At 36.1% G+C, this 576,716-nt stretch overlaps 1 protein-coding gene, 1 non-coding gene and 5 pseudogenes across 5 annotated transcripts; 2 read left to right on the top strand and 5 right to left on the bottom strand.

The window, feature by feature from the left end:
- Window positions 1-130,970: 130,970 nt before the first annotated feature.
- Window positions 130,971-132,220, bottom strand: LOC137220780 (nucleophosmin pseudogene; annotated as a pseudogene).
- A 19,155-nt stretch (window positions 132,221-151,375) lies between these two features.
- LOC137221000 (cytoskeleton-associated protein 2 pseudogene) lies at window positions 151,376-162,061 on the top strand (annotated as a pseudogene).
- A 29,260-nt stretch (window positions 162,062-191,321) lies between these two features.
- On the bottom strand, window positions 191,322-191,765 carry LOC137220778 (large ribosomal subunit protein eL32-like; annotated as a pseudogene).
- Window positions 191,766-219,915: 28,150 nt separating this feature from the next.
- Window positions 219,916-489,211, bottom strand: PRR16 (proline rich 16). 4 transcript variants are annotated; one of them, XR_010942072.1, is made up of 3 exons: window positions 488,577-489,211; window positions 320,337-321,240; window positions 219,916-221,164 (listed from the first exon to the last, which is right to left on the bottom strand). XR_010942072.1 is itself a non-coding variant. In XM_067731525.1 (3 exons), the coding sequence occupies exons 1-2, from the start codon at window positions 488,733-488,735 to the stop codon at window positions 320,485-320,487; spliced, it is 915 nt and encodes a 304-aa protein (XP_067587626.1). In that variant the 5' UTR covers window positions 488,736-489,211; the 3' UTR covers window positions 219,916-221,164; window position 320,484. The 4 variants fall into 4 exon arrangements, 3 of the variants coding, with proteins under 3 accessions (XP_067587626.1, XP_067587627.1, XP_067587628.1); XM_067731525.1 differs by having other exon boundaries at window positions 320,484-321,240; XM_067731526.1 differs by lacking the exon at window positions 219,916-221,164 and adding an exon at window positions 372,274-372,371 and having other exon boundaries at window positions 319,890-321,240; window positions 488,577-488,715.
- On the top strand, window positions 283,142-283,248 carry LOC137222818 (U6 spliceosomal RNA). The gene has a single exon (XR_010942609.1). It is a non-coding gene; the product is annotated as a U6 spliceosomal RNA (small nuclear RNA).
- Window positions 489,212-505,981: 16,770 nt separating the features above from the next.
- Window positions 505,982-507,040, bottom strand: LOC137220777 (diphosphoinositol polyphosphate phosphohydrolase 2 pseudogene; annotated as a pseudogene).
- Window positions 507,041-513,151: 6,111 nt separating this feature from the next.
- Window positions 513,152-513,957, bottom strand: LOC137220776 (ADP-ribosylation factor-like protein 1 pseudogene; annotated as a pseudogene).
- Between the last annotated feature and the right edge of the window lie 62,759 nt (window positions 513,958-576,716).

The raw sequence follows: 576,716 nt of genomic DNA, 5'->3' as shown, positions 1-576,716 counted from the left end.
GATAATTACCTTAAATGTAAATGGACTAAATGCTCCCACCAAAAGACACAGATTAGCTGAATGGATACAAAAACAAGACCCTTATATATGCTGTCTACAAGAGACCCACTTCAGACCTAGAGACACATACAGACTGAAAGTAAGGGAATGGAAAAAGATATTCCATGCAAATGGAAACCAAAAGAAAGCTGGAGTAGCAATTCTCATATCAGACAAAATAGACTTTAAAATAAGGACTATTAAAAGAGACAAAGAAGGACACTACATAATGATCAAGGGATCGATCCAAGAAGAAGATATAACAATTGTAAATATTTATGCACCCAACATAGGAGCACCTCAATACATAAGGCAAATACTAACAGCCATAAAAGGGGAAATCAACAGTAACACATTCACAGTAGGGGAGTTAAACACTCCACTTTCACCCATGGACAGATCATCCAAAATGAAAATAAATAAGGAAACACAAGCTTTAAATGATACATTAAACAAGATGGACTTAATTGATATTTATAGGACACTCCATCCAAAAACAACAGAATACACATTTTTCTCAAGTGCTCATGGAACATTCTCCAGGATAGATCATATCTTGGGTCACAAATCAAGCCTTGGTAAATTTAAGAAAATTGAAATTGTATCAAGTATCTTTTCTGACCACAACGCCATGAGACTAGATATCAATTACAGGAAAAGATCTATAAAAAATACAAACACATGGAGGCTAAACAATACACTACTTAATAATGAAATGATCACTGAAGAAATCAAATTGGAAATCAAAAAATACCTAGAAACAAATGACAATGGAGACACAACGACCCAAAACCTATGGGATGCAGCAAAAGCAGTTCTAAGGGGGAAGTTTATAGCAATACAAGCCCACCTTAAGAAGCAGGAAACATCTCGAATAAACAACCTAACCTTGCACCTCAAGCAATTAGAGAAAGAAGAACAAAAAAACCCCAAAGCTAGCAGAAGGAAAGAAATCATAAAAATCAGATCAGAAATAAATAAAAAAGAAATGAAGGAAACAATAGCAAAGATCAATAAAACTAAAAGCTGGTTCTTTGAGAAGATAAACAAAATAGATAAACCACTAGCCAGACTCATCAAGAAAAAAAGGGAGAAGACTCAAATCAATAGAATTAGAAATGAAAAAGGAGAAGTAACAACTGACACTGCAGAAATAAAAGAGATCATGAGAGATTACTACAAGCAACTCTATGCCAATAAAATGGACAATCTGGAAGAAATGGACAAATTCTTAGAAATGCACAACCTGCCAAGACTGAATCGGGAAGAAATAGAAAATATGAACAGACCAATCACAAGCACTGAAATTGAAACTGTGATGAAAAATCTTCCAACAAAGAAAAGCCCAGGACCAGATGGCTTCACAGGTGAATTCTATCAAACATTTAGAGAAGAGCTAACACCTATCCTTCTCAAACTCTTCCAAAATATAGCAGAGGGAGGAACACTCCCAAACTTCTTCTACGAGGCCACAATCACCTTGATACCAAAACCAGACAAGGATGTCACAAAGAAAGAAAACTACAGGCCAATATCACTGATGAACATAGATGCAAAAATCCTCAACAAAATACTAGCAAACAGAATCCAACAGCACATTAAAAGGATCATACACCATGATCAAGTGGGGTTTATTCCAGGAATGCAAGGATTCTTCAATATACGCAAATCTATCAATGTGATAAACCATATTAACAAATTGAAGGAGAAAAACCATATGATCATCTTAATAGATGCAGAGAAAGCTTTTGACAAAATTCAACACCCATTTATGATAAAAACCCTGCAGAAAGTAGGCATAGAGGGAACTTTCCTCAACATAATAAAGGCCATATATGACAAGCCCACAGCAAACATCATCCTCAATGGTGAAAAACTGAAAGCATTTCCACTAAGATCAGGAACAAGACAAGGTTGCCCACTCTCACCACTATTATTCAACATAGTTTTGGACGTTTTAGCCACAGCAATCAGAGAAGAAAAGGAAATAAAAGGAATCCAAATCGGAAAAGAAGAAGTAAAGCTGTCACTGTTTGCAGATGACATGATACTATACATAGAGAATCCTAAAGATGCTACCAGAAAACTACTAGAGCTAATCAATGAATTTGGTAAAGTGGCAGGATACAAAATTAATGCACAGAAATCTCTGGCATTCCTATATACTAATGATGAAAAATCTGAAAGTGAAATCAAGAAAACACTCCCATTTACCATTGCAACAAAAAGAATAAAATACCTAGGAATAAACCTACCTAAGGAGACAAAAGACCTGTATGCAGAAAGTTATAAGACACTGATGAAAGAAATTAAAGATGATACAAATAGATGGAGAGATATACCATGTTCTTGGATTGGAAGAATCAACATTGTGAAAATGGCTCTACTACCCAAAGCAATCTATAGATTCAATGCAATCCCTATCAAACTACCACTGGCATTTTTCACAGAACTAGAACAAAAAATTTTGCAATTTGTATGGAAACACAAAAGACCCCGAATAGCCAAAGCAATCTTGAGAACGAAAGAAGGAACTGGAGGAATCAGGCTCCCTGACTTCAGACTATACTACAAAGCTACAGTTATCAAGATGGTATGGTACTGGCACAAAAACAGAAAGATAGATCAATGGAACAGGATAGAAAGCCCAGAGATAAACCCATGCACATATGGACACCTTATCTTTGATAAAGGTGGCAGGAATGTACAGTGGAGAAAGGACAGCCTATTCAATAAGTGGTGCTGGGAAAACTGGACAGGTACATGTAAAAGTATGAGATTAGATCACTCCCTAACACCATACACAAAAATAAGCTCAAAATGGATTAAAGACCTAAATATAAGGCCAGAAACTATCAAACTCTTAGAGGAAAACATAGGCAGAACACTCTATGACATAAATCACAGCAAGATCCTTTCTGACCCACCTCCTAGAGTAATGGAAATAAAAACAAAAATAAACAAATGGGACCTAATGAAACTTCAAAGCTTTTGCACAGCAAAGGAAACCATAAACAAGACCAAAAGACAACCCTCAGAATGGGAGAAAATATTTGCAAATGAAGCAACCGACAAAGGATTAATCTCCAAAATTTACAAGCAGCTCATGCAGCTCAATAACAAAAAAACAAACAACCCAATCCAAAAATGGGCAGAAGACCTAAATAGACATTTCTCCAAAGAAGATATACAGACTGCCAACAAACACATGAAAGAATGCTCAACATCATTAATCATTAGAGAAATGCAAATCAAAACTACAATGAGATATCATCTCACACCAGTTAGAATGGCCATCATCAAAAAGTCTAGAAACAATAAATGCTGGAGACGGTGTGGAGAAAAGGGAACCCTCTTGCACTGCTGGTGGGAATGTGAATTGGTTCAGCCACTATGGAGAACAGTATGGAGGTTCCTTAAAAAACTACAAATAGAACTACCATATGACCCAGCAATCCCACTACTGGGCATATACCCTGAGAAAACCGAAATTCAAAAAGAGTCATGTACCAAAATGTTCATTGCAGCTCTATTTACAATAGCCTGGAGATGGAAACAACCTAAGTGCCCATCATCGGATGAATGGATAAAGAAGATGTGGCACATATATACAATGGAATATTACTCAGCCATAAAAAGAAACGAAATTGAGCTATTTGTAATGAGGTGGATAGACCTAGAGTCTGTCATACAGAGTGAAGTAAGTCAGAAAGAAAAAGACAAATACTGTATGCTAACACATATATATGGAATTTAAGAAAAAAAAATGTCATGAAGAACCTAGGGGTAAGGCACGAATAAAGACGCAGACCTCCTAGAGAACGGACTTGAGGTTATGGGGACGGGGAAGGGTGAGCTGTGACAGGGCGAGAGAGAGTCATGGACATATACACACTAACAAACGTAGTAAGGTAGATAGCTAGTGGGAAGCAGCCGCATGGCACAGGGATATTGGCTCGGTGCTTTGTGACAGCCTGGAGGGGTGGGATAGGGAGGGTGGGAGGCAAGGAGATGCAAGAGGGAAGAGATATGGGAACATATGTATATGTATAACTGATTCACTTTGTTATAAAGCAGAAACTAACACACCATTGTAAAGCAATTATACCCCAATAAAGATGTTAAAAAAAAAAAAAAGAAATAGGCCTTTACCACTAAAAGTGAAAAATTAAAAATTTAATATTACCCTCCAGGCTTAGATTATCCTTGATTGTAAACTGAACATGAGTCAAAAAATGTAATGATGGTTAATTAGCAAGTCTTATACATGGATAGAGCAAGAGCTTCACAACAAATGTGTCAGAGCGCTCTTAAGATGCTAATGGTTTACAGGCAGACTGAGATATCAATCCCATCAAGCTTTATGTATTCAGGGTGGGGCTGAACTAGTCAGACTCCCCAAGGGGTTTTATCCATCCAACAGTGACCAGTCTCTTCTCTTTACCCTAGTAAGTTGTAAAATATAATCATTTTCAATATGCTTTAATGTAAGGGGGGAAAAAAAGACACTTTACAACAGGGTGCTGCGTGAACACGAGAGAAATCTTACACTATTTACTCACTCACATGTAATTGTTGCCTGGCAATTTGATTTAAGAAAACTCTGGAAAAGTACTAGAGAGAATGAAAATCACACAGGTAAATAGAAACTTCGAGAAGAAAAAATTGTAATTGTGCTAGAATTGGTTTTAATTAGACATAAAGGGAACTTTTTTCTGACTTGCTAGCTTGCCAATAAACTGCTATAATATTTTATGGAGTTATGGAGAGAAATGATATCTGTCTATGATAGTAAAATTCAAAATAGGGGGTGGGCAAATAATCTCACTGTTTCTGAGATTCATTCATCTGGATAAGAACTAAAACTTAAAGTGTCACCTTCATATTGCCCCTTGTGAAAGTCACTATACAATTGGATTATTGAGGGAAAAAAAAAGTAATGACACTAGATACTCAAGAATAAAATTCAGGATGTTTCTTTTTCAAGGTTAGTAGATTTAGCATTCTACCTAGAATATTTTACTTTCAGGACAGTTTGACGTTATAGACATTATTGTCCCAAATGGCGCCAATGCTATCATTACCACAGCCATCCGTGTTCTAACCCGGAGTCATCCTTTAACCCCAACAGGCAGCAGATTAATAGTCTTAGACTGTGGAAGGGAAGAATGTATTCCAAAGTCCAAAGGAGTATTTTGTCAAAGTCTAAGAGCTAAAAATGAGAGGACTAGATAATATAAACTATATTTATGGGAATCTCTAAAATCAAGTTTGCCATTTCTCAACATGTTTTCAAGAAAAGAGTTAAATTTCCAAAATATTTCTATCAGATTTGTATTCATTTTAATTAAAAAAGATTCTACATGCCTCGATTAACTTTTCATAAATATATAATCAATATTAAAATATATTCATGAAGAAAGAGAGAGAGACAGAGAGCACTCCCCTGTTGTATTTTTTGTAGTGCAGGATATTATAGTAATGAAAACAGTACTTAAGGGCTCATTTTTATATCTAGTACATTTCAAGTAAGTGTTAAATCCATTTTCCTTTCTAAAAAGTATGCATTAAAAAACTCTACATTTATTTCACGGTTATGAAATAGGATAGGTAACATGACAGAAACATGTTACCTAAAGTACAGTACACAGTAGGACTTAAACAGGAACGAGGCAATGGATAAAAATGTTAGAATTTTATTCTGTTTCACATGGGAGAATTCCAATATTAATGAAAGAATGAAAGAAAAAACAGGAAGGTAGGAAAGGAGGGAGGGAGGGAGGGAGGGAGGGAGGGAGGGAGGGAGGGAGGGAGGAAGGGAGGAAGGGAGGAAGGGAGGAAGGGAGGAAGGAAGAAAAAGGAAGGGGGGTATGTAACCTGGAAAGGCAGAAGTAAAGTTACATATGACTATAACCAGAGACACAATGTCATAAGGAATCCATTCCATAATCCTTCCCCTCTAACAAGACAGAATAAGACTGTTTTATTATTTTGGAATTCTGGTTAAGTTCCAAATCTAAGGATAATGGGTCACTCTAGAGCAAGGCTTTAGATAACATCCCATCCATTATAAGGATGAGATGGCCAATAGGTCCTTGGATTTTCAATTCTATTATCCATCTTCCTATAAAATAAAACAAGGCTGGAGTTTTGTTAGAGATCAATTGATTGATGAAACTTTGCTCATATTTTCACAGTGGCTTGAGTGTATAGTGAGACATAGGTAAAAGGTCTGCTAACAAACAACCCAATCCAAAAATGGGCAGGTCCATCAACAGATGAATGGATAAAGAAGATGTGGCACATATATACAATGGAATTATTGCTCTGCCATAAAAAGAAATGAAATTGAGTTATTTATAGTGAGGTGGATGGACCTAGAGTCTGTCATACAGAGTGAAGTATGTCAGAAAGAGAAAAACAAATACCGTATGCTAACACATATATATGGAATCTAAGAAAAAATAAAAGGTCATGAGGAACCTAGGGGTAAGACGGGAATAAAGACACAGACCTACTAGAGAATGGACTTTAGGATATGGGGAGGGGGAAGGGTAAGCTGTGACAAAGTGAGAGAGTGGCATGGACATATATACACTACCAAACGTAAAATAGATAGCTAGTGGGAAGCAGCCGCATAGCACAGGGAGATCAGCTCGGTGGTTTGTGACCACCTAGAGGAGTGGGATAGGGAGGGTGGGAGGGAGGGAGACACAAGAGGGAAGAGATATGGGAACATATGTATAGGTATAACTGATTCACTTTGTTATAAAGCAGAAACTAACACACCATTGTAAAGCAATTATATTCCAATAAAGATGTTTAAAAAAAACAAAAACAAAACAAAAATGGACAGAAGACCTAAATAGACATTTCTCCAAAGAAGATATATAGATTGCCAACAAACACATGAAAGAATGCTCAACATCATTAATCATTAGAGAAATGAAAACCACAACTACAATGAGATATCATCTCACACTGGTCAGAATGGCCCTCATCAAAAAATCTACAAACAATAAATGCTGGAGAGGGTGTGGAGAAAAGGAAACACTCTTGCACTATTGGTGGGAATGTAAATTGATACAGCCACTATGGAGAACAGTATGGAGGTTCCTTAAAAAACTACAAATAGAACTACCATATGACCCAGCAATCCCACTACTGGGCATATACCCTGAGAAAACCATAATTCAAAAAGAGTCATGGGACTTCCGGGAAGATGGCGGAAGAGTAAGATGCGGAGATCACCTTCCTCCCCACAGATACACCAGAAATACATCTACGCGTGGAACAACTCCTACGGAGCACCTACTGAACGCTGGCAGAAGACCTCAGACCTCCCAAAAGGCAAGGAACCCCCCACGTACCTGGTTAGGGCAAAAGAAAAAACTAAACAGAAACAAAAGGATAGGGACGGGTCCTGCACCAGCGGGAGAGAGCTGTGAAGGAGGAAAAGTGTCCACACACTAGGAAGACCCTTCGCGGGTGGAGACTTCGGGAGGCGGAGTGGGGGAGCTTGGGAGCCGCGGAGGAGAGCACAGCAACAGGGGTTCGGAGGGCAAAGCGGACAGATTCCAGTGCAGAGGATCGGGCCGACCGGAACTCGCCAGCCGAGAGGCTTGTCTGCTCGCCCGCCGGGGCGGGCGGGACTGGGAGCTGAGGCTCCGGCTTTTGTCGGAGCGCCGGGAGAGGACTGAGGTTGGCGGCGTGAACACAGCCTGCAGGGCGTTAGTGCACCGCAGCTAGCCGGGAGAGAGTCCGGGGAAAAGTCTGGACCTGCCGAAGAGGCAAGAGACTTTTACGTCCCTCTTTGTTTCCTGGTGCACGAGGAGAGGGGATTAAGAACGCTGCTTGAGAGAGCTCCAGGGACGGGCGCTAGCCGCGGCTAGACGTGCGGAGCCCAGAGACATACATGAGACGCTAGGGCCGCTGCTGCCGCCACCAGGAGGCCTGTGTGCGAACACAGGTCACTAGCCACACACCCTTCCGGGGAGCCTGTGCGCGCATCAGGCTGCAACCTCTGCCGCCGCAGGCCCGCCCCACATTCCGTGACCCTCCCTACCCCCCGGCCTGAGTGAGCCAGAGCCTCCAAAACAGCGGCTCCTTTAACCCCGTCCTGTCTGAGCAAAGAACAGACGCCCTCCGGCGACCTACACGCACAGGCGGGGCCAAATCCAAAGCTGAGCCCCTGGGAACTGTGAGAACAGAGAAAGGGAAATCTCTCCCAGCAGCCTCAGAAGCAGCGGATTAAAGCTCCACAATCAACTAGATATACCCTGCATCTGTGGAATACCTGAATAGACAAGGAATCATCCCAAATTAAGGAGCCCTGTGGATGAAAGGCTCTTGGGACTGCAGCCAGGAGTCAGTGCTGTGCCTCTGAGGTGGGAGAACCAACTTCAGGACACTGGTCCACAAGAGGCCTCCCAGCTGCACATAATATCAAACAGCAAAAATCTCCGAGAGATCTCCATCTCAAAGCCAGCACCCAGCTTCACTCAACGACCAGCAAGCTACAGTGCTGGACATCCTATGCCAAACAACTAGCAAGACAGGAACACAACCCCACCCATTAGCAGAGAGGCTGCCCAAAATCATAATAAGTCTACAGACATCCCAAAACACATCACCAGACGTGGACCTGCCCACCAGAAAGACAAGATCCAGCCTCATCCACCAGAACACAGGCACTAGTCCCCTCCACCAGGAAGCCTACACAACCCACTGAACCAACCTTAGTCACTGGGGACAGACACAAAAAACAACAGGAACTACGAACCTTCAGCCTGCAAAAAAGGAGACCCCAAACACAGTAAGATAAGCAAAATGAAAAGACAGAAAAACACACCGCAGATGAAGGAGCAAGATAAAAACCCACCAAACCTAACAAATGAAGAGGAAATAGGCAGTCTACCTGAAAAAGAATTCAGAATAATGATAGTAAGGTTGATCCGAAATCTTGGAGATAGAATGGACAATAGAATGGACAAAATGCAAGAATCAGTTAACAAGGACCTAGAAGAACTAAAGATGAAACAAGCAATGATGAACAACACAATAAATGAAATTAAAAGTACTCTAGATGGGATCAATAGCAGAATAACTGAGGCAGAAGAACGGATAAGTGACCTGGAAGATAAAATAGTGGAAATAACTACTGCAGAGCAGAATAAAGAAAAAAGAATGAAAAGAACTGAGGACAGTCTCAGAGACCTCTGGGACAACATTAAACGCACCAACATTCGAATTATAGGGGTTCCAGAAGAAGAAGAGAAAAAGAAAGGGACTGAGAAAATATTTGAAGAGATTATAGTTGAAAACTTCCCTAATATGGGAAAGGAAATAGTTAATCAAGTCCAGGAAGCACAGAGAGTCCCATACAGGATAAATACAAGGAGAAATACGCCAAGACACATATTAATCAAACTGTCAAAAATTAAATACAAAGAAAACATATTAAAAGCAGCAAGGGAAAAACAACAAATAACACATAAGGGAATCCCCATAAGGTTAACAGCTGATCTCTCAGCAGAAACCCTACAAGCCAGAAGGGAGTGGCAGGACATACTGAAAGTGATGAAGGAGAAAAACCTGCAGCCAAGACTACTCTACCCAGCAAGGATCTCATTCAGATTTGATGGAGAAATTAAAACCTTTACAGACAAGCAAAAGCTGAGAGAGTTCAGCACCACCAAACCAGCTTTACAACAAATGCTAAAGGATCTTCTCTAGGCAAGAAACACAAGAGAAGGAAAAGACCTATAATAACGAACCCAAAACAATTTAGAAAATGGGAATAGGAACACACATATCGATAATTACCTTAAATGTAAATGGACTAAATGCTCCCACCAAAAGACACAGATTAGCTGAATGGATACAAAAACAAGACCCTTATATATGCTGTCTACAAGAGACCCACTTCAGACCTAGAGACACATACAGACTGAAAGTAAGGGGATGGAAAAAGATATTCCATGCAAATGGAAACCAAAAGAAAGCTGGAGTAGCAATTCTCATATCAGACAAAATAGACTTTAAAATAAAGACTATTACAAGGGACAAAGAAGGACACTACATAATGATCAAGGGATCGATCCAAGAAGAAGATATAACAATTGTAAATATTTATGCACCCAACATAGGAGCACCTCAATACATAAGGCAAATACTAACAGCCATAAAAGGGGAAATCAACAGTAACACATTCACAGTAGGGGAGTTAAACACTCCACTTTCACCCATGGACAGATCATCCAAAATGAAAATAAATAAGGAAACACAAGCTTTAAATGATACATTAAACAAGATGGACTTAATTGATATTTATAGGACACTCCATCCAAAAACAACAGAATACACATTTTTCTCAAGTGCTCATGGAACATTCTCCAGGATAGATCATATCTTGGGTCACAAATCAAGCCTTGGTAAATTTAAGAAAATTGAAATTGTATCAAGTATCTTTTCTGACCACAACGCCATGAGACTAGATATCAATTACAGGAAAAGATCTGTAAAAAATACAAACACATGGAGGCTAAACAATACACTACTTAATAATGAAGTGATCACTGAAGAAATCAAAGAGGAAATCAAAAAATACCTAGAAACAAATGACAATGGAGACACAACGACCCAAAATCTATGGGATGCAGCAAAAGCAGTTCTAAGGGGGAAGTTTATAGCAATACAAGCCCACCTTAAGAAGCAGGAAACATCTCGAATAAACAACCTAACCTTGCACCTCAAGCAATTAGAGAAAGAAGAACAAAAAAACCCCAAAGTTAGCAGGAGGAAGGAAATCGTAAAAATCAGATCAGAAATAAATGAAAAAGAAATGAAGGAAACGATAGCAAAGATCAATAAAACTAAAAGCTGGTTCTTTGAAAGGATAAACAAAATTGATAAACCATTAGCTAGACTCATCAAGAAAAAAAGGGAGAAGACTCAAATCAATAGAATTAGAAATAAAAAAGGAGAAGTAACAACTGACACTGCAGAAATACAAAAGATCATGAGAGATTACTACAAGCAACTCTATGCCAATAAAATGGACAACCTGGAAGAAATGGACAAATTCTTAGAAAGGCACAACCTGCCAAGACTGAATCAGGAAGAAATAGAAAATATGAACAGACCAATCACAAGCACTGAAATTGAAACTGTGATTAAAAATCTTCCAACAAAGAAAAGCCCAGGACCAGATGGCTTCACAGGCGAATTCTATCAAACATTTAGAGAAGAGCTATCACCTATCCTTCTCAGACTCTTCCAAAATATAGCAGAGGGAGGAACACTCCCCAACTCATTCTACAAGGCCACCATCACCCTGATACCAAAACCAGACAAGGATGTCACAAAGAAAGAAAACTACAGGCCAATATCACTGATGAACATAGATGCAAAGATCCTCAACAAAATACTAGCAAACAGAATCCAACAGCACATTAAACGGATCATACACCATGATCAAGTGGGGTTTATTCCAGGAATGCAAGGATTCTTCAATATACGCAAATCAATCAACATGATACACCATATTAACAAATTGAAGGAGAAAAACCATATGATCATCTCAATAGATGCAGAGAAAGCTTTTGACAAAATTCAACACCCATTTATGATAAAAACCCTGCAGAAATAGGCATAGAGGGAACTTTCCTCAACATAATAAAGGCCATATATGACAAACCCACAGCCAACATCGTCCTCAATGGTGAAAAACTGAAAGCATTTCCACTAAGATCAGGAACAAGACAAGGTTGCCCACTCTCACCACTCTTATTCAACATAGTTTTGGAAGTTTTAGCCACAGCAATCAGAGAAGAAAAGGAAATAAAAGGAATCCAAATCGGAAAAGAAGAAGTAAAGCTGTCACTGTTTGCAGATGACATGATCCTATACATAGAGAATCCTAAAGATGCTACCAGAAAACTACTAGAGCTAATCAATGAATTTGGTAAAGTAGCAGGATACAAAATTAATGCACAGAAATCTCTGGCATTCCTATACACTAAGGATGAAAAATCTGAAAGTGAAATCAAGAAAACACTCCCGTTTACCATTGCAACAAAAAGAATAAAATACCTAGGAATAAACCTACCTAAGGAGACAAAAGACCTGTATGCAGAAAATTATAAGACACTGATGAAAGAAATTAAAAATGATACAAATAGATGGACAGATATACCATGTTCTTGGATTGGAAGAATCAACATTGTGAAAATGACTCTACTACCCAAAGCAATCTACAGATTCAATGCAATCCCTATCAAACTACCACTGGCATTTTTCACAGAACTAGAACAAAAAATTTCACAATTTGTATGGAAACACAAAAGACCCCGAATAGCCAAAGCAATCTTGAGAACGAAAAATGGAGCTGGAGGAATCAGGCTTCCTGACTTCAGACTATACTACAAAGCTACAGTAATCAAGACAGTATGGTACTGGCACAAAAACAGAAATATAGATCAATGGAACAGGATAGAAAGCCCGGAGATAAACCCACGCACATATGGTCACCTTATCTTTGACAAAGGAGGCAGAAATGTACAGTGGAGAAAGGACAGCCTATTCAATAAGTGGTGCTGGGAAAACTGGACAGCTACATGTAAAAGTATGAGATTAGATCACTCCCTAACACCATACACAAAAATAAGCTCAAAATGGATTAAAGACCTAAATGTAAGGCCAGAAACTATCAAACTCTTAGAGGAAAACATAGGCAGAACACTCTATGACATAAATCACAGCAAGGTCCTTTTGGACCCACCTCCTAGAGAAATGGAAATAAAAACAAAAATAAACAAATGGGACCTAATGAAACTTAAAAGCTTTTGCACAGCAAAGGAAACCATAAAGAAGACAAAAAGACAACCCTCAGAATGGGAGAAAATATTTGCAAATGAAGCAACTGACAAAGGATTAATCTCCAAAATTTATAAGCAGCTCATGCAGCTTAATAACAAAAAAACAAACAACCCAATCCAAAAATGGGCAGAAGACCTAAATAGACATTTCTCCAAAGAAGATACACAGAGTGCCAACAAACACATGAAAGAATGCTCAACATCACTAATCATTAGAGAAATGCAAATCAAAACGACAATGAGATATCATCTCACACCAGTCAGAATGGCCATCATCAAAAAATCTAGAAACAATAAATGCTGGAGAGGGTGTGGAGAAAAGGGAACCCTCTTACACTGTTGGTGGGAATGTAAATTGATACAGCCACTGTGGAGAACAGTATGGAGGTTCCTTAAAAAGCTACAAATAGAACTACCATATGACCCAGCAATCCCACTACTGGGCATATACCCTGAGAAAACCATAATTTAAAAAGAGTCATGTACCAAAATGTTCATTGCAGCTCTATTTACAATAGCCCAGAGATGGAAACAACCTAAGTGTCCATCATCGGATGAATGGATAAAGAAGATGTGGCACATATATACAATGGAATATTACTCAGCCATAAAAAGAGACGAAATTGAGCTATTTGTAATGAGGTGGATAGACCTAGAGTCTGTCATACAGAGTGAAGTAAGTCAGAAAGAGAGAGACAAATACCGTATGCTAACACATATATATGGAATTTAAGAAAAAAAAATGTCATGAAAAACCTAGGGGTGAAACAGGAATAAAGACACAGACTTACTAGAGAATGGACTTGAGGCTATGGGGAGGGGGAAGGGTAAACGGTGACAAAGCGATAAAGAGGCATGGACATATATACACTACCAAACGTAAGGTAGATAGCTAGTGGGAAGCAGCCGCATAGCACAGGGAGATCAGCTCGGTGCTTTGTGACCGCCTGGAGGGGTGGGATAGGGAGGGTGGGAGGGAGGGAGACGCAAGCGGGAAGAGATATGGGAACATATGTATATATGTAACTGATTCATTTTGTTGTGAAGCTGAAACTAACATACCATTGTAAAGCAATTATACTCCAATAAAGATGTTTAAAAAAAAAAAAAAAAAAGAGTCATGTACCAAAATGTTCATTGCAGCTCTGTGTACAATAGCCAGGACATGGAAGGAACCTAAGTGTCCATCATTGGATGAATGGATAAAGAAGATGTGGCACATATATACAATGGAATATTACTCCACCATAAAAAGAAACAAAATTGAGATATTTGTAGTGAGGTGGATGGACCTAGTCTGTTATACAGAGTGAAGTAAGTCAGAAAGAGAAAAACAAATACCGTATGCTAACACATATATATGGAATCTAAGAAAACAAAAAAAAAAGGTCATGAAGAACCTAGGGGTAAGACGGGAATAAAGTCACAGACCTACTAGAGCATGGACTTTAGGATATGGGGAGGGGGAAGGGTAAGCTGGGACAAAGTGAGAGAGTGGCTTGGACATATATACACTACCAAACGTAAAATAGATAGCTAGTGGGAAGCAGTTGCATAGCACAGGGAGATCCGTTCGGTGGTTTGTGACCATCTAGAGAGGTGGGATAGGGAGGGTGGGAGGGAGGGAGACACAAAAGGGAAGAGATATGGGAACATATGTATATGTATAACTGATTCACTTTGTTATAAAGCAGAAACTAACACACCATTGTAAAGCAATTATATTCCAATAAAGATGATAAAAAAAAAAAGAAAGAAACTGGACAGGGTTATGGGCAGGAAGAGTAGAAATTGGCTTCACTGGAAATTGGTACAAAGTCAGAAAAGTGCCCAGTGGCCCCAAGAGAGGCCAATAACCATCCACTCTTTAAACAGCCCTGACTGTGAAGAGGACTGGTTCCAGTATACAGGGAGAAACCAAATCTACATGAAAGGTACCAATAGGTGCAGCTTGAAAAATTAGAGTAATATAGACTAACATGTGAAGCACATCATTAAATTCATTTCCTCAAAGGTACGTAGAATCAAGTTTTTACCTTACCTCTTGGCTGAACTGTATTTCAGTTGTCAGTCCAAGAGCATGTCTTTGAGAAAAGGTAACACGATCCTTTCAAAGTCAAAAATTGCAATGTACATGCAAAACTTTGGATACATTAAATGGCTTGTCCATAAACTGACTCAATTAGTGTCAATGAAACATTATAATTTCTGTGTGTACTTAACTCCATTAGTCTTTGCTTCTTGGAGGGGTAGTAACACAGTTAACAACTTAGTTTTAGCTACATAAATATAATTTTGCTTTGGGAGCATGGATTGCCTTCAAAACCCTAACAGTAAGTGTAATCATGGAAATTATCACCGTCTTAGTTTGAATTCCCCAAAAGCAGGCACCAAGTTATGGTTTGGACATAAGTAATTTATTTAAGTGAAAAGAAAGAAGCACAGATGAGGAAGTAGAAAAAGAGACAGAGGACAGAAAATTCAGTAGAACAGCAGTCCCCAACATTTTTGGCACCAGGGACCAGTTTCGTGGAAGGCAATTTTTCCACGGACCAGGGTGGGGGGATGGTTTTGGGATGATTCAAGTGCATTACATTTATTGTGCACTTTATTTCTATTATTATTACACTGTAATATATAATGAAATAATTGTACAACTCACCATAATGGAGAATCAGTGGGAGCCCTGAGCTCCTTTTCATTTGCCACTCACTGATAGGGTTTTGATGAGCCTGCAAGCAATTGATTTATTATGGTCTCTGTACAGTCAAACCTCTCTGCTAATGATAATCTGTATTTGCAGCCACTCCCCAGCACTAGCATCATCACCTCAGCTCCACCTCAGATCATCAGGCATTAGATTCTCACAAGGAGCGTGCAACCTAGATCCCTTGCATGTGCAGTTTTCAGTAGGGTTTGTGCTCCTGTGAGAATCTAATGCCGCCGATGATCTGACAGGAGGAGGAGCTCAGGCAGTGATGAGAGTGATGGGGAGCGGCTGTAAATACAGGTGAAACTTCGCTCGCTCACCCACCACTCGCTTCCCGCTGTGTGGCCCAGTGCCTAACAGGCCACGGACCACTAGCATTCTGTGGCCCAGGGGTTGGGGACCCCTGAAATAGAAGTTTTGATAAACACTAATACGGACAACTGGGGATAGAATCCCTTGAACTACCCAAATCTATTCATGCCCTGTATTGTATATAGTTGGATACTGACATTTCAAGCAATTGGCTAGCCAAAATCTTTGAAAAATTAGAGAGTTAGTAACAAGCTAGTGCTTGTTATTTAACAAGATGGAGTTCTACAGCTCCAGGAGGTTACTAGGCAGTAGTGGTGTTCAGCAACTCTCTTCTATTACCAATTCTTGATTTCTTTTTCCATTTGTTCATTCTTCTACTCATCTAGGTTGTTTACATGAAATGGCCTAGATTTAATCTCTAATAAGTATGAGCCCCTAGTTATCTTGGAATTGTACATTAACCATTTTCACTGACTGTTGAAATATCACCACAGTGATTTCCAGCCTCCAGACATACTCTACCCTTTCTGCAATAACTATTAGCAACCCTAGGTTCCTAGGTTTTCATGATTATCAGTGTTGATTATACACAAGAATACAATAACGACTTTCTTTCTCTATTGTTCTATAAGAAAGAGCAGACATGTTTTTTTAATTACTGGGGACACAGCTCTATTCAATAGTCATTGGTTCAGTATACACTGTATCCTGTATCATATATACATCCAAGCATCCACTCAAGCCTATCATCCCTATTTTAGATTACTGGTTGAGTTTAAGAGGTCATTCTACAATGTCTCTAATGCTGTAGCTACCAGATGATATGATAGGGCCACATGCCTACCCTACTTCTTTATTATAAAATTGATCCCTGGATCTAAGTCAATGTCATGATGGATCACATTTAAGGTAGACAAGAAGATGCTTCACTTAGATCTCCTTTCAAGAAAGAATTTTGCACACTTTGGGAAGTACAATCCACAGACATGCCTAGCTGCCAGTTTTCAGTATTTTCCTGGGGTAGTCAGTATATGGTGACTAAAATAGATAGAGGTATAAAGCCCCAGCCATTTCTATCTTATGCAGGTCCACTCTGACAAGCAATGCTTGCGCCAAAGCTCCCCAATAGTTGGCCATGACTTGGTAAAATATACATCACAGTTCAAATTTGTAAAATATACATCATAGTTCAACTTCTCCCTATACATAACCCTGCTTTTCTCCTCTTTTCATATGTTTCAGTCTCTAACGAACATTTTATACTCCAAAATCCACTTTGGTCATCTCTAGAAAATCCAACTCAAGACAATTTGTACCAGAGAGGTCCAAAAAGGCAAGATGGCAATTCCTTGTCTTGTCTACTTGCTCTTGCACATAAAAAGTCCAAAGTAGCCAGGTGGCAGCCATAGCTGAGAGTTCAATGGGACTTTTGAAGTGTATACTGGAAAAAGACTGGTTTGGGGCCAAGACCTCTAACCATGCAAAGTATAGAGTTTCAGAGACAAGAAGTAAAACGTCCCTCAGTAGGTCAAGTGGGAATGATGCTAAGTGGGACAACTTCTGCTCTTCTCCCTGTATTTTTCCTGTTAGGCGCAAAGTATAGTATTAAAGTATTTGCTACAATTCATATACTTCATACCTAAGGATGGACTCCCTGAACCTGCAGATTTTTCCCTGTAAATTGGTGTTTTAACTCTATCTTTTGTTGTTCATTCCAAGACTCTAGAAACTTCTGAGTAGTTGAGTACATGGCAGATAAAGTGGATTCCATGGTCTTAGAGACACTTCCATAATTCCATTGAGGGAAAGAAGGTCCCCTGATCAGTTCTAATGTGTGATAACCCATGCTGATAGACTAAACACCCTGTTTGGATAATGGTGCTGATTGGCACCTTGTAAAGATGAAAAGCAAACTCATACTCAGAATGTATTTTCCCTGTTAGAATAAATATATAACCTGTCTAGAATGGAAGGATTCAATGAATAAACTTGCCACCAAGTAGACAATAGGAATTCCAGAGGAATATAGTTACAGCAGTAACTAAATGAGCCTTTGTAAAAGAGAGCCCATGCTTTTGGGTCTATACATAGTCTCTTCTCTGCCACCATGGCCACTTCAGTGAGTTTTTGGTTAAAAAACTTGCTCAGGTCTGGAAACTGGACAAGGAAAAATCACTTTTTATTGTAAAGCCAACACTCAGCCCCCAAGACGTCCATTCTTACCTTCTTCTGCTAGTACAAACTGAATAGTACCCTTGTTGGCTGCTCATTTATTTTTCCCCTAGGAATGACATATTCTGTTAACCAGCTCCATAACATTCTGCAGTCAAACTCTTCTAGCTGCCATTCCTACCCTACCAGTCCATGACAAATGCATCCGCCCAGCTCATGGAGGTTAAGTGCTCCTATGTGGTCTCTGTTTTTTCAGGATTCCATTATCCCAATGTTATTTATGATCCTGTGTCTATCCTCTTGTCCTATCCATAAACATCACCATCTGATACGTTTTCCAGCCTTGCATAGTATATCCACTCCAGCTTGCTCACCTCTCTGTACCTTTTAATACTTTCTTCCACCAACTGTCACTGCAATTCTGCCATTTCTACTTCATTTAGCATGAGCCATCAGTTTTCCCATAGATCCTTACCAGGGTATTTAGTCTTATATCCCAGGAGATTGGTCCCAAATAAATGAACTCAGGATGCAATTCCACTTATACACTACTGGCTCCTGATGGTTGTTTTGCAATTCTTATAGAGTGTAAGATAGCTTAGGTTATAACTTAATCCTAGTTTAAGGCCTAGAGGCCAAAAATGGAGGTGGAAACTAATCTTGAGTGCCATATATGACTTGCAGGAGAGAAGCATTTGCACTACCTTAAGGGAGAATTCTACCTCTTAATAGGAAAGGGTACACCATTTCTGTTGGCTACGAGAGCTCACAGAAATCTGACAATTCTTGATTTGAGGGGACATTAATCCATTCCCTTTCTATGTATCTGGGATCCAATTTTTTCCCAACTAGACCCTAGCAAGGAAATCTTGACTATGTTGAGAGTTTAACTTCTTTTGGAAATTGTCTTTTCTGATAATTAGAACCTGAGTCTGATTCTCAGCTTGCTATTCTCTCCGACTGCAGGAGATATTAGCCTCTTCATATGCTACCAAGGAAGACTTCAAGCTTTAACATTTAACTTGTAAATGGAAATTAATCACTCAGTTTTTCCAGAAATAAAAGATTTTCCAAAGCAACAATGAAAGTGGATATAGGTGTTCAACCCAGTCTTCTCCTGCCACCTTAGAATGTTCAGCTGTACTAAATATCTCCCCTTTGGTCAAATATTATAGGATTTCATTTATTTCCATATCAGGGCCTCTGCTTTAGTATAGAAGCATTCAGGGCTATGCATTCCATCTACTTTATAGCTCCACCATTCTTACAATCAAATTCTGGCCCTAATTTTTAGCATAATCTCTCCTGCTTTAGCAGATGAGAATATCTTTAAATGTTGCTATAGATGTCTTCTGGATTTTAGAGCATGCTCTGAGTAAAGAGTTGGCTGCACTGATCCTGTATTATCTGTCTTCAAAACTTTTGGGGCAGTTAAAAAAAGCCACCCAAGGCTTTACAGTCAACATTACCCTTACATCTTTCAACTACCAGAACTATTACATAAAATGCTAATTACTCTTCCAGCTAAACACCATCCCAATTTACCACTCGTGGCGTGGATGGCAAGAAAGATGGTATAACACTCAGTGGTTATTATCACTCTTTCCACTTACTACCTAAAATGTTCCGTGTTGCCATCTGACAAATGAGTAATTCAATTCCAGAATATTATTCCACAGTTCTGCTTTCTTGGGCCATTTCCTTTACAACCATCATGATGTGGGAGAAAGCCCTCAGGCAAAAGATCAGAAAGATTTAGAAGGTTGGTGTGGAAAGATATTGTCCTATATATTAACTCTCCACAGTAGTTACTGAGAGTTGAGCTGAAGTTACATAGGTGGGCATCAAAAGTGCCTCTCACAATCATTTAATCATTGTTCTTTAAAAGATAATTCTGATGAAGTGCTTGAACATATTTCCCCTCTGCCTACTACATAATTTTCCAAAGAATACATCTAAACATAAAATATATAAATTTGAATATTTAGTTAATCCACTGTTTATACCTGTCTTCATGATCAGTTCAATAGCAGAAGAAAACCTGGGTTACTTGAGCCAGCCTATACCAAAAAAAAATTCTCTGTAAAACCATATTTGTTGCAGCCTCTTAAATGATTTAACCTAATATAGATTTTGGTTATCCTTTAGCCTAAAATGAATTTTGAAATAAACTTTTGTTATGAAAAGACAACTTGTTTAAAAAAGTAGTATCAAAACTATAAGACACTGATGAAAGAAATTAAAGATAATACAAACAGATGGAGAGATATACCATGTTCTTGGATTGGAAGAATCAACATTGTGAAAATGACTATACTACCCAAAGCAATCTACAGATTCAATGCAATCCCTATCAAACTACCACTGGCATTTTTCACAGAACTAGAACAAAAAATTTCACAATTTGTATGGAAACACAAAAGACCCTGAAAGGCCAATCAATCTTGAGAAAGAAAAATGGAGCTGGAGGAATCTGGATCCCTGACTTCAGACTATACTACAAAGCTACAGTAATCAAGACAGTATGGTACTGGCACAAAAACAGAAATATAGATAAATGGAATAGGATAGAAAGCCCAGAAATAAACCCATGCACATATGGTCACCTTATTTTTGATAAAGGGGGCAAGAATATATAATAGAGAAAAGACAGTCTCTTCAATAAGTGGTGCTGGGAAAACTGTACAGCTACATGTACAAAAATGAAATCAGAACACTCCCTAACACCATACACAAAATAAACTCAAAATGGATTAAAGACCTAAATATAAGGCCAGACACTATCCAACTCTTAGAGGAAAACATAGGCAGAACACTCTATGACATAAATCACAGCAAGATCCTTTTGGACCCACCTCCTAGAGAAATGGAAATAAAAACAAAAATGAACAAATGGGACCTAATGAAACTCAAAAGCTTTTGCACAGCAAAGGAAACCATAAACAAGACCAAAAGACAACCCTCAGAATGGGGGAAAATATTTGCAAATGAAGCAACTGACAAAGGATTAATCTCCAAAATTTACAAGCAGCTCATGCAGCTCAATATCAAATAAACAAACAACCCAATCCAAAAATGGGCAGAAGACCTAAATAGACATTTCTCCAAAGAAGACATACAGATTGCCAGCAAACACATGAAAGAATGCTCAACATCATTAATCATTAGAGAAATGCAAATCAAAACTACAATGAGATATCATCTCACACCAGTCAGAATGGCCTTCATCAAAAAATCTACAAACAATAAATGTTGGAGAGGGTGTGGAGAAAAGGGAACATTCTTGTACTGTTGGTGGGAATGTAAATTGATACAGCCACTATGGAGAACAGTATGGAGGTCCCTTAAAAATACTATAAATAGAACGACCATATGACCCAGCAATCCCACTACTGGGCAAACCCTGAGAAAACCATAGTTCGGAAAGAGTCATGTACCACAATGTTCATTGCAGCTCTATTTACAATAGCCAGGACATGGAAGCAACCTAAGTGTCCATCGACAGATGAATGGATAAAGAAGATGTGGCACATATATACAATGGAATATTACTCAGCCATAAAAAGAAACGAAATTGAGCTATTTGTAGTGAGGTGGATGGACATAGAGACTGTCATACAGAGTGAAGTAAGTCAGAAAGAGAAAAACAAATACCGTATTCTAACACATATATATGGAATCTAAAACAAACAAACAAACAAAAAAGTGTTCATGAAGAACCTAGGGGCAGGATGGGAATAAAGATGCAGACTTACTAGAGAATGGACTTGAGGACATGGGGAAGGGGAAGGGTAAGCTGTGACAAAGTGAGAGAGTGGCATGGACGTATATACACTACCAAACGTAAAATAGATAGCTAGTGGGAAGCAGCCGCACAGCACAGGGAGATCAGCTCCATGCTTTGTGACCACCTAGAGGGGTGGGATAGGGAGGGTGGGAGGGAGCGAGATGCAAGAGGGAATAGATATGGGGATATATGTATATGTATAGTTGATTCACTTTGTTATAAAGCAGAAACTAACACACCATTGTAAAGCAATTATACTCCAATAAAGATGTTTAAAAAAAAAGGTAGTATCAATGATGATACACAGTAAGTAACACCTGACTAAATTTTGAAATTATAAGGGAAAATTAGTAAAATTGAATAAAGAGGTAAAATGTAAGTGACTATATGTGGAGTGAGAGATAGTGAAACCTCAGTGGACCGTTGAGGAAGAGGAAAAGTTAGCTGACTTTATCATTCTTAGCTATTGTTTTGAGCTTTTTTTCCCCCAAAATATTCAGCTTTTTCAAGATTGATAGAAAAAGTGATTGAAGGGTTCTATGATTAGTAAGTAAATTTTAGAGAACAATCCTATAATTAAAATATAAATATCTTCTTCTTACTGGTAGACAATCAAATCTATATGTAAATTATAACAACATTTTTATAATGATTGGATCAGAGAACAGTGTTTAAAAGTGTACATCAATACTATGGAGTCAGATAATCTTTTTCTGCAGTAAATATGGAAAAGAGCTACCAATATTCTCTACTACTGCCCTCTTAGCCATATAGTCTATCCTTGTATGATAAAAAATGGCTTATATCTACTTTCCTAATTGATAATCCATTTAAAAGAAAAGTCCTTCATTATCAGTAAGAAAAAAAATATAGTATGCTTACATAACCTGTGTTTCATAAATTAATAAGATGGAAAAAATTAGAATTTATAACTTTTGTACTATTTTCTTTAACAAATAGCTTAAGTATACAAATGAAATGGAAAAACATATAGTTAAAATTTAAACCAAAAAGGAAATTCACAAGGGCTCAATAAAAATTTTGCTTCCTAGGAATATGATTTTATTAACATAATCTACACAAATGTATTCCTTCACTTCCTGCTATTTCTTTGCATATTATGTTCTTCTTATTTCCATAGAAACAGTACAAGTTATCTCATACCAAGATACTTGTTGTCTCACACTTGCTTTGTTCACTTGCTGATTTTCCCATTCATTTTCCATCTGGCCCAAAACAGTGTTTTTGTAAAACTTTAAAGAAAAGATAAAGGAAGCTTTCTCTGAAATTCTCATAATAACCTCACATGCCTATGATGTAGTGAATCTTCAATCAAAGGAAAAGAGGAAAGGATATTTGGGTTCAAGTAAACAGAAACAATGGATTAGAGATGACTCATGACATCTTTAGAAAAAACATGTAAATTTAATGACAGTGAAGAGCTTTGAAATATAAATGTTTACAACACAGGCAACTGCTCCAAAACTTCAATTCCCCTACAGTGCCCATCCATCTGTAATAGATGATTTTGGACCACTCTTCTCAACTGTGCTTTCCATAAACCCATAATGAAGATGATGCTAAATTATTATTTTTATAAATCATCACAACAAACATATTACTTCTATTTTATAGAGAAGAAAACATACTCACAAATAGGTGCTAAATAACTTTCCCTAAAACTGGGGTTTCTAACTCTAATTCTTTATACAGTATTACCTTCAATCTCATAATATTTCTTCCTGCTTCTCACGCATATATCAATCTCAACTTTTATCTCACGTGCCCATATACCTCTTGTCTTTTTCCTTCCTTCCTTTGAATTCACTCCACACACTCAGTTATCTTTACAGGTGATGCCTCCACTATAAGGCTTTTGTAGTACAGATTTCCCTTTGCCCTAAGGGACAGAGTATATGGAACTCAGCTCTATATACTAACATCAATCATTTCTCTTATACCATTTTGAAGATAAAAATCAATTCACCTTTGAAGTAGCCCTAATACCTTGATAAATTGTTAACTATACAGCAAAGACAGAGGATTATAAGATACTTTCTCTGAAGCATTTGGTGTATTATTGAACTCTATCCAGAGCATCCTTTCTATTAAAGACAATATCTGTGCCATAATCTGTGGATTCAAAATTACAAGCATAGTGCTAGCCCCAGAGCTTGTTAAATATTTCCTCAAAAAAAAAAAAAAGCCTTATTTGCTTGCTACTAACCAAATGCCTATCAAAATTCAACTGGAAAAAATGGAATCTTTTTTAAAAAATTGATCCAATATTTGACTAGAAAGATAAAAAGCTAAATAAAATTTATAAAAGAAAAGATAGAAGCGTCCTTGGAAAATTTGTTTTCCAATTTTAAGTTTATACCTACGAGTAACATAGAAATTATTTTCAAATTGTTATTTGAAGTTTCTATAAATAAAAGAGAATTGCCATTTTATTTTCTTTGCCTGTATCCTTATGAAATGTGAAAATATTAGTGTACCAAACACAGGAAAACTCAAGGCAGATATCCCAAATAAATAAATATTTAAAGCAAGGTTGTCAAAAAAAAAAGCCCTGATGAAGACCCATGCATTAGATCTATATATTTTCATATTACACAGGAATTAGTGGATATAAAAGGAGAGATATATTAAGGTTAATTTACATGGTGATATGGAGAAATCAATTTATCTTGTTTCCAACCTAAGTCCTTTCCTTTGATACAGTTTGAAAAGGAAAGATTGCTGTGGCATCTGTCTTTATGACATAGCAGAGAACAACTAAATAGAGGGCCTGCCCTCATGGAGCTTTGTAATGCTGAAATATTTTATTCCTTCAAATTTTACATCTACATGCCTTTATTGAAAAAACTGAGGCCAAATAGATAATTGTCATTAATGAAAATGTTCCCACAATCTACAAAATAGATTCATATGTAGATATATATGGTAAGATTTTAGGTCATAAGGTAAACTGGTGACACATGAGATATATATATCCAGCCATACAATTCAAACAAACATTAACCTAATGACATCTTTTCTTCTCTGGTTCTGGTCTTTCTATCACTTACAGGTGTGACAAACATTTTAGAATAGCAAAGTTCTCAGGATCACTATACCACAGAAGGAGGAATTAACGAAGAGGTAAGAGAAAGTGAGTGCTGACAGAACAAATTTTCTTAAAGCACAAAATAGCAGGCAAGCAAGAGCACAATTTGAAGAGTTAGCCAAGGAAAGAGTGGGATAAATCAAAATAATCTTAGGTGGAGAGCAGAAATTTAGGGAAGCTTAAGACAACTGAATAGAGCCACACACTGAGATCTTCTCTTGTGGGAATAAATCTAAGTCCCCAAAAAGTTTTGGAAACTTTTGAGACATTAGTAGAGGGAAAATAATAGAAAATCAACAAGAAAAGAATAGAACATGAGAAATATGGGTTAAATTTGCTGTGATTACCAAGACTTTGCGATTTTGTAGGTGAAATTCCTTCACGTAATAAAATTCAGTCGTTGGCTGTGTATACAAATGGTTGAAATAGATCAGATGAAGTATCATTAGGCTTGAGGAAGGATTGTGAAACTTGCATGTTCTGTGGGTCATCAGTGGGGATGCTGCGGTCATCAAGATAATAGAATGTGGCCAAGAAGAAATGAAAATATGAGACAAATACAGAAAGCCTTGGCAAAAGATTACAAAAGAGTGGGATGACTTGTTTCAAGAGGAAATTTGATTTTGTGAAAATTTTAGTAATGTAAACTCTAAAAATTAATAGGCATTGAGACTAGGTAAACCTCCTTACTTCTCACTTAAGCTAAGGTGGTATTAGAAGATTCCTTGCTTAGGCTTTTACTGTATGGAAAATGGAATTAGCAGGGGAAAGATTAATTTTAGTTCTGGAACTTAATATTGTGTGAGTAATATTCCTATCATGAAATTCTGGTAGAAGAACTTGAAGCTGTGTTCTCATGACACATTATGTCTATTCATATAAAATATTGAGAAAGGATCCTGAATAGGATGAAGAGTGATTAAATACTGTTTAAGATCATTAATTATTGGGTTAGGACTATCCTGCTATCTAAGACATGTCTTGGTGACTTCAGTAAGAATAGAGGAATAAAGGGAGAGGAAACAGTAGAAGTGATGGAAGGAAGAGCATTTATAACACGTAAACAAAAAGAACAAAGTGTCACTCATCATCCCATTACACAAAGGGTTAAGTCACAACCCACTGCATTCACCCACCCCCAAGTCAGTGCAATCTGAGGAGAATTTAAAATGAAAAACAGGATTAAACATTTTGTGCTTTGAATATACTGGCCCCTAGATAGTTAAGATGCATATCTAAGGAAGAATTTCAATGACCCCAGGTTCTTGTATCTTCCCATACCTAGAAAAGCACTAAACTCATTAACTTGAGGTATCTTTTCTTTGTGATTAGTAGTACTCTTTTAACAAGATGTACATCTGACAGCATGTATTTCCCACCCCCCCACACACCAAAAAGAAAAAAAAAAGAAAAGAAAAGAAAATGTATATAGGCCACTCTCCTAGCTCTTTGAAGCAGTCCCCTCAGATCTATTGAGAGGCTGTTTCCTGGGCTCTAGTCCTCAATAAGGTCCCTGAATAAAACTTAACTCACAACTTTTATGATGTGCATTTTTCTTTAAGTCAACAGTTTTGTGACTTAGGTGGGACCCAGAGCAGATTTCTCTACTTAGCCTACTATGAGGATCCGGAGGCTTGGTACCAGCAAGGGCTCTTTATGTCCCTCTGCCTCCTTGGTGAGTCCAAATGATTGGGTAAGTTTCTCCTGGTGTCGGATTTCTGATCCTGGTTAACGATCCTGAGCTTTTATTCGGTGGTGGATAAGCTCCTAGCTGTGAGGAGTAGGGTTTCCCTGAACTTCAGGCAGTTCAAGAAAGAGGTACCTTGAATTGAGTTGAAAGACATTGCAAGCAAAATTGAAACCTTTATCTTTTTTCTCTACTTAATCCCTCCAGAATTTCAAAAATCTGAGTATTCTTATTTTTTTATGGCAATATAGTTATTTGTATAAGTTCAGTAAGATCTGTTCACCTTATAACAGGACAATTGGAAACATTGGTTATATTACTATAGTTTTGACTGGAAGGTTACATTTGAGAATATACAAAAAATCAAATATAATCAGACAGCTTTAAAGAGCTAAAATAGACTTTATGGAGCCATAAAGCCCCTTGGAAAAACATTCTGGTACTTTGCTAACAGAGTTCCCAGCAGCCTTATCAGGTGAATTATGGAAGGCCATTTCTTGGCAGGTACAGGAATCTCAAGATATTTTGGGGTTCTGGAGAAGAGAGGAATTCACTCAAATCTGTAAGTATTACAGGTGGAATCTGATGATAAATCCTTAGTATGACTTACCTGGTCTTGAGACGCCTTTTAAAGTTTAATCTGAGCTTCCTTATAAAAAGTTCTAGCAAAGCCAACTTAAAAGCATCTATATGATCAATTATATTTATGATTATATTTATGTAAATAATTAAGCCAAGTTTATTGTAACCAGACTGATTTTGCTAACAAATTAGCCTTTATTTTGCAGAAATAAGGGTAATTTTAGTGACAAAAATTATGTTTCAGTAATATACCTTTGTGGATATTAAGTTTTAATGTTGTTAAATGTATTTGAGGTTTGGTATTTACTGCCTAAGACTCACTTCCTAGATCGTTCCTTGTTACTATGTTGCATTGTTGTAGGGTTTAATTGAACTATTAAAAGGACATTCTAAGCTTGTTTCTAAGGTTTATCACAGTAATCTACCTTTGGATAAAGATCAGATGCCTCATGACTTACAACCAGGATTATGTATACTAGAAAAGACAATTATTTCCAGCATAAATGGAAAGTCCCTTATTAGGTATTTTAACTAGCTTGTGCATAACAAAACTGAAGAGGATTAACTCTTGGATTCAAAGTTTCAACTTAAAAGGGCCCCTGTAATGGACTTGTCTATAGAGAGGACTGCTGACTTCAAACCCACTTTAAAACTATGTTCAAAAGAGAAGAAACAACATCAACAGCAGGATGAGAAGAAGATGACATCAGAAGTAGACAGCTATCTCAAGATCCCGGACCTAACCTGAATGATTATTTATAGTGTTTCTGATTCTTGGACTTTTGCACAGTATAGCAAATGTTTTTCTATCATAGACACAATCTATGCAAATTTTAGATATCAATCCAATTGTTGGGTTTGTGGTCAATTACCTATATCCTTTACCTTCTTGTTTATTTTCATGGATTTTTCCTCTCCAAGGCTCTGATTGGATGGCCCTTAGAAAATTTATTTTAGAAGGAAGCTGTAGTTCTTTTCAGACCACTATTGCTATTACTAAATATGATCCCCTTGCTTGGCAAATCATACTTGCTCTGATGCTGGCCATAAATATGAATTTTCTTTTAAAGTTACTTAAGCTCAGTCAGCACAACAAGCAAAATTCCAATCAAAGAATAAAACTTCCCAATTATTAGGAGGGCCCCTCCTTCAGTTATGGAATAGATTTATATGGTTAACACCAGGCTATGGTAATTTAAGTTTAAAGCCTCTGCCTATATTGGGAACAATTAAATCATAATAAAGATAATGAGTCTAATTATGCTAGGAAATCAGGTTGGTGCTATATGAAAAACACCAACACATCATTTCCCTTAAAGATAGCAGTTGGTATGGAACAGACTGGGTCTGGCGACCAGGGATATACTAGGTCAATCCTAAAGGAACTCAATGGCTTTATGGCCCTGGTTTCCACCAGTATGGATAGGAAGATATACCTTAGGATTCCCTTGAACTCAAGACCACAAGTGTGCCACTTTAGATATGACTCCAACAAATTTATCTTTAGTACAAGCCTGATGGATCAAGAATTCTGTATTTCATTGGTATGAACATTTAGCAGCTATTTTTCTGCCTTCAGTAGAATTGGAAGATATAATAGCCCACACCAAAGTCTTAATAAAATTCACCCAACAGGCCTTAAATTATAGTAATCAGGCTATTAGCCTACTGAATTCTGAGGTCTTTATGATGAGAAAAGCAGTATTACAAAATTGCATGGCTCTTAATATCCTTACAACATCTCAAGGAGACAACACCACCACAATTTAAACTAAATGCTGTGCTTTATACCAGATGAATCTTCTGATATAACACATTTAATGACCCACATGAAAACAGATTTCTGCCTTAAGTGATTCCCTTCTTAGTCTTGGTGATTTTTTGATCTTTTAAAGAGCTAGTTTGGTTCTGGATTCTCATGGCTTAAGTCTCTACTTATGACCTTATTAATGCTACTAGTTATGTTCCTTATATCCTGTCCATTTTCTAAGACCGTTGTTTCTTGCATTATACAATGTGTAACCAGGTCTCTGACAAAATCAATGATGGTTAAACACCTTGAAGCAATTGATCACATATATAGCTCTATGTAAAATTAATTGTAATAGTGCAACTCTAGATATGGGAAGAAGCAACAAGAGACAACATTTTCTGGATCACAAAAGACTAGTAAGACAGAGGATTTAGAGAATGTTTAGCTTACTAACAGGGCTTAATCCAAATACAGCACATGAATGGCCTATCAACTAAATTCTCCCCTGACCTAGGAATAAGCCTTCCCCATGCTATAGGACAAATTGGTGATGAAATGTCTCCTAAACCTTGATCAAAGTTATGACCAAAAGAGGGGAAGCTGTAAACAAACTTAACAAAGAGTGTCACTCATCATCCTATTATACAAGAGGTTAAGTCACAACCTACTGCAGTCAGTCACCTCCACCACCAGTGCAATCTGAGGGAAATTTAAGATGAAAAACAGGATTAAACATTCTGTGCTTTGGATATACAGGCCCGTACATAGTTAAGATGCATATCTGAGGAAGAATTTCAATGACCCCAGATTCCTGTATCTTCCCATACATAGAAAAGCACTAAAATCATTAACTCGAGGTATCTGTTCTTTGTGATTAGTAGTAATATTTTGCCAAGATGTCTGCTTGACTACATGTATTTCTCAGCCAAAAAATTCATGTATATACTGGCCCCTCTCCTACCTCTTTGAAGCAGACCCCTCAGACCTCCTGAGAGGCTGCTTCTCAGGCTACAGTCCTTAGTAATGTCCCCGAGTAAAACTTAACCCACAACTTTTATGTTGTGCATTTGTTTTTAACTTGACAAACAAAAGGGTTTCTTACAACAAAGTTGAGGGAATCTCAAATGGGTAGATGGTGGGAAGTGTAGGCATGGACAAAAATAGGGAAGGTCTGGATAGAGTTGAGTCTAGAGATGGAAAACGCCACAGTGAAAAAGAGGGTTGGATAAGAAGTTTGGAGCTAAGGATCATTGATCATTTCCTCTTTGAGGTTATTTTTTTTAATATAAAAGTTGACAGTGTTTGCTTGAATTTGTTTAAATTTATTGGAAATCAAGCATTACTTAAATTTTGCAATATTTTAAATTAGAAAACATAGTAAAATACTTTCCAAAAGAGAATTTTATTGCAAAAACTTAGTCTTGATTTTGTTATTGAAAATATTTGTATAAAAATCAAACCATTAAGATTATTTATAGATAATACAAATACTATCTTTTTCTCGCATACACACAAGCACATAATTAAGTAAATAATTAAATATTTCATTATGTGTTTCTCAGGGGAATCTTGTAAGAATCTATAGAAATATATGCATTTTTAAAAGTTGACTGCAAGTATTTCTCTAATCAACTGCTAAGAAACATCACACTACTTTTATAGACATCACATTAAATTGAGACAGATTTCACTGTGTTCTGGCTTTGGTGATGCCCCTATCAAAACATTTTAGAATCAGAAAGTGTGAATTTTATTTAAATAGATTAGTGCAGTTTCAATCATGTCATGATTTTCTTTTGTGACATTTCTTGCAATTTATCAGCTTTTTCTGAGTTTCCAGTGGTGGTTGGATGGTGATGATGGTAAACAGAAAAATGGTCCTGGAAATATCAGCTAAATTCAGGGAAAGGAACAGCATATGCTGCAAATAAAAAAATCTTCAGAAATCATTTCAGTAGTTCTTAGTGTTGTATTTCCACAGAGGGGAAAAAAGACAAAACAAAAAAAAACCTTGGTTTTCGATGATGTATTACCAGTGTGTAAACACTTAATTCCAAGCTCTTTGGTCTGTTCAATTTTCTTAAATCTAAAACTGCTCTAAAAAGTAAAGTCTCTTAATTTTAAAAAATAAATAAAAATAAATGGTCTCTCTAGACTCTATATATCTCTTTCTGTGATTCAACAAATAGCTCTGGAAATAGTGATTTAATTATAGTTTACAGAAATCATTGTATAAATATCCTGCCTCTATGGTTTTCCTTAGGACTGGGTATTTGGAAAGAGATGGAAAGGATTTTTATTTTGTAATATTTTCCAAAAGAGCTTTCTGGTTACATTTAATTTTTATAACTATTATTTTTCTTACTGAAAATTTATGTCATTTATTGCAATTGCTCTGGGCTAACAGATTATTGGTTCACACTGTTTTCAGTATTTTCTGGATAATTTATTTGAGAGTGGATGGTACTGACTGCTCATTCCATGGGACAAACATGATTCCAGGCAAGTTTTCAGTCAAAAAAAGTCAGGTGAATTATGAAAAGATAAAGCTTGCTAATCCAGTTTTAATGAAATTTTAAAATCATACACATGGACACATCAGTGAGCTGAGGACAGTTTTACGTCTTTGAGCTTCAATAGGTTCTATGATTTTGAGGCAATTTTAATTCTTGTGCCTCAAAAACACAAAAAATTGAGTCCTCTAAAACATGTTTTAAAAGGGAATTCTGCTGGATAGCATGGAAATGCCCTAAATGATATGGTTGCCTACAACTAGGATTTCACACCAGCAAGTCAGTGGAGAAAAAGAAAATTTGTGCTAAGAAATAATCTAGGTTACTTGTGCTTGTGATGACTCATCTGCTATTCCTGGCACAACTTGCTTCCAAAAATCATTGAGAAAATCATGATTATCAAAAAGACAAGAGCGTAAGGCTATTGTGGAAATATTGTTTAATTTTATCATCAAGAATGTCAGTAACTGGCTCTGGAATATATTGTCATACTAACTTTATATCACATTCTTTCCTTAGTTGTTTAGTTTAAATTTTTAAGCAATTAAATTGAGTAAAGAATAAAAATAATGTAAAGCATTCAATGAATTTAAAATGTTATTTTAATAGGTAACTAACAGATCCCACAGAATATTATAATTAATTTCTTTGAATAAAGTAAAATAAAAAATATAATTCACATTTGGTATGGTCCTTAAACACCCTAAAAAATAGATTTTTCATTAAAATATTTTGTATTTTTATTAATGTTTTGGTCTTTTCTTTAACCATGATGGTGGAGGGAATATCTATTGGTTTATTTGTTTTTACCTAAAATGTAAGACCTTTTAGAGGAATATTCTATTATCTGCATAAATTATTCTTAGAGGATTTTATAAGTAGCTGTGTAAAACTTCTCAAACTGGGTTACAGGAAACCTTGGAGGACATGCCAAGTGTATGTGCATAAGTTCTTATAGGACAAAGTATATTTAATTAGAACACCAGTCTTATTCAAAGATTTACAGAGGAAAAGTGAGGTAATGTACTCTTAATGGATCTATTAGGGTAATAAAAATGTGTTGCTCTTTGGAGAAAAATGCAAAGATTTTACGTGTAAATACAAAAGTGCAAAGAAAAGTTGTTCTCAAAGCTGGACACTTCCAACCCCAGACCAAGCCCTTGGCTCTGTCCTTACAGGTAGGTAGGGAGCCCAGTTCTAATGTAAGTGGATAATAGTAAGCCAGCATGATAATGTTACTGCTACCCCTGTCCTCTTAAATAAACCTTAGGAAACGAGACATCATGGGTTGTAGCATTAAGAAAGGATGATAACATTGAATTTACTCATTTAATTATGTATTCATGCACCCAACGCATAGGTGTTGAGAACCTACTATCTATCTTGCGAATTCATCAAGGAAAAAAATAATCTCAGTCTCTCTTTTCATAGAACTTACATTCTAAGTGGCCTACACTGTGGCACAAATGGCTTTAACCACAGAAGACTTTTAGGCAATTAAGTATCACTTCAGAACATAATTATGTACTAGGGAAGAAAGAAGAGCATGAGCACCACAAAGAGGGCCGTCTCTTGTGTTACTTGTCATCAACACTTTCTTTGCAAGACCTTTTCTTCTCACACACATGTAATACCAGACACAGCTACACCCAGAGCTCAATCAGTTTTGAACAAAGCAGCCAGTACAAACTCAAACTCACTAGCTACTAGAGTCTTGCGTTTTCTTGCTGCTGCTATACATATCTGAATTTATGAGCAGTAGTGTACTAGGAAATAGTTAACAACTGGCTCTCTGGCAAAAAAATTTTAAAAACATATACAGCTACAGACCTACAGATATGGATATACAGACATGTATCATAAAATTGTACTAATGTAAAGGATGTGTAGCACACAATCTACAAGTAATAGTAAAATGTATTCATTATTGTCATTTCCATATAGCCAATTAATTCTCACAGGTTGTTTCAGTTGATATTTGCCAACCTTTTGGATTTGTTGCCAACTTATAATTTCAGTTGATGAGCCAGTGTAGTTGCAACATGAATGCTGGTTGATATTTTTCTTTAATGAGTAAAATGATAGTGAAATCATAGGCATGTTGAACTTTACTCATTTGTCAATGATGTAGGCTACTTTTTACTGAAAAGAGTTCTCAAATACTGAAGAATATTTCCTCTTTTGTGTGTGTGCTATACACAATATAACAGCTACAGACACCACGCACTTGGAAGTTTAATCTGCATTATGAACACTGCCCCTACCATTTTCTAGAGAAACAAAGCACCTTTCTTCCTATTTCAAGCTTCCAGCATGATGTCACCAAATGCACAGTGGGAAAAGATACACAGTAGTCCCCAATTTTGTAGTATCAATATTTCTACCATATGGATTGATACAATAAATAACCCCACAATTATAGATGAGAAAAACAACCCTAAAGTTAGAAAGCAGTAACTTTTGCATATTGATATGTTATGTAATTAATTTTAATTTATATAATTTAATTTTTAATAACAGTTCTTTAAAAACTGGCTTGCAAAATTTCTGAAAATTTCACAATGGGCTCTCACAAGCACTTATGAACCAACTTCAGCACAGCACTGCTCATGAGCCTCTAGTAAGCCCCAAACACCTGTACACCCATAACACCCTTCCTGGTTTGCTAGGAACTTTTCTAGGTTTTAGCACTGAAAGTCTCACATTCCAAGACACTGGGACATTTGGTTACCCTAATCCATGGACCATCCAAAATAGTTATGTAACTGCCTAGTTACTAATAGAGCTGGATTTTTCGCCTGAATTTATAGCCCATGCAAATTCCTTTCCCCTCAGCATCCCTGTCCTCTGCTTCAGCTGTTTGCTAGGATGATAGACGCTGTAAGATGAATTATTGTCATGGTCCCAGTCACTGTCAGATTTTGAATAGCACAGTTGTACTATTCACCACCTTGAATTTGTTGTAACTCAAGTACATACAGCTTAAGTTCATCATCTTTTGGTTTATTGAAATCAAGGCTTTGGTACCATTAAGTCCTCTTTCCTTCACATAATGGGATCTCTAAATATTCAGTTGGAAGAGCAATTCTGAAATTAAATGCGGTTATGTTCACACAGTGCCTAATACAGTTGTTCATTAACTAGTAAATATCACAATAGTATTCTTATGATTATTCCCAGTCCCTTCTTAAACCAACCATTTATTTTCCCTGGCAGCCCTTGCTGAGAGCCAGTCTGCCTCTCAGCCGAGTACGTGCAACTATTGCAGAGCCCCTCTCCATTACATATGATTGAAGAAAGGAGTCCTATGTCTGGCACTTCACACTGGAGTAATGAGGATCAGCCATTACTCGCACCAATGATTCAGTCCCTGATTCTGTCCTTTTTGCCCAAGCAAGCTCTAAACATAGCTAATTCATGCAGTCAGCCTCTATGAGCCACATTCTACTTCAAGTCCTTTATTTCACAGTTGTCTTTCAAATTTAACCCATATTCACATCCAGAAAGAACAGGGGACTACTTCTTGCCAGGGTGAGAAATACTTCCCACCTTGATGTTATAGTTTTGGCTGGAAATCAAATCTAGGAAAAGGAGTGCAAAATGTGGGTAGTGAAGACTTCTTCAATTTTTTTTTCTTGTTTTTAGGAAATTGTTTATATAGCTAACTTGAGATAGGACCTAAAAGATAAGCCAGTGCTCTAGAGTAGAGGTCAGTAAACCCTGGACGGCCCACATTCTGCTGTTGTAAATAAAGTTTTATTGGAACACAGCCCTGCCCATTCATTTACATATTGTAAATAGCAGCTTTTGCAGAACAACAGCACACATCACTGCATAGTTGTGACCCAGACCAAGTAGCCTATAAAGTCTATATATTTACTATCCAACCCTTTATAAAGAGAAAATGTTTGCCAATCCCTGCTCCAGTGTCTAAAAGAAATACTTTAATAGCTTTGCCTGGCCAGGGGTAGATGACTTGGGAAAGGGGAATGCCGATCTCTAGCTGCTCCTAGTTTTTCAAATCAGGAAGAGGACATGCTCTTGCTCCTTCCTCAAATAAAGTCACATAGGCTCTTGCTGTGAATGCATTTACCTAGAATGTATTGGAGACCAGGACTAAGGCTATTGCTTGATTTGACAGAATTTTCTAAAACCAAAGTCAGAGAGAGTCCTAACAGCCTGCATTGTCAGATATTGATATGTTTATTCCGAAAATGCTGGGATGGTTTCTGTTTGCCAGGCAGCTTTCAGAACACCATCATCATTTTCCAAAAATTGTATCTGAATTCACCTGACAGTAAAAGATTAACAAGTTGTATCTCCCTGGGCCAAAATTAAATTTGCTCTTTCATGAAAAAACAAATTCATTTTTTGTGTAGAGGAATAATCATGAGTAGAGATTAAGAAATTCTTATCATAGGCTGAGATTTATACAACAAAATCAAGTATAATAATCTTAGTCAAAAAATGCATTAATTACACTGTTATTCTTCTATGGTGCTTCATTGGAGAGTTGCCTGAATTAAAACTATTTCCTTCTCAGTTCTTACATTGTTTTTCTCTACATGTTTTCATAAAATAAAACCAAATCACCATGATTATTGAATTTTGTGAAGTCTGCTTCAATTGATACAGTAGAAAATTAGGTGAGACTGGATTCTTACTCGTCGATAGTTTTTGTTTTTTGGTTTTCTTTTTAGTATCTTTAAACAAGAAACCACATTTTTGCCTGAAGCACTGGCAATATTAGGTGTTTGAACTGGGGAAGCTCTCCCAAGATTGCATATCATGAGTAATGTTTTTTTAAAGAATGCCATAAGTCTCCCTTGTTGAGTAGATGTCCTTTAAGTGTTTTCCAGTAGAAATGATAGAATTATTGAGTCAGGCCCTAGAAAGTGGCATAAGTCTACCCTTCATACAGATATGTGAAGAAATAAAGTCTGGGATAGAATGACAATCTACCTTATGAGCAGATCTATTTTTCTACTTCATGGCACAAGTGTGGGGATGAGGGTGGAGGGAGAAAATTGCTTGGGGTGTAGGGACAGGCCTGAACATGTCCAAGTAAGCTGTCATCACCACCGACTCCCTTCTCAGGGCTTACCACTCATGGCTATGTCTACCCACCAAAAACGCATACAAACACACACACACATGCACACATACTGAGTCATTCATGGTTTCAAGAAATTAAAAGTTTGCTAAACATAGTCACCCCAGAAGCCAATTTGAGTTCAATGCAATAAGTACTGACTCTGCCTAATTCTCCTTCACTCTTGCTTGCACAGCCCAAAACATGATCAGGGTGGAGGAGACGCCCACCTTTATGTTCTCACTCTTGACTGGGCTTTAAACAAAGTCAATTTTAACTTATAGCAGAATCTTGGGTGTGGGAGGTGGGAAGAATGATAGGGCCTGATGAAAATCATAAGGAAAATGGATTATCTATTCGCCGTTCTGCTTTGGTACTCAGTCTCACAGCCATGTCGTCTTTGGTGGCAATGGAGGGAAAAGAAAGGCACACTCTCTGTTATCTTTGTTGTTAAAACCATCCCCAATCTTTAAGGCAAATAGTGTCCTATTAGAAAAATATTCCTTCACCTACAGAAGAAAAATTTAATTTTCTTTACTGAAGTACTCAGGAACTTTGGTTACAGCTTCACTTCAGCAATTATTACCCTGTGGAACTGATAAAATAATGAGGCATACACATGATTTGACTACAAGTGAGAGTGGGGCAGGGTTTGGGAATGGGGGAAGACACTTTTGATAATTTATTTGTGAGAAACAACTCCCTCTCTTTTGTTTTGCTCCCTGTAAATATTTTTTTTATCCCCCTCAAAAGCTCCACTCTATGCAAACTCAGTCTTTCCAATAGCCATAGATTTCTAAATAAAGCACTAGTGATTTAAGGTCTTTAAAAACTGAGCAGAAAAATTAACACAAAATGAGATTCACTAAAATTTATATTACTTATTTTTCAAGGTAAAATGTTATTAAATTAGTGAGTGTTTATTTATACACATAAGTACAACTACATTGATAAATGCACTATCAATGTGGCATCTTTATACCACCATTTGATGAATGTTTATTCAATGAATAAACAAATAAAGTATTATATGCATGACACCTGTTTAGTGATATAAAGAAGGTCAATCATATGAGACAGACCTTGCTCGAGAGATTACATTTTAATTCCCAAGTCAAATATATACCCTGTGTTGAAGGGTAATATTTTGAACATTAAATTGAGGGTAATTTTTCTTTTAAAAAATATTATGAAACTTTTCAAACCTTGAGAATATTGATAATAATGTAAAAAAAAGAAAAAAGTCCATGAATCCATCATGCAGCTAAAACTATATTTGTCTCCTCAGAAACATAATTTCACTAAACATTAGACACTGACATGTCTATGTTGAGATAAAGATAGATAGATAGATCTACTTCAATCACTTTAACTGCTGAATACGTATAACAATTTATTTTTCATTCCTCTAGTGGATGGTTGGATGATTTCCATTGAATAAAGTTTGTATTTCCAGAAAAATTTCTTGCTACAATGTGATCTCTGAGCTCATAGAGCCAGTAGTATCTATTGATCAGGAAGAAAGAAGGTGATGCTTAAAAGAAAAAAAAAATTGTTTGGACTTGATATTTAAGACACATTTTAAAAGCTCTTGTCAGAAATAAAAGTTTGGAGAGAAATGCATGCATTTGCAAGACTCAGATTTTATTAAAAGAAGAAAATCTTAATAGGTTCAAAATGCAAAAATAAAAATTAGAGAACTAAGAGGGCAACAGGAAAAAAATAAAAAGCTATAGGACTGCAGGAGGGCCTTGGAGAGGTTAAGGACCCATACACTGAGAACTATAAAACATTAATGAAGGAAACTGAAGACGATGCAAAGAAATGGAAAGATACTCCCATGTTCTTGGAAGAATTAATAATGTTAAAACGTCCATTTTATTAAAAGCAACACACAGATTTAATGTAATCCCTATCCAAATAACTACAATATTTTTTTTACAGAACTAGAATGAATAATTCTAAAATTTATATGGAACTACAAAAGACCCCAAATTGCCAAAGCAATTGTGAGAAAAAAGAACAAAGCTAGAGGTATCAAGCTCCCTGAATTCAGTCTATGCTACAAAACTACAATAATCCAAATAGAATGGTACTGGAACAAAAACAGACACACAGATCAATGGAACAGAATAGAGAGGCCAGAAATAAACCCACACACATATGGTCAATTAATTTATAACAAAGGATGCAAAAATATACAATGGGACAAATACAGTCTCTTCCATAAGTGGTGTTGGGAAAAGTCAACAGTTCCATGTAAAAGAATGAAATTAGAACATTTTGTCACACGATATACAAAAATAAACTCAAAATGGATGGAAACCCTAAATATAAGACTGGAAACCTTAAAACTCATAGGAAAATGTAGGCAGAACACACTTTGACATAAGATGTAGCAATATTTTTTTTTGAACCTATCTCCTCCAGCAAAGAAAACAAAAGCAAAAATAAACAAATAGACCCTATTTAAAGTTTTACACAACAAAGGAAACTATCAACAAAATGAAAAACAACCTACTGAGGATGAGAAAGTGTTTGCAAATGATTTATCTGATAAGGGGTTAATATATAAAATATATAAACAGCTCATATAACTCAGTATCAAAAAACAACCCAATGGGGAGTTCCCTGGTGGCCTTGTGATTAGGATTCTGGGCTTTCACTGCTGTGGCCTGGGTTCAATCCCTGGTCAGGGAACTGAGATCCTGCAAGCTGCGTGTGGCCAAAAAAAAAACCCCGAAACAAAAAGCAGCCCAATATAAAAATGGGCAGAAGAGTTTCCCTGGTGGTGCAGTGGTTGAGAGTCTGCCTGCTGACGCAGAGGACACGGGTTCGTGCCCCGGTCTGGAAGGATCCCACATGCCGCGGAGCGGCTGGGCCCGTGAGCCATGGCCGCTGAGCCTGCGTGTCTGGAGCCTGTGCTCTGCAACGGGAGAGGCCACAACAGTGAGAGGCTCGTGTACCGTGCAAAAAAAAAAAAAAAAAAAAAAGGGCAGAAGACCTGAATAGACATTTTTCCAAAGAAGACATACAGATGACCAACGGACACATGAAAAGATGCTCAACTATCATTAGTCCTTAGAGAAATGCAAATCAACAACCACAATGAGATCTCACCTCACACCTGTCAGAAAGGCTATCTTCAAAAAGATCACAAATAACAAATGTTGGTGAGGACACGGAGAAAAGGCTACACTCGTGCACAGTTAGTAGGAATGTAAATTGGTTCAGCCACTATGGAAAACAGTATGGAAGGTCCTCAGAAAACTAAAAATAGAATTACCATATGTTCCAGCAATTCTACTCCTTGGTATATGCACACCTTGGCATATATCCAAAGAAAATGAAAACCTTCATTTGAAAAGATACATGCAACCCCAATGTTCATAGCATCATTATTTACCACAGCCAAGATACGGAAGCAAGCCAAGTGTTCATCAACAGATGGATGGATAAAGAAGATGTGGTGAATGTATATACACAATGAAATATTACTCAGCCGTAAAATAATGAAATTTTGCTACTTGCAACAACATGGATGGACTTGGAATGAATTGTGCTTAGTGAAATAAGTCAGAGAGAGAGAGACAAATACTGTATGTTATCACTTATATGTGGAATAAAAAAAATAAAACGAACAATAAACTGTGACAAAACAGAAACAGATGCACTAGTATTGATAACAAACTACCAGTGGGATATCAGTGGGAAGAGATATGGGGAAGGGGAAAGACTGAATAAAGGATAAAGAGCTACAAAATACTATGTATAAGATAAATAATCTACAAGGATACCGTACAGTACAGGAATACAGCTAATATTTTATAACAACTTTACATGGAGTGTAATCTGTAAAAATATTGAATCCCTCTGTTGTACACCTGAAACCGATATTATATATCAACTATAATTTTAAAAAGGGACAAAAAAGAATAGGAAGGGACAGGAGAGCTCTCTCTCTGGGAGCATACACTGAGAAAAGGTCATGTGAGCACACAGAGAGAGGCAGCTGTCTACAAGCCAGGAAGTAGTTCTCACCAAACACTGTATGCCAGCACCTTGACCTTGGACTTCCCACCTCCAAAACCTTGAGAAATAAATGCCTGCTGTTAAGACCACCCAATTTAAGGTAAAAGCCTGCACTGACTGAACAAGCTTTTTTTTTCAAGGCAAACTGAATACTTCTGCCTCTCTTTTCCATATTTTTGATGAATCCTTTTCCTTGAATGTTAACATTTTTTCTAGAAAGGATATTCCCTTGTTAGGTCCTAAGACTGTCCATTTTGATTGCTTACCAAAACGAAAATAAAATAAAAATACAAGCAGTGTTTGTTGACTAACTTTTCCAGAAAATATTCTGAAAACTTGATATTTTTTTGGTTCTTCTTATTGTGCATAATAACATTTTTTTTTCTTTTACTTCTTACTTCTCTTCAGAGCAGCCACATTTTTGGTCTTGGATATCTGGACTTCCCTAGAACCTGAAAGGAGTATTTGGTGTTCTGCCATGTCCTAGAATGGCTTCAGTACTTCAAGGGAGAAGGAAATTAATTCAACTACAAAAAGAAAGGGAAGTAAATGTTAAGGTTAAGGGAGAAGTAAGAAGGTTCTTAGAAAAGCAGATCTTTAAAAAAAATTCCTTCACTGCAACCAGAGAATGCAGAGTACCTGTGAGGGAGTAACGTATAGACACCTGCGGTCTGAACACTATGCCTCTTACCCTTATGAGCCACAACTGAGGGTCAGCAACCTGCCTTGTCAGTGAGGAAGTAGGCATTTAATGTTTATGAGGCTCCCTGCTTTGGAAGAGATTAACTCGGCTTGAGCAGTGAGCAGTTCATCAATGACCATGATGGACTGAACAATGGAAGTTCAGCTCCCACATTTCCTGCAATACTTAATCCCAAGGTTTGTGTTGGAAAGGGGGCCCTGAGAAATTACTAATATTGGGCTTTCTGCCAAATGTGATGAGAGGCTAGTTGGGTTAAATCCGAGTTAGAAAAGTAAACAAAAATTACCAAATACCATCATTTCAATTACAGTAGCACACCTAGCTCACAATGTCTTTGTTTATTTTATATATAGTCGTGTTTTTCTGTTCATCCCAAACTCCTAATTTAACCCTCCTCCCCCTTTCCCCTTTGGTACCATAAATTTATTTTCTATCTCTGTGAATCTGTTCCTGTTTCGTAAATAAGTTCATTTGTATTATTTTTTTAGATTCCATATATAAGTGACAGCATGTGATATTTGTCTTTGTCTGACTTACATCACTTAGTATGAAAATCTCTAGGTCCATCTATATTGCTGCAAATGGCATTATTTCAAGATGAGAAATTATGAGAGAAACAGGACTGTGTCTAGGATCTTGCTTTTCACAGAGATTTCCAGACTTGATATTTAAGTTCAAATATTATTTTATAGCAGGTTATTTACCTTAGGAGGTAAACACCTTTTTCATACATGAAAGCTTTTATGATCACCGTGTGAGGTATGTAACAATTATAAGGTTCTGAAACTCATTATTTTACTCTAAATGTCACCTTACAGCTGCTAGTCACATTATTACATACTTACCAAAGCTATGTCATTATCACATTTTTAAGAAACTAATCCTAATCATAGCTTGCAATCCTGAAATATAAAAGACCCAGACATGCACAGAAATATAAAAGAAACCAAATCTTTAGAGTGTTCCATATAAACAAACCTATAGAGGTACTGTAGAACACGTCCTGTGGAACTAACTAAAGGACTGCAGTACCCCTATATTTCCTTTTGACATGGGTCTTTTGACTGACATCCCTTACTAAACAACATTTAAGAGTGCAAAGCATTTTAGGCACCCTCTGCATTATAAAAGGATATTTCCATAGTTGGCTCCATTTTTATTCTCTTTATTACTTCATGTGAAAATATGCAACTTACTATTTAACTTACTTAACATATTAAATTTGTGTCTACTTTGTTTCCACGTCTTAAAAATCACCAAATTATAGTTCAAAAAATTACACATTTATCATATAGAAATGGCCAAACAAACCAGTTTACTAATAAACTTGTGTTTTAATTATAGGTGAAGCATATTAGAAACCACAGATGTATTTGTGGTAAGTATTGATTTTAATGTTGAGTACTGAAATCCAAGACAGGATATGTTACATGTCTTTGTTTACCTATTTTTAACTTCTCTCTCATTTATTTTTCTTTGCAATAGAGCAGGCAAAGTTTATCAAACCATTCTTCTATATAACACCTAACACCCTACATTTCTTGTTTTCATTTTTATTAATAAAACTTTGACTGCTCATATAAACAAGAATTCTTCCTCTTTGCTCTCTCATGGTATCTTTGCTATATATACTGTCCTTATATATGTAATAATTATGTAATAGCTTATTTCTGCAAAGGGACTCCCAAAGGTCAGACAATTCTTTTTATTAAAAACTGTATATTTTTACGGGCCTTCCCTGGTGGCACAGTTGTTAAGAATCTGCCTGCCAATGCAGGAAACACAGGTTCGAGCCCTGCTCTGGGAAGATCCCACATGTCACAGAGCGACTAAGTCCATGGGCCACAACTACTGAGCCTGTGAGCCACAACTACTGAAGCCCACGCGTCCAGAGCCCATGCTCCACAACAAGAGAAGCCAATGCAATGAGAAGCCCACGCACCGCAACAGAGTAGCCCCCAGTTGCCACAACTAGAGAAAGCCCATGCACAGCAACGAAGACCCAATGCAGCCAAAAATAAAATAAATATATATTTTTTAAACTGTATATTTTTAAATAGTTTTTATTGCAGCCCCCATTTATACATACAAGTGATCCCACTCAGTAGTGGATATATAGTAAAGTTTAATAGCTGAGTAACAGCTATTACCATTACTTCATTGTGAAAGACATCCATCACATATTAAAGACTTCAGAAATGTGACACTAGGTTTGAGATAAAAGAACCACAAGGGAAAAGAAGCCTATTCTCTGACCTTCAAATATTCCTTGTAACTTTGTAATTCTTGTTGTATTTTTTAAAAGTTCTTAACAAAACTATAGATTGTGAATGTCTAATCTGATTGTGAACTATGGAACAGAGTCTGAATCTCCTATTGCTTTTTGAGCATCTACTGCATACCAGATTGACATCAATAAATGCTTCTGTCTAATGGCCAAATATAGATGTTTTGCCAAGATGACATTAATTACTGGTGGAAAATAAAAAAATATTTCCTACATATTATTCTTCAAGGAAAGTTATATAATAAGAATATGATAGATAAGAGTTAATTTGATTAAATCAAGATTTTAGTAATTTTATGGAGGTTTTTAAAAAATTAAACAACTTTATTATTTGTTATAATTATTCTCTGTATTTTTAGATTTAAAACATATTAGCTTCAAGTCAAAGGGACACAGCTTGTTTCTTTCCTCAGTCCTCCCTTGTCTTTCTTCTCTTCCTTTTTTTTTTTTGGAAATAATGTATATTATAGATTTCAAAGCAATGACTTTGAATCTTAATTTATTCTGTGGATAATTAAGGAAGATAAATGTTCATTGGGTCACTATTTTTCAGCAAGTTAGCAGAAGCAGATTGTTACAAAGTCACTGGGAGCTGACCAAGTACAAATTCAAAGGGCTAATAAAGGATTTTTGCCAAAGAGTGCTAAAAAGGCAACTACAATTTTAAAATAATATATTTAACTGAAAATAATAATTTATTTATGAGAGAGTTCTACTCAATGGTGGAGGAATGACTTTAAAATGTTTTCATACAGTGTATCCCCCAGCATGATTTCTTGACAGGTTTTCTCTTTCTCTTTACTGAAGGTATACCTTCAGTAGGTAATAAACCCAGAATTCACTTAAAAATGATTTCTGGATGATTCTGTTGAATAAATGTTGTTTTGTTTCTCTCTTGATCTTTCCTTCCTTTATTTCTACTATGTTTCTATTATTTTTTGTCATTATTTCATACCTTCCTAAATCAGCTCCTCTCTCCCTCTCTCCCCTTCTCCCCCTCTCTGTCTCTGAAACACACACACGCTCCTCAAATTGTTTGTGTATCAGGTACAGATCTGTCTTCCCTATGTTGGAGTCCCTAAAAGAAAGACCAGAGATGCCTGATTTTACTCTTTGATAGTAACGCAAGAAATTTTCTGAAAACTGTATTATCTTGTGCCGAAATCAGATATAAACTGCAATAGAAACATTGCTGGACAATTTTACTTTTGAATTTTAATGAAAAAATCAAATGAATTATTAGCAAAATTAATTCAAGAATGTATAAAAATAATTAGGGAAAATCATTACCAAGTATAATTTAATCACAGCAATAGAACATGTCTTAGGCTTGGCCAATTACTTTATGTAATTCACCAAACTGAGCCACAAAATTTCAAGGTCAAATAAGTGATCATATTCACATGTGTATAAAAAAACTTTGCTTAAAGTTTAGTAATTCATAATTTAAAAAAATCATAGTGAATAAGGAAGAAATTTAACTTAACTGGTAAAAGATATCTGTCAAAAAAAAAAAAGAATCACATATAACGGTGATGTCAGAAGATATCTCAAAATTAGGAGGAAGACAAGGATGCCTGCTATTATCATCCTCTTCAACACTGTATGAGAAAACTTAGGTAATACAATAGGACAGAATTTGAGAGAGAGACTGAGTTAAGGATTAGAATAAAAGAAATAAAATGGTTATTGTTCACTTAATGTGTTATAGATTCATAAACCAATCCATGAGAACCTACCAATTATTACAACTAGTGACTTCAAATTTATACATTTGTGAAAGTTTACTACACAAAAATAATTTTTCTATAAACCACTAGAAACATTTAAGAAACAGACATTTTTAAGGTTATTATAATAGAAATAAAAACTGTAAAGCAACTGAGAATACAATTAACAAAAGTCAGGAGAGAATAATGGAAAAACTTTTTAAATGTTATGGAAGGCCATCGAGGCAGACTTGAAATGTAGAATATGCTATATTTAATGGATGGCAAACAATACAATACAGATGACAATATTTATAAAATGAATCCTATCAATACCTAAATTGGGGTTGTCATAAAAATTAAAGTGTTCTTCAAATTCATAAAGCTAAAATACTGAGAAGAAAGAAAAATATATCCTATCAGATATCAGACTTTTTATCAAGTTTTATTTAAACTATATGGTACTGGCATAAGGATAAACAAATATACCAATGGGCAAAAGAAAGATTCATTCATACTTAGAAGCTTTGTAGAGGAAAGCTGGCATTACAAATCAGTAATGCAAGAAACCTGGAAATAGTACCCTTGAATCACTATTTTACTTTATACAACAATTTACCACAGTACAATCACATAACACAAGAAAGTTTGGGCAAAAAGGAGCTGATTTAATAACTTTGGCAAACAGTATTTTGACTAGATGCCGTAAGACCAGAGGCAAAAATAACTATACATAAGTACCAGACTCTAGATGATAAATTTGCTTCTCAGAGGGGCAAGAGGTAACATTTCTGGAATTACTTTATGTGTATACTAAGTTTGGAAAAACAAATTATAGGTATGTGGAGTCAGTTTCTCATTGCCATTATCAGATAAAGAAGTTACAACTAGGCAAAGTGGGGGTAGAGGAGTCTAGGATGACTTTTGAGGTAAATCAGAGTCAGGGTTATCAGTATGAACTAAAGTTTATGATACATGTATGAGAAAACATCAGAAGAACCTAAATTGAAGGACTTGAAAAATATTTACCTATTCTAAAAAGTGTCAGTGCCATGAAAAACAAGGAAACACTGAGAAACTCTCACAGATCTCTTTGGAGACTAAGCACACACACCATCTAAATGCAGTGCATTATCCAGAAATCCATCTCGGAACAGAAAAAGGACATTATCAGAAAAACTGATGAAATCCAAGTAAAGTCTGTGGTTTAGTTAGTAGCATTGCACCAATGTTAATTTCTTAGTTTTAATAAATATAGCATAATTACATAAGGTGTTAACATCAAGGGATGCTGGATGAAGGGTATAATGGAAATCTCTGTGCAATCTTTGCAACTTATTACTAAATTTAAAATTATTTCAAATTAAACAGTTTAACAGAATGATTTCAACTTTACTCAACTTTCTGTTCCTCACTTCTTCTAAATGTAAAACACACTAATAATAAATTACATAAAACATGAATTTTATTTTTAAAGACATTTATGTAGAAAAAAAGTATCAGCCAACATGTTTACTTAGTAAAATTACATTATGCAAAATATGACCTCCCTGTACAACCTAACTTCCCATCAAATGAGAATTGTTTAACTGGGCTATAAAACTAATTGAATGTTTCATTTTCCAGGCAGTTTTATAAAAAGACTTTTTAATATTTTATGTTTTTCTAAATAACTGACAAATATTTCTGGGGTTAACCAAAATATCTCTTTGCATAAAATAAACAGAAAACCTGTAGTATTAAAGGATAATGGTCATTTCTTTAGCAATTTTCTCTTTATCCTATTCATTAACACAATAGTTCATTTTGAGAGAAAATGTTTATGAAACAAGATTTGAAACCTAATTATATTTTAGTAGTCAAGACAAGAATTACACAGCTAATCCAGAACAACAGAGTCAAAAAGTAACCTCTATTTGAATTTATTTTATATTGTCTCATTTGAGTCGTGTATGTATGCATATGTGTGTGTGCATGATGGGATTGTATAATAATTACATGCATTCCATGAGAAGCCAGTGAATGGATATAGGAAAGAAACAATATTGGGATTTTAATTGGTTCTCAGCCTCTGTAAGGCACATAAGGAAGAGCTGAACTTTATATTAATTATTAATTTTCTCTGATTCAGTCACTACCCTATTATTTCTTTTAAATACTTCAAGTATTTATCACGTAATCATATTTTCCCAATTTTTATTATAATGGAATCCCTGGCCTTTAGTACAATCATTCACAAGCTTTAAATTCACCTGGAGTGCTTGTTAAAACACAATTTGTTAGGTCTCACTTTCAGAATTCCTGAATCAATAAGTCTGGATGGAGTGTGAGAACTTGCATTTCTAGTCCCTACCTTATAATGCTGACGGCAAGCTAACCACACATTCTTATTGTATCTGTCAGGTGTTTCTGCTTCTAGTATTAAAAGTAGGTATTTCAAGCTTCTTCTTCTTTCTCCTAACACCCGATGTGGCAAGAAGGAATTACAAACTGGTAATTCCAAATAATGTGTTTAATGTGAATAAACATTTAGAATGAAAATAGATTTGCAAAGAAAGAACTGATATGTTTATAAAGATCATTCATTTCTCAAGAATTCTAAACCAGATTAACTACCATTTGATTGCACAGCTGATTATCCCTAGAACAATGCTACATTTTGCAAATCAATATACGGTTGTCTGAGTGAAGTATAAATCAGAGAGCTCCTGAGACAAAATGGGGTTCTTCTTCTTATATACAGTCCTCCTTCTTCACCTGCTGAACAATGAGAAACATCTGCTAAACAACAATTTTAAAATATCTCCATGGACATTTCTTTGTGAGTAGTATATAAGGAAGCTTTGATCAAAAGCAGCTTAACTGGGGCTTCCCTGGTGGCGCAGTGGTTGAGAGTCTGCTTGCCGACACAGGGGACATGGGTTCGTGCCCCGGTCCGGGAAGATCCCACATGCCGCGAAGTGGCTGGGCCCGTGAGCCATGGCCGCTGAGCCTGAGCGTCCGGAGCCTGTGCTCCGCAACGGGAGAGGCCACAGCAGTGAGAGGCCCGCGTACCAAAAAAAAAAAAAGGCAGCTTAACTGAAAAACAAAAAATATTCCTTATGCCAAAGAGGCATGTTTTGGGGTGGAAAATTCTGCGTCCCTTCATATATTTAGAATCTTCAATTAGAATAGGAAGACATTTAATGATTATATTTAATAGGAGTCCATGTTATACACAGATTTGGGTAGAACATTAAAATGATTATTTACAGCTTTATTTTGAGGTTAAGGTAGTTCAGGGTTTATATATAGTCTACATTTTTTTTAAACAAAGGAGAGACATGATGGACTCTATTCTTAAAAAAAAAAAACAGAAGCAGCTTAACCAAAAAATGTGCCTTGTTAAGTTTTTTATTTATATTTCTAAGCTGAAGTATATCTGTAAACGAATTGGTATCACACCTCTGCTAAATATTTTCTTATTATTTTTGTTATTGCTAGTGGTCTAGTAGCATGGATGAGGCTAGTACTTCATCAAAGCAATCAGAATTACATTAAAAATCATTTTTTTGTTGTTGTTTAATAGGAGTTTTTTTAATGACTTTTTTTAGACCAGTTTTAGGTTTACAACAATTTTGAGAGAAAGATAGAGTTTTCCCATATACCCCCACAATCCCCATACATGCATAGCCTACCCCATTATCAACTTCATTCACCAGAATGGTCCATTTGTTTGTTTGTTTTTTCATTCTTACCATGGATGAACCTATATTTACATATCATAATCACCCAAAGTTCATATTTCACCTTAGTATTCACTCTCAGTGTTGTACATTCTATGGGTTTAGACAAATGTATAATGACATACACTCTTCATTATATTATAACACCATACAGAGTATTTTCAGTCCTAAAAAAATATTTTTATAACTCTAACATTTCATCACCTGAAAGTTCATGATCCAAAAAGTTACAAGTATTTATCTACTTATGGCGTTTCTAATGATTTATTCTAAGACCTGATGGAAATTATCAAACCCTACGTAGAAAGGTCTTCATCTGATAAAATGATTGTATTTCTGCTTGTCAATTCCCTTTGAAAGCATATATATTTAAAATTATTTGCAACTGATCATGAACTCATTGGGAGATATAAAACTAAACTACTAGTTCAGATATGCATTGAGGCTCTCAAATGGCTGTGTCTAAAATTTATTATTAATAGCAGTTATTTTATTATTAGATTTTATTAGACCATTGTGCTAGTGAATTTTTTTCTGAGAATTCTTTTTCCTTGTACTTTCTTTGTATTTTAAAGTTTATAACCTTAAAATCAAATAAAGCTTCTCAGGGATGGCATTTACTTAGAGTCTATGTCCAAATTCTTACCATATGCTATCTTAAAATACCCCTATAACCTTTTCAACAAACTTAAGAGGAAGGTATTGTAATTCTCATTTTGTAAGGCAAGGAAAAGGTCTCAAAGAGATGTTATCATCACCTAAAGTCACACTAGTAATAAAATTTATTTATCATTGAACACAGGCATACCTTGATTGTACTCATTGTACAAATAAATAAAGACAAATAAGTTTGGGATAAATGTTTTACTTTCTACCAAGTAACAAAAATACAGAGATTAACTTGAAACTACAATGTTGAGTTTTCTTTCCCCCAAAGAAGCAACACTTAGTTTCTAAAACTCCTTGAGTCTATGATATCAAGAGAAATTGATTCTAGAAAGGGATGGGGGCAGAGCTCTGTCCTACCTTTGACTTTCTCTTCAGTTTACCTTAAAATCTAAACTACATTTCAATTTCCCTCTCCTTTTGTTTCATGGTGACTTAATGGCTTCCTATCCTTCACCTTCTGCCTGACATATAATTTATGATTATTCTGAGCTTTGCCTAAAGGGAATGAGTCTCTGGAAATATACTCTCTCATTTGACTGGTAGGTTAGTGTCACTTTCAGTTCAACTAGTTTCCATGTAAGAATACACATTTAACTTCATCAAATCTTAGATTATCATTTGCTAAAGTAAGTGGAAAATGGCATTTTGCAAGTCTTTAATTGACTTAAGACATTGATACTGAAAACTTTGATTAAAGAGAATTGGTATAGCTCCATCCAAAAATCTTCTTTCTACCTTCATATTGTTTCTCTTTTCAAATCTATTAGAATTTTCCATCATTATCATTCTGGCAAAAACCCAGCTCACAGATATAACCTGGGCTTGATCCTGTTACTATATACGTTCATGAAAAACAAAGAGAATGGATGAGACAAAAATAATTTCACTATTTCTATGGCTGCCTGATTTTCCTAAGATCCAATATGTGTTTTATTTAATGTCCTGAGCCCAGGAGCCACTGCTGATTAAATCATTACAGTATCATTTTTTCATTTGCTACTTTTCCCTGGTTGACTTAAAATGCTGTTTCTAGAACTTTTATTTGGTTTTTCCTTAACAATTTTGTTTCTAGTGGCTGATCTACTAAAACAAGGCCACTAGAATAGTTTGCCTCTGTTCCCAAGACTTTGAGCTATGTGGGACAAACCAATTATAATTGGATCATTTGGCTTTTAGCAGCCTACCTAACTCTTCCAACTTGTTCAACTGCCATCCCAGAGTCTGTGTAAAACAGGCTGTAATGAGCCAAGTACTGCCTTGGAAGAACTCAGAAGATTAAGTTCCACTGGAATCAAGATGTTAGCTACTTTTGCTTTCTAAGCAGTATTTCCGAAGAGGAAATGATTGAGAATAAATCTAGTACTCAGGTAAAAATAAATGCCGACCAACAGAAGGCAGGAAGACTCAAATTACTTCTGATGATGAATGGCATCAGCATCAAACTATTGACCAAGAACAGAATGTTCTTTGGTGAACAGAAGCTCAGGAAAGAGAAAAGAAAGAAGAAAAGTAATTTAGGAAAAGTAGCATTTCGCTATTTCTTTCCTTAGACATTCACCCCCTTTTCTAATAAAGCCACTTCCGTCCTCTTATTCTCATTTTCTATGTTTCATGCTTAAAATTCGAAGGTAATGTGTCTCAAAGGCAGAAAAGCAGCCTGAGCTGTCGGGAGGGGAAGGGGAAAAGTTGCTAACATGACCTGATGCAGCTAATGAATGAAAGGATGAGAAATGTGTAAAGAACTAACTTTCCTTCCAGGCTTCCTGTATTCCAGATCAGTTCTTTCCTACTCACAGGCTTTCTCCACTGTGCTCCAACTAGGGAACGCTGAACACTGAGAAAGCAAGACTCCAAGCATATTGGCCAAAAGGCTAATTTTTTTTTTTTTTTTTTTTTTTTTTTTTGCGGTACGCGGGCCTCTCACTGTTGTGGCCTCTCCCGTTGCGGAGCAGAGGCTCCGGACGCGCAGGCTCAGCGGCCATGGCTCATGGGCCCAGCCGCTCCGCGGCATGTGGGATCTTCCCAGACTGGAGCATGAACCCACGTCCCCTGAATCGGCAGGCGGACTCTCAACCACTGCGCCACCAGGGAAGCCCCAAAAGGCTAATTTGCTTTTCTCATATCTACAGAAAATATTTTTTTCTTTATACTTAAAAAATGTTTTCCAGAATCAATAAATATGATATATATGTGTTAAATAAATACTTAAAAAATGTTTTCCATAATCAATAAATATGATATATATGTGTTAAATAAATGCAAACCAAATACAACAGGTTTTCGTAGTTTAAAAAGTTCGTACTGGGCTTCCCTGGTGGCGCAGTGGTTGAGAGTCCGCCTGCCGATGCAGGGGACACAGGTTCGTGCCCCAGTCTGGGAGGATCCCACATGCCGCGGAGGGGCTAAGCCCGTGAGCCACGGCCGCTGAGGCTGCGCGTCCGGAGCCTGTGCTCCGCAACAGGAGAGGCCACAGCAGTGAGAGGCCTGCGTACCGCAAAAAAAAAAAAAAAAAACAGAAAAAAAAAAATTCGTATTGATAAATTAATGAAGCCGTAATACAGAATTTAGCCTGCCATTGTGAAAGGGCCATAGGGACCGGAGCCTATAGAGGCTGAAGAGAATAAAAGATGTTTTCCAGAAGATCAGAAATGATGTTTGAGGTTCAGAAATTATCATTAAAATGTGGGCATTAAATCTTTAGAGCCATAAGGATGACTATCAGAGACCTAAGATGTTCCAGCCTTCAGGCAAATCAAGAGTCCTGGTTTTATAGATTGCTGGAATTCTACAAATAAATAAAGTATTTATAAATAATATTTCAGAGATAGGTTACCAAATATATGCCTAAACTGGCCTGGCTAATGCCTGAAATTTCTCCAAAATAAGTCGACTCTGTTCACTTGATGCTCTATTATAATTTGTGCAGTTAAATTTTGTTTATGCTTTAGCTGAATTACAAGTTACAGATTCATGTCTAATAGTAGGTCCAGTGGAGAAAAGAAAGGGATGACAGGGAATGTCTGAGGGACTGGGGGAAGGGGACTCCACTAATGTGAGAAAAAAAAGGCAATGAATATTGGGGTTGGGTGGTTTGACTACTTCCCAAGTTGATTAAGAGGAGGACTTAAAGGGGAATCACCATTATACTCTAATATTTTTTATATGCTAGAATTGAATGATTAAACTTTAAAAATGCCTGATTAAAAAAAGTTAATACCTGATATTATATTTGGAATGCTAAGAGAAAAAGTGCTGTATTACTATGAGTTATTTTTTCTTCCCCCTGTATTCATAGTGAAAAATTCCAAAAACAACCCGGCCAATAAAACAGCTTGGATGTAGATCATATTTTTATAGTGAATCATCTAGCAATGCAAGAAAAGACAATGGACACTGTTAATGGATTTGCACAAGTCCACAGAAGTGAGCTGTTTATGTTACAATAAAATGTTTTCTTATATATTTGTCATGTAAGTATAGCTGGTAAAGATCTTATAATTATTATTATTTTTCATTCTAAAAAGATTACAAGGTAGCTTTACAGCCTACATGAAATCTGTAATTTTGAATGACATTCATAGAGAATACAACACAAAGATGCTCTTTGGCCAGAGATGCATGAGACTTACTTGAAATTCTAAGAACTTCATTAATTTGAAGTTTTAAAGGTACAATTAGTAAACTTTCAAATAAAAATTGTTTGCAGCTCTAAGAAGAAATTATATACTATATTTTTATGATACAAAAGCAGACTTCAGGAACAAAGTCACTGCCCTTTTTGAAGGTATTCCTAGTTTTACAATAAAATCACAGAACTTATGCTTTTCCCTGTGTTATTTTGAGTTTACTGTCAAAAGAGCCTTAGAGAATATATCTATTTATATCCCTCTGTGACCTTTTCTTTCATTGAAACCTTCTGCGCATAATATGCTTTACTACTGGAGTTGCATAGAGATTTAGCAACTAAATGTATAAACATTAAATATACATGCCTGAGGACAAACCAAAATTATGCATTGTGACAACCGTTAAAACTGTGTTGCATTGCCTTCCTTTTTAATCACAGTAAGTTGGGAGAATAGGAAAGGGAATATTCACATGGCTGAGGACCATATTTTCCTCTATTTCTACAGAGGTGTATGACAGCCCAAATTCCATGAAGTCATCAGTCACTTTAGGTCTAATTCCACATGTTTTTCCTTGGCTTTTAGACCATATTCCATCCATATTTCATAATTATTGAGTGCTCTCCATTTTTATAAAAACCTGAATTCATTCTTTCTGAGTTTTCATAATGTTGTACATCTTTTCTTCTCAATATGACACCTGTCCCTCAATCCTCTAGATATATTTTTCCAGATCAGCATTATCCAAAATGATGTTATATAGCTGTCCTTGCAGACTAGTTCTGAGATCCAAGTGAGGAAAGGCTGCATTCTAGACTCTCCTCTCTTAGAGAATCACCATATACATCCCCTATTAAAGATTGAGAAAATTAAAATTAAGAAGAAAAAAACCTGTTATATAAACACATTTTTATTTATAATTTTTTCCATAACACACATGAAAATCTTAGGGAAAAATATAGTGATAGGAAATGCTACCCCAGATTCTAATCTCTTGAACAGCTGCAACTCTTGACTATTGGCCTCTTACGTGTAAACTATTCAAAAGGCATATTATTGGGCTTCCCTGGTGGCGCAGTGGTTGAGAGTCCCCCTGCTGATGCAGGAGACACGGGTTCGTGCCCTGGTCTGGGAAGATCCCACATGCCGCGGAGCGGCTGGGCCCGTGAGCCATGGCAGCTGAGCCTGCGCATCCGGAGCCTGTGCTCCGCAATGGGAGAGGCCACAACAGTGAGAGGCCCGCGTACCGCGAAAAAAAAAAAAAAAAAAAAAGGTATATTATTAACAAGAAGATAGTACTCAGAACAGAGCCAGTATTCTTAATTATAGACTTAGAGAAAGCTGTGCTTTTATTCCTTCATATCCAATAAGCACAGACTGCGGTGACTTGAGATGACAATACTCAGAGAGATTTTTCCACCAATACATAAAGGTTAATGAAGGCCTTTAAATTCTTATTTCATATGATTAAAATAGCCAACTCTTTTTTGTTACCCACCTTCAGATTTTTCTATACAAAATAGAAGAAACCATATAAATAATGGAGTATAATGAAAACTAAACCAATGGAATTGGACTTTTTCAACTTAATGTCAGAGTTTGAGCAAATAAGCTATGTAATACCGAACAATATTTTAAAGATAAAAAGCACATTTAAGGTAGAGGAATCCAGTTCCAAATAAACAACTCCCTGAAATCTGCCCCGTATAAATATATAGCTAGTTAAAAGACTGATTTGGAATGGCAGCTCTTCACAAATTATATAGTCTCAGAGAGCTAATTAGAGATTCCTGAAGAGGATATAGCATATTAAGGTCAAGAGACTTTCATACCAGAATCCTATTTGACTATAGACAGAATATGTAGAATATAGACATAACACAACACACACACACACACCTATTGTGTATTGCAGATTAGCAGTTTTGTATGCTCAAAAAAATGTTTCCCTTTTACTTTAGGGATAATCTATTCCTATTTTGAGCTATATTGGGGTCTAGCTATGAGTTCTCTTTAGATAAAAATAAAGACTACATTGAGCATCTTTTCATTCTTTAATGTGGTAAACTCCTTCCCATTTCAGGATCTTCAGGACTCTTCTCCCATTTTTACCTGGCTTCTACTCTTTTTCTCAAGTTTTAGCATAAACATTATTTTTTTTCAGGACAGTTTTCTCCAAAGTTAATCTTGGCACCTATTTTACTCTTTCATTGCACACTCGACTTTTTCTTTTGTAATACTTATTGCAACTATAATTAAATAATTATTCCTATAATTAAATATTTTGTGATTGTATCATTATCTAAGATATCTACATTAAGTTCATCATTATGATCCCCAGTTCCTAGGACACCTAGCACATAATAGGTCACTGAAATTTTTTTTTAAATAAGTAACAGAAGGGAGTAATTATATTATCTTTTAGTTTTAGCCTACATGAACATATTTGGAAACGTATTTCACTGTAATTTTTATACTTTATCATCTTCTGCTATTTCAGTTTTATCAGAGTGTTCAGTAGTCCTCCTATCCTCTTCTCAGACAGATCTTGGTAGGTGAGATAACTTATGCACCCAGACTAGTTCCACCTTTTTGCTACTACTTATCAAATGAAATTATGATACCCATGTCCTTTATCAGAAAGGGCCAGTTCAACTGCATGACTCTTCTCTGTTTTGTACAACCTCCCAGTTAACTCTGACAGGAGCTTCTCTCTCCTTTCCATGAGAACAGATGTCTCATTGCAGCTGAGTTCTTTCTTTTTCCAGTTGTTCTCTAAAAATTAAACTTGGAGGACTGCTGAGTCCAATGCAGAAATCTGAGACCATGAATGGCTTCTAACTTAAGGATAAGCAACCTATAAAGGTGGTGGTCAATGGTTTGTATAAATATATTAATGTTTATGCAAAATAAGATAAGAAATAGATGGAATTACTCATGTCTTTAAAGGAGACAGAAACTGAAACACAAGAAAGAAAGAAAAAACAACCCAATCAAAGAATGAGCAGAAGATATAAGTAGACATTTTCCCAAAGACATACAGATGGCCAAAAAGCACATGGAAAGATGCTCAACATTACTAATTGTCAGAGAAGTACAATGAGGTATCACCTCACACCAGTCAGAATAGCCATCACCAAAAAAATCTACAAACAATAAATGCTGGAAAGGGTGTGGAAAAAAGGGAACCATCCTACACTGTTGGTGGGAATGTAAATTGGTACAACCACTATGGAGAACAGTATGGAGATTACTTACAGAGCTAAAAATAGAACTACCATATGATCCAACAATCCCACTCTTGGGCATATATCCACAGAAAACCATAATTCAAAAAGATACATGTACCCCAATGTTCACTGCAGCACTATTAACAATAGACAAGACCTGGAAGCAACCTAAATGTCCATTGACAGAGGAATGGATAAAGAAGATGTGGTACATATATACAGTGAAATATTACTCAGCCATAAAACAGAATGAAATAATGCCATTTGCAGCAACATAGATGGACCTAGAGATTATTATACTAAGTGAAGTATGTCAGACAAAGACAGTATCATATGTATCACTCATATGTGGACTCTAATTTAAAAATGATATAAATGAACTTATTTACAAAAGAGAAACAAACTCAGACATTTCAAAAACAAACTTATGGTTATCAAAGGGGAAACATGCAGGAGAGGGATAAATTAGGAGCTTGGGATTAACATACACACACTACTATATATAAAATAGGTAACCAACAAGGACCTACAGTATAGCACAGGGAACTCTACTCAATAGTCTGTAATAACCTATATGGGAAAAGAATCTGAAAAAGAATGAATATATTCTTTTGTATATTCATTGAATATATATATTCAATGTATATGTATAACTGAATCACTATGCTTTACACCTGAAACTAACACAATATTGTAGATCAACTGTACTCCAATAAAATTAAAAATAATTTAAAAAAATAAGAAAATAATACTTCTCAAAGCACCTCAGATAACACGACTGAAAGATCCAGGCTATGAGAGGTATACACTTGTATAATTAGCAAAGAGGCCACTTTAACAAAAAATAACGTGAAATTAAGTAAAAGACTGGCATAAGACATACATATAGAATGACAATATAGACATCTCTAGACAATAGAATACAATTCACAGTTCATAAATAAAGCCATACATTTATGATCAATTGGTTTTTGATAAAAGTACCAAGTCCATTCAATGAGAAAAGAAGAGTCTCTTCAACTAATGGTGCCGGTACAACTGGATTTCCTTACGCAAAAGAATGAAATTGGATCCCTACCTTATGCCATATGGAAAACTCAACTCATAATGGATCAATGAGCTAAATGGAGGAGCTAAATTCATAGAACTATTAGAAGAAAACATAAGGGTTAATTTTCATTAGTTTGGTTTCAAAATGAAGTCTTAGATGTGACACTAAAAGCATGAGCAACAAAATTAAAAATAGATAAATTGGACTCCATCAAAGTTTAGAAAAATTTTGTGCATCAAAGGATATTAGCAAGAAAGTGATAAGGCAACCTAGAATATGGTAGAAAATATTTGCAAATCGTGTATCTGATAAGGTATCTAGAATTGTAAAGAACTTCTAAAACTCAACTACAAAAAAACGACTCAATGTAAAAATGGGTAAAAGACTTGAATAGACCAATGAAGATATACAAATGGCCAAATGCACAAGAAAAGATGTTCAGCATCATTAGTCATGAGGAAAGTGCAAATCAAAATCACAAGGAGATACCATTTCATACCTACAAGGATGGTTATAATCAAAAAATGGAAAAATACAAGTGGTGGCTGTGATGTGGAGAATCTAGAACCCTCCTACATTGCTGGTGGAAAGTAAAACGGTGCAGTCACTGCAGAAAAGTTTAGTGGTTCTTTGAAAAGTTAAACACGCAATTAGCATATGATCCTGTAACTCTACTCCTAGATATATACCCAAAATAATTGAAAACAGGGACTGAAGGAGATATTTCTATATCAGTGTTTATTTCAGCATTATTCACAATAGCTAAAAAGGTAGAAACAACCTAAGTATCCATCAACAGATGAATGCGTAAACAAAACGTGGTATATCCACACAAGAGATATTATTCAGCCCTAAAAAGAAATGACATCTGTTATGCGACAACATGGATAAACCTTGAAAACATGAGTGAAATAAACTGGAACAGAATAATAAATATTGTATGATTCCACTGATATGAAATATAAAGAATAGGAAAATTCACAGAGACAGAATGTAGATTAGAGGTTACCAAAGGCTAGGTTGAGGAGGCACGGGGGAGCTATTGATTAATGGTCTTTCATCACCCAAAACAAAATCTGAGTGGTTACGCAATTGTTGTTTGGGGTGATGAAAAAGATTTGGGAATAGATAGTGATGACAGTTATCCAACACTGTGAATATAATTAATGTCATTGATTTGTACACTAAAAAATAATTGAAAATTTTATGTTATGCATATTTTACTGTAACATATTTAAACTAATATAATTAATGTAGATTAATTTTTTTAAGTAAGATCATGCATAAATTGTAAAAATTCTATTGAAAAACAAAGAGGGAGGAAGGCCCATTCTTTGATCTTTTCTTCTAGGGAAATTGTTAAATAGTATCTCATAGATGTGTACAGTATGAAAAGTATGTTCAACTTAGGAAAACTTTCAAAAGCTAAGCACAAGAGTGAATGTTAATTTAGAATAGGAAATGCATCACAACAAATTACAACTTGTAAAAAACTGACAAATATCACAAAAACCTACACACATAAGATTTGCATTAATTGACTGCTTGATACATACACCTCTATGCTTTTCCTATTTCTTTTTGTTCTATATTCTTTGAAAGTCCCTTACTAGGATAATGATTTGTAAACCATTTTCTATGGAGGAACAGTAAGATGATTTAGTGTTTCCTCTAGCATGATCTGTATTGTAAAGTTCAGCTGTGTAATAACAGCTTTCATTTCCCAGGAACTTCAATATCACTTCAGAGAATCTTTTTTCTAGCCATTGTAGTTTACTTTTGCTCACCATCAACTGAACCCTCCTGTCCTGCAGGAGTAAATGCATGTCTTAAGGGCCATGTTCATTATCCCAAGGGACAATTTATATCTCAGGTTCATTTCTGAGCTTCCTTAGTAGAACCTTATGTGGGTTTCTTTGCCACATCCGCCCTGTATGCTTTAGTTTCTGAGAGCTTCAGGGTCTCACAGAAGGAAAGAGATTTCAAAAAAGCATTGAATGAAGTTCAAAGTGAAACCAAGCAGGACTCTTTGGGGCTCCTCGGCATGGAAGCCTCTCAAACAGTTGCTAAACAGGGAAGGGACGGGATGCAGAGACAAGGGAGGAGCAGCTAAGAAGCAATAGTGTAGCCTTGGGGCAGGGTCCTGGTACTGCCTCAAGGTCCACACATAACAGTATCTTTAACCTCTTCTGCAGAACTAAACCCCTGACCAAATGGAAGATGTTCTAGAGAGAAGGTCACAGTTTGATAACTTTGAAGCTCATCAGGGGACCACCTGAAGCCAGATTAAAGGAGTGCAGGCCCTGCACACACCCTGACCCTTATCAGCAACCCCACCCTTGAACCACTGCTACAAAACTCCTCACCAAATCCTCCCAGATTGGGACACACAGCTTTTCAGGGCATGAGCCCACTGTGTCCCCCTGTGCCTGGCAAAGCAACAAAGCTATTCTTTTCTACTTCACCCAAAACTCTGTCTCCGAGATTTGATTCAGCACCAGTGCACAGAGGCTCAGCTTTCAGCACCAAAAGTGACCATAAAAAGCACTTAGTCTAGGATATTTTAAACTTAAGTCATGTAAGATTCACCCTCACATTTCCACATCCATATACCATTTTTGCTGTTACTTGCCATTTATTTTCCAATTTTTTACTTATTCATGTTAGCCTGGCCTGACACAATTCTATTCATAAAGTCACAGGTTTGAATTGCAACTTAGTTTTTTTTTCCAATGGACATTAAAATACATTTACAGTTCAAAACAGAAAAAAAATAAAGAGTCCTTCTGGGTCCAGCTAAAACTGTCTTATGCCCTGTGTGCCATTAGAGTAGATGATGAAACAAAGTATGTTATTGTGACTGGAGAGGAAGAATTTTATTGGGGAAGATATTGATACAGGAATAAGAAATCCCACTGATGAAAACTACATGGAAATCTCGTTATTTTCCAAGGCTAAAGTAATTACCCTTTTTATTAAAGTGAAGTGGTGAAAATAGCTGTGCCTGCATTTGTTTTCTTTTTTCTCTACAAGTGCTTTTTTCTTTTTGACAAGAATAATGCTATTCATTAGATTATAGCAATGTTTAGTGTACTCAGAAGTCATTTTAATCAAGTAAAAAAAAAAAAGAGTGAAATAATAAGTAATAAAGAAAGCAAGTGAGGGAGCCAGGCCCAGGGTTAATGAGGGGCAGAAAAAAGATCTTGCTTCGGTCACTTCCTCCATGAATCCATAAAAACTTTCTCTGTCATCTCCCTAGTCAATCTCTACAGGTAGAAGCAACCATCTCATACTTCCTACACTTTATGGCTTACTTTTTCTCCTATAGTCCATAAGCTCCTGGGGGCACAGAAGACACCTTATTCCCATAGACACCCCTGTCTCCTGGTATCATGTTAAGTATGTGGGACTTGCTTAATATTGTTGAATAAATGACCAGTAAGGGATATATATATATATATATACACACATACACATATATATACATATGTATACATATATATATGTATGTGTGTATATATGTGTATATACATATATGTATATAAACACACACTTAGAGAAAAAGTATTTTAACACTTATTATTAATAATACTTAATAAAATGGAGACTATTCCTAAAATCTGAGACCCCATGATAAAAAATAAATGAATACAGATTTAAGAGGAGAAAACTGGAAACATTTTTGTAAATTTATGTAACACATAGCATTAGTCTACATTTAAATAAGTGTTAAAATACTCTACACTACAATAATAGGTTTTAGTGTTTTCTATCCACCATACTGACAGATCTTATTGTTTGCATTTATATGAGACTAGAACAAAGAAGAACTTTCAAAATATCTAAAGTGAAGATACCATCTGAAAAAGGGAATTAAAGAGATTTAAGAGGATAAAAAAAAAATCAGGATAGAAGCTAACTTGTGGACAATTAGATTTAAAAATCATCTGGATATATGCAGAACCACAGTAAAAAAAAACCCACATAATTGTATTTAATAAACTTTATCTATTCTAATTTAACTTGGTCTTGAATAGTAACAGGTAGTTTTTAGTGTATAAAAATTACCCTATCCCTTTCCAAATTGTTCCTTGTGTTCCAATTTGCCCTCTACATACTCATTGCCCATGTCCTCTGCTACAACCCAAAGGTCTGTAGAAGGACAAAAGCAAGTGATGCAGCAGGTAAGTGTGAGATGGTCATGGACATGAATCCTCTTTGCTGAGCCTTGGGGCCTGTACCACCACATGCACTCTTTAAGGCCTTACCAAATCAAGTATCAGTAGGACCTGGATAGTGATATAAATGCATATAGTGCATTAGGCAATGATGTGCTGACCTGGAGAATACATAATCCAAATTTAAACAACAGCTCCTCTTCAGTAACTACCAATGCATTGTCATAGAAAAATAGAGCACCAGTATCATTGAAATTGTGATTTGTTATAGGTAAACTAAAAATCTTGACTTTTATGTGAAATTTAACAATTATTAAGTCTTTGCAGTTACGTATTTAGGAACTTCGTAAAGGTCAGACAAAACACACCTGCAGCTCCAATTTGTCCATTCATCCTCCAGTTTATAAACTGTGGTTTAACTACATCTCAACAAAATTTTAAATTTTATAAGGATTATCTTAACATAGCAATGGTTCTAGAAAGTTGTGATTAGAGTACAAAATAGTAATACCTTAAAAAATGTATTAAAACAGTCAGGAAGAGGATACTTCCAATAATTATATTATACTGGATGATGTTAGACTGCAAAACTCTTGCATACAGGGACTAGTGACATTTATTTTTTACATGATACATTCTGACTCTTCGTTTCTCCTTCACTCTTCCAAAAAGTTAATTATACACCTTAATTCATGACATTAATCTCTTTATTCAATTATTTAGTATACTTTACCTTTTCCCCACTTCAATTTCATACCTCCCTAAAATAGTAAACCGGTCTAATGTATTTGATGCATATACTTCTATTGCTTTGTATTCTAACAAATTGAATTGTTTTTGTTCTTTTTAGCTTTCAAGAACAGAATGATATGGTGCTATAGAGCTAGTTATTTTTATTTTCCTACTATGCATGTTGCTTTCAGCATGTGTGATCATCTAGTCTATTGTCTAGTATATCTGTGTAGCACTCCACAGAGTGCACCCACCATGTACACTTATTCATCCTGAAGTTATGGATGCCCAGAGAATCTCTGACTTGCTGACACCATAAGCAACACTGCAGTAAACAACCTGTGCATGTTCCCTTGTGCATTTGTGCAAGAATGTCTTTGGTCTATATGTTCAGAATTGGGATTGCTGGTTCATAGGGTATATGAATATATCATTTTACTAAGCATTGCTTGACTGCTTTCCAGGAGTCCTGCAGCAATCTACATTACCACCAGCAGAACATGAGCGTTCCTGGAGTCCACATCCTGCCGAATGTGTAGCATTATCCAGGACAATAATGTATCTAAAATTATATCATTATATAATTTTCAATTCTCTATCAATGAACACAAGCATCTCTTTATAAACTTACTGACCTTTTAGTCTTTGTAAGTTACTGGTCCAGCTGTTCACAAGCTTATATTAAGGTATTTATCTTTTTCTTATTGATTTGTAGTAATCTCTTATACAGTAAAAACATATGAATTATATTAATAAAGTTATGATGTTGAAACATTTTGTAATTTTTGTAATAAATATCACTTACCATTTATGTGTAATACATTTTCATTTAGCTCTTGCATTATTTTGATTTTTAATGTACAATCATAAGTAAGAAGAGCCAATACTTTTCCTCTTTATCTATGCAGACTAAAATGAGTTTAGAAGGTTTGTTTTTTACCTTTTCTTAACCAGTTTGTGTTGACAGTTTAATTGTTCTTGAAAATTTGACAGAGTTTCTATGAAACCATTTGAACCTTGAATATTTATGACCAGGAGATCTTGAATACTATTTTTTATTGTTTATTAATATATTCTCCTCCCATTTTAAAGTCAGCAATGTTTAGTTTTCTAGGAATTTATTATTTTATCTAATTTTCAAAATTATATCATTTTTTATTATTTTTTTCTATGAAATGGCTTTGGCTTAGTAATATTTTCTACTGTTCTTTATACTTTTAATACAAATTGTTTAACAATATGTCATTTGATTTCTAAACATACTGGATTTTTAATATAGCTTTGGGTCATTCATTCCTAATTACATTGAATTGTAATTGGAGAATTTATTCTGCATGATACCAATACTATGGATTACTGAGGCTTTTTAGTGGCCTAATCCATAGTCTGTTTTATAAATGTTCCAGTTTGTTGAGTATAGACAGTATATAATTAGCAGCTCAAGATTTATTCATTATGTTATTCATATCTCAGATACCTCTCATTATGATTTTCTACTTATCAGACTAAGAGATGTATTTTAAAATGGCTTATTTTTATCAACTGTTTTCCGCATTCTGTTTTTTTATAGTTTTTGAGGCTCTGTACTAACATGTATACATATTCATGACTATAATATTACCTTTCTATGTTGTTTTATAGTAGATAATTATTAACATCATTCCTCAGAAATTAAATCATTGCTTTGCACACAACCTTCAATAATATTTTTAATTGAATTGGGCTAGCACTGAATTAATGTAACTGGTTGTTAAGAGTGGACAAACAGGGAATTGGGAAGTTGGAGGCCTATAAATGAATTAGAATTATCAATAATATGTCATTCTGCTCTTGAAATTTCTCTGAAATTGAATGTCCCCAAGAGTTCCAAAAGCCAATTTATTTTGAGGTTTAACCTAAGATATTATTGAGTCTATGAAACCAGGACTAGAACCCAGATCTTCTAGTTCAGTTTGAAAAAAGAAAGAAAAAGAGAAAGAGAAAGAGAGCAAGAGAGCAAGTCAGAGTCATATGCATGACTAAGAGAGACCAAGGATTGAGGAAATCAGAGATGGAGGGATCAAGAGAAGGAGAGATTGAAAGGGATAAAAAGAGAAAGAGACAGAGAGAATGACCCCATTCTTTGACTAATTATTATGTGCTAGGCACTGTTATATATTCTTCACATATATTATTTTGTTAAAGTACACAAACATACTCCATAGAACCATTTCTAACAGACAAGAAAAACAACTTCTGACAAACAACATAGATCAGACTCTTTCCAACACAGCTTAGATATTTATGGCTTAACTCTTTACAGCCAGTTTGATTCAGAATGAGGACGTGAGTTTTCATAATCCACAGGCAGGTCTTTTTTTTTTTTTTGAAAATTGTATCTAAAACTTTTTCTCTTTTAATCAGAATTTCACTGTTGGAAATCAATACAATGAAAGTAAGCCTAAAAATGGAAACACTTTGTATTCAAAATTGCTCAGTGAACAAGAATTTATAATTCAAAGGGGAAATTTACAATATCTACAGGTAGTATAATGGGAAAAGATTTAAATGTGATTAATTCAATATGACATGATAAAGTCATGAAAAAATTTGATCAATGAATGAAATTGTAAAAATATTTAGGAAGACTCTTATTCATTTAGTTAAAGAATAATGACAAAAACTGTAGTGATAAATTAATTCTCTCAAAAATTATTGCAGCATCATGGGTAGGTGATTACTTTTATTACACATTTTCAATGTTCATACAAACATACACACGTAAGCACACACACACACACTTATTGTTTATTATTTCTAGTTGAATTTCAGCTGGTCAGAGAAAAGCTTTGTAGGCTTTGAATTTTTTTTTAATTTATTGAGATTTGTTTAATGGACCAGAATATGGTCTATCTTGGTAAGAGTTTGTGTGCATTTGAAAATAATACACATTCTTTTGTTGTCGGGTAAAGTGTTCTATAAATATCAATTAGGGCAAATTGGTCGATGGGGTTCTACAAATTGTCAATATTCCTGCTGACTTTTTCACTGCTCATATTTTCAATTACTAAGCGAGGAGTTTTGAAGTCCTCAATTATAATTGTACATATATCTTTTTCCTTTTTTAGTTTTGTGATTTCGTTCCATGGAGTTTTAAGTTCTGCTACTTCACTAATAACATTTGGGATTGTTAGAGTTCCTTGATGAATTCTTTTTATTACATAATGTTTTTATTTCTCTCTTTTATGATTCGTGTTTATATGGTATAAATTTTTCATCCTTTTACTTTTACTTTGTATGTATTTATAGTATAAGTATTTAAAATGGGTTACTGAAGACAGCATATTACTGTTTCTTCCCTTTTATTAGCTTAAATATCTTGGTCTTTTCATTGGAGTGTCTACACCATTGATGTTTAATATAATTATTAATATAGGTGGGTTTATATCTACTATTTTATATCTACCTATATCTACTATATCTATAGTAGATATAGATCTCATCTGGCCTTTGTTCTAATTTGACAAACACTCTCTCCTTGACCAAACTTGAGTCAGGATCCTCTGAAGACTCTTTTTGACCATTTCACCTTTGAACTCTGTCCTTGGTCCATTTAGTCCAGTTTTAGTAAGACCTGGAGAAGACTGCTGTCCCAGCTTGACATTAAGCAGCAAGCAAATTCCCACTCCCTCCACCTCTTTGCTCTATTCAGGTCCTCAGTAAGTTGGATGAGGTTCATCCAAATTGGGGAGGGCAATCTGCTTTATTAAGTCTACTGATTTTACGTGCTAACCTCATCAGAGGCAAACACCCTCACAAACACACCCAGAAATAATGTTTAACCAAAATTCTGGGCACCCTGTGATCCAGTCAAGTTGACAAATAAAATTAACATTGCAACCTCCATTTCAACTCTACTATCCTTTAGTTATACATTTTTTACAAATGTCATTAAACCCCCAATAGAATATTATTTTTATTAAAATTAACTTTGCTTTAGAAAACTAAAAACTTGAAATAATAATTTATATTTGCTGATATGTGTCCCACTTTTGTATCTTTTGTGCAAGTCTATCTGGTATTACTTTCCCAAAATATAAAACACTTCCTTTAACAGATTTTATAAAAGAGATCCTTTGGCAATGAATTCTCTCAGCTTTCGTTTTTGCCTTCATTTAAAAAAAAATTTTTTTTAACATCTTTATTGGAGTATAACTGCTTTACAAGAAACAAAATTGATTTATTTATAGTGAGGTGGATGGACCTAGAGTCTGTCATACAGAGAGTGAAGTAAGTCAGAAAGAGAAAAACAAATACCATATGCTAACACATATATATATGGAATCTCAAAAAAAAAAAAAAGGTTCTGAAGAACCTAGGGGCAGGACAGGAATAAAGACATAGAAGTAGAGAATGGACTTGAGGACACCTGGAGTGGGAAGGGTAAGCTGGGATGAAGTGAGAGAGTGGCATGGACATATACACACTACCAAATGTAAAACAGATAGCTAGTGGGAAGCAGCCTCATAGCACAGGGAGATCAGCTCAGTGCTTTGTGACCACCTAGAGGGGTGGGTTAGGGAGGGTGGGAGGGAGACGCAAGAGGGAGGAGAATTGGGGATATATATATATATATATATATGATTCACTTTGTTATAAAGCAGAAACTAAGGCAGGTCTATTTTTAACGGATTTTATCAAAATATTTTACTGTATTCTAGCAGAAATAATGCAGCCAAAACTTATATCATTGGTGAGTACATTTCTGATATATCTATGCTAGTACTCTCCAAACCTTATTATAACATCATACCCAAATGCATAACTAATAGCTGCATGTGGAAGAAATGCACTTATCAAGCAAAATTCATACCTATTGGTAACAAAAATAATCAATATTTTCTAACATTATGCAGTTATAAAAATCATACTATTGTGGCTGTCTAAAATATAAACAATGAAAAAGATTTTTAGTATATTTATATTGTCTACCATGTTACATTTTTTTACCCTTTGGTCTTCAGGGTCTTTTTTTTTTTTTTTTGGCGATACATGGGCCTCTCACCGTTATGGCCTCTCCCGTTGCGGAGCACAGGCTCCGGACGCACAGGCTCAGTGGCCATGGCCCACAAGCCCAGCTCCTCTGTGGCATGTGGGATCTTCTCAGACCGGGGCACGAACCCGTGTCCCCTGCATCGGCAGGCGGACTCTCAACCACTGCGCCGCCAGAGAAGCCCGGTCTTCAGGTTTTAATCAGGAGTCTGTAAAAATTTAGGGTTTCCCAATAACATCTGTTTTTACCTGAACTTCTCATTAAAATCAGCTTGAACTGGTTTTATATTACTTCAACTGGGAAAGTTGTAAATGATAAGTGGCTTATAATGAATAATCTTTAGGGGTTTATAAAAACTCAAATTATTTGCAAATGCTGTGTGAGTGTACATGTGTAACAGTGAGGGGATTATTTAGGAGTAAGATCTGCTTTGATGAATGACATATTGGACCACTGATTTTTGTTAATATGATATATTGAAAGCTTCAAAGAAGCTAAGTTAAAAATAATTAAAAATCATTTAACCATTAACACTTTCCAACTCATTATTTGTTGTAAATTAATCCATGAGTGTTTTGTGAAAAGGCAAAGTTCAGTAAAGTTTTTTCTTTAGCAGTCAATATCTACGGTTGAATGAAAATGTTTATTACTAAAACTTTATTCTCATAATAGGAATTCTATCACAATTATACAAATAAATACTTTTTACATGTAATTGATTTGAGATATACAAATATGTCCTAAATTCAATTTATTTAATGTTTAAAAATAAATTCACATTAAAGGATAAACAAAAAACATATGGCTTAGTTCATAAAAGACTATCCAATAGTTTATGAATGTGGCATAATTTTTAAGATTGTCATCTGGAGATAAGAAATTAATAAACCTCTTAAGAATGGTAAATTGGGCTTCCCTGGTGGCACAGTGGTTGAGAGTCCGCCCACCGATGCAGGGGACACGGGTTCATGCCCTGGTCTGGGAAGATCCCACATGCCGTGGAGCGGCTGGGCCCGTGAGCCATGGCCGCTGAGCCTGCGCATCCGGAGCCTGTGCTCCGCAACGGGAGAGGCCACAACAGTGAGAGCCCCGCATACCGCAAAAAAAAAAAAAAAAGAATGGTAAATTTTTCTAGTCACTTAAAAAAAAGGTGGCCTGCAAGAGACATTCAATACAAGTCTTAAGGCTGTATTTCTTGAAATTCTGACTAACTTTATACACAGAAAAATTAGGCATTTGTGGAAGCAATAACATATATATAACATTTATAACAGTTATGGAAAAATAAAAGCACACAAGACATGACTCATCCTTTGAAAGGCTTATGAAGTTATTTCCTCATACATATAAATATGTCTCTACAGCTGGACTTAATAATCACTATGTGTATCATGAAAATCAGTTGTGTTGTTGTCTGTTTCCACTTCTGAAGGATAGTTAGTAGAAATATCAAGCTCAAAATAGTTAAAATAAACTATGTTATGGCTCTTTATAATAAGTTATAATTAAAGTGGCCATATAATTTGTTATCCAAAGTGGGACAACTTTGAGAGTGACAGTGGGGTAAAAATTGAACCTGTCCCAGACAAACTGGCATATATGACTACCTTAACTACAATAAACTTTGATTCCTTCAAATTTATTTCTTTTTTTCCAGGAAAAAAAAAAAACTATCAGTATATGAAGCTTTGGAACTTTCTCTACAGAAAAGATTCAGATGGCAAATTGGTTTCATTTCAAATGTCCCTTCTCATTAACGCAATGCTTGGCCCACTGGACTGATTGAAAGGCCATGTTGAAACTTAGCAGGAAGGCATGCCATGATCAGTTTTCAGTGGAAGAGGTAATGCTACAGGGGTGGAGTATTTTCTGATTTTGATGAAGAGTGTGCTTTACTAGTTTAACACTTTATTTTTCCTCCTGCTTTATTGGTTTCTTGACTAAAGAAGCAATAACAAAAATGAGCCAGTGTCTTTTCTACATGATCCACATTATTAGTCTTCAAAACAACTCTATATGAGATATTAACACTATTGTTCCCAATTTACCAATAAGAAAGATGAGATACTGAGAGTTTTAAAAACTTTCTAAGGTTGTACAGCTGATAACGAGTAGGTCTGGGATCCAGACGCAGACAGTCTGGCTCCAGATGCCGTACATTTAAGCAGCATGCTAGAATTCCTTTGGAGAGTGCTTGAGAAGCAAAAACAAAACAAAAGGATAGGAAATACTGAAGTATGGATAAGACTAGAAAAGTCAGAATCCACATAGAGCAGGCCTTAAAAATCATCTAAATTTTTTAATCCATTTTGCTTAAAACAATCACTTTGTTCACGTCTGTAACCACAGTAATAGAAGGACATGTTTGGCATTTTATGGTGCTTAATAAATAATTGTAAAATGAGTGACTCAATATGCTATAGTAAACATGTGAGCTTCTTCCTTGTCTTTTATTTCAATTCCTGTCCATAAAAGGCAGGAGAGGGCTTCCCTGGTGGCGCAGTGGTTGAGAGTCCGCCTGCCGATGCAGGGGACACGGGTTCGTGCCCCAGTCCAGGAAGATCCCACATGCCGCGGAGCGGCTGGGCCCGTGGGCCATGACCGCTGAGCCTGCGCGTCCGGAGCCTGTGCTCCGCAATGGGAGAGGCCACAATAGGGAGAGGCCCGCGTAGCACACACAAAAAAAAAGGCAGGAGAGGCAAGTATAAGGTAAAGTGACTCTGTTCAACAGCCATAGGTATATTTAGCTGGGAATAGCAAAGTGAAATACCATGGGTGGTGCCTTGTAAAACAGTCCTGCCTTGAGATAGGCCGTCAGTTCTTAGACTGCCTCCAACTAGTGGTCTGATCTTAAAATCTGACTTGAAAATATGTAATGTCCCATAAAGTTTTATAATTTTAAGTCCACGTTTTCATTCCTAGACTAGTGATTTATCGTTTCTACATATTAATAAGGACCCTGTCAAAGCGGGGATGGTTAAGGTCTTAAACCTTCTCAAGCTGTTTTGTCTTTTTTCAATTATTTCTGCAATCTACTTTTAGAATATTTTGTCAAATTTTTCCCCCAATGGTTGTGATGCTCCTTAATTACTATGCATTCAGAGTATCTAATAATATTTTTAAATCTCTGTTAAAATATTTTTAAGAAAGATGTACACTTGGCAGAAAGGTCCAAAGGATGTTACTACTTAAGAGGATTTGTGTATGGGTAAGTGACATTAGTGCTATATATCAATGTTAGTAATTTAGAGGGGTTGATCTGGCTGTTGATTATTATCTCCATGTTGGTTTAAGGGTATCTCAATTAGCAAACAATGATCCAACTCTAATATTCTAATAGAATGAATAGATTTCCTCCACCTATTAGCTCTTGAGAATAAACTCAAAACCCCAGGAAATCATTTCTAATTCACACAAGAGCTCCAATCAAAGATCTCCCATGTGGTCAATTATCAAAATCAAAGTATTTCTTACAGGGTCAGAGGAGGAAATTTTTCCATCTCGTACTGTTTCACATATCCTAACAAGTATATATTATTTTTGCAATTTAAAAATGAAGTAAAGTTGATTAAAGACAAAATATTTTCTTTTAAGATTACAAACTTACCACTGGTAGATGCAAATTAATTACTCAATTGATTACCTCATACAACACTCCATAATGTAGATTCTCTTAAAAACTCCAATTTACAGGGGAGTTAAGCAAATCACAAAGTTTGTATGTAGTTTTAGTGAGTATCCTTTCTGATATCTATTTGCATAATTGAGAGGTAGGAAATCTTAGAGGTGGAATGGCTGAGTCCAACGTTTACATGTTTTAATTTTCCAAGTTATTGGCAATTGGCCCTCCAAAAATTTTAATTCCATTTACACACCCACGATCAAAGACTGCTTGCCCGTTTTCTTACCAACATGCATCATTAGTCTTTTTAATTTACCAAACTTTCAGATGTTTGTTGTCCGTTCTTAATTTATTATTGAAGACCAATTTCAAGGGAAGAAACACAAATTATCAAAAGGTACAGGCAAAATTCTTTTATTTTTCCCAATCCTGGAAGGAAATTTCACCAGTGGGATTGTATCTTTGCTAAATGAATAGGGTAAAACATCATAACTGACCCCATGAATTGTATTGCTAAAATTGGCATCTAAATATTTCAGTGATTATTACTGGCTGAGTGCAGTTCATATGATTTGAAGAGAAAATAACCTCCATAAAATTTGAACATCCTAATCCAAAGATATAGATATTATTTCTGAAAAGAAACCAACAACTAGGTATTTTCTCTTTATTTTTCTCTAAATATTCTAAAACTCGGGTTTGGGTTCCATCTCTGCCTCTGAGGAGCAATATCAGTGTGGGCTCTTTACTTAACCTCTGTAAAACTTGGTCTTCTAAATTGCAAAATACAGGTAATGATAGTTCTTAACTCAGAGTATTAAAATAGTAGAGGAAGATAATGCTTTTAATGTGTTTGTCACATTAAATATTCTCAGTAAATTGCTATGATTAAAGTCAGAAAAGCCAAGATCTATAGAAGGATTATAATGAATTACCTATACCCAAGATAAAATTTGTAACGAAAGTTAGAACATGATGAAATTGAAATAAACTAATTAGAATTTAAATGAAAATGGAGACAATGTGTCTCCTTTAAATCATTGTTACTCATTCCAGGTCTTTGAGAGAATGTGATTAAAAGATTATATAGAGAACAAGAAATTATTTGGAGGAAGTATTTCATCACAAAATAAAACATTACATGGTAAGAGCAGATTAATAAAATTCAAAATAAAAAGAAATAATTATAATTTTGTTCATAAAATACATTTTGTTAACTTCATTTCTTGTCCAAAATTTTTTATTGTGCTATGAATACTTCACATGAAATCTAACCTCTGAGATTTTTAAATGTACGATACAGTAATGTTAAGTACAGGCACAACGCTATACAGCAGATCTCTAAACTTACTCATCTTACATAACAAACTTTACCCATTAAAAAGAAACTTCCCTTTCCCTCCTTCCCTCAGCCATTCTGCTCTCTGCTTCTGTGGGCTTGACTATTTTAGATACCTCATATAATTGGAATCAAGCAGTATTTGTCCTTCTTTAATTACCTAATTTCACTTAGTATAATGTCCTCCAGGTCTATCTATGTTGTCAAAGCAAAAGAAGGATTTCCTTCTTTTTAAGGCTGAATACTATTCCATTGTACGTTCATGCTATAATTTCTTTATCCACTCATCTGCCAATGGACATGTAGATTAATTATTTCCATGTCTTGGCTACTGTGAATAATTCTGCAATGAACGCAGGAGTGCAGATATCTTTTTGAGGTCCTGATTTCAATTATTTCAGATGTACAATATATCCAGAAGTGGGATTGCTGGTGCATATGGTAGTTCAATTTTTAATTTTTCGAGGAACCTCCATACTGTTTTCCATAACAACCTCATCATTTTACATTCCTAACAACAGTATATATGAGAGTTCCAATTTCTCTACTCTCTACCAACACATGCTATCTTTTGTTGTTGTTGTTTGATAATGCCATCCTAACAGGTATACGATGATAGCTCACTGTGGTTTTATTTGCATTTCCCTGATGATTAGTGATATTGAGTCTCTTCTCATTTATTTGTTGACCCCTTTTATGTCTTCTTTGGAGAAACATCTGTTCAAGTCTTCTGCATATTTTTTCTTTCTTTTTTTTTTTTCTTTTGCTATTGAATTATAGGAGTTCCTTATATATTTTGGATATTAACTGTTTATCAAATATGATTTCAAATATTTTCTCTCATTCCATAGGTTGCCTTTTCATTCTGTTGATTGATTGCTTCACAGTACACAAACTTTAGTTTGATGTACCCCCATTTTCTACTTTGGTTTTGCTGCTTATGATTTTGGTGCCGAGAAATCATTGCCAAGATCAATGTCATGAAGCTTTTCTCCTATGTTTTCTTCTAGGAGTTTTACAGTTCTGAGTCTTATATTTAAGTATAATCCATTTTGAGTTGATGAGTATAAGACAAGGGTTCAATTTAAGAAATAAATGCAATAGAGAATAGAAACACAATTTTAAAAATCTATGAAACTAAGATTTTTTAAAAGAAAAAGCATATTGATAAATCTTTAGACTAAGAACAAAAGAGAACACTCAAATAAGATAATAAATGAAAGAGGAAACATTACAACTGATGCCAGAGAAATAAAAAGAATCATAAGAGGCTACTATGAACAACTATAACCCAAATTGAAAAATCTAGAAGAAATGGATAAATTCTCAAGAACATACAACCTACCCAGGCTGAATCAGGGAGAAATTAAAAAAAAAAATCTGAACAAACCAATAGAGTAAGGAGATTGAATCAGTAATCAAAAACCTCCCACTAAAGAAAAGCCCAGGACCAGATGACTTCATTTATAAATTTTATCAAACACTTAAAGAATAATTAATGTTGATTCTTCTCCTCAAACTGTTCCAAAAAGTTAAACAGCATTGAATACTCCAAAACATGTATTATAAGTCCTCATTACCCTGTTACCAAAGCCAGACAAAGACACCACAAGAAAATTACAAGCTGATATTCCTGATGAATACTGCTTCAAAATCCTTAAATATTAACAAAGTGAATTCAACAGCACATTAAAAGTATCATATAAAATGGCCAAGTATGGTTTACACCTAGAACACAGGGATGGTTCAACATACACAAATCCACTAATGTGACATACCAACAGAATAAAGAATATAAACCACATGATCTTCTCAACAGATGCAGAAAAAGTTTTTCACAAAATTCAAAACACTTTCATGATAAAAACTCTCAACACATGAGTTACAGAAGGGATTTACTTCAACATAATAAAGGCCACATATGACAAGCCCACAGCTAACATCACACTCAACAGTAAAAAACTTAAAGCTTTTCGTCTAAGATCAGGAACAAGGTAAGGATACCTACACTTGCTACTTCTATTCAATATAGTATCAGTATAGTACTAGAAGTCTTAGGGCAATTAGTTATGAAAAAGAAATAAAAGACATCAAAATCACAAAGGAAGAAGTAAAACTATCTCTATTTGCAGATGACATGACATGATCTTATATGTAGGAAACCCTAAACATGTCACAAAAAAGCTGATAGAACTAATAAACAAGTTTTTAAAAGTTGCAGGACATAAAATCAACATACAAAAATTAGTTGTGTTTCTATATACTAACAACAAACTATCTGAAAAGGAAATAAGGAAAATAATTCCATTTACAATAGCATCCAAAACAAAAAATAATAAACTTAATCAAGGATGTGAAAGACTTGTACACAGAAAACTACAAAATATTGATGAAAAATTTTAAAATACACCAAAACTTTTTAAAAAATTAACATTATTAACTAGTAATAATTGAAACTCTTGTTGAAAACTAATTTCTATTATTGTATGTGAATATGTTTATTATTTTCCTCAATGGCCACTTTAATACTAACAATGAATAACTCAGGGAAAATATAAAATAATGATGAGTTTAAAGATATGGAAACAGAAAAGGAAGTCATAAAGAAAACCTTTAATAGACTCTAATTATAAAGTTAATTTAAAATTATCCTTTCTAAAAATCAAAACAAAGTTGAAATATAGAGTATAGCTTATTTGTGGAAACAAAATAAATACACTCTAAAAAACAGACCTCAAAACAGTTCTTTTTGTCACAAGATAAAATAAAATTATACATCTTGAGAGGATTAGTGACAAATTTGAGGAAGTAGGTCATATTGCTAGGAGTATCTTGGCAATGTATATCATACTTGATTTCACAGCAATGTTGGGTATCCAGGGTAAGGAGAAGGTATTTAAAAAGTACTGTGCACCAACTGTGTTTTAGAAACTCACAAATATTATGATTAAACATGAGAGATCAGTATCACAATAATCAAAAAATGCACATTAAAAACTAATCCAAGAAGAAGTTACTCAAGCTAATACAGCAAATTAATAGAAGAGAAAGCATTCAAACCCATCTCTGAGATTAGGAGGTGCTAGAATGTATGTTTCTTTATGTGTGGGCTTTAAAATCAGACATATAAGACATGAAATTTACACCAAAATTTCATTTAATTCTACACAGTTGACTATTGTTCTACTACCCTAATCCTCAATCCCAGTTCTGTTTCCAGACTTTTTCTTGTCAATCTCTAACCCACAGAGATTGTGTGAAGCTTCGAGTTCCCTCCTGAGAAAGGTGATAGTTAAAATATTTAACAACTTGCATAGCTTCATTACTACTCAATCAGAAGTGATATCAGATGCAAACCAGACCTTGTGAACAGACACTTGATGGATGAATTGAATATTGCTCCAAGATATTTTGGTCCTGGCTTTTCCTACTTACTCCATACATACATCTTATTCCAGCTCCTCTGTTTACATACCAGGCTACATCTCATCCAGCATAGATAAACTGGGGAGAGGGAATGTGTGGGCCAAACAAACAGGATTGGCAGGTTTAAAATAACACCTTAAAGTACTAAGACGACAGACAATTTTCTTGATCTGTATCCCTAATTTAGAAAATTGTTAACAAAAGTAGTCACTTAATTGAGAAAGTAAAATAGAAACAGATTATGATTTAAATACCTTAAACTGGACTCAACTAAAAATATCTAAATATAACTCTGCCTAGCAAAGAAATACGTTTATTTTCAATATAGGTTTAAATGACAAATTGTGGCAATTCAAAGAAAGACCAAAGATCAATGTACTTCAAAGTAAATACTGAACTTAGAGATAAAGCTTCAGAAAGAAAAGAAAAAGAAGTCTTACCAAAGGTAATGAAGTCATGATTTTTTTTTCTTTTTCTTTTTTTTTTTTTTTTTTGTGGTACATGGCCCTCTCACTGTTGTGGCCTCTCTTGTTGCGGAGCACGGGCTCCGGATGTGCAGGCTTACGGGCCCAGCTGCTCCACAGCATGTGGGATCTTCCCGGACCGGGGCATGAACCCGTGTCGCCTGCATCGGCAGGTGGACTCTCAACCACTGCTCCACCAGGGAAGCCCTGAAATCATGATTTTTACACCAAGAATATAGGAATCGAAATGTGTTTAGGCTAAACTGTGTTCTGTCTATTATACTAGGTGTTTTTCATGTGCTATTTATGTGATTCTCCTAATAACTCTATATTAAAGGAACTACTAGTCTCCATTTGACAGTTGAAGGAACTGAAGCCCAGGGAATCTAAATAACTTTGCTAGGAATTAGCTGGCAGAGATAGTTAAACCAAGCAGGACCCTGTGGGGCTCCCGGGCATGGAAGCCTTTCTGTTCAGCCTCCATGACCTTCCCTGAGCTCCAAAGGGCAGGTTCAAACAGTTGCTAATCAGGGAAGGGAGGGGATGCAGAGACAAGGGAGGAGCAGCCAAGAAACAATAGTGCAGCCTTGGAGCAGGGTCCTGGTTCTGTGGCAAGGGAAACACAATATCTTCTGAGCTCTTTATACAACTAAAACCCCCAATAAATGAAGATGAAGCAACCCTCATTTCAGAGAGAAGGTCACAGTTTGATAGTTTTGAGAACCAGAGAAGCTTATCTGGAGACTACCTGAGGTCGGATTAAAGGAGTGCAGGCCCTGCATATACTCTAATCTTATCAGAAATCCCACCCTTGAACCACTGCTATAAAACTCCTCATCAAATCCTCCCAGGTTGGGACATACAGTGTTTCGGGGCAGGAGCCTGCTGTGTCTCCCTTTGCCTGGCAAAGCAATAAAGCTATCCTTTTCTACTTCACCAAAAACTCTGTCTCTGAGATTCGATTTGGCACTGGTGCACAGAGGACGAGTTTTCCGCATCAGTAGGGCATGCTTTTTCTTTACCTTCTGGGGTAGAATTCCTAGGAGAAATGTGCTCTGACAGGAACTACTGTTCATAACCCCAATGGAATGGGAAGAAAAGAACAATTACTACTGGAGGGTATACATGTGGATATATCTAATATCTGAGGGTTTCACCTGGCTAAAAATTGAGTCCCAAAATAAACACAGAAATATACTCACCTGTAGAAAAACTTCCTGCTAAATTATATACTTAATAATTGAACTTTCCTCTTTAGGATCCAAACAACCCTTCCCTGCTTCCCCATCCCCTCATGTTATTGAAATTGCTGGCACTAATATCACTGGATTCCAAGGGTTGTAAAATATAAAGACTTGTCATTATGAAATGACACATTTATATGTTGAAACACTGTATTTAACACCATCTCTATGTGTGTTTCAAAAACTCATGGTATCTCTGGGAAACCCAGTGTTTTGCAGTAAGTAGGTGGTTCAACCAAATATTCAGTGTTGCCAGAGCAAAATAGTGAAGTCCTACAGATAAGATTCATCTCTGTCCTATTTCTCTTTTCAAATTTTTCTTTAAGTCACAGAGTTATTAAAAATATTATCAACATCTTGGGGAAAGGCCTTGAACCAGAACTTTCTTTGGACTCATTCTCTCTGAGCCTAAAAACTCATGAGTCCAGTCAAAGGCCTTTACAGAATACCCTGCAATATTTCTGGACTATTTTGGAAAGTAATGGTGTTCCCAGGTTGTACTGATAACAAGTTGTGCATCAGGAAGGAAGGCAGCCTACTCTAACTGTTCTATAACTGGCATGGCTGGAGCACATCTTTTCTAAGGAAAGCTTTAACTCCAAGTGAAACAATAGCCTACTTCTCACTTGCATCTATCTGTTGCAAATCCAAACAGTTTTTCTCTTGGCCTTCTTAAAGCAAATCACCTTTTGTAAACTGAAATACTAGGAGAGGGCTTTTCAGTCTCAATTTAACTGTAATTCTTAGAAGTATTTGATGTTATTTGTCCAATTTCCTTCTATTCTGCTGAAACTGGGTGACAGAGCCTGATGCCAACTGAGTGAATGAGCAACCTTGGGTTCTGCCAGTCAAGGTCTGGAGTAAGTAAGCAGTTATCACCTGAGAAGAGCTGGAATGTCAGGATCAGTGTGATAAGCAGAGAGTGGAGATTTGAGAGCAAAGAATTGAGCTTCAACTCCTGGGCAAGGTCTAATTCCAAAGAATTAGACCAAAAAATGAAAGTGAAAAATCACAGAGCCAAGAGTTTAGCAACGTAGAAAACAAGTGAAAGTAAAATAGGTTCAGAATTAGCTAATATTGGTTCTGTGTAATTTCACCCAAAACTGACTGAACTCAGCAACTCCTCTTTTAGAATTCCTAGGTGATTTCAGCTGATCTAAACACACTATTCCTTGGCACCTTTTTCAGAGCCTTCCTGCCTTACCCTGGAGGAAAAGTGAGATATGTGTAGAACTTTTTAAAGCTCTTTGAAGTTATCATGACTGCCTTCCCGACATTCCTCTTTCCAGAGATTTAGATTGTTTTTTGTGCTCATGGGGCCCAATATTATCTCCCCTGTGTATTCTGATTCCCATCATGGGCTATTGGGGGTGAATTCACTAGTATGGAAACATGAGACCACTAGCATTCCAACAGAGATGCTAAGGAACAGGAAAGATGATACAAGGAGTAGTAGAGGGTACTAGTGATTGGTCTGGTTTCTATGAAACATTCACTGTTTCTCCTGATGGAGTAGGTGATATCCTGGATGGACATATAGGATGTACAGAATCTGGACCCTGTGAATTCAGGGGTTTATCTTTCTCCAAAGCATCCTGATGCTTTCAAATCCACCACAGTGTAAAAGCCCACGATCAAATACCAACCACACAGACTTTCCAAATCACACATCCACTCTTTCTTCCCTTTTACATACACTTGATTTAGAGATGAGGGTTCAATAACTAATGGACCGGACCAAGCCAAGCCTTGGGCCCATTTACCCATAAGTTGACAATGCACCCCACTATTTGCTATTTGTGATCATAATAATCCCTTACAGGTAGTGGCTTCATAATCAGTAATATTTTCACCAATTTCATACATTGTAGAGTAGACTGATTTCTATTAATAGAAATAGAAATCTTGGTTGGGGACAAAAAAGGATCAGGGTAGCCATTTGCCAATTCAAGTTACAATCTGAAAGCCAGAGGGCCTCTCTTCCATCTTTTTGAGGAGATTCTCAGCTCTTGAGGGGCATACTGTGCAGAAAATCAGTCCAAGATATCACTATAATCAGGATAGAATTGCAAAGGAGACTGAATGCACAGTTTCAACAGGTCGTTTGTCAAATTCCGATCCTTAATAGGAAATAGGAGTAGAACTAAGAAATCTAAGATAGGGATATTAGTTGGATGAACCTGAGAATCTTGAACCTCCCAATTCTCTGAATCTTATGCATTAGTAGGAATAGCCTCACTTCATCCAGTGATCAACAACTTCTTGACTGGAAATTGTACAATGGATTCAGATGAGGCAGATGTCTCTTACAAAAATACTTGCTCTCTTCTAGATCTTCCCCAGTTCTTCTCATTACATTCAGGCAAATAATGTCACATCTTAACACAGCTGAAGTGGTAATATAAAGTCCCTTCTCCAGTAAGAAATAGCTGGCATACCAAAAATATGTCGGTACTTGGCTAAGTTGTACTGGCAGGAAGCAGGATTACATATACATGAATGGATCTAGAGAGTTGGACTGGAAGGTGAAGTAGAATATGAGACTCAACGACAAAGAATTTATCGTCATGACTCCACTCACCCATAAGTTGATATTCAATGTTCTGACAACACCTGGAGCAAGTTCTAATCATCTGCTGGCATCACTCTTTGGAGGTGTACATAAAAATGATCTTCAAGAAATAAGTGGAGATACTGGACTTCCTTGGTATAGATGTGAGAAACAAGGTCAGAAGACTGGGAGGTGGCAATGTAAAGCTAAACCACCATTTGAATTTGGAGGAGGTAATGTCTCTGATTTTATCTTTCCACATTTGTAAAAGAGATCTAACAATACCCTAGATTAGACTATAAACTCCTAGACAGCAGAGACTATGTTTTAATTCACGATCATACCTTCTATTCCTTACAACATAGCACAAACATTTGTTGATAGAGCAAATGAAGGAATAGGGTTACTGTGAGGATTCAAGTGACACAATGTACAGATGGAAAAAAATATATATCTGGTATATAAAAAAGCTCACTACCTCAAAGTAGTGAGCTTTCACTTCCTTCTTCACCTTCTTTCTTTTAAATCTGTCTCATAATCTCTCTCCATTCCACTCTCTGCAAAGAGAATCACATGCTCTGCCCTGTTTGGAACAATTATTATCTTCCACCTTGTCTGTTAGAATGACTTTTTATCTATTAATCCCTGCTCCTCTGCCAACGTCTACAGACCTGTCTGCTGAGATAAGTTTTCTCAGTCTCAGATCTAATCATGCTAATACTTGCTTTCCACTTTAGTACAAAGCCAAACTCCTTTACCCTGGAAATCAATGCTCTTTACTGATATGGTGGAAACAGTATGGGCTATGAGTTAGCAAATGCCGGGGGCTTGGCCGCTAATTAGCAAACTTTGGCTAGATTTAATCTGTCTTAAATTCATTCCCTTATCTGTACAAGTTGTATACTAGTACATAACACAGAGGTATCACAATAAAAAATAAAGGGTTAAAATATGGGAAGCACCTAGTAATGATAGGCACCAGATTAGCTTTAAATATACATATAATCATCTCTCTAGTTATACCTCCTGTCATTTCCCTTCAACTCAAGATGAGAATGACTCCAAGTATCCCATTTCGGAGACTGAGTTGTTGATGAGGCTATCTAAAACAATCTAGTTTATATCTACAAAATAATTGTTTCTTTGCATTGCTCACGCCGCCCTTTTCCCTCTAGAATATACCACATTCCTTCTTTACCCAAAAACCTCTTCTATTGTATCTTAGATTAAATTAACCAGCTGCCCTATGAAATAGTAGTACTTCCTTTTCCTAATTCTATAAAACTTACTGGTTAATTTTGTTACAATACTGATACTACTATAAAGTAATTGCATTTGCCATTGCCACTCATCAGACTGTGTACTCTCTGAAACACCCATTTAGTTATTTCTGCATTCCTCCCATATCTTAGCAGATTCTGGCGCACACACTCATGCCTGGTAAATATATGAATGTGATTGAGTGAACGAATAAAAAACTTCAAATTTCATCAATTTAGAAAAAAAGTTTTTAAATATTTAATGACAGAGATCTATTTGGTCAAAACCTATGGGTAAAACACCAAGTATCCTCTATAAAATACTAAAATGAAATCAGTACCATGAAATGGGCGAGATATGGTAAATAAATTGTTACCTAGACATTAGTGAAGGTTTTACCAAAACCCTCATGAAAATTTTAGCATTACATGAAAGTGAAGAAAAGTACAAATGTTAAAAGTGAAGAAAATTATAGTAAATATGAAGTTTTAAAATGATTTATTTTAAAATATTTATGTTTGCCACTTCCTAAAAAGAGTTATTCTCTCTTGCTGTCTCATTGACACATCCACATGCTTATATTTTGGTTAACAGGTCCACTGTGAAAGAAGAGAAGAAATTTAAGACTGGGAGTTACTGTCTATACTGAGTCCCATTGAGAAGGAATAAAGAGGAAAAATCAGAATATTAGATATAGAAAATATCAACTGAAGTGATATACATCATCCCTTAAAGTTTTGCTGCCACTTGCTCAGCAAGGTTTCTCAAAATTTGACAGTGGTGAAAAGAATTCTTTAAAAAAATATTTCATTTGGCCATGGAATAAATTCTGTTCTTGAAATATTACATGGGGTCATCAATGCAGAGAAAGTACATGGTAAAAAAGGTACTTAGAAGATTCAGTCAAAGGTGTGCTTATTAAAAGTTATATAAAGGATTTTGACACAGAAACTCAGTGGGCCTCTTCAGATCAATGCATGATAAAGAATTTTCCACATGTAAAGAAAAATTCAGTTCAAAGCAAAGGAAGAAGATTGCAAGTGCTTGGAGCATTATATATTTAACAAAATATACAAATAGAGCCTTTCAGACCTTTTAGATGGTTAACTCCTACAAATGTGGATAATTTGTAAAATAGACTTTAATTGGGCTTTGCATAGCACTTCAAGAAATAGACTTAATGCAATATTTTAAGTGCTAATAATTAAGAGCAGTAGTACAAAAAGATTAAATATTCTAAACTTGCTTTCCAGCAAGTTTAGAATAAAAGCCTTTATTTTTGTTTTATTTCCACTGAACTCTATATTACAACTGTACATAGAAATTTCCAAGACAAAATTCTTTCCTGATTGACACTTAGTGATCAATTTTTCCTATAAATCCACTGCTCAGTAAATCCATCGGCCACAGACATTTGCATTCCTTCTCTTTTATTTCCTGTGTGAACTAATCTCAATCATTTTCTTTAGATCATAAGCCTTTTGAGGAAAGAACATAATTTCTTTGCTTCAAAGCTGTTAAGGCCCAGATACATCTGCAGCTTCACACACAACAAATGACTTAGATCATCATTTGAAGTATGTTTGTAAAGCTAGTAAGACTTGAGGCCTGCATGCTGAAACATAATTTAATCTAAAGCGGGTGAACTGAGCTCTGGAATATTGTGTACCTGACCATCCTGAATATGCAAACTGAACTACCCTGGGCTATTTAAATATTTGTAGAAAAGCATTATCTGTAAAAGTAAAAATGATAAGCAGCTCCATTTTAAAGAGAGAAGACTACCAATCACGCTTAGCGATTCTTACCTATTTTGAATCATGTGAGGAGCCTGGTGTTTTGTGTATCAGTTATATGATGAGGGATAATATACCTATTCACTATATAATTCACAACAGTGGGTGCCCATTCTCATTAAACTCTCTCATACTCATTAAACTCTGTGCTGGAATCCCTAAGACATTCTAGGCTCCCTTGAATAACTGTGCAGATACAAAAATCAAACCTAGTTTGCCACAGATCTCTACCCAAACCTATATTTAAACTGTAACTCTGGGTAGTTGAGAGAATTGGACTTCCACAGGCTGTGCCCAGGACAGTTAACCCTCATAGACTTCCTTCCTCCCGCTCCACCCCTATCCAGGATGCCTACAAGCATTCTGGGTCTTCCACACTCTAACAGTGATGTTTAAGTGGAATAATTGGTCCACTCCAGTTCTTTAAGGAGATATATAGGCTTCTGTCCCAGCTATAAAGAATTTTGGGGAGATATACCCAAGTTCACAGACATAGAACTGTAGGGTACCAATGATTCAATGGTGTCTTGCAACATACCTTTACTTCCCTAAGCTTACAAAACTAAAGAACTCACAGATTGGGGTAGTTCAAGATGGTGGCATAGGAAGAGCCTGAACCTACCTCCTCCTATGGACACATCAAATATACAGCTACATATGGATCAATTCCCTCTCAAAAGAACTTGAGAACTAGATGAACAACATGTTCCACAACAAAGGATTAAAAAACACATCGAGAGCAGTAGAAGGGACAAAAAACACTCTCACCCAAAACCCTCAGCCCCAGCATGGTGTCACACACTATCGAGGTATCTCACCAAATGAGTGCTTTTCCCAGAGGAAAGATGGGTTGGAGACCCACATTAGGAACACTGGCCCCTGGGATCTACACTGGAGAGACAAGCTCTCAAAATGTTGAGTTTAGAAAACCAAAGTACTAACGTCCAAAAGTTCCAAAGTGCTATAGGAAACTGAGACTCCTTCAAGGGCTTACATGTGGTCTCATTCACACCAAGACCCAAAGAATCATAGCAATATGAAAAGCACCAAGACTATGTAGGAAGGAGAGGCATTTGCAAATCTAAAATCATTGGCTGGAGGGGAGAGAGCCACTGGAAATTCTCCCTTCTGTTCCGCATAGACTAAGGGATTGGCAGACACCACTGTCACATTCCCCCCTAACCTGCTAGCACAGGAGGGTGAGCTCAAACATGGGGATGAGTAATTTCAACACTATCTTGCCACCTTGCTGAAGACAGAAAGCACTGGTAGTTGCAGCACTCCTCCATTCCTTGGCTGGGGCAGGTGGACACAAATGGTCATGGCATTCTCCTGTTCCCTAGCTAATGTCTGCAAGTATGAGCAGTTACAACAGCACCCTGCCCACTGACTGGAGCTGGAAAACATTAGTGCTCATGGCATTATTCCTCTCCCAGACTAAAGCAGAGTTGACATTCCCCTGTCCCCTGACTAAGGCCGGTGATTGCAAGCAATCTCAGCATTCTCCTGCTCCCGGCCTCAAGCTGATGCACATGCACAGACAAGGCACTCTCCTGCGGCACTTCTGAAGCCCACAGGCACAAGTCATATTCCTTTTGTTTTTCTGAAGCAAGAGAGCAAGCCCTTCCCCCTAAAGTCTCCAGGTGCTTAGCTAAAGTCAGCAGCCATGCTTAATCCACACAAAGGATATCCCTTGATCATCTGGCACTGGTGTCCAAGGGTGTTGGTGTTCCTGAGCTCCACGGGATTTTAGAAGTCAGAAAGAGTTCTTCACAGGCCACCTCCGCCAGCACACTGCACAGACAGCAGACTGAAACACAACCCCAATCATCCTGGGATAAAGGCTTATTTACTTGATCTGGAATTTCATCGGGAGAGGCAGACTTCAGATTTCTCACACATCTAGAGGATAAAGAGGCACTCCGGGGAACATAAGCAGGGAGACAACATCCTTGAACACTGCCTTGGCCTCATTACATCTTGACAAAACTCCTCAAAAAGGAGATTATCTACTTACCAAAAGCCCCAGTTTTGGTAAACGTCACCCAGGACACCTCCAGATTTCCTGGTCTGGAGGCCAGAGGAGAATAACACTTTAGACCCACAGGGCTTTGTATAGCTGCATACATCAAAAGCTGCTGTCTGAAGATCTGGCTTCCAGTGAGCCTGAAACTATGGGCTAAATGAGATTCCTTCCTTGGAACACTGACAGGTCTTGGCACACTCTCAACCACAGAGGCATATCAAGAACATATCAAGTGATACAGATAGGCACACAGATTTGAGAGACAACTAAGAGGTAGGTCAGGTTAAACAAGAAGGATTATCACCTATACAAGGCCACTCCTTAAAGACTGAGAGAGGTAGCAGTTTTGCCTAATACATAGAAACAAACACAGAGAGACAAGCAAAATTAGGAAATAGAAAAAATATGTTCTAAACACAAGAATAAAACAAAACATCAGAAAAAGTCCTTAATGATATTGAAATAAGTCATCTACCTAGTAAAAAGTTCAGAGTAATGGTCATAAACATGCTCAATGAACTCGGGAGAAGAATGGAGAATTTCAACAGAGAGTTAGAACACACAAGAAAGAAAAAATCAGAGCTGAAGAATACAAAACTAAAATGAAAAATTCACTAGAGGGAATTAATAATAGATTAGATGGTACAAGGTAGTGGGAATCACCCAATTAGAACAGGAAAAAAGAGAATTTAAAAAATGAGGATAGTTTAAAGGACCTTTGGGACATCAAGCATACTAACATTTACATTATAGAAGTCCAGAAAGAAAAGAAAGAGAGAAAGTGGCAGAAACTTATTTGAAGAAATAATGACTGAACACTTTCCAGACCTGGGGAAGGAAACAGACATTCAGGTCCAGGAAGCACAGGGAACCCCAAACAAGATGAATTCAAGGAGATCCATACCAAGTCACACTATAATTAAAATGCCAAGAGAAAAATAAAGAGAATTTTAAAGGCAGCAAGAGAAAAACAATTACTTACATATAAGGGACCCCACCCATAAGATTATTAGTGGATTTTTCAGGAGAAATTTTCAGGCCAGAAGGGAGTGGCATGATACATTCAAAGTGCTGAAAAGGAAAAAAATCTTACAACCAAGAATATCATTCAGAAATAAAGGAGAAAGAAATTTTCTGAGTCAAGCAAAAATTAAAGGAGTTCTTCACCACTAAACCAGCCTTACAAGAAATGTGAAAGGAACTTCTTTAAGTGGAAAAGAAAAAGTCATAACTAGAATTAAGAAAATACATGAGAGAAAAATGTCTCACTGGTATCAGCAAATATATAATAAATGTAGTAAATCAAACACTTATAAAGTTAATATAAAGATTAAACAACAAAAGCAGTAAAACTCACTTCAACTACAATAAGTAGTTAAGGGACACATGAAATATAAACATGTAAAATATGACATAAACAAACTGTGGGGGGATGGGTTAAAATGCAGTATTTTTAGAATGTGTTCAAACTTAAGTAACTATCAACTTAAAATTGACTGATTTATACAAATATTTTTATAAATAAATATTGTGGTAACCTCAAACTAAAACCTTATAATAGATACATAAAATAAAGAAATCCAAACATAACACACAAAAAAATCATAAAAACACCAGGGAAGAGAACAAGACAAGAAGAACAGAGAAAAACTACAATAACAACCTGAAACAATGAACAAAATGTCATTGAGTACATACCTATTAATAATTACTCTAAATGTAAATTGACTACATGCTTCAATCAAAGGACACATAGTAGCTGAATAAATAAAAAAAAACAAGACCTATTTATATGCTGGCTACTAGAGACTCATTTCAGATCTAAAGACACAAACAGATTGAAAGTGAAAGAATGGAGAAAAATTTCCATTCAAATGGAAATAAAAAGCTATATTAGCAATACTTAGATAAAACAGACTTTAAAACAAAGACTGCAATAAAAGACAAAGAAGGTCTTTACATAATCATAAAGGTGTCAATTCCCAAAGAGAATATAACATTTGTAATTATGTATGCACCAAACATAGGAGCAAATACATATATAAAGCAAATATTAACAGATATCAAGGGAGAAACTGACAGTAAAACAATATTAGAAGACTTTAATACCCCACTTATATCAATGGACAGATCATCCAGACAGAAAATCAGTAAGAAAACAGTGGCCTTAAATGTCACATTACATCAGATGTACTTAATAGATATATACAAAACACTTCATCCCCAAACTGCAGAATATACATTCTTGAATCAAGAGCACGTGGAATATTCTTCAGTATAGGTCACATGTTATGCCATAAAACATGTTTCAATACAGTTAATAAGATTGAAATCACTTCCAAGCCTGACAGTATGAAACTATAAACTAAGAGAAAAATTGTGAAAAAAAAAAAAAAAACAGATGGAGTCTGAAAAACATGCTACTAAAGAATCAATGGGTCAATGAGGAAATCAAAAAGGAAATCAAAGAAATATATCTTGACATAATGAAAGTGGAAACACAACTTTCTAAAATCTATTAAACACAGCAAAAGCAATTCAAAGATGGACGTTCATAGTGACACAGGCCTATCTCAAAAAGCAATAAAAATATCAGATATACCTTTCAAATTTACACCTCAATGAACTAAAAAAAAAGAAGAACAAACAGTATTCAAAGTAGTAGAAGGAAAAATAAAAATCAGAGAAGAAATGGGTATAATAGAGGCAAAAAAATAGAAAAATCAATGAAACTAAGAGATAAAACTTTAGCCAGACTCATCAAGAAAAAAAGACAGCACCCAGATATAATGCATCAGAATAAAGAAAGGAAAGAAAGAAATCATAAAGATCACATAAGAAATAAATGAAAAAGAAATGAAGGAAACATTAGCAAAGATCATTAAAACTAGAAGCTGATTCTCTGCAAATTTAAACCAAATTGATAAACCATTAGTCAGACTCAACAGGAAAAAAAGGGAGAAGATTCAAATCAATAGAATTACAAATGAAAAAGAAGTAAAAACTAACACCTCAGAAATACAGAGGATCATGAGAGACTACACAAGCAACTATATGTCAATAAAATGGACAACCTGGAAGAAATGGACAAATTGTTAGAAAAGTACAACCTTCAAAGACCAAACCAGGAAGAAACAGAAAATATGAACAGACCAATCACAAACACTGAAGTTGAAACTGTGATTTAAATTCTTCCAACAAACAAAAGTCCAGGGCCAGATGGCTTCACAGGTGAATTCTACCAAACATTTAGAGAAGAGCTAACACCCATCCTTCTCAAGCTCTTCCAAAATATAGCAGGGGGAGGAACACTCCCAAACTCATTCTATGAGGCCACCATCACCCGGATATCAAAATCAGATAAAGATGTCACAAAGAAAGAAAACTACAGGCCAATATCTCTGATGAACACAGATGCAAAAATTCTCAACAAAATAGTAGCAAACAGAATACAACAGCACACTAAAAGGATCATACACAGTGATCAAGTGGGATTTATCCCAGGAATGCAAGGATTCTTCAATATAAGCAAATCAATCGATGTGATACACCATATTGACAAATTAAAGGATAAAAACCATATGATAATCTCTATAGATGCAGAAGAAGCTTTCAACAAAATTCAACACCCATTTATGATAAAAACTCTCCAGAAAGTAGGCATAGAGGGAACCTACCTCAACATAATTAAGGTCATATATGACAAACCCACAGCCAACATCATTCTCAATGGTGAAAAACTGAAAGCATTTTCTCTAAAATCAGGATGAAAACAAGGGTGCCCATTCTAACCACTACTATTCAACATAGTTTTGGAAGTTTTAGCCACCAATCAGAGAAGAAAAAGAAATAAAAGGAATCCAAATTGGAAAAGAAGAAATAAAACTGTCACTGTTTGCAGATGACATGATACTATACATAGAAAAGCCTAAAGATGCCACCAGAAAACTATTAGAGCTCATCAATGAATCTGGTAAAGTAGCAGAATACAAAATTAATGCACAGATATCTCTTGCATTCCTATATACTAACAACAAAAAATTAGAAACAGAAATATCAGAAACACTCCCATTTACCATTGCAACAAAAAAATAAAATTCCTAGGAATAAACCTACCTAAGGAGGCAAAAGATCTGTATGCAGAAAACTGTAAGACACTGATCAAAGAAATCAAGGACAATACAAACAGATGGAGAGATATACCACAGTCTTGGATTGGAAGAAACAATACTGTGAAAATGACTATACTACCCAAAGCAATCTACAGATTTAATGCAATCCCTATCAAATTACCAATGGCATTTTTCACAGAACTAGAACATAAAATGTTACAATTTGTATGGAAACACAAAAGACACTGATAAGCCAAAGCCATCTTGCAAAAGAAAAATAGAGCTGGAGGAATCAGGCTCCCTGATTTCAGACTATATTACAAAGTTACAGTAATCAAGACAGTATGGTACTTGTGCAAAAAGAGAAACATAGATCAAAGGAACAGGATAGAAAGCCCAGAGATAAACTCATGCACATATGGTCACCTTATCTTTGACAAAGGAGGCAAGAATATACAATGGAGAAAAGACTGTCCCTTCAGTTAATGGTGCTGGGAAAATTGGACAGCTACATGTAAAAGAATGAAATTAGAACACTCCCTAACACCATGCACAAAAATAAACTCGAAATGGATTAAAGACCTAAATATAAGGCCAGACACTATCAAACTCTTAGAGGAAAACATAAGCAGAACACTCTATGACATAAATCACAGCAAGATCCTTTTGACACACCTCCTAGAGTAATGGAAATATAAACAAAAATAAACAAATGGGACCTAATGAAACTTAAAAGCTTTTGCACAGCAATGGAAACTGTAAACACAACAAAAAAGGTAATCTTCAGAATAGGAAAAAAAAATATTTGCAAACAAATCAACTGACAGAGGATTAATCTCCAAAACATACAAGCAGCTCATGCAGCTCAGTATCAAAAAACAAACAAACAAGCAAACAAACAACACAATCAAAAAATGGGCAGAAGATCTAAATAGACATTTCTTCAAAGAAGACATATGGATGGCCAACAAACACATGAAAAGATGCTCAACATCACTAATTATCAGAGAACTACAAATCAAAACCACAATGAGGTATCACCTCAAACTGGTCAGAATGACCATCATCAAAAAATCTACAAACAATAAATGCTGGAGAGGGTGTGGAGAAAAGGGAACCCTCCTGCACTGTTTGTGGGAATGTAAATTGATACAGCCACTATGGAGAACAGTATGGAGGTTCCTTAAAAAACTACAAATAGAACTACCATATGACCCAGCAATCCCACTACTGGGCATATACCCTGAGAAAACCATAATTCAAAAAGAGACATATACCCCAATGTTCACTGCAGCACTACTTACTACAGCCAGGACACGGAAGCAACTTAAATGTCCATCAATAGATGACTGGATAAAGAAGATGTGGTACCCATATACAATGGGATATTACTCAGCCATAAAAAGAAACAAAATTGAGTTATTTGTAGTGAGGTGGATGGACCTAGAGTCTGTCATACAGAGTGAAGTAAGTCAGAAAGAGAAAAAAAATACCATATGCTAATGCATATATTTGGAATCTAAAAAAAACCTAGTGGCAGGGCAGGAATAAAGATGCAGAGGTAGAGAATGGACCTGAGGACACAGGGGGACAGGGGAAGCTGGGACCAAATTAGAGAGTAGCATTGCCATATATACACTACTAAACATAAAATAGATAGCTAGTGGGAAGCTGCTGCATAGCACAGGGAGATCAGTTCAGTACACTGTGATGACCTAGATGGGTGGTATAGGGAGGGTAGGAGGGAGGCTCCAGAGGGAGGGGACATGGGGGTATATGTATACATTCAGCTGATTCACTTCATTGTACAGCAGAGACTAGCACAACACTGTAAAGCAATTACACTCCAATAAAGATGTAAAAAATAAATAAAATAAAATCTATTAAACACAGCAAAAGCAATTCAAAAATGGAATTTCATAGTGACACAGGCCTACCTCAAAAAGCAAGAAAAATCTCAGATATACATTTCAAATTTACCTCAATGAACTAAAAAAGGAAAACAAACATTACCCAAAGTTAGCGGAAGGAAGGAAAAATAAATATCAGAGAAGAAATAAGTGAAATAGAGACAAAAATGTAGAAATATCAATGAAACTGAGAGATAAATCTTTATCCAGACTCATCAAGGAAAAAATAAAGCACCCAGATAAAATGCATCAGAATAAAAGAGAAGTTACAACTGATATCACAGAAATACAAAGGATTATAACAGACTACTATGTACAATTATACAGCAACAGATTGGAAATCCTAGAAGAAATGGATAAATTCCTAAAACCTATAACCTACACAGACTGAATCATGAAGCAATAGAAAACCTGAACAGACTGATTACTAGTGAGGTGACTGAATCAGTAATCAAATACCTCCCAACAAATAAAAGGCTAAGACCGGACAAATTTATTGCTATATTCTACCAAACATTTAAAGAAGTAATACCAATCTTTCTCAAACTCTTTCATGAAATAGAAGAGGAGGAAACACTTCCAAACTCACCTTATGAGGTCGGCTTTACCCTGATATCAAAACAGTCAAAGACACCACGAGAAAAGAAAATTACAAGCCAATATCCCTCATGAACATAGATGTAAAAATCCTTAGCAAACTGAATACAACCATACATTAAAAGAATCATAAATCTTGATTAACTGGAAATTTTTTCTGTGATGCAAGGATAGTTCAATATCCACAAATCAATGTGATACATCACACTAACAAAACAAAGGCTAAAAATAATATGATAATCTCAATACATGCAGAAAAAGCATTTGGCAAAATTCAACTTCCATTTACAATAAGATGTCTCAACAAAGTGGGTATAAAAGGAACATACCTCAACATAATAAAGGCCATATATGATAAGCCCACAGCTAATATCATACTCTATGGTGAGAAGTTAGAAGCTTTTCGTCTCCCCACTCTTACTCAACATAATACTGGAAGTCCTAGCTAGACCAATTAGGCAAGAAAAAGGAAAAAAAACATCAAAATTGGAATGTAAGACATAAAACTATCATTGTTTGCATATGAAATGATATTATACATAGAAAACCCTAAAGACTTCATCAAAAAACTGTTAGGGGCTTCCCTGGTGGCGCAGTGGTTGAGAGTCCGCCTGCCGGTGCAGGGGATGTGGGTTCGTGCCCCGGTCCGGGAAGATCCCACATGCCGCGGAGCGGCTGGGCCCGTGAGCCATGGCCGCTGAGTCTGTGCGTCCGGAGCCTGTGCTCCGCAACGGGAGAGGCCACAACAGTGAGAGGCCCGCATACCGCAAAAAAAAACAAAAAAGTAAGTAGGAAGGGAAGAAAATCTTTTGGCAGTTTCTCTATTAAGGTAATGAGCCATGCTCCAGAGAGTATAAGGGCATTGCGATTTCGACCCTCTTTAAACTGATCCTCTGAAGGGACAATTTCTACTGTTGTCATTAAAAGTTTCCACATCTGCTGTCTTCAAAACACTGCTGGACTGGGTTTACTAAAGAGTAAACAAAGGGGTAAGGTTTCCATTCTCTTCTTTCAATCTTGCTTTGGATCCTACTGAAATACACTCCCTATCTGTCTATGGAATCCTAAATGAGCCCACATCTTTCTGGTTAGGTTAAAAAAAGTAGTGTAACTCTATTTAAAACTTCTAATCTCATATCTGAGGAAAAGCTCAATAACATTTATGCTCCCATTTACAAATGTTTACTTTTCTACTTAGTTAAAAACGGAGGATTATAAAGGGTAAAATTCTCCTTACTTGGTTGCAAACCACTGCTTTCAGAAGGTTATTGCCTCTTAGGCCATGCCCTCCGTTCAGCCAGTGTTCAAACACTCTTTTGAACGATATGTGGTTGGCTTCTCTGGAATGTACTTTGAGAGTTGAGACCCACAAAATTTCCTGTCGTAGGTTATCTGGATCTAGTTCAAACTCTCCCATTCATAGCTGTTCACATATAGCCCTCACTGATGGAGCTGTTTGTCCAGTAAGCGGGCTGCTTCAGTTAGATACTTGCAATATGACTCATCTGAGCTATTTTTAATGATTTCTGCTGCCGAGGGAAACCTCTCACATCCCGGACTCAAATACCAGCAGTGGAACCTGCATCACAGCTACCTCCTGTGCCATATCTCTCCATTCTCCTTCCTTGGTTCTACTCGAGCTGGACCAGTTCTAAGTAGATTTTCAAAGAAGTTGCATCCTAATTTCCCCTTCTTTTAGATGCTCCCCAAATGTTTTTAACTAGTTTTCCTAATGTTCTATTTTTCCCACTTGGCTTCAAGGAGAAGAAAGAACCACTTTCCCTCCTCCTGAGTGGAGGAAAATCTCTCAGCAATAATCCTATCCAGTCCACAAGACTCAAGAATGTTCCCTCAGCTTCTTTTCCCTGCAAGTCAAGCCCCTGTCTCCTCTACACTGATAGAAGTGCTAGGGTAGTGCTTCCCTCCAGGAGTGCCTTTCTGCTGCTCCTTAAGAACTTACACAGAAGTCTTTAAACCCAGTTTCTGACTGCTTTGACTCCATTAGAGTGAAGGAAGACTTATTTTCAGATGTGGGTCTGGCAGCCAATTCTAGCCATGTAGAAGAGCTCCTAAAAGCCTGTTATTTACATCTAAGAAGAACATTTCTTCCGTCATCCCTTGATTAACCTCTCCAGTGATAAGAGTAGCTGTGTCTCCCCTCATCATGCTGGCAAAGCAGGACAGAACAATTCCTAGCTACTCTGATTTTAAATTAGCATATGCATCAATGAACACAATGCACACACTATTTTATTCCACTTAATTAAAACTCCATTAACTGTATTTCAAGATTATTAAAAATCTCTGTGCTTTAATGCCCCTGGAAGAAATAGCTACAAGGATCATTATGACGCAGAACACCAAGCTTGGGTCTAGAGATCACACAGAGAATCCTGGCAATAAGCCTCTGCCTGTGAAGTTGGTCATTCTGTTGTTTTTATTTTTTAAAACTGCAGGTGACAAAGATCTGTTTGAAACTGATTAGACTAACTCCTCATCCCTATTAAAACCTAAGAAAGAATCTAGTCTTAGGTGCCACTAATTGTCTAAGATGGCTCAAACAGAGCCATTCAATGCTTATTTTGTGGCACTTTGTAATAAAACAATCTTAGCCTTAGGAACGAATTGAAATGATTCTTAGCAAAATATCAACGGTTTATTTTTCCTTCAATCAGTAGAATAAAAGCCAAAAAATAGAAAGCATTTTCATTTTTAAGTAATACTAAATTGTGTTGTATAAAAAAAATAACAAAAATATAGGAATTACAAAGATGAGTTATCTTGAGAGGAGACTGATTGCAATCACACTAGTGGAAAGAGGGGACTACACCCCTCTCACTCCTGGGAACCCAAGCCACCCCTCTCCACGTCTTCCCTGCAAACTGACACACATTGTTTTAGTTGTGTATTTCATAAGGATGCTACAATTAAGGGCATCAATTCTAGCACAGTCATGTAACTGTATTGACTCACATAATGGTGTATAGATAGGTTCTGGGCATCTCTGATAAAGCCTAGAGCTGGAAGAAGAGGGAGCTTCCTACAAATCCTGCACCTGCACATTCAGCCATGCACACACTCCAACAGAGAATGTGCGCACACGTTCACCAGCACACCTGTGCGTGGGAGTGAGTCCTGTCCCTCCCATAGTCTTTGTAAATGCCGAGGTGGCTTTTTTCTCCCAAACCTGTCCACGCTTGTCTTATGGGTATAACAGGGCACATGCACAGCCAGTTAAGGAGAAGAATTACATTTTAGAAGCTTTGCCTGATCCTTACAGATCCAATGCATATGCTGTAACGGTGGATTTAAAAAGGGTTTCCTTTGGAAAAATATCTATTTAGATTTTCTGCCCATTTTTAGATTGGGGAGGTTATAAATTAGGAGCTCAGGATTAACATACACACACTACTACTTATAAAATAGATCACCAACAAGGACCTACTGTATAGTACAGGGAACTCTGCTCAATATTCTGTAATAACCTATATGGGAAAAGAATCTGAAAAAGGATGACTTTATGCATACATATATGTATAACTGAATCACTATGCTGTACACCTGAAACTAACACAGCATTGTAAATCAACTATACTCAAATACAATTTTTTAAAAAATAATGAAAAGGGTTTTCATATATGGGACCTTTCACATAATTATACACTGAATTTTACCAAGTACCTGAGCTCATGATTCCTCAGCCTCGTAAGTGAGCTGTAGTGTGTGGTTGTTCAGACTTTGCAATAGCATGCAAACTTTTTTTTTTTTTCTGTGATGGGAAGTTCCTTTCTGTAATTGTCACAGATATAACTTACACAGAGCCTTAACAAAATCTATGCTTAAGGAAACTTGAGTCTGCAGAATAGGAGAAAGGAAATTGTCCTCAGTTTCCTTCAAGAAATAGGAATAGCTTGAGTTTTCTGAGGAAGGAGATTTTTCATACCAAAGATGAGGATGAGAAATATATAAGGGGGAACCAGGGAAAATAGGTCACAGGAGACTGAAATAAAACTGTGAGGTTGTGAGAGCAGGAATATTTCACGCCTTCCAAGGGCCTAAACTCTCCACGCTCCTTCACCACTCCTGACCTCTTTTTGAAGCACATGGGAGTGAGTGAGTTAGGCTGCAACTGGTAATTGTACTCCTTGGTTTAGCTTTGAGATGCTGATATGACTGTTCATTTAAAAATAACAACGAAACACACTTCAAATATCTTTCTGGGTTAGCAGTGTGTGTTCTCTTAAGGGAGGCTGAGCAAGAGATAACATCTGTCTCTAGTCACCTAGCTAGGGCCCATTCCCACAGTGTCTGTCCCCCTCATGTGTACTCCCAGCTGAACAAACCAGAGCAGCAGATGGTTCCCCAAGCAGGAGAGACCACAGGCCAGTGGTCTCTGTCTTCCTCTCAGAGCTCACCCAGACACCCCACTCTGGGAAAGACAGGACTGGTCCCAACACATCGATCCTTCACAAAATTAACAAATAGATCACTGAGGAAAGATTTGGAAAAAGTTATGTATTCTTTATAAAGCCACTAAACATAGTAAATAAACCAATCAGGATATGCCATTCAGCATGTAACAAGTCTGATAAAGAAGAGCAACCCTTCTCTCTGCTTCTTCCATCTTTCTATCTGCTGGTTCTTTTTCCAGCATGTGCAAGGTGCATGGCTCCCCAATTCTGGGATTCCTGGGTATGTTTCTCTACTTGGCTCTCATTTTCTTGTCCTCCTGGCTCTTCCATGTTTCTTGAAATAATCATCCATACTCCCCACCTCTGCTTCCTTCAGTCTCCCTCTCTTCAATCCCTTCCCTTTTCTCTACTCACTCTTCTGGCTTAGGCCATCACAGACCTCCATATTATCAAATACAATAAACTAGGGGGGGAGGGGGACTTTATTTTTGTAATTGGTCCACTATCAAAATTCACCAAGGCCTGAGTTTCCCAGACTTTTTTTCACCTTTATGAATATATGATGCCAGTAACCTTTGTGTTTGCTGTGTTCACAGTGGGACCCCAGAATTAAGCCCTTGGCCTGTGCTCTTTGCTCTGTGGTTTCATCCAGGCTAAGGGTTTCCACTATACCACCCACGTGATGAATCTAAGCTCTAATGTGCACATTCAGTCATTGTCAGATTCACCCATCTGGGATGTCCTAAAGGATCATATATCAACCTGTCCATGTTCTTATTTATCATCTTTCATCCAAAATCTTCCTTTCTTTTATATTATCGTACAGTCTCTGGTTTAGTCCTTAATCCCCAATATTGTCCATAAATATTTTAATGAATGAATTCATAATGTTTAAGAAGAATCAAAGTAGCAGGATACAAAATTAATGCACAGAAATCTCTGGCATTCCTATACACTAATGATGAAAAATCTGAAAGTGAAATCAAGAAAACACTCCCATTTACCATTGCAACAAAAAGAATAAAATATCTAGGAATAAACCTACCTAAGGAGACAAAAGACCTGTATGCAGAAAATTATAAGACACTGATGAAAGAAATTAAAGATGATACAAATAGATGGAGAGATATACCATGTTCTTGGATTGGAAGAACCAACATTGTGAAAATGACTGGACTACCCAAAGCAATCTACAGATACAATGCAATCCCTATCAAACTACCACTGGCATTTTTCCAGAACTAGAACAAAAAATTTCACAATTTGTATGGAAACACAAAAGACCCCGAAGAGCCAAAGCAATCTGGAGAACGAAAGAAGGAACTGGAGGAATCAGGCTCCCTGACTTCAGACTATACTACAGAGCTACAGTAATCAAGACAGAAAGATAGATCAATGGAACAGGATAGAAAGCCCAGAGATAAACCCATGCACATATGGACACTTTATCTTTGATAAAGGTGGCAGGAATGTACAGTGGAGAAAGGACAGCCTCTTCAATAAGTGGTGCTGGGAAAACTGGACAGGTACATGTAAAAGTATGAGATTAGATCACTCCCTAACACCATACATAAAAATAAGCTCAAAATGGATTAAAGACCTAAATGTAAGGCCAGAAACTATCAAACTCTTAGAGGAAAACATAGGCAGAACACTCTATGACATAAATCACAGCAAGATCCTTTCTGACCCACCTCCTAGAGTAATGGAAAGAAAAACAAAAATAAACAAATGGGACCTAACGAAATTTCAAAGCTTTTGCACAGCAAAGGAAACCATAAACAAGACCAAAAGACAACCCTCAGAATGGGAGAAAATATTTGCAAATGAAGCAACTGACAAAGGATTAATCTCCAAAATTTACAAGCAGCTCATGCAGCTCAATAACAAAAAAACAAACAACCCAATCCAAAAATGGGCAGAAGACCTAAATAGACATTTCTCCAAAGAAGATATACAGACTGCCAACAAACACATGAAAGAATGCTCAACATCATTAATCATTAGAGAAATGCAAATCAAAACTACAATGAGATATCATCTCATACCAGTCAGAATGGCCATCATCAAAAAATCTAGAAACAATAAATGCTGGAGAGGGTGTGGAGAAAAGGGAACACTCTTGCACTGCTGGTGGGAATGTGAATTGGTTCAGCCACTATGGAGAACAGTATGGAGGTTCCTTAAAAAACTACAAATAGAACTACCATATGACCCAGCAATCCCACTACTGGGCATATACCCTGAGAAAACCAAAATTCAAAAAGAGTCATGTACCAAAATATTCATTGCAGCTCTATTTACAATAGCCAGATGATGGAAACAACCTAAGTGCCCATCATCGGATGAATGGATAAAGAAGATGTGGCACATATATACAATGGAATATTACTCAGCCTTAAAAAGAAATGAAATTGAGCTATTTGTAATGAGGTGGATAGACCTAGAGTCTGTCATACAGAGTGAAGTAAGTCAGAAAGAAAAAGACAAATACTGTATGCTAACACATATATATGGAATTTAAGGGAAAAAAAATGTCATGAAGAACCTAGGGGTAAGACAGGAATAAAGACGCAGATCTACTGGAGAACGGACTTGAGGATATGGGGAGGGGGAAGGGTAAGCTGTGACAGGGCGAGAGAGAGTCATGGACATATACACACTAACAAACGTAGTAAGGTAGATAGCTAGTGGGAAGCAGCCGCATGGCACAGGGATATTGGCTCAGTGCTTTGTGACAGCCTGGAGGGGTGGGATAGGGAGGGTGGGAGGGAGGGTGATGCAAGAGAGAAGACACATGGGAACATATGTATATGTATAACTGATTCACTTTGTTATAAAGCAGAAACTAACACACCATTGTAAAGCAATTATACCCCAATAAAGATGTTAAGAAAAAAAAAAAAGAAGAATCAGTAATGGCTCATAAAAATTAATCGTATGAACTAAAGTAATTTACATGCTCACCCAAAACTATCAAGTTAACTGAGTGTATAGACATAACTCTTAAAGATTCAAAACATAAAATCACTAACAAGTCTTCTTCTATGAAGCATTTTGTGGCTCCTCTACCACCCTGCCTCCAACAATCTGTAGAAAGCCAGAGAAAAAATGATGATCTGTGTGTCCTACCATAATACTTCACAAATAAAAATTGTAGAACTGATCACATTATAACCAGGTTATTTAGGTGCATGTCTTACTATAATTTGAGTTTCCTAAAGGCTAACATATCTAATTTTGTCTTATCTGTGACTGACATAGCAGGCACTTGATATTTTTGGACAAATAATGAAGTCCAGTAGACTTATCTTCAGTGTAGGATGTTCTTCTCACTTTAATTTGTATGTAAGATTCTATTTGATGATGAACTATTTGGTTTGAAATATCTTTTAATTAATATTTACTAAGCCACCCACTGTGCTTAAAATACAAAGATAGGTAAATAGTAACAGTACCAGTTTAAAGACAACTCCTTTGTTGATGGACTGTAGGCTACTAAATATTGAAATAAGTGTAGTACAACTCAATTTGAGACACAAGGATACAAATCTCAACTACTTCAGGAGCTTTTTCAATTGCTCACCTCAGACTCTGATGGACAATTCCAGGCAGTTTCTCTTTTACAACCCTCCAAGAGTCATTGCTAAAGGGTGACACTGTTACCAATTGGAGGGTGCTCTCTCAGGTGAATTAGAGTCAAAACACATCAAAATAACAAAAAAGAGAATCTCCATAATGTATTATTTTCATCTGATATATATATATATATATATATATATATATATGTTATTTTATAGGAATATTCCAAGAATGCATGGTCACCCAAAATAAGTTTTAAACTTACTATAATTATCAGAGCATTTTTACTTAATAAGACTATTTCTATAGATCATATCTTAATCCCTAAATCAGTTTTGTGAATTTTGACCATGATAATGGCAACTGTTTATGAAATGGATATTACCCTTAGTCTACCGTAATCATTTCATGATCAAATGGCACACCTTAAGAACCCTGCCTACATGATTTCTATTTTTACGTTATCTAAAGAAAACCAAGTTAATTATATGGCAACTTAAAAACTTAGTTAGCAATCTGTGATTCCTACAGCTAAAATACCAGACTGACAATTTATTTAGTGAGGGAGTTCAAATGATTTCATACTCTGAAAAGTTTTATTTATTTAAAATTTCTGTTTCATTTGTTGTGGTCAATAACCTGAAAATTGTTTCTGAATGATCGAATAATTTCATAATCTTAAATATAATATTTTATAAAGTGATACAAATACACTCTAGGAGCTTAAAGAAAAGCCAATATTTTGATTAGTAAATAAAACTAAAATTTTATTACTACAAAAATATAGCTGTCAGATTATTAAAAATATAACTTCAGAATCTATCAGCCAAAAGTGTGATTATTTACTGATAGAAATTTAGTTTTCAATATTTGCTGCCTGGAATAGACATAGGTCAAACTCCTCTGGATTTAAAAAGCAAAAGCAAGCCTTCCACAGAAACAGCAACTCAAGAGAAATGTGCAAGGTACAAACATGGTTTTTTAAGAACTCTCTTGGCATCCAGTAAGAACTTATCTTGGATATTCACATAGCTCTACAACATTGTGTAGCTGAGTTACTCGCTGACTTTTAGTGTGAGTTGCTCTACAAAATAAAAACATAAAAAGTCATTATTTGCAATACCTCACATCCAAAATATGTCACATATATTCAGATTATTAATCTCAATTCCATTTGTGAAAAGAAGAGGAAAAATTATTTTCATGGCTGAAAAATGTTTAAGCATACTTGATTACTTAAATAAACCTCATGGCAGTCAAACTTACTGAACAAATTTACTCAATGCTGTATGGAAATATGGACACATAACAATCTTCTGAGCATTAAAGTCAGAAGCTATGGGTCCTGATTTCAGTAGTATGAAATGTAAATGTACATGGTAAATGTGGTACAAGCTAACTTTATTTTAGCTTTCCATGTAAACATTAAGCAGCTCATGACTACACCATAACACAGTATGCATAAACAGTATATTTCATGGCATGGGCTGCCAGATTTTCATTTCCTACTGTCTAGACAGCCAGTCTAAACACTGTATTCTGATTCCTACATGGAGTATAATTCTCCAAAGACTTCTTAAAGCTCCTGGTAGAAACTATACTAGACACTCCCATTTTATTGCTTTTGTATGGTACACTTTGTATTCAGAAAAACAAATTACAGGATTCCTTAGGAGTAGGGGGGGAAAAGATTCAATCATTCTTTAACTTATAAAATCAATAAGGCCTTAAAAACCAATCACCCAGTCTCAGTCCACAATCCTCCTGATGGCTTTTAAACTGTGTTCAGAAGTCATGCTGAGCAGTTTTTAGAAGAGAAAATATTGCATTGTCATGAAATACACAGTGTATAAAATGTTTCCTGAGAGAAAACCCCCTGGAATTAAAATGAATGTTCTCTATAGATTATTATAATCTTCAACGTACTGACAAGCCTAAAATAATGTTTTGTAAAAACAGAATAAAATAACCTTGTCTTCAGTTTTAACTCCACATGGAACAGTCAATTATAATCAATTTTAAACCAAAACTAGAAGAAATGGTTTACATCTGAGGTTGACCAAAGTACAACCAGAGACAGTCAGCCAAATTCATGCAGGGCTCCCAAGGAAGTGCTTAATATCAGAATATAACTTAATAATCAGGCACAGAAACCAACCTGGGATCAAAAGTCACAGAAAGACAATGGGTCAGAAAGAATTAGAAAGAATCAGGCCATAGACACTGTCCAAAAACATTCAGAAGAGAATAACAAGACACTGAAACAATGTGAGCAATAGTTTGACATCAGGAGAACTTCTAAAGTTGTATGAGAATAGATTACATGGAAATTATTAGTTTGTGTTGGCTTTCCTACAAAATTATGATCTTTTTACATGCAGCAATTTTTTTCCCCCTAAACCCTTATTATAAACCAGAGTTCTTGAAACTTAACAACATCCTCAGAAAAAAGATATTGAATGAAAGGAGGCACGAATGACAGGGAGAAGCACCAAAACGGTGCCTGATGATACCTGGTTCAGCTCACTTGTAAACATCTAGAGTTTACAACTAAACCTTAGCCTGCACCCTAGAAAGAGAGGTAGGTTTGTAGTAGTGTAGAGCAGAAATGAAACAGAAAATCATCAACTTAGAGCAGACAGATCCTGATGTAGGTTTTGACAAGTAGAATTAGAAGGACAAAGCACATGTTGCTGGGATTATGGTACATAGTGTAATCCAGCTCTTTACAATGTTGCACAGGCTAATCCCCTACGCAGACTCCCCAGCGGAAGCTGCAGCAGTCTGTCATTGTTTGTGTGATTTCATCCTGCATTCTCTCTGTCAAATACAAGCATGATATTATGCATTTTAAATGTTTAAAATATTTTAATAGTATAGTAATTAAAAATTCACTTCAGCATCATGTATTGCCCCAGGCCCAGAGAACCAAACTTTTTAAAATCTTAGAATTTTTTATATCAGAGGATTAGTGATGAAAATTTGTGTATTATTTATAAAAAGCAATAAGCTGTTAAAAAGTGTCCCTGTGTAACTTTATTTAAACAGACTTCACTGCAATATAATTTACATAAGTAAAATGCATCAGTTTTAAGTATACAACTAAATGGATTTGGTCAAAGGTATAAATCTATGTAATCAAGAAATATTGTCTAGTGTTCAGTGTATATATTTTGTTAAACTCATCCCAAAGTATTTTATATTTGGGGATGCTATTATAAATGCAATTGTCTTAATTTCATTTTTAGATTTTCCATTGCCAGTGTATAGAAATAAAATTATTTCAATCATTTATGTATTAAGACCTGTTTTGTTGCCCAGAATATAGCCTATCGTGTTAAATATGTTCCATGAGTGCTTGAGAAGAATATATGTCCTGCTGTTGATGAATGAAATGCTAAACATTTATCAATCAAGTCATGTTAACTGACAGTGTTGCTCAGGTATTCTTTTATCCCTAATTGTTGCATTACTTTTCTATCAATTTCTAAAACAGGAATGGTGAATCTCCAATAGTAATTGTTCATTTGTCCTTTTCTCCTTTCACTTCATGTATTCTCAAACAACTATTACTAGGTATCTATTTATCTATGATTTTTATGAATAATTAAACTCACTCTTTTATCATTATGAAATATCTCTATCTCTGGTAATATCCCTTCCCATGAAATCTACTTTGTCTTATATTAATACAGTAATTCCAGTTTTCTTAAGATTAGTGTTCACATGGTTTATCTTTCTCCATCCTCTTAATTCATCTGTGTTTTTATATTGAAATGAATTTTTGTTGAAAGTACATAGTTATGTCTAGACTTTTACCAACTTTTATGCTTTGCTGCCTTTTAATTACAGTTTGTATCATTTACATTTACAATATTACTTAATACGGCTGGTTTAAATCTACCATCTTGCTATTGCTTTACTGTATTTCATATTTGTTCTTTGCTCATTTATTTCCCCTCTTTTCTGCTCTTTTTGGATTACTTGAGTGTTATTTAGCATTTTATTTAATGTCCACTTTTGGCTTATTAGCTAAACTTCTTCCTTTAATGATTTTAGTAGTTTCTCTAGGGTTTAATAATAGGCATTTTTCCACTTCTCTTGGTTGGAGGGAAAGAATATGTTTATTATCTGGACTATGGTGATGGTTTCATGGTGTATACGTTTATGTCTAAAAAATTATCAAACTGTATACCTTAAAATGTTTCATCTATTTCTTGTCAATTACACCTCACTAAATCTGTCTGAAGAACAGAAGAGAAAGAACATTAGGGTAATTAGCACTTGTAGTTTAATAGGGTTATAAGCCCATTGCATGGTAAGAAGTGTTGTACTAGACAAAATCCTGCCTTGTGTAATAATACCTATGTTACTAAGTAATATTCCTGAGTTTCTCTTCTGTCTGGGAAATTGGAACATATATTTAAGATCCAAGCTAAATATCGGAAACGTCACAAGTAACTTCTGAGCCATTGGTGCCTCTAGCTATCATAACCATAGAGGAAACTGGGGGAAAAAATGACCATAATTTCACAATCTAAAGGAACCAAAAAATTAAACTTTCATCTGTGAGTAGTCCATTCCCAAATGTGCTTTCTTATCTACATTAGATTCATCTGTTCCATTTTTCTGTTATTTTGCCTCAATTATGCTTCAGAACATAAGTTGGCAATTTTTTTCCTGTGAAGGGCACAGAGTAAATATTTTAGAATTTGCAGATCACATACATTCTATTTCATATTTTTATTTATTTTCTTAATAAGGCTTTAAAAATGTGAAAACAATTCTTACCTCGAGGGCTGAATAGAAACAAGCCACAGGCCATAGTCTGCAAATCCCTGCTTTAGAATAAACTGTTTATTTACGTTCTTTGGGAACTCATCAATTGCTATGGACATTAAGTACTGCAAAGGCAGACATACAATATTGGGTATGGTAATATACACTCAGCATGTTTCCTTCTTACATTTCACCCAAATACATATGAGGTAAAGATTCGAAATCCTTTGCATCTCTTCAGTTGGCAGAGAGTGAGAACTGACACGTTAACATTTTAGAGGCTTACCTGAATTCTAGGCTCTGCTTTTAAGTATTTGTAAGTTAATGGAAACCTTGAGAAACCTTGAACTAAGCTAAAAAGTCAGCCGTTGTATATGTACATATACATGTACATTGTACATATTTGTAAGCTAAATGGAAACATTAGATTTGCATAGTTTTCTTGTAAATTAAAATCCATTACTTCGTCAATATAAATGAGGTACAGTAAGTCCTCTTTTTTTTCAGAAGTTACATGATTTTTTAAAATTTACATTAAGAGTGTATTTGTAAAGGCTAACAAATATATGTAAAACATTTACTCCTATAGTGCACAAGTATTTTTAAAACTGTCTCACCCAACCTCATCTTATTTGGGTAAATGTGTCAGCGTTATTATTCATACATTCAGCAGATGTTTATTGACCATCTAACTTGTCTAATTAGAAGAGACTGGAAAACAAAATAGGCATGGGTCTTACCATGATCGAGTCTTTTTTTTGTAAGACTGAGGTGATTAAAAAGATATAAATAACCAAAATAATTACAGATTATGAAAAGTGAAGGAAATAAACACGACAACCTTGCATAGATAGAGTAACCTCCAATATGAAAACAGGGAGGTAAAGTTGGAAGAAAAGGCAAACTTTGAAGACATAACCCTAACCCCAAGATTGAGGAGAGCCAGTAAAACAACATCAAATGGAAATTTTTTAGTGTGTTTAAGGAATCATTAAGAGGTCAACTGTCTGATGTAGGTGACCAGGAACAAAGGCATGAAATAAGGCTGTGGTAATTGGGAATAAGTCTCACATTGCTACTTGGAGACAAGACTGGAGGAGGAAATAGCGGAAAGACTAGTAAATTGGAAGGACTAGCGAAAGGACTAGTAAAGACTCAATATGCCCCCTTCCCCTTAGGGGAATTATTCCTCAGATGAGAGACAACAGTGTTTTAGAATATGTTAGTGGCAGAGGGATGAAAAGGAGTGAATGGACATATAGACATGGAGCAAAGGAAAGATTGATACTTTAGTCCATTTGCATATCTGTAGCAAAGATCCAACAGAGAGAGAAACTAATGAGGCAAAAAAAAGAAGAAATAAAGATTCAAAATGCTTTAGAATTTAAATTACACTATCTTATTCAGCATATGATATTAGAATAATGAAAATGAGGGGGAAAGTTGCTAGTTGTTTAAACTCATGAAAAATTTAGAAGTGGTGTTTAAAACTTAAACCATAAACTCATCCTATTCATCAAATATAAGTATTTGCCATGTGCCAGGCCATATGCCAGATACTGAGAATACAAATATAGAGATACATGATCTTGACATCTCTGAGCTTATATTTCTGACATTACTTAGTTATCTTCAGTGAAACTATTTAATATTTTTCCTGTATGTTTTCTATTGTATATTAACCAAGTAAAGAAATTAGATGCTTTAAAACCGTGCAAAGACGCTTCCTCTTCTTCCTCTTCCTCTTTCTTTCCTTTCCTGAATTATTCACTTGTCCAACTGTTAAGTGAAGGAGGACAAGGCATATCTGTAGTTGGGGTGGGGTTGCTGTGTTGGTCCAGCACAAGATGTTGGAATTAGAGCAGGATGACAAAGACATCTACCTAAGAGTGAGGGTGGAGCTGGGCAGCTTGACATGGGAAGTCGGAGCTGGAGGAGGCAGAGGAGGGTACCCATGCACTGGGGCAGTCCAGTGCAGAGAGTCAGATCTCAAGTAGGATGAAGACAGAGTACACACTTGAGAGTAGCCCCATACAGGGTTTTGAAGCCCAAGTGTAGAAGGTGAAGTGACAGAGGTATCCACACAGGGAATAGCCCTGTGTGTGGAATCAGAGCCCAAGCAGAAAATGGACGGCATCCATTCCAGGGTCAGCCTAGTTGGGGGGTGTCTAAAAAGGGTAAGGAAGGATTCCATGTTTGGGGGCAGCCAGATGTAGAGATTCAGAGCCCAAATGGGGCAAGGCAGTCTGGTATGAGGTTTCAGAGCCTGAGAGGAGTAGGGAAAGCATCTTCATAAGGCAATACAGCCTAATGCGGTGAGGGCCAAAGCCATGGGAAACTAGCCAAAGCCTAGTTCAAATAAGGTTCAGAGGGGATGAAATGACCATGGAGATGGGAGACTCATTATATACATGGGAACTGACTGACTAAAGGGTAATGGGAGCCAAGAGTCTCACTCTTAGAGAAGAAATGGAAAGAGAAAAAAACTAGAACGAACATTGAGGTGTTGAATTAGAAGTAGAAACACCACTGTGAACTCATGCCATACAATCTTTATAGATAGACATGGAATACATATAAAAGTACATATAATTTGCCCCAAGCAAACTGTAGCACAAGAAAGGGAGTGCTTACAAAGTGCATGCATCCATACCCACACATCCACACACCCACACATATACACACACTAGCTTTGTCTACTGAAAGAACCTGAAAGTAGGAACACCGTACACATCTAGTATACCAATTGTGGCTTTTGAATGTATTCTCCTCTAAAAGGAACTAGGGTTCCTTGGAGACATGTCTAATTCCACTGCTGGACCAGGGAAAGTATGAAATAAACTTGGAATCCACTGCTGTGCCAGAAAGCAAACAAGTGCTTCAAGAAAGATACAGTCATGCCAGAAGGACACAGAGCCAATTTCAAGGGGTTTCCACTGGCCAGTTCAACAACCACATGACTATCACTTAAAAAATTAAGCATGGAATTATAAACCACTTAAAATGTCATAAATCTATACAGATATAAACAAAAATGTATAAATTTAAAGTGTGAAAAGGAAAGAGATATTTACATAGTTTCAAAGTACCTCCCCACAAAACTCATACTGTTTTAAAAGGAGGAAAGAGACCCTTTATAATAGAGAAACCAGGCAAATATTCCCTTAATCGATAATCAAGTGTTATTATTTTAAGTAATAGGGCAAATCAAAATTATGCACCATCTGGTAGGTTGAAATAATAAGAGCAAAGCATCACCCCTTGTGATATTCCTCCCAGAGGTACATAATCTGAATCCAGTCATAAGGAAACATCACAAAAACAAAAATTGAAGGACATTCTTAAAAAGAACAAATAAACTGGCCTGTAATCTTCAAAAGGGTCGAAGTCACCAAAGCCAGAGAAATGGTAAGAAACTATTCCAGACTGAAGGAAACTAAAGAAACATCACAACTAAATGCACTACTTGATTCTAAACTGGATCTTTTTTTTTTGCCATGTATTTTTATTGAAATAACTGATGAAATTTGAATGGGATTTGTGGGTTGGGTGGAAGTAATGAATCAATGTAGATTTCCCCGATTTTGGTGGTAATAGTGTGGTTTTATAGGAGTATGCTGGGATGGCAGAGCATCAGAACAGTAGTTACTTTCAAATGGTTCAGGAAGCAAATATCCTTGTACAATACTTACAACTTTTCTGTAAGTTTGAGTATATTTCAAAATTAAAAAAAAAAAAAAAAGTACCAAACGCAGTGCTGGGGTTTTGATTTCAAATCATGATCCCAACACTGTACATATAGTATTTAAATTTTTTTTAATTAAAAACTGAAACAGCCTATTTTGATTAATTCATTTATTCATTTATCTTTATTTTACCTATTAATGCAGTAATTTAACACCTACTCTGTGTGGCACAGTGTGGGATGGACGTTCAGACATTTTATATACATTTTTCATTTAGTAATTATAATATCCCTGCAAGTTATGAACTATTATTATAATTTGTACATGGAAATAATACTCAGAGAGTTAATTTGACTAATGCCACATACAATATAGGACAGCCTGAGTTTAAGTCCAAGCCTTATATATGCCACTCAACAGTTAACATTTGACTCAGTTAAAGACATTTAAAGACAAATCATTTATCCTTTTGATTAAATAGCCAATTAACTAATAATTGTGGTGTTATATAAACAGACCTTAAAACCATAGAAACATTAATCTTCTTTACTCAGTATTACTGCTTCACAGTAACTCCCAGCAAAGAAATGTGACCAGGAAAAAACATGGAAGAAGCTGAAATGCTTATTATTATGTGAAAGTATACAATCTGAAAAGTCTACATAGTTTATGATACCAACTTGACGACACTGTGGAAAATGCAACAATATGGAGACAGTAAAAATGATCAGTTGTTGCCAAGGGTTAGTGGGGAGGGAAGAATGAATAGATGGGGCAAAGAGGATTTTTAGAGTGGTGAAACTACTCTGTATGATACTGTCATCAGAGATACATGTTATTATTCATTTGTCCAAACTCATAAGATGTCAAACAACAAGAGTGAACCGTAATGTAAATGACGGCCTTTGGGTGATAACAATTTGTCAAATGTGGGTTCATCGATTATACTAAAATGTACCACTCTGGTGAGAGATGTTGATATTGGGGGAGGCTACACATGGGGGTGGGCAGAGGGTATATGAGAAATCTCTGTACCTTCCATTCACTTTTACTGTGATCCTAAAACTTCTCTAAAATTAAGTCTCTTAAAAAAACTGTGGGGCTTCCCTGGTGGTGCAGTGGTTGGGAGTCTGCCTGCCGATGCAGGAGACACGGGTTCGTGCCCCGGTCCGGGAAGATCCCACATGCCGCAGAGCGGCTGGGCCCGTGAGCCATGGCCGCTGAGCTTGCGCGTCCGGAGCCTGTGCTCCGCAACGGGAGAGGCCACAGCAGTGAGAGGCCCTCATACCGCAAAAAAAAAAAAAAAAAAACTGTGATCAGAAACCCAACACAGAACTTCTGTAAGGTCACCCAAACACTGTTAAATCCTGATACTTTGGCCTCATATCTGCTGCTAGCTGCTAAGTCCCCAAAATTCTGAAAATACTACCAATATGAACCAGGCAAAGACACCGACAGAGATAAAGAGAAGATTCCCAACCAACTTCCCAGGAAAATTAGGAAAGGATCAGGGTGATACTGTGAGCTGAAGGAGACTCAGCTACAACAAATAAATGTCCTTAACGACTTTTTGCCTCTCCTCTGAGAAAGAAGTCATTGTGATACCAACTTCTTACAGGAGATAAAATGGATTGATTGCCACTGAAAACACCAAGAATATAAGAATGACTACAATTCCCAGGCAGTATATGCAGCAATATGACTGAACTAGGGCTCAGAGACAGAAGGAAAAGATGGAGGGTCTGGGGATGAGGGTGAAGTGCTATGTGGGGCTGTGAACAGATCTCTCCCTTGTTACCCACTGACATTCAGTAAGCTGGCAAGAGAGTTCACGGTGCTATTGTTGTTTAAGTTCTTGGGGAAGCTGAAAAGAGACAAAGAATGGTACCAGAGACAAGGGCTATGGCCAGTGACTGTAAGTTTCTGGCTCCAGTTCAGTAATTCAACAAAAGGCAAATCCATCTTGTTTCTTGCAGACAATATCAGAGGGTAAGAGAAAACTCTGCCACTGCAGGTATGCCTACACACACATATAGCCTAAATGTTAGCTGGGGCATTTCAGGCCCTCAAAATCAAGGTAAGATTATTGTGAAACCCTGTGCAGAAAAATCTAAGCCTCATCAAATTTCTGCTAAGCTGTAAGAATAACCCCTATCCCCAATTTCTATGGTTATACATGTGTTTCTCTTTCACATTATGGTTTTTCTTTCATCTTAAATATGAGTGTCCTCAAAAAGGATAAATTTTAGTAAACTTTACTAGCAAAGATAAAGCATGGAGAAAGTGGCCTTACAGCCACCTGCCCTCTAAACATATAGACCCCTCTCTCATCTCTCTTCCCTACACCCTTCTCCCACTCAGGATTCAAAACAAAAATTCTTATCACCTGGAGCATAGATTCATGCCCTTCCCCATAAATGCAGGTATTATCTGACACTCAGGCTCACAATGACTCAAATTCTATCTCAGTGAGCTTACCAAGAAATCACTCTCAAATAAATAGTGTGTACCGTAGGGGGAATTATTGTAAGTAGAATGTTCTCCATCTTATTACCTGTAATACATATAGATGTAAAGTCACATGTACTTCGTGCAAGTCTGAAAATCTGTACATGTATGACAACTAACAGGAACATTTTTGGAAAACCAATTGATCTCACAAAGGGCTGAGCAGAGTCAAGAAAGAAGTTTAGCTCATGATTTCTGTCTCCAGTGAGCTTACTGACATGTTAGAGTGACAAAAGTGGCCTCAAGTTTGGTGGGCTGCTCTTCACACTGTATCTGTTCATTTTGGAAGCTAAATTTACTCAGCCTTTTATTTCCAGAAATACTGTAGACTAAATAATCCAAGAACATTCTCTTTGGACAACACCAATCAATATTGGTGTTGACAACCAATATTGGTGTTACCAATATTGGTTGTCAACACCAATATTGACAACACATTATCAATATTGTTAATGCCTGGCTGAGTACATGGGATATTAAAGGAAAACCTATAATAGCTATGATGTTCAAACACTCTATTTGACATTCAAGTGTTTATAAAATATGGTTCCAATTTGTCTTAGTGATGACCACTAAATAGAATTAGTGTCATGTTAGAGGGTGATCACCATTACTTTGGAATCCTGCTTTCATTAGATTTTTCTAGAATAACACTACTGGCCTCTCTCTGCCGTTTCTAGACTCTGCTCCTGATTGGTAAGTTTGGAGAAGGAACTGAGTAAACCCTGAATGCAACTAAGAGCCCCTCTGTTTCTCCACTCTCCTCAGTCTGCTTGGTGCAAATAGCCTGCCCCAGAAAAGACCTGAAATTATCCAGTCATGCAATAGTTTGAACATGTCTATGAGAGAAGTAAAGCATTAGGTGCCCATCTAATGCTTTTAGTGCCCATCTAAAATTATATTCTCCAGTTGGCTTCATATGTATAAAGTGGATAACGTTACACCTCTCTCCCTGTCTTTTTTATTGATGTGTTCGAAACTCTGAGAATCAGAGTAGAATATGAAGACAAGCTTATTGCTCTCTCCAAAATACCAGCATGATATAATGTAGATTCACGAAAAAAAAAAAAAAAAAACAATTTACTGTGATTGTCATCACTGAGCTGATGTCTGGTTTTAAGTATCCCAGAATTTTCGAAGTCTACAGGCTCAGTAAAATATATTTCATTTACAAGCCAGGCCTAGCTTCCTACGCTCTCTAATCACAAACTACTCCTCTAGTGGATATTTGCCATGTTTAGTCATCCAGGGTACTTAGAAGATCCATTTTGTGTTTAGAGAATTTCCTAAATTCTAAGTTTTCGGGTTAGTAGGCTCCTCTTTGGTGAACCAATACCATCAGCCTCTAAGCCTGGTTCTTTAACTCTCCTGAAATGCTGTAACCTTTGCACTATCCTTTAATCGAATCCTTTACTACTTGAACTACAGTAGATTCTGTTAAACACAGCAAGAACCAGAATAAATTCTAACTTTTTCTAGGTAGAGTTGGCCAGAACTACCCTATCCCTGCCAGCTATAGCAGTCTTCATTAACCCGTGGCTTTGCCCCTTATAATATCATTAAATTCAAGAGAGAAGCTTTTAACTAAAGTTCAATATATATTAGATGTTATTTTTACTTTTCAAGTCTTAGAAGAATTTCTCATCTTCAAAAAGTTCTGCTAAATACATCGAACTCTCAAGTTTGTTTCTTATTTGAACTCTGAAAACACAAACTGCCTATACGATGCAATTGCCCTCGCTGAATATAAATTGCTTTTCCAAGGGAACAGAGGGAGCTGATCTTTACTGGGTATGCACTATGGGTTATAAATTGAGATAAATGCTTTATATACATTATGCCATTTGATTTTCCCATTTTAACTCCAAAAATGAGTTTTCTATTTTTATTTTATAGATGAAGCAAGGCTCACAGAAATTATTTAATTTTTCACACAGCCAGGACTCACACACAAGTCTGTGGAATTTCAGCTATTTTCATTCCTATACCGCACAATACAGATCTCATTTTTTAGATCCATCTTATAAAATATTGAGTACTATGTCAGAGGTAATATGTTATATTTCAGGCAAAGCCTCAGGGCAAGATAGTTCCCATGGAAACATGGGACAGCAGAAAAAGAAAAACTCTGAAGCTTGAATGAGCTCACACATTGGAATAGGATAGGCCTGGTTGGTAGGTCCTTAGCAGCTGGCTCCTAGGTGTACTGCCTGACACATAACAGCCTCATTCACAGAGCAGAAAATGGTTTGCATTATTCTAATGATGGCCACTAGAGCAATTTTTTCATTGGCTAGCAGCAAGAAACCAGAATTATAGCCAGCCATAAATAAGCCATAAATGGACCATGAGGTCACTTCTTCTTATTCATTAAACTATTATTAGGTACTGAGGATAGAGAATAATTGATGTTTGGGATTCTGACCATCAGCAGCAGAGATCAGCCAATGAGTCTTAAAATCACAGCAGAATAAAATTTCTAAAATAAGGGGAGATATGGAGAATCAGAGTGGAAAACAAGTTGTAACCTAGAGGTAGGAATTTAGGTACAATATAGGCAAGAATTGGGGATGATGGAACAAGTACTTGTAGCACAATGATAGATTCAGTAGTCACCATCAACATCAGGCTCTACAGCTAGATATACACCTTATGGGAATTTCAGTAATGACCCCTTTACTTAGTTCCATGGTCTTAGATTTTAACAGAATTCCAGAGTCTCAGATTCAAGAAGAGGACATATGGTTCTCTGTAGTGTGTTTCATAACTTTCCACTAAACTCACTATAAAAACATAGTACTGAATAATTTACTGTTCAATTCTGCTTCCAACTCTTAATGTACCTCCTAAGGCCAAGATTGTTCTTAAACAATATATCATAATATTATCTTATCAAACTACTGAATTTGGTCTTTTTTCTTGGTTGGGGAGAGTGAATATTTTATTTTAAATCTTTTGAATATAGGTTTCATATTTGGAAGTGGTCAGTTATCAGCATAGCGATTGGTAATCATTGGATAGAAGAGTAATCTTTTTGAAGACAAACTTTGTGCTTTTTAAAATAAACTTGGACCTACTATATTGATGTTGTGTGTGAAATTTGAAAAGACTGTAGAGCTCCTTATGGGTAATATGTATGCTTCTAATGGATTTTCACATACTTTTAGATTTTCTAAGTAGCAATTAAATTTCCACACAGATAGAGGTGTCAAAATCTGGGAATCAAATTGAATGCTCAATCATCATCACATCAAATGGTTAAGATTTCTCTTAATTTATTCTTATCATCCCACCCTCAATATGCAGACACCCCTTATGTAGACAATGCCCAATCACTGATTTTATATTGGTCCCTTTTTTTTCTCTACTCCTTTCTGTAGTGTATAGTGATTTCTGCAAAAATTACCAACACAGATCCCACATATAAGACACATGCACCTTTCCTCGGTACATACAATACTCTAATTTTATGTTGTACTGAATTATAAAAGTGATAATAATAGTGAGAAATTCAATAACATGCAAAGAGAAATTATTTAGACCAGGGATCAGCAAACTTTGTTTATAGAGGTTCAGAAAAATAAACATATTAGGCTTTGCAAGCCATACAGTCACTGTCACAACTACTCAACTTTGTTGTTGTAGCTCAAAAGCGGCCACATACAATAAACAAACAAGTGTGGCCATGTTCTAATAAAAAGTTGTCAAGCAGATTTAGTCTGTGGGCCATAGTTTGCTGATCTCTGATTTAGACACCATCTACAAGAACATTGCAGTTTATTTAACTGTAAAAACTAAAATTACAGGTTGTTTTGACTAGGGATGAAAGAATGAAATCAAAAGTGCCAATTATTCCACATTTAAAGACTACTAGACATAATCGAGCCAGACACAATCCCTGAGGGTCTAACAAGGGTCAATAAAATCTGCACTACTACAATTACCCACATCTTCCTCTCTCATGGCTCCCTGCCACCACTTTACACTCCACTCCCTGACAAACTTAAGAGGAGGGGAAATAAAAAAAAAAAGGAGAGATATAACATAAATTTAAAAGCTTTCTCCTTTATGGGAACTATGTCAGTGGTGAGAAAATGTGTCCCTCTGGATAAAGTAAGGAAGCATTTCCCATCTCCTCAAGTCAAGTTTCATGGTAGGAAGGTCTAGCTTAACCCCTCACAAAGATTTGAGGTACTAAGAAGAAAGGAAAATGATCACTTCATCCCTGGCTGGGTAACTCATGTGCTGTAGAATCCTGAGTTCTAACCTGTACCACAGTTAGAGGGAGGTTGATCGTAAGGAGGTAGTTCTTAAGAGCACTTGACATATAACCATTGCAATTTGAGGCAGGATATAAACATTGAGTTCAGTATCCATTTCTAGTCTATAAATTTCTAGCACTTGAAACTTCTTGGAAATGCCTGGGTTAAAAAAAATGAATAAAGGAACCGATTATAGTATTCTTGTGAAAAAGTACAATCTTCCTCCCCATCTCAATCTTAGTTATTGGAAGCCTTCCCTCAAAACCTGCAGAAAAGGAACTTGGAACTTTTGTAAAAAGATCACAAACATCAGAAGAGGTGGCAAGCACTAGAAAACATCCAGGGCCATCAAGTCTATTGAGTAGACAATTTACCCAAGAATAAGCTGGAGACATGTACCTCCAGTGAGACTGAAGGAGAATCAACCAATTCTCTCTGAAAAGTTCCTCAGTAATCAAAGGGAATTGGATGAAATGGAACTCTATTCCCAAAGAAACTTGCAAACTTCCCACACAAAAACAATCACAGGGGGGCTTCCCTGGTGGTCCAGTGGTTAAGAATCCACCTTCCAATGCAGCAGACAAGGGTTCAATCCCTGGTCAGGGAACTAAGATCTCACATGTCATGGGGAAACTAAGCCCACGCACTGCAACTACTGGGTCCACACACCACAACTACTGAGCCCACGTGCCACAACTACTTGAGCCCACGTGCTCTGGAGCCTACGTGCCACAACTAGAGGAGCCCGTATGCCACAATGAAGTGAAGCCCAGCACAGCCAAAATAAAAAACAAACAAACAAAAAACAAACAATCACATTGGTGGAGGTAGAATCCACCACAGAAGACGAACTCTGACAAATTGATACCTCCCCATGATCAATACAAATTTTCTTATATTAAGAACAACATTCTCTCATGTCTGTGTGACTCCAAATCTGGTAATAGCTGAAAGATATGAGAGATGTGTTTATCATAGGTGTCCATGCTTTCCCCCTTTACTCCAAGCAGAGATACAACTCAAGCCTATGATCAGGAAGAAAAGGAAGATAAATTTAAATTCAGTTCAAGACTAAACTCTCATAATGACTTAGACTTTTATTACTTAAAGAAGAAATGAAAATTCTTCTGTTAAGGGATATGAAAGGACATACTTTTTATGTCATGCTTGGAAACAAAAAAGTTAATATTTCATATTTATTCCTAATAGACCAACTCAGTATAAAACCCACAGAATCATGGTCAGTTCATTCAGAATATTCAAAACAATTATAAGATGATCTACAGAATACTTGTTTCATAACAAGAAAAATTTCAGCTATAGTTAAGCTTAATATATATAATAGACATATATATTTTACCTAGACCACCAACACATAACATGGATCTCAGTTATGTACATTGCTTTAGTGTGTTCCTTCAAGAAAGGAAGAAAATTGTGAATGTATTTCTGTTCCACCCATTTATCATGATTTCTAGAATATCCAGGATAAATTCTCCTGAAAATATTTCATTTACATAAGTCACCTAAAACTCAAGTAAGAGTCAAGGAGCAGTCTTTGAGATCTGGACATGCTTGAAGTAGCATTGCATTCTCAAACTATAAAAGTACCTTAGGGCTTCCCTGGTGGCGCAGTGGTTGAGAGTCCGCCTGCCGGTGCAGGGGACACAGGTTCGTGCCCCGGTCTGGGAAGATTCCACATGCCATGGAGCGGCTGGGCCCGTGAGCTGTGGCCGCTGGGCCTGTGTGTCCGGAGCCTGTGCTCCGCAACGGGAGAAGCCGCAACAGTGAGAGGCCCGCGTACCGCGAAAAAAAAAAAAAAAAAAAAGTAGCTTATTCTGTGACTATATAACTAAGTCAATAATACCATCATCATGTACCAAGGTGATGAGTATACCATAGCCGTTGGTTATTCACTATTTGGTAGTTCACAATGAAGTTTCAATTACTATGGGATCAGTTACTCAATATGAGGGCAGTATAGGAACCAGACCTTTTAAGTACCATGTGAGTATTAAGTACCTTGTCTCATAAAATCCTTTAACCAAACAGTTCTGCTTTTAAGAGCAATGTTAATTTCCAAACACTGCAATTTATTGCCCTTAGAACATGACATAAAAGTTATATATGGTACCCAGCAAGGAAATGAAAGATTTTTATAACACAATTTAATTCTATCAGTCAAGGGAACCATTTTAACAGAAAGTATTATCCTGAAGGCATCTAGGAAAAAACAATCTTATGTTAAAAACTGAGAGGTACATAAACGCAAAAATACAACCTTATTTTTCAACACACCTCAATATTGTATGACTGTATGACAAGTATGGGTATTCTAGAGATTTGAGCAAAGATACAAGACTGAGTTCTAAGGTAAGAGTAAAGGACAATAATACATTGAGTAATCTGATAGATGAATGTCTTCTGAATACTTAGCATAGATATATAGAACACAAAGCAAGAAACAAAAAAGCAAACAACTTTAGCTACAAATGTAGATGCCATGTGATACAAAAACATTGTGATGATAATATATGGCCATTAGCATGAAGCTTTCAATAAATGTGATGGGTTAAACTTCTGTTTATTTCTGTTTCTTTCTATATTTAAAGGATATAAAGTTACATAGACAAAACAAGAAAGAAGTTGACAAAATGACAGCAGGTTAAAGATATCAAAAAATGATAGCAGATTAAAGTTTTAGAAAACAGGAAGCAGAATAGCTAGAGACAGTTGGCAAACTCATATACATATAAACATCTTAAGATTTTTTCCCCAATTCCACCCAACACAGGACTACTTATCATCCATCCTGGCAGACACTTAGAAAGTCAACCTATGAAAGTTAGAGCTAGGAATTTTCTGGACTTGGGGATACTGGGCACAACTGAGTATGAGGCAGCTACACTAAAATATGATAATTCATTGTAAATCTAGATTGTAAAAAGGGAAATGTTCCAATTCCCTGTGCAACTCCTAAAACAGATTTATCTCCCAGGCTGGAAAATGAAAGATTTCCAAAATATCAGAGTGACCCATAATAGAATTAAAAAAATTAAAAGTAGTGTGATTATGTTAGGACCTGGCATGAGAAATTGTACCTTGTCCACTGTGACCCTCCCTATACTGTTGATGGCAATACTGACTATGTGATCTGATTTGTTCAGTAAGAAGTAACCAGAGGTAGCACTTCCCAAAGAAGTAGTTAAAGCCATTTCTTGATTGAGCATATTTCTTTTTCCTTTGTTGTGAGATCTGGCAGACTAGGTACCACAGTAAAGACAACATTGAGTAGAGCCACCCAAGAGCAGCTTTGGACAAGTGACAGGAGTGAAAAAATAAGGATATGACTTGCAAAAACAAAAATTAAAATAAAAACAAACAAAAAAAATCCAAAAACACAGAGCCACACCAACTCACAGTACAATGATACTTCAGAATCTAATGAAAAAATGAAAGGTATAAAAATTTCCAGAGAGTAAAAAAGGGAAAGAGGTGACTGCTAAGTATCATACTAATAATCAGTTTTGTGAAAGGCATCTGATTATTCAACTAACTGGAACATTGAAAGCTAGAAGACAGTGAATCCATGCTTTGAAAATCTTGGTGGGAAATTATTTCCAAACTTGATGTCTATACCCAGTCAAATTATCCATAAAATGTGATAGAGAGATACATTTTCAGACAGTATCTCAGAAAAACTCCATTCTTCGGCTATTGAATAAAGCTTGTGCTGTTCCAGTCCCAGAATCAGTTTTTGTCACTGGCTCCTATGAACCATAGAAAGCTTCTAGAAGATGCATTCCACCAAAATAATATAATAAACCAAGAAAGAGAAAGACATGGTGTTGTATAATAAAGAATTTGACCTTTATCTCTGGTTCCTGAAAGGGAGACTAAATCCTTGGAATTTCTCAAGTAATAGGAATGTCTTTGTTAATCATGAACCCTTAGATCACACCTCAGTTTATGTTAAAGAGATGAGTGCTGGGGGCTGGTCAATAAAAAGGCCAACCATGTAATCAGAGGGTTTGGGTTTTGAGACAGCCCAAACTCCCAGGAGGGAAAGAGTACTGGAAAGTGAATTCAATCATGTGGCCAGTGATTCAATCAATTATGCCTACATGATGAAACCAAAAAAAACACTGTACACCAATGCTCACTGGAATTTCCTGGTTGGCGAACACCTTGATGTGCTTGGAGGGTGATGCACACTGATTCCATGGGGAGAAGGCATGAAAGCTCTGGGTTTGGGACTCTCCCAGACCTTGCCCATTTTATCCTCTATAATTGAAATTTAATAGTAAACAAAACAAACAACAAAAAAAAGCACTTTCCTGAGTTTTCTGAGTCATTCTAGCAAATCACTGAAGCTATCGAATTTGTAGACAGTTGGTCAAAGTTGCGAGTGGCCTGGGGACCCCCAAAGTGCAACTGTTGTCTGAAGTGAGGACAATTGGGAACCACGTCCTTTAACTTTGGGGGTCTGTGTTAACTTTGAGTGATTATCAGAATTGTATTATAGTACAACATTTGGTGTCATAATGGCACCATGGCTCTTGCCCCAGAGTCACACCCCTGCCCCTCCCTTGAGTGGAAACCAATTACTCTTATCTAAGATTCAGGAGGAAGCTGCAAAGAGAATAAAACAAGAATTGGTTAGAACCAACAAGGCCCAAGATGGCAGAAGGTTTGACTTCCAGTAATCTTTGAGCCTCATTAGATGCTCACTATAATACACTGCCCTGCCAGATGACACAACAGCTGACAATTGCCACAACAATTGGAAAATCCCATACAAGGACTAAAAAGGAGAGTTGCATCAGTTCTAGGTTCAAACCACGTCTCTGTTCTCAGATAACTCATGAATATTCCTCCCACTCTTTCCAATTCCCTCCCTTCTACTTTGACCCTCCTATATATTTGGTGTCTCCACCCGAATTGTGTTGAGAAGTTGATTTGTGAACTCACTTCCCACTTCTCCATTCTTCAGCCATTGAATAAAGCTTGTGCTGTTCCAGTCTCAGCATCAGTTTTTGTCACTGGTTGCATGCATCTGATTGGAAAGAGAGGCTCCCTGGCCGAGACAAAGGGTCTTGGCCCAGGCTAGAACCTCAGTGCAGGTCTAGTCAACCAATTTGGTAACAAGAATACAAAGAATTCAGAAAATACAAGAGACAACATAAGAATTCCAAGGTTGCTTATATGAGGAAGCTCCAGGGTTGGCAGCTTGAAAAAGGTTTAAAGAGAAACCATCCCAGAGCATAGGATGAAGGAGGGCTCCAAGAAAAACCAAACTGATAGATGACCTGATGGTTTGGATTATATATAGAGGATATTCTTGATTCCTTGATAAATTTTGATTGAATTGGTGAAAGTTACATTAAAAAAATTAGCAAATAATAAAGGGCAATTATTTACTCCAGGTAAATCCTAAAATTATAGAAAATAAAAATCATATTATGTGTCTCAGCTCTAAATGATAAAGGCATTAAATTTAATCATCTCCCAATCTGTTTTAGAAATATGGGGAGTAAAGCTTTGAAATGAGAGAAATAAGTGCCCATCTTCCACCTCTTTATTAGCAAATCAATATGTATTGTCCAAAATTAAAAATTCTATAGCATAAAGCACATTAGTTTGAAATATGAAGGTAAAAACCATAAATACTAAGTAAAAGTGCTGAAAACACCACCTCTGGGAAATGAGTCCCAGAACTGTGCTAGAGTGATTTAGAGCCTAGATCTCTGTAAAGATCCAAAATTCATTGGTGATTCAGAATTCAAAACTTAGAAATTTTCCATTTAGAGAAGCAACAAGGTACAAAAATAATAAATATTACGTTACACATCCAAAGGAGTTTTGGGCAGCATCCTATAATCATATATATTCAAACTTCTGAAATAAAACATTTGAATGTTCACAGTTCATGGATTACAAAAAAAAAAAAAGGTTATAAATAGCTTCCTGATTCTTTAAGCAAGGTTTAGGTATGGAATTAATTTTTAAACATCTTGCATTTTTCTAAGTTTTTTGAAAATTAGAATTGTAGAGAGGAATTTCTTACCTGTTTGGCTGAAACTTTTATTTTTAAAACCATGTATCAATACATCCTATCATTTGCTAACAATTCAGATCTTGAAAGACAAATAGGTAAAGAGTAAATAATGATACAATTAGAAAAAATGAAAATGGTGTGGCTACTCATTTTCAGATAAACATGCAGGCTTATAAAATAGGGTTGGTGAAGAAATGAAAGGAAAGGCAAAGAAAAGTCTTGAGTTTTGTGTCCTTGATGCTAAAGGAGCCAGATAAAGTGTCAGCCCATTTAGTGAGTATAAAGGATAGATAAAAAAATTTGAGTGTGTAAAGGTACATTTTTAGAATAATATAATAAGTTCTATTTATCTTCAAAGAAAATATTACAATAAGTTAATTGCATTATATATTAAACTTATAAAAGATTCCAATGATCAATATGTACAGACCACTTGAACAACTTTACAGTGGTTGAGAGGAACCTGGTTTCAAAGAATATTTCTTTAATGATTTTAGCGTTCCTACATTAGGATAGCATAGTGTGCAGGAAAGGGTTAACCTAGCAGGCCAGAGTTGCTCAAACCCTGCACATTCTCAAGAAAGGCTTTCTTTTCCCCCCAGGACTGGCCCTTAACTGGCTCATAACTGCTGAGCTTTGGAAGATTTTGCCTGAGAACAGTGTTTTTGTATGCTTGTAGCTTCGGGCTACTCTGTACAAATTTGACCAAAGTGTTTACGCTAACAATGTGATTTATGGTAAACACCTATTTTTCTTTGAGGTTCTGGAGTCTGAGTAGCAGACCAGCTGCATATATAAGTCACAGGCAATGAATGGCTGCCTACCTGCCTGACCACTAATAAAAAATGGCTGGGCACCAAGGCTCAGGTGAGCTTCCCTGGTTGGCAACACTTCCCACATGTTGTCATACATCATTGATGGGATATACAACATCTATGGGATGATTAAGTGATCCTGTGAGACTTCACTTGGAGGATACCTAGAAGTTTATACCTGGTTTCTCCCAGACCTTCCCCCATGTGCTTTTTCCCTTTGCTGATTTTCATCTGTATCCTTTCACTGTCATAAACTGTAACTATGAATACAAGAGCTTCCGAATCCTTTGCGTCCATCAAGTGAATCATTTAGTCTGAGGGTGGTCTTGGGGGTCCCCGACACTTGGGGTGTTAGAGATTATCCTAAATAACAAAAATTTGGCCATGCTTAAGTGTGTGTTTGATTCCAGAAAACTAGGTTAATATGACCTCTTTTTTTTTGTTAAAGTTGCCAGCTACTGTTTCTCTTACTATAAATTTCTTTTAACGTTAGATATATTTTGCTGTTGCCTTACATACTAATAGCCTACTTGGAGTCTAAAGCGCTGTCAGTAGAGTAGGAGTCACCCATGAGCTATACCTCTAAGCAGATCCATTACCTCACCAATCTTCCAGATAAAATTTATTCCCGAGTTTTGCTACGATTCCTGATAAGTAATATGTACCATACAGGAAAAACTATTAAGCCTTCCAGCTGGGTTCGAGCAGAATCTCATTTTTGCTACAAGTAAGGTGAAATTGGTAGCAACCAGTACCAAGAACAAATACACATTTCTTTTATCTAACTCATAGTGCTGTTTAGAAGAGTGACCAAAATGAAGTATATGAGAAGGGCTTTGTAAACTCAATAATGTTGTTAGTTATCATCATTACTATGTGTCTATGGATTAAAGCAGTTGCCAACTTGTTCAACTGATCTCTTTCACTCATATTTGACTCCCTCTTTAGCTCCATAATGAAGAAAGGATCATCTGAGATTTGTGTTTGGATGATGTCCCAGTGACAAGGAAAAGGATTTTCAGAGTAATATCCTGCTTAAGAAGGTAGCATGGGTTTCCACCTTGTGCTAACAAGGTCTGCAACGAGGTTTCCCAGAGTCAGGGTCAATAAATTCCTAAGCTGTGTGTTATCCGATGGTTGGAATGGCCCATGTTCTCAAAGGAATTTCTAATTTGAAGAGTAGTTAGAAAAAGATTCTGACTAATGAGCCTATGTTTTCAAGGTTGAGCCCAGAGTGTGGGGAGACTAAATTCTTATGTGTAAACAAAGCTGCATCTGTGTGATCATTAATTGAAACCCTTCTCTAATACATAATTGATGATTTATAATTTTTGTCTTTGAGCAGTTGTTTCTCCCAAGCATGCGCTGCCCCTTGCTCTGTTGTCTGGTCCTTCAACATCTTGTTACAGTAACAAGAAGCAAGCCTGCAGGGAGAGCATCCAGTCTTTCCCTCCTGCTGAGCTTTCAAAGCCAGCTTCTATGAAAATGTATTTTACATGTAGAAAAAGATTATCGTAAACTGTGAAAATCATGCCTTGAAAATAATATTCTAAGTGAAATCACTGTTTTATTTTCCTAGATAAAAATAATAAATTGTAATTTGGAAAGGAAAATGATTCTAAGTTCTCTACAAAGCACCTACTCCTTTCTTTCTTTCTTTTTTTTTTTTTTTTGCTTTACGCGGGCCTCTCACTGTTGTGGCCTCTCCCATTGTGGAGCACAGGCTCCGGACGCGCAGGCTCAGCAGCCATGGCTCATGGGCCTAGACGCTCCGCAGCATGTGGGATCTTCCCGGACCGGGGCATGAACCTGTGTCCCCTGCATCGGCAGGCGGACTCTCAACCACTGCGCCACCAGGGAAGCCCCTCCTTTCTTTCTTTACCTTGTATCTCACATATAGAAGCCTCTTAGCATTAAGGGGAGTAGAGTTCAGCCCACCTTCCTCAGCAGGACATAGAAAGGTATCCCTTATAAAGACAGATAAGAAAGTGCTGGCATGAGTAAAATGGAGCAACAGAGCATTTGTCTGATCTTCCTCCTCTTCCCCGTATATTTTCTCCTTTCCTCTTCCTCTCCTCTTCTATTTGCATCCCGCAGGACTTAATTTAAAAAATGAAAGGTATTATTGTGGGAGACACAGAGACTATTACCAATGCAAATTCAGTGAAGAAATCTGATCATGGATTGTTTACATCACTTAGGACTATCCTATTACCATGAAGAGTAGCCTAAGAAAAGCAAAACGAAATCAACTTTTTTCAACATGATTATACAAAGGTGAAAATCGAATGCTAAAAGCAATGTTACTGATTTTATTTTCCTCTGCCAATACTCTGTCATAAATTTAAAATCTTATTTTACTTCCAGAACAAATTCCATGTGTCAATTTGCATCCTATTTCTTCATTCAACAGTAGTGTTTTGTGTTGTGTCTACTACATGCCAGACACTCTTCTATGCACTAGGGATACAGCATTTAACAAAACAGACAACACTCTGTCATGGTAGAATCTGTGTTCTAAGGGGAAGATTAGACAACACACAAAAGGAATAAACAGGTTAGATAGTTTACTTGAAAGTAACAAGTACTTTGCAAAGAAAGAAAGCAGGTTGATGTACTGGAGACAGGAAGCGAAAGAGCAACAGGACCTGAGTCGAAGAAGTAAGGAAGCTCAGCTCACAGTGGGCTTTGCCAAGGAATCCTTATGACTCTGGCTTTTACTGTGAATCAAAGGAGACATCCATTGGGCTATTAAACAGGTGAGTAACGTTATCTCAACTAAGAATTTTTAAAAGATCACTGTGACATGAAATTACAAGAATGAAAATTATTTATAACCACAAGTCGTTTTTCCTTTTAGAAGCCTCAGGATCTAAATTCTTTATGGTGTTAAGTTGAATGTCACGGAATGGATCAGCAGACTGGATTCACAAAATCTGGAGGCAAAAGTTTTGGTCCAAAACTAAAGAAGGCTGAGGCAAACAAGTTATTTAGAAAAGTGTCCCTGCAGTATCAAGAAATTGCTTGAGGAAATAAAACACCAGTGGAATCATTCCATCTCTGCTTTCTTCCTAAAAGAGTCTCCTGTATACTTTATTCCTCTCACCTCACACATCCCCCTGGTGGCTGTTGTTCATCCAGGCTTCATAGTCTGAACACACCTGTTATCAAGAACATTCTGTGGGGGGCTTCCCTGGTGGTGCAGTGGTTGAGAGTCCGCCTGCTGATGCAGCAGACGCGGGTTCGTGCCCCAATCCAGGAGGATCCCACGTGCCGCGGAGCGGCTGGGCCTGTGAGCCACGGCCGCTGAGCCTGCGCATCCGGAGCCTGTGCTCCACAACGGGAGAGGCCACAACAGCGAAAGGCCCGCATACCACAAAAAGAAAAAAAAAAAAAAGAACATTCTGTGGTCACGCCACCTTAGAAACACATTATCCCCTCGTCTCTGCTTCAGAACAACTTAATTCATATATTGCAGTTCTCTTTGATGCAGCCATTTTTCTAAAATGCTGTTTTAGAGACTTCTCTCGTTTCTATTCCACAAGTGTTTTGAAGTACTTATTGTGCCTTAACCTCTTCATAGATACTCTTTAAAATAGAGGATCTTAAGAAGGCACAATCTCAATTGCTAATATCTAAAGACATGCAGCATGCTTTTCTACCCTTCCTAAAAATGTTATACAAAATAAAACTATTTTATTAATCAACTAATTAAAAAAGCTTTTATGTACTGCTTAATAAATCTACATGCAATCACTGTCCCAGAGTTTTAGACTTAAAAATGATGCACTCCTAGCTTTTTAAAAGCTCACAGTCCAGTGCAGTAGAAAGACAATAAGCAGACAAATGTGGATCAGAGAGATACAGTCAGCGATGGGAACACATAGGATTAGTACAAGTTCCACGAGACATCAGACAGCTTAAAGAGTCTTTGGATTAAATTGTGCCCCTCTCCAAAATTTATAGATTCAGTTCTAACCTCAAATGTGACTGTAGCTGGAGATAAGGGCTTTTAAGGATGTAATTAAGGTTAAATGAGGTCATAAAGGTGGAACACAAATATAATAGGAGTGGTGTCCTTATAAAAATATGAAGACACCAGGCACATGTGCACAGAGAAAAGACCATGTGAGGACACAGAGAGAATGCATGTCTGCAAGCTGAGGAAAGAAGCCTTAGCAGAGATCTAATGTGCCAGCACCTTGACCTCAGACCTCCAGCCTCCCAAACTGTGAGAAAATAAATTTTTCTTCTTTAAGATACAGTTTGTGGTATTTTGTTATGACAGCCGGAGCTGACTAAGACAAGGAGATCAAAGACAGCCAGGACTTCAGTAAATAAGACTAGAGCATAGGATGTGGGGAGATATTTGCAGAATGAGGACTGGCTAGCCTTAACTCTGGTAAGATTGGCAGTTGTCAAATCATGAAGATAGTCTCTAAGTTTGGGCTGAAGCCTTAGAGAGAAGTCAAACCAAAACAAGTTTAGGAAAAGAGTACTAGTTAGTCGCAACTGGTTATGGATTGCATGCTTGTGTCTCTCCAAAATTCATATGTTGAAACTCTAACCCCCAGTGGCCTATTAGGAGGTGGGGGACTTTAGGAGGTAATTAGGTTTAGATGAGGTCATGAGGGTGAAACCCCATAATGGGATTAGTATCCTCTAAGAAGAGGAAAAAGAGACTAGAACTTGCTCTCCCAGCCCTGGGAGGAGACAACTAGAACGCAGCTGTATGCTAGGCAGGAAGGGGGCCCTCACCCAGCACCAGATCTGCTGGCATTTCCATCTTGAATTTCCAGCTTCCAGAACTGTGAGAAATAAAAGTATTTTTTAAGGCCTCCCAATGTGTGGTATTTTTGTTATAGCAGCCCCAAAATGCTATTGTTATGTGACTGAGACACAACTATTTATAAACATAATGTAAAAAAAAAAAAAGTAGGCTTATTTTAGATAATTCAGTTCTATAACCTGTGCCCAAATAGACAAGATAATCAATTCCAGTGGCGTTTAACACTATATAATAAATGTAGACTTTCATTTATGAAGCAGGAAAGATACTTCATCTCTTTGAACTTCAATTTCTTCATCTACACTAGTTATCACAAAAGTGTCATTCTTTATTATCTCCATAACAACTAAGCAAATAAATGTATCTGTATACAATGAACAGTATGATTAATATTTTGAAGAACGTGCATAAAGATACAGAAATAAACAACACTCAGACAAGACAGAAACATTAGAGTCATCTGGCTCAACTCTCTCATTTTACAGACAAAAATGAAGTTGATGTAAAATAAAAGGTTAAAGGACCTGCTTAAATGCTGTGAGGCAGCACAGTGATTAGAACTTAAGGGGGCTTATGCTTCCCATATCTGTGATCTGCTTATGGACTCCATAAATGAAAACACATTGCAACAATTCTTATAATTCTTACTGCTAAATACTAAATTATTGCATTTTAGAGACAATATTTTAGGAACTGTGTAATCTGACTCTATGTCACAGATGCGAGAATTGAGACCTATAATATTTAACTGATGGGAGTAATCTCCTTATAAGTATAGAGCTAGAACTGAGGTATATTGCCTAACAGCCCTGTTGGCTAATACAATGCCTGGTACCCAAACTAGTGGTATAGTAAGGACAGGGTGGTTAGAATAGACAATTGTAGGATGAGTTGTCTGTAGAAAAATTAAGAAAAATTAACTACAATTTGGTCTGTTTTTAATTATCACCATGTACCATTAATCCTAAACAATTTCAGTGATTAAAATATATTACCCTGAAAGAAATCTTATTTGTCAACATCCTAAGTAATGTTGAAAATAACATTTAGTTTTTTATAATGTCTATATAAGCTTCAAAATTCCACATATTTATTATTTATCCTTTAATAGGCATCATGTTCTACATAGAAGGAATTTTGCAGAATTCCCAGTTATACACCTACAGAAGGAGTTTCTGATGCACATGGAATCATTTTATGTATCAAAAGCACTTGAGTTCTTGGATTGGAAGAATCAACATTGTGAAAATGACTCTACTACCCAAAGCAATCTATAGATTCAATGCAATCCCTATCAAACTACCACTGGCATTTTTCACAGAACTAGAACAAAAAATTTTGCAATTTGTATGGAAACACAAAAGACCCCGAATAGCCAAAGCCATCTTGAGAACGAAAAAAGGAACTGGAGGAATCAGGCTCCCTGACTTCAGACTATACTACAGAGCTACAGTTATCAAGATGGTATGGTACTGGCACAAAAACAGAAAGATAGATCAATGGAACAGGATAGAAAGCCCAGAGATAAACCCATGCACATATGGACACCTTATCTTTGATAAAGGTGGCAGGAATGTACAGTGGAGAAAGGACAGCCTCTTCAATAAGTGGTACTGGGAAAACTGGACAGGTACATGTAAAAGTATGAGATTAGATCACTCCCTAACACCATACACAAAAATAAGCTCAAAATGGATTAAAGACCTAAATATAAGGCCAGAAACTATCAAACTCTTAGAGGAAAACATAGGCAGAACACTCTATGACATAAATCACAGCAAGATCCTTTCTGACCCACCTCCTAGAGTAATGGAAAGAAAAACAAAAATAAACAAATGGGACCTAATGAAACTTCAAAGCTTTTGCACAGCAAAGGAAACCATAAACAAGACCAAAAGACAACCCTCAGAATGGGAGAAAATATTTGCAAATGAAGTAACCGACAAAGGATTAATCTCCAAAATTTACAAGCAGCTCATGCAGCTCAATAACAAAAAAACAAACAACCCAATCCAAAAATGGGTAGAAGACCTAAATAGACATTTCTCCAAAGAAGATATACAGACTGCCAACAAACACATGAAAGAATGCTCAACATCATTAATCATTAGAGAAATGCAAATCAAAACTACAATGAGATATCATCTCACACCAGTCAGAATGGCCATCATCAAAAAATCTAGAAACAATAAATGCTGGAGAGGGTGTGGAGAAAAGGGAACACTCTTGCACTGCTGGTGGGAATGTGAATTGGTTCAGCCACTATGGAGAACAGTATGGAGGTTCCTTAAAAAGCTACAAATAGAACTACCATATGACCCAGAAATCCCACTACTGGGCATATACCCTGAGAAAACCGAAATTCAAAAAGAGTCATGTACCAAAATGTTCATTGCAGCTCTATTTACAATAGCCCAGAGATGGAAACAACCTAAGTGCCCATCATCGGATGAATGGATAAAGAAGGTGTGGCACATATATACAATGGAATATTACTCAGCCATAAAAAGAAACGAAATTGAGCTATTTGTAATGAGGTGGATAGACCTAGAGTCTGTCATACAGAGTGAAGTAAGTCAGAAAGAAAAAGACAAATACCTTATGCTAACACATATATATGGAATTTAAGAAAAAATATGTCATGAAGAACCTAGGGGTAAGGCAGGAATAAAGACGCAGACCTCCTAGAGAACGGACTTGAGGTTATGGGGACGGGGAAGGGTGAGCTGTGACAGGGCGAGAGAGAGTCATGGACATATACACACTAACAAACGTAGTAAGGTAGATAGCTAGTGGGAAGCAGCCGCATGGCACAGGGATATTGGCTCAGTGCTTTGTGACAGCCTGGAGGGGTGGGATAGGGAGGGTGGGAGGGAGGGAGATGCAAGAGGGAAGAGATATGGGAACATATGTATATGTATACCTGATTCACTTTGTTATAAAGCAGAAACTAACACACCATTGTAAAGCAATTATACCCCAATAAAGATGTTAAAAAAAAAAAAAAAAAAGCACTTGAGACTATGTTCAACTATTAAGATGGTAAAAATGCATCTTGGTTAACAATTCACCTATAAAGATAATTTGAGTATATTCCTTCCTGCTTTTATTTGGCTTTCATTATGTAGCATATATATTATACATAATATATATACATAATAAGTGAGGTTGGGAAAGGAAATTCAACAAAAAATTCATCAAGCATTTTGGGGTATAGAACATTTTACTATAAAATATTGAAAAAAATACTTGAAAGCTTTCATAAAAAATGGTACCTAGTTTTTTCTTCTCTGTGTTTACCACAATGGCTTAGTATAGAAACCACAAGGGCTTATCTAAGCTGAGCATGGTGAAAGAAATGCCATGACTAGCAACTTGTCTTCTCCCTTGCATTCTCCATATTCCATCAAAGGATAACCTGACATAACACACACACAACAGCCCCACCACATGCCTGCTGTGTATGAATGTTTGTGTATATATATATATATATATATATATATATGTATATACATATATATATATGACAGTTTTTCATACCACTTGAAAAATATTTCCAGTTTTACTTCAGGATCAATAACTTTCTTTAAAACTTGTTTAAAAATTACCCCACTTATTAAAAATCCCGAAGTTTGAATCTAAACAGCCCAGCGGTCTTATGTTAATACGGATTCACCCAAATTTTAACTATCTGTGTCAAATGGACATCCCAAAGTCTATTCACAATGGATTATCCAGACTGGCTCTTTATAGTAGGAGTTTTTAACTTAGACTTTTGTAAAAGTCCATAAATTGCTCTAACACTGTATATAAAATGTTATATATGTGCAAATCTTTCTGAGAGGCAATCCATAGCTTTCACCAAATTCTCAGATGCTGGCAATCTAGATGAGTTGAGAAGTCAAAACTACATAAGAACCATTTACTCCTAGATTCAAAGAGTAAGGAAAGTTTCATTTATTAAATCTAGGTGTTAGACACATAGGACTTGTATTTTCTCTAGTTGTCTGTTCAAAATAGTTCATAAGCAAGTTTCTACAGAATGAATTTCTTAAAGACAAAGGCAATACATCAAATTTTCTTTAAATCAAAGCCTATCAGTGTTTCAGGGTAAGAGCTTTGTTTGTTTGTTTTACTGTATTAAAATACTGAGTTTATTTCACATGTATATTTTTGCCTCCACACCATTTCCATTTGTCTGACCACCACTAATACTATGTCCTATCATAACATTCCATACATACTTAAAACCAAGCAAAGGGTGGAGTTCCATCTTTAAAAACTAAACAGGTATTTTGGACAATGCATTCTTGGCAATGGAACCTGGATAACATTTATCAGACATCGTAGGGAAAGTTCTCACTCCGTATTATAAAAAGGACAGCCAGATATCAACTGTTACAGAAATGAAATAAGACAGAAAATTTTAACAAACTGTTTAAACTATTTTCTTAAAGAGACTTCCTCCACTGCCAGAGATCTTGAATAGCCTCCTGGTCAGTCATCCAGAAACAATTCTTCACATAATTGATGAATTTGGCTTCCACTTTGGGAAGGGAACCACCTTTTTCTATACTTGCTTGCATTTTTGATTTAATGTCTTCTACAGAGCTCGGTCCTTTTGGTGCTTTAGGAGTTTTTTCCTGTTTTTTTGAAGGATTCTTGACCTTTTGATCTTGGTGTTGATGGTTTGGAGTCTTTTCCATTCTGGTTTGGTTGGCTGGAGTATCTCGTACAGATTTCTTTACTGTAGCTTTTTCTTCAGCTTCCTTATCATCAAAGTCATCATCATCATCATCTTCGTCATCATCTTCATCATCATCTTCATCTTAATCAGCAGCAAGTTTTACTTTTTTCTGTGGAAACTTTCTACCACTTCAAGGGGCAGAACGCTTTCCAGATATACTTAGGAGTTTCACATCCTCCTCCTCTTCATCTTCTGATTCTACATCTTCCTCCATAGCTACTAAGTGCTGTCCACTAATATTCACAGGCCCTGAACCATACTTCAACTCTAAGACCAAAGGTGATGTTATTTCAAAGCCCCCAAGGGAAAAAAATTGGCTGCACATTTTCAAAGTTGCTAGTGTTACTTTAATTGGACTGCTTTCATAATTCACCACCTCTGCTTCGACAACGTGCAATTCATCCTTTGCGCCAGCCCCTAAACCGACCGTTCTTAAAGATAACTGGTGCTCACTTTCATCATTATCCACCTTAAAGTGATAATCTTTGTTGGCCTTTAGTTCACAACTGAAAAGATAGTTCTGGGGCCTCAGGGACCTCATGTCCATGTCCATCGAATCCTCCATGGGTTGGTGGCACGCACTTAGGTGGAAGAGAAGGTGGACGGAGATAAAAGACTACTGTTTCAGGGAACATTTGCGGCAGGACGGAATCACACCAGGGTGAGGAGCTGTTTATTATGTAGAGTTAATTAGACAGGCAGACAGACGCAAGTGCAAAAGATTTGTACTAAATTAAGTCCTGATCTGTATGTTAACCCCTTAAGAAAACAAAAGACAAGTGAAAAAGCTTTGACTATTTTATCACAGCAAGAGCTGTCATTAACCCGAGACACTGAGTGTGGCTTTTGAGATCATTGTGAAGACTCCATTTCAACCCAGGGTAGAATTTGTGTTCTAGAGGCAGTGCTGACTGAGAGTCAGTTCAAACTCTTCAAATTAAAGGTATGTTTTTTTCATAATTAATAAAAATTAGAACCATTCTTCCTCTTGTTTGAGTAAATATGCTACTGTTATTTACTTAGTACCTGGACAATTTAATTTGGTTTCTCTGAATGACTGGAAGTCAAAATAAAAGAAAGAAGGAAAGAAGGAAGACTATCACATGATGTTTTGATTAAGGGAAGCAAAATTAAATACCCTACACAATACAATCACCCTTACTGTTCTATATTTAATCTAATCAGCATAAGTCAATTTACCAATGACTAGGTTCATACCAATTAGAGAAATATAAAAAGGTTTCCCAAATGCCAAAATCACTTAAGTTATTATAAATCTCAAATCCACAACTTAAGGACCTTCCAATTCAATAGAGAGAGGAGTTAACAGCATCCTACACATGAAAATCTCTGGTTTAAACAAGGGGAATAATGCAAAAGTGAATAAGGCATCATCTCTTCCCCTTGAAAGATTATGTTCTAGTGAGAAAAAGCAACAGGCAAGATAAAAGTTTGGGTTTTTTTTTGAACATGGACAAAACGCAAATAATACAATATTCAATCTATCACTCAGATTTAACAGAGGTTAACTTCTTTCTGTATGTAATTTAACGAAATAAGATGTTAGATATTTTTAAGTCTCCCCCTCCACCCTCTGCTTCCTCCAACTCAATGCCTTCCCACCAAATCATCATCCTGAAGTTGTGCATATCCTTCTATAAATACCTATAGCAATACATAGTATTGCTTTCTGCAGATTTAAATATACAATGAAAAGCATAGCTCTATTTATTTTCTAGAGAAAGCATTCTAGCCTTCTGTTTCAGCCATTATCATTTACCTATTATCAAAATTTCAGTATTTGTTAAAATTTTCTATTTTAGAAAATGAGTTCTTTATTGTCTGAATAATTGATACGGATAAAAGTTAATCCACATAGAGAAAAATGATTAAATAGTGAACAAAAAGATCGATTAGGATATTACCTTTACAAATCAAACTAAAATTATAAAAATTATGAATTTTAGGTTGTGATTATGATTCTTTAGAGTAATTATTTTGTGATTATGTTTTAGAGTAATTATGGTTCAAATGTTTCCAGGATGTATTTTTCTGACAAATTTTATGATAAGGTAAATCTACACTCATCATTTTGCATTTGAATTTATCCTCTTTATGATTTTGTTATTGACTTTTTATCAAATTTTCAATAAGTCTTCCTTAATCTATTGATACGCAAATCATTCTCTGTTGAAACTGTTATATCAATACCCATGCAGATTTTCTTTTTCAATTGTTAATTGCCCCATCTCTGCTATAATTTTATCAGTTTTGTTTGCAATTTACACTTAATACCACTTTCATTAATTTTCTAAAATTTTTCAATTTACAATTAGTTCCCATTGTTTTTTCTGTTCTACACAAAGTATTACCACACTGAATTATGAGGAAATGAATCAACGCAGATTATGACAGAATATATGATTGAAATTACTTACTTTATAATCATCAAATTCATCATTAAATAATGTTACAAAATTTTAAGTTATCAAATACCAAGACAGCCGAATGCTCCCCTCAGCTTGACTAAATTTTAGATAAATTTCTTCCTGACCATAGGTCCCCTGACCTTCCTTTTATTAGAGCATTTACTTTAAAAAACTTACCATAGCAAATATTTACTCTGCTACCTCTGTAATGTATATACCTCCTTCAAAAGTCTCTAGCCAGCTTTAAGACTGGGAAAAGTCTTTTGCAAGTACCTGGAAACCATCTCTTTAAAATGTAATCATCCAGGAAGATAACACCTCTATCTAACAGTCTTTGGGGGGGAGGGTAGGAGCCTAACCTCAAGGGACACTTTGCTCCAGTTTGTAAAACTCCTGCTACCATGAAGATACCAGAAAGTACAGCTTACCTATGGTCAAGGCCAATTAGCAAACTCAGGTGGCCTGTATTCTCCACACCCCACTCCAGCTCTTAAAAAGTCTCCAGCCCTCAATGGAGTTAAGTTCAAACTCTCCCCTACTGTAACAGTTTTGAACAAAGCCTTCCTTGCCTGTTTAACTTGTGTGGTCCAATTTTTCTCTGACAATGTTTTTTCTATTTCATTCTCTTAATTGCTAGAACTCATATACATAATGAATACTCAACTAACCACAAATTTCTCTATTTCAGTATTAGGCAATTTGGGAGGGTCCCACTGTTTTATTTTTTTGTTTTTCTTTTTTACAAGGCAGTCAAGAAACTTTGAAATGAGCAAGGCCTCTTTATTAACATATTTACTGCTTAACTTTAGTAGATATGGTGCATTTTGATCAAATTGCAATGTTGGATTTTTAAGAGCAAGGGCCCTGCTTTACATTTTTGTTCTCCATAATGCCTAACACAATACTGACTGTGTAAAATGTATCTCAGAAATGTGTGATGTTATATGATTATGGCCATTCGATTCCTAAATTTCTATCTCTGAAAAATAGCTAAAATGTAATCACAAGTTATATTAAATTCAGTGTTTTTACTTGTGTTTCAGACAACACAGCTGCACAAGAAGTGAAAAAACCTAAATGGCCAATTGCAGAGAACCTAAATGCCCAATTGTAGAGAACTGTTCAGTAAATCATAATAACAAATATATATTCAGTGGGATAACCTGCAATATGTATGTCAATGTATTTGATTGGAGAAATGGTAATTACAGACCTGGGGTAGGAAATATACAAGATGAGAATGTGTTATCTTATTACAACTGAAAACAGAAGCCACCAATGAATTTGGGTCTTATCCAAATGGCACAGAGCCAAGATAAAGGGGCCAAAGATGGAACAACTTGAGTACACAAATAATATGTTAATTAATGCAAATGATCCAACACACTAGTATTAAAACAAACTTATTAGCTCATAGTGATTTTTCTAAAAAGGATAAGGAAAGACAGAAATCCAAAACTCCAACTAATTTTACAAAGAGTAAACAGCACCAACTCCTTATTCTGAAAATTGACATGTAAAAGGAAATAAACATTTATCCTGACTTTCTTGCACAAATTATTTCAGTGTAACCAAATCAACTTAGTTTATAAAAGAAAATGATTCTTGGGCTTCCCTGGTGGCGCAGTGATTGAGAGTCCGCCTGCCAATGCAGGGGACACGGGTTCCTGCCCCGGTCTGGGAAAACCCCACATGCTGCGGAGCGGCTGGGCCCGTGAGCCATGGCCGCTGAGCCTGTGCGTCTGGAGCCTGTGCTCCGCAATGGGAGAGGCCACAGCAGTGAGAGGCCCGCGTACCGCAAAAAAAAAAAAGAAAAAGAAAAAAGAAAATGATTCTGTACAGATGAATTCCAACCAATAAATGTGCAAAGATCAAAGTTTTAAAATCATAATTTTATAACCACTAATGGAATAATTGATCCAGGCAATGCTTATCAATAGATTATACTAGTACATTATACCAATAGATGTTAGCTGGGATCAAGACACCACCACCTGAACCCAATGATGAATCTTCGTTATAACAAGCAGGCATTGCACGTTGGATGACTACACACAATATGAAGTTTAAAACACCACCACTGAAGTATTTTGCCACAGAGAAAAAAGTCTAACCTAAATGTAGTTAAGACTCTAGCTGAATAATATTACAATAAATACAAAGGATAGGAAAAGTTAACTTATACCACAAAGAATCAAACAAACCCAGAATGTAAATTCTCTGCAAGACAACTATATTAATTTTCTATGGCTAGTGTAACAAGCTATGAAAAAAAAATTAGTGGCTTAAAACAACACAAAATTCTTACCTTACAGTTCTGTAGAAGTCCCACACAGGTCTCACCAGGATAAAACCTAAGTATGGTCAGAGCTGAATTTCTCTTTGGAGGCTCGGGGGAGAATCCATTTCTTTGTCTCATAGAAGTCATCCACATTCCTTGGTTGGTGGTCCCCTGCCTCTCTCTTGCAACCACATTTCCCTCTGAACCTCCTCTACCGTCTTTCTTGCATCTTAAGTACCCTTGTGGTTACATTGGTCACACCTGGATAACCTAGGTAACTCCTCCCACCTCAATGTACTTAACTTAATCACATCAGCAAATACCCTTTTTCCCTGTGAGGTAACATTCACAGGTTCTGGGGATTAGGGTGTGATCATCTCTGGGGGCCATTATTCTGTCTACCTCAACAACTGACTCATTTGCTTTATCGGATCAATGGCATTAAAAAAACATGACAGTAGAAATTGTTCTAAGTATATTTAAGAGACATAATAAAATATTATGTATGGTCCTTTTTAATACTAATTCAAATTTTAAAAGATAATTTTGGTAGGTGTGTTGTTTGCATTGTGCTAATATGAGAAAATGTCCCTATATTTTAGAAATATATACTTTATATATAATACAGATACTGAAGTATATAGGAGATTATACAATGTCTAGATTGGCTTCAAAAATACCTCAACAACAAGCCCCTCCACCCCAAAAAAGTGAGAGGTTGATACCCTGATCTCCATAAGGTAAAGGAGAGGTTGATACCCTGATCTCCATAAGGTAAAGGTAAGGTAAATTCCTCAGCATCATACTGTGAGCAAATAATAAATTGAGATTTAAATCCATATCTGTCAGGTTTTGAATCCAATTGTTTTTTGAAATGCCGTGCTAACACTACTCCTTTTTCCCCAGGCTTAGCACAAACAGGCTTATGTATAGATCGAACAGAAAGAGTTCAAGTCACTTGTTCCAGCTGTTTGTTGATCTGGAAAACTGGGTCGCTTCACTTTGAACCCCACTTGTGCTACGGCTCTCATAAGCTTTAACAAAACTGCCATCCATGTGAGAAATAACTATTATTTAAATGAGATTGCCAAACTTGCTCCTTTTTTTTTATCAAGCCCTATCCATTAAAAGCTAAAATTTAATAGGTGGATGAAAAAAATTAATAGCAGTGGTGTACTCTGATTTAAAGATCTATTACAGAATTTATTTGAAGTGTTCTTGATCTCTTAAAATATAATAAATTCATGCCATTTGAAATCCAAATTTTCAATGAGCCTGATGTCTTTCACACTGATTGTACAACAGGAGACCATTTCCATAGCAATGAACACAGTTAGCACACTCACAAATTTCTAACCTATTAGTCTCTAAGCTCTCTTTTTTCTTTTTTCGGCGTCACAACATTTCCTGAATCCACCCACCTCCTTTGCAACCCTCCTACCAGAATTCCAGTCTCATCATTTCTCACTAGGGCTATCAAATTAGATCCCTGACCTGTCCACCTGCTTCCAGTCTTACCCTCTTTCAAATCACCTTCCACAGTAAAACCAGAGTGGTATTCCAAAAAGCAAAACTGCCCATAAACTTTTCATTAACCAACAGATATGATCTCAGTGATTTAGCATGACATCTACGGTCCTTTATGATTTTAGCTTTGCCAACTTTTCAATTTCACCTACTACTCCTCAGCTTGTACTCTGCATTGCAATTATCCAAAACCCCTTCTATTTTCCTGAGAAAATTACATTGTCTAAAGTCTCATAAACTACTCCTTTCTGCCCACTTTTGCAGCTTTCTCCCTACCCATAGACACAAAAACTGATCTGTTTCCACTTAGCAATGCCCCTTGGGACTCTCTCTAGACACCACTACATTCTGTTTGTTCTCCCAAATCCACCACTGTTAATGAGACTGAAATAGGTATTTGATTCTCATCCTATTTTGCTTCTCTATTCTACCTTCTTTCTTCAAATGAGACCCTGCCTTATTCACAGATTCTGTCAAAGTTAAAGTGTGATCTAGTTAAAAGAGAGAGACATTCCCCAAAGAAAACTGTTATTGCCTGTCCCAAGAATTCTCACCCCTTTCCACCATCATTGTAAGCTACAGGAACTCCTACAACACATTAAGTCTCGACCCAGATATCATCTTCTCTGGAGCAAAACCCTTGATTCTCTCTGCCTCCAAAGCACTGTTTTTATACTTTTATAATTTAGGTATGTGTTTTCCTGTCTGTCCTTGCTAGACTGTGAACACCTAGAGGTCGAAGGCCCTCTTTTATACTTGCAGAGAGTGGAACATAAGTGGTGTTTTCCAAGTATTTCTGGAATTAACTTGAAAAAAATTATGACCATCTTTTGCTCACCATTCTCGTTCTCCTCTTCACCGCAAGTCCTGTGTTAGTAGTACCTTTGGTTCCAACATGAAGAACTATATTTAAATGAAAAGATATATTGAAGAAATCTCTCTGGACTGAGAGGAAGTCAGAGATTGGACAGTATTTGTTTTATAAATGACAATAAAGAGATGATTTCAGTAACTTCTATCATCATAAAAAAAATATTACATTAGCATAAACGAAGTTTCCCCCTCTATGTCTCATGTATGACAGAAGCCGTCCAAAATGTGGGTATTACCAATATGGAAATGTAAGAAGCATTACATTGAACTACACATAGTTAACTCAATCCTATAAATGCATAGCCCTGAACTGACGCATTATAATATTTGCATAAGAGGTTTTTGTTGTTGTGTTGTTGCATGTTCAAACCTTGCCTCCTTAAAATGTATATGCTGGTAATGTGAGAAACAAATATTTACACAATCAGTTAGCAATTTTTAAATTGCTAGACTCCAGCTGAAGAATGTTTTTCATCTGTGGCATCTGTAAATTAGAGCCTGATTCTTTACCAAAGGAAAACACTTGGGAAAGAAACATGTAAGAGCACACACCACGAAAGCTGAAAGTTTCTCCCATTGCAGAGCACAGGCTCCGGACACGCAGGCTCAGCGGCCATGGCTCACGGGCCCAGCCGCTCCGCGGCATGTGGGATCTTCCCGGACCGGGGCACAAACCTGTGTCCCCTGCATCGGCAGGCGGACTCTCGACCACTGCGCCACCACGGAAGCCCAGCTGAAAGTTTTAAAGGGCTACTAATAACATCTTCACCACTTTGTTTCTAGTCATTCTATATCCCAAACAAAGCAACATAAAAGTTATCAACATTCTGTCAAATAAAGCAGCGGTCCAACCTTTTTGGCACCCGGGACCAGTTTCACGGAAGACAATTTTTCCACGGACAGGTGGTGGGGGGATGGTTCAGGCGGTAATGTGAGCGATGGGGAGCGGCAGATGAAGCTTCACTCGCCTGCCACTCACCCCTCCTGCTGTGCGGCCAGGATCCTAACAGGCCGGTCCACAGCCCTGGGGTTGGGGACCCCTGAAATAAAGGGCTTAACTTTGAATTCAAACATTGGTTTGAAATGTAGTATAATTAACAAGACTTTTAAATTCCCAAAAGCCAAGCCAATAGTCTAACTTGTTAAAGTTTCCTTAGATTAAATGATCTCTCCTTTTTTTTTCGGACCTCTCACTGTTGTGGCCTCTCCCGTTGCGGAGCACAGGCTACGGACGCGCAGGCTCAGCGGCCATGGCTCACGGGCCCAGCCACTCCTGCAGCATGTGGGATCTTCCCGGACCTGGGCACTACCCCGTGTCCCCCGCATCGGCAGGTGGACTCTCAACCACTGCGCCACCAGGGAAGCCCTGATCTCTCCCTTTTATTCACTGATATGCTTTTTCCACTCTAAGTAAAATTGTTATCTACCTCTGGAACTCTTGGGAAACACGTGCTGTATACTCTCAAATTGACAATAATGGGTTTTGATCTTCTGATGAAACAGGCCAAGTGAAAGTGCGCTCTGGAAGCAAAATGCTCCCATATATGAGGATCACCTATACTGGGGTTATAGACGTAGATTAGACCCAGACAGATGGAAGCATCTCTTTTCACACTCCTGACATTTTTCTGCTCTGGTAGTTTTACTCGTGCTGTTATTTCTACCAATTCCATTTCTGTGATTTCTGGGTTCTTAAGTCTCATCCATTCTACAAAATGCATCATAAATGTCACTTTCATGGGTATGCCACTCCCAGAAATGTTTCACACCTTTCACAGGACTGGAATCTAAATTTAGTAGATATGATCAAAGTATTCATGGTCAAAATTATACTTAAGATACCTCAGGAGGGCACCACTTTAGAGAATGAGATCATCTTTCACAAGTCTTCTCCCACGGGAACTCGAGCTGAGCATGAGTGTAGGGGTTTCTAGTACCCCTGCCCAATACAGGAGTCACTAGTCACATGTGATTACTGAGCACTTAAAATGAGGTGAGTGGTACAGGTTGAAATGATAATGTCTTGGATACATTTGATTCAATGAAATAAATTATTAAACTTAATTGTACCACTTCCAGTTTCCAGCCTGGCATGGAAGGAGCTCAGAAGTCACAAATCTGTCCCAACAAGTAAAAATCTGTTCAACTAAAATATCAACAACTCTTCTTAGATTTGTCAGAGAAGTGAGTTCACAGAACAAACCACTGCCTTCCAAATTGGAGAGACAAACAGGCAAATATAGAGAATCACACCTATTTGAACGGAAACCCCTGAGCAGTAACCTTTGCAGGAATCAGCACCGGATAGGAAAACCTAAACTGTAATTGATGAAACGTTGAAGCTCACTGTGGATAAACCTGAGTTAAAAGCTTCAGGGGCAACAGTCATGGGGAGGCCCTCACACTTTGAGTTTGACCTTCCGGAGTTGACCAGGTTCTCACAGTGAATATCTGAGAAAAATCTCCTCATGCTTCCAGCAAGGAGAGGGGGAAAAGGGACCATTTTAAAATACTCCAGAGCATTCTGTTCTTATAAGCCCTGTCCTTAGGAGAGATTATTCTACCAGAACCTAACCTACTAGGGTTTTATTAGAACCTAACCTACCTGGAAGGAAGGAAATAGCCAATTCCAGACAGCTCTAGCTTTCCACATATGGGTAAAAGGAAATATCCAACTCCTTGCTCCTTTTAGCCATCCTGTCCCACCTAAAGTAGTGTGTGTGTGTGTTGGGGGTGGGGGAGGGTGGTATAGAGAAGTACTGATGAAGTTCACAGTCCAGAAGCACAGGCTTATCAAAAACTTAAGACCTAATCATAGGACTACAGAATGTTTTCCCTACACCCACATCTTACCACTAAATACCAAAGGCCAATTACCCTTTCACTCAGTACATTATGTCCACCTTTCCACAAAAGCTACAAGGCACATTAAAAGGCAAAAACAGTTTAAAGAGACTGAACAAGCATGAGAACCAGAGTCAAATATGGCAAGAATGTTTTAATTATCAAACCAGAAATTTTAAAAAATATATTATTAATATGCTAAGGGTTTTAATGGAAAAAGTAGTTAATGTGCAAGATAAATGATGTAATAAGAGAGATGGGAATTCTAAGAAAGAATAAAAATGAAATGCTGGAGAGCAAAAAGCAGAGTGGAGCCATGAAGGATACTTTTGATGGGCTCAATAGTAGACTGGATATGGCTAAAGAGAGAATCTCTGAGTTTCTGGATGTAACATTAGAAACTTCCAAAACTGAAAAACATATTAATTATCATTTTTTAAAAAGTATAAATTCCTTGTTTAGAATGGCTATTATCAAAATAACAAACGCTGGGAAGGATGTGGAGAAAAGAGAACCCTTGTGTACTGTTGGTAGGAATGTAAAACCTGCATCGGTAAAACCAGTGTGGAAAACAGTATGGAGGTTTCAAAAAAATTAAAAGTAGAATTACTATATGATCCAGCAATCCCATTTCTGGGTATATATCCAAAGGAAATGAAATCACTATCTCAAAGAGATAGTACACCCCCAAAACACTCTCATAGCGTTACTCACAAAAGCCAAAACATGGCTATCAAGCAAGAAATGGTTAAAAAGTGTGATATAATATAATATTTTATATATATATATATATATATATAACTCAAATATTATTCAGGCATAAAAAAGAAGGAAATTCTGCCATTTGCAGCAACATGGATGAAGCTTTAGGACACTACTCTAGGTGAAAGAAGTCAGACAAAAATAAATACTGTATGATCTCACTTATAAGTAGAATCTAAAAATGTCAAACTCATAGAAACAGAGAGTAGATTGATGGTTACCAGAGGCTGGGAGCTAGGGGAAATGTGGAGATTTGGGTCAAAAGGTGCAAACTTCCAGATATATGATGAATAAGTTCTGAGGATTTAATGTATAGCATGGTGACTACAGTTTAAAATATTTTATAATATACTTGAAATTTGCCAAGAGAGATCTTAAAATTTCTCCCCCATCACACAAAACAGGATAATTATGAGAAGTGACGAAGGTGTTAACTAGCCCTAGTTTGGTTACTATTTCACAATATATACTTGTATCAAATCATCATGTTGTAAATCTTAAACTTACAAGATAATGTATGTCAATACAAGATAATGTATGTCAATTATATCTCAGTAAAGTTGGGTAAAATGTTACATTTAATATTTAAAAAATAAAAAGGTATGTCCAAGATTCAGAACATGGACAACACTAAAACCGGGCAAGAATGTGGAGAAACAAACCTCTCAATACTGTTGGTGGGAATGCAAAATTGTACAATCTCTTTGGAAGACAGTGTGTTAGTTTCTTACAAAACTAAACATACTTTTATCATAAGATTTTTGTGTGTCACTGGATTTTTTTAAATACATATATTATTTATATTTTAACAGCCCATATTAAGATTGTATTATTCCACAACAAAACAATAATTTTTGTGTAATAATTGGAGGAAAAAAATTTTGCCACTGTGTTCTGGAAGTCCTTTGTAAAAACTAGTAACCTGTTTGAAAGCAGAACAGTTATAAGTGTAAACATATATACATTTGATATGTTAGTGGGTTGATTAATATTCTTATTAAAATAATATTTGTTCATTTAATATTTCAGTGTATAAATTAATTGAATTGAACTGCATCTGATAACAGTGAAGTAACTTGTTACAAACATACTTATAATCAAAAACAAGTAGAAAACAGCTACCAAGGGAACTAGGACTTGAGGGGGTTAGAATTCTGGAAAGAACAAAATCTCACTGAAGTGAGCTTGGCATAGAAGTAAACTATACTTTTGCCACAGGCATGTGCCAATTCTTAAGTTACATACAGCAGAGAGGCTAAGAAACCAAGAGGAAAGCATCTACTAGAAGGATTAGAACATGAGATAAGCTTCTGGCAGCCTTATGGGGTTGGAGAACCAAAAGTTGAGTTCAGGGCTACTAATCAACCAGGAATTCTGGGGCAATAATTTCTGAGAGAAAGAAAGTACACTAAGATAAACAAACAGAGCCTATGGTGTTGTTAAGGCATTCACTGATTTATAAGCAGCTTTGTGGTCAAGAGGCTAAGAAGGTAAGGAGAATGCTGGCTAAGAACGGAACTTTGGGAAGTTTCATGCAGCAGGGTTAACACAAATTAGAAATTAGAGCCTGTCAAGGGAGAGTGACCTCGGCATACACCCAAAACTTCCACATAGGACTCTGGAAATGTTACAGCTTAGGCATAAGGAGAGACCTGAACACAGATCTACCCTAACAAAAGGCTTGACCCTAACTGCACAAGTTCAATCTCAAGCTGAACTAAAGTAACTTACCTCTACTCTAGCTACATGTCAGAAAGCAACTGGAACTCCATTCTGGTAAGAAATAACATTGTCAAGTGTTTCTAACAATCTCTGCAAAGTTTCATAAACAATGTCAGGCATTCAGTCATAGATTACCAGCTATATAAAGTAAAAAACCAAATGAATGAAACCAAGGGGAAAAAATAAGATCCAAAGGTGATCCAGGCATTAGAACTTCTTACACAAGTATTTTAAAATAATAGTGATTTGGCTTCCCTGGTGGTGCAGTGGTTGAGAGTCTGCCTCCCAATGCAGGAGACACGGGTTGGTGCCCCGGTCCGGGAAGATCCCACATGCCGTGGAGTGGCTGGGCCCGTGAGCCATGGCCACTGAGCCTGCGTGTCCAGAGCCTGTGCTCCGCAACAGGAGAGGCCACAACAGTGAGAGGCCCGCGTACCGCAAAAAACAGAATAAATAAAATAAAATAATAGTGATTAATATATTTTTAAAAGATGAAAAGACTGAAATTTAACCCAGAAACTGTCTATTTTTAAACAGAACTACATGAAAATTAAAAAACTAAAAATATTATACCTAAAGATAACATACTGAAAAATTTGTTAATAGAAGATTAAATACTGTAGAAGAGAGGTGACAAAGAAGACGAGTAAATAAAAAATATTCAGATTGATGCATGGAGAGTAGTAAAGGATAGAAAATATATGATATAGCTGAGAGACATGGGGTAATAAAAATGTCTAACTTGAGACCCAGTAGGAGAGGAGTGGTGGGGTGGAGAAAGAAGAAATATTTGGAGATACAGGTTAAAAATTTTTTTAAGTGATAAAATATGTAAATCACAGATATAAAACTCTCTAGAAACAAAGCAGGATAAATATAAAGAAAACAACACCTAGGCACAGCACAGCAAAACTTTTCAAATCCAAATACCACGAGAGAATCTTAAAAACAGCCAGAAAAAAACTTACATCCTACTGTCAAAGGAATAACAAATAAGACTGACAGTTCTTTTTTTCAACAGAAACAATGGAAGCCAGAGACAATTAAATGACATTTTTAAAGTGCTAAAAGAAAATAATTGTCAGCTTAGAATTCTGTATCTAGCAAAATTAGATGAAGTAAAGATGTTTTCAGGTAAAAAAAATATATATATTAGAATTTGTCACTAACAGATTAACACTAAAAGAAATACTTAAAGGAGACTTTTATGCAGAAGGAAAATATTCCAGCTAAAAACAAACAAAAAAATTGCAGGAAGTAATGAACAGTATATAAAGCACATCCTTGTCTAAAATGATGGTCATAATGATAATGGTAATGCTGATGATATTGATTTGGGGAATTTAAGGTGTAGAATTATAATAATTCATGTCAACAGTAACACAAAAGAATAGTGTGCTAAAAGGAGACAAAATGGCATGTTGTACAGGAAGTGGTAAAAGTACTAATTCGTCTTAGATTCTATTAAGCCAAAATTCAAACTGTAATCTCCTGGGTAATCATTAAAGATGTGTTTATTTTACAAAAAAAAAGCTAATAAAGGGCAAAAATGGAATGATTAAAAACAACAACTCAAAGGTAAGAAAGAAAAAAAAAAACAAGAGCACAGAACATTAAGGAATGCAGGGGGAAATTTTTGGATGGTAGATGTATACCCAAATATAAGAGTACTTTTTTCATTTAAGGGCTAAGGTTTCCAATTATTTGGCAGTCCCTACTAAAGCTGAACATAAGGATATTCTACAAACTAGTAATTATTCTCATAGTCATAGTCACACATAGCCCACAGAAATCTATATATGTACCCTTGTCAAAAGACACAAAAATGAAGCTTTATAACAGCATTATTTGCAATAGCTGAAAACTGGAAACAATCCAAATAGTCATCAACAATGAAATAGATAAACTGTGTATAAAAATCTTATTTGAATTACTATGCTATGCAGATAAAATGAACAAGCCACTGCTAGAGGAATCACACAGCTGAATCTCATAAATAAAATGCTAACTAAAAAAAAAGACATAAAAGAGTATATAATGTATAATTATACTTACTTCAAAAAAAGAGTTGAAACTAATATAAGGTGTTTAAAATCAGGATAATGGTTAATTTGTGGAGGAAGGAATGGTATTAATGGGGAAAGTTACCAGGAATTTTTTGGTGTGCTGGTAATGCTCGTTCTTGATCTGGGTGGTGGTCATGTGGGGATCCCTTTATGAAAATCTGTTGATCCCTTTATGAAAATACATATGATTTATGTTCTTTTCTGAATGATGTTATACTTGAATATATGAATTCATCTTTCAATGTAAATAGGTAATGAGAGGCTCTCAATGTAAAGCCAATTTCAATATGTAGAATTTTAGAAGTTAAATAAAATGAATTTAAAACTTTTAGCCAATATGTGAACCTCCTTATTCCTAAAATATTATTTTCTTACTTGTCATCAAAACAATAAAAAAATTAGTCAGGTCTAGTTTTCTAACATGGATGTTTTCCACCAAAATAAATGTGTAAATAACTTTCTTTTCATCTATTCCTTTAGCAAATATTCATTATGTTTTCTGTGGGAAACTTTAGGGGCTTCACAGAATACAAAAATATAGATAGCATAATGACACTCCAGTTTATATGAAATGGACATGAGAGAAAAATGTGCTCCCAGGTTTTCTGTTCCAGTCTAGTTTAATATCTTGTCAAACATCTGCTCCAAGGATGATACATCATGTCAGTCTAGGAACTTATATTCAAAGGGGTCAGCAAATTTTATGTTAGCTGTTCTTGAGTTATAAAATCACTTTTGGAGGTGTAAAAAAAGTATAAAATTCAAAATTTATTTTCTATGTTTTAAATGAATTTACTGAACCAAATCTATTATGTCTTCCTGCTAATAACATTTAAGAAGAAGAAATAAAACAAATTCATATGGTGAAGAGCTCACATGTCAGGAGAACAATCCAGAACATTCTTCATGAACTGCTTGGCCAGATTTCATCTCAGACTTCAGGGGCTGGTTCACATTTGAGTTCAAGACTAACACCTGGATGACTATTTAATGGCAGCCTGCAGGGTCTCCTGAGAGGTTGGAAGAAGTGAGGCTGCACTTCGATTGCACCGTCTTTCACAGCAGATGTTAAATCCAAAATATCCTAGGGAAACATTAAGGTCACTTGTTCCACAGTTGGTAAAGAGAAAAGGTGTACGTTCCATCTCTTTCCAAAGCTCAAGTTCAACTTTTAACCCTTGCTAAGTATTAAAGTACAGCTATATCTGCTTTCAAATCTCTCCAGTCATACAATGTGCCTCTTTATAGAGTGAGGAAAGCACTATGGGTTTGTAGAAGAGAAAATGTGCTGGCTTGAAACCTAAAATCTCTTTGAAATTGATTTGAAATGCTTACCAAATGATTCCTGTAGTGAACTCAAATCTGGAAATGGGTATTTATGAAAATTTGAGGATTCATTTAGAAAAGAGGTTCTGTTACATTTAGAAAAGCATATGCTCTCACATCCTACACTATACTCTGCAAAAGATGTTACATTTCATACCTAAAGTTACTATCTTATTTTCAATAAGTCAATTGAACAACATTGGTTGAAGGTCCATTCTGTGCTGCCTCCTGGCTGTTGTATCATTTAAGAAGCTCACAAAATTTGTGGAAGTTATAAAACAATAAAGGCATTAAAGCATCTTAATACCAGTACAATCAATATAGAACTAAATGCTAGACAATAATCACCAAAGGAAACTTGGTTAAGGTAAATTCTTGGCAAGATAAAGAGAACACCAAAAGATCAAAAAATAAAAACATATCTGTAGTATTTGGGAGATAGTGATATAAAAGGCTGTTGGGAGTGAAAGTTGTATGTTTGGGAACTAAGTTGTAAAGTATAATGAAAGCATTAAGGTACAAGGGATGGAAAACCTTGAATGCCGGAATAAGCATCATGGACTCACTCTGCACTCATTCTTTGGACAAGGCTGGCAGCAAAGTATTACACAGACTAACAAGAGATGAAAGAAGCTGAAAATGGATGAGCCAGCTGGAGTTGTTGAGTTGATTCAGGCATGCAGTCTAGAATACTACTAATAAGAATGAAGAATAGAGACCTGTGGAAACTTTAAGACAAACTGCCCAGCAACTGAAAGGAAAGACAGGGATCACAGCCAAATTTACTAAAAATGCATAATTGCCCTTCATTTCTGTTCAATAATATGAATATAATTCATAATATCACAAAGGGTAATTTTTAATTCTAATGATTAATTCAAAGCATTTAACTGAGAAGACTTAGCTGTTCATGTAATTCTGTCTCTATGACCGGACATTCTAAATTACACAGATCAATAGGAAATCTCAACAGTGATAAGAAAGCAGAGAGAAACTAAATGTCTTAACTTCAGTTATTTCACAGAGATAAATGATTTTTAAAGGCACCCACTGAAATTTTAGAATGTTCTGATGATAAACAATAATAAAAAATAACAAATAATATTTATGCTGTACTTACCATGTGTCTATCACATGTTAAGCATTTGCGTAAGTCATTTCATCTATTCTTCAAAAAATCCATTTGGGATAAAATCTGTAATTATCTCCATATTATAGGATACACAATTGACACTAAGAGAGGAAACTACCATAGTCATAGAGTTACTAAGTGGCAAAACCTGAAGAGACAGAAACGGGTCTGCCTATTGACAAACTCTGCCCTTAACTATAGACATGGTCCTGAAACAATCTTTTGTTGCACTCCTTGCTTGTTAGACTTCAAAGACCGCATGACAGGATTTAAGATACCTGAGTATTAAACTCTTGTCTTTACTACTGTTTCTGTGACTTTGGGCAAGTCAATTCATCTTGATGGCTCACATATATAAAGCCATTCATCTTGATGGCTCACGTATATAAAATGAAGAGACTGGGGGAACTCAGATTCCTTTAAGCAATAAAATTATATGATTAAATGAGATTTACCATATAATTAAGTTTTCAGAACTGCAAAGATTTATAAATTGTTCTTATTCTAATTTTGGTATTCAGATCAATAATGATTCCTTGTTTCCATTTAGTCAGAGAGTTAAGGATACTTGCTGCTTGATGGCAACCTCAATTTTAATTACTCAGCTTTGTAGTTGTAGGAAAGTACTTATTTGTTTTTGAAGCATATTATTTTGCCCTGCTCATTCTGTCTGTTGTATTTTTATTCTGGATGGCATTATGTAGAAGAGCTTAGCGTCTTTACTTCAGCATTAATACTCAATCATGAGTTATCAGTGAAGCTTCTGATATTACAAGAGTAAACCCATTTAGTGCATATATACATTTAGAAAGAACACATTTAGCCTGGATTACACTTGCACTCTACAATTAAGATTCAATCCCTTCCAGAAAATTATAACTATGAGAAAAGTGCATGGTGAGGTTGGAAAAAGAGTTTAAATTATGGTTTTTAGTTTTAAAATCACAGATATGCATACATACACACATATATAAAAGATATTTTTGCTACTCCACTTCTGGTAGTAATCTGAGTCACAACTTGCACTTGTTTGAATTTGGCAGTAACTGTTTTCTTAAAATGTTAAGCATAAGCTCTCTGGATATATTCCAAAAGCTAATAGCAAATATACTTAGATAAATTAATGTATAAATAAATTACTAAGATTAAAGCAAATCTCATGGGATTCTGTTAGTTATAATAAAAGTAAGAACTAATATATTTTACATGTACTGATTTTTCTTTTAAGAAGAAAACAAATGCAACAACATAAAAACATACATCTGGTTCAGGTTTTTCCAAAATATCAGGAATAACAATATTTGATTCTTTCCAGAATATGAGTATCCAACCGGTCTCATTATGATACCCCACAACACTGATATATCTTCTTCTATTACATATAAGTTGATAGAATTTTTTTTAACCTCCTTTGAAACATGGGAAGCAAAGTGACATCAAGTTGAACATACATTTCACTGGCACTAATTCAACTCCGTGTGTTTCAAAAAGTTACTAGCAAGCTAAAAATATCTATTTCAATAGTTGGAACAACTAATCTCTCTTTACCTAAGCTTAGGCATGAGAGGGGGGACCCAAATTTTCTGTTTTTCCTGAGTCTTCATCCCACTGTGTGTCTCAGTAGGAGCACCTCACTGGGTTTAATGTATTGTGCATGTATAAAGGTATATATTGTACAACATGTGTTCAAATAGTAGCCTAATGACTTCAACATAGTGTCAACCAAAAGAAACAAAGAAACAAACACAGTAATCTGATCCCCAGGTGAAGAAATAACTAGCTTTGTTGGAGTCACTAAAACTCTTTGTATCTCCAATGTAGTGCTCTCCCAAGGAGGTTTCAGTGGTAAGCTTGCTAATATGCCATTTTTTGGTTTTGTCTACTGGACTTTAGTATAAAATTTGTACTAATGTGTAACTCACCTAGATTGTGTTCTTCAATTAGGCATGCATTTCAATTGCCACTTTATATAGCAATCTGAGCACACATTGCTGTTGATTTTTCCCCCATTCTTTGCTACAATTCCATACAACTAAAATAATCTTTCTGATAAATTCTGAAGATAATATGTATAGATCTGAAGACATGAATTCTCCAGGATACAGGTGCCAGACTATCTGGTCCATTTGGATGGAGGAATATGAAATGTGGATTCGATCCTGAGGTGAAGACCACAGACTCTGTGGTTGCCTGTGAATTCCCAGCCTGTGCATGCCAGAAGACATCTTATGTGTACAGAAAATTAAAGAACTAGTCTCTCTCCTGCATTCAGTCCTTTGGAAGGCTTTGGGGAGACCTACTGGGTGTCAGGAGCTCTGATGGGCAAAATTTCCACCAGATCAAGTGGTTGAGAAAGAGTAGACTCTCCTCTTGCTTTCACCCAGAGACCTGGACAACAAAGATCTCCATGTCTCTCCACCACTTTCACAACCAACCCACCTCTAGCCTTTGCTTCTATGTAACTGAAAATTAACCAAATGGACATCAAAACTCTTCCAAGTAACTCATGACTGAAGATGAAATCAAAACAAACTGCAGATTACTTAAAATTAACACAAATAAACCTATTTCATATCAAAACATAAGAACACTTTGCCCTATGTATTTATTAAGAACTTTGTTCTATGTATTTATTAAGAACTTTGGAACTCAGCAACTGGAGCCAATGGGTACCTCTAAAGACAAGCATCCAGAAGAGAGGTCAAAGGTGAAGATTTTCATAGTCCTGAATCTGGAACATTTTAACCCCTCTTGGACTCCAAAGGAATTCTAGAACAAAGTTTGCTCTCTCTAGAGATGCTGACCAAAAGAGCTTTGAACATGGGGATACCAGACAAAGCTGATGGAGATGGTGGAGTGCACTATGGAAGAAGATTAGGTCTCTGCATATCGAATGGTAGTCACCAAACAAGACAAGAAAAATAAATTACATACAATATGTTATATATTATAATACATATGTGAATTTTACATTTTATATTTTTTACTAATATGGTTAGAGCATCAACATGCTAAATAATATTTCAATACAGTCATCTTTGGCATTGTGCTGACTCTTAGTCATATAAAATTAGACTTTACATATAGTGTTCATTTTGTCAGTATAAAGGTATTTTTGTTGAGAGAAAATATAACTTTTTAATTTAGCAATTTATTAGCTAGATCTGTAATTTTTAAATATTTAGATTTTGAAATGTGGGCCTCTGTTTGTGTTTTTGTAGCAGGCCTTGCAAATATGAGTGGCAGGCTTGTTTTTCTTATGTTATTTTTCAATCAAAATGTATTCAGAGAAAAGAAAAATACATGTGCTTTACACATGTATTTAAACTGAAGTAAGAACTTTTTTGATCCAGCACCATTACCAGAACACAACTCAGGATGTAAAGCCAGTAACAGATATAATAATGAAAAGAGTAGAAATCAGTACTTCATCTTTACTTTTATTTAAATATCTATTTTTGGAGTTTGTTCATATTGATGAGCTTTATCCTCTAGTTATGAATGCAGGAGGAATATTTTTAACTTAAACATGTATTTCTTCAAAAGAGAATTTATATGAATGAAACTTAATATTGGCAAATGGGCTTTATTCAATATAGATTTCTAAAATGAGATAGTAATGTTATGTATTACTCATAAAAACAATTTTACATCTACAAATAGTGTTTAAAGAAGCTGTTGTTATAATTGCACAGTAATTTTACTGTAATTGTGATATTGGTAACTTTTTAGGAAGCTGAAGGCACGCTATAAAACTGTGTAATGCCCTCTGTGAAAATGTGTGTGGTAGATCCCCTTGATATATAATTAAATGTGTCCATAAAAATAAAATCATAAAAACCTTCCTCTCCTTTAAAATCAGAACAGGCCCATATGTCAGAAGTACAATGCTTTTCTAAGCCACGTGTGGAAATACCATCTGCCCCACAAATTGTTTAACATTTCTTAAGACATCAGAAATTGCTTATGGTAAGGAGTTCAGTACACCAGCACCCATATGCACAGAGAACATTTCAAAAGGTGTAGTGACCAAGCAAATATTATATATGTTCAACAATTCTACTCCTAGAAACTTCAACTAAACTCATAATTTAGGGATGAGACAAATTCAAATCAATTTGTGTATAATTCAACTATTAATGGATACATTAAAAAAAAGACTGGTTTCTTTTCATCATCACTCACTTGAGAAGAAAGAATGTGGCTCAGAATTAAATGACATGATGAATATCAAATGTTAGTTCAGGAATTTGCCTAATCACAGATTCCTTTGTGGAACACAAATATTACAATAGGATTTTGCCCATAATTGGATGGCAATTTTTTAATAGCTACTTCATTAAAAAAACTCTTTTCTTTAAAATGTTTTAGTCAAACTGGAAGCTGCATTGTTCCACTATCTAACTGTAGTATCTCTGTAATAGCATAAAGTCGAGAGAATACAGCACGCCTGGTGCACCTAAACAATAACTTTCTGTTTCTGTATTTATAGAGAGAAAGTCTCTTCAGTAACTCCTTGCTGAAAAACAATTTGAAAGATAAATAATGGTTACCTGTTTTGGGAGAGATGGCTTTCCAGCAATACATTTATATGAAATTCTAGAAAATGAATGTGACCAATTTATAATTATATACATATAGCAATTGGAAAGAACTATGAGTAAAGACACATACAGGGACATATCTCATATTGAAATAGTGAAAAGCAACATGAAGTCCAATGTGAACACATCATACTTCTGGAGAAGCTGATTTAATTTGAATTAACTCTTAATATCTAAAAAGTGTTTGTTCTCTTCCCAACCAGTTTCCTAGAGGCCGCAAAATGATGAGTGCTATGCTCATGTAAATGTGCACACAGTTCATTCTGTCTTCACTAAGTTCATTCTTATATTCCTGTAAATTGCTGGTAGTGTCTTTATTCTTGGTATATTTTAGTTAAGGGAATAACATATAGTTAGAGTTTTATGTGTGCCATTGTTGCAGGTTATAGCACTGTATGTTTAAAAAAAAAAGAAAAAGACAGTGAATATACTTGGATACTTGGATATGTGAACAAATATTTAAACACAGAATGAAAACATCCTTGATTTGAATCTATTTTTTAATGTAACAGAAATAAAATGGACAAATATCACATACAAATGATAGCTCAGGCCACACTCATGATTCTGCCTGAGAAGAGCCTGTGCCTCTGGCACGAAAGATGCAACTACACAGTGAAAGGGCTCGTGGCTGTTAAATTAATACTCTTGCCACAGATAACCTGCGAGACCCAGGAAGAGAGTGAAGCCAGGACAGGACACCACAGTCAATCCTGTGAGCCTTTCTGTGAGAGGAAAATATTGGCAAGAATTTTAGAAATTGTTCAAAATAACTGGGGTTGATAGAAAAAGAAAACCGAGTGAGCTGAGACAATGTAGTATGGTTGAAAGGAAGTATTTGTATGGGGTGTGGAGCATGTATGTGTGTGTTTGGGTCTGTGTCTCTGTTTATGGGCATGGTATGTGAATCCGTCAGATGTGTATTTTCTGTGAATTTTCTACCTTACTGTTAAACACACATTGGGAATTTGTGGCCATGATGCTTTTGGTAATACCAAATTAGTCTTAATGTTTAAGCACATATTTTTGAAGTCATTCATTATGACTACATGCTACCTGGAAATGAATTTCTTTCGAAAGTATTTATAAAGAAAACAGTCAACAAAATCACACATGCTTTCTTCAAACATCTGGAACAAATTTTTTCCTTTCAATTTGTTCCATTTCAGTTAAAAAAAAAATAAACTAAAAGTACTGTGTTCAGGATTTTCTTTTTTAGGGTTGGCATTTTCTTAGAATGGACATGAATATTCTTCAATTAAAGTATGTGCAAAAAAAAAGACCTGAATCAATGCATTTCCAAAGTGAAACTAAAAGAAGAAAAAGAAATAGAATTTTGTGTGGTTATGCAATTTGGAATGCAGGAACTGGATCAGAGTATCCTAACAGAGAAAGAGGTCAGAAAGGCATTCTGGGAAGAAATGGAGACAGACCATGTGGCTGGGCACTGTGTAGAAACTGAGCTAACATAAGGAAGTGCCTGGGGACAGCAGAGGCAAAAAGGAATACAGGGAAAGTAAAATGTCTCATACAATTTTTAAGTCAATATATAAATTTCTCCCCCATTTCCTCTGTGAAACAAGTAACACTTACACACCACTCCGATGCTTTTAGAGTGAACTCACTGGGGGAAACTTAAACTGGTCCTAAATTTGAAATATGAGTTTGTAGAGGATGAAAGGCAGAAAAAGGACAAGCAAATAGCAAATATCTAGAATACATATGTTCTACAATGTTCTTTCCAGGTTTATTGTGGTATAATTGACTTAAAATATTATGTAAGTTTAAGGTATACAATGAGATGATTTATACATGCATATATATATATACACATAGCAAAATGTTACCACAATAAGGTTAGTTAGCACACCCTTCAACTCACAAGACTTCCATTTTGTGATTTCAATTGTTATGGTGGGAACATTTAAGTTTGACTCTCATAGCAACTTTCAAAGATGTTACCAGAAAACTACTAGAGCTCATCAATAAATTTGGTAAAGTTGCAGGATACAAAATTAATAAAGAAATCTCTTGAATTCCCATACACTAACAACAAAAGATCAGAAAGAGTAATTAAGGAAACAATCCCAGTGACCACTGTATCAAAAAGAATAAAATACCTAGGAATAAACCTACCTGAGGAGACAAAAGACCTGTACTCAAAAAACTATAAGATACTGATGAAAGAAATCAAAGATGACACAAACAGATGGAGAGAAATACCATGTTATTGGATTAGAAGAATCAATATTGTCAAAATGACTATACTACCGAAAGCAATCTACAGATTCAATGTAATCCCTATCAAATTACCAATGATATTTTTCATAGGACAAGAACAAATAACTTAAAAATTTGTATGGAAACACAAAAGAACCTGAATAGCCAAAGCAATCTTGAGAAAGAAAAATGGAGCTGGAGGAGTCAGGCACCCTGGCTTCAGACTATACTATAAAGCTACAATCATCAAAACAGTATGGTACTGGCACAAAAAGAGATATATAAATCAATGGACCAGGATAGAAAGCCCAGAAATAAAACCATGCACTTATGGTCAATTAATCTATGAAAAAAGAGGCAAGAATGTACAATGGAGAAAAGACAGTCTCTTCAATAAGTGGTGCTGGGAAAACTGTACAGCTATATGTAAAAGAATGAAATTAGAACACTCCCTGACACCATACACAAAAATAAACTCAAAATGCATTAAAGACCTAAATGAAACACCAGATACTATAAAACTCCTAGAGGAAAACACAGGCAGAACACTCTTTGACATAAATCACAGCAATACTTTTTTGGATCCCTCTCCTAGAGTAATGGAAACAAAACCAAAAATAAACAAATGGGACCAAATTAAACTTAAAAGCTTTTCCACAACAAAGAAAACTATAAACAAAATAAAAGACAACCCACAGAAAGGGAGAAAATATTTGCAAATGATGCTACTGACAAGGGATTAAATTTCAAAATATACAAACAGTTCATACAGCTTAATAAAATTTTTTAAAAATCAAAAAATTGGCAGAAGACCTAAGTAGACAAAGAAGACATACAGATGGCCAACAGGCACATGAAAAGATGCTTAATGTCACTAATTATTAGAGAAATGCAAACTTCTTTATTCATTTTATCTATAGATGTACACCTTAGGTTGTTTCCATCTCTTGGCTATTGTAAATAATGCTGCTATGAATATGGGAGTAAAGATATCTTTTGAGTTAGAGTTTTTATTTTCTTCACATATATTCTCAGAAGTGGAATTGCTGGATAATATGACAATTATATTTTTAATTTTTTGAGGATCATCCATATTGTTTTGCAGTGGCTATATCAATCTATAATCCCACCAAACCCTTTTCTCCTCATCCATACCAGCACTTGTTATCTCTTTTATTTTTTATGATGCCTGTTCTAACAAGTGTGAGGTGATGTCCTATTGTGCTTTTAATATGCATTTCCTTACTTCTAGTAATGGTGAGCATTTTTCTATGTGCCTGCTGGCCTTTCTTATATCTTCTTTGGAGAAATGTCTATTCAGGTTCTTTGCCCATTTTTTAATTGTTTGGTTTATTTGCTACTGATTTGTATGAGTTCTCTATATATTTGGGGTATTATTCTCTAATCAGATATATGGTTTACATATAATTTTTTCCCATTCCATAGGTTGTTTTTTCACTTTGTTGATGATTTGCTGTGCAGAAGCTTTCTAGTTTGAAAACTTCTAGGGAAGTTTTCAACTATAATCTCTTCAAATATTTTCTCAGTCCCTTTCTTTTTCTCTTCTTCTTCTGGGACCCCTATAATTCGAATGTTAGTGCATTTAATGTTGTCCCAGACGTCTCTAAGACTGTCCTCAGTTCTTTTCATTCTTTTTTCTTTATTCTTCTCTACAGTAGGTATTTCCACTATTTTATCTTCTAGGTCACTTATCCGTTCTTCTGCCTCAGTTATTCTGCTATTGATCCCTTCTAGAGTATTTTAAATTTCATTTATTGTGTTGTTCATCATTGCTTGTTTCATCTTTAGTTCTTCTAGGTCCTTGTTAAATGTTTCTTGCATTTTGTCTATTCTATTTCCAAGATTTTGGATCATCTTTACTATCATTATTCTGAATTCTTTTTCAGGTAGACTGCCTATTTCCTCTTCATTTGTTAGGTCTGGTGGGTTTTTATCTTGCTCCTTCACCTGCTGTGTGTTTTTCTTTATTCTTATTTTGCTTATCTTACTGTGTTTGGGGTCTCCTTTTTGCAGGTTGAAGGTTCGTAGTTCCCGTTTTTTTTTGGTGTCTGTCCCCAGTGGCTAAAGTTGGTTCAGTGGGTTGTGTAGGCTTCCTGGTGGAGGGGACTAGTGCCTGTGTTCTGGTGGATGAGGCTGGATCTTGTCTTTCTGGTGGGCAGGTCCACGTCTGGTGGTGTGTTTTGGGGTGTCTGTGGCCTTATTATGATTTTAGGCAGCCTCTCTGCTAATGGGTGGGGTTGTGGTCCTGTCTTGCTAGTTGTTTGGCATAGGGTGTCCAGCACTGTAGCTTGCTGGTCATTGAGTGAAGTTGGGTGTTGGTGTTGAAATGGAGATCTCTGGGAGATTTTTGCCATTTGATATTACATGGAGCTGGGAGGTCTCTTGTGGACCAGTGTCCTGAAGTTGGCTCTCCCATGTCAGAGGCACAGCACTGACTCCTGGCTGCAGCACCAAGAGCCTTTCATCCACACGGCTCAGAATAAAAGGAGAAAAAAAGAAAGAAAGACAGAAAGAAAGACAGAAAGAAAGAAAGAAAGAAAGAAAGAAAGAAAGAAAGAAAGAAAGGAAGGAAGGAAGGAAGGAAGGAAGGAAGGAAGGAAGGAAGGAAAAATAAAATAAAGTAAGGTAAAATAAAATAAAGTTATTAAAATAAAAAATAATTATTAAGAAAAAAATGTTTTTTAAGTTAAAAAATAAAATAAATAAAATGGACAGACAGGACCCTAGGACAAATGGTGAAAGCAAAGCTATATATACAAAATCTCACACATCAAGTTGATTGTGGAGATTTAATCCACTGCTCCTGAGGCTGCTGGGAGAGATTTCCCTTCTCTTCTTTGTTTGCACAGCTCCAGGGCCTCAGCTTTGGATTTGGCCCCGCTTCTGCGTGTAGGTCACCTGAGGGCGCCTGTTCTTTGCTCAGACAGGACGGGGTTAAAGGAGCAGCTGATTCGGGGACTCCGGCTCACTCAGGCCGGGGGCAGGGAGGGGTGCGGATGTGGGGCGAGTCTGCGGCGGCAGAGGCCAGTGGGACGTTGCACCAGCCTGAGGCGCACCGTGCATTCTTCTGGGGAAGTTGTCCCTGGATCACGGGACCCTGGCAGTGGCGGGCTGCACACGCTCCCGGGAGGGGAGGCATGGATAGTGACCTGTGCTCGCACACAGGCTTCTTGGTGGCAGCAGCAGCAGCCTTAGCGTCTCATGCCCGTCTTTGGGGTCTGCGCTGTTAGCCACTGCTCGCGCCCGTCTCTCAAGCTCCTTTAAGCAGCGCTCTTAATCCCCTCTTCTCGCGCACCAGGAAACAAAGAGGGAAGAAAAGGTTTCTTGCCTCTTGGCAGATCCAGACTTTTCCCCGGACTCCCTGCTTGCTAGCCGTGGTGCACTAACCCCCTAAAGGCTGTGTTCATGCTGCCAGTCCTCTCCCTGTGATCCAACCGAAGCCCGAGCCTCAGCTCCCAGCCCCTGCCCACCCCGGCAGGTGAGCAGACAAGCCTCTCGGGCTGGTGAGTGCCGGTCGGCACCGATCCTCTGTGCGGGAATCTCTCCCCTTTGCCCTCAGCACCTCTGTTGCTGTGTTCTCCTCCGCGGCTTCGAAGCTTCCCCCTCCACCACCCGCAGTCTCCGCCCGCAAAGGGGCTTCCTAGTGTGTGGAAACCTTTCCTCCTTCACAGCTCCCTCCCACTGGTGCAGGTCCTGTCCCTATCCTTTTGTCTCTGTTTATTCTTTTTTCTTTTGCCCTACCCAGGTACGTGGGGAGTTTCTTGCCTTTTGGGAGGTCTGAGGTCTTCTGCCAGCGTTCAGTAGGTGTTCTGTAGGAGTTGTTCCACGTGTAGATGTATTTCTGATGTATTTGTGGGGAGGAAGGTGATCTCCGCGTCTTACTCTTCCGCCATCTTCCCCCTCTCGGCTACTGATTTTTGTATCCTGAAAATCTACTGAATTCATTGATTAGATCTAACAGTTTTTTGGTTGAGTCTTTAGGATATTTTTATCTATAAAATCATGCCATCTGCAAATAGAGACTATTCTATTTCTTCCTTTCCAATTCTGATACTTCTTTTATTTTTTTCTTGCCTAATTGCTTTAGCTAGGACTTCCAATATTATGTTGAATAAGAGTGGTGAGAGTGGTTTCCCTACCTTAGTGGAAACATTTTCAACCTTTCACCACTGAGTATGCCGTTAACTGTGGGCCTGTTATAGACAGCTTTTATTATGTTAAGATATGTCCTTTCTATGCCTAACTTGTTAAGAGTTTTTATTGCGACGGGATGTTGAATTTTGTCAAATGCTTTCCCTGTATCTATTAAGATGATCATATAATTTTTGTATCACGTTCAATATCAGGTCAGAGGAGATTGGACATAGACATAGAATGAGAACATTTGTAGTATCTACTCCACATAAAAATATCAGCTGGAGAATGGATAAATAACTTGTGGTATAGTCATATGCTACAATAATATACAGTACTGATATAAATAAATCATGCCTTAACATCAAAGTGGATGAATCTCAGGAACAGAATGGTGAGAGAAAAAAAGCAAGTTAGAAGATACAATATGGGCAGTGTGCAGCTGCGCTAGCTTGAGGGAGTCTGTGGTGGTTGAGGTGGAGACGCATCCCCCTGCCTGGAGCTGCGATAAGCACCCCAGCCGTGCCCCAGGACCTGCAGCTGCCCCCGAGTCAGAGGGCCCAGTCTGCTGTTCAGAGAGCAAAGAAGACAAAAACTCAAGGAGCATCTGTTAAAAAGAAAAACTTTTTGCATACAAACAGGAAAATCAGATATTGTCCAGTGGTAGAGACCAGAGAGTGAAGACATCTGAAGGCCAGATCGAAGAAGAGACAAAAGTTCTGAAACTTAAGGCAAAAGTGGTTGATAAAGAGAATGTCGGTAGACTTACAGGGATCAAGAATAATATAACAATGGAAAAAAACTGTATTCCTTTAAAAGCTTCTAATGAATTAACCAATTCAACTATAGCAATTGATACACCTAATTTTGAGGATAATAATCAAACTCTGCCATTGTTACCAATTAAAGATGACCCCCAAAGTCAACATATGATGTTAAGTCAAGCATTTCACCTTAAAAACAACAGTAAAAAGAAACAAATGACTACAGAAAAACCAAAGCAAGGTGCTAACATGCCCAAATGCCCAAGAAACCTGTGCTTGGATCTTATCATAGCCAAATTGTTCAGTCTAAGATCAATTCCTTTAGAAAACCTCTACAAGTCAAAGATGAGAATTCTGCAACAATGAAGAAACTTTCAGCTACTGTCTCTAAAGCCACAAAGTCTCAGCCTGTACATGCCAGCAGTGTACCAGTGAAAAGTGATAGAGCCTCACATATGACGACTGCCACTAAATTTGTGAGCACTACATCTCAGAGCAGTCAACTTGTACAACCTTCTATTAGCAGTCACCAAAGTAATAACCAGGATGCCATGAAACAAGGCATCAGTCTGCCAGTGTTACAGTTTGGAAAGGGCCTCGAGAGAAAGAATTATTACAGTTAAATACACTTTCGTCTATTATCAAAACTAGTTCTTCTCAGGACATAAAAAGAAATAAGACACTATCAAGAAGCATGACATCTGAAATGGTAGCCAGACCTGCTTTGTCTTCTAATACTAAACTGACAGAAAAGTCAAAAAGCATTGACCACCACAGACATACCATGGTGAAAGCAGCTATTGATAGTAGATGGACTCAGCCCAGAGAAACTGCAGAGGAGAGAAAGGCTCGTCTGAGTGAGTGGAAAGCTGGCAAAGGAAGAGTGATGAAAAGGCCTCCGAGCTCAGTGGTTACTCAGCCTGAGCCCGAAGCACACAATGAAAAACTAGTTGGGTCCTTCTGGACTACCATGGCAGAAGAAGATGAACAACGATTGTTTACTGGAAAAGTAAACAAGACATTTTCTGAATGCCTACACCTGATTAATGAGGGATGTCCAAAAGAAGAAGTATTGGTTACACTGAATGACCTGATTAAAAATATTCCAGATGCCAAAAAACATGTTAAATATTGGATATGCCTTGCGCATATTGAACCACTTACAAGTCTACTGAAAATATTTTTGCAATCTATGAGAAGGCCATTCTGGCAGGAGCTCAGCCTACTGAAGATATGCGACATGCCATTGTTGACATTCTGACAATGAAGAGTCAAGAAAAAGTTAAATTTGGAGAAAATATTTAGGAGGCTTGTGCAACCAAGGAACAAATCCAAGAAGACACCATTGATGATATAAGTGTTAATCTGGGGTCAGAAAAACCAGAAATAGAAAATAAGCATCTTAGGAATGTGGTATTTCAAGGTTGTGAAAAAGAGCAAGATGACAAAACAAAAGATCCAACCAGTGATATTAAAACCCCCAATACAGAAACTAGGGCAGGTTGCTTAATTAAATATAATGTGTCTACTTCTCCATACTTGCAAAGTGTGAAAAAAAGATGCAGTTTAACAAAACCAATTCTGCATTTAAAGAGCTAAAGATTCTCACACCAGTTAGACATTCACAATGTCTTCAAGAGAAGACTTCTAAATTGCCAGATATGTTAAAAGACCATTATCCTTGTGTGTCTTCACTGGAACAGTTAACAGAGTTGGGAAGTGAAACTGACGCTTTTGTGTGCCGCATGTACTCAGAGAAGTGAAGCTCTGATAGGAGTGGGGCTGTATTATTCCGAGGGCGTTTGGTTGGTTGGTTTGTTGTGTCTTTGCATGTCCCTTAGGTCAGGAGTTGCCGAGTACCTAAGTATTCACAGCAGTCAGCACTCTTACTAATGTCCACTCTAAAGCAGGTGTTGCCTTCTGTGAGTCGGAAAGCTAATCCTACCTTGTCAATCTCAATAGACTGACTTTTTCTCTAACACAGGTAAATTTTGTGAAGACAGAGTTAGCTTGTTTTGTCACCCAATTCTAGTAGCCCAGACTGCTGTGGGCTCCTGTGTCCCTGGGACTCTGCCCCTGGTTCTTCACTGTCAGTCTCCAGCAAAGCCAGTGAGTCTGCATCTGTGGTCTCTTGGCCTCTTTTTTATTGTAGCCAAGGTCCCCGAGAGGGATAGTTAACTAAATACTCCATTTCTAAGAGAAGATACTTTGTTGGAAGAAAGAAAAGGTGCCAAACCTAGGGGGCATTCAGAACTTTAAATCTGAGTTCCTTTCTTTAGGTCCTTTTCTAACTTGACTATCTAAAATGTTAAAAATTTTAACTTCCATTGCTTCGCTTGATATAGTTTATAGACTAATAGAAGGGAGTTAGAGAAGGAATATATAATATTTCATAAATGTCATCCTAGTTTAGGTAGTATTTCTAAAATAACTAATACTTAAACTTGATCTCTTCCTTGTAATATAAAAACTTCATCATGTTTCCTAAAACATGATAGTCATACACAGTAAGTAGGTCTCTGCTCGCCACAATAAATACCACCAGTAAAATTGTTTTGTTAAGTCTCTGAACTAATACTTAAATGGCATACATCCTTTACCAACTCTACAGTTTCAAGTAAGGATTTAGTCATTGTAAAAGATTAGATAGTTTTAAAACTGAATAATATGAATGTGGTTGAAAATCACATACTTATTTATGTTCACTAATTCCATTTGTATAATAGTGCCAATCTTTGTTCTATTTATTGTCTTATGTTCTAGAGAGTAGGGTTTTTATTCCTTTTAAACTGTGTACCTAATACGTATACAATAAACGAAAAGATCTATATAACAATAAAAAAAAGAAGATACAACATGATTCCATTTTTGTGAACTTCAAAACCGTGCAAAACCAAAGAATATTCTGTTTAGATGTACAACCCTATGTGGTAAATGTTTCAAAAAGTATTAGTTAATACACTTAGTGATTTTTTTTCACTGTGAGTAGAGGAGAAGGATGGGATCTGGAATGAACCCTCAGAAACCTCAACGTTTTGGATTATTTTCTGTGTTTTTTTTTTCCTTAAGGTAGATAGTGAATAAAAGGGTGTTTGTATTTTTATTCTTTATACTGAATCATATGTTATAAATACTATTTTGTATTTCAACTTTCATACTAGCAATTTTGAAAAAAGAAAAAATTAAGGATAATCATAACTAGAAAATAATTAATATGTAGATTTTAAAAAAATCATTGGAGAAGGGAGGAAGGTCAAAAGAAGAACTCAATCCAAATTCAAGAAAAGGAAAGCTAAAGGATGAATAGATAAATAAGATCTCAGCAAGTAGAAAAGGAAAACATACAAAGTTCCCTTTGGAGAAGGGAACAGCTGCCAGGGAATGGCAAGGAAACTGGTGGCTTTACTGTGAAACTGAGAAAGCCAAAGATGTGAGACAAGCCTGAAAATAGAGATAGTAACCCGAAAGGACTTCAGTGCTCAGTGGATAAGTTTGTGAGGTTTGTTTTTGTTTTCTTTTGTTTTATGTATAAGAAACATTGGAAGTCTGTTAAGATTTTTAAAATAGTATATCCTCAATATATTATGTTTGAAAGCCAATTGGTTGTCCTGTGGAAGAAGAATTGGAAAGAGAAGTTCAGAAACAGGAAGAACTGTGAGGGACTCAAAAGCATTGTGACTTGACTTACTTTTCACATTTAATGCAAGCACTGTTTTCTAGCATTTATGCTTAGACCTTCTGCAGAAAATGCACTTCTGCAATGTGACTTGCTCAATACCCTGGGCTCTATGGCTCGAGGCATTTCCTCTGCATTTGAAATTCTTGCAGTCTAAATGTTTACTGTAGTAAACATTGTTGGTTTCTTTCCTCAGAAAATACAGAGGAAAAAGCTAAGATGGAGAAACAAACAAACAAAAAAATCAGGTAAGAAAGAAGAAGAGTGAGTGATAGATAGCCCAGTATGGAGGGCAAGAACAGGAGGGGACTGGGAACTACAAAACATAGCTCAGAGAGGCTGGCTGGCCTTAAGTAAAGCACTTAACCTCTGCTCCCTTCAGTTTCTTCACCTGTAAAAAGAGAAGTTCAGCTAGATGACCCAAAATCCCTCCAGAAAAATAAATGGATGATTTATTCTGTAATAGCATGATTCTATTACATCATATGATTCTACTGAAAAGGTCCAAATTCATTCTTGAAGAGCTTTCCTTGTGTTTAAGATATTAAAGCAAGTATTAAAATAATGCTAAAAATATATTATATGATTATATGTCTGAATTTCAACTTTAGCTTCATAGTTTTATATTTTTCAGGGGTTTAATTTGGATCTAGGAACAAAATGAAACATTAATAACTGCCACAGCCTCCTGGCAAGTTATTATTTTGTGATAGAGAGCAAGAGGAGGAATGCAATGATCTGCTCAGCACTGCTCATCATCACATGTTTTCGAGACCAGAATTCAATGATATTTTTTTCCCTTTGCTGCATTAAAATGATGGCATTTTTCTTAAAACATACAGGGCTTTTAATTCTGTAAAGATTGGCCTATTTAAGGTGCCAACTATTTCAAAAAGAACAGTCATTTTAAAAAGCAGCAGAGCAACTGGAAGATTTTATGAATAAAAAAATACAAATGAATCAAAATGAATACCATTAATAAAATGGTAATGGAAAGAATTAGTATTATAGTCATCACAATTATAAAGGCTTGTGGAGTAAGAAAGCTATACTTGGGAAGTATCTATTAAATTAATTTATTTTTATCTTTTCTTTTCAACTCAAAAGCAGAAAAATATTTGTCAATTGGCCTAGTGTGTTTTTGTTTTTATATTTTGTGTGTCCTTACTGTAGTAAAGTCTTCTTTTGTACTGTGTATTGTTAATAAAATTAAAACTTAAAATTGCTTTTAATTGAAATTGTAATTGCTTATAATTGCAAAAAAACCTTAAAATTACAAAATAAAATTTAATTGCTAATAAAGTAAAAATGGCAAGTGTGATTTAAAATAGCTAATATTTGAGGTAGCTTATGTGTGTCAGACATTTAGGTACATTATTCTCTCCTTGAACAAACTCTAGCTAGGCTCCTCTAACCCCTTTCTCAACTAGACCTCAACCTTGATCTATAAAGACTTGAATACCAGCATAGTTTCTAACAGCTGAAGGCCACATCCTTAGGATGATCCTGGTTCCACTAATAGTTCATGCCTGCCAAAACTCAAAGCTGCCAACAGAATTTAGTTTGTTCCAGCCAATACCTGAAGATAGGGCCCCTGTCTCCCAGTCTCCATGGGAGGATAGGAGCCTAACTTCTATAAACTCTAGTTAGCAAAACCGTATAGGTTTCATATAGACCAACCCCCGCTTCCTGCTTCTTGTAATTTTACACTTCCCTGGCTCTACTGAACCCTGCCCACCTCCTTCCTTATTCCCTCATTCTCCCTTTAGAATGCTGGGTCACCTCTGTACAAATCAAAGTTGAGTTCAATTCACACTAGTCTTTTTTCCGTATTTCCCTATTGCTGATTAAAATCTGTCCTTACCACTTTAGTATCTAACATTTTATATTTTTGACCCTAATAAATTCTTAGGGCCAAAAATAAACAAATTAGAAGAAATTAGGCCAGAAAAGTAACTTACCTGGCAAGACAACGTAATTAGTAAGCGATAACACCGTAATTTCAATCCAGCCCTGTTTGATAATCACTGTTAATTACCTTGCTTCTCATTTGGACAAATATAGTCAACTTTTCTTAAAAATTGAGAATAAATCTTATATTGAAGGTTAATCAACTATATAATACTTAAAGTATGAGATATAGGCTTTTGAAAGTCCATTGCCATTAGAATTCACAATTGAGGAAGCTACCTTCTGTTAAAAATTGCATTAAAATAATTAATTCATAAAGGAAACTATAAAAGCCTAAAAATAGATCTATGTAAGATAAAAAAGACAATATGTTAAATAAAAAGAATATTGACATGTTTTATTTCTGGATTTATTAATGGAATTGATAATTATAGGAAATGTTTCTTTATAAAAGTTCAGCTAGATGTTTACAAATTCCTTCAGCAGAAGCTACAAACAGAAAGAATATAGGCTTGAGAATCAGAGAGACTGAAGTTCTAATCATAGTCCTGCATTTACTGATTATGTAACTTGAGCAAATTACTTAATTCTCTGAGCCTCAGTTTCTTCAGCTACATAATAAAGACAACATTGTGGTAGACAGAATTCTAAGATGGTCTCCAAGATTTCTGGTTCATTCTGTACATGCCCTATATGGTTTTGTGGTTGAATGTGCATGAGACCTATAAACACGATGCATTCCCATAGTTAGGTTCCATTATATGGTAAAATGATCATATTTTGGGCTTCCCTGGTGGCGCAGTGGTTGAGAGTCCACCTGCCGATGCAGGGGACACGGGTTTGTGCCCCGGTGCAGGAAGATCCCACATGCCGCAGAGCGGCTGGGCCCGTGAGCCATGGCCGCTGAGCCTGCGTGTCCGGAGCCTGTGCTCTGCAACGGGAAAGGCCACAACAGTGAGAGGCCCGCACACTGAAAAAAAAAAAAAAAAAAAAACAGATCATATTTTACAGATGTAATTAAGTGCCCTAATCAGCTGATTTTTATTTAAGCAAAGGGGATATTATCCTAAGTAAGCAGGCAAGCTCTTAAAAGAGGGTATAGATGTCAGAGAGATGTACTTCTGTTGGCTTTGAAAAAGTAAATTGCTATGTTGTGCAAGGATAATAAGTAGGTGACCTCTTGGAGTTGACTGCAACTTCCAGCTGTCAGCCAGGAAGAAAATGAGAACCTCACCCGTACAACCACAAGGAAATGAATTCTGCCAATATCTGACTCATCTTGTAAGAGGAACTCTAGCTTCTAAAGAGATCACATCAGCGGCTGACAACTTGATTTTAGCCCCGTGATACTATAAACACAAGACCCATCTAACTCATACCCATTGCCCTTTGCATTGCTGAATCACTCCTCTGGTATAAACGCAATTCCAGGTTATAAAGCATGAATTTTTTTAAAATGTCTCAGCTAGTAAGGGTGGAAGCAGTGTGGCAGAGGTCCGAGCTGGGCTGCACTCCCCCCACCCCAGGCTACCACGATGGAACTCAGCGTTGAGTACCTCCCGGAGAAGCTGCAGTGGGACCTGGAGGTGGAGCACATGGAAGTGGAGGACACAACTCCCACGTTGCATGTCCAGCTTCCGAGTCCTCGTGGTGTCAGCCAAGTTCGAGAGGAAGCCACTGCTTCAGAGATACTAGCTTGTGAACACTTGCCTAGCAGAAGAGCTCCTGCACATCCATGCCTTTGAGCAGAAAACCCTGACCCCAGAGCAGTGGGCCCATGAGCAGCAGAAATAAGGGACCCAGACCAGCACACCTATTAAATTATGAATCAGGCCCCCCAAAATATAAATAAAGTAAAATAAAATAAAATGCTTCAGCTATTTCTCTTATAACAGAGGCAAGAAGGAAATAATAAGGTACCACTTGACTCACTATCACTTCCTTTATTATTTTCAAGACTATTTGGGGAAAAATAAACCTTCACAATTGCTCTAAATTCCTCATTTTCTCTTTTTTCTCTACTCCAAATTTTCAAATCCAGTTCCTAAATATGGGATAAAGGCTCCTATACAGTAATCTTTTTTCTAAAACTGTAGTCACTGGGTGCGTCATCTTTGTTGTAAGGCAGCTATTTCAGTTCGAGTCTCTCAGTTACAAGTTAAAGGATATTTGACTAAGGTGGTTTAAGCAAGAATCATATTTCTTTATTCCGTATAAAAAAAAGAAGTCCACAATAAACTTTGGTTTAGTGGTTGAACAACTGGAACCTAGATTCTTTCCAGTTTCTATTTTACCATTATCAGGTGTTAGTGATGGGTTTTCTGAGCAAAGCATAGCTGGTGTAGTACCAACTATCATATTCTTAACAGCACACCAAGCAGGAAGGAAGTAGATGATGCCATATAGGGCCTTTACCTTATACCATCCTTTCTTTTATTCATAAGATAAACCTTAACAAAAAGCACTCCAGTGAGACTCCTTTTTAGCTACCATGGGCTTCCATGACTGTTAGCAAAGGATCGTGGAATTGCTATGGTTGGCACAGACCAATACAGCTCATTCCCTGGTGATGGACACATCACCATCCAAACACACTAAGAAGTCTCTTAACACAAAAAGCCAGAGAAATGGCTAACAGATAGCCTAGCAATGATGACTACCTTACTAGGGATCTTTTCTCAATATTGTGCAAGATGCTGCTGCTTTTGGTGACCATTTGTCTTACACTAGGGCTTGGGGCAAATTCCATAAATCCTACAGTATGGATTAAGAAATGACTTAACTGGGAAAAGGGGAAATGTACAAAGCTATAGAGCTTATAAGAGAAGGTAATCATCCTCCATCTTCCAATTATTCCACAAAGAACAGTGCTGGGGCCTGGGAGATTTGCTGGAACAAAGTGTGTGTTTCTATTTCAGTGAAGGGACCCCAATCCTCCAATACTTTTCATTCTTGCTTATCAGTTAAAGGATACACAAACTGCACGGACACCAAGATTTTAGTGCTTGGTTTTTATAGGAGCTTTATGGGAATGATAGCTGACTAACACCTGAAAACAATGGGTTCTATAAGAAGTTGCAATCTTCTTGCAAAGAAATGAAGGTTACTATTACCATGGAAACTTTTGGATACAGCCCTTCCACTAGAAAGCGTTGAGTGGACTTGTTCCAGCTGGCTTATTTCCCCAGCAATCCAGAAAAACATAATCATTTTCAGAGAAGTCTTCCCCATGGTCTCATCAAGTAAAAATGTTCCATCTTGCGAATTAGCCTGTCCACATGCTGAATAGGAAAAGAGTGATATTATTTGTCATTCCTTCATTCTAATCTATTCCCTGTTTGACTTTGGCATCCAAATTGAAGTTTATCATTCTCCTTGGAGGCATGTCAAATTGCTCTATTTTAAAATTTTGTTCTGGCATTGCATAATAAGCTCTGTGAAGATAGAAAAGTTGAATTTTTTTTTTATCACCATTGACGTCTCTAAGAACAGGGGAAGTGAGAACCACCCAATGCAATCCTAATTTCTACTTGGGTCCATTCAGATACAACCTACCATTTTCCCACTAAGGTTAAATCAATAAAAAGAGATTTATCATGTCTTCTTATCCCTTATTCACAGATTTCCAAGTATATGGGAGCCTTACAAAGACAGTTTTAGCTCCTCCCTCAATGGGCCCTCCCTTCAATTTATCAACTGGCAGAAATCATTAATTTGATCCACCTCAAAGTTTCACTTGTTGGTGACTACTGATACAGGGGGTGATTTTCTCAAGTCACAATTAGTGCTGGTAGTTTCAAACATTGGCGACAGTGCTGTGTCTGGATCACCCCTAAGCTCCTCAAGCATTGTAAGTACTGTGAGTATGGATGGTGATCCCAGCTCCTGAGATGCCAATGGCCACATTGTAGCTATACATGCAAGGTTCAGGTACTGATTTCTACACAAAAGCCAGTGACTCCACTTGCTACTGAACTTCCCCACACAAATTCTACAAATTCACTGATGCCTTAAACTCTAAGTCTCTTTAGTTCTTGCTCTTCTTTTTTCCTACAATTCTACTGCCTTATGATTTTGTCATGTTGGGCAGGAAGCTAATGTGAGAGAAATTACTTTACTATAATTGTAATACTTTCTCTATATCACTGACCTGTCTGCTTCAGTTAGCTGGCCTTATAATTAATTCTTTATTAGAAGTCTCCTCATTCTCCCACATAAATTGATAAATACCTGCCCTAAACCATTAGTTTTCCAGACATGCCTGAATGCTGGGATGAATACAGCATAGGCTCAAGCTAGTGACCTCCCCCCACTTCCTCCAACTTCCAACATTGGAATCTTAAATATTTATGCCTTTCCAATATTTGCTATTTTTCATCTGTTTCCCTACGTAGGTTGTCAGTAAATTTCCTTAAAAGTAAATAAGCCCAAGTGACTATTTCTAACAACATCAATCAAAGAATAAATTTACTACTCTCCCATATGTATTTCTGCATTGCTCAAAGGTTTTTGAAGAGTACACTGTATTTCTATACTTTTAAAAAATATAAAAAATAAACAAAAGCTCAAAGATAGAATAGTTAGAAATAGGGAGGAAATGTATCTTCAGAAGATAGGCAGATTGATGACAGATACTGAGTGAAAAGAAAGGAGGCTGAACTTTGGAACTGAATATGGCAATCCCTATGGATCTGAGCAGAAGTCTGCAGTGATTGACGGAAATGAGCCTGCACCTTCCCCCACATCTCCTTCCCCCCACCCATAACCTCTTCACACTCTTTTCAGATCAAAATCCCTATATTCTGCATCTAGAAAGGATTAATTATTTCGTTCTTTTCTGTTTAAACAAAAGGCCTGCATCTGTGTGAACCCTGAAACCATATTTACAATGAAGAGAATGTAGTGCTCCAACCTCCTATGAGATTGTCCTTTAATATCTCCTTCTGGAACAATATGTTCAGGGAGCAGCAAGATTAACATATAAAAAAACACAGAATGGCAAGATGACCTGAGTTTTCTGCCCTTCCCTGAAATCCTATTTGCCTTAGGCAACTTTTAAAACATTAAGAAAGTAAATGAGGAAAGAGTAAACGTAAATTGGAGGAAAAATCACAACATGCTAGAGCTAAAAGCAATCTTAGCAGTTGAAGTAGATGGCATTAATGTCCTCAGTTCTTTACCCTGCCCTCATCCACATCCCTCACATATGACCTGGCAGTACCTTCTCCCAGGAAAGAGACAGAAGATACTTCCCTACCCCTTGCTTTTGGGTTTGCCACATGATCTGCTTGGGTTAATGGAATGTTAATAGAAAATAGTTTGTGCTATTGTGCCTGCTCTCCTTCACATCTGTCAGAGCAGGAGAGTAAGCCTGGGCTAGCTGAGGAGAAGGATTAGAGACCTACAGGGCTGAGCCAGCCAGGGATGTACCCAGCCAAGAACAGGAGACCCTCAGGTGACCTACAGATCTGTGAACCAGGTAAATGCCTATTGCTGTGGGATACTGAGACTATGTGGTTGATTGTGCCATATATTAGTTGATACCATACCCAACAACTTCAACTCCTTCAATTTATAGAGGAGAAAACCAGACCCCAAAAGTGGAAGCAGATGGATAGTAGTGGAAACAGGGCTGGAAATTAGGCCCTGAAACAACCTTGAAGATCTGAATATTTACTCAAGGTTCAGATATGAACTTGCCACATGGACACTGGAAAGCCAATTAGTTTCTCTGAATCTCAGTGCTTTGTTTGAAAATGAAGGCAACATGTATCCTAAATAAAAACTGGAAATTGTCTGGTCTAAATAAGGTATTTGATGTGAAGACACTTTGTGAAAAAGAGAGAAAGAAGCTCAAGTGGTTAGTGCTTAATGAATGCCAAGTGCATGATGTAACCTTTGCTTATATGATGTCATTTTATCTCACTTTATCTTTTAAATACCTACCTATTGGGACTTCCCTGGTGGTGCAGTGGTTAAGAATCCACCTGCCAATGCAGGGGACACAGGTTTGATCCCTGGTCCAGGAAGATCCCACATGCCATGGAGCAACTAAGCCTGTGTGCCTAGACTACTGAGCCTGCGCTCTAGAGCTGGCGAGCCACAACTACTGAACCTGCATGTCACAACTACTGAAGCCTGCGCACCTAGAGCCCATGCTCCGCAATGAGAAGCCACCGTAATGAGAAGCTCACGCACCACAATGAAGAGTAGCCCCTGCTCGCCGCAACTAGCAAAAGCCCGTGCACAGCAATGAAGACCCAACACAGCCAAAAATAAATAAATTAATTAATTAAAAAAAAATAAAAACCCTACCTATTAATAAGGTAGGTGTGCACTTACTTGTTGAAAAACAGGTGATTACTGTGTGCTTATAGAGCCAGGTCTTATATATATTTCATGAATAAACAAATTCAGGCTGAGGGAACTTAAGTAACTTACCAAAATAACCTCAAAGAACTTGGCATGTTTTTATTAGTCAGTAGGGACTCTGCTGATTGTAGCTCAGGAAAACTTTTAACTACTGAAAAATAACTTTCTGCTACTGGTCACCCAGAAACATGTTACAAAGTTATTCAAATTACAGTATTTGCTTTTAGAGCTTTGATATGAAAATTTTATTAGAAACACCTTTGTTTTTACTAACCAAATGTCATGATATATTTGACATGCCACCTGCCATTAACAGTCACCCTAGTCTCTAATTACAACAACATTCCATCTGCTCTGGAAGATGACTACCAAGGCCTTGTCACTGGCCACTGGTCCCTGGTGGTCTAGTGGCTAGGATTCAGTGCTCTCACTGTTGCGGCCTGACTTCAATCTCTGGCCAGGAACCGAAATCCTGCTTCAAGCGGCTGCAGGCCAAGACGACCTGAGACCATACCCATTTGCATTTTGTAAACTCTATGAAGTACGTGCTTATCCCCTGCCTGTATTTCAAACAACACGTAACAGTCACTGTGCCAGATTTAAACCATAATTTACAGTCACCAATACAAAAGTGCTCCTGAAAAACAAATCATATTTTTCAGCATAACTGAGGTATAATTGAGAGATGAAACTGTAAGATATTTCAAGTGTATAATGGGATGATTTGAAAAAAAATATTTCCTTTAAATGGAACCCATTTATGGGTAGGAAAGTATTTATTATGTTTAATCTCCACCCAAATCAACTTCCATTTTATTTGAGGTTAAGGAACATAAAAAGTAAAGCATGGGCTTTTATATCTTCTAAGTGGGTTTCTACTTAAAGATAATAAAAGATAGCATCTACACCAAAACACCTTGTTCAGTCAGTATTTATGTCAATATGTATATGGTGGCACAATATTTTGAAATATCAGCAGAAGTTTCCATCTTTTAAGCTTTTTCTTTCTTTTTCTTTTGTAAGACTGTGGCCTTTTCACCATTCATGCACACATTGTGAGACATTCATTGCTCAATGAAAATAATTTTACAGCAAAAAAAGCCACTTGGGATTCTAAAGGCAAAAACCTGAGTCTGAATGGATTTGAAAACAGAGAGTTAGAGATAGATTTCCTACCATGACACCATGACAGCCAAAGATTCTCCTGAGTTGATGGTGGCAGGCAGGGGACAGGAAGGGCAGTAAAGAGCCCAAATGGAGAGGAAATAGGGAATAAGTAGAACTTACAGTTCCCTAAGAAAAGTGAGTCCTGGTCTCTGGCCACAGTAAGCTAAATAATTGAAATCCAGATTGTCTGCGGATGGTTATAGATGCACCTAGAGATCATTAAATCTATTTCTAGTTACCATTAAAGGCAGGTGGGAAGGCAGCAAAGTATTCTAAGGAGCCTCTATTCCCGAGGCCAGCATGATATTGAGATCTACTTAGGTGAAACCTGAAGAAAGAAGCACACTAAGGCTTGGCTGTTAGCCTGCACTGCTCCAGAAATAGTTCTTAGCCACAGAGACCACAGCAAATAAAAAAGGAGAGGACACGGGGTAGAAAGTGAAAGGTTTTCAGTTCTAAGGTTCTTGGAAACTTGTCTGCAATCCACAGAGACCCACCTTGGTGTTGGGGTGGGTGGAGGGATAATTTAATGAGAAAGGAAGAAGCAGGCATTAATCATCAAATATTAAAAGAGAGATTTGCATTTTAAAGTGATACGTAGGGCAGCAAGCACAGAACTGAAATAGGTGAAAGCACTATAGGCTGGTCTGTGTTATGCCTCCTTTGAGGGTGACTTGGAGACTCAAAAGTGCCTGACAATCGGGAATGTGATGGTTATTTATGCTAATTCTTGGCAAGAGCTCAGAGTTCACTGCCCCAGAGAAGCTGCTGAATAAATACAGTTCCTTGCCTCTCATAAAGCACAGCTGTGTGAGATAACCTGCAGAACCTGATAAAAGTTTAGGGAACTAAAAGGGAACAACTTTCTATTTTTCAATCTGCCCTTTGATAATACTGTTTTTATATTTAAAAAAGAATCTACTGACTAAGCACATTTTAAATGATGCCAATAAGCAGAGAGCAGACAGCAGAAGCAAGAAGAACTACAATCCCGCAGGATGTGGAATGAAAACCACATTCACAGAAAGACAGACATAATGAAAAGGCAGAGGATTATGTACCAGATGAAGGAACAAGATAAAACCCCAGAAAAACAACTAAATTAAGTGGAGATAGGCAACCTTCCAGAAAAAGAATTCAGAATAATGATAGTGAAGATGATCCAGGACCTTGGAAAAAGAATGGAGGTAAAGATCAAGAAGATGCAAGAAATGATTAATAAAGACCTAGAAGAATTAAAGAACAAACAAACAGACATGAACAATACAAAAAATGAGATGAAAAATACACTTGAAGGAATCAAAAGTAGAAAAAAATGAGGCAGAAGAACGGATGAGTGACCTGGAAGACAGAATGGTGGAATTCACTGCCGTGCAACACAATAAAGATAAAAGAATGAAAAGAAATGAAGAAAGCCTAAGAGACCTCTGGGACAACATTAAATACACCAACATTTGCATTATAGGGGTCCCAGAAGGAGAAGAGAGAAAGGGCCAAGAAAATATTTGAAGAGATTATAGTCAAAAACTTCCCTAACGTGGGAAAGGAAATAGCCACCCAAGGCCAGGAAGCAAAGAGAGTCCGAGGCAGGATAAACCCAAGGAGAAATGCGCTGAGACACAGAGTAATCAAACTGACAAAAATTAAAGATAAAGAAAAATTATGAAAAGCAGCAAGGGAAAACTGACAAATAACATACAAGGGAACTCCCATAAGGTTAACAGCTGATTTCTCAGCAGAAACTCCACATCCAGAAATGAATGCCATGTTATATTTAAAGTGATGAAAGGGAAGAAACTACAACCAAGATTACTCTACCCAGAAAGGATCTCATTCTGATTTGACAGAGAAATCAAAAGCTTTACAGACAAACAAAAGCTAGGAGAACTCAGCACCACCAAACCAGCTCTAAAATGAGTGCTAAAGGAACTTCTCTAAGTGGGAAACACAAAAAAAGGACCTACAGGAACAACCCCAAAACAATTAAGAAAATGGTAATAGGAATATACATATCAATAATTACCTTAAATGTGAATGGATTAAATGTTCCAACCAAAATACACAGGCTTGCAGAATGAATACAAAAACAAGACCCATATATATGCTGTCTACAAGAGACCCACTTCAGACCAAGGGACACATACAGACTGAAAGTGAGGGGATAGAAAAAGATATTCCATGCAAATGGAAATCTAAAGAAAGAGCTGGAGTAGCAATTCTCATATCAGATAAAATAGACTTTAATATAAAGAACATTACAAGAGATGAGGAAGGACGCTACATAATGATCCAGGGATCAATCCAAGAAGATATAACAATTATAAATGTTTATGAACCCAACATAGGCACACCCGAATACATAAGGCAAATGCTAACAACCATGAAAAGGGAAATCAACAGTAACACAATAATAGTAGGTGACTTTAACACCCCATTTACACAAATGGACAGATCATCCAGACAAAAGAATTAAAAAGGAAACACAACCTTTAAATGATACAATAGACCAGATAGATTTAATTGATATTTATAGGATATTCTATCTGAAAACAGCAGATTACACTTTCTTCTCAAGTGCGCACGGAACATTCTCCAGGATAGATCACATCTTGGGTCATAAAGCAAGCCTTGGTAAATTTAAGAAAATTGAAATCATATCAAGCATCTTTCCTGACAACAACACTATGAGATTAGATATAAATTAAAGGGAAAAAAATGTAAAAAACACAAATACATGGAGGCTAAACAATATGTTACTAAATAACCAAGAGATCACTGAAGAAATCAAAGAGGAAATCAAAAAATAGAGATAAATGACAATGAAAACATGATGATCCAAAACCTACGGGATACAGCAAAAGCAGTTCTAAGAGAGAAGTTTATAGCAATACAATCCTATCTCAAGAAACAAGAAAAATCTCAAATAAACAATCTAACCTTATACCTAAAGGAACTAGAGAAAGAAAAACAAACAAAACACAAAGTTAGTAGAAGGAAGGAAATCATAAAGATTAGAGCAGAAATAAATGAAATAGAAACAAAGAAAACAACAACACAGATCAATAAAACTAAAAGCTGGTTCTTTGAGAAGATAAACAAAATTGATAAACCTTTAGCCAGACTCATCAAGAAAAAAAGGGATATTACTCAAATCAATAAAATTAGAAATGAAAAAGGAGAAGTTACAACAGAGACCACAAAAATACAAAGCATCATAAAAGATTACTACAAGCAACTCTGGATAACCTGGAAGAAATTGACAAATACTTAGAAAGGTATAACCATCCAAAACTGAACCAGAAAGAAATAGAAAATATGAACAGAACAATCACAAGTAATGAAATTCAAACTGTGATTAAAAATCTTCCAACAAACAAAAGTCCAGAACAAGATGGATTCTATCAAATTGAATTCTATCAAACATTTGGAGAAGAGCTAACACCCATCCTTCTCAAACTCTTCCAAAAATTTCAGAGGAAGGAACAATCCCAAACTCACTCTATGAGGCCACCATCACCCTGATGCCAAAACCAGACAAAGATATTCCAAAAATGAAAATTATAGACCAACATCACAGATGAATATAGATGTAAAAATCCTCAACAATATACTAGCAAACAGAATCCAACAACACATTAAAAGGATCATACAGCAGGCTCAAGCGGGATTTATCCCAGGGATGCAAGGATTCTTCAATATGCACAATATGCACAAATCAATCAAGATACACCACATTAACAAATTGGTGTTAAAATTTGTTAAAATACACCACATTAACAAAAAATAAAAACCATATGATCATCTCAATAGATACAGAGCAAGTTTTGACAAAATTCAACACCCATTTATGAGGAAGACTCTCCAGAAAGTATGCACAGAGGGAACCTACCTCAACATAATAAAGACCGTATATGACAAACCCATAGCAAACATCATTCTCAGTGGTGAAAAACTGAAAGCATTTCCTCTAAGATCAGGAAAAAAACAAGGTTGTCCACTCTCACCATTATTATTCAACATAGTTTTGGAAGTCCTAGCCACAGCAACCAGAGAAGAAAAAGAAATAAAAGGAATCCAAATTGGAAAAGAGAAGTAAAACTGTCACTGTTTGCAGATGACATGATACTATACATAGAGAATCCTAGAGCTAATCAATGAATTTGGTAAAGTTGCAGGATACAAAATTAATGACCAGAAATCTCTAGCATTCCTATACACTAACAATGAAAGATCAGAAAGAGAAATTAAGAAAAAAATTCCATTCACCACTGCAACAAAAAGAATAAAATACCTAGGAATAAACCTACCTAAGGAGGTAAAAGACCTGTACTCAGAAAACTATAAGACACTGATGAAAGAAATCAAAGATGACACAAACAAATGGAGAGATAGATCATGTTCTTGGATTAGAAGAATCAATATTGTGAAAATGACTATACTAATTAAAGCAATCTACAGATTCAATGCAATCCCTATCAAATTACCAATGGTGTTTTTTACAGAATTAGAACCAAAAAAATCTTAAAATTTGTATGGAGACACAAATGACTCCGAATAGCCAAAGCAATCTTGAGGGGGAAATAAATGGAGCTGGAGGAATCAGGCTCCCTGATTTCAGACTATACTACAAAGCTACAGTAATCAAGACAGTATGGTACTGGCACAAAAACAGAAATCCAGATCAATGGAACAGGATAGAAAGCCCAGAGGTAAATCCACACACCTATGGTCAACTAATCTATGACAAAGGAGGCAAGGATATACAATGGAGAAAAGACTGTCCCTTCAATAAGTGTTGCTGGGAAAACTGGACAGCTATATGTAAAACAATGAAAGTAGAATACTCCTTAACACCATACAAAAAAATAAACTCAAAATGGATTAAAGACCTAAGTGTAAGGCCAGACACTATAATACTCTTAGAGGAAAACATAGGAAGAACACTCTTTGACATAAATCACAGCAGGGTCTTTTTGACCCACCTCCTAGAGTAATGGAAATAAAAACAAAAATAAACAAATGGGACCTAATGAATGTTAAAAGCTTTTGCACAGCAAAGAAAACTATAAACAAGACGAAAAGACAACCTTCAGAATGGGAGAAAATATTTGCAAATGAATCAACAGACAAAGGATTAATCTCCAAAATAAACAGCTCATGCAGCTCAATATTAAAAAAACAAACAATTCAATCAAAAAATGGGCAGAAGAACTAAATAGACATTTCTCCAAAGAAGACATAGAGATGCCAAGAGGCACATGAAAAGCTGCTCAACATCACTAATTATTAGAGAAATGCAAATCAAAACTACAATGGGGTATCACCTCACACCGGTTAGAATGGGCATCATCATAAAATCTACAAACAACAAATACTGGAGAGGGTGTGGAGGAAAGGGAACCCTCTTGCACTGTTGGTGGGAATGTAAATTGATACAGCCACTATGGAGAACAGTATGGAGGTTCCTTAAAAAACTAAAAATAGAATTACCATATGACCCAGCAATCCCACTATTAGACATATACCCAAAGAAAACCATAATTCAAAAAGACACATGCACCCCAATGTTCGTTGCAGCCCTATTTACAATAGACAACTCACAGAGCCAACCTAAATGCCCATTAACAGATGAATGGATAAAGAAGATGTGGTAAATATATACAATGGAATATTACTCAGCCATAAAAAGAACAAAATTGGGTCATTTGAAGTGACGTGGATGGACCTAGAGACTGTCATACAGAGTGAAGTAAGTCAGAAAGAGTAAAACAAGTATTTTATATTAATGCATATATGTGGAATGTAGAAAAATGGTACAGATGAACCAGTTTGCAAGGCAGAAATAGAGACACAGATGTAGAGAACAAATATATGGACACCAAGGGAGAAAGTGGAGGGGCGGGGGGCAGTGATGGTGGTGGGATGAATTGGGAGATTGGGATTGACATATATACACTAACATGTATAAAATAGATAACTAATGAGAACCTGCTGTATAAATATAAAATAATATAAAATTCAGAACAAAGAAATAAATAGAGAATATTTTAAAAAATAAAATAAAATAAATGATGCCAATATAATTTACCTGGGATTCTCTGTAAATATCAGACAAGTTGCCTTTTTTTCTATCATAGAGACAAGATAAGGCAGACTATCTAATAAATGGTCAAAGAATTTGACAGCTCAGAGCCACCTAATGTTTGGAGCATGAAATACATACTTTAAGAGGGGTGTGAATACAGATTGATATTGCCAAAAAATTGGAATTGGGGCAGTGTCAAAGAAAAACTGCACTGATGGAGTTAAACAAGCAAGGAAGACTTCATTCAAGACTACTGCTTAGGGGTCAAGACTACTGCAGTCATGGAGAGAAATCGAATTCAACTGTGGAAACAAAAGGCAGGAGAGAACATTAAGGCCACCTTGGTCAGAAGGTAGAGCTGGGTTTGGAGAGAATTCGGAAATATGTTCCCCTCCTAGCGGAAGCACAGTCATAGGGAAATGAGAACTCAGAACATGTAGTATCCTATTTTGTTATTGGGAAAAGAAAAAAGGCTTTTCTCTCAATCTCTGCCTGGACTCTTGGCACTAATGTGCTAGTAAAGGGTTAACAATTTTTTTTTTTCCCCTTCAGAAGAAAACAGAGCCTTTTTTTGTAGGGTTTGTTCATTTCCATGCTGTAAATTTTCCCAGTATGACCTACTTCAAGCTATCAATTTAATAACACTGCAACGTGAATTTGGGAAAAAAAGGCTCACAATCAGGTTTTCAGAGGTAGAATCAGCCAACTTAAGCACATCACACTGCTTTTAAGCCATACACACAGACAAAAAATGAGAAGCATCTAGAAATAATAATAATAATATATGCTAAGGATCCAACTCCTCATTAATGAGACTTTAGACAAGTATATAAAGAGAAGAAGTTTAGGGTAGGAATAGCTTAAGAATTATAACACAGACATCAACTCATAACACCTTACAAATTGCATCTGACTTAATTCCCATTACTGAATTATGATGAGAAAAACCAAGGGTCTCAGCTTCACATAAATAGTAAATGGCCAAGCTGGGAATGGACCAGAGGACTAACTGCTTCCCAAACCCTCTCTCTCCATGAGCTCAACTCTGAACAACATTCACAAATCCTTTTCTCAAGACCTACATCTTCAAAAATATGTCTCACCTAGAGCCCACAATTCTTACAGGTTGATACACCTTTTAAGCACAAACACACCCCAGGATGTTGAAAATATGAAAATTTGTCTGTGAGGGAAATCCTTAGTCCATTAGCATCCCTTGCATATAAATGGGAGATATTCTGACATGATCCAATGGAAGAAGAAAGGAGTAACTTTTTGATTTGGAAGGAGACAGTTACAGAAACTTCAATAGTTTGAAGCCCTATTGTGATATATGGGAAAGTAAATGTTAAGTCTAAAATGAGAAGAGAGGCAAAAATCAAGGCCCCTGGAAACAATAATCAGCTGACTTATTCATCTTTGTATCACTCCGGGTCAGAATGTGACTGAACTCAGAGCAGGTGCTGGATACTAGTTTGAAGAAACGAGAGAGAATTGGAGGGAAAGCCAGATGGAAGGAAAGGTAGAAAGACAGACAAAAGGGAAAGAGAAAATTCAGGAGGGAGTGAGGGGCACCTGGTGGGTGTACTTTTAAAAATGTGAAGAGTGTCCAAAATGGAGTAAAAAGGCTGTCACAGCTAGGAAATATGGCCTGACTTTGACATTCACCTAAGCACTGGCTTCTGCAGGCTCACAATTGACTAAATGTTATTTGTAATCTTCACCTTTTCCACCTTGTCACAACATGGAACTCTCTTGGTCACACCCATTTATAGGACATAGTTATTAAATATTGTGCAGGACAACAATGCTACCCTCACTTTGCCCCAGCTTCGCCCTCCCACCCCATGTCCTCAAGTCCATTCTCTATGTCTACCTCTTTATTCCTGCCCTCCAACTAGGTTCATCAGTACCTTTTTTTTTTTCTTTTAGATTCCATATATATGTGTTAGTATATGGTATTTGTTTTTCTCTTTCTGACTTACTTCACTCTGTATGACAGACTCTAGGTCCATCCACCTCACTACAAATAATTCAGTTTCATTTCTTTTTATGGCTGAGTAATATTCCATTGTATATATGTGCCATATCTTCTTTATCCATTCTTCTGTCAATGGACACTTAGGTTGCTTCCATGTGCTGGGTACTGTAAATAGTGCTGCAGTGAACATTGTGGTACATGTCTCCTTTTGAATTATGGTTTTCTCAGGGTTTATGCCCAGTAGTGGGTTTGCTGGGTCATATGGTAGTTCTATTTTTAGTTTTTAAAAGAATCTCCATACTGTTTTCCATAGTGGTTGTATCAATTTACATTCCCACCAACAGTGCATGAGGATTCCCATTTCACCACACCCTTTCCAGCATTTATTGTTTCTAGATTTTTTGATAATGGCCATTCTGACCAGTGTGAGGTGATTCCTATACACCAACAACAAAAAATCAGAAAGAGAAATTAAGGAAACACTCCCATTTACCATTGCAATAAAAAGAATAAAATACCTAGGAATAAACCTGCCTAAGAAGGCAAAAGACTTGTACTCAGAAAACTATAAAACACTGATGAAAGAAATCAAAGATGACATAAACAGATGGAGAAATATACCATGTTCTTGGATTGGAAGAATCAATATTGTGAAAATGACTATACTATGCAAAGCAATCTACAGATTCAATGCAATCCCTATGAAACTACCAATGGCATTCTTCACAGAATTAGAATAAAAAAATCTTACAATTTGTATGGAAACACAAAAGACTCCGAATAACCAAAGTAATCTTGAGAAAGAAAAACTGAGTTGGAGGAATCAGGCTCCCTGACTTCAAACTATACCACAAAGCTACAGTAATCAAGACAGTATAGCACTGGCACAAAACAGAAATATAGATAAGTGGTACAGGATAGAATGCCCAGAGATAAACCCACACATATATGGGCACCTAATTTATGACAAAGGAGGCAAGAACATACAATGGAGAAAAGACAGCCTCTTCAATAAGTGGTGATGGGAAAACTGGACAGCTACATGTAAAACAATGAAATTAGAACACTACCTAACACCATACACAAAAATAAACTCCAAATGGATTAAAGACTTAAATGTAAGATGAGACACTTTCAAGCTTTTAGAGGAAGACATAGGAAAAACACCCTTTGACATAAACCACAGCAAGATCTTTTTTGACCCACCTCCTAGAGTAACAGAAATAAAAACAAAAATAAACAAATGGGACTTAATTAGTCTTAAAAGCTTTTGCACAGCAAAGGAAACCATAAACAAGACAAAAAGACAACCCTCAGAATGGGAGAAAATATTTGCAAATGAAACAACTGACAAAGGATTAATCTCCAAAATATACAAACAGCTCATGGAGCTCAATATCAAAAAACAAACAATCCAGTTAAACGTGGGTGGAAGATCTAAAGAGACATTTCACCAAGGAAGACGTACAGATGGCCAAGAGGCACATGAATAGATGCTCAACATCACTAATTATTAGATAAACACAAATCATGTCATGTCTTTATATATGTATATTTAACAATTAAAAAAATGAAATCAATAAAATATGTATTTATTTGTATTGCATAGGTAATGTACATGTTTTTATTTTCTATGAAAAATAAGGGAGATTGTTTTATTCAAAGCACACAGCAATAAGAAGTGAAATAAAAATGCTAGAAAATTCTCCCTTTTTGTTCAGTTAAGTAAATGAACTTTCTACCTGGAAGATGATGCTCTCATTGGCATCAGTGTCATAGATTAATGGCAGCTTTTTGGATGCAACCATTGATAAAAGATTTTTTCTGGTCTTTAATAAAGTACTATTCCATGAAGGATATTATAATCTCCCAACATGGTTCTTTTGTAGAGTGGTTCAATTTTTTTCCAGTTGCATAATTTTCTATTGTTATCCAAACAATAATACTCTCTGAAGTACACCTAGATAGCAGTGTAGACTTAGGATTGTTAATGGATTTTTAATTGTCAAAGTTTTTTTTTTAACTTAGTAATTATCAAGGGTTAAGTATTTCTCCATTAGTAAGTATGCCTTGACCAGAGAAAAACATTTATGTTATGAACACTTTTATTATAAAAGAATGTAATACCTCCCAATTCCCTGTATGACTTAATGTTATTAGTTGATCATTTTTCCAAACCCTCAGTAAACCATGCTCTACTACAATTGAAATCATCAGAATCAGCTGCTCATCAAGTTTGAGAAACTTATTTTTAAAAGCAGAGCTATTTTGATTGTATAAGGTGGACACTGTCATTTGTTCTTTAGTTTAAAATCAGTAAAAAGTACTTTTCATGCTCTTTTGCCTTCTTTCTCTCTTTATCTGTTCAGAAGAAAAATGATTATTGTCAGTAGGCGCTAAGTACCTCAGGAAAAGTAGAATCCCTTGACAGAATGTGCTTCAGCCAGATAAGGGGAGATGATGGACTAAACTCATTTTACAGGGTGAAGCTCCCAAAATAAACCAGAGGAAGACATCTGGGATCTGTTGAATGAGCTGCTGTGAAGATAAGGCCACAGCCCTGTGCCTTAAAGGAATGAGATCTGGTAGCAGCAGGCAGTTGCCAAGAGAATTTAATGAATTTAATCACCTCCTACTTTAGTAACCCTGAATTCACTGAAAGGACACTAGAATAGATTTATTCTATTAAAATTTAATAAAATTTCGGAGGCTTTTGCTGCTTACAGAGAGAAGCTATGTTTAAACATTCATGCACATGAGAGGTGATGATCAGTATGACACTCATCAATCAGGAAGAACACTAGTGACGGCATTAATTCAGGGTCCTGGAGGTGCCCTGAATTATAGGCACTAATCCTTCAGATACTGAATCATGGAGACTTGGGAGATCCTGGATAGAAAAGGTTAGTGAATATCTACCAAGTTCAGTGTTTATTATCAGTGTCTTCTAAATGAATATAAGCCCCATACAGCTTTTAATTTTGTGCATATTTATTCCTTCTAATAGATAGTATTCCTATTCTTTTTGACTAATGCCTATTCCTTCCTATCCTCCTAACCTTGATACATTTTTAGTCAGGCAATATTTCATCCTGCTATCCAATCACAGTTTTTAGATACTGTGCCCTTATGTTTTCCTCTCACTTCATATTTTGAGAGTAACTCGCACAATGACACAGTTGTCATGAAATATAAAGTGATCCCCCTGTACATTGCATTTTCATCCCTCATTTCACTTTTTCTCACCATGGAGTTTGCAGATCACCCCCATTCTTCCTCCTGCAAATGCTGATCATTAAACTCGCAGGAAATGTTTAATCAACTTACTTCACAAACCAGAAATTGACTGTCATATGCAGAAATACATACAATGGCCACAAAAAATCAATATGAATATTTACACCCCCATCCTCTTCCCACACTCACCTTCATCTTACCTCATGAAACATTTTGCTCAGAATATTTCTCCCCTCATCTGCTTAATTGCAAATAAAATTAATGGGGATAGTATTTGGGGGCAGGGAAGAGAACCAGAATGTGAATACTCATATCATAATTCCTGTTACACACATACATCTTGAATGTGATTATCTAAACTGACTGAGATAGTAATACCTGAGGGGTCTTGCATGTCATAGATGTTGAACGTGGGCTTGTGGAAAAAAAAAAGAACAGAAAATAGCTCTGTCTAGGAAGAGTTCTCCATTCACTAGATACCTCTGCCCTTCCCAAGTTATCGGTGCTACGTCGCATTGTGTAGTCAGCCACGAGTACAGCCAGCTATCAGAACTGGAAAAGAAACATTAATGAACCAAATTCCTTTAGACTCACAGATGTTTGTTGCATACATTCTAGCACTATTTTTTCCTCTTTTAACTCAATCTCCTAGGATGACAGAGTCAGTGCAAAGCTGGAGGAAAAAAGAGCATTATTAAATTCATTCAGTAAATGCTTTTCAGTACCTACTATGTGCCGACACTGAATCATTCAAAACCCTTTTGAGAAGTAGGTAAAGAAAGACGTACCAGGCACTGGTCAGCCATTAGAGATGCTAGATAGGCAAAGATGATTATAATACAGTATTGATAGGCACCAAGATGGGGATAAATGTTTGGGGTATTAGCTATCAGAGCAACACAGGATGACAGCCATGCAAGGATAGGGGATAACTTTGGAAGTTTTTTGGAGGTACTGATGCTGAGCTGAGTAGCAGTGAGCCCCTCAAAGGGAAGAGGGAAAGGGTGCTCCAGGCAGTGGTGGTTTAAACTAGTTATAAAAATAACAGGCTGTAAAGTTATAAAGGGCAAAGGAGGATCGGAGAACTTCCTGGTTTAATAACTATTGGGTCTGGGCAGATGATTTTTCTTCTAAGCGCCTATCTACTCATGGGCAGCCTTAGAGAGAATGAGAGAGTGGAAAAGAAAAACAAAACAAAAAAGAGCACTTAAGTACTTAATAAATTGCATTTTATCTGCAAAATTTTGGTGATACACTGAGGGAACTCTTTCTATAAATCTGGAGTGAAAAATATTCAAGTTAGGTAACGATCTTTGACGCAGAAAAAAGAGTTGAGGGTTAAAGGACTTTCTGCTAGAAATTACTAGTTGTTGCAGATTGTAATGTCCAGAAGCAGATACCACGTAGAGTATGGGGTACAAGATGTTCATAAAGGACCAAAACGTATGAAAGAAATGGTGAAACAAGATAGAGGAAGAAGTCAACTGTGAAGCAAGCACAAGGAAGGCCTGGCCACTCCAGCAGGGAGTCCTCGAGTGAGCAGTGCCTCTTGGAGTTATGTGCATGGGCCAAAATGGCCATGTCTTTATCCCCCTGCCTCACTCAGTTACAACTGGGCTATCCCAGGAAAGGTGTGACCTCAGACAAGGCAGCTCTCACCTGCTGAGACAGACAAATTCTCTGCAGTTGGGCAGCAAGACCTTCCTTGAAGGAGGATCTGGGAGGCACATCTCTGGGTCTATTACAATAGTGTTCCCTAAAAGTATGTCCTCCTCCCCTTCTGGGTGAATGCAAGACGGTGCTTCTCAGCCCCTTATAGATGGGCTGGGCACCTCACTCTTCATGGACAATGGAGACCCTCCTTGGGAGTCTTCTGTTTCTCTCCTCCTGCACCAAGGGGACTGCATGTTCCATATGGTGGAGCTGAAGGACAGAGGAGCCTCCCTCCACCTGCATTGAAGAACAACTACATGGACATGATTCTGAAGAGTTCAACCTTCAGATGTAATGCAATGAGGAATTGTGATAAGCTCTTAAGGAAGATGGTGACATGATTAGATCTGCCTTTAGAAAGATCAGTCTGGCTACGGTATGCAAAGTTTTTGAAAATCGATGAGGCTGGAGGCAGACAACTCATTAGCTACTACTTTTTGTGACAAACAGGATGACAAGGGAAAAGGATTTATAGTCAAGGAAAGAAAGTAAAGCTACAGCTAAGGGTTAACTGTACTATTTGATGACAGGTTGGATGGCGGTCAGAATACGTAGTCTGGGGTGTGAGGCTGGGCTCTTCTATTGTATTTCCCGTAAGAGCGGCTTGATAGGACAATAATAGCAGCTAATATTTATTAAGTGCATTTGGGCACCAGTCACTCTGCTAATCACTGTGCGTGCATTGCCCCCTCTTCTCAGCGGTCACAGTTATCCTTTCTACTCTGCTGACAGAAACCCAGCTTTATTTAGGAACTAGTTTTTTGTGTATCTTTAAGGGGCTTCCCTACCCCCAGGGGTAGATGCTCATCAGTCTATGCCAGCCATTATAATTTCATTTCCCTTATCAGTGATTTGTTACACATGGTCATGTATTAGAAAAACAAGACAAAGAGGAAAGTCTAGTGAGAGGCCTCTGGGATTGTTTTCCTCATAATTAAAAAAGGAGAAATAAAATAGGGACTCACTTGTTCCTGCCTTTGGCACTGCCATGTGAGGCCTCTATGTTAGGAGCTACTTGTATTCTTTTTGTGCCCCAAAGGGGAAAGTCAAGAGAGTCCCAGAGAGAGTGACAGGAGCCCTCACATCATGGAGCTGAGCAGGTAACCAACTCTGATAGAGCTGACCTTGGGACTTCCTGTTATGCGAGGTAGCAAATTATTCTCGTTGTTTAAGCCACTTTTAGTTTATTCAGTGACTTGCACCTAAAGGATCCTCGCTGATACACCTGTTTTAGTGTTATTATCTATGTTTGAAGGAGGTAGGAGAAGGAGTGAGGGGATAGCCCAAGCTCTGCAGATCTACCAGCAAGAGTACGAGACCCTCTCATGATCTTGATGGTCACCCCCGTGGAAGTAGTGGAAGTACTAGAAGCTTAAATGCCAGTATTGGGGAAAATAATTTGCTTTTCTCACTTTCTTTTTCCCTGAGATCTGACCTTAGGCTTTCACAATCTCAAGTTTTCTTCTCATTTGTAAGACATCCTTTGTTTCCAGGGATTTTGAAGCCATAGCTTTTTTCTTCACTTCTTGCTCTGGCCCTTAAATATTTCAATGGCTCTATTCACCACATTAGATGAAGAATGTCATTAGCTCCGAATGATTGTTAGTGGCTGTTCAAGAACTGACTATAGAAATTCAACCTTTCCCTAGCGACTGGTGTGCAATTTTGTGACACCTAACAGGGTCCTATGCTCTGTAGATCACAGGACTGGGAATGGCTGTTACTGTGGCTACAGATTTTTCAAGAGCTGTATTCTTTTGAACAGAAGACCCTGTAACCAAATTCTCAGATTCTGTCTTTTGTTTCCACAGTCTTATTTGTGGCTCAGGTGAAACTGTGTTTTCCAACAGGATAAAATTGTTTATATGCTTTCTTCCTTCAATAAATACAACCTCAAATAGTATAACCTTTAAAAAATGCATTCTTTTCATTTTAACTTTATAGTAGTTATCTAATGAAGGCAAGATATTCCTGAAGGATAGACAAAACAGGGAAAATTGTGTGTTCCAAACCAAAAAAGAAATCAGAGAATGTTAACCAAATCTTAACTTGATTGAAATCTTATTTTGCTGAGTTTTATTTTATTTTTTTTAGTTCTAAATTGAATATTAAAGCATAGAGCACAATGATATCAATACATTCTCTTAACATAATATTATGTATCCCAAAATGAAGTACAGTATTAAATATGTATTATATTCCTCCACTTGGGGTTTGCATCCCATGTCTTCTCAAAGACTTTCCTCAAACACTCCCTCTCTTGCATCAACCAATTCTCAGTTCTTGATGGAGTATTACCACCAGCATACAAACAAGCACTAATATTGGGTTTTTAAAACAAGTCAAATAAAACCTTCCATGACCTTGACCTGAATCATCTTCCTACCACTGTTCCATTCCTTCCCAGTTCATTGTAAATTTTCTTGACAAATAAAGAGTCATGTCATATGATCTTCTACATCAGTCCAATCAAGTTTCCATCCCTTCTTTCTCAGAGAAAAATCTTGTCAGGGTCACAAAAAAAATTATGCAGTGGTCACCGTTCTTTCCTTAACTAGACCTTTCCATTGCTTTCAACATAGCTGCTCACTTTTCTTCCTAAAACTCTCTTTATCTCTTAATGTCTACGACCCCATGTGCTTGTACCTGAGTGCCTGCATTGTTAGCTGCTTCATCGCAGTCTCCTTTGCTGGTTCCTTTTCTCCTCCTCAACCACTAAATGTCCTGGGCTCTCTAGGCGACATTTTTTTAAGCTTCAGCTTTAAATAGAACTTGTCTGCTATGACTTCCACATCTGTACCTTAAGATCCAAACATGCCCTGGAACTCCAGAATCATATATCTAACACCCTGCTGGATATTTGTCTTCAGGTGTTTTAAAAAGCATCTTAAAATTAACACAGCCAAGATAGAACTCTTGATTCTCATAGAACTCAACTACCAAACTAGCTCCTTTCAGATTAACTTTTTTGAATAAATAACTCCATCCAATTTCTTAAGCCAAACTTTCAGGGATTTTCCTTATTTCTCATTGTCCATCAGAATCCCCACTCCCAAATGTACACATATAAATTATCCACATATCATGTAAAATTTGCCTTCAAAACATATCCTAAATCTGTCTTCTTCTTTTCCATTTCTACTGTTTAAACCATGATTGCTCAGATTATTCATGTCACTTTAGCTAGTCCCCTGTTTCCATTCTTCTCCCAACACAATAGTTTTTTTGTTTTGTTTTGTTTTTACTTATTAAGTTTATTGAAGTGTGATTTACATGCAATAAAATAGCATCTATTTTAAATTTACAATTTGGTGAGTTTGTCAAATGTATACACCCATATGACCATCAACCCTATCAAGATAGAGAATATTTTCATCACACCCCCACCCCAAATTTTCCTTGTATCCATTTGTATTTTACCCACCCTCACCTCTGGCCTAGGCAACAACTGACATCCCATTACTATAGAATAGGTTTACCTATTCTATGATAGTATATACATGGGTTCATATAGCATGTGTTCTTTTGTGTCCTAGGTAGCTCAGCACATTTTTTGAGATTCACAAACATTGTGTCTAGTAGTTTGTTTCATTTTATTTTTGGATATACCACAATTTGTTTAAGAAAATATCAGAGAAAATCTTTGTGATCTTAGAGGATAAAACTACTAAATAGGCTATAATAAAAAATTAACACCATCACAATGAACTGCCCAAAATTAATGTTAACTTACAGCCCAGGGAGATGTTGCTAGGGAGTATACCAAACAAACCATCCATTCTAAAAATCACATAATCAAGAGGATGTATATGTCTAAGCCTGTTCTTCAGTGGGGAAGTAGTAAGGTATAGTAATTAGTTTAAACATAATTAGTAGATAAACAGTGAGTTTTGGGGAAAAGAGATTATGTTTTCTGGGATAATCACACACAGGTGACAAGCTAAAAATGGCATAAAATCCCTTGAAATTCTTACATAAAATTACAAGGTATCTGAGGCATCCACAGTGGAGACAATATTCTCCTCCAGTTAAGGAATGGAAAATTAATTATAGGGCATTTCCAAGTAATGTACTCAATACTGCTGTAGTATTAAGTAGACAGAAAGTCCTGCTTTCAAACTGAAATTGCTTTCTATTATCTTTAATAAGTGATGTGTGTACTTGATAGTCTGGATAACCACTAAGGAGTCATTTATACAATATGCCTCCATTTAATGTGAAATCATATGGAAGGTGTCCCAAACAACTGTTCAGTTTCTTTTTATCACTTAAGCCTTAATTAATTTTATTTTATGTTCCACTTGTTGAATGTGCTCTTGGAACTTTGTTCCGTTGTTGGGTGAATTATTCTATGATTTCAGTTATGTCCTGCTGATTGATATTTTATTCAAGTCTTTGATCTCCTTAGTAATTTTCTGCAGAAATTTCACCTATAATTGTATATTTGTCTAATTTTGTTTACAGTATTTTTCAGTTTTTGCTTCATAGATTTATGAATATTATTAGATACATATTCAGAATTATTATATTTTCATGTTGAACTTACACTTTTATTATGAAATGCTTCTTCTCATCTTTGTTAATATTCCTGGTTGTGAGGACTTCTCTGTATATTTTCCCATCATTTTACTGTTAGACAATCCTTAACTTCATATTTAAAATGTACTTCCTCTAGATGACATACAACTGGATTTAGCTTTTAAATCCAGTATAATATTCTTTGGCTTTTATTTGGAAAGTTTAGAGCATTTATAATTAATCTAATAATTTACATGGTTGTTTTAAAGTATGATTTGGCTATTTGTTTTCAATTTGTCCCATATACATTTTTTTTGAGTTTTATGGTTTTATTAAAACAAATACAACGTGCACACAAGCTGTCTATTCATTTTCTTTGCTGTGCAGCCTGGCGTTGGGATTGGTGACTCTGATAACCAGCTAGGCTGCTCTTTCCATAATGGCTTTGTGGTTCTTAGAGGAGACGTTGTGAGCAATCTCAGCACAGTAAGATTTGTTGCACATCAGCAGCATTTCAATTTTCTTTACATTGTGGACCGGGAACTCCCAGAAGCCACTGGACAGCATGTGTTTTGTTTTCTTATTTCTCTGATAATCAATGCTGGGCATCAAGATCTGGCCCCTGAATCTTCTGCAAGTCCTATTGTCAATGCCCCTGGGTTTCTGCCAGTTCCATATAACTTTGACATATTGGTCTGACTGGTGTTAGATGGACTTCTTGGTCCTCTTTTTGATTATCTTTGGCTTCGTGAGAGGTCTGAGGGCGGCCATGATGCCAAGGAAATGGCTGCCACCTTCGTAGGCAGCACCAAGAAAGAGAGTGTCCCATATTTTTTGTTCTTTGTCCCTGCATTCTTTTTGACTCTTTAAATACTTTCATTATTCAGTTTTTCTCTACCATGGTCTTACTAGCTATAACTTTTAAGTTTATACAGTAAGAGCTCTAGGATTTGCAATATGCATCTTATCACAGTCTTTCTTCAAGTAATATTATGCCTCTTCAGTTTTAATGTAAGAAATGTATAACAGTACATTTCTATTATACCCTCCTCTTCTTTATACTTTTATTGTCAAATAATCTACATCTATGTATGTCATAAACCCCACAAATATATTATTTTTATTTTAAACAATAAAATATATTTTTAAGAAATTTAAAAATGAAAGAATTTATTTTATTTACCCACAGTTACTATTCAGAGTTATTTTTTATTAGTGAAACTCTGGTTTACTCTTTCTTCAGCCTGAAGAATCTTTGGTTTCTTCAGATATTTGGGTGATGAATTCTCCAAGTTTTTATTTTCCTCAACATATTTTAGCTTCATTTCTGAGGGATTTTTCTGGATATAGAATTCTAGGCTGACAGATTTTTCAACTTTGTAAAGGTATTGTTCCAATATATTTTGGTTTGCATTGTTTCTGATACAAAGCCAACAACTTTCTTATATTTATTCCCCTGAATTTAATCTTTTCTCTGACTGCTTTTAAAATTTTCATTATAACAATGATTTTATAAAATTTGAACTACATGTTTTTGCTTTGCTTTTTTTCCTTATTGGAATTTTTTGAGCTTCTATGGCATGTGGCCTTATAGTTTTGAACAAATTTGGAAAATGTTAGTCCATTATATCTTCAATTTCCCTCTACCTCCTTTCTGGAACTCTAATAACATTATTGTTAGAGTTCTTAGGGTCATTCTACTGTTCACCAAAGCTAGATATGTATTTGTTTCAGTACCTTTTTTCCCTCTGTGCTTCTGTATGAATAAGTTCTATTATGTCTGTAAGCTCACTGATATTTTTTCTGTGGTGTTTGATCTGCAGAAAAGTTTGTCAATACACATAATGTATTTTGGGTTCTAGACATTCTATTTGGCTCCTTTTAATATACTGTATTTCACTCTTCTCTATGTTCACATTTACATCAACTCTTGAATGACCTGGATATTTCCTACTTCCCAGTGCTCAGGTACCTGAATTAAAGGTCAGGAGTCGCTTAGGTAAAGTACTGAGGAATTACTGTTGTACATTTGTCACCATAAAAAATGATCCTTCATCATAGGCCTCTCTTTTAGTCAGTGGGTTCATGGTCTGAGAATTGGATCACATCTGGAATCTAGGGAAAAAAATTGTGACTTTCTTTTTTACTGTCATTTTTTTTATTTTATTTTTTTATTAGAATATAGTTGCTTTACAATATTGTGTTAGTTTATACTGTAGATGCCAGAGTGTTAAATTTTGTGTCACAGGATAATGCTCTCATACTGATAAACTCACTCAACTCCAACTTTCTTTTTGGTTCTGTTCCCCTTCATTCAGCATCCTCAACATCCAATCCTGTGCATCTACTCTTGTCGCCTCATGGATATTGGTATGTTTTAGCCAAATCCTGCAGCAACGGCAGCACATAATTTTCCTCATTCCTTAGCAAGGCTAATAGTTCTCCATATGGATGTTCTGGTATTGGTGCTGGTACTATCTTAGATTGGGTTTCCTGAAAATGGAATTTTTAATGGGAAAGTTGATGGACAATGTTCTTAGGAAGTTCACCTGTAAGAATGTGAGAAAGGCAGGATCTGGCAGAATGAGAAGTTGAATCACAATGTACAGTTGACCGGTGAACAATGAGAGAGTTGTTGAACAACCCTCCACACGGTTGAAAGTCTGAGTATAACTTCAGTTGGCCCTCCCTCTATGTGGTTCCTCCTCATATGCGGTTCTGCATCCATGGATTCAACAACCACAGATCATGTAGTACTGTAGTATTTATGACTGAAACATATTTAAATATAAGTGGAACTGTGCAGTTCAAACACACATTGTTCACAGGTCAACGGTAGTTGCAATTGAGCCTTCAGCTGATTTACAGAAATCCTGGAACTTGGTGGGCCCTTTAGAGTTGTCCCAAAAAAAGATAAGGATTCCAGGTGTTTGAATCTCTGCATTTATAATCACTGTCCACAAGCTTCCTTTATCCACTGCTTACCCAACCACAGGAAGGAATGTAATTTGAAGAAATCAGCTCCTTGGTACCAAAGAAAAATCCCACTGAATGACTTAGCTTTAACTTTTCCATCAGCAGTTGGTCGATAGATGTTTTGGTCCTAAAGAGGTGACCTGGGCAGAAAACCCAATATCCACTATAGACACAAAATGTTGAAAGCAGTTCCTTCGTTCTTTCTGATTTACACACTTATATTTTATTTTTTTTATTTATTTATTTATTTATTTTTTTTTTTTTTTTAACATCTTTATTGGGGTATAATTGCTTTACAATGGTGTGTTAGTTTCTGCTTTATAACAAAGTGAATCAGTTATACATATACATATGTTCCCATATCTCTTGCGTCTCCCTCCCTCCCACCCTCCCTATACACACTTATATTTTCAATTGCTTAGTGCTAACTTACACAGCCATCTTGGTCAAACTTAGCATTGTGCTCCTTCATTCTATTTAGTAAAATTCACCTTTTTTTTTTTCTATTTCTTATCTCAGTTTTTAGCATCACTATTTACCTTGTTAAATAAAATGGAACTCTGGAATTCATCCTTAGACCCTCTCCCCCTTTTTTCTGTCTTTAATTTTTTTTCTGATTAAAATGCCCTTTCATCCTCTTCTCTACATAATGAAATTTTATGTATCCTTTAAGATTGAGCTCAAATATCACTTTCTTTGGAGCCACCTTTGTTGCTCTAAGCAAAATTAATTATTCTTTCCTCTAAACCACCAATTTACTTTGTACATTCTATTAGTCCTCTAGGCTGCCACACAAAATACCACAGACTAAGTGACTTAAACAACAGGTATTTCTCCCAGTTCTAGAGTCTAGAAATTCAAGACCAGGATGCTGGCATGGTCAGTTTCTGGTGAAAGCTCTCTTCCTGGCCTGCAGATGGCTACCTACTTGCTGTGTCCTCACATGGCAGAAAGAAAGCATCTAAGCAAGCTCTCTGATGTCTCTTCTTATAAGGGCACTGATCCATCATGAGAGCCCCACCCTCATTACCTCATCTTATCCTAATTACCTCCCAAAGGTCCCATCTCTAAATGCTATCACACTGGGGTTTCAAGTTTAAACATACAAATTGAGGGGGAGGTAACATACATTTAGTCCGTAGCATACATTATTCTATCAGAGGACTTACCACATTGTAATAGTATAATCAGTGTATATGTATAACTTCTCTTTATACCATGAATTTCTAAAAGGCAGGCTCATTTCCTTTTGATTTTCAGTGACTAGCACAGGGACAGCTATCAGGTTATGTTTAAGACTTCTTTGCTGAACTTTGAATAAATCTGTGTTATTCATTTGCCACATTTAATATAAAATGACAAATCTGGGTTTCTAATCCTATGTTTTTTATATGCTGGTAGCTTGCCGATATCAAGATTCTGGTAGTGATGAATTAGTCATTCTTAGATGGCAGACCCTATTTCACACTCACAGAACAATAGAACTTTATAGCACATTCCACAAATGTAATGAATTAGATGTATATTTAGCTCCTTACTATTTTTTACTCTAGTTCCACAAGGATAGAGACTATGTATATTCTATCGATCACTACATATCTTATGCCTCATACAATGCCTTGCATTAAGAAGACAGTCAATAAATTTTTAAGAAATTATAGACATGAATACATTGCACTTGCAGATCTGGAAAACACTGCTATGGAAAAAATACAACATTTCAAATATTCACCAAGGAAGAATTTTAGGCAGATTAGCTTGAGTATTAACTGCTGATAAAAAACCAAAAACACAACAAAAACAAAACCATCAGTGATTCACATAGAAGTAGCACTTTAAAAAGATAGAACCAGCCTTCTCTGAGAAAAAGCATGTAAATTTTGAAGGTAAAATCCTGAGCTAAAAGAACAGCCTTTGTGAGGACTAGCTGTAGTTACTGACCAGTTATTAAAACTTCTAAATATTCCAGATATTGAAAGCCCTGAATGCCTTAAGTCAGAGTTTAGTCACATACAAGCACATGACTAGAAAACATTAGATCCCAAGGAAATAAATGTGACCTTGATAAGCATGGTATTTTATGAAACAAATACCAACTCTGTCCACACTGAAGAAAAGAGGCAAAGCCCTGTGGAGGATTTTTAAGGAAACATATTTGGTGAAAAGGAAACAAGAGTTGCTTACTAACTTACACAGTGAATGATAAAAATGTTAAAATGTCAGTGGATAAGAGAGCGGTAAGGATTATTATATATATTAATATGTTACATTAAATATTTTATATTTACATGTATCTTCAAAAATGCAAAAGAAAAATTTTAAATGAATTAATTTCAAAGATGTAGTAAACTTTTTATTGTTAATCATGAAAATCAGCTGAGCTCAGAATTGTCCATTCACCCATCTCTGTTCATCCCTCGGTTGAGTCTCTCCTTCAGTTGACTACTAATGAAGCTATGTAATATTGGTTCCTATGAAGAGCATATTTGATGGAGGAAACTGGGACTTATAAACTAAAATCAATGTTTGACTTAAATTATGATAGGAACTCAAATCCCCATTAGCCAAAGGACAGTTATACATACAACAAGCCCATCAGTGCCTCTGAAAATTGATGACTCTATAGGCTGATTTAAATAGGGATGACTCACATTCCAGTAAATCATCATTACTGTGAGTAAACCAGGTTGTAACCTTTCAGTGATCTTAGAAGAAACTGCTTATTGATCTAAACAAAAGTCATAGAATTTGATACAAATGTAATGAAATGAGAAAGAGGGAAGTATCCTTTGTGTTAATGGCAGTTGACACTACCATGGATCTTATTTTGAAGTAATTCGTATCTACTTTAATGGGGTTTTCTCCCACAAGAAACATTTTCCAAACCCTGAAATTTACTTTGTTCATTCCCTGTGATGTGTGGCAGGATTTATTTTCTAGAATAATGGCTTTAAGCCCATTGAGCTTTCTTCAGTTTGGGACTTATAACCTGTTTTTATTTCTTTCTTAGTTATGATTAAACGGAATAGCACATATAAATCTTCACAATTAATCATTAATTTCTTGTAGGCATTTTTCCTATGCAGTCTCAAGGTAATTTTCAGACATGTCATTTTAAGTGTAACAGCAACTTGCCTTTAAAAAACACTAAGCAAAATTTGTCCTTTGCTCTATCTCCAAACGTCTGGATTATAGTTTGTTTTTGTTTTTTTCTTGAAATTTCTTTTTACATTAGAAGTTCATATCAAGTAACAATAAATGTTTTAGTATTAAAACAAGGAGTTGGAAAAAGGCTTTTTAAAAAAACTTATTTTTAATAATGACTATACATGGCTCAGTATAGGCTGAGATATGAATGGGAGTCTCCCCTTTACTACCTTCAAACACAGAAATTTTGAATAAAATAAAATCCTGAATAAATATCCTCAGTAGGAAAAAATAATTATTTTATCACTGAATTGTCTTCTACTTGAGTTTTAATTACAGACTGTGTGTCAGCTTAAAAATAGTTTACATTTTTGGCAGAAATGAATCCATATGAATATGCAATTTGAGCTCAAGTTTTTGTGTTTAATAAAAATATAGAAATATTATTATCATGTCATGTATTAATAAATATTAACACTGTAAGGAAGCTATCTGTTTAAGCTCATAAATTCTAAAAATGGGTCATTTTTTTGACCCATTCTAGAATGGGTCATTATTTTGTAAATCTTGAATAATAAACATATTAGAATTAGCGCTTTTTTTTTTTTTTTGCCATGACACATATGGTATCTCTGATTTTACCTTAAGTGTATTTGTAGGATAAATACAGTACTTGATTTAAAAATGTTATTTTAAAATGTAATTGGAAATGGTACATAGAGCGTTTGATCAGAATGAAATAAACACAATTAAAATTTGTATAACCTTAGTAAAACCGATCAAGAAAAAGGAGAGAAAGATAAAATTATCAAAATTCACAATGCCAGAGGAATAGTTTTATATTCTTTGGACTTAATGTAAGAGACTGTTAGGATCAACTTTACACAATAAACTTGACAACAAAGATAAAAGGGAAAAATTCTGTGTAAAAGCTACTTACCAAAATTGACATAAGAAGATATAGAAAGTTTTAACATCATTGTAAATACTACAGAAATTGAATTAATTAAATAAATCTTTCTACAAACCTCATAGCATCCCACTGGTGAATTCTATCAAACTTATAAAAAATAAATAAATACTACAATTTTATACAAAAACATGTTTAAGGATTGTAGAGGAGGAAACATTTCCCTATTTAATTTATGTGGCCATCATAATCCTAATACAAAAATTTGATAAATACATTATAAGATTACATAGATTGAAAAAAATCCTTAGATGTAAATTGAATCCAACATTTAAAAAGAAAATATGTCATGATCAAGCTGGGTTTATTCCTGGAATTCAAACTTAGTTTAACATTTTAAAATCAACCAACGTAAGATAAGATATTAATGGAATAAATATTATATATTTATCTCAATAGTCACAAAAAAACCCATTCAACTCACACTCATAATGAAAAAGATGAATAAAACATAATCTATTCACTCTGCAAAAAGTCATTTAAAAATGTAGCTAAGACCACATATAATGGTGAAGTATTGAACTTTCCCTCCTAAAGATCAGTAACGTGGCATGCATGTCACATATACTGTGGGTTCTAGGCAGTGAGATAAGGTGATAAAAAATAAATAAGAGGAATGAAGATCAGAAAGGAAGGAAAAAAACTGTCTCTATATTTGTAAATGACATGATTGCCTGTGCAGATAATTCTAATTTCCAAAGCAATTACCTCAATTAATAAGTTAGAAAGGTTTCCAGGTACAAAGTCAATATACAAAAAATCAATTATATTTCTATATAATTGCAGAAAACAAATGAAAAAGTAATTTTATGAGTTGTATTAACAATAGTGTCAAATAATATAACATAGGTAATTTTCTTTCAAAAAATGCAGGAACTTTGCAGTGAAAACATTGCTAAGACAAATTAAGACAAAAAGAAATGGAGAGATATATCTTTTTTATGTATTAGAAGGCTCAGTATAGTTAAAAACACAATATATGCCAAAATGCAATACAAATCCAATCAAAATTCTAGCTGATTTGTAAAACTTGACAAGCTAATTCTAAAATTTAAATGAAAATATGAAGGGCTTACAATGGCCTAAATAATCTTGGGGAAAAAAAAAAAAAAAAGCAAAGTTAGAGAACTTAACAACCTGAATTTAAAGCTTAGTATAGCACTATAATAATCAAGACAATGAGGCATTGGCCTAAAGACAGGCAAATAGATCAATGGAACAGAAAAGAGACCAGAAATGGACATATACTTGAAATGCCAATTGAATCAAGGTAATTCAGTGGTGGGTGAAAGTAAAATCTTTAAAACAAATGATGCTGAAACAACTAGATATCAATATTTGGGGAGAGGGGACAAAGATCTTGACTCAACTCCAATTGATCAAATTCAAAAACACAAATTTAAGTGTACTACAGTCCTAAACATAAAAGCTAAAACTGTAATGCTCTAGATGAAATGATGGGGAAATATATTTATGACATGAGAGTAGGTAAGTAAATATATCTTTTTTTTTTTACATCTTTATTGGAGTATAATTGCTTTACGATGGTGTGTTAGTTTCTGCTTTATAACTAAGTGAATCAGTTATACATATACATATGCTCCCATATCTCTTCCCTCTTGCGTCTCCCTCCCTCCCACCCTCCCTATCCCACCCCTCTAGGTGGTCACAAAGCACCGAGCTGATCCCCCTGTGCTATGCAGCTGCTTCCCACTAGCTATCTATTTTACGTTTGGTAGTGTATATATGTCCATCTTTGACAGGACACAGAAAGAGAATAATTCTAAAAGAAAGAAAATAGACTAACAATCAACATTTTAAAAAATCTGTTAATCAAAGGACACTATAGAGACAGAAAAAGTAACCACAGACTAGGAAAAAATATGGCAAGGATATATCTGACAAAATGCTTGTATCCATAATACATAAAATAATGCTACAACTTGGCAATTAAAACAATCCAATAAAAAGGAGGAAAACTACTTGAATAGACACTTCACAAGGGAAGGTATATGAATACCAAATAATCCTATGAAAGCATGTTCAATGTTTTTAGTCATCATGAAAATTCAGATTAAAACTGTAAAAAAAAAAAACAAAACCACTACACACCCACTAAAATGGTAGGGTTAAATTTATTAAAAATTAAAAAGACAACTCAAGTGTTGTCAAAAATAGGGAGTATCTGAACTCTCATACATTTCTAGTAAAAGTAAAATAATACAAAAATTTTGAAAAACTGCAGTTTCTTTAAAAGTTAAATATATACCTACTTTATGACCCAGAAATTCCAGTCCTAGGTATTTATCAAAGAGAAATGAAAACATATGTTTACAAAAAAACTTGTATAAAATATGCATAGAAATGCCCATAGCCAAAATCTAGAAACAACAGAAATGACCATCAACAGAAAAATACATAAACAAACTGATTATGGTAGAGTTGTATTATGGAATACTACCCAGCAACAAAAGGGAACAAATTACTTATACATAAAACAACATGGTTGAATCTCACAGACATTCTGAGGAAAAGACGTACTTGATGCTTCTATTTATATAAACTTCTAGAAGAGTCAAAACTAATCTATAGTGAAAAAAGTCAGAAAAGTAGCCATTCCTAGGTGAGTGGATATTGAATGTTAGGGACACATGAAAATTTCTGAAGTACTGGAAATGTTATATATCTTGACAAGGTTGTACATTTATCAAAGTCATCAAATTAAACACTTATGATTTGTGCATTTGCTACAATTGATGAACGTTCAATGACACAACACAATCACCCAAAGTTCATTAGAGTTAACTCTTGTACATTCTATGGGTTTGGACAAATGTATAATGACACGCATCCATCATTATAGTATCATACAGAGTATTTTTACTGCCCTAAAAATTCCCTGTGCTCCACCTATTCACCTCTACCCCCCAACCTCTAACAACCACAAATCTTTTTACTAGCTCTATAGTTGTGCCTTTTTCTTTTCTTTTTTCTTTTTTTTTTTTTTTTTTTTGCGGTACACGGGCCTCTCACTGTTGTGGCCTCTCTCGTTGCGGAGCACAGGCTCCGGACGCGCAGGCTCAGCGGCCATGGCTCACGGGCCTACCCACTCCGCGGCATGTGGGATCTTCCCGGACCGGGGCACGAACCCGTGTCCCCTGCATCGGCAGGCGGACTCTCAACCACTGCACCACCAGGGAAGCCCCTTTTCTTCTTTTAATACAAGAAATAATAGAAAAGTTTTATGTTTATGGGAATTTTCCAACAAATAAGAAAAACAAAATAATGATATAGGGCAGAGAGGAGACAGCTCCTGGAGTGATATCGTTAAGTAGATAAGGCAAGATGTAGTCTAGCTCATAAGTAAAGGAATTACCTTTGGACATAAATAAGCACTTATGGATCATCCATGATAACAGATGGGAAGGCAGACTATGCAGGTGTAGATACCTGTAGATGGGTAAGGCAAGGGGTGGGAGTCTGTGGAAGTTTTCTCCTGATAGCTTCAGTTTGCACAATGAAGTAGGAATCAAGGTCATCCAATGAGAATGATGATTTAGAGGAGACATTTTAATGATCTGAAGAGAAGGAGACTATATAACATGAGTGGAACAGTGAACTAAAGTAAGATTTCCAGAAAGTACTAAACACTCATTTGCTCTTCTTGTTCATGAATTTATAGAGGGACGAAGGTGTGTAGTTGCATGTTCTTTCCAGTCCTATCCAATTTCATGGAGATATATATATAGATAGATAGATAGATATTTGAAGAGTTAGATTTAACCATAGCTGTAGTTGAGCTCAGCTACCTAATGAAGCAAGAAGAGAGGGACAAGGGACTTGAGGGTTTATCAGAAGAAATGCTTAAAATGATTGAGTAATTTAAGCAATGTAAGTTGGGAAAAGATATTAAGAGTGTGAATTACTATAATCTCAACTGATTAGAGTGTAATGAATGGGTTGTTCGAGTGGGGCATGGGGTACTAAAAGAAGAGCCAGAGAAAGAGAAGTGATATTCAAAGTGAAATGCAGGAAATAAGGATAATGAAAATTTTAGTTTGGGGTAATAATGAGGTCTGGAATAGGACTAGGGAATAGCTTAGGAAAGACAGAGGTCAAGAGATGTGCTCAGGAAATTGAGGGGGCAAGGTACTGGAAGTTTCATCTGTGTGAATATTGACATTGCAAGAAATTGACAGGAGAGGTGTTGAAGATCATGGCAAACAGCTGAGAGCTAAAGTCTCTGAAAAATGAAAGTAGAATGATCAGGCATAGGTAAATGACAGAAACAATGAGAGGTAGTGGGTAACCAATCTGTTATCAATCTGTTATCATGAGATTCAAATCTGGATGGTGGGGATGATTAGAGAGAAACAAAAGAGAACTGTCTGAAATGGTCTTGAAAATAACCCTGAAGAGTATAGATAAAGCCAGCCCTACCTTAAACCCCAGTGATAAAGCTGAGGTGAAAAAGCAGACATTGATGGAAACCTGCAAAGGAAGTATTGTCTTTGAAAGAGAGACTAGGTTTTTTTTAAGAGCTAGAAAGTGAAAGCATGTTCAGAGAAGATAACAGATTGTGGGTTCCAGTGGAAGGATTTTGGAAATTAAGGAAGAGTTCGAGAAAGAGATAGAATAGCAGGTAGAAAGGGTGATTAGAGTGAGCGAGGTGACCCTGACTGGGAAGCCTGAGTTCCTGGTGGCAACTATAAAGGGGAATAGAGGGTTTAATCAAATTACTTGTTTTGGATTTAAGCCAAATGGAGACAGCAAGGCTGTGAGAATGCCGGGAGGGTAAGAAGGTGTGGGCATCTGGTTCATTATCTTGACCTCTGCTGATTGAGGAAAGAGATCTGGGAACTCAGGGCTAACTCAGGGTGAAGACATTTTTATGGTTGGAATGATGGCCATAGCAGGCCTGGAGACATAGGCCTTGACCATTACATGGGTTTACTCTTGACTTCTATTAACAAAGGGGTATTTTGCACCAAGTTTAATCCAACTTAGATTTTTCTATCATTTGTAAAGAAAAGTTACACAGTTTTAGCTAACATATATTAAGCATTTTGTAGATGACAGGCAATGTAAGTGTGTAAGTATATACATGTTTTAACTCAATTAATTCAAACAATATTATGAAGTTAATGTGATTTTCATCCCTCTTTTACAGATGACAAAACTGACAGAGAAGCTTAAACATCTTGCCTAAGATCAAAAAACTGGTAAGTGTTTAAAGCCAGGATTTCATCCCAGAGAATCTGGCTCTATAGACCTTGTATTTACCTAAATGCCAATAAATGAGACAACAGTGTTTGTGTGTGTGTGTATGTGTGGTCTGTCTTAATAAGAGTTTCATTTTCATATGTTAAATGCTCACCTAAAATAAATTAAAAACAAACAAAAAACCCCAAAGTTTTAGAAGTAAAAAAAAAAGAAAAAAAAAAAAAAAGAAAAAGAAAGGAAAGAAATGCTCACCTAGAGAAGTTCCAAAACTGTGCATAGAATGAGAAAATTATGCTGCTCTGTTTTAATTCTTAGCCTTTAACTGGACACCTGGACTTATCACCTTTTATATTTGGGGATGAAAATGATGTGTTTAATGAATTCAATTATTTCCTCTTTGCAGATTTTAACAATTGAACTATTGAAAACATTCATTTCCACCTGTTAATTACAGCTATTAGACAGAATAGAAGCACTTTCCACCTCAGAAATAGAAATTTAAGGAGTATTTTTGACAACAAAGCTCCCAAGAACATTCCTTGTATTTGGTTAGAGCTCAGTCAGCAAAGATACACACATGGGCTGTGAAAGCAGCACAGAAGTGGAAGCATCACTAGAAAAAAACGGAGAATAACTCCTCAAGGAACAAGGTGATAGAAAGGTCAGTTATTTGGAAAGCCATTAGACAAGAGCCTGTTTTTATTTTTTTGCCCAAAACTCTGCATTTGGGATTCAAGGGTGATGTGTTTGATCAATCATTATTTGAAGATGAAGCCAGATGGACGCTCAAATTGTATGCTTTGGTTCTAAGTAGGTGGCCGGTAGATTTTCAGGACAGGTAGATTTCTTACATGCCTTAATGTTCAATTTGACAACTAGCTAGTGGTCATTAAACCAGCCGAATCATTGTTTTGCATTAATATTTTCTATAAATTAAATACTATTTTGCAAATTTAGTTAATTATAAAACAAATCTCCAATTTAGAAAATTTAGAATGTGTTAATTCATGGATTTTTTTTGAGGGGGCACATATGTACATTATTCTATTTTATCAAATTTTATTTTTCCTTTCTATGGCTTATTATTAACTATGAAAAGAAATTGTTCATAAATGTCTGCAATTTGTTCTCCTGCTTCTGGATGGGAGAAACCACACTGAAGAAAAAAAAAAAAGAAAGAAATCAATACAAGACTGAAGTCAATAAATGGAGGCTTAGTGCAGTACCTACCACAGGGAACATTTCTCCTTTTTTCAAAAATCTATTTAATAAAGTTTAATTATACCAATTTCTTTTTACTTTGTCCACATGGAAACTAACTACTTAATAGTCTTTCTTGTAAGGATTATTCACACATTTGAAAATTATTTTTCAATTTGTCCTTAACCTGTTCCTTCTCCAACTTAAAGCATGTGCAATTCTTTTTGTATGGGTTTTATTATCTAACCCTTTAATCATCTCTGTATGTCTTGCTACATAATTAACAAGATCTGCAACGTTCTTCAGAGTGAGATTTCAACATATGAAGAATCCACATTTCAAAAAACTAAATAGAAGGTGGAAAATACATTAACTACTTCCATTATCTATCATCCTGCCAATGGTCCCAGGACTGTCTCCCAATTCTTAAAATACAATCAATACCAGATGAACTTCCCATATGACTATAGTATTCTTGGTACTCAAGACTAAGAATATTTCCTTGCTGTTTACCAGTAGTGATGATAAATTTCTACCAAACAAACTTACTTCCTTGCAGTCTCTTTTGAGATCAATACTAAGCGTTGCTGGGAGAGCTGAAAGGAACTCTGGGACCACGGACACTTGCATTTTAAAGTGTCTTTTTTTTGTCTCAGTAACCTCATGGCTTTCTGCTATTCACATCCTAGATAATGCCCTATGCGGTACCCAGAACAGCAGCCTTACTCAACACTTCCAAGCTCTTCAGGGCTGGGAAAGCTGGAGGAAGATCTGACCATGCCTCAACGAGCTGAGCACTGCCCTAGCCAGCCTGACTCCTAGACATTTTGCAAAGAAATAAAGGGGACCAACTAGGACAGAAAGATAGGCTCAGGAAAGGCAATCCCATTTACGGGGCCTGGAGGAAGAATGAGCACCAAAGCAACATGGTTGAGTGGTTCAAGGTTGTTCCAACAAAGAATCTTGATTGATCATCCATTATCAATCCACCCTGGTGAAAGGATCCTTACAATCCACTCCATTAACATACTGTCCCCAAATTTTTACCCAAATTGATCAGACAACCTTTCACTTGGAACCCTAAACTCTGGACCTGACACACCACCTTTGCTTTTTATTTTACCAATTACCCTCTCTCCGGCCTTCCCACTGTGTAGATAAGCACCACAAACATTAGCCCTGCAAAGAGGATTTTATTCCCTGGGTAACATCACCCCAACTACCAATTACTGGGTGCTCCTTACTGTGCCTTCATACTTTGCCTTTTATAATTAATCATGTTTAGTTGCTTCTTTTAAGTTAAAAAGTATAATCTCTGCTCCATTTTTAACAGCAACATGGGCAACCTGGATGCCTTTTTACTCTTCCAATGTTGGTACAATATGAATCATAATAGAGTAACTCATAAATATCACTTAAAATTGAATTGGTTGGGCTTCCCTGGTGGCTCAGTGGTTGAGAGTCCACCTGTCGATGCAGGAGACACGGGTTTGTGCCCCGGTCCGGGAGGATCCCACATGCCGCGGAGCGGCTGGGCCCGTGAGCCATGGCCGCTGAGCCTGCGCTCCACAACAGGAGAGGCCACAGTGGTGAGAGGCCCGCGTACCGCAAAAAAAAAAAAAAAAAAAAAATGGAATTGGTTGGGGTTTGGGGAGGCTGAGGAATTTGAAAGTGATCATTTACTAGATCATAGTCTCAGACCAGCATTATTATTCCATAGCCAGATTGAATATGGGCCATCGTGATCACCACGTGTAGTCTACCCTTGTGGTCTTGCCAATGAGAAGCTGTCTAGCGTCTCCCTAACACATAAGTGAGCATAAAGGATACAAGTAGATTGCCTTTAGATTGACCACTATGCTTTCTGCTAAAATGAGTAGAGTCATTTTCATGTCATTTGCCATTTGACCTCTTAACATATATATCTGTGTCATTTTAAATTTCTCTTTGTTTTCTTCTATTTTACAAGCCCGATATTTACATATTCCTTTGTTATTTCCTCCTCATCCTCTTGATACTGGAGCATGCACAACTCCATCTTTGAATTTCTCCATTTATACTCCTTCCCTAAATGATCTCATCTAGTCCCATGGACTTACTCATAATCTACATTATGATGTGATGAGTCACAAATGTATATCCCTATCCTATATCTTACTTGGAATTCTAGCTGCCCCTCTTGACATGTCCATATAGACATCTATTATGCATCTTAGACTTACTGTATTCCCAAACCAAATCCTCATTCCCCCTCTCAAACCTGCTTTTCCTTCCACTTCAGTCTTACTCATCTGAATAAATAGCAATTTCATTATTCTACTTGCTCAGAATCCAAAGAACCAAAATACTTGGAGTTAATTTTGACATCTCTATTTCTCTCATAACCCATAATCTAGCAATCTATAAGCAAATGCGGATGGCTAAACTTTCAAAATATATCCCAACACTGAATACCTCTCACCACCTTCACTATGATCCACCTTGGTCCAGGACAATGTATTCTCTCTTCAGGATTATTCCAGTATTCTACTAAACTGTCTCAAACCCTGTCCTAAGTCTCATCTACATATAAGAGTAATACTTTTTAAAGTTAAATCATCTTACTCCTTAGGTCTTGCCACTTCTCAGATATAATCCGTTTAATAACTTCTCATTTTACTCATAGTAAAATCCAAAGTCCTAAAATCATTACAAGATTCCACAAAATCTGACACCACCCTTACAACATTCTACCTCATCTCCACTGCTCTTCCCTCACTCACTCTACTCTAAGCTAAATGTCTTTTCCTCCGACACTCTAAGCATGTTCTTGACCCAGGGCCCTCACTCATATTCTTTTCTTTCCTGAAACCCTCTTCTCACAGATCACACAAGGTTGGCTCCCAAAGTTCCTTTGGGTCTACGTTCAAATGTCACCTTATCAAAAAAGCCTTGCCCAACTGCTCTAAATAAAATAGCACTTTTACAACCCTGACTTTCCTAACCTCCATCATTTCCTATTCCCCTTTACACCGCTGTATTTTTCCCCAAATTTTTTATTAACATCAGATATACTCTATATTTGATGTTAAATTTGTGTTTACTTGTCATCTGCCTACTCCCATTAGAATGCAAGCACTGTTTTTTTCTATGTATTCTTGTATCCCAGTTCTTAGAATAGTAATTTAGCCTAGAAACACTGATTAAATATTTGTTGAATCCATTAATTAATTTTATAAGAATGCTAGCATGGCTTCTTGGAATGCTAACAGATTCGTTTCTTGTAAAATTAATATACTTCTAAAGTAATCAAACATACTGTATTCTCTCAAATGATTTCTGCCCCATCTAATTAATAGAATTGTATGAACATTTGGTTATTGTATTTTTGTCACTCCCAGTAAACATCGTAATTTAAGCCATGAATATAAACAGAACATAGATATTCAAATACTTTGTTTTTTCCTCAAATAAAACATAGGAATTAAAAACAAAAGTAAGGTTAATGTTCTGGTTAATCATCTTACCATAAGAGGTCATAAATTCATTAATAAAAATGTATTTAGCTGAGTGCTAATGTAATTGGAGGAAAACACACAAACGAAACAGAACATCAGCAACAAAATCATCACTCCCAGTTCCACAACTTCTGAGGAGTTATTCTGAGCAAATAGAAGATAATATCTTTTTTTTTTTTTTTTTTTTTTTGCGGTACGCGGGACTCTCACTGTTGTGGCCTCTCCCGTTGCGGAGCACAGGCTCCGGACGCGCAGGCTCAGCGGCCATGGCTCACGGGCCTAGCAGCTCCGCGGCATGTGGGATCTTCCCGGACCAGGGCACGAACCCGTGTACCCTGCATCGACAGGCAGACTCTCAACCACTGCGCCACCAGGGAAGCCCAGAAGATAATATTTTTACTGCAATCCTACCAGTTGCCTAAAAATCTCTTTGGGTTAACAAGCACTCTCTTAACTTCTAAGTTTTAGTAGGAAGCTTAGTATAGATGGGTCTTTATTGAAGAAAATATCTCAAAAAGAGGTCTTAAAGGTCAACCACTCTATGTCATAAAGTGACAGTAATTGGGGGTTGAAGGCAGCTAGAAGGGGAGAATAAAGGTCCTAAAGCAGGGCTGGCTGAGGAGATGGCGGTTATTTGGCTAAGGAAGGCAGAAGAGGTGTGGGATATAATCAAAGAGAGATCTCCCCTTGTGCATTACCATATGTGAAATTTTAGGTTAGTATTATCTAATGTACAAATTAAAATGAGTGCTGACACTTGAACTAGACCATAATCCTCTACTATCCCTCCTTAGTTTTAGTAAAACATTCTAGACTTGGAAAAGTCTTGTGTTGCTTCTGCTTTGGCAAGAAGAGAATAGGTGCAGTGTTCAGCCAGAGGAGAAATGCTGTGAAGAAGAACATCAGGTACAGGGAACAAGATGCAGAATTAACATATCAGTGGAAGTGGGCAAGGGGAGCACCTAGGAATGGGGAGAAACGCACAATCCACAGAGACTCTGAGAAGAAGCTGGTTTATCCCACAGCGTGTAGGAGGCAAGAGTGAGGTTATTTAGGGTGACAAAACAGAAGTTTGGCTTATACAGAAGACAGGCTCACACATCTAGTCCTCCAGTTATTCCAAGGGTCGGTCTTGGAAAAATAAGAAACAACAAACAGACTGCATCAGCTTACTAACCACAAAACTCCTTTTACTGAAATGCACAGTACTTCCTTGTTAAGTGCCTGGCTTTTATTTAATTTCTTGACACTCTGTCTTCCTCTTTCTACAAATTATGCAGCTCTCCTTTTCAGCTTTGCCTGAACTTCCAGGAAGTGCCAAGTTAAATTTTAGGCTGAAGCAATGAAAATGTGAGACATAACAGCCACTCAATATTTGTTGAATGAGTAAAGGAGAATAGTTAATAGCAAGACATTAAACTGGATCTATCCTAAATTCGAGGATTATGGTTTTGCAGGGAAAAGTACTGATGGCCTGCAAGTTTTGGATTATATGAAGACTCAGGGAAGTCATTTCCCTCAAGTTGGGATAATTGCCCCCAGAAGAGACTGAGAGGGAATACCTGAGGGCATCTTCCGGTAATTAAATATCTAGGTTATCTCAGCCAGTATCTCCAGCAGGTAATGTTGACAGATCTTTCCTGCTGTGAAAGATTTAAATATAAAAGAGCTTCCTCACAAAAAAGGAGGCTGCTTTTCAAAGCTTTGTTGAAAGCAACACTTTTTCTGCTTCTTTCTTTTGCTTTTTGCTTAGCTCCAGTTATTCTAATTTTCTCAGTAAAATTGCATTATTTTACTCAAGAAAGCATTTGAGTGTCCAGTTTATATCACACATGCTGGAGAAAATAGATGTGCAAAGGAAAATCTATTGGCAAAGGCCATTTCTACTTCAGCATGCCTCTTGGTCTCCTCTCAAATGGCCTGCTTTGATGGAGGAGTTGAGGAGTTTAGAAAGGAAATTTTCTTTCTCTTTTTGGTGAGAAAGGGTAGTGAGGGTGGATTTTTATCTGAGAAAATTAGATGGTTTTAATTATTCAACCATCTGTTGTCCATGATGATTTTAATACCTACCTAGGTAGTCATTATTTGGGAGATCATTAATATAGAACATTAATAATTTAAATGTAAAAATAAAATCTTCTGGCATTTGAAGTTCAAATACATTATATATTTTCATTTAAAAGAAGTGTTAGGCTACCTAAGTGGATATGTTAGTTTTGTAAAAGACAAATAAAAAACAAACAAAAACCTCAATTAAATAGAGAGACCTCAGATTTGGGAGACCAGAAGGGGAACCTCTCATGCCCGACAAGGATAGCAGAGCCCAACAGGGAGAAGAAAGTCTCCTCTTCTTTCCTGGCAAGAACTTAACCAATAAAAAGTCATGGACTCAGGAATCAGCCTCTCTGACTTCAGACTATACTACAAAGCTACAATAATCAAGATAGTATGGAACTGGCACAAAAACAGAAAGATAGATCAATGGAACAGGATAGAAAGCCCAGAAATAAACCCACGCACATATGGTCACCTTATCTTTGATAAAGGAGGCAAGAATATACAGTGGAGAAAAGACAGCCTCTTCAATAAGTGGTGCTGGGAAAACTGGACAGGTACATTTAAAAGTATGAAATTAGAACACTCTCTAACACCATACAGAAAAATAAACTCAAAATGGATTAAAGGCCTAAATGTAAGGCCAGACACTATCAAACTCTTAGAGGAAAACATAGGCAGAACACTCTATGACATAAATCACAGCAAGATCCTTTTGGACCCACCTCCTAGAAAAATGGAAATAAAAACAAAAATAAGCAAATGGGACCTAATAAAACTTCAAAGCTTTTGCACAGCAAAGGAAACCATAAACAAGACCAAAAGACAACCCTCAAAATGGGAGAAAATATTTGCAAATGAAGCAACTGACAAAAGATTAATCTCCAAAATTTACAAGCAGCTCATGCAGCTCAATAACAAAAAAACAAACAACCCAGTCCAAAAATGGGCAGAAGACCTAAATAGACATTTCTCCAAAGAAGATATACAGTTTGCCAACAAACACATGAAAGAATGATCAACATCATTAATCATTAGAGAAATGCAAATCAAAACTACAATGAGATATCATCTCACACTGGTCAGAATGACCATCATCAAAAAATCTAGAAACAATAAATGCTGGAGAGGGTGTGGAGAAAAGGGAACACTCTTGCACTGTTGGTGGGAGTGTCAATTGATACAGCCACTCTGGAGAACAGTATGGAGCTTCCTTTAAAAACTACAAATAGAACTACCATATGACCCAGTAATCCCACTACTGGGCATATACCCTGAGAAAACCATAATTCAAAAAGAGTCATGTACCAAAATGTTCACTACAGCTCTATTTACAATAGCCTGGAGATGGAAACAACCTAAGTGTTCATCATCGGATGAATGGATAAAGAAGATGTGGCATACATATACAATGGAATATTACTCAGCCATAAAAAGAAACGAAATTGAGCTATTTGTAATGAGGTGGATGGACCTAGAGTCTGTCATACAGAGTGAAGTAAGTCAGAAAGAGAAAGACAAATACCGTATGCTAACACATATATATGGAATTTAAGGAAAAAAAATGTCATGAAGAACCTACGGGTAAGACAGGAATAAAGACAGAGACCTACTAGAGAATGGACTTGATATGGGGAGGGGGAAGGGTAAGCTGTGACAAAGCGAGAGAGTGGCATGGACATATATACACTACCAAATGTAGGGTGGATAGCTAGTGGGAAGCAGCCGCATGGCACAAGGATATCAGCTAGGTGGTTTGTGACCACCTAGAGGGGTGGGATAGGGAGGGTGGGAGGGAGGGAGATGCAAGAGGGAAGAGAGATGGGAACATATGTATATGTATAACTGATTCACTTTGTTATAAAGCAGAAAGTAACGCACCATTGTAAAGCAGTTGTACTCCAATAAAGATGTTAAAAAATAATAATTAAAAAAATAAAATAAAATAATAGTAATTAAAAAATAAAATAATAGTAACTATGGAAAAAAAAGCCATGGACTCTTTGTTTACTACAGCCCTCCCAACTTCCCTTTCCTCTCCAAGAAAGCATTCTTCTTCCCTTGCCATGGAGGGACCTGTACATGGCTCACCAAGGTTGCAGACCCCTAACTGCAATTCTCTGCTGAACCCAAATAAATCCATCTTTGCTGGAGGAATAACTGGCAGTCTATTTGTTTCAGGTCAATTGTTTGTTCTTCATTAATTATTATGTATATTCTCCTGTTGAAAATGATGATTTCTAAGGGAGGCAATTTTGTGACTAAAACGGTGATCATAAGTTGTCATGCAGAAGAACACGCCTCCCATTTTATACTATAACCAAACCACTGTTTTATCTCAAAAGCATGATTTCATTCCAGAAAATTTTAATCGCATCTTGAAAAGGAAGCCTCAACATTAACTGAAACCACACAGCAAGTACCAGTTAACACAGTAGTTTTCAATGTTTTGTAAGCATAATTAAGTATCATGTTTTGCTGATTGAAATATATTTATGTTCTATCCTCATGTTTCCTAAACTAATGCTGACATCTGTACTTTTGGAAAATAATAATTACTACACGAATGGCACATTTCCAGTGAAATATACTATTACCTCCCAAATAATTGAGTAGAATTTCCTGATATGAAAAAGAGCCTTTCCACATACCACTACTACTAATATCAAATAATAATAAAATTTAAAAACCTGTAGCATTTCTAAATGGTGTAACATTGACTGTGTGTCTTCATAAAGAAAAAATGAATCTCAATTTCCACTTTAGAGTGTGCACATGTGCACAGGAAATCACCAACAACAGGTGCTGCATACAGAATTGATTATCAGAGCAAAAAATAAGTAACCTAAACATGCAGACACAAAGAAGTGAATAGTTAAATTGTATAGGGAATTACCAGGAGATACAAGTAGCAATGTGTAAAGATCTTCAAGATTTATTCTTGAATAGAACAAATTCAGGTTGTAGAACATTATATAAATTATTATGTCATTCATAGAAATCACACACATACCAATATGCATATCAACACAATATTTTTCTATTGGTATAGGTATCATGCCAAAGGTTACAGTGGTTTCCTTTGGAGATGGGGTGGGACGGGCAAATGGGGAGTTTTTCTTATACATATTATTTTTATTTTTATGATAGTGAATTAAACATATATTTTAAAATAAAGTGAAAACTGTGTACTTCCTCATTTCATGCCTGAGTTCCTTTCCCTCAGTTTCTAAGTATTCAAAATTAAAGTGTTAAGAGTGTTTCTTTAAGGCAAATCAAAACCACAATAAGCTACCACCTCACACCAGTCAGAAAGGCTATCATCAAAAAGTCTACAAAAAACAAATGCTGGAGAGGGTGTGGAGAAAATGGTACCCTCCTACACTGCTACTGGAAACGTAAGTTGGTACAGCCACTATGGAAAACAGTATGGAGGTTCCTCAGAAAACTAAAAATACAATTACCATATGATCCAGCAATACCAATCCTGCGCATATACCAGGACAAAACTATAATTCAAAAGGATACATGCACCCCAATGTTCATAGCAGCACTATTCACAACAACCAAGACACAGAAACAACCTAAATGTCCATCGACAGAAGAACGGATAAAGGAGATGTGGTACATATATACAATGGAATACTACTCAGCCATAAAAAAGAACAAAATAATGCCATTTGCAGCAACATGGATGCAACTGGAGATTATCATACTGAGTGAAGTCAGTCAGAAAGAGAAAGACAAATACCATATGATACCACTTATATGTGGAATGTAAAATATGGCACAAATGAACCTCTCTACAAAACAGAAACAGACTCACAAACATAGAAAGCAGAATTGTGTTTGCCAAGGGAGAGGGGGGAGGGGAGAAGGAGAGGGATGGACTAGGAATTTGGGGTTGGTAGATGCAAACTACTACATTTAGAATGGATAAACAACGAGGGCCTATTGTATAGCACAGGGAACTATATCCGATCTCTTTGGATAAACCATAACAGAAAAGAATATTGAAAAAGAATATGTATGTATAACTTAGTCACTGTGCTGTACAGCAGAGATTGGCACAGCATGGTAAATCAACTCGACTTCAGTTTAAAAATAGAGTGTTTCTTTAGATTATGGTAAAATATTGCATATTTCCTTCTTGATAATCTTGCAAAGGAATTGTTAACACACTAAATATTATTCACTTTTGTAGTCTCATCTTCATGTTTCATTAAAAAATTACTCTATATTTTATTGTCATTCAATACAGAAACAAAAAATTATTCAGAAAAATATATCAGGTTAGCAAATTGCTGATTCAATCTGTACATTAGGTAATAAAGAATAAACACTTTTGAAATATTTAAATACTTCCCTAGAAAAACTGAAGGGAGCTTACAGAACATATGTCTCCATGCTGTGCTTGGTTAAATTCATGGATTAGTTTTATTTTATGATTAAAAAGACTGAAGTAACTTGAAAAGTGTGGACTACCCTTTCTCTGATAGATGACACTGCATGCCACAATATGCTCTATTTTTCACCTCTAAATTTTAAATAATCTCAAACACATTTAGCTGTTACTGTACGTATTTGAATTGGCACAGGGCCAAAGAACGTCTCTGACTGGTTAGGCAAATGCACACATCTGTGGGGACCTGCATTTTCCATGGGAACCCATAAATCTACTTGCTTACATATTTCCTTTTTAATTTTATGGTGTATTGGTTTCCTCTATCAAAGCCTCTGAAATACCTGGATTTTGTCACCACAACCAGTGAACAAACATCTTTTTAGCTATGATCAAACCAAAAAAAAAAAAAGAAGTAAGAAATGTTTTCTTAGAATGAACATAAAATGAGCTCCCAAACTTAGGTACCTATTAAGTAAAAAGATGTTGGACAATTCCAATACTCCTTTTTCCCCCAAAACAACTGATAAAACACTCCATTAAGGTGTGCACAAATGAGTTACTGAAATATTGTATTTACCAACACATTAGAATATCACAGTGATGAAGTGTGAAAGCCCAAGGGTCAAAATGTCCTGTGAAAATCTCTTATATCATCTGTACATGCACAGTGCCTTCTGGACCAGAATCACAGTCAGTGTGATGAGATGTTCACAACAGGAGACACATAGAGGTTTTCCATGTCATTACTAATGTTGGGTATATGTTCATGGAAAGGGATAGACATGAGTATAGTAGAATCCATAAAAATTAAATGTTGACAGGATATGACTCCACTGTGTTATTTTGCTCCCAAAGATATGAGTTGAAAATCTTATTCCCTAAGGTTTGCACATAATTTAGTGTCTAAAATCTCCAACAAAAAACTCATGGCACGATGAATCGGTGCTACATTTTTCAAGTCTTGTGGCAGAATTAGATAGTTTTGTACAACATCATTCATTCTCCCTAGCCTCTGTAGTGTCAGAATACCAAGTTTATTTAAGGTGGCAATGTACCCAGCCCAGGCACTATATTCCTTAGTCCTCCTTATGCTGGTGTGGTCAGTTTGAACAACAAATATACTAAAATATCGTGTGAACATGTTTTAGCAAGTTTCCTTAAAAAGGAGGAAGTGAGCTGTTTCTTAATCATGTGGCCTGGAATATGAATGTAATGCCTGGAGTTCTGGTAACTGTTTTGCAGCACAAGGACAAAGGTCATATTCTAAGGATGTCAGAGCAGCGAATTTTAAAAAGCCTGGATCCCTTTTGATTTTAGAGAGTTGTCAGGTCTGACACATATAGGCAAACCTAGTTTTATAGAAATTGGTGTCAACATATTTCTAAATGTCTGTTGTTAGTCTACCTGTAGTTGCTCAAGTCTTTATGAATTCACAGGTGTCTAGTTAAGCATTTTTTTATACCTTGAGAAGTATACCTTATATAAACAAAAAATGTTCCCAGTGTCATTCTTAATTTTTTATTTGTAATTCCGCTCTCTTTGATATTCATCTTGAACCCCTTTTTCTTATGGTTTGCATTCAATCAGATATACTTTAACCCATTGTTTTATTATGTAACTGTCTGCATTATTTTGTTTGGAAGTAGAAGTAAAACCTTTGTGTGGCAGGGAAGGAGTGGGATCAGCCTGGGTCTTTTCAGAAATTAAACCCACATTTGTTATATCAGATAGACTTGCTATTACCTCTGTTATTTCTGTATACTTACTACTTTTACCTTTCATGGATGCTTGTTCTCTGTTTTACTAGGTAAGATCTGGCTTCCATCTCACCAGTTTTCTATGTGGTATGCTTTTTACTCTCATTGCTTCAAGCTAATTAGGTTTGTTTTCAGGTGGTCTGACATCCTATTTTCTTTCCTTTTTGCACTGCTTTTCACATGATTTTGCCCCGTTTATCAACTAGTTACCTTTCAGATCTCAGCCAAAGTTTACTTCCCTCACTGAGATCCACTGGATATAGGGTCTGGGCATACCATATAACTTTCTTCATAGAATTTAGTACAGTTGTATTTTTTGTTAACTGGTGAAATTACATGTTTAATGTATTTCTCTCCAACTAGATTATAAAGTCCATCAGAATAGGATCTGTAACCTGTTTCTTCCTACTGCCCAAGACAGTTCATGTTCCAGAGTGGGCACTCAGTAAATAAAGAGAATTATCTTACCCATGTCAATAAACCTGATAATTTCGTGAATTGGGGCCAGCAAGGAGAGAGGTGCATGTAAATAACACACCTGTATTCTAAAATCAAATGTAAGAAAGCAGAGATTAACTTCACTGGCATTCTAAGTTCTAAAAATATGTATAAGTATAATAGTACTTCTCAATGGGAACTGAATATTGTTTAATAGATTTTGCAAAAGTAATACTGAATTATGAAGATAGCAAAGCTATCCTCTTAAAGAGGATGAAAGAAGATCCAGTGATGGACAAGTGAAATTACTCGAAAAGTAAATGTAGTTAAAGTGGAAGAGAATAAATAAACTAAATCCAAGGAAAATTTTAGACTTTTTTTCTGGTCTGTGCCCCACCTTCCCTAGCCTCACTCCAACTCCCTTTATAAATTACTACGAGTTACCCTGCTGAATAGCAGGCCTGATAATGTCACAACTTTGCAAAATCTTTTGGACACTCTCCACAGACTACAGTAGATATAGTACTGCTTATTGCTAAGAATACTCATAAAATGAAGAACTGTAATTTTTTTATCATTTATTCTTGATGGATTTTGTTGTTAGATGTTTGGAGAACAGTTGACTTTCCTGTTTATGAACTTAAATAATTCACAGCTTGAAGCAATCAGCATGGGTTTTAAAAGAATCTAAATGAGTCCAGGTATCCATACTTCAATGCCTCACACCGGAACCTGCAAGTTGATTCCTAGCTGAGTTATTTTCATGTACAATGTCTTAATTTTAATGGGTTCAAATCATGCGTAACAAACTAATTTTCTTCATCACGTTACAGGATACTCTAAGTACTACCAAGAGAGATTGCAGAGAGTAAATCAGTTTAAGTGTGAAGAACAATATAATGGGAATTTGGTTTCAGATCATAGTTTGGGAATAAACCTAAAGACCTATTTTAATTTGTTGAACATAATTTGTTTGTGGGGTTTCCAGTATAAGATGGTGACTTAGGAGGATCTTGGACTCATCTCTTTCCACAAACACACCGAATCTGTAGCTACATATTGAAAAATTTCCTCTGAAGAAAACCTAAAAACCGAGCAACTCATTTGCACCAGGCTAATGAGAGGGAGCCCACAGTGAAGCGGGTGGGAGAGGAGGGAACACAGTGTTCACCATAAACCCCACATGCAGTGCAGAGACCCACAGTCTGGAAGCAACTCAACCATGAGCTCCCTGAGGAGCAAAGGGTTTGAACCCCACATTGAGCACCTCAACTTTTAAGACTTGTGCCTGAGAAACGAGGCCCCAAAACATCTAGCTTTGAAAACGATGACCGCGAGACCCACAAACTGAGGAACGCTCTTAAAGGGCTGACTCACCTGCCCCAGGGCGCCCAACGCAGAGGCAGCCGATCCAGAAGCTCGGAGACTTTTAAGTGAATGAGGCTTAAAGCATCGGCCTAGGGAGCAGGCATCTAAATTCACATCCCGGCCCGCTGGCAGGCGCCATCTGCGTTGGTTTTTTCCCCCAGCAGGAGCCACTTATATGCTCCGCCCCTGGCTCCTTTTAACCGGCAGACTCCATCTTTTTTTTTTTCTCCCCAATTCTAAGCCTTTTTTTCCTTTCTTTTCTGCCTGTGGGCGCCGTCTATACACTGCGCCTCTGCCTCCCTCCAGAGCACCAGTATCTCTCTGAGGAGAGGTTTTACACGTCTAGTGCCCTCGGTTTGGGGGGCTGCTGCTCAGGGAACGCCCCTTAATTGCCTGGCTCTGGAGGCTGGGGGACTTGTGATCCTGGGCCCTATGGGACTGTAACAATCAGAGAGTCATTTCTTGTCAGACCTCACCCCCAGGGCACTGCACAAAGACCAGACTGAAACACACCCCCAGTCTTTCTGAGAAAGGGGCCTACTTACTTGTCCTGGAGCTTCGGCTTGAGGTGCAGGCTTCTGGTCCGGCACACAGTTTAGGGGTCTAGGAAGGGCCTGGGGGTAGGTGGGTGGGTATAGAGGCTGGTACTTGCAGTCTTTTCTCTTTCCTTCCCCCTCACTCCATCTCACTGGTGTGTCCCAGAAAGGAGTTTATTGTCTCCTTGTCTGACAACCCAATGTTTGCGGCCGCTGCCAGGGAACACTTCTACATTGCCTGGCTCTGGTGGCCAGTAGGGCTTGTGCTTATGGGTCCCACAGGACTTGAACCAAGGGAGAACAAGTCCTTAAAGGGCTACTCCCCCCCCTCCAACCCCGGCACAGCAAGAGGAAACAGACCCAGGAGATCAGTCTTTCTATGAAAGAAACCTGTTAACTGATTAGCATAGCTGCAGCCTGAGGGTCTCTAATTAAAACACTCATCAAAAGGCTGAGTGCATCTTTTCCAAAGACCTCAGAGGGCTGGCACTATCTTCCTGCTCTCCCCTGGCCACACTCCAGAGCATCACAAACATAACTATAGTTAATACTACTCTATTGCCATATTGCAATATTTGAAATATTGCCATATTGCATATTTGAAAGTTGCTAGGAGAAGGGGTATTGAAAGTTCTCATCACAAGAAAAAAAATGTGTAACTGTGTTTGCTGACAAATGTGACCTGGACTTATCGTGGTAACTATTTTGCAATATATACAAATATCAAGTCATTACATTTGTACATCTGAAATTAACATAATGGTGTCAATTATACTCCAGTTAAGAAAAGCATAATTTGTTGGAGCTGGGCACTACTTACTGGTGGTAGCAATGACCATAAATACAGGCTCCAGCTGATGAGTCTCAAGTAAGGGTGAGAACTTTGTGGGCACTCAATAAGCCCTTGTTGACTGAGAATTCTGTTTTTGCTCCAGTAGGATTGCCTAGTCTTTTTTTATATACACTGATGGAAGTTCTCAGCAGATCTCTGGGTGAGACTGAAGACTCATTAGGTATGATTAATGGCCTAAAAAAAAAAATCTAATCTTTATCTTTTAGAGCAGATTTCCAAGAAGGAAACTTAGAGGAAATTCTTATTGATATAATACTCAAATTTTCTGTTTTGAATGTCCCCAATATATTAAAACTAACTGCAGATACTTAGCATAACTAGAATATTAAAATAACTCTTGACAAGAAGGTTCTAGTGAAAAATATATCACTTCTTCAGAGTTTAAGGAATAGAAAGCACAATTTTATACCACAAAAATATTTGAAATTCAGTCTTCCATTAGTTCTGAATTAGTATGATAAAAGCTTGCCAATGACCAAAGAAAATGTCTTCCAGATAATGAAAACCAAATCAAATAAGCAACTACAAATAATACAAACAACACATTTATTTAGAAAAATAAACTGAAAATGCTGTTTGTCTAGTACATTTTCCCATGAAGCATAGATAAATGGCTATAAAAATCTCTTATGTCAAATACAAATTACAAATGGTTTTGTTAATTAAGAGAACAAATAGATGTTCAACACAGATGTTTAGTGTACAGTTCACTGTATTTGACTTCTTGGCTGTTAATGATATAAAATGATCCTCACTAAAAAAACCTTTTGATCCCTTTTTCATTCATTTGACCACACTGATTTTTTTTCATTATTATTTTGTAGTTGTTCTTTAATCTGAGACAAGTCCATTTTTTATTAGATAACTGATTTTTTATAGAAGAAAGAGAAATCAATGACTGGAGAATTCTTAAATGTTTCCTTTTTTGGACTCCTGCAAGAAACTTTGTTGTGGTCTCAAAACTCATGGGACCATCTGTGCAAATAACAGCACACAGCATTACCCTGAATGGAAGTGACAGTGCAAATAGTAGAAGTTCATTGAGAAGTAATCAGCAAGAACTGACCCCTCCTCTCTCAACCAATATGGGGTGAAGGATTGAATGCAGAAAATTTTCAAGCAATTGACAATACTCTTATTCCGTTATGGCTTTGAATGTGTACAGAAGATGGCAAACGTCCTCTTTGCAAACAGCAACATTCTGTTCTAATACTGTTCATTGCTGCAGTGTTCCTTCATTTGTTCAGTTTTGTTTATTTGTTTTGTTTTTGTCTACATATTTTGAAATGCTGAGTAGTTCTGGCTACAGATACCTATTTCTATACTTCCACCTTCCCAAATGATAAATTATAATTTACTGGCTGAATTACTGAATATAAATTTTTTGGTGTTCACATCTGGGACTAATTTCAATGGTAAAATAAGATGGATTTTTTTGTTTGCTTTTTGGTTTTTTGTAGGTTTGCTTCTTTAGTCCTTTTCATCTTTTTTTTTTTTTTTTAATCTTCTTGGTAATATCTGAGTAAAGAGATTTAAGGCTGTGGCTTTTTTTGCCCCCAGGGCTCTGCTCATGGCTGTCAGACTAGAGGCAGATGGTTTTATGTAGACCATATCAGTGATCATTTGTGCTCCAAGTTGAGGGGTTTGCTGCTCCAAGATGGACAGATTTCTGGTTACTTCAAAATTAGATCTGGCCTCAAGAAGTCATAATGATGAATCTGAAGTGACAAAAATGAACTGACATGCCTCCAAATAAAGGTATTCCTTCCAACCTGAAGGAGCTGTTAGAAAAAAGAAAACAAAAGACAAAATATCAGTTTAAACAGCAAGTATAGTTTAACAAAAACACATAAAAACTAAGAATGAAGAAATCATTTGTTAATAGTATGCATAATTTAAAATCCTGTGAATTATCAACAATTTTACTTTAAATGTATAAACATATTTTAAACATATATTCCATTTAAATTTTATATATCAAAAAACTTTGATAACTTAGTCATCAAAATTTAGTAGTAGCATGCTTATATTTCAAATGAAAGATCTTCTCTTATCTCTGACAGTTTTTAAAACTTCAGATAAATTTGTCCATTTATAAATATGCCAAGTTTTCAAAATATTTCATAAATTTTGACTATAAACTTTTAAATATTTATCACCCTCAAAAAAGTTATCAAGAAATCATAATTATTAAGGTAGACCCTTCATTTTAAAAACAAAGGAAAAGTATTTTCAAAACATTTTACCTAATGTAATGTTTCATTGCAATTTATATAGTCTACATGTATTATCAAATTGCCAAAAAGACACCATTTTCCATGATGCAGCAAAAGTGCCCGAGAATTAGTCTTCTTTTACTTTATGCTTATCTGCAATACTTTCAAATTAGCACCTTAAAATAACTTATATCCACATTTGTAATTAATGAATACATTTTTCTGAAAACAATAGGAAATGAAACCTAGCCATAATTTTCACTCTGCCCACCTGACATCAAACATGCTTAGCACAAGTCAGCTCTACCCACCACCAGTCCCTCCCATCAGAAACTTACACAAGCCTCTTAGATAGCCTCATCCACCAGAGGGCAGACAGCAGAAGCAGGAAGAACTACAATCCTGCAGCCTGTGGAACAAAAACCACATTCACAGAAAGATAGACAAGATGAAAAGGCAGAGGGCTATGTACCAGATGAAGAAACAAGATAAAACCACAGAAAGACAACTAAATGAAGTGGAGATAGGTGACCTTTCAGAAAAAGAATTCAGAATAATGACAGTAAAGATGATCCAGGACCTCAGAAAAACAATGGAGGCAAAGATTGAGAAGATGCAAGAAATGTTTAACAAAGACCTAGAAGAATTAAAGAACATACAAACAGAGATGAACAATACAATAACTGAAATGAAAACTACACTAGAAGGAATCAATAGCAGAATAACTGAGGCAGAAGGACGGATGGATAAGTGACCTGGAAGACAGAATGGTGGAATTCACTGCTGTGGAACAGACTAAAGAAAAGAGAATGAGAAAAAATGAAGACAGCCTAAGAGACCTCTGGGACAACATTAAATGCAACAACATCCACATTATAGGGGTCCCAGAAGGAGAAGAGAGAGAGAAAGGACGAGAGAAAATATTTCAGGAGATTATACTTGAAAACTTCCCTAACATGGGAAAGGAAATAGCCACCCAAGTCCAGGAAGCACAGAGAGTCCCATACAGGATAAACACAAGGAGAAACACACCCAGACACACAGTAATCAAATTGGCAAAAATTAAAGACAAAGAAAAATTATTGAAAGCAACAAGGGAAAAATGACAAATAACATACAAGGGAACTCCCATAAGGATAACAGCTGATTTCTCAGCAGAAACTCTACAATCCAGAAAGGAGTGGCATGGTATACTTAAAGAGATGAAAGGGAAGAATCTACAACCAAGATTACTCTACCCTGAAAGGATCTCATTCAGATTTGACAGAGAAATCAAAAGCTTTACAGACAAGCAAAAGCTAAGAGAATTCAGCACCACCAAACCAGCTCTACAACAAATGCTAAAAGAACTTCTCTAAGTGGAAGACACAAGAGAAGAAAAGGACCTACAAAAACAAACCCAAAACAATTAAGAAAATGGTCATAGGAACACACATATCGATAATTACCTTAAACGTGAATGGATTAAATGCTCCAACCAAAATATACAGGCTTGCTGAATGGATATAAGAACAAGACCCATATATATGCTGTCTACAAGAGACCCACTTCAGACCTAGGGACACATACAGACTGAAAGTGAGGGGATGGAAAAAGATATTCTATGGCAATGGAAATCAAAAGAAATCTGGAGTAGCAATACTCAGATTAGATAAAATAGACTATTAAAAAAAGAATGACAAGAGACAAGGAAGGACACTACATAATGATCAAGGGATCAGTCCAAGAAGAAGATAAAACAATTATAAATATATATGCACCCAACATAGGAGCACCTCAATACATAAGGCAACTGCTAACAGCTATAAAAGAGGAAATCGACAGTAACACAATAATAGTGGGGGACATTAACACCTCACTTACACCAATGGACAGATCATCCAAAATGAAAATAAATAAGGAAACACAAGCTTTAAATGACACAATAGACCAGATAGATTTAATTGATATTTATAGGACATTCCATCCAAAAACAGCAGATTACACTTTCTTCTCAAGTAAGCATGGAACATTCTCCAGGATAGATCACATCTTGGGTCAGAAATCAAGCCTCAGTAAATTTAAGAAAACTGAAATCATATCAAGCATCTTTTCTGACCATAACGCTATGAGACTAGAAATGAATTACAGGGAAAAAAACGTAAAGAACACAAACACATGGAGGCTAAACAATACATTACTAAATAACCAAGAGATAACTGAGGAAATCAAAGAGGAAATCAAAAAAAACCTAGAGACAGATGACAATGAAAACATGATGATCCAAAACCTATGGGATGCAGCAAAAGCAGTTAAAAGAGGGAGGTTTATAGCAATACAATCCTACCTTAAGAAACAAGAAACATCTCAAATAAACAACCTAACCTTACACCTAAAGCAATTAGAGAAAGAAGAACAAAAAAACCCAAAGTTAGCAGAAAGAAAGAAATCATAAAGATCAGGTCAGAAATAAATGAAAAAGATATGAAATAAACAATAGCAAAGATGAATTAAACTGAAAGCTGGTTCTTTGAGAAGATAAACAAAATTAACAAACCATTAGCCAGACATATCAGGAAAAATAGGGAGAAGTCTCAAATCAATAGAATTAGAAATGAAAAAGGAGAAGTAACAAATGACACTGCAGAAATACAAAGGATCATGAGAGATTACCAGAAGCAACTACATGCCAATAAAATGGACAACCTGGAAAATATGGATAAATTCTTAGAAATGCACAACCTTCCAAGACTGAACCAGGAAGAAATTTAAAAAATGAACAGACCAATCACAAGCACTGAAATTGAAAGTGTGATTAAAAATCTTCCAAGAAACAAAAGCCCAGGAACAGATGGCTTCACAGGCGAATTCTATCAAACATTTAGAGAAGAGTTAACACCCATCCTTCTCAAACTCTTCCATAATATAGCAGAGAGAGGAACACTCCCAAACTCATTCTATGAGGCCACCATCACCCTGATGCCAAAACCAGAAAAAGATGTCACAAAGAAAGAAAACTACAGGCCAATATCACTGATGAACATAGATGCAAAAATCCTCAACAAAATACTACCAAACAGAATCCAACAGCACATTAAAAGGATCATACATTTTGATCAAGTGGGGTTTATCCCAGGAAAGCAAGGATTCTTCAACATATGCAAATTAATCAAGGTGATACACCATATTAACAAATGGAAGGAAAAAAACCATATGATCATCTCAATCAATGCAGAGAAATATTTTGACAAAATTCAACACACATTTATGATAAAAACCCTCCAGAAAGTACGCATAGATGGAACTTTCCTCAACACAATAAAGGCCACATATGACAAGCCCAGAGCCAACATCGTCCTCAATGGTGAAAAACTGAAAACATTTCCACTAAGATCAGGAAAAAGACAAGGTTGCCCACTCTCACCATTATTATTCAACATAGTTTTGGAAGTTTTAGCCACAGCAATCAGAGAAGAAAAAGAAATGAATCCAAATCAGAAAAGAAGTATAACTTACTGTTTGCAGATGACATGATAGTATACATAGAGAATCCTAAAGATGTTACCAGAAAATGACTAGAGCTAATCAATGAATTTGGTAAAGTAGCAGGATACAAAATTAATGCCCAGAAACCTCTTACATTCGTATACACTTATGATGAAAAATCTGAAAGTGAAATTAACAAAACACTCCCATTTACCATTGCAACAAAAAGAATAAAATATCTAGGAATAAACCTACCTAAGGAGACAAAAGAACTGTATGCAGAAAATTATAAGACACTGATGAAAGAAATTAAAGATGATACAAATAGATGGAGAGATATACCATGTTCTTGGATTGGAAGAATCAACATTGTGAAAATGACTCTACTACCCATAGCAATCTACAGATTCAATGAAATCCCTATCAACTTACCACTGGCATTTTTCACAGAACTAAAACAAAAATTTTAATAATTTGTGTGAAAACAGAAAAGACCTTAAATAGCCAAAGCAATTCTGAGAAAGAGAAACGGAGCTGGAGGAATCAGGCTCCCTGACTTCAGACTATATTACAAAGCTACAGTAATCAAGACAGTATGGTTCTGGCATAAAAACAGAAAGATAGATAAATGGAACAGGATAGAAAGCCCAGAAATAAACCCACACACATATGGTCACCTTTTCTTTGATAAAGGAGGCAAGAATATACAGTGGAGAAAAGACAGTCTCTTCAGTAAGTGGTGCTGGGAAAACTGGACAGCTACATGCAAAAGAATAAAATTAGAACACTCCCTAACACCATACACAAAAATAAACTCAAAATGGATTAAAGACCTAAATGTAAGGCCAGACACTATCCAACTCTTAGAGGAAAACATAGGCAGAACACTCTATGACATAAATCACAGCAAGATCCTTTTTGACCCACGTCCTAGAGAAATGGAAATAAAAACAAAAATAAACAAATGGGACCTAATGAAACTTCAAAGCTTTTGTACAGCAAATGAAACCATAAACAAGACAAAATCACAACCCTCAGAATGGGAGAAAACATTTGCAAATGAAGCAACTGACAAAGGATTAATCTCCAAAATTTACAAGCAGCTCATGCAGCTCAGTATCAAAAAAACCAAACAGCACAATCCAAAAATGGGCAGAAGACCTAAATAGACATTTTTCCAAAGAAGATATACCGATTGCCAACAAACACATGAAAGAATGCTCAGCATCATTAATCATTAGAGAAATGCAAATCAAAACTACAATGAGATATCTCACACCAGTCAGAATGGCCATTATAAAAAATCTACAAACAATAAATGCTGGAGATGGTGTGGAGAAAAGGGAACCCTCTTGCCCCGTTGGTGGGAATATAAATTGATACAGCCACTATGGAGAACAGTATGGAGGTTCCTTAAAAAATTACAAATAGAAGTACCATATGACCCAGCAATCCCACTACTGGGCATATACCCTGAGAAAACCGTAATTCAAAAAGAGTCATGTACCACAGTGTTCTTTGCAGCACTATTTACAATAGCCAGGACATGGAAGCAACCTAAGTGTCCATCAACAGATGAATGGATAAAGAAGATGTGGCACATATATACAATGGAATATTACTCAGCCATAAAAAGAAACGAAACTGAGTTATTTGTAGTGAGGTGGATGGACCTAGAGTCTGTCATACAGAGTGAAGTATGTCAGAAAGAGAAAAACAAATACCATATGCTAACACATATATATGGAATCTAAAAAAAAGAAAATGGTCATGAAGAACCTAGGGCCAGACAGGAATAAAGATGCAGACCTACTAGATAATGGACTTGAGGATATGGGGTGGAGTAAGTGTAAGCTGTTACAAAGTAAGAGAGTGGCATGTACATGTATACACTACCAAATGTAAAATAGAAAGCTAGTGTGAAGCAGCTGCATAGCACAGGGAGATCCGCTTGGTGCTTTGTGACCACCTAGAGGGGTGGGATAAGGAGGGTAGGAGGGAGACAGAAGAGGGAAGAGATATGGGGACATATGTATACGTATAACTGATTCACTTTGTTATAAAGCAGAAACTAACACAACTTTGTAAAGCCATTATACCCCAATAAAGACGTTAAAAAATTGAAAAAAAAATTTAGTAGAACCAAAAAAAATATGATACAAATGAACTTATTTACAAAGCAGAAACAGATTTACAGATATCAAAAACAAACTTGTTACAAAAGGGGAAACGTTGAGGTGAGGGATAAATCAGGAACTTGAGATTAACATACACACACTACTGTATATAAGATAGATAACTAACAATGACCTACTGTATAGCACAGGGAACTCTACTCAATATTCTGTGATAACCTATATGAGAAAAGAATCTGAAAAAGAATGAATATATGTATATGTATAAGTGAATCACTTTGCTGTACACCTGAAACTAACACAATATTTCAAATCAACCATACTCCAGTAAAATTTTTTTAAAAATGGAATAGACATTAGTATGTACCTCCTAGAATTGATGAAGAAAATAAATGAGAACATAGTTAAAAATGATTTTACAATGTTTACATATTTCCTTTTTACAAAGAGAGTCATTGAACCAACACATTTTTGGAATAGATAATTCCACAGGAGAACTGCCATCATTATGTGCCCCATCTCCCACTGGCGGAGGACGCCACAGTAGTGGATTCATCAGGAAATAAAACCAGAGTCAAAATAAGTTCCTTGCTCTCTTCCTTTATTAACAATATCAGCATTGGCCATTTTGGTAACCAAAGGGTTATACTTTTTAATATGTAATTACTTTAGGACAAAAAATTGCATGGTAAAAAATACAGAAGTGTAAACAAATGCTAAAAGAACCAATTTAGAAAAAGTCAGCAGGATACAGTCTTTTTCTATGAACATAGAAAAGCACACTAAATGAGGATATTCACTTCATAATCTGAGGAAGTGGGGGGGGGTGGATTCAACTATGAAACGTGGATGTTTAGTTACCCTGGCTCCCCTTAGTCTTCACTAATGGTGTTCAGAGGATAGTTTTGTTTTTGTGTTTTTGTTTTATTTTGTTTCTGAAAAATCTCTGCTTTCATAATGTTTTCATTAGCCTAGGCTAAACAGCAATTTTACTCATGCTAATGATTGTGAATTGTTTTCTCTAAAGCCAAAAGTATTTTAAAACCCCCTTCTTCCTAAATCCCTTTTCTCCTGCCCCTCCTTTGAATTTCCTTTTTTATTCACTGACATGCTGCTTGGGGAAACAGTTGCAGCCAGATTGGAGAGCACTGTGAAATGAATGGCTGTGATATTTATCCCTCCTTTTGGCAAAACTCCTTTTTGTAACTGCATTAAAGCCTGCAGAATCTAATGTTAACACGTGCACATTTTACTGAGTTCCACTGGAAATGAGGCATGCTGGAAAAATAGCATGATTTTTTCATGGTGGAACGAAACTATCTTCAATCAAAACAAAATTAAAATGCTAACATTGCTCCCTCCTCCTTGCTTAAACATTCTGTCAAATCACATTCACTTTAGGTTTTTAATTTATTACATGAAATAAGTGATGCCAATACTTCCCCCTCTAATATCCACTGATGTTTTTCAACAATTAAATTGTCTAGACAAGTAATAAAATGTTGCTCTTATCTTTATGGAATGACATTTCTTTCTTCTGGCTTTTAAATAAATGATAGGATGCCTTCTGTGAAACAGCAAGTGGGAGTTTATGGGTTGCATTTTTATTAACCTAATATAATCAGTTAACTAGTCTTCTTTCCCCAAGCAAAGGTAGGGTTAGAAGTCAAGGACAGGGAGGTTAGACATTACAAATCTGCTGAATAAAGAAATTTTATAGTCCTTTTAAGTCTGAAAAGGAAATCAGAAGTCTCTTGAGTTATTAACATCTCTGAAGTTACTAGACTATGAAAAACCTCTAGTTGCCCATGCCCACGGATTATTTCTAGTTTCCATTTCTTTTTTAAAACATGGTACTCAAAAGGAATTAGAAGTAAAGCAAAATAAAATATATTCTACTTAAATGTTATTTTTCTTCTTCCAAAATGCTTTGCTTTTTAGGCACACATGACTGAATAATATAAGCTCAAGGATGGGAAAAACGTCTTGCATCAATTACAATAAAATGCTATTTCTGGAAAGTCTTTGTAAAATGCAGCGTATGGATGGTCTCCTAAAATTGTTCTGTTTAACTTGAAAGGAGTAACACAATGTTACAAGTTTAATTGGCAGGTGTCTAGGATATTTCTTACTTAACCTGAGAAAGGGTCAATTTCCTATCACCTTTACTTCAATCTTGCCACAATTGTGAACTAGAAAATATGAGTATCCGTATGTATACACCCACATTACCAAGAGAAAACAGATGATTCTTTGTAAATTAGACAAGTAACTGAATAATAAGCAGTCTTCACTGCTGTTAAACTTGGAATTAATCGGAAAGAGGTCCCAGGTACCCTAACAATATTTGCCATGATACTTCGCAAATGCAATTCAATGACATAGTCCTTCAACTCCAAAAGAAGTAAACTATACTATAAAAGTACCACTATTGTATTATATTCAGAATTCAGTAACTCCTTCAATAATGGCTAAACCAAAGATAGTCTCAGTGTTTGGCTCTCAAGGCACTTTTTGTTCAGGTGATATCTAATATATTCTACTTTAATATTCCCTCTTTTACTTCAGGAAAAATGTACGAACAATATGTATGATTTCTACATTTTCAATTCTGTATTATCAGTGGACTTCTAACTTTAATAGAGCCCCAAAAGCCAGTGTGCTTCTGGATAAACTGGATTCAGGGGGGTATAATCTTAAAAAGGCATCATGGTATGTACAATAAAAACCTAGAGGCTTGGGGCCATTTAGTGTGAATAAAAACAGCCATGTATATTTCAAGAGCCTCCAGGTTCATCTCTATTAAAATATATGCAATGTTTCATATGCTTGGCAGAAGTAACATTCTGGTCCAGATAATTATTTCTTAACGGGCCAGGGACTGTGCTGTGCATTGTAAGCTATTCAGCAACATCCCTGGACTCAGGGTCATTCAGTGTCTTAAATGAAAAGTTGAATGGTGTTACTTTGTTCATTCATTCACCTTAAAACTTGTGAACTCCTACCCTTCTGCAATTATCTGCAATTCAGCTACTGTATATTCCTTCAATAACAGCAATAAGAATTGTGGTTAAAGAAATAGAGAGAGTAACACTTGTTCTATGCAAGAACAATGTTCTATACTCCTAATAATAGTATTTTAGAAAGCTAAAGTGCAGGTTACAATTTTTAAGAGCTGATAGCAAAATTTTCATTTCATTCGCTGCATGAATTCATCATCTCTCTATTATTTAGCTTGGCCAACAAATACAATGTTTGCCCGTGATGGTCCAGTACTGAGCAAAGTCTTAAATTTACATAGTGTTGTCAATCTCATTACAGAAACATTTACTGGAAATGTTCATAGGTACATGAACTGCTCAAGGTGCTTGGAAAACAAAGGTGATAAGATATTAAATGAAGTGCCAAATGATTTTTGAACAGAAATTAGAGAAAATAACCTCTGCCTGAGAGAACTGGAAAAGACTTTGAAGCCAGCTTCCTTATGAAAGATGAATAAGATTTCAACAAGAGAGGGAACATTATTCAAGCAAAGCAGAGCAGAGTCAGAAAAGCATATATCCAGGGATGGTGAGAAATCAATGCAGTTAGAGCCTAGCCTCCAGAGAGGGTAGCAGTAGCAGGAGACAAGGCCAGAAAGGGGGGCGTTAGCATGGAGGTAACAGGGAGACCTTCAATGTTTTTAACTGAAATGTGACCTGGTCAGATTCACAGTTTAGAAAGATGGCTTAGAAAGATGGCTCTGCAGCTGTATGAAGAATGAAATGGAGTAGAGAGGACCTGAAATCAGGGATAGCAGTTAGCAGTCTATAAAGGCAATATTTAATTGAAAGAGAGTGAGATATTGAGCTGAAAAAAATAGCATGAGGGATTGAGAAAAGGGAAGGGACTCAAACAAAATTTAGGATGTAGAATGAATAGAACTGCAAAATAATTGGAGTTGAAAGGGAAGAGATGAGGGAGATTTTCCTTCATTGTTTCTGGTGTGGTGACTTGGATGGATAGTAATATCATTTCCTGAGACAGGACAAGAGACAAGGAACAGATCTTAAGGAAATACATTATTAACTGTAGAGGGTATACTATCATCCTAAACACCAAAGCAATGTGTATCACAAAAGATATTTAACATATTCAAGTGTAAATTATAGAAATGTTGGTTAAAGTGGGAAATCTGGTTTCTTAAATCACAAGCTCTCCAAAAGAAACTTTGCTTTGTCGATACTATTTCTATTAATTAAAGAGGATTCAATTGGGAATCTTTAAATTTCATTTCCATGAATGTCATGTCTTAATACAGTAAGGTTAGAGAATGTGCTGAGAAACAGTGCTTGAAAGAGCAGCTTGGCCCACTGGAGGGAAGAACACTGCTGATTAATACACTAGAATTCTTTGGCATTCTAAATAAATTTAGTGGCTGGCTTTGTCAGGTCATAAATCCCTTAGACAATTAGATAAATGGTATGGGCTTACCCCTTCAAAATATGCAGATGTACACCTACATAATATTTTGTTTATGATTTCAAGATTCATAGACACTCTTGCATTGCATGGAATTCAGCTTAAGAGCTCTTGAATTAGAGTTGTACAAATTTAATTATAGTAGGTGTTATTTTTTGAAAAATCAAATATATATTTTGAGGTATATCATTGGCACTAATAGAGAGTATTCTTCATTCTAAATAAACTCATATAGTTCAGGGTTGTACAACTCAGTGCTATTGACAATTGGGATGGATAATTCTTTGTTGGGGACAGGGAAGGGGAAACTGGCAGGTGCATTGTAGAATGGTTAACATCACCTTGGCCTCTACCGACTAAGTGCCATTAGCAACCCCTAGTTCTGACAACCACAAATGACTTCAGACATTGTCAAATGTCTACTGGGAGGCACATTTTCTCCATTTGAGAACCATAGAAATAGATAATGACTTTTATAAAACTCCCACCTAAGAAATAAAGTTCGGTGCAGTCGGCCCTCTGTATCGGCAGGTTCTGCATTCTCTGATTCAACTAACCTCAGATTGGAAAAAAAAAAAAAAATTCAAGAAAACTCCAAACCTTGAATTTGCCACACTTGCAACTACTTACATAGCATTTACATTGTATTAGGTATTCTAAGTAATCTAGAGATGTATTAGGTATTCTAAGTAATCTAGAGTATATGGAAGACATGCCTAGGTTATATGCAAATACTCTGCCATTTTCTATGAGGGTCGTGGACCTCCTTGAATCTTGGTATCCTTGGTGGGGGGGGACAGGTGTCCTGGAACCAATCTCCTGCACAGACACTAAAGGATGACTGGATTATCTCTCTGAAGAAAAATATTTTCATGGGAAAATTTTCTAGAACAGAATCAAAAAGTCAGCAACTAAGGCAGGTGTTTACATCTCCTATTTTGGGGGGGATAATTCAATCTTTTCTCCTACATCCCTACTCTTAGTGTAAGAGTGAAAATTATCTACTCTTCATAGATGGCTGAGAATTAGACAATAAAGTTATTATATCATAGCAGCTCCTTTTTATCTATTTGTTTTCCTTTTCCTTTTTACAAAATTAACTTTCTCTTTAAGAAATCAAATACTCAAACTTGAGTAAGGAAGAAACTGATATTTTCATAGCAAGAGGAAATGCATCAACTAAAAAATAAGTGAAACACTGTAGAACCTAGTTAGTAATTGAATATAGTTCCATGTGCAATATGAACAAGTCTGTGCTCTTATGGAAACTGTTAACTTGATTTAGTACTGTAATGGGAAATCTGTAACTTATGGGCACGGTATGGGATATATTGGCATCAGATACAAAAATCTGCTAATACCCATATAATACAGATACTGAAAATTTAATATAAAGCCTAACTTACCCTTCTCTGCCATTCCTTTTTCCCCAATCTTGCTCTGTAAAACCATGCATTTCGTCTATTTGTTATCATTCATCTTTCTTCTTATTCTTATTTTCAGTATACTAGACATCTGTATTTACTCTGTGTATTTATTTCCTTGTTTCCTGATATAGTCTCCATTTCATTCTCGGGGCCACTCCCTGCCTAACTCTTAGCCAACCTCTTTCAGGTAGTCTGATACAAACAGCATTTTCCCCTTAAAAATAGAACATATAATTTTTTAGCTAAGCAGTTAGTCATGAAGAATAAATACTATCTTGATGGTATGTGTGATCATCTAACAAAATTGGAAAAGGATGGAAGTGAAAATATTGAGTGGCAGCTTCTGGAAAACTTTTTAAAAGAAAAGTTGCCCCATACTCTTGTAAATGTTTATCCCTTTCCTCAAACCTTTTGCCTGGAATGTAGATTTGATGGCTGGAGCTCTAGCTGCCAGTTTATACAATTAGTATGAACATGCTATGTCAGAGATGGTCAAAAGGAATACTGAAAGGAAAGAAAACTCAGTCCTTAAGGGCTTTGTAGACATGAGGTGCCAAGTCAGCCCTGACCTGCCTCAAGACTTGTATGTAAGAAACAAAGTTGTATTTTATGTTTTTAAAGCCATTGTGATTTGGGGACTCTGTTTTTCACATAGGAATCTAATCTTAACTGATATGGGTGAGAATCCACTCTGAATGGAGCATGTGATCTAAGTCTAAGTAAAAAAGCTGATCACATTTCTCTGTTTCAGAGGGATATATTCACTATATCAATATCTTGTGTAAAAAGGCATACTTATAGATATCTCAGACCCTAACTTAGCTGGAAAAATTTTGATGAATAAACTATAAAGATGCTGTCATTCTCATAAAACCTCTAAGTATATTCTTGTTAAAATATCAAAATCCATAAGAGCTTGGGGCATAGTAAAACCTTCATGAGATGGCTGCATATGATTTCCAGGATGGCAATGAATGATCTCACAGTTACACAATTAAAACAAAAATGTAGGGAACCATGGAAATTTTTTATAGACATTAAAGGCTATAATTAGGATAGTCTGGTGTGAGTTTAACATATTCTTGGAATTGTGATCTGTAGAAAACCATGGTGTCTGGTGCGAATGGCAATATGCATTTTGTGATGAAGCATTATGCACCAGCTAAACAATCTTTACCCAATCATTTCAGCCAGTCCTCCTGGGTCCATTGCACAAATGCCAGAATCACAAGGTCTCTGACCAGTTTGTGAGAAAGGGAATAAAAAAGTTTGTAGTTTATTATGACAAAATAAAAATTACAAATAATACCAGGAAATATTGGGTTCATTAATAGCAATCATCAATTCTCAATCATTAAATGCAATTCACATAGAATTAATTCAGCACTTGAAATACTACTTAAAGTGCATAGGCCTTGTCTTAATAGTATGTTTCATATAATTAACTGAACACAAGAAGCAGAAAGCAGACCACAGTGTGAGTTTTCCCATCTTATTTAAATCTGAAAAGATTTATCCACTTGTTAAATCTCAGAGAGAAGATGTGGCACATATAAGATGTTCTTATGCTTGTTTTTCAATGCTAACATTTTCTTTCATTTTGAAATAATGCATGAAAATTGAAAATCCTTGGAAAGTATGAACAGTATAAAGAAGGGGTAAAATATCACTCTTTCTGACACTCAAAGGCATCTGATATTATAGCTCTGGCATATTTTATTCCAGTTTTTAATTTTTTTCTTAGTTGAACCAATATCCAGTGTAAAATATTTTTGTAACATGGTATCAAAAATCTTTGTAACATTATTTAGTGGCTATTTAAGGTAAAGCTATGTTCCCCATTATTTTTAAATTAGGGTATGTAATTCCTTCATATAAAAAGTACTAATACTAAAATAAACTCAAAATAGATTACAGACCTAAATATAAGACTGGATACTATAAAACTCCTAGAGGAAATCATAGGCAGATATCTCTTTGACATAAATTGCAACAATATTTCTTTGCATCTATCTCCTAAAGCAAAGAAAACAAAAGCAAAAATAAACAAATGGGACCTAATTAAACTTAAAAGCTTTGTACAGCAAAGGAAACCATCGACAAAACCAAAACACAGCCTGTTGAATGGGAGAAGATATTTGCAAATGACATGACTGATAAGTGGTTAATATCCAATATATGTAAACAGCTCATACAACTCAACATCAAAAAAATAAACAACCTGATTTTAAAAAGGACAAAAGAACTGAAAAGACAGTTTTCCAAAGAGGACATGCAGATGGCCAATAGGCACATGAAAAGATGCTCAACATCACTAATCATCAGGAAAATGCAAATCAAGACCACAATGAGATATCATCTTGCACCTGTCAGAGTGGCTATCATCAAAAAGAACACAAATAACAATTGTTGAAGAGGATGAAGAGAAAAGGGAACCCTCGTACACTGCTGGTGGAAATGTAAATTGGTATAGCCACGGTGGAAAACGGTATGGAGGTTTCTCAAAAAACTAAAAATTGAACTACCATGTGACCCCACAATTCCACTCCTGGGTATATATTTGAAAAAAAGAAAAACACTAATTCAAAATGATACACACACCCCAATGTTCATAGCAGCATTATTTATGATTGCTAAGATATGGAAGCAACCTAAGTGTCCCTCAACAGACAAATGGATGAAGAAGATATGGTATATATATACAACGGAATACTACTCAGCTATAAAAATGAATGAAATTTTGCCATTTTCAGAAATATGGATGGACTTGGAGGGCATTATGCTAACTGAAATACGTCAGACAGAGAAAGACAAATACTGTATGATATCACTTATATGTGTAATCTAAAAAATACAACATACTAGTGAATAAAAAAAAAAAGCAGCAGACTCACAGATACAAAGAATAAACTAGTGGTACCAGTGGGGAGAGGGAAGGGGGAAGGGACAGTATAGGGATAGGGGGAAGAAAAAAGAAGTTATTAAGGGATTGTATGAAACCATGTGTGTGAAAATTTGAAAATTATAAAGCACTGTAGAATTTTTTTAAATATTTTATTCAATTAAAAAAAGTACTAATAAATATCTTGGATATAGGATTTCAAACCAAAGTAAACATTAATAGAGACTTCACAAAGTGTGCTCCCTTGACATTAGTTCAAGGACAAGTTTTGAAAGAATAAAATAAGAAATCTTCTACAAACAAATATGTTTGTGAAATACTGCATACAATTTTTTCCTTACTGTAGCATCCTAAAAAACAATAGCATTGATATTTCAATAATCATGCTTTAAAGAAAACTATTTGGTTTTTCTTTGCATTTCCCCAAATTATTTTATGACAAAAGAGTTTTTGCATATTACTAATTTATATAAGTGTTACACTCTGGGAAATACTATAATAAATAATTTTTTAAAAAACATGTTAGAGTGAGGCCAAAATTGCTCAGATTTTAAATATCCCAATAAAATTATCTAACCTATACTTCTTAAAATGTTTTTAGAAATAATTAATGTTAATATATATATATTATTTTTATTTATTTTTTTTTGCAGTACACGGGTCTCCCACTGTTGTGGCCTCTCCCGTTGCACAGCACAGGCTCTGGACGTGCAGGCCCAGCAGCCATGGCCCACGGGCCCAGCCACTCTGCGGCATGTGGGATCCTCCCGGGCTGGGGCATGAACCCGTGTCCCCTGCATCGGCAGGCAGACTCTCAACAACTGCACCACCAGGGAAGCCGCTAATGCTAATATTAACAAATGCAAACAACACAAAGAAGCAATCAAAAACATTTCCCCAACAGACTCTAAATTCTATCATAAGAAGTCACTGTCACTAACATGGGATGAACACTATTCTAGGCATTTCTCAAATCACATATGTAGATAGAAAGAAATACATGTAAGTAGGTAAATTAAATAAATATTAGTGGATAGACTGATAGATAAGTAAATGACATTTAAATTTTACATTATGGTGTATTCTATATTTAAGAGCTATTTTAATAAAATTAATTTATATTTAACAGAAGCAATATAAACTTGGGTGCCCTGAAAATATCAGTAAGATGCAAGTAAATTTTTCTTTAACAGACAAAATATTATTTGATAAATAATCCCTGTAAAAGTCAGGTAAATTTTTGATAAATAGTGAGTTTCACATCATTTTTAAACTACATAATTTAAACTACTTCAGACAATATACTTGTACTTCTAGCAATACAGGATGAAGAAATTAGCTCGCTTAGACTTCGTTCTACTTCCAGTAGAATCAAAAGAGTTGGAATAAATTTTTCTTAAGACCCAGTATGGTCTTTCAGTGTGTGGATTATAATCTTTAGTTCAAGGATGTTTTCCTCTTACATCTTTGAATACTTTTTGTTCTGCATATTCTTCAAAATTCCAGTCATGCTTCATTTTACTTTGACTCTTTCCACATAGAGTCATTTTTATCTTTATTACTTTCTCTTTCTTTTAAGTGATTTTTTTTTTAAAGCCTATACCATACATCTCTGGTTGGGTGTCAATAGTTTTTATTATATTTTTTATAAAATCTTTATTGTGTCACTCTCTTTTTAAAAGAGAGGTCACATTTCTTTGCAATTTCTTTGAACTTGAAGAATTATTTGTCTGAAATCTTGTTTCCCCCCTACAAGTAATTCTTCCATAGTGTATGTTCTTTCAGTATCTTTCTCTCCTTTTGTAGTTTCCATTCTTAAGGTCATGTATTTTATGTCCCTGCTTATGAGTTATCTTCAAACCATGACAGCCTGTACACTGCATACTGTCAAATGGACAGATAATGGAACAAGAAAGGGAATGAGCTCCAACTCTGATTTATATTGTTTTGAGTGCTCTCTTCCTAAGTTGGCTGTTTCCTTTGGGCACAAGCCCACCCCCACCTTCACTCCCCCAAGCATCAGCATTTAAGCAGTGGTAGGTTGGTGTAGCTCATTGATCTGATAATTGCTGCTTCCTTTCCTTCCTTCACCCCTCTTGACATCCAGGATTCTCCTTTGCATTGAAGGTTCAGTTATGGACAATAAAAATGACTTTAGCATGCTTTCTCCTCCAGCATCATACTCACTGCCATGTTGTAAGAATGAATTAGGTTTCCACACAGATGTCTCCTGATTCTGTAGTGGCCTGTCTTAGAGCTCAGATCTCATTCATATCTAAGGGTGATGAGATAAACTGCCATCACTGCGACACTTGCCTTTAGGTATGTGTTGTGCTGTTTTACCTCTCAGGCTATTCTCTGGCTCACACCAGGTAGTGGTCAGAGCTACTGGCAGTGTGTTCAGATTGTTGCTGATGCTTGCATTATTAGTAGTACTGGCTCTCAATAGATTTTGAAGAAGGAAAACAGGTTAAAAAATTCCTTTGTTCTGTCATCCATAACCAGAAAACTGATTCCATGCTTATAATCTTTAAAATATCGCAGGTATATTTATTTAAGGTGTATGCAAGGATAGTTTGGGTATTGGCATAAAGAATTTGTGTCTATTTGCTTATTTTTAACTTAGTCAACAAACATATGTAGTATACTCAATCTGGACCATGAACTATGCAAGCTACCAGAAATACAGAAATGAGTTGTTATCTTATGATCAAAGAGTTTACAAATCCAGTACAGTAAATAAGCAGACAAGATGCAGTGTGTGTGTGTGTGTGTGTGTGTGTGTGTGTGTGTGTGTTCTATGGCACAAATACAACAATAGGGTTATAGGAACTCAGAGGAGGGAGCAAATGAGTTGTATATCACTGCAAAGAGAAGATGATATCTGAATTGTGGCTTAAAATATTAATAGGAATTTACCAGGCAGAGGTGTGGACAGGGAGAAGTAGTTACTAGAAAACAGTGTCTGCAAAGAAAGGCATGAAGACATAAGACATCTTCATTTGTTTGAGGACAGTGAGTGGCATTTTGTTTCTGGAAGAGTGGGTACATGCAGGAAGGAGAGGAGTGGGTTTGGATATGTAAGCTTGGGGCAAGATTGTTAAGCACATTGAATTTTACCATAGAGAAATTAATAGGGGATGATGGATGACTTAGTTTAGAGTTTCTAATGAAATAGGAGATGCAAGGCTCACTTTACATAGCAAGTCTTTTTCAAGCACTAGATGTACTTTGCTAATACTGCAGTTTCAGTATAAGGCATCTTTTGTCATCACAACTTGAACTCTGTCCTCTCAAGCATAGCCACCCATACAGAGCAACTCTATTATGTCTTAAGCTAGTTTTGTTCTCAGATGCCATAATATGAAAGGAGTTCCATTCCATTATTTAATTAGCTTCACTGCAATATATCAATAACTTAGGTATATTCACTCAAGACCACAGTGGTAGGCAAAATGTCTGAGCAGGGGAAGGAACTGGTCAAACATGTTCTTGAATTATTCTGTTATTCTTAAGTTAAATTTGCCAATTATGTGTCCCTTTCCAACATTCTTTGAATTTAATAGAAGTCATAAGAAATGTAACTCTTACTGCAAATCTTTAATTTCTTTCAAATAATTTTGCAATCATTTTTTTCTTGTAATTTCCTGCTCATAAAAACTCAGGTAGTTATTCTGAATGAAGTTTATTCTTTTCTCCATGCCTGTTGAGTATTAAACCAGGATAATGAGTTCTTGAGGGTTATGTTTTCACTTCAGCTTTTCCAAATGTACAATTAGAGGCAGAATCAGAAGGTCACCATATTCAATTTATTCTATATCAAAATAACTGATAATTTCCAAGGAGTGAGACTAGAAGAAACCAGGGACCAAATATTGTATTATATCAATAGATAAATATACTATAGAGAAATCTCAGGATGAGGAGAGTATGAGATAGTAAAATGAGTAATAATTAATATTAAGGAAAGAACCAATAAATTACAATATCTAGCCCTTGTTCTTTAAAACCTTTTATAGAATGGTATTGTGGGTTTTTACTATTCTGAAAAGACTCATCTATATTGACTAGAAACAAAAATATGGTGAAATTAATTGTATTGAGAAGAGACCACATTGTATGATTTCACTTACATATGTCTAAATATGACAAATCCATAAAGACCAAAAATACACAGTGGTTGGTTAGGGCTAGGAATGGGTATACGAAGTGACATTTAATAAGTATGGGGTTTCTTTTGGGGGTGATAAAATGTTCTAAAATTAGATTGTGGTAATGGTTACATAATTTGGTGAATATACTAAAAACCATTAATTGTACACTTCAAAATGGTTTTTATTGTATGTGAATTGTATCTCAAGAAAGCTGTTTTTTTTTTTTTTTTTTAAAGTAGCCTGGCAAGAACTCATTCACTCTAAGTTGGGAATTTTTTTAATTCAAAGGATATATATAGCAGGGATGAGACAAATGGAATGAGCTACAGTGAGAACCTGTTTTCAAGTCTATGTTCAAGATGCCATATTTACTATTCCTTTTTAAACTTATTTTCCTTTAAATAGTGCCTTTTTGATGACTAATTCTATCTGGTGACATAAGTTTGCTAGGCTGTTTTCAACATCCCTTTGTGATTTGGCTATAGTGAAATAATACTTCTAGATTCTATAATATCAAAACAATTTCTGGATATTTAGGGAGGTAAGACTGCTGAATTTAGAACTCAGATGACAAACATCTTCAAATTTTCAAATTCAAGTGAAGGAGGATAGATAATGCTGCATTTGCAACCCTTATTCTTGTGTCTTGTCTGATATTACTATTCCCCAATGATGGGATATGCATGGTTTTGATGAATGTAAAGAGTTTTGCTTGAAGAAGTTGTGAAATACACTATTTTATTGCAGAGTAAAATCAGCATAGAACTTTGTGAGAGTTTCCTCTATGAGCTGGGCGTGGGAAAACATGCTGCTTGCTCCCACGATGCCATGAGACATCACCAAGTCAACCTAATCTCCCAAGACACTGCAATTTGGACTGAGATGTGTTGCTTGGTAATAACAGAGTGTCATGGCTCCTAACGGTAGGTGGTTCCTGAAATCTAACATAAATAAATGAATTCTAGGTTTTGACCCTTTTAAATAATTTGCTGTTAATTTTTGCCATGATCACATCAAAATGTTCTCTAAGCTTGATTACCTATTCCCCAAATTTGGGCAAACGTGAGCTGATTAAATTAAAGAATGGGTACATAGACATTCTTGTTTCATAAGTGGGTTTCATATCATATTTTAACTTTCTCTTGGTATTTCAACCTCTGGAAAAAAGCAGTCACTGATATTATGTCTTCATATACTCACCATTTAGGGGAAAAATAAAACTTCAATGTTTTGAAATGGTACATTTAAATCAAACATTCTACTTGTCAGAATTTACTATTAATATAAATTATATTAAACTTATTTGTTTAATTTACTAGTATAAAACATAGAGCACCATTTGGGAAACTGTCACTAACAGTAATATCTTCAAAATTCATTCATTTCATCAAACATTTAAATAACATCTACTATACACCCATCTCTAGAATTGAGCTGCTTATTGTCTTGTGGAGAAAGAAGATTTTTGTGCTATACTGAGGATTATACTTTCTAGGAAATCAGTGAAATGAAAGATCAGTCTGAGCTGATTAAGTGAAAAATTATAAAAAAGGAGGGAATTAAGCTGGGTATTAAAAAGGTATGTAAATAAAAGATACTACAGAGACAATGTAACCCATACAGGTATAAGACATTTTCAATGCATATACCATACAAAGGACTCATTTAGAATATATTAAAACTTCTATGTATCAATGAAAAAAAACAAAAGAGATAACACAATAGAAAATTAGGAAAAGAGATGAATATACCCTTCACAAAAGAGGAAACCCAAACGACCAAAAGGCATACTTTCTTTAAAATGTTCAGCCTCATTAAGCAGCAGAAAAATGCAAATAAAATGACACCGGTACATATCTATTAGAACAGATAAAACAAAAGAGAGGCAATGCCAAGTTTTGGGAAGGATGTGATACAACCAGAGTTCTCATGTACTGATGATGTAAGTACACTTAAATACTTTGTAAAAACTATTTGAAGTATCTACTAAAGCTGAACAAATGGATACATAAAACTCATCAACTCCATTCTTAGGTGTAGACCTAATAAACAGGTTTATAAAAACACAGGTCTAAAATGTTTATAGTATCACTGTTAATAACAGCCAAAAACTGCAAACTTCTCTATTAATGATGTTTATCAACATTGTATGGATATATAAATTGTGGCATATTTCTTTAATGCCATATATAACAATGAAAATAACAATCAAAAGCTACCTACAACGATATAGATAAATCTCACAGACATAATGTCAATTGAAAGAAGTTATAAAAGCATATGTACTTATCTTCCCTTGTACATAAAGTACAGATCAGTTGAAACTAATCTGTGACATTGAAAATAAAAAAAGCAGTGACTTTGAGAGATACTGACTGAAAAGGAGCCTACAGGGGCTTCGGAAATGCTCATAATGATCTTTTTCTGGATCTCAGCTCTGATTACTCAGTGTGTTTAGTTTGAGAAAATCCATTGAGTTGTAAACTAATGATAGATGGACATTAATGCAGGCATATTGTAATTCAAAGAGTTTTTTAATGGGTAAAAGTTAGAGGTTTAGAAAAAAAGTAAAAAGAATTCTTTATTAAAAGATAGTTTTCACAGCCAATTATTTTCCGAAAAAAATTTTGTTAAGTGAAAATAAAGATGGAAAGACAAAACTTTACTCTAAAAAATTTCCCCAGAGTTGGATTTTTTCAGTTTATATAATACAATCTGCTTAAGCTGATCTATTTTAAACAGTCTTTCACCACTGTGACAGGCCAAAATCAACAACTTTTATTTATATATGTAAGGTCCTTCCAGGGTACATTTGAATCATCAAAGACAGACAAAGATGTGTTTAATTTTATTAAAGTCTAATTGGTTAAATCTTCACGCTTTGAACATGAGTAGAGCCATGTGTGATAGCTAATGGAAAATATTTCAGATTATTTGCTTAATTAGATGGTCATGTGCGAGTCTATGGTCTATTATTTATAATTTAAAGACATTTCATTTTAAAACTGTATAATTTTTTCTCTATTTTCTTCCTTCCTTCTTAGGTGTACACCTAATACTTAGATGTGTTTACAAAAGTATAAGAACTAGAATGTTTATAGCATTTATAATAGGCCAAACTCCAAAATTCACTATTAATGATGCCTATCAACACTGGAATAAACTGTGGTATATGTCCATAATAGTAGTATATAACAATGAGAATAAAAATCAAAAGCTACGTACAACAATATGAATGAAACTCACAGACATATCAATGGAAAGAAGTTCAATTATTCATGAAATATTCATAAAATCAAAGTTCAATTATTCATGGCTGAATAATATTCTCTTGTGTGTGTGTGTGTGTATCACAATTTGTTTATCCATTTATCTGTCAACACTTAGGTTGTTTCCATGTCTTGACTATGGAATAATGCTGCAATGACTATGACAGTGCAGCTGTATCTTCAACATAATGATTTTGTTCTCTTTGGATATACACCCAGAAGTGGAATTGCTGAATCATATGGCAGTTCTATTTTTAATTACTTGAGGAACCTCCATACTGTTTTTCACAGTGGCTATATTAAAACTTCCTGATATAAAATTTAAAACAAATGTTAGATTTGTTACTCCTCAGTACTGTTGTAAAACCTGCCTAACAAATACTATCATCTATTTGTTGAATGCAATTCATATTTGACTAGGAAATCTGATGTGTCAGAAACAATATTACAGCCAGAGTATTCAGTGTTTACCTTTCCCACATATCTTAAGTAGGAAACTTAAGTTCAGGGAAGTGAAACAATTTGTGGGAATAATGGAATTAGTGAAAAGTAAAACATCTGTCTCATTTGAAGTGTTAATATTTACTCTATACTATCTCTCCAAAAGAAAAGAAATTGCATATAGAAGCCATGTCGGTTTTTCTGTTTATATCCCACCACCCAACCAAATAAATTATTAACATACCCTATGCCTATAACAAAGAAACATGTTCCTGCAATAACCCTAATATGGGCATCAGAGCCACTATCTGAGCTAAAATCTATTGGACTTAAGAGGCCAGCATCACTCCTGTAACATATTAAGGAGCTTCCTGGGGAGTAGAGGTTGAAGAAGTAATGCTCCTCTGAGAGAAGGTATTTGGAATATATTTGTGTCTGAACTTACCCACATTTATTTGTGACCTTCCAAAGTCACACCATCATAGCTCTTCTCTTTAAATCAGAAAAGTTGTCAAACTATACAGAGAGTCATTGTTGAAATTACTTGTTAGTGCATATAAAATTATAGTGTTTTTCAACAAAGGAAAAGTGAAACAAAACAAACAAACAAAAAGCAAAAACGACTGAAATAAAAGTTTTAAAAAATGTTTCATTGATAAAAATTAAGTTTTTGGAAACAAATTTTGGTGGAAACCTATGCCTTCTCCCATGATATGTTTCACAACAAAATAAAACTAGAAACATTGAAAAAGATAATCAGGAAATAGCCAAAATAAAACATATAATATGACACAGGAAAATCACAAATCTTTCAACATTGTCTATAGATAAGCACTTCCTTTTCTCAACAAAAATTAAGAAACATTAATACTGAATCACATCAAGTCTAAAATTCTAATTTCTGAGGTTAATAGAAATGCAAACATTTAGTTTGCAAATGTTAAGTTATAGCTAATGAACTAACATAAATGAACCAGTATCCTAATAGTTTTATTAAACCAGGATAGTCAAAATCAGAAAAAGTAAATACAATGAGCTATGTGCTGTAGACATTTCAAATATTAAGTGCATTGTTAAAGTTCTCTTTGGTAATCTTTTCTAGAATCAATGTCAAAATGGTCCTCAAACCAAAGTGAGTCTATGCACTAACAGACAAAGCAACCCATGTATGATTTTCTTACAGTTTTGAATTTCTATTCCAGCTTTTCTCTTTCCTATGGAACTGATAAGTAAAAGCATAAGTACAAAGAGGTTCCACAGAGCAAACTAAGAGCATGCACATAAAAAATACCCACTAGCATATGTTGACACACAAGTTGCCCAAAGGCAGTATCTTTTAATGGTTCTTAATTTTGTTGCTTCCTACAGTTTTTTTTACTTTACACCCCATGGACAACAAATAAAAATGAAAAATATAGAAAACAAAATTAGGGTTTAGATTATTCAAGTGTTTTGACTGAGGTCTTGCAGTAAATGGCCTACAACACAACATTTGAAAAAAAAATGATAGGTATATTCAATTAGCAAGAATTTGTACACACTAAATCCTGCTCACATTACTCTGGAAAGTAGACACGATACAATAAAGCCTTTATTACCTGAAACCCCAAGAGGAATAATTACATTTTGTTCTAGAAAGTAGTTTCAAAATTAGGCAGTGATTAGTCCTGGCCCCAGGAAAGGAACACATGAGGGTATATATTTTTCATCTAAAGAAAAAGCATAAAACATTTTGCTTAAATTTTCTTCTTCTGTTATATTACTAAACCACTAGTCATGTAAATGATGCCTCTGAACTTTTCCTTACTAAGGGACCCCATTCATCAGAGAGGTGATGTACAGTCTACCATACTGGTGAAATGTTCAGCACTATATGCATATTCTGTTTACACAGCCATGCCATAAGGAAAAGGCAAAAATTAAATTGAACACATGGAAGAAATTTGAACACTTGGAATTTCAATATATCACCATATCTCTAAATTAAATTGGGTATTAGATAAATCCTTGGAAACCAGGGTATTGTTGGGGTTTTATTGTTGTTTTCTTTCTTTTTTTTGGTCTCTATCTCTCCAAACATTTAACAATCAAGTTAAAACTAATTTTATATATGACCAGTGTCCTTATTAAAAGGGGAAATTTGGAGACAGACATGTACACGAGGAAAAAACGTGACGATGGAGGCAGAGATTGGGTTGATGCTTCTTTAAGCCAAAGAACACTAAAGATTGCCAGCAAACCACTAGAAGCTAGGAGAGTCATGGAACAGATTCTCTCTCACAGCCCACAGAAGGAACCAAGCCAGCCAGCACTCTGATCTTAGACTTCTAGCCTCCAGAACTGTGAGAAAATAAGTTTTTGTTATTTAAGCCACCCAGTTTGTGTACTTTGTTACAGTAGTCCTAGCATATTATTGTACCATACTTTATTCAGGTTTCCATAGTTTTACATAATGTCCCTTTTCTGTTCCAGGATCCCACATAATTACATCTAGTCATTATGTCTCCTTAGGCTGCTTTTGGCTGTGACAGTTTTAGACTTTCCTTATTTTTGGATGACCTTGATAATTTTGGGAAATAATAGATATTTTATAGGATACTTCACTATTTGCATTTGTGTGGTATTTTTCACATGACTAGACTGTGGTTATGGACTTTTGGGAGAAAGACCACAGAAGTAAAGTGCCATTTTCATCGCATCATAGCAACGTGAGTTTTACATACTATCCACATGATTTATCAATGTTGATGTTGACTTGATCACCTGGCTGAAGCTGTCTTCTCAGATGTCTCCATTGTAATGTCACTTTTTTACCCCCTTTACATTAGGATGAAATCTTCCTCAACAAAAAACAAGCAACCCAATTGAAAAATGGGCAGAAGACCTAAATAGACATTTCTGCAAAGAAGACATACAGATGGCCAACAGGCACATGAAAAGATGCTCAACATCACTAATTATTAGAGAAATGCAAATCAAAACTACAATGAGGCATCACCTCACACTGGTCAGAACAGCTGTCTTTAAAAAGTCTACAAATAACAAATGCTGGAGAGGGTGTGAAGAAAAAGGAACTCTCCTACACTGTTGGTGGGAATGTAAATTGGTACAACCACTATGGAGAACAGTATGGAGGTTCCTTACAAAACTAAAAATAGAGTTGCCATATGATGCAGCAATCCAACTCCTGGGCATATATCTGGACAAAACTACAATTCAAAAAGATGCATGCACCCCAGTGTTCATTGCAGCACAATTTACAATAGCCAAGACATGGAAACAACCTAAATGTCCATTGACAGATGAATGGATAAAGCTGTGGTACATATATACAATGGAATACTTCTTAGCCATAAAAAAGAACAAAATAATGCCATTTGCAGCAACATGAATGCAACTAAAGATTATCATACTAAGAGAAGTCAGAAAGCAAAAGACAAACACCATATGATGTCACTGATATGTGGAATCATAAACACAAATGAACTTATCTACAAAACAAAAAAGGACTCACAGACATAAAGAACAGACTTGTAGTTGCAAAGGGGGTGGGGGTGGGGGAAGGATGGATTGAGAGTTTAGAATTAGATGTAAATTATTATATATAGAATGCATAAACAACAAGGTCCGACTTATAGCACAAGGAACTATACTGAATATCCTGTGACAAACCATAATGGAAAAGAACTTTTAAAAGAATGTGTATATATATATATCTATATCTATATCTGAATCACTTTGCTCTACAGCAGAAATTAACACAACATTGTAAATCAACTATACTTCAATTTAAAAAAAGAAAGAAAGAAAGAAAATCTTCTTGCTCTTTGGGAAGGAAGTCACTGTGCATTACTTACACTTCAGAAGTTGTAAGTTATGCTCCCCCTCCTTGAAGGTGTCGTATTTACATCAATTATTTAGAATTATCCTGCATAGGAGATATGCCTCTTCTCCTCCACTTATGTATTTAAACATTTATTTGTAACTGTATAGACTCATGGAAGTTTATTTTATACTTTGATTTATAATTCAATACTACTTTTTTTGTGACCCAAATTGTTCTACCTTTGGCAGTTGGAGTTCTTTCTGTTCCTTTGACAGATCTGTATCAATGTGGTGTGTGTGTTTTAACACGTCCTTACTTTCTGGTACTAAAAGATGCTCCAAGATCATGTTGTGTATTTCCAGTCCCAGTCTTAGAATCAGCCATTCTCCAAGGATTCCTAGTTCCTTTTATTAAAAATCAAGATCTGCACACTATGTGTGTTCATTAATACTGAAGTGTCATTGCTTTTAGGCTACTTTGGATGACAGCACAAAGAAATACATGTGTGCATTTGCATATACACATATCTATAATTATTCCTATACATAATCATCTGTGTGTGTGTGTGTGTGTGTATGTGTATAATAGCTAAATATGAGCTCTTATCGATGTCTCCAACTGCAATCCATTGCTACATGGATCATTCTGGCCTACACCCATTGTTAATCTGTAAATTCATTGCAACACTGAGAAACCTGGCTCCTATCATCCACCATTCATTTAATTAACTGTTCAATTCCATTATACATGTATATTAGCATCAGAATTAACTTGTACTTCAGGGAGAAACAGCTTTATTAACTAGCATTCAGTGTGTGTATGCAGTTCCTTTTGACTTTAGTCTTGAGAACTCCACTCATATCCAAAGTTACTTGGTCAGCACCTTTTACAACTAACCCCTTAAGAAAGATTGTTTCACACATTTGTAATACATTTAGGTTCTCACATATTCTGCATTTCTTCCTGGGATTTCCCAATCTCTTACATAATTTTCTGAATTTGCATATATTAAGGTTCACTTTTTGTGCTATAAAATTTTATGGATTTTGACAAATGCATGTCATGTATTGACTATTATGATATGTTATCTAAAAAGGAAAAAAAACACATTATGTTTCACCTATTCAACCCTCCATCCTTCCCTCTGAACACCTATGAAACACTGAAATTTTTATGCTATCTATATTTTTATATTTTTGAGAATGTTATATAATTGGAATCATATAGTATGTGTCTTTTTCAGATTTTTTTGTTTTCTTATTATTAAGTTTTAAGAGTTCTTTTTATATTTTGGATACAGATCCTCTATGAGATAAGTGTTTTTGTAATACAGTGAAGGAGCTCTAAAATTATTGGGGTGCTATGAATTATAATATGTTAGAAAGGAAATTTTAAGGAATAATGCTATAAAAATCAATGGACAACTCTTAATCACTGCATTTTCTGTTTGTATCAGTAAGGATGTTTGAAAGGAAATATACTAAAAAATAATATAAGAAAGTTACATCATTATAAAAAAATATTTTTAGACTAAGAAAAAACAAAGTTACCATTTTTCTGTATCATTTTTCACACTCTACAACAGAATAAAAATAGTTTAATTCCTTGAAGAGATAGATTAAAGCTGATAAATAATAAAATCAAAGAGCTAATGCACATGAGGCCTGTAGGACAGAGTGTCTAGTAATAGTAAGCCTTGGTTCACATTTGCTCTTATTATTATTTTCACTCATTATGAAATCAATATTCATATAAAAATACCACAATTTGAAAATATAGAAAAATTTGCTTAACACATTTCTTTTTTTTAATTTTTTGGTCACGCAGTGTGGCCCATAGGACCTTAGTTCCCCAACCAGGGATCCAACCCCGGCCCTCGGCAGTGAAAGCCCTGAGTCCCAACCACTGGGCCGCCAGGGAATTCCTGTTGAACACACTTCTTAATAAACGGAAACCATTTCCATTATTTTTGCAACAAATTTGATTCCAAGTAAGAGCTCAGTATATAACTACAAATATCCACAGTTTAAAAAACTACTAGAGTAACATGCTAATGAAGTTAACAATAGTTACCAACAAAGTAGTATATTAAAACATACTTTTACATTCTAAGTTTATACGTAATTACTCCTCTATTTATGTAGTACATCTTAGGTGAATGATAAATTTTTACTCTAATGCAGTTGTCAAAAGCTTCATAGAATGATTAGAAATATGAATATCATAGGTGTTTTTCCTATTTAAATCCAGAGGCGAGAAATGTCATTTTTGTTTTATGTATATGATTCATTAAAATTCCTCAAACTCACAACTGTGAGAGGCTTATATTTGCATTAGTTAGACACCATCAACTCTCCAAGCCTATGATCTCAATTTATCTGTTATCGTTCTACAATTATTACTTTATTATTTAATCTTAAATGAGAAATATCATGACCTTATAGTTCAAAAATATTCATGTCAAAGCAGTTTTTATGATCATTCATATGATGATAACCAACAAAATAATGAAAATGATTAAGTTCTTATTTTCAAGCACTATTATTTATCTTGATCTATACAGCAAAAGAGAAGAGCTAATGGGTCCAATTTTTGCCCACGGACAACTTTCCCCACCTGAGATATTTTTTAATTGTGATAAACTGTGAGTAAATTAAAATTTAACTGATTTTACCTAAAACTGGCTAATTAATTTCTGATATTAACAACTTGTCTTCAGTTTTTCTAGTTGTAAGAAAGAAACACACACTTAGAATGCTTTACTTGAAAGAGGTTAATTGTAAATTGTAAAAGGAAATAAAAAACAGGAAATTAATTCAACAGAAACAGAAGTAGCCTCAATAGCCTATTTTCATGAAGACTAAAGGCCTCTTTTTGTTTCTTTCTACCTGTTTTAATATAAAAACAATGATTATAGTAATACAGATTCAATAACTAATATTTATTGAACACAAATGTTATGCTATCTTAGAGCAAGCCCAACAACTTCATTTTGAAGACGAGAAAACCAAGAGTTAAAGAAAAACAGAAACTTGCCAAATTAACATAGCTAAGAATTTCCAGACCCAGGATTTCAATCCAACAGTTTATCTTCAAAATGTACTCTCTGTGCTATTCTGTTCTCAATTTTCTACAGCATTACCATCTAAAATAGTTCTACTCTATACCTCATGGCTTCTGATTACTGAAGCAAGATGTTTTGACTTGTATATTTTTATCCTGCCCTTAGTCTTTTTATCACCAGTGGTATAGAGTTAGTAATAAATAAGATTAAAGATCTGGTATTCCTCTGCTGAGAAAGACAACTCTTTTGTCTTTTGCTTAAGATTTACTTATGTCAGGAATACTGAAATATAAGATCATTTCTAAAAATATTCTGGTTAATAAATGTAAACCTCAAGGTATATCAGAGTACATATCATTAAGTAACTAAATAACTTTTCTCCTTAAATGGGAATAATAATCATATATACCTCTGAGACAGGACGGAAAGGGGCAGGACACAGTCGTTAAAAGAATGACACAGCCACTAAAGATACAACAAAAACTGGTTAGAACCTATTAGACCTAAGATGGCAGAAGACTCAACTTCCAGTGGACCTTGAGCCTCATTGTATGCTCATTGCAATACATTAGCATATGCTAAGTGATGCAACCACAGGCGTCATGACAGTTCTGAGGCCTACCATAAAAGGCCAAAAAGTGGGCGGCAGCCCAATTCCTGGAAATTCCCACCCCTTCTCCAAGATAGTTAAAATATTCCTCCCACTCATTAGCCTATGAAATTACCCAGCCCATAAAAACTAGTCACCAGCAAGCACAGCCTGGGGTCAGTCTCACCTTCTGAGATGGACCCACTTTCTGCCTATGGAATGTGTATCTCTCTAAATAAACTCACTTTCACTTTACTATGGCTCACTCTTGAATTCTTTCCTGTGCAAAGCCAAGGATCCTCGCTTGGCACCAGTCCCAGGAACTTGCCCTAGTCCTGAGACATGACCATCCTCTCTTACCCGATTCTCCTGCAATGTCTCATATTGTAGTTATGAGAATTAAATGAGGTAATGCATCTGAAAACATTTGGCACAATGATTGGCATATAGTAGCATCACATAAATGTTTCCTAGATCTTCATTATCACCACCATCATTATCACCAGCATCATGCTAGTCTGAACTCTGACCCAAAGTTCCAAGTGTAATTTTTTATATTATATTTAAAAACAATGTATCACCACAGTGATACAACACCACTCTTTATCTTGTCAAACTTCTAAGACTCCATTATTTAATTAAAAAATTCTAAGTTTATCCCAACAAAGCTGATGCCTTTCTGGCAAGCCTCAACAACTAGGGCCATTTTCTTATTGTTTTGGCTCAGTTATGTACCTGTTCTTTTTCCTAATTTGATATTAACGTATTACTTGCAGAATATAAGAGAAATTTTAACCTCCTATGGCCTTTTTCCAACTACATTACTATACTGAAATTATACTTTCACAGGTAAGTGACTGATTAATTGTCAGATTCAAAGGTAATTTCTTATTTTCTATGCTCCTGGACTTCTTTTAAAGCATTTGATTCATTTGACATTTTTCTAGAACCTCCTACGTTTAACCACTTCCAAGTCCACCCTGCACACCAGAGACTGACCTCTTACAAATCTCTTAACAAATGCTCTTTTATCACATCACTCATCTGAAAACCATTAACGTTTTCTTGTTTTCTTGTGGGAAAAGAAAAAGGTCCTTAGCATTTCATCCTTCAGTCTCCACAATCTTATCTTCATTTATCTTTATAACATTCTCTGAATGAAAGAGACGAAAAGTCTTACTTTGCAATATGATTTATTTTTTTAAGCAGCATTTTGCCAGTTCTCTCTCTGAGAAAATATATAATTACCCATTAGAGAATCCTTCCTTCCCTTTTCTGTTGTTTTCTACCTGCTGCTTTCCACCGACTACTCTGAGCTGAACTAAGTATTTGTGTAATGAGCATTTTTGCTACCTCAACTGAGCTGATCCATAAAAACCACAAATAAGCAGAAGTTTGTAACCAAATACTGTTCTTCAAACTTCTGAACTAGATATAAGAGAAATCACATATTCATGACTTTGGACAGCTCAGTTCCATCCTATCTGTAACATAATCTAGAAATGTAGAAATTGTTAAATGTTCATCTCATAAACTGCTATCACTTCCCAAAATAAATTTTTATAGGAAATTTTATAGTTTTTTGTTCTGAATCTCACTAAGTTAGTTTGATCTAAGCAAAAAGCGAGTCTAGTCAGAGCAAAGATAGTGTAAGATGGGAAAATATTTCTAATGCACAAATGTATAACCTTACTGTCCTTCCTAACATTTCAATCAAAAAGAAAGCACAGGTAATGAAGCAAGATTTTTCTCTTATTTCCATTCTTTGATCAGTCTCACATTATTTCCACTTTTATCTATGCATCTGTATTCTATCATTGCTTTCAGGATCTATACTGGAAGATATTTTTAATTTATATCACATGGGTCTTATCTTGTCTAATATTTTCCCAGAGTAAGACATTCTTCTTAAAAAATGATACACTCCCAAGTTGGAATTGAGTTTCTCTAACATCTTCATATAATAACAAAATCCTAAATGATATATGATTGTGATAATCAGAACAGTCTTAAAAAATTAGCATTAATTTCTCTAAATCCATTAAAATATTCTAAGCTTCTTCAGGAAAATTCAGTCCTTCCTAATCTAGTACTGAACAATTTTAAAGGTAAAGGAGAAATCCTTGAGCCACCTAAATAAAGATATAACTAGAGTTAAACACCAGAAAATTCTGAGGAAGCAAATGTAAATGATTATTACACAAGTATACTCAACGAATAAGTAAATAAATACTCATTTGTTTAGTCTATATTAATGTAGGATACTAAAGCATTTCCACCCACCAGCCCCTAAAAAGAGGATGTCCTGGCAGCTAAATGAGATTAGTAATTCCTTGTGATTGTTCACTTGATCCTTTTTTTTTTTTTAATGCTGTCACAAACTTATGAGGACAGAGAGAAAGAGGGTATGTTCATATTTGGGGTATTTCAAATCAAGAATGTTTTACCTTATTTTCTTGCTGTTATGGATTCTGAGAGGCAAGCCTTCTGAAAATATACCAGTATGAAAAGGAAAACTTTTTTTTTGGCTGCCCCACTCAGCTTGTGGGATTTTTATTAGTTCCCTGACCAGGGATTGAACCGGGGCCCTTGGCAATGAGAGCACGGAGTCCTAACCACTGGATCACGAGGGCATTCCTAAAAGGAATTTTAAACTGCAAAATTAAAGTAAACAAAGTGCCATCAAATATGGTGAGAAGTTTAAAGTATGGGTAGCCTTGAATCCTACAGAGTTTGTAACTAGGTTTATAGTATATCACAGTGAGTCAATAATTTACCTTATTTATCTTTATTAAGTTTTTTAAAAAATCAAATGGTTGATGCTGGGTGTATTTTTCCAAGAAGCTCTTTTACCACTTAGTTAACAGTTAATTTGTTTCAAATTCCCACAAAAATATTTATCGAAACAAAACCATGCTGCTGGATGATTTGCTGTATAAAGCTACCAGATCTTTTAAAACAAAATGAATTTTAAAAAGACTCAGACTATAAACCATATTGATTCAGGTGCATTTTGTCTGGATTCAAACATGTTCTAATCGTCATTATAACATGGGTTGGGGGGAAGTGCTTAGGTAGGAAAATTTCTCAGTGATCTTTTCTCAAAAATAGCTCTATAAACAGAAGAAAATTTGATTTGAAATTTCATCTTGGAAAATTTCAGCATAAAAATGATCTCTGATACTTTTCCACTATTTCTTTCCAACAACAAAGAATATTCAGAAGACAAATACTGCATATGGAACTTCCTTTCTGCAAACACTTTTTGATGATACCATACAGAACTCCTTCTACATATTCTTACTATCTGAACATAAATTTCATAACTTAAAAACATAAATATGTTCTTTAGTATTATTTTGTATTATAGATGAAATTAGTGGTATGCTTATCAGCTTTCAGTGCAAAGATAGGAAATTTTTAATGAGAATTTTAGCACATAGGTGGACAATCTAAAGTAAACACTTGATTACACTGACTATAAATTCCTAAGTAGTTTCGTTGTTTCCTTAACTTTCTACATATCATCTATAATATTTCAAGTTCAAGTGCAAATCTTGGGTCAGAACTGATTGAAAACAGTTTTCTTTTAATATAAAAAAGTTAAGACTACAGTGTGATTTGAACATTAATAGCAAAATGTTATATCTTCAAACTATTCAGAATAAGAACATAACAAATAACTCTGCCATTGCATAAGAAATCTATGCCTTCTGTATTTCCATTGTTTCAAATGTCAGACAAAAAAAAAAGTGTGAGAGTACCTTATTATAAATAACAATCAACGATCCAAAAACAAAAAATTAAAAAGACTTGCATTTGGCTTTTCTATAATATTCTAGAACTACTGCATAACACATATTTTAAAGCTTAAGTAACATCAACAATTTTCCCCATGCACAGTTAGAAAATAATTTGTGTGACACAGCCAGATTATTCAATCTCCTAATATAAAAATTTTGTTCTAGTTTATTTAATTTCCAGTTAAATTTTGTGCTTTTCTTCATCTGAATTCTCTAATTAACCCTGTAAAACCTTAATTTTCTGTATTTAGGTATAAAGTATACATATAAGTATCCATTGATTAGCCACTATGCAATTTTGAAAAGTTTGAATTAAGCGAACATAAATATAGATATGAGTTTCTTAGTTCAGAAAATAAATAATGCCTCTAAAAATATTTTGTACTAATGGATACTTGCTCCAAATAAAATATATTTTGTAGTTATGTGATTCAAATATTTTGATGTTCTGATGATTTCTCAATTAAGTAAAATCAACAATTCATAGTATTGGGTTTCCAGTTTCAGCTCAGAGATGTCAAAAAAAATTCACTTAAGAGCTGGAAGAACATGGCTCCCATCACAAGAGAAAAACTGACAAGCTGAAAAAGAAATTCTTGTCTTTAAATCGTCAGAGACTTGAAACCACAGGTCATTTAACTATCCTGAAATCTAGAGGGAGATGGGTACCTGCAGGAAGAAACAGGGCCTTTCCTAGCTGGAACAGATACTGCCAAACAGCACATGAGACAGTTATAAGATTGAGCTAATATTTTTTAACAAGTTGCTGAAAACTGAATGTGGGCTGGTATGAGAGTATGAAGTCCCTGGGGCTGCAGACATAGGGAGTTTCAACCCTCTAACAGGCTTTTCCTATGGAAAGTCACCAGGGAAGATAAGGAAGGTCTGCAGGAGATTTACCCATGGCATTGGCTGCGGGAGGGGAGCAGTAGCAAAAGGCTAAGTTTACAAAGAGAACTCCAGGCCCAGATGGTTTCACTGATGAATTAGAGCAAACATTAAAGGAAAACAATAATACTAATTCAACACAATCATCTCAAAAAAAAAAAAAAAAATAGAAGAAATAGGAACACTTCTAAACCCATTTCATGACGTCAGCTCTACCTTAATAATAAAACCAAATAAATGTCTTTGATTATAGGCCCCTTACAAATAGAGACACAGAAATTCTCAACAAAATAGTCTCAAACCATATCCAACATTATGTAACAATGATAATAAATCATGAACAACTGAGGTTCACCCCAGGAATCTAAGGCAAAAGCAACGTTCAAAAATCAATTAGTAGTTACTATATTTACACACTAAATAAGAAAAGCTATATGAATATCTCAATAGATGCAGGAAAGTACTTGACAAAATTAAACATCTGTTATGATATTTAAAAATCTCAACAAAGTAGAAAGTCTTTCTTAACCTAATAATCAACATGAACAAGCAAACAAACAAAAAGGACAAACAAAAATCTACAGCTAACATCATACTTAATGGTCTTTTTTAACTGTTTCAATTCAACATTACATTGGAAGGCCTAGATACTGCCGTAAAAAGTAATTAAAAAGGTACGATTGGAAAGGAAGACATAAACTTGCCTCTATTTAAAGATGAAACAAAAGTTTGTAGAAAATTCAAAGAATCTACACAGAAGTTGTTAGAATTAAGTCATAGTTTAACATGTTTTCAGGATACAAAGTCAGTCAATTGTAATCAATCATTTTCCTAGATATCAGCACTGAACAGTTGGAATGTGAAATAAAAATACCATTTTGGAGATGACTTCTGAACTATAACACTATAGCAAGATACATCAAAGAAATAATTGATAAGTTAGATTTCATTAAAATTAAAAACTTTTGCTCTATGAAAGACAATGTTAAGAGAATAAGACAAGCCACAGACTGGGAGAAAATACTTACAAAACACTTATCTGCTAAAGGACTCTTCTAAACTATACAAAAAAAAAAAAAAAAAAAACCTCTTAAAACTCAACAATAAGAAAACCAACAACCCAATTTAAAAATGTGCCAAAGACCTTAACAAACACTTCACCAAAGAAGACATGCAGATGGAAAATAAGTATATGAAAGGATGCTCCACATCATATGTCACCAGGGAAATGCAATTTAAAACAACAAGATACCCTTACACACCTATCAGAATGTCCAAAATACAAAATACAAAATCCAGAACACTGATACCAAATGTTGGTGAGGATGTGGAGCAACAGGAAGTCTCATACATTGCTCATGAGCATGAAAAGACATTGAGGAACCTTAAATGCATATTACCAAGTTAAGAGATCAATCTGAACAGGCTACATATTGTATGATTCCAACCATATAATATTCTAGAAAAGGGATGGAAAACTATGGAGACAGTAAAAAGGTCAGTGGTTGCCAGGGGTTGAGGAGGAGGAGGGATGAATAGGATTTTGAGTGCAGTGATAATACTCGATATGATACCATAAGGTTCGTATGGAATGTACAACACCAAGAGTAAACTCTAAGGTAAGCTATGGACTTTGGGTGATTATGATGTAAATGTAGGTTCACCAGTTGCAACAAATGTACCACTCTGGTGAGGGTGTTGATAGTGGGGTAGCTATGTGTGTATGGGGGTGGGGCACATGGGAAATCCCTGTACCTTTCTTTTAATTTTACTGTGAACCTAGAATTGCTCTGAAAGAATAAAATCTTAACAAAAATCCATTTACAAAGGCACCCATAAAAAAGTAAGTGCTTAGGTAGAAATCTTACAAAATATGTGCAGGATTTATAGACTGAAAATGTAAAATATTCCTAAGAGAAATTTTAAGGGACCTAAATAAATAGAGTAATATACCATTTTCATGAGATGGAAGACTCAAGTTGTTTAGAAGTCAATTCTGCCCAAATTGACCTGTAAATTCAATGCAATCCTAATCAAAAACAAAGCAGGCTTTTGTGGAGAAACTTAAAGACTTTTTCTAAAATTCATACAGGTCTAGAGTATCCAAAACAACTTTGAAAAAAAGTACAAAGTTGGAGGACTAACTCTACCTTATTTCAAGACTTACTATAAAGTTACGGTAATCAAAGCACCGTAGTATTTGTGTAAAAACAGAGAAATAGATCAATGGAACAACAACAAAAAATAGTACAGAAATACGCCCACGCATGGACAACTGAATTTCCATGAAGGTGCAGACAATATCTTTTTCCATTAATAGTGTTTGACATTTGGATATCAAAAAAATGAAAAAGGAACTTCAATTCATACAAAGCATCACATACAGAAATAATTCAAAATGGATTGTAGATTCTAGAAGAAAGGATAGGATAAAAGTTTTGTGGCCTTGGGTTAAACAAAGAATTCTTAGATATACACAAAAACCATATTCATAAGAGAGACTGATGAATAGGACTTAATAAATATTAAAAATTTCTGCTCTTTGAAGACACTATTAAGAGAATAAAAAGATAAGCCCCAGTGTGGGAGACTTCAATACACCTCTTTCAGAATTGGACAGAGTAGGAAAAATAAATTGCATGTAGGAACTGTTTAATATGAACAACAAAGGTGTGGAAAGAAAGAAAGAGGGAGAAGTCTATCTCAAATAGAAAAAGTACATTGCTCTTATGTCTATAAAAGACTTCCAAAATATGTCACTGTAATTTACCACAAGAAGTTTATAAAATTTGAAATAGAAAATTATATCTCATATTCTCTGAAAAGTGGAAAATTTAAAAGTAAGAATTTAGAAATAAACTGTGACAAAGATAAACTTTTTAGAAAAGAAATATGCTTACAAAATTATGAAATTAGAATAAAAAGTACAGACTCGGAAAATCAGAATAATCCATGACAATAGTAATAAAGCACAGTAAAATCTGTACTCAGCAAACAATTTATGGCCATGAAAACCTTTAATTACAAAGAAGAAATAATAAATGAATAAAATACTAATTGGGGAAAATAGCAACTAAATAAACCATAAGTAACTTAAATAAGAATGAAGGAAAAAATAAAATGGAAAACCATATGTACGCTTGCTTGTACATGCACACAAACAGAATGTCTAAATCCAGACTGCTTTTTTTTAAAGGCTAAAAAAGACATCTAGAAGTTTAAGTTTATAAAATAGTTCATATTTAGAATGAGAAAGGAAAATTAATTGAAGATTTAAGAGAGATTACAAGACTAGGAGAATAAAACATAGAATTCTGTGGCAAATAAATAAAACTCCTGAGGAAATGGAACATTTTATGTTTAATAGAATATTTAAATAAATATTTTAATATATTTATATATATATGCATATACATACATATACAATTTCCCCAAATTAGAAAATTTGACTGGTCCAATTAACAGAAAAAATTAGAAAGATGATTACAGTGATAAAGCTCTATCACTAAAGAGCACCAAAATAGAGAGAAGATTGAGGAGAGAATTGGCAGAAGCCAAGACAATTCAGCTCAACAGGAGAGATACAGATGAGGGAGGTCATATAACGGAACAAGTAAACTTCCAGCAATGGTCTGTAGTGCAGTGTCTCTAAGGGAGTAAGTGTGGCTTAGACAAGTAGAGGACAGAAAGAGAAGATACTGAGGGCATATTCCCTAAAGAGGCAAACGAGAGTGGATTGTTTCCGATTTCTTTTTTTTTTTTTTTTTCCGGTACGCAGGCCTCTCACTGTTGTGGCCTCTCCCATTGCGGGGCTCCGGACGCGCAGACTTAGCGGCCATGGCTCACGGGCCCAGCCACTCCGCGGCATATGGGATCTTCCTGGACCCGGGCACAAACCCATGTCCCCTGCATTGGCAAGCGGACTCTCAACCACTGCGCCACCAGGGAAGCCCTGTTTCCGATTTCTTATCTGCAGTACATTGCATTTGCATATGTCCAACAATCACCCAGATGGCATATTTAAATACATGAAGATAACATCTTATGGATCTGACAGCAGGAGAGATGAGAGCCTCCAATTCAGGGAATTCTTCACTATTTGGACCAGGGAATCAATTCAGTCTCCTCAAAGCAGTAAATTCCACTTATTTTCCTGACTGACAGGGTCCCCTGGCCTGCAGTGGTTTTTTGTTGTTGTTTAAATATTTATTTATTTATGTTTTTGGCTGCGTCGGTTCTTAGTTGTGGTGCCCGGGCTCTTCGCTTCGTTGTGGTGCACTGGCTTCTCTCTGTTGTGGCGCGAGGGCTTAGTTACCCCATGGCATGTGTGATCTTAGTTCCCCAACCAGGGATCAAACCAGTTTCCCCAGCACTGCAAGATGGATTCTTAACCACTGGACCACCAGGGAAGTCCCCAGCTGGCCTGCAGTTTAAATGTGACTGCTCGTTTGTTGAAGCTGACATTTATAATGCCAGATTTCATGAAATTACTCTGTTAGGTCCTTCGATCATTTCTACAGATCAGGGTGTCCCAGATCCAGCCCAGAACAACTGCAGGACATTGGAACCAAAGAGAAAGCTTCAGATAAATCAAAATTTCAAAAGCCTGTACAACAGGTAAATTATGGCTAATTCCACACAATATCACATTCAGAAGAAAATGTAGGTGGGATTTTTCAACCTGCCAATTTTTTTCTTGTGTCTCAATTCCTCTATTATTCATCTTCTATTAAAAGAGGTAAAGATTTTTCTAAATCAGAAAATCTCAGGCGGTCTGGACTTAAAGATATTCGAACAGTGATTCAGTTCAATCACTAATGTGCAGCTTGACACCTGTGTATTAATTAGGATTCTTTGCTTTAAGACAACAGCCAGCAAATCTGGATAGTTCTGAAATATTATGAACTGATTAGAAAAGTGTGAAGTATCTCTTAGAATAAACACTGAAAAGCTATATCTGGAGAAGTACAGACATTAGAGCAACTCTGAATACCCAGCTGGGGGAACTAATGGACAGTTTCTATTGCGTCCATCTCAAGAGAGGAATAAGCTCCCACCTTCTGCAGCTCAGATTCTGCAGAGACTCTGACTAACTTGTATCAAGTTGCTAACTTGGCTAGGAGAGGAAAGGACATTCTATCAACAGCCCCTCTTACCAGAGCCCCTCTTAGACCTTACCCAATGGAGGTAGGTTAGTTCCTCTAAGCAAAATTCATTGCTGCACAAATATATGGGGAAATGTAGGGCGGGCAGGAAAAACAAACATTCATGCCACATTCTCTATGATTTCTTGATACAGGGCTATCTATTCTGTTTAAAAACAGTCAGCAGTGGGAACCCATGACCTCCCAAGGTAGCATATTTCATGTTTAGACAGCTCTGTTATACGTGTTTTTCTTAAATTCAACAGAATGTTCTTTATTTACAGTTTTCATCTTTCACTTTGAATTCTACCTCACAAAGCTCTTCAATCAATAATTCTCCCTCTTCCACAGCAAACATTTGAAAGCAATTTCAAACAATTTCAACAAGTTACTGATCCACATAGAAGTTCATACATCCAATGCATGAATCTCTACCTTGTCTGGGGAATTGGGGAAACTCTGTAAAAAGCCTTGAATCTGTATTTCCCTGATAGTGACAAAGAAAGGAGCTAAAATGGACACGAGTTTCAGAGAATTGTTTCTAGGCTCTAGTGCTCACTGCTTCCTCTACTACTTTTTTTGTTTCTATAAATCATCAATTTAATATTTCCTAGATCTTTGATGCAAGTGACAACAAGCATACTGATGATGAGTTTGTGGATTCTATCTTCCATTTAAATTATAACGTTTGTGCATCATAAAGCTTCCAAAATCTTGCCCATTCCACAGAATCTGTTACTGAGTTGTTTCCTCAGTATTCTAAGAATGGAATTTTTTTTTTTTTTTTTTTTTTTTTGCGGTATGCGGGCCTCTCACTGTTGTGACCTCTCCCATTGCGGAGCACAGGCTCTGGACGCGCAGGCTCAGCGGCCATGGCTCACGGGCCCAGCCAGTCTGGGGCATGTGGGACCTTCCCGGACCAGGGCTCAAACCCGCGTCCCCTGCATTGGCAGGCAGACTCTCAACCACTGCGCCACCAGGGAAGCCCAAGAATGGAATTTTTTAAGCCTAGGAAATAAGCACTTTCTTATAAGCTCTCAACAGCAACAAAGCACAAAAGTCAAAACTGGAAGAAACCTTAGAAACTGGTTCCACATCTTTTGTAGGTGAAGTGGATAAAAAATGTCATTTGTCTATGTTACTTACTAATTTGGAGCAAAATTTGGTTGTCAAATCATGTTATTTCTTCCACCCACAATATTTCAAACTGCATTGGATGGTTACTTTTTCTTGCTTGTACCATTACAAATGCTTTTTCCTTTCTTAAATATATTTAAACCTATTTACTTAAGACTCTGCTGCTAGCTTAATAATAATACTAATAGGTTATATATATATATATATAGCCTTTATTATGTTCTAGGCATTGTTGTTAACTGTTGACTCATAATAACTCATTAATGCTCACAACAGGAAACACAGAGTTTGCTTGCCTGTTAACACACAGCTAGTATGTGTCAGAGCCAGAATTTAAACCCAGCTGGTTTAGATGTTAAATTCATAAATACTACAAAATTGTGCCTCTCAATGCTCAGCTGTATGTCACTCAGCCACTGCAAGTATATAATGGGCTACCATATTTTTATATATATACACATATACACATATACATATACATACATACACACTCCTTAGCTCTGGAAATGTTAACACTGACTTCACAACTTCATTTTTCAAACTGACACTCCTCCTATCCCACTTTCCTGTCAGCCTTGTCCAAAAATCTCTAATGTGCATAACACCAACTCTGCAAGTCTGCTAGTAGCATCGCCACTTCTTATAATCTGACCCTTCCCTTAGTCAAGCTTATTATCTGTTACTTTCAATATACATCTTCCTTTAGTCAGGGCAGTGTTTCCACTGCTTCCCTCCCCAAGACCCACAAGCTCCTTTCTGATTCTCAACTCTGTACCCTGATACTTCAATCATATTTCTGGTGTGTTCTTGCCCTTTCTCACTGCCGGCCAAGTCCTACCCAACTCTCTAGTCCTACCTCAAGTATAAAAAAATCTATGAATATTTCCTAATAAACACATCTTGCTCTCATCTAGACCAACCCACTGTTTTCATATCTCCATTTCAGTTAGCCTTTAATTATCTCTGATCCTAAAAATATGTGAGTGTACTTTCCTACTTAGATTGCAAGTTAATTGAGGGCAGGAATCATGATACACTTCTTTTCCAACACCTAACATCATACTGGACCAAAAGTAAGTACCTAGTGAATATACGTGCATCAGTTCTTCATGTGTACTTATAAGACCTAACCCCCAAATTACCTTCTGCAGGAGAGTACACCATTCAATGAACTTTATAGTAAAATACTATTACAATTAAAAAGAAAACAACTTAGGATTTTGTTTCCTAAACCTTACACTGAGGACTACAATATTTTAATTTCTAAACATTAGATTTTCTTCAGAAATTTCAATAATTGGTTGAAAAATTCTTTATCCTGGAGACTATAAATTACATAAGATACATATCAATAGGAGATGTTTTCAGTTTTAGTGTTATGATGAGGGATTATAGGGAGAGATTTTGACAGCTAAACAGACAGCCAATACAAACTTCTAAAACATTTGTCTTCAAATGACTAGAAGCAAGATTACTCAAATAATATTTAAATCAATGTATGTTTTAAAGGTAAATTAGATTGTGTTTATGACAATTATATAAAGGATATCACATGAAATCTTCAAATTTAAATCCTTAAGAATTTTTCTGTTTTCTATGAAACAGAAAACATTGATTTAGCTCTAATGCATAGATATATGTATTCCATAATGTTTTTAAAGAGGAAACATGTTCTAAATATATCCATAGTTAAATCTGACTATTTGCCCTCTGTGGCTAAATCTTTAGCACACTGTTGTCACTTGGTACTGGCATACACAACAGAAATACTAGACTTTTTTTTTTAATAGGGGTAAATAAAAATTATTTAAGCTGTAAAATTAAATTTAAGCAATGTTGACAACAAAACATCATTCCCTCATTCCATTTCTCTCACTTCCCTTAAATAAAAGTAAATTTTAATTCTGGCATTTCTAGATTGCTACATAGTCTCTCATAGTCCCTAGTACTTCTTTCCCTTGCTCTTAGCCCACCATACACATGAGCCTTCTTTCAGTTCCTTTAAGTACCTATGCATGTTATCTTCTACATCAAGGATTTAATCACATTTCATTTATCTGTCTGACATTTTCTTACTAAATGAACGACTTTTATTCTCAGATCTGAGCTCAAATATCATTTCATCATATAAGCTTTCCCAAACTTCTATCTTAGATAATATCTTCCAAAAGTTTCATAAGAACTTGTATTCTCCTCTCATAGCATTATTAACGTTTTAGATGAAATATTTGCTTAAGGCCTATTTCTCTCACGATTCCATATTCTCCATGTTGACATATACATTGTTAGCTCACTGCTACTGTCTCTGGCATATACTAGACACATATAAAACGTTGGGAGAATGAATGAATGCACTAAAGAATGAATTTTACACGGAAGGAAAAATGCCCTAAGAGAAACGTGATAGTTTTGGAGAACGAATGCTGAACAAAAACAAATATCTTCCTTGGCGAGAATCACCAGTATTTGGCTCAAGGAGGTTAGTATTATTCAATCTTGGCTGTTTTGAAAGTGTCAGCTTCACTCCAATCTAAACATATGGTGAAACTTACCTGATTGATTAAAAATATGCTGAAGAAACCTTTTTTCCTATTTCAACATATTGCTCTCATAAGGCAAACATTATTGATTGGTACTTGATAATTCCATCTATCCTAAAAGTGTAATCATTCAATAATATATTTACCAATGGTATCCCACATAGAGATTTGACAGTGTGGGATCATTTACATTTTTGAATTATTGAATAATAAGTAGAAAGTACATGATGGCAATTTATGATAAATCAATTAACTTTGTATGATTCTTAAAAAGCATAATTTTTTAAATGTGGGGAATAGATTGCACCAAATGTAATTTTTTTCATCTCTTGAAAGTAAATATACCTATAATAGCTATATTTTTGTAAACCGAATCATCCATGGAATAACATGAATTACAAATATCACTTTAGGAAATGTTTGATAAACTAAATGATTTCTTTCTTTCTCTTTGTTTCTTTCTTTCATTCTTTCCTTCCTCCCTTCCTTTCTTCCTTTTTGTAAATTCCTAGGTTCCAAGAAGCACCTGATTCTATATGTACAATTTGATGTATTTCTTAGCTAAGTCATACCTAACAACTTAATATCAGATTGTGTATCTACAGACATCCATTGTGGCTTTTTAGGTGGCCACTAGATTAGTTTTCTTAACATGTGATGCTGTTCTTTTACAACAGGGACAGCTCCCTCTGACAGTCTTACAACATTTTGAGAATCACTGATATGATCTGGTCTACCAAGACTGGAAGCATTTTCTAAAAGATGAAGCTATCCACATGAGATAGAACCTGGCTAAAAATTCAGCCTACATTATTTACTCTAGCTGGATAAATGGCACTTGTTCTCAGCAGAGAAAAAGTTGGAATGCTTAATTTACTGATGAGATCAATTTTTTAAAAAAAACTTGAATATACAGAGAATGACTAAGATCTTCTAGTAGCACAGTAGGTTAACAGGTAAATGTAAACTACAGACATCTCCCTAGCCCCACACATACGGCCAGTCTCTGAGGAAAAATCTATAGGTTGTTTGGTTTCTTTTTTAAAAAACTTTGGATTTTTCAATATACATTTAACTTCTTTTTCTCCTAATGATAGCAAGTTTCAAGTAAACCTGAAATCAAGCTTTCTCTTCAATAGTCCATGAAGAAATTAATTTTTCACCAACTCAGAGTAATTTACCTCAAATAGACCTGACTGTAAAAATAAGATTTTAATATTTTCATCCAAATTTCAAAGGAAAGCTTGTTTTTATTCCCCAGAAGAAAAGTGCTCTTTTTCAATAATGATGTTGCAAAATAATTCAAATTAAAATAATTTCTCTTGGGCTCCAAGGGAAGGGAAAACAATTTACTTTCATTTATCCTGAATCGCAGTGGTGTTAAGCCAGTGTTCCCTTACTGTCACTCCTGAAGATGGATCTTCCTCCTGATTCATTTTCTGTTACAATGGCTCTCAACTCTGGCTACACTTTCGACACCTCTAGGAGCTTTTTAAAAGCACCACTATCAGAGTCCAGCCCCAGATAAATTTAGATAAAATTTCTAGCACTAGAACCTGGGCAGCTATTGTTCTTTAAACTTCCCAGGTGATTCTAATGCACAATGATGGTTGCAACCCCTTAATCCAGTGTTTCATCTGAAAGAAATTAGTCAAAGGTAAATCCTAAGAAGTTAAGGAAAAACAGTCAACCAAACTCGGAGTTTCAAGATTTAGCTCGCTTGGTTAAAGAAATCCTATTAAGATATGCTTCACCAAACAGTGCATATGAATTCCCATTGTAGCTCCAAATTTCTTATTTTCCTCAGAGACTGGAGGGTACAGTTCAAAAAATCAATTATAACTTAAGAGGAGAGTTGTTTTCCCAGGTTCAAATCATGCTTAAGTAGAATAGGGCCAGGGCTTGGAAGCAGATCTTGTTTGCCTCAATAACATAACTCATGCCAAAGTCAGTCATAGTTAGGGTTGCCTGCGCCATGGAAATCACATTCACCAACATATTTCCATTCCGAACACTAATGGAAATGACCCAAAAGAATCAAAACGTAACATAATTGAATAGAAGAAAAATTACTTTTAGAAAAGACTTAACGAATCTAAATACAAACTTCCAAAGATAATAGAATTATATTAAATCTTAAAATTTCACTGCCTCCAAACCTAAAAATATGGGTGCAAATAGGCTAAAGACAAAATGAAACCTACCAACGAACAAACAACAAACTTCCACAAATACAACAGAGGTCATCAAAACAAGAGCTGGTAGTCAGAGAAAGAGAAGGCTTTTAAAAATATTCTACAAGGCATGACTTGGTTTAGCTCTATGTTATTCCCAAAAGCCCAATGAAAGGTATAGGAAGGAAGAGGTGATTTCACATCCTGAAAAATTTGTACTAAAAATCCATGGTTGGAAAGAGCATAATGAGAATACATGGAAGCAACTCAAAGAGGACCAAAAGCCTCAGGAAAAGGAAACATGGTTGACCATTATGGTTTTGGTTCTCCTGCTGGGAGAAGAGCAGAGAGAAAAAGTAGAAACATTTCAGACACCCAGAGGTAAGATCCCATGGATAAACAAGAATTTAGTTAAACACAAAAAAAGAGAAAAGACATTTCTAGGGTGGTATAAAGTAGAAGAACCTGTGAAAGTATCTTCAATCCACTCTAAACTCAACACAGGGGCCTAAAATCAAATTGTGAATCTCATCTATTATGCTTTTAGAGGGTTAGAAAAAGACTTTGGAGGAATCCAGGATCAAATAGGGTTAAAAACTACTTAGGCAGCTGCTTTTTGATAAATGCAGAGAGTTTTAGAATTTGCACCAAATTCACAGGTGCTATTTGAAGCCTGAAGAAATTCTGGCATGGATTACGATACGTCTTCTGCAAAGTTAACTAGGGTATAAGACAGTGATAAACAAGGTACAGTTTAATTTTTCTGATTAGGTTTATGCCTAGTCCCAGCTGATTCCAATTCCACCCCTATTTTTTCAAACACCTCTCTCAAATATACACAGAACACACACAGAGGCTTGCTGCAGCTTTGAGAAAAGATAAATAGGAGTCAGATAAGGGGATAAAGTAAGCACTCATCATGAAATTATACAAACAGTATCAGTGCAAATAGGAAGTGTGGGCCAAATTCTCCATGTTAAAAATGAGCCAGGTGAAAAATAATGGAAGCTCTATTTCAGAAGAAAATGAATGGATAATTTACATTAAAATTTCTAATAGAAAACATGGTTCTAATAAATCAACACCTAAGAGATAAAATAATAAAACAAGAGAAGACATGAAAAGGGAGATTGAAGAGGGAGTAGACAAATATAGGACCAATATTACGCTATTACTGAATTAGCAAATATATTAAATGCAGAAAGGAGAAGAATAGACAGGTGAAAATGTCTGACAAACAGGAAAAAATATATTCAGAATAAAGGCAAAGGATAAAACAGTGATTAAATCAAATAATGAAAACACTATGGGTGCGGAAGGCAAAGATGATCAACCCAAGGATAACTGGTTTCCCTGTAGGAGCAAATTCATTAATAAAATGTACATGTTTTCAGAGAGAGAGGAAAACTTTCCTGAAATACAGGAAGCATCGGAAATTAAGATGAAAGCACATAACATTTTCTAGGAGAAAAATTTGATATAAAACTATCAATAATGAAATATATCTTGATTAAGTAATTGAAATTCAAGGATGAAGAAATTTTGCAAAGTCATTTACAATTGGAAAAAGATCAGGGTATCTTCAGACTTCTCTACTAATTCAAATGCAGAATACATTAGAGCAATAACTGAAATTTTGAAGAAAATTTGACCCAACAGTATTGTACCAACCACATCGACATTCATAATAAAAGCTATAGCCTGCATCCTCAAACACGAAAAAAATCACCAAGAAAATATAGCACTAGTGAGACCTTCTTGGAGGAAACAAACATAAACTTCTGAAATTGAATTTTACTAATTAAGATATTAAAAAACACACTGAATTTACATAAAATGTAAGATGGAACAACTGGAAAAATAGGATTACAAGATGTTGTTAGTTCCCAACCTCATGAGTTTCCTGGGTAAAATCTGAAACTAGCTTCCATACATGGAGGGCAAGGAGAGACCAAATAAGAGAGGCAGACCACTTTGAATTTGTACGTGGCCGCTTTAATAAGCAAGGGAATTTCCATATGTGGTTTGTCTTGGGCAGTCGTAAAACAAGTAGATCTCCGCATCTGCCCGCCAGAATGTTAAAAGTTTATGTCTAGGCCTTAACTGGGTTTAGTCATGTTTACTGTCCAGATGGTCTCAACAATATATTGCTCTCTGAGAGCTGTGACCTTGAAAATGGCTCCCACTGTGGAAATGGTGAGTAGAATGTAAATTCCAAGGACCGGGGAGGGAGAGAGGAGCCACTGATTGCCCAGGTAAATAGCAGTCATGTTCTCTCGATGACTTCCCCCCAACAGAGGTAAATGTTTGATAAACCATATAAAAATACTTGAAAAGAAAACATTAAGGGAAAAAAAAAAAAAGGAAAGATTGTATGGTACCTAGAATAATGACTCTCCCCTCCAAAGATGTAGGAACCTGTCAATGTGTCATATTACATGACAAAAGGTAGAACGGGGGATTTACAGATGTGATCAAATTAAGGATCTTGAGATGGGGAGATTTTCCTGGATTATCCAGGTAGGTTCAATGTAGTCACAAGGGTCTTATAAGAGGAAGGTAATGACAAAGAAGGAGATGGAATGATGGAAGCAAATTTGGAGTGATACAATTGCTGGATGGAAAGAATGTGGACAGCCTCTAGAACCTGAAAAAGGCAAGGAAATGGAATCTCTCCTAGATCCCAGGAGGAACCAGCCCTGCTGACATCTTGACTTTAGCTCAGTGAGACTGACTTTGGATTTCTAGAATCCAGAGTTATAAGAAAAATTTGCAGTGTTTTAAACTGCTAAGTTTGTGGTAATTTATTAAAGCAGCAATAGGAAACTGCAGATATCTAATACAGATAGAAAGAGTTTAGGTGCATTCATTTTTTAAACTTTCCTTAAGGAAAACCAATAGGCATTAAGTATATAAATAAATCAAGAAGTAATTCTTTAAATCTATTTCATCACATTGTAAGAGGAAACTACCAAAAATTAAAGATAAGAAAACACTAACCAATACAGTGGTCAAGTGGTAGCTGGCATTGAAAAACAAAGGATCTTAACTGAGAATATTATGTATACTACTAAATGTCTTTGATATAACAGCTAATTTTAAAAAACCCATTATAAACTTTCTAAATTAGCTGAGGGAAAGCAGGCACACACAGACACGTATATGCGTGCAAGTGCTCGCACACACAAACACACAAATCAAAACTATAAACAGGGCTTCCCTGGTGGCGCAGTGGTTGAGAGTCCGCCTGTCGATGCAGGGGACACGGGTTTGTGGCCCGGTCCGGGAGGATCCCACATGCCGCGGAGCGGCTGGACCCGTGAGCCATGGCCACTGAGCCTGCGCGTCCGGAGCCTGTGCTCCGCCAACGGGAGAGGCCACAACAGTGAGAGGCCCGCGTACCGCGAAAAAAAAAAAAAAAAAAAAAAAACTATAAACAAACAGATATGAGGAAGATAAAACAAAAATAATAAAATATTGAAAACAGAAGCATTAAAAACAGAGCAGACAACATAACAGAATCACAAACTAATATATATGTCACATCAATAAATATAAATTAATTCAATGGTAAAAGAAAAAAATTCATATATCAAAAAAATCTTTATATGTTGTTTGAAAGAAACATGTTAAAGCACTATGATTGAGAAAGCCTAAATGTAAAAGAATAAATGAAGACATAATAGACAAATGTTAATATGAGGGGAGGAAAATATCATCTCAATAAGGACAGAAAGTACACCTGGAAAAATGTAACACTCTTTAATGATTACTTAGGGAAAAAAAACTTAGCAAAAAAAAAAAAAGAGAGACAGAGAGAGAGAAGAGAAGAGAACTTTCTCAGTCTGATAAGTATCTATAAAAACCCCAGAGAAAACATCAAACTTAATGGTAAAATACTGAATAATTTCCCTCTGAGATCTGGAAGAAGACAGATATACTTCCCAGCACCACTGCTGTTCAACATTGTCCTTAAGGACCAAACTTTTGAAATAACTGAAGAAATAAAAGTTATAAGTGTGGGGAAGGAAGAAATAAAACTTTCATTATTCATGGATGATCTGATTGCATATATAAAAAATATGAAATAATCAATATAAAAATTATGAAAATCAGTAAGTGAATCTAGCAAAACCATTGAATTTATTAACATAAAATGATGTATTTCTATATTGAAAAACAAATAAATAAAATTAACAAACAAAACATGCCATTTATACTAGCAGCTTAATACATCACATGTGGAGTATATATCTAAGGAAACACCTTCAAGGCTCCTATAGAGAATACTACACAATATGATGAAAGAAATTAAAAAACAAATAAATGGAGGAATCATTATGTTTTGAAATGAATATTGCATATCAAAAATGTCAATTTTCCTCAAACTGATCTATATAGTGAATGAAATTGCCCAAAAGTCCCAGGAGTCTTTTTTGGGAATATGGGAAAATTGATTCTAAAATTTATGTAGAAATAAGAAAAGTTAAGAATAGCCAAGGCAAGATAACAACAGAAGCTAAGGACTTAACATTACCATATATCAGGACCAGAGCTGTTGTGATTAAGACAGTTTGTTATTGGTATATGCACATAAAATAGATCAAAAGAGCAGAATAGACAGGCCAGAAACAGAACTACAGAGTCAATAGATTCAAGATAAAGGTGGCAGGGAAATACAGTGGAAAAAGTGTTGTCAATTCCAATAAAGAATTAAAAAAAAAATTTTAACATCTTTATTGGAGTATAATTGCTTTATAATATTGTGTTTGTTTCTGCTGTATAACAAAGTGAATCAGTTATATGCATACATATATCCCCATATCCCCTCCCTCTTGTGCTTCCCTTCCACCCTCCCTATTCCACCCTCTAGGTGGTGACAAAGCACCAAGGTGATCTCCCTGTGCTATGCAGCTGCTTCCCATTAGCTAGCTATTTTATATTTGGTAGTGTATTTATGTCAATTCTACTCTTTCACTTTGTCCCAGTCTACCCTTCCCCCACACCATGTCCTCAAGTCCATTCTCTACTCGCTGTGTATTTTTTCCTGTCCTGTCCATAAGTTCATCAGAACAATTTTTTTTTTAGATTCCATATTATGTATTAACATATGTATTTTTCTCTTTTTGACTTACCTCACTCTGTATGACATACTCTAGGTCCGTCCACCTCACTACTAATAACTCAATTTCATTTTTTTTATGGCTGAGTAATATTCCATTGTATATATGTGCCACATCTTCTTTATCCATTCATCTGTTGATGGACACTTAGGTTGCTTCCATGTCTTGGCTATTGTAAATAGTGCTGCAAAGAACACTGTGGTACATGACTCTTTTTGAATTACAGTTTTCTCAGGGTATATGCCCAGTAGTGGGATTGCTGGGTCATATGGTAGTTCTATCTTTAGTTTTTTAAGGAACTGCCACACTGTTCTCCACAGTGGCTGTATCAATTTACATTCTCACCAATAGTGCAAGAGGGTTCCCTTTTCTCTACACCCTCTGCAGCATTTATTGTTTGTAGATATTTTAATGACAGCCATTCTGACCAGTGTGGTGTGATACCTCATTGTGGTTTTGATTTGCATTTCTCTAATGATTAGTGATGTTGAGCATCCTTTCATGTGTTTGTTGCCAATCTGTATATCTTCTTTGGAGAAATGTCCATTTAGGTCTTCTGCCCATTTTTGGATTGGATTGTTTGTTTTTGTGATATTGAGCTGCATGAGCTGCTTGTATATTTTGGAGATTAATCCTTTGTAAGTTGCTTCATTTGCAAATATTTTCTCCCATTCTGAGGGCTGCCTTTTGGTCTTATTTATGGTTTCCTTTGCTGTGCAAAAGCTTTGAAGTTTCTTTAGGTCCCATTTGTTTATTTTTGTTTTTATTTCTATTTCTCTAGGAGGTGGATAAAAAAGGATCTTGCTGTGATTTATGTCATAGAGCGTTCTGCCTATGTTTTCCTCTAAGAGTTGGATAGTGTCTGGCCTTACATTTAGGTCTTTAATCCATTTTGAGTTTATTTTTCTGTATGGTGTTAGGGAGTGTTCTAATTTCATTCTTTTACATGTAGCTGTCCAGTTTACCCAGCAGCACTTACTAAAGAGGCCGTCCTTTCTCCACTGTATATTCTTGCCTCCTTTATCAAAGATAAGGTGACCATATGTGCGTGGGTTTATCTCTGGGCTTTCAACCCTGTTCCATTGATCTATATTTCTGTTTTTGTGCCATTACCATACTGTCTTGGTTACTGTAGCTTTGTAGTATAGTCTGGAGTCAGGGCGTCCAATTCCTCCAGCTCTGTTTTTCTATCTCAAGATTGCTTTGGCTATTCAGGGTCTTTTGTGTTTCCATACACGTTGTGAAATTTTGTGTTCTAGTTCTGTGAAAAATGCCATTGGTAGCTTGATAGGCATTGCATAGAATCTACAGATTGCTTTGGGTAGTATAGTTATTTTCACAATGTTGATTCTTCTAATCCAAGAATATGGTATATCTCTCTGTTTGTATCATGTTTAATTACTTTCATCAGTGTCTTATAGTTTTCTGAATACAGGTCTTTTGTCTCCATAGGAAGGTTTATTCCTAGGTATTTTATTTCTTTTGTTGCAATGGTAAATGGGAGTGTTTCCTTAATTTCTCTTTCAGATTTTTCATCGTTAGTGTATAGGAATGCAGGAGATTTCTGTGCATTAATTTTGTATCCTGCTACTTTACCAAATTCATTGACTATCTCTAGTAGTTTTCTAGCAGCATCTTTAGGATTCTCTATGTATAGTACAGTGACAGTTTTACTTCTTTTCTGATTTGGATTTCTTTTATTTCTTTTTCTTCTCTGACTGCTGTGGCTAAAACTTCCAAAACTATGTTGAATCATAGCAGTGAGAGTGGGTAACCTTGTCTTGCTCCTGGTCTTACAGGAAATGCTTTCAGTTTTTCACCTTTGAGAACGATGTTGTCTCCAGGTTTGTCATATATGAGCTTTATTATGTTGTGGTAGGTTCCCTCTATGCCCACTTTCTGGAGAGTTTTTATCATAAATTGGTGTTGAATTTTGTCAAAAGCCATTTTTGCATCTATTGAGATAATCACATGGTTTTTATCCTTCAGTTTGTTAATATGGTGTATCACATTGATTGATTTGCGTATATTGAAGAATCCTTGTATTCCTGGGATAAACTCCACTTGATCATGGTGTATGATCCTTTTAATGTTTTGCCAGATTCTGTTTGCTAGTATTCTGTTGAGAATTTTTGCATCTACATTCATCAGTGATATTGGTCTGTAGTTTTCTTGTTTTGTGACATCTTTGTGTAGTTCTGTTATCAGGGTGATGGTGGCCTCATAGAATGAGTTTGGGAGTATTCCTCCCACTGCTATATTTTCGAAGAATTTGAGAAGGATAGGTGTTAGCTCTTCTCTAAATATTTCATAGAATTCGCCTGTGAAGCCATCTGGTCCTGGGCTTTTGTTTGTTGGAAGATTTTTAATCAGAGTTTCAATGTCAGTGCTTGTGATTGGTTTGTTCATATTTCTATTTCTTCCTGGCTCAGTCTTGGAAGTTTGTACTTTTCTAAGAATTTGTCCATTTCTTCCAGGTTGTCCATTTTGTTGGCATATAGTTGCTTGTAGTAGTCTCACGTGAGCCTTTGTATTTCTGCATTGACAGTTGTGACTTCTCATTTTTCATTTCTAATTCTGTTGATTTGAGTCTTCTCCCTTTTTTTCCTGTTGAGTCTGGCTAATGGTTTATGAATTTTGTTTACCTTCTCAAAGAAACACCTTTTAGCTTTATTGATCTTTGCTATTGTTTCCTTCATTTCTTTTTTGTTTATTTCTGATCTGAACTTTATGATTTCTTTCCTTCTGCTAACTTTTGTTTTTTTATGTTCTTATTTCTCTAATTGCATTAGGCAGAAGGTTATGTTGTTTGAGATTTTTCTTGTTTCTTGAGGTAGGATTGTATTGCTATAAACTTCCTTTTTAGAACTGCTTCTGCTGCATCCCATAGGTTTTGGGTCATTGTGTTTTCACTGTCATTTGTTTCTACGTATTTTTTGATTTCCTTTTTGATTTCTTGAGTGATCTCTTGGTTTTTTAGTAGCATATTGTTTAGCCTCCATGTGTTTGTATTTTTTATAGTTTTTCTACTGTAACTGATATCTAGTCTCATAGTTTTGTGGTTGGAAAATATACTTGATACGATTTCAATTTTCTTAAATTTACCAAGGCTTGATTTATGACCCAAGATATGATCTATCCTGGAGAATGTTCCATGAGCACTTGAGAAGAGAGTGTATTCTGTTGTTTTTAGATGGAATGTCCTATAAATATCAATTAAGTCTATCTGGTCTATGTGTCTTTTAAAGCTTGTGTTTCCTTATTTATTTTCATTTTGGATGATCTGTTCATTGGTGAAAGTGGGGTGTTAAAGTCCCCTACTATGATTGTGTTACTGTTGATTTCCCCTTTTATGGCTGTTAGTATTTGCCTTATGCATTGAGGTGCTCCTATGTTGGGTGCATAAATATTTACAATTGTTATATCTTCTTCTTGGATTGATCCCTTGATCATTATGTAGTGTCCTTCTTTATGTCTTGTAATAGTCTTTGTTTTAAAGTCTATTTTGTCTGATATGAGAATTGCTACTCCAGCTTTCTTTTGATTTCCATTTGCATGGAATATCTTTTTCCATCCCCTCACTTTCAGTCTGTATGTGTCCCTAGGTCTGAAGTGGGTCTCTTGTAGACAGCATATATACGGGTCTTGTTTTTGTATCCATTTAGCCAGTCTGTGTCTTTTGGTGGGAGCATTTAATCCATTCACATTTAAGGTCATTATTGATATGTATGGTCCTATTACCATTTTCATAATTGTTTTGGGTTTGTTATTGTAAGTCTTTTCCTTCTGTTGAGTTTCTTGCCTAGAGAAGTTCCTTTAGCATTTGTTGTAAAGCTGGTGGTGGTGAACTCTCTTAACTTTTGCTTGTCTGTAAGGTTTTAATTTCTCCGTCGAATCTGAATGAGATCCTTGCTGGGTAATCTTGGTTGCAGGTATTTCCCTTTTATCACTTTAAATATGCCCTACCACTCCCTTCTGGAGTATTGTTCTTGATACATAATTAGTGTAACACTTAGCATAGAACGTTTAGTTTTAATATCTTTTTCTAATTTCTTCTGTAAAGACGGTTTACCAAAATTATACCTGTCTAATTACACAACTTGCTAATGCTTACCTCTATTTATTTCTATTTATGTTCCCTAGGGACATGAACCATATCTTATTAGTCTTTTTTATTCTTTACCAGTACCCAGAAGAGTGTTCTCGTAGTATATAAATAACATCTTTTATGCAGGAATTAATGAAGTTGCACTAATATTCAAGAAACAAGATCTCTGCAAAGATTAGCATTTGATCCAGTCAGTGCCTTTTACTTGATCTTTGCTTATCTCAATATGTGGCCCTGTCTCTCTGCTCAGTGCATTTTGCTAAATAACCTTGTACAGGTAGGACATGCCTGCTCAAAGCTGTAATTACAGTACTGAACACAGTTCACTAACTCTCTCTGATGAGGTAAAATCAACTTGGTACACAGATGTGGCTACCAAGATTATAGGCCAAGTTCTGATCTCTGAGCTTAAGATGTGATATCTAAGATATATTGTGAGCCCATGAATTTTTACCGTGGTTTGGCCTAGGTTCAAATATAAGAAGTCACTAATAGTTTAAAAGGGCTTACTAGCATATGAAAAATCATTCCCAGTGTCAAATTAAGATGACAGAGTAGGAGGACATAAAACTCACCTCCTCCCAGGAACACATCAAAAATTTATCTACATGTGGAACAATTCTCATTGAAAACTAAGTGGAGTCTAGCAGAAAGATTCCTGCGCAACCTAGGCTATAAGAAAGATCCACATGGAATTGGATCAGAAGGGAAGAAAACCAATCAGGTCACAATCTGTGCCCCTGGGATGGGACTCAGAAGAAAAAGGAGATTACATGGGCAGAGAACATTCCTGGGGAGTGAATGGTTCAAGCCACATATTGGGTGTCACAGCCCTGGGGTCTGACTAGGGGAAGACAATCCCCCTTGACTGACTGGAGGGCTGGTGGACTAACAGGAGTACTGTGAGAAGCCTAGATCCCATTTGTGAGGAGTGCGTGAAGGCTTTCTTGCTCCTGAAACAGGGTGGAGAGTGTGGATTGAAACCCTGTGAGTGAATCACTGATTTCCTGTGATGGACACAGTGTGTACCCCAGCCTGGGCTGACAAACACTCCAGCCCTGCTGGCCTTGCGTTGCAGCCCCACAGTGAAATGAATGCTGTGACAACTGAGGAGAAAGCTCAGCCATGAGATGCAGAGGCAGCTCAAACTGTAAGCAGTTCTGAGCAGGGAGGGGACAGTCACTACTGTCAATTGCACAGGAGGCATACCAGAGGCAGTGTGGATCTCTGATGGCATCCCAACCAGTACAGCCTGCACCCCAACCCTCACCAAATACCCAGTAGTGAAACTGAGCAGGACCTTGTTGGGCTCCTGGGCATGGAAGCCTTTTTGTGTCCCCCGTTTCTTCTTTGTAGCAAAGAGACTTCAGCCTCCATGACCTTCCCTGAATTCCAAAGGCCAGGTTCAAACAGTTGCTAATCAGGGAAGGGAGGGGATGCAGAGACAAGGTAGCAGCAGCCAAGAAACAACAGTGCAGCCTTGGGAGAGAATCCTGGTTCTACCTCAATGGATACACATACTAATATGTTTGAGCTTTTCTACAGAACTAAAAACCCCAACAAATGGAAGACGTTAACTACTTGATGAAGCATTCTTCATTCCAGAGAGAAGGTCACAGTTTGATAACATCAAGAACCACAGAGGCTGATTGGGAGTGCCTGAGGCCAAATTAAAGGAATGCAGACCCTGCACACACACTGATCCTTATCAGCAAACCCACCCTTGAACCATTGCCATATAACTCCTCACCAAATCCCCCTGGGTGGGGACAGTTTTTGAGGGCACAAGCCCTCTGTGTCCCCGTTTGCCTGGCAAAGCAATAAAGCTACTCTTTTCTACTTCACCCAAAACTCTAAGATTCAATTCAGCATCAGTGCACAGAGACTGAGTTTTCACATAAATACCAGCCCCTCTTTCTCCAGCACTGCTTCCTTCTGGGATGAGGGTGCCAGTGCTGGGAGAGAAGAGCACACACTAAAAAGGAACTGAGCTAGCTTGGACCCAACCCTCAGCAACTTGAGACCCGACCCTACCCCTGATAGTGTTGTGAAGGTCACTGAGCAGAGGGAAAGTGCCACTTCACACCTGAGTCTGGCAGTATGCCTCCATCTCCAGCCCCACCTCTTACCAAGGTGATAGCTGCCAGCACACCATGAGGAAAGACGTGACTTGTGTTCTCGTCAAATCCAGCTCTCCCACCAAAGCCACTGGACACATGTAAACTATGTAGGGATGCTCCAACATAAAGACACCCTTCAAGACCACCATAGATAACTGTTTCACTTAATTTCAGAGACAGAGAAAGATAAGAAAAATGAGGAGAAGAATTTGTCTCAATTGAAAGTGCAAGAGAAAACCCCTGGAAAAGCAAATAATGAAACAGAAATAAACAGTTTACCAGTAAAGAATTCAAAGCAGAATGCTAACTGAATTAGGGAAAAGAGTAGATGAGCACAGTGAGAAGTTTAACAAGGAACTAAAAAATATAAAAAGAACTAGTTATAACTGAAGAATAACTGAAAGGAAAAACACACTACAAGGAATGAAAAGCAGACTAGGTGAAACAGAAGAATGCATAAGTGATCTGGAAGATAGAATAATGGAAATCATTTAGTCAGAACAGCAAAAAGAAAGACAAACTTAAAAAATTAGAACAGTTTAAGGGATCTTTGGGATAACATTGAGTACACAAACATTCACATTTTATGGGTCCCAGAAGGAAAAGAGAAAGTGAAGGGGATAAAAAAAATGTATTTGATGAAATTATGGCTGGAACTTCATAAGCCTGAAGAAGAAAACAGATATCTAGACAAAAAGCACAGAAGGTCCCCAAAAAGATGAGCCCAAATAGACCCACATCAAGACCTATAATTAAAATGGAAAAGTTAAAGATAAAGAAAGAATTCTAAAGGCAGCAAGAGAAAAACAGGCATATACAAGCAACACCCCATGAGGCTAACAGCTGATTTTGCTGCAGAAAGTTTGAAGACCAGAAGGGAGTGGCATGATATATTCAAAGTGCTAAAAGGGAGAAACCTGCAACCTAGGATACTCTACCTAGCAAGAGTATAATTTAGAATAGAAGGAGAGTTAAAAGCTTTTCAGACAAACAAAAATAAAAAAGTTCATCAATACTAAACTGACCTGAAAAAAAATGTTAAAAGGTCTTCTCAGGGTGGAAAAGAAAAGCCTATAACAAGAAATAAGAAAGAAGCAAGAACAAGAAGTAAGTAGGAAAGGGAAAAAATGCCACTAGTAAAGGCAAATATATAATAAAGAATGAGGATCAATGACTTAGTACAAAAATTAAAAGACATAAACTGTAAAATCAAGTATAACTACATAATGAGTAAAGGAATAAACATGAAGATGTAAAGTCTGACATCAAAAGCACAAAATGTGGGAGCAGGGAGTAAAAAATGTAGATCTTTTAGAAAGTGTTTGAACTTTAAGGAGTACCAGTTTAAAACAAATAGATATAGTTATAGGTCAACATGTACAAACCCCATGGTAACCACAAATCAAAAACCTACAATAGATACAGAAAAACAAGGCTGAAATGAATACAAACATACCACTAAAGAAAAGCATCAAACCACAAGGGAGGAAACTAAAAGAAGAAAAGAACAGTGAAGAACTACAAAAACAACAGAAAACAAGAAATAAAATAGCAATAAGTACATAACTATGAATCATTACTTTAAATGTCAATGGACTAAATGCTCTAATCAAAAGAAACAGGGTGGCTGATTGGGTAAAAAAGAAGACTCATCTATATGGTGCCTATGAGATACTCACTTCAGAACTAAAGACACACACAGACAAAAGTGAGAAGCTGGAAAAAGATATTTCTCATACAAATGGCAATGACAAGTGGGGGTAGCAATACTCACATGATACAGAATAGACTTTAAAAACAAAATCTATAACAAGAGACAAAGAAGGACATTATATAATGATAAAGTGATCAATACAAGAAGAAGATATTATACTCATCAATATATATACACCCAATACAGGAGCACCTAAATATATAAAGCAAATAATAAAGACATAAAGAGATAAGTTGACAATAATAAATAGTAGCAGGGTACTTCAACACCCCACTTACATCAATGTCTTACATCAAAGACAGAAAGCCAATAAGTCAGGAGTGGTCTTAAATGATACAACCGACTAGTCAGGTTAATAGATATCTAAAGGACACTCCATCTAAAGACACCAGAGTACACTTTCTTTTCAAACTCACATGGAACATTCTCCAGGAGTGATCACATGCAAGGCCATGAAAGGTCTCAACAAGTTTAAAAGGATAGAAATTATATCAAACATTATTTCTGATCACAACAATAGAAATCTTTTACACAAAGAAAAATAGTAAAAGCACAAACACATGGAGGCTAAAAAACATGCTACTGGAAAAAATTTGAGTCAAAGAGGAAATCAGAAAATACCTCAAGACAAACGAAAATAGGAACAGAACTGTCCAAAATCTGTGGGATGCGCAAAAGCAGTTATAAGAGGGAAGTTTATAATGATACAGCCTACATCAAGAAACAAGGAAACTCTCAAATAAAAATCCTGGCCTATTAGTATATAAAGGAACTTGAAAAAGAACAAACAAGCCCAAAAGTCAGCAGAAGGAATGAAATAATAATGATCAGAGAAGAAATAAATAAAATAGAGACCAAAAAAAAAAGAAAAGATAAATGAAACCAAGAGCTGGTTCTTTGAAAAGAAAAAACAAATAGATAAACATTTGGACAAGTTCACCAAGAAAAAATAGAGAAGGCTCAAATAAACAATATAAGAAATGAAAGAGGACAAATAAGATACCACAGGGATAAAAAAAAATCATAAACAAATTGGAAAACATATAAGAAATGGACAAACTTCTAGAAATATCCAACTTTCCAAGACTGAATCAAGAAGAAATAGCCAATCTGAACAGACCTACCCCTAGTAATGAAATTGAATTTGTAATTAAAAAACTCCCAGCAAACGAAAGCACAGAACTGGATAGCTTCACTAGGGAATTCTACCAAACACATAAAGAAGAGCATACCTATCCATCTCAAAACCTTCCAAAAAACTGAAGAGAGTCGAACACTCCCAAATTCATTCTATGAGGCCAACATTACCCTAATACCAAAACCAGGCAAAGACATTAGGAAAAAAGAAAATTACAGGCCAATATCTCAACAATGAATATAGATGCAAAAATTCTCAAAAGAATATTAGCAAATCTAATTCAAAACTATAAAAAAAGATCGTACACCATGATCAAGTGGGATTTATTTATTCCAATGGTTCAATATTTGCAAATCAATCAATGTGATACACCACATTAACAAAAGGAAGGATAGAAATCGCATAATCATCTCAATAGATACAGAAAAAGCATTTGCCAAAATTGAACACCATTTATGATAAAAGGTCTCAACAAAGTTGGTATAGAGGGAACACATCTCAACACAATAAAGGCCGTTTATGAAAAACCCACAGCTAACATCATACTTAGTGCTGAAAAGCTGAAAGCATTTCCTCTAAAAACAGGAGCAAGACAAGGATGTCCACCCTCACCACTTCTATTTAACATAGTATTGGAAGGCTTAGCACAGCAATCAGACAAGAAAAAGAAATGAAAGGCATCCAAATTGGAAGAGAGGAAGTAAAATTGTCACTATTTGCAGATGACATGAAACTTTATATAGAAAACTCTGAAGTCACCAAAAAAGTTATTAAAACTAATAAATACATTCAGTAAAGTTGCAAGATACAAGATTAATATACAGAAATCTGATGCTTTTCTCTACACTAATAATGAACTGCCAGAAAGAAAAATTAAGGAAACAATCCCATTTACAATCACATCAAAAGAAGAAAATACTTAGGAAAAAACATAACCAAGGAGGTGAAAGACCTATACCCTGAAAATTATAAAACTTTGATGAAGAAATCTGAAAATGATACGAAGAAATGGGAAGATATCTCATGTTCTCAGACTGGAAGAATTGATATTGTTAAAATGTCCATACTACCCAAGCAATATATAGATTTAATGCAATCCCTATTAAAATACCCAAGGCATTTTCCACAGAAGTAGAAAAAAATAATCTGAAAAGTTATATGAAACCACTAAAGACCCTGAATTACTAAAGCAATATTGAGAAAAAGGAACAAAGCTGGAGGTATCATGTTCCCTTACTTCAGATTATACTACAAAACAATAGTAACAAAAACAGCATGGTACTAGCACAAAAACAGACATATAGCTCAATGGAACAGAATAGAGAACACAGGAAAATACCCACACACTTATTCCCAATTAATCTATGACAAAGGAGGTAAGAATATACAATGGAGGAAAGACAATAAGTGGTTCTGGGAAAACTGGGCAGCTACATGTAAAAGAATGAGATTAGAACATTTCCTCACACCATATACAAAAATAAACTTGAGATGGAGTCAAGACCTAAATGTAAGACCTTAAAACATAAAATTCCTATAGGAGAATGTAGGCAGGACACTCTTTGACATAAATCGTAGCAATATTTTTCTGGATCTGTCTCCTAAGGCAAAAGAAATAAAAGCAAAAATAAACAAATGGGACCTAATTAAACTTAAAAGTTTTTGCATAGCAAAGGAAACCATTGACAACACAAAAAAGACAACCTACTGAACGGGAGAATATATTTGCAAATGATATGACTGATAATTGGTTAATATCCAAAACATATAAACAGCTCATACGACTCAATTTAAAAAAAAAGGGCAGAAGGCCTGAATAGACATTATTACAAAGAAGATATACAGATGGGCAACAGGCACATGAAAAAATGCTCAACGTCACTAATCATGAGACAAATGCAAATCAAAATCACAATGAGAGTGCTTACTTTGGCAGCACATATACTATAATTGAAACAATACAGAGAAGATTAGCATGGCCCCTGCCCAAGGATGACATGCGAATTCGTAAAGCAAAAACCACAATGAGATATCACCTCATACCCATCAAAATGGCTGTTATCAAAATATCTACAAATAACAAATGTTGGCCGGGATGTGGAGAAAAGGGAACCCTAGTACACTGTTAGTGGTATTGTACATTGGTGCACACACTATGGAAAACATTATGGAGTTTCCTCAGATAACTAAACATAGAACTGCCATATGATCTAGCAATTCCACTGCTGGGTATATATCCAAAAAACATGAAAACACTAATATGAAAACATATATGCACCCCAATGTTCATAGCAGCATTATTTATAATAAGTAAGATATTAAAGTGACCCAAGTGTCCATCAACAGATACATAAAGAAGACATTATATATATATATATATATATATATACACACATATATATATATATAATAGAATACTACTCAGTCATAAAAAGGAATGAAATTCTGCCATTTGCAACAACATGGATGAACCTAGAGAGTATTATGCTTAGTGAAATACATCAGATAGATCTATGTTATCACTTATATGTGGAATCTAAAAAATAAAACAAACAACTGTATGTAACAAAACAGACACATATTTAGAGAACAAACTAGTGGTTACTAGTGGAGTGAAGGAAGGGGGAGAGGAGAAGATGGGGTATGGGATTTAGAGACACACACTACAATGTATAAAATAAGTAAGAAACAAGACCATATTGTACAGCACAGGAAAATATAGATTTTTTGGTAATAACTTTAAATGGAGTATAAGCTACAAAAATATTGAATCACTAGGTTGTACACTTGAAACTAATATAATATTGTAAATACACTATACTTTAATAAAAACGATAAAAATCCTAACTTTCTATACCATGCTACTGAACTGTCTTCATTTCCCTCTGAAATTTTTTGGCACGATTTACAAACTAAAACATTATATAAAATAAAACTATAAGCATCGTAAGAAAAACAAAGTATTCCCTTGCTTTCAGTCATAACGATGATATCCAACTTATTAGGTAGACAAAAGTTGAGAAGCACTCATCAATAGTATGACTTGAAAAGTCTAAAGCAAAGTTCTGAGGATTAAAGTAGAATGTTGTGAAGTAATAATATTAAATCAATTAATTTCTAAATATAATATTTTTTAATATGGTGAAGATATCATACCTAGGTTGGAAAACCTAGGGATGAGGCTGGCCGGTTCCCCCTCATTTTATCCTCACCCTCTACCTTAACGGCAGAGTTAACTTTCGTCTATTAAATCAAAGAGAAGATCAGCACACAGCTATACTTAGGAGCTTGCATGATGTATTACTGATATGCCCAGTGTTTTAAACAAGAATGTCAATAATTCTTCATTATACTTTTTATGAAAGATTGTATTTTCTATAAGTACAATTTTGTTTGTTTTTTTTTTCTGGTCATTTCTTCTTCTCTGTGATTCTCTATACTTTCTTAATATCTAGTTTGTACAAATTTTGCCCCAAGAAGCATTTTCATAGGCTTGGTTTCTTTCACGTATTCCCTAATTCCTGTATCAATTTTTCTGAGTTCTTATAAAAAATTTTACAATACATTGCCCAAGATCAGTATTCAGTTAGTATACATGTATATAATATCATTATTTGCCTGGATATTCTGAAGTTCAAACCTCTAAAAACACACTTGTATTTATCCTGGGTATTCAAAAGTGCTTAACTGAACCAAATACTTTCTAAAGTAAGATTTACCTTTTGAGATGTATGCATGTAACCGTTAGAAGCTAGACAAAAACATGACCATTCAGCACTCACTTACTCATATCTCCCCAAACAATTTGAATCAGACATTTGGTTGAATGTATTTTAATCATTTAAAAATTCTGGCTTTCAAGAGAAATAAAACAAAACACAACCAGTGTTTCTACCTGTCGTTATACTGCCTCTCCTTTATCTAAGCTACTTTAAGTCATGAAGCTCTGCATTATGCCCTATATAGCTAAGTTAAAGCAGGCATAGATAGCTTGAAACACAAAAGGATTTTAAAGCAGAAAAAGCAGATCAATATTGAAATTCAGTGCATGTTATTCTATCTTCAAAGTGTAGAAGGTGGGTTTTTAAAATTTTTTCCCTTGCATGTCTCTCAAAATATAAACAAACACACAATTCTTAAGGAACTAGTAGATTTGAAATATTAGAGAAAAGGAAGGGTTATAAACCCAAGCCTTAACCCCTAAATAATTACTTTTATGAAATTTATAACATTATGTTTTTTTAGATTTCTATGATTGAGTGACAAAAACTATCAAGAAATAGCTTCTGTGAGAATATAGTCTTAATTTTCTCAAATACTGATAATTAGTTTTTTAAAAATAATTTTTTTCCTAATAAGTTATTTCTTAATAAGTTCTCTATTCACATTCTAAGAATCAGTATACATGTGTTTGGGATATGCAAACATTTAACAATTTCTAAAGGATAGTACATGTATAAATGGGGAAACCGAGGCACAGATAATTAAAAAGGAAAACAAAATCTTTTTGAAGTGAAAATGCAAGAGTAAAGTTATTTAGTGGCTATACATTACTCAGAGGTTCGCAAAAAGAGCTCTAAATATAAAGAAACAATTTCAAAATTAAGTAGATCAAGAGGAGATTGGAAAATAAAAGGGAATCAGACAGTTTAATTAATGAATTAGTAGAATCTATCCACCCTCCCCACACACACATAGTTTTAAATAAGGAATTATATAAGTTGAAATAAAATAAAAGTAACTTTGAATGTATTTGAACTATAGTAAAAACACTTTATTTGGTAAAGGGCTCCGTATTTTTTTTCCAAACCGAAGGAAACATTGAAAACACTGCAAAATAAAAAGAGAGAAAGAAAGAAAATAATTGATAACAAGGACCTGATAGAGCCCTTTTAACCAGTTCAGGAAAACTGTGGGAAGTCTGGGTAATCAGGCTGGATGCTAAAAGTTCTGTGCCAATTACAGTCTGAAAGCTATAGATGCTTCCTGGTTGCATAATAACAAATTTACTGAGGAAATAATTTGTGAGAGAGCTGAGCATAGGTCTAATGCTGTTCATGATTATAGACCTTCTTGAATACTGCATGAGAAATTTCAATAATTTTCAGTAATACAGGCAGAAATTTAGTACAAGTTCTATAATGAAAATAACAGTTTAGTGGAATGGTAGGATCAAAGGTGATTGTGAACTTGTACATGTTAATATGGTGCAGTATTTTGAATGCACAGCAAAACAGAATTGGGTCTAACTACTAATAACATAATGTGTTTTCATTTCTAGATTGACCTCGCTGTGGAAATTCACAGTGGACATATATGCCCTATGCAATTGTGTTTCAGCATACCAGGGCATAAGAAGAGCCCTACTAAAGCAGCAGATAAATAGCAATTGCATTTACCTGTCTCTTCTGTCAGTGACACATTCATCTCCAGGGATATGCTCTTAACATTTTAACAATTAGCTCTTCAGAAAGAAAAAAACAAAACAAAGCCATGGGGTCAATACTCCCTTCACACCCAATTTCAAGCTACCAAATGACATGATTGGATGCAGAGTTGAGAAAAGATGTGCACAATTGGCTTTTACAAGTGGATGTGAGCCAGATATAGCACCCCACTGTGACAGCAGCATCCCCCAAATATCATAAGAACAGCAGTCCCAAATCATTATGTCCAGGCTTCTTGTATAGCTTAAGAGCATTTAAAGGGCATTTATGAAGATGCCTGATCCACCATTCTTGGTCTCTATATTCAGAATCTATAACACGTTTTAGTCTACTGTACACTTTTAAATACAAGTATCTACTATCCACCTAGATTTCTAAATTTTCAAGGGAAATATTCTATCAGATACATGCATAGGAATTTTGCTGTGTTCTGAGACCTGTTGAATTATAAACTATATCTTTTATTTTGACTTTCCCACAAATGTGAAACCTAAATGCCACACTTTAAAAATCGGCTGAAGAGTTCACATTTAATGCTAAGCTGTATTCGTGTATAATTTAAGTTTTAATGATATCTCCACCCTAAAGAAGATAAAAGGATTAACTCTAATCTCCATATGAACAGTATTCAGTCTGTGTAAGGATATGGATAAGTGAATCTGAAGGCAATAAAAAGAGCAGAGAATTCTCTGCTAAGCAGATGAGAAGTCAACTTTAGATGATATAGTAGTGCTAGAAAAAGCATCTCAGGGTAAATAATAATTTTATTTTTCATATGTATGAATTATAATTTTGACTCCCTATTTGATAAACCCACCAGACATCTTACATTCCATACTCACTCACCCCTTCTAAAGCTTAACATGCTCATGGCTTCCACTGTTACCAAACTGTCCTAGTTTTCTTTGCACATAAAATTACAATTTCTTCTTCATCTCTTTGCTCCCTGTCCTACCCTGGTCTATGAAAAGCCAATCATTCCCAAAGGTCCATCCTTGGCCTACTGCTCTTCTGTTTGTACATCTTCACAGGTTGATTTTTTATCTATTCTTATAATTTGGCCTTTATGTAAATGACACTCAAATCTATGCGTTCAGCCCAGAAAGTTTCCCAAGATTCAGATTCATCTATCTATATTTTCAGGTGGACAACTACTGCTGAGTATTCCACAAGCCCTGCATGGTCTGTATAACCTTCAATGTTGCATATCTATTTGTGCCTTTTGTATTTTCCACCTTGGTTGTACCATGATTAATTCTGTTACCTACCTTAGAATCCTGGAAATGCATCCTTTAGAGAGCTGCTTAGGAGATCTATCAAGCATGCAATGGTTTCCATACCATTCTATTGCACGAAATATTCCATTGTCACCATGAAAATAGTACATTTCTATCTATTGAAGAGGAGTAAAATCATTTCTAAAAATAAGCCAGTACTCAAAACCCTAAAGGTATTACTCAACATAGGTTACGGAAATAAAAATGGTTCTGGTTGACAAATTATACTGGAGTTAGGGGAGAAAAATGGGAGTTGTAGGCTAAATCCCACCCACATGGCTTCCCCTTCATTCCTGTGGCAGTTCTGAGGTACTCTGAGAGCCAAGTTGGGTCCCCATAGCAAAGGCTGAAAGCCTCTGGATAACAGAATAAAGTTCCTTTCTTGGAACAGCACGCAAAGCCCTCCATGACAAAATGCTGCTCCCCACCTCACCCTTCACATCCCAGCTGATGACAGTTTCCCCAGATGTCAGGCTGTTTCTCATTTCCCAATTTGCTTATGTTACCCCTTGACAGAAATACCCATTGAGCCTCTTCACTCCTATCATGTAGCCATTTACTATGCAGCTTTAGGATTTAAATCAGATAATATTTCATTCATTCAATTATTCAGTCAAACAACCATGTGTCAGCAAAAGAAGATACTTGCTCTCACAGAGTTTCTAACTTTGTGATGAAGCCTAGACAGACGATAAGCAAACAAATATGCAAACCCCAGCAAAGAGTGAACTGCTTGAATCACCTATGATTAGTGTCATGCTGGCCACGTACTAGACACTCAAGTAACCATGAATGAACATCTTATGATTATCATGCACAGTGCTAGATGCTTTCATATGTCAATTCATTTTAATTCTCAAAATTATGTTAAGAAATGAGTTATTCTGCCACTTTGGTAGATGAGGAGACAAGGGCTCAGAAAGATTTACAAATTCACCTATGGCCACATAGCTGGAGAGTGTCAGAATCTGAATACAAATCCAGAAATGTCCAGTTTCAGAAACCACCCATGTTCATGATAATACTGGTTTTCGGGTGCTATAAAAAAATAAAGGCTCCATCCTTATCTGAAATCAATTCACATGCTTAAATCTCTCCATCCCAGAGCGATTTCTATAAATTCTAGGAAGCTTAAAGCAAGTTTTACATTGTAGCACTTTAGAATTCAAAAGAACTTAATCATGAGCAGTGAATCTGCAAAATATGCTCTGGGAGCCCCACTGATTTCAGCAATAGGAGAGAACAGCCTCCTGCAGCATCTGTTAGAATGAAATGGCTTACAGGCAGTAGAGGAAAAGCATAAATGGTGTACTGAACACCTGGTACTTGAGGCATTCTTTGCTATATAAGAACCAAATTAAAGCTTCAGTTATTCATTCTGAAAATGCTTATAAGCTTTGCAATAAGATTCTCAAATAATAGATGTGAGCTTCAATCATAATCACTAACAAATGATTTAATAGAAATAAATGGTTGTTACAAGAACATAGTGAGAATAAACAATGTTAAAAATAAGGCACGTGAGAGCCTGGACTGCAGGTTACTGCTGCCCAGATGAAAAACACTCCATTTTTACAGACAGATAAAGCGTTTTCCTGTAGAGTCTGAATAAATGCTCTTCTTGAATCTGTCAGCATGAATTCCCAAGAGAAAACAAAACCGGCAAATCTCAAGTTCATAGTTGATTCCAAATTATCCCCTTCCATTTATTGCTTAAATAGGGAGACCATATGGGAATTTAGTATAATCTGGACAGGTATGATTTGCCATCAGTGTAAAAATATCTCCTTAACTTCCTAATTGTTTCATTAAAACTTAATAACTTAAAAATTGCCTCCTTACTAGACCAGAGAGGAAAAAATAATTTGCTGTTTTTGTGTCTCATTTTTTCTATGCAAAATGCTTCTAGGCTCCTCTGTAAAAAAGTCATTTTGAAAAAGATAGGGTTTTTATTGCTGCTATCTCAAAATATTGTGGCCTGTTTAAATAGTTATATTACTTTATTTTTAGATCAGAGACCGCTGCTTTGCTAGTTTTAATTTTCTAAATTATAAAAGCAAATTACAATAAATAGTGCTTAAAAAATTAGTGCAGCTTCCATATATAGTTATAATATATATTTTGAAATTTATTCTCATGTAGTGCCCTTTTTATGCATAATTTGACCAAATAATACATGTTATTCTATATCATAATTTCTTCATATGATGTTAAATTATAAACACTGACTCACCACTGTCAATAGAATACTGAATAGAATATTCCATCAAATAAATATTCTATAGTTTACTTAATCAATCTTGTTTGTGAACATTTAGATAATTTTCAGATGTTTTTCCTGTATTATTACTAATTTGCCTGATCTCTGACTTCATGAATTTTAAATATTAAAAGTTTTCTTAATGATTATGAAAATAAACTATGGAAAACTCTATACTAGTCAACTTATTCTTTTCTATGTCTCCATATTTTAACAAGGATTGGCATCTGAAGTCTTAGTTTTGTTTAGATACATAAAACATATTATTTTTAAAACAACTATATTTGTCAGATCCACTACATATTCTTCACAGCAATTCTGCAAGGCAAATATTATTCTCATGTTACAGATAAACTGTTCAAAGTGTTTAAGCAATGTTCTCACCGCTTGTTACAAGGGGTGTCTGCATAGCAGTGTGGGTGATAAGTATCAAAAGAAATTAACAGTACAGGTTTGTGGAGAGGAGATGGAATTTTGTCTTGGACACCTTGGGTTTCCATTGCCTATAGGATGCCCAAATGCAGTTATATAGTAGGAAGGTGAACACACATTTGGAACTTTGAAGACAGTATTTCTCTGAAGACACCAATTTAGCTTATAAATGAATTTCAAGCCATGGAACAGAAAGGGATTATCATGGTAAAGTAGGTAACATGTGAGGCAAAGGGAGGCAAGTACAGAATCTTGGAGGAGCAGATACATTTGGCAAGAAGAAAGGAAACCCAAGAAAAAAAAGAAGGAAAAGAAAAAAAGAAGGAATAGTGGGTAAAGTCTTATAAATCAAGGGAAGAGACAATTTCAAGGACAGGACACTGATCAGTCAGCAATAAAGCCACCATTGGTGATCTTGGTTAGGGTTAAGTTTCAGTGGTGCTCTGGAGCTAAAGAGGAATTTTAGTGGGTTGATGAGCAGCTAACCTATTTAATAGGAAGAATTGTTTTAGAGAACAAAAGTGAAAACTGAGACACCTATAAACCATGGTAACAAAGCTCCTGCTGAGTGGGTAGAAGGACGAGTCAGCTGCCATGGAGACTCTCAAAGGGGTCCTCTGAGCATGGAAAGCCCTGAATTCAGCCCTGTTTATGGAAACCTGGCATATTATGTTTCCTTCCCATAAAAAGTGGACATGTCAGTCAGAAAGATCAACAGATATGACCTCTCCATTAGTCTATGTCCCAAATGACTAAAACCAATGGCAAGTACTCCTTTATAATTTACTCTGTCTAAGCCATTGTTAACTATTAAAAATATTAAACTACAAACCATTAAACATATTAAACTAGGAAATATTAAGATATATAAGAATCAAAATAGTAAGTTATGATGGTGACAGCTGCCTTATCCCATTGGCAGGCCATTTCTGTTTGCCAAGAGCCAGGAGAGAATGGCAAGATTCTAGTTTTGTTAACTTACATACTTTTTATATATCTTTAAAAAACAAAAATCAGTAAATTGTAGGGCACTGTGGAAACATTACTATTCCCCCACTCCCCGCCCCCTGTCGCATGACCTTTAAACAGCTCAGCCCTAACCTTCACCTCCAGCTGCGCTGCCAACAGAAGGCTCACAGAGGAAAAGTGCAACTGTGATTTCTTGATATCCACAGATAATTACTATACTGTTTGAATCTAAAGGAGATAATTCTCTGTTCTGCTCTTCTTTTGTTTAGCAAAAAAGAACTATTTACATCTCAACTTTCCTTATGTGTTACATTCAAAGCACTATCAGAACAACGGATATCTCATGAAGCCCACCGCATTCTCTTATTCACTATACTCAACACTGACTGGCTAAAAGATACTTTTAATTACATAAAATGAACAAGTTTAGTGCCAAGTACAAAGACATACCTTTAGCATAATAAGCCTCCGCTCTTTCCCAAGACATCCCCAAATGTTGTTATTATCAGAGCTTATCCAAACTCTAAAATCTCAAAGAGACTGGATTATAGATATGCCGCAGGTGGAGCTGAGTCCCTCCCTTCGATGACAGGTGTTCCTCTGTTTCCTCACTATATTATTCATTCAAGGAAAAAATAATTGAACATAACTTTTGTTCAATTTTTGTTTAAGGACCTTGAGCACTCAGAAGAGTGAACAGGAGCTCATAATCCAACAGGAGAATTCCACAGGAAGGACAGAAGTTGCTTGCTACCCAGAATGCTGGTGGTGGGTGCGTGGGAGTGTTAGAGGGGGCTCCCAGAAGGCCTGATGTGAGACTGGGGCTACAGTTGGCTGTAGACAGTGAAGAGATTTTTGATTATAAAATTATTAAATATAACTTTCTGCCATCAAGACACAAGTCTGGTCAAAGGAGAAAATTTAAAAAGGAATATTTCCCCTCAAAGCTATAAAAGGCATTAAGAAATATCCCACACATATTGGTGAGGAGAAATAACCCATATGTCTATATCTAGACTTACATCTCTGCATAGAAAATCAATGATGTTATAAATTAAATTGATCCTAAGAAATATTAGTAAAAATGTTATAAATGTAAGTTCTTTTTCTTTAACCAGAGGAAAAACTCTCAATTAATGTAAATTTAAAGTGGCCATAACCATCCCTAGTTTTTAAAAATATTAACAATTTTGAAATATAAGTACATAAGTGTTAAATATTAAAATGATATATTTTAAAACATAGTCTCTGAAGGGCAGCAAACATGTCATAATTTGTTTTTGTTTCTCCACTGCCTGCACAGTGCCTGATATACTATAGGTCAGACTAAATTCGTTGAAAAGTTGTGAAATTGCTGGAACCAGTAGACATATCAGGCAACTAAATGTCCAATATTTTGTATATATGATACATTTCCAGGGTATTGTATATTCTCCTTAATTACAGGATGAAAGACAAATATATTGCTTTAGGTACACGAGATGTTATAGCTACTCATTAGTCACATAATGATATTAAAAAAGCATATTAGCCACTTTAATTTTATGACTCCTTGTTTTCATTTCACAGCTATGTGAAATAGAGCACAGTAACATCATAATTTTGGAGAGATGAACTAGACATTAAGACAAATTCCCCAGAAGGGAGATATTTGGCATGAGTAAAAGGAACTTATTTAACAAACCAGTCAGAAGAATTGCAACTAAACACTCATTATTTGATATTAGACTAGCCTAGGGAATCAATTGATGTTTTAATAGAGTTTGTTGGTGAAAATTACCTTCTTTAGGGAAATAAAAATATTTGATCCTTTTTACATACCTTGAAAAATTGAGAACAGTACATTGGGGTTTTGATTTTATTTATCATAATTAATGCAATGTGTCTAAATCCTTTTTTCAAGATTTTTGCAACTGTTGGTGACATAAATCCTTGAATGAATTTGGGAATTTTTGTATCATCTTGTTTCATGGACAATATGGCAAAGATAACAGATAACTCCTTTCAATGCTCTGTGCTAAGACTCTTCACTGTAATCTATTTACTCCCATGGAAAAATGAGAGGAAATTATATACCACTTCAATCATACAGTTCTTTGTTTCCCCCTTTCTCCAAGCTTATAATGTGAACCTAATAGAAGATGCTGATATGTAAAATTCTTAATAAATATTTTATGAAGAATGCATATGTAAGTCATCATACCAGAAGAAATGCATGACAAAGTGATATAACACACAGTCCTTTCCCTACTTGCTTAAATCCAGTCAACCAGACCTACAAGTAACAATTCAAACAATAAATGGTAATATTGTTCCCTGTCCCCAGAATCTGATCTCATGCTCTGATGCCAATGCCAGTGAGTGGCATCACTGTCATCAGGTCCCTAAGCAGGTAACTGGGTACCTCAAAGACTACCTTCTCTCCTTAACCCCAAATATATAATATATTTGAAATCCCATAGATTCTGCCACATTAATATATCTTTTATAACTGACCCCTCCTTCTTATTTCATCTTTCATATTACCAGCAGACTGATTTTCCTCCCAAATTAAAGCCTGATCCCATTATAGCCTACCATCAACTCTGCACTTAGCTAGAAAATAAAATCCTAGCTTTTCCTGGTAGTACCGAGAGTCCTCTAAGGTCTGGCAACCACTCACTTCTCTTGCTTCTTTCTTGCAGTTCCTCCTGGTACCTAGTATCGTTCAGCTGCATCATGGCTGGAGGTCCCTGAATATTCTGCTCTGTTTTGTTCATTCTGCTCTGATTGACCAAACATCTGAATGGCCTTAACCCCTGTATCTCAATTTTTTTTCAACAAATATTTACTGAAAGACCTAGTATGTACCAGATTCAGACGCTGGACTAAATCTTGAGCATAAAAAACAAATCATTTAAACGTGCAGCCCTCAAGGAGATCACAGTGAAGCCAAGAGTAAAATTAATCAGATAGTCATGATCCTTTCATGACCTCAGTTCCTGCCCCCTCCTAATTCCTCACTCTGCTTCAGCCTTCTGACCAACTTGTTGACCAAACAACTCAAGTTGGCTCACACTTCAAGCCCTTTACATATTTCCTTTTGTTTGCAATATTCTTCCCCCAGGTAGTGCCATGTTTACTTCCCTTATCTTATTTGGTTCTCTGTTCAAATATCTACTCACAGCGGTCTGCTCTAATAATCTTTTTCAAGGTTAAAGGATGATCTGGTGGGAATGTAAATTGATACAGCCACTATGGAGAACAGTATGGAGGTTCCTTAAAAAACTAAAAATAGAACTACCATATGACCCAGCAATCCCACTCCTGGGCATATACCCAGAGAAAACCATATTTCAAAAAGACACTTACACCCCAATGTTCATTGCAGCACTATTTATAATAGCCAGGACATGGAAGCAACCTAAATGTCCATAAATAGAGGAATGGATAAAGAAGATGTGGTACATATATACAATGGAATATTACTCACACATAAAAAAGGAACGAAATTGGGTCATTTGTAGAGACATGGATGGACGTAGAGACTGCCATACAGAGTGAAGTAAGTCATAAAGAGAAAAACAATTATCGTATATTAACACATATATGTGGAATCTAGAAAAATGGTATAGCTGATCCTATTTGCAAAGCAGATATAGAGACACAGACGTAGAGAACAAACATATGGACACCAAGAGGGGAAAGGGGGTGTGGTGGGGTGAATTTGGAGATTGGAATTGACATATATACACTATTGATACTATATATAAAATAGATAACTAATGAGAACCTACTGTATAGCTCAGGGAACTCTACTCAATGCTCTGTGGTGACCTAAATGGGAAGGAAATCCAAAAAAAGAGGGGATACATGTATACATACATAAAGAAAAAAAATTTAAAAATCCATCACAAAACTGTTCAAGACACACTTTGGGAAAACATTTGCCCTAAATATAGAACAAACATAAAAATACAGTAAAATTGTGCATAATGCAGAAATTTCTATCACTTACAATTATTCTACAATTAGAATTTTTTCTAATTTTCTAAATTTCCATTGTTTGATAGCTCCTTGACCAAAAAGTGGAAAAGAGAAGTGAGAATAGATTATCTTCCTTTTTTCAAAAAACTATTTCTACAGCAAGATGATAAAACCAGAAAAAAATATGGTAGAGAGTGACAGTTCTTTGAATTTTTGTGAATTAAAGCACATGAGAGTCTTGGGAGAATTTCTTATATGTGTAGAAGAAAGATGCATTATTGTTTTTTGCATTTGGAAGAGATAAAGAAAATGGGAATAGATCAAAAGGTAACCTAATAAACTGTAATTTGGGGTAGGAAAATGGCCAAATAAAGATGAAGATAAGAAGAATGGTGGAAACTAAAAAGAGGCATGGAAATGTAAAGCAAGTAGGGACAGAAAGCTAGAGTCCTGAGTCTGGTGTGAGGCATTCATGCAGATGGAGGTACCATTTGGTAGACTAGGAGACAGGAGGCAAAAGTCATCTTCTTATGGCTATAAATAATTATTTTGTCCCCAGTTGGCAAAATGAAATATCAACAAAATAAAAAGTATAACAACTGTCCCCATTTCTGTGCCCATATCTCAGCAATTAATCAATAAAACCCTCTACCATATACAGAGCTTTGTACAGGGTTTTTCACTTTTTAGTTGGAATATGTCACAACTTCCTCCAAATTAAGACAATCCTAGGTAGTTATTTTATTTTACACAAACTTTTTACAACCTTTAGGGATTTCAGATCAGTTAGAAAGTTAGTATGTCATTCTCACCTAACATCAATTCACATGGGAGATCAAGATAAAATAATTTTTTAAAAGAACTTGACTTAATCTGTGTCATTAGTTTCTGTTATTAGAACATTTCCACAAATAGAAAGTTGAGACTATTTAAATTATTTCTCTTATAACTATCATGCTGTTTTCCTAGTCTCACCTAGAATTGGGAACATGCATTTCATGAGAAAATACTGGCTTTTCTGGTTGTTGTTGTACAACATGTCTGAAATCATAGTACTGCTTGTAAATGGATTTAATGAGCATAAAAATGTTCCCATCAGCTACAACCCAAAATGTCATCATTTCTACTCTGTCTCTCCTTTTATGATTATAATTACAACAGGAAAACTGAAAAAGGCAACACATTTTCTGCTATTTATGTGACAGTGTAATTGGCAATTACCTAAATGGAGTCAATTTATTGTGTAATGTTTAATGATGTTTAATATACCAAAACAAAAGCTCAGAATAAAATATTTCCTACAATCCATATGCCATCACATACCGTCAAACTAATGGAGCCAACATGACTATAACATCATGATCATCTATCATCACTGTCCTTATGACTCTGATAAATCATACTCACCTGCTATGAAATAACAAACTCTAAAGCTATAATGAAGCTTTAGATATCACTTTGTACATACATCTTCTAAGAAGAGCATATCTTATTTGAAAATTAAAACTATAATGTGACTGAAGCAACAACAAAAATCTTTAAGACACCTTTCACAATTTGTTAAAACAATGCACTGAAAAATTGAAAACCATAACATATTTCCTGAACTGCAGTCATAAACACACAGCATTAACATTTGTCCTCTGGTCTTACCCTCATTATCTCCATTTTCTCCTCTCAATCTAAAATCATATGCCCCTCCTCAGTGCTTCTCTTCATAACCCCTGTAACATCTGGTACATACTCCTATTAGTGGTATACCTTGGGATACTGTTTACAACCCTTTATTGTCCTGTTTGTTTCCCACACTAGACTGTAAAATTCTTCAGGGCAAGGACCTAGTTTAATTTGTAATACTTGTGGAGGTAATATTTGTTGCCTAACAAAGCCTGAATCCCTGTACATAGTTCCTTGATAGCAGAGTCCTGATTATATTCTAGGTGCACCCCTATATACTATGTAGTCCTGGAAAGGGCATTATCTTTCCTGGTCCAGGGTAAACCATGCATAGTAGCTTAACACTGTAATTCTCTTCTATTTCCAGTGATTGGTTTAGGCATAGTTGTTAGACACAATGTTGCCCAATGAGAAGCGAAGGGAAGACTTTTAAGTGGCTTCTGGAAAAGATTTTTTAAGTCTTTAAAAAAATCAAGAAGGAGCTGACTGCTCTCCTTCTTTGGAGATTTATGAGTCCTCATGTGATGTCTGTAGCTGCAGAAATCATTTAGCAATTATGAAGGTGGTTTGCCAGAGACACTAAGGATAGAAAAAAACTGGCTTCTTGCTTATATCATTTAGCTGCTGAACCACCATCCCTGGAGTCGTGTGTCTTCTTGGTATGAAATTTAATTTATTAAAAAAAAATTTTTAATTAAGCCTGATGGGTTGGAGTTTTCTGATATTTGTGGCCAATGTCTCCTATGTAACGTCAGTTTTTCCACTTTACTGAGTAAGCCCTCAAATATGTTAAATGAATAATAAACTCTAGTTTTAATGTAGAATGTAAAATCAGACTATTTCTAGAAAATTTAGCAAAAACTTTATCTTTTGCATCAGAGAAGTACTTTATAGGATTTCTGAAATAGCATCTGCAATATGAACTTCCAATAATCAAAGTTCTGGCAGTATCATATATTACAAAGATGATGGGTTGAATCCACAAGGCATTTATCTTTTGTCTATTAACAATTCATTTCTAGAGTGTAGAAGGAAAAAAAAGCAGAATATTCAATTTCTATCACTTCAAATTGTAGTACTGAATGTAAGCTACAAATTAAATGTAAAAAGCAAATCTCACTTAGAATTTCTATCTCGATATGTATATTAAAGGATAAAACATTAAAAGTTGTTGGTAAAGTTTCCTTTCTGACATTCAACTTTAATGAATACTTTCTTGACTCTAAATGGTATAGTTCATTTTTCAAATAAAAAGCTCAGATTCTTGGAGAGCTTCAGATGAGGGGGATAATACACCAAGTTCTTCACAGAGGAAATATTACACACTGCTCATATCAGGCCCTTTTTTTTTAAAATCAAATGCCATCATCTTCCAAGATCACTACTAAGTAAGAAGAAAGAGACTGTATATGTGACAGGAAGCATTGCAATCTTGTTTGCCGCCAGTGACTGAGTAGAAAGTTGAAAATACACAGGTGTAAGAAACAGCTTTGTGATTTCTATGCAAATCTATCCCATATGACTTTATTAATCAAAACATTATTTTTGTCAGGTTACCCATGAGTTCCCTCAGAAGTTTTCAAAAGTAAATTATCAAAGATAACTAGAAGATAAACTCGGGAAGAATGATTTAACTAGAAGTAAACTATACACAACTACAATAGTCCCCTCAAACATTTTTCCTCTGGCTAAAAATATAAACAAGTCAATAGTTAGAACTCGCTTATTTTACATAAAAAGTGAAGGAGTTAAGGAATAGTTACAGCTTAAAGTGTTCATACCTTTTGACCTGAATGACTACAACAGTATATTTGTTTGAAAGTATTAGTGAAGAGGAACTTTCTTTAGTAAGATGCTCATCACTGAATTATAATATAATACTTTAAGATCAAGATAATTGTCAAGCAAGGGTAAAACAATGATAGAAATTATTGTTAGACTGTAAGTTCAGTGATAAAATGAAATGTCCATCTCCCTCACCTTCTGCTCTCAGCACACTTCCTGGTGCAGAGAAAATTCTCAGGAATCATGATTCATTCACTCACTCATTCATTCTATGTATTCATCCAACAACTAGGTATTAAGCCTTATATTCATCTCAGGAATTATGCCAGCACTGGTGTTACAAGGCAGAACAGATGCAGTTTTGTCTTCAAGGGGTGTAGCTGGTAATGCAGTTAGGGAAGGAAGGAAGAACAAAACATAAATACTGTGATGAAGTGCTAATGTTCTGCACATGACTGGTGGCGTTTATGGAGTAGATAGTTGAAACCATGGAGGTTTTTTTGCCAATGGAAATATATAAAAATTTAATAAGAGTTAAAGAAAAAAAATGGTGGAATTCACTTAGATTCAAAGAACAACAGGAAGTTGGTGATGCTTCCTGGGAGAACCAGTCATGTAGGTGGGAAGACAGATCTCTGCTGGCCACAGAGTCACGGAAGGGGAGGGATTTGGAAAGCAGTTGGACAAAGAAGGAGCCTGACAAAAATATGTTGAATGAATGTAGCACAAGGGTGTGGGAGAAGATGGTGACTGAGAAAAGGCTTCTAGACTTTCCCATTTGTGATTGACATTTCTCCATGTTGGAATATTTCTGGAGATGCTTTTTTTTACCAGGCTCTCCCACTTTTTCTGTTTAAAATTTGTGATAGGCTTATGAGAGATATTGGTGCAAACTTCAAAAATAGTGCATTTTCTGGAATAGCCACAGAATAACACAAGGAAAAATATCAAGCAATTTATTTTGCTTTTCATACACACCACCACTGCTTTCACCTGCTTTTGCTTTGTTTCTTAACATAAGAAGAACATGATAATGCAAAATGACATGGTATTAGCTCATAAAGAAAACTTTATCTCATAGTGATAAAGGGTTGGTTACTATTTAATATTCCTAAATGGAAATCATATTAAACAGTATATGAAGTATTAGCATAAATAAGAATATTTTCACTTTTTTTAACTTCTGAATGCATCTGGGACACATTCACTTACAGTTTGCTTATTACTCAATTTTGTCATAAATTAAATATATGTGTGTGGATGTTTATATATTTTTCATTGACTTGCAGAGGATGTAAACATGAAACACTGAAATCAAAACAGCTTCCACAGTGGCTTGTGCCTCTCATAATAAAGTGCTGTAATTTATTTTAAAGGCAGAGCATGTAGGATTCAAAGTTTAACAAAGTTGCTGCTTATTGAAGATCAGACTTAGGAAACCAATTTAATTTCTATACCCCGTACTCCAAGTTTCTTCTGGTAAAAAGTTATTTTTATCTTAACACTTTTTCAGAACTAAATTAGTTCCAATTACATATTTTACATTCTGTACCTCTATATTTGATTTTAATAAAAATTCTAACAGTTTGCTCAACATTAATCACTGACTATAATAATAACATAGGCCATTTACTTCTGTGGACACTTCTGTTCATGAACTTAATATTGCTATTTAATATAATATTATAGACATATTTAGCACAAAGAAGAAATTGATTACCTGAACAAAATAAGACATTAAGTCAGAGAACTGTCCTTTTTAATTGTTTTCTAATTATAATATACCAATTACATAAACCAAACCCTTGGGGCACTAGTAAGATTCATGGATCTTGGAAATGTATCAAAATTTTGGCTTTCTGATATAACTTGGGCTGTGATATAGGAGAACAGCCTAGGAAAAGATTACTTACTAAATTTAAGGTAGATTCAAAGGCTTTTATATCATTCTAATTACATTCATATTTATTAATTGCAGTATTATATACTTAAATCCTACGAATAACTTTCATTGTACCTACATTCTATGAATTTAACCAACTATTAAACTCAATTATTTTGCATGCAGAAAAAAGGGGATGCATTATAGACAGACAGTTTTGTAACAGAGAGAAAACTACTGACTAGAAGTCCCAGAGTCTGACCCACTATGGAGCTGAAGGAACCTGAGCAACTCACTTAATGACTTTTGGACTCAGATTTTTAATCTGTAATATCAATGGTTTAATTATATGTTTTAAATTCAAAGATTTTCTGATTCTGAATTCCCGTTTCCTATTTATATATTATCACTGAGTTTATATTCCAATGGAAAGAAACAGATGAAAACAAGTACAATTATTGTAGTTGTGGTAGGCAGAATAATGGTTCACCAAAGACGCCTACATCCTCATCTCAGGAATCAATGAATATGTTAGGTTACATGGAAAAGGGAAATTAAGGTTGCAGATGAAATAAAAGTTGCTGACCAACTGACCTTGATATGGGAAATCATTCTAGATTATCCAGGTGGGCCCAATATAATCACAAGAGTCCATGAAATGTGGAAGAAGGAGACAGAAGAGCCAGTGCCAAAATAGTACCATGTAAGAAAACTCAGCAGGTCATTGCTGGCTTTAAAGATGGAGAAAGGGCCATGAGCCAAGGAATGCAGGCTGCCTCGAGAAGTCGAAAAAGTCCGGAGAATTCTTCTCTAGAGTCTCCAGAAAGAAACATACCCCTGCCAACTCCTTGATTTTAGTCCAGTGAAAACCATTTCAGATTTCTGACCTCTAGAACGATAAGATAATATATTTGGGTGATTTTAAATCATTGTTTGTGATAAAGTGTTACAGCAGCAATGGAAAACTAATATAGTAGTAATACATGCTAAGAATACATCTCTATTCAAAATGAGATGAGTGTACCTGGGGTAAGGTGAGTGAGCTACTATGTACATGGTAGTCCAGACTACTTGGCTGAGTATTTTAAAATACTTCTAATGTTAATGCACATGCTGGTCACCTGCTCCCATTAATAAGTTTTTTTTTTTTCCATTGGATATATGGGCAGAGTAACTAGGGCCTATGGGATTTTCAGTAACTGAAAATAATTTTGAGACTCCTTTAATGCCCCCAAAATGATAAATTAAAAAAAAGACCCTTCATAATATAAAGTCAATGAATTTAATTACATGCTTATAAAATGTAACATTATGCTAAATTCAGTCATCTTAATTTAGCATATAGGTAAAATTTATTACATTTGAAAACAATATTCTCTCTTGGCAAAAATTCATATGTATTTCTGATTATGTAGTTAATATGATTATGAAGACATTATAGACAACTGTCAATCAAAATACCTAATTGTAGACAAATAATTTCGAAAAGAAATTCTAAATATCCATCCAAACTTTTAACAGCAAGTTCTATTTAATGTACGACGTGGGAGTATTTTAATGTATGTGATGTCATGCTGGAAGGATCTTTGAATGTAAGGGTGTCTTTGGTCCATGAGAGTCTTCAAAGGTCCCTACTCACCACTCCCTATTGCCTTTCTCATAGACAAACATCCAACTTCTTTTACATTGTCAGTCTGTTCCCTGATTACTACTGAGTTTGTGACTCCCTGTCCAGTTACCCACAGACAAGCTTGGAAATAAAAAAGGGAATTTGACTTGCCTTCACTTTGCATTGAGGCATCAGTGAGTGCACATGAACTACTTCTACAGTTGCCCTGATGTTGGCTCTCCAACACATGTCACGTCAAATTCCATTTATGACTTACTTTCCACTTTTGGAATAATGAAGAAAAGCATACTTAATAGGAAGTTGAGTCCTGGGTTCAGTTCTTCATGTTTAATGGAGAATTTGGCCCAAATAATCTCTAAATTCTAAAACATCTATTTCTATGCCTTCTAGAGTCACAATAATACTGTGTCTTGCTTAACAATTGTGGGCTAACAGAAATTCTCACCTTTAGGACTTCCTATAGCCCCAACTTCTCCAGGATAGATCAACACTACTTGTAATTTGGAGGTAGATGGGCTAGCAAGGATTAAACTGAGATATGTACCCAATTAAGTGTCCCATCCAGTGCCGCATTCCCTCTACAAGTCATCAAGTTGTAGTCTGTTTACTTTTGTAAAATTTAATCTTCCTGAAAACTTAGAAATTCTATATTCCATTTGGGGCAAATGCCTGAAAGAATAAAGCTGTACAAAGAAATGCAAATTGTAAGTCTTCCTTCCAAAATATAGATTGAAAAAATTCCAGTATCGTGAGAGAGAAAGAATATCCTTGTTTCAAGACAGCTGTGATATTACTAAATCAGTATTTGTTTCTAGAAGGACAAACATTTTATAAATTCAAAACACTTAAGTATATCAACATGTAACAAACCACTGTGAATGTGATAATAAACCATCACCAAAACTCATACTGTTTAAATCAGGCCATTGTCCTGGTTTTGAAATATCAAACTAAGATCATAGAGTTAATAAAAAATTGTTTATTTTCAGTATAAATTTTGCCAGGTAGAGACTATCATACACACGATTAGATGTAATTATAAAGATTTTTGAAGGGAATGCTAAAGACTGAAAATTAATGCAGAAGATATTTTGAACAGACAATGATAAAATTCTTCCCTGAAAAAATCTCACTATAAGTGTTGGCATCATTTGCAGGTAATTAGTCAAAAATGTCCTGAAGATAGCATTATAACTAAATGCTAATTTAAACTAAATGTGTTTGATAATGCCCGTGCACCTTCTTTAATTCTGCTTGCTTTTCCCAAACTCTTAAAAATCTGAAGCTATGCATGTACATTTAGTTTAATTCTGATCTCCTTCTGAAATCGATATGCTTAATACAACCCATAATAATCTTTCTCCTAGTGTTTACAGTACTTGATAATGGCTCCTTGTACCTCATAAAATCATGAGTGTCTTCTTTACCCTATCCACTTTATTTCCTCCACAATAATAACAGCATCTTTAGCTTTTCCCTGTCTTAGATTTACTAGAACATTGGCATATTCAAGTAAAGATGTTTTAAGATAATTTCATTTAAGGTATCCTAAGGAAATCATTTCCTGACAGTTAAAATCCAACCAGGAGCTCATTAGCACTATTGTGAAAAAAAATGACCCTTTTGATAGAAGAAAAATGAGTAATCACCATTCTATTGAAAAGTTGAAATAAATAAATGATAGGCATGATTAAAACATTGGTTGGAATTTTCTAGCTTTTGATACACTCATTATTCAAAAAAAAAAAAAAGCCTCTTGTCTTTCAAACATCCTAAGATTAAAAGCAAGGAATGAACAACATTGACCATGTTTCTTACAGTAAATGAATCGCTGGGAAAGGTGAAGGATTAATCCTGGCAGTTACTAAATTCGAGATTTTGCTGAGGGTAAAAGGTATCTTTACTGTCATCAGAAACCCTGAAAAAAGACTAAATTTATTAAAGTGAAAAACATTAAACATATTCATAGTTGCTGATTCTGTGCAGAGAAACTTATATGCTTCCTTCCATTCTTAGAAGCTAAAAACTGATCAGTAACCAGTTGGTTACTTCAGCCTCCCTGGGTCATCAGCTTATACCCTAACATAAGAATCTGAGCCTGGTGATGCCTCCCCAGCTGCCACGCCTAATTCTGATATGCAACAGAATTGCCCCTTATCCTTCAGAGCCCCTAACAACGTTTTCACACCTTGTTTCTCTTAAGATTTTAATGAAAGAAACTCCATTTATTAATAGTTGAAGTTATTTCCCTTAACTTTCCTTTTTTCTTCTTCCCTTTATCAAAAATGGTGTCTTAACTCATAAGTACTATGAACAAATGATTTTCATTTGACAGAAAAATGGAAATTTCCTACAGCTGTTTCACAAATATCCTAAGAGAATCATCTGCTGCCTGTAAGAAGCCTTTATTAGAAATAAGGAACATGACAGGCAAGCAGATTAAATGGCTCTTGCCCTACAGATGCATCTACTTTGAGTCAATAAAATTTTCAGATTGTTGAAAACTATAGAACACGTAGCATACAATAGTTTCAAATGAACAAAACTTTGTCAGAGATAATCCTTTCCTTAAAGGAGCTGGAGAGCTTTAGGAAAATAATTAAGAACTTACTCTTTGAAAATTCTTACGTGGCCAGTGTTGACTTCTCGTCTGGTATTTTCACAAGGCTGCAGTGTACTGGAACGTTCACAGGTTTTGGAGCAGATCAAAATTATGGTCTAGTCACAACTCTGTCACTTGATAGCTGGGAGACCTAGGATAAGTAAACTTAACCTCTCCAAGCCTCAGGGTCTTAGTAACAAGGGAATAAACGTCTCTCTTAAAGGTAATCAAGACAGCCTTCATATTCCGCTCAGCTTGACTCAATTTTAGGCAAGGTTCTTCCTCTGACCTCCCTTTTCTTAGAAATTTACTTTAGAAAATTTTTAGTAGTAAGTTCTCACTCTGCCCTTTGAGATGTAGATCTTCTCTCAGCCTCTTGGCAGTTTTAAAACCCAGGAATGTCTTTCTCCACATGGAGCCACCATTTCTGAAGTGTAACCATCAAGAAAGATAGCATCCCTGCCCTTATCTCCCAATCTCTGAGAAAGGGTGGGAGGCGATTAGCAAACAAAGGTGGCTCATCACGTGGGCCAACCTCACCCAGTGAAGGTTCTTCCCACCAGCTTATCACAGCTAAAAATGCTCCTGTCTTGTTTCAGCTGAGCTAAGCTCAGTCTTTGTCCCTTGTTGCAATAGTCTTGAATAGTCATTCTTGCCTGTTTAACCTGTCAGAGCTATTTTTCTTTGACAAGTGTTGTTATAAGGATTAAATAAAATAGTACATAAAAGATACCCAACATTATTTTTAAATTACTTTGAATCATTTTTTTCTTTTTAATTAAAAGAAAGGGTCAAACATACGATTATAGAAAACAATTTAAGAACCAATCAGATTTATTGGAGTTGGTATTACCATAGATGCTTGAATTCCACCCGTCTCGCTCATGAAATAAAATGTTACAGAAATAAAAACAAAGTACCTAACATCGCAAATAACGGTTGCTTAGTAAATGTTGCTTTTATCTCTATCTCCCTCTCTTTCAAAGAACACAATTCTTCTCTGAATACAGATCCCTGAAAATCCCAAATGTCTTTTTTCAAAGATCAGGTATATTGGTATGATATAGTAGTTAAACAACTTTAAAAAAATCCATCGTGTTTTTTATGTAAGAACAGATTCAAGGAATCTAACAGCAAGTTCTATTTCCAGCATCTGCTGGGCCAGCGGAATGGTCTGCACATTAGTGCCTATAACAATGATGGAGCTTTTTGACAGCTGCATCCTGGCCAGAGGATACAGTGCTATCCACACCAGATTCCCAGCAGAGAGGGCAAATATTATGCTCCCTAAGCCAAACTACAAAGTTTTCTCTTTAGGAACTGATACATTCATGGAGCAGGAATATCAGTGTCATTACATCAGGAGGCAAGGGGATGGCACGTTCATTAATACTAAATGTAAAATCTCAGAGACCAAGTGGGTCTAAATGTGCTCCAGAGTTAACCCAAAGAAATCCTTCCAAGCTGCTCTCTGAGTTAAAAATAAAACACAAGTCACTATCAGTTTGATTTTCATGAATATGAAAATGGCTTTCTATTCTGTAGTAGGATCACTCCTAAGACTATTTGGAGCCATTTTTACATCGATTTTAATTAGATTCCATTTCTCTAAACTTTGCTACATGGCCCTTAAAGGGGAATGATAAAAGGTATGCGAATTTTTGAATAAAAGTGCTTTTTCAGAGGTGACTTTTCTGTTATAGAATAAGCAATCAATGACATATCAAGATCTATTGGAATACTTGATAAATTTTTAAAATGAAATGTTTTACAACTTTTTTCTATCCACATCATCCTATGACAGCCTCCAGTTCAATTTATTAACTGGCAATATTTATTTCTAAGTGTAATTACCATAGGATCAGAAAAGAGCACTACCAATTATAAGTATTGTTATCTTTAATATTTAATAGAGAATTTGAATACTTTTAATGATTATGCTCTTATTGCTAGCTTATGTCCTGAATGTCAAAAATAACTTTTATTTCCTTAGCCAAGGAGCATAAAAACAAAGAAAACTTTAAAGTTTGTTAAAGCTAGTGTGAACAATAAGTTGATTATAAAAAATAAACATAATAGAAAACATAATCTTGAAGAGGTTATGAAGAATGTTTTTCTAAACAATTCTAAACAAATTGAAAATTGACTTCTACTTCCTTTGTGTAAAAATGAAAGAAATATACAGACATTTAAGTTTGTTTAAATCACATGTGGAAAATACCAAAATACATATGAATTTGTTATAATTAATCAGCATGACTTGTAGAAAGTAGAATTTCAGAGAGGCCATGAATAATATAAGATTTCTAGCAATGTCACAATATTATATTTGATACTTTAGTTTAAATGCACCATGAGCAAATCTGAATAACATATAACAATGAATTACTGCCATAAAATTAGAATATTCTATATTCACAATCAGCTTAGAATTACTGATTCCTTGTACCATCAGCAAATCTGAAAAACACATAACAATGAATTACTGTCATAAAATGAGAATATTCTATATTCATAATCAGAACTACTGATTCCTTGTACATTACTGATTCTCAAGCAATATTCTTAAAATGCATGCAATTCAACTTTTGGTCTTTGTCACAATTTAATATCAAATTTTACTTTTCACTTTTTAAAACAGCCATTGATGCAGTAAATCACAGAAACTTTGAGTGGTAAGGTAATACATAAAGACATACATTCCTCACTTTAAATTTACCTTAAATGGATCTCTAGCTCAGAAATTACTGTTTTAAGGCTGCATTAACCAAAATAAGAGTTTAGTGCTTCATATAAACTCTTTAAAATATAGATTTCTAAGTACATTCCTGTCTCTTGCTTACATGGGAAAAGGAAAATGTAAACAGACTCCATTAATACTCATTTCATGCTGCTGCAATTAGGATGAAATAATTAATATCAGATGTATCATTCTCTGTATATTATTATTTAGTGGTTAACATGCTGATATCCTAGAATCACCTGGGTAATTTTAAAACAATCTAATGTTTGGGCCGAGCATGAAGAGACTCTGATTTAATTGGCTCAGGATAGGGCTCAGGGTGTAAATCTTCCCAGGTGATTCTGATGTTTAGCCAGCACTGAGAGCCACGTTGGTATATCTGGAAAGCAAAGGAATAGACTCACAAGATCTGAAATATTCCTCAGCACAGTGGTGCTCTAGTTTCTATACCATCCAGTTCTAAGAATTTTTAGAACATATATTCTCAGATTTCTCATCTCTCCATCTGGAAAACATCAGTTTTCCTTTGGTACAATTAGCACTACTCTTTTATAGGAACGCTGCATTCTTTCGGATTTGCAACACATCCGTAGGCCAGGAAAGGAGATTAAAGAGAGCCTCAAGCCAATGGAGTCAGTTTCCCACTCGTGGAAACCCTGTCCCCTTCCCGGCTCATTTCCAAGATGCAAGATCAGATGGAAACTCTGTTTTTCACAGCACTGTCCGCTCAGAATCTACAGGCATCTTTTATCCTTCTCTACCACCTTCACTGGTGTTTGTTTCCTCTCCCACCTTTTTTTTTTTTTTTTTGCTGTACGCGGACCTCTCACTGTTGTGGCCTCCCCCGCTGTGGAGCACAGGCTCCGGACGCGCAGGCTCAGCGGCCATGGCTCACGGGCCCAGCCGCTCCGCGGCATGTGGAATCTTCCCGGACCGGGGCACGAACCCGTGTCCCCTGCATCGGCAGGCAGACTCTCAACCACTGCGCCACCAGGGAAGCCCCCACCTTCTTTTAAGAAACTGTTTTCCTAGGAAGTTCAGAAAGGAGTGTAAGTACCTGTGTTCTTATATTAGCTTCTGTGTTTGAATTTTGACACTGAAAAAAAAAACCTCCCACAATTCTGTTTGCTTATATAAGCCCAGATGCATCCTTAGTATCTAATTCAATATGGAAAATTACCTAGATACCTTAAGATAGTACATACTGCCAGATGCAGTTCCATTCCTCTGTTGTTTAAAGGACTACTGTGTATCAGCTGCTATTTATATCAGCCCACAGGTTACAAGAACTCCAGAATAGCTTCCCTCATTTCATGGATTAGGAAGTTTATGAGAGCTAACCTTTATAGCTTTAAGCTAAGCAAATGTCACACTTTTTAACTATCAGTAAGGAAACTCAAACACACTGAACCAAAGATATAAAAATAGCCTTTTCAAATTTCATTCCAATCTCCCCAAACATTGCAAGGAACAATACATTAAATAAGAGCCATGGCAAAAGCTATAGAAAATGGTAATCAATAAAACACTTCACAACTGATTGTTCATTCTATGAATTCCATCAACAAATATATATTGAGAGCGCTGCTGATCTTTATCAAGTGATTTTATCAAGCACAATAGTATGCTCCGGACTCAGTTCACAGGATAGGCGCTCTACGGAAAACAAAACAACATGGGGCTTCAGTTCTCTAGGCTTAGGAAATAAATTTGATGCAAGTGCTGAACAGAACCACGGGAAAATAATTAGAATCTTCTCACTGGGAAGAAAACTCATACAACTTGTATATTTATTCCAGTAACTGGAGCCAGGTTTAGGGTGGCTTAAGGAGAATCTAATGCCATCTATAAGACTCCAGTTGCAAATCATATTTACCTCTTTTAACTTTGAATGTGCCACTGTGGTCCTTGTCAGCTGAGAGTACTCAGTTGTCCCCAACTACATCATCGTAGTGATCTGGATAAAGCTGAGGATAAAATGGATCCTGAAGGAATACAGTTGAAAGACTGAATATAAACCTAACTAAAAGCCTCATTCTCATGAGTACATTTATAGGACACACCTGACTCTCACTAATCACTCGTATCAGCTGGCTACATCCCTGGGAGGATAAAGGGCTTTCTCCCACATTGTTGTCAGTGTATCTTCAAATTAAAAAAAAAAAAAAGTCAAATAAAATAGTGGCATACTATATAACCTTAGTCTAAGCAGTAAAAAATACAACTAAGCTTTCACGTATTAATTTAAGTGCATAGCCTTCATTTTATTCCATTGTATTCAGCTCACTTTTTAGGTACAAGATTTTAATTGCCTACCTTATTTCAATTTTCTTTTTGCCTCCCTTCTCTTTGCCTAGCACTTTCTGCATATGTGATAACACTTTACATTACTAGCTCAAATTTTCTTACTTATTTCTTCTTCTCTGCCAAGATTCCATTTCTCACACACCAATATGCAGCAATCTGTCTTCTACTGGGTACTGCTTGTTTTAAGTTCCCAGGAATAAATTTCATATCAAGTGAGGAAACTTCCATTTCTGTTCATGAATTTGCATGAGTTTATTTGTCCTACTAAGAGGTCAATTTTATAACGTATTAAGTGAAGGGACTGGATTTAACCATATTGAGTTTCTTCTATCCTAATATCCTATGGGTTTTTTTTGCCAGTGAGAGTAGATGGTAAATAATTGCCTTTCCACAATATTGTTAATTTGAGAGGTGATATACATTTAACTTCATATTTGTTTAATTAACAGTTGGCTATTTTTTCCAAAGGCATTTTTAAGTTTTATACTTTTGAATTTTTACCTGTGTTGTACCCATTTTACCAGTTTTTTTATAAATTTATTTTATTTGTTATGAAAGGATTCAAATAAATAGTGGAAGTCTACAGCACAAGATTTACAAAAGCTCCCCTCTTGAAACAGGATAAATTATTTCAGGCTGGGGCCAGGAGATGGTGCAGCAACAGGAACTGAGTAAGGACTGCCGGGAGGTTAGTCATTTTGACTACTTGGCCGAAGCAGCCTTCTCAGTGTTGAGCTTCCTAGATTGGGCACTCGTAAAAGCAGGCTTGGAAAGGTTTTTGCTAGAACTGCCAAGCCCACAGTTAAGAATTTTAAATAGTAGATGATCCTGAGGCTTCAAACTTTTCTGGATTGAGATGAAATGATGAAAGGAAAATTTCTCTGTTGGATATCTGCAGAATGGACTAGCAGCTGAGGCAAGACTATGAGTGACAAGCAGGAGGCAATGTAATGTCAGGATGTAAGGGATAAAAGCCTCTCTGAGGAGAGTGGGAGTGGGAATGGCATTACCACACACACACACACACACACACACACACACACACACAAGACGTGGCAAAAAATTCAAATTACTTGGATAAAAGGAACAAGGGAGGGCTTCCCTGGTGGCGCAGTGGTTGAGAACCTGCCTGCTAATGCAGGAGACACGGGTTCGAGCCCTGGTCTGGGAAGATCCCACTTGCCGCGGAGCAACTAGGCCCGTGAGCCACAACTACTGAGCCTGCACCTCTGGAGCCTGTGCTTCTCAACAAGAGAGGCCACGACAGTGAGAGGCCCGTGCACCGCGATGAAGAGTGGCCCCCGCTTGCCACAACTAGAGAAAGCCCTTGCACAGAAACAAAGACCCAACACAGCCAAAAATAAAAATTAATTAATTAAAAGAAGGCTCAACATTAAAAAAAAATAAAATAAAAGGAACGAGGGAGAAGCAGAAGTTAAATCCGGCTGAAAATGGGAGCTTTGATGATCAGAAGGTCTATTGGGAAGTTGTATAGAGGAGCTCTTTTTAATATTCTCTGTAATACTGATAATAAATCCACTCAGAAAAAAAATATCTATTAAAAAAACCCCAGAACATCAGTAGTGTACTTCAAATATCAAGCAAAATGCAGTCATTACTTGATACAACTATGAAGTTTTGGAAAAAATAAGTAAAATAAATCCAAATATTCAATTTTTGTCCTAAAGAGCAGTTTGAATTGTTAGAAAGTAATAGTTTCAGATGATAATTTTGGACTATTAGCGATATTTATTTACTTATACTTAAGCCATAAATCACTGTGATCAAAGAACTTTTAGTTCTTGGTCCTTTTGGAAGGTACCTCACTGAAACATGTCCTCAGGTATATCATAGACTGTTTAAAGCAAAATAAGAGTTAACGCTTTGTCAAATTTTGCTAATATCACTGACAAATTATATTTTTAATCACAAACACAGACATTCCTCTTTCAAACAAATGATGATTTAATCTCTTATTTGACCATTTTTAGGAGTTATAAAAGCTCAGTGGTATTAGACTTTAGTTTGACAAATTATATTCTAAATGAATTTACTCATGCGCTGTTATTACATATTACTATAAATAATTAAAATTAAGCTATACTTGTCAAAACAGTTTAATAAACTGTGTTCTCTGTTGTAGTCACCTTGAATATCTATCATGTTCATTTTCTGGCTTACTAATTCACAAAATCTAATAAATCAATAATGAGAGTTCTACATGTGAACTGACAAGGTTCTAAGAAAATCATTAGGCTTACTTGATATTAGTAACTATAAAAATTGATGTAAAATAATTACTTTATAAATGAGATGAATAAAATATCATTAGCATCAACCTAGGCAAAGACAAATCAACCCACCAGATTAAAAAGGAACATGGTAATTTGGTAAGAAGTACTATAAATTGATAACAGTGCCTGCATTTGTGTGAGGTTTTACTGTCAGCAAAGTATTTTCACATTCATTAAATCATTAGGGCCTTATAACAACATTTTGGAAGGTGGTATCCTTTAGAGGAGAAACACAGAGAAAAAAATGTTAGGAAATTGGGTGCTATTGGGGTATGGCTAGTGTATCAATGTTAATGTTACTCTAGGAGAAATAAAACGTGCGAAACCAGGCAGTTTGGGGAGTGAGTACCTCATGAAGGTTTAGACAAAATAAGGCAGGGGAAATGCACATCACTTATATTTTTGTGTCCAGAAGAGAGACATGAGCTGAAAAATAGTGGGAGTTTGAGCAAATAAAGCAGAAGCTATGACTGAACTTTGTGTGTAACTCATTCTGTGTCAGCAGAGCTTTCATCCCATACAAATAACATAATGGAATTTAAAACAAGACATAGAGTAAATAGTAATTAGCTATGCTGCCATACATAATTTACTTAGTTCCAACCTAGAGGAAGAGTTTGGGAGGTGTTTCTGACCTATGCAAAGAATAAGGTGGAATGATTTGGTGATTTTGCCTATTCAATTGTGCTGAAGGTTACAGACTTCTTGAATCCTAAAACTGCCTATTGGCGTTGCCTCATCCATTTTACCTTTCAACACTGCTGCCGAAGAAGAGCGGAAGCTTATGATCCTGATGCTGTAGACATTCACTTGGGGTTTGTGAAATAGCAGCATCCTTCTGCTGGTCTTAATCTTCTCGCCCCTTACTTTGTAAAGGAGGATTGGGTGAGCCCAGAATACACCCAGGAACGAAATTAATGACTCAAGAACTCTATTAGGTAGAAAAGAGTGGCACCATTATCGTCATTTGAAAGCAAGCCTCAGACCTGGTTAAGCAACTTGACCAAGAACACATGGGAGATGGGAAAACTGAAACTCAAATCCAGGCCTTCTGGTTTCAAACTTACACTTTTATCTTAATATACTGCCCTATAATTAATATTATAAACACATGTTATAATTTACATTATCAATGACAAATTTCTGTAGTAGAGTTTCATATATTTTGATTATTTGGGATAAATAAGTATCAAATAAGGTTTATCTATCCTTATGGGGATAATTATTTATATAATAACTTAATTTACTGAAAAAGTCTTTATTCAAAAATTTAACTAAAGAAAATTTAGTATGCAATTCTCAAATGCTTAACTAAAAAATGTAGGTTGGTGAGTAATCTCAGACAGAATTCAAATATGGTAGCTAATGGCTGTGATAAAATTCATCCCTCATCTTCATAAATGCTGTCAATTCCCTCCAATAAAGTTTTAAGCAAGGCTGTTGTTAGTTTCACTTCTTGTCTCTCCATCTTTGTTTAAACTAAGATGGCATCACAATTTATGGTTAGATTAAACAAACATCAAATAATATGAAAAGGAAAGAAAATGAGGTCTATAATATATTCAAATTATACACATGCCAAAAAATTACTCCTTTGGAAACCATGGTTGGCATGATCGGTCCTCACCTATATGTGGATCTCCTTCCCTTTCTTGAGCACATGGGGACAACAGGAAGGGCCACATCACTAGTGTTGGCCAATGACACGAACAAGGACTGAGGAAAAAGCACAGCTAAGATTCTCCAGTCTCCCTTCTTCTGTTGTGGTGGTTTTGGAAGAGGATGCATGACCGGGTGGTGGAGCCACACATTCAACACAGCCTGGATCGATGAATGACTGCCTGAGGTACACCTGCCCTAGAGAATCTCCTGGACTCAGGGTGAACTTTGAATGAATGAGAAATAACTCGGATGCCTCTGAGATACTAGAGTTGTTTGCTACCACAGCATGAACTAGTCTTATGAACTAGTCTATCTTGACTTATGTTCTTATATCTTCCAACAACTTTCAAGCAAGTTTCAGTGAAATGACTGTAAGCTCTACAGATGACCTGTGCACAATGCAGGGGCCGTGCTTTGGGCAGTTCTGAAAGGTGGTGGAGAACGTGGGCTGTGGAGGCTGACTGCCTGCCTTAAAATCCTGGCTTGACCACTTCCTGGCTCTATGACCTTGAACAGCAGTGAGATAGTTTCCTCATTTGTAAGATATGGATAATAATAGGGTCTAAGACATTGTGTTGTTAGGAGGGAAAAATGTTATGAGGGAAAAATAACACATACAAAACACATAGAAGAAGGACACAATGCAAGCCCTTGATAAGTGTTAGATATAATATATTGTCAACATCAACTCTAACCTACCCAAGGGCACACACATTGTTTTATTTAGCTGGTCCAAATTCCCTTTGGTGGTGAGGAGAATTGACAACTACATTATCAAATAGTGGAAAAATCATATCTATAGTCTAATAACAAAAGGATGGAAATGCTTTTATTAGAGCTCTAATGCACTGGTTCTTTGGTGGTTCCACAGAGTGGATCTATTGCTATTTTTAGCTGTAGGGGTCAACCTTAGACACATGAAACTCACAAATGAAATACCAGTAATACAAATGACACAGTTAGTTTCAAGTGGCATTAATACTGTGGAATCAGAACTTCTCAGGGAAAAAAATCCAAAATAATAGACAGCCTTTGAACTTAAGAGAAAAGGTTTTACCGGAAAGGTAAAGCCTCTGGTATAATACATGACAAAATGAGGCTTGCATTATTCAATAGCTCATTCATTTTTGACGGTAGTGAAATTGCCTGAAATCCCTCTCACATTCTGCAAAGATCAAACATATTGAGAATGTCAAAATAACATTAGGTAACCCCTTCTGTCAAAATAACTCCTCAGAACAAAGAGGAAAAATTGCAAAGTTCAGAGCTATGAAGAACACAATTAAATGGTGATGCTGTGGGCAAAAAAAGTATGGGAAGTCCTGCTGGCACTAAAATGCCAGCCACTTACTAAGGGGTCAGTTTTGGCAAAACACTGAAACTGAGGTCCTGGATTTCTTCACTTGTAAATAAGGATAATAATATCTATTTTATACATTCATATGAGACTCAGAAAAAAATAATGTATGTAAAATTTCAGAAAGCAGTTAACATATTAGTTTACCTATCGTTGATCAGTCTAGAAGTCATAAATCATAAGCAATATTTCCTACGTATTTTCGCTTGACCTTCACATAATTCTATATCCATTGTTGATTTAACTACATTTTAAAGAGAGGGTTATTTGCAGACCTTCTTTAGGTTTTTCAAAAAAGACCAGATGGATAAATCCAAGTGCTTTCAATGAAACGACACCCTACATAACTGATGTTCCACTCAAATACGGCTAATGCAGTTTTATGTTCAACACTGCTGCCTGCCCTAATGGTAGTCTCACATCTGTCATTATTTCAGAATCAGGCAATTTACACAACTCTAAAATTCAAAAATGTTTAGTCTAAAAATCTGAATACAGTGTCACAGTTCCTAGAAAATGTCATGTGATTTTGCTATCTAGTAATTGTCAGATTCTGTGCACTTAAATATGTGATACAGAATTTTATTGTTCATAAATCATTTCCTCACTTAGAAATCATCTGTATGTACCAATGCACAACAATGCAATATTTTGCTACAAATTTGAGTGTACATTACAGCAAAATGTGCTACCAACAGAGAAACTGCAGAAAAAACTGAATCAGGACAATCACAAAAACATTGCATTATTGCATATATCCCGTGGGAAAAAATTCAGTCAAGGCAGTGATTCATGACTTGATTACACCATTCCCAGTGCAATTACATGTGGAACTACTCAGCCTTTTCTTCACAGAACATCCAAAAAGAGCTATAATTAGAACCTGTAGATAAAAGGCCTTGCATAGTTTCAGAGACTGTGTAGCTGCTGTTCTTGGTCATGTTAAAAGGAACTACTGATCTGCCCAAAGAAAGCCATATAATACAGTGCCTTATTCCTTTATTCATTAAATAGTTAGATGTGGGCATAATTCAAACAAGAATTTTTAGGTTAATTAAATCACTTCAGTTAATAGCAGACATTTTTTTCATAGACTACTATTAAACTAATGAGAAGAGGTATGAATATATTATCAAATTGAAGAGTGGGGAATGTCTCTTCTCGCATGCCCTGTATTTTTGAGCAGATATTTTATATTTAGCTTCAGCATGGCCTAAAAAATATATCAGTTTTATTTCCCTTTATGACTCCTAAAACCACTGAGAGATGGAAGAGAACTTTGGTCAATTTTATTTTCTTTTTGCCTTTCATCAGTGGAGATACAATAACCTCCCATCACAAAAATGGGAAGCAACCTAAGTGTTCATCAACAGATGAATGGATAAAGAAGATGTGGCACGTATATAAAATGGAATATTACTCAGCCATAAAAAGAAATGAAACTGAGTTATTTGTAGTGAGGTGGATGGACCTAGAGTCTGTCATACAGAGTGAAGTAAGTCAGAAAGAGAAAAACAAATACCGTATGCTAACACATATATATGGAAACTAAAAAAAAATGGTCATGAAGAACCTAGGGGCAAGACGGGAATAAAGACACAGACCTACTAGAGAATGGACTTGAGGATATGGGGAGGGGGAAGGGTAAGCTGGGACAAAGTGAGACCTACCAAACATATATACACTGATCAAACATAAAATAGATAGCTAGTGGGAAGCAGCCACATAGCACAGGGAGATCAGCTCGGTGCTTTGTGACCACCTAGAGGGGTGGGATAGGGAGGGTGGGAGGGAGGGAGACGCAAGAGGGAAGAGATATGGGAATATATGTATAATTGACTTACTTTGTTATAAAGCAGAAACTAACACACCATTGTAAAGCAATTATACTTCAATAAAGATATTTAAAAAAATAATAAAAATTAAAAACGATAAAAAAATAAAATAACAAGAGAAAATTTTTCTTATTTCAATTTAATTAATGGATACAGTTTTTTGAACTATATTCTACCTTTCACTAGGAATAGATGTTTTCATAGCAGTACTACCATTTTACATTTTGTAGAAACATCACCTTCAAAGGAGTATTGAGGCCAGCTTTTTGGTACACTACTCTATGTGTGAATAAAAGAGTTAAAGCCATGTTGTGAAAAAAGAACCTGCCCTTAAAGATTTGAAAAAAGCATTTCTGCTTTGGTATCTTCATGAAGAGAAAATATAGACCATGTTTTATGATGATTTAATGCATGATGTGCAGAGCTTGCATTTCAGAATTTAAATTTTGAAAGCAATGTTGGCTGATTACAAAAACCGCACTGCCACTTATGACGCTTTAATTACAAGTTTCCAGGCAAATATTATGACACTCTATGTTAACTGGTTTCCATGTTTTACAAGTTTATATATATTTAGAGACATGACTACCAATGAATGTTGCAGAATTATCGGGCAAAAAAACCTATTGGCCCAATATATTCTATACATTAGTTAAAAAAAAAAAAAAGGAACATATGGAGCAAATAAACTAAAAGGAATGTCCCAACACTGCTGTAATCTAACATTTAATGTTGACTATGTAATAAATAAACTGTAATAAGAGAAGAAGGTCAATAACTATAACTTCTTTATGTTGAGATTTAACTCAGCTTTATAGGCCAACAGTTACTTATAAATGTGTTAAATAAAAACAGGTGTTGTGGTTTTGGCATATGTCACTAATCAAACATAAAAAGATGGTCTTTCATGGGGTAACTCCATCTATAATTTGAGGAAGAGAAATGGATTTGAACCTCAGAGGTTGTGTGTAGGCATCTGGCTCAAATATCCTTAATCAACCAGCTTAAATCATCCAACTTATTCAACTTGCTTTATTACAAATGAGTTATCTGCTCAGTGGATGATATGTGGCTGTTAGTAAGCTCTACTTTGAGGTCCAGGTTGGTTCCCAGACATCAACAAGGTCAAAGTCTCACACTATAATGTAATTATTAGGTCACAGTAATTGGCTGTGAAAGAAAGATGGGCTGAAGGGAAAAAACTTCATGTCTTCAAAGACTTTATAATATCAAAAGGCCTCACACTGGATGGATATTTGAAAGGATGTAAATATTTAAATCTAGAAAGGTGATAAAATCCTGGGTTTATTTATATCAAGACTAAATGAACATATTACAATGTTAAGAATATATGTGTTATTTTGGTATTCAATGTCAATTATTTATTTACCTGGCTCACATCTATTAAACATACTGATCATATAGTTAATAAACTTTAGATTCTGGCCTTTGATTATTGGTCTTGCCTTTTGTAACTTTCTGAAAAGTTGGATTTATTCTGCTTGCATTATCTTCATGTCCAACACACACAGAACAAAAATCATGTTGAGTACATTTTCAACGTGACGTCACTATTTTTACTCATTTGATTGTTCCTTTAAAAAATAAACCTATATTCTTTAGGGAATTATGCCTAAAATATATTAGCATTTTAAATAGGAAGCTGTTCAAAAACAGTACTCCAAATTATGATGCTATAACATGAAAAAGGCAACAAAGAAATATGATTGAAGACTACTTTCCTGTAGTAGCAAAAGTTCAAGTTTTTACGATCAAAAGCCAAATATTCAAAAGTATTACAGTATTCTTTTTTAAGTTGCATAATAATCAAATCTCCACCAAAGATGACTTCTTCTACTCCTGCCACTTAATGACCACATTTTGCTCAGGCATTTACCTGTCATCATGAATCTAAGGGAGTAAACTCATTTCTAACTCCAGGGCAAATCATAGGATCAGTCCAAATCATGGTAGTTAGGAAGTGAACTTTTGTCCATGGGTAAGTGTGACTTTAGTTGGCAAATTAGACTAAAGAGAAGCACATTTATTGGATGTTAGGAGGAAAGGATTTCCTCTCTTCCTTCTATAGAATAACAAAAACCCTGGCATATTTCAGCTCTGAGGGAGGATCAGCTTAAGGCGAATGCTAAAAATATCCTGTTCCATAAACATCTTTATTTTCCTCTAGGATTCTCCTGTAAATGGGGGAATCCCTCAAGAAGGCAGAGAGCTTGCTGATGCAGGAGCAAAGTCATCCTACAGCTTCAATGAGCTGGTTTATGCATTGACCTGGAGGCATGCTGAGAGTGGGGAGGACCTAAAGGGGTTGGCCTGCAACAGGTCATCCCTGAGGTACCAAAATGGAGGCAAATCATATGAAAATATTTACAGTTCTATTGAGAATCTGGATTATGATATTTAATTTGAAAAATTCTGACATATACTCACTGTGATCTCCAAACTCTGTCAGAGCTGCTCTCCATTTTGATGTAAACTAACGTGGAACTAAATGAACCACTGCTTCATTTTAATTCTGAGGAACATTTGGTTTTGCCATTATTTACCATTGTTTATTGACATATGATATTTCCACAGACCAAAATCTTTCATTACATATATAGGTGAACATATAATTGTATAGTATAGAAAATAAATGTTCTGGTATTATCCTCAGCATTTAATAATGCAAAACTAGTGACAAACATCTTTAGAAAAAATAATAAAATAGTCTTTCAGTATTAAAATTTCTTATTAAAAAGCATTAGGTCAGAGTACGGCATGTTCTTAATGCATAGATGAGTTAGGCATGAATAAAATGAATCTAATCCCATCTCTTATGGTAAATCAAAATATTTGAAATCTACAGGTCACAGTTTGACACAGGTCAATTGAAAAAACAATATATTCAGCTATTCCGTTATTCTGTGGTTTCATGATGTAACTTTTAAACAATGTATAGCCAGGACATAAACAACATACTGCATACTTACCCGGTGATTTTTTATGCCACTCTGCTGAATGCAGGATAAATATATTTGGGCTTTTTATTGCTTGAGTAGAAAGTGCTCATTACGTATTATTTTGTGTTTATAATATAAGAGTTAAAAAAAACAAAAAAGTTTTTTTAAATGGCATACATCACACTGTTGTAGTGGTTGATTTCCTCAAGATCGTCTTCTGTGGTTTTGGTGCAGTGGGAGGAGGCACAGGTGCAGGTCTGAGTGGGGGGAAGCTGTTACTGTGGCTTATTCCCAGCCCCCCATTTTCTAGTGGAAAAGGAGGGAGGTGAGGGGGAGAAGGCTGGGCAGGGCCATGGGGAGGAAGCTTTCCTGGTGGGTGGACAGGTTCGCTGTGTGAGTGGACCTCCCTATTTTTTATGTGATGCCGGGTGTCACAGTCAGGACAATAGCCATGGTACTGGACTTTTTCATTAAACCGAACTCGCTCCCGAGGCCCTGCTTGGGGGCACCTGTCTTTTTCAGGTCTGTGCATCAGAGGCTGCACTGGAGCCTTGTCCAAGTTACTGCTGGGTTTGCAGCAAACGTCTCCGTTTGGAATTTTGTTTGGTGCCCCTGGGAAGCCTCTGTTTCGCAGAAGGGTGCCATTGGTCTTTACCGGATTGACAGTGGACACCACTCTTTGCGGGTCTTCACACTTCACAGGTGTCAACCGTGGAGGGGGAGGGGGAGGGTTTGGCTTTCTCAGGACGGTGAGGATAGCAGACGGGTGGGCTGGGGGTTTAATGAGGGGGGCGTTGGCCTGCACTTTGATCTTCTCTATGCTGGAGGCTGTTGTCCCACTTGAGCTACTATTCAGGGTGTCCGTTTTGGAGCTGTCGGTCATCTCATCCTCCAGCTGTAGGTCAGAAGTCAGGGTATCAATCTGGTCAACCACCTGGTGGAAAGGACAAGGTAATTGTGTTGAAGAATGACCCGAAGCAAAATATACTACAAACAATATCTTCCTGTCTCGCTATAATCTGTTATGGGAACCTTGACTAATACTGAGTGGTGTATTCCAGTGTTCTTAATGTTTTCATTCAATAAATTTAGGCAAGGCAGGGTGACTCTGGGTGGCTCCCATGGTAAGTAATAGTGGCTCAGACTAGGATCAAAGAAAGGAAGATGGAGAGAAATGAATGGATTTAGGAGCTAAAACTGAAGACCTAGCTCTCATGGTACTAGTGTGAACCAATCAATCACATAAGACACTCATGTGGAGGAAGTAACATCTCTGAGTCCTCTCTAACTTCTGGTTGAATCTGGCACCTCTTCTAACAGGGTTGCTTAGTGTCTCTGCCCTGTTAAGTCATTATCTGGGGCAACTTGTGGGAAGCTTGACCTCAGGGCAAATGCTCAATTTCAGAACCCAGAAGTTGACCCTCTATCATTTACACTCCCTGCAGTCAGAGATCTTAGAGGCTATTCTCATGGCTACCATACATGTACTAGTATGCCTACAGGAGGAAAGAAAAGTTATGGATTACTTTAAAAGTAATTTATTTTTCAATGGAATGAGTCCCCTCATCTCACGTTTCCATACGTAGACTTTTCCCTCCTCTCTTATTCAGGCCTAAGTTTGTTCAACTGTGAAGTTGGCTCTTTGACACATGGTGGCACAATTGGGCTCAAAATGAAAATATCATTACCAACAAGAAGTTAGAGAGGACTCAGAGATTTTACTTCTTCTACATGAGTGTCTTATGTGATTGGTTCACACTAGTCTCACTCAGTGTTGTTCTGATAAGTGTTTAATAACGGGTTCTTAGAGGTGTGAGTGAGTCCTGATTTGAAGAGTTTGCCAGTTTCCATGGTGTAAACTCCTGCCATGGTTGACTTCAATTGAGTAAAGGCAACATCACTAAATGTGAAATTGGGAAGAAACCTGCAGGGGTGCATCATTATAAAGTATTTCCACCATACCAGTAGAATAGACATAAACTCAGGAGTACAGATAAATATTAAAATGTAGTAAAGTAATTAGGAATGACTAGGAATAATTAGAAAAAAATCTTTCTTTTTAATGTAATCCACTTAATATAGGTTTATATACTTTTGTTTTCAATAATAGTTATTTCACAATTGGCTCACAGGATTTCTGAAAATAAAACAATTGGCCCTTTTTAGCCAGTACAAGACAGCACTCCTAAGTGACCCTCCATATTCAAATCTATTAAGATTCCCTTTTCCTTTCTGTTCTCAAACCTCTCCAGTCTTCTTTCAGACCCTCATAATTGCCAGTCAGCTTCCTGTCCCAGGACATTTGCACATACTAATTTTTCATGTAAAGGTCACTGAATTTGTGTGTGTGTGTGTGTGTAAGGAATCATATCATATCTATCTGACACTGGTTAGCTTTAGGCTTCATTAAGTTAAGAATGCATGGGAAAAATTGTACGGCAACTACTGAAGTAATAGACAAACTTACAACTTTCGAAATAAGGATTAAAAAGTGAGTAAGGGAATTTTGGCAAATCTAAAAATGGCAGAAAATAAGAAAACAACCAAAAAAGCATACTAAATAGAAACAAACCCACATGATAGTTTAAAAAACCAAACTTAAAAAATAATAATATTAATAATCAAAACAAGTATAAATAGATTAAAATAATTTATTCAAGAAGGGACACAGAAGGATTGAATACAGAGTGAAAGAAATAAGATACAGCAGGCAAATAACCAAATGAAAACTGATGCAGCTATACTAATACTGAGCAAAAAACCCTGAAATCTGTTTTAATCAAATAGTATTGTATCAATACAAACAGGTGAAAAAAAATGAATGAAACAAAAATTGAAAGTTCATGTACACACACACACACACACACACACACACACACATACACGCTCAAACAATGGGATAAAAGTTATAAAGAAGTAATTCACATAAGGGATGCTCCGAATTTCCAAAAATCATATACTCAATCACACTAGTAATCAACGTAGTGCAAACTGAAGAAAAGTGAGAAAGTATTTCATTCTGAGTAGTTTAGGAAAAATGAACCAGCCTGATAGTTCTACTTGTTGGTGATGAGGTGGGTAAATGGGAACTCTGTACATTGCCAGTGCAAATGTAAATTCAGTGTGTTGGGAAATTTTTGGACAATATCTTATAAATTGTATAAGGTGCTTACCCTACCCTACCCTACAGGTATTTTAGGAACAAAGCCTAGAGTGTTCTGGAGAAATTCTAAGAGATGTGCACAGGGTTGAAACAGCACAAGGATGTTTCTTTTAGGTTTTTTTTTTTTTGGTGTTGTTTTGCCATAGCAAAAAACTGGAAACAACCTAAATATCTACTAGTAAGTCATGTATGTAAATACAAACTAGTTCAAATGAAGTAACTACAGCTATATTTATCAACAGGGATAAATCTCAAAAATCTTCAGTTGAACATAAAAGTTTAAAAATATGTATCTCTATATGTATCCAATATGTATGTATTGTTTATATGTAGAAGCACAGATGTTTTAGTTTATACAACATGAAAATAAATGATAGACATTAAGTTTAGGCAAGGAGGAAGGGGAAAGACTGTCAGAAGGCATCAGCTATATAGATGAAATATTTTATTTCTTTTAAAACTTGATATAAAGTAATTATGATAAAGTGTTAACATTTGTTAAGTTCGGGTTATATTTGATACAGTATTTATTTTATGTCATGTGTAAAATCTTTTATAATTCGAAAATAAAATAAATATCACTACTTAAATAAAGTTAGAAAGAAATAAAAGGAGAATTTCTTAACAGCTGCCATGTGGAGAACACATTGAAAGCTGCTGCAGTTTATTTGCTTGTTGAGTTAGAGGATATTGCAGCCAAGTGAGAGATGAGTAAATTAACCATACAAGGAATACACTGTATTCCTTGAAATTACACTTCTATGTTTTGCTGAAACGATTTCACAGTATCATATTGCAACTAAAGGAATTATGACCACAGGCATGATGGAATTAAGGGGAAAGCAAAATGAAAGAAAGTAGGACTAGAGGGACACATTGTTTGCACATATTTGGAGGTGAGAGGACAGCATGACATCAATCAAAAGTCTAAGAACATCCACACCTAACATCAGGAGCAAAGGAGAAATGTGTTATCTCAAACTTGAAATTTAGTCATCTTTCTAAGTAATTGTGGCTACTCAGATCTACGGAGAATGTGCCAATGGGAGTGAAACAAAGGGATATGTAAAGAAAGGATAATGCGTTCAGTGATTCCAGGAGGTTTTCCTTAGCCTCACATACAAGGAAGCTATGGTTAGATTGTGGAATAATTAGGAATACTGATAATTGTGGCTCAGGGATCACATGAGCTTAAGGTTTTCATATTGGAAAATATCCCTAAATATTTTCATAAAAAGGAAGCAGATTTGGAAGAAATTAACTGACTAAATGATCTAGGTAATTTGTGGGAATACAAAATGCAGCTTATACTACTTCTGTAAATGTTAAACTGCAAAGAATAAAAATAAAGATACTTCAAGGTTTCAGGGTTGGCATTAGAGTGAAATTTAGGATGAACAGATTTACCTAAAATTAAAAAATAAATAAATAAAAACATTAGGAGCTCCTTTTCTTATGCTCTCACTGGATTTTGCCATTTTATTATTACAGTTGCTTCTATATATCAGAATTGTCTATACCTGTGTGTTTCCCTCAGACCGTGTAAGCACATATTTCCATCTTTGTACTCCTGGCAGAGAGTACAGTGATTGTACACAGTGGATATTCAATAATAAAATGCTGAGTAAATAAACTGGATAAAGGTAGAACCTCTGAGAAAAGTCATTTCTTGCCCTCACTTCCATCTCTCCCCAGCTTTCCCATCTTGGGTCTGATTTTCAAGGTTTCCAATGTCACCAATTCTGGGCTGTCCAGAAAGGCACACAGGAAAGAATGAAATAGAAAAAAAGGAAGGCAGCCATAAAGAGTTAGTGAGGCTTAGCGAACTCTCTGCCTATGTTATCTGACTCTGAAAGCCTAGCTCCACAGCGTGACACAGGGAACATTTCAGTCACTCTCCAAAACAACTAAGATGGTTGAATTACATATTTATCTTTAAATATTCATCAGTATAGCCCTAAATGTATTGAGATCTTTCCTAAATCCTACATATTTCAATTAAAAGCCACAAAATATATAGCTCAATGGCCTTAAAAACAAAACCCTTTTTCAATTTGAGTGCATCTTTCTCTAGGGCCTTCTCAGTAACAAATCACAACTTCAAGAATTTCATTAAGAATTACAAACTTAATGAAAGGAAAGGAGGAATTTAACTCCAACTTAAATATGCACCAAATTATGAGTTCTTCTATATTTAATATTTATTCATAAAAACAACCACAATTTAAATGTGTGGCATCAGCAGTAAAAAGAAAGGGAAATGAATGAGAGCAATGGGTGAACTAGCTGTCAGACCATGGTCCATGGCCGAATGCAGGCTGACCCAAGAGCTTCACTTCTACTTTTTTTAAATAAATTTATTTATTTATTTGTTTTTATTTGTGGCTGTGTTGGGTCTTCATTGCTGTGTGCGGGCTTCCTCTAGTTGTGGTGAGTGGGGGCTACTCTTCGTGCGGTGCACGGGCTTCTCATTGCAGTGGCTTCTCTTGTTGCAGAGCAAGGGCTCTAGGCGTGTGGGTTTCAGTAGTTATAGCACGCAGGCTCAGTAGTTGTGGCTGAGGGCTCTAGAGCTCAGGCTCAGTAGTTGTGGTGTATGGGCTTAGTTGCTCTGTAGCATGTGGGATCTTCCCGGACCAGGGATCGAACCCATGTCCTCTACATTGGCAGGAGGATTCTTAACCACTGCGCCACCAGGGAAGCCCTCCATTTTTGACATAATATAAAAATTTTAAAATCTATACTTGTATTTATCTATATATATTTTATCTATCTATCACCTGGTTGATCTATTGACAGGAAATAAGTTGTTCATTATGTACTATACAACTCTGTATTCCACTGCTAGACCACAGTACTAGTGATGTACTAAATATGAATTAATATGTATAAATAACTCTTGTAATTATTTTGTGAATGGGAGAACTATATTTAATTACACTTGTGCTAAAAACAATGTAATAAGTGGAAAACATTTAAACTATTCCACAATTTGGTTAATTCTGCTTTGACATTTGTTTAAAAAAAAAAATTTTTTTTTTTCTGAAAAGGTCCAGTGACCAATATGAAAGAGTTGCTCAGGTGGTGAGCGCTAAATGCTTGCTTTCCAAGGAATGACTAGAATTGCCTTGAGTTCCCAAAGCTGTCTTTGGGTTTCTACAGCAACTGCCACTTCCTTAACAATATTTTTGTTTCTTAGAGACCTGACCAATCACAATATCCCAGACACGATAATAACAGAGTTGTATTATCTAATGTTTATTTATTCTCCTTGTCCTTGGTGTATTTGATAGAGTATATAACATAGATAGTGGAAGCAATCCACGATAAATAAGGCACTATCTTGAAGCTGCCAGAGACCCAGGCTCTCTCCAACTTTCTGTTCTGCTATCCCTAGGGTTTGGTGTCTATTTTTAAGTCCAAGTTCATAGCTGGAGGGCCGGCCTTCGCATATGTATTTCAAGGGAAAGGATGAAGAACAGTGGGGAACGCACACCTACTCCTTTTTAAAGAGATGTTTCAGGAGTAATACATTTTATTTGCTTATGTTTGACCAGCCAATAGTAAGTTGCTTAAGTGGAGGAGACTGGGAAATGTACGCTTTTATCTGGGGTCCAACGTGCTCAGTGAAAAGCTATGGTTATTCCTCAAAATAAGAAGGGAGAAAGGACATTCCAAGGCAATTAGCATCCTCTGAAATAGAGACTAAAACACACATACAGAACACACACACACACACACACACACACACACAAACACACTGGTATACCTTTAATCATCCTTGTTGGGAAATAAATATGAAGGTTATAAACTTGCTTAAAAATTCTTACTGAAAAATTATTTGAATCATTTTTTGAAACAGAATACAGTATATGTTTTGAAGGTGTTTTGTTGTTTGCTTTTGTAATATTCATTTAAGTGGCAATTTACACCCTGTTCTCTGAAAGTAAACTAGATTGAAAAATAAACAATAACCATAATTCATAGCCAAGCCTGATCAGTATAAAATAAGCTAAAACTACAATGTAATTTTTCTTATTTTTCTGTGTGTTCAGTTGGGTTTGACAAATATTTATTGTGCGAATGTTATTAATCTGTTATTGTATGAGACACTGAGGATTAAAAAAATAAGGCTTCCAGTTTAATAGAGACTGATCATGTGTATTTAGTGCCTTCCTCCCCAAATCATATCTAAATGAGAGTAAAGAAATAAATACAGTAATAAATTCAGAGTATCTTCTCAAAGTGTGGTATAAGCTGACCCAGAGAGTTTTATAAATACATGGGTGAATTAATGAAAAGGTGGTCAAAGTACTTATGGAGTCCCAGAAGGATTCCAAACTTGAAAGTGGAATAGAGAGAGAGTAGAAGTGAGAGGTAATGCAAAATTAGGGTGTGAAGTTGTTGAGTGACTATGTTTCACAATGGAAAAAAATTGTGTCAAATGGTGCAACAAGACTGGCAACATGCTAAGAGCTCACACCCTTAAGGTACACTGAAATTCTTGCTGTAAAGAATCTGAACATGTCTCTGGATAAGAAGGCGGCACTGAGTGCGGTTGGTAGGATCTCAAAACAAAGCTCTCCTCCCTCATTATTATTATGTTTTTCCATTGGGAAGGTGGTAGAAATGGGGCAAGAGCAGCTAGCTTGTCTTCTGAAGTACTTCATGCCCATCTGACACATTCAGAATTTTCAATCAGCATCCTCCTTTTCCCTATATGTAGAAGAGGTTGTTAAAACATCTTTATAATATGAATATGTTTGAAGATCAAGAGATATTTGAGGGTAAACAACATCACAAAATAGAAGGACCAAGATAAATGAAAAGATCAATATTGAAGGCAAAGCTGTCATTATTAGTAAAGTAAGAGAACTTTGTAGTAATTCCAATTAATGTACTTGGAGAAGTTTCAGAATGTATTGCAGCTATAAAATAATGCACTGTTATAAAAGAACAGACATCAAGAAAGAAAAATATTTGAAGTATAAAACATAAATACTAAATTTAAAAAGATTATTTTTAAAGAAAAGAAAAAAAATCTAAGAAATATTCCTAATCATAAAGCAAAATTATTTTCTTTAAGAAGGAAAATAGGGACTTCCCTCGTGGCTCAGTGTTTAAGAATCCTCCTGCCAATGCAGGGGACATGGGTTCAAGCCCTGGTCCAGGAAGATCCCACATGCTGTGGAGCAACTAAGCCTGTGCACCACAACTACTGAGCCTGTGAGCCACAACTACTCAGTCCACGTGCCACAACTACTGAAGCCCACCCACCTAGAGCCTGTGTTCCACAACAAGAGAAGCCACTACAATGAGTAGCCCACGTACCACAACAAAGAGTAGCCCACACTCGCCACAACTAGAGGAAGCCCGCGTGCCGCAACGAAGACCCAACACAGCCAAAAATAAATAAATAAAACAATTAAAAAATAATAAAATAAAAAGGAAAATACAAGAAAAAATTTAAAGGCAGGGAAAGCAAGAAAATCAATCCTGGAGCTTTAATGACTGACTGAGAAGTTCCAGAAAAAAATGGGGAAAAAAGATAAAAATGTGGGATTCCAATAATCCAAAAAAAAAAAATAAAGAGAAAATTCCACAGTTGACAATACAAATGGAGCTTCAGAGGGAAACAGTCAACTGAGTGTTAATCAGGATGAATGAAAATGAAAACAAAGTCAATCATTTACCAAACAAACAAAGAAAACTCAGAAAGAAGTGAAAATTAAATAATCATCACAGCATCTTATGTATGAATGGATGATGAAAGTCATTTTACCAGTAACTTCAAAAGTTCTCTGGCAAAGTAATTTTAACCCCAATTCTATACCTGACTAATTTAACAATTTATTGTAATGAAAAACTAAAATATTCGTAGATATTAAGGACAAAGATAATTTACTTCTCCTGTATCTGTTCTTTAAAAGTTAAGGATATTCTGTAGCTCAGTAAAATGGAATCCAAGAAAGAAGGAAGGCACAGAAAGCAAAAACCATTGTAATTAACACAGAATATGAAAACAAAAGAATTTAAGAATGACAACTTACTTGAGTCCCCAAAGCAATTATTCTAAGCTAAAACAGGAAATCAGAATTCTCCAAGAAAAAATAACGAATTACATTCAATAGATCATACAACTGGAAAGTTGTCACACATTAGGGATAGGGAAAAGAAGTGAACTATTGAACTGTGGGTGATGAGTATAATGTGTGTAAAAAGAGAAACCATTTGAATCTTGAATTCTCTTTTGAAAGGTTCAAATTTAGAAATATAGGTTTAAATTTATTTCTTTATGAGTTCATTATCAGTGTTTCATTCTACTGTTACTATTAAGATGCTGGTTACTGATTTTTCTTCTCAACATATGGCAAAAGCAAAAAAGACTAATTCTTCATCTTCCATAAAGATGAGTCAAATGACATGGTTTGCAGTTTAAAAAAAGTGTTTGAGCATATTGTTTAGACAGCTGACTACCTGAAAAACAAAAGCAAATGTTAAAAGGGGTTATCGCCAGGGAATAGGCCTAGACATAGGATGGAGATGATAGAGAAGGTGAATTTTATACATCCTTATGTAGAATTTGATTTGGAGATAGAGATGAATGTGCAAATACCTGCCTGATAATAGTTGAAATGATACTCTCCCAAAAAATCAAAGAAAAAAACCATGAACTAGATACAGTCCTTCCCCATGCAAACTAATAATTACCACACAGTGTACCATGTGTAGTGGTAAAAGGATTGACAAGCATAGGAGAGCAGAGAAAGGGGTGATTTATTCTTTCCAAGCAGGTCAGTTGGTAGCATTGGCCAGAGATAGTTTCAAATCAGGTGAAAATGAGAGATGTCTTGAATGATAAAATGAAACCTGGAGGAAAAGGCATTTCTTGGCAGAAGGAATAGCATGTGAAGTGGCATAAAGGTATGAAATATAATTTTTTATATGTTGGTAAAGGATAAAGTAGCATAAGGCACATGAATAAGAGACAAGGCTGAAAAGGCAGACAGAGGCCAGGTTGTGGGGAGCCCTGCAGGGCATGTTTAGGAGTTTCTACACCAGTTGCACTTTTGAAGATTGGTTCCCAAAAGCTTTGGATTTGTGGCACCAACCAAAAAAATGCATAAAGTTAGTGCTTTGATAGAGAATGAAGATGGACATACATGCTTTAGTAGGTAATTTCTTTTTAAGTTAAATTGTTTTATAGCCATGGAATGAATAGTATTTAGGAAGACCAGGTCTAAATATAAAATTATAGATATGATTTGTCCAAAAAGGTTCATGGGCCTTGGCAACCTTGGAAAATTATACAAGTATCAACAGTTTATGTTATTTACAGCACTAAATGATCCAAAATTTGTAACTCTACCATTTGCAAAATCAAGGTGTTTAATTTTTTTAACTTATAAAACAAAAGTAACTGGTTTAATTTAAATCAGTTCCTCATCGAACTGTAAGCATTTTTGAGGTACTCTTGGAGGAAGTAGAAATCCCCCAAATTTTCACACACCGTTTCTAATGTCATATGCCCAAATGCTTACTGTATAAAATAAACATAAGACAATTGAGTACTAAGGGATAAAGTGCTATTGCACAGCTCAGCTCCATAGAGGTAAAATGTATCAGTATTACAAGTGATGATCACTTCATGTAAGTCCCACTTTTACTTGCATGTCAGTTTTAGTAAGTGAGTACTTATGACTTTTCTTTCCCCTGTAACAAACATTATTCACACATTATAGTGGTTGAAATGCCATTGCTAACTTTAATTTCTGTCTTCATAACAAACATGCTTATACTAAGGCTTCCTGTAAAGTGTGGAAAAGGAAACCTCCCTCATCACAATTGCTATAAGCAGCTTAACAGATTTAAAAGACTCATTCACTTGCAATTTGTGAGTATACACATCAAAATGATTCCATTATGTTAACAATGTCCAGGAGGAGACTGTAACTCACAATAATGGACCTGTAAACTTTAACACAAGCTTATAGCTCTCAAACTCTAATAACTTTCTGCATGTTAAAAAGTGTAGATGAGGGGCTTCCCTGGTGGCGCAGTGGTTGAGAGTCCCCCTGCCGATGCAGGGGACATGGGTTTGGGCCCCGGTCTGGGAAGATTCCACATGCTGCTGAGCGGCTGGGCCCGTGAGCCATGGCCGCTGAGCCTGCGCGTCCGGAGCCTGTGCCCCGCAATGGGAGAGGCCACAGCAGTGAGAGGCCCGCATACCGCAAACAAACAAACAAACAAACAAAAACAAAAAAACAAAACAAGTGTAGATAAATAAACCTCAGGTTGTGTATTACCTTCCCTACTGATGGTAAACTAGCTCAATAAAAAATATTCTGTAAGCATCATGAGTAAGGTTGTAAGAACAACCTCTATTCAATCCACTCTCTCTTCCATTTAATCCAGTCTTTGCATTGCAGCCAGACAGAGCTTTCCTTAAATCTGTACGTATAACATAAATTATTAAACCTTAAGTGGTTTCCTATTGCTCTAAGATAAAGACCAAATATTTATAAAATCACAATCCTCCTAAGATACGGGTCCTGCTTTGTACATCAGCTTGCCCTTGTGCCACTTCCCCTCACTCTGCTCTTTTCATTTCTTCCTGTGCTTAGAAGATGCTAAGCTCCCGTCTCTGGGTCTTTGTATAAGTCATCCTCTACCCAGTCCTGGTTACTCCTTACTGTTCCCACAAAACACACACACACACACACACACACACACACACACACACACACATTGACCTATTCTTCAAAAATTCACCCACATTTCTCCTCTTCAAGGAAAGCTTCCCGATTGCCCTGAAGTCCTGCAACACAGCCCTAGAGCTCCTGCACCTGTGCTTCACAGCATGAACCGCACTAGTGACTGATAGTGTAATTAGCTCTTTAACATCAGACTCGTTGGTGAAAATGTAAGCGCCCAGAGGGCAGGGTATCCTGTTCCATTACATCTGAAACAGAAATATATATTAAATGAATAAATCAACATAAATAAATAAAAGGAACAATACTATAACAAAATATTTTTACATTAGGTCCCTATTGCTTATGGTTTGGTGCTTGTTTGTGAACTTTTGAGGTGATGAATTTCGGTTGTAAATAAACTATGTTCATGAGATTTCTAATCTCTGCGTGTGTGTATGTATATATATATATATATATATACACACACACACATATCTTAAAAATACAAGATATTTTCTGTTAGAGGGAAGACATTGAAATGATATATTAAAATACAATTGTAAAGCATTTCATCTATCCATATCACTAATGAAATATTTAAATATTTAAACATTAAAATGACATTTTGACATATGTTTTTACTTTTTCTCAGATAGTGAGTTAAATGTTTATTATATAACGTAAAGGAAGAGGAATTTAGTAAATTAGACTATCATTTGTCTAAGTTATCTTAGAATCTATGTGAACATTAAATTACTTGACAAAAACATCAGAAAAACTCTATTACTCCTTTCTTGATATCTCAAACATATAATTACAGAAATAATAGCATTTATCAAACCTTCAAAGTAATATTACCAGAAATGCTGATATTGATAACACAACTGAATATGAAGGTATGGCGTTTGGATGTAATTATAATTTGGGCTCTCGTTAGTTGTGTGATGGTGAAACTGGGTCTTCCTTCCTGGTATTAGTTCCCCACATTATTAATTAATTTAAAAAAAAATTGGAAAGAGAGAGTAATTGTCTGTAGTATCTGTGATACATGCTAGAGTATGACTATATATAAAATGTTTTAAAAGGAGAGAGGAAAGAACAATTAATTCTGCCAGGGAGGGAGGAATAACATCAGAAATAGAACGTATTTAATGGACTTTGGAAGGATCAGGTAGAAAAAGCTCGAAGATAATTCCAGGCACAATAAAATGCAAAGGAAAGGAAAGGAGGTTTGAAAGATCAATTGAGATTTCCAGCAGAAAGCCATCCAATGTGGCAGACTGAAAGGGGTATGGTTTGTGTATGTGTGCTGTGTGTGTGTGTGTGTGTGTGTGTGTGTGTGTGTGTATGCATGCACATCTGAGGGACGTTTAATAGATGAAGGGGCAAGCTAGGAAAAGAAGAAAGTGTATAGAGACAGAAAGAAAAAGAGATGCAGGTGAGGAAGTGCTATAACACCGAAGGGTCTTCAATACCATGCTAAATACCAAAAGTTTGGCCTTGACCTGAAAGTAATAGGCAAAATTCAAACAGAAAAGTGACGTGAGCACCTATAATTTTATAGAGACTTGAGGGAGTGGAAAGACATTGCCATAAACCAAGTCATTAAAAAGGATTATTATTGTCATAAGCAAACATAGGGAAAATTATGGAAAATGATGCAAATGAGAAGGTTACATTACAATATTTTTGCATTAGTGGAAACATTTGAAAATCTCTAAAGCCCATCTTTGGAATATCTTTCCTAACTTGAAAATACCTAGTCTAACTCAATTATGGTGGAAGTGTGCTTATTGCAACTGCATGTGGGACATTATTCTTGGTTTAATAAAGGTATGCAAGCATTATAATATTCCCCACTGTGCCTGAGTTCTACTGCATTTTTAATGGAGTAAAGGGAGGTGCATTTTAAAATATAAGACCTTCATGTCTGATTTAATGAGCCAGAATATATGAGATGAAAGAGAGAGGGGAGATTTAAAAATTGGAATTCTTTTAAAATAGGCTTCTCAAGCATCTGTCTTCATTGTCATAGGGTTCCAGAGATATTTTATAAAAGAAAATTTACACATAATTTGAAAAACAACGAAAATCTTCACCACAGAGAGCCAACAGCCATTTAAATCTGCTAGTACTTGAAAATTGATCTTTCACAGCTGTCATTTTGTTGAAAAGTCCCTGAAAGACTTCAGCATGATTTTTTTCAAACAAGAATGGAGTATTCATAACAAAAGGTAGTTCTACTGTTTAGTTCTAACAAAAAGATATGCAAAGGTACTATAGATACACATGTTCTATATATGGTATTAAAAGAAGCAAAATGTAGAATATTTTTCTAACACCTTAAAAATGTTAAGGCAATGAACATATGAAAACTTATCCCATCTGTGAGTTTGTACTATTGACTACTTTTCACTTATTAAATTATGAAACAGTGCTTCACGGATATACAATGTCAAAAATTATATATTTTATGTATAGTCTGGATAAGATTCTTGCATACTTTATATATTATAACCGCATTTAAAACTTTGGCACTAACTAGTTAATCTTTGGTTGACATATAAACTTCACTGTTTATCTTCACAGTTATGCTTGCACTGGTTAAAAAAAAAATAAAAAAAAAAATCAAAGCCCTCTAGTGGCCACAATTGTATCTAATTCTATTGTACTTGGCCAAATTCTCTATTGTTATTTTTAAAATAACTAGCATATTACATTGTTAATATAAAACCCAGGAATAGTGTTTCTTCTTTCAAAATGACACTTTCTTTTTTACTGAGTTCTAATTTAATGAAAAGGGGAAAAATTCTGCTATTTAACATCATTAAGAAAAGAATTTTTTAAAATATGCCATATACGGGCTTCCCTGGTGGCGCAGTGGTTGAGAGTCTGCTTGCCGATGCAAGGGACACGGGTTCGTGCCCTGGTCCGAGAAGATCCCACATGCCGTGGAGCGACTGGGCCCGTGAGCCATGGCCACTGAGCCTGCACGTCTGGAGCCTGTGCTCCGCAACAGGAGAGGCCACAACAGTGAGAGGCCCACGTATCACACACACACACACACTATATATCTATATCTATATCTATATCTATATATATATATATATGCCATATAATACAAAATTATGAGATAGTGTGAACAAAATGTGCTGAAATTTCAAAATTTAATTTGCGGAGTATTATGCATATAGATTTGTAACACATGATTTTCACATGTAAAATCCAAGAATTAGAGGATGATGACTAAATAATCTGGGTAATTTGTAATATCTAGCCATTTAGACTTTTTTCCAGAAGGCTAGTGTTAACCATTTACATATAACTATATGAGGAATGTTTATAAAGTAATACAGCATTTTCAGATTACCACAGAAACAGAGTTGTCAAATCTAACTGGGGAAGGTATGTGAATACACGGCAATAAAGAAGGGACTTAACGGTGGACAGTAGAGGACATGATTGCCTAAAGGTAACACAAAGAGGGCACTGTCTTGCCCCTTTCGAAAGAGTTCAAGAGAGGAGAGAAAGACTGATTTTTATGTGAAATTTACAGATTTTTCAAACTCACACACAAAAACGATCACGCACGTCAAACCGAATCTGTACACAGGTGTTATCCAGCTCACATCTCACCATCTTGAGATCCCTGGCATAACAGACTCTATGCCATTACATGAGTCCAACATAGAATGAGTCTCTTTTTGCACCTTTGAAAAAAAATTTGGACAAACCGTTCTCAAAATTAAAATACTTGAATTAGTCTTAAGCAATAAATTAGGGCATCTTACTTGCTGCAGGGTCATTTTAACTCTTAAAACATTTTCTCTCAACCTTTTCATTGCCCCATTACGTGTAGAAAGATGTGCATGTAGGGTCATTCTTCCCAGGCCTGTGCCATGAGGATCTTATGGCAGAGGAGGATTTGCCTAGTTCTTGATACATTTGCTATTTTAACAGATATACCACTGATTAGAGTTAGTTTTTAAAAAGTAAATCAAGTCCCCAACTTCAATGTTTATATTAGTAAACAAAATTTAATTTCAGTCCACCTCAGAATAGGTTGCAACATGAGGGTATCATAGCATGTTACTGAAGGGCTTTTTATTACAAGCGGTTTCAAAAAATTGCTCAGCAAATAGTGCCAATATGCAGATAGTTCATTTAGATTCAACTGTCAAAAGCAACAGAGTAATAATCCAATTCTCCAAAATATAAGGAGAGTACTCTACAGGGATATTAATGTGTATATCAGAGAGATAAGAGTTTTTTAAGTAGGAGAAAAGTGAAGTTTTAACATTGAAAAGTCATAATAAATGATTTTCTAATTAATGCTTTTTTTTCTAGGCTCATTTTCCTTAACTTCAAGTGTTTTGGCATGTACTAGTTAAAGAACAAAACCTACTTCCTTGAGACATCATGATAAGAAATAGAATCTCTAGGAAACAAAGACAAAGGAAAAGTTCCTAGGTTATAAGAGCAAACAATGGTAGGAGGTGTGCACTGAATAAAAATGAAAACGAAATGACTTTTTATTTTATTTTCTTACTTTCTGTGCTCTGTCTAATGTTTTCAACCTTTTCAGCAGCATGCATGCATCACTTTTACTTACAGAAAGTGAGGTCATAGTAAAAAGTTTAGTAAAGTAGAACCTCCCCCTCAGTAACAAATAAAATTTAAAAATAGCAAAAACACTTAATCGCAGAAACCAAAAAACTAAAGAGGCATAACTCACTGTCTGAAATACTACCACCAAAAGAAAAAGAGATATAGTTTTAACTTGATTCAGTACAGATCTTTAAACTGGTCTTAGTGCCTCAGGGTGGTACCAATGAAATAATAAAAGTCTTCCAGTTTTCACAAATAGTGTCAAATATGAAAAAAAGTTGTGGACTTTGGGCAGGCCTGTAGAAGAAAGGACAGTGAAACAATTAAAAGTGAGCAAGGGGCTGAACTGTAGGAATAATATGACACAAAAAGGGCCAATGGAAAACCCCTGATGGCAGTAGTAGAATGAACTAGAACACAACATTTACCTATTCTACAAAGGGAGAACATGAAATAAGTTAGCCATCACACTGGGGCTTGCCTGGGAGGATAAGTCATACTTAGACATGCTAGGGACATGGTTAGGAAAAGTCATCTACACTACTTGAGGCCCAATGGAAGTGCGAAGCAGAGCTGTTCAAGTTAAGCAAGACAAAAAGAACTGGCATGGTGACTCTGTAAACGCTACTGTGGCAAGAAAAGAAAAGAAAAGAAAAGAAGCAAAGGAGCACATTATGCCAAAGACAGACTCATTTTGGAAGAAATGGAAGAAAATCTGCCCTTGAGTGCTTTTTGTGCTATAGAAACAGTCAAATAAAACAAACAGACAAACAACAACAAAAGAATAATATAGAAGAGGAATTGAAGACCCAAAGAAACACCTGAGTTTTAAAACACGACCATTATCAAACTCACAAAATGCAGACAGCAGGCTAGAGAACAGACATGATTGCAATGCAATTATTGACAGAAAGGGAAAGCTTGACATATTCACTGTGACTGCAGAAAGGAAAATATGGAGATTTCAGACAGGCCTGTTGGAAATATTTTCAGGGTCTGAGGTAAGAGGAAAATACCATACACTGAAATTAAATAATGGTAATTTCAAGCTAATAAACTATTTAAAAACATTTACAGAATTTTTGGACAACTCCTCAGCATTCCACGTTAGAGAGTGGCAGTGAAGATGAACAAGTTCCAGCCCCCGAGCCCTGCCCTTGGCCCATCACCCTCCTTTTCCCACCCTAGTCTTCCTTACACCATGAGGCACCTCAAATGCATATGTGTAGATACTCTGGCTCATACATCCAAGCTCTGTTCACAGCCTCTACAAAGTCAACCTTTGATCAATAAATCTAAAGATGGGCTTCTCTGGTGGCGCAGTGGTTAAGAGTCCACCTGCCGATGCAGGGGACACGGGTTCGTGCCCCGGTCCGGGAGGATCCCACATGCTGCGGAGCGGCTGGGCCCGTGAGCCATGGCCGCTGAGCCTGCGCGTCCGGAGCCTGTGCTCCGCAACGGGAGAGGCCACAACAGTGAGAGGCCCGCGTACCGCAAAAAAAATAAATAAATAAAATAAAATAAATCTAAAGATAAATAAGTCTAAAGATAAATATACCAGTGGTTTGGTCTACACTCAGAAAGCTCATGACAGGAAGCTACTACACATCCTTGAAATGTGTTTGGAGCCGATGGTAGAGGAATTCCAGTATCTAGGGTACTGGAGGATGGTGTACACAGAAAATACAGACTCTGACTGGACATGGCTGCCTGGTCTCCCACAGCAGCTAGAGGAGGGTGGCGGTGGGTCACTCTAACGCCCAGTGTTCCTGGCAAGGTTCTCTCTTGCTTAGATCTAAAGGCAGTGTTGATTGCAGAGAGAGAAAATAATAGTTGTGGAGGAAATACGAAGTTGATATACAGCATAGAGAACATTGGTTTTCCCAGTAAATAAACTTCATCATAATGGAACAGAAAGAATAACACACTCAAAAGGCTTAATTTCTCTGAAGGGAAGAAATTACTGAATTTGGCTGTTAAACTGTGCAATGTGCTCCAGTAAAATCTGTTGGTGAACAACTGCCACTAAGAAATATCCAGCACTTCAAGGATAGATATCCAAGCAGAAGTTGCAAGTTAAAATCAAGGAAGAAAAATCAAGCTGGTACCAGACTTTCCCAGTGCAACATCAAATGACAGAGGAGGGAACAGCAATGTGTACAAAGTTCTGAGGGAAAGGAAGTGTGAGCCAAGAATGTCATTCCCAGCCAACTTACTATGCAAGTATAAAGACAACAGATCTAACCATCTCAAACCTCAAGTACCCGCGAAAGATACCAAACACCAAAATGCACCATTCCACAAGATGGCAGGGAAGGCTGTGATGAAAGGATTAGATCAATATTCCATGGCCAGGTCCACATACTTTGAAGGGCAAAGTACATTACCAGAATATTTAAACAATTCCCCTTTAATATAGAGACAACTGACAGAAATTCTCAAGCATGTAAGAACACACAGAATACAAGATCTCTTGAATACATCATTAAAAACAAATACACAGGGACTTCCCTGGTGGTACAGTGGATGAGAATCCTCCTGCCAATGCAGGGGACACGGGTTCAAGCCCTGGTCCGGGAAGATCCCACATGCCACAGAGCAACTAAGCCCATGCACCACAACTACTGAGCCTGTGCTTTAGAGCCCAGGAGCCACAACTACTGAGCTTTCGTGCCACAACTACTGAAGCCACACACCTAGAGCCCGTGCTCTACAACAAGAGAAGCCACTGCAAGGAGAAGCCTGCTTATCACAATGAAGAGTAGCCCCCACTTGCCGCAACTAGAGAAAGCCCGCGCGCAGCAACGGGCCAAACGCAGCCAAAAATAAATAAAATTAAATCTTAAAAAGAATAAAATAGGGCTTCCCTGGTGGTGCAGTGGTTGAGAGTCCCCCTGCCAATGCAAGGGACACGGGTTCGTGCCCCGGTCCGGGAGGATCCCACATCCCACAGAGCGGCTGGACCCGTGAGCCATGGCCGCTGAGCCTGCGTGTCCGGAGTCTGTGCTCCGCAATGCGAGAGGCCACGGCAGTGAGAGGTCCACGTACCGCAAAAAAAAAAAAAAAAAAAACAAATAAAAATAAAACAAATAAAAGCAAACACACGAATAAAAAAACAAAAACTTACTTGACTCTATACTTGACAGCATGGGGTCATATCAAACAGGGAAAAGGATTTCAAGTCCAGTTTTGCTTTTTATATTTCATAGTCATTAAACAGTAAAATTATAATTTAAAATAAATTCATAAATTATGCCATTTATGCAAATTCTAAAAACACACATTTAGACTACATATTGTCATGAGTACCTATGTAGTAAAAGTTCAAAAGCATGCATAGGGAGGATGAGCAACAACTTCAAGGGGAAGGAGGAGATTGGATTAGGAGCAAAGGATCAGAAGTTTTGCTGCATCTGTGTAGTTTAAACAGGAAAAAAAAGTGCCTAAGCAAATGTGACAAACAAGAATAAATCTGAATCATTGGTACCATGTGTTTATTATTTTATTTTCTGTACTTTCTACACGCTTAAAATGTTAATAATTAAAAATATTTAAAACTGCAAAGCCTGCAAAATGTATTAGCTTGCTTTACCATGCAGAAGTTTTGAACATTTTAATTATATTGCTTGTGATGTTATCAAAATGCAGATTTTCCATCAAGAAAACAAACAGGAAGAGCCCTATGGCAAGCTTCCTTTGCAGTGATGTCTCTCAATGAAAAGAAATTAGTCACAAAATATATTTCCACTAATATCAGATGACTGAAAATATGTGGATAACAACAAAAATTGTTCATAAGAAATATGATCTCAAATTTAAAAATAACTATAAGACATTGGGCTGGCCAAAAAGTTCGTTCGCATTTTTCTGCACCATCTTACCGAAAAGCCTGAATGAAATTTTTGGCCGAGCCAATATATATTTGGGGACCAGATGATAGAAAGTTCATAAGTTTATTATAAAATTCTTGTTTTGCCTGCAAGGATAAATGTATTTACACTGTCCTTACGCTAGCTTCATTACATCAGGATGAGTTTAGTAATGAAGCACTCGTGTATAGTTAAGTCCTTCTTTCCCCTTCTTCTCATGGGTGAGCTATCTCCAGAGTTCATTCATGTTCCACTCTAGGTGCAACGAAGGTATCTTCCAGCCTCCACTGTGTGGGGCTAAATCAGCAACCAACAGTAGTACATCATTAAGTGTTTAACAAGCAGCTCTCGGGGTGGGGGGGGAGCCCCTGATTTGTGTTATTTACCAATTTCAGTGGTGTAAGTACTCCCAACAAGACTGATTTCAAGCTACCGACACGATGTCACTAAACAGGGAAGGCGTGTGACCAGCGGGGCTCTCATAGCCCTGTGAGCTGACTCCACACACACTGCACAGTGTCATTCTGCAAGCTACCTTTTATCAGTAACGTAGGTCATATTTTCCCTTCAATCTGATTATGGTGAAGTTTAATTTCTTAATTGGTTTAGAACCGGGGTTGGCAAGAGAAGTGCTAATTATTTGTTCCCTTCAAACACCAAAATATATAGAGGTCCAATATATGGGCCATTTCCAATTTACCTTTATAGCTCTATAAGCAATGTAGTAAGTCAACCATACTAGGCACTTAGCAAATACAAACGAATACAGAAATTTGATTTTGTAATGTTATAGGGATATTTCCATATATATACGTGTGTGTGTGTGTATATATATATATATATAAAATAGCATGACGTGCAACCTTCATTCAAATAATGTAGGCTTTTCTGTTAAAAAATCATTTCACTATACTAAGGTAAATGAAGACATTTCTCATGCTAAAGCCCTGGGAAACAAAAATAGTAAGGTCTTTTATTATTAACCTCAAGTATTTCTACTGAAAGCATTTGGATCTGTTTTCTTCACCACACATATGGTAATCTCATAATATATGTAGATTGTATGAAATACATTTCCAAACAGTTTAATACTGAAACACTAAGCACAAAATATTGCATATGTATGGGGTTCCCTGGTGGCGCAGTGGTTGAGAGTCCCCCTGCCAATGCAAGGGACACAGGTTCGTGCCCTGGTCCGGGAGGATCCCACATCCCACAGAGCGGCTAGGCCCGTGAGCCATGGCCACTGAGCCTGCGCATCCGGAGCCTGTGCTCCACAACGGGAGAGGCCACAATAGTGAGAGGCCGGTGTACCGCAAACAAACAAAAAATAATATTGCATATGTATGATATAAAGTCCCTTCTTCTTGTAAGTAATCAAGGTATCTACAGAGTACACACTTGTTCAGCTTGAGGTGCAAGGAAGGCATCACAATTGAGTGACTATTTAAATTGCTTACACTTGTTTTAACAGACAAAAATATTACATAAGTGGCTATGTTAAAAATTGGTAAAAAGCTACTTTGGCAAGTTGTATATAAATGTTAGCTTAAATATGCCCCTGTTAGAGTTTATTTGCAGTTACAATTACACTGAATTTTAGATACTGACATTTATATTCACAGCTATTTTTCCCTATTCTGATATGTTTGATAAGTAATTAAACTTTTTTTTTCAAAGAGTAATTACTACCATGAGAAAAACTTTCTATTTTCTTTGGAGTTTAATGTGACAAGAGATTATGATAAAAAATATTTTTTCCACATAATAGCTACCAACCACCCTTCAACCTCTCATCTATTAAGAAAAGAGGTGTCATAAGAGGTGAACAGACAACTGAGCCAAAGACAAGCAAATATATAACTTTAAGTCAGCCACACAGTTTAACTAGTCAGTTGACTTCTTCCTCCATGATGCCCAATGAGAGCATAATTACAGATTTTCAGTCAGCAGAAATTAAAGTACAACAAAACTCTGTCATAACGTGGTAAGTAGGGTCCGAGAGAATCACTCATGTAAAGGTGGTGATGATATTACAAGGACAATGAAAAGAACCAGACAAGTCTAAACAACTAGAGGGTTTGTAATTCTATGGGTCTGGCTGTGTGTTCCAAATCTATCAATCTCAAGCTGGAATTTGGCACCACTACCCTGTCTTAAATGTAAAAGAGGGAAAAATACTTAGTTCCAAGATTATTTGGGATTTTCTGTATAGTGACAGTAATTCAGGCATCTCCTGATTAGCTGTCATCTGCCTCATCTCCCCTATGGAGAGCGCTGGGAAGGATGAATACGAAGAATATAAGAATGTTCCTCAATTTGCCTGGCTCCTCCAGAAGGAGTCTCACTCTTCTCTCTGTATCCAGCCTCCTCATTAGACCACCTTCCTTTAAAAATTTGGGCCGGGTTGAGAATGAAAACCAATCTTCAATCACTATCATGCAAATTTTCATTATCATGGGACGCATAATGCATGGTTTTATTGTATTATGTTCTTCAACACTAGAGGATTTTAATACACAATCCAACACACCATATTCCTGAGTTTGTAGATCATAAATTAAATGAAGAAATGTTAGAGGAAAAAATAAACACTAAATTGTTTCCTCAATTATTACTAATCTACCACTTCTCCTGTTCTCTCCTCTCCTTTTCTAAATTTATTTATACAAAAGCTTCTATATATATCTGGAATAAATAGCTTCACCTCCTTCTATTCTTTCCTTTACACACTAAACTATTAAGTACCATAAAAATCTCTTCTGTAAAAAGTCAGTTATTGAATTGAAGAAAACCTATCCATTGAAAATGCCTGTCAACATTATATATGTCTATCCCTTTGATTATTTGTACAAGTAATTTTGATAGACAATGTCAACAAGCCAATATACACAATCACCAACAGAAACTGAGCATTTATGTTATTAAGTATCACATTATTAAGTATTCATCATTACCACAGGCCAGAGTTAACAGAAACAATAAATGACCAAAGTTATGGGGGAAGGCTGGAGTGCTATCAGTGGAAAATTAGGGGAGATGTGAACAGTGAGAAGGATATCTCTTTTGCCTTATAAAGTTTCTGAAATTTTCTGTTCTTCTACCAGCTTTTTACCTACACTCAGGCTCCACTGATGGCTCATTGGAGCCATCTTGGTCTTTTTTTCCCAATGCTTTTCTTTTTTTCTAGCATTGGATCTTCAATACCTATTCCCTTAGCATGTTCCACTGTCATAATTCACAAAGGAAATGGAAGAGTTCACAAATAAGGAAAGGCATATTTCTTATAAATAAAAAATACCACTCAGGGCTTCCCTGGTGGCACAGTGGATGAGAGTCCGCCTGCCGATGCAGAGGACACGGGTTCGTGCCCCGGTCCGGGAAGAACCCACATGCCGTGGAGTGGCTAGGCCCGTGAGCCATGGCCGCTAAGCCTGTGCGTCCGGAGCCTGTGCTCCGCAACGGGAGAGGCCACAACAGTGAGAGGCCCGCGTACCGCAAAAAAACCACAAAAAACAAAAAACACTCAACCTTATCACTAAAATACCATTTTCCAATCAGAATAGCAAAAGTGAAAACGTTTATAATAATTACCTTGGCAAGCATGTAACCCAAAGGGGGTATTTTATTTAGATAGTTTGGTAGCCAATGTTTGAAAAGAGAATACAAAAAGGTTGCTTGGTCTCAGCACAAGCAGCTGAAACTTACATTTATGTTACCAACCTGGGGCACTATGAAATCTTTGTGTGGAAGCACGTGGCATAACAATTTTGTTGGGTAACTTTAAATGAATTAAAATGAAAAATAAACATACCATTTGGCCCTCAGTTCTACCTCTAGGAATTCATTCTATCTGTGTGTGTATGCATGTATTTATACATATATGTTCTCTAAAGTACTATTTGTTATATATGTATATATGTGTAACTATAGATATACTCTCATCATGTATATAAGCATGCTAATTTAAGTATCATTTGTTAAAGCACTGCTTGTAAGAGTTAAGAAAAGGAACAAAAATGAATTTTCACAAACTAAAAGAAACAAAGCAAAACAAAAATACAAAAAAAAAAATGCAATGTCCATCAATGGGGAACTGAAGTATACACAGTGCAGCTCCGAAAAAACTGATGTAGAAAGGTCTGCATGTACTGCTATGGCTGACTAAGAAAGATTAAGAAGCTGTGTTTTTAAACAACACCAGAAATATAACAGTGCATATGGTGGGATCAAGCTTACAGTGAAAATCCCTTAGGAAGATTCTAAGTTGGAGATTAATGTAACCTCTTTCCATAATCCTAACACAGTAAGTTTTATAATTCAAGCACATTTTTCCTCCAGCCTTGGAAAAGATTTACTATTTGATTAAGCACTAGATGAAGTAATTAGCTTACTTTGAAAGTCCAGGTTGTATGTATAGTGAAAATAATAATGTAAATATGCACATATGTAAATAATAGAATCACATTCAATTTTAAGTGGTGCTAATATTATAGAATGCTGGAGGGGAGTAGAGATCACTGAGACTAGATTTAGACACAGAATATTTATGTGCTCAATCTTGAGCATATGGACACTGAACAGATTACATATTTAAATCTACTTCCCAATAACCTTTGCTGTGCTGAGTTTGCATACCTAGCTAAACTCCATAAGCCAAAGGGCTTATATTGGAAATCCTCTGAAAATAATACACTTTTGAAAAAGAAACGTGTGTGTGTGTATGAAGGTTTTATACAAGGGTAAACCATATGTATTGAGACATTAGGACTGCTAATGTTCTGGAATTTTGGAATGTAAAGAAAAATATACTTGGAATGTAAAGAAAGATATATTTTTGATATATCTTTGTATTTAAGTTTTCACCATGTGTATGTGTCATTTAAAAAAATCACAAGACACATCCTTAGAGAAACAAAGGTATCTAGAAATAGGGGCAAAAAAAATTTTAGGAAGGGGTATCTGTAGTCAAGAGCACTGATCACCATCTATTTGACTTAGGCCTAGGTTTATGGTGAATGTACTTCTATAAATAATTATAAATCAAACGTACAACCCTACAGATAAAAAGCCAAAAATCAATGCAGTCTGTTAATGTCACTAGCACTGATGCTCTCTCCTGCCCCTTACTGACAGCCATAACAAATTATATTTCTCGTACTTAGGTGCTTCTCATGATTGTCTGACTGCTCAGACCACCTCTAATCTCACATCACTTTATCCTTCAGGTCACAGCCATGTGACATTTTTCTAAAGTGAAAGATTCCTTGGCCTAAACCTCTTCAGTGTCCCCTCCTCACTGTCTAGGTAAATTCCAAACTTTTAAACAAGACTGTGAATTGTCCCCTAACAAGCTCCCCTTCCTCCCAGTGAAAGAATACTTGATGTTAACTGGGCACACAGCCACCCTCTTCCAAAAGTATACATATCCCAGATTCTTGTGTGACTAGTAGATGTGACACACAGTGGACACGTAGCCAATGGAAGATAAGTGGCATGTTCAACTTCCAGAAAATATCTTTAAGGGAGGAGTTTTTGATCCGCTGCCCTTTCCTCCTTTCTGCTGCTTGAAATGTTGACACAGTGATTGAAGCGGCCATCCTGGACCACAAAGTAGGAGATGAACACTGAAGATGCACAGGACTACCTACCTTCTATGGGAGAAAAGTTGATTTCCCACTCATTTAAACCCCAGTTAGATTGAGAATTAGCCCCTCAGAGTTAAGTCTGATCAGAAAGAATACAAAACATCCTCTGTGACCCAATCTCTACCTACATTTCTAACTTCATCTTTCATCACTCCTACAATTGCACTCTACGTTGCAACTATATCTAACTACCACTTCCCATCTTGCTTCTTATTTCTATATATTAGTATAAATTGGTCCCTATTTCTGAAATGTTCTACTCCTTCCTCTACTCAGCCTCTGCTCCTTTGCATGGGAAGCTAGACAATGTACTCATCAGAAGACAAAAATAGTCTCTCCCCTGGACCCACAGTACATAACATGTTTGACAGATAATAGTTGCCTCCGAAAAGTTCAGAAAAATCTTAGAGCTAAAGAAAATCTTCTTAACCTATTGCCCACTCTCACTGGTCTAGGAGGGGAGAAACAGGCGGAAAGAATTTAGAAGAAATACTATGGAGATAAAAAGTAAACCTCAAATATCTTTATGAATATCTTTACAGAAAGAGAGAACAATATTCCTTTTTAGTGGAGGCAGTATATTCTATGAAAATATGTAATGAAAAATAAGAAAGGGCTCCCATATATTAAACATTTTATCACCACATTTAAAACTCCAGTAAAAAGATTAGAAGGTAAAGTTCCAGAAAGTAGAATAAAATGACTGAAATGGAAAATAGGAAAGAAAAGATAAAAACATTGTAGGATCAACCTGGGACATTCTATAATCAACTCTTAGGAATTATCAGAAAGAGAGAAGTAAGTTTGAGGAGAGAGAGGAATCAAAAACAATATGTGAACCAATATTGATACACTGTTGTTAACTAAAGCTCATATTTACTGAAATTTCCTCAGTCTTTCCCTAATGTCCTTTTTCTGTTCCAGGGTCCCATCTAAGACACCACATCACATACAGTCATGAGGTCTCTTTAGGCTTTCTTGGTTGTTACAGTTACTCAGACTTTTCTTGTTTTTCATGACTTTGACAGTTTTAAGGATTATTGGCCAAGTATCTCATGGAATGTTACTCAATTGGGATTCAACTGGTGTTTTTCTCATGGTTAGACTGGAAATGTGTTTTCGGAAAGAAGACTGCAGAGGTAAAGTGCCACTGTCATCACATCATACAGAGGGTATTTACGATCAATATGACTTATCACTGTTGATGTTCATCTGAATCACTTGGCTTCAGATAGTGTTTGTCAGGTTTCCCCACTGTAAAGTTACTCTTTTTTTTCTCCCTTTTCATGTTACAGAGAAAGTAATATATACAAGAAAATAACAAGCTTACATAACTCCAAAGCAGAGCATCTTAACTGCTGTACTACATAGAAACCTACATGACAAGGACATTTACCACAGATCCAATGAATGATATCTATGTAGAATATAAATCCAGAAAACACAGATACCATTGTAAATGTGTTTTTCTCACAGAATCACCTAAATTGATTGTCAAAATAGTTAATTAACTTGATCTTTAGATCAGTGTGCATCTATAGAAATAGTCTTAGACTGCATTTACACAAAGCCAAGTGAAAGAACTAGAAAGTAGTCGCATAATTCATATAAAAGTCATCTGAAGATCTGGGTTAGTCAAATTTTGGATGATTTTTTAAAATTTTTTTATTCTTTTTGCATGTATAGACATAGTTACAGAGTTTCTAAACAAAATTTTCAAAAATACATACCATATACTATTAAGAGTTGATATTACAACTACAGAAGAATGCTGAGGGAATTTATTCATAGAAGATTATAATAGATTACATTATTTAATGTATTAAGGAATACCTTATTGAGGACATAATTAACAAATAAGTTGTTGCTATCATTTTATCTCATAAGAAGACAAAATTTATAAGTCCAGTGGGACATATGCCTGAAGAATACGTAGTGTTAACTCTTTCTCTAGTTTAATGTGTAAAATATTCTATTATCCTAACAACCCAGAAAACAACATACTATATTTTCTATATATTATACTGTAAATTATATAATATACCCTCAAGTCTTAAATGGCATTCGGTAATTTAAATTATTTTCCAAATGGCCAGTGGCTGAAGTTACATCTTTTCCTTTTATGTTTAAACCCAGTTTTCATGCTCCTTTTTGAACTGAAGTAAAAGTAAGACACTGGATAACTCATATCTCCTGTACACTCAGTAGTAACAGAAATGGCAGTGATCTTCAAAAAAGATTCTGCTGCCTTCATCCATCCCTGAGGCAAAACGACTCTTGATCTTCATGCTAGCTTTGAATTATGTGGGCTGCCCTGACTGTCATACACCATAAATCTGAATGATCAATCTAAATCAGCAAGCAATACACTGAAACCTTCCTAGAAAAACTTATGCCATTAAAGTTCAATCACCTTAAAACTGATATTCATACTGAACTTCAAAAGAATAGGAGAAAACTATACTGAGGTAGAGCTAAAATGTTCCCAAGTTTATTTTCTACATGACTTAAATTAGATCTTCTCCTAATCCAGGGGTGTGCTGGAGCCAGTTCATACTGGCTTGCAAGAACCATTTGTTAATTTTTTTGGAATTTGTGAGTCTATTGTTAAACACAGACATTATTAAAAATTAAATTATGTAAAATTACAATTAATCATATTAAAAACAAAGGTAATAAATATTCAAAACTCTTCAATCCTAACTGTACTATTATATATATCCTTGAAGTCATTTATATCCATTGTGTGTGGTAGAAATTCTACATATGGTGTACTACTATGCATCTCTTCCCAATTCCACATTCAGTGACATCAGGTTAGTAGTTTGAAATAAGTCATATAAGTCATGGTGGGAACATTTATACCAAGAAAATAAGAAAAGAAGCAAATGTTATAAACCAGGGTTTTTTGCCTCCCCATCTCAAGAGAACTAGTGGTTCAACATTTATCAGCACGCCATCAACCAAGCCCATATTTAACCCTCCCCCTTGCTGATTCGATCTGCACCCACCTCCTCAAATTTCTTAGTGTTGGTTCTCTTTAGAGATATTTGTTTGGGTAAACTTTCAGCTTTGCACTTCACACTGCTTCATTTAAAAATAATAGATATTTTTATTCTTTTGAGAGAGAAGTAGAAAAGCAATGCCATTCCAAAAAATCATTCTCAGGGAGAGAGCTTCTATGTGATTTTAACAAATTGTTAATGTAAAGAAAGGTAGGACAGCTTACTGATGGTAGACAGAAATGGGTTTAATCCATTTTACTACCTACTCCACTGGTAGCGTTTTTAATCTAAGGCTTGAATCCTTGTTTACTAAAAAAAACCAAAACAAAACAAAAAATGTGGCGATACCCTATGTTATAGAGTTTTTGTGATGACTACTGTGAGATAATAATACTGTGAGATAATAAACATGAAGTTACCACAGATGCTCAGTAAATATCACCTATTTTTTTATAGTGCACACCTAGGTTTGGCAACGTATCACCATTGTGAAAATAGAAGCTATGGTTCAAAAATATCTAATGAGTGCAAAGTAGATTAACATTTTCTAAATTCTGCTTGCATATTTATACTGAATATGTATATATATATATATGTATACATATATACATTTAGCAGTGTTCCTAAAAACTTCTCATATTTTCTTCATTATCCAATTTCAGTAAATTGCTAACCCATTCCTCTCCTAAGTGTTATATCTAATAGTGTAATGAGACCTCTCAGTTCTACCTCTGTAATGTGACTAAATAAGCATTTATTGCTCTTTCATTTCTCTGGTAGTACCTAAGTCAGGATCTCAAGACTTCTCCTCTACAAACAAACAAAATTATGTAACCTGGTAATTTCCTCATAGTACCCGTATATACCAGTTGTTTGTAAAGTGCTTTAGGAAACGATATTAAGATGAAGCATGACACTCAGATACTTTTACAAAGGCCTGCAACATCTTCTAGGCTGTATAGAATTAAAAAGAATTATAAGTTTTTAAAGAGAGTTCAGAAGTCAGCCAAAAGCAATTACAGATTATACAGTTATCTATGGATAACTCTTTTAGAGACTTGAATTATTAAAGAAATAACCTGAAGGGTGACATTACAATGGATGTCAATAAGTTAAGGCCTAGTAGTCAAAGGAATCAGTCAAATGCAGTCTATCAAGCCACACACCAAAAAGAAATGAGCTTACATTTTGGTAAGTGGTTAATTATACCAAAGTGTAATTATATACAGAAAAATTTCTTAGCAGAGGCTGATATTTACCACCCAAATATAAAGTGACTCTGTGTATGAATTTTTAAAAAAATCTCTTTGAAAACTAAGTAGATTTTCATATATCTGGAATCTTTTAACTGTCATCTACTTGAAGATTGGAAGATATCACAAAGCTCTTTTGCATCCTACAAATATACGATTGATGCCATGACACGTATGGGACAGCAGTTGAATACCTAGGGGCAAAACTTGTCCATGTAGGCAATATTTCCTTCTTAAAACTTCTCATCCTATGCTTTTTCTGTCAGGGCCTTATTCTAATTCTTTCCTTAATCTTAACTTCATTTTGAGGTTCATACAAAAGTTTCAGGCAGTTGTCTGAGCTTTCTTGACTTATTTGCTAATGATGTCTCTTTTACCTGGATCGTCCCCCTCTTGCAAGCTAAAAATTCTACAAATTCTCTGAGGCTATGCATTCATTCTTTGATTCGTTTAGCAAAGAGACACGCACTGATGAATAAGATGGCCATTTTTCCTATCCTTATGAAGTTCCAGTATGGAGGTAACAAAGGAAAATTTAAAAATAATTTAAAAACAAATGGCTGCAATTGTGAGAGGTGCCAAGATGGAAAAGTTAGAGGTAATATTTTCTAAAAATCTATAAACAACATGACTGAAACTTTTTTGGCTCTTTATCCCTTGCAACCACAAAGATATCGTGGTCAATTTTTCCTCCTGTCTCTAAACCCCACATCGTTCTTTTATTTCAATAATATTTTAATAATCGTTCTATATTTATCACACTGTGGTCTGTATTACACTTACTTGCAATCTGAACTTATCCTCCTCTTTGGGGGACTGTGAGCAACTCCTGAAACATCTATTCCTCTCAGATAATCAGTCTAAATCAATCATGGTCCCCACAGTGGACAATAAGACATAAAAGAGGAGACTGCTGGGCTGATTCCAGGAACAAATTTCCTCTGTCTTAAGAAAGATAACCACAAGATTACATGGTATGTTTTTTCTTCTTCTGGTCATTGATATTCAAGATGCAATGCCTGGAAGTACTGCAGATAATTAGTCATCAGAGTGAGCATGATACCAAAACCAAGGATGACACAATGGCGCAATAAAGGAAGCTTGCCTCTTGATGATATCATTGGGCTGCTGAATGAACCAATCCTGGGGGTACCCACAGACATACCTATCCCAGAACCTGTTATTAAGTGACTTTCAAATTCCCCTTTCTGTTTAAGCCAGTAATTTGCAGCAAATAGTGGTATATTACATTACTAGACTGTAAACATGCTGAGGATGGAGACTATGTCTTTTTCATCTCCATTATTTCTACTATCTGGTGTAACTTTTGCTCATAATAGCTGGTCAAAAATAGTACCTGGGAAAATTAAAGTTGGATTTCAACTAAAATATTTTTCATTTATAGTGTCTCATTTCTGTGTGTTTGTGTATGTGTATGTCCAGGTTGTTAAGCACTACACAGTACGAGCTTTAAAGTGTCAGCTCAATTAGAATGTGTTTCCTATGATGCTATAACACACGGGTTGAACACTTATGATGCTATAAAAAAGACAAAGAGAAAAAGTACTCAATTTTGTTCATCTTTCCTTCACTAAATAAAGGATTCATGTCTTGTCTCCATAACAGGCCATAAACACAGCCAGGTTATCTGCAATTTTTAAAGAAAATAGAAAAGGTCTAAGTGTTAGGAGAAGTTGAAAATATTGAACACTCTCCAGAGATGACAAGACATACAAATGTTGGTAAGGCACCTTAGTAAGAAGACAGCCATGGGGATACATATTTGATTTTAGTCAACAGCTGGCTTTAGATGAATAGGTTGCTGAGATGAATATTTTTATGATAAATGAAAGTCAGGGAAGAAGGCTTTCTATCAAAGGTCTCATTTCAAGTAATTTAAATTACTATAAGGTTTACAAATTCAAAGTATAAACCAATAGACGTACACAAACCAGTAACATTATTTTACTATATAAAATATCCTCAATGGCCATGTTCTATCTGAGAAATAGATAGGCATCATCCATTACTCAAAAAAAGGAACAGGAATGACTTTTCAAATGGCAGGTCAAATGAATATGACTATGCATCATAAAAAATGAGGTAGGCCTGGTCCTCGGCTCAAAAGTTTATGAAATATTTGACCCAAGTGACAACATTAAATGAAAATATAAATGTGATTCAGTTTTTCTGTTGACTCAGGTGTAAATGCAATAGCTGGCTGTCAACTATTCTGGAAAGCCCTGCTTGCACTCCCTGGGCGTGTTAACCTGCACTATCTATCTGCCTTATACATCTTTAACTCCCATCAGGCTCTTTTATTAAGAGCATGAACAAAATTAAACATCATTTGTTATAATATCAGCATTTGACATTTCCCAAGCTTCTTTTTCTTAGAATATTTGAACATTGCCTTTTGCCTCTTTTCCACAGCAGCCCTGCTAAAAAATCAGAGCTCTTCATAGGACCGATATTCCATACATTGGAGTCAAATAAAAATAATAGCCAGCATTTATTAAATGTTTCCCCTGTGCCCAGAATTAAGCCAAGCACTTTATATACATTATCTCAATGAATATCTATTATGAGACAGTTATTTATCAGCCCTATTCCCCAAAAGTAGAAATTGGAGATTAGAGAAGTTAATAGTTAACACACACAGATAGTAAGAGAATGTACAGGTCTGGAACCCAGGTATCTGAGTTCTACAGCCTCAGCTAAGATGCTTTAGCTCCAAAGCCACCCCCACCCCCTACTTCATCCAGATTTACTGACGCCTTACCTGGAAAAGAGATCATCTGCTGAGATTACATTGAAGGCTCATTGGTCCATTTTATACTTTGGGGACATATTCTGTAATATTCATCAGGTTCTTAGTATAGATATTTAAAATACACTTTAATAATTTTAAGGTAAAAAAAAAAACAACGAAGTCACTACCGGTATACTTTACAATTAACTAAAGCTTTGTAATACTTTGACCAAAACAAAAGAGTGAGTGAATCTCTTTTTTTTTTTTTTTCCAACCATGATTCCATTTTCCAGCATTACTAAGTCTAAACAGTTACCTGAATGTAACTTGAACATAACACAATCAGAGGTGGTGGTTTCAACCATCCATGCTCACAGTACAACCACGTAGGGAAGAGAAAGTTTAAATGGGCTGGAGACTGGACAGGCTCTTTTCAAATGCCTTAAACTTACAGGTAATAAACTAAAGAAGCAGAAGGAGAAAGTTTCACATCCAATATATGTCAATTTAAGGTTTTTTTCTTGTTTTGTTTTCTTACCTAAATGTCTCTTCTTGCTTTCAATCATTTTCCTATCAACAAACTTACATTTGAATTCTTATTCTATTTTAAAAATGAAGGAACATATCACTATACCAAATATTTAACATTATATTTCTCCTTGAAATTAATTTAACTCTAATTATAGGGCTTCCCTGGTGGCACAGTGGTTGAGAGTCCGCCTGTCGATGCAGGGGACACGGGTTCGTGCCCCGGTTTGGGAGGATCCCACATGCCGCGGAGCGGCTGGGCCCGTGAGCCATGGCCGCTGAGCCTGCGCGTCCGGAGCCTGTGCTCCGCAACGGGAGAGGCCACAACAGTGAGAGGCCTGCGTACCGCAAAAACAAAACAAAACAAATCTAATTATAATAATTCAAAAAATAAGTTATCTGTTCATTCAGGTTTCAAATATTTATTATTGATCCACTATAGGCCACTATAGTCTTATGCTAGGTACTGAAAAATCAACCTCAAGTATCTTACAGAAACAGACGTGAAGACAAAAGTCACAAAGTGATATGCTATAGAGGTGAAGGTAAAATGTAGTGGGAACGTATATATAGAAAAGGAAACTTTTAGTGTGTCTAGAGGTGAGAGATGGGAGGATGACAAGGCACAGGTGATGCTCACTGAGCAGCAGATGATGAGTACCCAGTTGCTTGGAGTTCTTTTCAGAGGGTCACATTCTGGACAGATGGACCAGTGCTCAAAGTGAGAGGCATGACAGAACTCAGCCTATCTGTGAAGTAGCAACAGTTCAATGTGGATGCAGCAGGACGTGTGACGATGCCGACTGCAGGAAATGAGCTTAGACAGTTGGATAATTAAGGGTTTATGGATAACCCAAGGGAGCTTATAATTTTTTCAATAATCAATGGTTTTCAAGCTGCACTCTGTCCTGCACTGGAGATACACCGCGGTACCTTATGTCACCCAGCGACGCATGAAGGGAAGAATCTCTCTGTGGTCACTGCTCTCTTACATTCCCGTCCCATACATTGAACCTCACATCTAATCAACTGTAGGTAATCGAGATTACACAAAATATCATTTGAAAGAGGAAAATATCATTTGAAAGTGCCCATTAAAATCAGGTATGAAAGTCACTGTTATGGGAACCAGGCAGCTGTTGAGGAATTTTTAACAGGGAAACGACAGGTTCAGATTTGCAGGTGAAAAGATCAAGAGGACCAGTTGGTGGCTGACAAGACTAAGACTGATAAGTGCAGGTGCTGTCCCAAGTGTCCAGGTAAGAAATGGCGACAGACTGAAGGGACAAAAGAACAAAGGAAGGGATAAATAGTAGAGAAGCTTGGGAGGTAGCACAGACAAGACTTGCTGAACTATGAGATAAGGAGGGCGAGGAGGAAAGGAAAGTTAGGGAAGGCACCAGCATTTCTGTCTGGGGAAATGGGGAGACAATATGAGGCTTACCTAAGAGGGAAGGATTGAGGTGGCCGGGGGCAGGAAGCGTGGAGAACCATATGGACCCAGTATTTCACATCCTGGCTTTGAGGCTCTGGGCACAACCCTATAAATATGATCAACATGCAAAAGGATGTCATCCCTGAGGTGAGGATTGAAAACTACCCCGTAGGTTCACGTTAATGCTCTCCTCGGTTCCGTGATGGAGAGTGAAGCTGTACATGGATGGTCTGTCCCTGGCATGTTTTCCAGAGAGAACAGGGACACCTTCTTATACTTGCTGTTTTCATCTGAAGGGATGAAAGTCAACTAAAACAGAAGTAAGCTTAAAGTGTTCCTACATGGCAGGAGGCAGATGGAAGGATGTTGTTTTCCACTCTAGAGGCATGCATAGTGTTCTCATGCAGAAACACTGTATGAGGGGCGTTCCTCACATCATGCAGGACGGTGTGACACTGGGACAATGCCACCTGGAAGTGGGGTGCTCGTCTTCCAACCACAGAAAAGCTGGAGAACTTAAAGGAGGAGAAAAAAACATTTCCTTCCCTTTTCCATACAGTTTTTAAGAGCTACATAGTACTTACATATTTCTGTTGCTGCTTACCTAACTGCATTATAGTTATTTGTTCTGTTTGCCTCAGCCATTCATCTGTTAGCTCCACCAGACCAGGTACTGTAACTTTTTAATGGTTGAGTCTCTGGCCATTACACACTACTTGGCACACAGTTCTCAATAAACATTTGCTGAATAAATGAATTTAGAAGGTTTTGTTTTGTTTTTGTTTTTGTTTTTTTGCATACAGAGAAGACAGGTCATATTCTGCTCAGCCTCAGCATAATTTTAAACCAGAGGAAAGTTTTGTTTAGCTACTCGCTCTCACTGACTGTCTTTGTTTGCTTGTTTGTTGCTACCATCTTGCTCCCTTCCTACCTCCACCCCTACTCTATTCCTCTGGTTGCCAAGGCATTGGCCTTACAATGGCCTCTTTTTTAAAATTTTAGGCAATGGCTATTTCTCTTACTTGTTGCCTCTAGGCTCTGCAGGAAGTCAGCCAAATCACTGAGAGCCAATTCATAGACAGCCAATTCCCAGAACGGCAAAGTGAAAAGTGCTTATCAGTAAGCTCGCTCCACCTAAAGGGTTAAAGCCTACTAGTGGTTTTACTGGTGAAAGATTCAGGCAGAGGAGCAGAGATGAATCGTGTTTTGTTCTGTTTTGTCTTGTTCGCTTTCTTTGAGATTAGTGAGGTCATTTGACAATACCCGTTGTCTACTTTTTAATAAGGATGAGAGTTGGCCAAACGTTATCATGTGAAGAAAACAGCAGGACAATTCACGTTCTACCTTTGGCCTCACCTAGCACTCCATTCATAGGCACATGCTGTCATTCTAGATGTAATTCCTGTTCTCTATCCACATATAAATGGTTAGTGCATAAATAAAATGCAATCTTTCCTAAGGTCATACTGCCTTCATAACTGCTACTGCACTGATGGTGAATTACAAAGTCACTACACAGTCATTAGAAGGCCTACCTTCAGGAAACCTTTATGTGTGCCTGTCTCATGTTTTTCTTTCCATATGGTATCAGATACATTAATGTCATCAATGTAAACATCCTTGGAGTATTTACAGGTCACAGGTTTAATTCAGTCACTGATTTAAAATGATAATGAGAATATTTTAAGGTAAGAAATGCTACCATCATTTCGGGGCTTTGGATTTTGAGCATATGAAAGCATTTCTATATAATTTTTCACTCATCTTAGTCTAGTCAGTTAACCTACGGAAGAAAATAGAATATTATATACATTAATATGTTATAATAGGAAGCAAAATGTTCTTCCTATTCATTAGAAGTTTATTTCCATTTTTATAATCTTCTTAATATAAAACTGATTATAATTAAGCTTTGTTTCTTTCCTAACAATGCTGTGATTGAAACAAAGTACTATAACTATAGTAACCAAAAAATTTAAGTAATATTAAAATAATAAAAATAAATTAATTGAATCCAAAATCAATTAAATATCTTACATTGGTTAATAGGTAATCATTATGTATAAAATGGCTAAGCACCAAAAAATAAGGTACTTACTCATGGTAAGTGTCATTTGTTTGCTTGTTCTGAGTTAGTGGAAAGCACAAATGCTGAATTAACTCACTAGATACCGAAGTTTGAAATGAAATCTGTTATTTTCCAATAATAACAAAGTAAGAGGTATAATGATTTCAGAACTCCTTGAATTTAACTGCATTAATAAGATCTTGGCTTCAATGCTATGAAACACATGCCTCAGCTCCTCTGAAATAACATCTTTCATTAGGATTGAAGCATTTGCCACTGATCAAGTAGTCCATTATATGGGGGTCTTTATTATACACTGAATAGCAAGAGAGTTAGCCCCATTTCTTCCTAATCAGATAGAGAGATAGAAAGATAGACAGATAGAGGTAGAGATATTTCTAACTATTACACCATAGGTTCTGTATATTTTGGGGTTTATGTGTTGGGATGTGTGTATTAGAATGTGTGTGTCTGTTGGTGTGTGTGTATACTAGGTTGCATGTGTGTGCACATGTGTGTGTATGGGAAGCAAGAGACAGTTCAGAATTGTAGTTCACAGCTAGATTGTGGAGTCAGACTGCAGATTACCTGGTTGCTAAACCCAGCTTCACTACCTCCTAGGTACATAACTTTGAGACGGAGCTTAACCTCTCAGCAAGCCTTGCCTCTAAATGGGATTTTAAGAGAATTTCATGGACTTGTTAGAATTAAATGAGTAAATAAATGGGAAGTCTTGAAACAGTGCCTGGTTCACAGTGTTATTACTTATGGATGACCATTATTGAAATTCTTCTAACCTCTATGTGTCATGAATTTTCCTAAAAAATATTGGGTCAAATACATTGTTTAGACAGCTTTTGCATACACATACGTTTGCAAATATCACATTGCTAATAACTTCATGAATGACTTTGGTAAAATAACCTGTCTGTGATGCCATTCCTATATTTTAAAAAGGGTTAGTGTGGGGCTTGCCTGGTGGCGCAGTGGTTGAGAGTCCGCCTGCCAATGCAGGGGACGCGGGTTCGTGCCCCGTTCCGGGAGGATCCCACATGCCGCGAAGCGGCTGGGCCCATGAGCCATGGCCGCTGGGCCTGCGCGTCCGGAGCCTGTGCTCCACAACAGGAGAGGCCACAGCACTGAGAGGCCCGCGTACCGCAAAAAAAAAAAAAAAAAAAGGGTTACTGTGATGCCTGCCAACATTGGAGGAGGAGTTCAAGAAGAATTAATGAATCAGGCTAAAATTTCTAACAAAGAGGATGACATAATATTGATGACAAAGAGGATTACATACTACGGAATCTCAGGTTTTTGGTTTTTTTTTTTGCTTTTATGTGTTACTTTACATGCATTTCAAAGCAAACCAACAACAAAACTGCTAAATCAGGGTTCCTTTTGAGAGAGATCTTTTTAAAAAGTGTGTGGGAGAGAGTTGAAAGCAGTAAAAAATATAGGATGACATAAAGACAGAGGAAATAGATTCACCTAATAAGAAAAAAAAAAGCCAGACAAAAAGCAATACTCAAATGGTAAATTACTTTCCTTTCAATCTATTTCTTTTCATGCTCTGTAGAAAAGGAGTATTCCAGACTTCTATTATGTATGTACATATAAAATTAGGGCTCTTAAGTTTGCCCCAGAATCATCCATTTTAAAATATCAGCTCTTATTTTACTATGGTGATATATAAAGATGAGGTTGTGTCTATTTGGAGTCCAGTAAATTCCCTCTGAAAGTTTATATTTTAAATAAATCTTCATCATCCCTTATTCTATTATCATTTGCTCCTTTATGATGAGTCAAGTCCCAACATTAAAAAGCTGTTTATTTGTGGGTGAACACTTAACATTACTGAAAACATAGTTAAACAACTGAGGGATATGGGAGACTTCTCTTTCTCACAATATACCACACTAGATGGATTAGAAAACCTGAAACTTCTCATGTGGTATATATATATAATGGAATATTACTCAGCCATAAAAAGGAACAAAATTGGGTCATTTGCAGAGACATGGATGGACCTAGAGACTGTCATACAGGGTGAAGTAAGTCAGAAAAACAAAAACAAATATCATATATTAATGCATGCATGTGGAATCTAGAAAAATGGTACAGATGAACTGGTTTGCAAGGCAGAAATAGAGACACAGATGTAGAGAACAAACGTATGGACACCAACGGGGGAAGGTGGGGGGGGAGGGCGGGGGTGGTGGTGGGATGAATTGGGAGATTGGGATTGACATGTATACACTAATATGTATAAAATGGATGACTAATAAGGACCTGCTGTATAAAAAAAAAAAATTAAATTAAAAAAAAAAAGAAAACCTGAAACTTCTCTAAAACGCATATTTAGACTTGCTCAAAAAGAAAAGGAACCAACCAGGTGCCAGAAACAGAAATGTAAGCCAATGAGCTGGTACAGAAACAAACCTTGTGCAAGGTGACTGTCTGCGTAACCAAGGGGTTTGGGGCTTGGCACTCTCATGGACCACAGATAATGGGGTAGCAACACCTGCATCAAAGCAGGATGCTAGAAAAGCTGTATCTCTGTGAAGGAGCAGGCAAGAAAAAACAAACATACCTACTGAAACTAGAAGACAAGGACATTTTTCCAAACCACTGGTGAAGGGAAACAAAGTGGTTTTCTTTGATAACTTTTTAAAAAACTTTACCTGGGTTTGGGATTCAAATTTATAGAATCTGCACAAAATGACCGTCCCAGTCCAGGGAATTATAAATGCCTATCTAGCAGTGAGCTAGTCATAGCACAGAAGCATCTGGAAAAAATAGAGGCCAGAAGATCTTAGGAGATTTCAAAGATTTAGATGAACTTATGATCAAATATGACAAAATGTGTAAGGAAACATACCACTATAACTGAGTGTTACACAGAGAACAGACAGCAGGATTAGAAACCCAAGCAGTTAATATAATAACAAAAGATAAACTGTGAAATAAGCACGTCTAAAGTGACTAAAAGCATAAAAAATAAACATAGAATAAGATACTGTATATAAATGCAAATAAGTTTATAAGCAAATTAAACATCAAATTAAACAGTTAATGAGGAAAACCAGAGAAAATACATGAGGAAATAAAACAGAAAAATGTAAACATTGTTAAAATATTAAAAAGTTAAGAGATGTAGATGACAGAATAAGAAGGAACATTTAATAAAAGTTCTGAGACAGAGAGGGAGGGAGGGAAGGAGACAGGAAGAATGAAAATAAGGAAAATGAGAATAAGTTAGTATTTAAAGAAAGAATGGCTGAGAATTTTCCAGAATTGACAAAAAACATGAATCCTCTGATAGAAGGGGAAAATGAGATGTGAGTGTGATTTGAAAATAAAATGCAAATCTGTGGTCATCATAATGAAATGGCCAATGACCAAAGAACACAGAAGATCTTGAAAGCAAACAGAGAGAAAAAATAGATTAACTGCTAAAGAATCTAGGTTATGCTGACAGCTGATTTCAGACTTTTCAAATGCAACAGGAGAAACAAGAAGATAATGGATTAATATTATTAAAAGACTGAGTGGAAAGAACTATTTTCCTAGAATCCTATGGCCAGTAAATGATCTAACATGAAGGAAAAAACAAATATTTTTCAAAATGAAAATAACCAGCGTCTTCTACTAGTTGTTCTTAACTAAAGAACTAAAGGACATGTTTTAGGACTATGGAAACTGACCCAGAAAGGATTGAGAAGAAATGGTAAGCAAAGATATTGGGAAGCATCAGAAAATCTAAGTAAGCGTTGCAAGTATAACAGAATAGCTATACTAATGACCTCTTTAGGGCATATAAACCAAGATGAATGTAAAATATTGAACAATAGAGTAGTGAGCAGAATTAAAACATTCTAAGACCCTTTTGTTGGTCAAGAAGGTTGTAGAAACCCTTCTAGGTATGTTAAATTTGCATTTTAGAAATGCGTACTTGCAGAAATCAAGCATGCATGTTAAAAAGTAAATGCAGTCTCTAAAGAGCAAGAAAAATAGTGTGCATTTCAAACAAGTTGAGGGAATTCAACAATGAAAATCAGACGTTCCTTCCTTTAAGATGCTTACTGTTGGTTGGAAAGACACAGATACCATTTCACACAAGAAAGGATAAAAATCTGTTTTATTCTAGAGAAAAACAATCTCTTTTGCCTATATTTTAAGTCCTTTCCCCCTTACAGCCTTAGGCGGGTAAAGAGTTCCAATAAACTTACATGTTTCCTAGACTTTAAAAGGCATAAGTGCTGGGCTTTGCCAAAAACACATAACAGAAACAGAATCCATTATTCAACGTATGTGCAGAGAGTTTTAACAAGTGTCTGCAAACTTGCCAATACATGTGCTTTACATTAAGTCCACCACACTCAGTCTCACTTATATCTAAAAAACAACCATCTTAAAAGCAAAATAAAGGTAACCAGAGAAATGTTTACATGGTTCCCATGCATAGCGTTTTCTGAAAAAGATACCCATCTTTGTTCCCTTGATGTCAGCACATCAGTTTCTGAAGGCGAAAAAACATGAAGTGAAAACAGGAGGACTGCAAACAAAAAACAAATCATCCAGGCTTCACGTTCAGCCTTCCAGGGAACAATCCATCTTCATGTGTAAGGAACATAAATACACAAGAAGATAACAGAACAACTGAAGAAATGATTATATGTCACATTGCTGTTAAAAGAGGACATATACCCAGCAGAATCAGGAGAACAGAAAGGTGATATAATTAAGAAATATAATTTTACTAAGAATAGATCAAGAGATATTGTTTCAAATAACAACAAAAACCACTAACAGTTTTTTTTTTTAATTTCTTTTAAGAGAGGGACTAAAAAGGAAGAGAATAGATTTGTGAGCTTCTGACAAATCTATGTTTAACAATAAGTTGTTGAGTCCATAAGAAATGGACTGAGATCTAAGGCTTTTAAGTAACAGGAAATGTGCCAGTCAGAATATTCCTGGGGAGGAATAACTTGGAGGTACATCAGAGCCCAATTCTACCTTTTGTAAAAGCAGCAGTGTGTCTCTCTTCTTTTGTTTCGATGTATGACAAGCCAGCACAACAGTTAAATAATCTTTAACACTTCCCTAATTTTTCCACAAAGCTTGAAGTCTGGGAATGAAAAATGATGCTCTCAGGAACATTATTTTTAAATGGGTATTGTGATGGGTGATCATACTTTCTCCAACTGCTCATTATAAGATGCCTGATAATGCACACCAAAGACTACTATAATGTATTAGTTACAAGTCATATTTTAAACCTGTTATTATTTGCAGTCCCAACTTACTACATGATGTTAAGAGAATCTTACAAGATGATAGTAATGAAACTGCTTAGGAACCCAGCTATGATATCTACTATGGATCTACAAAATTCATCAATCAACACTTATTAAATATCTATTGCAAACAAGGAGTGCAGAGTATTAGAATCATATAGGGATCATGTGCTCAGGAAAACTGAGTACTAGGCCCATATCAGACACATAAAAGGTACCTGACTTGGGCTTAATCCCTTTATGTCTCTGTTGCCTTATTTGCAAAATGGGGGAAATAATAAGTGAATGACTTGTATACCTCATAAAGTAGAGATAAGTAAAAATCTAAGGATAGAAAATAATGAAATTGGGCTGTTGACTATAAAGCAGTATATTAATTACCTGTCCAGGATGCAGGTAGCCAGTTTCCTCTACCTGTGCTGACATTCCTCTATACATGAATCTAATACCATGATGCAACTTGCATTTAGGCATTTTCATTTGAAGAGACAAGCTTTAAATGAAGTATAGAAACCTAATTTATTTCCAAAGTCAGACACTCGGTTTACTACATTAAAGGGAAATTATGTCTGTACAGAATTCTAAACACTTCCTATTTTATTGCCAATTTATTTTTATGCTAAAGGTAAAAAATGAATTTTTATCTTTCATTCATTAAATTATGGAGGGAGAGCAGATAAATGTAAAAATTACAATGGATTATAAACTTTTGAACTTGATTTTCAGTCTGCTTTACCTTCATCACTAAACTACGGTCCAAGACACTAAATCCCTGGGCCATGATCCAGTTTGTCTCTTATTAACAGCTTTACTAAGGAATAATTTGCATAAGATAAAATTCACCCATTTAAGTGTAGAATTCTTTTTTACTAAATGATTTTTAGTAAATTTACAGATATGTACAATCATTGCCATAATCCAGCTTTAACATTTCCATCACCCCAAAAAGACCTCTCATGTTCCTTTGCAGTCAACCCCTATCATAATCTTTAGTCACAGGATCCCAACACCCTACTTTCCAGCTCTGTCAAGTTGCTTTTTCTTTTTTCAATTAATTTTTATTGGAATAAAGTTGATTTACAGTGTTGTGTTAGTTTGTCAATTTGCTTTTTATGGACATTTCATATAAATAAAGTCATACACTGTGTGGTCCTTCCTATCTGCCTTCCTTTATTTAGCATACTGTTTTTGAGGTTCATGCTTGTTGTAGTATGTATCAGTAGTTGATTACTTTTTATTGCTGAATAATATTCTATTACATGAATAGTTTATGTTTTATCTAATAATCGGTCGATGAACATTTGAATTGTTTCCAGTTTTGGGCTAATGCTGCTGTGGACACCATAGTCCAGTTTCAGTATGTAGTGCTTACTCAGCCTTGGGGAAATTGGTACGCAGATACACAAACCTTAAATTTAGACTTTCCAGGTGCTCCGTTGTTCTAAAGTTTCCACATGAAGAGAGAACAGAATTGTAAAGTGTTTAAGAGCACAGATTCTGGAGTTCTGGAGTTGGGTTCCTTGGGTTTGCAAGCCAATTTGAAATCGTACATTCTAAGTAAGGCAAGTCATTCACTAACTTCCTTGGTTTCCTTCAGTAACCTTGGTTTCCTTTAGTAACTGTAGAATGGGGATAATGACAATGGCTCCTTTATAAGTTTAAAGTGAGGGTAAGAGGATGCAAAACACACTTAGCAAAGTGCTTACTAGATGTTAACTGTGCACCAAATCATCATTAAATAATTTTTTAACAGATTAGTAATGCTATTAACATAAAATATTTAGAAGATTTCTGAATCTATTTTCCAACTAAGAGGTACAAGTCTTATTCTTGCTTAATATAGTTTAATTATCAAACACCATGAGTTTTTATATGGAGGGTAGCAAAATACCTCTTTTTCTGTCTGGCCATAACCACATAGTCATTGACTGGGGAATAGTCTCTAATAACCTCTTGCTTCTAGATAGAGAACATCACTGGATTCAAAGTGGCAGAATTAGATTTTTACCATAGAAAAACCATTCTTCATGCTATCACATCCTCTTGAATGTGACACATGATAGACACATGAGAAGAAAGGGAATAAAAAATAAATAGAAAAGCAATTAAATGGCTTCTATAGCTTAATTTAATTATTTAACAATATATAGTGCATATTATGGGCCAGGAAGAGTTCTGAACTATTTAAAAATAGTAATGAATTTAATCTTCATAACAACCCTATGAAATAATCTATTAATTATCCTCAATTTCAATTGAGATAACAAGGCACAGAGAGGTTGAGTAGTTCGACCAAGGTCACACAGCTAGAAAGTACAAAGCTGAGCTTCAAACCAGGCAACCTAGCTCCAGCGTTTAGTTCATGCCACTATGCTTTGTTACCTCTCTTAGTAGAAGACAGAACATCTGACTAAAGTGGACAGGTTCCCAGAAAAGACAACCAGAAGCACAATCAGTTTTGTTCTGCACACAGACCCATTTCCTTTAATCATATTATTTGACTTACTTTAAGTCACAGGGAAATGCTTCTTTCAAAGATGTGTAAAACAAAGAAGGTATAAATTAAAACTCACTTTCGGTTTCATTTTAAACTCCCTTGCCCATTTTATGTAAATGTAAAACACTAAAAAGTCAAGTTTTTCAAGTTCATACATGAGGTTCTTTAAATGCCTGAAAGGATCCCTAAGCTAACCATATGAACGTACTCTGTAATCAATCACTCTATCTGTGAATTGATAGAGTAATAGACCCTCTGTGGAAAACATTCTCAATTTTTAAAAAACTTTGTGTAATTTATATTGTTCGTAGAAGATCATAGTCCATATCAATATCTTCAACTTTTTAATTATTCAAACATTAGGTACGTACTTATAAAGGATAAAAGCTTCATATAAGTGAAATGCAGCTCTACATTAATATTTTAAAGGCTTTGAAAAGTTCTGATGTATATAAACCTGACTAAATTTGTTTAATGCAGCACTCAAACTATTAAAATAATGGAGTCTACTTTTCCCCTATATAACACCATTTTACCTATATTGGAAAATAGCACTAAAAAGTGCTCTAGACATCTAAGCAATTCATAACCTATTAATGTAATTATTTCTTATTCTTCTGATGAAAACTTATTCCAATACAGTCTTTGAGGTCTGAGTTATGAGAAAGATGACAATAATATATGATAGCATGAGTAAGTGTAAAGATGATAAAAAATAGAGTAACATTCATTAACATTATTACGGGCTTATCACACTGCAGACATTGTGTTCTACATGTTTCATCTCACCTAATGCTCAAAACAATTCCAAAAGGCGAGTATTTATTCATTAATTCTCATTTTACAAAAGAAGAACTTAGTAACATGCCAGAGCACACACTTATTAAGAGGTGAAGCTGGGCTTCAAATTCAGGCATTCCAAACTCAGAATTCATATTTCAACAATTACACTTAACTGCCTTCCACTGTGTCCCAGGCAATCATTTCACTTACACGTGTAGAATCCCTATTACTAGGAATAAACTAGGAAATAAACATTACATAAGACCACCAAGGAAAATCTAGGAAACAGCAGGTATGGCTTATTCATCACAATGTGTTTATGTTGACTCTTGATACTTTTGTTATTATAAAACCTTTCCACGTTTGTATGTCTCTTCTTCTCTTTAGTAAGGAGTCTAATTTTTAGAACTTTTTTCCTTCTTCCCTGTCCTAAAACAACTGCAGTGACAGCATATTTTCAAATAGTGATATATTCTGTAAATAGTGGAAAATAATAAAATGTCTCTGCAGTCAAAGCTCTATTTTATATTACCTTTCATTTTTCTTTGGAAGGATCATTCATACATTAATACTAATTCCAAGATATAAAATGTGTTGTGCTTGTGAGTGAACAGTACGTGGTTTTGTTTGTTTGTTTGTTTTCTCCCTACTGCATACTTTTCAAAGTGCTAACATTAAGCTTCTATAAATCAAATTCTATTTTGACATATGGCCTTTTAAATGGCAAAAAGGAAATCATGAAAAAAGCACTAGATTTAAAGACTGCAAAAAGTTGCTAAAATATGGAATGCCACCTTCTAAGAAATGCACATTTTTCACGCTTTGTTCTCAGAAGACAGTATCAAAGTAGTGAGTAAGACATTTCTTCAGCTCACTGTAGCTTCTTTATTTATTGGTAACCTCTTTAAAGCATCTGAGGATGTAAAAAGAAGAATGAATGGATCTGCAGAGATATTTTTTTTTCTTTCACTACATATCAATACTTATCGTGCCATGACTTTTCTAGATGTTGAGTAATGAAAAGGGCAGATGAGGCCACTGCCCTTAAGGAAGTTACATTTGACAGGCAGGAACAGTAAACAAATAAGAAAGCAAGATATCACAGAGTGGTGAGTGCTGTGAAGAAAACTACAGACAGCACTATGAAAGACAGTGGTATGTCAGGAGGGTAAGTGCATGAGAAGGATTTAGAGGCACACACAGGGACAGCCAGAGCCCAGGCTGGGTGGTCAGCAAAAGTACTTCTGAAAAAGGTAACACAGGAACTGACACCAAAAAGAAGAGAAAGAGCCAGCTATGTACACGCTAATTGCAAAGGCTCAGAAGAAGAAATGTGTTTGGGAAGCCCAAGGAACCCAAAGAATAGCTTGCATGGGAGAGTGCCAGGCAGGGGCACTGGAGACCAGTAGGAGATGAGTTCTGGGGTTAGAAGAGATTACAGTGCATGGATCACAAGGTAAAGAGACTGAAGGAGCTCTAGTAGCAATGAGGAGCTGCTAAAGTTTTCCATGTGAGATGACACTGAACCTTTCACATTTCAAAAATCTGACTTTTGCTGCTCTGAGGAAAATGGATTATAGGAGGGCAAGGGAAGAAGCAGAATCTGGTCAGAAATTTGTGTAAAGGCAGTCTAATTAACCTAAATATCCATCGATGGATGAATGGATAAACAAGATGTAGATATACACAATGGAATGTTACTCAGCCATAAAAAAATAATAATATCATTTGCAGCAACATGGATGGACCTAGAGATTGTCATACTGAGTGAAGTTAAGTCAGACAAAGACAAATACCATATGATATCGCTTATATGTGGAATCTAAAAAAATGGTACAAATGAACTTATTTACAAAACAGAAATAGAATCACGGATGTAGAAAACAAAGTTATGGTTACCAAGGGGGAGGGGAGGAGGGGTAAATTAGGAGATTGGGATTGATATATACACACTACTATATATAAAATAGATAACTAATAAGGATCTACAAGTGGGGAACTCTACTCAATACTCTGTAATGGCCTATATGGGAACAGAATCCAAAAAAAGAGCAGATATATGTATATGTATAAGTGATTCACTGCGCTGTACAGCAGAAACTAACACAACACTGTAAATCAACTCTACTCCAATAAAAATTAATTAAAAGAGTAAAAGAGAGCTTCCCCGGTGGCGCAGTGGTTAAGAATCTGCCTGCCAATGCAGGGGACACGGGTTCGAGCCCTGGTCTGGGAAGATCCCACATGCCGCGGAGCAGCTGAGCCCGTGAGCCACAACTACTGAGCCTGCGCATCTGGAGCCTGTGCTCCACAACGGGAGAGGCCGTGACAGTGAGAGGCCGGCGCACCGCGATGAGGAGTGGCCCCCACTCGCCGCAACTGGAGAAAGCCCTCGCACAGAAGCGAAGACCCAACACAGCCCAAAATAAATAAATAAATTAAAAAAAAAAAAAAGAGTAAAAGATGAGGGTAGCTTAGATGGGCACAGTGGAGATGGTGAAAAGAAGGATTTAAAATGTATTTTGGAGGCATCTTTGACAAAACTTTCTGAAAGACTGGACGTGAGGGGTGAATGAAAGGGAGGAAACAAAAATGATGCCAAGAGTTTTGGCGCAGGCAACTGGTTAGATGATGGAGGAAGTTATGACATAGAAGAAACTAAACAAGAAATTTCTGGGTCTGAGTATTGATTCTTAAGTTTTGCTTTTGATATCTGAAATGGCAATTAAACATCCAATGAAGATGATGAGTGGGTTCAGGGAAAAGTTTAGGGCAGGAGATAAAACTTGGGAGTCACTCACATATACTTGGTGTTTAAAGCTATGGGACTAGATGAAATCAGCATGGGAGTCGGGGGTGGGGAGGGAGAGGACAAGGAAGGGAGGGTGGGAGGGAGACAGAGAGAGAGAGCAAGTGAGCATGGGTGTATGCACAAGTACTCAGACTAAATATCTGGGCTACTTTTAGATGCTGAGGAAGCAAGAAGCATTCAGCAAAAAAACACTAAGGAGAGGTAGTCAATGAGGTAGAGGGGAAATGTAAATTCACCTGTTGCATGAACAGAACCTTCACAGATAACATTCTAACAACCATAACCAAAAAGTGCTCTCTGGCAGTTTTCACCTACAGCACTGCTATTGTACCAAGTTCGCTGACCTACATCATAGGACTACTTGTTTGCCGGTTAAGGTTGGATGGAAACAATACTGCCCTAGAATAATTTCCACAGTGTTTTGATTTAACAACGAAATTAAGGAACCCCATCTCACAAGCACACTTCCCCTCAGGTTATCAATCACTGCACTTATCTGGGGGAGAACTGCAACAGAACCATGAACCTGACCTTCCTATTTCACCATTGCGCCCGCTGGCCTTGCTGTCACTGTGCTCCATAATTCTTCGCGGTTATCATATTCAAGGTCATTTTTGGGACAAATAAATTTAAGATAAATTTCATTCCGTGTTTTCTTCTGGATTTGCACAATCTTGCAAAAGTTCTCATAGGTATTTCTCCTATTCTTTTCATTTCACCAACTAAATCAGTAGACTTTGCCATGGCTTGCCAATTCACTGTTCATTCCTTCTACAGAAATTCCAATGACTATTAATACTTATTTCAGTTTTTGAGTCACATTAAGTTTAGCTTCTTTCTACTGTCACTATTCATCCTTATTTCATAAACTCAATTCATTACTTTGTATGCTCTCTCTGATTTACCTCCAACTCACTTGTCTTATCTTGTTTATTTTTTTAACTTTTCTGCTACATTCTGAACATATCAAGGGCAGAACTGTGTCTTACTAATCTTCACATCTCTTATTTCTAGCATGGTGCCCGGTACAAAATGCATGAGCAATTAAGTGCTGAATGAATGAATTAATTAAATAATCTACTAGATTAGTTCAAATTTTTCTTTTTTTAGTTTGACAAAAATGATAAAGATATAAAAAGACCGCTTTGTTATATTTTAAATTAGACCCTTAGGAGAAATTTTCCTATTGCTGAGATTCACCGGTCCCCCAAATTTTCCTACCTCCCTTTTATTTGGATATGTAATTTTCATTAGTATGCTAACATAATAACAAGTTATTTTGAGTGACAACTGCTATTCAATTGACCTATGATATATATATATATTTTTTTAATTCTCAGGAACTACGAGTGTGGTTAAACTCAACAGCAACATTAAATGTTGGATTTTCTCTTTTGCTCAACGTAGCAAAAGTTCTTATATTTTAAAATCTGAAGCACCTGCAATTATTATGGAAAGACACTGCAAATCTTATACTACTATTTTTACTAGTCAACTGTCAACTTTGTTGTCAACAGTGTTTGTCAACAGTGAATTTGTTGTCAACAGTGTTTGTCAACAGTGAATTTACCATTTTTAATTAACTAAACTCTGCTGAAGAAATTAAATATTAGAACTGAATATTTTTTCTAGAAACATTATGAGCTTGAGAGGTTCTATCACAGTCTGACAAGTGCACCAGAAGTATAAAGGCTGCAAATGCTTCACTGGAAAGAGACAGATATTGTTTGGATGTAGGTAATCGAGATTTTATTTCAATGAAAAAATGCTGAGCCTACAGTGCTCTGTTTTTTCTGCAAAACTCATGTCAACAGAATACATGAAACTAAATCCTTAATTCTATGGTCCATTTAGTCAGCTGAAGGTCTTGGGTACTCAGATTAAATAAATGACTTGCAAAATATTAACAAGCAAATTAATATTAGAGATAGAATTTGAATTTGAGAAATCTTCATTTCTGGTCTTACATTATTTTCACCACACAATCTGATCTTAGATAAGTCATATAGCTAAATGGTGAATTCATATTACTTATAAAGAAGGAAAGGAAAGTGAAAAAGAAATTATAAGTATTTCTCCATGGCTCAGGCCTATCAATATAGACATAAACAGATTTTTTTAATCTCTTTATCCTGATTTAGTCAACAACTTATCCTTACTTTCCTTTCAGTATATTTTTACATTTACATCATGCTCTATACTTTCTAATTTACTTACGTCTAAAGTAGAATTTGATTAAGAAGACAAGTGTAGCTTAATTCCAAATAACATTTCCTCTTATTTTCCAATTAGGGCATGTAAAGATAAAGACTTAATTCACGGCACAGCTCCTAACTGTTAAAAACAGTATGATTGCTACAATTCCACAAATGAAAATAGTTTACTAAGTACATTATTGAATTCACTGTACACTAATATAGCAAGTTTATTTAATAAGCTCTCAAGTACAAAATCAATACTACTCAGAGGAATTCACTTCAAATAGAGTATTCCCAAATGAATGAGAAAAGTATATAACTGTTTAAAGAAAAACAGTGATTGTAAACATGTCAATAATATCCCCAATATTTGAGTGTCCAGATATCTTTTATTTTTGGTTTTAGATAGAATAAATTCACTCTTCGAATTAAATGGTTGACTGATCACAGCATCTCTCAGATTTATCTAGATGTGGAAAAATTTAGTTTCATATTAACACAAATGAAAGAGTCCTATATAGATAGAATCAATGAAATTAAATTATTGCTTCAGAAGCATCAGGGGGCTAATGAGCAATAAACCCATACTCTTTCATACATAGAAAAACACTGAGACCAATGAAACCTTTATTGGAAGCCTTTATGGTGGGAAAACAGACAACTGCAACAAAAGAATGCCTTGATTTTGCATGTTTTTACTTTAGGAATACACATCTGTTAAAAGTAATGGTCCTTCTTATGGTCACATATGGTGTAGGCAAGACTATCCCTAAATTATGAATGAGTTTTATGTACCACAAATCAACTTTTCAGAAAAAAATGAGCATTAACTCAATATTTGATTCTTAATAATCATATCATTTATATAATTTTGTTGTTTTTTTAGTGGTGAAACATTACTTCCCTATAGTTAATAAATATAAATTATCAAAATGTCAACTAGTTTTGTTCATAGAAAACATGGATATTTTAACACAAACTCGTTAATTCTGACACCTTGGAAGTTAAATTTTGCAATTTAAAAACACCATAAATGTTCCTTAGAATATTTTTAAAGCCTTACAAACGAAGAAAACATTGCTGAATTTCATATTATTATACGTATTTCCGTTTATGGAATTTAAACATACAACACAGACTGAAATATGACAATTTATATGGTGATAACTAGTATGTGATTGTTAATCATCTTATTTATGGTCATTATTTAAAAATTTTAATATTCAAAGAGATATAATTATCAATTGTAACTTTTGTGTATATTCCAAATAACAAATTATATAATGGACTTGCATGTGTCTTAGAAATGCAATTACGTGTTGTCTAAATGCCTGTAAACATCATGTCAAAGTAGAGCTGACCTTCTCGGGCATTTCCTGGTGTCCTGTTGTCACTGTCTGCCTGCAGCACTGTTTCCCTGTTTCATCATGTGGGGAGGTGGGAGTAGGTTATGGAGCTTCTGTTAAAAAAATTAGAGAACTTTTAAAAATAGTGTATTTACTTTAGACTTTCTAAAACACACTGAACTGAACAGGTGCAGGATATGATGAAGAGGGGGGTGGGGCATTAGTCAGTATGAAGGAATAGGCTGTACTGATGGAGATGGACACATGAATGGAAGAGAGGAGGAGTTAACATGTAAAGCACGTATATGGAGGAAATGCACGTGAAGGACTACATAACGTGAATGAAAACATAAGAATTGCAGGATAGATAAGTCAATCAATCAAGTCTTCAAGAACTGTCCCTGAGCATCTATTCTTCCTGAGTACAGAATACTAGAGCAAGTCAGTGGGAACTTTCCTGAGATTAACACTTATTCATTAATAAATACTGCTTTAGTATTGCTACCCAGTGTATCATTAACATAGACAAATAAGGACCACCTCTGGGAACAGTAATCAGGAAGAGAAGGGGCAGTCAACCATGTCACAAAAACTGATACAAATACCCCCCAGTAGTGTGGTGGTATACAGTAGCCTCTGGAAATGAGAGCTATCCTCAAATATGTGAAGGGATGCCTTGTCTCAGGAAACATAGGCTTATTGTATGAGGTGTCAGTGGGCTGAACCAACCTCAGAGAAACTACAGTAGGTAATGGGAACGAAAGACTACACTAAATCTGAGTCACAGAGTTGGTTTCAGCAGAGGCAAAGTGATCTCTTGGCAGTGACACTGTCAGGACTCTAAGTAGAGAACAGTGAGTACAGAGTCCCGGGCCTGTGACGTCTAAGTACTGAGCCCATGTCCATGAGAGTCACACTCAGTCTCCAAGTGTGCAGTCCCTCATTCCTGCCTTAAGCCTTTGGTAATATGTTCCCCAAACACTGCAGTTGCTGTACTTGAGACATATTCAAACTAGGCATAATTAAAAGGACAGGAGTTTCAGTCATTCAGTTTGTACAATCATTCACTCATTCTCTCACTACTTATAGAGCCCTATGCTTGGTCAGTACTAGGAATGCTGAGATGAGGGCACACATTTCTCAGCTTCCTCCTGCTTCCTGTGCTACTACTGATTTACTTCATCAGTAAGAACCTTGATAATGTAGTAGAGAAAAAGCAAAATTATACATATGAATAAGCTCAAGGCGTTTAACGTCATCATTCATCCATTCATAATGAATGCCAATTTATGAAATACTCACTGAGCACCAATTATATGCCAGGAGTACTTCTAGTTGCTGGGGGAAAAAAAACCACCCAGAATCCCTACCCACATTTTTATTACATACACACGGATTATAGGAAACATTTTGGTTAATAATGAATTATAAAGTTTGGAAGCAAAACACTAATTTAAAAAACCTAATGAATAGTATTATGCAAGCACTTTTTGTTACTTAATATTGAAAAATTTTACAGTTCAAACATTTAACAAAGTTAACAGTCAAAAATAAGGAGAACAATCAAATGTTCCAACCACATTTCACGTTAAATCTACATGAATACTCCTAATGATGTTGTCAAAAATCAGATTCATAAAGTTATAATGCTGCAGAGGAAAAGCAAAGAAGTGATAAAAATTAGCCTCTCTATATTAACACTTCTGATGGAAATTATGCATCTCTGTTCTGACCTCCTCATCCCGAAATATTTATCCCAAAGAAACACTAAAAAAAAAGAGCCTTAAGGACCTACAGAAAGGAATAGAGATTTTTCCGTTAAACACTACTGTTTCATTCTTCACACCAGGACACTGGAGAATGGTGGTAGAAGTATGGTGGTCCCAGGCAAGGTACTTAACTCCCCTACTTTCTCTTTTTTCTCATCCCTGAAAGGGAGGTAAAAAAAAGTACAGTTGATCCCGGAACAACTGGGAGGTTCGGGGCATCCATCCCCTTGTAGTCAGAAATTCATATAACCTTACAGTTAGAGTGGATATATGTATATGTATAATTGATTCACTTTGCTGTACACCTGAAACTAATACATCATTGCAAATCAGACTTTACCCCGATACAAATTTTTTAAAAAAAGAAGAAGAATTCTGAACCAAGCACCTAAGCTTTGTCATTAATCTGGGTCAAATATTCTCCAGGCAATACAGCAGCAGACCAAGCTGCAATGGTTGGTGCCCATACGCTCTTCCTCACAGCGAAGTACAAGTGCCAAATTCTAAGTGTGCTGCCAGAATTCCTCAGCTTCATAATTGCTACCACTTTTTCCATTTTGACAGTATAGATTCTGTTTTGCTGTTTGGCAGAGACTGTCTGGCTTTGCACACTGGAAAAATCTATTACCAAACCATTCCAGCCATAACTTGTGGCCTTATTCATCAACAAAACTCTTCTGCCAAATACAAACTGAACAAGTCCTTCCTTCATTCCCCTCATGTATTTCAGACACAGTCTCAGACTAGGCTAAGAGCAAAATGGAAAAGGTTTGAAAATTATCTGGTAAATATTGGAGTAAATCATCAAGTTGTATTTCAATTATCCAGAGTATCATTACCCATTCTAGAAGGAAAATGTCTAAACTTTATACTTGGATCCAGCTATTGGGAAATAACAGAAGATGATCTGAATTTGTTAGAGCAAAGAGTACGAAACCTGAATTTTTGACAAATGTGCATTTACATTTTTGGCCTTCACAGAATTAATCAATATCCACAATCTGTTTTGATAACTCTGCCTGGAGTATTTGCTTATCCTTCCAGCAAGATGCAAAAATGCCCACAGTATAAGAACTGTATGTTGAATAAGTTTTTCACGAATCAGTATGGGTTTTACACTGAGCTTGTCACATTGTCTTGTCTCCCTTATGATCAACATCATACATTTGTATAACGTGTCACATGTAGAGGGTCACAGTCTGGTTATAGAAGAAAAAGATATCTCTGTATGAAACCATCAGATTTAACTAGGAATCAAACATACACCCATAATCCACTATCTACAAATATCCATCAGTTCAATCCCTGTGTGAGAGTACTTTGCTAAGGAAAGCTCCATTCAAATTCTAATCAGTATGCAATTGGATGCACTAAAAGTTCCTCCAGGGAAGTGATAAACTCTTACTCATCTTCCTACCACCAGAATCTAAGAATTAAAGGAGATTTGTTTATTTGCTGAACAAACTTAATTAAATCTCACCTCCGAGGCTAAGTGGCAGAGGGTTATTGACTCTCAGTCCAGATTTCTCAAATGAATCATGTGTCTGGATATAAAGACTTAAAATGCAGGATTCAGTCTCATTTTTAATAGCCATCACCTAAATGATGTATTACTGCCTAAAAGAAAAACTATTTATCAAGTACAGCATATCACTATGCTGTTGGAATTGCACAAAGAACTTAATGGAATTGCACAGAAAAGCCTACAATATAAATATACTTTAAAAGCTGAATTTAATTAAATAATAGATCATACATATAAAGCAATCATATGAATTGAATAAAATATTCAAATTTTGGATTATGTTTGTTTATTTTGTCCTAAATGGAAGGTAAAATGCATGGTCTAAATAGCTTTCACGTAAATAATTTGGAAATATCTTTTGGGGATTTAAATCATGAAGTTTAGTAGTATGCTTACAGAATAATTGAAAAAAAAAGCATGAATTTTCGTAAGACAATTTAAGATTGATATTCTAAGATTTAAGGGAAAGAAGAAAATAGAAAAAAATAAATTTATAAACTTTCAAGTTTAAACCAATTTCAGCTTAAGTGCTACCAAAAAGACAATGATAAAATCCAACCATATGATCTAATATTTCTCATTTAGAAAATACCAATACTAACTTTAATTGTGCATTTTATGATTATTCAGAAAACCAGCAATTAAACAACAAAATATGTTCCTTGTTTTAAAATTCATGCTTAATTACTAATTTCCTTCGCTGTATTTAGGCATGGGCAAGATGTATTATATCCATGCCCCATGAGTAAATTCATGGGTAAATAACAGCATTATATGCCCTTCAATCTCTGCTGACATGCTAACTGGATGCTTTTCCCATAATCTTCACAAAGTATACACAATGCTTATATATCTTTCTTCAATAAGAATTTAGTTTCAGAAAACAGTACAGAGGGATCTTTTAACTAATCTATCACTTCGATAAAATGAAAATGTGAGCTTTCAGGTTCAAACTATGATCATGCCACCTCAGTGTTCAATTAAAAAAATACATGCATTCATACTCATACTAAAAAGAATTTAAGATTGTGTGGAAGTAATGGTACATGCATATTTCACTGAATAATGCAATAGAAGAATTGCATTTACTATAAGCATTTTAGAACACAAAATAGCATATTTTTTAAAAGAATCAAATCAAATAATATGCATGTATTGAAACATTTTTGTTCACTTTAAGGTATGTATAAACTGTAGTTAACATCACCACAAAACTAAAAACTCATGTTGCCACATCAAACATTCAGGGTTTAAATAAAGGGAGAGTACAGCTTTGAAACAGAATATTTCAAGGCAGTTGAATTTCGAACCAGTTACCTTTGTAGCGCAAGGGAGTTTATCCAACTGGCACTAGCAAACAGATGAACAGCAATGGAGGAAACCTACTCCCCTACAAATCTATACATTAAATGGGGAGGAACTGCTTTTCCACCTATCTTTGCAGCATAGCCATTCAAGGTTCTAAAATGGGCTTGTGATACATGCCATGCACATCTGGGATTAGACTGTAGAAGTATTATCTGAGGCTAAACATCCTTATTTATGGAATTTGGGCAAAGGAGAGGACAGGCCTCAATACCAAAGTGACTAGCTCTTCGTGGGGCCTGAGATTTGGAAAGCTAAGTACAGTGCAAAAATGTAACTGAGAACACAGTAACAGAATTGAAACTGTGGAAGCTTCCTCTAGTTTAAACAATTATTCTAGAAATAGCCCAGGGAAACAGGAAAGAAAATGGAGTAAAGATTTTCAGATAATAAAAATGAATATTTGTACTACTCTTTTAATCATATGAGTAATGTAGTATATACACATCTGTTACCCGTATCTAATTCCAAATAAAACATTTTTTTAAAATTTTGAGTAATTCAGATTTCACTTAGAGAGAAGAGGGGAATAATTTGATAAGATATACATTGCTTTGGGCCTTACTATATCTATCTATATCTATATCTAATCTATCTACCTATTTATCTATGTTGATTTCTCAAACATGAAAGGCAAAACTTCAGCAACTTTAGAAAAAAATAGTAAAATTATGACCTTGAAATATAAATGGATTTCTTACCCAAGACTCGAAAAGCACAAAGTGTAAAGTAAAATGGTGATAAATTTGACTAAAAATTACAAGAGATACTATAAACAATGTTCAAAACAACCAAAAGAATAGAAATAGATATTTTCAAAACATGTATCTTATAAAGTACTAGTACTCAAATATAGTAAAAAAAATCTTCTATAAATCAATACCAAAAAGATGAATAATCCAGTAGAAAAATGTAAATTATGTAAACAGAAATTTTAATAAATGAGAAAACCCAAATGGCAAATGAATATTTGTAATTGAGGAAATAGTGATTAAAATATTAATTAAATACATTTTCATATCCTTAATAACAAAACTTGAAAAACTATAACTACCAATCAATGGGTGAGTATATAAATAAACTGTGATATATCTTTATAATGGAATGCCCTTTATATTCTATAATGGAATAATTTCCAGCAGTAAAATATATAAACTATAACCAGAAGTTTCAAGAAACGAACACTATATGAAAAATTATTTGCACAATAAGTGCATAGGATGCAAATCAGACAGAATTCAAAAAATTATGCATATTATGTATAAATTTATACATATGGAGAAAATACAGAAAATATTTACATTATAATAATAAATGCCAAATTCAGGATTTCATTTATATCTAGGTACAGAGAACAAGAAAAAGGAAAGTGGGATTAAGAAGGTTTATCCAGGGGATATAAATGGTATTTGTGATATTTTATTTATAAAACTTTTATAAAATTTTAAATCAAATTTGGCTAAATATCTAGGCTTTTCAGCATAATCAGGCTCTAGTTTAATGAAAATCATGCATCTTCACTTCAAGTGCTTTTACTTCACCCTCAGGCAGGTAGACAGAGCTCACACTCTTGTACTACACTGTCCAGATAAAGTTCAAGTACCATATGTAGGAAGAGAGAAGAAACTTTCCTAAAAGCTCCAGCAGGTTCCTGCTCACATCTCATGAGCATAGATCAAGACTATAGCTTTAAACAGTCACAGTGGCCAATGGATTAAAAACAAAGACAAGAGATCAAAAAGTGAGATATCTGTTATGTCTATTATGTGACAGGTAAATAGACAGATAGACAGATAAAAGTACAAGTCACGAGACTTTTCTATATTTCAATGGCCAGTTCAGCAAAGCCAAGTAACTGCTGACACTTGAGAACAAAGCCATCCTTAACATTGACGAGAACCTCTTAAATTTTCACAATAGCTGCCAATCTTTGACCTTACTGTGAGTATTTCCACTTAAAAAAAGTACTTAAAAATACTACAGTTTGACAGGAAATACTTTTTTAATGATGGAAACATTAAGAGTTAAGTTGCAAAGCTAAATTCTTTGAATTAGGACTGCTGTCAAGATAAAGCAATATTAGATACCTAGAACTCTTTAAAGTATTTATATGAAAGATAAACACTAATTGGTGAAAGAATAAGTTTCTTAAAGGGAAATCTCGTATTCACATTAAGACTCTTTGAGAATAAAATGATTTCTCAAGTTAGTAATTTTAAAAGGAAATCATAAAGTAGATATCTTAGGTTTTTGTAACTGTTCAAGAGGTTACCTTTAATTATCTCATGCTATTCCAGAAAACAGAGTAGTATATCTTTAGAAGTTAGCATTTTTCATTGAGATTGTGGAATATTACGTGGGAAACAGTAATAAAATATTAATAACATAACAAAATATATCCACATGCCCTATAAAATAATAACCATTATCATGAAAATCCAAAGTTAAATATTAACTAAGATGTAGAGATATATTGTCTCATTTAAACAATAAATTATGGTCCTCCTAAGAGTGAATTACTGAGAGAGTGGGCAGCAAAGAAAAAAAGTATACATAATGTGCAGACCAGTAGTATATCAAATTACTTTTGAAATAAACCCCTGCAAAAGATTATGGTTCCATCATTTACCAAAAGCCTGTCTTCCTAAAGTCACGAGATAAAAAAATTATTATTTACTATGATTCAAACACTTCAACACTTCATGTAAATATAATATATTGGTTGATGCAATATATGTCAAAACAAAACAAAACAAAAACAAACTGGCTGGTCCTGAATATAGCATTTTACAATTTGGTCGTATCAACCATCAATTTAGTCAAGAACATTTACTAAGCAACCACTGTGCTCCAAGAGTTATTCTGCATTTCATTCCCCAGGCATACAAGCATATTCTTCACGTTAATAAGTAGAGTATTTTGATCTGAAATTTATGTTTGAAAGAGAGTGTTTTGGAAGCAGCATATAGATGTCAACCGAGGTGAGTTTGTTAGCAAAATTTATAGAAGAGTAGTATGACATATTCATCATTATGTATGCTAAAACTATAACATAGTTTTATGGTTATGGGTATGCCAGCTTATCTTCTCAGACATTTTGATGATGAAAGTGATAGACATCCAGAACACCATATAAAGATTCAAGCTGTTGTACTGCATAAGAAATAAGACTATGACAGCAATCCTAGGATTTTTCTCTTAAACCCATCAAATGAAAACATAAGCTACTCTTGCAAAGATGTTTTAACATGTCTCTTGAAGAAGACACCATTCTAAAACTTTTACTTTATTTTGTTCTTTTAAAGAATCCAGATAATTAATTTAAACCCTTTTTATGCAATTTTATTTGCAACATTATTAATCTCTAAGAGTTTACTATTTTAAAATTACTCTTACTCTAATATTATATAGCAATTTCTATAATCATGAAAGTTGGAAGCAACGAACATTAGTTATATACCCAAGACACTTAGACTATGCACGTGATTATGGTACAAAAGGAAGTAATTAAATAAATTATTAAATTAAATAAATACACATAATTCAGAAAACAAACAAAAAATGAACAAATAAACGATTTGATTTTACCCCCAACCCCCCCAAACCAATTACTGCATTTGTTAAATTAACTAAATAAAAATCAATTTACACTTCACTTTATAATGTGTAGATAATTTACAATGCATAGAGAGTTCTGAAAACACTGTGAAACAGAGATATATTATCCATTTGTTAAAAACAGATCTAGGGTTATATCCGTTTATAAAAATATTTATACAGTCTTTAATACAATGAATGTCACAGGTGAGGGAAGAGAAATATATGGATATACATATATATTTTCTGCTAATCAAGGACTTACCATAAAAAGGAAACATACAATATTATTATTAGATTGGTATTAGAATAGTTTGGAATACTATTAGATTAAATCTAAAGAATACAAAATATATACAACAGATGGGGATCAGAGAAGCTTTCTTCATGGTGCACTACTATATACCAGAACTGTCATGAATAATTATGAACATACATATATATACTCATTTTATTCATAGTAATAATACCTAATTTTTTTTTTAGATTTGTTTTTGATGTGGACCATTTTTAAAGTCTTTATTGAATTTGTTACAATATTGCTTCTGTTTTATGTTTTGGTTTTTTGGCCTCGAGGCATGGAGGATCTTAGCTCCCCGACCAGGGATCAAACCCTCACCCCCTGCATTGGAACGTGAAGTCTTAACCACTGGACCGCCAGGGAAGTCCCTACTTAATCTCTATTGAATGTTCATTATGAGCCAGTAACTTGAATTTATAGGTAAGGTCTTGTTCTGCCTTCACCAAACCATTTCACAATTTTTCCATTTTACAATTACATTCTTCCCCATTTTACAATTGCATAAACTGGAACTTGGGGTGGGTCAGAGATCTAGAAACAGCTACATACTGATATGAAAACAGATGTGTCTGACTTCAAACTCACCCCAAAACAGTTCAAGCTTCAATTTTAACTGCTAAGAATTCTAGGTATATTGGCTACCTCTCGAAAGTCTGAAGTTTTCTGGAAACTTGAACACTGAATCAGTCACTATAGAATGAACATAAAAGTATTATCAATAATTACAGAATAAGTATAAAATAAAATATTTATTTAAAAACTCCTACTGACAAGATACTTGTGATAAACAGGAAGATGAGGCAAACCCCTCTCTAGCTACTCACTATTTCTTAGTGAGACAAGTCAAGTGTATGAATAAGTTCAGGACACAAAAGACCAGATGAGTATAGTAACACAGGCACAAGCTGCCATGTGCATTTAGAGGCAAGAGAAGAATGTGAAGGGGAGGAATCAAGAACCCGTGCTGGCTCTCAAAGGATACAGCTGGGGAGAGGTTGGGAAACAAGGCCTTGTTAAGGTAACAGAATATTTGATATTGAGACTTATCATTTGTTTATATTCTATTGTGAGGAAAACATTCTTACAGTCAAGTGTTTTCTGAAAATCGTATCTTAGATATGGAACAAAAACACTAGCTGAAATGAACATGAGAGTAAAGGTATCTCTTAAAAATGGGCTGAAAGGGTAGATATTAAGTGTTCTAATCACACGAAAAATAATAATAAATAAAAAAGGGCAGGAGGAAACTTTTGGAGGTGATGGATATGTTTATGGCATTAATTGTGGTGACAGTTTCACATATACACATATCTCCAAAATCATCAAGTTGTATACATTAAATATGTACATGTCAATCATATTTCAATAACGTGTTTATAAAAGAACTAGCTGATGATCCTAGATAAGAAATCAATCAACTATGAATCACAGAAATGCTTCTGAGTAGAGAAAGAGGACATAATTTTATCATATGGATAAGGGAAAACTATTATCAGTTTTAAGGTACCTTTCGGTAGGCAAATTCAGAACCAGATCCAGTTACGCTCATTGCCTTTTGTCCAGTTAGTCTAAGGATCACCGCTCTAAATCCATAGCCTCAGACTAAGCCTGTGTAGTGACAATAAAGTTCGTATGGTGCTGGACGTTCCTATATTTTGAAATTTTGTGGATATTATCCTTAGAATAGGCTATGTTACATCAAATATTAATAGATTCTGATAAGGCAAAAGTAGATAGAGGTATTAAAGAGAGTAGCATCTGCAAAGGTGTGAAAGTTGGAGCTAATAACCAACATTCAAAAACTTAGGCATGTTCCAGGTTAATTGGAGCATACATTTTTAAGGCAGAAGATACATTTCAGAAAGTGTCTTTAAATTAGTAACAGGCCTTGAAAATCAGAGTAATGAGCTTAATTTTAATTCTTTTTTAAAATACAAAGCTTATTTATTCTTATAATAACCCTATAAAGTGGGTTTTACTATTATCCCTATTTTACAGAGGCTGAAACTGAATCCCAGAGAGGCTAAATAATTTAGCTAGGAAATGGGAGAGCCGAGATTCTAATCCAGGGTGTTTACTAGGACTTTTCTCTTTAGAAAATAACATTATTAGAACTGGGTTTTAATATAAATAACATAAGGATCCTATGTTAGACATAGGGAGAAGGACTAGATTGTCCAAATATTTTTTAAAAGAACAAAGTAAAGGAGAGCGGAAGATAAATATCTTAATACCAGAGTTGTTTTACATATTACATTTCAGAATCAAGATAATTTTGTACAAATCAATTTGAAATATATTTTTGTATTTTGTGTCCTCTTGGAGAGTAAACTTCAAAATGACAAGAATCCCAGAACTGAAGGTAATGTGTTAACAAGTACCTGAAACACTATGCTCAGGCTGAAACATATGCTCAGCTTGCAACACTTACCTGAACTGTAGCTGAAATTCTCAATGAAATGTAGATCATCGGAAAGACAAACAAAAATTAAACTTTATTTTTAACCAAAGAGAAACACCCTGTTCTTCATTTCCCTAAATTAGCAAAGTGTTCTTAATTCTGTTGTGTAGTGATGTGTGCTGCTATTCTATTGGCTTAAAATTTAAATAGTAAAAAATTAGGCCCCTATCAATAAGAAAATATATTTCCATCAAGCGCAGAAGTGAAATCAACTTATCTGTCTTGTTCTTATTTAGCATTGCAGAGTCCATTGATTTTTAAACTGTTTCAGCAATTTAACCTTTCATTTTCCATGGCAAAAAGGTAACTGCATCATTGTTTGATTTTAGAGCAAACTTTTGAGAGACTGAGGACAACAGTAGACCAATCTGGTGGGGTGGAAAGGCCAGGGGCTTGGATTCCAGCAGGACATGTTTCAGCCCCCTCTCTGCCCGGATCATGATGGAAATGATCTCTGCCCCACAGACCTCCCTTTCTTTTACTTTTTATCAGGGCACCTCCATCCTGTAGTGAAGACCTATTTGCATGTCTTTTTCTTTTGGTAGATATAGTACAGGACAGAGGGGACTCTTCGTTTCTGTACTTTCATCGTGGCATACAGTGCTTGGTCCATAACAGATATTTAATGCATCCATTTAAACCAATAACCAAAGTCAGGATAACCTTTGAAACTTCCAGCAAATCCCTGGAATGCCTGGGTTAAATGCCTAAATTGATTACAGCTGCTGTGCCAACGAGTCTGAGAATCCTCCCTAATATTAGGTAACTAGTGGATAGCCTCCAGACAGGGTGCCCAGCACTTAAGAGGTAGTTTCCATTTGAACAACGAATAACTTCATTCTAAAGCATCCACCAACCTCCAGAGCTGTCTTTCTGCCAGGCAACTAATCTTTAGCCTTGGCAGTTCAACATGCCCAAATCTCCTAAGATTTACAGAAAACTGTAATGCCATTCTTGACAGTTATTTCATCCTTGACAGCTATTTTATTTTTAGACCTGATTCCAGTCATGTTCCACAAAGTAAAATCCCATTTTCTCAGAACAAACACTCACCAAAATGTGCAGGCAAAAGAAAAACAAAGTAAAGTCTCCCCTTGTGTCAGCTGGCCAGTCCCTGTAATGCTTAATAAAATATCTTCAGGAGACAAGTGTGACTCATGGCTTCCTACCTGGTGTGCCAGGCCCTGGCAATTTTTAGAACCCTCAGATGGAATGGCAGATTGTATTTTCTAAGCATGGTGATACACACACAGACGAACACACATCCCTTCCTGCACACGTCTATTAAAATGTGATGGCAATCCTCCAGTGAAATGTAAGGTCTATGTTTCCCCCTCCTTAAACCTGGGTGGACCTTAGTAAATGCCTCAATCAATAACATGCAGCGGAAGAGGTGCTCAATGACTTCTGAGGCTAGGTAATAAAAAGGAAAATGACCTCAGATGGTCTCACCCTCTGACTTGAGACACTTGCTCTTAGAACCCAGCCACCCTGTCATAAGGAATCTGGGGCCTAAATGAAGAGGCCCTATGTGGGCATACCAACCAATAACTATAGCAGGCTCCCAGCACCAGCTCTGTGAGGGAATGAGACTATAGATAATCCCAACCTCCAATGTGTGAGTCTTCCAGCTGAGACCCATAGAAACCGCAAGAGATCATGGATAAGGATGGCTGTTTTAAGCCATCCAGTTTTAGAAAGATTTGTTATGCAGCAATAGACAATGAAAATTGATTTGGCAGGATGCCTGGCCTTTGGAATGTCAATTTACAATTAGATTTAAGGCAATCTTAGATCTCTCACACTCTTTGGGCATTTTTTTATTGAGAGACTATCTGGAAATAACCATTCTGAACTTCATATTCCCATACCAAATATTACCATTATGGAAGAAATAAGAAAATCATTCAGAATGTACTGTACTTAATATCTTAGCTGTTTGATAAAAGATTCCAGATTGTTTTTTAAAGCCCTCCACAATATTTCCCCATCTATGTTTTCAACTATATTTCTCCAACAGGGTTTGAAGAACATAGTTTTGTTCTCATTGTTTATTTTTTTTAAATTTCTTTTCATTTTTGATGAAACATGAATATTTTTGGCAGAAAATGCACAACACTGTAAACCCCTGATTCCATCCAAATACTCCTCTGAAACATATTTTGTTCACTCAGTTTCACTCTTAGAATTCCCTCCTCACCACTTCTTAAACCTATGGCCATCTGAAACCTGTGGCTCATTGCCTAGTCACCCACCAATAAACACATCTACAAATAGTCTACAAACTGCTAACTGGGAGATCTCACTCTTATCTGCTAAATTGCATACTCCTGAAGTCAAAATAAGTCCATTTTTTCCTGAATTATTTGCCTTTTCTTTTATGATTCAGTTTTCCCATCTATAAATTGGGGATGATAATTGTACCTAGCCCCTAAGGTTGCTGTATTAATTGAAAATATAAGCACTTAATAGGTCAGAGTATACCTACAATTATTATATTTACATCTTTGCTTCACATTTGTATTAAAGCTTTTACTGAGCAGGTTTTTTCCTCACTGAATCATTGTGTCCAACCAATTACTTAATATTCATTATATGTGATTATCTGCAGTTAGAGAAGGCCAGGACATTAAACCATCAAATAATTTATTGACAGTAAACATATTCAAATTCAAGGGATGCCTACTATTTAAAACGCAGCCATAAAACTAGAAAAATAAGCCTCTTCCAACATTCCATACAGAATTTATTAATTTTGACAGAATACATGGAAATTTAGGAAGCCAAGTTATGATTGATGGTACAATCAGAACAAGAAACACAATTTTAAAAACTAGAACTTCATTGCTAGGATAGAAGTTCAGTGAACAATCTTTTTCCCAGGAAAACTGTAGCCCTTTCTCTCAAATGTAAAGAGGTGAAGAGATGCAAGGCAAAAAAAAAAAAAAAAAAAAAATAGTGTGCTTTGGCAATTACTCTGGACTCAAAACTCCATAGATGATTTTGAGAACCAAGTCAGGTTTGGGATTTACATTTGAGTAATATGATAATGGAAGCCTAAGTAATCTGAAGGTAATAAGAAATGGCATAAAATAAAAAGCTTATGAACACAGTGCCTACTCTGTGAAAGAGTAAATCTCCATTTGAATATTCCTAATCTGTATTGATAAAATACTTACTTGCAAAGGCTAAGGAAGGAGTTTTAAAAAACAGATATTATAGTTGTAGAAAAGGATCTCATCAGTATTCTAAGATTCTAGGAAAAATAACATCTAGGTGCTTTATCTTAAAAATCAATGACATACAATTTCACACAAGAAAAATTACTATGTAAGAGTGAAAAGGTTTAGATGTTAATGGTTTTCAAAATTTATTTTCATTTGTAGCAATACTATATATGAGAGGCTAGTTAACATGCCATCCCTAAAATAAAAATTGTCAAGAATCAACCATTTTAGAAGTTTCATATAAAATAGTTATTCAGAGGTAGGAGACTAATCCAAAACTGGGAAGAAGCAGTATGGATACTGGTGTTCATATTTGTAGTGTGCATCACAGAGAACAACTAAATGTTTTCAAATAGAAACATAATTATTTTATGTTGTAATATTATACAACATAAAAGTGTTCACAAAGATTTATAGTAACTCAGAAAATACTGATGGTATAATGTTTAGTGAGGAATAAAATAACGAAAGCACATATACAATAGGAACACAATGAAGCAAATTTATGCATAGCATAGTAACTGAGGGGAAATATAAAAGAGGATCCTTGGATTGTGGCTGTCCAGCTGACTTTTTTCATATTTTCTGTTATTTTACCAAATATTTTATAATGAAAAATATACCTTTTACAATGAAATATTTTTTACTCAGTTTTTTTTTTCTTCTTATCCTCTCTTTCCCCTTTCTCTTCATTCTATCTCTTTTCTTCATTCACAAGTTGGTGTACCAATTAAGAGTTTGGTTTCTGAATTCCACAAAAACTGGGTTTAAATTACACCTTAGCCACTTTCTGCCAGTGTGAACTTATGTAAGTTGGCAACTTCCTAGTTTTCCAAATCTATACAAATTAGCATAACAATAGCATCTCCATCTCCAATTGCTGGAAAATTAAGTGAGACAACAGTAATAAAGCTCTTGGCATGGTGCTTACTACATGGCCATCACTCAACAGATGAGACCTCTTACTCTGCAGTTTCTGCCTGTCATTCCTCCATCTGCATCCTTCTTTACCTCCCTTATGAGAAGTTCAGTATTAAAGGAGGCAGAAGGCATATCAAACATTACTAACCAAAGCAAACATCTGTGTGTTCTTTAATGTTTCATTGACTTGTGTAAAAAGATTTGAGAGTGTTCCAGGGAACAGTGATCATGAAAGGGTGTTTCCCAAAAATAACAGAGGTCAGTGTTTCGAAATAGAAGAAACTCACACAACTAAAAGTTATCTGGAAGAAAACAGTGTGATTATTTCTTTGTTCCTATTTTATTTTCTCAAAACTGAACTAATATGCTAATCAAGTCACCATCCATGGCGAGGATGGATGGGACAAGGTCATCCTCTAGACCTCAACACAACAGTTTCTCGAGCTTTGGCATTTTTCAGTTTGCAGTCTTTGCTGACTGAGATTATATATGCTAGTGACCTCCTGAAAGCTGCAGGAGTTTAAACAAGGACACTTGAGATGAAAATACAACACCTTTTGGCTTGGATTTCTTTGTTAAAATTTCAAAGCACATCCTTGGAACACACAATGCTTCTGTCTGTACACATAGCTATATATAGTTATATGTGAATCATATTAGCACGAAACTCACAAGAATATGCCATCATTCACCCATTTTGAACCATTTCCTGGAATTCACCCATGCTTAAAAAAATATCTGTCAGCATAAGTAAACCAAATCTTTTAAAAACAGTGTCTGTATTAAGTCAGAGAAACATAACAAATTGGATGCATACAAAGAGAAATAAAGAGGGATTATAAGGAATTGGCTTAGGTGATTATGGAAACCAAGAAGTCCCAAGCCCTGCAGCCAGCAAGCTGGAAATGGTGGAAAGCCAATAGTGTACTTCCATTGCCAGCCTGAAGGCCTGGGAACCAGGAGAGCCAATAGTGTAGGCTCCATTCCAAAAGCCAACAGACTCAAGATGTAAGTAAAGCCAATGGTTCAGTTCAAGTTCAAAGGCAGGAAAAAAACAATGTCTCAGCTTAAACAGTCACTAATTTTAAAATGTAGTAACAATTTTCCAATTTCTCCAGGCAACAATACAAGAACAAAGTAGCAGCGTAATTAAGTAATTATAGCTCAATTTAGGATAATAACTGGAAAAGGATAGTGTATAAGAGTGGGCATTTTCTTACTATCAGAAAAGACGTTTTTATAAAAATGTTAAGCTTTTTCTCTCGGAGGAGTCAATTCTGGGCATTATATTAGCTGCAACACAGTATTAGCAAATCGAACCCAACAACACATAAAAAAGATCATACACCATGACCAAGCTGGATTCATCCCAGGCTCACAAGAATGGTTCAATATATGCAAATCAATCAATAAGATACACCACATCAACAAAAGAAGAGATAAAAAACACAAGATCATCTCAATAGATACAGAAAAAGCATTTGATAAAATTCAACGTCCATTCATGATAAAAATCTCTTACCAAAGTGGGTATAGAGGGAACAAATCTCAATATAATAAAATCTATTTATGACAAACCCACAATCAACATAATATTCAATGGTAAAATACTGAAAGCCTTCCTGCTAAAATCTGGAAGAAGACAAGGATGCCTACTCTCACCACTTCTATTCAACAAAGTATTATAAATCCTAGTTGCAGGAATCAGACAAGAAAAAGAAATAAAAGGTAGGTATCCAAATTGGAAGAGAAGAGGTAAAATTGTCATTATATGCAGATGACATGATACTATATATAGAAAACCCTAAAGACTCCACACAAAACTACTAGAACTGATAAACAAATTCAGCAAGATAGCAGGATACAAGATTAACATACAGAAATCAATTGCATTTCTTTACACTAACAATGAAATATCAGAAAGGGAAAGTAAAAAAGCAATCCCTTTTAAAATCTCATCAAAAAAACAAAATACTTAGGAATAAATCTGACCAAGGAGGTGAAAGACTTACATGCTGAGAACTATATAATACTGATAAAGCAAGCTGAAGTTAATTCAAAGAAATGGAAAGATACACTATGCTCTTAGATTGGAAGGATTAATATCATTGAAATGGCCATACTACAGAAAGCAATCTACAGATTTAATCCCTATCAAATTACCCATGACATTTTTCACAGAACTAGAACAAATAATCCTAAAATTTATAGGGAACTATAAAAGACCCAGAATTGCCAAAGCAATCCTGAGGAAAAAGAACAAAGCAGGAGGCAAAACCCTCCCAGACTTCAGAAATAAACCCACACACCTACAATCAATTAAACTTCAACAAAGGATGCAAGAATATATCAATACAATGGGGAAAAGACAGTCTCTTCAGCAAGTGGTGTTGGGAAAGCTAGACAGCTGCATGAAAATCAATGAAGTTAGGACACACCCTCACACCATACACAAAAATAAACTCAAAATAGCTTAAAGACTTAAATATAAGACATGACACCATAAAACTCCTAGAAGAGAACATAGGCAAAACGTTCTCTGATATAAATCATGGCGATGTTTCCCTAGGTCAGTCTCCCAAGGCAATAGAAATAAAAGCAAAAATAAACAAATGGGACCTAATCAAACTTACAAGCTTTTGCACAGCAAAGGAAACCATAAACAAATCAAAAAGACAACCTATGGACTGGGAAGAAATATTTGTAAATGATGTGACCAACAAGGGCTTAATTTCCAAAATATACAAACAGCTCAGACAACTCAATAACAACAAAAAAACAAACAACCCAACCAAAAATAGGCAGAAGACCTAAATAGATGTTTCTCCAAAGAAGATATACAGATGACCAGTAGGCACATAAAAAGATGCTCAACATCACTTATTATTAGAGAAATGAAAATCAAACCTACAATGAGGTACCACCTCACACAGGTCAGAATGGCCATCATTAAAAAGTCTACACTACCAAATGTAAAACCGATAGCTAGTGGGAAGCAGCCACATAGCACAGGGAGATCAGCTCCGTGCTTTGTGACCACCTAGAGGGGTGGGATAGGGAGGGTGGGACAGAGGGAGACGCAAGCGGGAAGAGATATGGGGATATATGTATATGTATAGCTGATTCATTCTGTTATAAAGCAGAAACTAACACACCATTGTAAAGCAATTATACTCCAATAAAGATGTTAAAAAAATAAATTTTAAAAAAATCTACAAATAACAAATGCTGGAGAGGGTGTGTAGAAAAGAGAACCCTCCTACACTGTTGGTCGGAATGTAAATTGATGCAGTCACTATGGAAAACAGTATGGACATTCCTAAAAAAAACTAAAAATAGAGTTGCTATATGATCCAGCAATCCCACTCCTGGGCATATATCTGGAGAAAACTCTCATTCGAAATGATATATGCACCACAATGTTCACAGCAGCACTATTTACTGTAGTCAAGACCCGGAAACAATCTAAATGTCCATAGACAGATGAATGAATAAAGATGTGGTATGTACACACACATACACACACACACACACACACACACACACACACACACACACACCACGGACTATTACGCAGCCATAAAAAATGAAATAATGCCATTTGCAGCAACATGGATGGACCCAGAGATTATCATACTAAATGAAATAAGTCAGAAAGAGAAACATAAATGCCATACGATATCACTTATACGTGGAATCTAAAATATAACACAAAGGAACTTATTTATGAAACAGAAACAGACTCACAGACACAGAGAACAGACTTGTGGTTGCCAAGGGGTAAGGGGGTGGGGGAGGAATGGATTTGGAATTTGGGATTAGCAGATGCAAACTATTATACAGAGAATGGTTAAATAACAAAGTCCTACAGTATAGCACAGAGAACTATAGTCAATATCTTATAATAAAGCATAATGGAAAAGAATATGAAAAAGAATACATATATACGTACGACTGAATCACTTTGCTGTACATCAGAAACTAACACAACATTGTAATTCAACTATACCTCAATAAAAACTAAATTTAAAAATAGTTCTCAGAATTAGAAAAAGTAGTAAAACAAAACAAAAAACTCCTCTCAAATTCATTTCTTACATAAATGCTCTTAATTTTGTGTGACTATAGCCATTTGTCCAGAAAAGTAAATGTATTCCATTAATATTTGTGGTGCCAGTACAACCGCAGCACCATTGAGTACACACAGTGACGGAGAGGATCATATGTTATATCCTGCTCTAAAGAACACTGGGACCTTTAATAGCTTTGGAGAGATTTCAGGATAGACTAAATCCTGATTGTAGAACACTTCAAGATCACCTAAGTCGGGGCTTCCCTGGTGGCGCAGTGGTTCAGAGTCTGCCTGCCGGTGCAGGGGACAAGGGTTCGAGCCCTGGTCTGGGATGATCCCACATGCCGCGGAGCAACTGGGCCCGTGAGCCACAATTACTGAGCCTGCGTATCTGGAGCCTGTGCTCCGCAACAACAGAGGCCGCAATAGTGAGAGGCCTGCGCACCATGATGAAGGGTGGCCCCCGCTTGCCACAACTTGAGAAAGCCCATGCACAGAAACGAAGACCCAACACAGCCATAAATAAATAAATAAATAAATGTAAAACAACAACAAAAAAGATCACCTAAGTCAAATTCTGTGTCATGTTTACACTGTTCTCTAGATTACTAAACAACTACCTTTAAACTCAAACAGTCCTTTCTAAATTTTTCAAACTAAACAACGAACTTGCAATGTTAAGCCTATGTTTATGATGATTTGAAAAAGAAACTAGATCACATGCTTTGCAGTGTGATTTCACAATACCTTTTGATGTATGAATTAGTTTCACAGAATTCATAAACTGGTAGATACATGGTGTAAATGACCTAAAGTCCTCTTATTTGTACTCCTCTGGGCGAAATAATTTCAGAACAAGAATAAATTAAATGAAAATGATCTTAGCTAACTTAACACATAAAAGAGAGAGAACCTAAAATTTTGTTAAAAATAGTTTTGAGGATTTTTCTCCCTATTATTTGTCTATAAGTTTACCATGAACATAAACATGTTTTGAAAATGAAGTAACACTTTTTATCTCTTGAATCCTGTATATGCTTCTCTACGCTTTACTGTTTTTAGCTTAAAAACCATAGAATACATATGAATTGAGAACAACCACTTCAGAAACTAGACAAGTTTATACTATTTAAATACTGTTATAAAATTTATATTTACTAATTATTAACATGTGACATTTTTATAGAAAAGGGAACATATATATCATTTGACTTCAGGTGTGAAAACTGAAAGGCAAGTCACTTAATTTGGCACTCCGTTTTACTGAAATTAGAAATCCAGGAACCTTAAATAAAAGACCAAGGTAAAAGTGCTAGAAATCAGCAACCTTAAAAAATGGGTCAGTCAGATGGGTTAAACTAATATGTTCCAACCTTCATTGTAGAAATTATCTCAAAATTATATGTATTTTATAGTTTTAAAGAGTGTATATATATGTGTGTGCGTGTGTGTGTGTGTATATATATATATATAGTGTGTGTGTGTGTGTGTGTGTGTATATATATATATATATATAGTGTGTGTGTATATATATATATATATGTTGTTTCTCACAATGAGGAATAAGTATATCAGTTGCTATCCTTACTTCATTAAATAAATTAAAGTTAGCAAAGGGAAGACAGCATTCAAGCCTTACAAGCTCTGGATTCTGCCTACTTTCCCAAGTTGACTGCACAGATTAGATGTATGACACTAGACATGTTATTTAACCTCATTAAGCCTCTATTTCTCATCTGTAAAATGGCAACAATAGTAATTCCTACTGAGTTATTTGTCCTGGCATTGAGTAATTCCTTCCTCAATTTATAGGAAGGATTCTACGAGATAGTACGTATAACATAATTAGCATGGCACCTCTTTTTCTGCTGTCATGTTGCAGAGGTTACTACCGTTAACATCATTGTCATCAATATCAGCCAATGAGTAGCAGTGAGTTCTTTACTCTGGGGAGTTCCAAGTCTGAAACTTGGGTGTCCTACCTGTCAATGTCCTCCACATTCACTGTGCTGCTTCTCAAGTTTTACTAAGTTTAGTGCAAGAGAAAAAGTTGCAGCCTTGCCACAAGGATATCAACAGCTCAAACACAAATGTTTTCATAGACAAGGCAGGAAATATTAATAAGACAGCAGATAATGGTGTGAACAATGACCAGCTGGGAAGTAGAAGCCCAGAGGCTTTCAAATTCAGTTTTTTCCTCATGGGTTTGAAATTGGAATTTTTTCCTCTTGTCATTTGACAGAATAGTAAGAAAACATTTCCAAACAAGCATTTAAATTCCAAGTGATGAAACCTTCTGTATATTTAACAGCATCGGAGGGAGACAAATAGAAACATATTCAATGGCCAGAAACAACTGTAGTCGACATTCTTGAAATCACAGATTTAAAGTCACAGACATTAGCTTCAGCAATTGCCCTTAAGTTGATACAAATGCCCAGGGCCCTCCATTTGCCCCTGTTCAGATATAGAGGCCAGACAGAGAACAGGGGTGTTTCTCTCTGGCAGACAAGAGGCATACTAGAAAGGGTATTATGGTTTTGTCCATGCAAGCTTTCTCTTCTTGCTCTCATGTTTTTTCCTTACAGCCACTCACATAGGCTTTTGTTCCTATGACTCAAACAAAATAGCTCCTATAAGGGTCATCAAGAGTCTAGGCTCCAAGACAATATTCAAGTTTCAGTCCTCATTTATGTAATCAGCAGTGTGTAACCAATTTGATTACTCCCTACTCGGTCTAATTATTTCTCTAGGCTTCTTAGACAACATTTTCCCTTAGTACTTCTACTTCATGACCTACTCTTTCTTGGTTTCTTTGCTAGTTTCTCCTCATTTCTAATACTTGCTAATATTTGAACTTCCCTTAGGCTCAGTAGTTAGATTTCTCCTCTTCTCCACCTACTCTCCTCCTTAAATGAAATTCATCCAGGCCCATTAATTTAAATACCATCTATATACATATAGCCTCTGCCCAGACCTTTCTAGTGAACTCCAGAATCATATATCTGACAGCCTATTTGATATGTCCACAGGCAACTCAAACTTATCATGCACAAAATGGAACTTCTGATTTTCCTTCCCATAGTTTTCCCTGTCTCAGTAAACGACTACTCTGTTTCTCCAGTTGTCTGGATCAAAAATCTTTTTCTCTCAAATGCATACCTAATCCATTGTCCAAACCTAAACATTTAAAGTTATCTAGAATTTAACGTCTTCTCGAAGCCTGTACCTTTTGTACTACGGCAGGTTATATATGGCCACAAATTCTTTGAGAGCCCTCCTATCTAAAAGGTAAAGTTTAAATCCCCTACCCTGGAATTTGGGTGGGCTCTGTGACTGCTTTGACAAATAGAATGTGACAGAAGCGATGTTGTGTCACTTTCTAGATCCAGGCTTTAAGACACTGGCAACTACCAGTTTTGGTCTCCTGGGATACTTACTCTTACAGTTGTAAACTGCTATGTAGTAGTCTGAATACTACACTGGAAAGACCATGTAGAGAGGCACTGAGATTACATGGAAGAAGAGAGGAACTCAACTAAGCCCAGATTTCTTGATGCCCCTTCCAAGGCACCAGGCAGGTGTGTGAAGCTTTCTTGGATGCTTCAAATAAGCTACCCACTGAATACCTCCAAATGATACTTGTTTGGTTTTCATAAAGCAGAATTGCCCAGCGGGGGGCCCTGCCCATACCCTTGATCCACAAAAATGTGACATATAATAAAATGGTTGTTGTATAAGCCACTAAAGTTGGGTGTACTTGTTCCAAAGTAATAGATATCCAGAACAATCATCATCTCCCGACGTACCATCATCCCTCTCTGGAATGACTTTAAACCCTTCTAACTGATCTTTGATCTCCCTGATTCCCTGCTTGACGTTTCCATCCTTTCCTCCACAAACCAGCCAGAGTAATCCTTTAAACAATATATCACTTTTTTCCTCAAAGGCTTCCAATGGACTCCTATCTCATGGTGGTTAATTCCTATCCCTTGAAGGTTAACAGCCAGGTCCTTACAATGGCTCTGACAGCCCTGTCTGATCTGAACCTCCTCTACTGCTTTGACTTTATATCTCACCATTCTTCCTGATACCCACTCCTTCAGCCGTACAGCCTTCACTGAAATTCCTGGAACACACCAAGAGCACTCCCACTGCATTTCCTACTGCATTTGCATTTACTGCCCCTTTGCCCAGAACAGATTTCCTCCTTTGCCACCCACTTGGCTCACTCCTTCATTTCCATCAATTCTCTGCTTAGATGGCACCTTCTAAGAAGACTTCAATGACCATGATATGTAAAATAACATCCCACTCCAGCATACTCTATCATCTATTATTGTTTTATTCTTTTTTCATAAACTATGTAACATAGTCATGTATATTACCTATTCACTTTATTTTCTGTCTCATCACTTTTTGTATAATTTTATTGCATTCTTAAAAGCAATATGTTCTTAAAAGCTATATATTTTAAAAACATTTCTTTTTAAATTTACAAAAATACTGCCATGTTTACACTCTTTGGGAATCTACTTTTCATTTAATAATTTATTACTAAGATTTATCCATGTCACTACATATTGCTATATATATATATTCATTTTGCCTGTGGTATTATTTTGTGAATATACAAATTACTCATCTACTCTAGTCTTGATTGACATTTAGATGGTTTTCAAAAAATGTTACTATGAATATCATTGTACATGTCTTCCACTGCCTATGTTCAAGAGTTCCACTTGGTAAAATACCTAACAGTATAATTCTTAGGTCATAGGTTATTTAATGTTATGATTTTGGATTATCCTTTGCATGAGGTCATGTTTCTACTGAAAACCATCTAAGCTTCCTTAGTGCCTACATTATACATCTGGTCCAAGTTACTTTCCCATGCAGGACTTCTGGTGGTTGACTTTTCACCAACTATGCTCCCTTTTTTCCGCCAACAGCACCCTAAATTTCCCTCAGTAAGTTCACTTCTTTCCCATTTTTGGCAGTTCAGGTGGGTGTGTCACAATGCAGGCTCTAGAAATGAAACTGACTGGGAAAAGCCATTCAATATATCCTATCCTCTTGATCTACAGTGATTGGTTCAAGAATAGGCAGAGATGGCATTTGGAGATGTTTGCTGGAGATTCTGGGACAAAATGTTTTATTTCTCTTTTATAGAACTTACCAAAGAGAAGCTCTCATCTCCTTGATAAAGATATAAAGCTTATAACTTGGAAATGGAGCAAATCCTGGGGATATCTAGTCAAGAAACAACAACAGAGAAACCAGATCTTGGTCACACTTTCAGGTCCTCATAAGTCATATCTAAACTGAATTGTATTCCTGGAATTTTAAGCTGTCGTGGTATGATAATCCCTATCATTTAATTTTTTTATTTAACCAGAGTTTCTGTTACTTGTATCATAAAAGTCATAATATATCCTTTACTTTATTTCCAATTGTTCCTTTACATTAACCCTTTACCCAGCTGTACCCAACCAGGTCCCTTGTTTCCAAAGACTCCCCTGGCATTTATTATTTTCCACCTTTTTTCTAGCAAATTCTCACCCACATTGTAAAGCCCAACTCATTCCCTTTTCTTTTATGAATGCTTTCCAGATCATGCTGGGACATAATATGACACCATAGTACTTTTCTGTTTCTCCTTTGGAGGGTAATGTTCTGTTTTTGTCATCTCTTTTAGAGTCTTATGTTCCAATATTTTGCTGGGCTGTAGTATGCTTGTCCCCTTGTCCAACTGAGTTCATAGATCATGTGTTTTATTTCACTATCTCTCCCAAGACAGTAAATCCTTATTAAATAAACACATTATGCAAAGCATGTCGATGCTTTCTCTGCTGTCTGGTAGCCAAATTCTTACTCCAGTTTCTCAGTTCCCAAAATGCAAGATTCTGTGTTGAACAGAAAACTCCATAACCCCATCACTGTTATAACTAAGACAATGAAGTTGCCTGAACATTTGCCTAACATGGGTCTCTTCTCAGCATATTACTCTGCATGCCCTAAAAGTCTGTGCACCACTCTTGTGAGTTTTTACAGGTATAAGATTTGCAAGTTTACAAGAGAGTTCATTAAAAAAAAAGCACCTTAATGCTTGTGGAAGATAAAGTAAACCAATGATTGAAAATAGTGTTTTATGTGTATAAAACAGGAAAACTTAGCACATCTTAACTATTTATAAATATTTAAAAACAGAAAGGAAAACAAATAACTCCTAAAAGCAGGATAGTGATGAGAGAGATATATAGAATGGGGGTGTCAAAACAAGAGTAAATTGAATGAATTTTGTATGACCCAGAGTGAGAAATTAAAAATTCACAGAATGAGGCATCAGAAAGGAGACCTAACATCAGAGGTCTGAGAAGTGGCTGGTGACTCTACTGTGTTTGTCAGGAACCAGTGATGACAGCATTGCAAAAACATTTCACAATTTTTCTAAAATTAGCTAAATTTGTTGCAGAAAACTTCTACTCAGATGGTTCTGAGAAGTTAACCTAGTATATCAGACAGTTAACGTATAAAACTTGTGTGCCAAAAAAGCATCAAAATCACTTTTTTAAATGTTTATGGTGTTGTATAATCTATCATTACCAAAGAATGTGTAATTCTCACTTTCATAGCACTCTGTTCAATACAAAAATAAAAAGCACTACAGCCTATATGCTATGCTATACAACAGAGACGACAAATCAACAAATATTGAGCAGTATTTTCTATTTAGAATTGGTTCCCTTGATTAGGTGGTGGAGAAAGTAGGGAGACTGAGGGACAGGAGTTGATACTTTACATTCTTTGTTTTATATAGAACACTAAAAGTCATTTTTTCCTCAAATGATTTTATTTGGTTTCTCTCAAGAAAGATCTTTCCCGTAACTATTTCATATCCCTGATCATAACCAATGACAGTTCATCTGTGATGACTGCTCTTTGGAACAGTAATTTCCCACCAGAAGCACAACCTGATCACGTAGGGAGCTTTTAAAAGTACTGATTCTTTGGGCTCCATCCCAGCCCTATTGATCTAGACTCTCCCTGGGCAGTGCCCAGAGACATATATTTTTCGAAAGCCAGCTTATTAGGGTCATGTATTGGCATCTGCGGTCTGTGCTCTTGCTGCACAGTGCCTGGTTCCATCTGCATCTGTTTTTCCGGATTCTCCAGGTCTCCTAAAAGATGACTGATATGCAAAGAAGCAATTACCTCAAAGCACAAAGCTTGTAATCACTTGTCCCACTGGTGTTGGTGACGCATTAACAACCACAGAAACAATGGAGGATCCCAGTATATTCATTTAAACGAAAACTTGTATCACATCATATTAGAAGTATACCTTGCAACCATACGAAACTCCTATGACTGTCACACATTCTGCAGCCTCATCCAACAGACATGTGGAACCTGAGTGGAAATGGGTGAAAAGGAGAATGGACCTGCACAAGATAGGGCCTGGTCCAAAGCGACAGATCATTTCTTACACAGGGTTTTCTCCTAGAAGTTAGTAAGTTGTCCTAATGATAACATCCCACCAGGCTCTGTGAACCCTGTCTGTGCCAGGCAAATGTGATGGAAAAATCACAGTGGTACGAAGGTTAACTGAAAAACCACAGCAAGGTCCAGTCCCTCAGGTAAAAGGCTCTAGGAGGTCTAGACATGTTGTTAGGGGCTGTCTTAGACAGTATGGGCCGCTCTAATAAAATACCATATACCCTGTGACTTAAACAATTAAAAAACATTTATTTCTCACAGTTCTGGAGGCTGAGAAGTCCAAGATCAAGGTGCCAGCAGATTCAGTGTCTGGTGAGGGCTCTCTTTCTGGTTTGCAGATAGCTGGCTACCTTCTTATTACAATCTCACATGAAGAGAAAGAATAAGCTCTCTGGTCCCTCCTTATAAGAGCACTAATCTCATCACAAGAACCACTCACATGACCTCATCTAAACCTAACTGTCTCTCAAAGGCCCCACCTCCTAATACCCTAACATTGAGGGTTAGGGCTTCAGCATAAGAATTGGGGGTATACCTGCTATATAAAAAAAAAATAAAAGTAAAAAAAAAAGAAGAATTGGGGGTAGTACACAAACATTTAGCCCATAACAGGGCCCTAGGCAAGTAGATTGTACTTCAGAAAAAACCAAATTAGACCAGAAAGCCAGCAACACAGACTGAGTGTAAGTTTTTAGGTTAAGAGCCAATACTGCCAATGTGTAGACACAAGAGTGTCATTACAGGCTTACAAGGCATGCATGAGATATCCAACTTAGGACAACAGATTTATTCTTCTACAGCAATTTACAAGATATGGTGAGCATGAAAGCATAAGACTCACTGATCTGATAAGCATGAAAGACCAAACAAACTGCTGAAAAGCTGTTTACTTAGAAATTATGCAGGAGTTGAGCACGCCTTAAGAACAGAAAGGAGAAAACAACTGAAAGAACTTTGTGAACCATACAAGAAAATCACATTTTTACCAATTTAAGAATACTATATCTAGGCATGATACTAAGTTAGGGTATAAACTCTTTTCTGACTGAATTCACAGAGAATTCCTTCTAGAATATGTATGGAAAGCAATTCAATAAACTGTTAGTAATTGTTTCCCAGGAGGGGTGAGAGGCAGGGAGATAGAGACAGAAGAGCCTTACTACAAAGTGAATGACCTTTTAAAACTTTTATAGAATTTACATCTATAAACTATTTTAAATTAATCAGTTTCAAAACAAGAGGTGAGTGCTTGAATTTCTCACTTTGTTTTTTATACACGGATATAACTATATTCTGAAATCAGTGATCAAAAATACTTCCCTCAGCCAATAGCATATCTTGCAAAAGACATTATTCTAAATGGTTGTGAGGTCAAGAAATTCTAGACTGTTGGTGAAAACAAACACCAAAAGAAAATTGTAAAACTCAGCAGGATACAAAAGTACATGTCAGTCAAGCTATTGTTCTGGTAACATCCACTGGAATGGGACAGAAAGTCACACACCTCGGTCAACCATGCTATGTGTATACATTTAACACAGAATATGCCACAATCCATGTGTGAATAGGCTAAATTGGTCCTGTCAAGATTCAGGGGCGGAAGCTATTCAGAATATACTGAAATGTAAAAATACTGTGAAAGAAACCCATGTGTGGTGCAATTGTAAAGTTAATTGCACTTATAAAAAGTCCAGTATTCAAAACAACGAAGAATGATATTTTAGAAGTATTGGGTTTTGAGAAGCTAACTATTAAGGCTTGTAATGCACTTTAGAATTAACAAGCCTTTTTCACAGGAAACACTCTTCCTTTCTCCATCCCACAAATCCTTAAGTAGAGAGTATTATTTTATTTTCACTGTATGTACAAGTCTAGAGATTTGCTAGAGATCTCACTCATAAGAAGTAGTAGAGAAAGGAATCAGAGCTCCGCTTTATTTCAAACACCTATGATCTTACCAGATCACATTTTGGTGAACTGGAAATATAATAAAACAGAGAAGAACAATTTCTTTTTGCAATTACTAGTTTTGATGGGATTAGTGTCCTTATATGAAAAGGGAGAACAAAGCTCTCCATCTTCTCTATGTGAAGGCTCAGCAAGAAGGTGACGATTTGCAAGCCAAGAAGAAAGTCCTCATCAAGAATGAAATCTGCCAACACCTTGATCTGGAACTTCCCAGCCTCCAGAACTATGAAAAATAAATTCTTGTAGTTTTAAGATATTGAGTCTACGGTATTCTGTTAATGGCAGTTGGAGCTGATTAATACAGGCCAAACACAGTGCTTCCCAAAACTGATTTATTTGTAACAGTGAACAACTCCTTTCAAACAAATCTTATATGATGCCTCTTATATGATGAGATAAAAGGGCTTGTCAGAATATGGAAAATCTGGAGCAGAGATATTATTTGGAGTGAGGGGATCAATGCTACTTTACCATGAATGAGGCTATCACATCGTGAATGCTGAATTTACTACAAGTGAATGAACGAACGAATAAATGCTACATATTTACAAAGATCCCTTTGAAAGAAATCACAGAGCTTATTAGCATCAAGCCTCGCAAACTGGCAATACAAACTTGCGTAAGAAAAGGGCAGCGACTCTGCAAGAATTGGGCTTCATCCTCTCTGCTGGCATGATCCTCCCTACATGGAGTGTCACTGCCATGAGTTCCCCTTAGTGGAACTCTGAAATAAGAAAAGACAGGCATCATCTGCTTCTGCTGTGTTTGACCAACTTTTTTGTGTTAATATTGAAATTGTAGCTAAATTCATGAGGAAATTATGTTGTATACTTTTATTATGTCCCTTCCTTCTAATCCCAACCTAACTCACAACTCTTCAAGTTACTAAACTAGTAACAGTAAAGCTGCTCTGGATGAGGTGATCTGGGAAGGCTGAAATCTAGGCTGTTGTGAGGCTTACGTGAAATAATATACACAAAACAACTAACAGAGGATCTAAAACATAGTCCTTACTCAAATGTTAGCTCTTTTATTTACACCCATCCAATCTTGTCTCCATTCAGGAAACAGAGTTACCTCCCAGATTAGAACCAAGCTACAATGTGAACTGTATTATCACTTTTCCCCTAATACCTGAATTCCTATATTGCTATTCCACTGGATCATGTTTTCATTGAGCTAATATTAATGAAGCCATCCAGTTCTTTAATACTCAGTTTTGTTTAAAAAAAACCCTGCCCATTCCATATGTGTACAAATGAATTTTTAAAATATTAATTGAATATTTGAAATCCTCCTATGTTAAATTTGGTAATAATTTCTCCCCACAGTCCCAGCCTATCAAGATCTTATGGATGCTGAATTTGGCACAAACAAATGAATGAATGAATAAATAAACCAACAAACACATACTATACATTTATACATATACTCTTGAAAGAATGCACAGACATTATTGACATGAAGCCTCCCAAAGTGGGAATTTCCAAAGAAAACCTACAAAATCATATCTGGAAGTCCTGCCTACACAACTGGCTCCTTCCAAAATCAGCATTAAAGAAACTTGATTTTGAAAATTTGATTTTAAACATCAATATGTTTTACACCCTCTCTCAACTGTGGGTCATCTGCAAATTTAGTTAGTATTTCTTCTATGGATTTAACTAATCTAAGGAAAAGATACTGAAAGGGACAAAGCAAAACAGAAAATTTATTGAAATGTTGCCAGAGAAGACCCTTGCTTGTTAAACTCAACAAGTAGACAAGTACTCAACAGACCATTTATTGAATTCCTACTGTGTGACTTGTTAGAAACTTCTACATTATTTATTAAAAGACTGCTATTAATTAATATAACCTGACTGTGATTCTTTCATTGGTTATTATCACATATCATATTGCATGTTATAATGTCATTGAAGGTATTATTCAAGCATGATTATTGATTGTGGTATAGAGAATTGAGAAAAATAAAACACACTAATCAGAAACATCAGAGGAATGAAGGACAATGATTATATCGGTAAATGTTAGTAAATGGTTACTAATTGCCTGGAAAGATAATAAGAGATTTCTAATTCTTGAAAAAATTCACCAGTTGCTGTGGGTGTGACCTTAAAAATAAATTCTCTAAAGGAATGTAAAGAAAGAAGATTATGATGATCTGATGATCTTACAAATACCTTGTGAAGACAGTAGAGTGTGATATTCATCTTAAAAATCAAGAGACCAAGTGATTAAAAAAAAAGAAAAGAAAAGAAAAAGAGAAAGCACCTCCACAACAAAACAAAAAAAACTCAGGCCTGCATGAACCGCTATTCATAGTGATTCTGTGTTTGAAAAACTGAATTATAATCCAAAGCATCTCTTCTTCCCGATTTTGGGGAGGGTCTCTCCTACATAGTAAAGACATCATGAGACACCCTTGCAGAATGACTTACTAAAATCAAGTTATGATACAGAGAAAGTAGTATCTAATATATTATTTAGTAGTATTATGAAAACATTAAATGAGTGTGATGATACTGGTTCTTAGGGAATATACACTATATTCTGGTCATCATGCTCTTTTTAATTTCCCCAGACCATGGTTTAATAACAAGTCTATGTAGAGTTTTGCAAGAATAATGATCTCTGTACGTACCTTGCATGATTTATTTTTCACTAAAGGGAAGAAAATGATTTACTACTGTCATCTAAATGTTGTGGAAATAGTACTAAAACTAAGGCAGAAAAGCTGGATTATATTTTTACATATATCACCTAGCCAAATTGGTCATGGACAAACCAGTTAAAATCTTTGGACTATTTATAAAATGAGAGAAGTAGCTGAGTTCAGAGTTATCTGGTCCATTCTTTGAACTGTGTGACCTCAGAGGGCTGGATATATTTAGTTAAGATCATGAGGCTGGTTAGTTAAGGAGGCAGGCTCAGTAGTTAGATCTCCTCATTTGAATTCTAATCATTCTTTCATCATCAATATGCAGTGGAGGACTATAAAAATCAATAGGAAATGAGTGCTAAAGAACTTCTTAAGGCATGACATGCTATAGAAATAAAACTATAGTCCTGATGATAATTTCTTAAAGATTCTTCTGCGAAATTTCCATTACTATAAGATAAAATTTGCCTAAGCTTAAAAAGTTGCAGAAGAAATTTGCACATGATTTATTTCCACAAGTATGGTCCAAGGTCAAGAAAAAGGGTTTCATTTTACATATAAAAAATATTAGTTTCTGAATGACAAGAGTTTCCTAAAACTATTTCTAACTTAAAAAAGGAACTGAATCAATTCTGTAGGACAAAACAGGAATAATCCACATGCAATCAGGAAATACATTTCTCACTTTCAAGTTTAAGTGATATAAATGACATGGATTCTGAATGGTAAAATGATAAGTATTGTGTTTCACTATATGCCTTACAATTTCCTCTTGACTTCAGCCGTATTACAAATGTCAACATGATTGCCCAAAAGAATATATACACCTATTGTTTTGGTTATAATTCTTCTGTATTTTGTAGGTCATATTAATGTCATATCCAATGACTATCAATAAGAAAGAATAAAGCATCTAGTTCCCAGTGCAATCACCTGAAGCAATATAATGAGACTGAGAAAAGTGTATACCATTAGTTCCCGCTGACAAATTCCGCAGCCATGGCAATGAAACGAGCCTTTGGAGATTTTTGGAAGACACAAATTGAACTTCAAATCAGTATAATTCACATGCTTTTATCAAAACAGTGTACCTCTTATATAGCCTGCCACTACTGCAAAGGCCACATGTCACTTTTAGTATACAAATGCCACAGGGATTGTGAATTGGGATCTGAGAGGATGTCTGAGACATTTTTTTTGTGGCTCCATCTGCAGAAAAGTTCTCCTCTGGTCCTGCATGAAGGGCTAAATCCATGAGATGCTCTGGACATCCTGCACTGAGCTCTTGGTGGACATATTCATTCATCCATCCAACCAGACAGTGAATATTTGCTAAATAAGGCATGATGCTGGCATATGAGAACAAGCCAGAGAATTCACTAGTATCTTCCCTCTGGTGAGTCAAGCAACGTTTCCAGTGTGGCTAATGTTTCTCCTCAATACTCCTGCACCAACATCGGCTCCACATCAACAGCAATTTCTGTTACGTATTTATCATATCCTACCCTCACACGAATGCACAGGTCTTACGCTTGACCAAAGGAAGCACTGGCTGCTGGTAGAAGATTCTTGGATTTACCACACAGTAACATTGATATAGCTTAACTTTCAGTTCAACAGAGGAAGCTAACATGCATTGTCATGCATTGATGATATGGCAGATTATGCTAAGAGAACACCAGCTTGATGAGGAAGTGCCTATTATCCACATTTAATAGATGATGAATCTGAATCTGAATCTAAAGTGAAATTAAACAACTGGCCAACAGTCAAACAGCTGGTTAGCCTGAGCACCAGAATTTTAACCCAAGTTCATCTGATTCTAAAAGTCAAATTTTAATTCAACTTCCCTGAATAAACACAGTATTGAGGGCTGATGAAAGGCAATGAAGATCTGAAACAATCAGGCCATCTGCCAAGTTTTGTCCTTCCCTCCTTTAGGCTGCATTGCATTTTAAAAATATATTAACAGTGAAGAAAAAAAAGAATGAGGATAAGAATAGAAAGAGGGATAATAATGAAGGAAACATCTATGTTCATCTATCATGCTGGGTACTTACACAAATATTAACCCAATTAATCCTCTTAATATTGTTTCTATTTTCACTGATGGAGAAATCACCCCCTGAATGGCAGCACCAGGATTTAAATCCATGCCTGTTTGAGTCAGAAACAATATATTTGCAAACACCTTTGTTTGCTACATACATTGAGGTCCACTCACTCCTATCAGTCCTAATACAAGGGGCACTGGAACACTTCTTATCATTAGAATGGAACAGGATCATAGCTGCTTTCTAAAACCTCTTTATTTCGGACTTCCCTGGTGGTGCAGTGGTTAAGAATCTGCCTGCCAATGCAGGGGACATGGGTTCAATCCTTGGCCCTGGAAGACCCCAAATACCACACAGCAACTAAGCCCCTGCGCCACAACTACTGAGCCTGCACTCTAGAGCCCACAAGCCACGACTACTGAGCCCACGCACCACAACTATTGAAGCCTGCACGCCACAACTACTGAAGCCCTCGCGCTCCAGGGCCCACGTGAGGCAACTACGGAGCCCGTGTGCTGCAACAGCTGAAGCCCACGCACCTAGAGCCCGTGCTCCACAAGAGAAGCCACTGCAGTGAGAAGCCAGGGCACTGCAACGAAGAGTAGCCCCACTCGCCGCAACCAGAGAAAGCCCACACGCAGCAATGAAGACCCAACGCAGACAAAAAAACCCTCTTTATTTCATCTTTAGTGATTCACCACCAAATCCAGAAACTTCCTATATCTTGTGTCTGCAAAATAAACCCACAATTTATCACTTACTTCTCTGTTCCTTTTCATTTTCAATGTAAATAACTTCTGTTCTACTGAACCTCTTGGAAAAACTAAAATATGAAAAATTCAAACCTAATTACTACATCTATAATTTCTCAACAAATTTTATAATGTCTTGAACTTCATAGTTAGATTTGTTAATAAGCAGTGATAGAGGACTGTATGTTTGAAGATGCTTTACCAGGGATGAGGACAAATAGATACCATGGAACATGCCATGTAATACCTCATGTTCCTGAGAACGTTTTTATGAATGGCATGCCCTCTGCCCAGCACAGGCATATCTCCTCTCATCACTTAGTTAATGTGCATTCATTCTTCACTTTCTTCTCCTAGGAAAGCTTGCTCTCATTTTTGCCAAATCCCCTTATGTATCCTTTCCAGGGCTGAAGAGTGTTGCAACTGTCCTTGCCTGTGAGAAGTTACATAATTCTAGTCACTCAGAGGAGACTATAAACTCAAGGAGGGCAGGGACTTGTCTCTTTTTATTCAACATTGTATCCCTAAGTGCCTAACAACATTCCTATGCTTAGTAGGTACTCCATAAACATTTGTTTAATTAATTTGCAAATGAACCACCTAGAGTTAGGACTAGACAAATGTGTAGCCATGGAACAGAATAAAGTTTACCAGATTTGAAACAATTAATTGGGACAATGTTCCACCCTAGCTACCTTAGCCATGAACTGCCTTGGCCCCTAATCCATTACCAATAAATGCCCTTTATAAATATACAAAGATATATTTTGAAGAATCACTAAGTGTGTATTTAGAATCTTCATACACACGAGATGCTACAGAAGTACAAAGACATACAGATTGTGGTCACTCCCCTCAAAAAGTTCACAATCTAGTTGATTGACTAATAAACTCAGAGCAATTTGAGGAAGTGAAAAGAGGCAGCACTAACACAAGGGTAATAGGAAGAGAGCTCACTGAAGGTGACATAGACAAGGTCTCAGGGTGGACTAGGGGTATAGGACCCAGTGCTCAGCAAGAAATGCAATGGATGTGGATTAAAACAGAAAAGGAGGTAGTTTCAGACCACAGAACCAGGGAAAACACTAGCTACTGTGAAGGAAGGGAAAGAAGTCTTCTTGATGCTTGCAGATTAAGAAATAGTGGGACTGTTTCTATAAGCAGGGAGATCGGAGATTGAGAATTGCCTTAAAACTCAGACTGAGATTTCACATTATGTGGTAGACCACAGAGAGCCACTTCCAATTCTCAACAGTGGAAGGACATGTTGAAATTTATGTTTTAGGAGGATTCTTCCAACAAGTTTATCTTTTAAAGAATAAAAGTAGAAAAACATGCAAGTTTAGGCAATGTGGATATATGAGGAAAATAGGTCGATACACTCCTCTAGAATGGTAACTTGGCTTTGATTATTAAAAAGAAACAAATGTATATAAGTGTGTACATCCATGTGTGTGTGTGTGTGTGTGTGTGTGTGTGTGTGTGTGTGTGTGTGGAGAGGTAGAAGAGAACCTAGTTTTTTGGTTGTTTTTGTTTTGTTTTTTAAACACCAAGTCTCAAACTTTTCAGCACTCAGATATCAGTGCATTTAAACTTGGTTCAGTGCATCAAAAGCTAATTTGTATAATTTACCCAAAAGCAAACAGCATGGCAGTCATACAGCTGTTTATATCACTGTTTGTTCCTTAATTCTTTAGTCACCTCTTGGCCAATGGCAAGTCAGATGCCATCACAATGTTGCAATCAATCCATGAAAAGATAACATGCGTCAAGGCCTACCTTATTTCCAGCTCTACTGATAAAAGATAACTCCAGGACAACAACAAGAGAAAAGGCATAAGACTTGAGGGTCAATGATAACATTTGACCCTTTAAATTGAAATTACTCTGTCAACCAGCCAGAGCATGAATAGCCTGAAATGACTGAGCTGTTAGTTTCTTTTCTTTTTGTTTGACCTGTTATTTTTTTAAAATAAACCTCCTAACATTTCTTTTAAAACATCTCTGATTCCACTAAAGTGAAGCATTTTCTTTTGAACAGCAATGAAAAATATACCATACTTTTAAATATTTTCTCTTTATTATTGACTATTTTAAAGAACTATTTATATTGTTTATTAACTGTTTAAATATCCACGGCCCCTTAATTGAGATGGTTTGCTTAAAAAGCTGTAATTGACAGCTGGCTGAGCTTTAAGGAGAAGATTATGAAAGAACAGTAACATAATGTAAACAAGTGACTAAAAAAACATTGATGCGTCTATAGCTAAAACTAATGGCTACTTGTGGCTCAGGTAAGTTGTTGAATATTAAGAAAGTTAATATATTTATGGCTGGTTACTTCAAAGCAGGTGCAGGTTAGGAAACAAAGTGAAAAATAATAACATCAGTCATGCATGTCTATTTACAATATTTGGAGACAGGGTCATACCATCCTGGTTTCCTTTCTGAAAACAAGATCCTCAACTTGAAAAACACCCTCTATCTTCCTCAATATCTCTTTAGACTTAGCCCTGTCATTATCAGCACATAGAAGCAGAGGAGACTCATCCTAAATCTACAATTTATCATATTCATTCATCAAATACCTTGGTGTTTTTACTTTCATTATTCAGGGTTTCTTTTTTGTTGTTTTTTGTTTTTCTATATTACTGAAGTAAGGTCCTATGAAAATTAAAAGAAATAAGATTTCTCACCCATTGCCTGTGTGGGTGTCTGCTTTTGTAAAAACTGGTAGATTCAATTCTTGTGCATTTTAATCAATTTTTGAAGAAACTGAATAAATTATTAAATCTATATAGACATTCAGATCTTTACCTTTTTTTCAGTGTTTGCAAGTCTCACAGCATGAAGAAAATTAATACTTGTTGCAGAAAGTTTTAATCATTTCAAGTAAGTGAGTACTTTGCTCACTTCAGTGATTGACATTTTGCTCTTTAAACAGCCTGTGCCAGAAAGCAAGAGGCCAATTTTGTTTCGATCAATTATGTTCTTGTAGATAATGCCAAAAGATTATTAATATTGTAAAAATGAAAACTGCATCATAATGAGGATGACCTGCCTTCCCAGAGAGGCACAGGTCTAAGAATACCAGTCAAGGTTTGAAGGAGAAGGATCACAGAGAGAAGAGTCATCAGATCTTACATTTTTCCTCTCAGGACAGGTTGATAGACCCTCTGAGTTCAGAGGGAGGCTCTGCCACCCCTCTTAGGCAGGTCATGATGGATGGGATTTGGTGAGATATCCTGTGTTCTGCCTCACCTGGCAACTAAGATTATATCCCATGAATTTCCATCTTAGCTCCCCACCACAAAAAAAAAAAAAAAAAAAAATGAAGGAATGAAGGATTCGGTGATCTGGGAGTTGTTTTTTTTTTTTACCAGCCTTGGAAAATGATAATGGTTTAAGCTCTTTAGAAACTTCTAAGACCCCTTCATTGAGATGATTGGATTTCAATGTTCACTCTTAAGACTCCCAAGAGCAGAGAAGACCTCTCTGGTCAAATCCTTGGTCACCTCCCCACCGTGTGCTTTCGATTCAGCAAATCAGGAAATTATAGTTGACCAGTAATAGCATCTGCTTCCACAAGTTAAATACTGATATGTAGGGATGATTCCAAAATATTTAACAATCAGTAGACCAAAACAACCAATAAGAAACAGCCTGAGCCTGTGTACTGGGACAGGCCTCTGCTGGTCCCTGCTGTGTCAAGCAATAATCTTTGTTTTCTGAATCATGGAGGACCTGTTCATACACTGGGGAAACTCCAGGTGTAGGGGGGAAGGGGAAGGCAGGCTAGGTCAGGTCAATAATTATCTCTCAACCTATACTAAAACATTTCAGTATTTTTCACAGTCCAACAGGTACATCTTTCTCACTGTGTACTGACTGAATATTAGCCATGGTTATATGATTAAGCATCTCTATATTCTACGGAGCGAGATGACAATTATTGGCAGCCTTGCAAATAAACCTTTTTTTGTGCTAAATATGATGAAAGTGTACCAAAGTGGTGAAGAACATGGGCTCTAGAACTAACTCTGTAACAATGTTATTCATTCAGCTTTTGCGCTCATAAAATGGAAATGATAAAACTACTCCTTGTGGGTTTCCCTGGTGGCGCAGTGGTTGAGAATCTGCCTGCTAATGCAGGGGACATGGGTTCGAGCCCTGGTCTGGGAGGATCCCACATGCCGCGGAGCAACTGGGCCCGTGGGCCATGACTACTGAGCCTGCGCGTCTGGAGCCTGTGCTCCGCAACAAGAGAGGTCGCAATAGTGAGAGGCCCGCGCACCGTGATGAAGAGTGGCCCCTGCTTGCCACAGCTACAGAAAGCCCTCACACAGAAACGAAGACCCAACACAGCAAAAAATAAAAATTAATTAATTAATAAAAACTCCTACCCCCAACATCTAAAAGAAAAAAAAAAACTCCTTGTAGTGTTCTGAGAGTAATATATGAAAAGCAGTAGCCGAGTGATGCTGGTACCTGTCTGCCTCAGCAGTAGAAACCTGTATCTTCATTGAACTACAATGTCAAAATCAACAGAAAACAGAACTTCCAGTGTATATTAAGTTACCGAAAAAGAAACTGGCAAGAACACATCTCACTTTTCAAACTGTTGAAGAATGATGTATTCCTTCAAATTACATTTGGAAATTGAGGAACAAATGGATATGTAAGATCTAAAAGAAAACAATCAAATCTGTAGTCCCCAATGCCTTTTCATTTTCTTTTTAATGAGGCAAATTATTCATTATGAGTAGTGTAACACAGTCTTGATATTCAATAATTCACTGACAAAATGTATGCTTTTAGGATATTTCTCCACAGATATCAATAACTATAAAGTATATCATGCAGCAATTTTTAAAAGAATGTAATTTGGAAAGAACTATATGACATCTTATGTTTATATATGTTTAATGATTTTCTTTGGCCAATATTTTCTCCTAAAAATAAGCCTCATTGGGGCTTCCCTGGTGGTGCAGTGGTTGGGAATCTGCCTGCCAGGCAGGGGACACGGGTTCGAGCCCTGGTCAGGGAGGATCCCACATGCCATGGAGCAGCTAAGCCCATGCACCACAGCTACTGAGCCTGCGCTTTAGAGCCCGTGAGCCATAACTACTGAGCCCACACACCACAACTACTGAAACCCGTGTGCCTAGAGCCCGTGCTCTGCAACAAGAGAGGCCACCACGATGAGAAGCCTGTGCACGACAACGAAGAGTGGCCCCCACTTGCCGCAACTAGAGAAAGCCAGCACACAGCAACAAAGACCCAACACAGCCAAAAATAAATAAATAAAAAAATAAAAATTTAAAAAAAGAACCCTCATTGACTTGAAAAATAAAAAGTGTAAGGTAAGATTTTTCACCCTGCTTTATGACATTATGAAAGCCATGCCATATATGAGTTGTCAACTATAAAATTATAAGATGTTAGGGTTGAAAGAAACCCTACCAACGAATTTCATGTTAGGTGGAGAACACTGATTCATTCCAAATAAAGTGTATAATCAAAATATGAACCCCATGGACAGAATCCAATATATAATGTCACATATGCTGATTATCTAATGAAATTAATTTTTATTTGCCAGAAAATAACTAAAACATTTGGAAGAGACAAAGATTCTTACAGACACATCTATGTGCATATGAACAAACATGAAGACATGCCACCTGTAGGCAATTAAAAGGAAGAAAATTATCTCTTCTACCAAAAAGAGATGCAATGTTCAATTTAAGGTTCCTAAATAAACCTATCTCTGTTCCTTCTCTCCTATCCTCTCTGCTCAGCACTGCCTTCTTCCTGGGGACACTATTATTTCCCAGTGGACTGATTACTTGGTACATGTGGAGACATCAAATTCCCAGCAAGCAATACATTCATGTTGGTTATGGAATGGTCCTTAAGATATCAAGCTGAGGAAACACCTCTGAGATATTTCAGATCTCAGATCTCTGGGTGGGAAAATCACATACAGGCATCAAGAGTACTGCCCTCTAGATTTCTGAAAGGAGCAATGACTAGCAAATCAACCAGTTGGTGGGTCATGAAGTGACAATGAGTGTGAGTGTGAATACTTTTTTTAAGAAATAAAATATAAAGCTGTAGAATAGAAAACATGATATATAGAATAAAATAGAAAACATAATTATATTACAATTATTATTCTATTTTTTTATTTTAGTTTCACATATACACACAAACATGCATGTAATACATACACACACACATAGGTGTGTACTAGATGGTGAAGAAACAGACTTTTTTTTTTACGTTGAAATGGGCAAAAATGCTGGAAAGCCACAGAAATAAGAACAGAAATCACAAACTGGCATCCAATGGATAACTCCAGACAACTGAATATTTAATTTAAGAGTTGGTTTCTTTAAAATGAATTAGTTGCTAATAAAGAACTGTGAGAGCTCACATGAAAGGCTGTTTACGTGGCTTCCTTTGAAAGGGCAGAAAATGTGACGTTCCTCTGAGGCATAGTCCTTGGAAGCTGAGTAGACGCTATACCATTAGGAAGGGCATGGGCTCTCCAAGTCATCAGGGTCCCTACCTCCCCCCTTTTCACTCAGTTCTGTATCTGCTACACAATGTCAGCCATTTGAATTTGTTACCTCTGGTCTAGACTTTTGCTTCCATGATGATCACAGAGGTCCAAGGTTTGTTACAGAAACTCATGATTTGGCCTGGAGTTTTCCACGGCCTGACAGACACTGAATAGTGACTGTACATGATCATGAAAGAAATGATTACCAAATCATCTGTAAAGCCAACACATGCCTTAGAGGTCCTCAGTTGAAACTTTTCATTTCACAGATGAGGAGACTGAGATACAAAGAGAGCAAGTAAAATGTCGAAGGTCAAAGAGTTAATAATTCCATGATTAGAAATAAGTTCTCACTCCTATCCTGATGCCCTTTCAATTACACATGGCTGCTATTAGTTAAATAATTTTCAGAAATGAAAGGCAGTACAAATGAAAGGCAGTATAAACTGAAGCCAATGTGATGTGTTATGTGTAAATGATCTATGAGTAATAAGAATACTGCTGATAGAAATAAAGTTTTAGCAATAACTACACTGTTCTCACCAACCTCATCTTTTGTTCACATTAGTTTCCTTCCTTATCTCCATTAACCAAGTATATATAAGTTGAATGAGTTTAGATTGGTGTAAATCAATTACTATATAGTGTACATTCTAAATATGAAGAACCCACATTAATTTCCTAATTTTGACAATTATATCTTGGTAATGAAAAATGCTAACATTAGGGGAAACTAGGTGAAAACTACATAGGAACTTTCTGTACTATCTTTGTAACTGTTTTGTAAAAACCTAAAATTAAAAGGTTTATTACAAATCATTAGAAACCACTGATAAAGATGTTATGAGAATGCCATATTCGTTAGCAGTAAAAACAGAAAAGGATAAATGTATCTTGAGGAAAATATTCCTTTATCAAAAAGCTACACCGGCATAACTATCACCACTCAAAAACTTGCAACAAGATGGTTCAAGACTTATAACAAGGTCATGGCTAAAACAAAGCCCAAAGGTTGCTCCAATATTGAAATACAGTGCCCCTCCCCAACCAAGACATATAACACAAAAATTAATTCTAACCTTTTCAGAGGTTCTTTTTAATATCCTAGATGGAAGAAATGCCAATGATTTGGTTTTAGTCCCAAGAAGACATATTACTTATTTTTAATCTGTGGTTTCAATGAATACTTCAGAGTATGATAAAAAAAGAACAAAAGGTGGGGGGAAGCCTACATATTGATTCAGAAAAAGATCAGGAGAATATGAAGAGGCCAAGACATTCTGGCAGAAACTCCTTTTCAGTTGATGATCATGTCTACTTCCAAAACAGTCCATCTGGGCCAGCCGTGAAAGTTGTGCAACCCCAATTATCCCAGTGGGAACACTCCTATGTCTAGATCCAAAATTATTACCAAACACTAATGTTTGTTATAAAAAATGATTTTGTATATGAGGGTATCTCAGCACCTGAATCCTAGGAAACAGGCAATTCTTCAAAATGTCCTTATGTAGTTCTTTTAAAGTCCCGTACCTGCTGGGGCAGAAGATGCTATTTAATTGATCATCAGTAGTTTTTAGGAGTATAATGCATGGTCTAATGGGCACTTTGGTCTACACTGCTCATCAAAATCCTATGCTTGTGACTAGAAATGATGCAGAGTTGGGAAGTACTGAAAAACATTCAGGCTTTCAAAAAACAGTTTGTTATTGCTATATGTCTAGACTGTGCTACTTCTGCCCTACATCAAGATCTAAAGCAATCATGTATAAGACCTCAAAAGAATCATTTTATAAATTATATATATGATATGTTATATATTATATATTATCCATATTTACAGATCTGAATACATTTGTTTGAATAATATTTACTGCATATCCTCTATGTTCATGGCACTGTTCTGCATGCCTAAACAGAACATACATTGGATCAGGGCTGGCAGATACTGAAGCACCAATAACAAAATTAATAGCATAATTATGGCTGTAATAAGATATATGCTACCAAGGAATAGTACAAGGTACTGGACAATAGCAAAAAGGGGGTATTATTTTATTCTGGGGTCAGTAGAAGGCTAAGCTCTTTAGTCTGAGTTCTGAAGGATGGAAAAGAGTTGGTTAGGGAAGACCAAAGGAGAGAGGAGCGGGGCGTGGGATGCAGGACGTCTAAGATCTGAGGCAGGAAGGAGTATGACATTTTCAAGGGGCAGAAAACAGGCCCACGTGACCAGAAATCTGGCTGCCCAGGGACACATGGTACACAGGGCACCTGGTGAGAGAGGCCAGGCCAACTCATAGGGGGTCTTAGAGGACTAAGAAAGAATCCTGTCCATATCCTATGAGCCCTGAATTTTCTGGTAAAAGTAAGCCCAAGCCTGTAAAACAGGTTAAAGAGGGAAGAGGCATTTTCATATTTGTATTCAAGAAAGATCAACTTGCTGCTGTGTGCAAGCAGGTGAGAAAGGCTCCAGGGCCTCAGCAGTGGCCCTGCTGAGAATCCATGTCCCGGCCTGATGAGAGGTCCTCAAATAAAAGAAAATACACTGTACAATATCACTGATGAACATAGATGCAAAACTCCTCAACAAAATACTAGGAAACAGAATCCAACAGCACATTAAAGGATCATACACCATGATCAAGTGGGGTTTATTCCAGCAATGCAACTATTCTTCAATAGACACAAATCAATCAACGTGATATACCATATTAACAAACTGAAGGAGAAAAACCATAAGATCATCTCAATAGACACAGAGAAAACTTTCGACAAAATTCAACACCCATTTATGACAAAAACCCTGAAGAATGTAGACATAGAGGGAACTTTCCTCAACATAATAAAGGCCATATATGATAAACCCACAGCCAACATCATCCTTAATGGTGAAAAACTGAAAGCATTTCCACTAAGATCAGGAACAAGACAAGGTTGCCCACTCTCACCACTCTTATGCAACAGTTTTGGAAGTTTTAGCCACAGCAATCAGAGAAGATAAAGAAATAAAAGGAATCCAAATTGGAAAAGAAGAAGTAAAGCTGTCATTGTTTGCAGATGACATGATACTATACATAGAGAATACTAAAGATGCTACCAGAAAACTCCGAGAGCTAATCAATGAATTCGGTAGTGTAGCAGGCTACAAAATTAATGCACAGAAATCTTTGGTATTCGTATACACTAATGATGAAAAATCTGAAAGTGAAATTAACAAAACACTCCCATTTACCATTGCAACAAAAAGAACAAGATATCTAGGAATAAACCTACCTAAGGAGACAAAAGACCTGTATGCAGAAAATTATAAGACACTGATGAAAGAAGTTAATGATACAAATAGATGGAGAATATGCCATGTTCTTGGATTGGAAGAATCAACATTGTGAAAATGACTCTACTACCCAAAGCAATCTATAGGTTCAATGCAATCCATATCAAACTACCACTGGCATTTTTCACAGAACTAGAACAAAATATTTCACAATTTTTATGGAAACACAAAAGACCCCGAATAGCCAAAGCAATCTTGAGAACGAAAAATGGAGCTGGAGGAATCAGGCTCCCTGACTTCAGACTATACTACAAAGCTACAGTAATCAAGACAGTATGGTACTGGCACAAAAACAGAAATATAGGTCAATGGGAAAGGATAGAAAGCCCAGAGATAAACCCATGCACATATGGTCACCTTATCTTTGATAAAGGAGGCAAGAATATACAGTGGAGAAAAGACAGCCTCTTCAATAAGTGATGCTGGGAGAACTGGACAGGTACATGTAAAAGTATGAAATTAGAACACTCCCTAACACCATACAGAAAAATAAACTCAAAATGGATTAAAGACCTAAATGTAAGGCCAGACACTATCCAACTCTTAGAGGAAAACATAGGCAGAACACTCTATGACATAAATCACAGCAAGATCCTTTTTGACCCACCTCCTAGAGAAATGGAAATATAAACAAAAATAAACAAATGGGACCTAATAAAACTTAAAAGCCTTTGCACAGCAAAGAAAACCATAAACAAGACGAAAAGACAACCCTCAGAATGGGAGAAAATATTTGCAAGTGAAGCAACTGACAAAGGGTTTATCTCCAAAATTTACAAGCAGCTCATGCAGCTCAATAACAAAAAAACAAACAACCCAATCCAAAAATGGGCAGAAGACCTAAATAGACATTTCTCCAAAGATATATAGATTGCCAACAAACACATGAAAGAATGCTCAACATCATTAATCATTAGAGAAATGCAAATCAAAACTACAATGAGATATCATCTCACACCTGTCAGAATGGCTATGATCAAAAAATCTAGAAACAATAAATGCTGCAGAGGCTGTGAAGAAAAGGGAACACTCTTGCACTGTTGGTGGGAGTGTCAATTGATACAGCCACTATGGAGAACAGTATGGAGGTTCCTTAAAAAACTAAAAATAGAATTACCATATGACCCAGCAATCCCACTACTGGGTATATACCCTGAGAAAACCATAATTCAAAAAGAGTCATGTACCAAAATGTTCATTGCAGCTCTATTTACAATAGCCAGGACATGGAAGCAATCTAAGTGTCCATCAATAGATTAATGCATAAAGAAGATGTGGCACATATATACAATGTAATATTACTCAGCCATAAAAAGACATGAAATTGAGTTATTTGTGGTGATGTTGATGGACCTAGAATCTGTCATACAGAGTGAAATACGTCAGAAAGAGAAAAACAAATACTGTATGCTAACACATATATATGGAATCTAAGAAAAAAAAAATAAGGTCATGAAGAACCTAGGGGTAAGATGGGAATAAAGACACAGACCTACTAGAGAATGTACTTGAGGATATGGGGAGGGTGAATGGTAAGCTGTGGCAAAGTGTGAGAGTAGCATGGACATATATACACTACCAAACGTAAAATAGATAGCTGGTGGGAAGCAGCTGCATAGCACAGGGAGATCTGCTCAGTGCTTTGTGACCACCTAGAGGGGTGGGATTGGGAGGGTGGGAGGGAGGGATATGCAAGAGAGAAGAGATATGGGAACATATGTATGTGTAAAACTGATTCACTTTGTTATACAGCAGAAACTAACACACCATTGTAAAGCAATTATACTCCAATAAAGATGTTAAAAAAAATACACTGTACAAACGTGCTTGGCTCATTCAAGAAAACAACACTTCCATTACTGTCTTCTTTGTCTAATGATCCATCACTATATGAAACATTGTTAAGTTCACCAAAATAGAAATTGGTTTCAAAGTAAAATAAGAACAAGGGCAGCTCTCCACAGACAGGGGTCTCTGCAGAAGCAGCTATATTCTAAGTTTTAGGAGCGACGTGCATGAATGTCAACCAGACATTCTGAAACGACAAAGATTCCAAAATCTAAAATACAATAAAATCTAAAAATGACTCAGTCATCTCTCCCTCTACTCATAAACCACTCATCAAAAAACCAAAAAATTAAAGAAAGCTTAATACTCTTACAATTTTTTCACAATCATCCCTGCAAGAAATAGCAAAGATAAAACACTCTACACACTTTATTTGCATCAGGCTGATATAATAATTATTGTTAAAAAAGATAAGCATTCAATTATATTATACCGAACTGATAATACAAAGATTAATCAATGAATAATACAAGAACCTCATGCCTCATAATGCTCTTCTAGGTGCTTTCTGCCAACAAGTATAGCTAAATTTTTGCTGGATAAGAAGACTGAAATCAATAGGAGTCTAAGATGGTTATTCACAAAGTTAATGAGTATCAATCTTTTAAATTTTGGAATAAAGTCTATTTTAAAATCATTATGAATAATGTATAGTAATTGTTTCTTATTCCTTAGTTTCTTTGTTATTGTTATTTTAAATATCTGGTCCTGATTTAAAATAGTTTGAAACTTCGAGGAAAAAAAAATACCATGTTATGCTTTGTGACCACCTAGAGGGGTGGGATAGGGAGGGTGAGAGGGAGGGAGATGCAAGAGGGAAGAGATATGGAGACATATGTATATGTATAACTGATTCACTTTGTTATAAAGCAGAAACTAACACACAATTGTAAAGCAATTATACTCCAATAAAGATGTTAAAAAAAATACCATGTTAAAACAAATATAGCTGCCGTGTGTTATCAATATCATGATTTTTTGAAATCTTGTGTTCTTCAACAGGAAATGTGCATGAGAGCCTGCATCTGTTTACTTCATGCTATAGAAATAGCCTTGAAGCTGCCTGTCAGAAATTTCACATAATGCTAAAAACCATGCTGAGCTGTTCTTTCCTGTTTTCTCAGGAGTCCAGGTATTAAAAAAAAAAAGGCTTTCCTGTCCTTGGGGTTATCTGCTCCTGATTTAGCCATTTTCCTTCATACCAATTTTCTTTCTCTCTATTTCACTTCTCCTACTTTTCTACAATCTTCTTCCAGGGAACAAATTCACAATACAACTACTAGTCAGCAGCCAACACTTTCTCCCAGGAGAGTGGCCCTAAACTCTACCAGCTCCAAACCCGGCTAGAATCACTGGAAAAAAGGGAGCAACGAGGTATTTCAGAAGATTGATATCTCCAAGGAACCACATTATTTGGGAGCACTTAGAAAAGTCTGGAAAGCAAGGGCAACTTTCCTTTTTACCTAAAATTGCAACACATTAGTATAAATGCTGAAGATCCTTCCAGTTTGCAAAAGCACCCTACGGATCTGTACTTTTTCTTCCCCCTCTGAGGGAATTCAAACCACCAAGCGGTGACCAAACTGTTAGCGGTGGAAGCCTTTATTTAATCTACTAAATCTCCCCTCAAAGTGGCATTTTAATAGTATATATTAATGTTTACAAATTCAAAATTGTAACATGTATACCCAATAAACTGAATTGATGTGTACTTTACCAACATAAAATTTTGCAGCTGAGGTTGACAGATGACTGCTGCTTTCACAGATGAATTACTCATGGATTTCATTTTGGTTACAGAACAGTGACAAAAATCCTAAATCACAGAGAAATACAGCTGAATTTGCCTCGAGTGCCTTCCCAAATCATAGAATATTCAGCAATTAAACTAATTCAGTAACTTGAAAGAAGGGTGCTAGAAATCTTCTTGTTCAAATTAGAAATGGTAACATCAATAATAGCTTACATTTTCTAAGTAGTAAATATTTAAGGTGGTGAAATCAATGAATAGACAACTGTTAATCTCCTTTGTTTAGCAGGAAGTATGCTTCAAAGTATCTTTTAACATTATATATGCTAAAAAATATCATTTAAAAAATCCAAGATATATGGGTAACTATTTATGGTTAAAAATCATTCAAAAGTTCAAAACAACTTATTTCAGGCTGACTCCACATTTTATTTCAGTTCCATTACTGGCTCTTTAACCACAGTTACTTGCAGGTAACTGTGGTTATATAGCCAGTAATGGAACTGAAATGTTATCTTGCTTGGCCAAATTCATCTCATTCTAATAACAGTGGTGGGTGGGAGGACCTTCCGATTTAACAATAACCACTAGTACCATGGATAAAATGATACATTTATGATGGGATGAGTAATATGTGTATAATACTTGCTAGAGCATCCACTGAGCTTTACCTTGTATCCAACAAGTATCCTTAAGGAACTGAGAAATCACATATGATTACAAATGAAGCAAATACAACACTATACTCCGTTTAGTCAATAACACATTTTCCAGAAGTGCCAAATATATGCCCAGAGATTGTAGGAAAAATTTTTATTTTGAGAATCAATTTGGTAAAACAAATTAAAGACATCAATGATCTTCAATGTATTCAAATTCATCAATTAGTAAATGTGTGTTCTTTCAGGGCTTTTAAGTGATTACTTCTTAAAATTGAACTTGAATCAAATAATGATTCCCCCCTGAAGCATACTGTGATGCTAAGGAATGCAGTTTGAAAACCAATAATCTAAAACTTTAAAAGATAAGGAAAATATCTTGGTTAATAGGAGGCAGACAACAGATAATTCTAGTATTATGACTTAAATTATCAGTGACCAATAAAGCAGAGGTAGATCCACTAAAATGTAAACATTACAGTGCCTCTTATCATACATAAAAAATTGCCATTTTTTCACATAAACACATTTCTTTCCATTCATTCACGTCTGTTTTGTTTAATCGAAACAGTGTATACGTATACTTATTTCTAGGCATTTTTTTAAACAATGAGAGAACATTTTATTTATAGAACCCCTTAAATGGGATAACGTTAGATATTTAACTGAAAAAGCAAAGTAGCTTTATAAAGTATATTGTATAATATAAATATGTGCAGTATTATAACACTGGAAAAGGGGTGGGAACAGGAGTGAGGGTAACCAGTATTGTAGGAATCAGTGAACACTGACATTTAAACCAATAGATTCCGAAGGAGATTTAAGCAGCTAGAACTCTCTCCTGATCACAGGAAGATCACAGACACAGTCATTTGACTACTTCAACTATCACAACTCTATAACTAAACACCAGCAGTGGTTGATGTCATAGTTTTCAACAAAGTATATCACTTAATAAAAATAAATGAACTATGGTTAGTAACTAAACACGGGACAACTAATAAAATTTGACAAAGATCTGTAGACAGCAGAACTAAGTATTAATTTCTTGATCTTGGTAACTGTATTACAGTTATGTAAGTGAATGTCCTTGTTTTATAGGAAATACAAAATATTTAGAAATAAGGAGGCGCTATATATGTAAATTACTCTCAGTGATTTCAGAAAAACAATTAGAGAGTGAGAAAAAGAATAATAAAGTAAGTATGGTAAAATACTGATAGCTATGTAATCTGGATTCAAGAATGTATGTAATCAAGAATTCTGAGTACTAGCTGTACAAATTCTGTGATGGAAATTCTTTCAAAATGAGAAGTTTTAGAAATGATCTTACAAAGTTTGTTTTTTTCTTCATGATGATACTCAATAAACAGTAACTTATTGCAGCGATCTGCAACACTATTTTTAATTTTGAGGAGAGGAACAAAGCAACAGAAATGGTATCCTAATGGAGCTTTTACATATATACATTATACAAATATGTATATATACACATGAACAAGTAAAAAGAAACAAAATCACTTTGAATTCAAAATTCATCACAATCTGATTCATTACGTTATTTAGGTACACATCTGTTACTCATCACCATATATATATATATATATATATATATATATACATCTTTAAAAATAATTATGCCCTACCCTACAAAGTTCTGATAAATTTTTTGGTTCATTTACAAAATTATTCTAAAACTATACAAAAGTTCAATTTACCAATAAAATCAAAACTTTTCACACAAGAATTTTTCATACTATATATACTGATGTGACTTGTTTAAGAAATTCATTTGTCTTTTTTTTTAATTTGACCAGTTAGGGCTCATACCTAAATACATAAAGGTGACAAACGTGCAAGGATTTCACTTTAAAAATATCTATTTTGAGATAATCTTTGGAAATACACGGAAAACAGAATGATAGACCCACTTGTATTGAGTGTGTAGGGAGAGGAGAAGAAGTGAAAAACTGGAAGAGGTGAGAAATAATATATTTTTTAAGTACAGAGAGTCAGATACATAACTCCATCTATAAAATGATACATACAAAAAAGATAAAATCGAATATTTTAAGTGCACTATAGTCAAGGACAGTTGGACTTGAGTTTACCTTAACCATTTCTATTAGATGTTATGGATAGCACATTTATATGTCTTATTTGTATATATTCTCAGAGAGCGAATATTTGAGTTTAATGGATAAGAGTAAAAATACTATATATATATATATATATATATATATATTTTTTTTTTTTTTTTTTTTTTTTTGCGGTACGCGGGCCTCTCACTGTTGTGGCCTCTCCCGTTGCGGAGCACAGGCTCTGGACGTGCAGGCCCAGCGGCCGTGGCTCATGGACCCAGCCGCTCCACGGCATGTGGGATCCTCCCGGACCGGGGCACGAACCCACGTCCCCTGCATCGGCAGGCAGACTCTCCACCACTGTGCCACCAGGGAAGCCCTACTATATTTTTTAAAAGCTATTCAAAACCACAAGACCAACAGACCTCAGGAGAATGGGGCATCATTCTCCTGATGCTGAATGCCTCCAAACTCAGTCCTTTACCCTTCTCCTCTCTCTCACTTAGTGATTTCATCAGTTTCATGGCTTTAAATACCACCTGTTTTCCAACAGCAACCAAATTTAAATCTCCAGACCTCTCGCACAAACTTTTAGGTGATTTACACAATTGCTTATTAAACATCTCTGTCTGTATTTCTAATAAGCACCTTGAGCTTCATCTGTCAAAAATGGAGCTCCTGATCTCTCTCCTACCCGTTCCACTGAAGACTCCCTCAGCTCAGTGGAGACAACTCCAAATAATTGGGCAAAAAAGAATGAATTCACCTTGACTCCTCTCTTGCTGTTATAACCTACATCCAATCTGTCAGGAAACCTTGTTAGTTACTTTAAAAACATACCAGCATCCAGCCACTGCTACCTTTCTGATCCAAGCCATCATATCATCATTTGTCACCCAGACTATTGTAATGGCCTCCTAATTTGCTCTTTTCTGACTGTGACATCCTACAGGCTATTATCAACACAAAAAATAGAATTATCCTTTAAAAACATAATTTAGATCATTCACTCCTCTGCTCAACAGTCCACATTGGTCCCTCATTTTACTCAGAGAAAAGCTGAAGTTGTTACGAGGCTTACAGTACTCAATGGCTAGGCGCTAATGTCTTTTTGACTTCATCTCCTACTGCCCTTCTCTCCTTCCTCTATTCCAGTCACAAATGCTTCCTTGAATACACTTGGCATAGCCCTGCCTTGGAAAGTTTTCCCTGGCTGCCTATATCAGCTGAAATCTTTTTTTTCCACAGATGCTCACATGGCCAACTCCTTAGTCCCTTGAATTCTTTGCTCAAATGACACCTTTGCAATAACCATCCTACTCCAAATAGGAACTTATCCCCACGTGCATCCTGGAACTCCAGATCCCCCTTACACCAGTCTACATTTTCTTTTTCCACAGAACTTAGCACTTTCTAAAATACTATATAACTTACTAGTTTATTATGTCTATTGTTTACTGTCCATCTCCTCTTCAAAAATTAAGCTCCAACAGAGCAAGAATCTTGGTCTGCTTAATTTACTGATACATACCGAAATCCCAACAACAACGTCTAGCACATAACAGGCACTCAATAAATATTTGTCGAGTTAAATTCAAAATTAAAAAAAAAAAAAAACCTTAGAGGTGTGGATGATTAGGTTAGTTTTGGAACTACTAAATTTGATGCCTTGAAGTTGTATTCAGGTGGATGCGGTGAATATATGTAAAGATTTCTGCACAAAAATCTAGAAGTTTACTCCAAAAGGGCAAGAAGAGACTGCTTTCTAAGCCCCTAAGTTCCAGTTGCAGCAGAGCCCTGAGGTAGACAGCCAGAGATGAAAGGGAAGAGAAACAGCAGGGAAAACAATATTCAACCTGTGGCTTAAGGGACCCTGCTCTAAGTCAGAATGACCTGGGAACACTGAAAACATAAGGTAGACACTACCCCAGCCCACTCATTCTATTTTCATACAGAAAAGTTTCTGGAATGACATGTGCCGAATGTTAATAATGACTTTTTTCCTGGAGAATGTGCTTTGGAGTGGGTTTTGCTTTTTTGTCATTTCTCTAGTATGTGGATTTTTTTCAAAATAATTCTATAAAATTGAAAGTGAATTCTTATAGAAAATAAAAGTTCTTCTAAAAGCCTATATACATTTCCTTATAAAAGATAAGACTTAATACACTTAAAAGAGAAAATTGAATATTTAAAATCTCTTCTAAGTTCCTTGAATGTAATACTGGACACTGTAAGGTTTCAAGCACTCTCTCCTGAGGCACGACTTGGCCAATGAAGTTATAAAAACCATCAAAACAAGAAAAAAATGGAATTATCAACCGTTCCTATAAAGTCTGACGTCATATGAAATTTAACAAATAATTTCCTAATTGTTTATGTCTATAAAGAAGCCAGAAAAGTGTTCCAAAGGAACTTAAAATAGATTTTTTTGAAGAACTTATATATAAGAAAGAAATATGGAAAATGTTTCCAAACTGCAGTGTATTATCCTCACCAATAATGGCATGGCTGGATAATCATAATGAGATTGATGTGTAGGTTTGTCCAGAATGAGGGGATTTGGCAAGATGGCATCTCTGGGTCCCAACCAATAGGATCTTATGATTTTGAGACCATAATACATAATAATCATATAAATTCCATTCTCATCTTCTTTGTTAATATAAAACTCAATCCACGCTTATGTTTTCAAAATACGAGAAAGGAAACCCCAAACATATTCAAAAAGGAAATTTCTAATGGAGTTTTTTTTATAATTAACTTTCCAATTAACTCACTATAACAGGTTGGCTGTAGATGTCTTCAACTCATTAGATGTCAATTAACAACTCATCACTGTCTTGTCAACTTACTGTATAATGGCTCAGCAGAGTCACATCAATAAATTAATTATGCTTTGTAGCATATTTACATATTTAAAGATATATGCATAAATTAAATATTTATAATTTAACATTATGCATAGGAGATACTACTCCTTTTTTTTCTGTTTTCTCTTGGGTTCTTCTCTCCGAAATGAGTGCCAATTTAGAGAGTGCTGAAGCATCATTTAGACAGTGGCAGCACGTCACAAAACAAGCAGCCTAAATAACTGAAACTACAAACAAGAGGACAGAAATCAAAAGATCCAAATTACTTCACCCAAAATGAAGCTTTTATGAGAATGACCTGCTAGAGGGTGCCTATGTCCACTGATCCCTTTACTGTATTTGGGAGTGACTGGTTATGGATGGGTTCTTTTAGACCTCTACCAGCTATCTTATAACTCTATCTCACTCACTGCATTCTGGTCATAAAGACCCCAAGCTAACTAGGGCTTCCCAGAGCGTGGAAGAAACCAGGGAGCAATAGTCTCTGAAACATCTGAACCACTCCCACCAAACAATGATTTCCATGGTAAAACTAGGATCAAATATGTCAACCTATTAAGTTGCCATCAAACTACCGTCACTAAAGATGGAAAGAAGATTCTTATATTCAAGAAAGGTTCTTACTTGATAGTTTTCCTTCCTTTAAACAAGAAAAAAAAAAAAAACTTGAACTCTGGGTTTTTAACCTTCTTACTTATTCTAGCCAGTGTAATTGGAAAGCACAGAAAATGGATCTGAGCAAAGAGAATGTTTGATCTGGTAGAAGGAGGAGGCTGTCAGTGCATTTCTTTTATATTTCAATTATTTTTCACCAACTGTATTTCTATTTCTGTTTCTATCTTCTGCTGCACTAAGCTATGCACTGCATTCAGTGATGTAGGTAAAATTCTAAGATTCCAATGTGCTCTACTAAAGCCTCCTGCAAAATGTTTGCTAAAGCCTTTTACTGTTTTAGTCATCAAGATTGTATGAAGCTCCCTGGCCGAGATGGGAAAGCAGAAACTTCCATCTTGAGAGCTGTCAGGGAAACATCCTCATTATTCAAATCCCTCTTCTACTAAGGTTGTTTCTTTCTCCTCCTATCAAATTCCACCCTGCCATCCCTTTATCAAACTCACTTCCCCCAGATGCCCTGCACCTCACCTCATCTAAAATCAAATGTTACACAACCTTGCAATAATATGCTGTTTCACTAACCTGGGGTTATCCTAGCACTAGTTTTATGCTATTTCTCTCCTATTTAATCTTTTTTTTTTAATTAGTTAAGAAAAATGGAAGGAAAAGGAAAACAGGCAAGCAAAAGAGAAAAGAATTAAGAGACAATGGAGGGAACAACAAAACAGAAAGTTCAGGGAGACACAATGAAAGAAGGACAAAAGACAGGAGAAGTCCAAAGCAGCAGCATAGCACAAGGAGATCAGCTAGGTGCTCTGCAATGACCTAGACGGGTGGGATAGGGTGGATGGGAGGGAGGCTCAAGAGGGAGGGGATATGGGGACACATGTATGCATATGGCTGATTCACTTTGGTGTACAACAGAAACTAACACAGTATTGTGAAGCAATTATACTCCAATAAAGATCTGTTTAAAAAAAAAAAGAGATTTATCATTACAAATAATGAGGGCTTACTCTGGGGCAGGTATTGTGCTAACTGCTTTAAATGCAGTGCTTAAGTTAAAAAAAAGTGTGCGTAGCACATTTACAGGGATAATATTCTCTGTTGCAAATTGTCTGTACTTGGTTCCCAAATGGTCAGTTTGTGTTAACTTGATATATGACAGGAAAAAATATATACATATTATAAGAAATGTAAGCTTCTGAAAAAATTGAAACAAATATTCTATAATATATTCATAGTCATAATATAGAATATATTCTTTTCTTCTCATTTTATTCCAGCATACAAAACTCAATTTTGTATTATTTTTATTCCGTTAAAAAGGTTAATATTAAAAAGAAAGGAAGACTGTAACATTGTGTTCAATATTTTCTGGTATTATAATTGAGTGACTTTATCTACTTATATGCTCTTAAAAGATGTATCACCATGGTAACTAGATCCTTTGACAATTATTCTATTTTAGTGCAAACCAATACAAAGTGTTTAAAAAATACCCTGTTCTTGAATCCTGAGATTCTTTTTCACTCTTAAAGTTTATCCTTTCCTCCCTTGCCATTTTCAAGGCGATGTTTAAGGATTCAACATTCTTATTTCACCCTTCATCAAGCTGATTTGAACAGGAGCAGTTCTCAAACCATGAAAACTGATGTACCTGGTGATAGTGAACTCCCAGCAGGAATTTTTGCACTTAATTGAAATGGATAAATATCACAGTTTTTAAAATATAATCCAGAAGGGTATTTACTGTGCTTGCTGTTTTACAGAGAAAAAATTAGATTTTTGTCTTAGAGACAGGTATTTTTTTTTTAAATAAGACAGTATTTAACAAAGCCTTACTATACATTATTTCAATGCATATATAACCTCAGAGATGATTTGGGTTGTCAGTAAGTCCTCGTTAAAAGCAAACAGTGTCAGAAATTTTAAAAGTAAGTTAACAGCTCTCTGTGTTTTTGTAGCAATTTTATTATCTTTTCATTAGTAGTGACCATAATGTCATCATTAACATAATTATTAAAGCTATTTTCTCCAAAAATAATATCAAATTCATCTTTATAATCCTTGCACGGCACCTGGCACTTAGTAGGCTCTCAATAAACGCTGTAATGAGAAAAACAATTACAGTGATTGGCTTGTTCTTCATCAGTGGAATGCACTACTCTAATATGCTGCTACTCAATATGCACTACTCAAAGTCTGCTGCAAATAACATATGATATCACTGATATGTGGAACCTAAAATGTGACACAAATGAACTTACCTATGAAACAGAAACAGACTCACAGACATAGAGAACAGACAAGTGGTTGCCAAGTGGGAGGGGGAGTCGGGGAGAGATGGATCGGAGATTTGGGATTAGCAGATGCAAACTATTATATAAAGAATGGATAAACAACAAAGTCCTACTATATAGCACAGGGAACTATATTCATATCCTATGATAAACCATTATGAAAAAGAATGTATATAGGTGTATAACTGAATCACTTTGCTGTACAGTAGATATTAACACAACATTGTAAATCAACTATACTTCAATAAAATAAATTTTAAAAAGAGAAGTAATGTCTGCTGGATTGAGATTAAGTTTCTATATCAGGGAGGAGAGAACATTTAGATATGTAATAAAAAATGCTTGTTTAGTAAAATTGTAAAAGATATGATTTTCTATTCAAGCTATATTATCATCCAGGTAAATCAGTGTCAACCTTATCTCTTTTCACAAGGCCCCAGGGGTCTCTGAAAAACATCAAAACTGTTCAGGATATTTGGGAATTCCATACTATTCAGACTCCTATCCTCCTCATGAGTAAGCCTATCATCATCCAGCAGGGGGAGGTCAGAGGGAAGAAGACCTGTCAGCCAACAGTCTCCAGGCGGCTGCCTCAGCCCTCCTCCAAGACTTTCTTGCCACTCACACTTCTGAGGAAAGAACTTGGTCCCACGTCCTGCTCCGAATGAACTCTATATAAGTCACCTCTGGACGTGGTGTTTCTACCATATCCTCTTTGTATTCTTAAAACCGAGGGCCTTGTCCTCCCCATTCTGTACTGGATCCCTAAGACTCAGCTGGAAACTCAGATGCTTTCAGAGCCTGAATTTCCAACTGACTTAGGGACTCTTCATACTTCCTCTGAGGCACCAGTTTTCCCATTTTCTCCTTTTCCGTGGGTTCCCTGCCACACCAAGCTCCTTCCTCTACCCTACCCCCAGAATATGGCAACGTTGACACAGATGGTCAGTATCTTGATTCCTACAAAATACTGTGTAGTATAGCAATCACCATTCAACTGCACTCAGACGAAAGCTGTTTTAGGACAACATCAACTCTACCACCCTCCAGTGGGTATCCTCAACCACTGCTCTCTGTTCTTATCCTTTTGGTTCTCCATAGTGTGAAGTGCCAAAAGCTCAAAATATTTTTGTTCCTATTGGTGTCACATTTGGATTTCCTGTTCTCACCTCATCTCTCCATTATACCTAAATTCTAGAATTTCCCACAGCAGCAGCATTCTCTCTACCAGAAGCTCATTATCGCCAGGCAGGAGGAGCCAGACATCCCATCACTATCATGGTTTGTACCCATTTTTTCTGCCTGACGTTTATTTAAAATAATACTAAGTAACTTAATCTGGATTTTTTTTTATCATTTAAAAAAGGGTTCTGCTGATTTTCTTTCACTTCTTCGTGTTGTTTCCACATTGGGCACATAGAAAGGGGAAAGGTAATTTCCATTCTTCTCTGTTTCCATTTCCAGACTACCTTGTTCTTCTAGGAGAGGAAGTGAAACGCGCATCCCTCAGCACTGCAGTTAACGTGCTCTTTCTCCCTTCTGCTAAAATGGTCCCAACATCTCGGAACATGCACATAATAAGGTATCTGTCAACCCTGTCTACTCTCTGAGCAGAAAGTTCAGGCAAATGTGAAGGGAGAAAGGAAGCTTAATTTCAGATTCTAGAGCCTTCTTCCAGAGACCAGGGACCCATGGCATAGTCCCAAGCTTTGTTTCCATTTGCACTCTACATCTAAATATGTTCAGACACTATTTTAGCTATACTTCTCACCTCATGACTCAAAATTAGCCAGAGGCTACTCCAACTGTCATTTGCTAACATGCTAATTTGATCAGAGTCTCTCAAGGCTCTTTGCTTCCTTAATCCTTTAAGACCAAGGTCAGCAAAGCACAGCCCATGAGCCAAATCCAGTCTGCCAGCTGTCTGTGTACAGCCCATAAGCTAAGAACAGATTTTATAGATGAACACTAGCAATCAATTTGTTGATAGGGAACAATTACTTTGAACCACGGTTAAGGAAAATATTATTCTCCTTCAAAAAGAATTCAATTAGACTTACCAGTAGACTTGTATTACAAATATTTGTACTCAATTATTATCATTATATTTTGAATTTCATGAATAAAACTTTGTGGAAAAGTATTGGTTATATAAGTATTTACATTATATCCTTGGTTTTGACTCTCAGCCCTCAAAGCCCTTGACAGAAAAGGTTTGCCGACCCCTGCTCTATTGGAACACAGCTGGAGATATTCCATGAAATGCAAAGAAAAACCTCCATAGCAGCTTAATTAAGGCAGTTTTATTAAGACTTCTAGGAGATTGACCTTGTATTTTTTACAGATTAAACTAGAGATAGATAGATCTATATATAGTTTTTCTGCTGGTTATAATGCATATTGACTAAATGTCCTAAGTGACAACTACTCTGTCTTCATTTTCTTACTAAAACAGGTATCACTATTTTCAAATTGGTATTCATTACTAGCATTGATTGACTGCTTACTAAGTATTGGGCTTTATGAACTTCAAACCCCTTAGGTTGGCACTGTTTCTGTTTAAAGATAATTGATGAAATGGAGGCTCAGAAAGGCTAACCAGCTTACCTAAGGCACAGAGCTATATGAGGCACAGCTTACTTTGACTCCTGAGCTCCTATTCCTAATCACAATAAGGTACTATCTCCACTGTTGTTTACCCTGTCCTTCTAGCACTTTCCTTTAACTAATTCCAGCTTCTAGTTGTCCTAAAGATAACAATTCTTCACTGCTGTTCACGCTGCCCTCCAACCCTCCATTCAGAAGCAGCCACGCTGGCATGGAGATTTAGAAGTGTAGCAACAGCTACGTCTCAATGCTAATTTGAACTTCTGGTAGCCTGACCTTGTTTAAATCACAAAGTCCAGCATGGAATTTTGGACAAAGGCCAAGACCCAAGACCCAAAGAGGAGGAGCTGTGGCTGTGAGATCCAACAGGCTTGACTCACCACCCTGAAATTAGGAGCTTTGGGCAAGGGAGCTGATTTATTGTATCTTCCACTTGGGTACTAACTTAAATAGGGAGACGTCATCTATCAAGGTGAAAACCTATACAGAGTTACGGAAACACAAATTGATCACTGAAGTCAACGCTTTAGCAGTAGGTAAATCCACTTCAACCATTAACTCACTGTGTGACCCTGGCTTCATTTTATATAACCAGGAGTTTTTGATTCACTTACTATTTTTACTTTGAAGATTACTATATCATCAAACTCTATTTCCCATGACCCTTGGGCTCTAAAGTCTGCCTATACAGTAACGTAGAGAAGAATGCTCTCTGAGTAGTGGCTCAGTATGAGGAAATTATTCTGATACTGTCTAATGAGATCACACATCACTGATTCTCTTCAAAGGCTCATCTGGAAGAGTTATGATGGTTCTGCTATAATGATGTCATTGAAAACTTAGATATATAGTCTATAAACTTCTTGGAAAATAGTTACTATATATTATTTCATCTGTTACTTGATTTTGATGTTACTATGATCAGATTGTTCCAAATTTTTAAGAATGTGATTAAACCAACTGTTGACCTTACAGATTATATTATTTTCCGAATACCAATCTCTGGTAGATGGCAGAGGTGGTACAGGTTGCAGTGGCTCTATTACCAAAGATGGGCCCAACCCAAGGCTTGACACACACTGGAGCTCAGTAAGTACACTGTAAGATGAATAAGTGAAGTAGGGCAATAATTCATGATACTTCCTGAATTTGTTGCCTCAGGAGAAAATATATAAGGCACAGAAATGTATTCTGAAAGTCAAAAAGGGAAATAAGTGGTACATAATTATAATTAAATAACATAAATGCTTTTGGAAGATATACAGATCCGAAAGTAGGTGTATAAATGGATTTAGAAATAACAAGGGATTGAGGTAGCCTGATCTGTGTTCCCATTGGGAAGGGTGGGTCTGGGTGGGACCTGGTGCATGAAAGGGGAACAGTTTGCCAGGCTCACATTAATGACAAGAAGGTGATCACAGGATGAGACCTTTATTATCCAGGCACAGAAAGTCTCTGGGAGCTATACTATACTTTCTTCACAGCTCATGCCATGAATGACCTTCTCCCTCAGAACAGAAAGACTAGATCTGGAATTGTGGACCTGACTGTCCCCCAGCCCCTTTTCCTGACAAGAATGAATTACATCAGATTGCGCTTCAGATCTAGCTTAATCTGTTGCTATTGCATGGGGAAACGCTTGTCCAACAATGCTATTGCTTCTTTTTAAACACTTGAAATTCTTCAAACAGGGAGCAAAGCTTATCATTACATAATACTTCATCCATTGCCTCATTAAAAAAATAAATGTTATGCTCAACATCTATTGCACCAACTTGACCATTTGAACTGCACAGTGAGTCCCTGTCAAGGCTTATTTTTCAAAGTGCACTAATGACATAAACGCTGACATGTTCTGTAACTGCTTCGTGTGCATCCATTTTGTCTACAATAGTTGCTTATGGGTACAGATTTGGCAAGACAAGTCCCTCATGATACATAGCAGAATTTTTTACCCAGTGGTTACTAAAAAAATGCTATACTGATGTCAGTGCTAAAGGAAAATCATATGTTCTTAAATTAGGTCATGGTTGCATATTCACAGTGGCCCATGGAACTGAACAGTTTGAAGTGGAACATCCGCTTAGTAAATGTATTTATCTATAATGAACCGTGTTTCAGAAAAAATTTAAGATGGCTTATAAAGATTCTTAAAATGTAACAAGAGAACATAAATTTAAAGGAGGGGAGAAGAAAAAAGAAAACAATGGTAAAAGTACAATTTGCATTAATTTATTGCATCTAAGTCTGGGTATGGAAGAACTGGCAGAAATAAGGAGCTATAATAGGGTCATGCAGGGTAGCTTGAATGATTAAGCTTGCAGAGAGAGGACAGCTTGGTAAATTCGAAGTCAACCTGATTTAGTATATTTAAACATATAATAAGAGGGCTCACATTTACATATCACTTTGCAGTATACATAAAAATGCCAAATATATGTATTTCCTTATTTCAGTAATTCTGCATTAGAGATAAGGAAACTAAGTCTCATCAGAAAGAGTGACTTATCATGAAAAGTTGCTTTCTGTAGACTTTAACACCAAATATTTTTAAGAAGACTTATAGACTTGAGAAGCAGAATTAGAGGACCTGTTATAGGAAATCTCTACATGACCCTACTAACAAATGGGGCACTTCTGTATTATTATAGTTTTAAGATATCACTTTAAATACTAGGCTGAACCATACGGAATTGCCATCTTGCAGGTCAAAAATGGTTAAATATCAGCCATTTCAAATGTTCACCCTCATGGTTTAGATATCATGGTTTAGATAGAGATGGTTTAGATATAGAAAACAAAATGTGATCTGGATCTTCTGAAGCATCAAAATTTGTTCACTTCATTTTCTATCTTGTACGTTAGACACGTTATATCTTTGTTAAGCAAAAACTATAAACAAAGACACACAATTATCCTTAAATACACTAAGATCCTTTTTCAGAACAGTAACTCAGTAACAACAATCTATGGATTCTGGTACTGTGCTTTCTGTAAGGATTTTTATGGTGTGTATATTGAAAACTATTTCATAGAGGAGAGAGTTCAGAACACAAGTCAGCTTAACTGTGCTGAAATCCCCATTCAAACTGGTTCGGTGACCCTGGGCAGGTTACATTAATATGTGTCTCAGTTTCATCATCTGTAAATTGAAAATGAAGCTATCACTTTCCCTAACAACGAATGCTACATAACTGAGCCGTTATCTCTTTCTACTGTGGCTGGAAAACTTCGCCAAGTTGGAGCCAAGTTGGAAACTTAGCTTCAAGGAACCACTTTCACCCTTATGGTCTACATATTAATATTCTTTCCCCTAGTTTTCAGTGATCACTTCTTTAAATTTTCCTTTGCTTATAATTATCTATTTCTTCTTTATTTCACTTTTATGAGATAAAGTATTTTTGATATTAACTCAAATCTTTTATGGTAGAAGTTGGGTTTAAAGAAATCAATAACTGAATATATAAATAATGCACACTCACTCTGAAATGTTAACTAAGGGTGATTTCTGCTAGAAAATATATGTCATGTTAAATTAAGAATGCCTATAAATTGAAGAGTGATAAAGCACTGACTGTAGGGAGTAATAAATGCAGTAAATTATGAAGCCCTCAGAAAAAAACAGATTTCAACTGAAAATAAATATTAAATCATAAAACATTAATTATTGAGTTTTGTGTTCAATAAATGTTGCTACAAGTTAAAGTTAAAAAGAAATTAAACTGTATAAAGGGAAAAATCTGTGTTCACTGACATCAATACTAAATGGTGTTTAACTACAATATTTGCGAATACAAATGGATTTACTATACTTGTTTGTGCTATTGTCAAGTTCATAAATACAATTCAAAATAGCATTTGCCCCATTAGTAAAAGCACATTAATAATAATATTGACTATTAAATAACACACTTAATACTATATGCTGTAACTGATTCCATTGAAATTACCACTTCTAGAGGCAATTAAACCTAAAAAACATTTCATATAATTTTATGACACTGACCTAGAACTAATAATTAGATTGAAACCATATATAAATGTAATGAAGTATTATTTTCTTGAAATGCTCAAACTATGAATTCTACCTTTATAAGATAGAAACAAATCAATGAAAAACTTAAAATCATTTTAGTCACCCTTTTGAAGGTAATTTAGAATAAGATAGCCTGGGATTTAAACTCTATGACTCTGAATTAAGTCCAAAGGTAGATAACAGGTTCAAAGTTTTACCACAAAAAATGAGTCCCATAAAGATAGGCAGACAGCCTGTGATTCTGAGCTGGTGTATATATATTAGAAACAAAGTGCATATATTTCAGTAGATGGCAATAACAATAGCAATAATAATTCCAGAAATCTATAGGATACCTATAGTACTAAAGGTATGTTCTTTATGATTATTCTAATAAAAGTGAATAATCTCAGTTAAGACACATTTTAGATAAGGCCTTAACATACTTTGAAGACAGAAAATGAAGACTTATTTTGAGAACCTATTTTTTCTGTTTCCTCTGTCCTTAAACTCATTTTTTATTTACTGCATGTTTTTTTCTCCTTTGCCTCATTAAAAATGTTATAAATTTATTTTTGGATGCTGCCTGCATGCTCCCTTCAGAACAGAGGCCTCATACCCTCAGATGCCAGGAGTGTTGCCTGCTGACAGATTACAGCTGAGTCCTATCTAGGAGGCATCTTGAGCCCAAGGGAGCTGTCTCACCCAAAGCTAACCTCCCTCATGGGTATCACCTACCCGAAGTCTGGTTGGTATGGAGGTACAAAGACTCTTGCCTCCAATCAGACATCTCTGGAGGGCCATATTAACTGCAGAGCTTCTGCTGGAATTGGCTGAGCCCATTCAGCACAGTTCAACTATCATCATATGAAAGTACAAAATTTTGATTCCATTCTTTCATAAGTTTATGGTGTTTCCATACCTGTAATGCTTTTTAATAATAATGTTCAGGATTGACAGTATCTAGAAAAGATTCAGAGAAGAGCAACAGGAAGGATTAGTTTAGGGAGTTATCTATAGAAAAGCAAACTAAAAAGATTAGGTACCTTCAGCATAGACAAGGAAAGCTGAAAATGAGATAATAAAGTGTTAAAAAAATAAGAACAAAAATGTAAAATTTATTAATTTTCAGCAATTCCTCGGCATACCAAATCCCCTAACATGTCACCTCCCTCTTACATCTGTGCTCTTTTTTCACTGGATTATACCCTATAATATTCAAAGCCTCGTGTATCCCATATCTTCAATCTTAAAAGACTCCCTTCGACCTCTAAAAAAGAGTTGTAATTACATCCTGTATCTATGTTCTCCACTACTATTCCTAACAACCTACTCCAATCTGACTGCCAACTCCACTGCCCAATGGAATTGTTCCTGCTATGGGTATTAGGGACCACAATGCTACTAAAACCATTGGGTACTTTCATTCTCGCCTTACTTTGCTTCTCACCAGCAACCAAACATCCCTTCCTTCTTTAAAAGTGTTCTGCTTTTGTCTTCTGTGACATTAAGCTCTTGTGGATTTTTTTTTTTTTTTTTTACCTGCTGGCAGCTCCTTTTGTTTTTGGTCACCTCACTCATACATGTGTTTGTTCATTCATTCATTCATTTGGCAAAATGGAGTCTGGAGACACAATAGTGAGCAATACCAGATGCAGCTCCTGCTCTCATAGGGTCCTGTACACCCTTTCCAGCTTCACTGTGTACAATTCTTTCCCAATACCACCATGTTGTTGCAGGCGCCTTTTTTTCTAGGTCTTCAACTATGTAGAGCTCTTCCTATCTCAAAGTTTTTACATGCATCCTGTCCTCTTCTTAGAAAGTCTTGCCTCAGCCAGCCCATCCCTAAAACAGCTCCCATGTCAGTTCCTCTGAGAAATTTGCCCTGGTATTCCTCTCTCAATCAGCATATCCTCTTATTTCACTGTATCCAGCTTTTTTCCTACCTTAAAGGAAATAGCTGGCACGGTTTTTAAAATAATGAGACAACAACAACAACAAAAAAAAAACAGCTGTTATTTCACTGTTGGTACAAGAGATGGTTTAGGTGAGAGATACAAATAGTTTCCTAAGAGATTTAAGTTCATAAATAAAACAATCATAATTAACTTTTACTGTAGTTAATATCAGAAAAGACAACAAAGCTTTTTAATAATACTGGGTCATACACACCCAAGAATAAACAAGAAAGATTCAAACTCAGGCAATTTGACTCCAGATTCTGTAGCTCAATAGGGCTACCCATCCTTCACTGTATGGACACACAACTTTTTCTCCAGCTAGGTTACTCTAGTCCACTTGCAAGTAAACTGATGTATCACAGAGAATCTCAAAATTTTAGAGTTAAGTAAGTCTTTGTAGATCTCATAGAGGTAATACCTAGAAGGTCACACAGAGAGCAGTGGCAGATAAGACACTGGAATCCAGTCTTCTGGTTCTCAGAAGAGAGCTCAGCCACGACCTCAAGCTGCCCCTTCTCTTTGGAAATGGAGTAAAGAATGACTGAGAAAGATACAAAGCCAAGTCCACCTAGGAACACTCTTCTATTACCTACAAAGTATTAGCCATGAGTATTCTGGAGTACTTCTCTAAAATGAGAACAATCTCTCAAAAATTTAGCTACTTTTGAAATGAAAGCCAAAATACGAAGTTGCTACTTGTTTTAAAATTCTGGACATTTCCCAGGATATGCTTTTTTTCACCATAGAAAAGACTTTTTCTCTCCATTTATATTTTAAATATAAAAAAAGAAAATCATATATTTTCATGGGAACCCACTTATGCATGTGAAAAGTGTTTTTAAGTGTCTGAAAGAATATACCCGAAAGCCTTAAGAGTCTTAAGTCTTGAGTTTTTGAGGGTTTGCGGGAGTGGGGAGTGGGCAGAGAGAGAGCAGGAAGGGGGAGAACCACACCGGTAGCTGTCAGAGCAGGTTTCTGCTTCAATTGTAATGTCCTAATTTCTCTTAAAGGGCAATGAAATGAATTCATGTTATTGCTTGTGTAACTCTAATAAAATAAACATCAAAATTAATGTTTTAAAATGAGAAAAAGTAGGCTACCCAAAAGGATTCAAGTCAAGAAAACCAGCCTCGGTATGTTCTCTGCCGTAACGGTTTTCCTCCAGACTTTTCGAGCACAGTAGTGTAAAAGTAACCATTGCCAAAGATAACTTTCTACCAGTATTTTAGTCTCACTCAGGGAAATCCCAAGGAAGCTTTCTCTTTGGGTTGTAGTCACCTCAGGAGGATTTCTCACAGAATTTGCTAACAATAGAAATCGTTCTTGGTGATGATAGTCCCCAGTCCCACCAGGATGTTCAAAATGTCACCGGCCAGTCAGTGGTCCTGCCTGGCAAAGCCTGCTGGTAGGTACCATATGAGCCATATGGACATTTTTAAAATAGGAAATAAAGCAGCAGGTTCTGAAGCCACCAGCTTCCCTTGACATGGCAGAATTAGCATCAGTCTATGATGCAAAGCATTCCTGCCTTTGAAATGTCCAATATGCACGGAATATCACCAATCCATGGCGATATACCAAATAGTATTTCAATATATTCTGCTGACTATCTTTTCACCTCTTTGATTGGTGCTGAAATAACTACATTTTGAAATACGAAAATGTACAAGGAAAAGCATCCGTGCAGGCCATACTTTGCTCGGCAGAATTAATATTCTGTAGACACTAATACTGTGATAGGATGGTTTTAAAGTGCAATGTAAATTCCCTTTAACTGCCAATGTGTGTATGTACTTCCCCCCTGAGAGATAATGTCAAGGGATCTTTTCTTCTCTCTAACATAAAACTTCTCAGACTTGAACTGTAGCGGGTCAATACACGGAAGCAACTACACTAATAAGAGGGACTTAACAGAAGAGTGAAAATCACCCACCAGAAAAATCCACAGTCAGGAGAAAAACAACAATTGAAGTTTAAAAAATGTCTTAGGTCAGGCTCTCTTGAACAAGAGATCCTTGAAGAAAGAAATTATATCAACATAATTTGTATAGAAATACCTTCCAACTGAATAAAACTGAAGTAATCTCAGAACACATAAATGCGATAAAGGCAACGGATGTGGGATCTTTACATAAACACAGTCCACACATCGCACAGTTTCTCATTCCATGGGTGAACTTTCTATAACACATCGTTTAAAACTGATTGTGAGAATACATGGTATTTATTGTATAAATTAATATGTACATGTGTGTACGTTGTGTCAAAGACTGGTACAATATACTATTAACCTAGTTTTTTGGAGTAGGTGGATAAAAATTTAAAAAAAAAAAAAAGAAAACTGTAGGGAAGGGTATTCCTGATGCTGTTTATCCCAAGAAATTTCCATAGAAAGGTGCCATGTTCAGCTATGTTATACAAAGTTCTTGCCATCCATGTCATCATCTGTATTATATAATGAGCATTAACAATCACATATTACTTTTTCATTGATTTACACAAGACAACTGAGTGTCTTTATTTTAGAAATGCACTCAATTTAGCATGTTCTCTACTTAAAACAAGGAGAAGGTTAACATATGAATATCAAGGAGTCCTTAGAGGATATTTTAGAACAGTAGATACACTCTATATATACATCTCTGACAGTTAAAGAAAATGCATTAATATTCTTTTATCACAAATTTGAAAAACGTCTTCAATCTCATACAAAACTGAATTAAACTCTTGAATTTACTGACTGTCCAAGCATTCTAAATGCCACTTGACATAGTGGCACAGAGAATCAATAAATCATTAGGCTGAAAATGGCATCTTAGGTTCATCCATTCATCATTCATTTATAAAATACTTATTGAATACCTAGTATATGCCAGACATGGTGCTAAACGCTGGACACATAATGATGAATGAAACACATGTTATCTCTAACCTTTTAAGCCTCACTGTGAATTAGGTAAAAACACAAATATGTTAAGTCCAAACTGAGATAAGTTCTATGAAAAAGGAGAACACAGTGATATTTTAGAGAATACTGGGATGAGGAGGGCAGGGGCAGCAATCAGTGTCTGAGGATAAGAAGGAATCAGGTAAAGAGGAGGACGGACAGAACTCCAGGCAAAGGAAACGTGCGTGAAGGGCTTGAGCCTCAAGAGTTTGAAGCATTTGAGAACTAGAATGGATCGGTGTGGCTAGAGCATAAGAAGCAAAGGAGAGTAAGATCTGAGAAAAGGTTGAAAGGCAGGCAACAAGAGATCATCATCATGAGAGGTATTTTATGTTCATCATGAAGTCACTGAAAGGATACAAGCAGAATGACTTGATCTGACTGTTTAGAGAATGCCTGTAGGAAATATGACCTCAGCATCTTCCTAAGATGTTTCTCTGCTGCCAGAAACCAACCTCCTGCAAGTTGAAATTCATCCATCCCTTCCAAATGCCTGGGAAGAATGGCCAAAAGCAGGCGTCCTAGAGGAAAGGATTTCCATATACCAAGTTCTACCAGAGGTACCCCAGCCTGATGGGAAGTTTTCCACCTCATTCTCATGGTTGCTAACTTTTTTAGCTAATTGCAGAACCCCAGCCAGACAACTGTGATCTTCTATGGATTTGACCCCTTAGAACTTTCACACCCCTGATGCTCACAAAGCTGCAGAGAAATGGAAAGTTTTGGCAAATCAAAAAAAACTGGATCTAGGGCAGTGCTGAAACTCAGCATAACTGTAGTGGGGAAAGTTTTTGAAACTCCAAAAGTGTTAATCTTTCTTCTCAGAGTTCCTTAACCACAATAATAGAGCATCACCAAATAACTGTGATGACTAAAACTAAATAATTTAATTTTGGGGTGCAGGGCTTCAAACAGAGGTCTCTTTCACCAAAGCTTTTAAAAACATCAGTTGTTTATTTTCTTGGAAGACCTCCAGAAGGGGCAAGTTTCCTTACTTTTCTAAGATAATCCAAATTGATGGGAATGACACAACCTAGAGCAGTTTCCTTGGTTTCTGTGTGTGTGTCTGTGCCTTGCTGACACTAAACTATGTCAAAAAGGTAATGCTATTTCTCCACTGTTGCCTAGTTAGTGTTTCAAAGGAATTTAATTATTTTCTATAGGATGAGAGGAAAATCTGAAAAAGTCAAATTGCCAAGAACTACCCAAATTGAGTGGAAAGTTGCACTAGGTCTGAGTTCTCTAAATACTGAATTAACCTAACATAGGCAGAGATGGTAGGGGAGGGGCTACAGTGAGAAATCCCACCAAGAACTTAGAAATAAGAGAGAGAAGGTTTCCGTCTGAACATTAAATTATAATTTAAGGTTCACACCACATAATAAGTCAGAGAGAAACAAGGGAAGTCATTTTGAAGAGTCAGAAGTGGCTCCCTGACTTGGAAACCTGGTTATAATGCAACTAAAGTCAATAATAACATATCAGTCAAAGGTGAGTCAGCAGTGGAATTTGAGAAAAATGTAGAAGACGAACATTCTCAGAGTCCTGGTGCAAGGGAAGGAATGTTTTTGCCCAAGGATGAGTTCCCTCTGGTCCCAGGGACAAATAAAATCGCATTTGCATGAATTAAGTTACCTTACATTGATGCTATTCAACCTAAACTGATTTTGTGCTACCTATACAGGCTTTTAATTATATTCTGGTCTCCCAAGTAGTTTGACTTTAGGGAGAAATCAGCTAGCCAAAAGATGATGGTCCCTTCGGTAGTGCTTTTTCTCATTATACATTAACATGCCAGCATTCTGCTTGTTTTCATTAATTTCTGGAAGCTTGCATGTGGGATGCTAAAAGACAGACTCACATTCAGAATGCCAATAAGTCAGGTTTCTGAGACTGTAAAGCTGAAAATCATATCAAGTAACATCATCCTGCACTCTGATCCACAGGATATTAGTGTTTCCAAACAAGTAGAGAAAGACAACCCATACACTTCACAGATGAGATAACCAAAGGCACATGGCTCCTATGCGGCAGAACCAGGACTGGAAGCTGGCTCTCCTGATTCCTTGTCCATCTTGTATCAGGGATGTATGTGACACAGGAATTATCTACTGACTCTCTATCTAAATTCCAGAGTGTGGGATAAACAAGAATCCTCTAGGCATTCCAATTTGGGGACACTGCTAAGTTGAATTCACTCATCTAATTAAGTGATTTTCAAACTCCCCCTCACCATCACCCAATGCATCCTACCTCCTTCTTCATCTGCCATGTATAAAGCTGCTTCTGAAAGTTTAAAAAAATAGTAGCATCATACCACGTCTAACACCCAATATGTGGGTACAGATGGCATTTCATGTGGCATGATCCTTTTCTACAAATGATAGGAAGTGCAAAATAATCCCTCAAAGATGGCAGGCTCTGTTGCACAATGGTAACATGCCAGAGAGTAATTTTTCATTTTAGCAATTTCAACTGAGGAGCCCTTTCAACTGTCAAGACCTATCTACTTCTCATGTTTCCATTATGAACTATATTCTAACATACATTAACAAGCTCCTCTGGAACACACTGAATGTTATTGTTTAGTATTTAAGAAGATTTCTGAATGGCTATCATAAAAAAATCTATAAACAATAAATGCTGAAGAGGGTGTGGAGAAAAGAGAACCCTCCTGCACTGTTGGTGGGAATGTAAATTGATACAGCCACTATGGAGAACAGTATGGAGGTTCCTTAAAAAACTAAAAATAGAACTACCCAGCAATCCCACTACTACTGGGCATATACCCTGAGAAAACCATAATTCAAAATGAGTCATGTACCACAATGTTCATTGCAGCTCTACTTATAATAGCCAGGACATGGAAGCAACCTAAGTGTCCATCGACAGAAGAATGGATAAAGAAGATGTGGCACAGATATACAATGGAATATTACTCAGCCATAAAAAGAAAGAAAATTGAGTTATTTGTAGTGAGGTGGATGGACCTAGAGTCTGTCATACAGAGTGAAGTAAGTCAGAAAGAGAAAAACAAATACCATACGCTAACACATATATATGGAATCTAAAAAAAAAAAAAAATGGTTCTGAAGAAACTAGGGGCAGGATAGGAATAAAGATGCAGACGTAGAGAATGGACTTGAGGACACGGGGAGGGGGAAGGATAAGCTGGGACGAAGTGAGAGAGTGGCATGGACATATATACACTACCAAATGTAAAATAGATAGCTAGTGAGAAGCAGCCGCCTAGCACAGGGAGATCAGGTCGGTGCTTTGTGACCACCTAGAGGGGTGGGATAGGGAGGGTGGGAGGGAGATGCAAGAGGGAGGAGATATGGGGATATATGTATATGTATAGTTGATTCACTTTGTTATAAAGCAGAAACTAAAACACTATTGTAAAGCAATTATACTCCAATAAAGTTATTAAAAAAATATCCTATGATAAACCATAATGGAAAAGAATATAAAAAATGTATATATATATATATATATATATATATATATCTGAATCATTTTTCTGTACAGCAGCAGTTGACACAACATTGTAAACCAACTATAGGTCAATTAAAGTGTTCTGCCAGTCATGCATACCTTGCTTCTAATACCATCTCTTTGGAGGCAGGCATAAATTATTCTCTGTAACAGCTGAAAAACTAACACTAAGTTGGATCAAGTTAATGACAAAATAGTTTAAATAATAAGCCCAGCTAGAATAAAACATGTATTTACCCAGTTTGGGCCATTCTCTCATGAGAATCTTTTAACCCTTCATGGACTAGCTCTTTTTGAAATTTTCTTTTGGGCTAGTAGAAACCTTACTGATGCACTAGTCCAAATATGTACATGGAGAAGGCAGTATAATGAATAGAGAATCAGTAGCTCTGTCATGCCAGAAGCCCAGCATGTCAAGCTGGAAAAAAAACCCCGATAAAAGGACTTGAAGCCCTGATAGGCCGTTAAGGATTACATATTACTCAGTGATGACACAAAATTCCAACTTAGGAGGTTATTCACTCATTGTTAGTGAATGTTTCTCATTATACAGATAAAATTAAAACTGCACTGTCTTGATATTCACCTGACAGGTTAATTTCCTCCTGCTCTAACTCAAATACCATAAGGCAAAACTCCGGTGCCTTTAACATTGAAAGAAAACAAACTCAACAGCCTTCAGTAGCATAAAACTGATAACCTCCTCTTCTCAAATTTAAATTCCCTACTCCCAGTAACATCTAGATGCTAGTACATTTAACTACGAAGAATGACAAAAGAAACTATAGAGAAATCCTCAGTGCGGAAGCCCTTCCAAGCTATTATTTCCTATACTCCACCCTGAGAAAAAAACAGAGCCTCATCAACCTAGCATACTCTCCAGCATGTGACTGCATCTAACTGAAAAATTTCAGTTGCCCAAGATGACTGACTTGCCATCTCTCTTCTGGTGGTCTCAGCCGGGCCTTCTGCTCTCACATCATACTAAAGCAGATGGTTGTAAACAGTCCTGCAGATGGATTCAGAGAACTCAACAGAAGCCCAGGGGATAATCTGGCCTACAGATGTATGATTACACCAGTGGGCCTGTGCTGCTCATAAACCATGTGAGTTAAAGTATTTACAAGATGAATATAAGAAACACAGAGCACACGTGAACATAAAAGATGAGGATTTACTGCGCTGCTGCATTTTGCCAGCTAATTGGAAATTTGTTACCTAGATTCATGGGTCTAGAACATAAGATAGGGCTATGTAATCTAAATCAACAACAACCTATTTTAGAGAAAGCCAGTTACATCAGTATATATTTTCAACTTTACAAATTTTATTTGACTAATCAAAACAAATTATCACCATCCAACCCCACCCCAGTGAAGTTACAGGTTATACAGAAAAAAAGCACATAGTAATGAATATTTAAATTCAGACGATGATAACCCTAGTAAGTCTCATGACATTATGGTTTAACTTATCCACAGGCAGCCTTTATACATTTAACATATTCACTGTTTGGTAAAGCAAACCATAGTCATAAAATAGCTTTCTCCCCAAACTAATGTCTTACTTAAAACCCATGATGAGCCCTGTATATGGGAAAAACATTCAAAATGCAAAAGTAAAGTGTGTGCAGATTACCCACATAAGGCACTGTTAAGTAAAGACAGATTTTATAAGCATATTCTTCATATATTGGAAAAGCCTAAGCCTCTAAATATAGGAATTTCATGATATAGAGAGGGATAATACCATCGTTCTAAAGCCTTTCCTTTCTACTGTAATTTCTAAAGCAGCTGAAGCATCCAGGATTATCATCTATCTACAGGAAGCTGATTTTATCATATTGCAGCAGACTGCTACTGACGAGGGCAAAGTGTCATTAGTCTCCACATATGCTCCTTTATGTTACTATAACAATTGAAAATTGTGTTCAATTGCACATTAAAAAGAAAACAAAACAAACAAAAAAAACACTGCTTTCAGTACATAGGGGTTTACATAACAGAAAGTCCAAATTTAAGTAGTCTAGGATGAGGCAACAACTACAAGAAGTCTGGAATGAATACTCCAGACATCACCCATCTCAGTGCGTGGCTTTCATCCTCATGGTCTCAAAAGGGCAACTTGTGTCTCTGGGCATTACATCTCTATTCCAGGCAGCAGGAAGGGGAGGAAAGGAAGGAAAAGGAGAAAAGGTACATACAGCTGTGTCTGCCCTCTTTTAAAAGCTTTCCTGTAAGTGTTACCAATGACTTATATTTTGAAATGACTGACCTGAGTGTGTCACTTTTTAGTAAGAGAAGTGGAAGAGTGTAGTTATTTAGTGGGCATGTTAGTGCCTCAATCCAAAGTGGGGTTCTGACATGTAGGGTGAAAGAGGCACATGCAGTGGGTAGGCAACAAGCAGTAGCTGCCCCTGTTATGAATGCACTGCTTTGTTGTCCAGGTATTTCTGTGTACAAATCCAGTAGGACATAGTTCTGAAAGTCTCAGAAAAAGAGAATCAGTTTATACTGATTCGTTTATCAGGCAGTGATTGCTGCTCCAAAGATGTCCAAGCTCAAGCTGCCATATTTAACACTTCAGAATGGCTTTGATACACTAATAGTTAACTAATGTGCCTTTCCCTTCTCCTATCCTCACCTCACCAATCTGATATAAAGGTTATGAAAGCACTGGATTTACCCTCATACCCTATATTCATTGAACATTAGGCCATATCTCTTAATGAAATTTTTAAACTTATTTTTAGAAATAGCTAATCCAAATATAGTCTAATGTGTTTTATTTTTGGTTTGCAGGAATTTCTTCTAAAATATGATTAACTTTGTCCTTTCCTTATAAGGTGGAATAAAGATGGAAGGAGTTATAAATAAAATCTGAAAGCTAATTATCATCAAAATTCCAGGTTAAAACAAGGACACACAGGTAGTGACTGGAAAGTAATTCATATGAAAATACCCTACAGCCTCTGTACAATGTGCATGTCTGTCTGTCTGTTTCCTCATTTGTTTTTAAAGTATCATTGCTGAGAAATCAGTATTTTTAAGTTCTCATGAACTTTGTCACATGATATGAGTTTATAAGTAAATGTGACAAAAGACACATTTTATGCCAAAAAGGGCAAATATGTACTATTGAGATATATATATATATATATATATATATATATATACACACACATATTATATAAATACATACACACACTTTCAGAACAGGAGTAATAAGTTTGAAAAGTAGATATTATATCAGTTAAAAGCAGAAATGGCAAATAATTCATGAACAATTTTTATGTTATACAGCTTTTGAGATTACTCATAGAGAAAAGACTACAAGTTTCAACCTGTTCAAAATTGTACTCTGTAGCGATCTTTTGTAACAGAAAAATGGAAAATTCCATGCCGCTTTTTCCATTAAAATAATTGGCAATTGTACAACTGCCAAATCTATGTAACCTTTGTCCTCCAGTGATGGATAGTCTGATAATTCTTATGACGAACAATCTCAAAGTAAATTTTGAGAACCAAATTTTGGAAATTCCAGCTTCAGCTACTCAAGCACTCTCCATCTGGTAAGTGGGGTGCAAAGGAGCCCATTTGGGAAATCCATTTATGACTGGATACCTGCCCAAGCAGGAGGCAACAACCACATTCACACATGTTTAAAGTAACCAACTTCCTGTTAAAAGTTCTTGCCCAGGACTTGGATTGGTTTTATTGCATTTGCTCAGGAACACTTAAAAATGGATTGGAAATTGTCTCTTTATTAAGAACACCATCAGTATTTCTTTAGACATTAGAGTTTTCAATTCAAATACTTATGAGAAGCCTCATTCAGTTTATATTATCCTAAAACTCATTTCCAGGAGTCAGAAAAGTGTTTGGAAGGGGAGAAGAAAGAGCAGGAGAAGAGAAGGTAGAGAGGATTAAATTAATCAGGTGGAATTCTTTTTAACATTATTCTTGAAAGTATTGAAACACAGCTTGATTCTCCAGATTATATCCCAAATGTTTAGGAAAAAAGAAATACTAAATTGAGAGAATTCCTAGGAACCTGGAGAGTTGCTACAATAAAAGATGCCAATATCAGGCACAAGTGCTCCTGCCTTCTAAAATCAACTACTTCCTTCTGTACCCATGAGTCAGTGGGATCAAATCCTTGAAAATGCAGACTATTTTTTTGCCTACAGATTTGTGACTGTGGGCCCTGTAGGATTTAATTGACAGTGCAGGTAATCCCAGAGCGCAGGAGTCTCTGGAACTCACATTTAATAAGCCCAAGAAGCAGCATGAAAAGGTGTTGCCATTCACCTTCAGAGTTTTGGCTTCAGAGGGGTTCTCTGTGGCTCAAGGGCCCTGCATGGCTATGCAGCAAGGAACTGGCTCCGTGCCCTTTTCTGAATTCCTGCATGAGCTCCTCTCTACTGACCACATCATCATCTTCTTCTGGAGACTCTGCTCTTCTTGGACCAAATATTCATTGCCCACATCAGCCCTATGAAGGGTGACTCACTGCTCTCTTTGTTCACTGGAAGTACTTCTCAAAGACTGGAGTAAAAGAGTTTCTTTTCAACATGTCAACCCAGTACTTCACAGCAGGCAGTCTCAAGGTGGTAGGAGAAAAAGACTTTAGAAATATCCCCACGATGTTTTTAGTAACTTAGCTTCATGTATAAGAAGCACCTGGTAGAAATTCAAAGAAATTCTTGTCATCCCTCTTGATTTGTCTCCACTAGGATATGATATGCCTTAAGACTCCAAATTCCTGCTGCTTCTGATGTATTGCCAATGACTTTTCCAACTTGAGATGACGGAACATGGCTGGTTGTTTACTTCCGGCAGAATCAGCACCAAGGCCAGGGCAGAGGGTGTGGGTGAAGGGCCTCAGTCTCTTCTATAAACCACTGTGGCACCAACAGCTGGACTATTTTACAGTTTTTCCAAGGAAGGAGGAGTCTTACTTGAGTGACAATAAATGTTTCTGCCCTGTTCTCTCACCATAATTTAGGTGTAGCACAACTGGATTCCACATTTTCCCTGCAACGACTCTGTGTCTATTATTATTTCTATTAGGGCATTCACACTGTATCAATAAATTCATTTTTCCTACCCCTAAAACAAAATCATGTAAAATTATGTCACTTCATAGAAATTGTAATGAATGAACTATTTAAAAAAAAACTTTAAATCCTTATAATTTGCATCATTTTAAGTAAATATTTTTCTAAATCAGCATTTTCTCTTTTTCTTCATTTCATTAAACATGAAATACTTTAGTGCCTAGAGTGTGAAATTTTTTTTTCAGATTTTTTATGACATTTACAAAAATCTTCAATACTTAATTTTCTAATTTATTCTTAAACTGTCTTAGATTTGTTGGTGGACTTTGTTGTCTTTAAGATTAATTGAATGTGTAACAATTAATTTTTTTTAACCTACTTGCCCCCCAGAGTTTTATTTATGTACTTCAACATAACATGGGAATGTGAACCAGGAAAATATTTCTTACATGAAAGGATAAATTATAGGTTACTTGAGCTAAACATTTCACTAGTTAATAGAAGGTTCTTAAATGGACAGAAAGCCTCCTTTGCCTCTTAAAAGGAGATTTTTTGCCTAAGAAGAAACCACTTATTATTTTTTAGATAAGTCTTCATTAACTCTACAATAAACTCATAGATCATTGGTGCTAGGAAAAAAAAATTATTATTCATTGTATTAGGGTGAACCAGAAATTCCCAGTAAGGAGGTGTTTTGACCAAGAAAAATGGCAACATCATATGCTTCAACTAATAAAAATAACTGCCTCCCAGAGGGATTAACAGACTTGCCCAAGGTCAGTAACAGAGCTGGAATCTAAACCAAGACCTCTGGATTGCCACACCAGGTGGCCTTGCATTTTAAGCACACAGAGACTCCACATATTAGTTGTCATTTTATTACAGTTTCTGTTTTCTACCACTTAAAACACTCCTGTCACAGATACAAGGAAGAATTAAAAAGATTTTCTGCCTGAGGAAGTAACAAAGATAAGAAGAAGAATATTTAAGACTTGACTGGCTACTATATGGGGTTTAAATGGGTTAAATATTACAATTTTAATACATGCTTTTAAAAATAATATTTATTGGATTAGCATGCAAAGGAACCCATCTTTGTGCTCTTATCTTTCATTAATGCACCTTTTTAAAGTAACTCCAAGAAAATTAGAAGAAACTAGAAAATAAATGTCTCTCTCTTTTTTTTTTTTCTTTAAAATCTGGCTCTGCAAACATCTTCTCTTGACAATTTGACTCTGTATTGAACGGTCTCCAGCTTTCATTAATATATTCTTTTTGTCATGCATAGAGGGTAGACTGATCTTAACCTGTACCCAATATTATTTAACTTAAAAATTTTCCAGCTCTATGTAGCTGGAGAAAAAGGGAAGATGCCACACTTTCTTTTTCTCCTCCATATTTTATACTATTTGGAGATATTAGGACATCTTAGTTCTAATTCTTGCACTAATAGATGAGTGTCAGATCACCTCACCTCTTTAGGTCTCAATTTTCTTATCTGTGATATGCAGGGGTTTGGCAAGAATTTTTTCTAAAGCACCTTAATACCAATAGGGCATTAAAAGTAATGAATAGGTATTAGGTCAGGGACTTTTATTCAAAGCATTTTGAAGGTGTTTTCTAACAGTTCTTCCTTGGGAAAACCATATACATCTTGTGTATATATATTTGAATAGGACACATCTTTTCAGTGGTTTAGTCCTCAAAGTCATTTCCCAGTTCTATCAGTTTCCTATAATATATATATATATATATATATATATATATATATATATATGATTTCTTTACTAATTAGGAACGGAACACTTTCATTTATTCAATGTAAAGAATAAATAAGAGCAGAACTACGAAGAAAATTAAGAATAAACAAAGAAAGCACATAACAGAAAACTGATAGATATTTTGATGCATACTCTTTTATTTAAAATTTTCTGTGCTTCTCTATTTCCTTTTAACAGATTCCATAAAGTGGTTTACTGGGACAAAGAGTTTGCATGGCTTCTGATGAACACTGACAAAACGTTCTTCAGAAATATTGTTCCAATTTACACTTTCATTAGCTTTATTTTGAAAATGCTTGATTCCCTCCTCCGCTTCACAGTGATTTTTTAAATGTACACCAGCCATTTCTTTTTCTTCCTTTATGAACCACTGGACCACATTCTCTTGACATCTTTTAATTTGTACAGTTCCATTCATTTCTATAAATGAGACCTAAACCAACATATAGAAATATCATTTTAAAGTAAATGCCCTTTAAACTATAGAGAAGATATTGTTTATTAAAGATGTCCACTTAAAAAAGGGTTAAAAGAATGGCAAATAACTATTTTTTCACCATACCATCATAAACTAGACTTATTTATTTATTTATTTTTTTGTGGCACGCGGGCCTCTCACTGTTGTGGCCTCTCCCGTTGTGGAGCACAGGCTCTGGATGCGCAGGCTCAGTGGCCATGGCTCACGGGCCCAGCCGCTCCGTGGCAATGTGGGATCTTCCCGGACTGGGGCATGAACCCGTGTCCCCTGCATCAGCAGGCGGACTCTCAACCACTGCGCCACCAGGGAAGCCCCTCAATCTTTTCATCTTGCATTTCTAATGTATTTCATATCATAGTCACTCACTTTGTTTTTTAAGGCTTCTTAGAAATTATGTAAGAATAAGATCATAAAATAAAAGCAAGAAAGTTTTATCCAAGCACTAAATTCTATTAATGTACAAGATAAACAAAGAAAAGTATATAAAATTATATAGCTTAGCATGAACTTAAATAATTCTGATTCTTTTCTCACAGATTGACTTTAATTGGCATGCTGCAAGATCCCTTCTTTTAATAACAAAAAATAACAATAAGGTATGGCCTTCAATGTAATTTCTCTATTCAAATTTATTTAATGAGATTGACAGAAAATATCAATTTCTTAAGGGGGAATCAGTTTTCCATGTGGTACCATTATCTAACTAAAAATAGGCAAGAAATCAAGAATAAATGCTTCTCTTTGGTGACTGCCATATTTTTGAAATTCATGATTTAAAATTTAACATTTTAAGGAATTCCCCAGCAGTCTAATGGTTAGGACTTTGCACTTTCACTGCAAGGGCGCAGGTTCAACCCCTGGTCAGGGAACTAAGATCCCACAAACCTCACGGCGCAGCCAAAAATTATTTTTAAGTAAAAATAAATACGGACTTCTCTGGTGGCACAGCGGTTAAGAATCTGCCTGCCAATGCAGGGGACATGGGTTTGAGCCCTGGTCTGAGAAGATCCCACATGCCACAGAGCAATTAAACCAGTGTGCCACAACTACTGAAGCCCTTGGACCTAGAGCCTGCACTCTGCAACAGGATAAGCCATCGCAAGGAGAAGCCCGGGCATCACAATGAAGAGTAGTCCCCGCTCGCCGCAACTAGAGAAAGCCCGCACGCAGCAACGAAGACCCAACACAGCCAAAAATAAATAAATAAACTTTTTAAATTGTTTAAAAAAATAAAGAAAAGAATAAAAATAAATAAATAAAATTTAACATTTGGGCCAAAAATGTTTAATTTTACAGCATATCTGAATTATCAAATACAGAATTAGTTTAATGTTCCAGTTTAAAAACAAATGGATTTTACTTCCAAAAAAGATGAATTTAATGTACTTTTCTCTATGACTCCCACTACGTACAACTAAAACCCCTGGACATTATATATAAAATGAACATAAGAGGACTCTAACAGAGGAATAAATGAAGGAAGAACAGCTAGGGACCTCCAGATCTAAAGGGAAAGAAGGTGGTGAGTTTCTGGATTTTCATTTGCTTTATATATCCCAGACTTGTTGCTGAAGAAGCCATCAAGCTGGCAATATCAAGGGGAGTAGAAAAAACAGATGCAACAAAAGCCTCCTCTCTCCAGCCAAATCATCAGGAAAAGAACAGCCTAGCAAGACAGAAAAATTTAGATAGTTGCTCTCCAATCAAACACCACAGAAAAACTGTGGTCCCCAATCTCACTGGCACCAATGAAGGCCAAGTGGGAACCTAGACTTCCACCCTTAAGAGGCTATAAAGAATCACCCCAATACCTGCCTGAGGTAGTAACAGAAAAGGCTGAGTAAGGGGGGAATCTGCACTTTCATATTCAAAGAATAGGAAAGAACAGTCCTCCCTCCTGCACCCTACCTTCCCTTTCTTGGACATCAAAAGAGGAGAGTAGGGAACTAGATTTCTATACGTACCAGCAGTAATGGTGTGTTGCATTCATTTCCAAGACTTTCATAACATAATACCCAAAATGTCCAGGTTTCAGTTAGAATCACTAATCATACGAAAAACCAAGAAGTTTCCAAACTGGATGAAAAAAGGTAAAAGAGACAACCAATAGATGTGAACACAGTGATGACAGCAAAGATTTTAAAGCAGCCATCACAAAAAAAGTTCTGATAAAGATTATGAACATGCTTGAAACAAATGAAAAAGTAAGACAAATGGAAAGACTCAGCAAAGAAAGCAAAGACATAAAGAAGAGCCAAATGTAAATTTCAGTAGTGAAAAATCTAATCAAAATTGCAAACTCACTGAATGGATTCAACAAAAGAATGGAGGGGACATAAAAATCACTGAATTTAATTGGACACTACAGATTGGACATAACAATCAAAATTATTCAATCTGAACAACAGAAAGAAAATAGACTGAAAATAACAACAACAACAACAAAAGAGCCTCAAGGATCCATGGGGCCATAACCAGAGATCTAACATTCATTTCATTGAAGTCACACAGGAGAGGAGAAAGATGGCAGGACTACAAAAAATTTCTCAAAAAGTTATGACTGAAAATGTCCCATATTTGTCAAAATACATATGGGTACTAAATATATAGTGTGGAGAATATAGTTAATAATTATAAAATATCTTTGAATGGTGACAGATGGTAACTAGACTTATCATGTTGATCATTTCGCATTGTATAGAAATACTGAATCACTGTGTTGTGAACCAGGAACTAATATACTGTTGTAGGTCAACTATACTTCAAAAATAAACAAACAACTCATAGAAAAGATTCAGATAGGTGGTTACCATAGGTGGGGGAGGGAGGGAGAATTGGATGAAGGTGGTCAAAAGGTACAAACTTCCAGGTATAAGATAAATAAGTACTAGAGATGTAATATACAATATGATAAATATAATAACACTACTGTATGTTATATATGAAAACTGTGAAGAGAGTAAATCCTAAGAACTATCATTACAAGGAAAAATTTTTTTCTATTTCTTTAATTTTGTATCTATATGAGATTATGGATGTTCACTAAACTAAACTTATTGTGGCAATCATTTCACGATGTATGTATGTCAAATCATTATGCTATACACCCTAAACTTATACAGTGCTATATGTCAGTTATATCTCAATAAAACTGGAAGAAAAAAATTTTAAGACATACACCTAAAGATTCAAGAAAATGAGCAAACTCCATACAGGATAAATCCAAAGAAATCCAAACCAAGATACATCATAGTCAACTTTCTGAAAACTAAGTACAAAGAAAAACAATGAAAGTAGTGAGAGAGAAATAAAAACTTATCTACAAGGGAAAATTATTTTGAAGTACAGCAAATTTCTAATCAGAAACCATGGAGATAAGAAGGAAGTAGAAAAACAATTTTCAAGTGCTTAAAGAAAAGAACTATTTACCCAGGATCCTATAACCAGTGAAAATATCCTTAAAGAATGAAGGGAAGGGGAAACCTTCAAGATGGTGGAGGAGTAAGACGTGGAGATCACCTTCCTCCCAACAAATACATCAGAAATACATCTACATGTGGAACAAATCCTACAGAATACCTACTGAATGCTGGCAGAAGACCTCAGACTTCCCAAAAGTCAAGAAACTCCCCACGTATCTGGGTAGGGCAAAAGAAAAAACAGAGACAAAGGAATAGGGACAGGACCTGCATCTCTGGGAGGGAGCTGTGAAGGAGGAAAAGTTTCCACAAACTAGGAAGCCCCTTCACTGGGGAAGATGGGGGGTGGGCAGGGGTGAAGCTTTGGAGCCATGGAGGAGAGCCCAGCAACGGGGGTGCAGAGGGCAAAGCGGAGAGATTCCCTCCAGCAGAGGATCAGTGCCGACCAGCACTCACCAACCCGAGAGGCTTGTCTGCTCACCCACCAGGGCGAGTGGGGGCTGGGAGCTGAGGCTCGGGCTTTGAAGGTCAGATCCCAGGGACAGGACTGGGGTTGGCTGTGTGATCACAGCCTGAAGGGGGCTAGTGCGCCACAGCTAGCTGGGAGGGAGTCCAGGAAAAAGTCTGGACCTGCCTAAGGGGTAAGAGACCATTCATTGTTTTAGGGTATGCGAGGAGACGGGATTCAGAGCACCGCTGAAACAAGCTCCAGAGACGGGCGCAAGTCGCAGTTATCAGCGCGGACACCGAGACGGGCATGAAACGCTAAGGCTGCTGCTACAGCCACTAAGAAGCCGGTGTTCATGCACAGGTCACTATCCACATCTCCCCTCCCGGGACCCTGTGCAGACTGCCACAGCCAGGGTCCCGTGGTCCAGTGACAGCTTCCCCGGGAGAACACATGGCACGCCTCAGGTTGTTGCAACGTCACGCTGGCCTCTGCCACCGCAGGCTCAGCCCGCATTCCATACCCCTCCCTCCCCCCCCACCCCCCCCACCCCCGTCTGAATGAGCCAGAGCTCCCTAATCAGCTGCTACTTTAACCCTGTCCTGTCTGAATGAACAACAGATGCCCTCAGGTGACCTACATGCAGAAGCGAGGCCAAATCCAAAGTGGAACCCCAGGAGCTGTGCAAACAAAGAGAAAGGGATATTTGTGCCTGCAGCCTCAGGAGCAGTATATTAAGTCTCCACAATCAACTTGATGTATGCTGCATCTCTGGAATACCTGAATAGACAATGAATCATCCCAAAATTGAGGCAGTGAACTTTGGGAGCAACTGTAGACTTGGGGTTTGGTTTCTGCATCTAATTTGTTTCTGGTTTTATGTTTATCTTAGTTTAGTATTTAGAGCTAAATATCATTGGTAGATTTGTTTATTGATTTGGTTGCTCTCTTCTTTTCTTTTTATATATAGATATATATATATTTTTTTCCTTTTTCCTTTTTTGAGTGTGTATGTGTATGCTTCTTTGTGTGATTTTGTCTGTATAGCTTTACTTTTACCATTTGTTCTAGTGTTCTGTCTGTCCATTTTTTTTCCATTCTTTCTTTAATAACTTTTTAATTTTTTTCTCTTTAACTTTTTTATTTTTATTTTAATAACTTTATTTTATTTTTCCTTCCTTCCTTCCTTCCTTCCTTCCTTCTTTCCTTCTTTCTTTCTTTCTTTCTTTCTCCCTCCCTTTTCTTCTGAGCCATGTGGCTGACAGGGTCTTGGTGCTCTGGCCAGGCATCAGGCTTGTGACTCTGACGTGGGAGAGCCGAGTTCAGGACATTGGTCCACCAGAGACCTCCCAGCTCCATGTAATATGAAACAGCAAACGTTCTCACAGAGATCACCATCTCAGAGCTAACACCCAGCTCCACTCAATGACCAGCAAACTCCAGTGATGGACACCCTATGCCAAACAGGGAACAAGACGGGAACACAAACCCACCCATTAGCACAGAGGCTACCTAAAATCATAGTAAGGTCACAGGCACCCCAAAACACACCACCAGAAACAGTCCTGCCCAGTAAAAAGACAAGACCAGTCTCATCCACCAAAACACAGGCACTAGTCCGCTCCACCAGAAAGCTTACACAACGTACCGAACCAACCTTACCCACTGAGGGCAGACACCAAAAACAACGGGAATTACAACATTGCACCCTGAGAAAAGGAGACCCCAAACACAGTAAGTTGAGCAAAATGAGAAGACAGAGAAAAAAAGAGCAGAAGAAGGAGCAAGGTAAAAACACACCAGACCTAAAAAATGAAGACGAAATAGGCAGTCTACCTGAAAAAGAAATCAAAATAATGATAGTAAACATGATCCAAAATCTTGGAAATAGAATAGAGAAAATACAAGAAACACTTAACAAGGACATAGAAGAAGTAAGAGCAAACAAACAATGATGAACAACACAATAAATGAAATTAAAAATTATCTAGAAGGAATTAATAGCAGAATAACTGAGGCAGAAGAACGGATAAGTGACCTGGAAGATAAACCAGTGGAAATAACTACCACAGAGCAGAATAAAGAAAAAAGAATGAAAAGCATTGAGGACAGTCTCAGAGACCACTGGGACAACATTAAACGCATCAACATTCGAATTATAGGGGTCCCAGAAGAAGAGAAAAAGAAAGAGACAGAGAAAATATTTGAAGAGATTATAGTTGAAAACTTCCCTAATATGGGAAAGGAAATAGTCAATCAAGTCCAGGAAGCACAGAGAGTCCCATACAGGATAAATCCAAGGAGAAAGATGCCAAGACACATATTAATCAAACTATTAAAAATTAAATACAAAGAAAAAATATTAAAAGCAGCAAGGGAAAACAACAAGTAACATACAAGGGAATCCCCATAAGGATAACAGCTGATATTTCAGCAGACACTCTGCAAGCCAGAAGGGAGTGTCAGGATATATTTAAAGTGATGACAGGTGAAAACCTACAACCAAGATTACTCTACCCAGCAAGGATCTCATTCAGATTTGAAGGAGAAATTAAAACCTTTACAGACAAGGAAAGGCTAAGAGATTTCAGCACCACCAAACCAGCTCTACAACAAATGCTAAAGAAACTTCTCTAGGCAGGAAACACAAGAGAAGGAAAAGACCTACAATAACAAACACAAAACAATTAAGAAAATGGTAATAGGAGAATACATATTGATAACTACCTTAAATGTAAATGGATTCAATGCTCCAACCCAAATACATAGACTGGCTGAATGGATACAAAAACAAGACCTGTATACATGCTGTCTACAATAGACCCACTTCAGACCTAGGGACACATACAGACTGAAAGTGAGGGGATGGAAAAAGATATTCCGCAAATGGAAATCAAAAGAAAGCTGCAGTAGCAATTCTCATATCTGACAAAATAGACTTTAAAAGAAAGACAATTACAAGAGACAAAGAGGGACTCTACATAATGATCAAGGGATCAATCCAAGAAAAAGATATAACAATTGTAAATATTTATGCACCCAACATAGGAGCACCTTAATACATAAGGCAAATTTTAACAGCCATAAAAGGGAAAATCGACAGTAACACAATCACAGTAGGGGACTTTAACACTCCACTTTCACCAATGGACAGACCATCAAAAATGAAAATAATGAAGGAAACACAAGCTTTAAATGATACATTAAAGAAGATAGACTTAATTGATATTTATAGGACATTCAACCAAAAAAAACAGGACACACTTTCTCCTCAAGTGTTCATGGAACATTCTCCAGGATAGATCATATCTTGGGTCACAAATCATGCCTCAGTATATTGAAGAAAATTGAAATCGTATCAAGTGTCTTTTCCAACCACAACACTATGAGATTAGATATCAATTACAGGAAAAAGTCAGTAAAAAATACAAACACATGGAGGCTAAACAATATAATACTATATAACCAAGAGATCACTCAAGAAATCTAAAAGAAAATAAAAAAATACCTAGAAACAAATGACAATGAAAACACGATGACCCAAAACCTATGGGATGCAGCAAAAGCAACTGTAAGAGGGAAGTTTAGAGCAATATAATCCTACCTCAAGAAACAAGAAACATCTCAAATAAACAACCTAACATTACACCTAAAGCAATTAGAGAAAGAAGAACAAAAAACCCCAAAGTAAGCAGAAGGAAAGAAATCATAAAGATCAGATCAGAAATAAATGAAAAAGAAATTGAGGAAACAATGGCAAAGATCAATAAAACTAAAAGCAGGTTCTTTGAGAAGATAAACAAAATTGATAAACCATTACCCAGACTCATCAAGAAAAGAAGGGAGAAGACTCAAATCAATAGAATTAGAAATGAAAAAGGAGAAGTAACAACGGACATTGCAGAAATACAAAGGATCATGAGAGATTCCTACAAGCAATTATATGCCAATAAAATGGACAACCTGGAAGAAATGGACAAATTCTTAGAAAAGCACAACCTTCCGAAACTGAACCAGGAAGAAACAGAAAATATGAACAGACCAATCACAAGCACTGAAATTGAAACTGTGAGTAAAAATCTTCCAACAAACGAAAGCCCAGGACCAGATGCCTTCACAGGTAAATTCTACCAAACATTTAGAGAAGAGCTAACACCTATCTTTCTCAAGCTCTTCCAAAATATAGCAGAGGGAGGAACACTCCAAAACTCACTCTACAAGGCCACCATCACCCTAACACCAAAAGCAGACAAAAATGTCACAAAGAAAGAAAACTACAGGTCAATATCACTGATGCACATAGATGCAAAAAACCTAAATAAAATACTAGCAAACGGAATCCAACAGCACATAAAAAGGATCATACATCCTGATCAAGTGAGGTTCCTCCCAGGAATGCAAAGATTCTTCAATACATGCAAATCAATCAATGTTACTCACCATGTTAACAAACTGAGGGAGAAAAACCATATGATCATCTCCATAGATGCCCAATAAGCTTTTGAAAAAATTCAACACCCATTTATGATAAAAACCCTCTAGAAAGTAAGCATAGAGGGAACTTACCTCAACATAATAAAGGCCATGTATGACAAACCCACAGCCAACATCATTCTCAATAGTGAAAAACTGAAACCATTTCCTCTATGATCAAGACAAGGTTGTCCACTTTCATCACTATTATTCAACACAGTTTGGGAAGTTTAAGACACAGCAATCAGAGAAGAAAAAGAAATAAAATGAATCCAAATCAGAAAAGAAGAAGTAAAGCTCTCACTGTTTGCAGATGACATGATACTATACATAGAGAATCCTAAAGATGCTACCAGAAAACTACTAGAGCTAATCAATGAATTTGGTAAAGTAGCAGGCTACAAAATTAATGCACAGAAATCTCTTGCATTCTTATACACTAATGATGAAAAATCTGAAAGAGAAATTAAGGAAACAGTCCAATTTACCATTCCAACAAAAAGAATAAAATACCTAGGAATAAACCTACCTAAGGAGACCAAAGACCTGTATGCAGAAAACGATAAGACACTCATGAAAGAAATTAAAGATGATACAAACAGTTGGAGAGATATACCATGTTCTTGGATTGGAAGAATTAAGATTGTGAGAATGACTATACTACCCAAAGCAATCTACAGATTGAATGCAATCCCTATCAAACTACCAATGGCATTTTTAACAGAAGTAGAACAAAAAATTACACAATTTGTATGGAAACACAAAAGATCCCGAATAGCCTAAGCAATCTTGAGAAAGAAAAATGGAGTTGGAGGAATCAGGCTTCTGGATTTCAGACTATACTACAAAGTTACAGTAATCAAGACAGTGTGGTACTGGAACAAAAACAGAAATATAGATCAATGGAACAGAATAGAAAGCCCAGAGATAAACCCACTCACATAAGGTCACCTTATCTTTGATAAAGGAGGAAAGAATATACAGTGGAGAAAAGACAGCCTCTTCAATAAGTGATGCTGGGAAAACTGGACAGCTACATGCAAAAGAATGAAATTAGAACACTCTCTAACACCATACACAAAAATCAACTCAAAATGGATTAAAGACCTAAATGTAAGGCCAGACACTATCAAACTCTTAGAGGAAAACATAGGCAGAACACTCTATGACATAAATCACAGCAAGATCCTTTTTGACCCACCTCCTAGAGAAATGGAAAAAAAAAACAAAAATAAACAAGTGGGACCTAATAAAACTTAAATGCTTTTGCACACCAAAGGAAAACATAAACAAGACCAAAAGACAACCCTCAGAATGGGAGAAAATATTTGCAAATGACAAAGGACTAATCTGTAAAATTTACAAGCAGCTCATGCAGCTCAGTATCAAAAAAAACAAACAACACAATCCAAGAATGGGCAGAAGACCTAAATAGACATTTCTCCAAAGAAGATATACAAATTCCCAACAAACACATGAAAGGATGTTCAACATCACTAATCATTAGAGAAATGCAAATCTAATCTACAATGAGGTATCACCTCACACCAGTCAGAATGACCATCATTAAAAAATCTACCAACAATAAATGCTGGAGAGGGTGTGGAGAAAATGGAACCCTCTTGCACTGTTGGTAGGAATGTAAATTGATACAGCCACTATGGAGAACAGTATGGAGGTTCCTTAAAAAACTAAAAGTAAAATTGCCATACAACCTGGCAATACCCCTACTGGGCATATACCCTGAGAAAACCATAACTCAAAAAGAGTCATGTACCAAAATGTTCATTGCAGCTCTATTTACAATAGCCAGGACATGGAAGCAACCTAAGTGTCCATCTACAGAAGAATGGATAAAGAAGATGTGGCACATATATACAATGGAATATTACTCAGCCATAAAAAGAAACGAAACTGAGTTATTTGTAGTGAGGTGGATGGACCTAGCCTCTGTCATACACAGTGAATTAAGTCAGAAAGAGAAAAACAAATACCGTTATGCTAACATATATATATATATATATATATATATATATATATATATATATATATATATATATATGGAATCTGAAAAGAAAAAAAAAATGGTTCTGAAGAACCTGGGGGCAGGACAGGAATAAAGATGCAAACATAGAGAATGGACTTGAGGACATAGGGAGGGAGAAGGGTAAGCTGGGTCAAAGTGAGAGAGTGGCATGGACATATATACACTACAAAATGTAAAACAGATAACAAGTGGGAAGCAGCCGCATAGCACTGGGAGAGCAGCTTTTTGCTTTGTGACCAGCTAGAGGGGTGGGATAGAGAGTGTGGGAGGGAGACACAAGAGGGAGGAGGTATGGGGATATATGTATAGTTGATTCACTTTGTTATAAAGCAGAAACTAACACATCATTGTAAAGCAATTATACTCCAATAAAGATGTTGAAAAAGAAAAGAAAAGAAAAATGAAGGGAAAATCAAGATATTCTCAGAATGAAGGAAAGCTATGAGAATTATTCACTAAACGACCCTCCCTAAAAAGATGACCAAGGAAGTTCTCTAAACAAAAAGGAAATGATAAAAAAAAGGAAGCTTAAAACACCTAGAAAGAAGATAGAACAAGGTAAACAATAAAATAGGTAAATACAATAGATATTCCTTTCCTCTTGAGTTTTCTTAATTAGTTTTGATAGTAGAATAAAAAAGTTTAACTGTCAGATGTGGTTTTCAATGCATACAGAGAAAATATTTACAGTAAATATACTATAAGTAAGGGAGTGCAAAGGGACATAAAGGAAGGTAAGGTTTCTACATTGCACTCAAACTGGTAAAATGACAACAGTAGACTGTCATAAGCTATGCATATATAATGTAATACCTAGAACTACCACCAAAAAAAGCTATATAAGAGAGTAACATGGGCTTCCCTGGTGGCGCAGTGGTTGAGAGTCCTCCTGCTGATGCAGGGGACACGGGTTCGTGCCCCAGTCTGGGAAGATCCCACGTGCCGCGGAGCAGCTGCGCCTGTGAGCCATGGTCGTTGAGCCTGCGCGTCTGGAGCCTCTTGCTCCACAACGGGAGAGGTCACAACAGTGAGAGGTCCGTGTACCGCAAAAAAAAAAAAAAAAAAAAAAGAGTAACATAACACTGTAGACATATCAAAATGGAATTCTAAAGTTGTTCAAGTAACACACAAGAAGTCAGGAAAAAGAAAACAGAAAAAGTAAAGAAAACAAAGAGAAGACAAAAACAATATGACAGACTAAAGAGTTAACATGTCAGTAACCATATTAAATGTAAATGGTCTAAACAGTTCAACAGAAGAAAGAGATTAATAATGTGACTGATTCAGCTATATACTATCTATAAGAAACTCTTCAAATATAATGATAGAAAAAGATATACAGATCTTAATCAAAGAAAACAAAGTGTATTAATGGTAGATCAACTAGACATATATATATATATATATATATATATCACAGCGATAGAGAGGAACATTATATAATAATAAATGGATCAATCAACCAAGAAGACATACAAGTACTATTCTACAACCGAAACAAAAACTGATATAACTGAAAGGAAAAACAGACAAAACCATACAGTAGTTATTGTTGGAGACTTTAACGCCCTTCTCTTAAAACTGACAGAATAACTAGACGGAAAATCAGAAAGGATATAGAAGTCAACAATATCATTAACCAACAAGATCTAATCGATGTTTATGGAACACTCCACCCAACAGCAGAATGCACATTCTTTTCAAGTGTCTATGAAACATTTACCAAAATATACCACATTCTGGGCCACAAAAAAGTCTCAACTAATTAGGAGAATTTAAATTATGCAGAGTGTGTTCTCTGACCTCAATGGAATCAAACTAGAAATCAATAATAAAAAGAAAACATGAGGACTTCCCTGGTGGTGCAGTGGTTAAGAATCCATCTGCCAATGCAGGGGACACAGGTTCGAGCCCTGGTCCAGGAAGATTCCACATGTGGCAGAGCAACTAAGTCCATGTGCCACAACTACTGAGCCTGCACTCTAGAGCCCAAGAGCCACAACTACTGAGCCCACATGCTTAGAGCCCATGCTCAGCAAGGAAGAGAAGCCACTGCAGTGAGAAGCCCACGCACCTCAACAAAGAGTAGCCCCCACTCGTCACAATTAGAGAAAGCCCGTGCACAGCAACGAAGACCCAACAAAACCAAAAATAAATAAATAATTTTAAAAAAAAAACATGAAAATCTCCAAATACTTAGAAACTAAACAACATACTTTTAAACAGCCCATAGTTCAAAAAGGAGGTCTCAAGGGAAATTTAAAAATAAGCTGAACTGAATGAAAATAAAAATACAAAATATCAATATATGTGGGACAAAGCTAAAGCAGAAGCTGAGAGGGAAGTATTCAATGTACAGCAATATATGCTTACAACAGAAAAGATGAAAAATCTAAGTTCAATACTTCAAGCCCCTATCTTAAGAATCTAAAAAAATAAGAACAGGAAGAATAAAAACAATAAATATAAGAACAGATAGATATCAATGAAATTAAAAACAGAAAACAATATAAGAAATCAATGGAATAATGAGCTGGTTCTTCAAAAAGATCAATAAAATTCACAAAACTAACTAGTGACAAGGAAAACAAGAGAGACAACGTAAATTACCAAAGTCAGGAATAAAACTAGGGATATCACCACATGTCCTTCAAAACAATCATAAAGGAACACTATACAAAGCTCTACACATATAAATTTGTCAAGTTAGATAAAATTGATTAATTCCTTGAAAAACACAAACTACCACCCTTAGCCAATACAAAACAGATAATTTGAATAATTTTATAACCATTAAGGAAATTAAAAGGAAAATCTCCAAGCCCAGATGGAAGACTCTATCAAACACTCAAAAGGGAATTAATAAAATTTAACACAATTGCTTCCAAAAAATAGAAGATGAATGAACACTTCACAATTCATTTTTTAAAGCTAGTACCACCCTAATGCCAACATCTGTCAAGCACAGAACAACAACAACAAAACTATATATAAATATCCCTCATGACTTCAGAAACAAAAATCCTTAACAATTTATTAGCAAACAGAATTCAGCTATACATAAAGTTAATTATACAGCATGACCAAATAGAATTTATTTCAGATATGCAAGGCTAGTTTAATCTACCATATTAAAAGGCTAAAGAAGAAAAATTACAGGATCATATCAAGTGTAGAAAAGGAAATAAAAATATACATCTAAAAAAGGCAGAAATAAAACTGTCTTTATTTGCAAATATCATGATTATCGATAGAAAATCCCAAGAAATCTAAGAAAACAAACAAACAAAAAATCTCCTAAAAATAATAAATGTGTTCAGCAAGGTCACATATATAAGATATACAAACAAAAATAAATTATAACTTTATTTACTATCAATGGGCAGATGGACACTGAAATTTATAAATAACTCAAAAATCATTTACAATCATTCAAAAATAGGTAGAAATCTAACAAAACATGTACATACCATAAAAAAAACATCAAATATTCATAAAAGAAATCAAGTAAGGTATAAATAAATAGAGACATATTGTGTTCATTGATTGAAAAACTCAACATTGTGAAGTTGTTAATCCTTCCCAAATTGATATTCAGGTTTAATCACAGCAAGGTTTTTTTCATAAAGATTGACAAGAGTATTCTAAAATTTACATGAAAATCCAAGAAATTAGAATACCTAAAATAATTTTGTAAAAGAAGAAAGTGGGAAGAATCAGTCTACCCAACTTAAAGACATTATATAGCTACAATAATCAACACTGTGTGGAGGGATAGACACACAGACCAATGTAACAGAATGGAGAACCTAGAAACAGTCCCACAGAAATAAGCCCAAATGATGTTCACAAAGGTGAAAAAGCAATTTAATGGAAGAAAGTTAGCCTTTTCAACAAATGGTTTAAAAAACAACAGTTTCAACCACTTGGAGCAAGTGGTTATTCATATGCAAAACAATGAACTTCAACTTAAGTCTCAAATCTTATACAAAAGTTAACTCAACATGGATCATAAACTCAAATGGAAAAACATAAAATTTTAGAAAAAAATAAGAGAAAACCTTCAGGATTTAGTGCTATGCAAAGAGTTCTACTTGACACAAATAGTATAATGCATAAAGTGAAAAACTGATAAATTGAACTTCATCAAATTTTAAAACATTTGTTCTAAAAAAAGACCCTGTGATGCAAAGACAAGCTAAGACAAGCTTTGTGATGCAAAGACAAGCTACAGACTGGGAGAATATATTAGAAAACCATATATCTGACAAAGGACTAGTATCTAAAATATATAAACAACTCTCAAAACTCAACAGTTAAAAAATAAACAATCTCATTGAAAAATGAGATATACATTTCACCAAAGATGATATACACCTAGCAAGTAAGCAAATGAAAAGATGCTCAACATCGTTAGCCATCAGGGAAATGCAGACTAAAACCATGATAAAATATCACTAAACACCTATGAGAAGGCTAAGACAGAAGCAATGACAACATCAAATTCTGCTGAGAATGCAGAGAAACTGAAAAACGGAATCACTCATACACTGCTGGTGGGACCAAAATGGTAAAGCAACTCTGGCAAACCATTTGACAGTTCTTACAAAACTAAACATAGAACTGCCATATAATCCAGCAATTGTATCCTTGGGCATTTATCTAAGAGTAATAAAAATTTATGTTCATACAAAAATTTACACATAAATGTTTATAGCAACTTTTAAAATAAAAGCCCCAAACTGGAAACAACCCAGATGACCCTCCTTCAATGGGCGAGTGGTTAAACAAGGTATGGTAAATCTATACCATGGAATACTAGTCATCAATAAAAAGAAACAAAGTATTTATTACAAAACAAAAAACCTGGATGAATTTCCAGGAATTATGATGAGTGAAAAAAAGGTAATCTTAAAAGGTTACATATTATATGAGTCCATTTATATAACAATCTTGAAATGATCAATTGTTGAAATGGAGAACACATTAGTGATTGGCAGGAGTTAGGGAGGGAGTGAAGATAGTAGGAATGTGGGTGGAGCTATACAAAAGGCAACATGAGCTATTCTTGTGGTGATGGAACTATTCTGTATCCTGACTGTATCTATGTCAATCTCCTGGTTGTGATACTGTACTATAGTTTTGCAGGATATTATCACTAGAGCAAACTGGGAAAAGGTACAAGGGACCTCCATGTATTATATATTGTATATGAATCTGTAAATCTCTCAAAATGGAAAGCTTAAATAAATAAAAGTGGTACCAACTTACTGAAGACTGGTAAAACAAGGTATAAGAAAAAGTACAACAGTTTATGTATAAAGCAGTCTATAATACAATCGATAATGCTTTTTTGTTTTGTTTTAACTAAAAATGCAACAAAAACCAATAATAGTTCCAAAAATTAACCTCAGAAAACTGAACACTATTAAAAAGCAAGGTGAACAAAGAGATTGACCACTGTAATTTATAAACCCCATTTCCATTTTCTGTAATATGTATACTGGTAATTGCTTCATTCCAATTCACTGATTAATCAGACGTTTCTAATGGATTTTGTTATCAAGGCTTTATGATCTTGGGAGTTACCTCCTTCCCTTAAACTGGTAGATAGCTTTTAAAAGGAAATAAATAAAAATAAAGAGACAGTGTGCGTGCTTACGTCTTGTATTTAAGTGAATACAGAATATACAAGAAGAGAAAATGATTATGACATAGTATTTCTAATGTATTTTCAGGCTAACAGATTTCCAAGAAAATTAATCATGGGGCCTAGTCATTTTCCACTCTTTTCAAGTGACTTCTCATGCTATACTCAATGTGACAGTAAACATTAAAAACTAAATCTAGACATAATTTACACCAACATCTGCAAAAGGTTCACTAGTAACTCATGATGAACAACTTCATTGCAGTTGGTCTATACTTTGTACAATACATCATTGCTTTCATTTAAGAGAACTTCAGAAAATTCACAGCAGGTACAAACATCAGATGTTATAAGCACATAAATATTCCTGTTAGTACCTGCTTAAGGTTAGAATTTCCCATCATCCAAAATGCATCTCCAAACAAACAGGATGAAAAGTATACCCAATTACATGTGTTGTCCTTTTATAATTTTTCACTAATAAAATGCCTTAAACTGAGGGTAACCAGTATTTATCTTAATACTTTTTCTGGAACTATGAAAAATAAAGAAAAATGTGACACAAATTGTTACAAAAGCTCAATTATTATACAAGATATAGGGTAATGCTTTTAAATCTGCTCTTCTAAATGGGATAAGAGTTATCCTAAATTGTAACAATTTAGCAAGTTAAGATTCCATTGTAATAGTACTTAATGTAAGTGCATAATTGCTTATTTTAAACGCTAACAAAAATATATCTATGATTGTATATAAGTCAGACAATCATTTATGTTATTTCAATCAACATAAAAATTATTTCCCTGAAATTTCCTTCCCTGGAAGGAAAAATGTATATATCCTTTCTTCCTTTCTCCCCTAGAAGCAAACATATTTCTGCCAAGAAATATATATGTATATAATTTTAAGATCAAAGAATTAAATTTAAATTATGACATATTATTTGTACTATATAATAATATGAAATATATATGTATCATGCAATTTAGAGCAACTACTTACAATACTAAGCCCCGACTTCCTAATTATTTCACCACCTTATTAATAGAGAAAATGAGAAATAAAAATCTATATGACATATTATATCCTATAAATTCAAAACAGCATTATACCATTGTCTTCTAATTTATACAGAGAGGAGGATATATTCCGAAAATCACTCTTTTCTGAACTTATTGTTTTAAGGAATGAAACATAATTTTTTTTTTTTTACTTTCAGTACTTGGATTGACAATCATTTCAAATTTTTATGTATCTGCCAGACTTTTTAAAACAGAGTATATTACTGGTAATTTAACTTTGTTTAGACAATGTAAATAATTGAGGAATAGAGATATTTTCTTCTATTAACAAATATGGTTAGTTGTTACTGTGCATTTGCTTATTTTTTAATAGTCATTCTGGGTTTTCCCTTACAGTTGGGCTATATGCTTTTGTTCCACACCAGTGCCAGTATACAAGCGTCTAGGGGGAAAAGAAAACTCACAACCCATTCTAATTTGGTATCTGTAACTTGCTATGTACTTAAAACCAAGATTGTTAATATTTTTGCCAACTAAGACCAAGTTGGAATTGACTAAAATAAAGTAAACTTGCTTTAGTGAATGATCTTTGAAAAAATTAGTTAAGAATCACTTAGGTCAATTATAGGAAATTCTTTTTTCTCTTAATTTCAGGGCATTGGCTATGCTCTGACGTCTGAGGTGGTCAGAAATTTGTCTTCATGATAAGCTAAACAATATACTGTTATTCTATTTAAGTTTTACTGACAAGCACAATCAAAAGGGATACATCCACGGATTTATTATAGGCTAAAGGCTCCACCAAATGTGAGTTTCTTCTTTTTATGACAAATTCTGACATTTATTTAACCTATTTGATCAAGAGTGTTTTCTAAAATTGTTCCACAGAATACTAGTCCTGACAGATGGTCTCCAAAAAGCAGACTCCTTAATCCAATAAGTTTAGAAAATAATGTCAAATTTATTGAGTTTCACAAATCCTCTGTGCATGTAAGAAACATGTGTGTGCACGTGTGTGTGGGAAACCTATTTGATGAAGTGAATATCCTATAAACCTAACTTTGAAAAACAAGAATCTGGAAAGAGTAAAGTTGTGGTCAACACAATACTGGGTTCACCAAATCCCAAGTGATTTTCTTCATCATGGGTTTATAAGACTTCATTTCCCTTGCATCTAGGTTGGGGCTACCGTTCTGTATACACAGGCAAACTGTGTTGCTTTCCTAAAAGACAGGAATGTGGGTATAAATTCCTGCATTCTTTTTTCCCTGGAAATGCTGTGTTTAGATAGCATTATCACGAGAGACTGGGTCCCTAAGCAACTCCTTGGAACAGAGCTCCCCACCAACTTGCATTGGAGAGTATAGTGTATTAGACAAAGAATCATTTGTTAATGTTTACTAGCATTAGGGTTAATTTATTACTGCAGTATCATCTAATCTACCTTAAACAATACAATAGCTGAATTCGGAAATAATGAAAGAAACAAAAAGGGAGTATATATAAGACTTAAATTATAGATACTCAGATATTCAGAATTCCTTATTCACTCTTTTATAGGTCTTCATTAAATATAGTTTGCTAGGGTATGGCGTGACAGGCACTGCTCTAAACTAAGAGAGTGTAGTGATGTAAAACATATAGGGTCCTTACTCTCATGGAACATACACCCTGACTGTAAAGGAAGAAAATGTCCAGTGGGTAAAATGCTCATTAAAAAAAAAAAGATGGCACTTTTCCTATTAATTATATTTGTAATTTCTGTTCCCCTGCTAAATTTCATTTAAAAAATACTGACATTATGGCAATTAAAACAACAAAAAATGAGCCATTAATCATCATTTTTTATTAGAATGACAGATCAGATACTAAGTCAAATTTGGATAATTCTTGGTTCTCTTTAGTAATGGAAACCTATCTGAATATAATCATTAAACTATTTCAAAATTTATTTTGGAAAAAAAAATATTCAAGGCAAATAGAAACAAATTTTACCTAATTCTATAAAAATACTACAATCTAACATTTTCTTTATCACTAACCAAATTCTGTGTATTGATGCAACACTTGTATTAAGATTTTCTTAAATTCACAAAAACATGTTTTTAAAGCTGTACTCCTAGCCATGTTGATGCATCATTTTCCACCTGTACTGAGAAAAGTAATATGCTTCCTATCATTTATAGGAAATACATTAATATAATGTATTTTATTTTGATCTCTACTTTCAAAACACAGATCTCCTACAGAGATTCAGAATTTTATAATACACACATGTACTTCTCCTATAATAAAAATGGAACCAATATCTGTAGTGATATCTCTTAAGATGCTGGTTAAGTATCTGTTATTTTTGAAAATTAACAAACATCAAAGATAAATAAATCAGCCAAAGTGCTGTCTGCCATGTACTTTATAGTCAAAAAGTACTTTATTCATTGCCAAGTTGAGAAGTACTATATAGGATGGCTTAGAGGAGGACTTATGAAGACATGAATTCAATCAGTCCTCATACATTTTCTATTGGTGTAGAGTGAAATAAAACAATTTTATATAATTTCATAGAAGATCAAACTTTCTGACTAAAAAGTACTTAATTGGTTTAGATTTCCTCACAATTTAAGACAATCGTCATCTTGTATCAACTTAGTAAATAGTGTCCTACCTTCAGTAAATATTATGTGTCCTAACTCTATATAAAGCAAGCTTATTACTATATTTCTTTATTAAATGATAGCCCTTGCTCTGTTTTTTGTTTTTTGCTTTTTTTCTCTCTCTGAAACTCTGTTCAGGTGTCAGTGCTTTTTTATTAAATCTCTTTTTCTTCATCAATTTTCCTGAGGAAAGAAGACACATGATCAGGAACCAATAAGAATATAATATGGTTAGAAACATTTCATATCTAAGAAAGAGCTAAGTTATAATATAGGAGTTAACTCTATTAAATAATACTAAATCAGTAGAGTGACAAAAAGAAAAGCATTATGAATAGGAATTTAGTTAGTGTTTCAATAACTATCCCCACCCTGCCAGCAAAAAAAAAAAAAAAAAATCCAAGAAGCGTTACTGGCCAACTCAGTATTCAATGCACAGTATAACAGAACCCAGGTAACCTAAAAGCTTGTTGGTGAGTAATGGAATTCATTAGACATTATATTTATTAGTATTAACAACTTCAGGAAGCAGATGTTAGGTTCTCGAGCATTTTGGTGCATACTGCCTGTAATGAAACAACCCCAAATAGGCATTCCATACCATGTTATTCTGTGTGTTTTAAAAATGTAACTTCCCCCAAGGGCATACAATGCCGTCTGTTACGAATAAGGTTAAAGTATTGAATATATCTCCCTAAAAAATATATAGGGTGAATGTTGAGTATTAAATTCCATCTAAAATGTACGAATCATTATAATATCAAAATACTTCCAGGGAGTTGATAGAGCTTAAAAAACAATGTCTCTGAAAGTCACTCAAAATAATTTATTCTTTCTATTCCTTTTTTAATTTCATCTGACTATGAGGAATTGAAATAGCAGGCATCAAAGTAGTTTAAAAACTGAAGGGCATTAATGAAATATAAGTAACATTATTACATGTCAGTTTAGAAAAATTGACTTCAAACACTAGCCTCTGATTTTTAAAACTTTCCAAACAGTAATAATTACTTAACCTTACAATTTAAAATTATTTTCTCTTCTATATATGCTAGCAATTATTAATATTCTATATTAAATGACAATTGTTTATACATGTTATTTATTTTTACTTATTTGTTATTCTTAGGGATACCTTTGTTATTTCTTAAGGTACCTTGAAACCAATGTATTTAGATAATGTTTCAATATATTAAAATAAAATGATGTCAATTATTTAAGTATTTTAATTTCTATGTTCAAAGACACTCCTCAGGTTAATATAGTTTTTTTTTTTTCATTTCTAGCATGTGGGAAGATTCTTGTTCATATCCAAATGCCCAACTAAAGCCTAGACCTCAGATTTAAAAACTGGGGAAAATTTTGGTCTTCAAAGACAGAAGTTCAAGAAGTCCAATATTTCCCCTGACTGAAGTGGACAGGTTGAAAATATACATATGAAAAACAGACATAATCAAATTCCCATAGGAAAGGGGAGAAAGAATGTTTTTCATACAATACATTGAAAATTCAGTAACTGGACAATATAAACTCCAGAGGGGGGAAAAAACATATATATATATATGTGTATATATATATATATATATATATGTGTGTATATATATATATATATATATCAGGTTAAGAAGGGCTTACTTTTATATTAATGTGTGTTCTTTAGTAACTGAATAGGTTAATTATAAGTACTCATATTTTTGAACACTAGAGGGAGTACACAAAAGAAAAAGAAGAAAAAGAAGCCAAATACAAATATTACCTAGTTTTTGAGTGTTTCCCATAATATTGGATCTTTGCAACAAACTGCTTGCTTGTTTCTTATGGACATAGTAGGATGATTAAAATGTATTTAAACAGTATCCAATTATCACTTTTGTATGTCATTTTCCAGTTAATTTAAAATTTATAATGACTAATGACAAGAAAGGTACACAATGTTCAAAAAGCAGAAAAATAGAGTGAATGCTATAAAAAAAAAAAAGACATACTTTCTCCTCACTGTAGTTTACACACTTGATTGGAAGAAAGTAGAATTATATCTGATGTGCTTCAAAGAGTTTAAAATGACATCCCCGAACCTTAGGGAACAATGGGCACTCTGAAATCAGAGCCAGACTTGTCTGAAGATTAAGGCCTGAAGTTACACCACATTTAGGTTTTATATAAACAGGATGTCCCTAGAATTTCCATATGGGAGGGATAATATGGGAGCCACTGGTTGGGAGTCAAGAAGGGTCAGGACTTGATGAGTTAATTTTTTTTTAACATTTAGAACTCTGCCTGACACATAGTAAGCATTCAATGTGTTAGCTGTTATGGAGAGATCCTTTGTCCATTTCAAAGAATAAGAATATGGATTGGGTTTAGTGGAATGGGTTTAGTGAGGTTAGCAGATTTCAAAAATCAAAGCAGGGGAAAAAGAGCTCCCTCCAGCCAACCTACAAACTACTACCATATGTAAAGGCGGGAAGATAAGGAATCCATGCAAAAAGTATTGAAAAAGCATCTACTACATGTTCCTTCTCTGTAACTGGTAGATGGGCAGTGGAAAGTGAAAGGTAATAGTTTGATCTTTGAGAATTTTAATGGAACAGAAGTTGGAAGAGATCCAGTTATTCACAAATTCATTTAATGGGCAACTATCACATGACAGCCACTGCACTGCTCTAGTCACTTGAGATACATAAGGGAATAAAACAAAGGTCACTGACCTCCGGGAGTTGACATTCTAAATGTGGGAAACAAACAAATAAATAATGAATACTAGGAATAAATTGTCTAGTATATCAGGAGCTAATAAGAATTAAGGAAAAGACAAAAGGTGAAATAGGAAAAGAAAGATGGAGAATGCCAGAGTGTATAACAACATGTGGAGTTGACAGAATTAGCTGTGGGGGGGTAACATGTGAGTGAAACTTTAATGAGGTAACAGGGCAGTAGAGTGGAGTTAGCCATAAAAATGTGCATGGCACATTCATTCTTGAAATAGCAAGATTAGTGAGGCTGAAGCAAAGACAGCCAAAGAGAAAGGAAGTGAGCGTGAAAACGGGCAAAGGGAAATCTGGGATCTCATAACCACTGTGAGCACGTTAAGTAAAATGGCAAGTCATTACAGAGATTTGAGAACAATAATGTGATCAAGATTTACCCAGATCACTGAGTTATAAAAAGGGGGCTTAAGGAAGCAAGAGAGAACGGTCAGGAGGTTACTGTAGCAACCAAAATGAGAGGATGTTGGCTTGAACCAGTGTGGTAGCTGTGGAGGAGACAAGAATTGGTTAAATTCTACAAATATTTTGAAGGTAGAGCCAACCAGACAGTCCGGTGAATTGTGTATCATGCATGAGGAAAAGGAGTTGATAATGACTCTAACACCATCCATTGACTTGGCAAAGACTGAAAAGGCTAAGTTTTGAGGGAAGAAAAAAAATCAACATTCCAGTTTGGACATGGAAAGGTGAAGATGTCTCTTAGACATCCAAGTAGAGATACAGAAAAGACCACTGACCATATAAGTTTAGAAGAAATGTCTGGGCTGGAGACACAAATTTGGAAGTCATGAACCTATAAATGGAATTTAACCTCCAGACTGAATAAAAATACCAATAAAGGGAGTGTAAATAATTTGTTTTAAAAAAAAAAGGATCAAATTTGAGCTCAGACATCTTAGAGGAGAAATAAGCAAAGGTAACTGAGAAAAAAAAATCAGTGAGGTGAGAAAACATGGTATTCTTCAAGCCAAGTGAAGAAAGATTATTAAAGAGACTGTCAAATGCTGATAAATTAAATAAGGTTAGGACTAAAAATTGACCATTTGATTAAATAACATAGAGTCACTGACAATCTTGACAATCTTGACAGAGGCAGTGTTGTGGTTAGAGTGTAGGTCTGATCGGAGTGGGTTTAGGAAAGAATAAGAGGAAATAGGTGATGTCAAGTATAAAACGTAAGATTTTTGGTAAAGGAGAGCTAAGAAGTGGGATGGTAATTTTCAGGAGAAGTGGGATCAAGGAAAGATTTTACTATTTATTTTCACTTTTATGCTGATGGGAATCATCTGGGGGAGAATGAACAAAAGATGGTATAGCAGAGACAGGTGAGAATTGTTAGTGATTTTCTTGAGTAGATGAGAAAGAACAGGCTCTCACACACAAGTGTAATTATTGGCTTTTATTCCTTAACAGCTTTAATAAGTATTACTCAGAATTGGATCTTCAAGTTTAAGTTCCTCATCAGATAACAAGAGTAAGACTTTAAAAATGTTGTACTAAAGATTACATGGTAACTAAAAGAGAAAGGCAACTTTTTTTTTTTTTTTTTTTAAGGCACAAACAGGGAGCAATTGTTAAGGAACATAAGTAAATACAACTGAGTGGCATAGTGACCATAAACATGAGGAATACAGAATTCAAGTTGGGTAAAAATTGTGAGGGTGTCAAGATTGTCTGGGATGGTCTCTGTGTTACTCCCTGAAGGAAGGAAAGAGATAAGACCAAACTGAAACAATGGGACTGCTGGATATCGGGCTGTAAGGCTGGGTTTGTTCATTTGACACTTTTTTTTTTTCTTTTTTTTTCTTTTCTTTTTTTTTTTTTTAACATCTTTATTGGGGTATAATTGCTTTACAATGGTGTGTTAGTTTCTGCTTTATAACAAAGTGAATCAGTTATACATATACATATGTTCCCATATCTCTTCCCTCTTGCGTCTCCCTCCCTCCCACCCTCCCTATCCCACCCCTCCAGGCTGTCACAAAGCACTGAGCCAATATCCCTGTGCCATGCGGCTGCTTCCCACTAGCTAGCTACCTTACTACGTTTGTTAGTGTGTATATGTCCATGACTCTCTCTCGCCCTGTCACAGCTCACCCTTCCCCCTCCCCATAACCTCAAGTCCGTTCTCTAGTAGGTCTGCGTCTTTATTCCTGCCTTACCCCTAGGTTCTTCATGACATTTTTTTTTCTTAAATTCCATATATATGTGTTAGCATACGGTATTTGTCTTTTTCTTTCTGACTTACTTCACTCTGTATGACAGACTCTAGGTCTATCCACCTCATTACAAATAGCTCAATTTCGTTTCTTTTTATGGCTGAGTAATATTCCATTGTATATATGTGCCACATCTTCTTTATCCATTCATCCGATGATGGGCACTTAGGTTGTTTCCATCTCTGGGCTATTGTAAATAGAGCTGCAATGAACATTTTGGTACATGACTCTTTTTGAATTTTGGTTTTCTCAGGGTATATGCCCAGTAGTGGGATTTCTGGGTCATATGGTAGTTCTATTTGTAGTTTTTTAAGGAACCTCCATACTGTTCTCCATAGCGGCTGAACCAATTCACATTCCCACCAGCAGTGCAAGAGTGTTCCCTTTTCTCCACACCCTCTCCAGCATTTATTGTTTCTAGATTTTTTGATGATGGCCATTCTGACTGGTGTGAGATGATATCTCATTGTAGTTTTGATTTGCATTTCTCTAATGATTAATGATGTTGAGCATTCTTTCATGTGTTTGTTGGCAGTCTGTATATCTTCTTTGGAGAAATGTCTATTTAGGTCTTCTGCCCATGTTTGGATTGGGTTGTTTGTTTTTTTGTTATTGAGCTGCATGAGCTGCTTGTAAATTTTGGAGATTAATCCTTTGTTGGTTGCTTCATTGGCAAATATTTTCTCCCATTCTGAGGGTTGTCTTTTGGTCTTGTTTATGGTTTCCTTTGCTGTGCAAAAGCTTTGAAGTTTCATTAGGTCCCATTTGTTTATTTTTGTTTATATTTCCATTACTCTAGGAGGTGGGTCAGAAAGGATCTTGCTGTGATTTATGTCATAGAGTGTTCTGCCTATGTTTTCCTCTAAGAGTTTGATAGTTTCTGGCCTTATATTTAGGTCTTTAATCCATTTTGAGCTTATTTTTGTGTATGGTGTTAGGGAGTGATCTAATCTCATACTTTTACATGTACCTGTCCAGTTTTCCCAGCACCATTTATTGAAGAGGCTGTCCTTTCTCCACTGTACATTCCTGCCACCTTTATCAAAGATAAGGTGTCCATATGTGCCTGGGTTTATCTCTGGGCTTTCTATCCTGTTCCATTGATCTATCTTTCTGTTTTTGTGCCAGTACTATACCGTCTTGATAACTGTAGCTTTGTAGTATAGTCTGAAGTCAGGGAGCCTGATTCCTCCAGTTCCTTTTTTTGTTCTCAAGATTGCTTTGGCTATTCGGGGTCTTTTGTGTTTCCATACAAATTGCGAAATTTTTTGTTCTAGTTCTGTGAAAAATGCCAGTGGTAGTTTGATAGGGATTGCATTGAATCTATAGATTGCTTTGGGTAGTAGAGTCATTTTCACAATGTTGATTCTTCCAATCCAAGAACATGGTATATGTCTCCATCTATTTGTATCATCTTTAATTTCTTTCATCAGTGTCTTATAATTTTCTACGTACAGGTCTTTTGTCTCCTTAGGTAGGTTTATTCCTAGATATTTTATTCTTTTTGTTGCAATGGTAAATGGGAGTGTTTTCTTGATTTCACTTTCAGATTTTTCATCATTAGTGTATAGGAATGCCAGAGATTTCTGTGCATTAATTTTGTATCCTGCCACTTTACCAAATTCATTGATTAGCTCTAGTAATTTTCTGGTAGCATCTTTAGGATTCTCTATGTATAGGATCATGTCATCTGCAAACAGTGACAGCTTTACTTCTTCTTTTCCGATTTGGATTCCTTTTATTCATTTGACATTTTAAGCATCAGGAGAATAGTGTGTGATCTTTTAAGCAGGGGAGTGGCCTGAAGAAAGCAGTGCATTAAGAAGATTAATCTGGTAGTGTTTAAAGAATGAATTGGCAGAGGAGAACAAGAGACTGGATAGCTCTAAAACATCTTCATGAAATTGATAGCATAGGGATTAGAGAGGTGGCAGTGGGAAGGAAGATAGCCAATTTGAAACCCCCTATTTAGAAGAAGACTTAATGATTTTATGCTCTTGTTGTACCATGTACTTTTCTTTCATAGCCTTTAATGCTCCTTAATAAATATTATTTCTGTTATTATTTGAATAATGTCCTCCCACTAGCATGTAAGTTCTAGATGTCATGGGCCATGTGTGTGTTGCTCAATATTTTTTTTTAATTCCCTAGCACATTGCCTTGCATATAGTAGACATTTTTTTTAAAGTTTTGAATAAGTGTATAATATATTAACGTCTATCAAAGAAGCTTATGAGGAAGGAGAAGAAGGAAAAGAGAAGAAGGAAAAGAACAAACAATGAAGAAGACAGAGGAGAAGGGAGGAACAAGAAAAGGAAGTATGACAGATGACATAGCAGAGGAAAGAGAGGAAAAGAGATTGTACTGAAGTTAAAAGCATGAAAACAGCAGAGTAACTATGTTGCTGCTGGGAACTGGGGAGCTGGTTCTGGACAACAGTTTAAAGGGAGAAATATCGGGAGTCCAATTCCACCATTTGCTCTCTATATTAGCTACCCCCTCTGTCTCAGCTTCCTCGTAAGTAGGACAATTATAACGACCTCAAAGGGTGACTGAGAGGATTAAGCAAGTTAACACAGAACAGCTCATGGTACATGTGAGTACTGAACAGATCTTAGTCACATTCATGTTCATCATCATTGTCACCATCATCATCATCATCATCATGACCATCACTGTATTTCTTCTATAACTTGTGCCACACCACGAAGCAGTGACACCATTCAAACCTCCCCTATCTCTACAGAAATGGAAGAGGCAGGAGAAGCATAAGACAGTTTGATAGATGAGATGAAGAGGACTTCTTTTCAGTAAAGATTGCCACTGACCTCACTCAGGAACTAATGGTGGCAAGAAGACAAGGAGCTCAGCCTCAGCCCATCGTCCCTTCTGAGTTTCCCTTTTTTTCCCCAAATCTTAAAATACACACATGTATACAATTTCCTTGAACTTTTTCAATTTAATCTTTATTTGATTGTGAAAAATAGAAAATAAGGTAAGTGGTGAGTGAAAGTGAGAAGATATATTTTAAAAGTAGTTTCAGTGAAGGGAAAAAGAAAAGAATCAGGTAAATGTAACAAAAGGCACAAGTAATGTGTTTCTTTAAACAAAAGAAAAGAATACAAGATATGAAAGGAACATAAAGCCCCGGTGCTTGACGGATAAATACCAATAAAAGCTTAAATAAATAAAAAAGGTGGGTGAAGAAAGCAAAATTAAGAAATATGTAAGTGACATGGAATAAGAGGGAAAAGCTAGAGCAGTCATTCTCAACTAGGGTGATTCTCCTCACCACCACCCCCAGGGCACATTTGTCAATGTCTAGAAACATTCTTAGTTGTCACACTGACATTTTTAGTTGCTGTTGGCATCTAGCTAGTACATGCCAGGGATGCTCTAAATATCCTCCAATGTATAGGACAGCCATCAACAACAAAGAATTATCTGCCCAAAATGTCAATAGAGCCATTTTTGAGAAACCCTGAACTAGACAGAAATTAAAGGTAAAGAGGAAGCGATGGAAGTAGTTCAGATCTGGTCACTCTTACAGCTCAAAATTGCAAAGTCCTCATTTTACTCTGAGTAAGAGTTAAAATTGTTAGACATGTCTCCTTACACATTTTACATTGCCTTAGAGTTACTTCTTGCACTCTACTAGAGGTGAAGTTCATCCTACTACAGGTGACTTTCTTCAAGGGCAGGTCCTTAAGCTTATTCGTGTTGGCATCCTTTATGTTCTTTTGCACAGTATCTTACACATATCAAGAATTCAATAAATCTTTCTTCATTCATGAACTAGTGTCACACAAAAAAATAATAAAATAAAGAAAAATGCTGTTCTGGGACCAGTTTTAATAAGAGAACACGCTTAATTTACTATAAGCTCTGGAAACAAACATTCTATCTTTCCATGTGGTGATGTTCTCTAGCACATATCATTAAAAAAAAAGTGAGAGTTAACCTTCAGACACAAGAGCATTCTACAGTTTCAGATTAGTGAAATGTGTGTGTGTATGTATATATATATACATACACACACACATATATATATACTCCTACCCCACTTTGAGATAGATTACATCTACCAGAGTCCCTCTAAGAGAAGTAAATTGTTGATAAACTGCCCATTTGCTCCTGGAATAAAAACCATCAATTTATAGCCATCAGTATTTCTTTTTTCCTTTTTTGTAGGGTCAGGACTTATGATCTTGAAAATTATGGAGATGGGTCTCAAACAACTAGCTGATTTTTTTTTTAAATCAATCACTTGTTTTGTCTCTTCACCTGAATTATTCTCACCCACTCAAGATTCCCTAAACATCTGCAAAAACTTATGTCTTTATGAGCTTTTGTTCCACGGGAAATACCCACAATTCTGTCATACTTTCGAAGTGCTCTGTGACATGGGGGAAAAAATTAAGAACTACTGCCTCTAGAAGACAGCTAATTTGACCGATACATATTTTTTAACCTGGCATTTTTTTGTCACATGAACATAGTTCAAAATCTTAGGACAAGATATGATATTATGAAAGAAGCCAACAAACGACAGTAAATCTGTTAGCTTTTGGACAGTACTACAAAAGAGAACCTGTTAGAAATTGTCAAATTTGCTTTCTCCAGACAAGTATGGTACATGCTATCTGTAGCTGAAACTCTATTTATAATGAGTCAAACAACATAATAACTGACTCATTGGGCATAGGTATATAATTTGACTGACTTCAATTATTGTACAAGTAAACATTTATCTCAAACATCAACCTGAAGTAACATTTGCAAAGCAGAAGGAGGAAAAACGATGATCATAAATGTAAGTTCTGTCCTAACAATGTTAATGTTTCTTAACTAAAGTGAGGCCTGAAATTCAATTCCTTTGGAATCCTCACGTCCGTCCATTCTCAAAAATACAAATAGCTTGTGCCACATAAGGCAACATCTGTTCCAAGTTGACAGGCCACCTTGTGAACCTACTTTGATGTGGACATTACCTAGACATGCCTATTTTCTCGTTTCAGTTGATATTATTTTCTGGCTCTTATTTAGAGCTGAAGTAGCTTTGACTTTGGTTTCCCAGGTCTAAGAAATCTTAATTTCGAGCAGTTCTTCCTAATGAACTAACTTTTAATATAATAAAAACACTTCTATTCATATTATACTATATAAAAACAATAGAATTTTAGAGTAAGGTCATTTCTTTTTTCCCTTTTATGTGAGGGGAAGAGGGGGTGGCTTGAAATTGGTAGCACTAAAATTAACATGCGAAATCTAACTATAAAGATACATTTGGCATTGCTAGCCAGCTCAATAATTTGGGGCCTGGTAAATATTCAACAAGCTTCTCTATTCATCTTCACAGCAGAAAGCGAAACAACTGTCAAACCCCAAACATATCAGAAAACTTAAGGACAGTACCTCCCTTCCAAGGCAATTTGATAACAAAAGAGAATAAAAGTTTCCCAAATTCTTTTAAATTCATTTGAAACTGCTATATACAATGCTAGACATCAGCAAGCACCCATATTAGTTGTTCCTTTATTTTCTAAGTCATAATATAAAAAAAGAAATGTCATATTTTTCTTAAAGTTTTTGTTGAAGAATAAATAGGTCAAAAGTAATTCACTGCAGTACCTATTTATTCAGAAGATGAAAACTGCAATGTCTAGTGAACTCACTATTAATTTTGCCTCAATACTGGTGCCCAAAACTGAGTACAACCCACAAAAACAATAACTGTTACCACAAAGAAATAATATACTCACAATAAGACTTAAAAGTTTTATTAGCTTCACTAGAAATTTAAGAAGATGGGTCCACACATATACAGACGCTGGGAGTAAAAAACTTGTGAAAAACTCCCTGGAAGATAGTTTGGCAAGTTGGATTGAAAACTTTAAAACTTTCGCACCCTTGATTTCTAAGCAATTGGGGGAAAAAATAGGAAGATCCATAGAACTTAGTGGTTAAATGCCTAGGCTGTAGCACTAAAATGCCTAGCACTGAAGTCTCACTCACAAGTAAGGGACGTTGGCAAGTGACTTTACATCTCTGGCCTCTATTTTCTTATCTGTAAAATAGAGTAACAATAGTACCTTCCTCATATGTCTGTTTTGAGAATTAGAAGACCTAATATTAAGAAATATACTTAGAATAGTATCAGGCAGATAGTAAAAATCTATCTGTCTTAGCTATTTTTATTGTCAAAGCTGTTCTTTTAGTGATACTTAACAACCACAAAAATTTGTTAATAAATAGAATGTCGAACATTAGGGGCATGATAAAGTAACGTATAACAGATCTATATAATGGTTATGATCTAATAGTATTCCAGAAAGCAGAAAACATCACTGTATATAACTTCATAATTTTACATGACTTTGTCTATGTTAAAAACATGCATACAAAAAGATGGAAAGAAAATATAGCAAAATTCTCAATATATCTATTTACGTGTGGCATTAAAGATAATTTTTATGTTCTCCTTTCTAATTTTTTTATTTTTCCAAACTTTTTATATTATTCATATACTGTATTACTTATGAAATATCTTCTTTAACAAACTAGTATCCTTAGGATTTGAAGGAAGGATGAATACGTGGAGCACAGAGGAATTTTAGGGCATGAAAATACTCTGTAGGACACCATAATGGTAGATATATATCATTACATATTTGTCCAAAGTCACAAAATGCCCAACATCAAGTGCAAACCCCAACATAAACTATGGACATTGGATGATAATGATGTGTCAATGTAGATCCATCAGTTGTACCAAATGTACCAATATGGTGGGGGATGTTGATAATGGGGGATGCTACACATGTATGGGGACAGGGAGTATAAGGGAATCTCTGTACCTCTCCCTCGATTTTGCTGTGAACCTAAAACTGCCCCCCCCAAATAAAATCTTAATAAAATACACAAATAAATTTTAAAGGAAAAAAGAGTACCTTCTTTGTTCACCAATCTTTTATTTTCAACTTAATGCCAGTTATGCACATTTTAATCAGAAATGGGTTGGCATATTATTGGAATTTTTCCCCTCTAATTTTCAAAAATTGTCCATGATATTTTTTATGAACTAGTTCTACAGAAGCTCTGTAGTTTAATTTGTGTGGGAAAATATGTTTTACTGAAACTTACATTTCTATCTCTTTTCCTACATTTTGATTTAATTACCTGAGATCCTCAGAGCAGTAAGGGTGGAAAAAACATAATCCAAGTAACAATGAAACTATTACATTGGTTTTATTATCTATTACTTCACTATTGCCTGAAGCACACTGTCTATTTATTACTTTAATTCTGCTTGAATTTCTTATCAGTTAATTCTCTGAGTCTTGAATGGTTTAATGCATTGGAAATAGAGAGACAGTAAAGGATGGTTATTGGTTATTTTTATTTTCTCAGAACCATGCTGCTCTTTTAATAACATGCTAAGCCATCATGCTTAAGAAAAGAAAAACTAAAGACCATTTTAGCATTTGGTAATATACTTCAGTTTGAGAGGGTAGACTGTTGTAGAGAGTAGTAAAACTACAGCTATTGCTACAAATTAATCATCTGTGAAATCTCACTCATTCATGACTTTAGAATTTAGAAAATACTCCAGACATTATTCTAATTTGTTCAAGTAATGAATTTTATATGCATGGATTCATTAACCAAAAAATATTTGGTAGGATTTCCTAGATCAATAAACTAAAGCACTTCAAGTGGATAAGCCATTAAAAAAGAGAAAAAACATTTTAAAACAAAAATATTTTGCAGATAATTGTTAGTTCTATTAATTCTGTTTTCATCAGCCCCCAAATGGATCATTTCCTATGGGTTTTCAAACTTTTGAAAATTAAACTTAATTTTAATTTATTTCTGTTTATGACATTATAAGAGAAACATTGAGTGCTTTCCAATCCATAGTCACAAAGCTGACAAAACCTTCCTACTCATGGCGTCCAATCAGTCAGTGATCCCAGAGCAGACAGAACAACTCATCTTTACTGGTTTCCCCATAATGGTCATGTCTACTCACAGGGCTTAGCAATACATATATATATATACACACATACATATGGATATATACACATACACACACACATATAGTTAACTCATATAATAGTCTTGTTACTTAAAATCGTAAAATGAAACAGTCTAAACTAAACAAGAATCCAGCTAAAGCAGCAATGAATTTTGTTTCCAAGTAGAAGGCTATTTATTATATATTCCAATCGCTCCCTAAGCAACAAGATCTATGACCCTATATTAACACCAACATTTGATGCACAACAAGTTTACCAGTGAGATCTCCACAAAAGAACAGGCAAACTGATGCCAAGAGAGGTCAGCTTATTTGAGAACTCTCTTTAAAAAGCAACAGCTCTTTTTTTCTGCCTTACTTCAAAGAAAAAGGATTGCCCCAGAAATGGCTAATTTTATCCCTAAAACTCTAGAGTTGAACCACTATTTTTTTTCTTTTTTCAACATGTAGAAAAATGCAGCATGGATTAATCTTGTACTCCAATGCTATTTCCTCTTAATTGCTTCTCCTTTCTACCTTTTCAAATCTTATCCACATCTCAAAGACCCCAAATTTTCCTTTTTGGCTTTTCATTCTCCCTAAGGACGTGGCTTTCATGAAAATCTCCACTGTTTAATCGTAACACTTGGATATGTGATCTCCTGTATATGGCACTGACCCATTTGTGTTAATCATGACAATCTGAATAAATCATAAGTTTCTTAAAATTCATATCTTACCATCTTTTTTAAGTTTCTACTACCCTTTTCACCAAAGTCTTACTACTAAGTACATACCAAGTATCAGTTTACAAATCTATATATACTCATTCTTATTCTCAATTCTGTTTTCTTAGATCACAGTGAGAGTGGTGGTCACTAAAAGTAGTAATGCCTTTTTACACTATTGATGTTCAAAGACAGGATAAATATATCCCAACCTATTCTTTGAGTTCACTGAGACCAGAAACTCCAAATTATTCATCTTGGTAGCAATAAAAAGGTAATATAGTATTTGGCACACAATAGATGCTGAATAAATACGTTGAATTATACTTAAGGCTTTTCCATTATAGTACAGAAGACCCAGAAACCCATATTATTTCTGAAAAGTCAAGTAATTTGAGGTTTTACTAAATTCTGAGGGCAGAATAAATCTGCCCCTCGACTTTCTAGAAATCCTGTTCTTCTTCTTCTAATATACAATCTAATTATAATTAAGCAATAATAATTAATCATAAAAGATACCAATAATAATAGAATTTTGTTACTCATTGTTTTTTCTTTATTTTTTTGTTCATCAGTAATTTATTTATTTATTTACTTATTTATTTTTGGCTGCGTTGTGTCTTCATTGCTGCGCGCAGGCTTTCTCTAGTTGCGGCGAGCGGGGTCTACTCTGTTGTGGTGCATGGGCTTCTCATTGCGGTGGCTTCTCTTGTTGCGGAGCACGGGCTCTAGATGCGCGGGCTCAGTAGTTGTGGCACGTGGGCTCAGTAGTTGTGGCTCGCGAGCTCTAGAGAGCAGGATCAGTAGTTGTGGCACACGGGCTTAATTACTCTGCAGCATCTTCCTGGACCGGGGCTCGAACCCATGTCTCCTGCATTGGCAGGTGGATTCTTAACCACTGTGCCACCAGGGAAGTCCCTGTTACTAATTGTTAAAGAGTTCCAAGCAGCTACTATTATGTTGGAATCTATCGCACTACCTGAATTTTTAGATGACTGAAATCCAGAAAACTTCTAAAGAGAAAATAAATTTCAAAATAGCCTCGAACAAAAGTCTAATATTGGGGCTTCCCTGGTGGCGCAGTGGTTGAGAGTCCGCCTGCCAATGCAGGGGACACGGGTTCATGCCCCGGTCTGGAAAGGTCCCACATGATGAGGAGCGGCTGGGCCCGTGAGCCATGGCCGCTGAGCCTGCGCGTCCGGAGCCTGTGCTCCGCAATGGGAGGGGCCACAGCAGTGAGAGGCCCGCGTACTACAAAAAAAAAAAAAAAAAAGTCTAATATTGTTGGTGCAGAGTTTATGCAAAAATAAAGGACAAAATATTCAGAATACCACATTTTAGTTAGCATGAAAAAGGCAGATATGGGGACATATGTATAACTGATTCACTTTGTTATAAAGCAGAAACTAACACACCATTGTAAAGCAATTATACTCCAATAAAGATTTAAAAAAAAAGGCAGGGAAAAAACAAATACCATATGGTGAATGATATAGTGATGCAGTCATAATCACTTTCTTATTTCTAATTTCTGTTCCAAATTAATAACAGCTCTATGCTAACTTATATTAAAATATATTATGGCATAAACACATACCATTGCCAATAAAGGAATTAGAATTCAAAATATAACCGTTTATATTTAGTATATACCAATGATAAGCTGCCAGAATAGTGAATGTAACAATTAATGAATAGTGACATTTATATTTACAAGTCATAGGTGTAGGCACCAACAGGTTTGTGATTTACAAAGTTTTCGGTTACTCCTCCATTCAAAATTACATCAAAAACAGGTTCAGTCATGTGTGCAATATTATCTTAAAAAGATAAATGCTGGACAACTGCAAGATGTCATAGGTTAAACATGTCCTATAAATATTTTGTTCTTGAAATAACTATCTCTCCTATTACATAAATGGCCAGTGTTTTGAGATTCAGACATAGTATCCACAACTCCATGTGCAAACCTAGGATGATGATATCCTCACAAAAGTAATTAATAATCACATCAAATCATTTATCATTCATAAATTCCACTCTCAGGGGTGAAAGTTTTAGCCAGACAGGACCTGGCACCCAATCAAAGCTTACAGAGCATCAAGATAAAATTTTGTCTATAGATCTGTCTAGAAGACAGATCTTTTCATTTACTTGGTTTTACATTACCTATGCTTTTCTATTCCTTTCATAAACTGTTTGTTTGTTTTTTCCCTAATAAAAATCCTCAAGCAAATGAAAACAGAAAGAGTGAAAGGGAGAGAGATCCACAGACTCCCTGAAACACTTCTTTGTGATTCTATCCAAGAGCTACAGTGAGGTTAAAAGTTTCACTATAGATCTACCTGGTCTCCAAACATCTACAGAATAATGATGCAAAGCAGAACTAGGACCATGTGCAGTTTCTTGTCATTTATTCTGTCTAAAATAAGGAGTGGGGTGACACATTGTAACATAAGAAGTATGTGCCCATAGATGCGGAGTTTTGATTGACTACCTTTCTCTCAATCTCAGCCTCCTCGCTGAAGCAGTAAATACGTTTCTGTGCTGATGTAGGTTTCCCACATCCCCCATCTTAGAAACCTCAACAACCGTAAAGCACAATTCTGCCAAAAGGAACTTGCCCAAATTTGTTCGTTTTTTAAAACGCCATCATGTTTCGGATGAAAATACAGCCTGCCAAAGATGTCAAATAAAAGGATAACAAAGAAACAAACAGCATCTTTAGACTTTAATTTCTATGCATAACCTCACCATCTGTCAACCAGTTGTGAAACAATGATCCTAGAGAAGCCCTGAAACACGAACAAGTTTCCTCCTCGCATCCATCATCTGTATCAATCTCCGCTCTCAGGACCTCAGTAGTAATTATGTTCTGCCAGTGGAGCAACCTACAAGAATGGCATTTGCCATTTGCAAACCAAACCCTGCCGATGAATGGGTCATTTTAACAGACTTGTACTTGGTAACAAACGCGGAGTTCAGTTCACAGAGGTAACGGGGAGAGGGGGAGAAAGAAGGAGGGCTCTATCCTCACATTTGGATTGGAAATTGGACAGAGGAGGTAGGTCTCTAGAGGCCAGCCATCCAAACGACCCTCAATCTCTTCCCTCCTGGCCTTCAGGATTATAATTTTGGACCTAGACTACGCCCCACCCCTTCCCTTCCCACTGTGGCCACCACCTTCGAAGTTACAGTGTCAGCTCTCCTGCAACTGGGGGTGCGGACTCCCTGGCGGAGAACAGCACCAGGCACCCAGTCAGTAGCGGAACACTGGGCTGGGACTCTGCCACCAGCTCCGAGACGCCACCCGCGGGCTCGCGGGAGACCCCACCCCTCCCAACCCTGCCCTCGCCCCCGCCTGGAGCTGCAGCCTGAGTTACGCATCCTCAGCCTTGACACTGCCTCCGCTTCTTTCTATCCGCATCAACGCTGGTGGGGGTGGGAGGGCAGAAGTAAAATGGGGGTTGGGGGGAGCGACAAAGAAACACAACAGTCCTGGTTCCCAAGAGCCAGGACTCAAGTGGCAAGACGCTGGTGCACGCACACCAAACACACACACACACACACAATCACGCACGCACGCACTCACCGACGCGCCCTGCGCCCCAGGTTCTATGCCAACGGCGACAAGATAGGAGGAAGAAAGGAGGTGGGGTGGCGAGAAGGCCCGGAGTTACTGGGAGGGACATTCCGAGGAGAGCAGGGGATGCCTCAGGAACTGCGAAAGTGAGAAAGTCCCAGACCCCCTTTACATCCCCAAGTCTGGGTTCTCCTGCCAGCAGCCCCGGGTCGTCTTCCTTCCAGCTGGGCTCGGGAACCGGGGAGGGGGGCCGGAGCCGAGCTTCTCCCAGGCTGCCCTCTCGGGCCTGGCGCAGGGCACGGAACCCGGCCCCCTTTCAGCCCCGGCCTGAGGAGGCTGCCAGGCAAGGAGAGACTTGCCAGCGGACTCTGGGGGAGCAAGAGGGCAGGAGAGAAGCATCTTGCACTCTGCGGCCGGTTGCTGGTTTCTTCCTCTGTCGACACACCCCCAGTGAATCCCCTTCCCCAACACACACACACACACACACAAACAGACACGCGTGTTCACCCCTCTCACCATCCCAGGTGCATCGATTAAAACACTAGTTGATTTCTTCCTGATTAGAAAAAAAAGAAAGTGCAACAACTCTTCTCAGGAGTCGCCGGAGGAAAGAAAGTCCGTCTGCAGGCGTCTTTCTATAGTTTCCCTTGAGTTAAGAAATCTGGCGGTCCCCAGTGAAAACGGGACCGGGAACCCCAGCGGGTGAAAGGCGACGAACTCCTTCCCCACACCCCGCACCTCTCACCTCCTTAAGTTCCTTGGCCACGTCCTTCAGGTCGCCCAGGACTAATTCCAGATCCTCCACGATGATCTTGATCTGTTCCTTCACCTTGGTTTTGGAGGCTGCCGGCGGTCCCTCGGCTGGAGAGGACGAGGAGGGGGTCCCCTTGGACTTGGCTGACATTCTTTGGGGGCAAGCGAGGCAGGTCAGCACAGGCGGGCGAGCGGAGGCTGCTGCGCGCCCCGGTCCCTGGCGCCGCGGCGGCCACTGCCGCCCCAGTCCCCCCACATCTTGGACGCTCCCCGGGCAGCGGCGGGTGGCTGCGCTCGGCGGTCGGCCGGGTGGCCGCACTGTGGTGCTGCCATCAACTCTCCGAGACGCGGCGCTCGGCGCGGGGCTGCAGACGGGCGAACAGCGCGCCTGCGCCTCCTCCCGCCGCCGCCCGCCGCTCGCGCGCACACAGGCGCTCGCTCCCCGCCCGCGGAGAGGGGCGCCTGGCCGCCGGTCCCTGGCTGTCAGCTGCAGTCCCCGCGGCACGTGCCTCCGGGATCTCTCCCAGAACACCTGGGCGTCAGGGAGCCGAGAGATAAGTTCGTGTCCTGCCCACCCTCTCGTCTTGATACTGAAATGCCCTCATCATCATATCCTGCTGGATGTCTTGTCACATCCAGCTTAGATTCCTTCTGTTTCACCCACCAGTAGAGACCCGGATCCCCACCACACTTTCTGATCGATTGACTAAGAACCACAATAGGGTCAGAGTTTAATTTAGGGCTAGTAAAGCGACCCTAAATGTTCATCCAGGGCCAAAGTGTGTCCCGAAGGCCTCCAATCACTCTCCTACTCACCCAAGAGCTAAACAGAGGTGTTCTTACTTGTGCAGAAATAAAAAGAGGTGTGGATAAAATCGACCCCTCACCCCCTGGAATCATGATATTTAACCAGTGTTCTTGAAAGAGGTAGTTTAATCCTGCTGATTCCACAGAGCTAATAGAGGATTTATTAATTGGAAGTCCTCACATCAAAAATCCCCTGGGAGACTGTCTGAGTCATCTTGGCTGTACTCAACGGGGACAGCTCCCGTTTTTTGTTTTTGTTTTTTTAACTGTCTTTCCTCTTTTCGTGGCCTATGATGATGTATGTTTTGGGTGCCGGGGAAATACACTGGATCTCCTCTTGTGAAAGCTGAATAAGAAGTTTGCCACCAACTTTTTTTTTTCTTTTTTGTATCCATTTCAAGTCTTTTGCAACTAAATAAAGAGGAAATAACTTTCTGACTGTTCTGTCAAAATGACCCAGGTAGGGGAGTTAACAGGAAGCCTTCAGTTTCATTCTCAGTAGGTGGCTAGGATTCTCATTAGTTAAAGTTTTAATTTCCTTAGTAGCAAACCCATGGGTTATTAGCTACTGACCTGGAAGGCTGAATCTACTTTATTTTCTTCATACACTCTACTCCAAATCATTATTTTAATAAGCTTCCCATTTAGTCATGCCTTAGCAATGACCTCTGTCTCTTGCTTCTCACACCCCAGATTGTTCCATTATGCTTCTGTACATGAAGAAAATCTTGGCAGCTCTCCTCTTCCTCGTTCCTTAAACCCCTCATATTCACTCTCTTCATTCTGAATAATTCATCTTGATAAAATCCTTGGAAGTCATATTTGGAATATGGAAGAAAAAAGAGACAACAGAAGAAAAATAGAAATTTAGAAGTGTTATCAAAAGAATAACAACATTGAAAAATGCATTGAAAAATCAGAGGAAAAAGAAAGGTATAAAGCAGAAGTTGCTGGAAGAAAATTAAAATAAGAATAAAGGAACCAGTGTGCACTATGCAAATTGGAGAGGAGAAGAGGGAAGAAATTATTAGAAGTGTTAAATAAGTAATATGGTTCAGTTCTCTAAGGTAGAGAGAATATATATTTTTAAGTGCCTTGTCTCTGCAGGTTCTTCTTTATTGTATAAAGGTGTAACAGTAAAATATATATACATCAGGTTTACAAACTCCCCCACGGTAAATTCCTAATCTTTAACTATACTCTTATTTCATATCTGAAGAAGGATAAGTGGTCAGAAATTGCGGGAAAGAATGTGAGAAAAAGGGAAGGTACTGCTCCTTTATATTAGAATTTTTGACTCTCAATAGTAGGCAAGTGAATAGGGAAGCCTCCCAAACTCAAAAATGATGAATTTAAGCAAGAATACTGGAAAAGAGGAAAGGAGGTGGTGTTTTTCTTCCACTGACAAAATAATCCTTTTATTAATATAAGGATATTTCCATGCCACTCTGAATCTCTTCACTAATGATTAAAAAAAATTGTTCTCCTATGGTATCCATTGCTAGCAATGAGCCAAACTATTTTGGCTCAAAACTGAATAATTATTACTTTAAAACACATTATGCACATCCATATCACAATTTACTCTTAAATAATGGTTATCATCTATCTATCTATCTATCTATATTTAAATACAATATGGAGTTAACTGAAAGGGAAAAGTTGTAATTGGCTTCCAAACCCAAACTAACAAAGCTAGTCGACCCCCAGCAGTGATGACTACCACTATCTTTTAGTCATTAATCAGGTATGGATAAAATATTCCTAAAGAAGAAAGTTTTACAAAAAGAGTTAAAGACATTGAGGGGAAGGAGACAATAAGAAGGACACAAGGATATACGTCAAATCTATTTGCTCTCTATTTTTTTTTATCACCTTTGTGGAAAAATTAGTCACTCCGTTGGCACATCCTGCACTCTGTCAGAGATTCATATATATGATGTTCTAAAGCCAAATTATGGGGACCACACAACAAAAGTGACACCTAATAAAATTTCTTATTAATGTGTTCATAAATCTGTTTATGTACTAGTGCTAGAGGCAAATGGGTACATACTCAAACCACATCACTTATAAACTTAGAATAACAGACTGCTAATAGAAAGTGTCTTATTTGTAGAAATGATTGTTCACCCAGAATTTTATTCTTTATGTATCTTTAGTCAACATATTCTGAGGGTTGCAGCAAGAAGGATTGGATAATTATAGGAGATCATCTAGTGGTTGTTCACTTACAGGCATTTATCCATATTTTCCTGTGTGTGTATGTATGTGTGTGTGTTTAATCTGTTGCATTCAATCTCTAAAAATTAACCTGCATGAGCAATGCTATGACACTGACATACTTTTTAATTCACAAAGAGCTCAAGAATATTCCCAAAATATTTTGTCCCATTTTGTTGACAGCAGCTTTTATCAATATACCACCATAATAATGTCCATTGAGTCTCAAAAAAAAAAAAAAAGGATATGCATAATATAACATCGCTCTTATAATGATGTCACTTGGTTTTCTTTCTTTTATTTCTTTTGCATAAACTTTGTTTGTAAAATCCATTAAAGTCATTAGAGATATTTGAAAACATTAAGAAAAAGAAAAAAATAAAGGAATGACAACTTTGTTTCCACCAAAATAGTTTTCACTGGGTGAAAAATACTGGCAAACAACGTGGGTGGGAGAGAAAATGCCATTAGTGAAATGCAACAGAGAAAAATGAGTAAAGTTCTCCACGTATACATTGACTAAGAAATATACTGTACATGATATGCCTAGGCAGCGATTTGCAAATCTGGCACACATCAGAGCTTGTTAAAATACAGATTGCTGGAATCCACCCCCAGGGTATGTGATCTAGTAAGTCTGGGGTAGGGTTTGAAATTTGCATTTTAACAAGTTTCTAGGCTGCTGGAGAAAGACTAGCCTCTGAAAACCACTGGTTTGAGAGATTGAAAGAAAACTTTAGGTTTCTTTTTAGCTAGAAAGCCTTAAAGATCATCCAGTTACATCTCTTCATGTTATAGATGAGAAAACAATGCCTTGGGAGGTTAAATGGTACCTCCAAATTTTCACATCTAGGGAATACAAATTGGGAGCTAGAACCTCATGTTGACTCAGACTGGTGGAGTTGTCTCCATTTGTCTAGAGAATATCTCCTTTTTATGTAGTAATTGCTTTTGGCATGATGGCTATCTACTATAGATGCATATTGGTAAAAACAAACAAACAAACAAATGTGATCTGGAAGTTTAAATACAAATACCCATTGTACAATGTACCCTGAGTAATTAGAACTTTTTCTATTCTGAAGTAGCTGTTCAATAAACACTTGATAGGGACATGAATGAATGAAGTGTTGTCTATCTCTGTGTTTTGAAACTAATTTAATTCAACAAATAGTTTTTTAAATGGCTACTGTAGGCAAGAATCTATGCTATGGAGTAGATGTGCCACTAGGTTTAGCAAGGCACAGTCCTGGCAAGAACAATTAGATAATTCCACATATGACTCTAATATAAAATATTGTACCTCAGAGTATCTCTTTATTGCCCTCTTTGCCAACTACAGTCAGTTTATTTTACTTGACCTACGAAGTCAATGTATACTTAATTTTTTTTCCTTACTTTTTATCCATGAGACAGAAACTGAACTTTTGCTTAACTGAACAAAGGAAATTGTCTCGTAGCTTAACCATAGAAAGGCAAGGAGAGAAATATTTTCCAGTAGAATTGGAGCCAGAAATTCTAGGACCATTGGGACTATTTCTTTCTATGTACCCCATTCCCTTTTAATAGATTGGCTTTAGTTTCTCCCTGAAGTTGAACCTTGGTCAATGATAAATCCCGGTTCACATCTTTATAACTTTGCACGTAGAAAAGAAAGAGATAATTACAGCAAGCTCCCAGGAGAGGACTTTGATAGGTCCAGCTTAGGTCATGGACACACACCGTGGCCAATTACTGTGATCAACTCAGGTGCAAAGCTGCTCTTACAGTTGTGCCACTCTTAGAGAAAAGTCATACATTTGTATATTTATTACCATGATTTTCCAGCAGGTGGCAGTAAGGTGAGTCGTTCTACAAAAATCTGTATATTATAATAATTTTCTGATAATATGGAAGTAAAATATTTTTAGGAAGCAAAACTGTTTTCAAATTCATACAAAGAAAGACATCATATGAATTAGCAATGGTCCTACTTGGGTTAGTAACTGGTGATGAGGAAGTTTAATGACTGGCCCAACTTGGATTAAGTTGCCTACACCTGTGGCCTATTTCTCCTTCAAAGGTGGAGATGTGCCCCTGTGAAAATAAAAAGTTATCTACCATATAGCCTTTAGATTGGATTATATACCTTTCTTTTTCCTCACACTTCAGACTGACAATTTAAAATTGTTTTGCTTCCCAAAGCTAGCTGCACTCATGTCTTAGTTTTAACATTTCATTTACCCATGAAAAGAGCCACCAACCCCCTCATCCATTCCCATTTTTGAGTCAACTCTAAAGACCTGCAATATTAATATTGTGATATTATATATTGTTGGTTATTATATATACATAATATATACATATATATCATTGGTTATACAGATGAACATAGCTCCTGAAACCCTTGGAATTTCCTGGGCAATAAGAACAATGACATAATGTTTGGTCTCTTGTTTTCAGTTCTTGAAAATGCTACAAGGAAGTGCCTTTTGGATCCCACCCAAGGGAGGAGGCTGGATGCCAGGAGAACCAACCATGTGATTAGAAAGTTGGGACTTTAAATCCCACCCCCTGATTCCCAGAAAGAGATGAGGTGCTTGAGGTTAAATCAATCACCACTGACCAGTGATATAGTCAACCATGACTATGGAATGAAGCCTCCATAAAAACCCAGAAGAACAGTTTCTGGCCCTCCTTTTCAGAGAGCTTTCAAGTTGGGGAATAAGAATGCTTCCAAGTGTCACCGTACTGGGCCCCAACCTTTATGTGGACAGAAGCTCCTCTGTTCTGCACCTCACCCTATGTATCTCTTCATCTCACTGTTGATTTGTCCCCTTTAATATCCTTTTATAATAAATCAGTAATCCTGTGAGTAATGGGTTTTCCTGAGTTCCGTGAGCAGTTCTAGCAAATTCTTCAAACCCAAAGAGGGGGTTGTAGGTACCTTTGATTTAAAGCCAGTCAGTCAGAAGTACAGACAACAACCTCGGCTTGTGATTGGTGTTTGAAGTAAAGAGTGGTGTTGTGGGACTAAGCCCTTTACTTGTGGAATCAAATTCTATCTTCCCATAGATAGTGTCAGAATTGAGCTGAATCCTCAGACACGCTGCTGGCATCTGAGAATTGCTTGTTGGCGTGGGGAAGCCTACACATACATAAACACACACACACACACACACACACACACACACACAACTTGGAATTGAGTCCAGGAACCCCTTTCAAGACTTCCCCAGCCCAGAGCTGCTGAACTGCCCCACCACGTGTGCAAGCAAAATGCTGAAACAATTATTCCCGTTCACCCAAGTTTTCAAGAGTTTCCACTTATCCTGAAACCTTGGGACCCATGCCTGACATCTCATTGTACTCTGTCTCATTCTACCCCTCAGCTACAAAATGCTGGACCAAGTGAAGAAATAACCTGAGACTTTCAATATTCGAGGACCATTACAGACTTGGCCAAAGAGGTGCCTTAAAACTTGGCCAGTTGCCATTCTGCACAGTTTAACAGCCTAACAGCCTCTTTCCATAGAAAGTGATTCAGCTACAACCAAGGAATATTTGATCATTTAGTAGAACCCAATAACCCTGCTAACACCAAAACAATTGAAAATCCGATTCAATCATTCATGAGCCCAATTAATTTTAATAGATACTTGGAGATCCCTATTCTTGTTAAGTATCAGGATTTTTTTCCCCAAGGAAATGAGTAAGGGTGGGCCAGGAATCACTACTGTTTCTAATAGAGTCAGAAAGGACAGAGAAGTTGGCAGAGGTTGTACCACTCCCCCTGCTTAAGGAACACCTTGACCTTCTGGAATGTAAAGTCAAATCCTGCTAGTTGTAAGATGTCACCAACGTTATCCACTGTGTATGGCTAGATAATGTGCAGTTTTAGTTTCTCATCTGGGATGGAATGACCCAAATCTGCAAACAATCTAGAACATTCTGTGTAACGCCTAACCTCCAAAACTGTGAGAAAAATAAATCACAGTGTTGAATCCACCCAGTCTACTGTATTTTTGTGTGGAAGCCCAAGCTCAGATAAACTCTGTTTTGTTTTGTTTTTCTAACTTCACTGAGATATAACTGACATAATATTTTATAAGCTTTAGATGTAGCTATGTTGATTTGATACTTATATATTGCAAAATGATTACTACCATAGCGTTAGCTAACACCTCCATCCCATCACATAATTACCATTTCTTTTTTGTGGCGAGAACATTTAAGATCTATTCTCTTAGAAAATTTAATTATATTTTACAGTATCATTAGCTAAAATCACCATGCCATATTTCAGATCCCCAGCTTATAACTGGAAGTGTGCACCCTATGACTAACATCTCCCCTTTTCCTTACCCTTTAGCCTCCGGTAAACACCATTCTACTCTCTGTTTCTAGAGTTCAGCTTTTTTAGATTCCACATGTAAGTGATATCATACAGTATTTGTTTTCCTCTGCCTGATTTATTCTACTTAGCAAAATACCCCCAAGTTCCATCCATACTGTTACAAATGGCAAGATTTCTTGCTTTATCATAGCTGAATAATAGTTCATTGTACATGTACACCACATCTTCTTTATCCATTCATCCATTAACTAACACTTAGGTTATTTCCATATCTTGCCTATTGTGAATAATGCTTCAGTGAACATGAGGATACAGACAGCTCTTTGAGATCCTAATTTCACTTCCTTGGGATATACATATACCCAGAAGTGCAACTGCTAGATTATATGGTAGTTCTAAAATAGATTTTTGTACTGAGAAGTAGAGTGCTGCTGTAACATATACCTAAAAATGTGAAAGAAGCTTTGGAACTGGGTAATGGGTAGAGGCTGAAAAAGTTTTGAGGTGCATGCTAGATCTATGAACATTTGGGCCATTCTGGTGGGGGCTGAGAAAGAAAAGAGGAGATCTGGAGAGAAAGCCTCCATCTTCCTAGAGAGTGCACAAATACTTATGAATAGGATGTTTGTAGAAATATGGACGTGAAGGTGCATTCTGGTAATGTCTCATACAGACAAAAGGACATGTTATTGGGAGCTGGAAGAAAAGGCTATCCTTATTAGAAAGTGACAAAGTACTTGGCTAAAGTGTGTCAGTGTTCAAGTGTTTTATGGAAGACAGAACTTGTGAGTGATGAAACTGGATATTTAACTGAAGAGGTTTCCAAGCAAATGTTGAAGGAGCAGTCTAGGTCCTCCTGACTGCTTATAGCATAATGAAAAAAAGAAAGATGAATTAAAGGAGGGATTGCTAAGCAAAAAAGGAACCAGAACTTAAAGATTTGGAAAATTCTCAGTCTGACTATTTTGTAGAAAAATAAGAAATCATGTTCAGAAGAGAACACCAAGGGTGAGGCTGGACTATCTATCAAAGATACTACAGAAACTGAAATACAGCCAGTTTGAGCTGAAGGGGACAGAGATAGAACAAAATGAAAGAAGGATGTCAGACTTCTTAGATTCTATAGAGCTGGATCATAATTCTGTGAGGATGGAAATGTGTATTCTCCTTCAAGAATTGGAAAGAAAGATCCCAGAGATCATTTAGAGATCATCAGGGCCACCACCATGGATTTAACAGGTCAGATGGCTTTCATCCAAAGACTTGGGAACGAGCCAACCCTGCAAAGCAATGGGACAGGGTTATTCAGGATCTTGGGGGTATGACCCCCACGCATCAGAATCATGGAGGGAGGATCACCACTTCAGCAGTTCCTGAAGGCAGAACTGATGCCACAGTGGGCCTGTGGAGCAGGGCATTGAACCAAAGAGTATTATTCTCCAGCACCAAGATCTGATGGAATTTCCCTTGTCAGGTTTTGGACTTCCTGGGGACCCATCATTCTTTCCTTCTTTCCTGTTTCTCCCTTTTGGAATGGGAATGCCTATCCTATGCCACCATTGTATTTTGGAAGCACATTAACTTATCTGGTTTCACAGGTTCACACATAGAGAGTACTTTTGCCTCAGGATGAATCAGAGCAGGACCCTATGGTCTCACTCCCCCGCCCGCTGCCACAGCCACCATGTCCTCTGACTGCCTTTCGTCTGTAGAAAAACATTAACCAAAGAATAAGTTTAATCAGAGAAGTGAGAAAATGCAGAAGCAAAGAAAGCAGTCAAAATAATTATAGTTTAGTCAATAAGCAAAGTCAAGAACCTTTAGTTCCTCCTCAAGGGCTGTAGATAATGTTCTGAGCCATGTCCTGTGAGCTGTCTTGTAGATACTGAAATCCCCACCAGGTGGAAGAAGTTAACTACATGATGACCAGACTGTAGCCATGACATAAACTGCCACCATTCCAAGAACTGGCTTCAAAGAAATGGGAAAAAATGACCCTGGAACTGAAGATTAACTATACTTAAAACAATCAAAATGACATTGATCAGACCACTGCGTGACCAATTTCAAGATGACTGTCAGAGCCGACTATGCTGTTTCTGCATGTAGCCCCCTCCCTCCGCCTATAAAAGCTCTTGACCACTGATTGTCAGTGGGGGGAGTCAGCCTTTGGACACAAGTCTCCCTTCTTCCCCAGTTGCTGGCCTCCGAAATAAAGCAAACTTTCCTTTTCAGCAACTTTGCCTCTTGAGTATTGGCTTTAGAGTGGCGAGCAGCCCAACGCCACTTTTGGTAACAAAATTATACCTCATGTCTCACCCATATCTGATTTAGATGATACTTAGATGAGACTTTGGACTTCAGATTTTAAAGGTGATGGTGGAATGAATTAAGACTTTGGGGATTGTTGGGATGTAATGACATAAATCACAGCAAGATCCTTTTTGATCCACCTCCTAGAGAAATGGAAATAAAAACAAAAATAAACAAATGGGACCTAATGAAACTTCAAAGCTTCTGCACAGCAAAGGAAACCATAAACAAGATGAAAAGACAACCCTCAGAATGGAGAAAATATTTGCAAATGAAGCAACTGACAAAGGATTAATCTCCAAAATTTACAAACAGCTCATGCAGCTCAATATCAGGAAAACAAACAATCCAATCCGAAAATGCACAGAAGACCTAAATAAACATTTCTCCAAAGAAGACATACAGACTGTCAACAAACACATGATAGAATGCTCAACATCACTTATCATTAGAGAAATGCAAATCAAAACTACAATGAGATATCATCTCACACCAGTCAGAATGGCCATCATCAAAAAATCTACAAACAATAAATGCTGGAGAGGGTGTGAAGAAAAGGGAACACTGTTGCACTGTTGGTGGGAATGTAAATTGATACAGCTATTATGGAGAACAGTATGGAGGTTCCTTAAAAAACTAAAAATAGAACTACCATATGACCCAGCAATCCCACTATTGGGCATATACCCTGAGAAAATCATAATTCAAGTACAATAGCCAGGACATGGAAGCATCCTAAGTGTCCATAAACAGATGAATGGATAAAGAAGATGTGGCACATATATACAATGGAATATTACTCAGCCATAAAAAGAAACGAAATTGAGATATTTGTAGTGAGGTGGATGGACCTAGAATCTGTCATACAGAGTGAAGTAAGTCAGAAAGAGAAAAAACAAATACCGTTATGCTAACACATATATATGGAATCTAAAAAAAAAAAAAGAATGGTCATGAAGAACTTAGGGGCAAGACCGGAATAAAGATACAGTCCTACTAGAAAATGGACTTGAGGATATGGGGAGGGAGTAGGGTAAGCAGGGACAAAATGAGAGAGTGGCGTGGACATAATACACTACCAAAGGTAAAATAGATAGCTAGTGGGAAGCAGCCGCATAGCACAGGGAGGTCAGCTAGGTGCTTTGTGACCACCTAGAGGAGCGGGATAGGGAGGGTGGGAGGGAGGGAGATGCAAGAGGGAAGAGATATGGGGACATATGTATATGTATAACTGATTCACTTTGTTATAAAGCAGAAACTAACACAACATTGTAAAGCAATTATAGTCCAATAAAGATGTTTAAAAAAAAAGTGAATTACTTAAAAATTAATAATATTTGTTCTAATTCTATCAATTCTTTTTCAAATATCTTTTTACATACTTGCAAGCTGTTTTTCAATAACTGTGCTAATTCATTGAAACTATTTCAGCTCAGTATGTATTTGTAAATGTTATAATTGAGAGGAAAAAGTGCTCAGTGTTAATAAATTTTAAGACATTGTCTTTATTCTATAATAGTATCCCATCATAATGACCATCTCCTATTTACTTAGCTTTTCATATAATTTTTATAAAAACTTTTTAGGATTACCATACATAATGTACTATGTACAAAGTACTACTAGACTGTATTTTCAGTGTGCTTAGCACTAGCTAAAATAATACTTTAGCAGGACATTTGAAAATGGTTCAGCCCTTTCCCATATAGCACAGACATTTAATATCCCTCATTCCAGTAAATGCCAGTCACAATAGCTGTCCAGACATCTAAAATGCCCCCTACAAGGTAATACTTTTCCCTTTACAAACCACTGTGCCAAAGGTGTGTAGTATCTAACAGAAGGAAAAGTCTTTATCCTCTATTTTGAACTTTTAAAAAACTAGTACAAAGTGCTTCACTGTCTCTCTTCTTTTTAAACAATAAAGCAGTGGGCTCTGGTGGGAAGTCGGTGGATTCGAAGTGAGACACCTTAGGTTTGAAACTCATGTTCTGCCGCCAGTATGTGATCACAGACACTGAAACTCCACCACCTTTTGCTTCTTTATCTGCAAATGTGGATACAATACCTATTTTGAAAATGTAGAGTGAGAATGAAGAGAGATAATTAGGTGGAAACGTTTTGTAATCTGTAAATTACTGAATAAATGTTAGTCATTGTTATTCTTTTTTGTGTTTGTTTTGATTATAGTTCACTGTGCATCAAGGAACAGTGTTACCTCTGCTGTTCCAGGATTTGGCTGCTTTCCAGAATTGCTTGATAAAGTAAATCCCTCTACAACAGCATTTTTCAAAATATGTCTCAGCAGTTGCAATTAAAAAAGAAAAAAAAGGAAACACTGCATACTATGTACCCCTCTTACATAATGTTGAGGTTAAATATCAGGATGTTAACATCTGAAAAATCATACCTGTTAAATTTTAGTTTCCAAACTTGTTTCATTTGACCATAAAATCTCCAAATCTCCTTCTATGTCTCCTCCTTTCCTTTCCTTTCTTCCTTCCTTCCACCCTTCCCACCTTCCTGCCCTTCCTTCCTTCCTTCTTCTTTTAACATAACACTTCTGAGTATTGTGTTTAAAGAATTTCATGGAACACAACTTAGTAAGATCTATTTTAAATGTTTCTAGTGATTACTCTTGATCATGTTTTGCTTTTCCTAGGAATTGATTCTGTATAGCTGGATTATTCTGTATAGGAGAACTGTACCAGGAATTGTGTATGTTTCAGTAGTATTTTTATGCTGATATACTTTTCCATATGACAAATTTTCTTTTGTTATTTTTGTTCATGCTGTATTCGTATACAACTTTACTATTTTCCAAGCACGTCCCAATGTTACATCATCATCTTCCTTTATCTAAGGATAATCCAGTAAAACTAAAGCATGGAAGTACTATTATCCTAAATTTGCAGAATAAGGCTTCCAAGGCTAAGAGAGTTACTTAAGACCACACATACCTGTTGTGGGACATGACCAGCAGCAGAACCCCAAAGTCCTCATCCTTGCCCATTGAGCTTTCTCCTACAACGCAATGCTTCCTAAACTCTTTCCGTTTCATACTGTGAACCTTCACATCTCTTTGCTATCTTTGTGTGCCCTGCCCCCTGCCCCCCAAATAGTGCATTTTCTGCTTCAGGTCAGGAATGTGAAGGGTAGAATTTGCTTACTTATTTTTAGCTGCCTATAACTGAACCCCTGTCTTTATTTGCTACAGGCTATTTGGGAACAGGGGAGAAAGTTTGAGAGGTTTATATTAGTTTTGAAATACTGAAGGAAAACCTCCCATTCTCAAATTCAGACCAATATTTATTCAAGAAACGTCCAAGACAGTAGCTCTTTCAGATTTGTTAAGCATAAGACTGAATCCTCAAAGGTTTGGGTTAATAATCCTGAAGTAGAACAGTATGTACTATAACAATGGGACTTTCCCTGCCGTAAGGGCATTGCGATGTTTCACAAAAGAAAAGCAGTTGTTCGAGTGGTGCCCATCTGTAGCCATAAACGAGCTCAGAATACACTAACGTAACCAAGAAAACAACAGGGAAAGCTTTTCTGTGTACTTTCCACCATGCCTTTGACACACTGGCAGCTCAGTAACATTGCTGCCATTTCTGAGCTGTTGGGGAGAGCGGCCCATGAATAGAAAGTGTGACTGAGACTGCTCGGGCACAGGGCCGTACTGTAGTGCAAGGTGGGATTCAAGCAGCTTCTCTTTGACAGGCTGAATGCCAGGTAATTTATAGCCAGGTGACTTGATCATTGGAACCCATGTGAAATCTACACTATGTACCAAATTCTGCAATAATGTGACTGTTGGATTCAATCTGCTCCTTACCCAGGACTTTTATTGTTTTAGGAGTTGCAGTATAAAAATCAATAACTTATGTAACATTGATTATAGTAGGAGTGTAAGCTATTGCTTGTTTATCTGACAACATATGTTTCTAACCTTAAACACATTGTGATGGATCATGTTTCACTAAATCCAGCGATAAATTGCATATTATAAAATTAATTTAATATTATTCTTTTGATTTTGCTATAAGATATACATTCAAATATTTTTTAGTCCATTTTGTAAGGATTACCCTGTTAAAGTTATGAAGTTAAAATGGGGCTCCCGTAGCGTTTTCTACTGAAGTGATTCTGGGGACACAAGATGTGTACCTAATGGCAGGTGGGGGCTGAAAGGGTAAATGAACGGAACCTGATGGAGGAGTCATCAGAGCAAGAGTTTGAATAAAGGAAACCAGACACACTGTCCCTATTGTTTGCAGTGATCTCTGTACAGGAGATCACCTGTATGGACTACATCCTTGAGCTCCTTTTCTCTCTACCTTCCAGATTGGTTCAGGTAATCGAGACTAGAGGAAAGCTGTTTCCTTGTCTGGCATATTTCCTGTAGGACTGGCTGTGTCCCTTAGTCACAGCCCTTGACAAAGGCCTTCCTGGGTTCTATTTATATTATTCTGTTCCTTCTTCCCTTCAGTCCTCAGACTTTTCTGAGGTTCTGCACCACTCCTTGGTTTCACTACACTCTAAGCAAAGTTTTCCTGACTGTCCTTTTATTAAACTCTTTTCAAATTACCCAGTGTGAAAGTATCATGTTTTAGCTGACCCTGCCTTACATACACTAGAAGTCAAACATGTCTGTACATGCATGGCTGGCCAACTAGTTAGGACTCCATTTGTAAAAGTATAAAAGAATGTTCTAGGGAGGCCTTCAGTCTAGGCAAAGAGAGACCTAGGGTCCTCCACCTTAATCCTAGAGCCACTGCAGGAAAATAATGTGTGTGCGTGTGTGTGTGTGTGTGTGTGTGTGTGTGTGTTTTACAACAGAGTGTGTATCTGTTGGCTAATTCTCCCAACCACACATCTACCCTGCAATATGAGTGCATCCCTAACCAATTTATTTAATAAATTTCTTATACATTAGGTGAAATACAGTAGAATTTGGGCAAGTTTATATGGTCAAATGTTTTTACAGGTACACAAAATTTCAAATTTTTCTGGTGGTGTTCTTTCTTTAGCCCTCACATTTAAATTGTGCAAATAAAGTTACCATCATACACACCTTGTTTAGATTATTTTTCTAAGCAATATTCTGAAACATTTAGTGTGTATAAGTAGCATCAGTTGTTTCTTCCATAAGCAATACCGGGCAAATCAAAGAGATTGGGCAACACAATCCTAGGTGGTGATAAGTATTTTTTGAAATGCAGTTGAATTAGTTTCTTTTTTTATGTTAAAAAAAATTGATTCCCATTTTTTATTTGATGGTTCCAAACATAAAAAAAGTCAAGGTTCTTACACCAATTATCTCAAATGAGACCATGCAAAGCAATTTAAAGTGTATACAACAATCATTCCCCCTTCAGTTTTGCTGCTTTATACAACTGTGTGATCCACAGAAAATTGAATGGCATGTTGGTTGGAAAATTTCACCAGTTTACAAAAAACAAACAAAAAAATGAACAAAAGCCCAACAACAAACATGAAAGATAGTTGCTACTTTGTGTCTGTGAATCAATTTACAAACTTTTTAAAATTTAGGAGCCACACAGAACTAAAAATTTTAGCTGCCCAATTTTATCCAACTACTCCACAGGAAGCACGAATGACAGTCCCAACACTCTGTAAACTTTGAAGAGTTGAGATAGTAGACACTATTTGTTATCTATAGTAGATCCAACTGTTGAGTCTGCAAACGTAGGCTTTTTTCTCTTAACAGAAATAAATCTCCTTAGGGCCTTTCCTCTAATTTTGCTAGGCTGGGTTACAAAAGAATAGTGAAGAACCCTTCATGTGAAATTTAAAGTGTGACAACTGAAGTATTCTGATGCATTATACAATTTTTTGCTAGTTGCATAGACTAAAGACAGGTGGTTTGCTAAATGGCACTGAAGAAAATCCTGACCCAGTGGCACTACTTAGTCCAAATGTTTCTGACCAAAGAAAATTATACAACAATACTTATAGGCTCACTTTTAAGAAATGGCTGACATTAATACTGTACATATTTTACATGTCAAAAACACAGTCCAAGAGTTCATAAAATAAGTTCATGCATTATTACCTCTAATAATATCATATACAAGATACCCAGTCCTCCGCCCCACCCCCAGTACTTCTGATAACATTTCAGGTGGACACAGTCTTATACACAAAAACAATCCAGTTTCTCTGCTGTGTTAAGTACATAATTTAAAGAAACTTCAGAGATTACTGAGAAAAAAACTTAGTCCATTGAAGATTGATACAAAGTGTCAATCTGTGCGATTTTAAAATGTTTCCTTTAAAAAAAACCATCCAGAATACATAACCTCTGTACAAAAAAAAATATAAAAATTCTGGATGATCATGTTTGATCACACTACATAAATTAGAATGAAATGTCATTGGTTAAAAGTTTTTCTACTTCACTCATTCCTTTGACAGCATTAATTTGTGAACCAATATTTATATTTAGTTCAGCTGCATTTATGGCACAAGGTATTTTCAAAACAGTGGCACCAATTTTCCTTAGGTGTAACAGCACTCTATTTTTAGCAGCAATTATATTTTTAAAGGTTAACAATTTATAGAACAAATGTATAACTATGCTTATTTTCTACTTTATATTCCACCAGTTACAATTATTTACAAGAAGCTAACTAATGTCTACATATGGAATCATCTTTCACTTGCCCCACCTCATTTCTGACTTGGTCAGGGAAGTACCAAGTGTTTCAAACAATCCCATCTATTTATGTGTTTTAAATGGGATTCTTGGATTTAAGTGAATATAAGAACAAGTGTAAGACAAAGTAATTCTCAGTTCAGGTATGTTCCAGTGCCCCAATATTTAGTTATATGATAACTAGTACCTACTGACCAGCTGTAAAAGATGAGATGTTCCGGGCTTCCCAGGTGGCACAGTGGTTAAGAATCCGCCTGCCAATGCAGGGGACACCGGTTCAAGCCCTGGTCCGGGAAGATTCCCACATGCCGCGGAGCAGCTAAGCCCGTGTGCCACAACTACTGAAGCACATGCACCTAGAGCCCGTGCTCTGCCACAAGAGAAGCCACCGCAATGAGAAGCCCGCGCACCACAAAGAAGAGCGGCCCCCGCTCGCCGCAACTAGAGAAAGCCCGCGCTTAGTAACGAAGACCCAACGCAGCCAAAAATAAATAAATAAAATGAATAAATTTATAAAAAAAAAAAAAAAAAAGATGAGATGTTCCAAGGTGCCTTAACAATCTAGGTCTGTAATAGCTGAACAAGAAGGCCATTTCACTCAATTGTGAGGCAGTTAGCACTGACTGGCATTTAAGGTGGTAACCAGAAAGTTTAACTGAAGAGATGTCACTAAATTAAAAAAACTGGAAATATGTTTTTAAAAGCAATTTACATTGAGGGAAATATGGTTCTCATGTATTCTGTGTAAAGAGAGATTATGGATGAAGGGAATTGTCAATGGAACATGCTAACTCAAATTCCATGAATACAGTTTTCATGATAAGATGTTATGTACTACATGCATTTTGCTTACTGTACCTGCCTAACAATCACCAGCTCTATAGAGTTAAACTCTGTGTTAAAGGACTATTGAGTTTTAGGGGAACTGGCCATATCAGGTAGTTAGGGACATAATACCAGTTACGAAAATTGAGACAAATGTGTTGACAAATTCCTGAAAATAGGGCCATATAGAAATAGTCCAAAATCTGGAATCTATGAATCAAAATTGTGATCCTATGAAACAAGTTTTGGGGTTGATGGACTGCTTTAATATCAAGAATTATTGTCATAAATTCCCACAACAGAAGGATTTGTTGAATATGTTAATACTGTGAATGAGAAAACAATTTAAGGGGAAAATATACCCATGAATAAGCTGATCTGACAAAAACCACAGACTGACATCAAATGGACAAAAAACTGAGAAAAAAATGCTGTGAAAATGCCAACCAAAATAACAAGGTGTGTGGGCTGGGGGCACAGTTAAGGCATCTAAAAAAAATTCCACATGGCTTTGGCTTGTTAAAATATTTTGCACTTTTTTTTTTTTTTAAAGAAGATTTGAAAGCATCTGAAAAAAAAACATGCAAATTGTTTGAAAATCCTGCATGGCAAATTCAGACAGTTTGCAAGTGTCATTCAGATGTTTGCCAAGGATAATAAAGCCTCTGCCCATGAGACTGCACATGGTGGAAGAGGTCCTTCCAGTTCTCTCTGTCCCACACTAGACTGCAGCCCAGAGGTCTGTGCAGCAGTTACAAACACAGTGTTGCTATCTGGAAGGGAAGGGACTGTGGAATTTCCATTGGCTGGAGAACAACCCAGCTTTAGTTTTTCCAGATACTCGACATGTAAGGCTTATGACACTGGAGAACTTTGATGACATCTTCTACTTTGAACCACTCTCTCTTTTTCCTGTATTAACAGAATCTTCCCAGGCTTCTAGTATTTCAGTGACAGTAAGAACATAAACATATGTCTGTGCTTTCGGTCTTTGTTCTCAAATATGCCCAGGAGTCTGCCCAATTTTCCTTTGATTCCAGCCTCTCCATAAACCTCCCTCACGGCAGTACCGCCAGGCTCCTCCTCGGGCTCCATTACTTCTCCTGGGACAATCCATTGGTCTGGGTACCCACTGCTGCTCACCAACAGCACCTCGTCCTCCTGCTCGCTCCGGAAGCACAAGCACACAGCCCGCTTCTTGAAGCCCTCGCGGTCATAGGTCCGCGTCTGGTAGGGCTTGAACTTCATCATAGAGGCGGGCTCTTACTGCCTCTGCCGCTCCGGCCGCCGCCACCCCGCCGGGGAGTGGGAGCGAGGGCGAGTCGGGGCGCAAGAAAGCGAGGCGGCGGCGCGGGCAAAGGCAGCGAGGCCGGGTCCCACCCAACTCAGCACATGAAGAAGCTTACTATTTTTTCTCTACATTTAGCAGGCGTATCCTCAATTCTCGGGGCTGTTAATTTTGTCACTACTATCATGAACATAAAACCACCCGCTATAGCCCAGTACCAAACACCACTATTCGTATGACAAATACTAACCACAGCAGCATTGCTTCTACTATCCTTACCTGTCCTAGTAATAATATTACTATTACTATATTACTATTATTTATTACTATTTCATCTATATTTCTATCATTATTTATATTTCAAATAAAAATCTCAAAACACATCTACTACCCCAACCCAAAATCAACACTCACTAAAGTGCAAAAACAACCTATCCCTTGAGAAACAGTATGAATGAAAATCTATTTGCCCCTTTCGTAACCCCAATAATAAAAGGCTTCCCCATAGTCATTCTGATCATTATATTCCCAAGTATTTTATTTCCAACATCAAAAAGACTAATTAATAATCACATAATTTCCCTTCAACAATGGCTAATTCAACTCATATCAAAACAAATAATAGGTATCCATAATCATAAAGGACAAACTTGATCACTAATACTAATATCACGCATTCTATTTATTGGGTCAACCAATCTCCTCGGACTACTGCCCCGCTCATTTTCACCCACCACACAGCTCTTAATGAATGTGGGAACAGCCATCCCACTATGAGCCAGTGCCGTCATTACAGGTTTCCGTAATAAAACAAAAGCATCCCTAGCCCACTTCTTACAACAAGGCACACTCAGCCTCCTTATCCCTATGCTAGTAATTAGCGAAACTATCAGTCTATTCATCCAACCAGTTGCACTGGCCGTGCGACTAACAGCCAGTATTACAGCAGGCCACTTACTAATACATCTAATCAGAGAGACAACCCTAGTGCTAATAAGCACCAGCACATTCATGGCTCTCATCACATTCATCATTCTCGCCCTACTCACTATCCTCGAATTCACTGTCGCTATAATTCAAGCCTATGTATTCACCCTCTTAGTAAGCTTATACCTGCATGACAACACATAATGACCCACCAAACCCACACATACCACATAGTAAATCTTAGTCCTTGGTCCCTTCTGGGAGCTCTTTCAGCTCTTATAACATCAGGCCTAATCATATGATTCCACTTCAACTCAATAGTTCTACTAATACTGGGCCTACTAACTAATATTCTAACAATATCAGTGATGACAAGACGTCATTGGAGAAAGCACTTTCCAAGGCCACCACACACCAACCGTCCAAAAGGGACTTCCATATGGAATAATCTTATTTATCGTATCAGAAGTCTATTTTTTTTTTTTTTTTCTGGTACGCGGGCCTCTCACTGTTGGGGCCTCTCCCCTTGCGGAGCACAGGCTCTGGATGCACAGGCTCAGCGGCCATGGCTCACGGGCCCAGCCGGTCCGCGGCATGTGGGATCTTCCCGGACCAGGGCACGAGCCCGTGTCCCCTGCATCGGCAGGCGGACTCTCAACCACTGCGCCACCAGGGAAGCCCCAGAAGTCTATTTTTACCGGCTTTTTTTTGAGCCTTCTACCACTCAAGCCTCGCTCCTACCCCTGGATTAGGCAGGTGCTGGCCACCAACAGGCATTCACCCCTTAAACCTCCTAGAAGTACTACTCCTCAACACTTCCGTGCTATTGGCCTCTGGTGTATCCATTACCTGAGCCCATCACAGCCTTACAGAAGGAAATCGTAAGCACATACTTCAAGCTCTCTTTATTACAATCGCCCTCGGTGTTTATTTTACACTCCTACAAGCATCACAGTATTACAAAGCCCCATTTATGATCTCAGAAGTAGTCTACGGATCAACTTTCTTCGTAGCCACAGGATTCCACGGACTACACGTAATTATTGGTTCTATTTTCCTTGTTGTTTGTTTCCTACGCCAATTAAAATTCCACTTCACATCCAACAACCACTTCGGCTTCGAAGCTGCTGCTTGATACTGACATTTTGTAGATGCTGTATGACTATTTCTTTACGTATCTATTTATTGACGAGGCTCATAGTCTTTTCAGTATTAATTAGTACAACTGACTTCCAATCAGCTAGTTTCGGTACACTCTGAAAAAGAACAATAAACCTAATGCTGACCCTATGAACAAACACAATACTAGCCTCATTACTCGTACTTATCACCTTCTGACTTCCTCAACTAAACACGCATAAAAAACAAGGGCCTCCGAATGCGGATTTGACCCTATAGGATCCGCCCGCCTACCCTTTTCCATAAAATTTTTCCTAGTAGCAATCACCTTCCTTCTTTCCGACCTAGAAATTGCCCTCCTACTACCCCTTCCCTGAGCAACCCAGAGTATTCTATTTTTTAGACCAATCTTCAGCATATTTTTGTATAATTATATATTGTTGGACCCCTCTAGCCTTCGGAATAGTTCTATAAAATGGAAGACTTCAGGAGACACATTGGACAGATTCTCACTGAGAGGGTGGAGTGTTGCTGACCACATCCCTAAGGAATTCTCCCAGCGCATCTGGCGAGCGTGAACGTGTCTGTCCTTTGGGAAAATGTAGCTGAAGTTAACACTACCGTCATCCCTCGGTATCTGCAGGGGACTATTTATCTGTGGATACCAAAATCCAAAGATACTCAAGTCCCTCATATAAAATGGAATAGTATTTGCATATAACCTATACATATCCTCCCGTATACTTTAAATCATCTTTAGATTATTTTTAATACCTAATACAATGCAAATGCTATGTAATTAGCTGTAAATACAATGTAAATGCTATGTATGATAAGTAGTTGCTGGCACGTGGCAAATTCAAGTTTTGCTTTTTATAACTTTCTGGAATTTTTTTCGAATATTTTGGATCTTTGGTTGATTGGATCTGTGGATGAGGAATCGTGGATGTGGAGGACCAACTGTAACAGATGAGAACACTGAGGCAGAAAGAACTTAATTGCATATAGTCACACAAGAAGTAACAAAGTTGTAAATCAATCCCAAGTGTGACCGACTGCAAGGTGAGTATTCTTAACTGCTAGTCTTTAGGAACTCTATCATCTGTCATATATCTGCAAACTTGAAAGTTTCTGTCCTTTCTTGGTCTCAATTTTTCATCTGTATAATGAGGAAATTTTACTTTATGGATTCTAGTACATTTTCCACCTGTATTATTCCATATATTCAATCAATCATTTACTTAATGAGCTTGCATCAAGTGTCCAGAAACTTTAAGGTATACCACTAGATTATCTGGATAGTGTAAGTTCAAATAATTCACTTTTTTGCATTACTTTTTTCATGAGATTCCACCAGGAGACAGAAATAACTCATCATCTGTGTTTTTTGCTTCTTTGCCTGGATTCCTTCCACCACCAATATTACAGACACACAAACACATAATTTTTTCACCAACAGTTGGGCCACATCCTCCATAACCTAATACTATTTTCTTTATTCTAGAGATAGAGTATATTTATTGAAAACCTTCTATATTTATGTAATTGACTAATTGTTTTTCTCATTTTCCTGTCAGCTCTTCAATAATGAAACAATGAAAAAAAAAGAAAAAGAAAGAAACGGTCTGGAATGTTTTCTCTGATGGTTGAAATCTATTACTTGGACCATAAATTTGCTGTCAGAAAAACACAAGATCGTTTATGATCACACATTTTTATGTCCCAGAAGCTATAAATGTTTCCCACAAAAGTATGTAAAATAATTTTTCCATTCTATTCTTTGTGTTTCTAACAGCCTTACATAGTCTACATGTCAGAACTAATTACTCTCACCATGATTCTCTTTTTATCTATGGACACAATTCATTTTACTAATTACTCAATATACATCTTCCTATATACCAACCCAGTAGCATCTTATGAGTATGCGTTGACTTAAACCCTGTATAATACTTTCATTTTGTCAAAGAAATATGTTGCTCTTTACTGTCTTGAAAAAATAATACCAGAAAACACATCTATACTGAATTCATCTACACCGAATTATTATTTTGTGTTCTGCTGGTCACAGGCTGGCTCCCCAAGAAATGAGCCTGCCGGGTGGTTTATAGGGTCAATGGTACTGAGTATTTGTTACTCTGCTCTTCCTTTTCCTGCCCTTTCTCCCACTCTGCTCTACATCACAGGGAACACCATTTTCCTGCCAGCTGGTCTCTCTTGCCAACTGGATTCTGGACAGGTTTAAGCAATGGTGAAAATGGGAAGGTGAGAGCAATAGAGAAACCAGAGTATTTCTTCTTCTCTTAGACTCTGCAGGAATATCTTTGGCTTTGGCTGCATCTTCTCAGCTCATGCAGAACAAAAACCCCTCCTTCTGAGATCCAACTGCTGATAGCCAAAGTTCTAGCTCTTTGAGTAGCCCAACTTCTAGATCTGGTATCACTGATAGGGACAGAGTAAAGGGACAAAGTAGGTGATTAAATATTCAATAGTTAATCCCACTAAGGGATCCTAAGTAGAGACCAAAGTATGGGAGACCACATAAATTAATGATTACACAAGAAAGTAGGCCTGCTTAACAACAAAACCAAGTGGGCTTACTTAGCAACAAAACTACGCGATAGAAGCATGAGACATACCCCAAAACAATAAAACAGTGGTGGAACGGTCCACATCCTGTCCATTGAAGTCAGTAAGTTAATGATCCTTGAGAAGGGGCTTTTTCTGCACGTACTAAGAGCAGGAATACAGGGGAAAGGTGGCATTATACTGAAACCTGAGATGATTTACCATATTTTAGTATATGTTACTGCCTTTTTGCTCATTCCCATAGTACCATGACAGTCCCAGTTCGACCATGTAGGAAAAAGAAAACTCCCCCACCCCATGTGGAGGAGGAGCTAGAGATAAAAGTTTGATACCTACTCAAAATGAGGAAGAAGGGCTTCCCTGGTGGCACAGTGGTTGAGTCCGCCTGCCGATGCAGGGGACACGGGGTCATGCCCCGGTCCGGGAAGATCCCACATGCCGCGGAGTGGCTGGGCCCGTGAGCCATGGCCGCTGAGCCTGCGCGTCCGGAGCCTGTGCTCCGTAACGGGAGAGGCCACAACAGTGAGAGGCCCACGTACCGCAAAAAAGAAAAAAAAAAAAAAAATGAGGAAGAAGATGGTCTTTTTCCTTTGATTGTAAAAATGTAGCCCACTTAGTTCTCAGGGTGGCATTCCCTTGCCTGCCAGTTCTATCTCTCACAAGCGTCCTATACTAATGAACTCGTTCCTTATCTGTCACTCTGCCTCTCGCTGAATTCTTTCTGCACTGAGACAGAAGGATCTATGCTCTACTGAGTCCCAAAACGCATTCCGTGGTTCCATCACTACTTCTTCCTTCTGTCCCTTCTTGTCTAGGCTAGTCATGCTCCTAGATGTTTTTAATCTCTGGTTTGCCTAATTATCCCTGATTGATTCACCAGCTCTTCTATCATCCATGTGAACAATTCCCTGAATTTTATTCCCTCTGCTTAAAAGACCTCGTATGGTTTCTGTTTTTTGGACTGGACTCATAGATTAACCCACACATTAATTTCACACTCATTCACTAAGACTTCATTATGTATCAAACTTGTGCAAGGCACTGTTTAAGGGTAAGAGCATACCTGTTAATATGATATACTTTTCCTATCTTGTATAAAAATTATAGTCCAGTGGGAAAGATAGATATTGTATAATAAATTGTGGGTATGATATATATTATAAAAGATAAATTATCTGATATTATGGGATCAAAAGCAAGAGAAAGTTAAACCCAAATGAAGAGTCAGGAAGGTTCTTAAGTTTGTCCCTTTTCAAATGAGATCTAAAAGGTGAGATAGCCTTGACCAGGTGTATGCAATAAGAATAATATGTGAGAAGAAAAGAACTTATTTTAAAGCCATTTTATCTAATTTCCCATTTTACAAATGATCTATAAAATTGTCATCAGTGTTTGCTTTGAGGGTATAGAGCTATGTGGCTGGGCAATGGAGGGAGGAAGGAGGCTTTACTATGTACATTCTTTTTTTCCAACCAAATACTTATTTTTAATATTTATTACAAATGTTGCAGTCAGTTTGGTATATGCTGACAATCATACAGTTTTAACATTTAGTAGTGTGAAGCACACTTTAACTATTTCCAAAGGGGTATGTGATGTGGTCTTCGTTTCAGAGGAGCAGAAGTGACTGAATTACTGTCTGCTCTTTAATGTTTCAACTAACCATTCCATTGCCTCATCAAGGCCAATGTCTTTGGTTGCTGAAGTTTTGAATATTTGCCATTTTCAGTCCTTCAAGGCAGGTAACCCAAGTGAATTTGCCATCGCTGAGGGAGTCATGGCCTGTTCCATGTCCTGCTTATTTGCAAACACCACTAAAATGGCTTTTCTCAGCTCTTCTTCCTCCAACATGGCAACTAAGTCTGATTTGGAAATGCCAATTTGCTGTCGATCACAACTGTCTACTGCATAAATGACTGCATCTGTGTTTGAATAACAACATCTCCAGTATGGCCTGATACTTGTCTGTCCTCCTAAATCCCAGACTTGGAATTTTAGGTTCTTGTATGTTACCGTCTCAACATTAAATCCAACAGTAGGAATCGTAGTAACGACTTCTCCAACCTGTAATCTGTACAAAATTGTAGTTATTCCTGCTCCATCTAATCCCAAAATTAAAATCTTCATTTCCTGGGTTCCAAGCAGACTGGAAAAAATGCTTGAGAAAAAGCCACCCATGATGAACTGCCTGTCCTCCCTCATCGACCATCAGAGGCTGGCCCCGGCCTCGGAAGCGAAGCCTAATTGAGCCTCGAAGTCGCCACCTCCCCTCACCTAGGCCTGCGCTCTGGCTCCGGCTCGGGCTCTGGTTCCCAGGGGGTTTCCTTGGAAGCTTGGCCAGCCAGCAGCTTCCACGTCAGACCTCCTGGCCGGGCGGAAGCAAGGGGCCACCGCCTGTACATTCTTCTATAACCTTTGAATAATGCTAACTACATGTATTTTATATCCAAAAAGGTCATTTAAAATTACCTATAAATATCTGAAAGTTTCTAAGACAGAACTGGTGAATAATTTTTCTAATTTAAATAAATATCCAAAGAGACGTGCATGATAGTTCACTGAGGTTTTATGCATTCTCTGGATAGTAGAGTGTTCCCAATTAGAATGAAGGTTACCCAAAATATTTCAAATATTTATGTAAAAATGTGTGCCTTAGAAAACATACAACGCCAGGTGCTTAAATAATAATAGAACATAGGTATATTGGCTGTCTGTGTAATCCTTAATTCAAAATCTCCTGCAGCCACCCAAGAAAGAGCCACAAGGTGTGCACCTGCAAACGTAAGTGCTGAAATCTGTCCCTGTCATCTTGCCCCTTTATTTAGCTTGAAAAGATTAACTTATATTAAACGTATTGTGACTTGTTTTAGTACTTCATTTTTCCTATTTTTTTTGTTCAATTTGATTTAAAATATATATTATATAGTATTTGCCAGGTACTGTGCCTGGCTCTGAGGATGATATAACAAATAAAATACCTATCTTGCCCTAAGGAAATTTTTATCTGAGAGATGCAGACAAGTGAATGAGTGCTTATGATACCACATGATACATCCCAAGAGAGAGGTTGGCATAGTGTGTTACGGGAACCCAATAGAAAGGCACCTAGCTAGCCTTGGGAAATTAAGGCATGCTCACTGGAGGATGTAACAGCTAATTAGAAGAGGAGTCAAAACTCTTTTATGGTGGAAATACACAAATCTATACGTTAACACTTTTTTGGATAACAAGATTGAAACCAAACAGTGGTAATTCTCCAAATAAGCCAAAACAATATAGTAATTTATTTATGAGATCCAGTTTATAATTATTATAAAAGACTATACCTTATATAAACTGCTGTACCCCCATCAATGCCACTTAAGTGATTGCTGATAAAAATTTTTCATAAGATGCTAGTCTCAAATAGTGTTTTCTGAGAGTAAGGCATAGGGTATGTTTTACCCTAAGGTCTCCTTATTCTCACAAAAGAATTATAATTAGAGCCATAATTAGTAAACTTGCTCATTATTCTTAATTAAATTAGACATTATCCAGACATCAAAAATTATAATATACTCCAATTATGTGCCAGAGTAAGTTCTTCATATAATTGGCCTTATGCTTAACATACAATTAAATGTGTCAAATAAAGCAAACAAACAAAACCTCTCTGGAGCTCCTGATTACAGAGTTCCATGCCTGCCCAAGCTGCTCACTAGCTCCCTTTTCACTGAACTTTACTTTGACTCTAAGTAGCTTTCTCTGCCCTGCTGTATAAGAGCAAGTCAGTGAAAGGTTGGAGAGGTTCTAATAAACATCTGAGCTATCTAATCATGGCCACACTCCCCCTCATGTGCAGCGAGGCTTTCTATTCATCTCCGTTTGTTTCCTAGCACTACCTCGTGGCCAAGATGGCCACGATGGCCATGAGGTCAAATTCTCCTCTCCTTTTAGCTTTCAGTTGATGATGGTATTTCCTCTTTTTTTGACAAGATGAGGTCATTCAACATGACATCTCTCATCATTCTTAGTTTCCATTTCACCAATACTAAATTTTAACCTCTCTCAATGTAGATAGAAAAATGCAGTTGTAGATAGAAAAATGCAGTCCCTTCTAAGGTTAATTCTTCTACTTTGGTCCTTCCTCATAACCAGTATTCTTAAAATCTAACAAATGCTTTTGTGTAATTGTTCTGTATTTTTCTTTTAATTTTTATTTTCCTTTTTTGCTGACTCCTTTGTCTTTGTCCATAAATGTACCATTGTTTCCACTTTATGCAAAGGGCTATCGCTTAATTCCACCTGTATATGTGTCTGTCTGCCTGTGTCTGTCTTTGTCTCTCTCTCTCTCACATACAATATATAGACATTCAAAGGAACATTTATACAAATGCTATACAAAGAACAGGGAGTGAGTGGCTGGGGAGCTACAGAAAAGGGGTTTTAAGACTGAGATTTGAGCCAGGTCCTGAAGAATCAATAACTTTTTTCTTGATCAGTGGTTCTCAAACATTTTTTATCTCAGGATCCCTTTATGGTCTTAAAAGTAAGTAAGGACCCCAAAGAGCTTTTGTTTATTTGTGTTATATTTATCAATATGTTTGTGTTATAAATGTGAAACAGAAATTTATATTTGAAATTCACTTACAAATAACAATAAAAACCGACTGCATTGTTAACATAAAAATATGTTTACAGAAAATAGCCACATTAAAAAGAAATCAAAGTATCATTGTTTTACAATTTTGCAAATCTCTTTAATGTCTGACAATAGAACATTACTGGCTTCTCATATCTGCTCTGCATTTAATCTGTTGCAGAATGTTGTTTTGATTAAAGTATGCAAAGAAAATCCTGCCTCACAAAGATATATAATTGAACAAGGGAAGATGATTCTAATATCCTTTTCATATAATTGAGAATGTTGTTCTTTGATATTATGCTAAAACTCAGAAAGTAATAGTAAACATGGTTGCAATATGCAACCATGTCAATGAACTATTATTGCCCTTTTTCATTAAAATCCACTGGTCTGTCTCGCACTTTGATATTTTACTCATGAATAACTGTGCATTGATTATTTGGAAAATATTTGTTCATAGAATTAGGCAGATCTTCCAAACTTGGACACCTTTCATTATAAAATGTAAAAAAAATCCCATTCACTAATATCCCCACCAATATCACCACCTCCAGTTTGGTGGTAGGATCAGCAATATACTACCACACTCTTACTGGTTTCAATACGCTATTGTTCCAAACCTCTGGAACTGCAATGTCCAATATGATGGTCACTAGCCTAATGTGGTTATTTAAACTTAATTAAAATTAAATTAAATAGCATTAAAATTTCAGTTGCTCAGTTGAATTAGTTATATTTCAAGTGCTCCATATCACATGTGGCTGGTGGCTATTATATTGTTTAGTGCAGATAGAGAGCCTTTCCAGCACTGTAGAAAGTTCTCTTAGGCAGGGGTGGGATGGAGTATCTTATTCTTTTCATCCTCACCATAATTTACTGCATTCCCCTTACCCTAGTGACCATCCTAGGAGGAATTATGTATCACCAGCTTTATGAATATTTCTTTGCTCTGTTTCTATCTTTTGGTTAACATAACCCCCCATAAGAATGCCCTACCCAATACACTAGACTTGCCATTCTTTGATGTCCTATATTTCCAATGTCCTTCACCTGTAGGCCACTTCTTAAACAACCCCAAATTGCTCCAACTCTAAGATCTTAAAATTCACTTTCTCATTCTCAGATCACTTATCCCTGTCTTCTAGCTCCCACTTTCTTATTTCCATCTTCCTGCTATTTGAACTCATTAACATCAAAGTATAGCAATAGGTCTATTATCAAGTAATAGTCCTACACCAACATAAAAAAGATCTTCTGGCCTGGATCCTTGGATATTATCACCTGAGTGAAAGCTCTGGCATGTACCTAGAGTGGTACCCACGAATAGCATTATCCAAGCTGGAGTCATCTTCTAGTGCCTATATTTTGTTGCTTTCTGCCTATGTGCTGTCTAAATTTTTTTCTACTTTTGCCCTCCCCTTTGAAGCTGAACATATATCATGAGTTTTGAAACATAATCTTGGGGATTACTGAAACCTGTTGATCCTCTGCTTCCCCATCTTCTTGAATTTCTATCATTTGTCTTCTACCAGTGGCCTACACCAGAATCCAGGAAGCTGCCCTTAACTCCTTCCAATCTTCCACTACCTACATCCAATTTGTCACTAAGCTCTGCCCTTTCTGCTTTCTAAATGTCTTATATATCAGTTCTTTCCTTTCTAAACCTCCTAAAATAAATCTGCTGGAGCACTGAGAAAGGGGATTGGTTGATTAGAATTGGAAGTTGCCTGTGGGAAAGGTGAGACTCCAAAAGGCTATTTGGGGTTTTTAATGGATAAACTTATAGGAGACTTATAGAAAAGAGGGAGAGAGTTAAATCAGGTCAGTCATGGTCAGGAATTTACCAGGCAGCAGATCAATAATTTCTCAACAATGAGAAGCAAGTTTGGAACCCATAGTCCAGAGCTTCTTGAACCTGTACCCAGAGAAGAAAATAAGCTATTTTAGGCAGTAAACAGAGCATTTGTTCAGGGGACTGTTGCAGTGAAAGGTCAATGCATGATGGTAGCCAGCTGCAAATGATGGTAATGGCTTTGTGGAGCACAGCAGCTCTCTCAGCGGTAGAGCAGCACCCATGCAATGAAACCCTCTACTTCCTGCCTATAATACAAAATGTTGCCAACTTTCTCTGCACAAGTCGCCAGCACATGATTCCTGCTTAAAGCCGGGGAAGACTGTGTATGAAGTAGTAACCATTCCTGTTGCCCAAGCCCACTGATCCACTGGGAATTAGCTGTTGTAACAGCAGATTGCAGACTTTTCCAGAAGTACCTCGTTCTGGGAAAGGTACAACAAGGAGTACAACAAGGCTGTAGGAGACATCAAAGAACTCATCCTTGCCCCTTAAGTTCTGCACCATCCTTGCTGAGACAGAGAGACAACATGAAGCAGTTCAGGCATTAAAACTGCTATGGTGCTAACTTCAGCTTAACACTTGTCCTGTACTGCTGGCCTGGGGATATGAAGTTTACATAGTTATTTCTGTAGTTCTGTTCTTCTTTCTGCTGTAATATGAACAATTTGAGGGTAGGGTATTTGCCTTAATAACTGCATACTCTCTGGTAATATCGGGTACTTAATAGAATCTCAGCGTTTGTGATTTACAGTGAAGAGTCAGGGGGATAGTCTACGTTCTGAGAGAATACTAATGCATAAAAACCAATTTAGTAATTAGTTCTCTTCAGTAATTTATGTTACATTTTATATTTCCCTCTCTTTCTTTTATAAAGTTACTGTCAGTATAAATTCTGATATCTACAATATTTTTAATCCCAGTAGTATTTTACAGGACCTTTAATCTCTCTCCCTAGCTTTCTCTGAACCCCCATTCATATATATAGCACATCTTTATGTCATAGAAAAACAATTAAAAGTGACCAGAACAGTCTATTACCAGTCCCCACCAGTTTTAGGCAAGCTTGAACTTATGAGAAGAGAAGTAATGTCTAAAGGTTATTACATTTAACCATTGGTATGGAACCTAGCCTCTGTCATGGCAGAAATAAATAAATAAATACACACACACACACACACACACACACACACACACACACACACACACACACATTTACACATTCCAGGTCCCAAACTGGGAACTGGATTTTTGCTCTATTTCTGAAGACAAGAGGCATTTAATGCCAAACTTTGGAAATTTTAAACTAGCTTCATGTTCAAATGGAAAAAGTGGAATACTTGGGAATCTTCCTGTCTTTGACAGCTCCCCCCATCACTTTCTAGTCACATAACCGGTTTTATTTTTCTTTATCATACTTAGTGCTTCCTGACATTATTTTATATATCCATTTATTGTCTATCTCCTCCATTAAAATATAAACTCTCTGAAGGAATCTCCTTTGATTTGCTCAAAATTCCTACCATCTAGAATAATAAAACATAGCCTTTTGCTCAAGAAATATTTGAGTGGATGAATGAATACAGAACATACGATCACTTTGACCATAATAGTTACTCTTTACAAAAAACTCTTCCATATGAGATATATTATGTTAAATACTTTATATGTATAGTTATCTAATGTTAAGGAAAGCCTTAAAAATTAGGCAGTATTATTTTCATTTTAAAAAACAGGTAACTGAATCTAAGAGAAGTTGAGTCACTGATATAAAATCAGAAGCTGGTTAGAGAGATACTTCCAGTCTAACAGTTAGAGATGCTCCATGAAACTGCTACCCCATGAAACAGGTGGAAATCATTTTAAAAAATCATTTTAGGGCTTCCCTGGTGGCGCAGTAGTTGAGAGTCCGCCTGCCGATGCAGGGGACACGGGTCCGGGAAGATCTCTGCAGAGAGGCTAGGCCCGTGAGCCATGGCCGCTGAGCCTGCGCGTCCGGAGCCTGTGCTCCGCAACAGGAAAGGCCACAACAGTGAAAGGCCCGCATACCGCAAAAAAAAAAAAAAAAAAATCATTTTAAGTCTCTAGAATTGGTTTTAAGAACATACAACAAAAAGAAGAAACATTTCTTAGAGAAAATGTACTAAAACTCAATAAGAGCAATGAGAGTCGGTGATGCCTGTACCAAGACCCGCTCCTTCCTTCCTTCCTTCCTTCCTTCCTTCCTTCCTTCCTTCCTTCCTTCCTTCCTTCCTTCCTTCCTTCCTTCCTTCCTTTCTTCCTCCCTCCCTCCCTCCCTCCCTCCCTCCATGTGGCCCAGGGACTGAAACTCCACTGCAGTGGAGTACAGCCCAGAACAGGGCCCGTCTCCCCGCAGCCCCATTCAGAGGGCTATGTTCTCAGGAGAAGGAGATCGTCAGCATTTTTCATCCTACCCCCAGCTATCTGGTGCTGAGGCTAAGTCTGGGCAAGGGTGACTAAGAAATGGCCCCAGTGAAGGCTCAATCTTCATCACAGCTGAAAACACTGGGGCTCTGATTGCCCTTGCGTTGTTGGTTTGCTTATTTTAAAATTAATTGCATTATTATCATGGTAATAAATGCATATAGTTTTAAAAAACCTGTCAAAGTCTTATACTGAAAAGTAGAAGTTATTTTTCTTTTCATGTGATAAAGCCATTGAAAAAAATTCAATTACTATTATTTAGTTGAGTGTTCGAATAGAGAGGACATAAACACTGGTGGTGGATGAGGAGGGTAATTTCCAAGCAGTGGAGAAGTGGGGTGTTGCAATAGGAAGTCTCTGATGGAGAGCGATGGCTGCCTGGGGATTCCAGAGAGCATGTCTGCCTGAGCTATGAGAGGAGAGAACAAGAGGACGCTAAAAATAAATTGTCTGCTTTGCTATTTTGTCTTGGTTTAGTCCAAATGCTGGGTATGAGATCTTGGGTTAAGCAGAATCCTTGTCCACTCGGCTCAAGGAGAGGAGATTTAGGTTAATGCAGGTGACCTTGGCCCACTTCCGGCAACTGCTCAAAGCAGGAGGCCCTTGCAGTCTCACCATGTGTCCTAAGTCAATCATTGGTCCTTGTATATTCTAAGGAGGTAGTTGGGTCCTTCTTTAACCAGAAAACCCTGAGGCAGCCACACCAGACCCACAGTCATCCCAAGAGAATTGGTAGTGCCAGAAGGTTCCAAGGAGGAAAAGTATTATAGTATCTATAGATGAGCAGAATGACAAATATGGCAAATGGGATTTAGAACAGCAATTCCTTAAGCGTGTTCAATGCAACATTACCCCATTAGATGCTCTCTGAAGAAAAAAACAAACAAACAGAGGTCTGGATCAATTCCATTAAAGGCCTTAAAGCACTGAAAAAACTCAAGTTTACACCCACCATGTATATCAAAATAAGCATATTAGATTATGGAATAACTGTAACAAGTCCAACAAAATTCTGAGTTTTCCCTGGTGTTAACTCCCTTGATGCTTTAAACAAAGATTAAATATCTATGTAATTTTTTTCTTCCCAATGCTGCTGGTGTCCCAAACGTGTCTTTTATCTGCCTCATGGTAAATGGTTATTCTGGCACAGGTTCTATAGTTAAATAATTTGGGGAAGTGATGCATTTTCTCTAGAAGATCCATAATGCATGTGAGTATATTAAAGAGTGTGACAGCTCACTGGAGAGGAAAATGTGTGGCTTTAACGTAGTGTTTCTAAATTGTGTTTGACCATAGAACCCATTTTTGACAGTATACGTATTAGTATTCTATTGAACTAATGCAGAAAATATTTGGAGACCACTGCTTAGAGGACTAAAGTTGGACAAGGCAGGCATCTGGCCCAAACAATCCCCATCGTGTCCAACATTCTGCAGAAATAGACACAATGGCACCAAAGATTAATCTTTTAAGGCATCTGTTCTCTTAATAGGGAACATAAATCCTAACCATCTAAATATACTTCTTGCTTTTTTCAGATAAAATATTTTCTGTACCTAACTGTAGTGTAACATTATTGGTGCTATTTTAATTGTCACTTGATATCATCTCAGAAGCAGCTGGCTATGTTTTGACTGTGATGAAATTGACAGAAGTTGTGTATGTGTATGTGTATGTGTAATGTAATTTGTACGTCTCTGAAGTTTTGACTTGTGTTTTTAAAAAGTGCCATGTGCCTCCATAAATGATAAATCACTCAAGAAAGTTGAGGTTCTAACTATCTGGTATTGATTGGATGAAGAGAAAGTAAATTTGAACTATGTGTAAATCAAAAGATAAACAAAAATCAGAAATTTTCCTTTGTTCAGTAATATTATATGCAGTACTACAAGGACTTCACAAATTATAACCCAATGTACCTACTGAACACACAGGAATATGTGTCTCTGTTAAACACAATAAATATGGTGATCTACTAGAGCAATGCCATCTTGGAAGATTAATTCAACTGTATTATGTAGTAATCACATGGTAATAGTGAATTTGGAGGTGACAGGACTGAATAACTGCTGGAAATACGTTTTGAGACCTTTTTCTAGTATAGTTTATGGATATGTGTTGACTCACTGCTTTCATTCCATTTTTCCTTGTAACCAATGACATGAATTAAAAGGAGATGACTGAGATTCAGGGTATAATCTATGACCTTGGAAAAAATACAGCCAACCTGTCCAAGTGAGAATTGTAATATTATTACTTAACATAAAGCTTTGCCCAAATGAGTTAATGAACTATAATATATGGTTTCACAGTGTATGTGGTACAGAAGTTCTTAGTATTTCTTCTTCTGTCCTGAACATCAGAGCTAAATGGACATGAGAAAATCTAAATTCATTGAGTATCTCATCATCAACAGAAGACTAAAATGAATAATAACTTACTGCTATTAAGTGCTTACTATACATAATAACCTGAGGCAAACTCATTTAAAAACACATTACTTTGCATTTATTTGATGACATATGATGTGGAGTGTCTTGTCATATGCTTATTTATCACCTGTATGTCTTCTTTGGTGAGGTGTCTGTTAACAGCTTTGGTCCACTTTTTAATCAAGTCATAGGTAAACTCTTTGTATGCCCAGAGTTTTAGAGCTACAAGCTACCCAAATATTGTCATTGCTGTATGTTTCATCTTCCAGTTTGAGAAGTAGGAGAGGCCATCCATTATTTTTCTTAATTTTGCAAAACAAAACATATCTTAAAACATTGCCTAGACAATTTCTTCCTTTTAAGCACACAGCACTGAGCACTCAGCCCTCAGAGGTTGCTGGGCCTAAGATATTTCATTAGAATGGCCTAAAAATGGAAAAGTATTCTGTTTCAATTAACATTTCTTTTATTCATTTCTAGCGTAAATAAAAAGAATCCTCATATTGGGATAGGTAGAAAGTAAATCTGAACTTTTCTATAAATAATACGTAAATTATGAAACACATTTCATTAAACCTATCAAGTATTAATTAAACCATTTACAGACATTTTTTGGATAGAAATCATAAAGTTTTATCCCTTACCATAGAGAAAAACACTGACTGAATATTGCATATAGGAAAAAGTCAAGTTTTATGTTATGTAATCTATCCCACCAAAAATCTATATTTCTGGGAAAAAATGTTTTACATGTTTAGATAATACTCATGTTTTTGAAAATATCAATCCTTATATGCACTAGAGCATCTAACACAATGCATGATACAAGGTATACACAGTAAATATTAGTAGATAACATTTTTCAGAAAAGCATCATTTTTCTTTAAATATACTGTCTACTAAGGATGATTATTTTTATATTCTCTATCCAAACACCCACTGGAATGCTAAACCTAGTAAGCCAGTAGAGAAAATGTGTATCATGATTCTACCTTCTTCAGACATTTCTCAGAGTGAGAAAAAGAAACCTTCACCTGTCATCTTCACTCTTCCTGTTCCTGTCATTCTAAGTATCATCAGTTAAGTGGATCTTGTCTAAACCATCCTCCAAATTCTCTCCTCCACAATTACTTCCTGATTTAACACAGCCGCTCCTGGTCACTCCCAGGATCACCACAAAAGTCTCTCCCTTGACAATGCTCAGGCCCTACCAAAGTTCTTAGCCTTGTAGAGAATTTTCTCTCACCTGAAACACCTAGACAAGTGTGTCTCACTCTAATTCAAAGCCCCGTTTTACTTACCCATCTCCTCCTGACTTGACTACAACTTCTAAAATAGTGAATGATTTCGTCTACATTTATTATAATAAAGAAATGGAATCCAATTTTTATGTTTGACATGATTAGCTTTTAGTTTCTCACCTGTCTTTGCTGCTGCACCACATAGCGTAGCCAAGATAAGAGAGTCCCTGTGCGCCACTCATCCTGTGAAGTCAGTGGCAAATCCCCTGGCAAACCCCCAGGCAGCATGTGGACTCTCCCCCAGACCCACACCCCAGTCACTACAAAGATGCAATGTACTCTCTCTGCTTTGCTTTTGCTTCACTCCTTAAGGAACCTGAACCCTTCACCTTTGGAAATCCTTTTGTGGTTTACTGTGTCAGTAATTAATTGTTTCACATCTTGATACCTGTATTTTGTTTGTCCTGGCACTTATTATAAATTCCTGGGGGGGTGATTTATAGCAGGAGATGCTAATGACACATATACAACACTTTTTATACACTTGCTTATGCCAATTAATCTCATCCTTGTCATCCACACTTTTTTTGAAAAATGTTATAAAATGCCTTAATTTCTTTGTGCCCGATGCAGATATTTATGTAATATTTTATATATACATAATATATAATTACATAGTATATAATTTTATATTTCTGTATAATAGATAATATATAAGTATAAAATATGTAATTATATACGTAAATATATTGTTAATGTCTCTGACTGCACAAATGATCTCTGTCTCTCTGTGAAATTTGGTAATAACAAAGACTGTCTTTGCTTTTCTGTGATTAACACATTAAAATAGATATTTAATAAATCATTTTTAATTTGGAGGTAAATGGATTTAATTAAAATACAAATAAAAAGTGTAGGAACAATATATTTCCATATTGCCTAAAGACAAATATTGTGTCTTGTATTTTATTGCCAATACTCTATCTAGGCAATATAATATTTATTTTTGTTCATATAATAATATAATATTTTGTTTTGCAACATGTCTTAGTATATACATATGCTTCAAGGTCTCATCCCTCATATAGGTTCTTTTTTTCAAGCTTCCTTTCCTAATTTTGGTCTCCTGATATGCTGATCATGGGCATAGCTCTGTGTGGATTAGCAGCCAGCTCTTTACTTCTGCAACAGTTTTTAACCTCTTCTCTTTGTACTATGAGTTATTGTGATTTACAAACTATTTCCTGTGAAAAAGTATCTTTTTATTGTTAGAATTTATGTCAGTCACACATTAGTACAAACATCTGGAACAGAGGAGAAAACACTTTGACCCTATCCCTAAAATGTCTCAAAGACCAAGAGACGGGATTATATAGTCAAATGAACAGCATAAAAGTACAATGGAGAAAGGCGTAAAAACACTGAGATTATTTAAGGTGGTCAGAGTATGATCACATATTTCATTTCATGTGATGAGTGCATTAATTATCCAGGCTATCTTCAGTTAGGGATCACAGATTACTTTTTATTTTGACAATCATTTTGGTATTTCACATTTACACAATCCAAACAAGGGTTTTGCACAAATGCAACATCCAACTCAAACGATGATAAAATGACCATGGAACAAATAAAAGTGGTCCAGAGCCAGAAGACAAAAGTTAAAAGTGGTGTTGGTGCCATAGTCTTGCAATTCCTGAATTGTGTTTAAAACCATTAACATTTTTGTCAGGTAATTCCCTTTTATTTGACTTTCATGGAACTCTTTCCAAAATAAATCCAATAACCATATGACTAAATAGCTATGTCAGAAACTTGAGTGTTATTTCCTGTTCTCAGCACATTTATGATCAATTTTTTAAGTGCAAATAGAAGTTAGCTACAGGCAAATGAAATCGAATTAAAATTTATGAAAAGATATATATCAAGGATTTTACATGTGTTGAAATATTTCAGTTTCTAAATTGACTGAAATAAGTAGTCTAAATTTGCAAGGAGAAAATCTTGATAATGACTTATTGAATCATGATTTTAGCAAATATCCTAACAAAGAATACAACTGGTAAACTCTTTAGGAGAGACTAGTGTGCCAATGGACTTATTAGATAAAAAATGACCATTTTATTTTATACAATGATTTTGGGGGAGAGGTAGAGAGGAAATGTATTCATTCTAAGAATGAGTCTTAGAAATGTTGAGGATGACTCGTGCCCTTTAAGTGACTTTCTATCCTGATATGATGGCCTAAGAAAAGAGTGTAGTACACTCTGATGGCTTCCTCACTTCAAGATTCCCTTTTCTCTGTAAATGGCCCTATATACAGGAAACACACTGACCCTTAAATGCCATGTGACCTGGCTTCCACCCTCTCAAGCTCACTTCCTTAAAAACTGTTCCATCCCGAGCCAATCAGAGAAATTATCATGGAATTTGAAAACTGGCAATGTAAGATAAAGATATTTGTTGGAGTAGAATTACTTCGGTAGACGCTTCCTAAAGACAATATCCATGTATTTGTCTTCTTGAAGTCCTCCCAAATTTCCTCATTCAATCTTTCTCTTGACCTATATTTTCCAGCTCTTCCTTTGATTCCTAGAGTCTACCCCAGTTACTTTTCAAATAAACTATTTTGTTGTTATTGCTGTTAATTTGTCCAGAGTTGGTTTCGGTTGCCTGTCAATAAAATGGAATCTTAAGTTACAGATATTGTTACTAGAGAGTGAATTATAGGCAACAGATCTTTAGGGACATGTGGAATATTTAGAATGGAATATCAGGCCAAGGAAATGGAAATACATTGAGTCCTTTCCTTATTTTAAGACGGTAAGCAGCCTATGGTACAAGAGGTCAAAACAAGTTAATCAGGTTATGTTCTGTGATCCACTGACCATGAGTTCACTGAGGTTGAAACTCTGAAGATTTCAACAAATGACACTGTGGAAAATTTAAAGCAAATACAGTAGGTCCAGAGAAACAGAGATATACAATTTTTTTCTGATAGCCTTAAGTAACAAAATAAAAGAATCAAATTTAGATTTAAAATTCTGGACAGATTACATGGAATAAAATTCAAAATTCTGAGGGTTGCTAAAAATAGGTCTATAAATAGAAACTTGTGATTGTCAGCTTCTGTCATTGTGTCCTGGAAGGGCAATGGCAGAACTTTGAGTAACACATTTTCATTATTTACTTTAACTTGAAGAAGAGATGAACCAGCCAGTGGCTAACAGTGTAGTCAAGTGGTCAGGGCTTTAGAGGAAAGATGGAAGTTTAGTGGCAATGTGACTGGAGAGAAAGGTTGTAAATGAACCTCTTGCGATGGTTCCTGAACTTGAATATATCTTTGTGAATGCTCACCAAGAGAACCTCTCAAGAAGACAGTCTTAACAACCATTAGGAATAAGATGACCCATTTTGTGAATATCACTTATTTTCTTTGCCATCCAGGTCACAGCTTGATCAATGATTCCAAAAATGCTGCCATGGGAGGGGACTATGTATGGGCATGATGACATAGACTTCCTTCCACAAGGACAACCCTACTATCACTACTGATTATATTATTACTGCTGAAATCCTCTTTGGCAGCTGAGTATACAAGTTTTTAGCAACTCAACTAGCCTTGATACTCCTTTATAGTAACATGCTTCAAGGTAAGCGGCAAGCTACCTGGTGGCAGTTAGATTCCCTCAATTAAGAAGTGAGCAGTATGTTTATTCTTGCCTGTTTACACATTTATTCTGAATTTACCTCTGACAGAATCATCTTTTGTGGACTTACCAACTTCCTTATATAAAATGATGATATTCCACACAACAGTACCTGAGCATAGCAAACACTTAATGGGAAAATACGTTAATGGGTGCACATGTTTGAGATTCACTAGTATTTTCATGCATTCCAATATCTGGAAGCATTGGAAGAGCAAGAATGTCTTATTGAAGTCTCAGCAGGGGTGATAATCAGCTTTTCCAAGGAAGTCAGGAAGTCATCTTTTGGCTGAGACTTGAAGGTTAGTCGGAATTAATTAATTACTGAGTAGAGGAGAGAGCTTCAGGTTTTAGGAACAAATGGAAATATTCCAAAGTGGTAAGAGCTTTGTGTGTTTGAGGAACTATCAAACTGTTTTGTATATGTGTGTGTTTGAAGAACCAGCCAGTTGGTCTGATGGAGAAGGTTAAGTGGGAGACAGCACTGGAGAGATTGTGCAGAGCCCTGTTACAGAAACTGGAGTCCATCCCACGTGCAACAGTAGGTTTCTAAAGGGTTATAAGGGAGGGTGGCTCTACGTAATTTACTTAAATTTTTAGAAGACCCACTGAGCAGAAGGTTGAACAAAGAATAATCCACAGATTTTAGGTACAATATACTTGGGGAACACAGTTGTCATCTGCAGCTAAATGCTGTGGGCAGATGGGCATCCTGGCCGCTGAGAATACCATCGTACTTATCAGAGTGCACACAGGGCACTGCTCCAGTGGTTGATTTTAAAAGTTCCTTTGAAGCTTACTTAAACATTTAGATAATTAACTCATCATGACTTTTGGCTCTATAGCTTACAATAGGGGAAAACATTTTGACTTGAAACATCTGAACTCAGATGCAAATCACCTCAACCATAGAATAACTTCAGCATATCTCCTGTGGAACATTTGACTTAGAGTCATATAGCACTCTGAGGGGCTTGTCAAGGGCTGGCTGGCTGCAAATACACACTTCTAAGTGGCTGAAATGAAGGATGGGAAAGGGTTATATAAGACTGTCTATTTCTGTCTTGAAGCTTGTCTCCTAAAACAACAATCTTAGTATTTATAGAGTTGATGCCTAGTTACTATTTTTCAAATTAGAAGGTGGGTTAGAAAAGCAGCCTATTTAACATCTTTTAAGGCTGGAATTTAATTGACCCTATTACAATTCTTAATCATGTGAGTTACAAGTATTTCATGATATAGACTTTGAAGAAGTGTTAAAAGGCTGCAATGTATTATAAGCTAATGCAGGTTAGCTGTAAAATAAACTTTCCGTGAGTGAAAAGTTTGTATAATCACTGAAAAAAAAGGCATGAATTATTAGCTGATATCATTCAATGTTATAATAGGGTGTGGCAGTAACCCTTTATAGTATACTTTTCCTAAAAACTATATTCCTACTCATGCCACACCTGAGATTGCAGGACTGAATTAGATTTACTCTGGGGATTTGCATTCAAAAGCTAGGTGGTTTGTGACTGCCTAGAGGGTGGGATAGGGAGGGTGGGAGACGCAGGAGGGAAGAGATATGGGAACATGTGTATAACTGATTCACTTTGTTATAAAGCAGAAACTAACACACCATTGTAAAGCAATTATACTCCAATAAAGATGTTAAAAAAAAAGCCTATGCCCTTAACTTTCAGTTATCCCACCTTGACTTAATCTATAATTTGTGATAATGTAATTTATTTGTGATAATATATAATTTAACTCCTTACTCCTCTAATCTACTCTGCTTTGGTGATGAGAAAAATATTTTAGAATTGGAAGACTTATGCTCTCATATCCTTGCATAAGTTGGAAGGAAGTTAGTAACCAACACTTTCAGGATAGTATATAATTCTTTAATATGACAACAATAGCAAGAACAAACTTTCTAGTTTCTGCCTCACATTTCATTTTTTCTTGCCATACTCACTGAGTTCCAGATTTCAGACTTCTCGAATGAATGTACCATGATATAACAAAGCTGAGGCATGTCTGAAAAAGATTTTATTTTTCCCTCTTGACTTCCTTCCAACACAATCTGACATGAAGGGTATCACGCTATATTTTAATTGATTCATTGTCACTCTTTCCTATTAGACTGTGAACTACATAAACCCCAGTGTCAAAAAGAATTCTTAACACATACCACTCAATTCATATTTAATAAATGTATAAATTTAAAAAATGAATAAAGTACAGGTTCATTTAGTTGTATTATATGGCTTAGGGTTATAAAATTTAGTTAAATGAAAACTTAGTATGAATTAGTAGTGATGTGGCTCTCTAAACAGTCAATAATATTTAAGATTAAGTTTGTGTCAGTGAAGAACATATAACATCTACATTTAGGGAAATAATCAATAGGCATTCTAATACGTGGAATCATAGAAAAACATGTATTTATATACTCCAGATCTAAATAACACAACTAACAAAGTATATGAAGAAAAGTGATAGCAAAATATCAAATTAGATGCAATATATAATAGGGGACTATAGATATAAAATAAAACAAAAACAAATCAAAAAACTCTTTGTGTGATTAAAATGAAATGTTTTGTCATAGTACATATCTAAGAATATCTATAAGGATTGGATAATACTATTATGTATATCAGTGTACATACCACTTAGGTTAACAAACAGTGTATTAGCAATACTAATGAAGTCCTCAGTAAATCCCTTTTTATAAACATGTAAAACAAATTCTTATTATATATAAGCAGATGACAGTTAAATGACAGCTTTGCTTCTTTTTTTCCTTTTCTTACACCCTTTATTTATTTATTATCTTCCTGAATTAGAATCTATGGAATATTCTTGGGGAAGTGGTGGTGAGTAACCTTGTCTTATTTACGTTTTCAAAGGGAATTACTCTAACATTTTACCGATAAGTTTATTTCCTGAAAGTTTCATAAGCTAGCATATATCCAGTTGAGAAAATTCCTTTCTATTTCCAGTTCTTATCATGAATGTGCGGTAAATTTTTATTGGAAAGATTTTTAATCTACTGAGCTGATCATATGGTTTTTCTCCTTTAATCTCTTAATGTTAAACCATACTCGTTTTAAATGTATTATTTTTTATACATTGGTGGATTCAGTTTGCTGGTATTTTTCTTTTCTTTGGTCCAAAAATAATATTAATTCCCTTTCTCTTTCTTAATTTGTGTGGAACTTTTAACAGGAATATATTAGCTTCATAAAATTAGCTGAAGAATGTATTGTTTTTCTATTGCCGTTTTAACAAATTACCACAAACTTAATGGCTTAAAACAATATAAACTTATTATCTTACAGTTCTATCAGCTAGAATTTTGACATGGGTTTCATTGGAAACTATAAAAGTTCCAGCAGGATTGCATTATTTGGAAGCTCTAGGAAAGAATTCATTTCCTTGCTTTTTTCTAGGTTCTTGTTAAAATTCTCACTGTATTCATCAATTATTTTCCCTAGTTCAGTTAGCATTCTTATTACTAATGCTTTGAATTCTTTATCTGGTAAACTGTTTATTTCTGTTTAAATAGTTGTTTTTCAGGGATTTTCTCTTGCTCTTTCAATTGAGACAAATTCCTCTGTCATCTCATTTTGCTTTCTCTGTCTCTATGAAATGAGGTGAAACATTTATTGCAGTCTTGAAGAGGTGTCCTTATATGGGAGTACCCCTAAACAGTCTAATTGTGCCCATGGGTTTTGGTGGGAGAGCTGGATTTGACATGGGAACACAAGTCACGTCTTTCCTTAAGGTGTGCTGGCAGCTATCACCTTGGTAGGAGGTGGGGGTGAAGAGGGAATTGCTAGGGCCAGAGCCACATGTAGGCTGGGCTTCCCCTCTGCTCAGTAGCCATTACTTCCTCATTGGGGTTGGGCACAGGTCCCAATTTGCTGGAGCAGGAGGGTGCTAGTTCTGGAGCAAGAGGAAGTGGTGTGGGCACTTGGCATGTGTCAGGGAGCTGGGTGTGGCTGTCCTGTCCGGGTCAGAGACCCGGACTGCTTTTGATGCATTGCCTGTGTAAGTGCCAATAATGGCTGCCCCTACCCTGCTCAGATGCAGGTTTGGAACTGAGCCTCATTTGTCCCTCACAGCTGAGTTCTCCCCTTGGTCTCGTCTTCCCTTTGTTGTACTCCAGGGCTGGGGCACCCAGCATGTGGCTTGAACTGCTCAATCCCCAGGGAGGAATGCTGCCTGTGTATTGTCCCTTTTCCTCTGAGTCCCCTCCCAGGGGCACAGGTCCTGACCTGATCGCTTCTCTTCCTTTCCTACCTGATTCCATGTAGATCTTTTTATAGTCTTGGTTGCACAGGGGTCTTTCTGCCAATCTTCATTTAGTTTTCAATGAGAATTATACCACAGGTAGACATATATTTGATGAGTTTGTAGGTGGTGGGAGGCAGTGCCATGTCCTCCTACTCTGTCATCTCGATCTCCTCCCTTTATTAACAAATATTAGCACCTCTAGTTATTTTTAACACTCTTGTCCTTTAACCTGATACTATAGGTAAGCGGCTAAGACACTGCTACATTACAGTATTAGAATATTCTGAATTTGACTATCTGTTAACGTTTAATGGTGTGTTGTATATTTTTATATGTTTTTATGTTACTAATTAGCATCCTTTCATTTCAGCTAGAAGAACTCCTTTCAGTATTTTTTGTAAGGCTGGTGAAGGTGATGAATAACCTCAGCTTTTGTTTGCCTGGGAAAGTCTTTATTTCTTCTTTATTTCTGAGGAATAACTTTGCTAGACAGAGTATTCTTGGTGGGCTAGATAGAGTATGCTAGATATTTTCTTCCAGTACTTTGAATATATCATTTTATTCTCTCCTGGACTGTAAGGTTTCTACTGAGAAATTTGCTAGTAGTTGTATGGGATCCCATTACAATTTACAAGTTAGTTTTCTCTTTCTTCTTCTTTTTTTTTTTTTTTTTTTTTGCGGTACGTGGGTCTCTCACTGTTGTGGCCTCTCCCGTTGTGGAGTACAGGCCTCTGGACGCGCAGGCTCAGCGGCCATGGCTCACGGGCCCAGCCGCTCCACGGCATGTGGGATCTTCCCAGACCGGGGCACGAACCCGTGTCCCCTGCATCGGCAGGCGGACTCTCAACCACTGTGCCACCAGGGAAGCCCTCTCTTTCTTCTTTTAAGTGTCTTTCTTTGCCTTTGATTGTTGACAGTTTATCAGAATGTGTCTTAGAAGAGGATATTTTTATGTTTATTTTGTTTGGTGACCTATGACTTTCATGAATTTGGGTATCCAAATTTTCCCCTAGATTTGAGAAGTTCTCAACCATTTCGTCTTTTTTTTTTTAAGATTTTTTTTTTGATGTGGACTATGTTTAAAGTCTTTATTGAATTTATTACAATACAGCTTCTGTTTTGATTTTTTTGGCCAAGAGGCATGTGGGACCTTAACTCCCCAACCAGGGATTGAACCCGCACTGCCTATATTGGAAGGTGAAGTCTTAACCACTGAACTACCAGGGAAGTCCCATTATTTCTTTAAATAAGCTTTCTGCCTCCGTCTCCCTCTCTTCTCCTTCTGGATCTCCAAAAATTCTTAAATTGATACTTTTGATGATAGCCAATAGATCACTTGGGCCTTCTTTGCTCTTTTTCATCCTTTTTTCTTGTTACCCTCCAGCTGGATTATTTCACATTTCCTGTCTTTGATCTCACAGATTCTTCCTTCTGCTTGATCTATTCTGTTTTTGATTCTCTCTATGTCACTTTTCATTTCAATACTTGTAATTTTCAGCTCCACAATTTCTATCCGGCTCTTTTTTTTTAATGATATCTATCCCATTGTTAAAAATGTCTCATTTTGTTTATATATTGTTTTCCCAATTTTGTTGAATTGTCTTTCTGTGTTTTCTTGTAGCTCATTGAGTTTTCTTAAAACAGGTATTTTGAATTCTTTATCTGGTACGTTGCAGATCTTTATGACTTTGGGTTTATTTACCAGAAGATAACTGTGATCTCTTGGTGGTATCATATTTCTTTGATTTTTCATCTTCTTTGAAGTTTTGTATTGCTGTCTTCACATTTGAAGTAGCAGTCACTTCCTCCAGTCTTTACAGACTGCCTCCAGGAGAAAAATACCCTTCCATCACTCCTGCTAGCAATTCTGAGGCTATCTCAGACTTTCTATAGGAACGCTTGCCTCTCTCGTTTTCTCTCCTGTGGCAGAATGTTTAATATTGTGTGCTTTCTCTGGATGCTGCCATGCACCAAGCCAAGTGCTGTCAGCCTTTCTTGTTTTCTCAAAAGTGGTACTAAAGTTGAAGTTTGTGGTCTCTCTGTGGTCCACAGATTTGACTGACTTTCTGTGGCTGTTCCCTAGCTGTCTGCCAAAGCTCTCTCTTGCCACTGTGGAGATCCCACATATGGAGCTGACCACAGGGCAGGGGTATGCATGTGGTGAAGCATGCAGAGCGCTGAAGGTGCCCATGGGCCAGGTGGGGGCATCCCCAGGTGAGGCATCCCCAGCCTCTTGTGGGTGGGCTTCTTGATGGAATTGCAATGCAGTTAAGAACCACAGGCTTTTACAGGCATACCTCATTCTATTCTACTTTGCTTTATTGCACTTCACAGCTATTGCATTTTTTACAAATTAAAGGTTTATGGCAACTTTACATTGTCAGATGAGGGTTAGCATTTTTCAGCAATAAAGTGTTTTTTGAATTAAGGTATGTACATTGTTTCTTAGACATAACGCTATTGCACTTAATAGACTACAGTGTAGTGTAAACATCAGCTTTTTATGCAGTGGGAAACCAAAAAATGCATGTGACTTGCTTTACTGCAATATTCACTTTATTGTGGCGGTTTGGAACCACACCCTCAATATCTCTGAGGTATACCTGTAATAACCTCCAGGAGTTGTATCTACCACTCTCCCTGACTCTTTCCATCCCCCAGTCATGGTTCAGTGCTCTGGATGATGTGAGAGAGAAATTAGTCATTTTGGCAGCATCCTGCAGAGCTGAGGAAGCCAGGTATTCGCTAGCACACCCTCCCTTTCCTTGATTGAATAAATCACAGACAAAGAAAGATGCTTCTTGGTCCTAGGCTGTACTTCCTTGAGGGGAAGGATGTAGGTAAAGTAAAACTGTTTCTCTTACCCACTCCAGTGGATCCAAATATGTACAGATGAACCCCAACTTAAGATGGTTTGACTTACAATTTTTCAATTTTATGATGGTGCAAAAGCAATATGCATTTAGTAGAAACTGTACTTCAAATTCTGAGTTTTGATGGTTTCCTGGTCTGGTGATATGTAGTCTGATACTCTCTTGTGATTCTGGGCAGTGGCAGTGAGCCACAGCTCCTATTCAGCCATGTGATCATGATAGTAAACAACCCAGATACTTACAACCATTCTGTACCCATACCACCACTCCTTTTTTCACCTTTAGTTCAGTATTCGATTAATTACACGAGATATTCAACACTTTATTAAAAAGTAGGTTTTGTGTTAGACAACTTTGCCCAACTGTAGGCTAATGTAAGTGCTCTGAGTACGTTTAAGGCAGGTAGGCTAAGCTATGATGTTTGATAGGTTAGGTGTATTAAATGCATTTTCAGCTTATGATACTTTCAACTCATGATGGGTTTGCCAGGACATACCTCTATCGTAAGTCAAGGAAGATCTGTAATTTTTTTCTCTAACAAAATGCTGAAATTTCTCTTTTGGAAACCTGGACTTCCACAGAGCCTCTCTTGTCCATGAGTGACTGTCTACGTTAGCATTCTCCAGGGCCTCCTGGACGATGACTGAGAGGAACTGAAGCTGTTTCACAGACCACTGCAGAATCCACAGAGAGAACCAGGGACTGTCTGCCTATTACCTGACACAGAGGTGGACAAGACCCCTCTTATATGCCTTGGCATGTGGTGATTAATCTCACAGTTCCCTCAAAGACACCTTTGTCTGTGGATACCAGGTTTTTGTTGTTGATGAATGGAACACAAACAAAGACATCCTATGTCACCATGATGCTGACTTTACTACTTGTACAATTATTTTAAATTATATTTCCTATAAACAACATTTATCTGAATTTTACCCAGTATCAATATCTTCATTTTTGTTTGTTCATTTATTTTTTTTTACTGGTGAATCTATTTTCTTTATATGTATTTCAATTACAAATATGTATGACAATATCTCTTTTGTTTTATCCCTTTTTTGTCCTATGTTGTCTATATTGTTTAGTTTTCCTTATTTTACTTTTTTTTAGGATTACTCCACTTCCTTCTTCTATCTTTTGAAAGTTACATACATTTCAAGTATTTTAGTGGTTGCCATTGTAGTTTTACCATAGATATATAATCACTCAAATGTTAATCCGAGTCTTTCCTAGCCTACAAAAGTAGGATCTTGAAACACTTTAACTCTTTTCACACCTCTCTTTTTGGCTTATATCCTGTTGTCCGAAATGTTTCTATTGGTATTTTTAACTTCTAAAATTAGATAATAATATTGATAATTCATATTTTCCCAGACATTTACCAATTTCTTTGTTCATTATTGCTTCTTGCATCTCAGATCCAGTTAATAATTTTTTTCTCATTTATAAAGTAAACCATCAGTATTTTATGTAATAAGGCCTGTTGTTGGTAAGCTATCTCAGTTTATATTAGTCTGAAAATTCTAAATTGCAGCACTTATTTGCAGGAAGAAAAGTGCCCTTAGTTTTCATTATAGACACAGTCTGTGCATAAGCAGTCTTGCCATTTGGCCATTTTGGTCAAGCACATTGTTTTAAAATGTCTGTGCATGACAGGGATGACAGGCAAATTGCACTAGACGAATCACAGTGGAGACCTTTTGAGCTCTCGATTTACTCTTGGGCCATGGTTGAGACTAACTGCCTTGTCATGGGACACCAGGTGAACATTCATCCTCAATTGCCTGTTGTCATTCGGATGTTTTCTGATCCAGCAAGCCATAAATTCTGACACTACCAAGATCATCCCATATTATTCGAAGCAGCTGATGTGGTATATTCATGAATGAACAAGTCTGAAAGCAGGTGGCTCACGTCCTCAGTGTGTTCACTCCTGCTATATTGCCCACGTTCCCTCAGACCACAGTTTTAGCCTCATATGGAGTTTTCTAGTTTAATGAGGAGGAAAAAGAACAAGCTTAACTTACAAATCTCTTTACATGGTATGGCTGCACTTGCTAGAAGTAGGCTAGCAGGGTATTACAGCCCAACCTGGGCTTGGCCCTGAGGACAGTAGAATAGAGAAAACTTCCTTGTAGGTAGAAAATATTTTTTCCTGAAAGGAAATATATTGTAAAATATAACAGATGCTTAAATATAAGAGAATGAGCTAAAGAATGGTTTGTCAGGATGGTTAAGGATTTGGAAAGGGTAAGAATGGAGAATGAAGAATTGGTAAAAATTTGGAAAGCTTTCCTCTTGGAATGAATCCAGAGTCGAGGAATGCTTTTGTCCTATGTGAGTACTCACCAGCTGCTAAAGATGCACTGAATATTATGTTGACAAAATAAACTACTATATATAGATATCAGTCAGCCTTTTGCCCAAGCACCCCCATAATTTGTTTAATGAATTTATTAACATAGTGGCTAAGGTAGAAGGAATGGAGGTAATGTACAGATGTAAAAACACAGGCTGACCATCATCTAAACTGACTTTTTTCCCACCAATTTTGCCTGATATAATGGCAGCTATGTCGAACCCTAAGCCTTCCATATGGCTACAAAATTAACAAATCACCAGATGGCAGATACTGTACTTCCTAAAAGAGGAAATTTTTTTCCTATCTTAATAAACACATATTTTATATATAGTTTGACTTTGTTGCCTATCACACTTCTAAAAGTAGCAATATCTGTATCTTATGATGTATCTTATTTACCACCATATTATCCCAATATCTCTTCTGATCAAGACACTCATATTCTTGCAAAAGAAGTAAGGCTTGTGTCCACAGGATTCATTAGCTTTACCATGTACACTATCACTTGCAAGTCACTTGAATTATAGACCAGTGGAAAGGAATACTGAAGACAGTTGCAGTACTTGCTGGGAGATATACCTTAAAATGTTCCTCAGAAAGCAGTATGTACTCCAGATTAGCAATTAGTATATGGTTCTGTATCCTTCACTCCCAAAACCAGAATATTTGGGTCCAGAAAGTTTAAGGCATCAAAATGAGACTGGCATCTCTCACTATCACATCAAAGACCCACTCACAACGTTGATTGCCCCGTAATAAATTCCCTTCTGCTCAAATTAGCCATAGTGGATCCTGTCTTACATAAATAAGAGCCCTGACAGATACAGGATTTAAAAATACATACACAAAGTATACTGATTAAATGTTTTTGAAATCTGTGAATGGAATTTTATGAAACCTAAATAAGATAATGTATGCATACAGTTTTATAGTCAGCATGACTCACCAGTCAAATTTAAAACAAAACCCAAACATTTATTATTAGAAACTTTGAGTGCAAATCTGGATACTAGGTATATGACTCAACAGGATCTTCTTGAGCCTTTATTTCCTTACTTTCCTTACTTGAGTCTGAGTTTCTTTACAGAATTGGAAGAATGTTAATCTAGGTCATGTTTGTGAAAGGACTTGATTTCTTAAGTGCAAGGACCATGTAGTCTGTATTTGGATGCATCCGGCATCCTCTGCGTTATCTAACACACTGTGTCAATAAATGGTTGTCCAACTGAATTGCAAAGTTTAGGTACCATGTGCATGCTAGTTATTCATTTCACAAATTCAGTATTTTAAATTACCTTAATAATATCCATGTATTTAATTATAAGGATCTAGATATAGAGAAGATGTTTCTTGCATACAGGCAACAAAATGCCAACAGTTTTATTGAGTTAAGGTCATAATAAACTTACTTGGAAGTTGTATGTCCAGGGCTATGTGTCAGCTGGCACTTAAGTTGAGTAAATCTGTGAGATCACCAAGAAATCTGTGTAAGCAAGGAGGCAGAGAGAAACAGGCTTAGATTAGTGGAGGGAAATTTGAGATAAAAGAGTGACAACTTAGTAAAGAATTTATGGGATGACTGAAATGTCAAATGGGATATTTATTAAGGCATTTTCCATGTAGAGTTTGGTATAAACCATTTTCTCTCTTTCCTTGAATCTGACACAAATAAAATCTACACAGCTCACTAATGATTTGGTAGTGGATTTAATTTCAGAGGCCATAATGAAAAGCCAAGTCCTGTTTCAAGGTTGGGGGAAAAAAAGAAGCTGTTTAAGATATGATACCCACATACAGGATATATATTCAAACTGTTGCTTATGGATGGCCTCCAGAACACCTCCTTTATAAATGCATACAGAACAATTGGAAGAGTTTACATCTTACACCCATTGAACATACAAAAATATTAGTGTATTTAGTATATTTATTACAAAATACCTTCAATGTATAACATTGTTTTTAGAATTAATTTATTTATTTATTCAATTTTAAACTATCTTTATGGAGACATAATTCATATACTATAAAATTCACCCATTTAAAGTGTAAAATTTAATATCTCTTAGTATTTCATAGAATTGTGCAACCATCACCACAAAATAAATAAATTTAGAACATCTTTGACCCCTCTGAAAGAAGCCACAAATCCATTGTCTCCCCGCAACACCCCTATCTCTCACACAGTAACTAATCTAATTTGTGTCTTTGTAGATTTGCTTATTCTGGATATTTCAAATAAATTGAATCAGACAATATATGGCTATTTGTCAATGTTGTTTCTCACTTAGCATAATGTTTTCAAGAATCATCTAGTTGTAGTGTGTAACAGTACTACATTTCTTTTTATTGGCAAATAATATTCCACTGTATGGATATGCAACATATTATTTATCTGTTTTTTTGGTTGATAGACATTTCAGTTGTTTCCACTTTTGGCAATTATGAATATTCATGTACACATTTTGTGTAGATAAATGTTTTCACTCTCCTGGGTGAAAGTGTTGACTCATATAGTACTCCATATTTACATTTTTGAGGAATTTTCATATTGCTTTCCAAAGTGACTGCATCATTTTATACTACCACCAGCAATGTTTGAGAATTCCAATTACTCCACATCCTCAACACTGCTTGGTTACTGTCTACCTTTTTAATTATAGCTATAATTGTGAAAGTGAAATGGTATCTCATTGTGGTCTTGATTTGCATTTCACTAATGACTAACGATATGAAGCATATCTTCATATGCTTTTTGGTAATTTGCATATCTTTGAGAAGTATCTGTTCAATCTCTTTTCCATTTTTAATTGGGTTATTTGCACATGTATTATTGAGTTGTAAGAGTTCTTTACACACACTAGATACAAGTCTTTTATCAGATATATAATTTAGAAATATTCTCTCTCATTCTTTACATTATCTTTCTACTCTCTTGATGGTAACATTTGAAGCACAAAACAATTTTTTAAAATTCTGATATAGTTCAATCTATGTATTTATTTTCTTTTTCTTGCTGATGCTTTTAGTGTCATGTCTAAGAAACCACTGTCTAACCCAAAGTTAATAAACATTTATCCCCATATTTTTTCCTAAGGATTTTATACTTTTATATTTAAGTTTGTGATCTAATTTGAGTTAATGTTTTTGTATGGTGTGAGGTTGGGGTTCATCTTCATTCTTTTGCATATGGTTATCCAGTTATCTTAGCACCATTTATTGAAAAGACTATTATTCCTCATTTAATTGTCTTGACACTCCTGTCAGTTGACCATAAATGTAAGAGTTTATTTCTGGACTATCACTTCTATTCCACTGTTCTATATATCTATTCTCATGTCAGTATCACACTCTCTTGATTACCGTAGCTTCGTAGTAAATTTTAAAATAGGAAAGTGTGAGTCTTCCAGCTTTGTTCTTTTTCAAATTGTTTTGGCTCTTCTGAATTCCTTGCTTTTTTGTATGTTTTATCTTTAGATTGTCAATTACTACAAAAAAAGAAGCTAGGATTTTGATAGGGATTGCAGCGAATCTTTAGATCAATTTGGGAAGTATTGCCATCTTAAGAATGTTAAATTTTCTGATCCATGAACATGGAATGTCTTTCCATTTCTCTAGATCTTTAAATTCTTTCAACAATGTTTCATCATTTTCAGTGTTCAGGTATTGAATTTATTTTGTTAACTTTATTTGTATTTTGTTTTATTGATGCTATTATAAGTGAAATTATTTTAATTTTTTTGAATATTTATTACTAGTGTATAGAAATACTAATTTTCTGTATATTTATCTTTTATCCTGAAGTAAATGCTGTTAAGCTCATTTATTAGTCCTAATAATTTTAATGCAGTAATTAGAATGTCCGTATACAAGTTCATGCCATATGTAAATTGAACTAATTTTACTTCTTCCTTTCCAATCTGGAATTTTTAATTTTTTCTTTTTCTTGCCTAATTGCCCTGGCTAGGACCTCTAATACAATTTTAAATTTAAGTGGCAAGAGTGGATATTCTTGAATTATTTCTGATTTTAAATGAAAATCATTCAGTTTGTCAATATTTTGTGGCTGTGTGTTTTTTGTAGATACCCTTTATCAATTGAAGAAGTTGCCATCTATTCCTACTTTGTTGAGCATTGTTATCATGAAAGGATGTTTTCTGAATCATATGAGATAATTATTTTTTTGTACTCTATTCTATTAACATAGTGTATTTTATTGTTTTGCTTTTAACTATTAAAACAACTTCGATTTCTGCAATAAATCCTGCTTGGTCATGGTATGTAATCCTTTTTATGAACTGTTGGATTTGGTTTGCTAGTATTTTTAAAAGTCATTCAATCTAGTAATAAATTATAAGTATTCTGCTACATGTAAAGGGTGAAATTATGATGAAAACCATACATAACCCTTTCCTTCATGAGTTCCTAGTTCAGTTGGGGAGACAGATTTCATTTAAATAGTCATATAAGTTATTACTAGTTACTAATGAAAATAAAAATTATAAAGGGAAGGAACATAGCTGTATGTGAGCCTATAACAAAGAGAGAGACAAATTGAAATGTGGTATGTTTTTTTTCTGTAATTTGAAGGATATTTAGTTACTAACTAAAAAATGAAGGAACATTCTAGAAATTCTAGAAGCATTCTAGGAAGATGAATAACATATTTGAGAAATTGGGGAGAAAAAAAGACTACACAAATACAATCATTTTTAGAGAGGTCTCGATAGAGGCTTCAGACCTAGACAACATCCACATTATCCAGGTCCTTCTGGGTCATGTTATTAATTTTCAATCTTACCCCAAGAGCAATAAGAAGCTATTGATAAGTTTTAAGCAAGTGAAGTAACATTATCAGATTTTTCTGTGTGTGTGTGGTACGCGGGCCTCTCACTGTTGTGGCCTCTCCTGTTGCGGAGCAGAGGCTCCGGACACGCAGACTCAGCGGCCATGGCTCACGGGCCCAGCCTCTCCGCGGCATGTGGGATCTTCCCGGACCGGGGCATGAACCCGTGTCCCCTGCATCAGCAGGCAGACTCTCAACCACTGCGCCACCAGGGAAGCCCTCAGATTTTCATTTGTAAGTGATAACACAGACTGCCTTGTGGAGAATGGACTGAAAGAAGGATTTAATGATAATCAGGAAATTATTCAGGAGGCTGATGGTAGTAGTTCAGGTGAAAGATGCTGCCTGATATCTTGGCATAGGCTGGGGACAGAGGAGATTCAGGTATAAGGAACTGTGAGAGTTCTTTAGTTAATGTCATGGTCAAAGCTGTCTGTCATATGCTGAGCGGCTAGTATGTGTCAGGCACTTATTACTGTTTTAATCCCCATCACAACTCCGTGAAAAGGGTAGTGTTATCATTCACTATGTTATAGGAGAGAAAACTGCAATTCACAGAAGTAGAGAACTTTTCCAGTTTCATAGAACTAGGAGGTGACAGAGCTAGGACTTAAAAGAACAAAAAAAAGGAACTGTGAAATAAAGATAAAATTATACCACTGGCTTTAAAAAAATTACTATAAATTATTAAAAGGTATAATTCAATTTTTTCTAATTTTATTCTTTATGATTTTGCAGAATTCACAATATTCACAAAAGACTTGCACCCAAATTATTCAGAGTTTAGAGCTTTATGTCATATGGAGATAACATAATGATAAATAAGAAATAAAGAAATATTTAAAAACTTATACAAATAATTGTATAGTACCAAAAAACTAAACCAAGCTTACATATCAATGTTCAAACTATGTGATGAGGTGCATGGAGGAACTCCATTTGAAGGAAAATACTCCCAAATTAATCTAATATTTTGTGAAGCACATTTGTGCTATTAAGATAGACTTTTTATACTTCTGCTTTTATAATATTACTTTAGTTGCTTTAAAGTTTATAAATTAGTTAATATTGTTGTTATTTTGGAAGTGAATTATTCCTGGTTTTTGTTGTTATTTAACATCTTTATTGGAGTATAATTGCTTTACAATGGTGTGTTAGTTTCTGCTTTATAACAAAGTGAATCAGTTATACATATACATATGTTCCCATATCTCTTAACTCTTGCATCTCCCTCCCTCCCACCCTCCCTAGCCCACCCCTCTAGGTGGTCACAAACCACTGAGCTGATCTCCCTGTGCTATGCAGCTGCTTCCCACTAGCTATCTATTTTACGTTTGCTAGTGTATATATGTCCATGCCACTCTCTCACTTTGTCACAGCTTACCCTTCCCCCTCCCCATATCCTCAAGTCCATTCTCTAGTAGGTCTGTGTCTTTACTCCTGTCTTACCCCTAGGTTCTTCATGATCTTTTTTTTTCTTCTTAGATTCCATATATATGTGTTAGCATACGGTATTTGTTTTTCTCTTTCTGACTTACTTCACTCTGTATGACAGACTCTAGGTCCATCCACTTCACTACAAATATCTCAATTTCCTTTCTTTTTATGGCTGAGTAATATTCCATTGTATATACATGCCACATCTTCTTTATCTATTCATCCAATGATGGACACTTAGGTTGCTTCCATGTCCTGGCTATTGTAAATAGAGCTGCAATGAACATTTTGGTACATGACTCTTTTTGAATTATGGTTTTCTCAGGGTATATGCCCAGTAGTGGGATTGCTAGGTCATATGGTAGTTCTATTTGTAGATTTTTAAGGAACCTCCATACTGTTCTCCATAGTGGCTGTATCAATTTACATTCCCACCAAGGTGCAAGAGGGTTCCCTTTTCTCCACACCCTCTCCAGCATTTATTGTTTGCAGATTTTCTGATGATGGCCATTCTGACTGGTGTGAGGTGCTACCTCAATGTAGTTTTGATTTGCATTTCTCTAATGATTAGTGATGTTGAGCATTCTTTCATGTGTTGTTGTTGTTTTGACTGACATGTGTTGCTGGGGCAAATTTCAATAAGCAAGGAATTTATCTTCTTATCACAAATTCTAGTGTCTAACATTTTTATTTTACAAAATCACATATGCAATGATGAAAACTACTTTCCACAAAAGAGCAAGGAAAAATTAATTTTTAAAACACATTTCATTGCATATATAGTTGGAATAAACTTGTTGTTTTAAATGGTTAATTAGAACAGTTTGTCATACTTACTGGAAACTGGTATAATGACATTATTTTAACCACTCAACTCACAGGAAAAAACAAAAGTGTGTGAGAGACACTCTTTTGAACCTTTATTCTTCTGTGTCTTTCAGAACAGTTCTGTCTCGTTATCTCCAAGGTACCTGTCACTATAAAACTGAGATATTCAGACAGATATTATACTAGAGTATAAATAAAGAACATTTTCTCAGTTGAGTAAAATAACGTCTATTAACTGTTTGGTATATGCAAACCCTCTTTATCTATGAATTAGAAATTTTTCTGAAGAGAATTTGATTTCTAATAGTGAATTTCTTATTCAATGTATTGAGCTAAATGCCCATACATGGCCAACAAAGTAGGCACTTTGTCCAATATGAGAAGAAACATACAGCATAGTTTTCACGTAGGGTCACATTTTCCATGGTTCCTAGAGGGCTTTTCACCAGTAACTTGATGTCTGCAAGGTAATTATTCACATCCTACTTTTCTATCCGAGCCTCCTCCTACATACCCTGCATACTCTGAGCAAGTGAGGCTATTTAATCTTTCTCAAATACAATGCATATTTTTCTTATTTGGTTTCATTGGATGATGCCATTGCCATATCCCAGCAACCCCACTTGTCCAAATTCTTTCCAAACGTCAAGTAGTAGTTTTTCAAATGTGCTAAACTTCCCCTGACCCAAACCCTAATGGAGATAATTTTGTCCCTCTTCATATTTCCACATTAATTATCCTCTTCCTCACTATGACCTTCTATTATAGTTATTTATATACTTGACTAATTGATGTACTCTATGAGATTATAAACTCCTTTGTGGTCAATTCTTTCTTATTTTCATATCTGACCTCTTTCTTTGTCTCCAATAGTTTGAGGTGCATAGAATTAAAGTGAATTGCTTTCACAGAGCTACCGGTAGGCTCAAGCTCATGATGCATATAATGAGTGAGTGAGTGAGTGACTCATAGATCCAACAGAAGGAGAAAAGCCTGCTCCTCCAGCTTTTAATAGTGCCTTAGGGATGTATTTGGAGAAAGACTTCCTCGTATAGAAGTTTCTCACTTGTCAGAAGAAAAAAAAAAAAGGAAGTAAAGGAAAAAGCCAAGGGAGTTAAGAATTTTGACCCAGAAAAACAGCGATGGCACTAAAACAAAAGTGAGGTAAGACCAGGAATGAAGTAAGCAGTGCATCTCCTCAAATAAAGCTGAGGCTTTCCACCAGACACCTCTTTCACCCTTTCTGATGGAAATCTTTGATGCACAGCTTATTTCTGGAAACTAGTCCAACAAAGTAATTAAAAAATGTGGATTTAGAAAGATTAACTATATATCCTGGCTATTTGTTATCCTTTTCTGGAGAATCAGTGTCTTAACTTCTTTCCTATGCTTGTGAAATCACCTCCCACAAGCTTGTGAGCTTTAATGGGATTAATAGAGTGTGCTAAAGTTCCAGATATTCACTCTTGTAGCCTCTCTTGCAGCTAGAGTCCAGGCAAATGGCCCAGGTATTGCCAATAAGGTTTTTGGAGAGGACTGACTAAAGAAATTCTCTGGCAGAGAGGAAAACTACAGCAAGATCAAAACACCAGAAGCAACCAGAGCAGGGGTGTTAACGTGGGTGGGTGGTAAAATGTTCAGGGCTAACTGTGCCAAAGTGTAAGGAGCATCTTCCATGGCTTTGTGGGAGGGTAGCTGTTATGTCTTCACCAAATGCATGAAGGAGTTGGGGGTATTTTTCTAGATTAATTTTAGTCTCCTGGCATCCTGGTGATTCCATCCATAACCTAGTATTATTTGAGCACACTATTTTCCTTAACGTAGCAGATAACTTCTCTGTCCTTATCTTCCTTACCTTTTACAGTGCCTGCCAATCGACTTCCAAATATCAAGACCTGCCCTTTGCTTGAGGGCTTGCTCTGGCTGCCTAAGCCCTCTCTGTCTGTGTACAAACCAGGCTAGAAATGCTGGGGAATTAATGGTCCACAGGAACAGTCTTTAATCATTGACTGCTAGCATCTGGTTCATAATACCCAGCTCTCTCCTTTCAGGGGTAATAACCACATGGGATTAAGTTACTATGGTAGCCTGTTTAATAATGTAGTACCTTTTTGGCTTCCTTACCTTTTCTCTATCATTTCCCCACTCCTCTGCTCATGTTTACTGGGATCATTTCCCAAATAAACTATCTGCATATGAATCTTGTTTCAGAGTCTGATCCTGGAATTCCAACTAATACACTTAAATACTCCAAAGTTGGTTTATGTTGTTTAAACTCAGAAAACTGACTTCCTTCCCGTATTAGGGAATTTGACATCACATAAAAATGTCTAGTCACATGACAAGTAATAATCTAAGCTCTCATGATGGTTCTTTCTTTCCCTTTTTTATGCCTTTGCCATTTTAATTTGAATTTTGTAAAAAGAAAAAGTGTGGACAATGGAGTCATAGAGCTCTTATGTCAAATACTAGATTTAGTTTTTACTAAGCAAGTGCCACTCGACTATTTACCTAATTTTTCTGAATCTCATTTTCTTCTCAGAGAAATGATAGTACTTACAAGTCTCTTATAGAGAAAATTATAAAAGGAATATTTCAGATGTCTACACTGTACCAGTCACACTAATGTCCAGCATAGATACTTTCCTTTCCTCCTCTTCTTATTTTGGTCCACCTTTTCCTCCTTTCCTTGATCAACCTTCTTTTTCCTTATATAAACATTAATTGAACAAAAGTCAAAATCCTCAGGAAAGTGTAGTTTTGTTGAGGTAACTAACCACTCAAGGCACTTAGAAATCTTGATATTACATTTCCCTCAAGGTGGCAACTTTGATTCTATATCTGATGATATTTTCACTAAATGTAAGTCTCTACCTAATATTCACTCAACAAAAGTTGCCTCACACAAAGCTCATCCCTCTAGTATACATATAGCTCATTCAGGAGCTGCTTTTTGTACCCACTACTTTGGGGCAGCCCACACTACTCTCCCTCCCACATATTCAACACAGTTATCACACATGCTTGCCATCCCAAATATTTCCCCTGAACTATTTCCTTCCTTGGTGCTCCATTCTCTGGACTTTCCCCTCCACTCCTCTCCCTCAGCTCTGTCTATTCTAACAGCTTCTAACACTTTCTTGAAGCCTGAACAACCTACCTGAGTAACCTGGTAAACCAATTTAAGACAAAACACTCTCCCAAGTACCATTTGTGTTTTCATTTGGACTTTGTTAACTCTGAGGAACTACGAGAGTTTTAAGCATAAAAGCAGAATCTTTAAGGGAGATATATTTGGACAAGAAGATATTTTTCACATTATAAACTACTACCCCATAGTTGACTGTTATCCCAGCAGAATATAATATAGGCTCTGGAACTCCTGGGTAATAATAAATTTCCCATTCCCTTGACATTTTAGCAATTATAAATAATCTTTCTGACAATACTTCATACACCCTGACTTTAGAAATGAGTATCTGCTTATTAGCTATTCGTATGACACTTTTTAAACACTATTACGTTCACAACATTTTCCTAGGCATTAAAAGTCAGAAAATTGAGATCTCCATACTCTAAGAGCATAGGTTTTAGTTTTGAAATCAAAGAATAGATGCATGAAGTTGTTATAAGCTGGAGGTTATACATGACTTAATTTCCAAATAAATTTTTATGTACAAAACATTCTATTGCAGTTCTAGAATGTTAAGATAAATGGGTATTAGAATAGTTAAGAACGAATTGTACCGAGTGTGTGAAAACTGGGGCAAACCTTGAACAAATGGAGAGTATTTGGATATGGGAAGAGAAAGGAGATGGGCACTACAAGTGGGGAGAATCACTAGAGCAGAGACTTAGAATAGCCACTGAGGGTGTCCATACTGGAGAGGGAACTGACCCATCTGGATGAAGCAGTGTTCGAGAGTTGAGAAGTAAATAACTTGAGTGTGGCCAGATTTTGCTTGTTTAGTTAGAGCGGTATGTGTGCCTACAGGTTATGATAGTTTGTGTTAGAGTATACAGGAAATCACTGGATATACATCGTATATCATTCTGGATCAAAAATTTTACTCATATTTAAGGGAAAGATAATTAATATCAAAACAAAGAACTATATCAAGGATACGTTGCAAGATTCAAATGTAACTCAGCAGAAAGACCTAAGCTGAAAATAGAGATTAGAGCTGTGTTAACAGCCTATTGGTAGCTAAAGAGCAGACTGTGGGTGAGATCATCAAAGACAGTGTTTAGAGTAAGACAGGCAGAGTTTGGGGACAGAATAAGAGCTGCATGTAAAAGAGCTTGAGAGTATTTTGTAGGAGAAGTTTGGGGTGATCTAAGAGAGAGGTGTCATGGAAGCTATAATTTCAAAGAAGGAACTGTTACCACTGTCAAATAATACAGAGAATTCAAATGACATACAGATTAAAAAGTATTAATATCTTTTATATTTAATTCATCATAAGTGATTAGCAACATTTGACAGAGTAATTTCAGGAAAATGGTGAGTTAGGAGGCTCAAGTACGATTAGACTGTTCTTTGCCTATCTCCAGAAAGTAGCTCTTGTGTAGGTTGCAGCTTCTCTTAGGAGATATTCTCTGATTCCCTACAAGTGCCATTAAAATCTCCTTCTCAACCAGCCTGGCTATCTATTTACCTCCCATGCACTCCTCAAGTTGACTACCTGACATCAAAGTAGGGAGAATATTTTCAAGAATGATCCTGATATGAGGAAACCAGCACGTGGAGCAAGAGTTTTAAAGGCCCAAGGGCAAGGATCTTGACATGAGCTCTACCAGGCATTGACAGGTCTGTCTCCAAGGAAAAATATTCCCCTCAAAATGGTTATAAGGGCGCAAGGTGAAAAGAAATTACTTTTTGGGGGTGAGGATCCCCTTTAGAAAAAGAGGCAAATATATAGCGAAAGTATGATACTCACAAGCATTGTTAAGCTGTGAGCTTGAGACCTGTGGTTGAGGCTTCTATTCCCTAAGATTATTTTTTTAAATTGGAATATAATTGCTTTACAATGTTGTGTTAGTTTCTGCTGTACAATGAAGTGAATATCCCCTTCCTTTTGGACCTCCCTCCTATCCCCTCCATCCTGCCCATCTAGGTCATCACAGAGCACCGAGCTGTGTTCCCTATGCTTTACCACAGGTTCCCACTAGCTCTCTATTTTACACATGGTAGTGTATTTATGTCAAACCTAATCTCCCAATTCATCCTACCCTCCCTTTCCTGCCCTGTGTCCACATACTTTTAAGTTAGATATCCTGTTTTTAAAGTTAGAATCTAAAAATTTCATCATACAATTCAATGGTTTCAAAGGATATAATTCCTATTTTAAATACAACTGCTACAACACTTTTAAAAATGTATCCAAAAACAGTAGAGAGGTTTCTCAAACAACTGAAAATAGAGCTACCATATGACCCAGCAATTCCACTCATGGGTATATATATGAAAAACAAAACAAAACAAAAACACTAATTCGAAAAGATATATGCCCTACAATGTTCATAGCAACATTATTTACAATTGCCAAGATATGGAAGCAACCTAAGGGTTCATCAACAGATGAATGGATAAAGAAGATGTGGTATACAAGGGAATACTACTCAGCCATAAAAAAGAAAAAATGTTGCCATTTGCCCCAACATGGATGGACTTAGAAGGCTTTATGCTAAATGAAATAAGTCAGATGGAGGGAAACAAATACTGTATGATATCACTTATGTGGAATCTAAAAAATACAACAAACTAGTGAATAAAACAGAAAAGAAGCAGACTAGAGAACAAACTAGTGGTTACCAGTGGAGGGAGGAAAAGGAGGAGGGGCAATATAGGGGGAGAGGAGTAAGAGGTACAAACTCTTAGGTATAAAAAAAACTACAAGGACATAGTGTACAACATGGGGAATATAGCCAATATTTTATAATAACTATAAATGAAGTGTAATCTTTAAAAATTATGAATCACTATATTGTATACCTGTAACTTATATAATATTGTACAGCAGCTATACTTCAATAAAAAGAAAAAAAGAAAATAAAAGTATCCCAAAGGAGTATAAATATAATCACAATGATATAATTACCTCATAATTCAGTTAAAAATATACAAACATATTATTTTTAATGTTCAAAAAAATTTGATTGCTTTTTCCTCTGTGAAATCATATTTTCATTCAATTTTCCCTAAAGATTTCCATCCTAATATATTTTCATGCTTGAATGTTTTTATTGAACACTTTATCATATTTCTTTGCAATAAAATATAATCAAATATACATTTATATCAAAATTTCCTATGAACATCAATTGTTAAGTGTCTAAAATTTCTTCTGGAATTAATTATGTCACAATAATTATTAGTAACTAATTATTAAGGACAACATTATAAATAACTATAAGTAAAAATTTTAAAACAAAAAAATAGAAGTTTTACTGGAAATGAATCTATTGATGAGACAGCTGGGAAGAAGTGTGTGGTGCCTTGATTAAAAGGGTTTTCCTACAGTAAATGCAGAGCGTGTCTGCATTTCTGGACAATGCAACATGCAATACTGGGGAAAGGGAAAGGAGTGAAAAAAGAAACGAAAAATGTGATTGTCCAATGGTAGCCAGGAAAGGAGAACGGGTATATCCCTTCATAGCAAGCTTTCTCCTAGGAAAGAGGATCTAGAGAATTTGAGGCTCTGAAAATCAGTTTGCTTAATCAGATCCTTACTCACATGCACTTAACGGTCTCTCTTTATATGCCCTCATGGCCCTCTGCTTAAAAAAGCATTTCAAGTTAAAGAGTGAAGCTCTCCTGAAAAGAGAGCTTTCTTTTCCAACTCACCCTGCTTATTTAGGAAAAAAGTCTACGTCTTTTGTGCAATAGACTCTCTGGCACAGGAGCTATAATACATATAATCTGTTATTTTAAGAACCATTACAGGATTGTTTTTAATTTAAGTAAAGTAATTAGAGTTGGAATTCCATTCCTCCATTCCATTATAATTTTGAATTTCTTTCCTTACTCAAGTGACAACATGACTTTATGAAAAGGTCTCTGTTGAAAAATCCACTCAAGGGTTATGCGAAAGACTTGGGTAGAAGAGCAAACTGGTGCGAAGGTTCCCATGAGAACATTGCTACTGTCATGTAGTAGAATTCTGTGAAAAAGCAGGCATGAGAAGGTAGGAAGAAGGGATGGGGTTGGGTCGTGAGTGGAGATAAGAATCAGAAGGTTTTGGTATAATATAAACAAGTTCTCAAGGAAGACCCATAGGCTTATACCTAAGTGTAGAACTACTAGCTGTAACAACGGTTAAGGAGAAATATTTATCCCTTTGAAGCCAAAAGCATGTAAAATGATGAGAAATTTTACATATAGCCATTGATATCTAAGAATTTTACTTAGTAGCAGAAGGCGAATGATCTCAGGTTTGGCGAACAACATGCAGGGTAAAGCTACACTATCAAAATATATACAGAAATAATTTTATAAGAACGATTTTAATTTTTGTATGACTATCTTGAACCCTGTTTCAGTGATGTGGTAAAGAAAAAGTATTGTCTGGGGTTCTTCCAAACAGAAAAGCAACATAGTAAATGTAAGATGTTGCTGTTGACATTAGAACTCATGCATCCCACACTAGTAAAAGAAAAAAAATTAAGCAAAATAAAAGAAACTAAGACACTGAGCAAAGTATGAATCATATCCTGTCCTCGTAGAATTTTATGTTTATATTTGAATTACGCAACTTAGTTATGGGAATCAGCCACCAAAAGTTTGTATAAATGTTTTTCATCTGAACTGTGCAGAACCAAAAACGGACAAACAGTCTCAAGTAGAGGAAATTGCTACATCTTCAGAATAAAACTCTGGAGTTTACTTAAATTTGTGCTCTAAATGTCAAATTCAACACAAGACAAAGTTTAGCTGTACTTAGGGTCTAATAGCTGAGAAACACTGTCAGCACAGAACCTGCTCACTGGAAGAACACTCAACATACATCTTTTCAATGAATGAATGAACTAATTAATGAATGAATGGTTGGTGCCCACCAAAAAACAAAACAAAAGCAAACAAACACCCTAAACCAAAAACCATAAAATGCATACAGGAACAAATACCTTAGATTTTAAGATCTGTGCAATCATATTGCTATTGTATTAATTTTAGGAAGTAAACTTATTAAACATCTGAAAGTAGTAGATTTAAAAATTTTTATTTTAAATGTACTTTCCTAGTTCTTTTACTTTGCTATCACACATATTCTTAATCTAATTTATTTATGAATTATTTTCCTCCAAAAAGTATATATTCTAAAAGGTTTTATTTTGAAAGGCCAAGTTAAACTAAAGACCTAAGATGTACTTCAAGCAAAGCAACTCCAGAATGGGAGTTTCTTTTTATTGTATTAATGTGATTTTTTTCCTTTGCTTCTTAAAGATGGAGTGGAGCAAAGAAGTTTAATACCCCATGTTGCATCTACTGCAAAGATATAATAATCCACAGATGTGCAAATAAATGAACTCTCTAATGTGAATGTTGTATTTTTCCTGAGCTGAAAAGAAAGGAAAATTGAAACCAAGTCCAGCTGACAACCTATATATTTTACATACATTTTATAGTGTTGTTATTAAAAATCTATTAAGAAGACAGAGCAAAATGTTTACCATATCATTTGGACCTTATTTTTTGGTAAAGAGATGAAATAAAAGAGTGAAAAATCTTTCTCCCTTAGTCAGTTATTAGTTACAGAAATTATTCATACAACTGTTAGGAGGACTACCTCAGGAAGTATGCCATCTGAGTGTAGGTCATTCTTTCTACTGAATTGAGTGAGGAGCTGAATTCGACATTCATTATCTTGTATATTTTGTATGTGGTTCATGGAGAACTGCATTTATGGTATTACTGCATCCTCAGGCAGCTTGGGGGGTCCACTCCCACTATAGCAACACAGATATTGGCTTGGACTTAGAAAAGATGAGAATTTAGCACTTAAAAAAATCAAGTGCTCTTTGCAATGTATAGTTTTAGAGTTAAATTAATCATAGTCTTATTCCAAAATAATGTCCTACTTTGCTAAGTTCGTATTAGTGTTATCTATTTATTCAATTTCCAATTTTAAATTTCACTAATATATTGCTTCAGTGAATTACACACTATTCTCTTTCTGTACCTCTCAAAAATCCAAGTGTGAACGAGAGCATTTTATAGGTACATACAGTGTCAAGTCATTTAAGTAGATTTTTGACGATAGTAAAAGTTCTGTATGAGTTACTTTTTCTTCCTCTCCAAACCTAGCATTAGTTATCCACCCAAATATTTACCAGATATTGCTAGCTTACTTGGACATAGTGCCCTGCAGTCCTAGCTGATTTGTAGTCTGTGACTACTGCTGGTAAGGCTCCCTACTACCCCTTGCTGCAGACGCTGAATATCTGAATCTAGCTACAAGTGAACAATGCTGCCCAGCTGACATGGTGACATCTCGCATGTCACCATCATGTATCTGTTTCTTCTTGCCTATAATTTTCCTTCCATAAATGAACTTATATAAATATACACATTTTTATGAGAATTCCTTCTCTCTGCCCATCTACATTCAAATAAAACATATTGTTATAGTACTTTTTAATATCTTCTTAAAGAAATTAAAATATTTCACACACTAAAAACAGCTTTATTTTACAAACTTCCAAAATACATCTTTCAAATCTGATGTTTTGTCAAAAGATATTTCACAATTAATTTTAAGTAGGCATCCAGTCACTGGTTTTCAATAGCATATGGTTGTTAAACCTAATTATTTAAAGATAAAATCTACAAGCCTAATTTCTGGATTGCAAATTGAACTGGACTCTGAGATTGTTTTATTTCTCTATACATTTGTGTGTGTGTGCACACGTGTGTGCATATATATATCGTGTTATTCAACTTGTTAAGTATCTTACTGGTCTAATAGGAAGAATATTTTATGACTACCAAAACTGCTGGCTCATAGGTTAGTACTTACATGGTAAATCATAATTCAAAACTCAAATTTTAGTCTGTCTTCAAAGTTGTCTGTGATTATTGGGTTTTATAGTCAATCTATAATGCAGGCTTCAAAACAGTAATCATGTAAAAGTGAGCAAAACATCTGCCTACTGCTAATATAAAACACTCCCTATGTCATCTGAGTGATAGGGGAACGCTGAGTATGCTTGGGTTTGTAATGAACAGCTTAAGAAAATTCCCCTGTGGTTGTCTTGAGCTGTCTAAGTGTAATATTCTTGAGATTAACATTTTCCTATGTTCAAAATATGCCTGCAAAATAAGATGTATGTGCTGCACAATACAGATTGGAGTGCATGTGCATTTTTATACGTGGAAATTCTTACAGGGAATTTCAGATGTGATAAGAGTAGTTGTAATGCTTGGAATGGGTTAAGTGATATTAGAAAGAACCCAAGTATGGGAAGAAGAAAGAACAAGATTTCTAAGTGGAGGGTAAAATCAAGTTCAATGGGCAACTACTTAATTTACTAAGAAGATAAAATAACAAGACACAGAAATATGACTGAATTTCCATCAAAGACAACTCTAAAATGGAAAAAAAAAATATTCCAGTGTAAGTTAACCAATAAAATATAGAATTTATGAACACATCAATTAATTAAATTGTATATAAAAGAGATACCTACACTCCTTCCTCTCATTTTAAAGTAAAATCAAAATACTTATCAACATGTGTTGAAATATAACCTCTCTATGTAAAGTAAAGATGAGGCCAACCTGTCTTTTAAGCTAAATGAAAGGAATCAATTGCTGACTGGATAAAAAAGCACAGGGTTCTAGGAAACAAATCCAGCTGACTTGTAACACCTCTGAAGCCTCCTTTTCATCTCTAAAATAGACCAGGCATGGACTTGCCTAACATACCTAACACAACTTCTTAGGAAGCCACTCCTCAGTCTATGGTAGCATTAAAAAAAAAATTCTGATCATCAAATCATCCTTGTGATTATACTGTAAACAAGAAGATCAAATGTCTTTCCTTTTTATGAAAATTTCCCTCAATCCAACATTTATTTGAGTCATTAAAGTCACTGAAACCAAAACTAACTCAACAAACTAGACAGTTAAAGCCAAAGCTTACTGTACTTATTCCGAGAACACATATATTTCCCCAATTTTTCTGGCCACTAGTTAAAAAATATATATACATATATATATATATATATAATTTCAGAATAAGGGCAGCTTATCTAAAACTTGTTCTACCATTTTTCTTCCCTAATAGTATTCTTCATTTTTTGTTCACCACTCTCATTAAAAAAACAGTAAATTGAGTCTAAGTCTCCATCATTGGTTTCATCACAAAAACTGTATGATTATGAACGTAAATGTCCATGTTTAAAAAAAGATTTAACATGTTCATTAATTTATGTTATTTTAGAAAACCTCCAAATAAGAATTTTTTTTCTACCTATGCAACAAAAGTTATTTCTAAAGAATTTTTAGAAGAAGTAAAAATTCAGAAAAAATTACTTATTGTTTCTTTTATAACAGCAAGGCAATTGATGGACACTTTCTTTAATAAACTCAGTATGACATTTTCTGGTTAAAAGTTATTTAAAGTCATTGCTACCTTTGCTTTCTACTCTGAAATCAGTGGAATAAACACATAAGAACAGAAAAATAAGTTTTATTTTTAATGAAACTATGGAAGATAGTTTCAAATATATTCAAATATATTTCAAATATATTCAAATATATTTCAAATATATTCAAATGTGGGCCAAACTGAGGTCTGATACTCAGGATGTAAACCATTTCAGATCTCTAACAGGACACAGAGTACTTCCCAATTAGGAGGCATGTCCTGGGCGGGGGAGAGGGGGAAACCAGTGATACCTTCTTTGGAAAAATAAGGCCAATTGGTACATAAAGGCTACAAGATAGTCCCTGTGCCTATGTGACACCACAGAGTGACAAAGGAAGTGGGGTAAGATGAAGAAAATCATGGACATATTATCTTTGCCTGAGGCTCTTGTCACTGCCAGGATGGAGGAGCAGGGTAAGTGCTTATCATTACTAAAACTTCTACCTCTGGCAACTAAGGAGAAGTAAAAAACTAGTAAAGGACATGTGACACATAGGGTTCTGCTACTAGTCAGAAATATCTTCTGCTACTGCTGAGCAGAGATATACCCAAGAGTAGAGTGTTAGTGAATTTGTGTAACTGACGAAAATTCTATATGCATGCTTTTCCAGCACAATACCCTGGCTCAGGCTTAAGTACTATTTATTGTAAAGCAGCAAGGTGGCCCAGAACTGTCTGTCATTCCAAGATTAGTAATAATTAGAAAGATACAGTATGTGATATATGCAAAGTAATTACAAAAACATAAGCAAAAAAATATAATTAACATAAATTTTAATACACTGCAAAGAATATCAAACGGAAGAAACTATTGAGATAGAATATCTCTTAAAAATCAGTTACAGAGGGCTTCCCCGGTGGCGCACTGGTTGAGAGTCCGCCTGCCGATGCAGGGGACACAGGTTCGTTCCCGGGTCTGGTAAGATCCCACACGCCACGGAGCGGCTAGGCCTGTGAGCCATGGCCGCTGAGCCTGCGCGTCTGGAGCCTGTGCTCCACAACGGGAGAGGCCACAACAGTGAAAGGCCCGCGTACCGGAAAAAAAAAAAAAAAAAAAAAAAAAATCAGTTACAGACAACATAGCCTGTATAATAAAAGGAAGCTCCAATAACAGTTAATTGGCTTCAAAGAAGACACAATGAGGCCATTGAAGGACAGAGCTGACACAGCTCAGAAATGAAAGGAAAAGTAAAATTATTTAGAAAATTAAAAAATAGCAGCATAAAAGAGAGTAGATACCACTGAAAAAGAAGTCAGTTACTTAGAGAACAGGTTTGATAATGCTCAAAACAAATATGATAATGAAAATGAAATTTATATGAATATATGTGTAGGAAATATTTGGAAAATAACATAAATTTAAAAATGGTGCCTCTGAGGAGACTAAACAATCTGGGGATCTTAGAGGTGAGAAAGATAATTACTTTTAATTATGTACTTTAATTTTCTCATTATTTTTTAATTTTTTACCATTAAAAGTATTATAAATTAGCTATTGTGTGCATACTCCACTACATTATACTATATTAAACCATCCTACAGACATTTGTGGCAAATTAAATTTGTGCTTTATTGATTCATCTTTGTATTATGTAGAATATTTAATTAAAACCACATTGTACAATGATCGATCATATCTAAAATTATGTGATTAGAATTAGATGTAGATGGAAAAAGTACAAGGGTGGAAGAGAGATCATAGAACATAAAAAAAGAAAATAATGCAAAGAAAAAACGGATTTCAAATAAACAGAGGCCAGAATTATTAACTGCACATTTGGCCAGATGAAAAATATTATTTCTATTCCCCAATAATGGTAGATCAGTTAAAAACTTTTCATGAGATTTTTTTGTTTTTTTGATATGCAACATTTCTGGGCCTGGGCACAGCTCATTCTAGTAATTTGTGTCAGAGTCCCAATTGTCAAACTGCCCTTTTTATTTTCACTCCAGTTTTCATTGTACATTTCTTTATTAGTCCCATTAGTATAGGACCATGCTTACATGATATAAAAATGTCAGGTGAAATGAGATCATCACTTTAATTAAATGTGTGTAAGTTTCATGTTTTAAAAAAGTATGCTTGATCCATGTCTTTCAAAACATTCACTGCCTTCACATCATTGGGTCCCAATACATGGTAGCCTTTGAGAAGAGACATTAAAGGAAATGGTCACATAACCTACAACCTTAATAAGAGTTTTTTAAACATATTCACAAACAAGTCTTTAAAAATTATGATACTGCTATTTGTAGGCATAAGAAACTAAGCAAACTGGAAAATGTAGATATTAATATAATCAAAAAGGAAAGTAATTGTACATACAAATTGACTTGGAAAAATATAAGAACAAAAAAACGATGGCATTATTTGCTTTAAGTTAGATTTATTTTTCCTCTTTCACCTAAGAATGTAGTGTAATGACAAACTTTAGAAATAAAAATGTTGAAACAGTCTACTTAGTGGCTGAAAAAGGTAATAACTAAACATACAAATTTAACTAATCTAAGATAAAAGATAAGGAACAATAGATCATTGAGTATAGACAACAATGCAAATGGAGCAAACCTGATTTATATTATTTCATGAAGAAAAGGACAATTTCCACATTTAATCATTGTAATCAATTCTTCTAAAATTAGGCTTAAAAAAACCCTAAGGGGCTTCCCTGGTGGCTCAGTAGTTGGGAGTCCGCCTGCCGATGCAGGGGACACGGGTTCAATGCCAGTCCAGGAAGATCCCACATGCCGCGGAGCGGCTGGGCCCATAGGCCATGGCCGCTGAGCCTGCGCATCCGGAGCCTGTGCTCCACAACAGGAGAGGCCACAACAGTGAGAGGCCCGTGTACCACACACACAAAAAAAAAACACCCTAGGATATTCATGGATGACTGTTCTGGTGACTTGTGATGGGAAAAAAGGAAGCACTGTGTTTTATTTCTAGTGTTGAAAAGAGACGAAGAGAGAAGACATAACCTTTCATCTCAGCTTTTGTTCTAAAACAAAAAATAAATCAATTTCCAGGGTCTAGAAAACATTTTCTAATTAAAAATAAAAGTCAAATTCCCTTATATGACACAGTAAATGTAGAAGTTTAATTTAAAATGCAAAAAAAATCCAAAAACAAGAATCAAAAAACAAAAATATAAAACCAGAAACTAAGTAAAATGCAAATGGTGATTTGCCTATTTTCAAGAATGTCATTGGCCTATAAAACAAACAACCCAATCCAAAAACGGGCAGAAGATGTAAAAAGACATTTCTCCAAAGAAGATATACAGATTGCCAACACACACATGAAAGAATGCTCAATATCATTAATCATTAGAGAAATGCAAATCAAAACTACAATGAGATATCATCTCACACCGGTCAGAATGGTCATCATCAAAAAATCTAGAAACAATAAATGCTGGAGAGGGTGTGGAGAAAAGGGAACACTCTTGCACTGCTGGTGGGAATGTGAATTGGTACAGCCACTATGGAGAACAGTATGGAGGTTCCTTAAAAAACTAAAATTAGAACTACCATATAACCCAGCAATCCCACTACTGGGCATATACCCTGAGAAAACCATAATTCAAAAAGAGTCATGTACCAAAATGTTCACTGCAGCTCTATTTACAATAGCCAGGACATGGAAGCAACCTAAGTGTCCATCATTGGATGAATGGATAAAGAAGATGTGGCACATATATACAATGGAATATTAGCCATAAAAAGAAACGAAATTGAGTTATTTGTAGTGAGGTGGATGGACCTAGAGTCTGTCATTCAGAGTGAAGTAAGTCAGAAAGAGAAAGACAAATACCATATGCTAACACATATATATGGAATCTAAGAAAAAAAAATGTTATGAAGAACCTAGGGGTAAGATGGGAATAAAGACACAGACCTACTAGTGAATGGACTTGAGGATATGGGGAGGGGGAAGGGTAAGCTGTGACAAAGTGAGAGAGTGGCATGGACATATATACACTAGCAAACGTAAAATAGATAGCTAGTGGGAAGCAGCCGCATAGCACAGGGAGATCAGGTCGGTGCTTTGTGACCACCTAGAGGGGTGGGATAGGGAGGGTGGGAGGGAGGGAGACACAAGAGGGAAGAGATATGGGAACATATGTATATGTATAACTGATTCACTTTGTTATAAAGCAGAAACCACACACCATTGTAAAGCAATTATACTCCAATAAAGATGTAAAAAAAAAAAAGAGTTGAACAGGATAATTTCCATTCTAAATCTCCTTTATTTGCAGCAACGTGGATGGACCTAGAGATTGTCATACTGAATGAAATAAGTCAGGCAGAGAAAGACAAATATAATATGATATTGCTTACATGTGGAATCTAAAAAAGTTACAAATGAACTTATGTAATAGAGTTACAGATATAGAAAACAAAGTTATGGCTACCAGGGCGAAAGGGGGGGGATAAATTAGGAGATGGGGATTGACATATACACACTACTATATATAAAATAGATAACTAATAAGGACCTACTGTATAGCACAGGGAACTCTACTCAGTACTCTCAGTACAGTACTGTACTGTATACAGTACAGCATGGGAAGAGAATCTAAAAAAGAGTGGATATATGTATATGTATAACTGATTAACTTTGCTGTACACCTGAAACTAACACATTGTAAATCGACTATATTCCAATAAAAATTTAAAAAGAAAAGAAAAAATTTCACCTTTAAAAATCCACTTATATTTTAGCAAAACTTGGAATTATAAAAAGATATAAATAGTATGACCCATTTATTTAGTTTTTTGTATATATCTATATATATATACACACATAATATGTATACATATATGAATTTATAGTACTGATGATTATTCCCCATATTTCCTTTTTAAAATAATCACTCATAACGCTTCTTTAAAAGTTATTTTTAAATATTTAAAAAATATAATTGCTACAGCTTTCAGGAATGTTTTCTAGATAGCAGGAATAAGAATGGATTGAAAAGACCCAATGATTACTTTTTAGTGGGAAAAGAAAATTATTGTTAGTGGCTTTACCTTTGATAACTTATTAAAAGTAAAGAATGTGAAATATAATTTTATTTCAGGACTAAAGTTACTAAACAGGTTGTACTCAGTCTTTCATAATACATTTAGAAATGCTTGCAGAGTTATTATGTTGAAAAAATTCTGGAACTGAAATCATTCTTCTCCTTTTGCTTATAAATGTGTAAAGACCTATCTCTTGCATTCTAAACTCTCATCGTTCAAATGTTTGCTATGAATGCAAATTTGTACAGTTTAAATACAAAAATAGTATAGTAAATCATATTTTAGTTGATAAACTAGTTGTATAATGACTTTCTTTTTATATTTTAATTTGTTAAGTGTTATTTGCATTCCCTACATATCACATTGTTTTCAATTTTATTTATACGGCAATACATGGTTATTATAATGTAGAAGTAAAACATAATTTGTATCTGAGTCTATATGTTATCATTGCACTTAGAACACACACCACTCACAAGCTAGCGAAATACTGAGTAATTACTCAATTGATATTATAAACCCTTTATATTGTATTATTTAGATGTTCAAGAGAATTTTAGCAATATTTGTAGAAACTGGGATTTGGGGGTAGGTGAGGAATTTATTATGACTTTTCCAAATTTAAATAATTGAGTATAGACTCAAAGTATACCTGAAAATTCATTATGCAATCTATCTTAAAATTCAATTAGATTTAGAGGAAAAGATACACTTTTAATATGTTATCTAAACACGACACTAATGCTAAAAACATTTTTGCTACATTTTTGACATACAAGTGAATGTGTATTTGGAATCTGGTTTAAAATGACCAGAAAAAAAGTATAGTAGAGATGGTTTGGGAGGAAATCCTCAACTACAACATTTTAACGATCTACAATATTTTGTAATGACTCTCCTTCTTGAGAGCTGGGACAAGGGTGTGCGTGGAAATTACAAGTGAAAATTCTTATAGTAGTCAGATATAGGTGTATGTTTATCTGCAAAACATATCACACAAATACACATCTTTGTTAACTGCCTAAGATATTAATAATGAAGGATGCTAGAAAAGTAAAGTATAATTTAGTGCAGGATAATATTACAGAGCAGAATACAGAGAATAAGGAGAAGATGAACCAAGAGGATATTCAGAAAGATAGAAGAAAATAAAGCCCAAGACTTCTAGTCCAAACTCTGAATTGCGGACCTGATGACTTCATAAGAATTCATGGATAAAAATGAATTAGACTGAGAAGATGAAAACCTTGAGCAACCCCTCCACATCTTCCCCCAAACAAAGAAACAAAAGGATAGCTTCCCCCTGGCTTCCTCAAGAAGCAGTCCCACTTGTCCCTTTCTCTGTCCACAGGCCCCAGAGAACCTCTTGGTCTTACTTGTTCTCTCGTCCATGGAGGACTCTATCCCACACAGGAAAAAAGAGATTATCGAAGCCATGCCTTTCTTCCTCTCAACTCTTTTATTTTGTTTTCTGAGTTTTGAGTTAAAGAAATTCATCAAAGAAGCCATTTGCTTTAGTTTCTCCTTCAGTAACTGTGAGACAAAATTGTTACAATGGGTATGATTAGGGACTTCAGTTAAGAAATTTGAAAATCATTTGGATTCATTTGTATAAATAAATTAACGTGTTAACCCCTACCTAGTAAAGTCAATATTCCGGAGAGTAGCTTGGAAAATATGAGGGCCACCCTTCCAGACTTCAATGTTAACAAAATTAAAATCTGTTTTATAAGTCCATACACATAGCTTTTCAGATCAGCTACACAGAATTTCTTCCCTAGTTATCTCAATTTTGAATTGCCTCGTGAAGAAATGTCCTTCTTAGAGAATTGATATTGAAGAGTTATTTGCTAAACACTTATTCCTCTAGATTCTCTAAGTTTTACACCTGAATAATTACCAGAAAGCTGTATTCCAAGACTTTGTAGAGTTGGTTTTACTGAACTCTTACTTAATTAAGACCTAAGGTCTTGGCCTTAGGTCTTTGCTGAGGTCTTCAGGTCTTAGGTCTTTGCTAAGGGAAGTCCCTGTGTATCATGTCAGCAGAAGCAGATTTATCATGAAGATGACAAAGTTCAAACTTCAGGGCCTCTCACTTCCTCAGGCACCTTCCAAGGCCCTGAGAGGGGCCCTAACACTGGGTTCATAAAGTTGAAATTTTTGGTAAAATTTACAAAAGTAAAATATTTTATCAATAACCTGTTAAAACCACTGCCTGGGCCCATTCTACATTTTCCTCTGACATACTTCATCTCTTATCTGGTGTTATTAGTGTGGCCCCCAAAACATTTGTATCTAGCAGGAATTTGTGTTGACCAGATTTTTTTTACAGAGGTAATAAATGCTGTTTATGACTTCAAGTTTACATAGTGTTCCAACATATTAATACCCTGTGAGCTTCAAAAAACCAAATACATTTACAACAGTATTATTGGTCACCAAAGTGAAGGGATTTAGTGGGTTACATTATATAATGGCAGTGACTTTAGTGTGCCATTCTTAGCCATCCTGGCACATACTTTGCCAACTTTCCTGGTGTCGTGATACAAAGCTGCAGGGACTGAGGTCATAACAGAACCAGCATTCAAAGAACAAGAGTAGTGTAAAAGAAACAAGGTTTGAAACGTACAGAGCCATAGCTAGCTTTTCAGAAACACTTCCAACCATGAGACAGGTAAAATGGTTACCAGAGAATTCTGTCCTCATCGGTGCCAAGTTAACACAGAAGTTTCTATCTGCCAAGAATAGACTCAACAAAACACCATAAACAATTTAAACAACCACCATACTTTGTGTTTTTCTTTTTCATGAGAACTGAGGGAAATAGATTTGTCAGAATTTCTGTCTTTGTAGGACACAAACCTGTAGTAATACTATAACTGGTTACTGAAGCTGTGCGTGAAGTTACATGTTTTATGCATCCCAGTGTTTCAGATACTATCTTTGTGAATCTGACACCTCTTCTTTTACTAAAGTTTGGAAATTCCAGACAAAATAGCAGGTAGATCATACCCAAAGCAATAGATCTTGAAGTGGACAAGATAAACCTCTCAGAGAAATAATGAATAGATTCTTGGATCATTCAATAATCCAATTAAGATGAATGTATCATACAAACTGGGAAAATATTTAAATTTCCTGATGATTTAACATCAGTACCTGACACTAACAAAGATAATAAAACTCACCTGCCACTGTAACCAAAGCGTCAATGACATACCTGCCAATGTATGTTGTCAGTTTAAGAAATATTTACGATTAGTCTGCCCAAGAAAACCTGAAATATAAATTTCCTGAAGTCTTACAGCTCATATATGGAAAGAAACGTGATAGGGATTTTCCAAATTTGACAACAATTCAAAAAATTTACGACATTACAAACAAGTTGTAAAGCTCAAATAAACTTTTTAGAACTACCAATAATAATGAAAATGTTCAATCAACCATGTTATTTTCTCACAGATGATATAAAACTGCTGTCATGTACACCTGAAACTCATATAATGTGTCAATTATAAAAAATAAACTCAATAATAAAAAAATAATAAAATAAATATAAAAAATAAAATAATAAAAAAATTAAAAACTCAATAATAAAAAAATGTTGTTCTAGACGACTGTTTTAGAGTATACAGCCAACAAATGTAGGAAAAATGTATTATTACAGCAAGTTGTTAATAGCTTGTTGTCAACTTTAAAAATTTGAATTTTTTGTGATTTATTTTTCACTCTAAAGAAATGTTATCTTTTCTTCCTAATTTTGTACTTGTAATTGCATATTCTGTTTCTTAAATTGGGGGCTCCAAGATAGTATGTTTCAGGCCTCAAAAACCTGCATGAGTCACTGGGTTTCAGTATCTTTCTCTGCTGCTGAAAAGGATGACCACATAATTTATTTTCCCAACAAGGATACTTTGAGAATGGAAGTTTTATATAAACAATTACAGGCTTTAAACTGGAAAAGCCCCCTCCAAAAAACAGAAGTGGGTCATACTACTTAAATAAATACTCACAAGAGAAATTTGTGATGGATTGCATAGACAGGGAACATTGGTCTATTCTGAGAAAATGGTATGAGTCATTGTTATTTATCTATCAAAGCTATAACTCATGATTTTCTTCTTTCCTTGACTTCCAGGAAGCTCAGAGGTAAGTTTTATGCTCAATAGTTATAGATTTCCTTAGTTCAGTTATTTTCTGGTTGATTCTGTAGCCCATTTACCCCCAAATGGCTTATAATGTAACTTCCTCTCTCTATTTTTCAGCTTTTATTAAAAGTTTATATGGTTTTAAAAAAATATTTTTACTGAATACTGCCTCTAAGTATTTTGGGAAATTAGTATTATATAAAGAAAATAGTTACAAAAGACAAGCCTTTAGAATCATTATTATAACAATAACTGCCATTTATTAAACAGAGACTCTGACCTAGTTCTTTTATGTAAATTATTTTTAATATATTTATTTTTATATTTAAATATAATATTTAATATATTTTTCTTTGTCCCAATAATTTCTAGATCTCAATATCTTCTACTACATTCACCAAATATGGGATACATTTTAATAATGATGACTTAGAATACGAATTGATTGTCAGCTTCACAATTATTAATCAACTTCTTTAGTAGAATGGAGGGAATTTTCCATGCACACACACATACACTATACACATATACATATATTGTTTTACATATATATATGTATACTGATGTGTGTGTGTGTGTGTGTGTGTGTGTGTGTGTGTATGTGTGTGTAGCCTTAAGTATTTGAAAAGGTACCATTTCCTCTGTGAAACTGCACCTTTCCCTCCCGACAGTGTGATATTATTGCGGTAATTCAATTATCTGCTTGGCATTTTGACTTACATAAAGTCAGGAGAACTTTCACTGCTGAATAAAAAGACTGCATTCATTTCTGGCTGTTGTGTGAGGCTCCTATGAAATAGATGGAACCTTATAGCTATGAAGAATACTGGAGAGTCTTGGCAGCAATGCCAGCCCAGGAGACTTGGTTGATTTCCTGAACTAGGCTTTTTCTGTGCACATGGCCATCTGCTTTTCAGTTCTACTGTTTAATAACTGTAGGTGCTGCCTTCAGTGAAACCTATCAACTTTCTTGACTGTGCCCATTATCTTTTCCAGAGGGAGATCTTAATATGGGCACACAAGTGATCCCAGTGAGGGAAGTCAAGTCACAAAAGGAACCTCTAAACACTGTTTTCCCAGTTTCACACCTGGGGGAATACTGTAGTCTGTGATGGCCGAATATGTGGGTATTGCAGTGAAGAATGGAGGCAAGAGCAAGTGCCCTCTTCATGAATAACAAGGACACTAAGATTTGAGCACATTCTAAGAAACTTCATAGTGAACGCTGTGACTACTCAAAGGGCACAATGAAAGAGAAAACAGACTCCCCCTTGAGAGGACTTCTCAGTTACATGGCCTGCCTGCTTTTTCTTCCCTTCACATATTCAGAGCAATATGACATATTGAGGGACATTTCTTGAGACAAGGCAACATTCTCTCTCACTATTCCAATTCTGGGTGAGAAAAATAAATCAGAGATATGAGGACTAAAATGAATGGGAAGAAAACATTAAGAGAGCATTAATATTGCTTTCACTCTTTTGGTATATTTTGTCCATCAGTACTAATTATAACAGTGTCTCTGTGAATATTTTCATATTTTAGTCATTTAAAAAGTTATCTTTTCCAGATTTTAATTTTAAGATAGTAAACTGATGTCAAGATAATAAGATCTCTATGCCCCGCAAAAGGGGGAGAAACAAATAGTTAAAGAAAACAAAACATGGCAAAATTATACCAGCACAATCAAGGAAAATGATTAGAGGGCAGGAAAAGAACTTAATAGAAGTTTCAAAATATTGCTATGCCTTGGTTTAGGAAAGTCCAAGCAGCCTGAATTCTGCTCAGTTTGTGTTGGGAAGAGTGATGGGGATTAGATAAGGAAACAGTGCCCCCAAAACATCACTAATACTTTCATTCAGGAGAGTAATAGAAGGCATAGCATGAGATTAGGGATTCTGGTAGAGTAGGTGGACATTTCCACTTGCCCTCTCCTGAGTCCCTGTAAAGGACAAGGAAAACCACTGTACTTCACCACTTTGGTGATTCCCTAATGAACATAAAACTGTAAAGGGAAAGCTAAGCAGTCCCACGAAATACTCAGAGCTAATTAACTGCAATTCAATCAAATAGAAGATGAAAGACGAAATGAGCAAATGGGAGATAGACATTGCTTACGGAGATCCTCCCTTGCTATCCCCTCCATGTTCACCCCCAGACTTCCAATGCAAGTGCCAAAACATATATTATTCATATATTTCTCTCCTCTATTGTTGGGAAGTGGAAATGATTGTAAAGATGAGAGAACAACTGAATTGGTCATGGTGAATGGGTCAGCTTCTTCAAGTTGAGCTAGGGGAATTATTTAAAGTCAGGGGCCATTCCTGCACTGGATATGGGTGCCTCCCAGACACAGTGAGATGAGTACAGGTCCAGGACATTTAACAAAGCTCCAACGCAAACAGATGCAGAGACCATAGAGTCCTGCCGAACCCTCCTGGGTTTCTGCACGCTCTTCCACCCCTAGTCCATGTGCTGCAGAAATTCAGTTATCAACATGGATTTCAGAGGAAAGACAGATTTCAGATAAGGAACGAATCAAGTAGAACTTACTCTGCAGTTTTAGTGCAAATAAAGGGTCTAAATAGAATTGTTACGTTACCAAGTTATGTAAGAACAAGGTGAAGAAAAAGGAAAAGGCAACATTTAGGCAAAGTTACTGCAGCAAAAAGAGAAAGTGAATAAAAGGAACATGGCATGTAATGAACAGAGGTGACTTTATCTTGAAAGAAAACAGAACTCAAGAACTTACAAAAGCTCAAAAACCTCATCAGTCCAAAAACACTTCCTAATAAGACACCTGTTCTGAAAATACTAGGTTTGTGTCTTAAGAGAGATTGCTGAAATACATTTTGAAACTAAAATTGTTATTGAGGGTAAAAAATCAAATCTATATTAAAGGATTATAAAACTATTTCAAAAATTGTTTTTTTCTTTTTTACTGTATGATATCACTTACATGTGGAATCCAAAAAATACAATAAACTAGTGAATATAAGAAAAGAAACAGACTCACAGATATAGAAAACAGACTAGTGGTTACTACTAGGAGGAGGGAAGGGCTGGGGCAATATAAGGGTAGGGGATCAAGAGGTACAAACTATTAGGTGTAAAATAAGCTACAAGGGTATATTATTGTACAACATGGGGAATACAGCAAATGTTTTATAACTATAAATGGAGTATAACCTTTAAAAATTGTGAATTACTATATTGTACACCTGTAACTTAAATAATGCTGTACAGCAACTATACTCCAATTAAAAAATAACAATAAAAACAGAAAAACAAAAAAAGGAACCTAAGAAGAACAGTAGCATAGTTTTATACGTTTTAAATGGTCAAGTAATATATAAATACTCCAATGAATATGGTACCTTCCCTTGACAAAGATCTGAAGTTTGCTCAGGGAAATGCGTTATGACTTGTGCATTACTGTGAGGTGGTGGAAGGAGGGTCATTGGAAACCAGACAAAAAAGTTGTGCCACCAGAAGTTGGATGGGCTGGCTCATCACACACCTGTGAGCGGAGGTACCTGGTGGATGTTTCTGGTGTGTTCATATGAGCATTTTGCATATTCCTAAGGCTTTTGGTTCAGTTGGGTGCAGTTTTTAACATTTACCTAGCCGTTTATTGCTGATGAAACTGCAGATAAGCAAAGACAAAACTTGCGGCATGCTCACAATCCTCCCTCATGTATAATCATGTTGTGTTTTCAAAACAAGCATTATAATAGAGCTGATGGTGTTTGGAAAACACTGAGGTCTGTTTATGTCCTCCCATTTCAGATCCTGGCCTGTATATGTTGCTCTTTTTTTGCTTGAATTCTTTCTCTGACAGTGGGCCATAGTCAATGATTTCTACCTTTATTATTTATACTTTTGCATCATATGGAATGTATGACTGCTGCTTTTAAAAAGCATGAGAAACAAAAGCCTCTTGCCTTGACAGTTTGAAAATATTGTAATCATTGGATGAAATCTTAAGCATTTGATTTTAACTTGTGTAAAAATAGAATGATATTCTTTTTTTTAACATCTTTAATGGAGTATAATTGGTTTACAGTGTTGTTTTAGTATCTGCTGTATAACAAAGTGAACCAGCTATATGCATAAGTATATCCCCCAATCCCCTCCCTCTTGCATCTCCCTCCCACCCTCCTTATCCCACCCCTCTAGGTGTCCGCAAAGCACAGAACTGATCTCCCTGTGCTATGCAGTTGCTTCCCACTAGCTATCTATTTTATATTTGGTAGTATATATATATCAATGCCACTCTCTCACTTCGTCCCAGCTTACCCTTCGCCATGCCCGTATATTCAAGTCCATTCTCTATGTCGGTGTCTTAATTCCTGTCCAGCCCCTAGGTTCATCAGATCATTTTTTTTGATTCCATATATATAGGTTAGTGGACAGTATTTGTTTTTCTCTTTCTGACTTACTTCACTCTGTATGACAGACTCTAGGTCCATCCACCTCACCACAAATAACTCAATTTCATTACTTTTTATGGCTGAGTAGTATTCCATTGTATATATGTGCCACATCTTCTTTATCCATTCATATGTCAGTGGACACTTAGGTTGATTCCATGTCCTGGCTATTGTAAATAGAGCTGCAATGAACATTGTGGCACATGACTATTTTTGAATTATGTTTTTTTCAGGGTATATGCCCAGTAGTGGGATTGCTGGGTCATATGGTAGTTCTATTTTTAGTTTTTTAAGTAAACTCCATATTGTTTTCCATAGTAGCTGTACCAATATACATTCCCACCAACAGTGCAAGAGGGTTCCCTTTTCTCACACCCTCTCCAGTATTTATTGTTTCTAGATTTTTGGATGATGGCCTTTCTGACTGGTGTGAGGTGATATCTCATTGTAGTTTTGACTTGCATTTCTATAATGATTAGTGTTGTTGAGCATTCTTTCATGTGTTTGTTGGCAATCTGTATATCTCCTTTGGAGAAATGTCTATTAAGGTCTTCTGCCCATGTTTGGATTCGGTTGTTTGTTTTTTTGATATTGAGCAGCATGAGCTACTTGTAAATTTTGGAGATTAATCCTTTGTCAGTTGCTTCTCCCATTCTGAGGGTTGTCTTTTCGTCTTCTTTATCTTTTCCGTTGCTGTGCAAAAGCTTTTAAGTTTCACTAGGTCCCATTTGTTTATTTTTGTTATTATTTCCATTTCTCTAAGAGGTGGGTCAAAAAGGATCTTGCTGTGATTTATGTCATAGAGTGTTCTGACTATGTTTTCCTCTAAGAGGTTTATAGTGTCTGGCCTTACATTTAGGCCTTTAATCCATTTGGAGTTTATTTTTGTGTATGGTGTTAGAGAGTATTTTAATTTCATTCTTTTACATGTAGTTGTCCAGTTTTCTCAGCACCACTTATTGAAGAGGCTATCTTTTCCCCATTGTATATTCTTGCCTCCTTTATCAAAGATAAGGTGACCATATATGCACAGGTTGATCTCTGGGCAGTCTATCCTGTTACATTGATCTATATTTCTGTTTTTGTGCCAGTACCATACTGTCTTGATTATTGTAGTCTTGTAGTGTAGTTGGAAGTCCTGGAGCCTAATTCCTCCAGCTCCGTTTTTCTATCTCAAGATTGCTTTGGCTATTCAGGGTCTTTTGTGTTTCCATACAAATTATGCAATTTTTTGCTCTAGCTCTGTGAAAAATGCCATTGGGAGTTTGATAGGGATTGCACTGAATCTGTAGATTGCTTTGGGTAGTATAGTCATTTTCACAATGTTGATTCTTCCAATCCAAGAACATGGTATATCTCTCCATCTGTTTGTATCATCTTTTTTTTTTTTTTTTCGGTATGCAGGCCTTTCACTGTTGTGGCCTCTCCCATTGCGGAGCACAGGCTCCCAACATGCAGGCTCAGCGGCCATGGCTCATGGGCCCAGCTGCTCCACGGCATATGGGATCTTCCCAGACCAGGGCACAAACCCATGTCCCCTGCACCAGCAGGTGGACTCTCAACCACTGTGCCACAAGGGAAGCCACTGTTTGTATCAACTTTAATTTCTTTTATCGGTGTCTCAGTTTTCTGCAAACAGGTCTTTTGTCTCATTCTTTTGTCTCCTTAGGGAGGTTTATTGCTAGATATTTTATTCTTTTTGTTGCAATGGTAACTTGGAGTGTTTCCTTAATTTGTCTTTCAGATTTTTCATCATTAGTGTATAAAAATGCAAGAGATTTCTGTGCATTAATTTTTTATCCTGGTACTTTACCAAATTCATTGATTAGCTCTAGTAGTTTTCTGGTGGCATGTTTTAGATTCTCTAGGTACAGTACGATGTCATCTTCAGTGACAGCTTTACTTCTTCTTTTCTGATTTGAATTCTTTTTATTTCTTTTTCTTCTTTGATTGCTGTGGCTAAAACATCCAAAACTATGTTGGATAACAGTGGTGAGAGTGGACGACCTTGTTTTGTTCCTGATCTTAGAGGAAATGGTTTCAGTTTTTCACAACTGAGAACAATGCTGGGTGTGGGTTTGTCATATATGGCCTTTATTATGTTGAGGAAAATTCCCTCTATGCCTACTTTCTGGAGTGTTTTTATCATGAATGAGTGTTGAATTTTGTCAAAAGCTTTTTCTGCATCTATTGAGATGATCATATGTTTGTTCTCCTTCAATTTGTTAATATGGTTTATCACATTGATTGATTTGCATATATTGAAGAATCCTTGCATTCCTGGGATAAACCCCACTGGATCATGGTGTACGACCCTTTACAGTGCTGTTGGATTCTGTTTGCTAGTATTTTGTCAAGGATTTTTGCATCTATGTTCATCAGGGATATTGGTCTGTAGTTTTCTTTCTTTGTGACATCTTTGTCTGGTTTTGGTATCAGGGTGACGATGGCCTTGTAGAATGAGTTTGGGAGTGTTCCTCCCTCTGCTATATTTTGGAAGAGTTTGAGAAAGATAAGTGTTAGTTCTTCTTTAAATGTCTGATAAAATTCTCCTGTGAAGCCATCTGGTCCTGGGCTTTTGTTTGTTGGAAGATTTTTAATCACAATCTCAATTTAAGTGCTTGTGATTGGTCTGTTTATATTTTGTTTCTTCCTGGTTCAGTCTCAGAGGGTTGTGCTTTTCTAAGAATTTGTCCATTTCTTCCAGGTTGTCCATTTTATTGGCATAGAGCTGCTTGTAGTAAACTCTCACGATCCTTTGTATTTCTGCAGTGTCAGTTGTTACTTCTCCTTTTTCATTTCTAATTCTACTGATTTGAGTCTTCCACCTTTTTTTCTCAATGAGTCTGGCTAATTGTTTATCAATTTTGTTTATCTTCTCAAACAACCAGCTTTTAGTTTTATTGATCTTTGTATTGTTTCCTTAATTTATTTTTCATTTATTTCTGATCTGATCTTTATGATTTCTTTCCTTCTGCTAACTTTGGAGTTTCTTTGTTCTTCTTTCTCTAATTGTTCTAGGTGTAAGGTTAGGTTGTTAATTTGAGATGTTTCTTGTTTCTTGACGTAGGATTGTATTGCTATAAACTTCCCTCTTAGAACTGCTTTTGCTGCATCCCATAGGTTTTGGGTCATCGTGGGGTTTTTTGTTATTTTGTGGGTTTTTTTGCAGTACGTGAACCTCTAACTGTTGTGGTGTCTCCCGTTGCGGAGCACAGGCTCTGGACACACAGGCTCAGTGGCCATGGCTCAAGGGTCTAGCTGCTCCACAGTATGGGGGATCTTCCCAGACCGGGGCACGAACCTGCGTCCCTTGCATCAGCAGGTGGACTCTCAACCACTGCACGAAAAGGGAAGCCCAGGGTCATCGTGTTTTCATTGTCATTTGTTTCCAGGTAGTTTTTGATTTCCTCTTTGATTTCTTTAGTTATGTCTTGGTTATTTAGTAGTGTAGTGGTTAGCCTCCATGTGTCTGTGTCTTTTACAGATTTTTTTTTCCTGTAATTGATATCTAGTCTCATAGTGTTGTGGTCGGAAAAGATACTTGATATGACTTTAATTTTCTTAAATTTACCAAAGCTTGATTTGTGACCCAAGATATGATCTATCCTGGAGAATGTTCCATGAACACTTGAGATAAAGTGTATTCTGTTGTTTTTGGATGGAATGTCCTATAAATATCAATTACGTCCATCTTGTTTAATGCATCATTTAAAGCTTGTGTTTCCTTATTTATTTTCATTTTGGATGATCTGTCCATTGGTGAAAGAGGGGTGTTAAAGTCCCCTACTAAGATTGTGTTACTGTCGATTTCCCCTTTTATGGCTGTTAGCATTTGCCTTATCTATTGAGGTGCTCCTATGTTGGGTGCATAAATATTTATAATTGCTATAACTTCTTCTTGGATTGATCCCTTGATCATTATATAGTGTCCTTCTCTGTCTCTTCTAATAGTCTTTATTTTAAAGTCTATTTTGTCTGATATGAGAATTGCTACTGCAACTTTCTCTTGATTTCCATTTGCATGGAGTATCTTTTTCCATCCCCTCACTTTCAGTCTGTATGTGTCCCTAGGTCTGAAGTGGGTCTCTTGTAGAGACCATATATATGGGTCTTGTTTTTGTATCCACTCATCCAGTCTGTTTCTTTTGGTGGGAGCATTTAATCCATTTACATTTAAGGGAATTATAGATATGTATGTTCCTATTACCATTTTCTTAATTGTTTTGGGTTTGTTATTGTAGGTCTTTTCCTTCTCTTGTGTTTCCTGCCTAGCGAAGTTCCTTTAGCATTTGTTGTAAAGCTGGTTTGGTGGTGCTGAATTCTCTTAGCTTTTGCTTTTCTGTAAAGGTTTTAATTTCTCCATCAAATCTGAATGATATACTTGCTGGGTAGAGTAATCTTGCTTGTAGGTTTTCCCCTCTCATCACTTTAAATATGTCCTGCCACTCCCTTCTGGCTTGCAGAGTTTCTGCTGAAAGATCAGCTGTTAACCTTATGGGGATTCCCTTGTGTTATCTGTTGTTTTTCCCTTGCTACTTTTAATATTTTTTTCTTTGTATTTAATTTTTGATAGTTTGATTAATATGTGTCTTGGCATGTTTCTCCTTGGATTTATCCTGTATGGGACTCTCTGTGCTTCCTGGACTTCGTTGACTGTTTCCTTTCCCACATTAGGGAAGTTTTCGACTATAATATCTTCAAATATTTTCTCAGTCCCTTTCTTTTCCTCTTCTTCTTCTGGGACTCCTATAATTCGAATGTCGGTGTATTTTATGTTGTCCCAGAGGACTCTGAGACTGTCTTCAATTCTTTTCATTCTTTTTTTCTTTATTTTGCTCTGCGGTAGTTATTTCCACTACTTTATCTTCAGGTCACTTATCCGTTCTTCTGCCTCAGTTATTCTGCTATTGATTGCTTGTAGAGAATTTTTAATTTCATTTATTGTGTTGTTCATTGTTTGTTTGCTCGTTAGTTATTCTAGGTCCTTGTTAAACGTTTTCTCCATTCTATTTCCAAGATTTTGGATCATCTTTACTATCATTACCCTGAATTCTTTTTCAGGTAGACTGCCTTTTTCCTCTTCATTTGTTTGGTCTGGTGGGTTTTTACCTTACTCTTTCATCTGCCTTGTGTTTCTCTGTCTTCTCATTTTGCTTAACTTACTGTGTTTGGGGTCTCCTTTTTGCATGCTGCAGGTTCGTAGTTCCCGTTGTTTTTGGTGTCTGCCCCCAGTGGCTAAGGTTGGTTCATTAGGTTTTGTGGGCTTCTGGTGGAGTGGACTGGTGTCTTTGCTGTGGTGGTTGAGACTCGATCTTGTCTTTCTGGTGTGCAGGACTGCCTCCAGTGGTGTGTTTTGGGGTTTCTGTGACTTTATTATGATTTTAGGTAGCCTCTCTGCTAATGGGTGGGGTTGTGTTCCTGTCTTGCTAGTTGTTTGGCATAGGGTGTCCAGCAGTGTAGCTTGCTGGCCTGCATCACCATTTTATTGATGGTGTGAGTGAAGGTAAAAGGTAGAGTAATCAATGTGAAAGTATTTAAATATTTTAGTAACTGAAACGGACATCCTGTGTCATCCTGCCTGAATATCAATACCCCCCTAAGTAAAGTGGGACCATTACTACAGTAGGCTGCTAATATGGAGACAGATTTAGGGCCGGAATGCAATGCCCTCATTGATTTCGGATTTCTGGTAGAGATAAAGACAAGGAAAGATGTACAGTTTTTCACAACAGCAAAATTCCCTGTCATATGGTAGCCCTCTAATTGACCTAATGCCCACAGGACTGTCTCCCTTATTGATGAAAAATACTTTTAGCTCTGTTCTGAAGAAGGCCTCTCTACCAGCTGCTTCAGCAAAGTATAGGCAGGAATGTGCCTTCACACAGAGTAAAAGGAAAGTGGTTGGCTAGAAGTGGAAATTATGGGTTGTCGAATGTTTGTGTGTGGGTGTGTCTGTATGCGTGCATCTTTAGTTTTACTAAACGTCCCCACTTTTGCTATGCAAAGTAATACCAATTTTCACTACCACCAGAAATACATGAGGAGTCCCACATCCTCAAAAACACTTAGAGTTGTCATATTTTACAATGTGTGACCATACAATACAATGAAAATGACAGTATACTGAGAACAACATCTCATGAATTTTTAAATTTGCAACTCTTTTTTTTGCAAGTGAGGATATTTCCATATGTTCATTAACCTTTATCTGTTCATATCCTTTGATAATTTTACCCATTAGACTGTTCCTCTTACTTAGTAATTCATACCATTTCCTGTAGATTCTAGATTCTAAACTTTGCCAGGTGTTTGGTTGGAAATAACTTCTGGTTTGTTGTTAGTTTGTCATTTCACTTTGTTTTATGGTGTCATTGGTGTGTAAAAGTTTATTAATTTATTAATTTTCTTGTTATAAAATCTATCAATTTTTTATATTTTGTCTTGTGCAAGAAATCCTTACAAATCCTAAGGTTCTAAATATACATTCCTTAATTTTTTTAAGGGCCTTGTGATTTTACTTTGCACATTTAGATCTTTAGTCTATTGGGGGTTTCTTTTTCTGTATGAGTGTAACAGAAATCTCATCTCCCCCCATTGCCACCAGCCCCGCTCCTTGTGAATAGTTGCTTTCCCCACTAGCACTCATTGAATAGGTCATACATTTCCCTCCTTATGCTGCTCCTGACACATATCGCATTTTGATTGGGATACCAAATTAAGACATGCCGAACCATGCAAATAACAATAAAGGAACAAAAAGAATATTAACAACGAAAAGACAATCATTTAAAGGTGTTTCACAGCAGTGCTTTGGCAGTACTGG

The sequence above is a fragment of the Pseudorca crassidens genome, chromosome 3 (genome assembly GCF_039906515.1).
Source record: "Pseudorca crassidens isolate mPseCra1 chromosome 3, mPseCra1.hap1, whole genome shotgun sequence".
Taxonomy (NCBI): Eukaryota; Metazoa; Chordata; class Mammalia; order Artiodactyla; family Delphinidae; genus Pseudorca; species Pseudorca crassidens.
The sequence above is the reverse complement of the archived record's forward strand: the minus strand, read 5'-3'. Positions and strand labels throughout refer to the sequence as shown.

What these genes read in the sequence shown, in the direction of transcription:
- PRR16 (XM_067731525.1), bottom strand. Translation starts at nt 488,735, where the DNA reads ATGTCAGCCAAGTCCAAGGGGACCCCCTCCTCGTCCTCTCCAGCCGAG. An exon ending in TGGCCAAGGAACTTAAGGAG is followed by an intron (nt 321,241 to 488,576) that starts GTGAGAGGTGCG and finishes CCTTTCCACCAG; the next exon opens with GTGGTTGACCAGATTGATAC.